Source organism: Schistocerca serialis, chromosome 2 (assembly GCF_023864345.2).
Source record: "Schistocerca serialis cubense isolate TAMUIC-IGC-003099 chromosome 2, iqSchSeri2.2, whole genome shotgun sequence".
Classification (NCBI taxonomy): domain Eukaryota; kingdom Metazoa; phylum Arthropoda; class Insecta; order Orthoptera; family Acrididae; genus Schistocerca; species Schistocerca serialis.
Window position 1 is genome coordinate 682,911,003 of NC_064639.1, and position 576,716 is coordinate 683,487,718.

Below are 576,716 nucleotides of genomic sequence, written 5' to 3' on the forward strand. Positions count from 1 at the left end.
CCGTGTAGGTGAGCGCCACAATCAGGACTGCATACGACCGAGGCACACAGGGGCAACACCCGGCATCATGGTGTGGGGAGCGATCTCCTACACTGGCCGTACACCACTGGTGATCGTCGAGGGGACACTGAATAGTGCACGGTACATCCAAACCGTCATCGAACCCATCGTTCTACCATTCCTAGACCGGCAAGGGAACTTGCTGTTCCAACAGGACAATGCACGTCCGCATGTATCCCGTGCCACCCAACGTGCTCTAGAAGGTGTAAGTCAACTACCCTGGCCAGCAAGATCTCCGGATCTGTCCCCCATTGAGCATGTTTGGGACTGGATGAAGCTTCGTCTCACGCGGTCTGCACGTCCAGCACGAACGTTGGTCCAGCTGAGGCGCCAGGTGGAAATGGCATGGCAAGCTGTTCCACAGGACTACATCCAGCATCTCTACGATCGTCTCCATGGGAGAACAGCAGCCTGCATTGCTGCGAAAGGTGGATATACACTGTACTAGTGCCGACATTGTGCATGCTCTGTTGCCTGTGTCTATGTGCCTGTGGTTCTGTCAGTGTGATCATGTGATGTATCTGACCCCAGGAATGTGTCAATAAAGTTTCCCCTTCCTGGGACAATGAATTCACGGTGTTCTTATTTCAATTTCCAGGAGTGAACAATTATCATTAGACAGGTTACTGCTATTTACTACACAATTACCACATTAATTTTATAGCTAACAATCTATTCTCCATCCCTCACTTGGGGAATCCAATCCAAGGGAGCTTGAATCATCCCTGGATCAGGTCTCCGAGCCGCTCGTCTCAGACGTCTAAAGGCTAAACCAAGAAAAATCAGAGTTGCTTTGGCACTAGGAATTGTGGCACTCAAGGTCACAGTTATTTGACATCTCCCATCCCAATATTGTCTTACATGCAGCAACAACTGTTTCACTGTGATTTGCCCCTCCTGTGCAGCTATCATCTGACTCGATGAATGGTCCAGGCTGGGTTCCCAGGTGTTATTAAGAAAAGTGAGGTTCTGTTTGGACATCTCCAGAGGTCCATCTGGCCAATACGGCTGTGGCTATGTTATATTCAACAGAATAATTCTCATCATAGAGACTGGTAAATGAAACATAGGTCTTCTAACATCACACTTAGTCCTGTTGATCAAAAACCCACTGCCTTGCAACTCTACACACTTTGCTCCCATGAGTTCTCCACACTCACAGCAGCTAGCTAACACTGCTATGTTGTTGTATACTGAGTACATCCTACGTAAAACTGCTCTCCAAAAATACAGTTTTGGTTCAGTCACTTCTTTCCGGCAGGTATATCCCTCTGCTTTACCTCTCACAACTGCACGATGCATGTACTTCCAATCATTGCAACCGTGCATGTCAGGCATATGGCGACCATTCCACTTTGGCACTGCTAAAGCTCACGCTTGATCATTACCATGTGCCAGTCACTGCCTTCTGCCACTAGCAACACTCCTTTTTCTCTCACTTGAATAATTTTTTCAACTGTCCCTAACTTCACTGGATAGCTGTGCACCATGTAACATCTGAATAATGCATGCTCAATCAATACTGTTGTTTTTACTGATATGTACAGCTGTGCCTTATTCATCAGTACATCCACAGTTGTATTTGGTAGTAGAATGACAAGTACTGCCTACCCAGTTCTGCTACTAACTGTAATTCTGGTGGTACTTCCCATTGTGCCTTCCTCAATCCCCTGAAATACTGATCAGGTGACAGCAAGACCAGACTGACCTGCCTGTGAAGCACGTGATGAATGGCTTCGTGCAGGTTCATCAGTTTTACTCTGCACCCATGCTTGTATGGCTTCCAAATCTCAGTTCAGATTACTAGCTGATGCCCTGGCATAATACATAACTTCTTTGGCAAACTGCCGAATCAGGCATGTCTTGTTTAGCACTCTACTCTCCAGAATCATAATGTGTGTGGAATGTCTCTGTCGTTCTATTCGCCTCCACTAACCCTTCAGCACTTCCATTGTTTCATTCAATTTGTTCACATCACTTGCATCTGCAGTCCTGAATATGGTTTTCAGAATTCTACCGCTCACATTTATATGTCCCCTTTTTACCCTCCTTGGTTCATGTGGTATGCTGACCACTGGCACTACTCTGATTACCTCCTGCAAATGCTCTTTTAATCATGCATATGCCTCGAGTAACTTCCTGTGTTCCTTGACGACCTCTCTAAGCACCCCATCGGCTAATTGTTGTACCCTTGAACAAATATTAAATCTATGACCATCTGTGACTGAACAACACTACCTCTTGTTGCATGGAAAATACAATTCCCGTGTGCTGTTGATGACATGCAGTGCTCCCACTCTCCAGCAAGGAATACAGTGCTGCCAAAACTAGATTCTTGCCCTTTGTCTGTACGGCAACCTGAGGACAGGGCCATTATCACCTCTCCTCTTCTCAGAAGTCAACTATCTCCAACAGCATGTCTCAGTACACTGCAGATACATCCTATCCTAACAAAAACTCACAACTGAAACAATGTAAACAACTTGTACTACACACAAGAGAAAAAATCCTAAAATTACAAAAACACAATACATATGGACTTTTTTCCTTGAGCACAGTGCATATGGAACATGAGTTATCCGAACCTCCTTCTCCTGTTGTTCATCCCCTTGTTTATTCTTTTCTGACTATTTACTCATTTTCGTTCCCACCACCTATGGAATCACCTGCACCCTCTTGAATGGATGTAGATGCTCCAACATGCACAACTGTTGACCTTATTGGAAATTGTAGCTTTACATTTACTGGTGAAGTGGTCTCAATCATTTGGTATAGGCTCTGGTATCATATTACAAACCACTTCGTTTTCACCTTTGGAGTGCATGGACTTGATAACATCATCCATTGTCCTACTTTGTGTCTTGGAACTATTCCCATTCGCTTCACAGCATCTTGTTGCTACTTCAGTTCCTTAGCATTCGCTCGTTGGACTTTTTCCTAGATTCTCACACCGACTCACTGTTCCTGCCTCCTTTTTGTCCAATCACGACTACTGGTGATGGAATCTTTTTCCCATATGCCGCCTCGAATGATGACAACCATGTGCTAGTGTGTACTTTGGAGTTATAAGCACTCACCACAAAGGGTAAATACAGGGTGTGTCTGGAAAGTAATGCAACACATTTTTTCATGAAGTGACTATAAGTCACAGAGAGAGATTGGATTGGTTGAGGAGGGTGGGAGAGGACCCTTAGCTTTCCAGTGGTAAGTCATTCAATTGCCTTCATGCTCTTGGAGGATTAGGACAGCTTCTTCTGTGAATCTCTATATAGTGGTCAGGTCAAACATATGATGGAGGAAACTTTAGAGCAACACTATGTAATGAAGTTTTGTGTGAAGCTCAGAAAGGTGCCGCTGGAAACTTTTGGAGTGCTTAAAGAAATCTTTGGGGGCAATTGCCTCCCAGATCATAGTCAAACAGCGTAGTTGAACAAGTGGCATAAAATGGATAGAGAAGGTCTGGAGAAAGTCACCAGTGATGCCTGTGCAGATTGACCATCAACACCACGAACCGACAACCATGTGACATGTGCATCAGTTACTGAATTCAGACCATTGAATGAGTGTTTGCTTGATGTCAGAATTATTGGACTTGCTTTCAACAGTTGCTCATGAGACTGAACAGGGAGACTTGGCCATGCGGAAGATTTGTGAAGAAATTGTGCCCAGAGTTTTGACCAATGTGCAAAACAAAAGCAAGACAGTGTGGAAGTATGTGAAGAACACAAGTAAGTCTCTGAAGATCATCCCAATTATCTAAACAAGTGATCAATGGGGACAAGTCATTGGTCTTTCAGTACAGTCTGGAGTCAAAGGGCAGAATGCGAAATGGCACTTGACATTTTCGCCATGCCAGAAGATGGCTCACGTGAGTGAGTGTTTTTTTTTTAAAAAGGGAGGTTGTCCACCAAGAGTTCGCACCTCTGGCCAGACCGTCAATGCTCAACTTTACAAGGAAGTGCTCCAAGGACTGAATAACAGGCTTGTCCACATCCAAAAGGAGTTCTGTGCTTCATGGAAACTGCACCACATGCTGGCTCACACTGCCTTTGTTGTTATGGCATACCTGGAAAGGATCAGTGTGACAATGGTGCTGCACCCACCATACAATCCCGATCACTGGCGAAAATGTAGTGATGCAGAAGGGTCATATTTTGATGAATTTTAAGTTGTTAAGCCTGTCCAATCAATAAATTTAAAATTAAAAAAAGAAATGTGACACATTACTTTTCAAACAAATCCTGTATACCTGTACGTCCATATCTGAAAGGTGTGCACTCACCTAATAACCAAGCGTCTTTTCAATTGTCCAATGAACTCCTGCGGCTGAAGTGGACTCATTCTTAACTTTATAATTCTTAATAACCATCAACTCTTTCATTAGGTCTGACAAAGTTTGCCTCCTGGTCAGTAATTATTGTACCTGGCACCTCAAACTTTAGTATCCACCTATTCACCAACACTATTGCAAGTTGACTGCCTGTTGCCCCTTCATCTCTACCATCTCTATGCAACAAGAAAAATGGTCTATTACGGTCGGCACTGAATGGTTACCTGCTGGTGTTCAGTTGAATGTTTCTAACATGTCCACACTAATTAAACTAAGCAGTTTTGTTGCCTCTGACAACCTCTGCGATAGCACCTCCTTTTGACTCCAATCTGTCTGCAGCACACCCTGTATACAATTTCTAATGTATTGATCAACATCACTCTTTCTTTTCACGAGCATTTTTCCACCACTCTTCAATTTATCGCCGTGCATCCTCCATGGCCCAAGACATGAATATGTATTTCACTTCCTCCTTCAACACCACTGGCACAACCACCTGTGATCCTAACTTGCTCATTCTGCACAACAGCCCATCAGGCATACTGAACTGTTGCTGCTTGCCATATCATTTACATGCCTCATTGGTGCTCTGCACAGCTTGCCATTCCTCAGGTCATGATGTAGTACTCATATTTTTGCAGTCTTCCTGCTGTCTGCCCCCCGTAGCTGAGTGGTCAGCGCAACAGACTGTCAATCCTAAGGGCCCGGGTTCGATTCCCGGCTGGGTCGGAGATTTTCTCCACTCAGGGACTGGGTGGTGTGTTGTCCTAATCATCATCATTTCATCCCCATCGATGCACAAGTCGCCGAAGTGGCGTCAAATCGAAAGACTTGCACCCGGCAAGTGGTCTACCCGACGGGAGGCCCTCATCACACGACATCATCATCAGTCTTCCTGCTAAACCTGTGTGTATTTACATGTTTTTTCCCTGGTTTATGGATTACTTCATACTCAAATCACCAAGTTTTAATAATGAGCTTGCCAATCTAATGAATGAGTTCCTCAAACCTAGTAACCATTTCAAAGTAGCATCATCCACCACTACCTTGAACTTTCTACTGCAGAGGTAACACTAGAAGTATTTTTCTCTGCAAACCAAACAAAGCTGTGGTAGCTCTGTTCAACTTACCTCGATGGAGAAACAACAGGGTTTCCTGACCATCAACCACTTGACTTAAAACACCCCCAAGAGCATGATCTGATACATCACACGATAATATGTGTGAGTGGTCTGTTGTATCCGCAGTTCCTCTTACAAACTTCTTACAATAATTTGTGAGACAGAGAAAAGACTGTAACTCCTTAGTTGTTACTGGTACCAGAAAAATCTTGCACTGCTTATATTAATCTAGGATCAATCCTCACACCATCCTTACTAGTGATATGAGCTAAATAGTTGATTTCTTCCAGCACAAAGTGACAGTTTTCTGCACTGAGATGCTCATAACCTCTTGAACACTTCCCTCAACTGTTGCCTACACTACAGCATATTTATTGAAAAGACGATTACGTCATCGAGCTAAATCAGACACTGATGCTGTTTTAATCCTTTCAGCATCTAATAACTGTTGGAATGTTACCGGTGAGTTTTTTAACGAAAGGCATCTTTCTACATTGATAGTGGCCTCAAGGTGCTGAAAATGCTGTTTCCCATCTATCCTCTGGAGCCACTTCTAACTCATCGTAACTACTCTTCAAGTCCATTGTAGGATATGTACTTTCATTGCCCTAGATTATCTATCACTTCTGTGATGTTCGGAATCACGTAGGCATCTGTTGTAGTCTTACTATTCTAATTACAATAATCGCAAAAAAGGCAACACTGCTTTGATCTACCTAGAGGCTGCTTGTGCACGATTACAATTCCGGCCCCCATCAGCCAATTGTTGATTTATAAATTCCTCAAAAACTGGTTTCAAAGATCCTGTGTTGTGTTACTGGTGTGGCAGGCAACAGATTTTGCTCAAAAAACAGATCTTGAAATTCCAGTAATAGGTTCTCCATCTGTGTCCTCTTTGTTCCTTATAAATGCTTCAGTTTCTCATGAAATGGAGTCCTAGCGGCATCCTGTGCTCACCTAGAGCCCACACCTCCTGTGCAGCAATCTTCGTCATTTGTAATCTACAACTTCCTTTCAATAACTCCTCAGCACCATAATTATCTACGTCAATGGGTATTAGTGTGTCTATGTCCCTCTCTTGTACGCATACAATACTATGTTTCACCAAACAACATTCAATGTCCAACACCTCACTACTTTCAAGTAGTTCTAGTATACGGGCTACCCATAATTAATGTTCCAGTTTGAAAACACTGTAGAAAGGAAACAACTGTGCAGAAAATCATCAAATTTGAACAGCATATTATTGACACAGACGCAAATGTCAAGAAACAAAAAAATTAATGAAAATTTGATCAACAGATGGCACTTTAAGCATCAAAATATACACACCAACAGACAAGCAGCACACGACTTCCTCAATTTGTGTCCGACATGTCCAACTTTATTCATGGTGTATACACGGACAAGGAAAAAAATTCCCGGATTTTTTGGTTAAAAATACATTATCTCCCGGGTGAAAATACACTTTTTCCATGCTAAGTGATAGTACACTTTCCCTCGGAACTGTAAGCGTTATCAGTCCTTTGAATGACTACAGCTTTATACACCGGCGTAGTATTTCTCACACTTCAGTAAACGAAACTCAGCAGGGAAAAAACACCTTTTGGACAGATCTTTGATGTGCAGCAGCATGTACACTGCCTATTTTTGTATTACGAAAGCATAAATGCAAATTCCAGTAAATGCCGCATGTTACTTTTTGAAGCATTGAAATCGACATTTCGTTGTGCTTTTGTAAGCCAGTCACAGCTCATGTCACGTGATCCCGCCAGCCAGTGACAGCAGATGTTCAGAGTATAGGACATGTGATGTAGTCAGCCAATAGCAACATCACTGTTAAGTAGCGCGAACACACAAATAGGAAAATTTAATGGTTTAAATTAATATACATAGTGTTGCTACAAGAAAAGCAAAGCTTTCACATATAATATTGGTCTCGAAGGTTTGTGGGGACGTAGAACCACTGACTCACACCCAAATAATGTCGCTACCATACCGCATTGAGAACAGCTGTATCTTTGCCAGATCAGTTCTCTGTAGTAGGTGCTCTATGCTGCACACTTTGTGTATAAGCTGCGTCATAATAAGTGACGGAAGTGCGAGTGATTATTTATCATCAAAATTATCACGCCTGCTCTCCACTAACTACATATTAATAAGCTGCAAGAGAAGCTAAGCTTTCACATATAATGTTGATCTTTTTTGCTTGTGTTACACTTTAAGATACACCACACAAATGTGCCAGTAAAATGTTTAGTAATGAAATAAATGTTGGATCCTCTGGGCCCGAAATTCTTCTAAATGGCTCATCCTCAAAGAGTTGATTTTTAAATGAGAGTCAAACACTCTGTGATTTAAGAAATTCATCATACATTCTCGCACATAGTTCATCTTGCGTAAAAGGAAATTTACTTTGAAAGTAACTCATACCACCATTAGCAATATTTTCCCGCGACCTGTCAGAAATAGGTTCATTTCAGCAGTTGCCAGAGAGCGTCAGATAACAGGTGTCATCGCGCTTGCACAGCTACGACGACATAGGAAGCCCGTATGTTCATACGTGTAAAACTTAAGATCTTACATTATGTCATAAAAGGAACAAGACATCAGAGGATACTCCAAGAGCATCGGAATTTCCTGAACCATACTAAAATGCATAATTTGGCTTATGTGCACATTCACATGTCCAGATTCACAATGAAGTAGGCCCTGACCTGATATTAAGCTTTTCAGAGCAGTTTACGGGATGTAAATTTTCTTGGAGTACCAGTACTGTATTATCTCATGTTTGGTTCTTTATTATGGCATAATGCCATATGTGCTACAAGATGAAAACGTGCATGTGGAATGCAGTGAACAGCTGAAACTAGCCAAAAGCGTGGAATTAAAACACTTCGTTTCAAATAAATTGACTGCCTCATGGAAAAGATTAATGAAAGTCAAATTTCTTTACCAAACCGACAAAAATAACTTCAGTGTTCAGCAAGGCGATTGATGCTTGACTGCCAGAAAGGTGGAAATAAAATAAGATCTGAAACTAATAACATTTTAGCCCTCCGTAATTATGTGAATGTATTTTAATTCACTTGATAGCTTCCGGCCACAGAAATCCTTTTTGTTTCCATTTGACATGAGAGCAGTAAAGGAAAGGGAAACAGCAAAATCACTAAACGTAAACACGGGTCACGTAGATACTATCCACTTCCCCACTATAACTCAGACTGCTCTGCGCATCTGCCCCGGATGTCTGATATTTCCGACATCCCCTCCCCCAAGTTTTTGAGACAGGATGCCAAAAATTTAAAAAAATCGACTCTTCAAAAAATGTTCATTTTGTAGCGCACATCTTTCCAAACAGTCTGATACATAAAACATATACATTCGAGAAAATGTTAGACATGTTATTTGGTCCTAAGTTCACCAAACTGGCAATGTCACGCCTCTTCACACAGCATTTTTCTGCCGCACGTCACTGTATTTCACTCTGTGGATTCAAACGTGTATATTTTGTAATGGAAGCTATCAAATTATATTCATGATAGTAGAAATTAAAATGTCCTGTGGAGCCACTCCTGCTCCCAGTCGGCCGGTTTGACATCCTGCCTATTAGCTAATAACTTGCTGTTTTGTGTGACATAAAAGTAATTATAGGGTACATAAAACCATTTTTTTCTCTCTGATCTTACTACAACTTTACATGGCGTGCTTTCCTTTCTGCAAAAGTATCTATTATCTCATTAAAGTTTGTCAAACGTTTTGCAATATGAAACATCAAAATGTCGCTGTCTAATACTAAAAAAGCTGTTAATACAAATAGTACCGAAGATTGGTGTGATTTCTCGACCTGATTACGTCAATTTTGTCGCTGTCTGATAGATGAAATGAAATAGGCCTGTCTAATACTGCAGCAATTGTGACACACACCAAATAAACAAGACTGTTTTGTCACAAATAGTCATTTTTATAGCAAGACAGAATATAATTCACGAAGCACCAATATCAAATGCCTATTAGGCCTACTAAAAGCAAAAAGCTTTATGTTAGGAAATAGTTTCACACTTCCTTCATACGTTCCAGCTTCTCAACCATGAGATCGAAAAGTAGTAGCATGAAATTTGTGTATAAATTTGGAATCGTCATATTCTTCCATAATTTGTGTGATGTTACCGTTTCTTCTCCTTGCTCGTTCTAACAAACAATCTTGTCATCACTAATTCTGTACTATTCCTGTCAGTGTCAAGACTCATTCTCTGGCTAACTTCACTAACCCTGCCACAATCACCGGTTTAGTTATCCCGCGTTTATTCTCCGGCTAGGCGTTATTATGTGTTCGTACAACATCTTTTCTGCGCTACTCCCAGAACTGAACTTACGCAACTGCTAGCCGGGGACTGTACAACTGGCCCTTACAAACATAGCGATCTGGCCAAAACTTTTCTGTCAAAATTTTATTTCCTTGGATACACCAAGAAGATTATGTATTATTTTTCTTAACTGTTATTCCCATTTGTCATTTACTTCCACTCTGGTAGTCTGAATCTATGGATTTCGCTGGTAATTATAACAAAGCTGATTATTCGCAAACCCAGTCAACCACATAAAAAACATCGATTGGCATTCACCCGTTCAGCTTTATTCCGCTCAGCTCGTATAGCCCCGTCCGCTTTTGTTTGCAGGAAAATTAATTTCTAGATGATTCGTTCAAAAATATGTGTTTAGTAATATCAAAAGGGATGCATTTCAAAATCCTATGAATAATCAATAGACCACCGTGCACTGGATGCTAGGCTTTGTGAGGTAAGATTTTTCCCTCACGAATATGAATTTGGTGCCCCCCCCGCCCCCTCCCCACCCTGAAATATTTGCCTAGGGCAGACACCATGGTTTGCCTCCCCGGCCCATAGATCCAGGGCTGTTGCGCATGGATGCATTTGGCAGCTTGGGCACGCCAGTAAAATTTTTCTGGGTGTCATCTGGTTGCTTACTACTGCTACTGCTTATACATTTCTGTGGCCAAAAGCGGGAGAAGGTAATACCCATACGCAACTCTACTGTGCATGCGCATGAGCCCACTCACAACTGCTTGAACGAATCTAATGTGAACAGTTGTGATGTCCCGCTCATCAGAGGCATCGACGGAGAGGTTGGGGGTGACATCTCTTGTGGAATATCACATCGAATTATCTGATAATGTGCCTATTAAGAAAGAACCGTATAGGTTGGCTCCACCTCAAATGAAATAGTTGAAGGAAAAGATTGAAAAGATGTTAGATCAGGAAGCAATTCGGCCCTCTAATTCACCATATGCTGTGCCTATATTTCTTGTCCGGAAACCCAATCGGAATTATCGCCTGGTGGTCGATTATAGGGATTTGAATTAAAAAGTGGTATTGCAGTCAGTACCTCTTCCTGATCTGCATTCTAGTTTTGGATGGTTTCGCGGTACTAGGTTATTTACCACCTTAGATTTAAACCAGGCTTATAATCAAATTCTGCTCGCAGAACCTTCCAAACTGATTACAGCCTTCGCGACCAATTGGAATACTCACGAATTCAGTTCGGATTATCTACGGGTATGCAGTTCTATCTCAGCTCCTACACAAAATATTCTCGGACATTAAGTTTAAGTTTATATACCACTACTTGGACGACTTGGTAGTTTATAGTAATTCCATGCACGAATATTATCAACAAACTTTTGGAACCTGCACCACGCAATTAACGAGCAGCCCTTAGTGGCTTGCCATCACAGTTTTTTATCTTAAATATCTTTGTGACTAATGCCCTTCTGGCATATTTATTATTTTATAAATGACATATAAGTACTGCCAGTCTTTCATGATGATCATACGTTTTTAGTCATAATTCTGTGACCATGTTATAGACCATTCTTTGATTTAAATTCTGAGGAAGACACTCCTAGCAGTGTTGAAACCCGGTTAATTCGTTAAAAATTAGTGAGCGAGGGCTGTTTTCTTTCAATTGTAACTATTCATGATCTCTGAACGTACAGCCATGTACAAAATTTTGAGAAACTGATGTCATTTTGCTTTTATGTGGCTTTTGGCTCCAGGACAGTTAAAAACCAATTTTTCCCATCTGATGTGGTATGACATTGCTGTGGTGCATGGGCTTACCTACCTAACAATGCCAAAACTGTTGACTGCTGAACTTATGCAGTCATACACATTGAACAGGATGGATTGTGAAATGTGCAACTCAAACCATAACCATTGTATTGTGATTTGTATGTCATCTGTAGCCAACCCCCCATTTACGTTAGGATGCTTACAACGTCATCCATGGTACAATTCCCAGTAATGTAATTCAAGAATCATAAAAGAAGGTTGTATACATGGAAGAATCCCAGAGATACTAAAAGGTGTCAGATAGATTATATAATGGTAAGACAGAGATTTAGGAACCAGGTTTTAATTGTAAGACATTTCCAGGGGCAGATGTGGACTCTGACCACAATCTATTGGTTATGAACTGCAGATTAAAATTGAAGAAACTGCAAAAAGGTGGGAATTTAAGGCAATGGGACCTGGATAAACTAACTAAACCAGAGGTTGTACAGAGTTTCAGGGAGAGCATAAGGGAACAATTGACAGCAGTGGGGGAAAGAAGTACAGTAGAAGAAGAATGGGTAGCTCTTAGGGATGAAGTAGTGAAGGCAGCAGAGGATCAAGTAGGTAAAAAGACGTGGGCTAGTAGAAATCCTTGGGTAACAGAAGAAATACTGAATTTAATTGATGAAAGGAGAAAATACAAAATGCAGTAAATGAAGCAGGCAAAAAGGAATACAAACGTCTCAAAAATGAGATCGACAGGAAGTGCAAAATGGCTAAGCAGGGATGGCTAGGGGACAAATGTAAGGATGTAGAGGCTTATCTCACTAGGGGTAAGATAGATACTGCCTACAGGAAAATTAAAGAGACCTTTGGAGAAAAGAGAACCACTTGTATGAATATCAAGAGCTCAGATGGAAACCCAGTTCTAAGCAAAGAAGGGAAAGCAGAAAGATGGAAGGAGTATATAGAGGGTCTGTACAAGGGCGATGTACTTGAGGACAATATTATGGAAATGGAAGAGAATGTAGATGAAGATGAAATGGGAGATACGATACTGCATGAAGAGTTTGACAGAGCTCTGAAAGACCTGAACCGAAACAAGTCCCCGGGAATAGACAACATTCCATTAGAATTACTGACGGCCTTGGGAGAGCCAGTCCTGACAAAACTCTACCATCTGGTGAGGAAGATGTATGAGACAGGCGAAGTACCCTCAGACTTCAAGAAGAATATAATAATTCCAATCCCAAAGAAAGCAGGTGTTGACAGATGTGAAAATTACCAAACTATCAGTTTAATAAGTCACAGCTGCAAAATACTAACACGAATTCTTTACAGATGAATGGAAAAACTGGTAGAAGCTGACATCAGGGAAGATCAGTTTGGATTCCGTAGAAATGTTGGAACACGTGAGGCAATATTGCCCTTACGACTTATCGTAGAAGAAAGATTAAGGAAAGGCAAACCTACGTTTCTAGCATTTGTAGACTTAGAGAAAGCTTTTGACAATGTTGGCTGGAATACTCTCTTCCAAATTCTAAAGGTGGCAGGGGTAAAATACAGAGAGCGAAAGGCTATTTACAATTTGTACAGAAACCAGATGGCAGTTATAAGAGTCGAGGGACATGAAAGGGAAGCAGTGGTTGGGAAGGGAGTGAAACAGGGTTGTATCCTCTCCCCAATGTTATTCAATCTGTATATTGAGCAAGCAGTAAAGGGAACAAAAGAAAAATTCAGAGTAGGTATTAAAATCCATGGAGAAGAAATAAAAACTTTGAGGTTCGCCGATGACATTGTAATTCTGTCAGAGACAGCAAAGGACTTGGAAGAGCAGTTGAACAGAATTGACATTGTCTTGAAAGGAGGATATAAGATGAACATCAACAAAAGCAAAACAAGGATAATGGAATGTAGTTGAATTAAGTCGGGTTATGCTGAGGGAATTAGATTAGGAAATGAGACACTTAAAGTAGTAAAGGAGTTTTGCTATTTGGGGAGCAAAATAACTGATGATGGTCGAAGTAGAGAGGATATAAAATGTAGACTGGCAATGGCAAGGAAAGCGTTTCTGAAGAAGAGAAATTTGTTAACATTGAGTATAGATTTAAGTGTCAGGAAATCATTTCTGAAAGTATTTGTATGGAGTGTAGCCATGTATGGAAGTGAAACATGGACGATAAAGAGTTTGGACAGGAAGAGAATAGAAGCTTTCGAAATGTGGTGCTACAGAAGAATGCTGAAGATTATATGGGTAGATCACATAACTAATGTGGAGGTATTGAACAGAATTGGGGAGAAGAGGAGTTTGTGGCAAACTTGACGAGAAGAAGGGACCAGTTGGTAGGACATGTTCTGAGGCATCAAGGGATCACAAATTTAGCATTGGAGGGCAGTGTGGAGGGTAAAAATCGTAGAGGGAGACCAAGAGATGGATACACTAAGCAGATTCAGAAGAATGTAGGTTGCAGTAGGTACTGGGAGATGAAGCAGCTTGCACAGGGTAGGGTAGCATGGAGAGCTGCATCAAACCAGTCTCTGGACTGAAGACCACAACAACAACAACAACAACAATGTAATTTCTCGCAGTTTCACTGGATCATCTCATATAGTAGAAGCTCTTCGCGTCAGTTCAACATTGACAACAGTTCCCGCAGTTGGAATGCCTTCCCACTAAGCTCCACTATACATTGTCAAATGCCAGTTATGGCATGATGTTGGTGCAGAAAATCTAGCAATACAATCATGTTGTAGCTCTTGATTACATATGACACCACTTCCATATATTCTCTAAACTTGGTTGTCTCAAGCGAAAAATTCATCATTACTGACCCCAATGGTTGTGTATCATTATCCCCTACTCCACACTACTTATAACAAGGCATGTTCCAACACTGTCTATGTACTAACTCTCTTGAGGCCACCGAGACATGCGCCCCTGTGTCCAACAAAACCTTGTACTCTCTACCGTTTTTTGAACGTTTTATGGGACATTTCACCTCAGTGTTTGTTTTTACTATATTTATTTTCACCAGGAACTCCTGTCAGCGGCTCTGGGATTTCATCTTAATTTTAATGGACATTTCCTCCCCCCCCCCTCCTCCTCCCCACCACCTGTACCACTATACTTATATCCCTGTTCATGACCTACAATACCCACTACTACTGGTCCTATTAAATCGATGGTAGCCAGTGCTATCCCAGTCACTTCTAATCGCATTGCCTCTGCTTATCCCCATACACCCACAATTGAAACACTACATCTGATGAAAAATCATGTCTTCAATCCTGTATCCCTGTTCACCTAGCGATTTCCTCATACTTCAGTGTTAACCTAACCTCTGCATGGAGATCTTTAAGCTCCGTGGCATGCACGCTCCTTGACATTTCTGGTGCTTAACTTCTCAGCAAAGCATCAATTGCTTGTCGCTTGGCCTCCTGTAGTACCACTTTGTTCACTTCCTCACTCTGACAACTTCCTAATCCTAGTCATGAAGTTGTATACAACTATCACCTCATTATACCTTCTCGACACCATACCCAGTTGACCAAGAAAAAAACCATGCACTGTTTTCTCTCTGCTCCAGTCCACGACTCAGCTGATTAAAAGTTTCTGCATTGCACAACACTTCTGTGCACGTCATAAACAATGTCACCTCTCTTGTTAAATGCAACCTTGCAATTAGCAATAACTATTTATCTGACAAACACCCATGTCAGCCAATGACTTGAGATCCTCTACAAATGGTAACACATCCTCAGACTACCTACAAGAAAAAGGAGCAACAATGTTACCAACAGCTGGATCCACTCCTGGGATCTGTGATTTCATTAATTCTATCTACTCGTTCTTCTCTGCCAGTTTACTATCAACAACCACTCTATCTGCCCTTAATTCACGACCAGTGGAAACAATGTAGATGGTAAAGCACGCCTTTACTTAAATCCAATAAATGATGTAGCTCTGTTGTCCCTGGCAGGCACTGATGTATGGTCGTGGATTCTGCCCTACAATGCTGATGGCAGAGCCATGGCAGGCAACTGGCCTCTGGAGGCCACAGCTGTGATGGCAGCAGCATCCTACTCCCCTTGGTGACATGGAGCCCTGAAGAGCAGCTGGTTCCACATACATTTACCATGGCAACACCTGGAGATGGCTGTGCTTGGGCTTTGACTTGTTGCCCTCTTGCAGGGGTCGGACAGCAGCAGGTGCTGAGGCCTTAAGTCCCACTACTAACTCAGTGCTTGCAGCAGCGGGCATGGATGACGGTGCTACTCTTCTACTAAAAGCCTCAGAAACATGATACAAAAAATAGGATTTTTGATGCGATAAATAAAATTATCCCCCATCCTAATCCAATTGAGATAAAACCTATATGTTGGCAGGGCTGTGGCACTAAGTCCTGTGAGGAACTTAGAGCTGGCTGTGGCAAGTGCAGCCCGGTCCCGAACCTGTTGTTGCTGCTGGCAATGCCCAGTCATCTCGGTGCCTGGCATGGCTCCTGGCATCGTGGTGTTGCTGTTGGACTCTGGCTATGAGAGAATCACTTAGACTTAAAATCCAAACAAATTTATATCACTCTGAGGTGCAATTTTTTTTTTTTTTTTCCTTAAACCTGGCCCCTAGCCACATCGCAAATAACAAGATACTTGCCCTGGTGTGGTGACATTGACATGCCTGCTAGTCATTACCACTGTACAGTGCAGTTTTCTGCTGAATGCAGTTAGCCTTTTCTCGCAATACCATTATATGTATGTTATTCTGACTCACATGTCACCATACTTGTGGCTACCTACCCATAGCAGTTAATGCATTGTTTCACTGTAGTTTTCTCACTACTAATTACTTTACCTAAATACTGGGTAGCAGTGTTATTTACAGTTACCAATAAACTGGGAGACAGGTGAACAATTGTTTGTTTTCTCATTTGTAAGTCTTTTTTTTTTACTGTGTTAACATGTGTAACATTCGGATTCAAGGTAACTGTATTGGCACGAGTAAGGTAAAGGTATAATCAGATTTCTACATTCTGCATCAGTTTTGATTTAACAAAGGCATTTGACTGTGTTGATCTCACAATATTGCTCCAGAAGTTGGACCATTACGGAATAAGGGGAGTAGCTCACAATTGGTTCACCTCTTACTTTAGCAACAGGCAGCAAAAGGTCGTTATTCACAATGTTGATAACGGCTGTGATATGGGATCTGAGTGAGGTACTGTCAAGTGGGGGGTGCCCCAGGGGTCAGTGTTGGGGCCGCTCCTATTCCTTATTTATATAAATGATATGCCCTCTAGTATTATGGGTAACTCTAAAATATTTCTGTTTGCTGATGACACTAGCTTGGTAGTAAAGGATGTTGTGTGCAACACTGACTCGGTTTCAAGTAGTGCAGTACATGACCTCAGTTCATGGCTTGTAGAAAATAAACTAACGTTAAATCACAGTAAGACTCAGTTTTTACAGTTTCTAACACACAATTCAACAAAACCTGACGTTTTAATCACACAGAACAGGCATATGATTAGTGAAACTGAACAGTTCAAATTCCTAAGTGCTCAGATAGATAGTAAGCTGTCGTGGAAAGCCCACGTTCAGGATTTTGTTCAAAGACTTAATACTGCCATTTTCACTATTCAAACGTGAGTGATACTTCGACACGTAAATTAGTCTACTTTACTTATTTTCATTCACTTATGTCGTATGGTATTATGTTTTGAGGTAACTCTTCCCATTCTAGAAGGATATTTTGGGCTCAGAAACGGACGGTTCGGGCAATAAGTAGTGAGAGTTCACGAACCTCTTGTCAGCCTCTGTTCATGAGTCTGGGTATTTTGACATTGGCCTCTCAATATGTATATTCCTTATTGTCATTTCTTGTTACCAATATTAGTTTATTTCCAACAATAAGCAGCTTTCACTCGCTTAATACTCGACAGAAATCAAACCTCCATTTGGATCGGACTTCCTTAACTCTTGTGCAAAATGGTGTGCAGTATACTGCTGCATCCATTTTCAATAAGCTGCCACTCGAATTCAAAAATCTTAGCAGTAATCCACGCGCTTTCAAATTGAAACTGAAGAGTTTCCTCATGGGTCACTCCTTCTATTCTGTCGAGGAGTTCCTTGAAAAATTAAGCTGATTCTCATTGTATTGCTGATAGTGTTTGCTTAAACTTACGGACTGATTTTCTTTCAGGTTCATGAACATTTATTTTTATCTGTTATTACTTTTATGTTGTAAGTTCATGTATTGACACGTTCCATGACCTTGGAGATTTGCTCCTCAATTTGCTCCTACGCAACTTGACATGTAAATAAAATAAAATTTATTAAAAAAGCACATTCAGTACTGTAGCAATGAAGTTATTTACATACATATTTTGAAGCAGTTTCTCTATTTGTTGAAGCAGAAAGAACAAAGAACTTTGCGTTTTTGACACTGAAAAAAGTATTCTGTATCTTGCAAATTTTGCATCTTCCTATTGTCTTATTCCACAGAGCATAGCCTTCACTTTTGTCCTTTGACCCCGTACTTCATCTAAGATCTCCCGACCAAATTTAAATTCTTTTGTCCACTTGGCAGCAGTTGAATATGAAAGAGGAGTGTATTCTGGAAATTGGCATGAATGTCCTTTGCTTTCATACCTTTCTTTATGAAGTACTTAATCGCTGTTCGAATCTTGATTTTTTGCATCTTCACAAATCACCACGCGGGAACAACAGTGCGTCAGCTCTCTTCCAAGCCATGGCACATGTTTACAGGCAACAGTCCAACTCGTTGTACTAGTGCTGACCTCTCATGGTGATTCCGATAACTTTTCAAACCACCCTCCTATTGTATGCCCATTTTAGTTCCAGTGTCTTTCATAACTTTATTAATTTCGGTCAATCATGTGGGTTTAGCTTTAGTAGTTGTTTGGTAGGTTGAAGATCTGGCTGGTTAGTTCATTGCTATCCATTCGGTTATGAGTGTCCATAAAATTGTAGCCTTTTTTTCCTCATTACATCACTCAGCTTTTCCACTTTCAAATAGAGCTCTCTGATCTTAATTTGTACTCAACATTAGTATTATTTCAAGAGCCTAATATTTTCCTTAGAATTCTTCTTGTCTTTCATGCCTTACCACTGTTTGATAGTGTCCTAGTTTTGTGTTCCAGAACAAAGCTTTTCTTTTTCGTTACTTTTTTTTTTGTCATATGAAACGCTCTTTCCATTTTATGTACTGTATTCTGTTTTACAAGGCTATCTTTTCTTTTGCATTGGTTTGTATCCATTCTCCTAGGTATTTAAAACTGTTTTAGCTGTTGTGTTGATATGAACTTGGTTTTGAGGTGGGGAGGGGGCATCATTGATATTTATCACAAAGTGTGGTTTTTTCAAATGATATTTTTAGTCATATTTTGTCTTCTAGATTCTGTAGTTCTGTGACTTATTCCTTGGCACTATCCAGTGAATCAGTAGCTAATGCCATGTCATCTGCAAAAGCATGACAATCTATGGTGGCTTTATTTCAATTTCTTTCAAGACATCCACGTTTGGTACTGATGGATTTCCACCATTCTCTCACTGCCTTCTCTAATGCGTAGTTGAAAAATAGGGGTGATAAACCTTCTCCCCATTTTCCTCCTGGGTTGCCCCAAAAATTTTACTTTTGATGTGTTTGTTAAAGTTCCTTTAATTATTTATGCTGTTTTAGGTCAAGTTCAAAATCCTTTACAATACTGATTTGTGTATATCTATCAACTGAGTCATATGTCATATTAAAATCTGAAAAAGTTATCATGTATTTCAAGTTTATGATTTTTCTCATTTCTACTGTGTTCTTTAGATTTTGTATTTGCTCTGCACAAGACTCTCTCTTCCTAAATCCTGCTTGATATTCTCCTAGTTGTGTCGAGGACTCCTTCAGCTCTCTTCAAAAGTGCCATGGACAAGATCATGTACGTCACTGACAAGAGGGAGTGTCCTCTATAATTGTTAGGATCAATTTTCTTTCCCTTTTTAGTTAGTGGATGAATTAATGGCGATGTCCATTCTAACGGTAAGCTATTTGCTGTCCAAATTTCATTAATGATTTCTGTTAGACATGGAATCATGTTGTCAGTCGAGTGTTTCCACAATTCAGTAACTATATTGTCTTCTCTTAATAATTTGTTGTTTTTAAGTTGTTTTATGATTTCTCTGATTTCCTCTATTGTTGGTGGTTTTGAGTCTGGTTGTATTTGAATTATGTTATCAAAATGAAATTCTTCTTTTGGTGGATCACAGTTGTGTGACTCTTTTAAATAGTCTGCAAGTATTCCGCAGTCATCGGTGGTGTTATACGCAGACTTCTGTGTTTTTGGATCTATAAACTGTAAACTTAGTCATGTGTTCTTCTTTAAACTATTTTTTGAATACTTATAAAAGTTATTTTTATTGTTCTGCTTAAAATATGACAACTGACGTTAACCAATTTTTTCAATGTCATACTCTTGATCTCTTTGAGACCTTTTGACACACATTTGCGTGCTTCTATTAATTTTTTTCTGTTCTTACCATAGCTTATTGTTTCTTTATAATCAACTAATCACAATACTTTCTTCTGCATTCTGAATAATGTCTTGCTGAAGTTGTTCCCAACATTTAGGGTATTCCCTTTTTTCTAATATGTTGTAATCATTTTCTCTAGGTAACTTCTGTATGCCACATGTTTTGAGTTGGTACTGGTTCTTTTTTCAAGAGGTTGGTCTAACCTTAAGTTTAACGATAGACAGATAGCGATTCGAATCTAAACTGGTGCTCTCGGCAACTTTTACATTGAGTACCACCATTGCATAAAAGTTTCTAATTACAGTATAGCAACATCACGGAGTCTGTTATCACCACAAATTGGATTTGGTGACACCCATATAATTTGTTTTCTAGGAAGTTTTTTTGAAGACTGTACATTTCAGTACTTTATTATATTCTTTCATTTCACCATTTCTCTCTCTCCAGAATAAATATTCCACTCTGCAGTGGGTGTAAGGCTTATGAAACTTTCTGAGAGATAAATGTCTGAAGGGGGACTTTAATCTGGGACCTCCTCCCCAGAAGCTTCTCAAATACCTTGCTGCAATGCTAATCTTAGGAGAAAAAATATTGCACAGAAATGGCTTAGCTTATTTCAAGAATGAATCTTTCCACTCTGCTGACTGTGTGTTTGAAACGAGATTAAAATATGTGTGAAAATGTGTCCTGCACACACTTTTTATATGAAGAACTTTCATCACAGTGCAAATTCTAGAAACAAACCTTTTATCATGGGGAAGGTGTTCATCTATAGTGTCTTTTTCCCCAAAGCAAGGTATGCAAGAAAGCATCTAAAGTGTTTCAAAAGTAGTAACTTGGGGCACGAACATCTGTACTTCACAAGCCACTTTATGGTGTGTGGCATAGATTAAGAGTATGGTGGGGTAGGCCAGGATAGATCACCTGATAATACCATTGTCTTCAAAAGGTACATGTTTGATTCCTAGCCTTGGTTAAAGTTACAGTCCACAGCTTTTTATCTGCATATATATCTGATGATCCAATTTAGCACCACATTTAAAAAAAGTGTAAGTATTTCAGCACTTTACTTGAGTGTGCATTTCATTTGATATGTGAATTCCTATTCAACTAATCTAACTTGTCGGAATAATAACCTTGCTCATGTCATTTGTAAACTCTCACTGTGCAGGTACTCATCTACCCTTCTAAAGTAAATAAATGCACTACTACTTTCTTACAACTTTCTCAAATGTTTCTCTCACAGTTGACTACCCCTAGTGAAATCCTGTGTTTCCAAGTTGTGCTCTGCAGTTTTTTCAAGCTTATTTACCAAAAGTCAATGAAGATATTTTATACGAATTGCTGAGGTGGGATGTAACTCAGTAATTGTTGCAATCTACAATTTGGTCCTTTTCAGGACTATGGATTTCAGCCTGTTACCACATATTAGCTACTATAACCAGATCTCAAAATAAATAGAGAAGTACTAGTTACCAGATGAACTATGTGGTGATTGACAAATAGTTTTTGTAAAATTCAGTTCATGAAGCTTGCTTTAAAGTGAAAAAGGTCCATATTTTTTCACTAAAGAAGCTGAAGTGACTGTCACAGTGCGCCCCTCACCTCGCTCCCTGCACCCTCCCTCCGAGAGGGAGGGGGAGAGAGAGAGAGAAAGAGAGAAAGAGAGAGAGAGAGAGAGAGAGAGAGAGAGAGAGAGAGAGATACAATTGCAAATTTTTGGAATAAATGAATGAATTAGGTAATTCTTATACACACACAGCCAGATGTTTATTGGTACAAAATTACAAATGAATAAGTTTTACAGAAATCTTTCACGATAATAAAAACACATCTTTGTCTGGAACTTCTTTCTTTACTATATGGCATGCTTCGTAATTAAGTGCTCTTGCAAGATTGCGAGCTAGAGCTACTCTTATTAGATTAATTTTGTCTGGCATTTCTGCATCATTTACAGACTTTTGGCTCTTTTTACACCTTGAAGTAGACAGAGAGACTATGCCCTTTTCCAACAAGAGTTCTTCCAGGCATTGGCTTAGTCCATAAGTGTCACTTGATGTGAAAATGATGTCATTTGACTCCAAAAGAGGCAAAGAATCAATCAGAAGTGTCATCCAGAAACTGAAACAGAAATAAGCAATAGGCTATTGCATTTCACATCAACAATACTGATAACATCATCAACTGCGTTTAGTTAAGTATTAGTACAGGCTACAAAACTTCAGTGCTCTCGTGCCAAGTTATTCTCTGCTTTTGTGTAAATTTTTGTATAATTTTTTTCTATCAAACCATGTGTGACAAATGTGGTAGTTGCCGTAGAAATCTAAAGGAGGGAGGTGTTCTGTAAAGACTGTAGGTTATGGTTTCATTGGGGTAAATGTAGCGGTGAGGAAATGGTGATAGATAATGAGGCTCTTCCATGGCAATGTAAGTAATGTCGAAAGGACAGAAAAATCACTGAACAGAAGGCAAAAATTTGTGCCCTTAAAGCTGAATTAGTTGAATTTGGAATTATGTAGGCTAGGGGAGGAAAGAGAGAGGGGGGTGCTGGGAAAAGGTAGCAAGCAAAGGGTGAAAAAGGGAAACTGTTGAAAAAACTTTAGAAATTCAGTTAATAAATCAGTTTGGGTTGCTTTCTGAAGTAGTGGAAGAAGGGCTTTATCCAGATGTAGTTGAATGTAGGTTGAAGCAGAATATGAACTTAAAGAAAAAAAGACAGGTCAGTATCAAATCAGAATAGGAAATGAAGAATTCTGCTTCTAGGTAGCAGTCGTTGGAGGGGTGTAGGCCAGCAGCTTCAGGACAAATTAGGTGCAGGGTATCAGGTCACAAGTTTTGTGAAACCAAGTGCTAACCTTATCCAGGTGACTAAACTTAGGTCAGCTAGGCAAGGACTTTGAGAAGGAAGATCAGGTAATTATAGTTGGGAGAGCAGGAAACAGCCTGGCTATGAATCCAAGATTGGGAGTGACCTGGACAAAATAGAAGCAGAAACTGGGAACACAAATGTGTGGTTTGTGGAGTTCCAGTTGATGCTATTGGTAGGTAGGGATACACTACACATGGCCTACAGCTAAAATAGGAAGGGAACAGATAAGTTAGTTTCTCTACTAGCAGAGACTGTAAGGGGAGAGAGGGGGCACAGTCGCACAAGGGATTATCCCTTGTGGTAATGGGACCAGGCAGACAGGTTTTTTTTAGGTTAAAGCCAAAGTCCAGACAGACAAGATTCAAGAAAAATAGAATAAAAGAGGCTTCATGTACACCAAATAGCGATAAAGCTAAGGGTAGTATCAGTTTACTTCATCAAAATACCAGGGGAATAAAAAATAAAGTAGATGAGCTGTTAGTGTGTTTAGATGATCTCAAAAATAAGAATGAGATTGATATACAGAGTGTTCCACTCAAACCTTCCTGGTTTCAAAGACACAGGAAAAAAAGCCACACCACAGTAGATACAACAATGAAAAATGCACCACATTGTAGAGCATCTCAAAGAATTTATTTATTTATCATCAGTACACCTCTACATGTGAACTACTTGTAGCATGAAGAATATCGAATCTGTATTCAATTTCTTTCAAAGTTCTTTGTAAGATTTCCTCTGTTATTGTTGCAATTGCATTAGTGATATGATGTTGCGACATAGGAATATCGTTCCACTTTGGTCGCATACACGCGGTCCTTCACGAATCCCCACATGAAGAAATCAAGCGCCGTAATATTGGGGGAACGTGGTGGCCAGGCAATGGGTCCTCTGTGTCCGATCCAACAATTGGGAAATTTCCTATCCTGGAACTTGTGAACAGCCATTGACAAATGTGGCGGAGCTCCATCTTGTTGAAAAATCATGTTGGGTTGCAAGTTTTGTATCTGAGGGTACATAAATTGCTCCTACATGTCCACATACAATGACCCATCCACTGTTTGTTCTGCAAAGAAGAACAGTCCAACATTCCTGTCATGCATTAGCCCACACCAGTAGTTTAGTTTACGGCTATCACAAACATGTTCAATGACAACGTGCGGATTTTGCAAACCCCAAATCCGAACATTATGCCTATTAACCCTACCTTATAGATGAAAGGTTGCCTCATCTGAGAATAAACATCTTGCCAGGAAGCTGGCATCCATATCAATACACTGCAGCATATCCGCAGCAAATTGTTGTTGGCATTGTTTGTTGTTCAGTGTCAGATGTTGCAGAATTTGCACTTTGTAAGCACACATACGAAGATGCTGGTGAACTACACGATGCAATGTTGATCGAGGTACGTCAAGTTGCCTAGATGCTTGACGAATTGACTTATGTGGGCTTCTGAGAAATGTTTGTCTGATGTCCTCCACTGTCTCTTCTGAAACTCCATAACGGGCACCGCCACAATGTTTCAGAACACATCCCGTTGCCAGAAACTTCCTATGCCATTCCTTAACTGTTTTCACAACAAGTGGATAACATTCATAAACACAACGATAATTTCTTTGACAGTAATCTATCATTTTGTTTCTGCAAACCACACCACTGCTTGCGTGCGCTGCTGTGGAGTTGCCATTTTCACTTCATGCGACCATGCTGCGCTCTGATGATGATACTTAGCATTTCTGACATGGGAATGTAAATTCTTTGAGATGCTCTACAATGTGGTGCATTTTTCATCATCATGTCTTCTGTGGTTTTTCTCTCCTGGGTCCTTGAAATCAGGGAGGTTTGAGTGGGACACCCTGGGCTGTCTGTTTGAACACCATGAAACTGTGGGGAGGGATGTGTCCATATAAATGGATATAATTTAGCATCTAACTCTTGCAGATCTAGTGTGGATAAGGGAGGAGTCGCCATTTACACACAACAAGGGTATACGTACAAAACAGAAGAAGAAAGCAAATTTTGTGTCGATCAGCACTTTGAACTTTGTGCATGTGAACAACAGCTAGATAATGTAGTGTTGATATTAGCAACAGTGTACAGGTCCCCATTAGGAGATTGGGAGCTATTCATAAATGAGTTTGACTTCCTATAATGCTGTCTGTCATACAAAAAGAAGAAGTTACCAATCTGTGAAGATTTCAATGTAAACTTTCCAAGTAATTCTGATAAGAAAAATAAACTAGATGTGTTATTAATGACATATAACTTAGAATCAGTGATCAACTTCCCAACACATATAGCTCAATACAGTAGCAGTCTAATAGACAACGTATTTGTACAGCAAGATGATGTAAAACTAACACATGCTTTCCCTGTGATAAACGGGCTATCACACCATGATGGACAACTGATTAACTTAGAAACATTGCAGTGTGTACAGTTCAGAAACCATTCAGTAGAAGTGTAAGGAGGTCAACCCAGTATCTATAGAGCACTTCAGAGAAAGTTTAAGAAAAGTTAATTGGAGAGATGTATATAATGAGCCAAATGCTAACGAAACATGTACTATATTTCTTGTTAAATTTATATCCCTTTTTGTACATTGTTGCCCAAATGAATTACTAAATGTAACACCAAACAGTTTTCAAGGAAACCATGGATTACTACAGGTGTTTAAGTGTCTTCAGAAATAAATAAATAAATAAAAAATGTATGAGACAGCACGAATTAATAGACCCAGAAACAATCTTACACTATAAAAATTGTTGTAACATATTGAGAAAAGTTGTCAGAAAATCGAGAAATATTTATACCAGAGATGAAATTAACAACTCTGAAATAAAATCAAATCAATATGGAATGTTGTTAGAAGGCAGACAGGAAAAGCAACCACAGGGGTAGGTAGTATTACTATTAAAGAGAATGAGACCATCTTCACTAACAGCACACAAGTAGGTAATATATTTAATAACCATTTCTTAAGTGTAGGTGAAAAAATTGGTGAGAATTGTTCAAAAGAAAAAGCCAAGAAGTACATGGAAGAGTCAGTTTTGAGAAATCCTAGTCAGATCAATTTTCATCTAACTACCTCTTGTGAAATAAGGAAAAAATCATCAAATCTTTGAAAAATAAATGCTCTGTTGGACTAGATGACATCTCAAACAAGATATTAAAACAAAATGGAGCAGTTACAGCTGATGTTCCGAGTCACATCTGTAATGCATCACTAACACAAGGTATTTTCCCAGATAGGCCGTTGTCAAGTCTCTCTACAAAAAATGAGACACCACAGATGTCAATAATTACTGGCCAGTACCCTTGCTTAAAGCATTTTCAAAAATCATTGAGAAAGTAATGTACTCGAGAGTGGTTAGCCATCTCAAGAGTGATGGGATACTTAGTAAACCACAGTTCCGATTTCAAAAATGCTGTTCCACTGAAATAGCGATATACAACTTCACTGCCCACATAATAGAGTCTTTAAATAGTAAAATGTCACCAATAGGAATTTTCTGTGACTTATCCAAAGCATATGAGTGGTTTAAGTCATATCTACAGAACAGGAAGCAAATTGTTTCTTTAAATCATTTAAGTGATTTAAGGAAGTTTCCCACTTCATCTAACTGGGGTGAAATTACACTAGGTGTTCCACTGGTTCGATCATGGGTCCCCTTCTGTTCTTGGTATATTTGGATGACCTCCCTTCTCATCTGAAACAAGACGCTAAACTGACACTTTTTGCTGCTGATACAAGTATCTTTATTAATCCAGTAAAAGAATCTCCAATAGCAAATAATACAAATAATGTCTTTGGTTGTCTGCTAATAGGCTTGCTCTGAACTTTGAAAAAAACACAGTAAATCCAATTTTCTACTAGGAGTAGTACAGTTCCTTCAATAAATACAACACATCAACAGTATTCCATAGCCACAGTAGAATATATTAAGTTCTTGGGTGTAAATATAGATGAGAATCTTAATTGGAAATTTCATATTTTGGATCTCCTAAAGTGACTAGGTCCAGCAAACTTATGCAATCAGAATAATTGCCAACTTTGACGATACAGAAATTAGCAAGCTAACATACTTTGCATACTTTAACTCTCTGATGTTGTACGGAATGATATTTTGAGGTAGCTCAACACTTTGGCAAAAAGTATTCGCTGCTCAAAAGAAAGGAGTTAAAACTATGTGTGGGCCTCATAGTCACACATCTTATAGGCATCTGTTTAAAAGGTTAGGAATCCTTACAACAGTCACTCAGTACATTTACTCAGTAATAAAATTTGTTCACAACAACATGGACCAGTTTAAAAACAACAATGACATTCCTAATTATAATAGCAGAAGACAGACAGACTTACACTATCCTCTATTTAACCTATCTTTGGCACAGAAAGGGGTAAAATATGCTGCTGTAAATCTTTTCGATAAATTACCAGATGAAATAAAATGTCTGACAGACAGCAGTAATCGTTTCAAAAATAAATTGAAATCATATCATCTTGACAACTCCTCCTATAACACAGATGAATTCTTACATAGGAATCAATAAATCCATACGTATAATATATGCACTTTCTGCCATTTAAGGGCAATAAAAATTTTAAGCTTTTACTTTTCTTAAAAATTGAAGACATAGTGTTTTAAAAGAAAAAACTGACACCAAAAAATGTTTTATGAATACTCAACATCTTTTACAAGGAAAAACAATTGGAAGTAATAGCGGCACAAAATTGATTTCTTAGCTCTTAAATATTTCTTATGTGCGCAAAGTTGTGAAGATCTACACATCTGAATGTTTCTTCTACGAAATAATTTCACACAACCCTTAAATTTCTCATGGTTAGGTAACAAGGCCAAAGACAATCAGGAGAACAGTTTATACAGTTGTGTAGACAGCTTCAATATTTGATTCAGCGTTTTTAATCCAATCCTGACAGTGAAATGAATTAATATTCATTCACTTACCTAATTTTACTACGGATAGGGCAAATATACAGGGAAATAGCAGTAACTGACAAAATTTTGCACTAGTCTTTAAATACACTGGTTGGTATTGCTCCCAAGTTTCTGGACTTTCATAATTACATCACCTCAGCATTTCAGGACACTAATTATGTTCGTTGTGGCTCATTCCACAATGCAACTTCTCGCCCTCCTCCCAAAAGGCTAAAGCCAGTATCATACAGGCAGTGACATTCAACATGCAAAGTGCTGACTTTACCATGCTGTTGAATGCTCAGAAATAGCCTGGTTTGTGCACATGGTACATGTGTCTCAGTGTAGGATACATGATCACAGTGCACTCCAGCTGCTGTTGACAGCTTGCAAATCACACAGTTTGTTAACAAAATTGGCAGGCATAAAATTCCTGTTAGCTCTATTAAAACATTTCCTTCCTTGTCCATATGATAGTCATGCTGTTCCGTCTGTGGTATACATAAATGAAAACTTAAATATCCATGAACATGCTACAGGGCATAAAGAATAGAATCATGTCCAGTTAGTAAGGACATCAGCTTATAAAAGTGCCATTGCAAATACAAATTTACAATAGTGCTTCACATAAGAAAAAATTATTTCATAATTCTCACTTTTTAGTAAAACTCTGCCATTCTTACTTTATCACTGTTTATACGCATCAGTAGAATCTTTAGAAGTGTGAAATACATGTCTTTAAACAAGAAATTTCTTACTGCAAGTTCTCTTGCAGATGAAGCCAAACGAAACAACTCACTTTTAAGAGAAAGCCCTCTTATATCTACAGAACACTGAATATTTGAAAATGTACTTCTATCAAAGTAATGTGCAAGTATGACAACCTTGTAGGAAACAGGAAGATGAGGTGTGTGTGTGTGTGTGTGTGTGTGTGTGTGTGTGTGTGTGTGTGTGTGTGAGAGAGAGAGAGAGAGAGAGAGAGAGAGAGAGATAGTAGGGGGGGGGGGAGATTGGATTTAGAGGTGTTAATTGCTGATGTATTGTGCCTTGAAGCAACATAATTTTCTAACATGAAGTTATGAGATGAAAATTTTTGTATCATCATTTTATTTCTTGTCATTTTATCGCAACATATCATACCAATGAAGATATGTTCCAAGAGATCCTCAATTTGCTGGCGCTCTAAAAATAGCATATATTCAAAAGATATAAGTCGTGGTATAAATCCCACCCTATAAGGGGTTCAATTAAAGTAAAATATGGCATCTGCCAATCCCATAGTCTGTACTGAAAAGAGAGATGGTCTGCATGTGACATAAGTGGTGTTCTTCAGTCTCACTGGTCTATGTTCAAATGCATGTTCAGAATATCTGACATGCTTGATATTGCTCTGCATATTGTAAAATACTCCACAGTGTGCTTCTTCCAGACTATGACATCAGAAACTCAGCACACTCAATGCTGATGTTCAAATGTGATGACAACTTAAACCTTGTCTCTGCATCCACGGCTTTCTTTCTTCATCTCCATGTAAGAACAACATTTCACTTTATCATATATTTTAAATAGGATGTTCTTGGTCACCCCTTTTTTTTTTCTTTCTGCAGTCTTGCCCTCGAAAATGTTTTTTAAAAGAAATATCACATGTAATTAAGTGTCCAATGAGTTCTGCGTTGTGTTGGCCTACAACTTTCAGGCGTTCATTCTTCTCCCTTATTTCTTGCAGAATCATCTCATTTATTGTTCTGTCAGTCCAACTAGCTCTTGCAATTGTATTCAAGAACCACATTTCCGCAACTTCAAGATGAGCTTTCTCCTGCCTTGCAAATGTCCATGTTTCACATCCAAATGTCAGAACACTCTGCACAAAGCCTTTACAAGTCTTTTCTTAGTGTGAAAGCTCATAATCTTATTCAGTACAATTTTCTATTTATTTTGGAATGCATTCTTGGCCAGTGCTATTCTTCTCTTGATTTCCTTGAGGCATCTATTGTTTTTCTCCACAGTGTTACCAAGATAGTGATACTAGGTTGCTGTCTCAAGTTGTTCACTGCCTATTCTTATATCAGTCTTATGTCCACTTCATTTCTTGTCCATAACCATGACTCCTCTTGTTTATTATCTTTTGATTTAAGACCTTAAGCATATAAAATAGCTGTTTCTCCGAGTCTACCACTATTGTAATGTCATCAGCAAACCTCATGCAGTGAACAGGAATACCATTAATTTTGACTCCAGTTATCTTTCCTTATATGGTTTTTATTGCCATCTTGATAACAATATTAAATAAGTAAGGTGACAGAGGGCACCATTGTCTTACTCCCCTTCTGATTTTTACTTCTTTCTGGCTACCATTATTATCCAGTTCTGTGTTTTTGTATACACACTCTTCCTGTCAAGTCCTACTGTGTTCATTGGTTAAAAAAAACTTTCCTACCAACCACCATATCAAATGCCTTTTCCAAGATGATATATGCTATATAAGCTTTCCTGTTTACTTCTAATATTCTGTCCTAAATCTAACAGAGCCAAAACTGCTTCTCTTGTTCCTTTTCCTGATGTGAAGCCAAACTGATCATTGGCTAAGTTCCAATATATTTCCATTTTAATCCTCTCTTTAACTATTGACAGTAATATTGTTGTTGCATGTGACGTAAGGGCTAGTGTATTATAATTTTGAATTTGCCTTATTGGGTAAGGCAAAAGTTTTAATTTTTGTGGTATGATACCCCCTTCATAACACTAAGAAACTGCAGTAAACACTTTACTTTTGAGGTTGTGACTACAGGTCTGCAGGGATGTCACGTGCACCCATTGCTTTCTTTGATTTTAACCTATTTAGTGCAAGTAAGAATCTTCTTTTGTTGTTGGTGGTCCTTATTATTCTCATCAATTAGTTTTTCTATCTTCAATATATTCGTCTAAACTTCCAATTTCAGCATCACTGTACTTGTCTTCAATATACTCTTTCCATCTGCAACTTATATCTTCTATGTCATACAGCAGCTCCCCTTTTTTACCCCACACTATGATATTTCTGGTTCTCTGTCTGTAGTATCTTTGCTTGTTGTTCCCAGATCTTTTCCATTTTCTAAATGGCACATTGTTGTTATCTCGTTTTTTAGTGCTTTATATTCTTCTGGGCTTTTCTCTTTTGGTCTGTTCCTTTCGCAAACGTGTTCCAATATTTTTGTGTTCATTTGAGGCTTCCTACATTCTAACTTTCTTATTCTTAGGGACCTGAAAAATGTGCATGTCTGATAAATGCAAATATAGATGCGAATGATGACTCGAACTGCAAAAATACTGACAAATGCTGTTTCATAGAGAACTGTATCCAGAGGAACTATTTTATCAGACATGGTTTTAAACATCTTTATTTTATGAATGTACACTTATCACCATGAAAAGAACTGCATCCAACGGACAAAGAGAATTGCAATCACTGTAGGCAGGCAGGCAGGCAGATGGTACCATACACACGAAACAACTACAATCTCAATTTGGAAGGAACAACATGTAGTGCGCTACAGTGCCACAAATCACGCATGCTAGCACAGTGTTGGGCCCCCGTGATTGTTAATACATGCATTGAGATGTGCGGCATGGAGTTGTACAGGTCTTGGGTGAAGTCCTGTGAAACTCTATCCCCTCCCACTTGCACCTGACTGCACAGATGGATGTGGAGTCCTGAAGACACACTTCGTGAAATCCCACACATTCTTGATTGGGGAAACAGTGTGGCATTCAGCTGGCCACAGCAGATTATCCACGGCAGACACACTCAGTAGATGGCAGCACTATGAGGATGAGAGTCGTCCTGTTGAAACAGGACATGAACATTCACGAACAGCAGAGCTACCACTTGCAGGACCTCATCCACTTACCATTCAGCTGTCATGGATCCCATTAGGAAAACTAACTGTGAATGGGCGCCATACAATAATGGTATCCACATCATCACACCAGGCTGGCTAAAGGGTAATGAGAGCCCACAAACTACTCTTAGTGGCACACACTATTGTGCCCCCAGACACAAACCCTGTGGTTGTCACCTCTAAGGTAGAAATGTGACTCATCACTAGAGATGACCTGCAACCAACCTGTAGGCCTCACGTATGTTGTTGCCGACACCTGGCGAATCAGACACAATGCTGTGCAGGAGTGAGTGGCAGACGTCATAACGGATGGTGTGTGGCGAGCCCTGCTTCATGCAGCTGCCTGCCAATGGTAGCAGCACAAACAGGATGTTAAACAGAAGGCAGGGAATCCCAAAGAATGGTCCCTGTTATTGCTACTGGATCTGCTTGCATGTGGCAGCCTATCTTCGTGGTGCTTATCACACATCCAGATACATGTTGTGCATGCATGCCTTCCTGTGTCCATTGTCACCAACAAGGGCAATGGTGGTGTCCACATAGCCACTGTGTTGGGTAATACGAAGCTAGTATCAACCACCCAGCCTTCCACAGCCCAATGCTGCAGCTCCTCTCAAACTCCCAGCTGGGAAACATATGGGCAAACATGTCACCTGAACATAGTGCATGTTCAGGAGTGCTTGCATGTGGTGGCCTATCTTTAGTGCTTATCACACATCCCAATGATACATGTTGTGCACGCATGATTTCCTGTGTCCAGTGTCATCAACAAGGACACTGGTGGTGTCCACATAGCCACTGTGTTTGGTAAAATGATGCTAGGACCACCCAGCCTCCTGCAGCCCCATGCTGCAGTCCCTCTCAAACTCTTCCAGCTGGGAAACCTACCATCAAATGTGTCACCTGAGCATAGTGTATATTCAGGTGATGCTTTAGTGACATTACCCGCTGTTGTACTGTCCAGTACAGCCATTTGGGGCCCTCTTACATCAACCCATGTGCAAGACATCAAGGGCCAAACTGCACTCCCTGAGTGCAGGCCAAACATGTGATGGTAATCATTGCATAGCTGGTGGTGTGCAATGTACCCACCCAGTTTGCAGTGGATTGGTCAGTTCCTACTGGATGCAGCTCTTTTTAAGACAATAATATTGAAAATGTAACCGTTTTTGGTTCCTTGTATTGCACATTATCTGACGAAGTCCACTTGTGAGAGATAATGTGCATAAGACTATATTTGCTGACTGGGAAGTGCATGAATGTAACAATGTATCAGTGTGTTTGATGCTCTGGTGTCACACTGACAGTGGTCAGTTAAACTTTCAGTTTAAGATGCACTGTGCATAATGCAAAGTAGGACTCATCCACGGGACCTAGCACCTTAGAACAAAGAAACACTTACGTTTGTCTGGTAGCTAAAATTCAAGAGTATACAGGGTGTTTCAGAAGTGATAGTCAATATTAGATGGGTAGATCACATAACTAATGAGGAGGTATTGAATAGAATTGGAGAGAAGAGAAATTTGTGGCACAACTTGACTAGAAGAAGGGATTGATTGGTAGGGCATATTCTGAGGCATCAAGGGATCACCAATTTAGTACTGGAAGGCAGCATGGAGGGTAAAAATCGCAGAGGGAGACCAAGAGATGAATAAACTAAACAGATTCAGAAGGATGTAGGTTGCAGTGGGTACTGGTAGATGATGAACCTTGCACAGGATAGAGTAGCATGGAGAGCTGCATCAAACCAGTCTCTGGACTGAAGACCACAACAACAACAACAACAACAACAACAACAACAAGTAAATATTCAGGGATATGACAGAAATGACCATTTGAAACAAAAACGTCAAGTAAACATATGTTCAGAGCTATTAGTAATTCTTGATCTTTGATACTGTGAAAGAATTCTCTTCTACTGCAAGCTCTTTGCTTTCCATATTTTTGGAAGTGGCAGTATTGACAAAATCAAGGGAAAAAAAGTCCAGTAAACATGTGCTCTAAAATGCATACATTAAATTTTATGAGCATTTGTTCATTAGAAGAGTTAAGTTTCAAAATAGCGAAGATGAAAAAGTGTTCATAGCTCTTAACGTATGCATTTTAGAGAACATGTTTACTGGACTTTTTTTTCTTATTTTGGTCCACACTGCCACTTCCCAAAATATGGAAAGCAAAGAGCTTGCAGTGTAGAGATTTGTTTCACAGTATCAAAGGTCAAGAACTGCTAACAGCTCTTAAGGTATGTGTTCAAGACCCCTTGTTTACTTGAATTTTTTGTTTCAAATGGTCATTCCTGTCATATCCCCAAATATCGACCATCACTTCTGAAACACCCTGTATATAATGCAGATACTTTAACATGGCAATTTTAGCGGACGAGTGTTCTGAAATGTGGTTGTGTTAAATGCCAATAGAGGTTGGGCTTGAATTACCTCATTTACAACACTGTCAGCCTTGGAAAGCAATTGTGTAACAGCCATTACCAAATACTTTTGTGTTGGGCGTTGATAGTTTTCTTTTCTTATTTTAAAATAATTGCATAAACTAATCTGGGCCACAAGGGGAGTTAGATTATGACCCTCGCAATACCAGAAGAGATCAGGTCAGCGATCTCTATTACCATGTGTCAGTTCTGCTTTTACAGAAACACAGAACATGAGTGAAAGGGATACAGGGCTCATTTCCTCACACCACTTCTCTCCCCTCTGGTGCTCATAATTTTAGTTCACTTATGTTCACAGCTCACTGCCGATTTATGGTGTCCACACCCTGCACTACAGTGACCGGAAAACAAAATCTGTCAATGTATTTCAACCACACTGAAAGTCTTCTCCTATCATGCAGACCGAATTATTTTTGGTTCTACTTTTATGCTAAAAACCTTGTCAGTTCTATGTGTAGCATAGTTAAATATGGGTCACACTGCTATGAATGACCACGAAAGGTTGACATCAGTATTCAGTGGATTTTGTAGTTATCAAATTGGATGGGAAAAAAATAATGTCATAAACACTTTAAATCACAGGAATACTGTGTTCACCAGCAGGAAAATGCTGCTTCTCAACAGCAAAAATCATTTGCTACGAGCTCTTTTTTAAGCTTATTTTGAAATGAGTGAAAAGAATAATCCTGTTCCATATGGCGATCCCTCTGACCATCCCCTCTAGCAGTTACAATTCCTATTTGTTTTCACTCATGGCCCACTGCCATTTTATAGTGTCTGCACTCTACACTATAGGGACTGGAAAACAAAACCTGTCAGTGTATTCAACCATGTCAAAAGTCTTCTGCTAACATGCAAATAAAGTAGTTTTTGGTTCTACTTCTATGCCTTGTCGGTTGTATCTGTAGCGTTGTCAAGTATGGGTGAGACAGCTGTGAATAGTCACGAAAGATCAAAATTAACATTCTGCCAATTTTGTAATTTTCAAATTTGGTGGGAAAACAAAAATAATGTTGAGAACACTTTACACTGGAGAAGCATGGTTAATTGGTGGGAAAATGCTGCCGATTACCGATGTAATCCCTTGTAGAAAGCATACGTAGAGCCAAATTAAGAAAACCACAAAAGGACATTTTAGAAGGGGAGAGGGGGGAAAGAGATAAAAACCTGCTGAAGTTTCTGCAAAAGCAAACTTTTCCAGTCAAAGAGCTCCCCATCGTCAGTCAATTTCAGTGCACTAAAGCTTTGTCTTCAGGCACTGAGTGACAACCTTTTACATTTAAACATCTAATCATTTACAAACAAAAAGAAATAGATGCTAATTTTGCCAGAAATATAAGCTACATTTTCACATCCATAGAGTAATACATCAGTGGCTGCATTTGTTATATCTGACTTGATAACCTCTCAACTTCTTTCTTTCTAGTCTGTTCCACTGTTGGACAGTTTAATTCCTGCACAACCTCAGGGTCCTTCAATTTATATACTGCCCATTTCTTCGGATATTTCAGGTCATGCTGATTAAATCTTATATTGCACTTTGCTGCAACAAATGTATGCTCATTACCTATATAGGCACCAGTTCCTTGATGTCTCAAAATGAGTCCTATCACGTGATTCCTCCTCCTAGTCTGGTTGTGGCACTAATTTCTTTTCTTACCAGTTCTATTCAGTACCTTCTCGTTAGTTACATGATCTACCCACCTAATTTTCGGTATTCCTCTGTAATACCACATTTCAAAAGCTTCTGTTCTCTTCTTGTCTAAACTCCTTATCACACATGTTTCACTTCCATACATGGCTATGCTTCAGACAAAAACTTTCAGAAAAGACTTCCTGACATTTAAATATATATACAGTGTTAACAAATTTCTCTTCTCCACAAAAACATTTCTTGTCATTGACAGTCAACTTTTTATATCCTCTCTTCTTCGGCCACTACCAATTACTTTGCTGCCCACATAACAGCACTCATCTACTACTTTTAAGTGTCTTGTTTCCTAATCTAATTCCCCCAGCATTAACCGGACTAAATATGTCAACATTCCATTATTCTTGTTTTGTTTTTGCCGATGTTCATCTTATATCCTGTTTTCAAGATGCTGTCCGTTACCTTCAATTGTTATTCCAAGTGCTTTGCTGTCTGACAGAATTATAATTTCATTGCCAAAACTCAAAGTTTTTATTTCTTCTCCTTGAATTTTAGTTCCTAGCCTTTTTTTTTTTTTTTTTTTTTGTTTCCCTTACTGCTTGCTCAATGTACAAATTGAATAAAACTGACAGGGTTGCCTGTCTCATTCCCTTCTCAACTGCTGCTTCCCTTTCATGACCCTATATATAATCATCTTATATCTCCCACTACTGCCTGATGTCTTCCATGTGTCGCATATACTCTTTGGAGCTTCATACCATGTGTCTGTTACAACCTTTGATGATGTTCCCAAAATTCCAATAAGTTTTCATCTCTTGAGTTCATTCTTCTCAACCTGAACTTACTAGCATACGTTTGTTTCTCTCATACGCCTCCTAATGCATTAAAATCTACCATGAGACTAACACTGCCTTTGGTGTTTATTATTTCCATTAATTCTCCAATGAAATCACAAATGTTTCCTATTTCTTCATTGTTACAGTTTTTTTGTTATGTCAAATGGGCTATCTTTCAACTGTGATATCCTTCACTCACATGGTATGTGTTCATTAAGTGGCACCCATTTCTTTGTTTAATAAAATAGCTGTGAATTATTTTGAAATACCTGATCTAAAGTCACCATTTTCAGCCCAAATAGTCCTATCTCACTGACACTGTCATAGTCTGACTTCATCCAGTTTTTCCACATTTAACTGTGTTCATGCATTCCATGTACCAATCTTAAATTTATTTTTTCCTTCTTCTTTTTGGTTTTCTTCCTCCTGCTCTGCAAGGATTTTGTGGAATGATGACCTGAGAAGCTCATCATTTCTCCTGCTGGACCTTGTTATCCGAAACCCACAATCAGTAAAAATAAGTACATTATTAGACACTGTCATTGTTGCTACACATGGGATATCCAAATTGATGTTTCATGTGATAGTCTCCTGTTGCTTTCCACATCACTACGTGGCGTTGGTCGCTTATCTGCCTTCAGGAATAGTTTCTCACCCCAAGGGTGAGGGGGTAACCTACCTCCATCTGCTCATCTGCCCTCCAAGGCGACGTCTGACACTCAGAGATTCCAGGTGACATTCCCTATCACCACCAAAAGACTTTTTTTGCATAAGTGCACCACAATTTTCTCCCCATATGTATGCTCACGTTTACTGTGGAATGTATTACACAACAATAAATTATTTTCCTCATACAACTGTAAATCATTTTCCCCATATTTACACCTAATGTATAGTTATGAACTTACACATTCATCAGCAACTAAATGAAAGATTGCTGTAATCTAAGACTATGTGCTCCTGTTGTGATGGCTTATGGAATCTTTCAGCATGACATGTAGTTGGAGTATCTTTATACCTCACAGCAGCTTTCAGCGTGATATCAAGTGCGGCCCCCCCTATGAACTACGGACCTTGCCGTTGGTGGGGAGGCTCGCGTGCCTCAACGATACAGACAGCCGTACCGTAGGTGCAACCACAACGGAAGGGTGTCTGTTGAGAGGTCAGACAAACGTGTGGTACCTGAAGAGGGGCAGCAGCCTTTTCAGTAGTTGCAGGGGCAACAGTCTGGATGATTGACTGATCTGGCCTTGTAACGCTAACCAAAACGGCCTTGCTGTTGTGGTTCTGCGAACGGCTGACAGCAAGGGGAAACTACAGCCGTAATTTTTCCTGAGGGCATGCAGCTTTACTGTATGATTAAATGATGATGGCATCCTCTTGGGTAAAATATTCCGGAGGTAAAATAGTCCCCCCATTCGGATCTCCGGGCGGGGACTACTCAGGAGGACGTCGTTATCATGAGAAAGAAAACTGGCATTCTACGCATCGGAGCATGGAATGTCAGATCCCTTAATCAGGCAGGTCGGTTATAAAATTTAAAAAGGGAAATGGATAGTTTAAAGTTAGATGTAGTGGGAATTAGTGAAGTTTGGTGGAAGGAGGAAAAAGACTTTTGGTCAAGTGAATACAGGGTTATAAATAAAAAAATCAAATAGGGGTAATGCAGGAGTAGGTTTAATAATGAATAAAAAAAAAATAGGAGTGCGGGTAAGCTACTACAAACAGCATAGTGAACACATTATTGTGGCCAAGATAGACACAAAGCCCACGCGTACTACAGTACTACAAGTTTATATGCCAACTAGCTCTGCAGATGAGGAAGAAATTGATGAAATGTAAGATGAGATAAAAGAAATTATTCAGATAGTGAAGGGAGACGAAAATTTAATAGTCATGAGTGACTGGAATTCAACAGTAGGAAAAGGAAGAGAAGGAAACATAGTAGGTGAATATGGATTAGGGCTAAGAAATGAAAGAGAAAGCCGCCTGGTAGAATTTAGCACAGAGCATAACTTAATCGTAGCTAACACTTGGTTTAAGAATCATGAAAGAAGGTTGTATACATGGAAGAACATTGGAGATACTACAAGGTCTCAGATAGATTATATAATGGTAAGACAAAGATTTAGGAACAAGGTTTTAAATTGGAAGACATTTCCAGGGGCACATGTGGACTTTGATCACAATCTATTGGTTATGAATTTTAGACTAAAACTGAAGAAATTGCAAAGAGGTGGGAATTTAAGGAGGTGGGACCTGGATAAACTGAAAGAACCAGAGGTTGTAGAGAATTTCAGGGAGAGCGTAAGGGAACAATTGACAGGAATGGGGGAAAGAAATACAGTAGAAGAAGAATGGGTAGCTTTGAGGGATGAAGTAGTGAAGGCAGCAGAGGATCAAGTAGGTAAAAAGACGAGGGCTAGTAGAAATCCTTGGGTAACAGAAGAGATACTGAATTTAATTGATGGAAGGAGAAAATACAAAATGCAGTAAATGAAGCAGGCAAAAAGGAATACAAAAGTCTCAAAAATGAGATCGACAGGAAGTACAAAATGGCTAAGCAGGGATGGCTAGAGGAGAAATTTAAGGATGTAGATGCTTATCTCACGAGGGGTAAGATAGATACTGCCTACAGGAAAATTAAAGAGACCTTTGGAGATAAGAGAACCACTTGTATGAACATCAAGAGCTCAGATGGAAACCCAGTTCTAAGCAAAGAAGGGAAAGCAGAAAGGTGGAAGGAGTATATAGAGGGTCTATACAAGGGTGATATACTTCAGGGCAATATTATGGAAATGGAAGAAGATGTAGATGAAGATGAAATGCGAGATATGATACTGCGTGACGAGTTTGACAGAGCACTGAAAGACCTGAGTCGAAACAAGGTCCCGGGAATAGACAACATTCCATTAGAACTACTGACAGGCTTGGGAGAGCCATTCCTGACATAACTCTACCATCTGATGAGCAAGATGTATGAGACAGGCGAAATTTCCTCAGACTTCAAGAAGAATATAATAATTCCAATCCCAAAGAGAGCATGTGTTGACAGATGTGAAAATTACCGAACTATCAGTTTAATAAGTCACAGCTTCAAAATACTAACACGAATTCTTTACAGGCGAATAGAAAAACTGGTAGAAGCCGACCTCGGGGAAGATCAGTTTGGATTCCGTAGAAATGTTGGAACACGTGAGGCAATACTGACCCTACGACTTACTTTAGAAGAAAGATTAAGGAAAGACAAACCTATGTTTATAGCATTTGTAGACTTTAGACTAGAGAAAGCTTTTGACAATGTTGACTGGAATAATCTCTTTCAAATTCTGAAGGTGGCAGGGGTCAAATACAGGGAGCGAAAGGCTATTTACAATTTGTATAGAAAGCAGATGGCAGTTATAAGAGTCGAGGGGTACGAAAGGCAAGCAGAGATTGCGAAGGGAGTGAGACAGGGTTGTAGCCTCTCCCCGATGGTATTTAATCTGTATATTAAGCAAGCAGTAGAGGAAACAAAAGAAAAGTTCAGAGTAGGCATTAAAATCCACGGAGAAGAAATAAAAACTTTAAGGTTCGCCGATGACATTTTAATTCCGTCAGAGGCAACAAAGGACTTGGAAAAGCAGTTGAACGGAATGGACAGTGTCTTGAAAGGAGGGTATAATATGAACATCAACAAAAGCAAAACGAGGATAATGGAATGTAGTCGAATTAAATCGGGTGATGCTGACGGAATTAGATTAGGAAATGAGACACTTAAAGAAGTAAATGAGTTTCGTTATTTGGGGAGCAAAATAACTGGTGATGGTCAAAGCAGAGAGGGTGTAAAATGTAGACTGGCAATGGCAAGGAAAGCGTTTCTGAAGAAGAGAAATTGGTTAACATCGAGTATTGATTTAAGTGTCAGGAAGTCGTTTCTGAAAGTATTTGTATGGAGTGTAGCCATGTATGGAAGTGAAACATGGACGGTAAATAGTTTAGACAAGAAGAGAATAGAAGCTTTCGAAATGTGGTGCTACAGAAGAATGCTGAAGATTAGATGGGTAGATCACATAACTAATGAGGAGGTATTGAAAAGAATTGGGGAGAAGAGGAGTTTGTGGCACAACTGGACTAGAAGAAGGGATCGGTTGGTAGGACATGTTCTGAGGCATCAAGGGATTACCAATTTAGTACTGGAGGGCAGCGTGGAGGGTAAAAATAGTAGAGGGAGACCAGGAGATGAATACACTAAGCAGATTCAGAAGGATGTAGGCTGCAGTAGGTACTGGAAGATGAAGAAGCTTGCACAGGATAGAGTAGCATGGAGAGCTGCATCAAACCAGTCTCAGGACTGAAGATCACAACAACAACATCAAATGTGGGATGGGCAAAGATGTTTAATGTAAGTTTATCTGGTTACAGCTAGCTCATGTTCGTGTTGATTTCATTTCAGAGTCCATGCAACAAGCACTGAGCTTCTCACATTGATACTATGCAAAGAATGTACAACGAAAACCTTGATTTGGGGAAAACAGACACTGTTATTGTAAAATGCCATGGGCAATAAAGTGTTAATGACAGCAGTCATTTTCAACTACTTCTCTTTTCAACAGCAGGTAGACAATCCAAGGTGCAGTAAATTACTTGTCAATTACATGCTGGACAACAGCAAATGTACCATCCAGAACCCAAACATCACTACCATTTCACCCAGAAGTGTACGACTTGCAGCACGGAGAGAACTATGGGCACCCAAAGCATGGAAGATAGTGGTCTGTACTGAAAGGTCATGATACATAGCAGTGGCAGGGTATGAAGATGTTGGATACCACGTAAAAGGTGCAATCCACTTTACAATAACACAGTGTTCAGGCATTCTCCAGTAAGGAAGATCTGCCATCATCTGTCACTTTCTGATGATACAGGAACATACTGCCTGATCATGGGAATCTATTTGTTTGCCTGAAGTACCCCAAATGTATGGAAGTAAACTAAAATTATATGTTGTGTGTAATACCTCTGCAAATGTTATAAGAACTGAACTTGCTGATGGTGTTTTGGGCTAAATTACATACTTTGTGTGCTCAGTGTATATTAAGTTTTACCAAAGATACACACTTACATTCAATTATAAATATCTAGACAGTCTGTTTTCCATCAAAACTCTGACTTGCAAGGCAGAAAAATAAGTCAAGTCAACTAAATTATGTTAGTCTTCATGACTATCTTAGGCTGCTGTTATTGTGGAGAGCAGAGCAGTGCTGACAAAACAAACCAGTGCTGGTCAGTACACGTGATTATAGTGGCACTACATGTAGAGTGGCATGGAGCAGAGCGGCACTGAGTGAATCGAACATGGGTGCTTCTGAAAGTAGTAGCCAGAATGTTCGAGTGACTCCGCCTGCATTTGAGCAACACCAACAACATTCAGCTGTCGCTGGGGGTAGCAGTGTGCTGGCACTTGTGTTTCTTTTGTTGTACTGTTGAGAAAATGGCATCAGTGGAAACCTTGACAGCAGCTATCATCACAACTCATTCATTTTGGACAAATTATCTGACAAGCTGACAGCATAATTACAAGCAAATACAGAATAAATTTCCTTAATACCTTATTTCTGTCACTGTCTTAAAACAAGAGGTGATAATAAAGTTTAAGTAGCATAGCTGACAAACACAGGAAAATCATGTTTTAGTAAGTGAAAAGTTTTCAAAACTGTTTCATTCTGAAAGCTTCATGTGAAGCTCTGTCCAGTCTGCTAAGAGCCTTGCGCAGAATGCTATATTTCTACAGTATGTTGCTCGACAACATTCGGGGTCCTTCTAGGTCAATGAATGTTGTGGAGAACATGCAAATTTCACTGTATCATCAGTAAATTCTGCTGACATTTCTGTTGGCTTCCAAAATATGCTATACTATGCACTCATTTTCTAAAAGTACATTCAATTAATTGTCATTGATTGATAGATTGAGGTGGTTATGGGACTAAACAGCAAGCTCATCAGTCCTGAGATTCCAAAGTTCCTTGCGTAAGAGTGAGGTTCCGCTAGAAGTGGACTGATCCAGTCAGAGCATTCAACTTATAAAGTGAGGAAGTTAAAACAGACGTAGTAGAAAGCATAAAAACGCCGGGTCAAATCTAAATACTGGAAAACCAGAGGGATAAAAGAGCGGTCTTTGCACGGGGGAATGGTTATGGATCCCAGACCTAGAAAAAAATGAAGAGAGGCCCGAACTACGACCACTCTACCCCTGCTCAAGGAATTAAGCAAAACCTTGTATCTGAAAATAAAAACCTCTTTAAGTTGAACCATATGTGAATTATCTGCTAATACTGACAACAAGGAATCTGGAAGACCATACTTAGTATGAGGGGCAAAAGAAGGGGACATTCCACCAATATATGGGATGCTGTCAGTCTGCTTCCACAACCACACAGTGGGGGTGATTCATTACTCTAGAGAAAACAATGTGGGTGCCTGGTATGATCAATACATAGACAGCATAGGACAGTGGACTACTCCTGAGAGCAGCAGAAGAAAGAGTGCCAAGCCATAGAAGTCTCCTTGATTGTGCACAGTTTATTACTGAGAAGAGTAGTGCACCAAATGTCTACTTTTGGACACAGATTTGTGTGTATCCTTATATCTGCACCTGGAATCATGAAAGGGAATCTGGGGTGGAAGGGGGGGGGGGGGAGGGTAAGGGGGGTAAGTAACTGCCTATCTAGCCAAACAGTCAGCCAGTTCTTTCCCACAGATGCCTCATGCCTCCTCAGATGCACTCATGCCTTGGGACTCAAGAGGCAGACAATAGAGCAGGCAGCACAGCCAAGGGCAGAGAGGTCATCATGGATAGCAATGATCAAAGGGTGACGAGAGTAGCATTGGTCTATTGCCCATAGCTGCTCATTGAGCCGGTACATATTAAAACACCATGGAGGGAGGCCTGAGTAAGAAAATGGAGGGCCCAGTTAGTGGCTTGCAGCTCTGCTGCGAACACATTACATGACCCCGGCAGTAAACGGTGTTCCATCCCAATAGGAGGCGTAAAAGCATGTCCCATCTTATCTATTGTTTTAGAACCATCAGCGTAGTAGATAGCGGCATCCTAGAATTCTTCAAGGATGGAACATAAAAGTTGCTGGAATATCACAGGGGCAACAGAGACCTTATGAACTGGAAGAGGTTGGTGCTAATTCGTGGTCAAGGCACCATCTGAGGGAGAAAGAATACATGGGCATCTTCCAGTGAGTGGATATGGAGACCCGACAGAAGGAAGTGAGATGCATTCCAACCGGCAATCCCACCAGATGGCGAGTATCATGAGGGAGACATCCCTCATTTGCAAAGATGATGGGGTACAAGGGATTGTCAGGGAATCTTAGAATGGTGATTGCGTAAGAAACCAGGAGTTGGCTCAATTGTATTTGTAGAGGGGAAATCCCCACTCCTGCAAGGAGACTGTTGACAGGACTGGTGCGAAAGCACCAATAGCCAGACTCATCCCATAATGATAAAGTTAAGTAGTTTAAACAAAGTTAAGTAGTTTAAACAAAGTTAAGTAATTTCAGAGTGCAAGGAGCCGCTGAGCCATAAACCTGACAACCGTAATCTAGTCTGGGCAAAACCACAGCATGATAAATTTGGAGAAGATTAGTATGGTCTGTAGCTCAAGATATGTGGGCCAGGAGGTAGAGAGCACTGAACTTCCACATCACGTAGTTTTCAGATGATGAATATGGGGCAGCCACGTCACCTTTTACTAAAATACAGCCCAAGAAACAATATTGTGCTGCATCACCTAGCTGCTGGTTGCCTAAATAAAGTTCTGGATTGGGATGTACTGTGGGTCGACAGCAAAAATGTATAACCCACATTTTTGAGGAAGAAAACTGGAAGACATGGGAGAGGGGCCATGCAGAGGCCCACTGGATGGCACCTCGTAGCTGGCATTCAGCAGATGCTACTGACTGGGTGCTGCACCAGATGTAAAAATCATCGACATGCAACGCTGGGGTAATCAGTGCCCAACAGAGGTTACAAGCCCATTGATGGTGATGAGGAAGAGTGTGACACTTAACACATAATCCTGTGTGGTACTGTACTCCTGGATCTAGGGATGCTGAGTGAAATACCAACTCGAGCCCTGAAGAGCTGGCGCGATAAAAACTCATGGATAAAAATCTGAAGGGGGCCGTGAAAGCCCCCATCAAAGATGGTAACTAACACGTGATGATGGCAAGCCATATCGTATGCCTTATGTAGATCAAAGAAGAGCGTGACAAGGTGCCGGCAGTTAGTACAGGCCTGTAGGATTGCTATTTCCAATCTGAGTAAATGGGCAGTTGGAGAGCGTCCTTCCCAGAAGCTACACTGATATGGGGACAAAAGGCCCTTAGATTAGAGTACCCAACATAACTGGAACCTAAACATCCTCTTGAGCAGTTTACAAAGTACGTTGGTAAGGCTAATCGGGAAGTAGCTGTTGAGAGATGTTGAGTTCTTACCAGGCTTGAGGATGGGGATAACTATATAACTATGCTGTCTCGCCATTGTGGGGGGAAGGCACATGAGCCACGTGCAGTTGAAGACCCTGAGTAGATGTTGCTTCTGGGTAATGTCCGAGTGTTGGATCATCTGGTTGTGGATGGGATCTGGGCCTGAGGATGTGTCATGTGAAGAGGTAAGAGCCTGCAAGAATTCCCATTCAATGATGGGTTCAATATAGGATTCAGCTTGGTGGGGGGTTCAAACAGAGGAGTGTTTCTTCATCTCGTCGTTTCTGCTGGAGAAAAGTACCAGGATAAAATGAGTGGGAGGGGGGGGGGGGGGGGGGGGAAGGGTCCTGCATGGCCCCCATCACTGATGGTTGCTTAAGGCGGAGGGCACTTCTTCGGCCAGGCAGGTAGGGGGCATGGCACCCTGAGGGGAGGGCGTGGGATCCACAGGGGACGGGGGAGAGGGAGTGGAGCTGGGGTAAGAAAGAGGTACGAGAGGGAAAGTATGTAACTGAAGCAGAAGTAGAAGAAATCGAAGTTGTTCATATTTTTGGTGAGCCTCAGCAATCCAAGGACTTGCACTCCACAATCTTCTTTTTCTCTTGCAAGCTGGACAGTCTGGCGAGTATGGAGAGTGGCGGTCACAACAGCTTACACACACAGATGGCGGAACACGGGCTTTCCTCAGGGAGTGGGGTTCACAAGCACCAAACACAGGGACCGCTGTACATTGGGGAGACATATGCCCAAAATGCAAGCACCAAAAGCACCTCTCACGTGGCGGAACATATGGCTTCATATCATATTGGTAACACATGACACCTTCTCTGGGAGGGTATATATCCCTTGAAAGCCTGAATGAAGGTGCCTGTACTGACACAGCTGTCTATATGACCCTTCTGCACATGTCAAACAAAGTAAATGGTGTGTCATTTCAGATTAGCTCAGAGTTCGTTATCAGTTTGCAGGATGACGTCCCAATGAAAAAAAAAAATCACCCTTGGACCATATTCAGTGGCTGATAAGGGGTAGCAGGACATTGTCAAGACTATCGCAAGTATGAAGAGCTGCAGGTTGAGCGGCAGAAGCAGCTTTAATCAAGAGGGAGCCGACCACATCTTACTGAGAGACCCAACTTTTCCAAACTTGTCCTTGATATTCTCCGCAAAAAATAATGGCTTTGTGGCGGTGACTATGTTCTCATCTGTCCTAGTACAGACCAGGTAGTGCGTAAAGTATTTCATCTCAAGATGGAGAGCCTGGCCCTCCTCCCAGGGTGTAGCCAAGGAAGGGACGGCTGCAGGGTCATACGAAGCAGCATACAATGAGAATTGAGAATGGCGAGATTTTTGGAGCTTGATATGCCAACCATCCACCCTGATACCACCCACTCCGATCAGGGGTACTACACAGTCACAGCAAGGGCTACTTGGCGCAGCAGCCGTTGCCGGGAGTTCTGATGCTCCAGGATGACAAGCAACCACTCCCTGGCATACATGGGGAGGCAACTGCTCAGGTATCAATAGTGTGAACTCTGTGTTGTCAGGGGGCTACACAAGGTGGGTACATAACAGTCCCACCACAGGGACTGGCTACACGTGCTCATGACACAGCAGTGTGGAGGGGGGCTACGGTGGGGATGGAAGAGGTGAAGAATAGGGGGCCAGAGGAATACATGCCGTAGACACTAGGGAGGGAGTTCTTCCCCAGATAGCTAACACTAAATACAGATAATTTAGAAGTGGAGGTCAAATCCCAAGGGGGGACCAAAATGCAATAAAAGGATGAAAGAACAGCCAAGAGGAACAAAATTGCAAGGAATATCGGGAACCATGTGGATAGCCAGGTTGACATAAATCAGAAAACCGAGAGAGGGGCAAGAGAGGGCAGCAGAGAAGGAGCAAGGATGCGGAGGGATGGGCACAGTGAAGGAAATGCAGCCAGGGAAGGAAGAATGGGTTGCAATAGCTCGGGATCCTTTGTATGCCACGCACAAACTCATGAAAGAACTGCGAGGCTCCTGGGGGCAAATTAATTGTCATGGTAGGATAAAGTATCTGTTGAAATATTCTTTCCGTGGATCTAAAACACACTGACTACAGTATTTGATAGAATGTCTCAACAATGGATCCACCATGTTCGCAATGAATACGAAAGGCAATACAACTGCTGTCTTTAGTAATGGAGAGACTGGCACCACTTCCACTTTCCTTCCCCTATCACCCAACATAGATTATAATGAATTTCCCATGAGGATTTGCCATTACTTTTAGTACTATTGAATGAAAATGTTTACAACTATAAAACATTGTACCAGAATTTTCTGGGCATTTTAGACAATTTTGTTATCCGTCAACATCACAGACTGCTTTTGAAAAGTTATGTATGTTGTATAAATCATTTACAAAATTTAGAAAATGAACTTCAGAAGGTACTCTCAAGCGGAGTGGTTGCAGGTAAGCCCACAACACTTTCGTAGTTGACTCTAGAATTCTTACAATGGTTGTGGATCCCACTTCTGGTTTCTAGGGACCTATATACAATTTTTGTTTCACCATTCACAGCTGACTCTTAAAAAAAAAAAAATCACATTATTGCAATATTTTATCATGCTCGGTGAGGAAGTTATGCACAGTAACAATACGGCAACCTACTCTCCTCTTTGTGTGCTATCAATTGCCAAAATCTTGTTTCAATATCTTACACCGTTTGGGATACAAGGGGGTTATGAATATTTCACTTTCACTTTATCCTCTGGGCACAAGAGCAGAACACAGTACGCTATATGCAATCCATTTTCCCCAGAATGGAGCGAGTTACAGATCCCACCCCCAGTTTAAAAAATAGTTCAATAAATTAACCACATTTAGTACACAGAAACGTATGACCTAATAGGTATCAAATACAAAGGCATAGCTACCTCTAGTTTTCATTGCCTATTCATTTTTCTTGCAGTAGTTTAATTAATTTTGCAGTATCACAATAATCCTGACGATTTAAGAAATGACAATCATTTCCTCATGAAGTTGACAAATCATGAAAATCAATTTTTTTTACTGAGTAGTTTCTCTAAAATAATTTGAGAAAGATTTTAGATTGGCTGGCTTGTGCATTTGCTGTCCAACCAGTGAAGCGAGCCTGGTAGTTGCTACACTGCTCCATGTTCCCACTATACCTGGGCATGAAGCATTGCTGCGGCAGCTGCCCGATGCACAGCTACTCTGTTGCACTGCTCCACTATAATTCAGGACTTACACATGTCACCTTCACCTTCTTATCCCTCAAATATGCACACGCGTGCACGTGTGCAGCCCCCCCCCCCTCCCCCACACAAACACATACAAAGGAAAAAAGAAAAGAAAGAAACATCTGCAGCTACAGCAACATCACCTGATGATGAGTGCTTCAGCCAACTATTTATGGAATTATGGCAAGTGAGATAAAGGTAAGTAGTGTAATTGTATAGTGGAAATTGGGATAGGGAGGGGTGGGGGTAGATCAGTCATTAGTGAAGTGTTTTATACTTGTGCAGACACCAAGAGTAAAAATACTTACTATTTTGGAGCAAGCTTTGATATCATAATAGAAACCAAGAGTGTTGCAGCCTCTCTGAAGTCACCTGCTCGGTACAGCTGATGAAATTCGCAGTACTTGCCTGTTGGGGGAAAAAAAAAAAAAACATTTTTTGTACAATACTTGTGACCAAGCTGCACTTTATGAAACAGGTTTCCAAAAGCAGCAGCAGCAGCACCACCACCACCACCACCACCACCACCACCACCACCACCAAGCTTCCTTCATCTTGGTTGCCTAAAGCCTAAGAGCATTTGCTGGGCTGCTGCATCAGGCACAGCAGTACACATATGGGTTGAAGGCACATAACGCACTGAGTTATCTTGACTGTCACTGGGCACTGTGAGAGCAAAATATTGTGCTGGTTACATAACCAGTCTAATTGGTAATTGAAATTTTTTACTTTATTTTAATTTTCTGTTTTAATATTCTCCTTTAATGTTAAAGTACAATTCATTGTGGCCTATGTGCCAAGTAGGATTGTCACTCCAACAATGTTTGTTTCTTCTCACTATGCACCTCTGTGGGTAGCCAGTGGGGAGCATGGGAGAGAAATCCTGCATTAACTACTACTGGCTGCTGCCTGGAGTGTCAGAGCCAGGCTAGAGATGCTCTCTGGCACCAGCTTCTGACCAGCAATTATGTGAATTATCGCCTACACGTTGTTCCTCGGACTACGTTCTGACACCAAAATTATCATCATCTCATGACTGTCACGATTAGCCAAGGGCCTCAAAGATTAATCTGGGGCACACCCTTAAATATCCCATCAATGGAAAAAAATTCCAGTACTGACATGCCCACTATCTAGACCAGGCCCCCTCTACATCTGTGCAGCATCACATTACTGTACTTCACTGATATCTGCCAGTATGTTTAAATAAAAACTGATATTACTGGAGGTTCTCAGTCCCCTTATTCCCTCTCCTGCCACCCAGTCAAAATAGAGTTCAATAATATTCTTGAAAAACCAACTCTACAAACACGATTAAATTCTACGATATTAGACCTGAATACAGCACAAGCTGCTTGGTCTATATATGTCCTTGATTAAGGTCATTTGCAACAGTTGGTTTTCCATAAAACATGACAAAGATTTCAGATGTGTTTTATTGCAAATGACAACAGCAGCAGAATCCTATTGTATTGGCACATGAAGCTCTTTTAATCCCCAATATGAGATTGCCCATGAAAAGGATGAAATGCACATGACAATAAACATACTATATTGAAGCAACTGGCTGTTCAAAAGTATCTCCTGACTGTGTCCTTAGGAGTTTCTTAATGAATTCATAGTGTGATGTAGATTTTTATGTCACCTTGAGAGCACTGGTATTTGTTCCAACCGGCAAAGCCTGCCTCAAAGTATCCCACATGTAACCAAGACCAAATGGGCTCCTTTACCTGTCCACAGACGCAGGGGGATGAATGTGGTATTCTACTGGATACCAGGAAAATAAGGCTGAAAATAAAGCTGCTCAAGAATGTTGCTAGAGCCACAACATAACACAATTTGCTGTGTGTCTACATGCAGTCACGTCATTGTTGAGGCATCAGACCATGTGTCAACAGGAGAGAGAATGGCTTGGGTTGAGGGAAAACACACTTCTGTTAAGCCGGTAATACAGTAGTGGCATTTCTTTATTTCCTCTCCTGTCTCACCAGTCAAGAATTAATTTTAACGCACCTCTAAGTAAGTCATCCTACTACGACAATTGGTCTTGTGCCAACTAGACCCATCAGTTTGTGATGCTTGAGGAGTATTGATTTTTATGTAACGTTTTAGCAGGATGTGGTATCAAGACAAAACGGTAGATATCAGTTTATCAGCTAATCTGACCAAAAGAGAAATGCGATGTGCATTCAGTACCATTATATCTACCTTCTAACGCATGCTGTAAAATAGAAATTTTACTGAGTTTACGTTGGTTGGCTCATTCCTACAATTTGATACTTTACCACTTTTGAAAAGCTAGATTCTTTCCTACTACACGCAACAGCCACTAAATGTGACAATGCTGTACTGCAACACAAAAACATAGATCCCATTCTTTGCTGGTGGAACAGACGGGTATCAAGCATTATAGTGATGGTTGCACACTCATACATTGACCATGTTCAACCAGTCTCACACATACTGCAACTTCTATATCAAAAAAGGCTTTTTAGGAATAAATTTTTGTATGGGTACTGAAAAACCTGAGATTGTTCAATCCAGTTCGTTTATTTAAAATGTATTTGGAAAAAATATTTTGTGGAAAAGTATTTCAAATAGTTCTAACAGCTTGCATTCTTCCCCTTAATTTCTGTGTGAAATACAGCGAATGTTTTGGATGTAATTTAGTACATGTAACGGCACACCTTCAGCATCTATGCTGATGCTTGCTTCCTTAGGTGCACTTTGATTAACACCTGTCGTTTGACTAAACCCTAAATTTTCTGGTCTCTTGACAGTGTGTGGTGAGAGACTATGTGGGGCACCTATCTGGAATCTGCTGGTAGTGTGTGGTGTGAGACTATGTGGGGCACCTATCTGGAATCTGCTGGTACATTGTCCTGGTACATTGTCCTACACCTCATCTGAGTCTGGATTCATTTTGCCCATTCTTTCTGGGCATTACAATTTTCACTAATTTCAATGTATATACTTCTTTACAAGATTTTTTTTGTGCAATTTGTGACAAACTTACAGTTGAACATACCTACTTTATGAGACTACTTCATGAAGCCAAATAAGTATAAGGAGAACAAAGCACATATCATTCACAGAACTTTAAAATTAACTTCTGTTTGCTAATCCCATGAAAATGACTAGTTTTGGTCTTACCTAAAACAAGTGAACAGATCAAAGTCATCTACAAAGTAGTCAACACAATGGCACTAACACAGAACGATGAAGAGAAGGCCAGTCTAGCGAATTTTGTCTTCCGATTGCCACACAAAGAAATATTTTACTTGAGATCAACTGAACTGTCACATGAGTGCTGAACTGACATATTGACAAATGAATATAAAATTAACTAAAAATGCCAATTCCACAATGAGTCAAACAACATATTAGCTCAGAACTGGGATCTTTGCCTTTTGCGGGCAAGTACTCTACTGATCGAGCTATTCGAGCTTGACTCATTGTCTGGCCTCACAGCTGTATTTCCACCAATATCTCCTCTCCTACCTCCCCAACTTCACTGAAGTTCTCCTGCACGTCTTGAGGGACTAGCATTCATTCTGGACATATTCCCCCAGGCTATGGCTAAGCTGTGTCTCTACAATACACTTTATTACAGGGGTGCTAGACCCACAAGGTATGCAGCAAAATTTATGTGAAGTTGGAAGATTGGATGTGAGATACCGGTGGAAGTAAAGCAGTGGGTGTGGGTTGTGAGTCATACTTGGATAACTCAATCCCTAGAGCACTTACCTGCGAAAGACAAAGTGATGGTTCGAGTCCCTGTCCAGCTTACAGTTTTAACCTGACACCGAAAAAACACACCCAGACATTTGAGAACGTGTCAAATCTTACTGACAGGTCTTCCTGGGCTGCATCCATGAATGGAACAGAAAAGGAAAGAAATATTAATGGCACATTAAATGTATTCTGACACTCAGCACGAGTAGCTTAAGAAGTATATAGATGCAAATGTATGCAAGAACTAAAGCACAGCTATAAAACCAGGATAAGTAATCATAATACTGGCCCACTAAAATTAATTGAACAAGCATTTACTGAAGAAAGAAAGTGATAATTTTTTGTTGTAAGGAACAAACAGAAAGTTCTGTTGTGAGATGCAATTGGAGTTTATGCTGAGCCTTCAAGGCTCCAGCTGATAGTAATATTTTAGATTAGGTTTGATAACACACAAAATAATCGTTGTCAGAAAGCATGTACATATGATTCTGTGAATATTTTAGTTTGAATTAAACATACTCAGTAAGAGGACTAATGACCTATTGGCTCTGTTAATGATCTGCAGAGTATCAGTAGGATCTTGTGTTTGTTCATTGACGAGTGGTGCTGAATCAAAATATCATCAGCACCTCCTTGTCCACATAAGGGAAACAAACATCTTGTGGTTAGCATTGACACAGCAAATGAGGGTAGCTTAACAACAAGCCGGAGACCTAAATTCAGTCTGCAGAGTGGTTACATTACCATTTTCAGGCATTTGCGCGCGCACGCGCACGCACGCACGCACGCACACACACACACACACACACACACACACACACACACACACACACACACACACACACACACACACACACACACTGTAGAAAAAACCGATTTTGTAAAAACAGCCAATTTCCATGGTCAGTTAGAGAAGAGCCTACATAATTTTCGTAACTAATCAGAGTATTGAAAAAATTACTGAACTGTTTAATCACTGATATCATGCAATCCAAATTTAGTTTTTCAGACTATCAATTGGGATTAAAGGTCATTAATTTTATGGTTAACAGTAACTTGTCTGCAGTGTTTTAGTTGTATAAAAATTTTTTATACAAAATGATGTTCCCTGCTGATTAAACTGATTAACAAATGGTGTTTGAGGGCAAATTGGTTCACGTAACAGAAATACTGCTGTTTGTAATATTTGTTCATATATACCCGTATTTGTAGTTTTCTTTGAAGGTCCATGAGACGTTACTGTAGGGTGACACTTTACTGTCAACTAGAATAAACATTATTTGCTGGTGATTTGACTGTTACTTCAACAACCAATTACTGAGTAAGCAAATGAACTTTATGTTATATACAAAATGTATATGTTGTATACAAAATGATGTTCCCTGCTGATTAAACTGATTAACAAATGGTGTTTGAGGGCAAATTGGTTCACGTAACAGAAATACTGCTGTTTGTAATATTTGTTCATATATACCCGTATTTGTAGTTTTCTTTGAAGGTCCATGAGACGTTACTGTTGGGTGACACTTTACAGTCAACTAGAATAAACATTATTTGCTGGTGATTTGACTGTTACTTCAACAACCAATTACTGAGTAAGCAAATGAACTTTATGTTATATAATACACACACTTTACTGACCAAGGAATGTTAGACGGTCACTTAGTAGCATGCTTGATCCCAGATTTTCAAGTATGTCAATAGATGAAAATGATCCCTTTGCACAATATTCTTGTAGGTACTGATCAGCAAGATATGATGCCATTTTAGAATCTTGTGACCGCAGAGCCCATGTCAATGCTGCTCCCCATCTTCCCAATCTTAACCACCGACGCACCATCACTCTGCTAACAGATGACACTGGGAAAAAGAAAACAAAAAGTATTTGAATCTGTTATACTCTTTACACTCTGTAGTTACTATACAAATTATTTATGTGGAGTTTTGAGAAGAAAAATACTCACAAATATTATCCAGCAGGCAATATATTAGAATGGGAAAAAACGTGTTTCTAACCACATGATACTTATTAACCATTTAAGCATATAATCCATAAAACATTAATAAGCCATTTTATTTATTATAAAAGCCTTTAATTTGGATACTCTTACATAAATGTGACAATTAACAAATAGGTACATCAGTTCCTACTTTTTAACACAAAGATCCAAAACGGTGAGTTGCTTTAATTTTTTGGCGATTTTTTTTTTCTTTTTCAATATTGTTTTCCAGATCATATACACAATGACACAATGGAAAGCTTTCACATATACGTCACAAATATATTTTCCTATTGTCTTCACTTCTGTGTTTACATCTGCAATAGGAAGAATCTCACCATCATCCTCAGCAGCACTTCTTGCACTGTTACAGTTTTCCTGGGTATGAATGTCAATCACATCTTCAAAGATGTGCTTTCAATAGTGACAACGTTGTCACCAATAATTGGCACTGGAGTTTGTTGGCAATTATTTTACTTTTTTAAAACACTGCATTTTTATTTGCCAAACACAAACAATTTAATTTTTCAAAGCTATAAGCATATACGTCTAGCACTACTGTAAAGTGCACTTTGCCATTTCTCCCATGACAATTTTTGCCTTTAAAGGCAAGTGTTTTGTACGTAAGTATGCTGAACCAAGAGACTAGCTTCATTTATGCTGAAAATGTTCTTCGATTTATATTAATGTAGAAGGTCTTGTCATCTACCCTCTCTGGCATTCACCAATGGTTTTCATGCCTACATTGCCTTCATCACGACATACAATTTTGTACATCACAATATACTACTTCTTCAATCTTTCGATCCATCCGTTAGATGCAAAGTATTCCTCAATACCAAGTGTATTTGCCAACTGCAGTGCCTTTTCATACATCATCACGACATTAATGGGGGTGTTGGAAACTTGCTGTCTAAAACCAGTTTTTTGCAATTTTTCCTAGCACTGCATGTTTTGAATTTGGTCCACTGTTATTTGGGTTTTCCAAAATACAGTCTGTTTTTGACAGTGTTCAGCATAGACACATGTTTCCTTAAAATCTGTGTTAAAGCAATGCATGTTCCTCTATGAACTTAATGTCTTGAGAATTTTACATCCTCTTCCAATGAAAAGATGTTCTCTCTCTTTTTGTGATATTTTCCATCTTTAAATGGGGACAGAAACCACCAAACTTCTACTAGAAAGAAAAAGCTAACAACATAAAACACTTCAATCTCTAAAACAATGCTAGATGAACGTTACAATGAACACACAACAAATGGTGGTTGACAGGAGTAGCTGAGTCAACTGAAATCTACTTGCCTTGATCTGTAGCTACATCCATTGCAGTCAGTCTTTGCCAGCAGATGACACTGTGTTTAGTGCATATATGATATATGAGGGCCTCTCTCCTCCCCTCAAACCTACACAATATACTCATCCATCCTTACACAACCCCCGCTCCCAACCCCCTTACCTCATGGCTCATACCCTGTAATAGACCTAGATGCAAGACCTGTTCCATATATCCTCCTACTCCATATATCCTACTCCAGTCCGGTCACGAAAATCACCTGTCCCATCAAAGGCAGGGCTACCTGTGAAACCAGTCATGTGATTTACAAGCTAAGCTGCAACCACTGAGCTGCATTCTATGTAGACATGACAACCAACAAGCTGTCTGTCTGCATGAATGACCACTGACAAACTGTGGCCAAGAAATAAGTGGACCACCCTGTTTCTGAACATGCTGCCAAACATGACATCACTCATCTCAATAACTGCTTCACAGCCTATGCCATATGGATCCTTCCCAACAACATCAGCTTTTCTGATTTGCGCAGATGGGAACTTTCCCTGCAATACAGCCTATGTTCCCGTAACCCTCCTAGCCTCAATATTCGTTAGTCACTGTCCTCACCCATATAGCCCCCTCCTGTTACCATTCCAGCAGTAGACAGCCGTCATTTCACTGCCACACCCAGTCTTTTAATTTCTCTCCTTTCCGCTACTTACCGCTTCCCCCCCTCCGCACCTTCTCTTCTGCCCTCCGTCTAAAGTACAACACCTCATTGTCCACCACTCCCACCATACTATCCCTCCCCCTCTCCGCACCAGCCTCCTCCTTACCCCCACGCAGTCGCCACTCCCATCATGCGCTGGTGCTGTTGCTCACAGTGTAGTTTCAGCTCTCTCAGACTGCAGACTAGTGTGTGTGTGTGTGTGTGTGTGTGTGTGTGTGTGTGTGTGTGTGTGTGTGTGTGTGTGGTGCTGACGAAGGTCTTAATTGTGTGAATCTTTTTATTGTGCCTATCACGACTCAGCATCTCTGCTATATGGTGAGTAGCAACTTTCATTCTGCAATTGAAAAGTACCTTTGATTCATTGTTTAAATTTTCAAAGAACAGAGCTATTAATGAATGCCGACATGCGCCAATACTTTTTTTGTTGCCACACACTGTATACAATTGTGCACAGTGAAACCTATTAATGGTAAAAGCTGGCTGGATAACTAGACCTGACATGAAAAATATTTTTGACTGGTAACAGTACACAGATGCTCAATTTTTTCAAATTTAAAATGGTAAAATAAAAGTGTGAAATTTAAGTGATGAACCCAGTTATGAATCTAGTGATATGGAAAGTAGTATTGTAGTACATGTAGGATTTTGTAAGGGTATGTGTATTGTTGTTGTTGTGGTCTTCAGTCCTGAGACTGGTTTGATGCAGCTCTCCATGCTACTCTTTCCTGTGCAAGCTTCTTCATCTCCCAGTACCTACTGCAGCCTACATCCTTCTGAATCTGCTTAGTGTATTCATCTCTTGATCTCCTTCTACGATTTTTACCCTCCACCCTGCCCTCCAATACTAAGTTGGTGATCCCTTGATGCCTCAGAACATGTCCTACCAACCAATCCCTTCTTCTAGTCAAGTTGTGCCACAAACTTCTCTTCTCCCCAATCCTATTCAATACTTCCTCATTAGTTATGTGATCTACCCATCTAATCTTCAGCATTCTTCTGTAGCACCACATTTCGAAAGCTTCTATTCTCTTCTTGTCAAAACTATTTATCGTCCATGTTTCACTTCCATACATGGCTACACTCCATACAAATACTTTCAGAAATGACTTCCTAACACTTAAATCTATACTCGATGTAAACAAATTTCTCTTCTTCAGAAACGCTTTCCTTGCCATTGCCAGTCTACATTTTATATCCTCTCTACTTCAACCATCATCAGTTATTTTGCTCCCAAAATAGCAAAACTTCTTTACTACTTTAAGTGTCTCATTTCCTAATCTAATTCCGTCAGCATCACCCGATTTAATTCGACTACATTCCATTATTCTCGTTTTGCTTTTGTTGATGTTCATCTTATATCCTCCTTTCAAGACATTGTCCATTCCATTCAACTGCTCTTCCAAGTACTTTGCTGTCTCTGACAGAATTACAATGTCATCGGCGAACCTCAAAGTATTTATTTCCTCTCCATGGATTTTAATACCTACTCTGAATTTTTCTTTTGTTTCCTTTACTTTGCTCAATATACAGATTGAATAACATCGGGGAGAGGCTACAGCCCTGTCTCACTCCCTTCCTAACTGCTGCTTCCCTTTCATGTCCCTTGACTCTTATAACTGCCATCTGGTTTCTGTACAAATTGTAAATAGCCTTTCGCTCCCTGTATTTTACCCCTGCCACCTTTAGAATTTGAAAGAGAGTATTCCAGTCAACATTGTCAAAAGCTTTCTCTAAGTCTACAAATGCTAGAAGTGTAGGTTTGCCTTTCCTTAATCTTTCTTCTAAGATAAGTCGTAAGGTCAGTATTGCCTCACGCAATTCCTACGGAATCCAAACTGATCTCCCCCGAGGTCGGCTTCTACTAGTTTTTCCATTCGTCTGTAAAGAATTCGTGTTAGTACTTTGCAGCTATGGCTTATTAAATTGACTGTTCGGTAATTTTCACATCTGTCAACACCTGCTTTCTTTGGGATTGGAATTATTATATTCTTCTTGAAGTCTGAGGGTATTTCGCCTGTTTCATACATCTTCCTCACCAGATGGTAGAGTTTTGTCAGGACTGGCTCTCCCAAGGCTGTCAGTAGTTCCAATGGAATGTTGGATACTCCGGGGGCCTTGTTTCGACTCAGGTCTTTCAGTGCTCTGTCAAACTCGTCACGCAGTATCATCTCTCGCATTTCATCTTCATCTACATCTTCTTCCATTTCCATAATATTGCCCTGAAGTATATCACCCTTGTATAGACCCTCTATATACTCCTTCCACCTTTCTGCTTTCCCTTCTTTGCTTAGAACTGGGTTTCCATCTGAGCTCTTGATGTTCATACAAGTGGTTCTCTTATCTCCAAAGGTCTCTTTAATTTTCCTGTAGGCAGTATCTATCTTGCCCCTGGTGAGATAAGCCTCTACATCCTTACATTTCTCCTCTAGCCATCCCTGCTTAGCCATTTTGCACTTGCTGTGGATCTCATTTTTGAGACTTTTGTATTCCTTTTTGCCTGCTTCATTTACTGCATTTTGTATTTTCTCCTTTCATCAATTAAATTCAATATTTCTTTTGTTACCAAAGGATTTCTACTAGCCCTCGTCTTTTTACCTACTTGATCCTCTGCTGCCTTCACTACTTCATCCCTCAAAGCTACCCATTCTTCTTCTACTGTATTTCTTTTCCCCATTCCTGTCAATTGTTCCCTTATGCTCTCCCTGAAACTCTGTACAACCTCTGGTTCTTTCAGTTTATCCAGGTCCCATCTCCTTAAATTCCCACCTCTTTGCAATTTCTTCAGTTTTAATCTACAGGTCATAACCAATAGATTGTGGTCAGAGTCCACATATGCCCCTGGAAATGTCTTACAATTTAAAACCTGGTTCCTAAATCTCTGTCTTACCATTAAATAATCTATCTGATACCTTTTAGTAACTCCAGGGTTCTTCCATGTATACAACCTTCTTTCATGATTCTTAAACCAAGTGTTAGCTATGATTAAGTTGTGCTCTGTGCAAAATTCTACCAGGCGGCTTCCTCTTTCATTTCTTAGCCCCAGTCCATATTCACCTACTACGTTTCCTTCTCTCCCTTTTCCTACTACCGAATTCCAGTCACCCATGACTATTAAATTTTCGTCACCCTTCACTGCCTGAATAATTTCTTTTATTTCATCATACATTTCTTCAATTTCTTCGTCATCTGCAGAGCTAGTTGGCATATAAACTTGTACTACTGTAGTAGGTGTGGGCTTCGTATCTATCTTGGCCACAATAATGCGTTCACTATGCTGTTTGTAGTAGCTTACCAGCATTCCTATTTTCCTATCCATTATTACACCTACTCCTGCATTACCCCTATTTGATTTTGTGTTTATAGCCCTGTAGTCACCTGACCAGAAGTCTTGTTCCTGCTGCCACCGAACTTCACTAATTCCCACTATATCTAACTTTAACCTATCCATTTCCCTTTTTAAATTTTCTAGCCTACCTGCCCGATTAAGTGATCTGACATTCCACGCTCCGATCCGTAGAACGCCAGTTTTCTTTCTCCTGATAACGACATCCTCTTGAGTAGTCCCCGCCCGGAGATCCAAATGGGGGACTATTTTACCTCCGGAATATTTTACCCAAGAGGACGCCATCATCATTTAATCATACAGTAAAGCTGCATGCCCTCAGGAAAAATTACGGCAGTAGTTTCCCCTTGCTTTCAGCCGTTTGCAGTACCAGCACAGCAAGGCTGTGTTGGTTATTGTTACAAGGCCAGATCAGTCAATCATCCAGACTGTTGCCCTTGCAACTACTGAAAAGGCTGCGGCCCGCTTCAGGAACCACACGTTTGTCTGGTCTCTCAACAGATACTCCTCCGTTATGGTTGCACCTACGGTACGGCTATCTGTATCACTGAGGCACGCAAGCCTCCCCACCAACGGCAAGGTCCATGGTTCATGGGGGGAGGGTATGTGTCTCAGAGGACAGTAAAACATTCACTACAGTTTAATTTGGCACAGATCTTAAGTTTAATGGAGGATCAAAGAACTGGATGTGAATCATTTGGTCAAATTAGTTGAAATAGTGAGGATGTAGAAACACAAAATAATCCAGTGAGATAACTACAATAACCAATTCTGCATATTTTTTTCAGATTTTCTAATATGGAATACAAACCTATTTCAAAGAGACCTCGATTCCTTGCAACCTGGACAACAAGAAGAGCTTTGGATTCATTGGCAATTGGAACGTGTGACAGCAAAAGTTGCAGGTAGTGACGTCCATATGTTTTACAGTGGTCTAAGTAACTAACCCCAACCTGCCACAGTGACTGATGGCTCATTAATAATGCACCATACTCTAGCAGTAGCTGTTCGTGTAGGTTGCTTGGTATTCTGTGGACACACAATATGTAAGAATGACATAAGAGCATGAGCAATACCTTTACATAATATAATATAATCCATAGCAACACTTTAAACAATACCCTTCAGTTTTTTTTATAATTTGGATTGAGAGACTTGAGGTCTTAGGAGTTTGGTATGAATCTTTGCAGTCACACATTAAAATGCACGATCAAAATTTTAACTCAAGCCTTGTGCATTCCAGAACAACCTCTGCTGCTATGCCATCTTACAAAATCTCAGGTATAACAATATTTATTCACTATACATATGGCAAATTCTCACTATTGTTCTAAATTCACATTATGAATTAACTCAGAATTCTCAGCAAGCACCAACTGAAGAACGAAAATTCAAGATATACTTTTAACTGTCCTCACAAACTTCATTCTTTCAGAATAATAAATGTGTGTATTTTACTCATATCTTTTGATGTACACTAATAAAATTTAAATAGGCTCATATTTTAGGCTTAGCATCATTAGTTGATGCAAAATGCTTAGTTACTACAGAGAAAGTTAAATGTTCTTGTGTTAAGCTTAAACTAATTACAGAATTAATGTTTTTGTTCATGGACATCTAACTAGGGGATCTTGTGGCATGGCCTGGAATAGCTTCCTCCAATTTTCTTCATACTTATATGTTTTGAAGGTCAGTGCCTGGACATCAATTTCCTATAGCAGTATGATACAATTCTCAAGAAACCATTTGAAGATTAGAAGAGTCCGAAGTGCTGGTAAGTACATTTTTAATCTGTTAACAAATTTATTAGGAGCTCAGTAGGAAGTGTACTCAGATTGAGTGCACAAAGTCACTGGTCTGAATTTCACTAATAGATTACTTTATACTGTTTTTGGATTCTATATGTATTGAAAAATGGAAATATTAATTTACAAGCATGGCATCAGTTTAATAAAATAAATCCTTTAATTATTAATTTGCATGAAAATGTGAGAGTTCACAAAAAATTAAAATTTGGCACAAAAATTTGACACTTCAAATAGAAAAAATCAAATACTTTTTTCATTCAACCTAATTAAAAAAGAAAGGCTTTACTCATATCGGTACCGAATTTTAATTTATTTTCACATAACCAATAAGTGAATATAAGATTTTATTTTTATTGCAATATTATGATTCAACATTTGTTAACTAACATTTTCATTTGTGAATAAAACTGCAATTAAAAAGGTATGTTACTAAACAAGACTCGAACTAGCTTAGCTAAAGAAATTCATTAATTAATCACAAATGTTTTGTACTCAATAATGGTCAGAAATCTTATCTTCAAAGGATAACTGTTAAATATGTAAGTAGGAAGGAGTCGGAAATCAGATGCTTACTCTTTAAACTGCAGAAGGAAAGATAGTAACATCAAGGGCTGGAAAACATGTAAACCAGCAGCATATTCTCTTATTATTAATTGTTTGAACAAACAAACACCTAAAATTATTTTTAAATTTTCTTTGTAAATTGTGGCACTGTCCACCACTGCCTAATGGGGCTTCTTGAATTCCTGTCATGAGCAAGAATCAGTATTATGTGAGGAGTTTTAGGTGCAGTTCCTACTGATGTGATGCAGTATGTGATACAACACACTGCAATTAATGTTGTGCGACACAATACTTACCTGTGTGACACGTGTTTTCCCACTAGGGCAGGCAACAAGACAGCGTGAATCATGTTTCTGCCTCAGTTGCAATCATGAACTCTTCTGAAGATGAAATTATTGTGGCTTATCATTTTAAGCTCAGAAAAAAGAAGAAAAGGAAGTACTGGGTGCAGATTACAACACTTTAAATTTCAAACAGTTTGGCTATGATTTTTGGTGAGCTCTCAACATGAACACAAATTTCATTAACTTAGCCAATGAGTCCACACAGTTACCGCTTTTTGGAGCAACTAGTATCTGCTACTCTATCAAAGCAGGACACACAACGAAGCAAGACACAAGTTTTGAACTTGCTATTTCTCCTGCTGAGAAGCTACTCATTACAGTAAGGTAAGTTGGTCCAAGTGCTTCAGTGATGTTAAAAACACTACTTTTAAAGCTTTATTTTTAGGAAGACCTCCTAGTGTGATGCTTTATATAACATAGAAAATTGCTACTCACCATATGGCAGTGATGCTAAGTCGCAGATAGGCACAACAAAAAGACTGTCACAAATAAGCTTTCACCCCACAAGGCCTGTGTGTGTGTGTGTGTGTGTGTGTGTGTGTGTGTGTGTGTGCGCGTGCGCGTGCAATAGTAGTAGTAGTAGTAGTAGTAGTAGTAGTAGTAGCAGCAGCAGCAGTCTACTTTTGACAAAGGCCTTGTTGGCCAAAAGCTTATTTGTAATAGCCTTTTTGTGGCGTCTATATGTGAATCAGCATTTCCACTATATGGTGAGTAGCAACTTCCCTTTTAATAATACTGTTGTATTCCATCCTCGATTTTCCATTGTTTGATTTTACTTAATGTGGTATGTATATAAATAATGGTTACAATTTAATAAAACTAGGATAGTATTTCTACGACTATTCAGTTTTGGAAAGAGGTATATGATTCAGTTAGAAGAAATGTTGCGAGATTTGAAGTGAGATCAGTCACCATCGATGATGTAGCAGAGTATGGTAAACTCTGGACAGGAGCCGGTCTTCCCAGATTGAAAGCAAATGTGCAAGTGTACATTTCAACTTGTATCAGCAGCTTACAAACATGAAAACCAAGAGGTAGCTTCACATAACAAGCAGCAATAGCTTCACATGTGACTTGTCACTGCCAAACACATCTTGAACAACTTCCAATGTATATCACCTACTTACTCGCGACTGGAAGGAGGTATGGCTATCCTTCCTGTGTTAAAAACAGTTTTGATATGTTAGCTACATTTCGTATGTAGCAATCTATGACTGAAAAAGCATAAACTGGTCAGCAACTACATTTTCCATTGAAAACTTTTCAAAATATGTACAGTGGTTTTTTTCTTAACTTGAAAGTAACACTGTAACTATGGGTAAATTGCAAGAAAGAGAACCAGTTCACTGTTAAGCTATGATATGAGACTTATCATTGTCATCCCAATGTAAACCAGTTAAGCCCGTCAACTGTTGTTCTATGCGCATTGCAAATCATATTGCCTTAGTGGGAACTGTGCCTTATGAGCTTGCAGGCACAGTCAATAAAACTTAATCGGAATAAATTTAGTGTGACATTTATCTGAATATAATGATGATAAATGCTAATGGAGTGTATTTAGATACAAACGTGTTAGTGAAACATGGAGAGAAGCATATAATTTTATTCAAAGATACAGACAGGAATGACAAATAAATGGTAAAAATATTGTCACTGAACTGGGAAAGAAAGAAACAAACAAAATTAAATAAACAGTGGAGGTGTTAAGCACAGGCAATGAGGAAAGACTTGTTGGTCTTAGGATTCCAGGTGAGGGCACCCAGTCATGAGAACCTGCACATGCACAAATACAAACAGCAATCAAATAAAAGTAAGAGCAAATGTTCAACTCATATGAAACATACTGAGGAGCATTTAGTGAAGTGGTAGAGGGTAAATACTTATGTAATAGATACCTGCTCACATTCAGAAAATGGAACAGTAAGTTCAGAGTTTGTAGCAGTTGCACTTTATCTGAAATTTCTGGGCCCCATTATGTAACAAAGCAATAATTCAAGCTAGTAACTGAGGTTGGAAAATAGGTAGTTCAAAACTCAGGTACACTAAACTGAAAAAGAATGGTCTGCTGTGCGATTCAAAGACATCTAACAGTGTTCTGGTACGCTATTACATCCCCGCAATGAAAATTTTGGTCACAACAGATAATTTATTGCACTCAAACATGGCAAAAAAGACTTGATGCTACAGCCACATTCAGCCAATAATTTTATTGTATTTTTGTTGGGATAAGGTGGTAAATGTGTAGTATGAAGCACAGGAAATTAATTTTGTAAACTACAAACAGTAATTTCTACATTAAAGTTTTTCTTTTGGTAGCACCTGGAACTTTGCCTCTTCACCAGCCATTGTATCAACTTCTTATCTAACACTTTTCTCAATGGAAGTTCCCAAAGTTGCACAAGAATCTATACTTCTAACTGTCACATTTCAGCTACACATTGTAAATATACTGCCAGTTTTAGAGCTGTATATTTAAGTACTGATTTATTATTACATATCCTGTACATAACAAGCTAGCAGCCTGCTTATCCCCTTTAGAGCAAGAAATGAATGGAAAACTATACATGTACGTGCTTGGCAATAACCATTTTACTAACAACGGTAACTGCATGTAAGTGACACAATAAAATGAGTCTGATTTGTCTGTCTTTTGATTTCATCACATATCAGATTTGTCAGGAACACTTCAAGTCGACTTCACTGTTTTTTCATTTCTGCAAATGTCAGCAAACTAGCACTCATAGTGTCAAAACTGTACTGTGAACTTAAACGTTGCAGTTTCTGTTGGTAGCGTTGAGTGCTGATTATGTTAGTATTTCTCTAACATGTCCCTGCCCAGCGCAAAGATCAATCTTGTCATTTAGATTTTTGTTCATCAGTTTCATCACCTTTTTTGAAGAATGCTGATGTGAAGAAGTAGCATCCTAGTTATGTTAAAAATTGCTTTTTAAGGCAACGGGTGTGCTATTTTATCACATCAGAAATATTGTTATTCCAATCACTTTGCCACCGCTCCCAGACTACGAGCAACAGCGCATGATGGGAAAGGAAACTGGGTGGGGGTAAGGAGGTGGCCAGTGGCTGGGTGGGGGAGGGATAGCAGGGTAGGGTTGGAGGATGGTAAACTGCTGCTAGTGGGAGTGCGCAGGGATGAGGTGGAGACAGGGTAGGGCAGCTGGTACGGTCGGAATGTTAGACAGAGGGCGGATCAAAGAGAGGGGAGTGGGTTAGGGAAAAGGAGATAAGTGAAACAATGGGTTGCTTTGTTGGACCAGATGGCTGAGTAGTGTGGCAATGGGAACACAGAAGGGACTCTTGACTAATGAAGGTTGATGCCAGGATGGTTACAGGAATATAGGATGTATTGCAGGGAGAGTTCCCACCTGCACAGTTCAGAAAAGCTGGTGTTGGTGGGAAGAGTATAGGGATGTATGAGGATAATGTGTAGGCTCAGTAGGTATTGGAATACCACCGTGGATGTGTGGGAAGGATAGTGGGTAGGACATGCCTCAATTCAGTTGCTCCCGTTCTGGTTGGTACTGAATCACAAGGGGAATGCTGCTCTGTGGCCAGAAATGGGACTTTGGGAGGTAATGGGTGACTGTAAAGATAAGGCCCAGAAGATCCGTTTTTGAACATGGTTGGGAGGGTAATTAGGTTGGCAGGTGGGGTGCACTCAGCCCTTGTGAGGCAAACTGAGGAACTACTTGATTGAGAAGTAGTGACTCTGTCTCGTGAATTGACATATGGCCTGGGGAGCAGTGTGCTGACCACATGCACCTCCATACCTGCATCCAATGATGCCTATCGGGAGGATGACACAGCGGCCGGTTGGTACCACTGGGCCTTCATGGTCTGTTCAGGCAGAGTTTAGTTCAGTTTAGTTTTATAGGCCTCAGTATATTTTGAGAGAGACATCTTGTCACTGCAGATGTGACAGACATAGGTTGCTAGGCTGTATGAAAGAGACTTCCTGGTATGGAATGGGTAGCAGTTGTCTAAGCAGAGATATTGCTGGTGGTTGGTAGGTTTGATGTAAACAGAGGTACTGATGTAGCCACCTCAAAAAGCTCTCCACCCCACTGATTTCCTACTCCTGCCCTGGGCTACTGTTGTCCACCACCTATACAAAACCTCCAAACCTCAACCACGTCTCCTCATAGCCGACAAACCCTGTCTTGCATACCTATTACATTTACCCCACCCTCCAAAACTCCATCCATAATCACCACACAGAATTCAGAACTTAAACAGACCCGAAACACAGTCCTGAACCTTTCCTCCAAAAGCCTTGGCCCCACAGAAAACAGCCCTTTCCAAAGGCCTCACCTTTTGCGCCACTCCCAAATTCAGTCATGCAAGACTTGTTAAAGACCTTCTCTCCTTCTCCTGATCCCTACAGTGGAAACACTTTTTTGCCACCAACCCTACCAATCAGACAACCAGAGACCAACGTTCAACCCTGCCTAACCCATTTCACTCTTCCATCCAACTGTGATCCACCCCCACTGCTCCCAAATCACTCCATTAACTCTCCACAATTTCTTAACCTCAAACCTTCTCGGACTATCATTCCCCAAATCCCTCAACATGCAAACTAACCTTATAACCACAGAAATAACTACAATTCCCCACCTAAAAACTGATACCAACCTTATGATACTACCTGCTGGCGAAGGCTCCACCACTGTTGTTTTTAACCATATGAAATATGTCAGAAGGACTCTGCCAGCTGTCATTTCATCCACCTACAAACCCTGCCACAGTGACCCCATTACAGAAATACAGCAGGATCTCCATTCTCTTCTCAAATCTGTAGGCCCATCCCAGAACCTCTTCCCGGAATCCTCTTCCCTCACACCTACTACCCACTGCACTCCTACCTTCTACATGCTTCCTGAAGTCCATAAACACAACCACCCAGAATGCCCCATTGTGGTCAGTTACTGTGCCCCCACTGAGAAAATCTCTGCTCTCTTCGACCAACACCTTCAGCCTATTACCCACAACCTACTCTCCTATATAAAAGATACCAACCATTTCTTCCACTGACACTCCACTGCTCCTCTTCTTTTACCATACGGTGTCCTGCTCACCACTATTGATTCCACCTCCCTTTACACTAACATCCCTAATGCCCATGGCCTTACCGCTAGTGAACACTACATTTCCGAATGCCTGACGGATTCCAAACCTACAAACTCTTTCCTAGTCGCCATGACCAACTATATCGTCACCCACAATTGCTTCTCCTCTGTAGGCATTACCTACAAACAAATCCGATGTATGGCTATGGGTACCCACATAGCACCATCCTATGCTAACCTATTCACGGGCCATCTAGAGGAATTCTTCCTAAACACCCAGAATCCCAAAACCCTCACACGGTTTTCCGATTCATTGATGATATCTTCATGACCTGGATCTGGTTTTTTTTTTTTTGTGGTTTTAGGGCGCACAACTTCAACGGTCATTAGCGCCCAGACTACGTTAGGAATGCACTGCGCGTCACAAGTTTAAAACAGCAACGAAACGGTAAACGTGATAAAAGACAGACTGACAGGCATAGGATTAAAAAAAAACAGCATAATCAAATGTCCTTAGAGAGGGTTGTCAAGTTGATAAAATGAAGAACGCGAGCAGCTGCTCGTGGGTCATCCGCTAAAATGGCATCTAGAGTACATGGCAGGCCAACATCAAGACGCAGTGTGTTAAAATTCGGACAGGACGTTAAAATGTGGCGGACCGTCAGCAATTGCCCACATGGGCAGAACGGCGCCGGCACAGCCGTCAGCAGATGGCGATGGCTGAACCGGCAGTGTCCAATTCGTAACCGGGCCAAAACTACCTCCTCCCGCCGAGAAGGGCATGAGGAGGATCTCCAAGCCATGGGAAGAGGCTTCAAGGCCCGAAGTTTGTTGTCTAAGTGCAGCCCAATCGGCATGCCACAGCGATAAAATGCGCCAACAAATGACCCTGCTACAATCTGACGAAGGGACACAACAAGAAGCTGTCCGAGGCTGGAGGACCGCAGCCTTGGCCGCGGCATCTGCAGCTTCGTTCCCAGGGATATCGACATGGCCAGGAACCCACATAAAGCTAACCGGAGAACCGACGTCCACCAGCTGCTGAAGAGAGCGTTGGATCCGGTGCACGAAAAAGGTGAACCGGGTATGGATCACTGAGGCTCTGGATGGCGCTCAGGGAATCTGAGCAGATGACATATGCAGAATGTCGGTGGCGGCAGATGTAAAGAATAGCCTGGTAGAGGGCAAAGAGCTCAGCTGTGAAGACCGAACAATGGCCATGGAGCCGGTATTTGAAACTTTGTGCCCCGACAATAAAAGAACACTCGACCCCTTCATTGGTCTTAGAGCCATCTGTATAAATGAAGGTCATATTAATGAACTTCGAACGAAGTTCGACAAAACGGGAGTGGTAGACTGAACCGGGGGTAACCTCCTTTGGGAGCGAGCAGAGGTCAAGGTGGACGCGAACCTGAGCCTGGAGCCAAGGTGGCGTGTGGCTCTCGCCCACTCGAAAGGTTGCAGGGAGTGAAAAATTAAGGTGTTGAAGGAGGCGACAAAAGCAAACTCCAGGTGGTAGCAGGGCAGAGACATACAACCCGTATTGACGGTCGAGAGAGTCATCAAAAAAGGAACGATAAGACAGGTGGTCGGGCACTGCCAGTAGCCGACAGGCATACCGACAAAGCAGTATATCGCGCCGGTAGGTGAGTGGCAATTCACCAGCGTCAGCATGAAGACTCTCGACGGGACTAGTATAAAACGCTCCGATCGCAAGTCGTAAACCCCGATGTTGTATGGAGTTGAGGCGGTGTAAGATGGATGGCCGTGCAGAGGAGTATACGAAGCTCCCATAATCCAGCTTGGAGCGGACGATCGACTGATATAGGCTAAGTAGGACGGTTCGATCCGCTCCCCACGACATACCACTGAGAACACGGAGGACATTTAGAGAACGGGTACAACGGGCAGCCAAATATGACACATGGGGAGACCAGCTAAGTTTCCTGTCAAACATAAGACCTAAAAATTTTGTTGTCTCCACGAATGGGACCGAGTCGTAAGGACGGTGGGAGAAACTCTTTGTAGCGCCAGAAGTTAATACAGACCGTCTTCTCGGCAGAAAAACGGAAGCCATTGGCGACACTCCAGGAGTAAAGACGGTCAAGAGAACGCTGAAGACAGCGCTCCAGGAAACACGTACGCTGCGCGCTGCAATAGATGGTAAAATCGTCCACGAAAAGGGAGCCTGATACATCAGCTGGGAGGCAATCCATTATTGGATTGATCACTATGGCGAAGAGAGCGACGCTCAAAACTGAGCCCTGTGGCACCCCATTCTCCTGGCGAAAGGTGTCTGACAGAACAGAACCCACACGTACCCTGAACTGTCGATCCATTAAAAAGAAACGAATAAAAAGAGGGAGGCGACCGCGAAGGCCCCATGTATGCATGGTGCGGAGAATGCCCGCCCTCCAACAGGTGTCGTAAGCCTTCTCCAAATCAAAGAACACAGCCGCAGTCGGGCGCTTCCGCAAGAAGTTATTCATAATGAAGGTCGACAAGGTAACCAGATGGTCAACAGCAGAGCGGCGCCTACGAAATCCACATTGTACATTGGTAAGTAGGCGTCGAGACTCGAGCAGCCAAACCAAACGGGAGTTGACCATTCGCTCCATCACTTTACAGACACAGCTGGTAAGCGAGATGGGTCGATAACTGGAAGGCAAGTGCTTGTCCTTCCCCGGCTTAGGGATCGGGACAACAATAGACTCGCGCCAGCATGCGGGAACATGTCCCTCAATCCAGATGCGATTATAAGTACGAAGAAGAAAACCTTTACCCGCAGGAGAAAGGTTCTTCAGCATCTGAATATGAATAGAATCAGGCCCGTCTCCGGACGCAGGTGCTAACTACCTCCTTGAGGGGGATGGACTCCTTTTAGTCGCCTCTTATGACAGGCAGGAAGACCTCGGGCCTATTCTTACCCCCGGACCCGCAGGGGGGCTGGATCTGGGGAGGACAACCTATCCACATTCCTCCTGAACCTGTCAGATTCATCCACCTTCAAACCCTGCCACAGTGACCCCATTACAAAAATCCAGCAGCATCTCCAGTCTCTTCTCAAATCTGTAGGCACATCCCAGAACACCTTCTCCCCCATTCGCTTTACCTGGGCCTACCAAATGCAACAAGCCACCTTCCTCAATGTTGACCTCCACCTCAAAGATGGCTATATCAGTACCTCTATTCACATCAAACCTTCCAACCACCAGCAGTACCTTCACTTCGACAGTTGCCACCCACTCAATGCCAAGACGGCCTTCCACACGGCCTAGCCACCCATGGCAATTGTTCTGCAGTAATGAGCAGTCCCTATCAAAATATACCAAAGGTTCTCACTGAGGCATTTACAGATCTCCCATGCCTCATCTTCAGTCGCCCACCACCTCCCGAAGTCCCACTGCCGGGCCACAGAGGAGCACTCCCCTTGTGTATCAGTACCACTCAGGAATGGAGCAACTGAATTACATTCTCCAGCAGGGTTTTGACTACCTCTAGCCGTGACCTGAAATGAGAAATGTCCGACCCACTATCCTTCCTACCCCACCCACCATGGGTATTCCACCACCCACTTAACCTACACAAAATCCTCGTCCATTCCTACACAACCTCAGCTCCCAATCCCTTTGCATCATGGGTCATGTCCCTGCAAAAGACGTAGATGCAAGACCTGTTCCATACATCCTCCCACCACCACCACCACTGCCACTATGTACTCCGGTCTGGTTACAAATATCACCTATCCCATCAAAGGCTGGGCTATCTGTGAAACCAGTCATGTGATCTACAACCACTTTGCTGCACTCCACATTGGCATCATGACCAACAAGCTGTCTGTCCACATGAATGGCCACTGACAAACTGTTGCCAAGAAACAACTGAACCACCCTGTTGCTGAGCACACCGCCCAACACGATGTTCTTCATTTCAATGACTGATTCATAGCCTATGCCACCTGGATCCTTCCCACAAACACCAGCTTTCTGAATTTTGCAGGTGTGACCTCTCCCTGCAATATATTCTACATTCCCACAACCCTCCTGGCCTCAACCTTTGTTAGTCTTTTTCCTTATCCATCTAGCCCCTTCACTGTTCCCATTTCTGAACTACACGGCCTTCTATTCCACTATTCCACCAATGGACCTAGTCTCTTTACTTCTCTCCTTTTCTGTTAGCCCCCTCCCCTCTCCTGCCTGCCATCTAAACTCCTGGCTGCACCAGCTGACCTACCCTCTCTCTGCCTCATCTCTGCACACTCCCACTAGCAACACTTTACCGTCCCCAACCCAACCCTACCCTACCATACTATCCCTCCCCCTTCCTGCTCTGGCTGCCTCCTTACCCCCACCTGACTGCCTCTCCTATCATGCACTGCTGCTGACAGTTTGGCTTCAGCTGCCAGAGAGTGTGGTCGCGCGCGCGCGTGCTTGCTTGCGTGCGTGCGTGCGTGTTGGGGGGGTTGCTATTTTTGACAGAAGCCTTGTAGTTCGAAAGCTCATTTTGTGACAGTCTCTGTTGTGCCTATCTACGACTTGGCAACTCTGTTATTATCCTTTTCATAATACTGTTACATTCCATCCTGGATTTTCCATAGTTTGAATAACTTGCCTGACTTTAATACACATGTTCCTCTAATTCTTTTCAGCTGTGTACTTAGATTCATCCATTTTTGTTTGTTTGTTTTGTTTCGCATCTGTAACAACTACACTACGTATGATACAGTTCTATGTGCCAATATGGCAATATTCATGGCACAACTACTGACATTCAAATGTTCCAATAGGACGTAACATGAAACATACTCTGCAATAGAAGTAGCCTCTTCCTGAGTGCAGTACGCACCTAGCTTACTAAAAGGAATCAAATATGCTTGGCTAGCTACTGGAAGCCAAAAACTTTCCAGCAGTGTGTCACAGAATTGTCTGGACCTGCCCTCCACTTTGCTCCAAGCAAGAGGCTGTGATAAATACTGGCAACAATGCTTCGAATTATGGGCTACATTTCCACCTTGTGCACAAAGCTTGCTGTGTTTGCCAGATCAGCCTGCTGCCTACGGAAATTGAGGAGGACCTCTGAACTTGGATGGCATGTGTCCGTCATGACAAGACGAACTACAATTTTCTGTTGGCTGTGCTTGGTGCATTCTATATCAACTAGGGATGCCATCTACATCTACATTTATACTCCACAAGCTACCTTACAGAATGTGACAAAGGATACTTGTGGTATCACTATGTATTCCCATCTTTCCTGTTCCATTTGCAAATAGTATATAGTAAGAATGACTGACTGTAAACCTTTGTATCAGCTCTACTATGTCTAACTTTCTGTTGTGGTCATTTAGGGGAGAAGTAACATATTTCCAGACTCCACTGGAACATAGTATCTTGGAATATCAATATTAAATCTCACTGTGATGCACAACACTTCTCTTGTAGCATCTATCATTGATTTGTGGATGAATTACATTCTTCCTATGAATCTCAGCCTGGCATCTGCTTTATGTGGTCATTCCACTTTAGGGCATTGCAGATTGTTACTCCTGAGAATTTCACAGTAGTTAATGTTTCAAGGCAGGTGCAGAACAAGCGCACCCCCCCCCCCCCCCCCCCCCCCCATAGTGGGAGGAGTGGAACTTGCTGTGTTGATAGTTTGAGTGTAGTGGTTTATTCCCCAATGAATCTCTAACAGTTCTGAACCAAATGCCATAAAGTGCTTTCTTTAATTTAGGATTCAAGTTGGAGCTGCAAAGGCTTAAGTCCAGGGAGTGTGGTGGGTAATACAGCGCATCCCAGCCCAATCGATCAAACCAATCCATTACAACTTGTACCATATGAGTCCAAACATTGTTTTGCAAATGATGGGCAAGTCCAGCAGAAACTGCCACTACTTTTTTCTCTAAGCTGTTCATTTTTGGAACACACCCTGCTACCATCTTACAGAAAAATGTAGACACTTCCTGCAGGACTCAGCCACAATTTCGCAGGACAATGCTTGGGCACATATGGCAAAAGTTGAGACTGATTTGTTTGACTGGTGGGCTGGGAAATGCTGTACCACCAATCACATTCCCCGGACTTAAGCCCTTGTGACTTCAATTTTATTTCTAAATTAAGGGAAGCACTTCATTGCATTGACTTCAGAACTGTTACAGACATCTGCTGGGCAACAGAATGCTTCTCTTGAACTACTAACACAACTGGAGCTGCTAAGGATATCATACGACATCCACATTGCTCGGAACAGGTTGTTCACAGTGCTGGTAATTACTTCGAAGGAAGTAGAACTTTTAAGTATCTATCTGTTTTTGTAAGCTGTGAATAGACAGTTGCCATCATTAGCGATTCAGACCTTGTGTATATATTGCGAATACACTTCCTTGGAATCCTCCTGAAATAACTTTTATATTTGCTGAATTTGAATTTGTTCCATTAAGAGTGACGTGTTCAGTTATACCTTCAAAGAAGTTCTGAACTCCGTCAAAAATCTGGTCCAGTATTTATAGGCTCATAATTTTTCATGAAATGGTAGTGCAGGACAATGGCATATGCTTTCCTGCAGTCAAGGAACACGGCATCAACCTCAGTGCCGTTGTCTACAATGCTATGGATCTCAAGGACGAATTGAGTGAACTAGTTTCACAAGATATCTGTTTGTGGAGTTCATTTAGATTGTTATAAAAGAGTGTTTCCTGCTCCAAAAGTGCCGTAATACATTAACATAAAACATATTCCATAATTCTACTACAGATTGATGTCAGTGCTATAGGCCAATAATAATGGAGTTCTGTCCCATGACCCTTCTTGGAAACTATAGCACAGAAGATGTACTAACCTAACCTATCTGAGATGAACTAGACTATGACACTGCCACAACAAAATATTGAAATACCTGACTTTGAAGCTATAGGTGGCATGGCAGCACAAAGCTATATTACTCAAAAAGCAGGAAAACAAGAAACCAAATGAACCCTGGAGCCTTTAAGACAATGGGAACATTATCTACACTTTTCCCTGCAAACAAAACACAAGTTTCTGAGTAAGCACTGACCACTTAAGATTAAGCATTACTGCACTACACATAGGAAGACCATTAAACCCAAAGCATTCAGCTATACATTGTTAAAATTATGTAACTGTGGCACTGCAGGCACAAACCAACAGAAATGAAACAATGTGCTACAAAGAATAAAACCAAGAAAATAAAAAAAAATAAACCTAAGTTTATTTTAAGAAAGTTTATATTAAACAGAAGAGAATCAAACAACTTACTAGCTGTTGCCTATGATCCTTTGTACTGATTCACCAAGCACTTACACCTTTGCAAACAAAAAATAAAACCAGAGATTTTTTATGTTGAAATGAGCTCCTCAGTTTCATACTTTTAATGGAAGTTACTTGCCATGCAGAACAGTGAAAAATAAGTAAGATTGTTGTGTATGGCAAGTAAACTGGTCCTTACAAAAACAATTACAGACAAACAGTGGTGAAGCAAGTAAGTGATATAGAAAAAGAGAATGAAAAATGTGGGTGTCTGAATTTTCCATTTGAAAGAAGCAAGTTAAAACAATATGTATATATTCCTCCTTATCACCTGAAGAGGAATGCAAATTAATTCATCAATTTCCAACCAACTCAGCTTTTATTAAATTGTACTGTAAACCTCTCATCCACCAGAAGCACCAACTTACCTAATTCTTTTATTATAATTACGAGCTTTTCAGCAAACCATTCCATCTGCAAAAGCCATCCTCAATGTGGAAGGCATGCAAATTAAGTTTTAAAGTGAACAATGCTCTTAACTGGTGCATGCCTACTGTTTCTATATGGGAGATTGTTCTGTTGATGCTTGTTTGTTTCTGTTACTTTCTGTTTGCTCTGATGTAAACCAGGCTTTAGATGCTGATGGCACTAAACTTCTCCACAAAATTTATAGACAAAGTTACTGCGCAAGCACCGAGCACTTGCACATTGCACACAGGCAGACAATACAAATTGCATTAGTTTTAATGGATGACTACAAAGGTCTCTTCTAGTATCGACAAGCTGTTAAAACCTACTCTCTATTTCTGTTTGAAATTGAAGAATACAAATATATAAATATTTGTAATATCGAGTTATAAAATGTTGGCTGTGAACCCACTACATCCCTGAACTATTTTGTGTGTGTGTGTGTGTGTGTGTGTGTGTGTGTGTGTGTGTGTGTGTGTGCGCGCGCGCGCGTGTGTGCAAGCTGCAACATTAATTCCCATTTTATGATCAACAAGGCTCCAAATTATTATGTTGTAGAAAAGATACTCACTTCCGTTGAAAACTTCCTTGAACTGGATGTAACGATGAAAGGAAAAGTAAATTTGTCAGATGTGCAGCAAACCAGCCATTTTCTGTTGTGGCCGAAATGTGTTTCACCACCTGAAAAACATACATCTTACAGTTACAAGCATATTCTGTTAATGACAGTCAAGAGAAAAGTAGCACCTGAATAAAATAAGAAATGATGTACAATGTCACAAATTCTCTTTTCCATCACATAACCACATATAATAGCACTCACATGAGTTTGAAATAATTTTACTATTTATAGTACTTGTCAACAATGTTATTAATTCACATACACTATATAAGAAGCACTCTAGAACACCAAGATACATGTAGAAGTATTGGAGTAACTTTTTACACACACACTTGCACCTACATTGTAATTAGAAAAGCCATACCTTGCCACAGTACAGAAGAAACTCTACACATGTAGAGATGATAGTGCCTCCAAATTTATGTGAAACTCAAAGATTTTTAAGTAAATCATACTTTATTAACATTCTACATCTTTATTCTTCATGTCTATATATTTATTTCTCAACAGTCACCCTGGTGACAAACACATTTCCCCTGACGACAGACCGTTTGTTGATACTATCACTGTAGAAAGTTTGACTTTGTTGATGGGGCCACAACCTCACCTCTGCTTGCATTGCTTCATCACCAGCAAAGTGAAGTCCTCCAAGGTGTTCATCAAGTTCTGGAAACAGAATCAAGTTCTGGAAACAGTAGTATGTAAATAATGTAGTAGCTTGTACTCATTTCTGTTCAGAGTGAAGCTGCACGGCTTCATAAATACGTTGCGTGATTTTGATTTATTACTGTACTGTCCATAAACAACATGACATTGATGCACGGAATGACCGAAATCTGTTGCTGCCCCTGGGAGTCAGAGTTGCCACATTCATCATAGATAAAAAGAATGCAGCACTATCTTATAAACGGAAACAAATCTGTCATGACTCTCAACACAACCACCACCCACATAACTGCTACTGCTAGCATGACACCCACCCCCTGTTTGGGTGAAGCTTCTGCTTTTATTCTCAAGGCCAGTGGCATCCCTCCTATGCAGGCAGACAAGTCATGTGACAATTATGGCATGTTTTATGATCAAATTATGTCTTTCATAAATTTAAATTATTTTGATGGTTAACCACAAAGATAATTCAGTGAATTTAAATGACATTAGGAATCTCTCAAACTGTCAGTTCTGGCTGCATGGGAATTTCATTTACGATATTTTGATGGAATCAGTTTGAAAGGTGTGTAAAGAGTTAAATACATATAAAAACAAAAATCACTGGAAAAAGTTTCATGACATACATTAAATGATGCCATTCGATCAGAGGATTACAAAACTGTAACTGATTTTATCTAGGCAATGTATTATGAAAATTACTGATACATCTTTATCGATGTTTCAATTAGTAGAAATTAAAACACTGTCTCAAGTGAAAAGTTGTCAGAAGTCATTTTGACCTCCCACTTTGATTGAAATACACGAATTACTTCAACAGGCATCCCCCTAGAAACTTGTTACAGCACTATGAATAACAGTGGTTCTGACTTCCAATATATGTTAATACAACTGGGGAAAGTATGTAAAAGAGGAACCAAATATGAAAACTTTAACCGCATGAAGAGAGATGATGAAGCAATTGTAAGTGAAGGGATCAATATGGCAAGGGACAGATAATTTCAAGTAATTTTGTGTACTGGCTGAATGTGTGTCCTCTGTCACATCAGAACCACCTCTTATTATGTAGTATTTGGGTAAAGCACTTTTCATCTGAAGCAGTAAATTTAGAAAAGATTGACTGGTCACACTCAATCTCATATTCATAGCCATTTGAACAGAATTATATCACACTCTTGTTTATTTTCCATGTTTCCATATAATGTTACACTTCATTCAGAAAAGACTATCTAACCTTTAATTTCTATGTGATGATAATGCATTTCTCTTTTTTAGGAAAGCTTTTCTTGCCCCTATCAGTCTGTGTTTTCTATCCCGTGCTCCTGACATGTTTAAATTACATTCAAACATCTCATTCTTTATGTTCCCTTAGCAGCATCTGACAAAGTAGCTCCAAATAAATATACTGGAAATTATTTTATGCTGTGATCTGTTAAGAACACTGCTGTTTATTTTTACTGTAAATGATCCAGTGCCTTTGTCTCAGAAATTTTTACAGTGACATCCATTCTTTTGTAATGTTTCGGGGCACTTAGTAAATGTTGGGGAATATCTCCAAACTTTTTACTTTGCTTTTTAACCCCTCAAGCTTTTATACTATGGGTATGAAAGGCTCAAATAACGGAGGAAATGTTAGCTCTTAATGCCCTATTGATTTCCTTAAGACCCAAGCACTATCTCAAGTAGGTACAGATGGAGAGGAGGAGGAGGAGGAGGAGGAGGAGGAGGAAATTTGCTGCAATCATACTGAAGGAAGAACCCTATATTTGTCAGATGCTTAAAAGTAGTACAGAAAGACTGAGATAAATAGCCAGATTGGCATTTGAGGTCTGCTCCTTCCATATACAAGTATAATGCCTTAATCAGGGTTCCACCTAACTTGTGAAATGTTACAAGACACCAAAAATTACAGGAATGCTTTATGACTGCCATTAGCAGCTCAGTGATCAATGTTTAACTGTACCAATTACAGTACGTTGTACTTTGCTAGAAAATCGTGAGAATGTATCTCACTGACACATTGCATCTTTTTCAGAATATATCTTCATTTGGAACATGAGAACATTTTAATTTGTGTGAACAGTCCATAGTTACTTCTAGAAGTAGACACACTTTTGGTAATGTTATTTGTAAGCATTTAGAATATTTTAGAAATTTTTACGGGACAACAAGCTTAAGATCTATCTATTCTTGGTATACAGGGTGTTACAAAAAGGTACGGCCAAACTTTCAGGAAACATTCCTCACACACAAATAAAGAAAAGATGTTATGTGGACATGTGTCCGGAAACAATTTCCATGTTAGAGCTCATTTTAGTTTCGTCAGTATGTACTGTACTTGCTTGATTCACCGCCAGTTTGCCCAATTGAAGGAAGGTAATGTTGACTTAGGTGCTTGTGTTGACATGCGACTCATTGCTCTACAGTACTAACATCAAGCACATCAGTACTTAGCATCAACAGGTTAGTGTTCATCACGAACGTGGTTTTGCAGTCAGTGCAATGTTTACAAATGCGGAGTTGGCAGATGCCCATTTGATGTATGGATTAGCACGGGGCAATAGCCGTGGCGCGGTACGTTTGTATCGAGACACATTTCCAGAACGAAGGTGTCCTGACAGGATGACGTTCGAAGCAATTGATCGGCGTCTTAGGGAGCACGGATCATTCCAGCCTATGACTCGCGACTGGGGAAGACCTAGAACGATGATGACACCTTCAACGGACGAGGCAATTCTTCGTGCAGTTGACGATAACCCTAATGTCAGCGTGTGTGTGTGTGTGTGTGTGTTGGGGTTTATGGGCGCTCAACATCGAGGTCATCAGCGCCCTGACACACATTAAAAGGATCGAATGGGGAGAGACCTAATAAAACTGAAAAACACATGCAAAGAAAACAGGAAGAGAGGGAAATTACTACATAAGAAAGTATAACCGAAGGGAAGGGAAAACAGAGCAACAAGACTAATGTCAGCGTCATAAAGTTGCTGCTGTACAAGGTAACGTTGACCATGTCACTGTATGTAGAGTGCTACGGGAGAACCAGTTGTTTCCGTACCATGTACAGCGTGTGCAGGCACTATCAGCAGCTGATTGGCCTCCACGGGTACACTTCTGCCAATGGTTCATCCAACAATGTGTCAATCCTCATTTCAGTGCAAATGTTCTCTTTACGGATGAGGCTTCATTCCAACGTGATCAAATTGTAAATTTTCATGTGTGGGCTGACGAGAATCCGCACGCACTTGTGCAATCACGTCATCAACACAGATTTTCTGTGAACGTTTGGGCAGGCATTGTTGGTGATGTCTTGATTGGACCCCATGTTCTTCCACCTACGCTCAATGGAGCACGTTGTCATGATTTCATACTGGATACTCTACCTGTGCTGCTAGAACATGTACTTTACAAGTACGACACAACATGTGGGTCATGCACGATGGAGCTCCTGCACATTTCAGTCGAAGTGTTCGTACGCTTCTCAACAACAGATTCGGTGACCGATGGATTGGTAGAGGCGGACCAATTCCGTGGCCTCCATGCTCTCTTGACCTCAACCCTCTTGACTTTCATTTATGGGGGCATTTGAAAGTTCTTGTCTACGCAACCCCGGTACCAAATGTAGAGACTCTTCGTGCTCGTATTGTGGACAGCTGTGATACTATACACCATTCTCCAGGACTGCATCAGCACATCAGGGATTCCATGATGGAGGGTGGATGCATGTATCCTCGCTAATGGAGGACATTTTGAACATTTCCTGTAACAAAGTGTTTGAAGTCACGCTGGTACGTTCTGTTGCTGTGTGTTTCCATTCCATGATTAATGTGATTTGAAGAGAAGTAATAAAATGAGCTCTAACATGGAAAGTAAGCATTTCCAGACACATGTCCACATAACATCTTTTCTTTATTTGTGTGCGAGGAATGTTTCCTGAAAGTTTGGCCATGCCTTTTTGTAACACCTTGTATAGTACAAGACAATCCATAATATGACTGTTCTTTTAAAAGACTGAGAAAATTTTATTTTCAACATATTGTGACTCATCAAAAGTGCAAACTGTTTTATTGGTATAAAGTATCTGCCTGAAAACAGTAACACTGTACTTATTCTAAACTTATGCAATTTATTGACTGTCTACATTTTTATAATATGAGGAGAAAGAAGATAAACAAAATGGAATATTTAACATTAATTTTGAAATGAACTTCCTTTTTTGTTTATTAAGCCAGTCATCTATGATATTACTATCATCATCGTCATCATCATCCTCCACCTTAACAGTACAGCTGAAATTACAGTAACTGAAATGAGTGGCAATCAAATATATAATCTTGGCTGTCACAAATGTTTGGCATTTTCTTCTGAATGTGTTGTAATTTTAGAGGTGGAGGTTAGGCTTGGAGCCAATAGTAGATCTGCTGCAGGTGAAACAGGCAGCAGCAAAATTTATAAACTTAGTTATCAGAAATACTGACTGTTTCTTCTGAATACATTACGATTTCCAAGGTTCAGGTTTTGGACTCTTGCTTCTAAACATGTCATCTGCCTGCTGCTCTCTCACTGGCTGCAAAGAACCAGCAACTGACACATCCCATTTCATTTCCATCACACCTTACCGCAAGTGTTAACAACACTTATGCACAAATCATGTAAGTATGCTACTGGCCCCTATCAACACTGTTACCATCTCCTGTAGAAATTTATACTATTGTTGAGTCTTTGTCCAATTTTAAAGTCAATTCCATTCCAAATACAAACCGATTCAGGCAAACTCCAATTTAAATGTGGTAGACGTTCTTACACGCCAAAGTATATTGTGTACATTCCTATTGTTGACATATAATGTACACAATGTAATTTCTGTCCACTATCTATCCATCTCCCCACATTTGTATTAGTTCTCAGCCACGTTTGTGTCAATTGTGTCAATGTTCCCCCTCAACAGTTCCAAATTCTTCAAAATAAATCTGCATATGACCTCAATTGTCGAAGTTCCATCTGTAAATGTAAGATGACCCCTATATCAATCTATTACATAGTATAAAAATGTTTACCTCAGGAGCAATGGTTCAATCTGGTAGTGCAAGACCATCCTGTATTTTTTAAATGACAAATTTGGGGAAAAAGTTTACCTTGTAATTGGGTATACATAAAGGTACTAATCCACAATTGGCACCCATCGTGACATTTGCTCACACTGTCGTAACGTAAGGGTAGATAATTTCAAAGGGAGCTATAATCACTATCTTCAGTGTTTGACTGTGATCTACACATGGGTGCAACACTAGCGAAGTCTCATACGTTGCCTTATGCACGTTGCAAGAGTACATGAAATATCAACAGATATTCAGAGGCACTGGAGTAGGTTGTAAGCAAATTTACCAGTTGCTGCAGTGCCTCAGGAACACAGTTAATATTTGCACACAATTACAGAATCAGTTATGGGAGATTCTGTTAATAAAAAGGAGGAAAATCAACACCCCCCCCCCCCCCCCCCCTCTCTCTCTCTCTCTCTCTCTCTCTCTCTCTCTCTCTCTCTCTCTCTCTCTCTCTCTCTCTCTCTCTCTCACACACACACACACACACACACACACACACACACACACACACACACACAGAGAGAGAGGTGCTATTTGCTATTTTACGGTTTAGAAACAAGGAAAGCAGATTTCCTGCTACAACCAGGGGAGAAGCAGTTACTCACATCAGGATCTTCGTGTCACATTAGAATCTTCATGTCAGTACTGTAATTTTTACTACACCAGTTATGTGTAAAGGTATGAAACTTAACAAACATGAAATGCAATATGTCTCATTCTGTCAAGTTATTAAAAATCCTGATGCTGCATCCACACTACAAATGAAATTAATCACACATGGTGTAGAACAACCCTGATGAAAAATATATAATGGGAAGTTGAGCTGAGCAGCAGGGGCAGCACAATACAGTCGTGCGTGTGTGCATAGTTAGGTGTGTGTTTTCCATTAGCTCTGACGGATGATTCATCTGAAAGCTACTAATATTCTCAGTGTTGCTTATGTGCTTACTGCAAAAGCAATGCCTTAATGATAGAGTGAAATGGTACCTTTACCCCAACCATTATTTAATTGCACAGTTTTTTTTCCATAGAGTGAACAGCAGCGCAAGTTGCTTTACTGCAAAGTAAACATTAAGTCACACACAGTTCTTGTAGATTCCAGATGGAATACAAACAATAAGTACAGATAGCCAGTCATTATAAAGTGGAGACTCAAAGTATTAGATAAGAGTATAAAACTGAGACACTGCAGTTGTGAATGTCTGCATGCTCTGGAGCAGAACAAAGTTTGTATGCTGAAATAGTGTATTCCAACACTAGTTTAAATAAAAGATAAAACTATAGGAGAATTTGGAGCAGAAGCTGGACCCCAGAATCACACCGAGACCACTGCCAGACAGCTGGTACTGGTCACTGTACTGCATGATTAGCTCCTGTCGCAGACCACAGGTGCCAGAACCAGGTCAGAGCCTGGTGTTCAGTAACTGATCCCACTTGGACAACCTACTGCTGGGTGACGCCACACCTTTCGGACATTGAAACACTCCAGATGCTTCGACACAACCCAGAAATACCACTGTTACCATAGAATCAGCAAGGAGAAGCAGTATTTAACCACGGCCAAACCAGCTCGTCCTTGTCCAACCAGCTGGCAGTATGTGACACCCACTCTGTGTCAGCTGGATCTGTCCCCGTATCTCTGCCACTACTGAATTGTGAACCAATGACCACTGCCAGCCTGTCAGACAGCAGCATGCCAGTCACTTGCCCCTGCTCTTCAGCATCTGCCTAGAGGTTGACTCCAGATAATGCCATTGCAGTGTCATTGGTACGTCACAACCTTCCACAGCAAAGAAGGCATGGAGGCTCCCTGTGTTTGCATGGCCGCATCCTCCCATCTCAGCTCATCTTGCATACCGGAGATCCCAGTGAAGTGCTCTGTCTGTCTGACAGCGCATGTACACCACTGGCCATGACTACACCTGCCATTCAGTGTGGAATATTAAGTGAAGGAGGAAATGCATTTTAATGACAGTATGAGTCGGATGGAAAAATTAAAAACTTGTTCATGTTCGTGGAGGAATCAAATTGAATGACCAAATAAGGAACTTGTATATGGTCACCGCTGGTCTGTTGGCCATTTTATCACGTGTCTCCCATCTCCCAAACCATCTATGCACCACACCATGCCCACAGCAAGACTCGAACTCATCCCCAAAAGCAAGAACTGTTCACGTTTAACTCCAGTTTCTCTGCAGCTATCCTTGTCATGCTACATTTTGGCTCCCAACATAGGCTGATTGAGTTCCTGGGATCTATAACTCTTATCAGAATGTAGATGGCTTGGAGACTGATGGATCAATGGCAACAAAGAAAATGTACAGCATACACAGGCCAGAAGACTTCAACCAGTAGTTAAAAAGGAACACCAAGATATGTAAGTAACAGGGCAAGCTTTTACACTTTCACTTGTAGGATTACCTACATCCTTTGGTTTGACATTTCCCTACTTTTTTCTATAATGTTGGAATTAGATATCATTGTAATGTTTGGTACATGGCTAAGGGCCAAACTACTAACTCCAGCAATATAAATCCAGTGCAGTTTATCTGGGTGTTCCATCCCACGCACTGAGTCACAGCTCGTGATATGTTGGGTTTGCCATAAAAAAAGCCAATGCAGAGAGAGAGAGAGAGAGAGAGAGAGAGAGAGAGAGAGAGAGAGAGAGAGAGCGAGTGTCTGGCTCAGGTGTGAAAAATATCAGGGACCCTGAAAACTTTGATATGGATTAGCAATACGAGGCTTTTGCTAATAAAATGGAACTGTGTAGAAATAATGTTTTAGAATGAGAGATAATGGTAAAAGTAACATGTATACTAGTAATTGGAGATAGGCAAAAGGTAGGAATTAAGGTCATGGTTAAGGCATGCATATTAGGAGATGTAATCTGGAAAATATGATGCCAGGAAAAATAATTAACAGGTACTTCTTAGCTCATTAGGTTTAAACTGTGATACGATGCCAGTGAATGTGAACTAGAATAGTCGCAATGGTTTTGTTGGGTTAGGTTTTACGGTCTTCACATCATACAGCATTTTCTCAAACCAGCCAAAGCAATGAGATAACATGGCATTAGTGTCGGATAGTGTGTCATATAGTTTGTGTGTATGTGAGATATGTTTTAGTGCTATATTAGAGACTTCCAAGTTGTCAGAGAAATATGATATAAACAGTTGAGAATATGGGAGATGCCAAATTTTATCAGGTAAGTATTATGCACAAAGACTTGACCCCATACCTTGCCCACAGTGTGAATAATGAACGAAAAGTGAGATGATACGAAAAGTGTGCAAATAGCAGCATAAAGACTTAGTTGTTGAAATAAAATGTAAATGATGCAAAAGATAAGGTAATACCATGAGTGTAGTAACAAATACTAAGTTTAAATAAGTACAAATAAACTAGTGTTTTTATTTCAGTAAAATTCACGGACGAATTATCTTCAAAGAAAGAAAGAGATTGTAATGGATAAAACTATAGGAAAACCTGGAGCAGAAGCTGTAAGCCAGAACTGTATCAAGGTCACCACCAGACAGCTGGCATGGGTCACTGAACTGCAGAATCAGCTCGTTTGTATTCAACTCATGAGCACCAGAACCGAGCCACAGCCTGGCGTCATGTAATCAACGCAACTTGGCCAACCTAATGCCGGTTATACAACACCTTCTGGACATTGACACACTCCAGACTTACTGTTACCGTGGAATCAGAAAGGGGGAAGTAGCATATAACCAAGGCCGAACCAGCTCATCACTGTTCGACCAGATGAGTATAAGTGATGCCCAGTCTGTGTTAGCTGGAGCTGTCACCACAACTCAGCCGGCACCAGGTCATGAACCAATGACTGCCCCCTGTCTGCCCAGCCCGGGCAGCCAACACCATACCAGCTGCCCACCCCTGCTCTTTGGCAACAATTCAGAGTTCCACTCTGGGCAACGTCATCGCCATGCCACTGGGACGTCATGACCTCCCACAGCAGAGAAGATGTAGTGGCCATCCATGTCCTCAGAGTGGCTGCACCTGCCTTCTCAGCTTGCCTCGCATAATGGAGATACTGGTGCTGTGCTTTGTCTCCTGGGAAGCAGGAGCACACCACTGGCTGTGACTACTTCTGCTACTCAGGGCATGGCATTATGTGAATAAGGAAATGCACTAGAATGACAGTGTGAGCTGGCTGGAATAACTGAAGACTTGTTCATGTTCATGGAGGAATCAAGTTGAATGAGTCCTCTAACTGTCTATTGGCCATTTCCTCACATGTCATCTCCCAAACCATCTATGCATCTTACCAAGCTTACAAGAAGACTCTAATGCATCCTGACAACCAAGAACTACTCATGTTTAACTCTGAAATAATCAATTTTTGACAATCTAATGTAATTAGATAGATAAACAAATCTATTCGCCAAATGACGGCAGGAGAACATACACGTAAAAGAAGGTTATATTTACGCAAACTTTCAGAGCCTCTGGGTCCTCCTCCTGGCAGAAGGGTTGAGGAGGAAGGAAGAGGGATGAAGGAAAAGGACTGGAGAGGTTTAGGAAAAGGTGTAAATTTCTTCCTTCCCCTTCTACACTTCTGCTGGAAGAAGGAGCCATTGGCTCAGCAAGTTTGCTCAAGTATAACTTTCTTTTATTTGTGTGTTCACCTTCTGCCACTTGGTGTGTAGATTTTTCTATCCATCCATGTTTAACTCTGGCTTCTCCACAGCTATCTCTGTCCTGCTACATTTTGGCACCCTATGTGGGTGATTCTGCATTTAGTAGTTATAATTATATTCTTATCTACAGCACAATGCCTACATTGTAAAGTGAGTGGTTGTTGATTAATATTACCCTTTAGTTAATGGCAAGTATAAATCACACTTTCATGACAGTCTTAAGTTCTTCGCAAGTGCTAGTTTTTTCGTAAGGAGTAATCATGTATCAAATATCGTTTGTAAGGAGTTTAATTAGGCAAATGTAACAAAACAACATGCACGTGGAGAGAGAGTATTTGGGTCATTCCATGTCAAATTGCCCAATTTCTGATCATCATCTTGATCAACCATCACGGAGTTTGATAAAATTTTATGTGAATGTTTGCACATGTCCCGAATGAACATTTCAATAAAAATAAAAACCACATGCAATGAAAACTGCACAACATGTTGCTGCAATGTAACCTGGTGCTACGGTACATTCCCTCTAATTTGTGCATCATTTTCAGGTACTGTTAGCACACACTGGAAAATCATACATGCAAATGGAATGGGACCTATTTCTGTAATTTTTAAAAATCAAGTTTGATCTGACTTTGTAGAAATCTGGAAAGCAGCACATGAATGATATTTTATACTGGCCCAACATTATGTTGCCAAGTTGTTGGGTCCAAAGTTTCATGTTCATCATGGCTTAATCAATGAGATACAAAGAGCTGAAGTTAACACTTTACTCGCAGTGTGAATTTTCCTGCTAGTTTGCCTCTATTTATGTGGCCTTGTCAGCCCATGTTGGTTTTGTAACAGAAGTGTCCAATATATCCTATTTTCATCTTTCCATAAAAATAATCTTTTTGATGAATTTGTAGATTATTGGGAAATAGTAGGTGAAAGAAATTTTGTATTCCACATCCTTGTGCAACCGAGCTGCAAGTTTAATTTTCAGCATGCGTTTACTCTACGAGATTCTTGTATTTGAAGTTGATATTTCTTTGTTCCCACTTTTGATTCAAATTATTTAGTATTGTAGCCCATGTTGGATAATCAAATACACTGTTTTTCAGCTGAAACCATGGTCTTCCTAATGAGCCCAGTTTTGCAGAACAAAATTTAATGAAAAATCAAATTGAAAATACTGCATTTTTTAACTTTTTACAAAATCATCATCTTTGCACTTTATTCAAAATTGGAAAGTTGCACATAAATGAAAGGTTGTTTGAAAAGTTCTCGGAATCACCATGAGAGGTCAGTGCTAGCGCGACAAGTTGTTCATGTGATATTCATTGGACTGTAGCCGGTAAACACGTGCCACGTCAGTGCTTTTCGAAGAGAGCTGTGGTGGTGACATGGCTTTGTTGTTTTTCCCACGTAGTGATCTGCAAAAATCGGGAGGGGGGAGATTGAGATGTGATTAAGTACTCCATAAAAAAGGTATGAAAGCAAAGGATATTCATGCCAATTTCCAGAATACACTGGGGGACTCTGCTCCTTCATATTCAACTGTTGCCAAATGGACAAATGAATTTAAATTTGGTCAGGAGAGCTTAGATGATGATCTGCGCAGTGGTCGGCCAAGATGTGTCACTACTCCAGAAATCATTGCAAAAGCGCACAAAATGGTCATGGAGGATCGCTGATTGAAAGTGCATAAATTGCTCACTCTTTCCAGATGTCATCTGAAAGGGTACGTCACATTTTAACTGAAGAATTAGAAATGAAAAAATTATCTGCAAAATGGGTGCTGCGACTCTTGATGCTGGATCAAAAACGCATGAGAATGGACATATTTGAATAATTTTTGGCTCGTCTTAGGAGAAATGAGGAAGATTTTTTGGACTGGTTTGTGACCACAGACGAAACTTGGGTGCCCTACTATACCCCAGAGACAAAACAACAGTCAAAGCAGTGGAAACATGCTGATTCTCCACCACCAAAGAAAGCAAAGACAATTCCTTCAGCGGGAAAGATCACAGCATCAGTGTTCTCGGATGTGAAGGGGAGCCTGTCTGTAGATTTTCTCGCCACTGGGCAAACTATTACTGGACAAATTGCAACAAAAGATATGTGAGAAAAGGCCAGGTTTAGCAAGGAAGAAAGTCATCTTCCATCAAGACAATCCGTGCCCACATGCATGTGCCATCGCCATGGCAAAATTACATGACCTAAGGTATGAATCATTGTCACACCCGCCTTATCCACCTGATATTGCTCCGTCAGAGCTCCATCTCTTTCCAAAACTGAAAAATTTGCTTGGTGAACAAAGTTTCACTTCAAGCAAAGAATTGATAGCTGAAGTTGACAACTATTTTGCAGGCCTGGAGGAAACTCATTTTCGAGATGGGATGAAGGCACTGGAACATACTTGGGTCAAGTGCACTAATCTACAAGGAGACTACATTGAAAAATAAAAAAAAAGTTTCAGTGATGTAAGTATTTGTTTTCTCTTCTGCTCCGAGAACTTTTCAAACCACCCTCGTACTATATGCCAAGTTTTACGTTCGTCATACCTTTAATACATGAGATATAAGAATCAAACCTTGAAATTTTTTCGAGTTTCTATTTTTTCATGTATTTTGCCTAAAATTATCAAGCCAAATAAAAAATTCTTTTCATTATTATTCACATGAGAACCGAAAAAGTTGAGCTACTGAGATATGTTTCATGTTCAGCATGCATTTACTCTGAGACATAAAAATTTGAAGTTTACATTTTTTCAAGCCCAACTATGGTCCAAATTATTTAGTACTATAGCCCATGTTGGATAATCAAATTGCCTGAGATATAACAGCTCAAAGTCACCAGAAATCCATGCTTGCTCTGCACAAAGTTGCACATGGGTACAAACAAGTGACTATATTTCAGCCAGTATGGCATTAACAAATCTTAAGCTTTATCAATGTTTGTTGGTGACGTGTGAAGGCTCACAGAAAATTTCAACAAAATCCAAGATAGTCAAGCAGGGAGGCCTAAGTGAATTGAGATCTAATAACCCATTTGATATACCCACTGGGTCTGTGACATCAAGATTTCCAGAAACTATTCTCAACTAATGTTTAAGCAATATGTTCTTGTCAGCTATATGGCTATTAAAGAGGACTCATAATGATGAAAACATTGACTGCCAACCTGAATATTATTTTCATTTCAGCTAACATATGAAATAGGCAAAATCAGACATTGGAAAATCCAGGATAGAATGTAATGGCTACAATTCACTACATAGCGGAGATGCTGAATTGCAGACAGCACAACAAAAAGACTGTCAGAATGTGAGCTTTCGACCAACAAGGCCTTAATCATAAAAGGTCAATGAAGGCCTTGTTGGCCAAAAGCTCATGTTCTGAGTGTCTTTCTTGTGCCTATCTGCAAATCAGCATCTCCACTATACAGTGAGCAGCAACTATCCTTTTCATTATATTGTAAGTTTTCAAGTAAACAACAACAACAACAACAACAACAACAAGAGTAATCATCCACTAAATGTTGACAATAGATATGTTGGACTGCAACATAAAATATATAAACTAGAAATATAAACAACAATAAAGAGGCGTTGAAAAGAAACAACAACCAAATGCATATATTAACTATATGTAATGCACAGCATCATAGGGCACTTGTATGTACCTACTTGGTTCACATTACATTCCAAAATAGCGAGAAGCACCAGATCAACTTCTCTGAGTTCTGACTGACCAAATGCTGTCATACATTTTGAAGCATGGAAAGAAAGATCAAATGTTTTTACAGTAGGTTCTGTATACAGCAACCAGGCAACCATATACTGATACCAGGTACCACACTGCGACCGTATTTTTGCAAATGCATCTGGTTCCCCAGCCATCACCTACAAAAAGTAATATATTAATTACATGAAATAGTTACTTAACTGCATCACATGTCTAATTCATGAAGTCTGAAACATACAATATGGCAAATATACTACACAGTTTTGTACCTGCATTAGAAGTTCCAGTTCTGGTTTAGAAGCAAATATTCCAGACTCAATTTTGGATTTCAGTTCATTTTGCCAGAATTTCCATGTCATATTAAATTCTGTTACAGATAGTCCACCATAAGCCTGTAACAACAGTGGAGAAATTTCTGTCAAGTCAGTTTCCTCTCTTCCCTTCCCCTTGCTCCCAACTTTTCTACATTTATTTATTCTCATCTATGGCTAATGTATATGTGCACAAGAATATCCTTAACTTACATTAATTTTTTCAGTGCTCATTATTATGAATGAAATAAGGGAGAAGCTAGTGCCACTGGAAGTTTACTGTAAAGTGAAACCACAATGACGTGCCTTCCGTAAAACTCCAGAGCAGTTGAGAAATGAACTTTTAAATGCCATACTGGATTTCATCTTATTTTTGTTGTTTGCATAACAACTTACATGTTATGATAGTACACCATTTCAAGGCAATGGTGCACTGACAATTTTTCACAAACAAGTTACTCTTGGTACAGTTTGCCATAATTAAACATCAGTTGAAAACTTGTGTGAGATCACCATAGTGTACTGGTTAGGATGTGGAGTTACAAAGCAGAAGAAAAAGGTCCATGTCCTGCTCTATTAAAATATTTTCACGTACACCTTCACATTTATAACAGATTCTGAGACTTTCTGACTAATGTAATAGAAGTATGTTCCGCAGAAGAAGAATCCTCTCTCTCTCTCTCTCTCTCTCTCTCTCTCTCTCTCTCTCAGGAGTGAGTTTGTTTCATTTTGTGACTTCAATCTGATTAAAAAGTGAAAGATTAAATTGCTGTGAGTGAAATGTGCAGCAATGACATTTATATTCTTACTCGTCACACATATCTGGCTGTATATTTCCAAATATGTCACCTTTTCTGTGTGTAAGATTCTCACATTTTACTCCTGTAAAACTTGGTGAGACAATGAAACTTTATAGTCGATAAATGACTTGGACAAAAACACATTTCAACATCACTTCCCAGTAAAGTTCGAGTGAAACTAGGTTCTACTGTGCAATAATGGTGACTGATATTCACCTTCTTACAATCTTAACTAGTGCCTATGCAACAGGAAGTTTTCAAGGGTGCATTAACTACAATATTGAGTTTAAACTACTCTTATCACAAATTTTTTTTTGAATATTATGAAAATCTAATGTATGATCTCAACACAACATGTAACACCATTATTTTTGAAAAGCTGATCTCAGCAATGTAATGGTTTTGGGAAGAGGACTACAGGTAGCTTTGAGAGCATCCAACACATGCTCTACGGAATTCAGGCTGTGGGACAAAGTTTATCACTTTACACAGTGTAATGACTGCTGTTGTAGAAATTAATCCAGGACACAAATTATGTGCTGTCGAGCACAAGATGAAATTTGTGCCACTTGCATCAACATAAATGTGCACATAAAGCATATTGAATTTCATCCATATAAGCCCACCCATTCACATTTCCATGTGGAATACTGCCACCCTGCACACATTATTCATCTGTCTGTCAGTTTGCTCTTTAAGGTATCTGGTTAACAAGGCAGTGTGTGTCAGCCAGAGGCACATGTCGAAGTATGTCAAAGTACTGCCCTGAAGCTTATGAATTTAGAGAAAGAGACTGATTTAAATCACATACAAGAGACCATTTGACTGTTTTCTGGAAATTGTCTTAAAAGATTAATTATGTCATTTTATACTTCTAAAAATGCTTTTTTCCTCCTGAATTTCAGTATTCTTTTATAAAAACAGTAATCAAATTCGAATAATCTGAAAGCCCGCTAAAGAGCTCCATTCGAGCTACACAGTGCCTGTGACCTCACTGGCTAGTTCGCTGCTCCTGCTGTCATAAAGCTCATTGACAGTGATGTCTTGTTTTGGAATTTATGTTTTGGAAAATGGGTTACAAATGATGTGTGTACTACCATACTGTACAAATACACCTATAAAAGCTCCTGAAAAGTCATTTTTTGAGAGTTCCAGAGAATGAGAAGATGCGTAAAATGTGGATGCACTGCACAAGTTCACGAACTTAATTAAAAATGTGTTGCACTGTGAAGTTGAGATTAATTTACCTCAAAGATATGCTCTCCCACTGATACAAGGGAGGACAGCATCGTGCAACATAATTAAAGTCCCAGTGAAAATTGTCATTTTGGCCAAATCTATCAAAAGTGCTGTAGCTTATTTGTTAGAGCTGTACACTGTTGAATTGTAGAAGATGATGATCATAGCTCGCTGTTTTGAATCCAATCCGAAAGTATATTTTAATTTATTTGTAAAATGACTTGACAGCCCTCTCATATTAAAACCAAATCACAATTGCAAAACTTAACCACACTGATCAGAAACAGAATATTCCTGTGTTTTCCTTGCTGTTTAAATGAGCTTGCACTTGCAATAATTGTTCACACATGTTGCGTTCAAAAAGATGTTTCTAGTGAATGTGGCCACACACTTTTTACTTTATTAGAAACAATGTTCTTTTTATCTTCCTACTGTCCGGCTAGTATCCCTAATGCATAAACTTTTGAAGTTTCATCATCTTACATAAAGATGAATTAAGTCTGCTTTCGAAACTAATTTAGTTTATACTCACAAACATCACAGCACTTACATTTAGGTTGCCTGCATGTTATACATGCTTTATATATCTCCAAGCAGAAAACCTCTTTGTGCTACACCTCGTTGTACTGTGGCAGCATGGTGGTACCTTCACTACTAGCAGTGCTTCCCAAAAAAAGTGAATTGTTTGTTAACAAAATAAATGTATTTTTCGTTGTCCATTTCTCAGTCTAAGATTAATGTGAATATATGTATATAAAAAAACCCACTATCGAACAATTACTACAATCAGTTCTTGCTAATGCTATTCTCGTATTTCATGTAAAACTTTTAAAACTATATGACCTTTCAGTGACTGAACACATGACCTCTTTACTTTCAATCCAACTGTGCTATCCACTGCGCCACTGAGTGCCTTTTTGGTCCACTGTCTCCGCCAAGTGTCTTCCAGAAATGAAATCAGCACTAAGGTTTGCCAAGAATAATTTTATTGTGCTTTTGGTCACAGCTCATGGTCATGACATAGTTGACAATCTAGTTACAATATACAGTCTCATTTACAAAAGTTCTACAATTCCTTAGAGAATATTGAATTGTGTTTTATTCATCTCATGGCGTACATTCATAATCCATTTGGTTTGCGCACAGGAAACATGTCAAAAATTTATAATACAGTTACAATGATTTTTACATTAATAAATAATAGCACTATAATAAGTAACAACACTATAAGGATATTTCTTGGAATATGCAACACAATATAGCCAGCTCAAATTTCCAGTTTGTCCTGCATGAATTCATTCACTGAGTAATAACACTTCAGTGTCAGTACCTCAAATAGCTTTCTTTTAAGTGAAACTAAATTCATCTGCATCAACTTGTTCCCTTTTAATTTATTACGAATTTTCATTCCCATGTATTGAGGTCCCTGGGCATACAGTCTGAGGCTATGGGTGGGGAGCATAAAATTTTCTTTGTTTCTAGTATCATGTGAATGGACATTATGGTTTCCCTCAAATAATTCATGTCTGGTGTACAAAAACATAATAATCTCATATATGTCTAAGGATGGCAGAGTTAATATTTTAAGTTTTGTAACTGATGATCGACATGTTTCTTTGTGATTTGCAGTGCACATATTTAAAATGATTTTCTCTCTGTATTTTTAGTATCCGCACAACGTTTGTCGAGTTACCCCAAAAAACAATACCATACCTAAGATTGGATTCGAAGTAGCTTGTATATGCTACTTTTTGCTTGTCCATGTCAGTTGTAGTTGATAATATTTGCATTGCAAATGCAAAGCTGCTCAGTTTGTTTGCTAGTTATTCAATGTGTGCCTGCCAGCTCAATTTTTATCTACATTTAAACCTAAGAATTAGTTTTGAGCGAGTTTAAGGATGTTGCAGGGAGCAGGGAAAAGAATGTCTGTTGTTGCACATATTGCCGTTCTAAATGAGTGGAGCATTAATGCATCAACTTGCACTAGGCTTCCACTATAATCATTTACAAAATTTCTTTCTATTGTTACTTACAAATTGTAGTTGCATTTTCCATCACTAAACAGAGAAATTGTTTGCAGAAAAACTACATAAAAACATCGTAACTTTGACCAACACTCCTGTAACATGTGTAGCTTCATCTTTACTCCTAGGCTATGACATCACCAGAGCATCAGCCAGCAACAGAATGTTTTTGATCATGTGACCAAATCTTGATATGTAATGATTTTTAAGCTTTATCTACATAAAAATAACACATTTTGTGAAAATATTGACCAGATATGCCATTTAAATGGTACAATCAATCAGAATAACAACAATCTGAGACATATTTTTAACACAGGAAAATAACCTAAAGCATTTCTATACTGGGCCAATATCATTAAATAGAATAATGCTGTTACTATATGAACTTGTATATGTGTATTAATATTGTAGTAAAACAGAGCTCTGAAGTGATTTTGAAGAACTGCCCATGTTAACACATTACTTTGTCTATTTTAGTAAAAACATCCCACTCTGCTATGCATGATGAACCATACATACCTTCTAGATGTGCTGCAAGGTAACACCTTTGTTGTTAAGGGGTAGTGGTTCTATGCTATGAAAACTAATCTTTTTCCATTGCTGAACAGCTTACTAAAATAATTTTTCTCTTTGTTGTTTAAAAGGGATTTTTGACCGATTTTGGGCTCTGCCCATCAGCAGAAATATCAAAAATAATTGTCTCCATACAGAGTAAGAATAAAGTAATAAAGTCTTCATACAGAGTACTTAGAGTGAAGACTTTCTTATTTTTGATATTTCTTGTGACGGTCAGAGCCCAAAATACGCCAATAAATCAATTCTGAACAGGGAAGTGAAGAATTATTGAAGCAGTGGAAAAAGATTCAGGTTTACACAATGGTCACATGCCCCCTATGCTTTCTCATGTCACACCTGAAGTTATTCTATGAACACACTGATCACTGCTGCTCTGGTTAAAAATTTTGGATGCTGAAGCTACTGTTAGAAATTTTCACCACAGCGTAGGAATAAAAGAAGGATTAATATCTAACTGACACTTCTGTCTTCGAGCTTCTTCCTATCTGCCGGTTATTCTCACAGAGTGTGTAGGAAGTGTCTTCCGTCACTCCAAGAACATCAATTTACATTCTGCTCTCAAATATGAAGATGATTATGCACAGGGAACAACAATATATAAATTTCATGGTAAATTAAAAGCATGTGCTGGACTGGGACCAGAAACAAGAATTTTGCCTTTGCGGGATATCCAGGTAAGACTTTTGGCTTTCCTTCACAGCTCTACTTATGCCATTATCTCGCTTCTACTTTCAAACATTTACAGAAGCTCTCCTACATATGTAACAGGACCAGGAAAAGGCCAAGTTATGAGTTTCGAGTCCTGGTCAAGTACACAGTCTACATCTGCCATGAAGTTTCAAAACAGTGCACACCTAACTTTCACATTAACTGATTTATACTTCCCTGAGTTTTCACAGTCTGTGGTTTTCCTTAATTTATCATAACCACAGTACATTAAAAGATTCACTGCATTTATTGTCTATTTGAGAATCCTATATCAAATACTATTTTTAACAGTTTTCCCTTAAGTTTGTAAATTCCATAAATTGCCATTAGGAAATGTGCAAATAATTAATACCTCCCATACTATGGAACTGAATTCATATTAGGTGGGAAGGTCACAGCAGTTTCATGAAAATAGCACAGATAATCATACAAGAGGGCAAAAAGACTGACAGTTTTCAATTCTAAATGGAAATGGTGGACACTATTACTCACTGAGTACACTGGCATCGTTTGGAATAATGCATCTGCTGCACAAATGGCGTCTCCATTGGCAGCTGAGTGAAGCTTCAGCACAGCACGAGCCGCATCAGTGCGACCTTGCAGCACGAGGCCCGTCAAGGTTTCCCAGTATTTTGCCTGTGTTTCTGCTGGGCTGCTACGACCACTGGTAGTGATCATCGCTGCAGCTTGCCGCTCATAGTGAAAGTAATGGAAACGCACCCATTCTAGCAGATGGGGCAGCACAGCATCGCCTTCAAGGGTAAGGAAATTCGTAATTTTTTTTAAAGCAAGAGAGACACATGTTAATATTAACGAATGCTTTACAAAATACAATTACACATGTTGAATACAGATTCCTTATAAAATATCCCATGCCTAAACTTACACCTTATATGCTTGTGTTAGTGTAGATAGTTTTGCATTGCTGTCACTATTATTAACTGTTAGGTTACTGATGTTAGAACAATAAAAAAAAATAGTGACAGGGATGGTGTTAAAACTGACAAACTAAGAGGGGAGGGGGCATGTGTATTTATTTACAGTGGTCAACAGAAATGCTATTAGCACCCTTTTTAAAACTTTTTTGTGCGTATTTGACAAAAAAATTGTAAGAATGTTATCAATACCCTTTTCATAAATACCTAACTACGAATGTCTGCCATTTATCTGGGAAGTGTTGTCTTTGTGACACCTAAAAAAACCTTTCCTGAGCAGATCTTGGCAAAAACTCTTTTAGTAAAAACTGTGAAGTTCCAATGATATGACTATGAATAGATCAAAACACACTGCCCAATCCTACCCCAATCAACTTGGTGTGGAAATCAAATGCAACATACAGAAAAACCAAAAAATTAAATTTTATGAGGCATTTTTGAAAAGTAAGGCTTCTCTGTCAAACACACACACACACACACACACACACACACACACACACAAAACGCTACCTCTGGCCATATTGCAACCATTACATTAAACAAAAGCAGCAATCTTGAGTGTGGTGGGAGAGCATGGTATGGGTGGAGGAAAAATGTTGTTTGACGGAGCATGTAGGGACTAGAAACTGGCAGGACAAGGCTGACGAGTACAGCATCAGGAGGCTATTGAGGAAGGTGTGTGTGTGTGTGTGTGTGTGTGTGTGTGTGTGTGTGTGTGTGTGTGTGTGTGTGTGTGTGTGTGTGTGTGTGGGGGGGGGGGGGGGGTGTTAGTGGAAAAGAAGAAGAGCAGGGAGGGGAAAACACTGATGGGTGCATTGGCAAAGAGAATGTGATGTAACGGTAACTTCCATCTGCGCAGTTCAGAAAGTTTGTAGTTGAGGGGAAGGTCCAGATGGGCTGGACTATGAAACAGCTATTGAAATCCAGCATGTTATGTTCACCTGCACATTATGCCACAGGATGGTCACCTTTGCTCTTGGTCACAATCTGGAGGAGACCATTCTCCCTGGTGAGCAGCTGGTTGGTAGTCACATCAATACAAAAGGCAGTGCAATGACTGAACAGAGCTGGTATATGACACGGCTGATTTCACACGTGGCCTGGCCTCTGATGGGGTAGGATAAGCCTGTGACTGGGCATGCCTCAAATTTGGGCAGGTCTCGCACTTGGGTCTTCCACAGGGATATGATCCCTATGGCAAAGGGATGAGGTTGAGAGTGGCATAGGGATGGACTAGGATGTTTAAGAGGTTGGGTGGGCATGAATCATCACTTTAGGAAGGGGGGGGGGGGGGGGGAAGGATCTTGGGTGTGATGTCTTTCATTTAAGGCATAGTGGTGGTCAATCACAGCTTTGACAAAGGACATGGATCAATTTTTCCAGTCCAGCATAGTACTGGGTGATGAAGGGGCCACGTCTTTGTAGTGTTTCTTGGGGGTTGTGGGTTGGACGGAGGGAGGGGGGGGGGATATGTCACATGTCACTAGAAACCTGTTTGCAGACTAGGTCTAGGGAAGGGACTTTGGGAAGGATGGTGAGGCCAAACTGTAGGTAAGGAATTCTTGGAAGGCGACGGGGGATGATTAGGTGCGAGAGAGGAGGATCATGGCTGGATGGTGTATGAACTGGAAGAGGCAGGGTTCAATGTTGGGATTATGTTGGCTTTGCTTGTAGGGATTGATGGCAAAGAAGGGTTTACATTGTAGGAATTGGGTGGAGGAGAGTAGATCTTTTACTAGTCTCGTATGTTTAAATTTGTGTGCAGTGCCAACGGTGAGGTTTGTGGACAGGACTGAAACTTCTGTGAGGCTGAGGATTTTTGTGTAAAAGTTAAGCACAGTGTTTTGAGATCGTAAACATAAGCAAATGGGTAAATTCAATCTTCCAAGGTTTTTGGAAAGCATTGGAAAACATTTGGCACTATACTGTAATGTTGACTGATCCAAGATCTGGTAATATAGAGTATTTCTTTCATTTAGTATGTATTATACTCTGGATGGAATGACGCAATGTACCCGTGTATTTTTGGGAACTGTTTGAGAACTGTCAACTTGGAAGAGCAATGGATGTTGAGGCTGTACTATAAATTATTTCCTGTACACAGTTTAAAGAAATAACCCTTCACTCATTATTGGCTGATTTTAGTTGCTTTCTGAATAAATATTCTGTGACAATAAAGATGATGTACAGATTATCACAATTCTGTTTTTATGTACATAATTCTAGTAGAGCACTAACATCATGCATGCACTGTTTTTCTTTTGCACCCTTGAGCACCACGAGCATATGGCTGCCATGCTGTTTGGCACCTGTGCTGCAATGTGCCTCTAATTGCTACTATGTTTATGTCAAAGTGTCTTGTCAGGTAAGTATGAAACATGCTACCATTAATTTTTATGTGCTCAGGTAAGACAATTGTGACAGTTTGTTGCCTTGCAGTTTTGAGAGACCTGAAAAATTGGAGGTTATGAGATGTCCATTGTGATTTGCGGGCATTCTTATTTTAAGGCTATAAAAGAATAGGACATGGAGTTCGATATCACAGCCAGTAAAGAGAAATGCTGAAAATCCACACATCAGAGAATGTATGGTGAGACAAATTTCAGGAGAATGCCAAGAACCTTTAAGGTTTGCACCACCACAAATGAGCTCTTGCGGGCAATAGAAGTTTTTAACACGAGTTCACAAAAGGAGTCTTAAGTAAAATAAAATCACAGCTTCTATGGAGAAAATCTTTTTTAAAAGCAGCAGGCACACTGATAAAATTTACAAATAAAATAGAAGACTTCTATGAGCTAAATAAGTCAACCCTTTGACATGTTATTCAGAAACTGAGATTCAGATAGAGAAAAGTTAAAACAAAGAGCCTGTGCTGATGGAAAATAAGTGCATACTAGGAAAGAGAGTTGAGTTCTTGTAGGAAATCTAGAGACTTATGAAATATTGGATCAACTATTTAATACATTGGTTTCGTGTGGTGCATATCATTCCACCATTTGGATGGAAGGAACAGAAAATGTCTTGTGTATCAGGAAACAGATATGATCATCACTGATAAACAGTTCAAATGTTGCAGAAAGAGAAATATACAAGAGTGAATCAAATACAAATGGGATTCCATTTACAGAAATTTTTTTATTGAGAAACAAAAGACAGTTACAATGTATTTTGCAACACAGTTTCCCACTTTAGAAGTACATTTTTCAAAGTGAGAAGGAAGGTTTTGTATTGCAGCATCGTAGAATGAAGCTGGTTGCGTTAGGTGCCAACTGAGCACAAACTTCTCCATGCCCTCACCATCTTCCAATTGATGCCCTCTTAGGGCTTCTTTAAGCAGTCCAAACAATTGAAAATCAAAGGGCAACAGATCTGGGCTCTAAGGAGGGCGATCAAGATCAGTCCAGTGCATTTCCTGTAGTTTGGAAATCGTTAGAGCAGCAGAATTAGACCTGGTATTGTCATGAAGGAAAATGACCCGTCAAATTGGCTGGTCTCGTCTTTTGGGATGATGTGTAAACCCTCATCTTCAATAGTTTGCAGTAGTATGCAGCACTGACTGTATGTTACTCATGCAAAAAATCAATGAACAAAATGCCTTGCTGCTCAGAGGTGGGAGGGAAGGGGGGGGGGAGTTGAATGAAGCTTGCCTGCTGACAGTTGAGTCTTTGCTTACACTGGGGCTCCCTCCTCTCCTGGCTTGTTTGGATTTGGGAGTGCAGTGGTGGAACGACGTTTCATCACAGGTGACAATCTGACGCAAAAATGCTTGCTGTAAGAGTCTGACAGACCTTCTAATGCTTCAGATTTTCAGTCAAATGGCAAGGGACCCATCTGCAACTCAATTTACAGAACTGTAGGTCATTTGTGGTGATCACTTGACAGCTCCTATCACTTATTCTGACCTGTTCCGCAATTTCTGATACTCTCCCCCAAAGATTACCTTCAAGAATGCCTCGAACCGCACAAATGTTTTCATATGTAATGCTAGTCTAAGGATGCTGATCATGTTGCTGATGATCTTGTCCTTCCTTGAACTTTCGTGTCAGCTAAACACAATGATCACCAAACTGTGCAGTCTATCTCTGTGAAATTTCCACTGCTTGAACTGCTTCACAAGCAAGAAATTTTAAATTATGCATTGCACAGTGGAGATGTGCACCCATTTCTTCAACATTGTTAGTGTTACTGATGAAGCTGTTGGAAGTATGTAACGACCGTCTCTCCCCATGCCTAACACTATAAGTGTGGGTCTGGTCCTACCAACTGTTGATACTCAGGAGCAAAATTCCCATTTATATTTGACTCATCTTTGTAATGCTGTGCATCAAAGACAAAGATAGGTTTGTGCAAAAGGGTAGCTTAATTTTATTGGGCAAAGAGGCAGTACAGATTACCATTCAGAGATGAATGAAGACAAAGAAATTAAATTCTGTGGTTGCATGTCCATTAGTCATAATCGGTAAAGAAACAATAGTACTTGGTATCTGATGAAATTTTAATACAGAAACTACGAACAGCTGTAAAATGATGTGTCTGGGACTGAAAATAATACTATTCTATAGTAACTGACAGTTGCAGACATTACACCATCAAATTGTTAGTTTAAACACAATGTGTTGCCGCTATCTACCATCTTTTGGTTCTATGAGGCCTTTAATGATGTGGCACCTATTCAATCATACCTCAGTACTATTTGTCCACTGCCTCTCACATTAATGACAATGATATAAATGGCTCAAAAATATTTTTTGCAACCTCTACATACCTGTGAATGTGTGTGACCTTAGATTCATGGGCAACTGGGAACAAAAGAATGAGTCTTTTGAAGGTAGAGAAATAATTAAAGGAGTAAATATAACAGCTCACTAAATAGCCTCTATATTTTGTGAGTTGTTTACCTTTACTCTTTAAATGATTTACATTCAACCAGGGCTTTCCATTACCATATGAAACTACAAAAACAGCTTTAGTGTGGAAAAAAGGCATTATGCTCAATGGTGAACATCTTTACATTGCTATGAATCTCAGATTCTCGAAGGTGTGCTGTCCGTGAGTTAAAGACACTCCTGTTCAATCCCATTTTGACAGGGGACCTCCTGAAATGATGCAAAGTGTGAAGAAGGTTCTTGCTATGGCGTACTGCCAAGTTTCAACTAAGCCCAAAGCAAGCACAATCAGTTACCTGTCAGAAGATGCTGCAGGACATTCCTCCTGCCACCAGATGGAAAGTGTTCAAAATTTGGGCCCAATGTGCATGCATGTCATCATCTTGAAAGGCAAATCCGTCACTGAAATACTGACTGTAGTATAGTAAATTAAAATGGAAAATTCTTTCCCGTTACTGCATAACCCTCTAATTCTCCATGACGGCACAGAGATGACCGACATCCATTCAGGATACTGGCACAAATCGTAACTCACCTAACCTGCAGCTGAATCCACAGAAATGCATGCCTACGATATGAACTAGTACCTGTCCACCTCTGCATGCTTATGGCAATCATCAGATGTCAGACAAATCCTGCATTCCTTGGTGAAAAAAACATTCATTTCGGTTCCACTCCAGTGCATTCTATGTGCACCATGGTGCTAGGAGAGTTCATAATGTTGTTTGTAATGGATGACTGCAGGGCAGATTGATTGTGTGGAGGCAGCTGAAAACTGTTTGGTTTTTTTCATAGCCCTCACAGTTGTCCCAAAAACAGGAAGTGCACAGATCTGTTGCATTTTATTTGGGAGTACATATGAATCAAAGGCCATATTTTAGGCAGCAGCCATCAGATAACGTAGCTGACAGGACGTGATTGCTATCAGGAAGATAATAGTTGAATATTGTTGCACTGACTGTATCGCTTAATTTGCACTTTTATGAAACTTTTGTATCATTGCAAAATACACGTGCACACGCACGCATGCACACTGATTTCATTGTTTAGTTGCTCAAGAAAAGATGTATTCCAGAATTTTTTGATATGTCTCTACATGAACAAACTTTTTTTTAGACATTTTGGAAGTTATTAGTGTTTTACACAACATATATTGTAGTAAATTGGCATTTATAATTTTCAGTTAATATAGTATGTATTATATATACTTTATTTTAACTTTACATGTGGCAAGGGCCTTATCGACCATACGCCTGCTCTATGAGCCTCTTCCACTTCTGCCTGTCCAATGTGCTGTTTGTCCAGTTGCTGCTGCTGTTCATCCTCATTGTGTCCTCCCGAATGTTATCCAGCCATCTGATTCTGGGTCTCCCTCTTCTTCTCATTCCTTCTATTGTTCTGCTGAATGCCATTCTAGGTGGTCTATTCTCTGTCATTCTTGCTATATGGCCTGCCCAATTCAACCTTCTCCTCTTGAGCACTTTGACGATGTTACGGTGTTTGTACAGCCCTCTTAATTCTTCATTTCTTCTTATTCTCCATTCCATGTTATTTTTGTCATATACAGGCCGAAAAATTTTCCTTAGTACTTTTCTTTCGAATATTAACGGTTTTTCTTCATCTTTCTTTCTAAATATTAATGTTTCAGATCCATATAACATCACAGGTATAATGGTCAATTGATATAAGCAGCTTTTAAAGTTACTGCTAAGTGATCTTTTTCTTAGAATTTTGATGAAACTAAAAAGTGTCTTGTTTGCTGTTGATAAACGGGCATCTATGTCTAGATCTGTTCTGTTGTTATTACTGAAAATACTTCCTAGGTACTTGAATGGTCAACAGTCTTGAAATTAAATCCATCTACAGTCAGAGGTGCATCTTTTCTGGTTTTCTTACTTATGGGCAGGTATTCCGTCTTTTCTTCATTAACATGTAATCCTGTTTTCTCAGCAATTTTGTGGTAATTTTGCATCATTCTGATTAATTCTCTTTTGGAACTACTTATTAGTGCTACATCATCTGCATAGGCAAGTCTTGTAATGTTCACATCTTGTAGCTGGATCCCTTGTGGACTGGTTTTAGAAAATTCTCTATCAATCTTCTTTAGGACAAGGTTAAATAAAATAGGTGAAATGGCATCCCCTTGTCTCAGTCCAGTGTACATCTTAAAATCTTCAGTTTCTCCTACCGATGTCTTTATAAGACAAAGTTTCATCGATACACATTTTAACTAATCTGATTAATTTTGATGATATTTTAAATTCCTTCATTATATTTAGGAGTGTCTGTCGGTGTATGCTATCATAGGCCTTTTTAAAATCTACGAATAATATGTGGACATCTACATTGAATTCTCATGCCTTCTCAGTTACTTGTCTTAGGGTGAATAAGTGATCTAATGTGGGATGTGGATCTGTTTTTGTGGAAACCGCATTGGTAGTCCCCATTCAGTTCTTCTGTTATTGGTATCAGTCTGTTTAATAGGCAGCTTGATAAGATTATGTAGGTGACATCCAGTAAGGTAATTCCTCTGTAGTTATCACAAACTAGTGGATCATTCTTCTTAAATGTGGGGCACACAATTGCAGTTTTCCAATCTGCAGGAATGGTTTCCGTCTCCCAAATTGTTTCTATTAATGCCTGTATTTCTAATTCCAGTTGTGGGCCTCCATTCTTTAATAACTCAGCGTATATCTTGTCCTCACCACAAGCCTTGTTATTCTTTAATTTCTTTATTGGTTGCTGTATTTCATTTACTGATGGGGTAGTAACTGTATCAGCTGTATCAATTGTATCAGGTTCTTCAAATTTAAAGTAAGAGAGTGGGTCATTGCAGTTGAGAAGTTGTGAAAAGTATGTCTTCCATCTGTTTTGTATGTAACTTTTGTTGGTCAATATTTTCCCATGCTGATCCTTTATAAACTGTTCCCTTTTATTGAATTTACCAAAGGATTTTTTTATATTTTCATAAATCTGCCTTGTCCTGTGATGTTGGAAATCATACTCTGCTTCTCTGATCATATTGTTATAGTATTCCCTTTTCTCTTGTCTTAGGGTTCTTTGCGTTTCTTGGCGGAGTTTATCGTATCTTTCCTTCAATGTCATATTGTCCCTTTCTTTAATCCATGCATTCCTCCCATTTCTTCTTATTATATATACCCAGAAAAAATTTACGTTTTACGATAAATGTGACTTCTGTCTCAAAATGCAAAAATGCGTAATTATCTAATAGACGTTATTTCATAATGAACTGCATCCAGATGAACCATTTTATCAGAGAGAATTTGAAATACTGCAGCTTTATTTCCTGCAGATAAATATCTGAAATTAAACTAATTTAGACAATCAACAAGGAAAAGTTCTACTAACTGGAGACTGTGACACATTAGTGCAATTGATATATGTTGTCTGAGCTCTGAAGTCATATTTTGATCAATCCAGAGAAGGAAAAAACATTTCGATTGCACTAGAGATCTTGAAGGCACCTTCACTATCTGTCCTGCGTGGTCTAGTTAGCATTGTTGAGTCAGCTGTAGTGTCATTCTGATCATCACGGCAGGGGCAATTTTTGTACACAGTCTTTGCCAGTATTATCACTCTTGTGATATGGATGGTTTGAAAAAGGACATGAACCTGAAACTAGCCAGCATTAAGAAATAAAAAAGATTCTTCTTAATGCAGCTTATGATGGAGTTACAGTCATTTATTTCTTTTATGAAACAATTTGTGGACCTATGTTTCACTTGCAGCATGCTGTAACTTCGTAAATAATGAGCTATCTCTAACAGGATTACCACCTCCACAACAATAAGGTGGCTTCCAAACCTATCTTTCGTATGGAATCTGAGATTCATTTTTCTCACGTGACATCTTGCAGGCCATACATAATGCACTCGAGGAGATGAGACTTTTGAAAAGCATTTAACTCAGTGCCACACCTCCACTTATTATCAGAAGTATGACTGTATGAGATACCAGAGGATATCTGTGAATGCAGCAATGATTTCTTGGTAGGAAGAATGCAGCATGTTACCTTGGTTGGAGTCACTGAAAGACAAAAAGTAACTTCAGCTGTGCCCCAAGGAGTGTGTTAGGATCTTTGTTGTTCAGGTTGCTTATTAACAATCTGGCAGACTATATTAACAGCAAATTCAGACTTTTTCAGACGATGTAGATCTTTATAACATTTTAGAGTAGTGCAAAGAGTGAAAATTGTTTTAAATATTCAGAAATGAAAAACTGTGCCTTTATCTTACATTAATTCACTCCGTATCTTTAATGGAAACATTCATATTCATCCAACAAAAATATAGAATATGATACGTTACTTTCTGCAAGTTACGCTTTTCATTTATTTCCTTCCCCTCTACACATTGTTCTATGTGCTGCAGAAACTGTGTTCACTGTGCTTGCTACTTCTGTGTTTAGAATCACATGTTTCATGGTGTATAAGTAATAAGACATACATGACTTTTCATTGAGGCTTTTAAAATTGATGTTTATCCTCACTTCCTCTCCCCAAATAAAAAGATGTAACTTATGATATGTGTAGGCTGAAAACAATAGTGGTTGACAATTGTTGTCAAGACATTGTTATAAATTCACAAAGATTAGAACTACAACTATCAAACAAAGAAATAGACAGCATAACTTGTTTGTAATTTAAATGAAATCTCATGATAAAATATGGTTAAAAAATAAGTACAAAGCCACAAACTGATAACTGTAAAAATTCTGTGAATGAATTTTGTACCTGGTATAATATCTATGAACAAAATCTCACTTAAATGCCACAAAAATTCAATGTTGTAGAAAATAGTAACCAAATGCAGGCAGACATCCTTTTCTTCATCAGTGACAATGGATGCTTCAGTTTGGAGATCCTCAAGACATGCTCGGATAATAGATCTGTAAATTGAAGTACATTTCGTCAGGATTAATGCAGTCACATCATATATGTAAAGAAAAGTAGTTACTTTTTTATGTAACTTCAACAATTTCATCTCAAACTATCAGCTATCAATATACTGGAAAGGGCCGAAACTAGTTTAATAACAACATTAGTGTTAACAGGAATTCACATCCCAAAGCACAAATATTATGAAAATTATATAATAAGTTGCTTAAAAAGCACTCTTTTACCTTGGTTTTAAACAGCTGGCAATTCTGATTTCCTATCTTGCACCTGGCATCTGGCATCAGCCCATTAAAGACATTTTCACCCTAATATAAAACTACATTCTGAACATTAGACAGGGACAAAAGAACATTACTTTTACCTGTAGTACTGTTGTCATAAACTTCACAGTTCATCCTAATTTCATTCTTACTATTAACCACAATCATGATTAGGAAGCCTGTGAGTGTAAAAATCCCAAGTCCAAGGACTGGTAGAATATTCTGATAATTATAGATCTCCAGCTAGCAACTTCATATAATATTACTATGGTATATGTCTGTAATATAAATACTTTTTTGATCATAGTTGTATTGCCACAGCAGATTATGTGATAGTATAGTACCAAGTGAAAGTAATTTAGAAATCTCTCTAACTGTGTCAATCTGCAAATGGTAATCGTAAGTGCAAAGCTTGTAGAAGTGGCCAGGTTAATGTATCTGCCCACTGGTGGCACCTCAGACCATTACATGTCTAGGAATATCAGTACAGTTTAATTTAGTAAGTGTACGTTGATTCCTACTTCTGGCACCTGTAAAGCCATTTTATTTGTCTCAAATTGCTTATGAGTTTTTGTAAGAAATAGTTATGCTGTTGTCATGTACAGGGTGTATCGGCATCCTCTTGGCTGTGCCAGCTGTTGATGTGTTTGGACCCTTCTCCAGTGTACTTTGGTCAGCAGCAAACATCACAGTTTTTGAGGAGTTCTCCAGTGCCACTAGTTAATCATTTGTGTAGGTTAAGAACAGGAGTCAGTCATGTACTGAACCTTGCTAGGCACAATATTTAACTTTCCTCACTCAGAACTAAGTTTTATTCCTTTGGTACCATTTATTGATGCTACCTTCTAATTTGTTATTGAGTTCTGAATCAATCCATACCATGGATATGTCTGTAAGGCCATAAAATTTTAGTTTTCCAAGTAAAATTTTATGATTCGACATCTCGAGCCACACCAATGTCACACAATATGCTGTACCTTAATGTTTCTTGTTGATGTTTACCAGAACAGACTTTGTATGATCATATATTGCTTTCTCTGTAGCATATACTCTTCACGCAAACTGAACTCCCTGGTTGTTGAAATGTTACTGACAGAAAAATAGTTTAATTTTCTGCTGTACACGATATTCTAATGTCACATGCTGGTCCATCCTTTCTTTTAGCTTCCAAGGAAATTATCCATAATATTAAAACAGGAAAGTGGACTCATAATTAACTAAGAATATTTTAACAAAAGAATAAAGTTTTCCATCTACTATGTTCTTGATAAACAGTCATTTTTCATCAAAAAATCTCCCTGAATAGTGTGGCAGTTGCCATTTTTGATTTTGTGAAACTGTAATTTCCCCCTTTTGAGCTAACCCTGAGCAATTGGGGGGAGATTTATTGTTGTCACTTTACCGGAACTGCCAGCCAAACCTTCTATTATAGCACCCAATTTAACAAAAAGCATATTTATAAATAAATTAGTAAACTATAAATTGATGATGTGTAATGTCTTACAGTCCTTGAGAATGTTATGTGGGGAACAAACCAAACTCTTGGGTGCACTTTATTAGTACTACCACACTTAATACATTTGAGACAGTGCCCAGATATCACTTGGGCACTGGCTATTAACATTTTGACAAAACACTCATAAGAACACAATCACCTTCATTGTTATTGTCAGAATCACTTTAACACATGGCTGCCTTATGCTTCTTTATGGGCCTAAAGATGTCACAGTCACTGGGATTGTCATCAGAACCATAAAAACATTCAAAGTAAACAGAAGTCCACTTCAGCCATAAATTTTGAACTCTCCCTTAAACTATCTGTTTCATTGTTACATTACAACATCATCAAGCATCTGTATACACAACAATATAATCAAGTGTAACAACAGTGGGAAATACTACTCCTCATCCGTCCATTAAGTCTCCCCTGACCTGGGGTCTGGGTGACTTTTTCGACCTCTCCCCATTTCCTAAACCTCACCAGTCCCTTTCGTTCACCCCTCTTCCTTCTACTTCAACCAACTGCCAGAAGAAGGCTCCACTGGCTCTGAAAGCTTACAAATTCAAATACCTTTATAAGTGTGGTCTTCTCCTGCCACTGCTTGATGAGTAGAGTTTTTTAACTATCCAATTACATTTTCAAAAACTGATTATTTTTGTTGATATAATACATACACAGAAAAATATTGATGGGTATTACAAATTTGCTTCAGAACAACATTACAACACCATGCAGAAGGAACTTAAAAATTTAGTTGACAGTGAGTGAGCAAAAATTAAATGATTGCTGGATGGGATTCACTGTTCTGTGCATAAAGAAGAACTTTATGCTAAATATGCAGGCATGGAAAAATGTGTGTTAAATTTTATGGGACCCAGAATGATTTTTCAACTTAAAACTCTCTTATTGCTGAATATATGATGGAAAAAGTAATGCAGAAACAAAAATGAGAACACCTGGAATGGATTGCAGGCCTCTCATTTTAAGTGGACTTGACTGCAAACTGCCCACAGTAAGACAATTCAACGTGAGAAACTGCTTTTTATGATTTGTGGGGAACAGCTGTAAAAAGAAAATCATGTTACAGATGAGACCATTCTGACACAGTACAGTTCCCAAACCAACTGGTGTTAAAGATAATTTGAGGTTTGAAGAATATATCGTGGCCTATAAAGTATTAGGAGGCTAGTTTCCTAAAAGTTCCTAAAAGTTTTGAGCACACTGTCAATCTTACATCTGTTTTCAAGCTTGTTTGCCACTTCAGTCGAGAGTTCTCCTGTGCATGTGCAGATGTAACTGGTTGATCTGCAATGTAATTCCCATTTTAAATACATTAAAATTATCCAGGACATCTACAGTGTTTTCCTTGCATCAAGTTTCCACATGTTCATAGTGAGGTTACAAAAGTGCTACAATATTTCAAACAACATTAGTGTGTGTAAGACCTTTATTTGATTACGAAACTAAGTAAGTCACAACTATATGGCAACCTGATTGCAAAAATCTGTGAAGTTGTTCACATCTGCCCATATGCTAATAGTTTGTACCACATAAAAATTAAGTAATATTTTCCCCATGCCACAAGTAATTAAATTACCTGAATTTTTTATTACCTTTTTTGTGATCTATGTTGAGAAACATTGAAATATAAATCCTTGTCTTATCCAGTGCAGCTGCATTGCCATTTAAATGTGACATCTTTCCAGTTTCCCCCTCTTCATGCTCAGATAGCCATGACAGTGCAAGAAGTGTGCAGGCAGGCTGAACGCTAAGTCTTCCATGCCTGGGCATGGCTTGTGAGCCAAATTCTTGACTGCCCCTGCTATAGTGGAGTAGTGCAAAACAGGAACAAGAATGACAGGTGACTCAGTGGCTGTGCAACAAGACGAAAGAAGCTCAGAGGATAAAGCACGTTTCCATGCCTCTCCACTTCTCTCCCCCTCCTGGTATGCTTCTCCACATCCACATCCCCCCCACTCCATATCACGTATACTGTTATGAATGGTGTCAGTTGTTATGGTATAAGTGGAGTTGATTGTTTTGCCACTTTGGAAGCTTCAAATGGCTCTGAGCACTATGGGACTTAACATCTGCGGTCATTAGTCCCCTTGGAAGCTTCAAAATGGCTCTGAGCACTATGGGACTTACCATCTGAGGTCATCAGTCCCCTAGAACTTAAAACTATTTAAACCTAACTAACCTAAGGACATCACACACATCCATGCCCGAAACAGGATTCGAACCTGCGACTGTAGCGGTCGCGTGGTTCCAGACTGAAGCGCCTAGAACTGCTTGGCCACACCGGCCGGCACTTTGGAAGTATTAAGGCCCAAAACTACAAAGTGAGCAACACATCACATATGATTCAGTAGTCACTGTGCATTTTGTATCCAGAATAAATATAGTCAAATCTTCAGTATCCTGAAGAATGAGGAGATAATCTTCTTCCCACAGCTGCCATTATTTTTTGCCTTACTAAACAGACTTAGTACACTGCAAACAGTAGACAACCATTAGTTTCAGATCCACACTGATAAAATAATATCTTTCATAATTCACTACTGTATTTCACCTATTTTCCTAGAAGTGTCCATCTCTGCTTTTTGCGAACATCTGCCAACCTGCATAAATGTATGCTGCTGCTCTTACGGAATGTCGCAACCAATGATCAAATAGCCGAATACCAGCTTATGGTTTGTGCACAGTTATTTGCATTACAGGTGACCTAATGACAAAGATTTTCTACCTATCTATAAATGTTATAGTTAGGTCTGCTCTAATAATATTCCTCACAGAATCAATGTTCGCTTGCTCTGTAACGGTTTATGAAAGGGATAGTTGCTACTCACAATATAGCGGAGACACAGTCGCAGATTGGCACAACAAAAAAACTGTCACACAATAAGCCTTAGGACAACAAGGACACACACACACACACACACACACACACACACACACACACACACACACACACACACACACACACACAGTCTCTGGCAGCTGAAGCTAAGTTTTGTGTGTGTGTGTGTGTGTGTGTGTGTGTGTGTGTGTGTGTATTTTTGACAAAGGTCTTGTTGCCCAAAAGTGTGTGACAGTCTTTTTGTTGTGCCTATCTGCGACTCAGCATCTCCACTATATGGTGATTAGCAACTATCCTTTTCATAATATTGTTACATTCCAATCTGGATTTTCCATTATTTGTTTTCTTGCTTTTATAGTAATACCAGACATCAATAATGCAGACTAACTTCTGAAGTTCTAAATCCACAAAATTTGTTATTCGGTACCAGCACTGAAAAATAAGTGAACATCAAAACACATGTGGGCACTGGAAGTTTAACATGGCTGTAAATAATGCAGCAGTGCCATAAACACATTTGCAGCCTGGTTAGATTCCAGGAAGTGCACAACACAGTTTGTAGCATTTGACTTCAAGATGATGACTGGGTTGGTCTTTGAAATCAATATAGACGCACATAAAAATTAAAGTGTTCTTGGGTGAAGCTGATGATACCTCCAAACCTACCCACCAATGGTGGTAACTGTTGTAGTTGAGTTGGTGTGAGGGAAGTGATCACCATCTCTCTCTTTCAAACCAATGTATTTTTCAAGTGAAACAATTTGAGTTTGTTCTCGAGCTTCTATGAATAATCCTGAATGCTACTTAATGTTTTTGAATGTTCTAGAAAACTCTCAAATGTTCTGGAACAGATCTTTGAAACGACATATATTGCAATGATCTCCACTTCACCAAAACTGTGTTACCTGATGAGCTGTGCATTGTAGTGAAGACAGAACAGTTCACTGAAAAAGTGAATCCATTTATAGGGAGAACTACGTAAATGGAGATCGGTTGTGTGAGTGAACAATTCTAGCAATAAAAAACGATATAGTGCAATAAACAAATCAGCAAATACAGAATGTGATAACAGCTGCAGACAAAATATTTAAATCCATTGATAAAATGATGATCCAAGACAAAAGTGTAAATCTGTTGACAGAATTAAATTTATTCAATGACCCTAGTATGCCCTTGAAAAAGTTTGTAAACATCAGCATGGAAAAAGAAATATTAACCAAAAAAGGAAAGTACAAGTCACTATTCACCCATGAATTGCTCTCGATTTCACTAACCTACCATTCAGCTTCAAAATTCTTCAATTTCTGGTAATATCAGCATATGGCCTGGCTATCAATAAATCACAAGGATAAACTTTATAGTGCTGCTGGTGAATTTAAATGAATGGAGTTTCTTGCAGGTACAACTGTACATAGCATGTTCGCATTTTGGACTTCCACAAAACTTTAGTCTTTGCACCTGAAATCTAAATACGAAATGTTGTTTTGTAAGACTACATTTTGGGATCACTTACTTACTACAAAAACGAAATGTTTAATTGCAGATGTTTCCCAATTCAGAAATCAATTGGGAAAAAAGACCAAGAAAGCAGGTCCTTTTGAGACATTATTGCGCACAAAAATGGCATCAACAGCTCGGTTCAGCAACAACTTATTATACTGAGACTTGAAAGATCAGGTCAAGGAAGTTGTTTGATGGATTCCGAGAGCTAAGAAACAACAGTCTACGCCTAATGAAAAGTAAGCATATGACATTAGAAACCACACAGCAATGTCAAAGATGCATGTAGCTGAAGAACACAATCCAGTGTTAAGCCTGGAGGCAGCCTTTATACAGCAGTGAATGGCTGGCTGGCTGGCTGGCTGGTTGGTTGGTTTGGGGAAGGGGATCAAACAGTGAGGTCATCTGTCCCAATGGATTAGGTAAGGATGATGAAGTAAGTCAGCACTGCCCTTTCATAGGAACCATCCAGGCATTTGCCTAAAGTTATTTAGGGAAATCACGGAAAACTTATATCAGGATGACTGGATACAGGTTTGAACCATCATTCTCCCGAATGCAAGAGCAGTGAATGTAAATGGCTGATGATAATCTAAGATACGAACGTTTACTGTTGGAAGTATTTTCTTTCCCCCACCATCCCCCTCGTCCTCGTCCACCCATTCCTCTCTCCTGTCTCACTCTTATCACTCTTATATCTCATGACAATGAAGTCTGATCTTAGCTATTGGCACTGCTTTATGGCTGTCAAACCATTCGAGGGTTTGTTTATATTGTAAGTTATCGCACTGTGACCTTTCAGTAGTCCACGACTCTTCCGTAACCTTGAAAACTCTTATAGTGGGTACAGCTGCAAGCAAATTCTATGTATGGAGATTGTAATTTTTCTGACTACGTAACTGTTACGACAGCAGTCTTGGGCAGACCACAATGGACAGCCACAGAGCGCAGTGGGCTAGCCACCCAAATGATTTTACAGTGAGGTCCTACAATAACACTGGCATAGTGTTCAGCAATTCAATGGTCTACTGTAGAGTTGGGACAAATTGCTATAGTCAAATTAAAATAACTTGATAGTTGACACTTGAGGCATCTTAGCTAGTTTCCTCCAATCAGAGCGCTCAATGTCATACCCAAACCATTCACAGTAGCCAAATTGTCAGTTCACTTCCAATTTCCCTGTCCAGCTTTCTTTCTTGATGCTAAGTTTGTTTTATCACACACAATAATCACTCCCCCCCTCCACACACACACACACACACACACACACACACACACACACACACACACGCACGCACGCACGCACGCACGCACGCTAACAAAATACACTTGTTTTACACCAGCACTAACCAAACACTATCAGATCCTTCTGCTCAAGGCATGATTTATAATTCTTATAATCACAGGGATCAGCTTACGTTAGATAAGGTTTGCACGACATTGTGTGAAGCTGAACTTTTGAAGACTGTAAATCATTGCGACCAGGCCACCACAGTCATATATGCAACACATTACTGCAATAATGGTGTGGCATAATGGCTAGGATATAATTCTGACATGTAGAAGGTTGAAGGTTCGAATCTCATCAAATACAGTCAAATTTTTTAATTTTGTAAATCTAATCAAAAGATTACAATTATCATTTTTATTCAATTAATGATTCAACTGCTTTTTCTATTTCTGATACTTTGCCACATAATTTTCATCATCATATTAACTTTTTCATTTGCTCTTATTTTCCTTCTTTTCGTTAGTTCTTTGTTTGGAATCTGCTTGTGTCACCCATAATCTGCAACCAAGTGCCAAGAAGGACTACTGATCGGTTTGTAATGCAGCATCCCGCGTAGCCAATTGCATCTAACCAATGACAGTGAGAAATTGTAGATTGCTTTTACAGCTAAACCTGAAATTTTGCTGCACAAGATGGCTATGCAAACAAATATATTATGAAATTTTTCAGTCTTGATTAGGCCCTAAACGCCATAAAGAAGCAATCGTGATTTGAGTTCTGCCACAGATTGCTGATCTCCGTTTTCTCGGATACATTGGACATCATGAGGTGGTTGTTAGGTTAGGACAAGAGTTTAAACTCTGTGGTACAAAACCCATCATCTGCCACAGTTCAGTCACTGGTAACTTAAAATCAGCTGTCGACAGAGTATCTCCAGTTTCCATCATAATTTCATAGTGCCTGCTTCCAATATTTTTCCAAATTACATATTAACAACCAGCATTTATTAAGTGACCCGCCATGTTTATACGTCGCCTACATCCGAGCGATAGCTGGCAACAGATGTGGCAACACTGTAGCGGCAAATGACACATATCAACTATCAAATAATTTTATAATCTGACTATCCATGCTGTAGCATGAAGCAACTTTTCACAGCAAGTTAAGTGATGGGAACTGAGCTCCTGTTCCAACACATCCGGTCCGGGCAAGCACGTATACCATCAGATCAGAAGGTAGCTTTGTTCCATCACCACCATGTATTCACTCGGTGCAATCACCACGCCGGTCAGACACGAAGCTACTTTGTCAAAGCAAATTGTTAACTAGGCGACGCCACAGATCTGGGAGCCTTTGGGAGCCCCGGCAGTTTCAAGCTTTGAACTGGTACTGCCATGACAAGCCCTCTCCCTCAGCTGGTTTGGTTTTGTTTTGTTTTGCTTTAGGGCGCAAAAAACAACTGGGGTCACATGTGTTCAAGTGAAAAATAGAGAACACGAGGACAGAGGAGTTGAAAAACGACTATACAACGGCCTCAATTGATGTAATAGAAGACAGCTAAGAACAGGAACATGGGAAAAGGGCTAAAAATGACACCATACAGAAATGGAGGTCCAAAACCGAAAATTAAATGGCCTTCGCCATATCGCTTTGGCAGATAAAAAGTAAAATGCGTTCAACAGTTCACGCGTCATTTGCTAAAACGGCCGATAAATCAGACGGCAAACCAAAGCTGGAATGTAAATGGTTAAAAAATGGGCATTTCATCAGGAAGTGGCGGACAGTTAAAACTTGGGTGCAATGTGTACAAAGTGGTGGGGTAGCGCCACTTAGCAAATGACGATGGCTAAAAAGGCAGTGCCCAATACGCAGCCTAGTTAAAATGACCTCTTCCCGGCAGGAGAGCTGAGAGGAGGTCGTCCAAGCCACTGGGAGAGGACCATTGGCGATGCCAAAGGGACACCACCTCCTGACTGACAGCAACACAGAGATCATCGGAGGAATATACGTACTCGCAGGCTGAGGGATGAGGACTGCAGCCTTGGCAGCAATGCCAACAGCCTCGTTTCCTGGCAGACCGACATGGCCAGGAACCCACAGAAACATCAAATTGGCTCCACTAAGAGTGAGCAGGTGACAGATTTCCTGGACCCACTGCACTAAGGGATGTGTGGTGTACAGCGAACATACTTTGAAGGGTGCTGAGTGAGTCTGAGCAGAGAACACAATTGAAAAGGCTGTGTCACCGGAAGCGATACAGCAAGGCTGGAGTAGTGTCCTTGGGAAGTGAATGAAGGCCAAGGTTAACACGGGCTGCTTCACAAAGCCAAGGTTGTGAAGGGTTCACACCCACTGGGGAATTCGCAGGTAGTGTGAAGTTAAGCCACTGTATCAAGTGCCAAAAGCGGACTCCAGGAGGTACCAGAGAAGAGGGACGCACCCCATACTGATGATCAAAGGAATCATCAAAGAAGGAGGCATAGGATAGGTGGCCATGCTTGGCAGACAAACAGCATACATACCTGCTGAGGAGAAAGTCACGGCAGTAGGATAGTGGTAGTTTAGCAGCTTCATCATACAGACCCTCAACTGGGCTAGTGTAAAAGGCGCCCGTGGCCAAAAGGAAGCCACGACGGTGGATAGTGTTGAGATGGCGTAAGAGGGATGGGCATGCAGATGCATAAACAAAGCACCCATAGTCAAGTTTCAAATGGACAAGGGACTGGTACAAATGTAAGAGGGCGGTTCGATTGGCACCCAGGAAGTACCATTGAGGACACGTAGGACACTGAGGAACCGTGTGCAGCAGGCTAACAGATAAGACACATGGGAGGACCAAGAGTGTTTCCTATCGAGCGTGAGCCCCAGGAATTTCGTAGTTTCAATGAATGGAAGAGCAACAGGCCCAAGGTGGTAAGATGGTGGGAGAAACCACTTGCGTCGTCAGAAATTCATACAGATGGTTTTGTCAGTGCAAAAGTGAAAAGCCACTGTCAATGCTCCAGGAGTAATTAGATGACCAACGCATCGCTGAAGATGCCATTCAATGAGACAGGTCCATGGAGAACTGCAATGGATGGCAAAATCGTCAACAAATAGGAAGCCGGAGATGCCCAGCGGGAGACAGGCCATTACAGGCTTAGTGGAGATAGCGAAAAGGACGACACTCAGGATGGAACCCTTAGGCACAGTGTCCCTGGAAAAAGGCGTCTGACAAGGCAGAACCCACACGCACCTTGAAAACTCAATCTTTTAAAAATGCCTGAAGGAAACAGGGCAGGCAGCCACGGAAGCCCCACGTGTAAAGAGTACGGAGGATACCAGTTCTCCAGCAGGAATTGTAGGCCTCTTCCAAAACGAAAAACATGGCCACAGTCTGGGATTTCTGCACAAAACGATTCACGACACTAATGGACAAAGTAATGAGATGGTCAACTGGAGAATGCCACACTCTAAATCCGCACTGTGGATTCGTCAGTAAATTGCGAGACTCGAGTCAACATACCAGCCTGGCATGAATCATACACTCCATCACCTTGCAAATGCAGCTGGTAAGAGAGATGGGGCAATAGCTAGGAGGAGGATTATTGTCCTTACCAGGCTTAGGTATCTGTTTGACGGTGGCTTCAGGCCAGCGCCTGGGAAACGTGCCCTCTGCCCAGATGCGGTTGTACGTGTTAAGCAGAAAGTGACTGCCCGCAAGAGAAAGGTGCTGCAACATCTGAATGTGGATGGTGTCTGGCCCTGGGGCGGAGGATCAGGATGAACTGAGAGCATGATCTAGCTCTCTCATAGTAAAGGCGGCATTGTAGCACTCACGATTCAGAGAAAACAAGGGTCTCGCCCAAGCCTCCACCACTCGGATCTGTTAAAAGAATTAGTGAATGAAATCCAGCTAGCTTCTTTGCTATCCCGAAGAACGTGACAACATGTTGCATGCATCTGTTTATAATGAATGCAGTTTTCCACCGTAGAATTATTATTAAAAAGGCGGAGAGCACATCTCCGTATGCGAACTGCGTCACGGCATGCCTCAGTCCACCAACGGACTGGGACATGACGTGGTAAAGAAGAAGTGTGATGAATGGAATGTTCTGCACCAGTAAGGATAATGTTTGAGAGACATTCCACCTGGTCATCATCACAACTGGGGAATCTTGTTCTTCAAAGGTCACCAGTGAGGAGTAAAGCTGCTAGTCAGCCTTAGTAAGCTGCCATTTGCGCGTGCAAATGGATGGGATAGAAGTCAGCAAATAGATAGCACATGGGAAACGGTCACTCGAGTAGGTTTCAGAAAGAACAGACCACTCAAGATGATGGGCAAGCAGGGCAATGAAAAAGTATAGATCAAAATGGGAATATGAGTGTGAGGAGTCGGAAAGGAAAGTGGTTGCTCCAGTGTTAAGGCAGAAGAGGTCAAGTTGGTTAAGAAGGTCAGCCAAGGGGGCACCTCTCTGACAGGTCCTGGGAGAACCCCAGAGGGGACAATGAGCATTAAAGCCACCGAGTAGCAAAAATGGGGAAGGTAGCTGCCCAATAAGCTGAAGGAAGTCTGCCCTGGTGATAATGAATGGCAGAGGGACATAAATGGTACAGAGGAAAAAAGTCGGATGGGGAAGAGAAAGGTGAACTGCCACAGCTTGAAGATGGGTAGTCAGGGAAATGGGTTGACTATGAATGAGCAGCATGATGCCCAAATGAGATGGAATGCCATCAGGGGGGAGGTCAAAACGAATCAGTAACTAATGTGAAAGCTCAAAACGGTTGTGAGGGTGCACTTTCATTTCCTGAAGGCAGAATACAAAGGGATGCTGTGATGCTAAAAACAGCCGTAAATCCTCTTTGTGGGACTGAAGGTTGTGAACGTTCCATTAGGGGACAGTCAAGATGAGGAAGAGATGTAGGGGTGTCAACCCGACAGCTGCCGAGTGACAGCCGGCGTAATGTCACTACTACAGGGCACAGAAGCAGGAGGATCCTGCTCCATTGGGTCCACAGAAGCATTGGCTTCTTTTGTGGTGGGTCTGTGGTGTCCAACACTGAAAAACGGTTGGTGGTGTGCACTGTCGATACGGAGTCTGGCTGGGCTAAGGTACCACGGGGCGACACTGTCTAAGAGGATCTTCAAGTTGGCGAATGAAGACCGTTTGCCTTTGATGGACTTCTTCGAGCCTTTCTGGGTAGAGGAAGGCTCAGGTGTTGTTTGGCTGAAGGGATGGAGGAAGTCTTCATGGGAGTACTCCTGCTGCCCTTCCTGGACCACCAGTTGTCTAGCTGGTGGCTTTGTCCTCAAGACGAGAGTTTGACGGTTTGTTGCACAGCTGGACAGGGAGATGGCGATGCTACCTTGACACTGGACGATTTCACTACCTCAGAGCTGAATTTGAGGTTGCATGTCTGTGTGGCCATGTCCTTCATGAAGCGAGGGGTAACAAGAACACAACTATAGGTGTCAGACGGGAGAACACAGGGTTTGCGTCTAGCCAGTAGCTTGTGAGCTACTGGGTAAGGCATTTTTTCCTTTCTCCAGATCTCTTTGACAGTCCGCTCACCAGGATACACGGCATGGCCGACATTTCAGTTGATACAGCAGGGACAAGGAGGCAGACAATCGCCCTTGTGTGCATCCCTACCACAGGTTGCACATTTGGCTGGGTGTTGACAAGACGTTCTAGTGTGGTTGAAACGATGACACTGGTAGCAGCGTATTGGGTTCGGAATGTACAGCTAGACTGTGATAATTTCATATCCTGTTTTCATCTTGGACAGCAGCACCATTCTATCGAAGGTGAGGAAAAGAGTGCAAGTGGGCACTAAGGAGGAATAGACCTTTTTCATTACACAATGGATGGCGATGACACCCTGTTCAGAGGGGTAAGATTGGATTTTGGCCTCTGTTAGACCATCTAGAAGTCTGGTGTAAATTAAACCACAGGAAGAATTCAAAGTTCTATGAGCATCAACACGAGCGGGTAGCCATAGAGAAACGAGGCAGCAAGCGGTTGTTGTGCTTGAGAATCAGAAGCAGTCTCCAAAAGCATAGTTTCATTCTGTAAACGAGAGCAGAATTTCACAGGACCAGCGATTGCACCAACACCTTTCTGAATAATACATGGATTGACCGTGGCAAAGGACTGACCGTCCTCAGTATGTGAGACCACTAGGAACTGTGGTGCAGTGGGAAGGGTCTTGAATCATTAGCCTCATTATGTTTACATTTTGTAGACGTTGATTGTGAAGATTAGTGACTCATTGTGAGAAAATCCCCATTGATTGCCAGAGTCTCTGATAGCGTGCACCTTCACAAGGGGGAGCACCTGCCTTAGGTGATTGTTCACACCTCTGGTCACACCTCTCTAACACCTGACAGAGGGACCAATCGGCAGTTTGGGAAGGTTGCAGCTCAGACAATTACCCCTCCTTGTGCCTGGCATGTACCAAAAAACCCAGTCACCTGTTACGTGTCAGACGCATGGGCCGGTCTTCAGGAGCACACAGGGAGGAAGAAGAAAACAAGGAATCTCAAACACCGAAGCAGAGGAACGAGAGGAGAAGGGAAACAAAGAAAGGAAAAGAGCAAAAAACAAGGGTGACACTGTTCTTACGTCAGCGACAGACAATGCAGAACATTCCCAATAACATCCCAGACATGCTCCCCAAGGGAAGGGAAAAATAATAGCAAGAGGACAGACATGCAGCACAGAAGGGAAAAAAAATGCTGCAAAGCCTGGGACCCCATGGTAGCTAAGTACAAACCCGCCAAAGAGTGGCGAGAGCCCTGCAAGGCTCTTCAGCTGGGATCACCTGACACTCATCCAGATTTTGAGACTCCCGGGTTACAGCCCAGGGATTCTGCACACACCTACCATCTGCTTAGGACTGCAGGCAGTGTACACCAGCCCAGACGTAAACACACCATGCTGCTGAGGGGACACACATCTCGCATCAACAAGGTTGCCTTTGCTGCCAGCTATGTACACTGCTACAGCATTCTACTGCAGCAGTGGATTCACTCATTGCCACTAACCATGGACAGAAACTGGGCACATAGCCATCGATCTACTGTATGAGAACTGTTGAATAGCGGTAATAAGGAACGCTTTACAGAGAGAGCACTCTTGACCTGGCACTCACCACTGTACTGGAACGTACTATCCCCGCAGCTACCTGCACATGCCATTCTGGGGACACAAGTGGTCATTCGGCAACATTGGTGTAAGCACAGTGGTCAACAAAAATGTAACACAATTGCAAAACATATCTCTAGTTTCATTTGCATGTTATGTTAACGTAACGATATTATGAAAAGGAATTCACCATAGAGTGGAGATGCTGAGTCGCAGACAAAAAGACCCTTACAATTAAAGCTAGCGGCTGTTAAGGCCTTCGTCAATAACACACACACACACACACACACACACACACACACACACACACACACACACACACACACACACACACACACACAACTGTAGTCTCAGGCAACTGAAACCACACAGCGAGCAGCATAAGCAGTGCATGATGGGAGTGGCGACTGGGTGGGGTAAGGAGGAAGCTGGGGTGGGGAGGGGGAGGGATAGCATGGTGGGGGTGGCCGGGAGGTGGGAGGTGGGGGTGGGGAGTAGTGGAAAAGGAGAGAAATAAAAAGATTGGGTTTGATGGTGGAATGACAGCTGTGTAGTGCTGGAATGGGAACAGGGAAGAGGCTGGATGGGTGATGACAGTGACTAACGAAGGTTGAGGCCAGGAGGGTTATGGGAACATAGGATATATTGCAGGGAAAGTTCCCACCTGCGCAATTCAGAAAAGCTGGTGTTGGTGGGAAGGATCCATATGGCACAGACTGTGAAGCAGTCATTTAAATTAAGGATATCATGTTCAGCAACAGGGTGGTCCACTTGTTTCTTGGCCACAGTTTGCCGGTGGCCATTCATGTGGACAGTCAGCTTGTTGGTTGTCTTGTCTAAATAGAATGCAGCACAGTGGTTGCAGCTTAGCTTGTAGATTAAGTGTCTGGTTTCACAGGTAGCCCTGCCTTTGATGGGATAGGTGATATTAGTGACCAGACTGGAGTATGTGGTAGTGGGAGGATGTAGGAGACAAGTCTTGCATCTAGGTCTATTACAGGGGTATGAGCCATGAGGTAAGGGACTGGGAGTAGGGGTTCTGTAAGGATGGATGAGTATATTGTGTAGGTTTGGTGGACAGTGGAATACCACTGTGGGATGGGTGGGAAGGATAGTGGGCAGGACGTTTCTCATTTCAGGGCACGACGAGAGGTAATCTTAAACCTAGCGGAGAACGTAATTCAGTTGCTCCTGTCCTGGGTGGTACTGTGCCTGGACAGTGGGACTTCGGGAGGTGGTAGGAGACCGGAAGGATAAGGCACAGGAGATTTGTTTTTGTATAAGGTTGGGAGAATAATTATAGTCAGTGAAGGCTTCAGTGAGACTCTCAGCATATTTCGAGAGGGACTGCTCCTCACTGCAGATGCGATGACCATGGCTGGCTAGGCTGTATGGAAGGGACTTCTTGGTATGGAATGGGTTGCAGCTGTTGAAGTGGAGATATTGATGGTGTTAGTACGTTTGATATGGATGGGGCACTGATGTAGCCATCTATTAGGTGGAGGGCAACATTTAGGAAGGTGACTTGATGGGTTGAGTAGGACCAGGTGACGCAAATGGGGGAAAGTTGTTGAAATCCTGGAGGAATGTAGATAGAATGTCCTCACCTTCAATCCAGATAACAAAGATACCATCAATGAATCTGAACCTGGTGAGAGGTTTGGGATTCTGGGTTTTTAAGAAGGATTCTGCCATGTGGGTGCCCATGACCGTACCCCGGATTTGTTTGTAGGTATGCCTTCAAAAGAGAAGTAATTGTGGGTGAGGATATAGTTGGTCATGGCGACTAGGACGGAGGTTGTTTAGGAAAGGTAGTGTTCAATAGCGGTAAGGCCATGGGCATTAGGAATGCTAGAGTACAGGGAGGTGGCATCAATAGTGATGGGCAGGGCACCGTGTGGTAAAGGGACAGGAACTGCGGAGAGTCGGTGGAGGAAACAGATGGTATCTTTTATATAGCAGGGTAGGTTCCGTGTAATAGTTTGAAGGTGTTGGTATATGAAAGCAGAAATTCTCTCAGTGGGGACACAGTAATTGACCACAATGGGGTGTCCTGGGTGGTTAGGCTTCCTAACTTGAGGAAGCATGCAAAAGGTAGGAGTACAGGGAGTGGTACGGGTGAGTAGAGAGATGGACTCCAGGAAGAGTTTCTGGGATGGGCCTAAGGATTTGCGCGTGACTGGAGATCCTGCTGGATTTCCAGAATGGGGTCACTGTGGCAAGGTTTGTAGGTCGAAGTATCTGACAGATGGCAGAGTCCTTCCGCCAGGTAATCCTTGTGGTTCAAAACAACAAAGGTGGAGCCTTTGTCTGCAGGTAGGATTATAAGGTCGGGATCAGTTTTTATATCATGGACAGCAGCTCTTTCTGTGGATATAAGGTTAGTAGCACGTTGAGGGATTTGGGGAATGATGGTGAGGCAAGGTTTGAGGTTAAGAAATTCTGGAAAGTTAACAGGGGGTGATTTAGGGGCAGTGGGGGTACATCACAGTTGCATGAAGGAGTGAAATGAGTTAGGCATGGTTCAATATTATGTTAATGTAATTCTGATGTTGAATTTCTCTTTTGTATTTATATGAACTTAAATTTTAGCACTTAACAGAACTCTCTAAATTTCATATAAATTTACAATCATTACTTTTAAAATTTACCAATATGACAAAATAATTTACCAGTATGGGTGAAGACACTAGATACAAAGGTAAATAACTACTCATACATACACATAACTTGAAACAGCTACTTTGTTTACATTTACGGGAGTTTGGCCTTTTCACTATATCTCTGCAGAGACTGAAAGGTATTTTTTTTTTTTTAGTTTACCTAGGTTTTGATGCCACTAATGATATCTTCTTCAAAACCTATAAATTAACCCATATGGACATATATTAAACATTGAAATACATCATCAATCTAATGATTTCACAATAAGAAAAATCATAATATTTACAAAAAGTAAATTATTTTGAGGGCCAAACATTGGCCATGCCACAGAATAAAAGTAATACAGAATAAAGATGCATAATCATAAGATTACGTCTGTGTATACTAAAAAATATATAAAAAAATAAAATATAATAATAATAAAAAATAACATAGACGGAGCTACGCCGGGCCAGGAATAAGGGTCACACATAAGCAACAAGAAAACTAAGCATTGCGAGTAGTTCCATGGCAAGGCTCGGAAAGCGGCCAAGCGCACGCGTGAATGCACGCATAAGCGCACGCGTTAGAGATAAGCTTTCTCAAAATTACTTGGTGCCACTTAAATTGTGAACAAAATGTGACAGGAAACAGTCCCGCAAATGGATAAATGCCTGCCTATGGTACAGCACATTAAACAATTTTCTTAAGAACTAGCTACTAAGCTCAAGCAAAAAAAAAAAACTTTACATTCAAATATTAAAATAAGAGGGCGAAACCCTACTACAGTAACTAATAAATTAGTATGGGAGACACAGGTGTGTGAAGCTTGAACATAAAACAGGTAAATTAATAAACACCTTTACAACTGGTGTCATTACTAGTATAATACAAAATATATGGAGACACACTAAATAAACGCACTATAATAAAGCGGCAAAGCAGATAGGAAACAGCATCGGCCATTCGAAGTGGGCCGTGGATCAACTCCACTGGAGTAAAGGTTGAAATCGCCAGAATAATTTCTATTTCTTAGTTGCAGCTGATCATTAAGTAAATTTTCTCTATCAATAGTAAGATGTTTAAAAATTTACAATTCTTCAAGGGTGTCTAACTTACATCCTCTGACTTCATTATGCAAAAGTTATATATCTTTTAGAGGCTTGGGAGCATGGGCCATTTGGACAAGATGGTCAGCAAATGTAGATCCTCGTGTTCCGTCACCGCTTTTAGTCAGCAGATGCTCTTTAAACCTAACAGACAGGACCCTTCCTCTCTGCCCAATGTAATAACAGGGACAGGGATGATTTATCAGTACCTTTATCAAGAGAATGGACTAAATTCTTTTTAAGGTTGTTGGTGGTAAAGTAAGAAACTTTACACCCTAGGTTTTTTAATAAACGACCTACCTTGTAGGATACGTTATCTATAAAGGAAACTGATATGTATTTCGTTGCCTGGTCTTGATTGTGGGTACCTGACCTGGAAAGGGTGGTAATCTTCCTTCGTGGTTTTTGCTAAACAACTGTCCTACTATACTCTTCTGTAAATTGTGTGGTGAAAGTGGAATGGAAAGGGCTCGATGGATATTCGAGTGAAAGAAGGCCATTTTAGGGGCCTGAGGATGGTTGAAGTTGTCAGAATAGGTTGCTTTTCGAAAAATGTTATTGGCAATAAAATAGATTTCAACATTTCTCAAAAGCAACCTATTCCGACGTATCCCAGCTGATTCCACCCATCCTCAGGCCCATAAAATGGCCTTCTTTCACTCTAGTATCCATCGAGCCCTTTCCATTCTGCTTTCGCCAGACAATTTACAGAACAAATTAAAGGCTCTCGAAAACATCGCTCAGAATTATGGATATAATCCCAGTATAGTGAGACAGTTATTTAACAAAAAAACACCAAGGAAGACTACCAACCATTCTAGGTCAGGTACCAACAATCAAGACCAGGCAACGAAATACATATCAGTTTCCTTTACAAGTAACGTATCCTACAAGGTAGGTCGTTTATTAAAAAACCTAGGGTGTAAAGTTTCTTACTCTACCACCGACAACCGTAAAAAGAATTTAGTCCATTCTCTTGAAAAGGTACTGATAAATCATCCCTATCCTTACAATTACATTGGCCAGACAGGAAGGGCCCTGTCTGTTAGGTTTAAAGAGCATCTGCCGACTAAAAGCGGTGATGGAACACTAGGTTCCACATTTTCTGACCATCTTGTCCAAATGGCCCATGCTCCCAAGCCTCTAAAAGATATATAACTTTTGCATAATGAAGTCAGAGGATGTAAGTTAGACACCCTTGAAGAATTGTAAATTTTTAAACATCTTACTATTGATAGAGAAAATTTACTTAATGATCAGCTGCAACTAAAAAATAGAAATTATTCTGGCGATTTCAACCTTTACTCCAGTGGAGTTGATCCACGGCCCACTTCGAATGGCCGATGCTGTTTCCTATCTGCTTTGCCCCTTTATTATAGTGCGTTTATTTAGTGTGTCTCCATATATTTTGTATTATAATAGTAATGACACCAGTTGTAAAGGTGTTTATTAATTTACCTGTTTTATGTTCAAGCTTCACACACCTGTGTCACCCATACTAATTTATTAGTTACTGTAGTAGGGTTTCGCCCTCTTATTTTAATATTTGAATGTAAATTTTTTTTTTGCTTTAGCTTAGTAGCTAGTTCTTAAGAAAATTGTTTAATGTGCTGTACCATAGGTAGGCATTTGTCCATTTGCAGGACTGTTTCCTGACACATTTTGTTTACAATTTACATTGCGCTAAGTAATTTTGAGAAAGCTTATCTCTAACGCATGTGCGTGCATTCACGCATGCGCTTGGCCGCTGGCCGAGCCTGCAGAACTGCTTGTGACGCTTAATTTCCTTGTTGCTTACGTGTGACCCTTATTCCTGGCCCTGCACAGCTCCGTCTACGTTTTCATTATTGTTTTTAGCATTGACATATATAATCTTATAATTATGCATTTTTATTCTGTATTAGTTTTATCCTGTGACATGGCCAATGTTTGGCTCTAAAAATAATTTAATTTTTGTAAGTATCACAATTGTTCTTATTGTGAAATCATTAGATTGATGATTTATTACAATGTTTAATATACGTCCGTATGGGTTAATTTACAGGTTCTGAAGAAGATACTATTATTGGCATTAAAACCTAGGTACACTAAAAGAAAAAAGAATTACCTTGCAAATGAAGGCTGAATTCCTTATTGTCTGAACAATTCATGGTTGTTGAAGTGCTGCATTATGTTAAAGATTTATTTCTCCAGAGAAGTAATGTACTGTACAAACCAATAAAAACAATAATGGAACTATCTTCCTTGCCTGTACTGCCGGCTAAGTTTCAGCAGTCTGGATCTTACTTCACTTGCACTCTCCTTTTTTGCAATTTTTTGACCAGCCAAGAATGCCCCATTGGATTCATTTATAAGCTTCCTTGTAACTGGATGGAATAATACAATATTTTGTCTCAGGTGATGTAACTTTACTTCAGTAGCCTGTACTTTTCTTTTTTCTGAAAGAAAACAAATGTTAAAATATTGTAGACCAAAATTTATAGGTGAGATGTTTTGCCACAAAATGTTCAGACACTAATTTTCCAATTTGCATTTTACTTGAATCTGAGGAGTGAGAAAGCAGTTTTAAGAAAATTTTTGTGCTATAACTGAATATCTACATGTGTACAAATGATGTGGAACAAGTCTGGTGTATTACATAATAACACTAAAATCTCAACAGTTACATTTTCATCAAAAATGATTTTTTTTTTATTTTAATAACTGTCAGATTTCTTGACCACACTTTATTTCTTCCAAAAATTGCCTTTGAAAATGATGAAACAATAATACACGCAAGGCCAAATTCTCGGTTAAAAATGTTGACAAGATACAATGTATCTATTGAACAATTTTCTATGACAAATAGTCTTGTCTTTAATTGACAGAATATCGAAATGCAGTAGGCGATTTCAGAAATAATAAAAAAGTGTGGTCAAGACCTCAAAGTTATTGAAGTGCATCCAAACGACCATTTGATCTCAAAGCATTTTCATACAAATTGCATCAGATTTCTTTATTGGTGGTCTTGCCTGCTGTACGAGAAGATATTTACGCTCACACTAAATAACAACAAATGTTAATGTTGAACAAAACGTAAGAGACTGTTTGACAGTTATCAAAAGTATTTTCCTACCTGCTTTTTTTCCAATTGCTATGTAAATGTCTGATACAGTCTGAAATTTTCTGTGATTAATTGGATGTAAAAAGATAACAATGAAAAAATGCAACAACTCCCTGGGCTTGTTCAGTTTTATGAGTATGTAATTGACAGAGACCTTTGGGGGGTTGGTTGGTTGTGGGTCAGGGGACTAAAAAGCATGGGTATCAGTCCTTCAATCAAGGCGTAGTTTATCTGGAATTAGTGATATCAGTGATGTATGTTTCCTCATAATGAAAGCACATAGGAGCAGTAAGACCGAGGCACTGAAGGCAATACTGATGTCTGAGCCGGGAATATATTTATGGAAACGTGTATGGAGTGGGCTAGTACATGTCAGAACAGACGAGACATCTCTCAGCTCTCATCCAACAGCTAGGAAGGGCCCACCCAACTGACTCCTGCCAGCCTGATGGTGGGTGAAGACAGTTGCAAAGCGAAGAATGTCTTCCTATCAGTGTATTCAGAACAGTAAAAGTGAGAAGGCTAAAAATGTACTGGACATCAAGTGGACAGTCAGTAATAAAAATGAGAGGGGAGAAAGAGGAAAGGTAGCAAGTTTGTGCCTCAGGGATTCTGCATGAAATGGGAGTTGCCTTATCCCCATCCATGTCAATCCTGCTCCAGTGCAGTCAAGGAACCAAAGAGCACCCAATCTTCAACAGAGTGCTACCTCTAAAATAGAAAATAAGGTGTGACACAAAATGAGACTAACTGTGTCAAAGCAATTACAACAGAGTAAGAGAGGGATGAAAGAGTGACCTGATCAATGAGGTGGGGTCTGAGGTCCCCAGACCCAGCAAGAGGTACTCAATTTCAACCATCTTGTCCCTATCCTGCAGGTAGCTTGAACTGTTACATCTGCAAATAAAAACCAGCTTCATGGAGAAAACTCAGAATCAGTTCAACCACACAGGGATTGTCTGCCAGCATTTAAGGCAAAGAATTCATGAGCGGGCCAGAAGAATGGGGCATTCCACCAGGATATCAGATATTGTCTGTAAGGCTCCACATATACAATGTGGGGGTTGCTCATTATATAAAATAAAACTACGGGTTACCCTTGATATGACAACTGCAGAGGCAACATAGTACACTGGATTCCTTCGGGAGGGGGGGGGGGGGGGGTTGGTTTATTAGGAGGACATTAGCCAACTAGATGTCACTCCATTTCTGAGTAGAGGTCTCATTTGTACCCAACAAATGTGCACCTGGAACTGGCAAAGTGAACGGGATGACGGTTGGCCAGTTCATTCACTGGAAGAGCGTCAACTTGGGACCTAGACAGCGAGTACCTTGCACGCAGTCAGTATGACTCCGAGTACTGTGCAGTAACTTCAGTGAAAAGGTCATGAACAGCAACTCCCACAGGGTGATAAGACTAACACTGTTCAGCGGTTTGAAAACTGCTCATTCAGTCACTACATATTAAACCACAGTTAAGGAAGGCATGTTCAATAAAGTGGAAGGCTCTGTTAACGGCTATCAGTATCACCGTAATAACACTGTATGGGTCTAGTGATGAATGGTATTCCTGACTGGCAGAGGATGTAAAAACATATCCCAACTTATTCACAGTTTTAGAGCAGTCAGTGTAAAGTATGGTTAGCACCCTGAAACTCCTAAATGTAACAGATGACGAAAGGTCATGGAGGCGACAGACTTTAGGACCTTGAAAGAGATTGGTCCTAATTTGTAGCTTGGACACAAACAACATGGAGAGGGGGTGCACACGAAAACACAGTGAGCACATTCCAGGCACAAGAGAGAGAGGTAGAAATCCTGGCAGAGGGCTGTATGGCGGATTCCAACTGGTAATTCCAATTAGGGGTGGTTATCAGAAGGTCGATACTCCTTGTATGCGAAAAGAATTGGATACGTTGGATGATCAAGGAATTGTCGAATGAAGGCTGCATAGGAGACCAAGAGTTGGTACTGTTGGAGCCTAAGAGGTAAGGGCAGTGCTTCGGCAAGGAGATTGTCTATGGGTCTAGTCCAGAAGGTGCCAGTACCCAGAACTCCACAATGATGGACTGGATCTAATAATTTCAAAGTTGTGGGAATGAAAGAGCCTTAAACCTGGTGACCACAGTCCAGTTAGGATGAAATGAGGAACCAGTCAATATGGAAAAGAGTACCATGACCTACACCCCAAGAAGTGTGAGCAATGATACAGTGAGCATTAAGCTGCTTCATGCAGCTACTCTTCAGTTGATGAGTAAGGGGCAGCCAAGTCAGCTTTTTATCAAAAAGTCCCAAAAATGGGACTCTGCAACAACTTCCAAGTACTGGGAACCCAATGAGAGATCTGTGTCAAGATGACCTGTACCACCATGCTGAATGTATGACCAGAAGAGAAATAGAAACACTGGGAAAGTGTCTGCATAGAGGCATATTGCGTAGCATCTTGGAGCTGACATTTGGTCCTGGCTACTGATGGGTTATGTAGCAAATGCGAAAGTCATTTAAGTAAACGACAAGGGTGACCTGTGGTCTTCTGGTTGTCCTCTTGGACCCATGGAGAGCCAACTGAAGTGTCAATTCAAACCTGGAACAACCAGTAGGATAAAAACTGAGGAATAAAAATCAGTAGGGAGCCCTGAAAGCCCTAGTCATGGAGGGCAAGTAAAATGTGATGACGAAATGTGATGTAGTATGCCTTATGTAGTAAAAAAACTGCAATGAGGTGTTGCAATTTAGAAAAGGTATCTCAGATTGCTGTTTCCAACTGGACCACATGGTCAGTTGTGGATTACCTGTATCTCTCCTAGAAACTACACTGATACGGAGACAAAACACCCCAAAACTCAAGAATCCGCATAATCTGTGAGCAACAAACGTTTCAAGCACTTTGTAGAGCATGATGGTGAAGCTAATCGGTCAGTAGCTGTTGAGAGATGCTGGATTTTTGCCTGGATCAAGAACTGGGATGATGATACTAGTTCCCCACTGTGAAGTGACAACACTTGCAAGCCAAATACAAGTGAAGACCCTGGGTAGAAGTAACATTTGAGTAACATTCAGGTGTTGGACATGTTGTGCCAAGAGACATAAGGAGTTCCTGATCAGTAAAAGGTTCTTTATATGATTCAGTTTTGGGGAAGGGGTGTGTGCTAAATATGGGGGGGGGGGGGGGGTCATTGTTTCTGCAGTAGAAAGGTAGATGGATAAGAAAAGAATACAGATGCTATTGTAAAGAAGGCCACAAGGTGTTCAGCAAAATTGACACATCCATACGAAGATCATCCTGAAGGGCGAGACCCGGAATCGTTGGCAGCGCAGAAGACTATGTAGCTTGGCTGACACCAGGGATGAAGTAGTATACATCTTCAAGGAGGAGAGTGTTCACAGCATTTCTTCTTACCATGTTTATTTAAAGAGCAAGCTTTAGCACAAAGCTGCTTAAAACTGATAAGACTGGTCTGCGAAGGACGTCGTTTCAAAGGTTGCTGGACTCTTCAGTGATCCTGAACAGCTATTACAATGTCTTTGCCCCATGATGGCAGAGGCCAGGGACCTAAGAGGAATACCAGTAACAGTGGCATGGGTCGTCATGCCTGAGCCATCCAGCACAGTCTCATTAATGCAATCTCATAGAATGGTCAAAGGTAAAAGCAAAGGCATGCAGCTACCACCTGGCTCTTCAAAAGACCCAATTTGGTAGTGACTCTGTCCAGCAATGACAAGGAAGTGACAGGATATGAAACTTTCTGGCAGATTAAAACTATGCCGGACTGAGACTCTTGAAGTTAGGACCTTTGCGTTTCACGGCTGAATGCTGTACTGATTGAGCTATCCAAGCACAACTCGTGACCCATCCTCACAGCTTTACTTTCACCAGTACCTCATCTCCTACCTTCCAAGCTTCACAGAAACTCTGCTGTGATCCTTGCGAAACTAGCACTCCCGGAAGAAAGGATATTGTGGAAACATGGCTTAGCCACAACCTGGGGAATCTTTCCAGAATGAAATTTTCACTCTACAGCAGAGTGTGCATCAATATGAAATTTTCTGATGGATTAAAACTGTGTGCCAACCGTGATTCAAACTCAGGACCTTTGCCTTCCACGGGAAAGTGCTCTACCAACTGAGCTACCCAAGTGAGACTCACTACTCAACCTCACAGTTTTACTTCTGCCAGTACCTCTTCTCCTATCTTCCAAGCTTCACAGAAGCTCTCTTGCAAAGGTCCTAAATTCGAATCTTGGTCCTCCATAGAGTTTTAATCTGCCAGGAAGTTTCATATCAGCGCACACTCTGCTGCAGAGCGATTGGTTGGTTTTAAGGAGGGGAGAAGGGACCAAACTGCAAGGTCACTGGTCCCTTGTTCATGGTAAAATAATTACACGTGGGAAAGAAGAAAAGAAAGGAGGTTTACAGCACAATAACAGGAGAATGGAAGAACCAGAAGGACAACCAACACTACTATGGACAAAACAGGAAAAGAAAACCACAGGGAGAAGCTAGAAACAGGTAGAAGGGATAAAACAAGACAGCAGATGAGCGTGGCTGGCCAACCATGAGAATAAAAAGGAAAAGCCAGCCACTCTGCGACACATTAAAACATCCAGCCTACAAGCATTGGAGAGGAGAACACAAAGGGACAAAGGACATGCACGGAAACTTATACAGAATGATAAAACCCATCGTCACACATAAAACTTAAAACTAAATTAGCTGATGAGGTGTTGTCAGCTAAAATTAATGGCAAGCCAAAGGAGGACAGCTCACCAAGATATGGGCCACTGTCAGCTGGGCGCTGCACTGACACTGAGGTGGGTCATCACACTGCAGGAGGTAGCAATGTGTCACCCGAGCATGGCCAATGTGGAGCCAACAGAGAACCACAGAGTCCCTGCCAGAGGCCCGCATTGAGGTCTTCCACACATTCGTAGTCTCCTTAAGGGCACACAGTGTGTTGTGTGTACTAAGGTTACACCATTCTGTCTCCGAAAGCCACAAAACCTTGCGGCATAATACTGAACGCAGGCCAGTTGCAGAGAAGCCAATCTCCATAAGCGGTTTCTGCGTAGCCTGTTTGGCCAGCCTGTTGACAAGTTCTTTGCCTGGGATTCTGATGTGACCTGGGATCCAGACAACCACCACTGAACGACTGGACCATTCCACGGCATAGATGGACTCCTGGATGGTTGCTACCAAAGGATGACTGGGGTAGCACTGGTCGATAGCTTGTAGGCTGCTCAAGGAGTCAGCACACAAAAGATATGCCTCCCCAGGGCATGAACGAATGTGCTCAATAACATGAGATATAGCCACCAGCTCAGCAGTGAAACCACTGCAGCCATTGTGTAAGAAATGCTGTTCAATATGTCATCCATGGACATGCGTGAAGCTGACGTCATCAGTCATCGAGCCGTCGGTGTAAACCACTTCACGGCCTCGGTACATGTCAAGAATCGAAAGGAAGTGGCGGGGGAGAGAGGCGGGGTTAACTGAGTCCTTACGGACAGGTGAAAGTTCCAGGCGAAGCTGTGGGCTAGGTGTATGCCAAGGAGGTGAATGGACCTCAAGTATATGTGGAAAGGCAAGGACTCCAGTTTGGAAAGAAGGGATCGGACACTAACAGTAATTAGTAGTCATGACCTGGGCCACTGATGCAGGAGATGAAATGCAGAGCGGGGGAAAAAGAAGACGGTAATTTGGATGCGCAGGAGAACTACGAACATGTGCAACGTAACTGGCCAGCAGTTGTGCATGCCTAACCTGCAATGGAAGGACTCCAGCCTCCACCAGGACACTGGTCACTGGACTCGTCCTAAAAGCTCCTGTTGCTAGGCAAAAGCAACAGTGGTGCACTGGGTCGAGTAAAGGCAATGCTGACGGCGCTGCCGAACCATAAACCACACTCCCATAGTCAAGGCAGGATTGGACAAGGGCTTCGTAGAGGTGCAGCAGCGAAGAGTGACCTGCAACCCAGGCAACAGAGGGCATTGAGGTGCTGCCAGCACTTCCACTTAAGCTGACGAAGATGAGGAAGCCAAGTCAATTGGATGACGAAAACCAGAATACCAGTCCTACGAAGTGACACGTCTACACTACAGTGAGTGGATCATTAAGGTAAAGTTTTGGTTCCGGATGAACGGTACGACGCCGACAGAAGTGCATCACACAAGACTTTGTGGCTGAAATCTGGAAACCGTGCGCCAGAGCCCATGACTGCGCCTTGTGGATGGCTCCCTGTAGGCACCGCTCAGCAACACTAGTACTGGTGGAGCAGTACGAAATACGGAAGTTGTCCGTGCACAGACAGAGAAGGTGAGACGGACAGCCCTACAGCTGCTGCTAGACCATTAATGGCCACTAAAAATAGATACACTCAATACAGAGCCCTGCAGGACCCCATTCTCCTGGACATGGGGGAACTATGGGAGGCACCAATTTGGACACCGAAAGTACGAAGTGACAGGAAATTTTGGATAAAAATCAGGGGCGGACCTCAGAGACCCCACTTGTATTATGTGGCAAGGATATGATGTCACTAGGTCGTGTCATACGCTTTTCTCAAAAAAAAAAAAAAAAAAAAAAAAAAAAAAAAAAAAAAAAAAAAAAAAAAAAAGGACGGCAACCAGGTGTTGCATCTGGAAAAGACTGATGGGGTGGCAGACTCAAGGGACACAAGAACGTTAGTGGTAGAGCAACCCTGGTAGAAGCCACCCTGACGTGGAAGCTAGTAGGCCATGCGAGGACCCAACCCAACTGCGAACATACCATACATTCCAGCAGCTTACAAAGAACGTTGGTGAGGCTGATGGGCCGATAGCTATCCACATCAAGCAGGTTTTTACTGTGTTCGAGCACGGGAATGATGGTGCTCTCCCACCACTGCAATGGAAAGATGCCATCACACCAGATCTGGTTGAACATGGCAAGGAGATGTCGTTTGTAGTCAGATGAGAGATGTTTAATCATCTGACTGGATCCGATCTGCCACAGGAGCAGTGTCAGGCCAATGTGCAAGGGCACTAAGGAGCTCCCACTCTGTAAATGGTGCATTTTAGGATACACTGTGGTGTGTAGTGAACGAGAGAACTTTCCTTCCAGCCACTGTTCGAGAGTGCAAAAGGCTGGTGGGTAATTCTAAGATGCAGAGGCGTGAGCACTCAGCAAATCTAGGCAATCACAATTTCTTCGGTAGATAACATGCTATTTATGTTAATACCGGGAACACCTGTTGGGGTCTGGTACCTGAAAACACAATCGATCCTTGCCCAGACTTGGGACGGTGACGTAGGGCACCCATTGGTCGTCGCATATCTCTCCCAACACTTCTGCTTCTGTCGTTTGATAAGTTGGCAAATGCGGGTACAGAGCCGTTTAAAGGCTATGAGGTGCTCCAGGGAAGGGTGCCGCTTATGCTGCTGTAGAGCTCGCCAGTGCCCCTTAATTGCTTCAGTGACTTCTGGCGACCACCAAAGGAATGGCCTTTTTCCGGGGGGCCTTCTATACTTTGTTGATGAAGTTCAATGCTGCTTTCTCCAAAGCCACCCTTCACAGCTGCACAATATTGGAAGTTCCTTCACGTAATAGTTGTGATGCAAAGGCATCTGCTGGTGAATTCCAGCTGTAACATGCCATCCATAACACGATTATTCAGTGGAGCTGTAATAGATATTACTGTCGCCGGCAAGAAATACAACACCTGATTTCCTCCTCGTCTGCAATTTGTGTTGCTCAATACAAGACCCAGCTTCACTGATGCTCATTCTAAAGCATTCCGTGGTTAATGTGCATTCTGTCAGAACCATGCTAGCCCTGAGATCACACCCAGATACGGTCAGTGAGTGGATTCCGCTGCATACCACATTGGAAGCAATACTGGTGCGAGTGCAGACAACATCAGTGATGGCCATTTGCAAAGGTTACATACCCCCAGGCAAGCCACTAATTTACACCGAGATGACCTCTCGTTAATCCCACAACTACCTCCCCCCCCCCCTTTATCCTACTTAGGGATTTCAGTGTCCATCACAAGCTTATTACCAAACATAGTTTGTGTCTTCTCAGTGATGGCAGTCCTATTCATTTCAGTGCTGCCAGTACCCGCCACTAGCTTCTTACCAAACATGGTTTGTGTCTTCTCAGTGATTCTAGTCCTATTCATTTCAGTGCTGTCCATGGCACCTTTTCACTACTGATTTCATGCTGTCTTCCTGCAGTCTCGTAGCTTCCATGGCATTGGTCACTAAATGATGAGCTTTGTGACAGTGACCAGTTTGCAGTATCTTGTCACTTCCTAAATGAAATTTTCACTCTGCATTTTGGTGGGGTCACCATGTACCCTGTTGTTTGTAGCCCCCTGACCATACAGGGACCGCTCTGCTGATGCCTGTGTCGTTAACTCCCCACATATGCAGAGAAGTAGATGCCCACCACCCTGGGACATAGGGACTCCCGGCAATGGCCAACCTGCCATGTGGCCTTTGCTACGGCTGGGTGGCACCAGTGGGGAGGACCCCTAGTTGGAATGGGTGGCATCAGGGCAGATGACATGCGATGAAGCACAGTTTGTTTTATTGATCACTTAGAGGACAAGTTTGAGGAGGTGGAGGGGAGGGGGGGCGGAGGGGAGGGGGAGGGGGGGAAGGGGAGGGGGGAAGGGGAGGGAGGGGGAGGGGGGAAGGGGAGGGGGGGAAGGGGGGGATAAGGGGAGGGGAGGGGGAGGGGGGAAGGGGAGGGGATAAGGGGAGGGGTGAAGGGGAGGGGTGAAGGGGAGGGGTGAAGGGGAAGGGGGAAGGGGGGGAGGGGGGAAGGGGGGGAGGGGGAAAGGGGGGGAGGGGGGAAGGGGGGAGGGGGAAGGGGGGGAGGGGGAAGGGGGAGGGGGGAAGGGGGGAGGGGGGAAGGGGGGAGGGGGGAAGGGGGGAGGGGGGGAGTGGGGAGAGGGGGGAGTGGGGAGGGGGGAAGGGGGGAGGGGGGAAGGGGGGAGGGGGGGGAGTGGGGAGAGGGGGGAGTGGGGAAGGGGGAAGGGGGGAGGGGGGAAGGGGGGAGGTGGGAAGGGGGGAGGTGGGAAGAGGGGAGGTGGGAAGAGGGGAGGTGGGAAGAGGGGAGGTGGGAAGAGGGGAGGTGGGAAGAGGGGAGGTGGGAAGAGGGGAGGTGGGAAGAGGGGAGGGGGGAAGGGGAGGGGGGAAGGGGAGGGGGGAAGGGGAGGGGGGAAGGGGAGGGGGGAAGGGGAGGGGGGAAGGGGAGGGGGGAAGGGGAGGGGGGAAGGGGAGGGGGGAAGGGGAGGGGGGAAGGGGAGGGGGGAAGGGGAGGGGGGAAGGGGAGGGGGGAAGGGGAGGGGGGAAGGGGAGGGGGGAAGGGGAGGGGGGAAGGGGAGGGGGGAAGGGGAGGGGGGAAGGGGAGGGGGGAAGGGGAGGGGGGAAGGGGAGGGGGGAAGGGGAGGGGGGAAGGGGAGGGGGGAAGGGGAGGGGGGAAGGGGAGGGGGGAAGGGGAGGGGGGAAGGGGAGGGGGAAGGGGAGGGGGGAAGGGGAGGGGGGAAGGGGAGGGGGGAAGGGGAGGGGGGAAGGGGAGGGGGAAGGGGAGGGGGAAGGGGAGGGGGAAGGGGAGGGGGAAGGGGAGGGGGAAGGGGAGGGGGAAGGGGAGGGGGAAGGGGAGGGGGAAGGGGAGGGGGAGTGGGGGAGGAGAGGGAGAGTAGAGGGGTAGGTTAGAGTGCGTACTGGTTGTGGGTAGTGGCTGGGATGGAGGTGACGGGTAAGCCAGCTAGGATTGTAGGAGCACTATGGGACTTAACTTCTTAGGTCATCAGTCCCCTAGAACTTAGAACTACTCAAACCCAACCAACCTAAGGACATCACACACATCCCAGCCCGAGGCAGGATTTGAACTTGCAACCGTAGTGGTCATGCGGTTCCAGACTGTAGCACCCAGAACTGCATGGTCACTCCGAGCAGCAGATTGCAAGAGGGGGGGGGGGGTGGGTGGCAAATATATGGGCTTGCACGATTGTGGTGGCCAGAGGGAAATGGTACTCGCTGAAGCTGATGATGAGAATTGAAATGGTAGAGGAAGAGGAAACAGCCAGATGTGGGGACAGTGGGAAATCGGAGACTGACGACAGGATTATTACAGAAGCTGATTATGTGTTGTAAGTTTAGCTCGATCTTACAATTCTAGATGGCACACTGGACACTTCCCTCTCAGCTGCTAGGCACCTGCCCCCAGTTCCTTTCCGTGCCTCACCCGACGCTAGCCCCACCAAAGACACAGTGTGTCTGACAAAAAATAGCACTGGCACTGTTGGTCCAGCCAGCACCATGTACGTGCATAAATATGCATGTGTCTGTGCACATGGGTGTGCATGTACTTCATTCTGGCTCATCAAAGGCTAATTCAGAAAGGGAAAGCTAGCAGATTTTCCCTCTTTTGTGTGTGCCTATTGACAAGGACACTTCTGCTTTTCGGTGAGTGGTCTTCTTTCACCCAGAATTATTTACAGTCCTAAAGAAGGTTTTTACAAACCACTTGTGGGGGTTTAACGTCTCACTGACATAGAGGTCATTAGAGAAATCACTTGTGCATCCTATCTTACAATATTGCCTTTGTGTGTGGGATGTACCTGAGGCATGATTAACAGAGGTTTTCGCATGTATTCAAAGAAGGGCACCATGGCTCATCACAATTTCATTTGACTCATGGTAGAGCATCACAAGAAACTCTGAGAAACCTGAGAATATGTGTACGTAAGTGGTGTGGATATATTCATCCATAAAGTTTCAATTCTTGAGAATATTTTTGTAGCTTCAATGACAAAATAAAAATACCATCAAAAATTGTAAAGTTACTATGGACAATATGGCCACACAAATGAAGAAAATGTTTCAAGACTTGTTTCACTCCCAGTGTATATGGGAGAGTCTGCATAATAACTATGATGATTGCATGAGTTAACAACTATCAGCAAAATGTGTGCATTCGACCTGACAGTTGTGAGCAGGTAGTGTTCGATAGTAGGTGTGCAACCAAAGAGTATCAACGTCGTCACATCACATATTGCAATGAAGCAACATCTCTACATAAAGTGTTCCAGATGTTTCTGGAGAATGTTCTGGTGAAGAGAAAACTATGTGCGAAGTTGGTCCTGCATACCTTGAACCTGAACAAAACCAATGTGTGGACATCTGCCACAACTTGATGAAAGCACAAAATGCAGACAAATCTTTTGTGCAAAAAATCATCAGGGCTGACGGGGTTTAGTGTTATCAACACAAACCTTCCAAAACTGACAGAGTGGAGAACTTCATTAAGAGTCAATGCTTTGATGACATAGCTGACATTCAAACCAATGCCATATGTGACTAACAACATCTCAATGAAGCACTTTTCTGACAGTTTCATGTGGTTGTATGAAATTTGCGTGTTGTACTCAATTATGGGGAGACTATGTAGAACACCTAAAACATTAACACCGTCACCTTAACATTTTTCTATTCTTTTATTAATGGATTGACTGAATATGTAAATAGCACAGTGGCTTAAATTTAATTAAATGAATATACAGTAATAGCCTTTTGTACTTATACTTCTAATGACAAATGTATTACTACAACATAAGTTAATATCTCTGACTTTTACACTACACTGGACACTAGTTTTTAATTTAAAAAATCATTTTACAGAATAGAAGGATTTGGCAGAAGAAAAAATCGAGTTTAAGGTTTGCTTTGCCAGCTATCAGACTTTTATGTTGTTGCATTTACAAGACATTCACGATAGTCCATATCTTCTGTGGAGTCTCATCTCTGTAATGTGGAAAAAAAGTTGAATATGGACAGTTAATTTAAATATAATACAGTGAACTGAATAAATAAAAGTAATGTCTACTGGATACCTTACGTATGATTTCCAACAGTGAAGTGATTTCTAATTACAGATTAAACAAAAACACAAAATTTAGGAGTTTGTGAGGATACTCTTCAGTGGAGCAGTAGTAGTAGTAGTAGTAGTAGTAGTAGTAGTAGTTCACAACAGAAAGTTCTTTAATTCAGTCTCAAACTTTAACACATTTATGGTACTCTGGTATATTATTGTATACACGTGTCTCCTCGTATCAGACTTCTGTCTGCACTGATGTTTGCCCCTTGAAATTATTATTATTATTATTATTTTACAAAAAGGAAATACTGGTTACGAAAGAGAATGCTAATAAATATACACTGAAGAGCCAAAGAAACTAGTACACCTGCCAAATATCGTGTAGGGCCCCACGAGCACGCAGAAGTGCTGCAACATGACGTGGCATGGACTCTACTAATGTCTGAAGCAGTGGTAGAGGGAACTGGCACCATGAATCCTGCAGGGCTGTCCATAAATCCGAAGAGTACAAAGCAGTGGAGATCTCTTCTGAACAGAATGTTGCAAGCCATCCCAGATATGCTCAATAGTGTTCATGTTTGGGGAGTTTGGTGGTCAGTGGAAGTGTTAAACTCAGAAGAATGTTCCTGGAGCCACTCTGTAGCAATTAGGGATGTGTGGAGTGTCACATTGTCCTGCTGGAATTGCCAAGTCTGTCTGAATGCACAATGGACATGAATAGATGCAGGTGATCAGATAGGAGTCTTAACTAGATGTATCAGGGGTCCAGTATCACTCCAACTGCATATGCATCACACCATTACAGAGCCTGGACTATCTTGAATAGATTCATGAGGATATCTCCATACCCAGACATGCCCATCTCTTGGATAAAATTTGAAACGAGACTCGTCCAACCAGGCAACATGTTACCAATCATCAACAGTCCAATGACAGGGCTGACAGGCCCAGCCGAGGCGTAAAGCTTTGTGTCGTGCAGTCGTCATGGGTACACTAGTGGGCCTTTGGCTCTGAAAGCCAATAGTGGTGATGTTTCGTTGAATGGCCCAGCATTGAAATCTGCAGCAATTTGTGGAGGGGTTGCAATTCTGTCACAGTGAAAGATTCTCTTCAGTTGTAGTTGGTCCTGTACTTACACAATCTTTTTCTGGTCACTGCAATGTTGGAGATTTGATGTTTTACCAGATTCCTGATAGTCACAGTACACTCATGAAATGATCGTACGGGAAAATCCTCACTTCATCGCTACCTCGAAGATGCTCTGTCACATCGCTCATGCACTGACTAACATCATATTAAAACTCACTTAAATCTTGATAACCTGCCATTGTAGCAGCTGTAACATATGTAACAACTGCACCAGACATTTGTTATCTTATATAGGTGTTGCCAACCACAGCACCATATACTACCTGTTTACATATCCATGTATCTGAATACACATGCCTACACCAGTTTCTTTGGCACTTCAGTATATATTAAGTACTTGTCACAACACCCAGTTTTTTAAAGAGATTTCTGCACGATGTTCTACAATGGGGCCAGATATAATTTATTTTAACATGCTTCTGTATCCTGAAAACACTATCAATTTAATTGTCCCAGAAAACTATTAGTGAATGGAAATGCACAATAAATGAGTTTCTTCATTTTTGAATTGCCTACAGCAGAAATCATCCTTAACTGCAAATATAGGTGAATCAAGGCACTTCATTACTTCTAGGCAGAGTGTTTTCCAATTGAGCTTGTGATCTCTCTTTAGTGCTTAAAAATTTCATATTACTTGTATTTTTATTTCATAGTCTCAGAAATCTGTTTGTATAGCTTATGGAATTCTATGAGAAGAACTGAACTGTATCACTGAGTCTTCTCATAATTCAGTGATGATCTGTCTGGTACGAACCATCTGTTGACATTTTTGAATATTTTGTTAGGGGCCTTTGCAGTAAGGTGCCTGGTACTATATTTTTATTTCTGTACTTTTATCATGAGCAAAAAGTACAAAATTTGTTTCTTTTGCACCTACAAGTGAGAGATCATTTATGTATATCAGAAACAACAGAGTACTCCTAATCCAACCTTGTGCTCAACATCAGATCGCTTCAAATTCTCAGAGACTATCATGTTGTTGACATGAAACTGAGCTTTCTGTAATAATACAGATGTGACAAAAACCATTAACCCGCAGCATCTACTATTCTGTAGAATTAGGATACCATGGTTCAAACAATCAAAAACCTTACCAAATTACAAAATATTCCCAATGGTAACAATTTCTGAGTTATTGGTTCTAGCATATCATTCACTAAGGTAAATACAGTCTATTCAATTGACAGTCCTTGTGGAAATCCAAATTGTTTGCTACAATGTTTTCCTGCACTAGGTAGATAAGAAGTCGCCTGTACATGATCATCTCGAATATGTTTGAAAATAATGACAGTAACAAGATGAGTTGGCAATTCTTTATTAGCATTTGTCTCATTTTTGTAAAGTGGTTTGACAAAAGCATGTTTAAATCTATCTGGAATACTACCATTGTGACAGGAGTCTTTATATAAGGAAGTCCACATACAGTGATCAGACAGAACATTATGACTACCTGCCCAATAGCTGGTATGACCACCTTTGGCAGAGGTAACAGTGACGACACATTGTGGCATGGAACCAATGAGGCCTCAGTAGGTCTCTGGAGGGAGTTGGCACCACATCTGTACACAAAAGTCACCTAATTCCCGTAAATTCTGAGGGGGGCGTGGCGATGAGCTCTGATGCCACGTTCAGTCACATTCCAGATGGGTTCAATCGCATTCAGATCTGGCAAGTAGGGGAGGCAGCACATCAACTGGAAATCACCACTGTGTTTCTCTAACAACATCATGCCCCTGGCTTTGCGTCGGGGTGCATTAGCTTGTTGAAAAATGCCACTGCCACTGGAAAACACGACTGCCATGCGTACATGGTCAGCAACCAGTGCACAATAATCCTTGGCCCTCGTGGTGCCTTGCACAAGCTCCACTGGATCCCCTTTTAAATGTTTCCCAGGGCATGATGAAGTCACTACTAGCTTGTGTCCATCCACAATACAGGTGTCAAGGAGCTGTTCCCCTGGAAGATGAGAGATTCACATCCTTCTGTTGGCATGATGAAGAAGGCACTGGGATTCATCACACCAAGCAATGCTTTGCCACTGTACCAATGTCCAGTGCAGATGGTAATGTGCCCATTTTCGTCATAGTTTCCATCGTGTTAACATTGGCATCAGTATGGGTCATCAGTGGCAGAGGCACATCATTTGGAGTGTCCGATGGACTGTGAATTCAGACACACTTGTACTCTGCTCAGCATTAAAGTCTGATATTAGTTCTGCCACAGTTCGCCACCTGTCCTGTTTTACCAGTCTGCCCAGACTGCAATGTTTGACATTAATAATGACAGGTGGCTGCCCAACCAGATGACTCCCTTGAACACCCGAAATGGAAATTTGTGGTAAGGTCTTATGGGACCAAACTGCTGAGGTCATCGGTTCCTAAGCTTACATACTACTTAATCTAACTTAAGCTAAGGACGGCACATACACCCATGCCCGAGGGAGGATTTGAACCTCCGATGGGGGAAGCTGCGCCAACTGCGACAAGATGCCTCAGACCGCTCAGCTACCACGCACGGCTTGAACAGCCAACAAGTGGAGTAGTTTCCAAAATGCCAATCCTTCAGGCTTTCACAATCTGCCCCCAGTCAAACTCAGATAGATCATGCAACTTCCCCATTCTACACACGGACAGCACACTTACTGATACTACATGACACCACGCGTGTGTCTGATAGCAGTCATTCCTCACCAGGTGATGCTGCTATCGCCTGGACAGGTTTATAATGATAGCAGGTCAGTGGTCATAATGTTCTGGCTGATCAGAGTATTACCACATTCACTTTATAAACATTTCATTACATTACTACTGAATTGAACATAACCACTTAACATTGATTTTTAAGAGATGTGGTAACACTGAATATTTCTTTTCGAGATGTACAAAGTGGGCCAGTTATCAAAAATGTGTTTGGTACAATAATACTGAGCAAATGACAATACAAATTTATAATCAACACAGAAATACATGTACGGTTCAATGAACACACGAAAGATGCTCAAAGTTGTTTCCATGCTGTCCACCAAACATTGCACCTTTCCAATACTGATTTACAAATTTTGTTGAAAATCTTTCAGAACTGTAGGTTATCAGATTCAGATTGGATTCATTCCTACATAAGCTCAACATCATGAATCTCGAGGGAATGAACTTCATTTTTTAGTATTCCCCAGACTGAAAAATTCACATGTGTGATACCTGGGGAACATAGAGGACATTCAATAGTACCCTGTTTGCCACTCACTGCCGAAAATCCCTGCCCTTATACTCACACCAAGAGTGTCTTCATTGCCACATGAAGCTTAGAAGAATCCCAGTAGACGTAGTTAATATTGTTTGTTCTGCTTTTCACCTTAAAAGTCACTGTCACCTCAAAGAATGCTTTTGTAAAACTGGATCAGTTTTCAGTTGGATTGTGTACAAGTCACAGAATTTCATAGATCTGTCCAGATCACCTTAATTTAGGCCTTCAAGTAAAGTGGGCCACCATGGTCTCAATTTCAGCTTTTTATGTATCCCTCGTAGGCTTGTTCTTGCTATCCCATACTCCTTGGACACTTTTCTTCGACATTTAGTGATGTTTACACAAAACACTGCATGACGAGTTTAAGATTCTTATCTATAATAACAGACTTTGGCCTAGCTGAACGTGGAAGCTCTGCTCTTGACCTAGTCTCTTCAAATCTTTAATTTGCGAATATTTTCCACAGGGAATCATAACTTTCTTGGCAAATGCCTTTCCGAGATTTATGTCTGAAATACTCCTCGGTGATACAGACGAGAGGGAGATTGAGTCAACAATTAAATCAATGAAGACTAAGGACTCTCGTGGTTATGATGGAGTGTCTATCAGAATATTAAAGTACTGTGCTGTACATGTTAGCCCTCTAGCCCTGTATTTAGCCATATTTGTAATTTTTCCTTTAGGAATTGTCAGTTTCCTGAATGATTAAAGTACTCAGTAGTAAAGCCGCTTTATAAAAAGAGAGAAACGGATAATGTAGATAATTTTAGACCTAATCCTATGCCATCAGTGTTTGCAAAAGTTATTGAAAAGGCTGTGTATGTAACGATAATTGATCATTTTATATCACACAATTTGCTATCAAATGTACAGTTTGGCTTTAGAAGTCGTTTAACAACTGAAAATGCTATAGTCTCTTTCCTCTATAAGGTTCCAAAAGTTGGACCATTACGGAATACGGGGAGTAGCTCACAATTGATTCACCTCTTACTTTAGCAACAGACAGCAAAAGGTCATTACTCACAATGTTGGGAATGTCTGTGATGTGCGGTCTGAGTGGGGTACAGTCAAGTGCGAGGGGGGTGGGGGTGGGGTGCCCCAGGGATCAGTGTTGGGGCCACTCCTGTTCCTTATTTATATAAATGATATGCCCTCTAGTATTACGGGTAACTCTAAAATATTTCTGTTTGCTGATGACACTAGCTTGGTAGTAAATGATGTGTGCAACATTGGTTCGGTTTCAAATAGTGCAGTACATCACCTAACTAAGTTCATGGCTTATAGAAAATAAACTGACACTAAATCACATGCCAACCAGCATGGATTCCAATACATTGATCACGTGAAACTGAACTCACACTTTTATGTCACATGACATAGTGAAAGTTTTGAATCAAGGCAGTCAGGTAGATGTACTCCTTGATTTCTGAAAAGCAGTTGACTCAGTACAACACATGCCCTTATAGTCAAAAGTTTGATTATAAGGGGTATCGAGAGAAATTTATAACTGGACTGAGGACTTTTTGGTATGGAGAACACAGTAGGTTATCTTGGATGGAGAGTTATTGTCAGATGTAGAAGTAACTTCATGTGTGACTCAGGAAAGTGTGTCAGGATCCCTGCTCCTCATGTATATTAACGATCTTCAGGACAATATTAATAGTAACCTCAAACTTCCTGCATATGATTTAGTTATCTATAATGAAGTACTGTCAGAAAGAAGCTGAATAAATATTCAGTCAGTTCTTGATAAGATTTCAACGTGGTGCAAAGATTGGCAACTGGCTTTAAATGTTCATAAATGTAAAATTGTGCACTTCAAAATTAACGAACAAATGTAGTCTCCTATAGCAATAATATCATTGAGTCACAGTTGAAATTGGCTAACTCTCACAAATACCTAGGTGAGACACACTGTAGGGATGTGACACAAAATAATCACAGAGGTTTAGATGTGGGTAAATAAGGTGGTAGACTTCTGTTTATTGGTATAATACTAGGAAAGTGCCATCAGTATGCAAAGGAGATTGCTTAAAAATCACTCTTTCTAGACTACTGCTCAACATGTGAGACCAGTATCAAATTGAACTAACATGGGATATTGAATGTATATAGAGAATAGCAGAGTGAATGGTCACAGATTTGTCTGACCCACGGGAACACGTTAGAGAGGTGCTGAAGAAACTGAACCCAGGCAGACTCGAAAATAGACAAACTATCCCAATGAAGTCTACCAACAAAGTTTCAAGAACCAGCTTTAAATGTACCGCTCACACAGGGACTGTGAGGATAAGATTAGAATAATTGCAGCACACACAGAAGCATTGAAACACTCATTCTTCCCGCACTCCATATGTGAATCGAACAGGAAAAAAGTGTAACAACTGGTACAATGGGTCATATCCTCTGCCATGTACTTCATGGTGGTTTGCAGAGTATAGATGTAGATGTGCATTGCATAATTAATGGTATAAGAATAATTTTTTAGAGTCTGCCAAAATTATTAATTGGCAACAATTCTGTAAACATGTTTTTAGATTTACTTTTATCCACATTTTAGCTATCACACTGCAATGTAATCACATAAATGATTTTAAGAAAAAAAATACATGGTACATTGGCGACACCTATTGGTCAAATTGTCGACGCCTATCCTTTACTGGTCACCACCTGCCAGTCTGTTGGCTCCCTGGTTGCAATGATATGTACTGTTGAGAGTGGCATAAGACAGATGTATGTGATGAATAACAGCATATATAGTTGCCTTAATTTTGACAAGCTGATGCATCAGTCTTCTAGTCTGTGACGAACCTGCCATTTTATGAGAAAGAGTACTCTTACTGCTATGTTAAGACACATGCAATAACCTGTCTGTTGAGGCATGTTGTTGTTCTGCATTTTTTATTTTATTTTGTACCTGATACTGTATATTAATATTAGAACAAAAACAATTTTTGACAAATTAATTTAACTGGATAGATAAAAAAAACTACTCACCAGCAGTGGCAGAACACACACATAATAGAAAGTTATACTCAGGCAAGCTTTTGGAGCCTGTGTCTCTCCCTTCATGCAGAAAGGTTGAAGGGGAGGAAGAGGGGTGAAGGAAAAGGACTGGGAAAAGGAGTAGATTTCAGGAAAGTCACCCAGAACCGCGGGGTTAGTGGAGACTTATCGGACAGGATGAGAAAGGAAGACTGATTGTTGGGGCCGGCATTGGGCAAGATTTGAAGACCTGAGAGCTTAACGGTGGAAGGAAGGGTAATATGCAAGCCAGAGATTACGGCGTTATCCAGATCTGCGGTCTTCCCTCCCGACACCAGTTCCTCAGAACTCTGCAAGAAGTAACAAGTGCTACAACATGTTCTTGGTTCGTCATCCCCCTGTCCTTAATTTATGGTAATTTCTTCTGTCTCAGCATTTGTTCACAGTAACAATTCTTTTTTTCAATCTATTACAGTTTTCTACATGTTTCTTTGTCTTACCTATCTATATTTCACTGCCCCCCCCCCCCCCCCCCTATTTCTGTTACGTACAAGGCACTCAGCTTTTCCCTCTTATTAACTCTTGTGCAACGTTTAAGCAGTAATCTCTGTCTTGCATATTACCCTATCTTCCACCTTTAAGCTCTCAGGTTTTCAAGTATCTTCCAATGCAGTCCCCAACTATCTGTTTTTCTTTTCCATCTCACCTGCTAAGTCTCCCCTGACCCACGGTTTTTCTTTACCCCTCTTCCTTCCCGTTCAATCCTTCTTGGATGCCACAACATCTGAAGATAATGAATCGCATCTGGCCTGCAGTGACCTAACCGCTTCGAAATACGGGCTCAAGGGAAGCATCTGATTCCACCTGTCTGCTTTGTTGACGATTTTTCAAAAAGTGCTAAAAACCGTTATTTTTAGTCAAATTTTTCAAAAAAGTGTTTTCTCCAAACTCTTCTAAACTATGGTCATTAGAAAGAGCATATTCTAAACTATCTAGAAAAGTGGATTTGGTTTTGCAATGCAAGCATATAAGGCCCTAAAAAGTAGCATCATCAAAGAGGCGCACTGGAAGTTTGAACACATTTTTCTGGCACTCAAATTATACCTGAAATCTTTTATTTTGCCTTATACATGTTTATTAATGTCTGGGATAAGTGAAATAAGAAGTCCTGATGAATAGGACCTAGCTTAAGTCCGAATAGCAAAAGAATAAAAATAGAAACAATGTTATTTCTTAATTGTTGCCTCCCCCCATCTCTCTCTCTCTCTCTCTCTCTCTCTCTCTCTCACACACACACACACACACACACACACACACACACACACACACACACACACAAAATTATTATTCTTATTATTATTATTAAGAATGAATGTAAATCGTAAAATTTATTTGCATAATCATCTAATTATAAGTTGCCTGTTTAATTAACAACACCAGCTTACTGATGGAAAAGAAGTGTATAAATGAGTTGCTATAGTGGCTTAAGCACTGCTAGTTTCAATTTCACCTGAGAAAACCAGCATTCCCATTGCCATAGAGGCCACGCTCGATAGCTTAGCAACAACAGCCACGGGTGGGTTTCTTTACCACATGATCCCAAGCCTGATAGGTTTTTCTTTACACAGGTTCCCAAGCCTGATAGTAAAATTATTTAAGTGCGCTATGTAAAATTAGAAAGCACTCTTGGGTTTCTTAGATTGTTTCCTCTAACCTATTTAAATTTTTGATATGCTACATTAATTTTCTGATAAATATCAAGAGGAATGGTGTATTGCCGGCCAGATGACATTTAAGGCCTTTAAGATGCAAGCTTTGATGCTTGGCAATGTAATGTGGCATGATAGACTCCATATTTTATTTTTTACATCTTCAATAAATTCATCCACTACCATTTGCTTCGTGTCCAGTGTGGCCCGATCGGTATGTATCGATCGCTTAAACACAATAACTTCCTGTGGCTCATGGTCTAGGATATAGTTGGCAGTTTCAGATGCTATAGTTTTGGGCCCAGGACACCTTTCACAGCAATGTAGCATGCACTGTTTAGAGTTCAAACTGCAAACTGCCTTGCTGAGAATCTCCTTATAATTTTCACGTATACCAGCTCCGCCAAGCATAAGCTTAACATTTTGGCAAAATAAAAAATTTCAGGTATAATTTGAGTGCCAGAAAAATGTGTTCAAACTTCCAGTGCGCCTCTTTGATGATACTACTTTTTAAGGCCCTATATGCTTGCATTGCAAAACCAAATCCACTTTTCCAGATAGTTTAGAATATGCTCTTTCTAATGACCGTAGTTTAGAAGAGTTTGGAGAAAATACTTTTTTGAAAAAATTGACTAAAAATACCCATTTTAGCACTTTTTTAAAAATCGTAAACTTCACCCTAGATTTGTGATAATAATGGAAAGCAATAGGAGAATGAAATTTTATATTCTAAGACCTTTTGGTCGTGAGTTATGGTGTGCAATGTTTCATGTATATCCCACAATTACTTTTGGAGATACAAAAAACTAAAGTTCGCATTTTTTTAAAAACAGCTATATTTTTCACCCAACTTTGCTTCAAATTATCTATATGAAAATTGCTCAGAAATCCTTTTCTTAATATTTTACTTTAAAGAGCCCTAAAAGTTGTATAAGATGGCCAAGTTTTGTTTCTTTCATGCAAATACTTAGAGATATCTCAAAGTTGCTGAAAATTCAAGGACGCACTAGTGGAAGCTGTGCTATGGTTTCAAACAAGTGACTATATCTGTGCAAGTATTGAATTTCTGAAACTGAAGCTTTACCAGTGTTCATTGAGAACATGTGCGAATGTTCATACAAAATTTCATCAAAATCCACTATGATCATGTGGGAACATTTCTTGATATTAGACCACTTGGCACGGAATGGCCCTTTGACCAGTGGTGCAAGTGTTGTGTGACATTATTGTGGCACAGTTTTATGAGTTTGGTCATGTTTGTAGATGGTGAGCTAAGTATTTGGTGGGGCAATCTTATTGGCAGGTGTTCATGTTTGAAGTTGTTTTTGCTACGTGTGGTATTCGATCATTTGACTTTGTGTAACCATTATGTGAAGTGAAGAATGTATTGTGTCGCCAGCAAGTTATTTGATTTATTGTTTCAGAGGTTTATGCATTCTTGTTTGCGTTAGGTATGATAAGTGCCTTTTCTATGGGCCAAAATGAAATAGTTTTTTTTTTGCTTTTTTTTAGCAATGGATATGGCGGAAAAATATAATAGTTATTCACTTTGGGTTGCAGTGAGTGATGATATCATGACGACCATAAGGTTTTTGCAGGTGTTTGGTTTAAATGCAGACTACGTAAGGTGTTGTGTGCAATGGAATTATCAAGTTGACTAGAGTCCTGGCTTCTTGAACCAGGGACCTGTGTATGTAGTGGTGTTGCCATGACAATAGTTGTTGATCTATTTGAAGGGTAACTGGTTCGAGATCAAGGCAGGCCTTTCTGGAAGATTGTTTTACTTATGTATTGATTTTGTTATCATTCATCTTTACATTTTTTGTGGATGTGAAACAGGAGCAAGTGTGTGAAATGTGTAGGAATGATTTTCCTTTTTGTGCAGAAGCAGGTACTGAGTATGAAGTATAACAAACACACACAAACATAGACACAGAAAAAACTGCAGTCTCAGGCAACTGAAACCACACTGCACTCACAGTTTGTTTACAGGTGAGATTTTTATTACATGGCATATAAAGAAATTGACAAGAATATTTTTAAATAAACTTAGAGACAGTCATATCTACATATATTGGAGGCCATATATCCCTGCACATTTCACTGTTTTTAGGCCATTAAAATCCAAACCCCAGTTATATCCATCTATATTCACCTTACATGCATTTGTTGTAAAATGAATTTCAGAAACAAACGTTACATCTATATGATATGCAAGCTGCAGTTCCTATACACAAATCAGAAGTCCATTTATCCAATTATTAACCTTCTAAGATTTTGATGTGTTAATTTTAACGTCGTCTTAATCTTCACACATTTTAGTCAAGGACGGGGGGGATAAAAAAAATTCAGTTATATTTTGGCCTACTACTATAAATTTTCTAAATGTATAACTTGAAATCTGAGTTAACGCTAAAACAAGGTGCCAACATCAGAACAATGACATCGGGGATACACCCATGAATGTTAGTATTCCCCCCCCCCCCCCCCCCCCATCAGGTTCTGCTATAAACCCAGCTAGTTGCCGAATATCCCATTCACATTCCTGTAGTGATAGGGGCCAACCTCTCTTGCCAAGAATGACAACAGAAACCAGATCTAAGTTCGACCCATCACCTGACAGAAACAACTGATCTAACTCAATGTTAATCCAACTCATGGAACTGTTTGACAGGGGCTGACGATAATGCCTCAAAGCAGGAAAAAACTCAATGTTCGTGCAACTTGTTGCAGAATCTTTATTTACACAGTCAGAACTACCAGGATACTCAATTCTGTAGCTCTGGTTCCTGTCAATACTCTTTTTCTGCTTTACCAACTATTACAACACGATCACCCTTTCCAAAATATTTGGAAAAAGTATGTAAAATGTGGTGAGTAGATATTATTAACATATGTATTTTTTTTAAAAACGGAGAAAGAAGCTTTTAAATGGCCAGCAAGAAGCTATATTAACATATGAATTTGTAATGTGAATGTAAAATGACTCTTACCACATCATTATTGCTAATCGTACAAATGACCCATGGAATATGAAGCTGATATATAGGGACTAGACTACCACACAGCTAAGAAGACTGGGCGAACAAAGATTTTTTGTGGATGCATATTAAACATACTTTCTGCGCAACTGCACGATTTGGTGGCAAGTTGACAAAATTTCCCACAAAAATTCTTTCAATCATAGGTAGTAGATAAGCTAGAAAGTAATTCAACTTTATAGCAACCAGGATGTAAAACTCATTTTGAGATTGCTCTATTACTATTTAAAATCTTAAGTTTTTACTTTGTCTCATGCCTGTAATTAGGAGCTGTCTTCTCGTTCACTCTGTGCGTTTCGAAAGGGACAACTCCACGCATACAAACTAGATTAGAAAAGCTACTAGGCTAAACTGAAAACACATTACTTACTGTCATCCTGCAGGTTAAAGGAGAAAGCTGCGATTTTGTCGCCAGGCAATAATTTTGCTGTTACGCCCAGTTCTTCGCAGAGTGAGTCCGGAATTGCCTGTTGAATAGAAATGTTTCAATTAGTGCACTAGCGGAAACCAAATAAACACTCAAAATGTGACACTCCACTCACTAAAGTCTTCACGCCCTCCATTCCGACGCCTAGCTATTCACATTTCGCGCATACAAGGGCGGACTAATCAAGACTAACCACTCGTCTGTTACGACTTGATATCGATCGATGTGAGATAATCGGTCTCGGTAGAGTAAAACGAAGTTCGAATGTAATTTATGAACACGTGCAGAACTATTACCAGTAGTTATATAACATTCTGTGGACCGTAGATTTTTCTTGATGTCGGAAAACATACTGCATTTATCAGAAATGTTGGAGCGTGAAGTATTAATGAAGTTACAACTGCAAAAACCAATTTCCGAAACATGAATCTGAAGTAAAGTTATTCATTTAGAGTGATATTAATTTATTATATTGCTCAAGCTCTGTTTCCCCGTTGCGGAAAATCGCGGCTCTATGTTATCTGTGGTTATCGATACATTAATTGAAAAGTGGCACATGTGAAGTACCGGCTTGTTTTATGCTATAGACTTTGAGATATTGGTAAACAACTGTGCCGCGAATGCAACTACGCTACAGAAGGGGAAATACCGTACACCACCCATGAGTGACAAGCAATGACAGCCATCAATGAAAGAGATACTTTTCATGATTGAATAGATTTGAAACAATTTTCTTGTTACTCGAGCTGAAGTAGGGAAGAGGGGACTCCTGTTTAGCACTATCAACAATGGAAGTCACCAAGAAAAGTAAGTTTGTTCGCTTTGCAAAAACTGAATTGATTGGTTGCTCCGCGGCAAAACCGAAAAGATGTATTTTTGGTCCACGACTCCACTCGTCTGCCAATCCTTCTGAATTACGCATAAAGGAAGGGAAATTAAACACTAGAAAATTTAAATGTTGCAAAGGTATAATCATTCGCATTAGTTCTCAATCGATTTATATACGCTTATTAGATCATGACGCAATACGCGGGCAGCTGTAATCAGAATAATTAAAAAAAAACAACTCCAGTTGTACGTTGCTTATGTAGGAACTTGGTAGTGTATCGTCAGATGCAGATTCTGATTGTGCTAATGAAGCATAGTAGTGGTGCCACAACATCTGTTAATTTATAATAGGCTTATAATAGTTGCGGGACGCCTGTACTGCTTATAGTAGTCTTGCACGGGTAATTAACTAGTAATTATGTTTTCCATGTCGTAAAGTAAAAGCAGCTTGATGCACGTGCTTTACTCTTGCATGTATTGTTAAAAAGACCCCATGTCTCAGCTTCATACTTACATTATTACATTGGTAACTAGTAACACGACTTACGCGGCAAAGTGATTAGTTAGCGCTCGCATACATCTCATCGCAGTCCATAATGTACGAAATAATTAGTTGGACTATTACCCTTTAAATGTTGACAAAGAGCTGTGTAGTAATGCCCCCACCCACCTATCCTTTTGGATAGATGGTGTACGATATATGTAGGCTTCTCAATACGTTCCAAAATAGTCGCCAGTTTTTTGTATGTTAGGTAATACAGCGTTCCTGAATTTAACTGAAAATTCGGTATATAACGAAAAGTGCAATAAATGTGGATCAAGCAAAGACTTCATGTTATGTTATACAGTTCCATCTGCTACCAAAACATGTATTTCTTGTTCACTGGGTTGGTCACAACCAGTCACAGCCAAGTTACTAACTTCTCCTCTGAAATAGACATTGGGCTACATTGCAGATCAGTCTTGCACCAGTGCTACAGTTTACTGTCTTTTTATTATGAAATTAAGGTCAATACACCAACTTATCTGTTCAGTTATTTGGGAACCAATATGTGAAAACAGTTATTCTGGTAAATAACATGTACTGTCCATTCTCTGCCTCATAGTGGACACCTATTACAGTTGAAGAAAGCTGGCCCAAGCAGTAGTGAAATACAGTGTTGGTGACTGCTTCCATTTGTCACAGTGATGAGGACATTTGAAAGATATTATTTCATTGTGAGTTTTCTTTTTATCTTTTAACAAAGACGTAAAATTCAAAATGTGTACAATGTTGAACTACACACACACAACATTGTTTCACTTTCTTAGGGTGCTAAAAGTAGATTCCATTTTGTTGTATGTATGTGATTCTGTTGACCTTGCAAGTAGCAGTCACAGCGAAAAAAGGCTAACGGAAGTTTGTTGTCGAAGCTTACTGCTATGTATTCTTAGTAGCCACAGTCTGCCCCCTTGCCAGTTAAGGTGCTGTTTCAAAAGTTTGGTCTTTTTTTGAATGTCCCTTTTGTGTCTTTCCTCCATTGCAAAAATTCTTTTTGTCTGTGCTTCAGACCTTCCACAGTATTGCATGAAATCTGATGCATTGCTGGGACCAGAATCTGAACACTCTTAATGATGTGGAATGCTACAGATAATTATTATGTAACAGATTGATGTGCAGATTTACTTGGAAACATTTGTTGGTGAACTCAAAATAATTATGTGCATCATTACTCTTGTTCAGTCAGTGTAAATAATGGTTACCAACCTCACATCGATGTACAACACTGTGCTAACTTTCTCTACACTCCAAAATCAAAAATTAAAAGCTCTGTAGCTGCTTAACTAATCTCACGAAGATTCTAATATCTGACCACCCACAACAACAAAGCAGATAATAGTATATGAATAAATGAAAACTCTTAAATATGCATGGAATACATTATCAAATTTGCAGAGAGATGGCAGTCGGTTTGGTGCAGCAGCCCTCAACGCCTGTGAAACAATTTTACAACTGGAGCAGTTCGGGGTTATGCAGTGGAATATCAACTATTCTTACTCCTAATTACTACATGCAGATGGGTTAGAAAGGAGCAACATGATACTTGTATACAATGTAATCTCTGCCAGAAACCAATGACAGTTTGTGAAGGATGGATGTAGATGTAAAGAAAACGGTGCAGGTACTTGAAGAGTTCTCTAAATGTTTCATGGTTCATGAGATGAATAAGATGCAAAGAAAAAGAGGCTAATAACATTCTGAAAGTGTGCCAGATGAGGCATACAAAAGAGTTTAAGGTGAAGCAATAGAAAAGAAGTTTGTAAAATTGTTGACAGATAACCCCCAAGAAAGAGGCGCTCAAGATATGGGGGGGGGTGTCTGTAACTTCTCCTTGATGTTATAGATATTTATTAAAATTGCACCGACGACATTCAGAACATTTTGGATTTTTATATATACAAGCAGGCTTCAAAAGTGGATTTAGCATAATAACCATTTGCAAGTCATGAACGGAGTAATGAGTGTGAAATGCCACTTTCTCTGTGATTTTATAAATTTTGAGAAATCTTTTGGCTTAGCTTCTACATGTACTTTCAATTTTTGAGGAACAGTTGGTCCGAGAATTGGTAATAGCAATACCAGTTACAATCAGGTAGGCGATACCTTCTTATGCAAACTTGTGATGCACTCTAAAGTATGTCTCTCACTGATATGCCTTTTGGTGCCAGACATTAGCACTGCTATGGGTGACAGACTCAAAGAATTTTTGAAGTAGTTGGAAGCAACAATCAACTATTATTATTTTGTTTGCAGTTCACCGGTACAGTGAGAGAACTATGAATACCTTGAATGGAATACATCTTCAACAAGAGTTATAGGATGTGGAAAGTAATGCACACAAAGGTCGTAATAAAAAAAGACACTTGGTACGTTGCTGCCCTTAAAACACGGCAGCGCAGGTGATGAAGCTTAAAAATTGTTTTGATGTCTTAAGAAACCATGTAGAATATGGTTATGGATTGTTGCTGCATGTCTTTTACAATGGTTGTAGCAGTGATTGGTTCAGATTCTGGTCTTTGTCTATAAAAGGGGCATTCAAATGAAAATGAGACAAATGGAGAAAACATAAGAACACTGTTCATTACTTCAAAATTAATCACCATAAGTAGTTACACTTTTGTCGCACTGTGAGGCAAGATGGTCAATGCCTTAATGGAAAAATGTTTGCAGTTGCCTACAGAACCATGATTATACAAATCAACAACCTTGAATGTCTTTCTCAAAGCTCCAAAAATTGGGAAATCGCATGGGGAGAGATTGGGACTGTATTGAGGGTATGTGTAGCTTACCAGTGAAACTTCTGTGATGTAGTCTAAACAATCTTGGCAGTGTGTAGGCCCACCCATGATTGACCACAAGGGGATAAGGCTGGCTCCATGTGTCTACATGATCCTGCCATTGCCAGTACCTGAGCTAAGGTTGGTGAGCCATCTCTATCCCTCTTGCAGCAACTCCTCATGGAGCTTTTGAGTTATCCAGAGTCACCAATAATCCATCTAGCATAATAGACACTCACAGAAATAGCATTTTTGGATCACCTTTGAACAATAAAGCCATGTAGGATTCTCACAAAAACAGACCTACACTCTGATTAAAATTGCTTGTCATTTGACTTTGTCCTGTGACACCGCAACTCCATGTATTTAGGCTGTTGGTTGGACTTCGTTTGAAAGCATGTTGCCTGCATGAGCATAATGCTTCTTTGCCCACTGCAACAATTAAATGACTTGTGCAGACTAAGCTGTCTATTTGTAGTATCGTTTGTAGGGTTGATCACAGACGTCTGGTTTGGAGCAGAGTGGAAGCTCTAAAAGAGAGGCTCAGGTGACTGTTACAGTATCAGATGTGAATTTCTCAACCTCCGTATTGGGTACAGAGTTGCAGGGTTCTCTTTAATAAACTTCAGGAGCATTCAAGGAAAAGGCTGAGAATTAGTATCGCTACTGAAGCTTATAAACCACATATACTATTAGAACAGAAAGTAGCTTGAAACCGGATGTTAATGACAACAAAATCCTAAGTTGAGATTGGAATATTTATCACAAGGATAGGTTAGTTGCCAGTGGTTGTGGTGTGTTTTATTGCAGTAAAGAATTCGATAAAATCTAATGAGGTTGTCACGGATTCCGACCTTGAATTAATCTGGATGAAGTTAAGTATCAAATATCAGTCAAAAATGGTGATTGGATGCTTTTATAGACTTATTGAGTCAGGAGCTCTAGTCATAGAGTGCTTCAGACAGAACATGCAGAATATTGTTAGTAATTTATTTGATCATGCCATTGTAATAGGGGTGGCTGCAAATTGCCAGGTACTGATTGAGAGTGTCATGCTATTGCAACTGGTGCCAGAGACAGGGATTCGTGTGACACTGTTGTGGATGTCTTGTCCAAAAGTTACTTTGAGTAGATAGTTAGAGAACCAACTCATAGGGAAATGTCTTAGACCTCCTGGCAACAAACAGAACTGAACTTAACAAATCAATTTACGTAGAGGAAGGTGTCAGTGGTAGGCTGTGATAGCATTTATGACAACGGATCTGACAAAGAATGTTAATGAAGGTAGGGAGATATTTTTGCATAGCAAGAGTGACTAGATACAAACTTCAGAATATCTGAGCAGTCAGCATCAGATATTCAGTGATGAGGACGAAGATGTGGAAAATAAATGGAAAATATTCAAAGGAATTATGCAATATGCCCTAGTCAAATATGTTCCAAGTAAGGTCTTCAGGGATGGGAAATACACACTGTGGTATAATAACTATGTTAGAAAATTGCTACATAAACAAAGAGAACTTCTCCTCAGATCCAAGAGAAGAACATAGCTAAAAAACAAAAGCTGAACGAAGTGAAAATGAGCATATGGAGAGCAAAGAGAGAAACGTTCAATGACTTTGCAAGTAAAATTTTGTCATCCAATCTGAGTAACAACTGTAAGAGGTTTTGGTCATATGTAGAACCTGTAAGTGGATCAGTATTATCTATTCATTCACTCACTGACCATACTGGCACCGATATGGAAGATGACAGAGAGTAGGCCAAAATACTGAATTCGGTCTTCCAAAATTGTTTCACCGCGGTTCCTCATTTTGATCATTGTGCGAATGTCAAATGGCAGATACTGAGATAACAAATTGCGGAATAGAAAAACAACTACAATCACTTAGTTGTGGAAAGGCACCAGGACAAGATGAGATACCTGTAAGGTTCTACAAAGATTATGTGAAAGAACTTGCTCCCCTTCTAGCAGTAATTTATCATAGATCGCTTGAAACCCGAAGGGTACCTAGTGACTGGAAGAAAGCGCAAGTCATTCCAAAGCGCAGGTCATTCCCATTTTTAAGAAGTGCTGTAGGACAGATGCACACAATTATAGACCTATATTGTTGACGTTATACTGTTGTAGAGTTCAGAATGAGATTTTCACACTGCAGCGGAGTGTGCGCTGATAGAGAGAGTTGTGGGACAGGTTTTTTGCTTAAGAATTGTGATGTTCTTGGAGAAGGAAAATCTCGCCTATAAAAAGCAACATAGATTCCGCAAACAAAGATCCTGAGAAACGCAGCTTGCTGTGTTCCTCCGTGAGATCCACAGTGCCGTAGACAATGGTGCTCAGGTTGATACTGTGTTCCTTGACTTCAGGAAGGCATTTGACACCATTCTGCATTGCCATTTACTGAAAAGAATAAGAGCTTATTGAGTATTGGAGCAGATTTGCGACAGGATTCAAGACTTCCATACAGACAGAACTCAGCAGCTCATTCTTAACGTAACAAAAAAGACAGGTGTAAAAACAATTTCCGATGTCCCCCAAGCAAGTGTAATAGGACCGTTACTGTTTACAATATATATAAATGATGTAGTAGAAAGTGTCGGATGCTCTCTAAGGCTGTTCGCAGATGATGCATTTGTGCATAACAAAGTAGCAATGCCAGGAGATAGTAACAGTTTGCAGAAGACCTCCAGAGAATTGATGAATGGTGCAGGCTCTAGCACTTGACCCAGAATGTAAATAAATGTAACATATTGCACATACGTAGGAAAAGAAATCCACTTGTGTATAGCTATTGATGACAAACTGCTGGTAACAGTATCTGCCATAAAATATCTAGGGGGTAACTATCCGGAGCGACCTTAAGTGGAATGACCATATAAAACAAATAGTGGGAAAAGCAGACGCCAGACTCAGATTCGTAAGAAGAATATTAAGGAAATGTAACTCTTCCACAAAGGATTTGGCATATAAGCTTGTTCGACATGCTCTTGAGTACTGTTTGGGATCCCTACCAGATAGGACTGATAGAAGAAATAGACAAAATCCAACGAGGAGCAGCACATTTCATCACGGGATCGTTGAGTCGGCGCTAGTGTGTTACGGAGATGCTCAGCAAACTCCATTGGCAGATGTTACAAGAGAGGTGTTGTGCAGCATGGAGAGATTTCTATTGAAACTTCAAGAGAGCACTTTCCGGGAAGAGTCTGATAATATGTTACTTTCCCCTACATACATCTCGCATAATGACCATGAAGAGAAAATTCGAGAAATTAGAGTCAATATAGAACCTTATCAACACTCAGCGCTATTCACTAGAGGAACAGGGTTGGAGGGTTCAGTTAGCGGTACAAAGAGTACCCTCAACCACACACGATTAGGTGGCTTGTGGGGTATGATGTAGAACTAGCTGTGGATGATGGCAATGCGCAATATTAGATTAAGCATGTGCACCACACTACTTGAGAAGTGCAAGTGAAATGACATTTTTTGTGATGCATTAGCAGTGGCACATAGTGTGCTCTCAACATTCTGTGACGTAAGGAATTATGTTTCAAAGTGTAAAATATCAGCCAACAAGCTGTTTTAGACAGACCTTAGTATCATTTGCTACACAAAAGATTTCAGTTTGTGTCCAAAACTGGAACTGTATACCATTTAATACTATGAAGGGGCATGAGTTTATTCTGGTCTCCTGAATGGATGAGAGAGACTATTCCAGGTTAAATGTTTAAAATGAGGTTTTTATAAATTCTTATCCTAGTAGAACATTCCGTTAGAACTACTGACGGCCTTGGGAGAGCCAGTCCTGACAAAACTCTACCATCTGCTGAGCAAGATGTATGAGACAGGCGAAATGCCCTCAGACTTCAAGAAGAATATAATAATTCCAATCCCAAAGAAAGCAGGTGTTGACAGATGTGAAAATTACCGAACAATCAGTTTAATAAGTCACAGCTGCAAAATACTAATGCGAATGATTTACAGATGAATAGAAAAACTGGTAGAAGCCGACCTTGGGGAAGATCAGTTTGGATTCCGTAGAAATGTTGGAACACATGAGGCAATACTGACCTTACGACTTATCTTAGAAGAAAGATTAAGGAAAGGCAAACCTATGTTTCTAGCATTTGTAGACTTACAGAAAGCTTTTGACAATGTTGACTGGAATACTCTCTTTCAAATTCTGAAGGTGGCAGGGGTAAAATACAGGGAGCGAAAGGCTATTTACAATTTGTACTGAAACCATATGGCAGTTATAAGAGTCGAGGGGCATGAAAGGGAAGCAGTGATTGGGAAGGGAGTGAGACAGGGTTGTAGCCTCTCACCGATGTTATTCAATCTGTATATTGAGCAAGCAGTAAAGGAAACAAAAGAAAAATTCAGAGTAGGTATTAAAATTGAGGGAGAAGAAATAAAAAACTTTGAGGTTCGCCGATGACATTGTGATTCTGTCAGAGACGGCAAAGGACTTGGAAGAGCAGTTGAACGGAATGGACAGTGTCTTGAAAGGAGGATATAAGATGAACATCAACAACAGCAAAACGAGGATAATGGAATGTAGTCGAATTAATTCGGGTGATGCTGAGGGAATTAGATTAGGAAATGAGACACTTAAAGTAGTAAAGGAGTTTTGCTATTTGGGGAGCAAAATAACTGACGATGGTCGAAGTAGAGAGGATATAAAATGTAGACTGGCAATGGCAAGGAAAGTGTTTCTGAAGAAGAGAAAGTTGTTAACATCGAGTATAGATTTAAATATCAGGAAGTCGTTTCTGAAAGTATTTGTATGGAGTGTAGCCATTTATGGAAGTGAAACATGGACGATAAATAGTTTGGACAAGAAGAGAATAGAAGCTTTCGAAATGTGGTGCTACAGAAGAATGTTGAAGATTAGGTGGGTAGATCACGTAACTAATGAGGAGGTATTGGATAGGGTTGGGGAGAAGAGAAGTTTGTGGCACAACTTGACTAGAAGAAGGGATCGGTTGGTAGGACATGTCCTGAGGCATCAAGGGATCACAAATTTAGCATTGGAGGGCAGCGTGGAGGGTAAAAATCGTAGAGGGAGACCAAGAGATGAATACACTGAGCAGATTCAGAAGGATGTAGGTTGCAGTAGGTACTGGGAGATGAAGGAGCTCGCACCGGATAGATTAGCATGGAGAGCTGCATCAAACCAGTCTCAGGACTGAAGACCACAACAACAACAACAACATCCTAGTAGTGCAAATATTTATCAGTTTACATTGACAGGTCTAAATCAGAACCTTAGTTGCTCTGTGGCGTGGTGTACTAAGATCTAACTACCTGTTGAATTAACCATCCATGACTTACCGTTGCATGGATGTGTGGTGGTACTAGAACAGGTGTATATTAACTTTCAGGATCACTCACTCAAAGGACTATATCTCATTCACTCTTCACTCCCATTGCAGACTTCAGGCCATCCACTACATGTGCCCAGCAGAGAAACCAATCTAGTCCATCCAGAACACCAATTTTCAACTACAACACATAGGACAAGAGGTGTTTTTTCCTTGCTGGACACCTGGGCGTATGAGACAACATGGCAACGAATTGGAAGATGTAGCAGCTGGAGAGGCCTGCAGTTTACCTACTAAACTCATTGTAAAGTCTGCCTACTTGCAGTGTACACTCTATTTACACACAGGAGCAAATATTAATTGAAGGAGTGGCTTGAAGTGTAATAACAGTCTGTGGCTGGTGAAATCTGCAACTCTTCTAATTCTATATGTTAGTCAATACCTCTCGACCTTTCTAACGAAAGCCCACATTGAATCGCTCAGTGAACTACTTTGCACAACTTGAAGCATTGCCACTCCCACAGGACTAACCCTTAGAGACATTTCAGGAGTTTATGACTGCCAGCATGATTTTGTCATCATTTCTCCACTGCTTACCTCCAGTACATAGGAATAGTCTGAATTATAGAATTGGCAATCACTCTAACAAATAGAATGGTACAACTGTTGATTCACTTCATGGATACATTGTCAGTTCCTCCACTGTCTTCATATCTTGAAGCTGTTGCATCATCTCAGTTGACTACAATTTTTCCCTATCACTGTTGTCCAAACCAAAACTGCTCAACATTTGCAGAAGGTTTACTCCACTAGGCCGATCAGATTTCAGACATGAAAAACTGGGACACTTGTGTTTATACTTTATACCAAACTTCATTACTATACTTACACTTACCTTTCTTGTTAGTTATCATGGTATTTTGAAATCATTAATAGGCCTATACTGATGCAGCAGCTGAAAAACCCACAGCAAGAATGTGTCTTCATTTTGTGAGTTGGAAAAGAATATGTAGATACATTACACATACATAAATTTTTTTCTTCAGAAATAAAAGAGACATAGTAATCATATGCAAATTATACATTTCATACTAAAATTTAAAGTTTTGTATGATTGCGGACTGGTAGGGCAAGTGTGCGTACATACCAAATAACATTCAATAAGCACAGCTAACACAAGCCACATCGTTCACATTCTTCACAAAATGAACTTCCATATGGCTACCGACCCATTAGGAGATGCTCCTTTATACCTTCTTTGGTTTCAATCTCCCAGGAGATTCACAGCTGTTTTGTGAGTACATGTGCGGAACGCACGGGTCCCCGAGCTATTGCAGCCTATTTTCTTTTCTGGGCTGCTTTACCTTCTCCTTCCCTGTCCTTATTTCTTTCTCTGTGCCTCTTCCTCTCTTTTTCTTGGTGTTCTTATTTAGGTCGGCCTGACTCTCATCCTGACTTCACTTTGTGCTGCTGTCTTGTGTCTTTTACTTTTCCTCCTCCTTTTTGGCCATTCTTTTTTGAAGAGGTTTGACCTCTGTCTCTAAATCTGAAATCTGTTGTGTGAGCCAGGTGGGGAAAAAACTGTCCCTAGTGTGTTTGGCGTGGGTACCTCTCCCCATCCGCCTCCACCTCTGCCTCTCCTTTTTCCCCCTTCCTCCTCACCATAGCCCTTTTGCCTCCTTGCTAGGTCACGAGCTCAGTAGCCAGTCGGTGTTGTCAGTCTGTTATGTACGCATCTGGCTGAGCCCCCTGACACCACAGGGATCACAGTGCTGGTACCAGCACTGTGAATGCCTCGTGCAAGCCTAGGAGTGGTTGCCCATCTTATCGGGGCATTGGAATTCACAGCGATGACCGTCTAGCCAGATGGCCTTTGCTTTGGCTGGGTGGTGCCCAGGGGGGGGGGGGGGGGGGGGGGGGGAGCTCCTGTTTGAATTGGACGATACCACATGAGACGTGTTAAACTCTCTGTCCACTCTTCAGTGGCCTCACCTCTTCGTATGAATAATGTTGTCACAGTTCCTGTTCCTGCTTTTCCGGCCTTTTCCTCCCTTGGCTATCCTTGGAAGGAGGGCGAGGACCACTGGCTTGGAGCAAAACACTTTCTGTGGTTCCTGGTCTGTCACAGGACTGACAGGGAAACTTTTGCCATCACCAAATGCTTTTCTTTGTGGAACACATTGAGGACAAGTTCGGTGAAGTTGAGTCCTTAATCAAGACGAGATCTAGCTCCTTCCTTATAAAGACAGCTTCTGCCTCCCTCCGTGCCTGAGGCCATTTAGGAGACTTCCCAGTTAATATCACACCTCACAAGTCTCAGAGTATGACACAGAGTGTAATTTTCCATAGGGACCATCTCCTCCAGTCCGATGATGAACTAAATGCTAATCTGGAACAATGGGGCATTCATTTCATCTGGAGTGTCCAGAGAGGACCTAAAGACCATTGTGTAGACACTAATGCTTTCATCCTGGCATTTGAGGGGTATACCCTGCCCGAAAAGGTCAAGATAATGGTATACAGATGCAACATCAAACCATACGTTCCACTTCTCGTACATTGCTTCATTTGCCTCAAGTTCAGCCATATGTTCTTGCAATGCTACGCCACTTCCATGTGTGGTGATTGTGGCCACCCTCTTCATATGGGGAGCCCTTGCTCCCCACTGCCTAACTGTGTAAACTGCTCTTGTCTACATTCTCCTCCATCACTGGAGTGTCCAGTGTATACAAAGGGAAAAAAGAATTTAGGAAATAAAGATCTTTGACTGTCTCAGCTACTTTGAGGCTCGGAAGAAGGTTGACAGACTTCATTCTGTGAATCACTCATCCGCTTTTGCGTCAGTTACGTCTTTCCTCTTCCTTACCACCATCCTGCCCTCCTACCATTTCCTCTTCTACACCTCCTGATAGCGCTGAGGCTCCCTCTTGGAGGGCTTGGGACACCTCTCCCCATCTTCTCATGATAGGAAGCCTGCAACTTGGGTCGGACAAGGGACCGTGCTCCGAGGGACCCAAAGCCACTCATTCTCTGTCTGATCCAGACATCACTGCCATCTATTCCCTTACTTACAACGCCTCCTCCCTTCTTCTGAGGGAGAAGAAGAAGCAGCAGCAGTGCAACTCAAAGGACGAGGCTTCCCTGGTATCCCAGGGGGGTTTCACTTCCTGCTCCTCATTCTGAATCAGACCCAGTTTTTATGGATGCCATCCCATCCTCATAAAAGGTGATGACCACTAACCCATTAACATGACTTCTACTCAGCTTCATTATGTCTAACCTCGACTTTCACCATATGATAATCCAGTGGAATTGCAATTGATATTACTGTCACCTAACAGAAATACAACTCATTTCCTCTTATTCTTCATTCTGCCTTGCCCTCCAAGAAACGCACTTCTGTGATGACCACTCTCCAATGTTTTGTGACTATCGGGTGTTCTGTCGGAACCGTGCCGGCCCCAGGATAGTGTCTGTAGGGTTCTGCACTCTGGTTCACACCAGTCATTAGTGACTGGCTTCCCCCTCATACCAACCTGGAATCAATAGCGGTATGAGTGCGAACAATCCCAGCAATCACCATTTGCAATGTCTACCTCCCTCCCGGTAGGCCGCTTCATTATGTTGACCTGCTTACCTGAGGACAGCAACTCCCGCTCCTGCAGCAACTCCCACTCCTGCTTCTCAAGGACATCAGTGCGCACCACTCCCTGTGACAGAGTGCCACTTTGACAAGTAGGAGTCTTCTAATTGATCAACTTAATACAGATTTTGATTTGTGTCTGCTCAGTGATAGTTGCCCTGTCCACTTCGGTGCCTCTCACAGCACCTTTTCTGCTTTCGATCTCACGATCTCCTCCCCTGCTCTTGTGACTTCTCTGCATTGGTCACCTAATGATGATCTTTGTGACAGTGACCACTTTCCGTTCATTCTGTTGCTCCCCTTCCACTGGCAGGCAAACAGATTGCCACATTGGATATTCCCCAGAGCCAAATGACTTTTATGTATGTCCGTTGTGCACTTCACCACCTCTCTGTCGGATTGCACTGTTGTGGTCATGCAAGACCTCTCTGTGACTCATCTTTATGCTGCTGGCAGTGCTCTCCCCCATCCACTGGTGCCTCTCATCATTGACTGGTACCGTGGTGGACCAAAGATGTAGCTGACACTATTCATGACCACTAACGCAACGCTGAAATGATTTAAATGACACACCCTTCACAGACCAACTTACCACTTTTAAGTGTCTCCGTGTTAAGGGCCACTACCTTATTAAGCAGAGTAAAAAAGAATGATGGGAAAGCTATGTTTCCTTCCTGGGTACATCTGGCTCCAAGCTCCGTAGCCTTCTGGATGCTCCATAGCCTTCCGGGCCACTAGCGACGATCAACTGTCCAGGGTCTTATTTTACAGGATGCTCTGTGTACTTATCCATCGGTCCTTGCAGAACACCTTGTGACACACTGCGCGACAGCCTTAGCATCCTGTTCCTGTATTGCTACCCTTTTCTGGCAGGAACGACGATTTGAACAAGCCCCAGTCTGAATCCCCACCAAGCTGAGTCCTATAATGAACACTTCACTGAATGGAAATTATTGCAGGCTCTTACCTCTTTACATGACACGGTCCCAGTCCCAGATTCCATCCACACCCAGGTGATTAAACGCTTCGACGTTACCCAGATGCAACATCTCCTCAGGGCTGTCAACCACATTTGACTCAGAGGTGTCATCCACTTGCAATGGCCAGACAAAATAGTTATCCTTGTCCTTGAGCCCGAGAAGGACCCAGTGTCTCTCGACAGCTACTGCCCGATTAGCCTGACCGACATACTTTGTAAGCTGCTCGAGAGGATGATTAGCTTCGGATTATGTTGGGTACTCGAATCTCTGGGCCTTTTGTCCCCGTATCAGTGTGGCTTCTGAGAAGGACGATCTCCAACTGACCACTTACTCAGATTGGAAACAGCAATCCAACAGCCTTTTATTAACTGCAGGCACCTTATCATGGTTTTCCTTGACCTACATAAGTTATACAACACAGCTCACAGCTTGGTGCCATTACATTTTCCTTCCCCCCCCCCCCCCCCCTCCCCCCTCCCCCCTCCCCCCTGCCCAATACTGCTCTTCCGCGTTCAAGTTAGCACTTCACTCAGCACCTGTCGGATCTAGGAGAATGGTATCTCCCAGAGTTCTCTGTTAAGTATCACACTCTACCTCATCACCATCAATGCGCTTGTAACCTCTGTCGGGCCTCTGATTACCCCGGCATCGTATATCAACAATTTTTTCATCTGTCCCGTGGCTCCCAGATTTCTCTCTCCAAAATGTGGGTTATGTATTTTTTCTGTCACCCCACAGTACACCCTGATCCAGAACTTTATTAAGACATTCACCACACAGATGATACAGTACAGTCCCATTTCCTGGTTCTTATTTTTGGTAAAAAGCTGCTGTGGCTGCCACATACTCACCACATGAAGACTTAATGCTATCTGCCTCTTGTCCCACACATCTGGGGGTGCAGATAGTACTACTCTTCTCAGTTGTTATCACCCTCTGGTTTTGTTCAGAGTAGATTATGGTTGTCAGGTTTATGGCTCGTCATCTCCTTCCACTCTGCGTTTCACACTACTCCTTTCCACAGTCTCCTCGCACAAATGGAGCTGACTCCTGGTTTCTTATGCAGTCGCCATTTGTCGATTCCGTGACCGTCCCCTATACTCGTCCTCTTTGCAAACGAGGGTTGCCTCTTTCTCGATACCTGCCCTCGTGTGGGATTGCCGGTCGGAATGCCTCTGTCTTCCCCGTGTGATCTCCTTCCGCACTCACTGGAATGTGTCTCACGTATTTCCTCCTGCCCCTCTCCCCACTCCCCCCATTCCCCTGGACGATGCCTCGATCTTGCGTTAGGACCGATCTATTCCGGGGTCCTGAGGTCTCTGTCGCCCCTATAATATTCCGGCATATTGTACATTCCGTCCTTGCAGAATTCCAGCGTGCTAAGAACTTCTACACTGATCATTCTAAAACTATAGATAAGGCAGGATATGTTTTTATGTCTCCTACTGGCATGGAACACCGTTTACTGCTGGGATCGTGTAGTGTGTTCACAGCAGAGCTGCAAGCCATTAACAGGGCTCTACATTATTTTACTCAGCCCCCGCCCTCCGTAGTGTTTTAATATGTACTGACTCAATGAGCAGCTTTCAGGCTACAGATCGATGCCACTCTCATCACCATTTGGTTTCTGCAGACGTGCCAACTCTCCCGAGTTAAGCAGGAGACTCCCGATTTTTCCTTCTTCCTCCCGATCTCCCGACCGTGAAGACCGATCTCCCGATTTTCAGAGCAGTTTCAATACTTTCCTTACTATTTGACAATCCTGTGCCTTCGATGTATTGGTGGATGACAAGGTATGGCTGCTACTTGTCTCTGTTAACTTGGAAGATTCGCGTGGTGGCTGTCGGGAGCGACAGTAGGCGTAGCTCGCGCTTTGTATCTACAAGGAAGTAAAGAACTTATCATTGGCAGCGTTCGGAATCAAATGAATATCTTTCAACTAGTGCCAATTTCCTCCACTTCTGGTAGCACTAGCGCAATCTTAGAGTTATCGTGGACAGGGAGTAATCTATAGATCTATAGTCGTTTCGAGTGAAGTGAGTAGCGTTGTTGTGTCTACGAGGCAGTGTTGCCAAGTTGGGGGATTTCCCCCAAAATTTAGGGCGAATTAAGCTACCTAGGGGCAAGTTAGAGAGATAAATGGTTCAGGGGGAAAAATATTTACCATCCGCTCGACAATTTCATTCTTGACTCCCTTTTACTGCCCCACCTCCTCGCTCGCTTGTCCGACAGTGTGATAAATTATTTAGGGGAATTTGGATTGCAATATAGGGGGAAACGGTGCACCAGGGCTGGCATCAGTGCTACAAGACCATTGTCTAGAACGTAGGACCATTGTGTTCTCGGTTCTGCTCTGCGGTTTGTATACTCTGTAGTAGTTGTAGGCTGCATATCTTGGAGATGTTGATTATTTTTAGTGCAGAATGGTGAAGAAATACAATGCAGTGTTCAAGAACATGTATAAGGAAGAGTTACCGTGTTTAAGTGAATCAAGAAAGGGACAAACTTGCGTGTTTTGTAGTGTATGTAGATGCAAATTTTCAGTGGCTCATGGCGGGAAATGTGACATTTTTAAACATGTGCAAACTAAAAAACACAAGGAGAGTGTCCAGTGTGTAGAATGGAACCCAAAACTTAACTTGTTATGTAAACCTCAAAATGTAGATTCTGTGGCGAATGCCGAGGCTTTATTTACCTCATTTATTGCAGAGTGTAACTTGACTATAAACTGTGCCGACCACGCTGGGCCTTTGTTTTGCAAAATGTTTCCCTACTCTGAAATTGCGAATGTGTTGTAATTCACAATGGTACATGACTAAAATTCTCCTGATTTTTCACTTTTGAAAGTTGGCATGTCTGTTTCTGCTATCCATGACTACTTCTCTGCCTTTGGCCATCCCATCTGTTCCATTGTCCTCTGGGTCTCAAGACGTGGGCGTCCCAGGGAATGGACTGGCTGACCATTTGGCCAGAGAGGCTGATCCTTACCCCATTCCCTTTCATGATTTCAGGTGCAGATATGTGAATACACATCAAATCTCTCTTTACCCAAAAGTGGGTTGAAATCTGGTGCACTACTGCTCTTAGTAATAAACTGCACACAATCTGGGAGACTACTGTAGTTTGGTGCTCTTCCTTCTACTCCTCTCGGAAGGAGTCCACTGTCTTATGCTATCTACTCGCCGGTCATAATAGGCTCACCCATTGTTTTCCCTTGTATAAGGAGCGAGACTAATGGTATCCCAAATATTGATGAACTGTCCCTTTCTTTTGGCCCTTCATACCAAGTTTAGTCTTCCAGATTCCTTGTCTTTAATATTAGCAGACGATTCACAGGTGGTTCAACTGGTCCTCAGTTTCCTACATCACAGTAATTTTATTTTCAGTTATAAGGTTTTGCGTTGCTCCTGGAACAGTGGCAGTCTGCCGTGTGTGTGTTTTAACTTCCTTCGCTCTGAATGGATCCGCCCACTTCTAGTGACCCTCTATCTTACGCAAGTAAATTTTGAACTGCGGGATTGATGACCTCGCTGTCTAGTCCCATGACCCCCCCTAAATCAACTAATCAATCAGTCATTCTTTGGTTTCGATTTTAGTCATCTCTGTTGTCTGTTCCTCATTGGAACTACTGATGGTTAACAAGGGGATGATGTAGAATGATTACAGCCAGAGACATTAGGATAGACAGTGTTGACATGTGAGAACCAACCAATTTGGAATGATCGTACCCTTTTATCTGAGTTGTTGGTCATCCGGCAATGACTCGTCATCTTCACATATGTCCTATGCCACAGAAATACTATCAAGAATTTACTGATTTACCAAATACGTTTACACCACAGTCTGTAACTTTCTGAACTACAACAACAACAAGGCCCAAGCCAAAATCATAGGTTTATGAAGTTTCACTATTTATATGTGCAAAATTCAGTCCATTGGGTGGGAGTGGTTCATGACCTCCTTTTGTAAAATTCTCATGTTGTACGCCACAACCTTCTGAATCTCATTCAAAAGTTAAATCTTAACCATTTTATGTGTATTTTTATATTTGGAAAGAGGAAATTGTCCAGATATGACAAATCTGTCGTATGTGGTGGAAGGTGAGCTATTGAGTTTTAGTTCTATTGAGGAACTGGAAATACATTGTTGCTAAATGAGTTGGATCACTGTGCAGAAGATTTTTATTTGTTTATTTTTATTTTTTCCACCCTGGTGATGTGGCACTTTCTAATTCAGAACTCTTTTGTTTTTCCAGTGATCGTTGAAGTCACATCCTACCATTAGTCGTTTTTTACTAAAAGTTTTCTTTATGGTTAATTATGGAGTTACTTTGCAAGGTTCAGTTGAGTTGTTCATTAACTTCCAGTATCATACCATGTGGGGTAAAATGAATGCAACATTCACCTGTTTCTGTTCCATTCTGAATCCAAGATCCACAAAACCACATTTTGGGGAAGTTTAATGTCTCTTGTTTCATCTGAGACGTCACTTTCTGGTCCTCATTAATTGGTCCAGGAACAGCTACAACACTCTAATTGGTCCAAGGTGTTGTTGGCCAATTTCTTCATTCATTATTCTCCTTGGCCTTCTCCTAAGTAAGTCGCACCCACGAGTGGTCAATCTCTCTCTCTCTCTCTCTCTCTCTCTCTCTCTCTCTCTCTCTCTCTCTCGCTCACACGAAAGTGCGCATGCACACACACACACACACACACACACACACACACACACACACACACACACACATACCATTACAAACTTAACAAGTGTATGAATGTTTTATGGGAAGCAAATGTGGAAGAATTGACCCACACGAGAATTGTCATCCTGTATTGTGAAATAAGGCGAGAGACTAGGAGGAAAATGTAATTTTCAAGATATCAGTACTGATGTTGGAAAAGACAATTTGCAGATGTACTAAATTTTTTATGCTTTTTACAGATTTTCCCCAAATTCTGGAGGAACTAGAGAATGTCATTCCAGCATCAGAATTTCTTGCCATAGATGGAGAATTTACTGGGTTGAATAAGGGTGAGGAAGTGACAGCATTTGACACTCCAGCTTTGTATTATGAAAAACTTCGTAAAGGATCTTCTGAGTTTCTTATTGTTCAATTTGGCTTGTGTGCCTTTTTGTATGATGAAAAAAGAAAGAAGTAAGTAGTTTTTTGAATAATTATAAATGTCTGTAAATTTAGTCATTTTGCATATCAACTTTTTAATTAATTGTTTCCAGTGCATTTCGTCACAGTCTTATTTCGATGGTAACAGCACCATGCATAATAATTTTAATTCACATTTATTACCAGATTATTATTTTGAGGCAAGCATACATATAAACTGTGGAATTTGATGAAACTTTGAATCCAGTACACAAGCCATGTGTATGAAAAATAAAAAAAAAAGGGGGTTTGGGGTGAGGGAGAGGGAGGGTATTGGCAGAAACGAAAGCCTTGAGAGTGGGATGGGAGAGACACTTGGATAACTCAGTTGGTAGAGCACTTGACCGTCAATGGCAATGGTCACAGGTTTGAGTCCCGGTTTGACACACAGAGTAAATCTATTTGAAACTTACACATCAGGAGAGGTATCTGTGGAGAGACCAGACAAATATATGGTTCTTGAATATCAGCAGCAGTATCTGGCTGTGTAACATTCGACAGCAGGGCCCTGCTACATTGTTACTTTGGATGGCTGAAAGTGAGAGGAAACTACAGCTGCTGTTTCTCCCATGTCATGTCTGCTGTATAGCTTAATAATGATTGTGTCCTCTTGGTTAAAATATTCTGGAGTCAAAATAGTTCTCCATTCAGATCTCCAGCGAGGTATTACCCTGGAAGATGTTTTCATCACAAAAAACAAGACTGGCATCCTATGGGTTGGAATGTGGAATGTCAGATCCCTTAGCTGGGTAGGGAAGTTACAGAATTTAAAAAGAGAAATGGGTAGATTGAAGTTAGATGTAGTGGGAATTTGAGAGGTGCAGTGGCAAGAACAACAGGGCTTCTAGTCTGGGGATTATAGAGTTATAAACACAAAATTGAATAGGATTAATGCTGGAGTAGGTCTAAAAATAAACAAGAAAATAGGATTGCAGGTAAGTTGTTATGAACAATGCAGTTATTGTAGCCAAGATAGACAGAACCCAATGCCTACCACAGTAGCACAAGTTTATGTGGCAACTAGCCTTGTGGGTGATGAAGAGATGGAAAGAATGTGTGATGAATAAAGAGAATTGCTCAGATAGTTAAAGGAGATGAAAATTTAATTGTGATTGGTCATTGGAATTTGGTAGTAGAAAAAGGAAGACATGGAAAAATAGGAGAACATGAGTTGGGGGGGAAAGGAATTAAAGAGGAAGCTGCCTGGTAGAATTTCGCATCAAGCATAATTTAACCATCACTAACACTTGGCTTAAGAATGCTGAAAGAGGGTTGTATATGTGGAGCAGGCATAGGGACTCTGGAAGGTTTCAGATACATTGTGTAAGAGGTTCCTTGAGAAAAATTTATTTTTACATATTCTGACTAATCAGAATTGCAGACTGCTTTATTGATAGAGTTCGAAACCAGATTTTAAACTGTAAAGTGCTTGCAGGTACAGATTTGAGCTCAATCATAATTTATTGGTTATTAACTGTAGAGTAAAACAGAAGGAACATGGATAAACTGTAAGAACCATACGTTGTTGAGAGTTTCAGAGGGAGCATTAGGCAATATTGAACTTGAAACAGGTAAAGGACTACAGTAAAAGACAAATAGGTAGGTTTGAGAAATGAAATGGAGAAGACAGCAAAGGTTCATGTAGGTAAAAACAAATTTCAGTGGAAATCCTTGGATAACACAGAAGATACTGACTTTAATTGGTGAAAGGAGAAAATACAAAAATGCATCAGATAAAAACAGGTTAAATGGAATTCAAATGTCTAAACAGTGAAATAGCAAAATGGCTAGGCAGGAATGGCTAAAGCACAAATAATTTAATGCTATAGGAACATACATGGAGGAAGATAGATACCACAAATAGGAAAATTAAAGAGGTCTTTGGAGATAAGTGAAGCAGCTCTATGATTATCAGGAGCTCAGAATGCAAACAAATACTGAACAAAGAAGGGAAAACTGAAAGGCGAAAGGAATATATAGAGGGTCTGTACAGGGACGACAAACTTGAGGTCAACATTACTGCATTTCCCCGGGTGCAAGATGACCCCCCCCCCTCTCCTCCCCCCCTTTTTTTTAAGAGGCTCCTTGAGAAAAATTTATTTTTACATATTATGACTAATCAGAATTCGGTCATTCCATGACAATTCAACCAATTTGAGAAAATGTTCCATCTTATAGTCTCAGATTTGGCTGAAATTTAGCACACCAATGCTACCAAGAGTGGAACACTCATGTACAAAATTTTAAGTTCCCCTGCCAATTAGTTCCAGAATTAGGGCTTGTGAAAGAAGGTGGCGTGACCCGGAAATTGCAACCTGCATCTGGCAATCTATCTTCAGACCCAAATTCAGGTCTTCATAACTTTGGAACTATTCCGCACAGTCCAGTGAAATTTTTACAACCCAGTAACATCCACTTAGAGAACACACTCTATCAATCAAAACACCAACAACATATTTCTGAGGGAAAATAAAAAATTCCAAAATGTATTAAAAAAATATAATACGATAAAAGGTACATGTTGTAGGTGCCCTCTATGCCAAATATAATTCACTCAAAAAGGGTATAATTTTTTGTGGTAAGCTTAATGTGGTCTAAACACACACAGAACTCATTGTGCCCATATCAGTCACAGAAACAGAGTTACATGCACACAAAAATACAAAAATTTGAGAAATTACGTGAAAAACATGGATTTTCTAAGTGTGCTAGCACAAAAGGGACAAGTGATATCCAAGCCAAACACTGCATAAGTAGACCATAATATAATATGTGGCAAAATTTCAACTTGTTATTGCAAGGCATTTGTGTACAATAAAAGTTGACAGAGATGTATTTGGTTACGTTTCTTTTAACACGATTTAGCAAGTAATAGTGATGATGCAGACAGCTTGTTTCAGATCAAGCTGCGGCAGTTGTTGGGAACCATTAGGCAACAGAAAGTTAAACAATGGTAGTTTTCAGGGACAGGATGAGTCATTGTTAGGCAGGAACAACAATGGAAACAAGTAACAATTGCAGGTTACTCATGTTTTTAAGATTCTTGTTCAGACTGGTCAGTACTGTTGTGGAAAGTCAGTATGGAGGCAGAAGAGTGTACTAGTGGTGCTTTTGTTCAAACAAGTTGCAGTATAGGTAGAACACAAGCATCTGAATGTCATTAAACAACATATGGAACAAAATGTGGCATTTGCTTTGTACTGTATGATCTGGATGAATCGGACCAAGATTTGTTGCTATGGAGATCCGGTGTGCACCCTGTGGGCACAAGAAGTACAGTTCCAGGAAACTTTAGTGTTTGTTTTCATCAAATGTAAGTGTTTCTGGATAAGTATTCTTTCCTACAAAGAAGTTGTTTTGATCCATTTTGGATTCATAAGAAGACAGTGAAGTGTAGCCTCAGAGAAATTGATATAAAATCGGCACTGTAAGTGAATCAGTGCATTGGACTTAAATGAAATCAGGACAAAAGTTATGTTCCAGGTTTGTTAAGAATATTCTGATAATTTACATGACAGTGACGAAGAGTATCAGCCACCTACAACCAAAGCAGATGAGCAATTAAATACTTCAATGATTGCTCTTGGTTTGTCTCCGATGAAGACACACAAAGTTGGGAAAAGAGACAGGCTCAGCTATGGTAGAAGAAAACTACAAGATGCTCAAATGGAATTAAAACACAAAATAGCTGACACACTAATGGTGGAAGAGGAACTATCTGCTCCAAAGGAACAGAAATCATACCAGAAATGCTCTGATTTGGACAAAATTGTGCATGTTTTGAAAGAAAAATGTGCCATATCCACACGCCAGAAAAAAGAAGCTATTCTTACCCTTGCACCTTCCAGCTGGTCTATTGACTACACTGCAAAGGAATTCAATGTTTCTACATATATGATAAAGCAAGCTAAGATAATAAAAGCAACCCAAGAAGTGCTTCCACAACTTCAGCAGGCTCAGGGTAAGCAATTGAGTTCAGAAGTAAAGGTGCTAGTGTCGGAGTTTTATGAAAATAATTACTACATCCGAATAATGCCTGGAAAAAAAGACTATGTAACGGTGAGAATGGGAAATGTACGTGTACAGATGCAAAAGAGACTGTTGCTATGCAACGTATCGGAACTATATGTAGAATTCAAGGAAAAGTATCCCAGTACCAAAGTAGGTTTATCATCTGTTTTCAATATTCGGTGAAAATGGGTTGTGCCTGTAAGTGCAAGGGGCACACACAATGTTTGTGTATGTGAGACCCATCAAAATGCTAAGCTGATGTTTGCTGCTATAAAGAATTCTGGTCTGGATTACAAAGATGCAATGAAGCTACTAGTGTGTGACATCAGTTCACACCAGTGCATGATACACATGTGTGAAAAGTGTCCTGGTAAGGCAAATCTTGCAGAACACATGAATAACAAACTGTATAGTGAACTCCTTATGGATGACGATGAACTTGTTTCTTATAAACAATGGACACACATGGATCGCACAAGTCTTGAAATAAAGCACAGTACAGTGGAAGGTTTTTTTGAAATGTGTTGTCAAAAAACGTACAAACTGACCACACACAGCTCCACAGCAACAGCACAATCGGCTTATCTCCAGTTTTGTAAGGATAATTTGAAACAAGATGAAATTGTAGTAATACTAGACTTTTCTGAAAATTATGCATTTATAGTTCAAGATGCCCTCCAAGGATATCATTGGGACAACAGTTGAGCAACTCTCCAGCCATTTGCGATTTACTATAGAGGTGAATCAGGTGATGTGTCTGTCATGAACCTGTGCGTTTTTAGTGACTTGTTTAATTTGTGATGCCGTTGCAGTTCATGCTCACATTCACACTGTCATGGCATATGTGAAAAACAAGCTGCCTCACATACATTTTGCAAAATACTTCAGTGATGGGGCAGCTAGTCAGTACAAAAACTGTATAAATCTGAAAAATTTATACATGCATTACCATGATTTTCAAGATTCACGCAGAATGGAATTTTTTCGCAACATGTCATGGTAAAAATGTGCTACCATTAAGCGCGTGGCATCACAAGCTAGTCTGCAGCACCCTACAGAAGGTCACATTCTAACACCTCTTCAATTATTTACCTGGGTACAGAAAAATATCTCTGGCATACAATCATTCTGTGTTTCGAAAGATGAGGTGAAATCAGTCGAAGAGTTGCTAAAAAGCAGACTAGAACATGTTAAAACTGTTGCAGGCACAAGCAGCAATCATCACTTCTCTCCAGCGGACTCTGACAATGTGCATATGAGCAGACTGTCCGGTTATAACTATAGGTTCATGCACAACACGTGTCTTCAGAGTGTGTCTGACTCAGGATTCAGAAGCAAAAACAGCGACATACAACCAGGTTGTTATGTTACTGCTGTTTATGATGACAAATGGTACTCAGGATGTGTTGCAGAGTGCTGTGAAGCAGAAGGTGATGTATTTGTGAACTTCATGGCACCAGCAGGACCAGCAAGATCATTTCATTGGCCACGTTTGGCAGACAGGTGTTGGATTCCTTTTGAACATATTCTTATGACAGTTCCAGTTCCTACCACAGTGCAGGAAGACAGTACAATTTGCCACCCAATGTACAGAGTACAGTAGCTAAAGTGTGGGAGAACTTCTGTTCGAAGCACAATCTACTGGTTTTTAGCAGTTAAGGTGCAGTAAACATTAATGATAGGTTGTGTCAATCTGTCTATATGTTGTTGCTTAGTGATTAAACAGTTGTGGGAGAGGATAAGAGGAGGCAGAACAGTTTACAATATCTTTTTACAAAATTGTGTTGTGGAACAATGGCCACATCACCAAATACATCTGTCAACTTCCATTTTACACAAATGTCTTGCAATAATATGCAATAACTTGCAATAACATGCTGAATTGGATACCACTTGTCCCTTTTATGCTACCACACTTCAAAAATCCATGTTTTTCAGGGAATTTTTGAAATTTTTGTATTTTCATGTGCATGTAACTCAGTTTTTGTGACTTGATATGGGCATGATGAGTTCTGTGTGTGTTTAGGCCACATTAAGCTTACCACAAAAAAATTATACCTTTTTTGAGTGAATTATATTTGGCATAGAGGGCACCTACAATACGTACCTTTTAATGTATTACATATTTTTAATCACATTTTGGAATTTTTTATTTTCCCTTAGAAATATGTTGTTGGTGTTCTGATTCATGGAGTGTGTTCTCTAAATGGATGTTACTGGGTTGTAAAAATTTCAGTGGACTGTGTGGAATAGTTCCAAAGTTATGAAGACCTGAATTTGGGTTTGAAGATAGATTGCCAGATGCGGGTTGCAATTTCCGGGTCACGCCACCTTCTTTCACAAGTCATAATTCTGGAACTAATTGGCAGGGGATACTAATACTTTGTACACGACTGTTCCACACATGGTAGAATTAGTGTACTGAATTTCAGTCAAATCTGAGACTATGAGCTGGAGCCCCTGGTTGAACTGACATGGAATGACCCAATTACAGACTGCTTTATCGACAAAAGTATCTGCCAAACAGTTAACATTATGCCTATTCTAAATTCATGCCATTTATTGATTTTATACTCTTTGGTAATACTAGGGGAAATAAAATAAACAAAAAGAAATGATGTACATTAATTTTTCGACTATTTTCTTTTCTACCTTTATAGCTTACTGACCTTGTAGTCCGTGGTATTGCTGTTTTTAATCATCATCATTGTCATCCAGCTGTGAAATTTATATCTTTGTTGTCACAAATATTTGGTTGTTTGTTCTAAATGTGTTGCTATTTGTGAGGTTGTCGTTATGGTGGGACCTGAGAACACAGTTTTTCTTTTCCTTTTTTCCTGATACATGTCAGGTTTCGCTTCTATACTGATGTAAGAATGTTACAGTGTCTCTGGTTTCCAAACATATCGCCTGTCTGCCACTTTTTTATTGGCTGTATAGAGCCAGCCAACACACCCCCATCATTCCTGTCATATGTCATGCGTTGCATCAAGAAACACCTAAGTACGCCACTGGCCCATATGTAGACGTTCACTGTCTCTCGCAGAAATAAATACTACTGTTGAGTGTTTGTCCAATTTTAAAGTCAGTTCGATTTCGACTACAAATGGATTCACGCAAACTGCAGTTTAAATGTTGTAGCTGTTCATAACAAGCCAAAACACATGGTATAGATTCCCATGGTTGGCAACATGGTAAGTCACAGCTGCACTCATATCCTCAGAAATGTCATGCAGAAATAATCCGTTTCATCAACATAATATTTTTTGTTTACGTAGTTTCTGTGGTCAGGTAATCTTGTTTATCTCTTCTGATATGGTAGTTTACACTTATTTTGGTTTTACCAAATCACAGAATTACTTCGTAGATACTGTAATCATCTTGGGCGATAGTACAGCAAGTACTCACTCAGATCTTCTTCATTGTTGGCTTGTGTTGCTTGGGGCAACATGGTATTTTTTCCTCTTGTTTTCTTCAAAATTTCTTGTAAAATCACAAATGCTCTCTCCTTTCTGCACCTCCAATTCATGTCCGGCACCAGGGAGCCAAATGAGGTGTTGTGGTGTTACTGTGTGGTGTTGTGCACCTCTAGTATAACTAAACTACATTTTCAGCTCTCTCAAACATCTTTTGTCATCCTTAAAGGATAAGAGTGGAACATGATATTCTGAAGAATCTCATGTTACGCTACAATTCGGAAGTACTGTCATAGATGAGGGGACAGGTTTGATATGCAGTTCTCAATTTCAATTAAATATTGCTCGTACCACATAATTTTACATGCACGTACATTTTCAAGTATAATGTTTTTACAATTATAATTATTTTTAGTTTACATTATTTCTTATTACATTATAATTCATGATAAATTGAAATTATAAGGGCATTTTAGGATAAAACACTGCTTGACTCTCTTTTTAAAAGCATCCCCTGTCAATATCTTAACTTAATTTGGTAACAAGTTATTAAAAACAGTTCATTTAACATAGTGGCTTTTTGCTGTTAAAGCTGATCTGTTAACCATATGGAAGTCTGTTCTATGCCTTGTTTCATAGTTGTGAATATCCATGTTTCTTTTTGTGATCTTAGTGTCTTCTTTCACTAGCAATATAATTTCCAGCATATACATGGCATAAACTGTGAGAATATTGTGTCTAATGAATAGGGGTTTGCAAGAAGTTTCTGGTTTTACTTTTGCTATGATCCTCAAGGCTCACTTCTGCAGTATGAAAACCTTTTTCATATTAGTTTGGCATGTCCCACCCCACAGTACTAGTCTATAACATAGGGAATGGTACACTAACCCATAATATATAGCCCTTAGGGTTTCAGAATTAAGATATGATGATAATCTTCTTAATACACATAAACTGGGTGTTATTTTTTTACAGACAGAATCAGCTTGCTGCTTCCATGAAAGTCTATCATCTATGCATAAAGTCAAGAATTTACAGTGTGTTCAGGTTTTTGGTAGAATTTCATCAATCACAGTATTTTGTCTGTTTGGACCACTTTGTTTAAAATGAATAATGGTAATTTTTTCTATGTTTACTCATAGGTTGTCTCTCTCAAAGTGAGCTCTTGCCTTTTCAATAAAGTTATGTATCTCATCAACTAGGCTGCATACACAGTGATCAATTGCCTATTGTCAAGAGAACTTGGGAAATCATTTACATAGCATGTGAATAGGGCTGGACCTGAAATGGAGGCCTGAGGAACACCAAAATGTGTGTTTCTTTTACGGGACCTTCTCCTCCCCAGTATTTCTCCATTAGAGTATATAATCTCTGTGCACAGCTGTCTACGCTTTAAATATGTTTCTAGCAATTGCATGTTTTCCAATGACACCACTCTTCACAATTTTTGATAAGAGCATGTCATGATATACTCTATCAAAAGCCGTTGAGAGGTCCACAAATACTCCTGCTGCTTGGGGTTTTTTATTTATTTTTTCAAGTACGTGATGGACAAATTGTACTGCTGCTGACATGGTACTTCGACCTCTTCTGAAACCATGCTGGAAATCACCTAATATGTCAGCATTATTGCAATGTTACAGGATTTTTTGTGTTATTTTCTCTATCAGTTTGCTTAAAGTTGAGATTAGGGCAATGAGTCTGCAGTTTCGTACGTGCTTTATTTCCCCCTTTTTGTGTATTGGTTTGACTACTACCAGTTTCGACTTGTTAGGGAACACACAGTCTCCGAGAACAGTTTATTAGATGAACTAGTGGCTTCATTAGTTCATGTTTGCATTTGTTCAATAGATATGGAGACATTTCATCTAATCCTGCTGATTTTTTTGTTTTTTGTTTCTGAGCCTGTCAATAAGCTGCAGAATGTCATATGTGCTTACTGTGGGTAGTGTACTGCAGTTCTGTTTGTTACTGGACTCAAATGTGTGCTATGTATCATGTTTCATAGAGATGTCATTTTCGACAGTACCTATGAAGTAACTATTACAAATATTGCTAACTAGAAAGGTATCAGAGATATCGTCATTATTCACAGTTATTTGTACATTAATTAATTTTAGTTTCTATTTCATTGTTTCTGATTGTACAAGGTGTACAACTTTGCTTCCGCCATTTTTTTCCCCAACATTTGAGGCTTTAATAAAACAGATTGGTTACACATGTATCATTCAAAGTATTTTCCATTGCTGGCCACTACTTTCTCCCATCTTTCGGGCAGTGTACGAATCCCGTGTCAAAAAAATTGTTCATCTTTTGAAGCGATCCACGAATTGATCCAATTTGTGACTTCTTCATAAGATCGGAAGTGTTGGTCAGCCAGGCCCTGCGCCATTGATCTAAACAGTTGTCAGTCAGAGGGAGGAACGTCAGGAGAATATGGCGGGTGGGGTAGGACTTCCCATTTTAACGTTTCCAAGTATGTTTTGTCCTCTTTTGCAGCGTGAGGTCGAGCGTTGTCATGCTGCTAAATCTCTTTATCCTGCCTCTTGTTGTATTGCGGCCGTTTTTCTTTTAATGCTCTGCTCAAACACATTAATTGCATTCGGTAACAAGCACCTGTGATTGTTTCACTTGGTTTTAACACCTCATAGTACACGACACCAAGCTGGTCCCACCAAATGTAGAGCATGATCTTGGAGCCATTAATATTCGGTTTGGCCATCATCATGGAAGCATGGCCGGGATATCTTCATGATTTCTTGCATTTAAGGTTATCGTAATGAACCTATTTTTTGTCCCCGGTCACAATCTAATGCAGAAATCCCTTCTGTTTTTGACTCTGAAGCAACTATTTATGAATTTTATGAATGCTGTTCAATATACTCGTAAGAAACCTTGTAACAAACCATGGCTTACTAAGGGTATAAAAATATCTTGTAACCGGAAAAGGGAAATGTATCTGACAGCAAGAAAGAGTAGTGACCCAGAAACTATCAAAAATTATAAAAACTACTGTGTTATATTAAGAAAAATTATTAAAAAATCCAGGAGTATGTGTATCATGTCTGAAATCAGCAACTCTGATAATAAAATTAAAACAATTTGGAATATTATTAAAAGAGAAACAGGTCAACCAAGAGCAGAGGAAAACAGTATTACCATCAAATTGAATGAAAACTTTACAAACAAAAAGTCAGAAGTTGAAAATATTTTTAATAATCATTTTCTAAATGTTGTGGATATAGTAGGAGCCAGGTGTTCATTAGAAGATGCTAGGCTGTTAATGGAAGAGGCCATACCTATGCAATTTGATACAATTGAAATCTCACCCACTTCTCCCTCTGAAATTAGGAAAATAATAAACTTGCTTAAAAGCAAAAACTCACATGGAATTGATGGCATTTCCAGCAAAATACTAAAAGCTTGTTCTCAACAGATAAGTAAGATTCTCAGCCACCTGTGTAATAGCTCTCTGGAACAGGGCATTTTCCCTGATAGGCTGAAATATGCTATTGTTATACCTTTGCATAAAAAGGGGGATAGATCTGATGTCAACAATTACCGTCCAATCTCCCTTCTAACAGCTTTATCCAAAATTTTTGAGAAAGTAATGTATTCAAGAGTAGCTGCACATATCTGTAAAAATGAAGTACTAACAAAATGTCAGTTTGGTTTCCAGAAAGGTTTTTCAACAGAAAATGCCATATATGCTTTCACCAGTCAAATTTTGAATGATCTGAATAACCGAACACCTCCCATTGGGATTTTTTGTGATCTCTCAAAGGCTTTTGATTGTGTAAATCATGAAATTCTGCTAGACAAGCTCAAGTATTGTGGCATGAGTGGGACAGTGCACAAATGGTTTAATTCGTACCTAACTGGAAGAGTGCAGAAAGTTGAAATAAGTAGTTCTCGTAACGTGCAAAGATCAGCACATTCCTCAAACTGGGGAACTATCAAGAATGGGGTTCCACAAGGGTCAGTCTTGGGTCCTTTGTTGTTCTTATTATATATTAATGACTTGCCATTCTATATTCATGAAGAGGCAAAGTTAGTTCTCTTTGCTGATGATACAAGTATAGTAATCACACCTGAGAAACAAGAATTAACTGATGAAATTGTCAATACTGTCTTTCAGAAAATTACTAAGTGGTTCCTTGTAAACGGACTCTCACTGAATTTTGATAAGACACAGTACATACAGTTCCGTACAGTGAATGGTATGACGCCACTAATAAATATAGACCTTAATCAGAAGCATATAGCTAAGGTAGAATATTCCAAATTTTTAGGTATGTCCATTGATGAGAGATTAAATTGGAAGAAACACATTGATGATCTGCTGAAACGTTTGAGTTCAGCTACTTATGCAATAAGGGTCATTGCAAATTTTGGTGATAAACATCTTAGTAAATTAGCTTACTACGCCTATTTTCACTCATTGCTTTCATATGGCATCATATTTTGGGGTAATTCATCACTGAGGAATAAAGTATTTATTGCACAGAAGCGTGTAATCAGAATAATAGCTGGAGTCCACCCAAGATCATCCTGCAGACATTTATTTAAGGATCTAGGGATATTCACAGTAGCTTCTCAGTATATATACTCTCTTATGAAATTTGTTATTAACAACCAAACCCAATTCAAAAGTAATAGCAGTGTGCATAACTACAATACTAGGAGAAAGGACGATCTTCACTATTCAAGATTAAATCTAACTTTGGCACAGAAAGGGGTGAATTATACTGGCACTAAAGTCTTTGGTCACTTACCAAATAGTATCAAAAGTCTGACAGATAACCAACAAGTATTTAAGAAGAAATTAAAAGAATTTCTGAATGACAACTCCTTCTACTCCATAGAGGAATTTTTAGATATAAATTAAGAAAAAAAATATTAAAAAAATAAAAAAAAAGAATAAATAAAAATAAATAACACAAAAAAATAAAGTTGTTATATTAACTTAAGTATGTTGTTAAATTAACCTAATTATGTCATGTATTGGAAAATTTGACTCGTTCCACATCATTACGAAATATCGTATTCATGATCCATGGAACTAGTATTAATCTAATCTAATCTAATCTAATCTAATCATCTCTTGGTTTCAGCTCACACGGGACCCAAGTTCCTTCTTTCTGAATCATGCCAATAGCCTTGAGACGTTTTGAAATGGCTTGCTGTGTCACTCCCACTAATTTTGCCAATTCTTCTTGAGTTTGATGCAAGTCTTCACTCAGCAATGTCTCCAATTCTGCATCTTCGAAAAGATTCTCTCTTCCACCACCATGCCGGTCTTCGACGTTAAAATCACCTTTCTAGAAGCATTGAAACCACTCACTACACGTTCTTTCACTAATAGCATCCTTACCGTACATACTTAAGAGCATTCGATGAGGCTCAGCCGCTGTTTTCTTCATATTGAAACAAAACCGTAATACCTCCTGCAAATGACGAGAATTAGGCTCATAAACTGACATTTTCAATCGAGAAAAACTGTATGATGCAGACACAAATCGACTAATGTTTGAATGAGGTTATGTTGACCGAGGTCCAAGCTAACTGCCTGACGTCAGTGATCTGTTTCTTTCGACCACTACTTACCATTGTCACCACCTATCGGCAAACAGCGGAAGCAAAGTTGTACACCTTGTATTTACAATTGACCAGCAAGTCTTTGAAACATCATCTGAACCTCGTATATGTTGGCTGATTCTTTCTGCTTTTAATCTCCTGACTTCTTTGCAGTACTTATATTTTTGTACTGCTTGTATAGTTCTATATGTGTCTCTTAGTCAGTCTGTGTAAGCTATATGTTTTCCATTTTTTCTTTTTGTTTTAAACTCTAATGGTACAGGTTTTGATTTCTTCTTGATCATCTTGCGGACAGTGTGCCAGTTAGTGCTGAAACCTGTTGCAAAGCATGTGGTGGAGGAACATAATATTTAATGTTATCTGGTGGCAGACTTTGATTTCAGAGATGTGGGAAAATATGTACTTTTGAGAAGGTGGCTCTTATTTTAGTTACTTTTTGTTTTTACTTCACACTAACATTATTTTTTTACTTTTGGAAGGCTTGTTTCGTTCTTTGCTCTCCTTGTGTTTAAGACCCCACATGGTCACCAGTTTGCAGAGTTGCAAATCCATCCTTGATAATATTTGACTTATTTTTCATGAGAAATCACCCACCTGTACAACCAATCTTCTCAAGTAATGGTTAGCCTATGTGGACACGCTAGTTGCTGACCATTCCTGTAATTAGTGTCTTATCTCCTTTTTTTAAATAAAAAGTCTGAAATGCCTCTATATCAAGACTCCAGAGGTCTTTACGAAGTCCCTTTCAGAAGTGCTGTCAGAGATTGATAAAGAAAATTCTGATGTGGAGGCTGCAGAAAGATAATTTAGGATTATATTAAAGGTCAGTGGGATTAATTTGAAGGATGGTGTTTGACATACATTACTCTCCGCTGAAAGGGTACGGGAGTGGAATGTATGTCCTAATCTTCTCCTTCCCCTCTCTCTGTCTGTCTCCTCCTTTCCCCCTCTACCTGACTTTGAGTCTATAGTTTATTGGTATTGCAAATGGAATCTTTAATGAGGATTGAAGTTGATTAAAATGAATGGGTAAATCAGTTGATAATTGGTATATGTGGTGAGAGAGCAACATGCCCAGCTGCTGGATCTGTGAAGCTAGTAGCTTCAATGACAGTATTTCACATAGTTTTTAATCTGTTAATTGGTAGGATTACAAATTTCAGATGATTCAGATTCCGTAGTAGTATTCCAGTCATAAGCCAATGAACCATAAATACAACTTCCCTGTTTTCTGTTAAAACCGACTGCGAGGAGGAAAACAAAACAGCACATTCTTGTGTATATGACTTTTGTTAAAAATGATATATGGGGGATTCCATTGTCACGGGTGGAACAGTTGCACTATGTTTTTCAACAGTCAGATGCTGATATAACATAAAGTATAAATAGAAATAAAGTAAAATTGACTGGTTGCCTTACAAATAATTGTTTTACTTTCGCTTTAAATCTGAATGTCAGAAGTTTACAAATTGAGCTGTTATTCATCTTTAAATCTTTGTCATGGGGGGGGGGGGGGGGGGGACAGCAAATAGACGTAGCATTGAATAACCACCAACATTTAGAAGAATTCTGTGATGTATGCACTTATTTTCTTTTGAAAATATTGAATTCACATTAATAAAACAATTCTCTACATGACATAATATCAATAAATATTAGATTAGTAATACTTACTTACAATAATTGCAATCAAAGACTGTCACGGGTGGGACAAGGAATTGTCACGGGTGGGACTCATGTGAAGTACAATCTTTTTTTTTATTTAAACTGATTTTATTATGTAAGTTAGCTATGAATCAGTAGGTAACATTTACTTAGAAGGCACTTTAAGTTTTAATAACTTTGTAGAACATTTTTGTTGCTTATAAATAATATAAATTTTGGTATAGTATTAGTTTACAGTTCTGAGTACTTAATTATTTCACTTGAAGAATGTACCACTTTGAAAAAATACACTTGACCTCTCACCCACTTTCGAAAATGTCTAAATTGCCAGGAAACTCATAATATAAGGTGTCCCTAACATGTTTGACATTTGGATTCGGGAGAATAACAAGAACTTCTTTAAACTCTATGTAGGATACATCCTGCTCATCAGCTTTAAATACCTTTGCTGAGTCCCCAACAGATCGCATACACATAATCTGTATTTCCCCATTGTCTTCTACACTTCTCTCTGCAATTGCAGCATATCTGTATGTAGTGGATTTGGAACTCAACTAAAATAAATGTTCCTGGCATGATTTGTTCCACAGATGGTTCTGAACCTGTAACTTCTTGGGAATTGGGTGTCAACAGGACATCAGGATATGATTCCTCATCAGTCATCTCAGAATCTGTGTAGATTAGTGAATATATGTTGGGTGAAAGTGGGAAAATCTCCACTTTCTCTAAATCTGATTTTAGGAAAGTTCTACCACATACTAGGTTACTGATATTGTAACCGTTGAAGTAATGCTTGCTGAGAATATCTTTTATTTTTTTAACAGCTTTCCAGCGGCTATCCAGAAGGTCTCTGTTTTCATCAATATGATCTTTTGTCAGAAGAAGAAAGTTTATTCCAGAAACAGATGATTTGGCACAGTCTAAAAATTCCTGTGCATTGCTGATGATGACTTTTCTTTGCTTAACTTTAATCCAAATAGCCCTTTTTGTTACAGCTCCAATGCCATCCATTGCACCTTTCCCATGTGATGTTGCAAAGAAAAGCCATCCTCCAGACACTTCAAAGTCTTGCATCATGTAGCAGAGGTTAGAAATGGTGAATTTGTTCTTAAATTGACCTGCGCAACCATCAGAAAAAAATTCGTATCGAGGTCAAATTGGGAAGCTCTTGTTTCAGCTTACTTATTATACTCTTCAAGCATGCATAAACTGAGTACTCGTCGTGGCACAGTTCATCGCTCACAATTGCAAATGAGTGTAGCCCTGTTTTCATCCAAACACAAATAGTGACCACTGTAATCTGTGTATGACTCCAGTGGGCACTTTGTATCTCATCTTGTGCCAGTGCTACATAGTTTTCTGCAAAATCTATTTGCGATATCACTTCATCATCACTAACTGATGCTTTCACAGTCTTGAAAGCTCCAGATTGCATCCTTTTGTCAAAGAAGTGCTCGTTGAATGTTTTTAGTTGAGACTGAAGTTCAGAGAGAGCTTCACAAAGTGTTCCTCTGGTAGTAGTCTGTTTAGGGTGACACTCATGTTCGGTCCATTTTCTCCAAGATATTATGTCACACAAATCAAACTTTCCATCTATTAATGTGTGTAAATTCATGATGAATTTCTTGCATTGACTTGTCATGCGTATTTCACTTTCTACATCACAGCAAACAAGATTCATAAGGTGAGTGTGAGTAGCAGGGAAACTAGCTATTTCTTTGTGGATGGCTTCAATGATGAAGTTGAAGTTAGCATGATATCTGCACACACATACATTGTGAGGCATTTGAGATGTTAGAACAACATTTTTAGGCCGCAACTCATAGAATTTTAAGATCTTGATAGCAATACCTGGATTGTCTTGCTTAAAAAGAAAAAATGCTTCCTTAACTGTCATATTAATGTGACGTTTCTGCAAGCTAACTCTTTCCCCAGTTTCATGGTCTACAATAGACTTTACATCCTTTATACCAGGTGTCTGCCTGCTGATTTCATAATTTGTGAAAAAAATTTGTATTTTAAGCAGATTATCACCTGTAAGTTTACGAGATGTTTTCTTCACTACTGGGAAAATCTGCTTTACTACCTTTTTAGGTAAGCTTTTACTTACAAGCAGTTTTTATTACTGCTAATTTTTTTGAGGGGCTTGAAGGAAGCACCTTCTTTACCCGAGAAACAGCTTTGCCAAGGGACTGAGGACATTTATATGATCCTAACTGGGAAATACAGGTCTCAGACTGATCTTCAATTAATACGGATTTTAGTTTAAGTCTGTACTTCCTTTTTCTTTCAGCTTCCTTCTTTCAATATTCCAATAAAGATTTTTCACTGGAGGATACCTTCATCTTCGTGTTTTCCCTTCTTCTTTTATCCCACTCTCTTTCTTTTTCTTTTTGGACATTGTACTTGCTGGTATCTTTCTTCAGTTTTTCTCGAAGTTTTCTCATACGCTCTGCTGATGTTGTTTTCCCCATTTTCTGAATAAACAGTAAGTTTTTATTTAGTGTAAACCATCAAAGCACTTGTTATATCAACCAATTTAACTTAACAATAACAAGACGTGTTAAATGGTTTAGGTTTGAGTAACATCCAAAAAACTGTCACGGGTGGGACACAATTTCTTATAACATTTATAAATAATCATTTACAACTTAGAAGGTGCCTTATGGTTCATTGGATGTTTTTATTTGTTTTTCTTACTTCTAACCTAAAATATATAGAATTACTATAATTGATGAGTTAGAAGGTAAACTTTTTCATGTTTTTTGTCACAGGTGGGACACTAAATACATAGTAACTTTTGTGTATTAGCTGCATACTTAATAACTTACCTTTCTTTAAAAACTGAAGTTTGTCAGAAAGATAAGATTCTGCTCTTGAAATTTAACAGTTAAAACATCAACAATCGCTGCAACCCAAATTTAAACAGCTGCCTACACAAAAAGCAAACCTTTTGTTTTCCATCCTCATCTGTAGAATCGCCAACTTTGTTTAACTATATCTCCTCAGTTAATTATGTAATTTTTGTAATTTTTCAGGACAGTAAAATTCAACTTTTGTAGATTCGAAAAACTAAAACTTTGTTAAATTTGACATTTTTTCAAAAAATAAGCCTCAGGCTCAGTTTGGCATGGAATGACCCATATGTAAGGTGTGTGGGTGTGTTTTCATCTTAACTGAAGACATTGAAAGAAAACTACACATCGGACCAAAAAAAATTTGGAATTATAATTTATTTTCTCATGTGGGGATATCCAATGATACCACACTAAACCTGCTACACAAACCTGTGCATGAGTGGTGGCGGTGGGGGGGGGGGGGGGCGCAACATTGAAATCCTCAGTGGAACCCTCCCCCTTTTTTTTTAATTGCAGAAAATGATTCTATGGCAAAATCTGCTTATGTTTTGTCTGAAGCTCTTTTTCAATTTTGCCACAGATGGCACTGTAATTGGAGGAATAGAAATTGGCACACAGTCTTAAATTACAATATGCTACTCAATGGCCCATGAATATCCAGTGACACGGGGGAACCCACTTCCCTTGTTGATTAATTTACTACACTGGCTACTTTTGGGTATGTGCAGCATGACTTTAGTGCAGATGTATTCACAGCTTTGGAAAACTTCATGACAAGTGTTCAAACAATGGAAAATCCAGGATGGAATAATCACAATATTATGAAAAGTATAAACTGCTACTCGCTATATAATGGAGATGCTGAGTCGCAGGTAGGTACGACAAAAGACAGGCAAACAAATAAACTTTCGGCCGAGAAGACCATCATCGGAATTAGACAATCCAAAAACACACACACACACACACACACACACACACACACACACACACACACAGTCTCTAGCTGCCATGGTCAGTCTGTCTCACAGCGATTCAGCATCTCCACTATATGGTGAGTAGCAGTCCATACTTTTCACAATATTTTTGTTACAAGTGGTGGTGTTTATGATTTTTTAAATTTTATTTTGTGGATGTATGCCGAATTCTGCAAGTATTTCATCAGGTTATTCAGATTTTTTGAAGACATTACCATAACTATTAATGTTTCATGTAATTTTTAGACAAATAACTAAGTCCATCTTAATCATTTTCATTGTAATTCTTGGGTTTTGTTATCTGTCTTCTGTTAGATTTTTGATAATTAGAATTTGTTTCTTTGCAGATTCACTCACAAGGCATACAATTTCTACGTCTTTCCAAAGCCACCTGACCAGCGAGGCACAGAAAAATGTTTTAAAAGTCAAGTATCAAGTATTCACTTCCTTGTTGAAAATGGCTTTGATTTCAACAAGCTTTACAGAGATGGTGAGAAAATACTTTTGTTCTACTATTTGTATGACTGGTATATTGATATGTAGTAGTAGTAATTTTATTTATCCATAGATCTCATTTTCAAGGATATTGGACATGTTGTGGTGTTAAAATTTATGAACAACAAAAAAAAAAGTAAGTCACTTAAGCAGACATTTACAGGCTTAACAAGTTTGTTTGCACGGCTATCCTCTGTAGGAAGCATAGAAATACTTGTTTTGTAAATAAAACCGCCTTTTCCTGCTGCCACTTAATTTATTTATCCCAGATGTGTTTCGCCTTTTTCTTGTTTTAAGGCATCGTTGGTGGGATCTATACCTATAAAGTTTTGTTAGTTTCAGATTATTAAACAGTTCACGCTGTGATTTTTTATGTAAAAAAGTAATTGCAATTTGCTGATTTCCTCTCATCTGGTCTGGAGGTCGCCCTACCACTTTATTACTGACATATAAGCACAACTTTGCATTCTAACCTTCTTCACACTGTTCACCATGTTTCTTTTTGTGATGTACTGTTGTTCTTTTGCCACTCAATATAACTATTTTGTTGCACACTGCTTTTCACAATGTAAATATTGGCAACTCCATTATTTATTTCATCCTCTTTGGAACATTTACCTACTTGTTGCAAACCTAATGAAGTATATTATGTTCAAGACTAACTTTTATTCATGATGTTTATACCTTGTGTGTGTATGAGAGAGAGAGAGAGAGAGAGAGAGGTTGGTGGTTTGAATTTTATATTGTAGTAATAGCTGTTAGCGAGTGATTGAAAGCTTTGGTAACACCTGATTTGACTTTTCATTTCATTATTCTGTGGAGGGCTTCATGGATAAGTTAGTGTAAAGATGTTGGGTGGTATTATTATTATATTGGATAGTATTATTATATTATTCCTCTTTGGGAGCGTTATTCTATTATTTTATCTGTTAGTGTAAATAATGAATTGATTGTCATGTGTACTTGATCATTCAACAGGATTTTCGTTTCTGCTTTGGTTTTCTGTATGTAGTAATTTTGTTGCAGAGTCAGGTGGTGTTTTTTATTGTTGATTCTAATTATTTTCGTGTCATCTTCTGTAGTGGTTGGTTTGAGGTGTTCTGCTAATGTCAAGTGGTTTGTTTCATATTTCCAGGCTCTCATGTGTTCTTCAATTGTGGCATCAAATCCAGAATATGATAACCAGTATAAAAACATAGCAGTGCAAAACAACAAGAACACACAATCTACAACACTCAGAAAACTTAGGAGAAAACTTCAAAATGATAATGTCACCATTTCTAAAGCACACAAGAGGAACACAGTAGTATTGATAAACAAAGAACAATACATAGAAAAAACACAAGAATTCATCTCACAAAATAACATTACAAAACTAAAATCAGACCCAGCTGACAGATTCCAGACAAAAGTAAAAAACACTCTGAAAAATATTGACATCATACTGGATGACACACAGAAAAGGAAGTTGATACAGATCAATCCCACTGCACCTGTCCTCTGAAGCCAACAAAAAGTCCACAAACCGAATCTTCCTGTGGGGCCAATATTGGATTTCAGAAAATCCCCCACTTAGAAGCTTGCAGGATACATGTTAAAATTACTGCCAGAAAATTTCGAAGTACAAGAAGACAGAACCATTAAAAACACTACACAGCTAATACAACAAATAAAAGACATAAAAATCCCAGACACAGCAACACTCCTCTCATTTGGTATAGGAAGCATATATTCCAACATGCCAGTAACAGAAACAATAGAAATCATAGATAAGTACCAGAAAACTTAGTCAACTCCCCGATGAACAGATTAAGGAAATATGCACATTAATAAATCTCATAACAGAACAAAATTACTTCCAATTCAATAATGAATTTTATTTACAAGAAGATGGATTATCAATGGGGTCCCCAGTTTCAGGAGCCTTAGCAAATATTTTTGTAAACCACGTTCAACATATCATTTTCACAATAACAGTAGCAAAAGAATACAACATGTTATATTGGTTCAGGTATATGGGTGACATCCTTTGCTTAATAGATGAACCACAAACAAAAATTGAAAAACTACATAATGGCATCAACAAGATACCTAAAAATATAAAATTCACAATTGAAAGAACAGAACAACCAAATTAGCTTTCTGGATATAACAATCAAAAAACAAAACAGTAAGCATATGTGTGAAATTTACTGCAAAGCCACAGCAATGGACACACTCACAAAAGCAAGCAGCACCTCAACACATGCTCCATAGACTCAACAAAGTGCCACCCACCAAAGAAAGCTACCAAAAAGAACCGGACGTAATGCAGATAGCACAAAATAATGGTTATAATAATAACATAGTCACAAAGCTAAACAACAAAATTAAAAGTAAAATAAGATCAGAAAGCTCCAAACCACAGACAACAACACAACAGAACCAAACACAAACATGCAGTCCCATAACAACTAAACAGGATAATCAGATACGGATGAAAGAAAACACAGGGTGGTACACAGTGACAAACAAACACAAACTCACCCATAAAATCACCAACATTTTCAAAAGACAGAAAATAAACATAGCATACACAACAGACAATTCTATACAAAAATACACCCCAAAACTGACAAAAAACAGAGACATATACCAGAAAGCAGGTATATATCAACTACAGTGTAACACTTGTGAAGGCAGATACATAACAGGTAGAACATTTGATGTCAGATACAAAGAACACATGAGAGCCTGGAAAGATGGGACAAACCACTCAACATTTGCAGAACACCTAAGAGAACATGACCACAAACCAACCACTAGAGAAGATGACATGAAAATAATTAGAATCAACAATAAAAAACACCTCCTAACCCTGCAACAAAATTACTACATACAGGAAAACCCTGTTGAATGATCAAGTACACATGCCAATCAATTCATTATTTACACTAAAAGATAAAATAATCCATGAACCCCTCCGCAGAATATTTAAATGAAAAGTCAAATCAGCTGTCACCAGTTAGTACAATGCCACACAATTAAAACCACCAACCTAACCCCCCCCCCCCCCCCCCCCCCCCCCCAAAAAAAAAGACTCTCTTCAGCTCTCTCTCTCTCTTTCTCTCATACACACACAAGGTATAAACATCATGAACAGAAGTTAGCCTTGAACAAATACTTTGTTAGGTTGGCAGCAAGTAGGTAAAAATGCCAAAGAGGAGGAAACACGTAATGGAGTAGCAATATTTACATTGTGAAAAGCTGTGTGCAATGAAATAGTTGTATCGAGTGGCAAAAGAACAACAGTACATTACAAAAAGAAGGAGAACCATGATGAACTGTGTGAAGAAGGTCAGAACGCAAAGTTGTGTTTATATGTCAGTAATAAAGTGTCCGCAGCCCGTGGTCTTGCGGTAGCATTCTTGCTTCCCGCGCACGGGGTCCTGGGTTCGATTCCCGGCGGGGTCAGGGATTTTCCCTGCCTCGTGATGACTGGGTGTTGTGTGTTCATCATCATCATTTCATCATCATTGACTCGCAAGTCGCCAAAGTGGCGTCAACCAAAAAAAAAGAAGGACTTGCAATGCGGCGGCCGAACTTCCCCGCATGGGGCCTCCTGGCCAGCAATGCCATACGATCATTTCATTTTCAGTAATAAAGTGGTAGTGCGACCTCCAGACCAGATGAGAGGAAACGAAGATCAGCAAATTGTAAGTAATTACTTTTTTACATAAAAAATCATGATGTGAACTGTTTAATAATCTAAAACTAACAAAACTGTATCGTTATAGATCCCACTGATGATGCCTTAGAACAAGAAAAAGGCGAAACGCATCTGGGATAAATAAATTGAGTGGCAGCAGGAAAAGGCAGCTTTATTTACATACCAATATTTACAGACTTACAGATCTAGGATGACAAGAATGGGACAGCTGTGGCCATATAGTCAGAACCATCCTGGCATTTGCGTGAATAATTTAGGGAAACCACAGAAAATTTCAATTTGGATCACTGGCTAGAGGTTGGAGTCTCCACCCTCCCAAATACTACAAGGCCACTCTGTTTCAATCAGGGCTACCTCATTTGGTTTACCTCTTGTGTACAATACTGTTTTACAAATAAAACAGAGGAACATCCAGGATGGAATAATGACAATATTATGAAAAGGACAGGAAATTCTGTTGCAGATAGGCATGAAGAACATACTGTTCTACAAAGCTTTCGGCCAAACAGGCCTTCATCAAAATTAGACAAAACACACACACACACACACACACACACACACACACACACACACACACACACACACACTCACGCAAATGTAACTCACACACACGACCACACTCTCTTAGCTTTGTGTGGCTGTCTTTTTGTTGTGCCCATCTGTTACTAGAATCTCTTCTATATGGTGTTTTGCAAATAAGTGCCGGTTGGGGTGGCCGAGCGACTCTAGGCGCTACAGTCTGGAACCACGCGACCGCTACGGTCGCAGGTTCGAATCCTGCCTCGGGCATGGATGTGTGTGATGTCCTTAAGTTAGTTAGGGTTAAGTACTTTTAAGTTCTAGGGGACTGATGACCTTAGAAGTTAAGTCCCATAGTGCTCAGAGCCATTTGAACCATTTTTTTTGCAAATAAGTTATTAAATAATGATAGAAGGCTAATGGTACATTATTCTTTCATTTCTCACTCCCAGTCACTGCCCACATGACACAAACTGTACACACATTGTTTTATAACACTATACTCACTATCAGGTGATATTACGACCATTTTGTGCACCACAACTTCCCTTTGCTAGCCTTAAAAAATGAGTCAGCTTCACTCTGTAAAGAGTGAAATGCTTAGCCCCTAAAGAAGATAAGGTGTTCTACATTGCATAGCTTTGGAAGTATGATGTTTTAGAAAAGGAAAAAAAAAAGAAGGGAAAAAATATGATGTGAAAGTGCTATGTGGAATGTTAGGTGTGTTATATTATTATTATTAGTGTTACCTTTTTTGCCCCTACTCTGTGTGTGTGTTTTTTTTAATAAGTTTGGTTTAGCAGGTTTTTTTAACTTCCTTTGTTGGTACAGTTTTATCACTTGGAGGAAAATGGTGTTTTGTGTTTTATGTTTTATGTTTATTCTTCTTGGTAAATGTAAGTTCAGTTGAAATCTTGTTCCATGGTCATGGGCAGAGCTGTTCGTGCAGTAATTACGAATGTTATTTTGGATGTGTACAACTGTTTGGTAAATGTATTCACATGTTGCATTTAAAATTCCCAGTGGTTTGAACAGATCTTTACAGTGAGCTCGATTAGCATTTTTGGTTATTATTCTTGTGGCTCTTTTTTTGCAGTGTGGCAGTTGAGTTCATGTTTTGTCTATTTGATCCCCAGAAAAGAATGCCATTGCTAGAAATTGATTGTACATATGAATAGTATGAAACTAAAAGACACTGGCTTTGTTCACTGATTACAGGACTCAAAGGGATGTAACATACTAATGACATTCTGTTGGCATGTGTCGTTGTGTGTTCAAACCACTTCAATTGAAAATCAATATTCATTACTAAAAGTTTTACATTTGTTACATGGTCCATAGAGATGCCATCAACATTTAATGTAATATTGCCATTTCCCCTCTGCAAACTGAAATGTGTGGCATTTCTTTTCATTGTGCTGAATGTAACTTTATTGCAACTGACTACTTGTGAACTTCCTCGAGGGCTCCATTTGCTTTTTCTGCAAGGAGTTCTAAGTAGAAGTTTTTTCCCTGCGATTTACGCTAGTGGCAAAGTCATTGGTCTATATTGGGAACAGTGTTGGTCATGAAATTCTATGCTGAGGAACCCCATGCAGTGGAACTTTGATTGCACATTCTCTGATTTTATGTTTTTCGTGATTCTACTCCATAAATTCGCAGCCTCTGTGAAAAACCCATAAGATCAGTATTAAAAATTCCCCAATTTTACATTGTTTCCTAGTTAGGTTTACTTCAGTTCTAAGTTCTTACTTGACGTCTTACTTGACTTTGTCCTGTTTTCTTCCTGTTGATGTTTGATGTGACTGAACAAGTTATAATTAGCACAAAAGACAGATGGTTTGCACCACCGGTGGTGGCGGAGCTAAGGGAATATTTTAGGCCATTGTGGAGAGGGGTGTTGTTGAGAGGAAATGCTGACGTAATCCACAATCAGTGTTGCCAATGCTTCACTGTGCAATTATGATACGACTACTGCTCCGTTGCAATTGTAATGGAAAAATAAGGCAGTCGACGCGAAGTGCTCCGGGCCAAGCCAATACGTGACGAAGTGGCCCAACCATGACCTTTTCTTGTGCCACTGATAACTCAGTCTCATCTTTTTGTGTGTATTTCCATGTACTGTATTCAGCAACAGTATCAAACACCTGAGTCTCAAAGAATATACTTGGTCATAATCAAGGAAACATTCCACATTTCCGGCTATTGAACTCTTATTGGCTGGCAACTTGTTAAGTCACCCAATAGCCAGTGCAGCCACCACACCACACCACACCACACTAACACTTGTAAAATGAGTTTGCCTACTGGATGTGTGGAGAGGGCGAGTGGCCTTTCAGCAACAGAAGTCCATATAGGGTAAAGCATTTTGTGAAATGCTGAAAATATACTTTTCATGCAGATGATGTGCCGTGACAGAGGTGTCACATGGAAATAGAACAGGGGTTTTGCAGTAGCATGCTTTAAAGCCTTTTGTTAAAATCTGACATGATACAGTTGCATCAACTGCATAGACTACTCACGTGTATACTTTGCACCACACACACCACACACTTTACATCATAAAGATTGGCAGCAATGATAAAGGGCAATGAAGCACCTGTGGCACTTGAGCTTTCTTTCAAATTTCATTTTACACAGTGTACAGAAATCCACTGAGCCAACTTCTAATAAGCTTGTAACATCAGTTGGGGAAGCAATCTCTCTTTTTCTCATCTCTGTTTCTTTCATCAAGCTTAAAATAACACTTTAACAGTGGTGAGCATTCAAAGTGTGGCTCATAAGAAACACATTAAACGATAACAGCGATTGTGACTAAGTATGTCATTAAGCACATGCCCACATTTATGCTTATGGTTTAACGTCTTAGGTGCTGTGATGTTTATGATTTAATTTTACATGTTCATCAATTTTTGATTTTTTCTGGGGAGCACAAAGGATGATCTCTCAAAAATGCTTGTTTTTAACGTATAATTTGTGGTCGTGGCATGTCAAAAAAACAGCTCGATTACCTTGTACCCAGACAACAGTTTTAATTTTTGATGAGTTCCTTACTTTCTGCTAATCTGTGATTTTTAAAGAACTGATGAAATTCATTACCACAAATTGTTGCACAAACATTGTATTGTACATTTAATTTCCTTCGCTTTATACGAAGTATTGTAGGGGATTGTGATTTTTAATCATATATTATGTCAATTGTGTGCGTTTTTGCTCACATTTTGGGGGTTTTAACATTTTCTTCTATTCTGCATTTTCCTCAATTTTGCGTTTTTAGAGTCTAGACCATATAAAAACTTAAAAAATAGGCATTTCACTGTATTAATGTGTTTTGATTCTGCTAAGTGTTTTTGTTGTACTAGATATTTGAGGTACGTGTTATCTCTACTCTTCATACCCTATCTGCCAGGTATGATTGGAACCAGTTACTAGCTACACCTTTTATTCTTAATGTTCCTGGCTTATTTAGAAGAATCTTATGGTCAACAGTATCAAAAGCCGTAGAAATATCTAAAAAGTTTGCCTGTGACACATACCATTTGTGGCAGTTGTGCGTATCATCAACATGGACAAATGCAATGAATATGGACGATATGATACTCTATGGTATTCTGCGGTTTGAATCCACTCTGTTATTTAGCAGTTGCATTGATTTGATTTTGTAAATGGTACTGACAATATTATACACATGTATAATGCATAATTCATTCTACAACTTCTCCCAGATAATTATTTTGTTCAAATTGCACAAGAATTCCACCTGACGTAGTGTAATAATGTTGACTGTAAGTTGTTTTCATATCACTAAAATTACAGATCGACATCAGAGCTTTTATAATTTTTGTCTTCGATGGATTTAATTATTCTTGGCAAATTGATCATGAAAAGGAACCACAGAATACCACCCGCACACAACACTGGCGTATGCTACCAGAAATATTTTTCTCAGTGATTCGTGCGTAGTTTAATTTTGGCCTCATACATCAGCAATGAAATCTTGTTCAACAATAAATACCATCAGCACTGTTCTTAGAAAATGCTGTCTGATTCAATTAATTTTTTCTTTTATAAATGGAGTTCAGTACCACCAGTGTACATTTATTTCTTACACATCGGAATATTGTTTGCAGTTTCAAGTAATTTGCCGCTGAGATAAAAGTTGAGATGGCGGCCAACAAAAGATAGAGGATTTCTTTTTTAATTAAGATTTTCCTTTGCTCAATAAATAATTAATCATTTAAATTGATTCCACCAAAAAAATTATTAATACTGTTTTGCAAATTAGTTCACAAACCCTTGATATTTCAACCAGAAGTACAGACGAAGTTGCTGTATAATTGCAACTAACAATAGCTGCGCTTCTTGCAGCTATGATAAAATTTTAATACAAAATTATAATTAAAAAAGGAAGAGATTTTCCAATAATTAATCATAAATAGTTTTAACGCATTTGGCTCTATTTGTTTTTACCAGCAAATGAACATCAAAGTACAATAATTTTACATTAAATTTTTTCATTCAACAGACCTCAAATCGATTTGCGTCTTGCGTTGGCGATGTATGTTAGAAGAAGACGACAAAAGGGTACAAAAGAAAGGAAAAGAATGACATAGATTAACAAAGAATGTGAGACCAATATTGTCTCTGTTTTACATAATTATCATCGTTTTAAGAAATAATTACATAATTGATTGAATATTATTGAGTTGCATAATTTTCCACACATTCATATTCCACTCGTAATAAAAAATATATGTATATAGTGGATGTTATACTTTGTCAAGAGTATCGAGTTCCACTTTTGTGAATTCTACTATGGTTGATTCTGCACTTCCATCACTTTTGAATGCAAACTGTGATTCACTGAAAAGGTCGTATTTGTCCAAGGAACTCCTTAATATGTCTGTCATTATTATGTTATTGTTGTTGTTATTAGTAGAATGATGACAGCAGGGAAATACAGTGGTAATTTTCTATGCCTTCTACATTGTCTTTCTTTAGCAGAGGTACGACTCTTGATTGTTTTAATTATTCTGGAAATTTTCATGATGTGAAGGGTTCGTTTATTATGTTTGGTAAAGGAGATTGTATACTCTCTTTGCATCATTTCAGCACACACATTGGCACTTCATCTAAGCCTAAAGACTTAAGGACATGCAAAACCCTGAAGGATATTTATGAGGGTGCTACTAGTTTCATTTTATTATTTCTGTTTGTAGACAGTGGTGAAAAGAAAAGCAATAAATTGTGAGACATATTTCAACTATCACATGGTTATCGTCCGTGCATATAACAAAATTAGTCCGAAGTGTCATGTGGTGAACAATACTAATTGGCGTAGAGCATACGAGAGTCTAACATGAACATTGTCCATGTTAAATTCCTGTACGCCCTACATTAAGCAATATTGTTTTATTATGTGATACTTTGGACTGATGTGAGATGTTGCTATATACACTGAAGATGCCTGTGTAATAGTTGAAATTTACATCTGTTGTAATAAAACAACGAATCTTGTGATTGATTGCTGTTCTTTTTTTCATTGCCTGTATTCAACAGTTGCTGCACACAACGGGATCATATGGATTCCAGTTTAATTTATGTCGCCACACAAAATTAGGTTCACATTTGTACTTGCGATTTTGGCTAGAACTTCTGTTACTTTATTGAAGAAAGTGTCCACAGTACCACTGCGAGATTGATACAGACACAAAATGACAAATTTCTTGATGTTATCAAGTCTTGTTAATTCAGTAACTGATATTTCTTAGTGTTTGCCTTTTTCTAATATAAACGCATGATCGTCTGCCTGTGGAAGTAGGAGTCTGTACTTTCGTACAGTGATATTAGTTCTATATCAGCATCTCTACACCAGTTACCGGCAATGCAACTAGTGTGCAGTTCAAAGATCAGAGCTCAGCTTCAGATAGTGGTATTTTATTTTCTATTGTTTGTGTTTTTTGATAAAGGTTTGTAAAGTCTGTGAAATGCGACATGTTTTTTCCAACGGTTTGTTTTCTTTCTGACATGTATATTTGTCATTGGACGTGTTAGAATTATTTTTGAGTGATTATTTCAGACTTTTTTTAAACTGCCGGAGATACTCTTTAGCCAGGGGAATCAGTTGTGTGCATTTATCATAAAAGAAGATCTACTTCACCTACTCGTGACAACAAATATTTTTTGACTATGTGTGGTCCAAGACCACCTATACTTTCATGAGTCAGTTGTACCAGTCTTCCCTTCGGGTCATTCCATGTCAAGTATCCAGGCCGTGACACCCATTATCTAGTTGTGAACTGAGATTTTGTGTACTGTTTTTGTACCTAATATCATGAACTTTTGCAAAATTTTATTGCTTTATATACATTATGTTGGTAGCAATTGCTGAAAGTTTGTTGCAGTGTGTTACTTCAAAACAAACTGCAAAAATTTGAAAATTGGCTTCAGTTTTTAAACAAAAAACGGTATGCTGACAGTTTTTTCCCTGAATATCCTTCCAGACATGTAATTTCTGTAAACATGTTGAAATTGTCCAATTAAATTTTTATAAATTAATTTTATTGTTAAATTAGAAAAAAATATTTTGGGCTATTGCCCCCTCTGGAAAACACTGAAAAAATTAAAGTGATCTACAAATAATAAAGTTTCATCACACACAAAATCAGTTTTGAGAAATGAATGGCACTGGGGAAAAAAACATAAGTACACATAACAATATCTAGATTGAACAAAAATTGCAAAATATGAAACAAAAGTACACATTGTAAAATATAGGGCATCTTGTACATTACATGACATATGAACTTAGTATAAATATATCTAAAAACAAAGATGATGTGACTTACCAAACGAAAGCGCTGGCACGTCAATAGACACACAAACAAACACAAACATACACACAAAATTCTAGCTTTCGCAACCAACGGTTGCCTCGTCAGGAAAGAGGGAAGGAGAGGGAAAGATGAAAGGATTTGGGTTTTAAGGGAGAGGGTAAGGAGTCATTCCAATCCCGGGAGCGGAAAGACTTACCTTAGGGGGAAAAAAGGACGGGTATACACTTGCGCGCACACACACACATATCCATCCACACATATACAGACACAAGCAGACATATACAGAGGCAAAGAGAAACTCTTTGCCTCTCCCCTTAAAACCCAAATCCTTTCGTCTTTCCCTCTCCTTCCCTCTTTCCTGACGAGGCAACCGTTGGTTGCGAAAGCTAGAATTTTGTGTGTATGTTTGTGTTTGTTTGTGTGTCTATCGACGTGCCAGTGCTTTCGTTTGGTAAGTCACATCATCTTTGTTTTTAGATATATTTTTTCCCACGTGGAATGTTTCCCTTTATTATGAACTTAGTATAAAAATACATAGCGTTTTGTTTGTAATATTTAAGCATTTTGTCAGAAGCTAATATTGTCAATACTGCTCAAAATGCTGGTGCTGCAATCTGCATTCAGGTTGATTCAGAACTACACATGTGACAAGGCATTTTGATGCTTAGATAATATTTTTTAGTATGAGAACCACTTTTTTTCCACCAATTTTTTTGCTCAGAGAATAAGTACGGCCTGTTGCTGTCGTGGTATCAATCAACTTCATACAGAATATGAGAGAAAGAAACATCACAAACATCATTGTCAGGCTAATAGGAGGACAGCGGTGGTCCATGTGGATGCATGAGCCTCACTGTAACATCTCCTCTTTCACAATTCACCTTCTCAACAATTCTCAAATACCAAGAAGAGTCATATCCACATGCAACATAGCAGTTGGGATGCACAGTGCATTCTGCCACTAGTGGCAGAAGTGCGTCTGAGAAATTGTGCATGATACTAAAATCCATATCAGAGCTCAGCCTTTTTGCTCCATTTTTGGTTGGTGGTATTGGTATGGTATGATGCACAGATCGTGTTCCAGGAATTGTTTTTGCACTTGTGAAGTTCTGAGAAAGATAATGTCGGACGTGTACCATTTCATCTTTTGAAACAAAGAGAATTGAAATGCCTTGCAGATTCTCATGACAGAAATCAAATATCTGTGAAGCTGTAATTATTTGATCTTTATAAACTCTTCGCAAACTTGTTTTTGTGACAAGTCCATTAACAGTGCCACCAATACCATCACAGGGAGATTTGGCACAGCTGGTAGCAAAAAAGGACCAGCTGCACTTCATGTTGAAGTCTTGTTCATGGTAGCAGATATTTCTGAAATTTGAAATATTCAACATACGCAAGATGAATTTCAGGAAATTCACATTTTAAAAAATTTGATTCAGTCTTCTGAGTCTGGTACACCAAGGCAACATCATGTTCTAGACCATCAGAAACAATACAAATACTTTTTGCAAGCAGCTGTTTGTCCTTTTTGTAATATATATGGACAGTATGAAGATTGCAGCTCCCATTGTTTCAGTGGTACCCCTGTACTTCATCTTGAACAACAAAATTGACATTTTCACTGAAATCCTTTAAAATTAACACTGATCCTTCGTCAAATGTTTCCTTCTTCATTTTCAGATAATCAGATTGTGATTGAGAAATAAGAGTGTGGATTAAGTTTTTCAATCTTCTTAATTAGCATGTCAAAGAATTCTGATAGAGAAGTGATGTGAACGCTTAGTCATTCTTTCAGTTGATACCCATTGACTGTACTGAACCATCTCATCAGGATCATAGTCTTCTATTTCAGTTTGTAAGTGGGTTTGAAGCAATGAACTGGTGGGGCATTTTTCACAGAGACGAAGCATACAGGCACAGTTATTTATATCACGTTATTATTTTAATTAGATCTTGGTATGTTTCTTTACTAGAAGTGGAAATTAGAATCAGTTTAACATTTTGGTGGCAAATGCACACACATATGGTATGTGTTCCTGATGTACCTGCAAGAATACACAGTTTTGATCGAAGAGAAGCAAATTTTGAGAATCCTATTTCGTCGTCAGGGTACTTTTTTTTATAGAGAGAATACAGTTCAGTTAAATTACTGAAAACAAAGTGCTTTTGTTCATAGGTATTTTTGCTGGTGCTCACATTGTCTTTCTTCCCAGGCATTATTATTGTGTTTTCGTCATCCAAATAAAAACTCTTCAACTTTTTGCACTGTATGATGCGGCAACGTCTTTCCTCTTTTCTGCTCAGCCATTGATAAAATACACTTCTCTATTAAAAGAGCTCTTGCTTTTCGTACCAAATATTCAGAAACCTGAAATTTGGAACTGGCTTTCTGTCGAGACCAAGTTGGCAGCACAAGAGTAAGTAACTGAATTTTTTCACAATTATTTGCATATTCAAATTTCTGTTTGATTTTGTCCATGAGTTCATCATGATGTTTTGCCTTTTCTTCCAGTTCTATTAAATCACTGTCAGGGATAGTGCTTGCATCAGCAGCCAGCTCAGTTTGAAACTTTAGTTCTCAGAGCCCCAGCTGCTGATTCCAATTTTCGTTTGGCCACTGCATACCGACTATGCCGAGCAACTGAATGCAGCTTTGGAGGAGATACTCCTAAGCTAGTTAAGCTAGTATTAGCATAGATTTTTCAGGAGTCTGCACCTTCACATTTCTGACATTTATATAGTCTGGTGATGAGTTGTCACTTGCTTATTTTTCGTTAATAAGTTTGATACAGGTTGGGCACATTTTCTCCCCAAGAATAATGCTAAGGCTTCTCATTTTGAAGGTCTTTGCCTTTTCTAAACTAATTTCACGCAATCCAGATGAAACAGATCGTTTATGGCACTTGAAGGCATCATAGCAAATTTTCTTATGTGGAGAGAATCTGAACAGGTACCTGTCTTTGTGTTTAACACACACACACACACACACACACACACACACACACACACACACACACACATATATATGAAACACTTAAGTCACAGTATGAATATAATAGAGGGAAACATTCCACGTGGGAAAAATATATCTAAAAAGAAAGATGATGAGACTTACCAAACAAAAGCCCTGGCAGGTCGATAGACACACAAACAAACACAAACATACACACAAAATTCAAGCTTTCGCAACAAACGGTTGCTTCGTCAGGAAAGAGGGAAGGAGAGGGAAAGACGAAAGGATGTGGGTTTTAAGGGAGAGGGTAAGGAGTCATTCCAATCCCGGGAGCAGAAAGACTTACCTTAGGGGGAAAAAAGGACAGGTATACACTCGTGCACACACACACATATCCATCCGCATATACACAGACACAAGCAGACATTTGTAAAGGCAAGGAGTTTGGGCAGAGATGTCAGCCGAAGCGGAAGTACAGAGGCAGAGATGTTGTTGAAAGACAGGTGAGGTATGAGCGGCGGCAAATTGAAATTAGAAATTAGCGGAGATTGAGGCCTGGCGGATAGCGAGAAGAGAGGATATGCTGAAGGGCAAGTTCCCATCTCCGGAGTTCTGACAAGTTGGTGTTAGTGGGAAGTATCCAGATAACCCGGACGGTGTAACACTGTGCCAAGATCTGCTGGCCGTGCACCAAGGCATGTTTAGCCACAGGGTGATCCTCATTACCAACAAACACTGTCTTCCTGTGTCCATTCATGCGAATGGACAGTTTGTTGCTGGTCATTCCCACATAGAAGGCTTCACAGTGTAGGCAGGTCAGTTGGTAAATCACGTGGGTGCTTTCACACGTGGCTCTGCCTCTGATCGTGTACACCTTCCGGGTTACAGGACTGGAGTAGGTGGTGGTGGGAGGGTGCATGGGACAGGTTTTACACCGGGGGCGGTTACAAGGGTAGGAGCCAGAGGGTAGGGAAGGTGGTTTGGGGATTTCATAGGGATGAACTAAGAGGTTACGAAGGTTAGGTGGACGGCGGAAAGACACTCTAGGTGGAGTGGGGAGGATTTCATGAAGGATGGATCTCATTTCAGGGCAGGATTTGAGGAAGTCGTATCCCTGCTGGAGAGCCACATTCAGAATCTGATCCAGTCCCGGAAAGTATCCTGTCACAAGTGGGGCACTTTTGGGGTTCTTCTGTGGGAGGTTCTGGGTTTGAGGAGATGAGGAAGTGGCTCTGGTTATTTGCTTCTGTACCAGGTCGGGAGGGTAGTTACTGGATGCGAAATCTGTTTTCAGGTTGTTGGTGTAATGGTTCAAGGATTCCAGACTGGAGCAGATTCGTTTGCCACGAAGACCTAGGCTGCAGGGAAGGGACCGTTTCATGTGGAATGGGTGGCAGCTGTCATAATGGAGGTACTGTTGCTTGTTGGTGGGTTTAATGTGGACAGACATGTGAAGCTGGCCATTGGACAGGTGGAGGTCAACGTCAAGGAAAGTGGCATGGGATTTAGAGTAGGACCAGGTGAATCTGATGGAACCAAAGGAGTTGAGGTTGGAGAGGAAATTCTGGAGTTCTTCTTCACCGTGAGTCCAGATCATGAAAATGTCATCAATAAATCTGTACCAAACTTTAGGTTGGCAGGCCTGTGTAACCAAGAAGGCTTCCTCTAAACGACCCATGAATAAGTTGGCGTACGAGGGGGCCATCCTGGTACCCATGGCTCTTCCCTTTAATTGTTGGTATGTCTGGCCTTCAAAAGTGAAGAAGTTGTGGGTCAGGATGAAGCTGGCTAAGGTAATGAGGAAAGAGGTTTTATGTAGGGTGGCAGGTGATCGGCGTGAAAGGAAGTGCTCCATCGCAGCGAGGCCCTGGACATGCGGAATATTTGTGTATAAGGAAGTGGCATCAATGGTTACAAGGATGGTTTCCGGAGGTAACAGACTGGGTAGGGATTCCAGGCGTTCGAGAAAGTGGTTGGTGTCTTTGATGAAGGATGGGAGACTGCATGTAATGGGTTGAAGGTGTTGATCTACGTAGGCAGAGATGCGTTCTGTGGGGGCTTGGTAACCAGCTACAATGGGACGGCCGGGATGATTGGGTTTGTGAATTTTAGGAAGAAGGTAGAAGGTAGGGGTGCGGGGTGTTGGTGGGGTCAGGAGGTTGATGGAGTCAGGTGAAAGGTTTTGTAGGGCGCTTAAGGTTCTGAGGATTCCTTGAAGCTCCGCCTGGACATCAGGAATGGGATTACCTTGGCAAACTTTGTAAGTAGTGTTGTCTGAAAGCTGACGCAGTCCCTCAGCCACATACTCCCGATGATCAAGTACCACAGTCGTGGAACCCTTGTCCGCCGGAAGAATGACGATGGATTGGTCAGCCTTCAGATCACGGATAGCCTGGGCTTCAGCAGTGGTGATGTTGGGAGCAGGATTAAGGTTTTTTAAGAAGGATTGAGAGGCAAGGCTGGAAGTCAGAAATTCCTGGAAGGTTAGGAGAGGGTGATTTTGAGGAAGAGGAGGTGGGTCCCGCTGTGATGGAGGACGGAACTGTTCAAGGCAAGGTTCAATTTGGATAGTGTCGTGGGGAGTTGGATCATTAGGAGTAGGATTAGGATCATTTTTGTTCGTGGCAAAGTGATATTTCCAGCAGAGAGTACGGGTGTAGGACAGTAAATCTTTGACGAGATCTGTTTGGTTAAATCTGGGAGTGGGGCTGAAGGTGAGGCCTTTGGATAGGACAGAGGTTTCGGATTGGGAGAGAGGTTTGGAGGAAAGGTTAACTACTGAATTGGGGTGTTGTGGTTCCAGATTGTGTTGACTGGAATTTTGAGGTTTTGGAGGGAGTGGAGCTGGAAGTGGGAGATTGAGTAGATGGGAGAGACTGGGTTTGTGTTCAATGAGAGGAGGTTGAGGTTTGCTGGAAAGGTTGCGAAGGGTGAGTGAGTTGCCTTTCCGGAGGTGGGAAACCAGGAGATTGGATAGTTTTTTAAGGTGGAGGGTGGCATGCTGTTCTAATTTGCGGTTGGCCTGTAGGAGGATGCCCTGAACAGCCGGTGTGGATGTGGGAGAGGAAAGATTGAGGACTTTTATTAAGGATAGGAGTTGACGGGTGTGTTGATTGGCTGAGTGGATGTGTAGGTGAAGGATTAGGTGGGTGAGGGCAATGGATTGTTCAGTTTGGAACTGGTATAGGGACTGATGGAAAGAAGGGTTGCAGCCAGAGATGGGAACTTTAAGTGTGAGGCCTTTGGGGGTGATGCCAAATGTCAGACAAGCCTGAGAAAATAAAATATGGGAGTGTAATCTGGCTAGGGCGAAGGCATGTTTGCGGAGGGAATGTAAATAAAACTTAATGGGGTACCTCACCTGTCTTTCAACAGCATCTTTGCCTCTGTACTTCCGCCTCGACTGACATCTCTGCCCAAACTCTTTGCCTTTACAAATGTCTGCTTGTGTCTGTGTTCATGCGGATGGATATGTGTGTGTGTGTGTGTGTGTGTGTGTGTGTGTGTGTGTGTGTGTGCGAGTGTATACCTGTCCTTTTTTCCCCCTAAGGTAAGTCTTTCCGCTCCCGGGATTGGAATGACTCCTTACCTTCTCCCTTAAAACCCACATCCTTTCGTCTTTCCCTCTCCTTCCCTCTTTCCTGACGAAGCAACTGTTTGTTGCGAAAGCTTGAATTTTGTGTGTATGTTTGTGTTTGTTTGTGTGTCTATCGACCTGCCAGCGCTTTTGTTTGGTAAGTCTCATCATCTTTCTTTTTAGATATATTTTTTCCACGTGGAATGTTTCCCTCTATTATATTCATATCATTAATTTGAACCCAACAATTACGTTTGTTATTGTCACTGTTACATTTCGAAGTCTTTTCTGTCGTCTTATTTCCTCCTTCTGTTTTTGCCGGTAGTTTCACTTTGTATTCACCTTCTCCTTTTTACCGTAATCCACTATACAACTTTATCCCACCGATATATACTCAATAATACGTAATAATACGTAACCCACTTCTATACCTTAACCAAAAAAAAATTTTTTTTCCCGCTTTCAACACTACCGCTGCTATAAAATCCACCGTTTCTAGTTCACATACAGTTCCTTTCAGCTATTAAACAACCTTTTCGGCTAGTTTTAATAACTTTTGCTTTATTTCATTTCCGTTTTTCTCACATCACCAATCATTTTTAGCCCCTTCCAACAGGTTTCAACGTCATTATTTCTCCATCAGACAATTGTTAGCCTCATTTCCATAATCTGCCACCACGAAACCACTCCTTCTAATACATCCTCACGTAGTTTTTTCGAAATTTTCCCGAATTTCTCCACCGTTTAACGTGTTTTGGCGGCAACAACCACCTTCTTTCCATAAGTCCCTATACCAGTTCCAAACTGAACAATCCATTGCCCTCACCCACCTAATCCTTCACCTACACATCCACTCAGCCAATCAACACACCCGTCAACTCCTATCCTTAATAAAAGTCCTCAATCTTTCCTCTCCCACATCCACACCGGCTGTTCAGAGCATCCTCCTACAGGCCAACCGCAAATTAGAACATCATGCCACCCTCCACCTTAAAAAACTATCCAATCTCCTGGTTTCCCACCTCCGGAAAGGCAACTCACTCACCCTTCACAACCTTTCCCGCAAACCGCAACCTCCTCTCATTGCACACAAACCCAGTCTCTCCCATCTACTCAATCTCCCACTTCCAGCTCCACTCCCTCCAAAACCTCAAAATTCCAATTAACACAATCTGGAACCACAACACCCCAATTCAGTAGTTAACCTTTCCTCCAAACCTCTCTCCCAATCCGAAACCTCTGTCCTATCCAAAGGCCTCACCTTCAGCCCCACTCCCAGATTTAACCAAACAGCCCTCGTCAAAGATTTACTGTCCTACACCCGTACTCTCTGCTGGAAATATCACTTTGCCACGAACAAAAATGATCCTAATCCTACTCCTAATGATCCAACTCCCCAAGGCACTATCCAAATTGAACCTTGCCTTGAACAATTCCGTCCTCCATCACAGCGGGACCCACCACCTCTTCCTCAAAATCACCCTCTCCTAACCTTCCAGGAATTTCTGACTTCCAGCCTTGCCTCTCAATCCTTCTTAAAAAACCTTAATCCTGCTCCCAACATCACCACTGCTGAAGCCCAGGCTATCCGTGATCTGAAGGCTGACCAATCCATCGTCATTCTTCCGGCGGACAAGGGTTCCACGACTGTGGTACTTGATCATCGGGAGTATGTGGCTGAGGGACTGCGTCAGCTTTCAGACAACACTACTTACAAAGTTTGCCAAGGTAATCCCATTCCTGATGTCCAGGCGGAGCTTCAAGGAATCCTCAGAACCTTAGGCGCCCTACAAAACCTTTCACCGGCCTCCATCAACCTCCTGACCCCACCAACACCCCGCACCCCTACCTTCTACCTTCTTCCTAAAATTCACAAACCCAATCATCCCGGCCGTCCCATTGTAGCTGGTTCCCAAGCCCCCACAGAACGTATCTCTGCCTACGTAGATCAACACCTTCAACCCATTACATGCAGTCTCCCATCCTTCATCAAAGACACCAACCACTTTCTCGAACGCCTGGAATCCCTACCCAGTCTGTTACCTCCGGAAACCATCCTTGTAACCATTGATGCCACTTCCTTATACACAAATATTCCGCATGTCCAGGGCCTCGCTGCGATGGAGCATTTCCTTTAACGCCGATCACCTGCCACCCTACATAAAACCTCTTTCCTCATTACCTTAGCCAGCTTCATCCTGACCCACAACTTCTTCACTTTTGAAGGCCAGACATACCAACAATTAAAGGGAAGAGCCATGGGTACCAGGATGGCCCCCTCGTACGCCAACTTATTCATGGGTCGTTTAGAGGAAGCCTTCTTGGTTAGACAGGCCTGCCAACCCAAAGTTTGGTACAGATTTATTGATGACATTTTCATGATCTGGACTCACGGTGAAGAAGAACTCCAGAATTTCCTCTCCAACCTCAACTCCTTTGGTTCCATCAGATTCACCTGGTCCTACTCTAAATCCCATGCCACTTTCCTTGACGTTGACCTCCACCTGTCCAATGGCCAGCTTCACATGTCTGTCCACATTAAACCCACCAACAAGCAACAGTACCTCCATTATGACAGCTGCCACCCATTCCACATGAAACGGTCCCTTCCCTGCAGCCTAGGTCTTCGTGGCAAACGAATTTGCTCCAGTCTGGAATCCTTGAACCATTACACCAACAACCTGAAAACAGATTTTGCATCCAGTAACTACCCTCCCGACCTGGTACAGAAGCAAATAACCAGAGCCACTTCCTCATCTCCTCAAACCCAGAACCTCCCACAGAAGAACCCCAAAAGTGCCCCACTTGTGACAGGATACTTTCCGGGACTGGATCAGATTCTGAATGTGGCTCTCCAGCAGGGATACGACTTCCTCAAATCCTGCCCTGAAATGAGATCCATCCTTCATGAAATCCTCCCCACTCCACCTAGAGTGTCTTTCCGCCGTCCACCTAACCTTCGTAACCTCTTAGTTCATCCCTATGAAATCCCCAAACCACCTTCCCTACCCTCTGGCTCCTACCCTTGTAACCGCCCCCGGTGTAAAACCTGTCCCATGCACCCTCCCACCACCACCTACTCCAGTCCTGTAACCCGGAAGGTGTACACGATCAAAGGCAGAGCCACGTGTGAAAGCACCCACGTGATTTACTAACTGACCTGCCTACACTGTGAAGCCTTCTATGTGGGAATGACCAGCAACAAACTGTCCATTCGCATGAATGGACCCAGGCAGACAGTGTTTGTTGGTAATGAGGATCACCCTGTGGCTAAACATGCCTTGGTGCATGGCCAGCAGATCTTGGCACAGTGTTACACCGTCCGGGTTAACTGGATACTTCCCACTAACACCAACCTGTCAGAACTCCGGAGATGGGAAGTTGCTCTTCAGTATATCCTCTCTTCTCGTTATCCGCCAGGCCTCAATCTCTGCTAATTTCAATTTGCCGCTGCTCATACCTCACCTGTCTTTCAACAACATCTTTGCCTCTGTACTTCCGCCTCGACTGACATCTCTGCCCAAACTCTTTGCCTTTACAAATGTCTGCTTGTGTCTGTGTATATGCGGATGGATATGTGTGTGTGTGCGAGTGTATACCTGTCCTTTTTTCCCCCTAAGGTAAGTCTTTCCGCTCCCGGGATTGGAATGACTCCTTACCTTCTCCCTTAAAACCCACATCCTTTCGTCTTTCCCTCTCCTTCCCTCTTTCCTGACGAAGCAACCATTTGTTGCGAAAGCTTGAATTTTGTGTGTATGTTTGTGTTTGTTTGTGTGTCTATCGACCTGCCAGGGCTTTTGTTTGGTAAGTCTCATCATCTTTCTTTTTAAGTCACAGTATGAATGACTGTTCTTCACTGGTCACTTCATTCACACAAGTCAGGGCATTATCACATATATCTTGCAGATACTGTCCAAGAAAACACTGCCTACGTGCACTTTCCATACTGCTTCAGTCATAAAACCAATATTTGTCATAAATAATTCAAAAGATGATTGGTGTAACCTAAAAAGTAATTAAATAATGAAAAATCATTCTATCCCATTGTCTCATTGCAGAAGTATTTTACATTATTATTGTAACATTAGGGGACTTACTTTTGTTTTGGAATGAATAGTTAAAAATTGCAACAGTTGAATTTTTAACCAATAATTGACTCTTGGTACGACTCAGTACACATGCTCAGTGAACACATGACTCAAAACAAAGAAACTGGATGATGCAGTACATGTAGTGGCAGTAAAACAGTGTTCTCAGATATGATTTGTTCCTAGGGAAATCCAGTGTAGCCAACTTCAGCAGTTTAGTGGTGACATGGTAGTCATGAATTAGCAACTTCAATATTTCTTTTACAGTAATGTTTTTTTCACACTTCCTATTATTTCTACAAACTGATTCTTTTTGTGTGACATAATGGAATATTTATAATAATATTGTAAATATTTCAGAGGTATCTATGAGGGGCAATACATTGAATAAATTATAATGTCCATGCCTGGATTTTCTTTAAAATAAATTATTTACTATTTTTTCTGAGATGTTGATGATGGTTATTCACTACTAGAAGCACAACTATAAAAATATAAACCTTCCCCTTTAACTTAAAAAAAATTCAAGGTTCCACTGTAGGAACTACTACATTTTTAAATTATAAAGGAGCTTGTCTATGAAAGCCTGAATTCCTGAATCTATACAACTTCTTTTTATCATAAGTGAAAAAGTAATTGACCTGAAACATTTACATTTTGGAAATGTGAATATATCTAGGTAAATTTACACTACCCAAAATTTCGAGTATTTGTGTGATGAAGGGTGTCATTTCCTAAAATTTCTGGATGATTTCACATAGAATGACCCCTTCCAAATCCTGTTTAGGTGCAGGCTATGCTGCATGATACTCCCAACAGGCACCAGAGCAACATGGGTAAAGTTGACTCCATCTGGGCCTTTATTGATCTGAAATTAATCCACCTCATAGGTTCATTAAGGTGTGGCTGATTGTGACACTGCAACAGCCCAGTGAAGTGTATGTTGGTGCCACTAATCAGGGAAGCTATCTTGTTCGGGTCACCGCCTATCCCTGTCCAAACTGTTTCGTGCCCCGCCCACTATTAGTACAGGGTCCTCTTATGAAAAATTCTGATGTAACATACCTAAGCCCTCCATCGCTTGACTTGGCTCATTTGGTTTGAACACTGGTACGCAGCCTCTAAACTTTCCTGTAACTGAGGCCTTACACCTCATCCATGGCCACTATGTAGCAATTGCAATTTCTTCTTCCTAACGCTTTGCACATTCTCAGATTTCCTGACATCAGTTGAAGCGTGCTGGACATTTTCTGCTGTTGTAATAACACGTGTACACTGTGAATGATCTGAATACTAGTTAGGCAATATAAAACATAGTTTCATTATTTTACAGGTATTCCATACCTCAGACAGGATGAAGAGAAAAGACTGAGGGAGAAATTAGAGGAAAAACACAAAGCTAGTAGTTCTGCAAAGAATTGCAGCAATGGTGATGCAAATGATGTAATTCCAGTACCTGCAGATAAAGCGGAATTCATAGAAGATATGTGGTTAGTTAAATTAATTTTTATTTAGCTGAAAATAGAATATACAGAGTAGTACTATACAAACAGAATTATGGTGTGACATCAATAAGTGGAGAAACTGTCGTGAATACTCAATCCAATTTCAGAGAAATGACATTTTCCTGTTCAGTAAATTATATTATTAATTTGGATTATAGTTATAGATTTCAGCAGTAGACTTCTTTGAGCCATTGGGCTCACTAAGGAAGAATCCATCATGGCTACAGTTAAACTTAAAAGTTTCAACTTTTGTCCTGATCTTACTGCAGTTAGTCTCAAAATGACACTGTTATATTTACCTCCTCATCAACCACTGCCGTGTTTCCAGCTCTCTGTCCAGGCAGCAGTAGTGCAGCTGCAGACTAGAATTTTGCCATCTTCTTCTTAAAATATTATTGCCTTGTTTCAATTTGCATCCACATACTTTTATTGTACTAAAAATCATTGAGTCTTGTACCACAATTGTTAAAATGAATCACGTATTATGTTCATGCATTACTCAGCAAGGTGAACTGATAATCTGACCATAATGGAAACTAACTTGGCCACATGACTAGAAACAGTCACGTTGCAATTCAAAGTAGCATGTGCTGTTATCTTGCAGCACGAGCATGAAAAGTGATCATGAAAGTGATTGTGGAAAATACCTGTGCAGAAAGCCGTGACAACTTGCTGTTGGCACCATTGTTTTACTGGCAGTGAAGATGAGAAAGGTGTGATAGTACCAAAAGACCGCCACAGAAGATAAAAGCAAATGTTTGCAAGCAAAATTTAAGTAAATGAATGGTGTGAAAACTATTCAGAAAGGAATATTATACTGAATGGAGCAGGATTTGAGTACATGTCCCAAAACAGAACAAGTAAAATGCGAGTTTCTGCGATATTGATAGTCCAAGGAAAGCTATCTTTGCAAAAACTTCTTGAACTAGACTTCCAGGCAAGCAGAGAAACTGCTCCATCTCTGTAATGTCAGTCTAAACCATATCTGAATGAATGAGTCATTATAAGTGAACAAGAGAACATACTTATAAAAAGAGTTAAGTAATTAGATATTGTACAAGAATTAAAGCAAAAAAAGTTAAAGTGACCAGTGGTTTATTTGTGTTTCATACGTACTTCACTGAATAATTGTTGTAAAGTGACAATGTCCAGCAAGTATTTTGAAACAATAGTGCCAGACAATGTTTCATTGTTATGAATACAGATTTTTGTTTTGTGGTCACTTCCCCTCTGTGACTCCTCATGAACTAACATGTAAAAGTGGCTGGGTGGGGTGGGGGGATGGTACTACATAGAGACATCTACATCCATACTCCGCAAGCCACCTGACGGTGTGTGGCGGAGGGTACTTTGAGTACGTCTATCGCTTTTCCATTCTATTCCAGTCTCGTATTGTTCGTGGAAAGAAAGATTGTCGGTATGCCTCTGTGTGGTCCATAATCTCTGTGATTTTATCCTCATGGTCTCTTAGCAAGATATACGCAGGAGGGAGCAATACACTGCTTCACTCCTCGGTGAGTCTTCCACTGGAGTTTATCTATCATCTCCGTAAAGCTTTTGTGATTACTAAATGATCCTGTAATGAGGCACGCTGCTCTCCATTGGATCTTCTCTATCTCTTCTATCAACCCTATCTGGTACGGATCCCACACCGGTGAGCAGTATTCAAGCAGTGGGCGAACAAGTGTACTGTAACCTACTTCCTTTGTTTTCGGATTGCATTTCTTTAGGATTCTTCCAATGAATCTGTCTGGCATCTGCTTTATCGAAGATAAACTTTATATGGTCATTCCATTTTAAATCACTCCTAATGCCTACTCCCAGATAATTTATGGAATTAACTGCTTCCAGTTGCTGACCTGCTATATTGTAGCTAAATGATAAAGGATATTTCTTTCTTTGCATTCACAGCACATTACACTTGTCTACATTGAGATTCAGTTGCCATTCCCTGCATCATGTGTCAATTCTTTGCAGATCCTCCTGCATTTCAGTACAATTTTCCATTGTTACAACCTCTCGATATACTACAGCATCATCCGCAAAAAGCCTCAGTGAACTTCCGATGTCATCCACAAGGTCATTTATGTATATTGTGAATAGCAACAGTCCTAAGACACTCCCCTGCAGCACACCTGAAATCACTCTTACTTCGGAAGACTTCTCTCCATTGAGAATGACATTCTGCGTTCTGTTATCTAGGAACTGTTCAATCCAATCACACTATTGGTCTGATAGTCCACATGCTCTTACTTTGTTCAATAAACGACTGTGGGGAACTGTATCAAACACCTTGCGGAAGTCAAGAAGCACGGCATCTACCTGGGAACCCGTGTCTATGGCCCTCTGAGTCTCATGGACGAATAGTACGAGCTGGGTTTCACACGATTGTCATTTTTGAAACCCATGCTGATTCCTACAGAGTAGATTTCTAGTTTCCAGAAAAGTAATTATACTCTAACATAATACGTGTTCCAAAATTCTACAACTGATCGACGTTACAGATATAGGTCTGTAGTTCTGCACATCTGTTCGACGTCCCTTCTTGAAAACGGGGATGACCTGTGCCCTTTTCCAATCCTTTGGAACGCTACGCTCTTCTAGCGACCTACGGTACATCGCTGCAAGAAGAGTGGCAAGTTCCTTCGCGTACTCTGTGTAAAATCAAACTGGTATCCCATCGGGTCCAGAGGCCTTTCCTCTTTTGAGCGATTTTAATTGTTTTTCTATCTTTCTGTGATCTATTTCGATGTCTACCATTTCGTCATATGTGCGACAATCTAGAGAAGGAAATACAGTGCAGTCTTCCTCTATGGATCAGCTTTGGAAAAAGACATTTAGTATTTCGGCCTTTAATCTGTCATCCTCCGTTTCAGTACCATTTTGGTCACAGAGTGTCTGGACATTTTGTTTTGATCCACCTACCGCTTTGACATAAGACCAAAATTTCTTAGGATTTTCTGCCAAGTCAGTACATAGAACTTTACTTTCGAATTCATTGAACGCCTCTCGCATAGCCCTCCTCACACTACATTTCGCTTCGCGTAATTTTTGTTTGTCTGCAAGGCAGTTTTGCTGTGAAGTTCCCTTTGCTTCTGCAGCGGTTTTCTAACTCAGTTGTTGTACCACGGTGGCTCTTTTCCATCTCTTATCATCTTGCTTGGCACATACTCATGTAATGCATATTGTACAATGGTTTTGAACTTTGTTCACAATGAAGACCAAGCTTTTCTAATTAATTAAAAGCAGTTTCTCCACTTCATTATACTGACAAAATTTTGTCAGAAAATGGTTCCCTCTCTACTGCCACCATAACTTCTAGACCTATGAAACTAGTCCGGAATCTTGAAAATAAGAAGAGCCATAGTCACAATATCTCGAGCATCTTGCTCTCTAAACCAGGAAAATAATGGTTGATGATTTTGCTGTTATTTAATAAACGTCATGTGTCACCTTGCCTGATGCTAGTCTTTTGATGTGATGCTGCTTCTGTGACCTGTACTTTAGTAGGTGCTTTCATGTTCAGCTAGCTTTCATTCGGTCTCAATAGGCAGAGTGGACCTTCTTCCAGACCTCTCTATCAGAAAAAAATTGAAGTGGTTGCTGGAAATTGAACTGGGACTACGTAGTCAGTTTGCTTTTGCTGTTGTGTTATTAGCTTTGTGTGTTGTGATGTTAGAAGACTTGAAAGGCTATGTATCATGCCAAAAAAGTGTGATGACTGCTGAAGGAGAGACACTTTGATGCCAAGAAAACTGAAAAATATAACTCTTCAAGGATTTGAACATAGTGTCCACACTGAAACAGCAAATGACAAATGAATAGAGGCCACTGGGGAAAATGTCAACATCACTGGGCGAGGCAGTTTTATGGAAACTGACAGTGAAGGTTCATGAGCAGCTAAGGCAAGATGTATGGTACATTTTGTTTCTCTTCTTGTTCCAAGTGGGCACTTGATTCAGAGATGAGTAAAGATGTGTGGTGTGTGACAGTGCTCCTCCTGTAAGACTACCAGAGTGTATGCTGCTGCTACTTCCTTGCCCTGCTTATCAGGCTACACGTGATGGTGCTACCGCTGTGACCGGATAACCAGTTCACCTTGTGAGGTGATAGCTATTCTTCTTCTGAAAAATGAAATTTATTATGTACATGAATTAAAATTCTGTTGTATTATAGACAACATTCTACTTGGTCTTGACGGCATGTGTTGCTTGGTACAGTCTATCTGTCTTAAGTGAAGAGTGAGAAGTGATCTTGGAAGGGGGGAAAAGCACATCTGTGGGAGAATGCTTCAGTTACTTGTACAGGCATGATATGAAACTGTTTCCTGTCTTGCATTGTAGTTGAGGTACCCAGTAAGAGTGTTAATTAGTTAAGTGAGTTGATAGACAAAACTTCCACATCACAATAAAATGGCCATAATGCAATGAAAAGATATTTTCATAGTTGAGAGTGTTAGTCAGTCATAACATAGTCAGTCCTCATACTAAAGAGGAACACTGAAAGAAATCTTATGTAATGTTGAGAGTGCTAATCAAAGGACTGCAATGTATAGCAGTATGAGAAAGGAACATAAAAATAAAATACATGATTTGTTGGAATCAGGGAAGAACTTAAATGATTTTGAATATAGACCTTCTTTTGTGGATGTTTGAGAAATAGATCATCCAGCAAACGAGGCACGATTTCCATCCTATTCAAAAATAATACCATCATTTTGTAAATGTTTGTATGTGGTAAAACAGAAGATTTATTTTCCCTTATAGAAGGATGATTTGCAAAAGACACAGTGTGGAATGAAGTTTCAAAAATCTACCTCTTAATTACTATTTGTCCAGTTCTATGAAAAATGCTGGCTGCTTAAAGCCTTTTCTCAGTAGTGTTGCTGCATATGCTGAAACCCCATCAAAATTTGTGTACTGATTTTCCAGTTGTAAGCAGAATAGGTTGACATCATTGGGACAGTTGTTTTCTTCTATCACTTTATGTAAAAATAGTCTGCCCCGATAGTTGAGTGGTCAGCGTGACTGATTGCCGTCCTACGGGCCCGGGTTCGATTCCCGGCTGTTGTGTTGTCTTCATCACCATTTCATCCCCATCCGGCACGCATGTCGCCCAGTGTGGCATCAAATGTAATAAGACCTGCACCAAGGTGGCCGGACCTGCCCTGCAAAGGGCCTCCCAGCCAATGACACCAAATGCTCATTTCCATTTTTCCATGTAAAAATAAAACCATTTAACTTTCAGTGACTACTCAACTGATATTTTCTATTGTAAGAAAAGGTACTAGATCCTTTGAATTAAATGACCTGTAGCTTTTATGTTGAAAATCCAACCAGACTCTTCCCATACCAGACTCTTCCCATACCAGACTCTTCCCATACCAGACTCTTCCCATATCAGACTCTTCCCATCCAGTTAGGAGGTGAATGTGATTGTGATTGTACATACTTTCAGATGGACAGGCACTGCATCCCAGTTTGTAGTAATTGCCTAAATATTATGATTTTCATTCATCTTTTAGCTTAATTGACTCTTCAGCGCGCACACACACACACACACACACACACACACACACACACACTCACACACACACACACAGTATCGGAAAAAATATTAATTTTTAGTGTATTTGTTTCAGTTTCTGTTGAGTTGTTTCATTGTGACTAGTGATGTAAGAAAAAGTTTTATGAATTTATGAAATTTGTGTGTTGAAGATATTTGTATTGATTGTTGTAGCACCCGTATAAAAAATTTCCTATCTGAGGAGGGGAAAGAGGAGCTTACCCTAGAGGGCTGTAATGGTTTTGTACGAAAGTTGATGTACCAGGAAGTCTCAGAGCGCTTCCGTGGAGTGCGACTGGAGACACGCAAAGCTGCTGGTGGTGACAGAATACTGGTTGCTTCAAGACTCGGGACAAATGAAGAAGAGCAGCAAAGACTAAAAGATTTACAACTAGCAGAAATTCAAGATCTTGATTCTGCCGTTGGATTTAGTCATGTTATCCGCATGCTTTCTCAGTCGGTGCGTCGACATTCCATAAGTAAACAGCTGCTGTCCATATGATGAAATATTAATTTATACATGGTGTATTACTTATTAACTCACTAGAGTTATTTGTTTGTTAAATTTATTTCCTCCTAAATGATTAGTTACAGCAAATACTGTTTTATTTAAGAGACGTGTTTGGAAGCATTGAGGTTATAACTTCGGAAAAAATTGCATTCCTTTCTTATTTATTTATTTTTAAAATTGTGAAGATACAATTTTTTTGATATCCTATCATTTTTGAATTCCAAATTTAAAGAAAAATTATAAGCTCTTTGTTCTTAAATAATGTTGTTAGGTATGTCAGGGCAAAAGAATAGGAAAAAAGTACTTTTATCATTCACCTAATGGAATTGGTAACTTTGCACCAGCTACAAGACACCCAATGGACAAACACTACACAAATAAATATTATGAGTTTTTTTTTTAAGAAGTGGTGTTTTCTTAGGGTGGTTGAAGGACAGATCACTTGATGTTGATTAATATAATTTTTGGTACAGTCAGTTAGTCTGCTTAGCATTTTGATATCATTTAGGAAATAACTGAATATACCACTATCAAATATGTAAATAAACTGCAACTAGAAACTTCCTGGCAGGTGAAAACTGTGTGCTGGATGCAGAATCGAACCTGGAACCTTTGCCTGACACAGACAAGTACTGTACCGATTGAGCTACCGAAGTATGACTCACAAGCTTTCATTACACATTTACTTCCACTCAGGCTATGTCTAAGCCGTGTCTCCACAGTATCCTTTCTCCATGGAGTGCTAGTCCAGCAATTTATCCAGGAGAACTTTTGTGAACAGTCTCTTTGGGTTTGTTGCCAGATCCTAAAATCAGCATTACTCGAAATATCGGTGATCTATCTGTCCACCATTTCGAGGAGAACCCTGCTGCTGCTGCTGAAAGCTGTTGCTGAATTTGCAAATTGTTATCCCATGTAGGTCTCCATACTGTACACGGTGCATGTGGTACCCACCACATTTGCTACCCTCGAAGACAGGGTTGGTGATGCCACACATAGTAGAACACCAAAAACAATAATATTGTCATGTAGAAGAAGGTGTAATTAGATTAATGACAAACACTTCACTCAATGAAGGTTTATTTAGCACTTACATGTACAAGAGGGCTGAATGAACAGCCTCTGGCCAGAACATGTACAGCATGTATACAGCTACAGAACATCCCACTACAATGATTCTTGACATTTGTGGATACTTCTAGAATGTACTCGAACTGAATATAGAAATTAAAATTGAGAGTCCAGGTGAGTTTTGAACTCAAGAGCCTCCATGCAACAGTTTAGTATCATAACCACTACACCATGGTGCTACTCAGCTTCTTCTGCGACGTTGCTCCCTCCTTAAAAGAACAGCGTCTCAGTGTTACATTGCCCTAGTCTGGGAACGAGTCATCGGTCCTGCACACTCCATCTCCTGATGACTAATTCTCACCCTGGCGGTGATCTTCTTAGAACTTCTTTTGTCGCTACACTTTTCGTCACCTTTCCGCTAGTTTCCTGTCATTGAAGCTTCGAATTTACCCTGGGTTGCAGGATCCTTATAGGGCTTCATTTGAAGGATGTGGACCGTATCTCTGATCTTTCATCGTCTTGTGTCGGGATTGAAGTCTTTAACTTCATTAGTAACATCAGACAACTGTTGACAACCTTATAAGGTCCAAAGTTGCGTCTGAGGAGCTTCTCTGAGAGACCAACCTTCTGAACAGGAGTGAAGGTCCAGACGAGGTCACCAGGCTGGTAGACAACAGGACAGTGGCTCGCGTCATACTTTCGGCGATAGTTTTCTTGAGTCTGCAGCGTGCAGAGTCGAGGTAACTGCCGAGCTCGAACTTCCTCAGCTCTGGTTAACACCTGGCTGATGTAGTCATCGTCTACGTCATCAGGATGTAACGGAAACACAGTGTCCACCATCGTAGTCTCCTCACGCCCATGCACCAGGAAAAATGACGTAAATCCTGTGACATTTTGGTCGGCGGTGTTGTAGGCAAACGTCACGAAAGGTAGCACCTCGTCACAGTTGCTCCGCTCAACATTGAGAAACATTGATAGCATGTCGGCCAAGGTCTTATTAATGCATTCAGTAAACCCGTTTGTTTGCGGATAGTACGCAGTCGTCATGTGATGAGTAATGTTGCATGACGGTTTATCTCTGTTACAACATTCGATTGAAATTTTTCCCTCAGTCCGTAATTAAAGACCTTGGGGAACCGTGTTTTAATACAATGTCTTCCATGATGAATTTGGCTACCTCGGATGCTTTGGTTGTTTTCACGGCTTTTGTAATGGCATAGCGTGTCAGATGATCAGTGCAAACAACAATCCATCTATTGCCACTAGCAGACGTTGGAAATCATCTGAGGAGGTCAATCCCGACATGCTGGAAAGGTGTTTCAGCTGGTGGAATTGGTACGAGTCAGCCAGGTGGTTTCTGAGGAACTGCCTTTCTCCTCTGGCACTCTCGACAGTGTGACACATAGTGATGGACACTCCTAAATAAACCTGGCCAGAAAAATCTCTTGCGGATTCCATCATATGTCGTAATAAATCCTAAATGTCCAGCCTCAGGTGTGTTATGGAATTTCTGTAGAACATCTAAGTGCATGTGTTTAGGAATCACTGGTAGCCACCTCTTTCCAAACGGATCAAAGTTTTTCTTGCAAAGTAATCCATTAACTACCTTAAATTGTCCTTTCACATCCTCTGATTTAAGGCAAGCATAACTTGAGATATCTTGATGTTCTCCTCCTGCTCAGCAGAGAGACATCCTGGAGTGCAGTGGGACAGTCACTATATTCATCAAAGTCTTGATGGTCTTGCACAGGGTTCCTTGAGACATTTGGCATCTTGGTGTTTACTTCCACTTTTGTCCACTATTTTAATGTCATACTCTTGGTGATGTAGTGCCCACCTGGTGAGTCGTCCCGTTGGATCCTTAAGACCTGTCAACCAACAAAGTGAATGATGGTCTGTAACAACTGTGAATGGTCTTTCATAGAGATACTGTCAAAATTTGCACATGGCTCAGATCACAGCAAGACGTACTCTTTCTGTAGTTAAGTAGTTTCTCTCTGCTTTTGTAAGTCAGGGTGTATATGACCCGGGAGATCTGGGAAAAACCCAAGAATTTTTTCATCCGGGAGAAAGCCGGGAATTTTTTACAATTCTGGGAATTTTTCATTGTTTTAGTTTTCAGTGAAATACTCTAACAAAGAATATTACTGTATCCCACTTCTGCGGACTAATACTGCAGTAACAAAACAGGAATGAGAGAAAAAAAACGAAAATAAAACGTAAGTCAGAAAGGAAATGCGCCATATACAACAAAAAAACATAGTGCTCATACCAAGTGTCAAAGTTTGTCATAGGCTTTAGGAAGACTATACAATGCTTCGTAACAACCAATTGCCTCCGATGAGCATGACGTGACATCTGTTTACACACGATTCGTTTTAATGCAAGATCTTTTAATGTTTTACACGTACGAACATATGGGCTTCCTGTGTCATCGTAGCTGCGCAAGCGCAGTGATGCTTGTTATCTGGCACTCTGCAACTGCTGAAGCGAGCCTATTTCTAACAGGAGACGGGAAAATATTGCGAATGGTGGTTTGAAAAGTGTTACTTCCAAAGTAAATTTCCTTTTATGCAAGATGAATTATACGTGAGAATGTACGACGAATTTCTTAAATCACTCTTTGAGGACAACCATCTAGAAAAATTTCAAGCTCAGAAGATCAGACATTTACGTCTTTATTAAAAATTTTACTGGCATATTTGTGTTATGTATCTTAAAGTGTAACACCTGCAAAAAAGATCAACATTATATGTCGAAGCTTAGTTTCTCTTGCAGCTTATTAATCTTGTAGACCAATATTATATGTGAAAGCTCTGCTTTTCTTGTAGCAACAATATGTATATTAATTTAAACCATTAACTTTTCTTATTTGTGTGTTCAAGCTACTTAAGAGTGATCCTGCTATTTGCTGATTACATTATGTGTCCTACGCTGTCATCAGCTGGCGAAATCATGTGACATGAGCTGTGACTGGCTTACAAAAGCACGTCGCAATCTCAATTTCAATGCTTCAGAAAGTAACATGCGGTGTTTGATGGAATTCGAATTTATATCTTCGTAACACCAAAATATGCAGCGTACATTTTGCTGCACATCAAAGATCTTTCCAAAATGTGTTTTTCCCCCCCCCCTGAGTTTCATTTTCTAAAGTGCTGGAAAATTCTACGTCAGTGTAGAAAACCATAAACAATCAAAGGATTGATAAGTTTTACAATGCCGAGGAAAAGTATACTGTCACTTAACACGGAAAAAGTGCTTTTCACCTGGTAGAAAGTGTATTTTCAACCAGGAAACCCGGGAATTTTTTTTCTTGTCCATGTATACAACCTGTTTTGTCCTAGAAGCATAGGCTATAACCTTCTGTTTTCCATCCGAAATTTGCACCAGAACACCACCGATCCCTATCTGTGTGTTGTTCTGTAGGTGCTCTCTCTCATCATACAGACCAATTACAGGGTTAGTTGTCAGAGCCTTTCGCAGCACATCGAAAGAATTTTGTTGAGCACCACCCCAGATAACAAATCTTGGAGTGGCTTGGCTTTGATAAAACATCGGTAATAAGAACAAAACCCAAGGAAGCTTTTCACATCTCTAATACTTTTTGGAATAGGAAATTCCATTATAGATCTCACGTTTTCTGGGTCTGGCCACACACCTTCGTTCGGATTTTCGGCGGCCCTGTAAATGCAATTGTGGCGATTTACTGTACCATTGGTTTTGAACTGTGCCTCATCAGACCACGCAGTCGTCTCTGCAAACTTTACTTTGTTAGTAAACCACTTGCAGTACTCCATTGTATGATCTGGGTCATCCTCGTTCGTTGCGTGTAGCAATCGTGGGATGTAGGACTTCCACTTTGCTGTCTTCAAAATTCGCCGAACACTTGAGCGACTCACTCCAGTCTCAGGGGCACACTGTCTCACAGACTTCTGTGATGAGTGAGTGAATTGCTGTAACACACGACGGGAGTTAGCTGGACTTGTTACTGTTATACGTCGTCCAAATTGTTGTTTGTGTACATCTTTATCACAGCCTTCAGCTTCAAATTTGTCTGGAATGCGACGAATTGTTAAACGTGTCGGTGGCTCTGTTTGATACTCATTGCCATTGCTGTTGAACCTCATTAATGTTTTCGTACTTAAAATACCACTTCAAAACTGACTTCCTTTCGGCGAATGTAAGCCTTGCGCCAGCCATGTTTATTTTAGTAACTAGGTGCAACTGAGAACAAAACACTGACTATCTGGCGACTGTCATCTGTCAAAACAGAACAATGCAATACAATGCTTGTGTGGCAATTGCCGGAACTACAAACTATTACACTGCCAAAGATGAGACAACTGCATCAATTAGTTTGCCAGTTATGGACTTTTAAACAGTGGATACATTTATTGAGAGGCCAATGTCAGAATACCCAGACTAATGAACAGGGATCGACAACAGGTTCATGAACTTAAACCACTAATTGCCCGAACTTCCCATTTCTGAGCCAAAAATATCCTTTGAGAATGGAAAGAGTTACCCCAAAATGCAATACCATACATCATAAGCGAATGAAAATAACCAAAGTAGACTACTTTTTGTGTCGAACTATCACTTACTTCAGATACTGTTCGAATACTAAAAATGGCAGCATTAAGTCTTTGAACAAGATTCTGAATGTGGGCTACCCCTGACAGTGTACGGTCTATCTGAACACCTAGAAATTTGAAGTGTTCAGTTTCACTAATCAAATGCCCATTCTGTGAAATTAAAACGTTGAATTTTGTTGAAGTTATAAACTGTAAAAACTGAGTTTTACTATGATTTAGTGTTACTTTATTTTCTACAAGCCATGAATTAATGTGAAACAATGCCAGTGTTGCACACATCATCCTTTACTACCAAGCTAGTGTCATCAGTAAACAGAAATCTAGTACTGGAGGGCATATCATTTATATAAATAAGGAACAGGAGTGGCCCCAGCACAGATGCCTGGGGCATCCCCCATTTGACCGTGCCTCACACAGACCTCACCTCATACCCATTCACAACACTGTGGGTATTGATCTTCTGCTGTCTGTTGTTAAAGTAAGAAGTGAAGAAGTGAACCAAGTGTGAGCTACTCCTCGGATTCCTTAATGGTCCAACTTCCGGAGCAGAGTGATTAACACAATCAAATGCCTTAGTTAAACCTAAAAAGACTGTAGTGTTTGAAACCTTTTGTTTAATCCATCCAGTACCTCACAGAGAAATGAGAATATAGCATTTTCATTTGTTAAATCTCTGCTAAAACCCAACTGTGCATTTGATGGCAAATTCTGTGAAATAAAATGATCAAATATCTTTACATACACAGCCTTTTCAATAACTTTAGCAAACACAGATGGCAAAAAAGAAGTCTAAAATTGTATACATTATCCCTTTCTCCCTTTTTATAAAGTGGATTTACTATTTGAGTGCTTTAATCATTCAGGAAACTGATCATTCTTAAAGGGAAAATTACAAATATGGCTAAGTACAGGGCTAACATGTGCAACACAGTACTTTAATATTCTTATATCCATGAGAGTCTTTAGTTTTCAGTGATTTAATTATTGACCCAATGTCCCCCTTGTCAGTGTCACAGAGGAGTATTTCAGACATCAGTCTCGGAAAGGCATCTTCTGAGGGAGTTATACGATTCTCTGTAGAAACTAAGTTTGTGTTTATTTCCCCAGCAATGCTCAGAAAGCGATTGTTAAGTGCTACACGTATATCTGAAATATTTTTACTACAAACTGACTTCATACTGTCGATCTAATGCTGCTGACCAGACACTTCCTTCACTGATGTGGGATAGTACAGTGTTCCATGTCCTGCTAAGAGGAAAATCTTTCTCTTTCTTAATCAAATTGTTATAGCCACTGTTTCAGAAAACAGGAAGCATCACAGTCCTGTCATATTTCATCCTGTGTCTCTTACTGAAGCGATGTCCTGCTCCAGCCAATTTTTCAAGCTGTTGTAGCCTCGTGTGTGTACCACACACCTGACCTGAAATGTGTGAAGTGAAAGACTGATGTAAGCCTTCTCACATTGACACGGTATTGTTATATGCCAAATCATCTTTAATAGAGTCAAGTAGTGCCCTAATCTTTGAATGTGGTCGGAACACACACTTAAGGTTAAACTCCTTAAAATTCTTCCAGTCTTAAATAATATGCCTCCAGTATGCCCCAAGAAATACGGCTACAGATCTATGCTCTCCATGCACCTCTGGGGATGGGGATTGCAAACTCCAATGCTGAATAAAATAAATTTGCTTGTCATTGTATCAGTTTTCCTTAAACACAGCAATTAAATGTGCAGGTTCCTGGGGTAAGTTGTCCACATCGGATATGGCATATGCTCTACTTTCCAGAGTCCCAAGGACGCCATTGCATGGGTACGATGGTTTCAACTCATAGCATGCAGATACCAATTGGTGTGTGTCAGATTTCTGTGAACACTACGTCCCAGGGTACCATTGTTTTTTGTGAACCATAATGCCCAAAGATTAAACCCTCTCATCTCACTCGACCTCCATAGTAAATTTAATGCTGGAACGAAAACAGTTAAAGTGTTCCAAAAATCTGTTGAGAGCTATGAGGCCATTCTGTCTGTCTTAAGCCCAGCATTAAATTTATCATGGAGTTTGAGAGTGTTGAGAGGCTTCCATTTTTGGACGTTGTGGTTTACAAAAAACATGGTGGTATCCTGGGACACAGTTTTCACCAAAAGCTGACAAGCACCAGTTGATATCTGCATACTAAGAGCTGCTGTCCACTGTCCCAGTGCAGTGGCGTCCTTAAGACTGATGAAAACAGCTTAATGCAGGATCTTGCACATTTGATGGGCATATTTAAGAAAAATGGATATACCGAGAAGCAGATTCATCAGAGTATGGAGTTCAGACCATCCCTGGAGGTGTATATATGTGGCCTTTATTGTTTGGTGCAGGGGACATATCATTTAAGACTGGTAGAATTTTTAGCAGTTTTAACATTAAGAATGTGTTCTGTCTATCTTCCAAGATTAGGACACAACTTGGCTCAGTCACAGATGATTTGGGACTTAAGAAGCATGGCACATATAAAACTCTGTGTCAGTATGAGAAGGCTTACATCAGCTGTTCGATTTGCACAGTTGTGGGCAGGTGTGTGGTACATTACCATCACATGAAGCTACAGCCCCCTGAAAAAGTGGCGATAGCAGAACATTGCTTGAATGAGGGACATGGAATGAAATTTGAAGAGGCTTTAATACTCCCAGTTTTTTGGAACAGTGTTTATAAAGAGACAGTTGAAATGAAGGTGGCAGACAATTTGTTTAGTAGAGACAATGATTTTCCTCTTAGCAGGTTGTGGAATCCTGTACTATACTGCATCAAAAAACAATGTTCTTCGATGTGGCCAGCGTGCATCATGTCTGAGAATAATCTCTGAGTGTTATATATTGTTGCTGATAGTGTTCTACTGTGGTGGCATCAGCAGTCCAGTCTTGGAGGGCAGCAAATGAGGGGGGGGGGGGGGGGCAAATGCGCTGTGTACTATATGGAGGCCTATAAAGGATGGTGGCAGTTTGCGGCCTTGGCATCAGTTTTCAATGGTACTCAGCAGCAGCAGTGTTCACCTGAAGATTGTGGACAACGGATCACCAGAATATTGAGTCATGTTGATTTTAGGATCCACTAAACTGTCTAGAATTATTATGCCGGGAAAGCTCATGAAGTCACAACTTCTGTGTGGTTTAGAAAGTAGGAGAGGAGGTACTAGCAGAAGTAAAGCTGTGAGGATGGGTGGTGAGTCATGCTTGGATAGCTCGGTCACTAGAGTACTTGCCCACAAAAGGCAAAGGTGCCAGATTCTAATCCTGGTCCAGCACACCTCTTTAATCTGCCAGGGAGTTTAAAGTCAGTGCACACTCCATTGCAGAGTGAAAAGTCATTTGGGAAATTGCAACTTCTTCATAAGATTAGTAGAAAAAGTAATCAAAAGGTAAAAGGAAGGTACCAGTTATTGTCTGTGTCATAATTTTACAATATGTGTTACTATTCACAGTCATAGTGCAATAACATGGAGTAAGTTACAGTTACTGCAATTTATGCATCCCTGCATAAGATTCCTTGAGTTGATGAATCCCCTGCCATTATAATTTCTGTCCTATACACCATTGACTTACTTCTTTATGTGTTAATGGAATTGTATTAACCACATGAGTAACATAGTTATCTAAAGTTGTATTAGGTAACTACAGGGACGTGAACCATTCATGACCAATGCTCTTCACTTGAGTTATTCAGCCGTGACTCATGACTGGCCCTCACAGCTTTATTTCTGTCAGTACATCCCTCTAATTTTCAGATGTCGCAGAAGCTCTCCTGCAAATCTTACTGGACTAGTACTCCTGGGAGAATGTATATTGTGGAGAAAAGCCTTAGCCACCGTCTAGGGGTTGTTTCTAAAATGAATCTTTCATTGTGCAGCTTAATGTGCACGGTTTAAAATTTCCTAAAATGTATTCTGCTGAGCGTCTGTGAAGTTTGAAAAGTAGAGCAGAGGCACTGATAGAACTGATGCTGTGAGTGCAGATCATAAGTTGATCCAGAATTGCTATAGGCAATTGCATTGTCCATGAAAGGCGAGGTTTTTGGTTTGAGTTCTGGTTTTGTTAGATTTTTACAGGTTTTGTTTTTCAGTCCTTTTTGGACCTAGAATTGTCCTGGAATGTAATTGCCTTTCAGATCGAGGAATACTTTATTGTGTAAAAGGTGTAAAGTCATGCCACAGTTTGAATTGAATGTTAAATTGTCGGTCCTCACGTACTTGCTGGTATCAGGCAGTTCATAGTGCAGAATAATTCCATCCAAGTGTAAAATCCCAGTTAATGTGGCTGCTTGACATCAGGTTAATGATCACATTTCTTTACAGATGGTGAAAAGATAAATTTTCAGCAACTGTTTTAAAGGGAGGGGGGGGGGGGGGGGGAGAGGAGGAGTTTAATGTACATGAAATATTTTTACATTTACATACATAACCCACCAAGACTGTGTACCAGTACGTGATGGGGACATGTAGTGCTATTACTTGGTATATTCTTTCCTGTTACACTCGTAACAAATATAAAATGGTTGCCTGTGATCCTTTGTACTAGCTGTAACCTTTTTTACCTTCTCATTACAGTTCTTATGTGGGATGTATGCTGGAGGCAGTATAATTATTATACTGTCTACAGCAAATGTTTGTTCTCATAATTTTCTCAGTAATGTTGTGCACGAAAAAAGTTATTTTCTCTCAATTTATCTAGTCTGAATTACTTAGATATTTTACTTTAATGCATCCTGGTAGGGATCCCAAATAAGCAAATAGTATTCAATAATGGGTTGCACAAGTGTTCCCTACTTTACTTTATAGATGAACTTCACTTTCCCAGAATTTTTCAACTAAACCAAAGACAACCATTTGCTTTCATTGCAAAAAGTCTTATATGTTTGTTCCATTTCCTGTTATTTCGTATCTTCAGATCATTAATACTTTATTCAAACACTGCAGGAATGTTTCTTCTTAATTGTATGAGGTGTATTCCAAAACTAAGGTCTGGTGACCTATACTTAGCTGATGGTTGGTCTGAATGAAGTTTCACCCATGCAGCAATGTCTACCGACTGTTTAGGAAACTACTGCAGTGTTTTTTGATTTATTAGTAATTTGCCAGTTGGTGAGAGCAGATCGCAATGGCAGGGACAGTCATAGATCTTGCCAGTTGTGAAGTGGTGAAGTGTGCAGTGTATTATATTTTTACTGGCAAAAGGATCTTCAGCTGCTCAAATCCACCATGAACTCTGCCTAATGTATAAACCTGAAATAATGAGTGACAAACAAGTCTGAAAATGGTTTTGAGAATTTCAAAATGGCTGCACAAATGTTTACCATGACCAAAGGAGTGGCAGACCCAGTATTCAGGCAAATGATATTGTTGATCAACTACACCAAAAACTTCTAAATGATCGGTAGTTGACTATTAGTGGTCTGGCTAATGAATTTGAAAATGTTGCTCGGCCCTCAGTTTACAGGATTGTCACTGAGTAGCTTGTATGCCACAAATTGTGTGTGAGATTGGTTCCAAAGACTGGTTTGATGCAGCTCTCCAAACTACTGTATCATGTGCGAGCCTCTTCCTCTCCAAATAACTACTGCAGCCTACATCCTTCTGCATCTAGCTACTGCATTCATCTCGTATCGTCTTCCTGTATGATTTTTGCCTCCCACACATCCCTCCAGTACTGATCACAAATAGCAAAGAAAGCATAGTGCATGACAATTTTTGAAGCACTGTAGACAAGGTGGAGATGATTTGTTTTCCCACATTTTTATGGGCAATGAGTCACGGATATGGTACACCAGCACAGAATCGAAACAAAGCTCAGTGCAGTGTTGCCATTCGAGTTTGCCCAAACCAAAAAAGTTGAAACAACCTCCGTTCTCAAATCAAAAAATAATGGCTACCTTTTTTTGGAATGAAAAGGACATCCTTTTGATTGATTGATTTTCATGGATCATTATTCAACAATTACACCTGATGTATACTGTGAAACATCAACCAAACTGAGATGCGTGATCCAAAATTGACACTGTGGGTAATTGTCATCTGGTACAATCATCCTTCATGACAACACACCCCTGCACACCACCCCAAAAAGCAAGGAGAAGATTCAAGATTTTCATTACGATCTTTTTGAACACTCTCTGTAAAGTCCGAAGTGACTATTTCTTGTCGTTACGTGTGAAAAAGTGGCTGGGTGGACAATGATTTCAAAACGACTTGCATTACCATCTGCTTCAATTCCCAGGTGGCAGACTTGTGTGCAGAGAGGTTAAAGAAGCTGGTGCAGCATTATGGAAAGTGTGTAGATATGATCACCAATTATGTGGAAAAGTAAAGCAGAGACGTAGTAAAATATTACTGTAAATAAAAACTTTTCTCATGAGCTTATTTTCCTTTATGACCAAATCAACCTTAGTATTGACATATGGCTTGTATTAACTTACATTTATTCGAGTTCTACACAAGCCACCATTTATTACACCAAATATAAATTTTGGCAAAGTCACCCTGTTGTGGCCTTAGTCGAAAGACTGGTTTGATGCAGCTCTCCAAACTACTATATTATGCGCGAGCTTCATCATCTCCGGATAACTACTGCAACCTGCATCTGGCTACTGCCGGATAACTACTAAACCTACATCTTTCTGCATCTGGCTACAGCATACATCTCATGTGGTCTTCCTTGTCTTCCTTTGTGATTTTTACGTCCAGCACTTCCTTCCAGTACTAAATTGGTGATCCTTTGATGCCCCCGAATGTTTTCTATCAACCAATTCCTCCTTTTAGTCAAGTTGTGCCACAGATTTCTTGTCTCCCCAAATCTATTCAGTACGATCTCATAAGTTACATGATCTACCCACCTAATCTTCTGCCACTTCTCTTGCATCACAATTTAAAAGCTTCTATTATCTTCTTGTCTAAACAGTTTATTGCACTTGTTTCCTTCCATACATGGCTCCACTCTAGACAGATACGTTCAGAAAAAGACTACCTTACACTTAAATCTATATACGATGTTAACAAATTTCTCTTCTTCAGAAATGCTTTTCTTCCCATTGTCACTGTACATTTTATATTCTTTCTACTTCAGTCATCATTAGTTACATTGCTGCCCAAATAGCAAAACTCATCTATTTCTTTTAGTGTCTCGTTTCCTAATTTATTTCCCTCATCATCACCTGATTTAATTTGAGTACATTCCATTGTCCTTGTTTTGCTTTTGTTTATGTCATCTTATGTCCTCCATTGAAGACACTGTCCATTCCGGTCAACTGCACTTCCATGGCATTTGCTGTCTCTCACAGAATTACAATGTCATCGGCGAGTCTTGGATGTTTATATTCTACCGGTTTCGATTGTTACAACCATCTTCAAGGAGAAAAACATTGTACATCAGTGGATCAACTGAATGTTACCATCATATGTGAGCCATATAAATGTAGAACATATCGTAATAGTGTGTCTTAACATAGTTCATATAAACACACTATGCCTTGCCAAGATAACTCCACTCTGAAGGATTGGACAACTGTCCACTCATGGGGTGAATTGGCGAGACCAGATGTCAAGCCTCCACAATTGGCCACACACCCTCCTATGAGCGCAGATCCACTGCGTCAGATACACTGGGGCGTGTCTTGTTAGCATAGCCCATGGGCAAAAAAAAGTAACAAAAACCACTCTGTCTGAACAGGTCTCGAAAGACCTAACGGTACTGACCAACTGGCGTGTCATCCTTAGCCCACAGGCATCACTGGATGCAGATATGGAGGGGCATGAAGTCAGCAAACTGCTTTCCTGGCCGTTGTCAGTTTACGAGACTGGAGCCACTACTTCTCATTCCAGCAGCTCCTAAGTTTGCCTCACAAGGGCTGTTGAGCACCCCACTTGCCAACAGCGCTTGGCAGACTGGACGGTCATGCATCCAGGTGCTAGCCAAGCTCGACAGTGCTTAACTTCGGTGATCTGACGGGAACCAGTGTTATCACTGTGGTAAGGCTGTTGGCAAAGGTGCAATTCACAGATCATAAAATACATTGAACTTTAGCATAGCCTCCTTGTCATTCAACACATTTCTTCAGTGTGTAGGAAGTGCATAAACTCCTGGAGGAGGAGGAGGGGCGGGGGTGAATTTTGTTAGTGTGCAAACCCATTTGTGCACCACCTACTACACTTGTTCATCGAAATGAAATTTCTTTCCTCCCATTGCCTCTTTAAGTGATCCAAACGTGTTAATCACTTGGGGTTAGGTCTGGTGAGTATGACGGAAGTGGCAGAGTATCAGAATGCATTTCATTGATGGTTGCAAGTCTTGCATGGATGGTATGAGGCTGAGCATTGTCATTTTGCAAAATGACACCTGTAATTCACCTGTAATCAGAAGTCCATGTCTCTTTGATCTTATTGCAGGGTGGAGCTAATTTTTTAACATATTGGAGTATGACACATTGTTGATGATGTTTCCCCTAGTCATTTAGCATTCCAAGATAACGCATGGTTCATCCTGAAAGAGGATCAGAAAAAAAAACTGCTTTGGTTTTGGTGATAAGGAATGGAACCATTCCTTGCTTGCTCTCTTATAGTTCCGGGTTGGTGGTAGTGTACCCACATTTCAACTCCTGTGAGGATTATTACAAAGAAGCCATCAGCTCCTGCTTCAGAGTGGCACAAAAGTTATTCACTGATGTCAATGTGTCACACTTTCAGTTCTGTAGTTAGCTGCCTTGGCACCCATCTTGCAGACTCTTTGCAAAACTTAAGCTCTTGGTAAATGGTGTGATGTGCTGAGCCATGACAGATGTTCAGATTTGCACCTCTTTCATTCACCGTTACATGGCAATTTTCCATCACAGTTACTTCAACTCTTGTGGTAGACTCTGGTGTCAGTTGTTTTTAGAATAAATTGTGCAAGTAGGACTAATGACAATTTTAAATTGTAATTACAGTTTCAAATTAAACTGGAAACAAATGTTGAATCAGTTTTGTATATTAATTCTAATTATGGCAAAATGAATTAGGTTTATAGATTTACCATTTTTGATTCTGTTGGATCATGGCATGAATTTAATGAGAGTATTGATTCTACACTATGTGAGAGATACAGATGCAGTGACCAGTTCTATTACAGTAACCCCCCGTGAATTTTGTAAGCATGAATATGCAAACAGAATTCTGATACCAAAATGATTTAACTGCCCAAAGGTCAAATTTTGAAAAGAGTAAAAAAAAAATTAAAAAGTTTATGATGTGTACAGTACAGTTGTTGTATGTGCAATAAGACAGAGCTAACGTGATCAGCGTAAATTTGAATTGGCATATTGGATAAATATATGCAGACCGAAGTGACAAATGAAAATCTGTAGCGAGGCCGGAATTTGAATGCGGGGTGGGTTCCTGCTCACTAGGCAGATGTGCTGACCACGCTGCCACCCTGGCACAGTGGCTTTGCACAACTGCACCAACTATCCTAGCATGCATCCCTCCTCAATCCAAATTCCTATTAATGCCTCAGCCCACTGGTATTCCCCCAAACTTGGAATAGCATTGCAGAGGCTCTCCAACTGTATTGGAATAGCACCTCAGCAAAGCCACTCTGCTGTGGTGGCATAGTGATTAGCATATCTGCCTAGTGTGCTGGAGACCCAGGTTCAAATCCCACCCTTGGTACAAATTCTCATTTGTCGAATTAGTCCGCATGTGACCATCGTAGATGTTTGAGACTTGGAAAATGTCTTTGGAACCATGTAGTTTCATTTGATTTAAGCACCTGTGCCTGGATTTCAGTCAGGATCCCCCATTCCAGTCGATGCTGACGTGCTATTCCAATACAGCTGGAGAGCCATTGCTATGCTGTTGGAGTTCAGGGGGGATATCAGTGGGCAGAGGTGTGAATGGGAACTTGGATTGAGGAGGGAGGCATGCTAGAGTAGTCCGTGCTGTTGTGCAAAGCTGGTGGCATAGTGGTTTACTCTTCTGCCCAGTGAGCAGGAGACCTGAGTTCAAATCCCCGCCTTGGTACAAATTTTCGTTTGTCACTTCAGTTTGCAGATATAAATCATAGAATTTTGAGGCTTGAAAAGGTCTGTGGAACTGTGTAGTTTCATTTGATAATGAATAAAATTTGCATCTAATGAACTCATTAAAAAATTTTAAGTTCGATGACAAAATTATTACTAGTACCATACAAGAAGAAAAATTAAGTTTGAATTATCTGAATCAAAATATTTTCAGAGAGACTCGTGCACAAGTATTTCCATCAAAATATGCAGCAATTAGCGTACACAAAATTCACATACACTCAATAGTTTTCATGCATCTTCAAAAATTATAAAATGTTAATATTGTTGTTATTCTTATTAAACACCATATTAATCACATCAGGTAACATAACTTACAAATCTCTGTGTCCACATTACTTTGAAAATGAAGTAAAAAGATCAAAATAATTTAACTATTAGCTGTGAATTTACTGCAGCAAGTAAGTGCATGAAAATTAACTCACTCTAATCAATTATACAGCATTCCATAGTAGAACAATGTAAAACAAACAAAACTGATTATTGGCAAACACAAAAGCACAATTAAAATAACATACCAGGTTATATTTTCCATTTCCATTTGGAGATACGATTTTTAGGCAAAGTCTCATTGTATAAAAACTGTGTATAAGAGAAAAATGGTTTCACATAATTTTCGTTCTTTTTGTAAAATTTAGAAAAGTAATTTCAAATGTCCTCCTTCAGTTTTAGTCACACCTCATTTTTTTTTTTTTTTTTTTTTTTTTTTTTTGAAAAATAATCATAACTCTTGCATGCATTCTGGTGGTATAAATCAGTGGTCAGTAAATTACAAATATTTTCCCAGCTCATTCTTCTGCTGTTTTCCATTATTGCTATTGCCCTAAGACATATTTTATCACAAAAGTCCTTAGATGTTCTCAGTTTAACTTGCTCTCAGCCATCAGCACCACAGTAATTACATAATGAAATCTCAACATATTTCCAAACACAATCACCTACTCATTGACAAAAATTAATGTTACACATGTCAAAATACATTTCCCTGACCTTGACTATCTTCATCTTGTGAATCGTCATCAAAATCGACATCACAGCATTATCAAAAACATCATTGTTATGTCATCATCCAGAGCATCATCTGTAGCGTCTCTATGCAAGGGCACCTGCGTGAGGGTTTTTTTTTTTTTTTTTTTTTTTTTTTTTTTTGGGTAGGGGAGGGGGGGGGGGGGGTGGCTAGACCTGGATGTTGGGGTGTGGAGTATCATTGATAATTAGAAGACAATCTGCAGTTTGTAAGCAGCTGTAAAAAGTGTCATTTCTAACCCTGTTAAAAATCTGTGTAAAACCAATTTTTAAATCATTGTCTTGAAAGAAAAACACCTGAGTACACTATTGTTTCCCCCTTTCCCTGAGAGCTAGGCCCCCCTTGCCCCTGAGTATGAATTCCCGTATGCCCGTGCCTCTACCATCACTTTTTTCTCAACATCTCACAAAATCCTACTTCAATATATAGTCACAACATAATTCTCAACCTAGCAGTTTCATATTAAACAAACTGTCTTCATTATAGTGTATCATCATTCACTGTATTATCTATGACAGTACATTGTTCACAATTTCTCAAAATGTTATCACCATTAATAAAGTTGACCTTAAACATTACTTTCAGCTCTCACTTATTTTTAGAATTTTCCTTATCTGTGAGGTCTGGAAAAAAGTTGTCTTTCTAAAATGTTATTTATAGCACACTATCATTGGGGCACTTACGTAAAAGTTGCTATTATACACGAAATTTCATGTCAAAAGCTTTTACTTATAATCAGATTAGTTTTTCTTTTTTTAAAAGAAACTCATTTCTTAGGGAACAATTCATATCTTGACTGTAACACTACAGTGTGACGTCAGTGACTACTCAGTCTGATTCATCTTACACTTGCTTTATCTAATTAAATTTTTCCAAACAGATTCAGATTCCTACAAATATTTTGTAGCAAATCCCCTATTATATTGAAAATCGTATACAAGCATTCTGATTAAACAAGAAAGCCCAGAAATCCAAAAATATAAAAAATAACACAATTTATACAAAATATTTACCCTTCATTGATTGTATGGCATAAAATTCATTTCAAAGTAGTATAGTATTTTACAAATGTATCCAAAATTAGTTACAAAAGCATAATAATGTTGCAAACTGCATTAAAATAATAACAACACACCTTCCAATGCTACTATACAGCAAAAAAACATGAAATAAATCTAATGCAAAATCCGTAGGTAATATTTACAAGTAAGCTGCATATTTCGCTTTACATTAATATGGTGCTTTTCAAAAAGAGACAAAATTTACCCACAAACCTTTCATAACAAACAGATGAATGAAAATACATAGTACACTTAAGATTATTTCATGCAAAGAATATTCTTCATCAAAAATAACAAAATGTGTGTATTTTTCAGAGAAGAATCCTTTTTCAAAGTACAATTCATATTTTTATTTTGTAAATTTTAATTTCCACATCTCAAGTACCTTTCACTGTAAAATACATTTTGCGTACAATTTTTGGTTTCTACTTTGGTTTGATGACATTATTCTTGTCATATAACTATTCAGTTAAATTATTATTCTAGATACCTCTGGACTTGCATGTTTGTAAATTCAGCTAATCGAAAAATTTGCTTTTTCTCTTGTCTCAGATTTTTCATTAATTATTTTCTCTAATTACAAATGCTTCACCATAACTTCATACCACATGATGTCATAAACATAATTTACTGCCATACATGACACTAGCCCCTAACCACTTTCTTCCTCACAAATCATCATATTTATCCACTACATCTCAATATTATCATTGTTTTTTCATCATATTCATCTGATTGAAGTTTCTCATAATGAGGGGGGGGGGGGGGGGAGAGAGAGAGAGAGAGAGAGAGAGAGAGAGAGTGAGTGTGTGTGTGTGTGTGTGTGTGTGTGTGTGTGTGTGTGTGTGTGTGTGTCGAGACCACATTTAAAACTGTTTTCTATTGACCTGTTCTGACAGGTAAAATTGTCATTTTCAGATCTGTATCACATTTGAAACTGGTTTCTGTTGCCCTGTTTTGTTGGGCAAGATCTTCAGATCTTTAAAAACTTTTTTGATTGTAAATTTTTGTCCATTGTGCATTCATTACTTGTGCCATATTAGCATTTTAGTAGAAAGTATATTGCATGTTCCACACAGATTTTCCAAAAGTAAAATTACAAACATGTTTGTCATAACTAAAATATAGCCAGGTAAAATGCTCCTTATGGAACTAGGCATTTCTACATATGTAGCACCCATTTGAGGCTTGTCAGTTGTTAAAAGTCCATAATATATAGTAAAAGTGTACTTTTATTTCAGTTAAACTATGTATTTTAAGTGAGGAGGTTCCCCTTGTCATGTAAATGTAAACATTGACATAAGTGTGCACCTTACTATATAGTGCAGATTATAACAACTGACTAGCATCAAAGGAGTGCTACATATGCAGACATACCAAGTTCCAGAAGGTGCATTTAGCTGTCTATATTTTTACTTGTGACAAACTTGTTTGTAATTTTGTTTTTGACAAACATGTGTGGAATGTGCAATATACTCTCCACTAAACTATTAACATGGTATGAGTAATGAACAAAGAGTGGAAAATGATGTACAAACAAAAAGAATGTTTAAAGATGTGAAGATGACAGTCTTACCCGTCGAAACAGATCAATAAAAAATAGTTTTGAACATGATTTTGGTTGTAAAAAATTTCTTTAATACAATAATAAAGCCGTATCATATTTCCATTTATCCTCTCTTCTCTCAACATATTTTCGTAACCTTACAACCTAATAGTTCTACATAGAAATACTGCTTCACTGTGGCTAATTAATGACTTCGTGGCAAATTTATTTCCTAAAACCATTGCACTAATGAATGATAACAATGAAATTAAACTTAAATTTCTTTTAATTGATGGGGCAGCTAAGTATAAAACATATTTTTACAATTTGATGCAGCCTTAAGATGAATGTCATTTATGGATAAAGTTTAAATTGACATTAATATGTATTTTGTTACATTTTTATTCACACGTTAAACAAAGAAACCCTGCATGTCAATGGTTGCTACTTATTTTTCGTTTCACTAAAGCATCATTGTCTGCTGCCACTTCCCAAGCACTGCTGATTTGAAGAGAAGCTTTTAAATTGCAGTATGTCAGTGACTTTCTGTGGGCAGAATTTGCACTCTTCGTTGTGGAAAATGTTTTTTCACACAAACATATAGATCCACACATTGACATAATCGTAGCTGCAAACTTGTGCAGTTGTTATTTATGTTGGAGAAAATTTGTATCTGATTCTTAAAGAATTATTTTATTAGAAATTAATTACTCAACTGCCTGTCGCTCTATAGGTTTATAAATTCTGAATATAGCTAGATGCCCTCCACGAAAACTACAGCGAACTTAACATGTTGTCATTCCTCTGAAGATGGTGTAGAGCTTGCACTTCCCTGGCACTACATAACGTCTGTCAACCACATTTTACTGTGAGTACCCACTACCCAGGTGGTGAGTGAGTGTGAGTGCTTGTGTTTACCTAGCTACATCCTGAATAGCCCTGGTATAAATTCAAAGTCCACATTACAAATAAAATAAGACAACAAATAAGATAATAAAATAATTCGTTCACTTGTAAATACAAATTTGTATGCAAATAATTATTTCCCTTAAAACACAATTAAAGTTTTTCAGATGTAACTAATAATCCGAAATGCCTTTAGGTTCTCAGTAAGAGACAAAATATTTCTATGTTACTTTTGCTTTGTATACAGCTCATCAACTGTTGTAAATGTTTTATTACTTTCAGAATTACTACAAACAGGTATGCTTTTGTTTCCATATTGACCACAACTCTGGTACATTGACCACCAGTCAAGTTGCAGTTGACCTCAAATTATAAAAGTATTTTGGAAAAAGACTTGTTTGAAAATGTCAAATATTTCTATCCTCACAGTGTTTGCACGCTAAGGGTTATGCACAGTCTTTAAAAACTAAGTTGAAAGGCCTGTTTTCACTGTACAATGCAGGTAGAGTTTCTTTTTTTACATCCCACACAAATTTCACTCTGTCATCAATCCAATTGACAACAGGTAAACTCTTTATACTCTCTGCAGCAAAATTGTTTAATCAAAGTTGCACGTTTGCGAAATAATCTTGAACACAAACTTTAGTCTTGATTGATTCTTCAGTTAAAGCTGTTGGTGGTAAAATTACTGTTTTATTTGCTTTTACTACTTGTCTTACTTGTGAGATGCTGCGTAGATTGTTCAACCAATTGTTCTATTGTTCTCAAAGTATTCTTCATTTCTTTATTTTCAACCTGAATATCTCTTAAAACATTTCTCATGTCTTGATATTATACATCCCAAATGTTCCCTCTGTCATTTTTGAAAGTTTTAAATCACACACAAAGTAAAAATAAGGAAAATAATCACTTTGTTCTTAAATTCCACATGTTGGTCTGCTGCTGTTGTTGAACAAATCAAAAATTGGATATTGTTCATCATAATTATCGTCCATCACTTCTGATGTTCAGCAGGCATCAATCCATCCGTGATTTCAGTGATGTTGCTTTTTAATTTGTCACTGAGAATAACGCCCACGTTTTCACAAACTGCTCCTCTGTTACTAACAACAATCAATAATTCCTGTTGTGCATGTTTTTAGATATATTAACACTAAGTGTTGGCAATTATTTCAAGCACGACGGAAGTTCAAAATAGTAATTAAATTTAAAACATACTTGGTTGGTTCTTGTTGATCTTCGTCAAACTCTGCCTCCTTGTAGTAATCAGTGCTGTCTAGGAATATGGTTGGGTCAGTTCTTGGAAAATGAAACTGCTGCACAGTGAAATTTTATCCTTCCTTTTATATTATTTGAGTCATATTTAAGGAAAGTGTCACAAATTGGTTTCCATTCTGTAGTATGTTCACAACAACTCGTGCTGTAGTACACTAACCTCTTAACTTCTAACTACTACTAACTCGCAAGTCAACAAGTACAAATGTAAAAACGGTACAGTTCAGCAAATATGTCTCACCCAAAGTTTTCAGGGTAAATTACACAAATAGGAATAATGACTATAATTTTAAATTATAATTACAATTTCTAATTGAATTGGAAATGTCTTGTCAGTTTTAGGTATTAGTTCTGCTTACAAAAAAAAATTGAGAGTGAATTAGGTTTTTAGACACAATTTTGATTCAGTTCATGTCATGAATGTAATGTGTGTATCGTATACCATGATATGTGAAAGTGATTGGAGTACTGATCAGTTCAATTACAGCCTGCATGATTGGTTTGTCATTTGTTCTGTTTGTAGAAAGAGCGAGCTGTAATTTGCGTGAGCAGTGCAGTCTGAATTCATGATGTTTTATGGGCAGAAGTTTTTTTATGAAGGGAACTCATTCATTTGGAAGTTAAAATATGCTCAAGCATTCTGTCACAGACTGATATTACGGTTAATTGTCGTGGGAGTGGTACATTAATTGTTTCTACACACTAGTCTGCCAATTCAATAGCTTGACTAACAATCTTGTTTTGCAGAAGTGCCAACATAAATGTAATTGCTAGAACTGCAACTTGATTAATCATGTTGGTGTAAGTGCATCAGACTGAAGCCATCTTTTGTGGATCTTAATTCTGTGGATAATGTCTTTAACTTGAGCATTAATTTATTTGATTTATGTGAACATTGTCCAATTTGATGAATAAGAAAGAAAGAATGATTTGTATTTAACATTCCATTGACGATATCATTTGAGGTGGAGTACAAGCTGCATCCTTTCCAAAGTAGCTGTCCTAACATCTACGTCTATATCCATACTCTACACGCCACTGTAAAGTGAATGATAGGTGTTACTTTCCATTGTATCAGTTATTAGGGCAGCTTCTTGTTCCATTCACTTACAAAGAATGGGAAGAATGTTTAAATGCCTCTTTGCACACTGTAAATAATTAAACTTGTCTAATGATTCTTGCAGGAGCAGTTTGCAGCGGTTTTTAGTGTGTTCCAAAATCAATTATTTAAAGCTGGTTCTTGAAATTTTGTAAATAGGCTTTCTCATGTTAGTCCACATCTATCCTCAGGTGCCTGCCAGTTCATTTGCTTCAGCCTCTCTGTAACACTCTTGCATGGGCCAGACAAATCTGTGACCATTTGTACTGCCCTATCTGTATATGTTAAATATCCCCCTTTTTAGTCCATTTTTGTACAGGCCCCTCACACTTGAACAATATTCTAGGATAGGTCACAAGAGTGATTTGTAGCCAACTACCGTTATAGACTAACTGCCTTTCCCCAGTTTTCTGCCAATGAACCGAAGGCTGCAATCTGCTTTACCTACACTTGAACAAATGTGATTGTTTCATTTTGTATCCCTACAAGGAGTAGGTATTCTTCTGAGTTGACCAATTCCAGTTGTGACTTCTTGTCCTGTAGTCATAGGATACTTTGGTTTTTTGCTTTGTGAAGTGCACAGTTTTACATTTTTGAACATTTAAAGCAAGTTGCTAATATTTGTACCACTTTGAAAACTTGTCAAGATCCATTTGAATCTTTGTGGAACTTTTTTCAGCAAGAACTTCATTATAGAGAACTGTGTCATCTGTGAAAAGTCTGTGGTTACTTAATAACTGTTTTCCCCCTGTACCTTCCCAAATGCAATTTCTTCACTGTGATTCCTGATTGATTTTGGCATCTTGATAGCTGCTTAACTCTGTGCAGTTGGAGGTATTTCTATTGTTTCCCGTACCAGTATATCTTTAAGCTTACATTACAGTAATTTGCTGTTGAAATATATTGCATATATCTGTGCACTGTATTCATATGATATGTATTCCCAGACTGAAATTTTGTTTGATTGTTTTTCAGGGAAAATTATTGATTGGACATAACATGCTGCTCGACATATGCTTGATTATCAATCAGTTTTGTACAGAGCTGCCAGAATCTTATCTTGAGTTCAAGCAAATTGTTTCTTTTTTATTCCCAAGGTGAGAAATGAATGTGCAATTTGTATACCTGTTTAAGTACAGTAAACACAAAATCCAACATATAATTTGTACTGGGTGGATATCTAACAAAAAATTTACTCCTGGTTTTCATATTGATTGTGAATGGAGATTGTGAATGGAGATTGTGAATGGAGATTGTGAATGGAGATTGTGAATGGAGATTGTGAATGGTGATTGTGAATGGTGATTGTGATGGTAGAGGTAGAGAGGTGTGGGGAGGAGGGGTGGGGGTTATGATAAGTTATCTGATGAATTTCTGTACTGGCAGTTTTCCACATTTGATTTTGCTTCTGCTTCTGCCTGGAAACTGGTTTCTGAGATGAAAATATGTTTTAATAGGTAACAACATTAGTTTGTTCTAAAATCTCTGACAGACAAATTTTTAGAATGGCTGTGTGGTTTGAGAGACTATGGTGATCAAGAAATAAGAGGCTATGCAATTCACTGGGAAAGTGGTAAGGAAGCAATACTTCATACAGTGTAGAACGAAGCTATGCATGTGTGAAATTTGAAGAGAACAGAACAGCAATCTAATCACTGAACTAGTGTCTAGAGAAATTGAAGATGTTGGTAGCTAAGAAGTTATATCCATTAATTTGCTAGGTGCAGAACCAAGAGTAGTGTTCATATGAGTAAGGAGTGATTATGGATTACCGGTTTAATGCAGTGAAATATGCTGACAATGCATTGGTACATCATTTATACACATGATAAGAAATTACTCAAATATGTTACAAACTTTTCACATTTGAATAAGAATGTGAGTTTGAGAGAGACAGCTGTAGAAAATGAGCTGGGACTACATAATATTTTATTATCAAAGACATCACTTGTGGGTTTGGAATGTTAATGTAGACAGTACAGGGAGATACAATAATTAACACTGTAAAATATGACCCAGCCCAAATGCTATAATTTACCTGTATAGTTGTTTTTATAATTCACGATTTCACAGACAAATCATTTCCTTTGAATTGTAAGTCATTTCATATTTGGTGCATGAAATGTAACAGAGGATGAATTGATAGTTTGTTACAGTATTTGTTCGAATGCTTTTGAGAAAATACTATTTCTAAATTTGTTAAGTTTTGCAAATGGCTAGTACTCACTACTTTTCCTTAGTTTTTTTTTGCAGAATTTTTAAAAATTAGGTAGCTACAATCAAGGACGCAGCTATAAAGGAACATTGTACCACAAGAAACTGTCAAAAATAAATCACTTAGCTGTGGTGCCTACAGTACTTTGATAAGCAAACCAGATGAGATATTATTCACACCATTAAAAGAGCACACTGGTTGTTTGGAGCACGGCAGATGGTATAGAACTGATAATAGTTGTCATATAACTTCCCACCTGGGAAAAACCTGGAAATTTTTTAGAATTTCAGGAATTTTACATTTATTCAGTTTTCAGTTAAATTTTTGTAGTTTTGACTGGAAGAATCGATACTCTAACAAAGGATGTTATTGTATCCCATATACAACAACAAAACACAGTGCTCACACAAGCGTTTGCCAACAGCAAAATGTGTCAAAGGCTTTATGAAAACAATGCAACACTTCATAACAACAAATTGCCTCCGATGAGTGTGACATTACAATTGTTTGTATTAGATTCGTTTTAGCAGTTCCGAGCGAGCTCATGCAGATGCACAGTTGAGTGGCGTATGAGTTGTATCTTCTCCCCCTTCTGGCTGCAGAAATGTGGCTGTTGGCTGTGTAAGCAGTCGCAGCAAGCAGCTAGATGCAACCGGGAAAAAAATTTACTGCTGCACCCAAGCTGCCAGATTCAGGCATGCATTGTAGGTCCAGATCTATGGGGGGGGGGGGGGGGGGCAAACCGTGGTATCTGACCCAGGCGAGGAAGGGGGGGGGGGGGGGCGCCAAATTCATATTCTTGAGGAGAAACAAAGCTTGTTTCACAAAGCGCCTAGCATCCAGCGCACATTGGTCTATCGATTATTCATATGATTTTGAAACGCATCTTTGTTGCTTTTTGTAAACACTCTGTAAGTTGATTTCTGAATGAATCATAAGTTGATTTTTGAATGTGTGCATAGTGTACGTGATGTCTATCAGGGTAATCCTAGTCGCATCTAGAAATAGACTTTCCTGCAGGCAAAAGGGGACCGGGCTATATGAGCTGAGTGGAGTAGAGCCGAACGAGTGAACGCCAATCGCTGTCTGATTATGTTGTTGAGTTGATTGGGTTTGCGAATGATCAGTGTTGTTGTAATTAGCAGGGAAATCCAGAGATTCAGACTACCAGAATGGCAGTAAACGACTAACAGGAATAACAGGTAAGAAAGATTACGCATTACCTTCTCGGTGTATCCAAGAAAATTAATTTTTGTCAGAAAATCTGTGGCCAGATCGCTACACTAGTAAGGGCCAGTTGTACAGTCCCTGTGTAGCAGCCGCTTAAGTTCTGTTCTGGAAGTAGAGCGGAAAATGGTTTGTACGAACATAACAATGCGTAACTGGAGAATAATCAGGTATAAGTAAACCAGTGATTCTGGCAGGGTTAGTGAAATTAACTGGCGAATAAGTTTTGACAAAGGCAGGATTAGTTCCAGAATTAGTCATGACTAGATTGATTGTTAGAATGAGGAAGGAGAAGAAATGCTGACATCACAGAAATTAGGGAAGAATATGATGATTCCAAATATATATATAAAAATCTTGTACTACTACTTTTCAATCTCACGTTTGAGAAACTGGAGCATATGAATGAAATGCGAAACTATTTTCTAACATAAAGCTTTTTGGTTGTAATAGGCCTAATAGGCATTTTATGTCGGTCTTTGTGAATTATATTCTGTCATGTTATAAAAATGACCAATTGTGCCCAAACAGTCTCGTTTATTTGGTGTGTGTTACAATTTCGGCAGTGTCAGAAAGGCCTATTTTGTTTTATCTAGCAGACAGTGACAAAGTAGACGTAATCAGATCGAGAATCCATACGAGTCTTGGGTACTGTTTGTATTAACAGCTTACACAGTATTAGACAACGATATTTCGATTTTTCATGTAGCAAAACGTTTGATGAACTTTGATGAGGTAACAGATTCTTTTGCAGAATGGAAAGCACGCCATGTAAAGCTGTAGCAAGATTAGAGAGAATACAATGCTAGGAGCTAAGGATTGAAGAAATGTGTACTGTCTTGCTTGTCTGTTGTCTTTACTGGTTTTATGTATCCTATATTTAATTTTATGCCACCCAAAACAGAAAGTAATTAGCTAACAGGCAATAAAGAGTGCAGATTTTCTGAAGAGTTCTTCTTCTCCCGATTACAAAATGTGAGACCCCCCTCCCCACCCCCCGCCCTTTTTTTTTTTTTTTTTAACCGGGCGACTGGGAGCGGGAAAGGCACCACAGGACATTTTAATTTCCACTGTCCTGGATATAGTTTGATGGCATCCAGTACAAAATATACACATTTCAATTCCACGGAGCGAAATACAGTGACGTGCAACAGAAGAATGCTGTGTGAAGAGGGGTGGCATTGCACTCTGGCACACTGAAGACCAAATAACATGTCTTACATTTCCTCGAATATGTATGTTTTATGTGTTTGACTCTCCAGAAAGATGTGCTCTACAAAAGGAACATATTATTAAAATTCGGTTTTTTAAATTTTTGATGTCGTATCTCAAATGCCTGAAGGGGACTGATGACCTCAGTGGTTAAGTCCCATAGTGCTCAGAGCCATTTGAGCCATCAAATGCCTGAAGGACTTGGGGGGGGGGGGGGGGCAGAGCAGTCTGAGTTATAGTGGGGAAGTGCGTAATCTCCACGTGACCCGTGTTTACATTTAGTGATTTTGCTGTTTCCTCTTCGTTTACTGCTCTCACTTCAAATGAAAACAAAACGGATTTCTGTGGCCAGGAAGTGAATTAAAATACATTCACATAATTACGGAAGGCTAATATATGTTATTAGTTTCAGATTTTATTTTATATCCACCTTTCTGGCAGCCAAGCATGAATTGCTTTGCAGAACAATGAAGTTATTTTTGTCGGTTTGCTAAAGAAATTTGGCTTTTATTAATCTCTTCCCCTGGCGCAGATATTTTATTTGAAACGAAGTGTTTAATTCCACAGTATTGGCTAGTTTCATCTGTTTGCTGCATTTCAAGCCCACATTTTCATCTTCTACCACGTATGGCATTATACCATAATAAAGAACCAAACATCAGATAACACAGTACTTGTACTCCAAGAAAATTTACATCCGAATCTGGACATACGAATGTGCACTTTAAGCCAAATTATGCATTTTAGTATTGTTCACATAATTTCAATGCTCTTGAAGTATCCTCTGGTGTCTTTTTTTCTTTTATGACAGAATATATTTTAATGGTTTACACGTACGAACATACGGGCTTCCTGCGTCATCGTTGCTGCGCAAGTGCAATGATGCCTGTTACCTGGCGCTCTCTGGCAACTACTGAAATGAACCTATTTCTAACAGGTCGCGAGAAAATATTGTGAATGGTGGTTTGAAAAGCATTACTTTCAAAGTAAATTTCCTTTCATGCAGGCTGAACTTCTGTGCGAGAATGTACGATGAATTTCTTAAATCACAGAGTGTTTGATGACGAGCCATTTCGAACCCAGAAGATCAGACATTCATGTCGTTATTATGAGCAAATTGGTGTAGTGCTACGGGAAGCTCTCTCTCCTCTGCGGTAGCTAAGTTATTTGTGGAAAACTTCAAGAACAAGTCACTGGACTCTGCTAAAAACTTTACTGGCACATTTGTCTAATATATGTTAAAGTGTAACACGCGCAATGAAGATCGACATTATATGTGAAAGCTTAGCTTCTCTTGCAGCTTGTTAACATTAGTGACCAATATTATATGTGAAAGCTTTTCTTTTCTTGTAGCGACAATTTGTATATTAATTTAAAACATTAACTTTTCCTGTTTGTGTATATGCGCTACTTAACAGTGATGTTGCTATTAGCTGACTACATCACATGTCCTGTGGTCTAAATAACTGCTGTCATAAACTGGTGGGGTCATGTGACATGAGCTATGACGGGCTTAACAAAAGTGCATCTCAATGTCTATTACAATGGTTCGGAAAGTAACATGTGGTGTTTGGTGGAATTCGAATTTTTGCTTTCGTAGTACGAAAATATGCAGCGTACATGTTGCTGCACATCAAAAATCTTTCCAAAAGGGTTTTTCTTCCCTGAGTTTCGTTTTCTAAAGTGCCGGGAAATTCTACGCCAGTGTATAAAAACATAACCGTTCAAAAGATTGATAAGTTTTACAGTTCCGAGGGAAAATATACTGTCACTTAGTAACATGGAAAAAGTGTGTTTTCATCTTGGGGAAAGTGTATTTTTAACCGGGAAATCTGGGAAAAATCCGGGAGTTTTTTTTTCCTTGTCCATGTATACACCCTGTAAATACAATAGATGGGGTGATGACTTTTTTTTTCTGCAGATGTGTACTGTTAGGGGAATGGTACAGCCCAGCAGTGGTTCAAGAGCAATGAAGAAAAGCTTGACAGCTGGGACAGATTCCAGGATGAGCCGAAGAAAACATTTGGTGATAATCAGCAGCAAGTCTGCTTAGCTGAAGAACGGGGTACTTGAAGAAACAACACAGTCTTATCTCCAGATTGTTTTGATCCAATGCCACAATGTGAATCTTGAATATGCCAGCAGCCTACAAAATCTTACGCACAATACAAGAAGTTGCAGAAGACATCTACCAAGCTCTTTTGGTAAAAAATGTCACAATAGAAGTGGAATTCATCGAGGAAATTGCAACAGAAAAGGAGCTGGACAAGTCAGGTACAACCGACTCCCGAATGTGGTCTTTGCGATAGTTGGGAAAGACCACCATGAAGTCACCTCTCTCATATGTGAGGTAGTTGGAGAAAAAATATAGCAGTTTATAGCAGTAATAACTGTCAGACTGAATAAGCAAGATATAGCAGCCATGAATTTCAACTCCATATATCAGGAGATTGTGGAGAATGTTGAGGAAGAGGTGTGTCCGTCTTTAGCACCAGTCTCCACCACCAGCCTAATAATGAGTAAGTTTCTTGGTCAACTCTGATTTATGCTGCAGCTGTGGAATAACAACCCAGCATCCAAGCAGCAAAGGTACAACCCAGCTCCTCCACCAAGCATAATGCTCCACAGTACAGATATTTAGAATACAGAGGACAACACACTGGTATGTTTTGACTGTGAATGCACTTGAGACGTTGCACACTACTGTAGAAAAAGGAGATGTGTTTTTGGTGACTACTATACTGCTAGATGTCAACCACTAGAACAGTCCTATTCATGTCAGTCAATTGTAGATGATTCTAGTTGACCTTCGGGATGACCCATCGCCACACCCTGGACAATGAGATTGCTCCCAAACATGCCATTATCGTTCTTCATCACTGAACAGAAGCTCCATCCGCTAATCTAGCAACCAGATTCAGGAAAAATTGTTCAGGGAGCCATCTGTGAAACTCAGACCATCATGGGTGAAAATAGTCCTTCAATGATAGTTACCAAGAAGTCAGAAAATCTCATTGGTGTCATCATTTACAGCCAACCTGTTTGGTTGCTTGTCAGCTCAGCTTATTGCTACCAACTCAAGAATACTATGTCCCAGACAGTGATTGTGCTGAAGGTTACAAGTGGGAAATATGTCTAACTGATAGGTACATGTATTGCAAGAATAACTATCAGTGACAGAACACTTCCCATTGAATTTATCTTTATAAGAGAATGTAATAATCATGCTATTCTTGGATGGAACTTCTTGCCAGTATCACAAGCGATCGTGGACTATGAAAGATCATAACTCCAGATTGTAAAGCTATTCCAACAAGCATCACAAAGATTTATCTGAATGGTTGTTAACCATTGTAGATGTTAAATGTGAATGTATGCTTTCCCGGCATATACAGCTGGCGAAGAGTTCTCGGGCTTCCAGCCGGGTGGCGGTGTCTTCAAACTGCGACGTTTCGACGAGTGACATACTCATCATCTTCTCTGGCGAAGATGATGAGTATGTCACTCGTGGAAACGTCGCAGTTTGAAGACACCACCACCCTGCTGGAAGCCCGAGAACTCTTCACCAATTGTAGATGTTGCCTACTGTCATCAGCATGATGAGTTCCAGTCCTCAATTGAGATGTTCATTTGCACTGTGAAGTTTTTTTCAGCTGTAGAAAGCTACTGTGCTGTGACGTGTGGCTGGCGTGGACACCGTTATAGCACTGCACCGGTGACCAATGCTGTGACAGAAGCTGTGCAACTGAGGTGTTCTAACGAGTGCTGTTGCATGATGTCTGCTCGAAGAAAATCGCAATGAGACAATCACAAAAAGTAATTAGTACAAGAGCTCTTTGTTCCAGCATCATTGTGGTTGAAAAATTGCCAATTGGTTGAAAATTCCACTGCTTGTCCCAAAAGCTTTTCTGTTCGAGAAACTGGAAATAAACAGGAGCAAGTTTGTAGACAAATACGGACATTTCTTCTTCCACAATTCTGCTAACTTATTCTGTAGTGATTTAGAAAGAAAATGCTACAGACAGGAAAGATTCTCATGTAGCAAAAAAACCTGGAGAAGAGAAAAGACAATGAAGCTAGTATGCATTTATTTTTATTAAGTCATTTATTTTGTGGAATTTGAGTGATATTTTCAAGAACATACACTACTGGCCGTTAAAATTGCTACACCAAGAAGAAATGCAGATGATAAACAGGTATTCATTGGACAAATATATTATACCAGAGCTGACATGTGATTACATTTTTTTAGTGTTGGTATTTGTATGATTTTTCTCAAGAAATTTACTTATTGTCTTCTGTATTGAACTGTACCTGGGAAAAACTAGTCATCATACAGAGCCCATTTCTTTGGTTTGACTGAGACATTTGATCCTGTTCCAAGTTTGCTTCTTTTCTATTTTTATGGCATGAGTCCCTAATGTTTCTCCTACACTACTGGCCATTAAAATTGCTACACCACGAAGATGACATGCTACAGACGCAAAATTTAACCGACAGGAAGAAGATGCTGTGATATGCAAATGATTAGCTTTTCAGAGCATTCACACAAGGTTGGCGCCGGTGGCGACACCTACAGCGTGCTGACATGAGGAAAGTTTTCAACCGATTTCTCATACTCAAACAGCAGTTGACTGGCGTTGCCTGGAGAAACATTGTTGTGGCACCTCGTGTAAGGAGGAGAAATGCGTACCATCACATTTCCGACTTTGATAAAGGTCGGATTGTAGCCTATCACGATTGCGGTTTATCGTATCACGTCATTGCTGCTCGCGTTGGTCGACATCCAATGACTGTTAGCAGAATATGGAATCGGTGGGTTCAGGAGGGTAATGCGGAACGCCGTGCTGGATCCCAATGGCCTCGTATCGCTAGCAGTTGAGATGACAGGCATTTTATCCACATGCCTGTAACGGATCATGCAGCCATGTCTCGATCCCTGAGTCAGCAGATGGGGACATTTGCAAGACAACACCCATCTGCACGAACAGTTCGACAACATTTGCAGCAGCCTGGACTATCAGCTCGGAGACCATGGCTGCAGTTACCCTTGACGCTGCATCACAGACAGGAGCACATGTGATGGTGTACTCAACGACGAACCTGGTTGCACGAATGGCAAAACGTCATTTTTTCAGATGAATCCAGGTTCTGTTTACAGCATCATGATGGTCAAAACCGTGTTTGGCGACATCATGGTGAACGCACATTGGAAGTGTGTATTCGTCATTGCCATACTGGCGTATCACCCGGCCATTGGTTACATGTTTCGGTCACCTCTTGTTTGCATTGATGGCACTTTGAACAGTGGACGTTACATTTCAGATGTGCTACTACCTGTGGCTGAAAGGGAAAAAGCATCCACAGAATTGAAAATGAAATATCTAGATGCATCTATGAAGGAGTACATAAATTTATTTCTACTGAGCAAGGTTATGGCTGTGAGAACACCCCACTCCACTGTTTTGGTTGAGACGAAAAAGCATATGGAATTTAGGAATTAAATGAGGGATATAAAAATAAAAAAAGAGAAGTTGAAAAGTGTCACAACAGATTGATATTATTTCAGAATGGTATTCATATTGTTTGAGACTGGTGATCTTTGGGCTATGATGTATTTCCTTTCAAAATAAAATTAAAGTGTTGATTAATTTTTTACTTTATTTTGTAAGTTTCTTAAAAGTAGCTTGCCTTTTTACTGAATACAGTTTATATTAAGTTCCCTCTCTCTCTCTCTCTCTCTCTCTCTCTCTCTCTCTCTCTCTCTCTCTCTGTTACTGTAAATCTGTTGATGGTGGGAGAGTAAATAAGGGCTTTTATCTCAGTGATTCAGCACTATCTAGAAGTTTACATCTACATCTACATTTATACTCCGCAAGCCACCCAACAGTGTGTGACGGAGGGCACTTTACGTGCCACTGTCATTACCTCCCTTTTCTGTTCCAGTCGCGTATGGTTCGCGGGAAGAACGACTGTCTGAAAGCCTCCATGTGAGCTCGAATCTCTCGAATTTTACATTCGTGATCTCCCTGGGAGATATAAGTAGGGGGAAGTAATATATTCGATACCTCATCCAGAAACGCACCCTCTCGAAACCTGGCGAGAAAGCTACACCGCGATGCAGAGCGCCTCTCTTGCAGAGTCTGCCGCTTGAGTTTGCTAAACATCTCCGTAATGCTATCACGGTTACCAAATAACCCTGTGACGAAATGCGCCGCTCTTCTTTGGATCTTCTCTATCTCCTCCGTCAACCTGATCTGGTACGGATTCCAAACTGATGAGCAATACTCAAGTATAGGTCGAACGAGTGTTTTGTAAGCCACCTCCTTTGTTGATGGACTACATTTTCTAAGGACTCTCCCAATGAATCTCAACCTGGTACCCGCCTTACCAACTATTTATTTTATATGATCATTCCACTTCAAATCGTTCCGCATGCATACTGCCAGATATTTTACAGAAGTAACTGCTACCAGTGTTTGTTCCACTATCATATAATCATACAATAAAGGATCCTTCTTTCTACGTATTCACAGTACATTACATTTATCTATGTTAAGGGTCAGTTGCCACTCCCTGCACCAAGTGCCTATCCGCTGCAGATCTTCCTGCATTTCACTACAATTTTCTAATGCTGCAACTTCTCTGTATACTACAGCATCATCCACGAAAAGCCGCATGGAACTTCCGACACTATCTACTAGGCCATTTATATATATTGTGAAAAGCAATGGTCCCATAACACTCCCCTGTGGCACGCCAGAGGTTACTTTAACGTCTGTAGAGGTTATTACCTAAATGATATGCAAGAGTATTAATAAACAGCTATTTTCCTAATGTTTACTGTTTTCACCTTAAAGGAGAGATGTGACAGTGTGTAGCAGGTGTGCTGTGTGCCAGTGAGATGCGTGACCCGTGAAGGGGTACATTTATTAATGGGCAACCTTTGAGGAACCTTCCACACTACAGTTACATAAGACTTTTCCAGGAAAGTGGGGCTCTGTGCGGGTGGACCCTCATAGACCTAACTGCTTGTGGAAACACCTGCTGAATCTACAACATAAAAACCCTCTCAGTACAATGAATTTACTGTCTGCGATTATCCCCACCAACTCTTTCAAGAGACTGAGGGAGTCTAGTGTTCCTGATAGCCTGATTGCAGTAACGGGCTTGAGAAGTTATAAATCACATGTTTCTTGTGGTAAAGAAGAAGAAAGGGATGTTTAAAAAAGTATCCCTTTTCTGTATTCATAAATGTTTGTAAGGGCTTGCAGGCACTTTAAAATCTGTTAAACAGTTGTGAAGTGATTTCTTGCTGGTCGAAACTAAAAGGTCACAGCAGATGGCACTTCCAAAGAAGTCTAACAAATTGGGTGAATATGATGAGTTGTTGAATTGCACAACTCCCTGAAGTCAAGCAAGGTTGTGGTCACATACCGTGATATTATGGACATGGATATCTTGGAACTGAAACAAGAGTAGTCACCACAGGGTCATAGTAGACATTGTACAAAAGATGTGGAGCATTAATGTAGAGATTGAGAAGACTGCCACTTTTATTGTGACCTTCCGTTGTTCATTACTATGTGAGCACATCGTGGCTGGGTTCCTCCTATTTGCGGTCAGACCTTATATAACTAACCTTATCAAGTGTTATGAATGCTGGAGCTTTGGCCACTCAACAGTAAGTTGTGGAGATGAAGCAACTTGTGGTAAATGTGGAAAGGCAGTCCATGAATCTGGCACTGACTGCTAGTCTCGAGCAATATGCCTCAACTTCTCTTGGAGCCAGCCAGTCAGGAACCAAGAACGTTCAGTATTTGCTGAGGCGCATAAAAGTCAAGGTAAAGTGGCTCCCTTATGCAGAAGCCAAGAAAGAATATAAAGCAACAAAACTCCCTGTTCTCACCACTTCCTGTGCTTCCTTGATGAAGAAACCTGTCCAAAGGTACACGTTTTAATGCAAACGACATCCAGTGAAAAAGTGTGCACCACCAGTACCTGTACCTACCAAAGCAAACAGAGTAAAGATAGAACAACCCAGGCAGCCAAAAAAACAGAGGAAGGCAAAACTTAAGCTGTGACTACTGGGAAGGCAACCAAAAACAGTGTCTCTCAACTGTCCCTTTGCCCATTAACCTCAAAGAGAAAGGGGCACCCATTAACCTCAAAGAGAAAGGGGCAGGGAAAGGATCATGACATTTAGGTCACAAGCTGTTTTGGATACCAGCAGATGTCATACTGGCACATCTGTTTAATGTGGGGGACATAATGGAGTTGGATGTCTCATCACCAGACGCAGAAAGGCCCTCCACTCTCCATTGCTCTACCAGTTTCTCACCATCCCAGAACAAATAAAGGAGTCAATTAAAACCTTGACACGAGAACAGTTTCCAAATTTCAGTGGAATATGAACAGGTGTGGGACTCATTTGAAGGGATTGAGACTCCTCATACAGGGCATACTGTTTGCCTCTGTCTCAAGCTCCATGGGAAAGACAGCTTTACTAGTGACAGACTGAAAGGTGCGAAAAGAATTTTGTCAAGGAGACATTCCATTCCTTGACTGTGCCCTTACCACACTACTACAAGCAGTGGCTGTCACGACAAAGGCCAATGTTGCTCTAACAGTGAGCTCTATGTACCTACTGCCCCATGAGCCCTTGACAGTGAGATCAACAAGACAGCTTATTTTGGAAGTGCCATGTCCCTTTCTTCTCCTCGGAGATTGTAATGCACACAGCACACAATGGTGATCCAACATCATTTTCCCCAGGGGTAAAGTGATGGAGGATCTCTCACAAACTGAAAGCATTATATCATATAAGAACATAATGGCCGATTCTAGCCAGTTTCCAGCTTTCCATTGTTATTGGGTGATACAGGAGAGGGTTGGCTGGGATTTCTGTTTCCCCAACACGGAGGAATACAAATGGCTTTTCTCTCTTTGGGAGTTGAAGCCAGCATTGTCATTAGCTCATAATCGTGTACCTAATCACAACCTAATAACATGTTGCATGTTGAAATAGTTGAACTCGCACTCGAGATAGATCCTCTCTAGCTCGTTAATGAAATTTGGGTGTCAGGTGTATTACCCAACTCGTGGAAAGAATGTGTTTTAATCCTGATTTTAAACCCAGGGAAGGATCATACTAATCCTAGTAGTTCTTGTAGCATTATTCTGACTAACTGCATAGGAAATACAGTGGATCATAAGTTGGAGCCTAGTGTGGATTCTTGAAACCAGGCACTACTAAGTTGCTCCCAGTGCAGGTTCAAGAGGTATCACTCCACACTCGATATTCTGATACTGCTAGAAGTAGTGACTCGGAAAGCTTTTGTATGTGAGCAACACCTTATTGGTATATCCTTTGATTTGGAAAAGACATATTATACTAATTGGAGGTATAGTATTTTGTTGCAACTCTTCAAGTGGGCTTTCGGGGGCCATCTCCCCATTTCTCTACAGTCCTTCCAATTAGAAAGGTATAGTAGATTGTGGGTTTGACATGCCCTGATTGTTTTAAGCAGGAGAATGATGTACCTCAAGGGAGTGTTTCATGTGTAATGGCATTCACCATCCCAATAAACAGTATTATGTCCATGGCGAGGAGTCTGGTATGATATTCCTTGTCTGGTATGATATTCCTTGTCTGGTATGATATTCCTTGTCTGGTATGATATTCCTTGTCTGGTATGATATTCCTTGTCTGGTATGATATTCTTTGTCTGGTATGATATTCCTTGTCTGGTATGATATTCCTTGTTTGTGGATGACTTCATCTTCTGTGCACCCTCTTACCTTGCGAAGGCTACTTCACAAACACATTTGATGATCAAGCAGCTGGAATATTGGGCAAACACCACTGCTTTCAATTATCTTTGGAGAAAACTGTGTGTGTTGATTTTAATCATGTCTGCACTCTTTTTTATTGTGTTTTAATACTGGTGTTACCAGTCTCACTTTTAAAGAAAAGGTGAAATATCTGGGCCTCACTTTTGGTTAGAGGCTGACATGGCTGCCACACTTTGAGTAACTGAAATTAAAATGCCTTGAGATTTGAAACATTCTCAGACACATCAGTTATAAGTCACTGGAGGCTGATGGTGTTGTCTACTGCAGTTTTATAAAGACTTCGTGCGACCACAGCTTGAATATGGGTGCCAGATTGATGGGTTGTCAAAGTCTTCAGATCTCAAAATGCTTGATGTGGTTCATTATGAGGGTAATAGGCTGCCAGGAGGGGCTTATCAAATAAGTCCAGTATCTAGCTTGTGTGCAGAGGCTAGCAGACCTCCACTGTCTGTTCAACACGTTCTCATCATGGTACGCCAAGCATACATATCTCTGTCTGTTCTAAAATTGCTAGCATTCATCTCTGTTACCCAGCCACTACCAGACCATCTGTTCAATCACCGTCCATGGGCAATGAGATTGTTTGAGAGCCATGCGAAGGATAGCCCTGAGTTATTGCAGGTGGAGGATGTTGAAGTCCAACCCAGGGGGTGGAGTAAGGGATTCCCTGGCTACCAAAGAAGCCCTGATTACTTTATGAATTAAATAGGTAGAGGAAGAACTGTACACCAATTATATTTTTTTAAAACTAAATTTTGCAAAATGAAATTGCCATCTGAACTATATTACTGTTTACACCTATAGATCTAAACATGGGGACTTTCTCAGCTGCTGCATTGTGTTCACTGAATTTGTCCTTAGGTTATGGCTCCCAGAGAAGTTTTCTGTTTACTGTGTGGAATTTTTTGCTGTTCTGAGGGTGTTGGAGCGGTAGAGACTGTATCGTGGCAAGAAATTCCTCATCTGCTCATATTCACAGTGTGCCCTTTTTGCCATTGATCAGATGTCCCAGGGGATAAGATAACACTAAGTAGTCCAGGACTCCTTCCTTGTGCAGACAGGAAAAGGTAGTAGTTTTGTGCTAAGTTCCAGGGCACTTCAGGATCCAGGGAAATGAACTCACAGATGCGGCTGCCAAAGGGGCTTGCTTCCTTCCCCTTCCTGGTCACTGTTCTGTCCCCCAAAGGCTGTGCTCAGTGAAACCTTCAGTGTCACCGTGGCTAAAATCGTTCCTGCCCATACATGGTTCAGAGTGGGACATTGCCAGTTGGCGCATGGCTTCCTCTTAAATCGTGAAGTGCCCCCAGTGTGTCAAAGATGTGGGATACAGCTGTTGATGCAACATGTTTTAATTGAGTTTGTCCTATATGACAACTTGAGGGCAGATCTACGTCATTCACAAGGCCTGCACTCTATTTGAACTGATAGTGAGCTGAGAGGTTTGTTTTTTTAAGTTTTTGTATGATGTTGGAACTCTTTCCAAAATATTGGCTGCAAGATTTTAACCCAGAGTGGCTTGGTCAACCATCATTTCCAAGCAGTCACCAAGCCACAATAATCTTGGCACTTTTCACTGTATCTGCACTGATATTTTATCCTTTCACTACCTCCCTCCCTCCCTTCTTCCACCCTCCCCCATGCTCCTTCCCCTCCCTTGCTGCTGTGCACTCACACCAGTGTAATCACCATCATCATCAATGGAAGATATCTTTGGTATTTGGATGACTTTTTTTTTTTAAAAAAAAAGACATTTGAAGAGCATCTCAGCTCTAAGCTGCCTGACAACTGTGTTGAGTGTTCAGACCCACATCTCTGCTTGAATCTGAAAAAGTGCTTCTTTGTCTCCCAAGAAATTAAAATATTGGGGCACCTAATTAATGGGGATTGATTCCATCCTGATACAGATAAAATAAGAGTGGTCACATGTTTTCTGAGTCCTCCACTTATTTGTGATGAGGGAAGTTTTCTTGGAATGTGCATGTGCTTAAAGCAATTTATAAAGGACTTCTGCACCAGGGCACTATTGCAGAGAAATGCCAAATATTCCTCAAATGGGGTGCAAGGAAGTTCTTTCCTTGTCCTTAAAAGGTGCTGTAATCTTGTCCTAGCCCAGCATTGTATGATCAGAATGCCAAGACAGACCTTCACACTGATGCTAGAAGTTGTGGAATATGTGCAGTTGTAGGACACATTTAAGAGGGTGCTGAAAGTGTGATAGCTTATGCTTCCTGAATACTTGTCATGTTCGAAACGAACTAATGTTCAACCAACCGGGATCACCTTACAGTTGTTTGAGCCATCAATTAGTTCTCATTTATTTGGTAAACCATTCATTGTCATGATGGACCACCATTTTCTGTGTTGACTGACTAGACTGTAGGATCCGTCTGACAAGTAGAGCACTGAGGCTTCAGCAATATGACGTAACAGTGGTACATGCCACATTAGAGTTCAGGGATTATGACTCCTCATCGATAAAACAAAAGCGCAGAGACGTCATTCATGTACTCGATATGAAGCCCTGCTACCATCCTGAGACACAAATCAATGATGAGGGCTTGTCATTCAAGGAAACTGAAAACATACTGTATGACCCTGGAGCTTTAATAGAAGGGGCCACCTTCAATGCTCATCATGGTAAAGAGGATGTGACAACATGAGGATCTGCCAGGGCTAACTTTCAAAGGACGATTGACAAGATTTAGATTCGGGTTGCTTCAGTCGTTTCCAGTGAGGGCTTCTGAAACAGTGGGGTGTTGTTTCTCCATGAGAGGGAGCTATGCTGCTAATTGTGCCACATGCTATGTGGCGAAGTGGTTAGTGTCACCGGCTGGTGTGCTGCGAGTTGCCATTTCAAACCCACCGACCACCAGCTACTTGTTGTTTAGTAATTAATATTTCTGGAAGGTTCACAAATTTCCTTCTGTTTGTAATGTTTTTATATTCTGGAATATTCAGTTTGTATAAGTAGCAGGATGCTCCATCCGGGTCATATTTGTTCTGGATGTACATTGGTGTCTTCCCTGATGATCCTGCTTTTGGATTTGGACTTGAGGTGACAGTAAATTTTTCTGTGTGTTCTGGACAACTTGTCGGGTCCTGGGTGATTCCATAAATCACTGAGATATTATGGTTGACTCAGCATTTACCACTGTGAGAAAAGTTTAAGGGCTTAATCAAGAAAGGGGGGGGGGGGGGGGGGTGTAAAAAAAGTTCGAAGTGTTCATTTTATGTTAGTTTCCTTCTAATGTGAGTTCTTATCACAAACATGGTTGTCACTCCTTTGAAACTATGATTTTTTGTTTATGGTAGGGCAACTCATTTTCAGCGAACACATGTGTTTTGATAAATCGTGTAAGCTGTTTGACAGAGGATGTGTAAATTCAAAACTGATAATGGAGCTCGTTTAAAGAATTAAAATATAACCACGTTGTTACTTGTTGCTACTGTATAATATCAACATTTTTGTCAAATGTAACTTTCTGTGAAAAATTGAAATTGTGCATGGTTCACTTCAGGGTAGAACTAAATCCATTCACAACTTATTCACAGAACAAAAACCATCAAGTAATGTGTTTGCTAATTTCAGCACATTCAGTATTTCTTTGTAATTAGTGTGTGTCACTAGAGCAGCTTTCTAAAAACTAATCTTTCATTTTTACTATATTTAGACTTTTCATTATTATTTTTATACACACTTCAATATTATTTTGGAGGTCATTGTTCAACAGACACCCACACACTTTTGAGATGTGGCTGCATTCAATCTGTATAGTATGAAATTTAGGAGAAAATCACATTTTCTACACCTGTAGATGTCATAAAAATTGTTGCTGCTGCTGATGCATTTGAAATGTCATGGATGTTACCTATTTGGAATTTTACTATTTAAGTTAAGTATCCATGTTCACTGTATAATATCAACATTTTTGTCAAATGTAACTTTCTGTGAAAAATTGAAATTGTGCATGGTTCACTTCAGGGTAGAACTAAATCCATTCACAACTTATTCACAGAACAAAAACCATCAAGTAATGTGTTTGCTAATTTCAGCACATTCAGTATTTCTTTGTAATTAGTGTGTGTCACTAGAGCAGCTTTCTAAAAACTAATCTTTCATTTTTACTATATTTAGACTTTTCATTATTATTTTTATACACACTTCAATATTATTTTGGAGGTCATTGTTCAACAGACACCCACACACTTTTGAGATGTGGCTGCATTCAATCTGTATAGTATGAAATTTAGGAGAAAATCACATTTTCTACACCTGTAGATGTCATAAAAATTGTTGCTGCTGCTGATGCATTTGAAATGTCATGGATGTTACCTATTTGGAATTTTACTATTTAAGTTAAGTATCCATGTTCATTAAATATCTCTCTCTCTCTCTGTGTTAATATTAGCCCCCCCCCCCCCCCCCCCCCATCTTTTATGTGAGCTGAGTGTTGACATGAGCCGAGTGCTGACAGCATAATGATGAGACCATTGTCTCTCAAAATGTGTTGTTGAATTGTGTGAAGTACATATAAAGTGGCTGAATGCTTCCAGTTAACTCTGATACATTACTGCTTTTTCAGGTTACTTGACACCAAATATATGAGTTTCTGCGAGCCTTTCAAATCGCTGGTAAGCTCTACTGTTCTTGGTCATCTGCAGAAGACATTATCTGAACCGCCTTTTGAGAGCATAAAAGCAGGTAAGTTGTACATTAGTGAAATTATTAGTAACCTTTCTGTGCTTTGTGTGTTCAGTTTATTGTTCTTCGTTATTGGTGTAGAGTGGTTAGACTATGGTGCCAACTTTTGCAGATTGACGAGATCAAGCCAGTTCAGTGGTGCTGGATCTTTCTTGATAATAAATTGAAAACAAAAATTAAAATTGGATTGAATAGTGTGTTTTCCCAGAGATCTACTGTGTGAAGGTTTTCATGAAAGTGTAACATATAAAAAATACATACTGTTTTCACCCAATTTTTTTAAAAAGAGTCTCCTTGAGAAAAAATTATTTTTAACATATTCTGAGTGACTTAAAATTGGTTGGTTGGTTGGTTGGTTGGTTGAAGGATGAAAGGGACCAAACTGACCTAAAATTACAAACTGTTTTGTTGTCATTAAGTATCTGCCAAAACGTTAACATTATACCTGTATTAAACTTATACTTATTAAGCCTGTTATCTTTGGTGTCATTATTTTTAATTACCATAATAGAACAGTTGTGAGATTTATTTCTTCATTTTCACAAATTTTTCACTTTTTCTTCCAAATACATTGTGATATTTGAGGTTATGGTTATGGTAGAACCTCAGAAAGAAGCTGGTTTTTGCCAAATACTTATCGGATTTTGCTGCTACACTGACATGAGAATGTTACAGTTTCTTGCTTTCAAACATATTACCTGCCTGCCGCTCTCTCGTTGGCTGCAGAGAACCAGCAGCTGACACACCTCCTTTCATTGCCTTTATACCTCACGGTGAGCATCAACAACACTGTTGCAGGAAACTCGTAAGTATGTCACTGGCCCCTATCTGGACTTTTACCATCTCCTGCAGAAATCTAACATCGTTGTGGTTTTGCCCAGTTTTAAAGTCATTTCAAATGGATTCAGGCAAATTGCAATGGTATAGCTTACATGATTGGTGACATCATGTAATTTGCTGCCTGTTCACTATTTCCATCCCTGCTCCCATCCCAGTTCTCAGCCAGGCTGGTGTCACTGTTTTCCCTCCAACCCTTCTGTAATGCTGTGCTGAGCAACTATGGAACATAGACTGCAATATCTTCAGGGGTGCAGGTCATATGTAATAACACCAACTAACATATAAATAGAAGATCGGAATAATGATTCAATAAAATTCTCAAACTTTTGATCGTCCCACCAACAAGTGACGTTTGTTGGTACTATCTCCATGACAGGTTATGCCGCTGTAATTTATTTTCATAACAACAGCTGTAGTCACTTTAAAATGATTTATTTTGTTTTTTAGACTTTTAATAATGGATTAATTTTCTTTCTTGTTTCGTCTGAATGTCACCAGCTTGTTCCGAAGCTGATTAAAAGGTGTTAGTTTTTTTTCACTCGTTATTCTAATACATTCCCTCAGGACCTCAGCATTCATTTGCTGGGTGCAGGCTTGGCGACCACTGGGTTCCTGAGCTGGGGACTGGTAAACGCAGCCAGCCAGTCCTGTCACCGTAAGCTCTGGGCATGCTTCAGCAACCACTGTACTGCACTGCAGTGGAACGTTGTGTGTCATACGGAACGGGGATCTTGGCTTGATCACAAGGGTGGTAAAAACGTATGTAGATAAACAACCTCAAGGTGTACTGGCTTGATCACGAGGGTGGTAAAAACGTGTGTAGATAAACCCTCAACCTCAAGGTGTACTGGGCACCGATGAGATGCATGGTGTGGAACAGTCGTGTCATTAGCAGGCAACCTCTGGGGAAACTGATGAACCTCAGTTGTATGAGGCTTATCTAGGCATGTGGGGCTCTGTCTAGGTGGACTTTTATTTCACTAATTGCTTGTAGGACCAAGATGCAATCCTTAAAATTATAACATTCTCCTCCCAGCAGAAAGGGTGGGCTGCTGGTAGGTACTAAAACACCCAGCTTGACAAGAGGGCTCATGTAGCCAATCCTCCTGACTCAGGGATTATCCATGGTTTTCCAGCATTAGTGACAGAACGCATGCTGCTGGACAGAATGTGTTCTTGATTTTGAAGAGAAAAGATGGCAGCTTTGAGAAGGTTTTGCCTTTTTATATTCAGAAAGATTTTATGGGGCAACACAGGTACTCTGAAATATCGCAGGTACTTTGAAATTAGTCAGGCGATTGCATAATGGAATGCTATTTGTTGAAACTGCTAGTTCCCAACAAATTACCAACCTCTGGGAAGCTAATTGTCATGGAGAATATGCCATGGAAAAGGAGCTGCACGACACTTTGAACTAAAGCAAGGGTATTGTGACCTGCAGAGATCTATTTGACATTTCTAAGGACGAATTGATGGCTCAGGAAAGGATCATTGATGTGCAAAATATATTGGAAAGGGTGGATGGGAATCTCATAAAATCTGACTCCTTCATCCTTTCCTTCAGTAGCACAAAACTTTCAGAGTATATCAAGGCAGATCCCCTTCATCTAAGCATAAGGCTATATGTCGCCACTTTGGGCACAACACCATAGAATGTAAGGGTGAAGCCACTTGTAGCACATGTGGCAAGGCTGCCCATAATGGCGTTGGCTGCTCCTCCCCTCCAAAGCATGTAAATTGCTGCAGGGATCACCCTGTCTGAAGTAGGGATTTCAGTGTCAAACTTGAAGAACGGAAGATACAGGAGATTTAAGACAATCGAAATGCATTCCATATAGAGAGGACAAGAAGACGTATAAGGCTGTGCAGCCTCCCACATTCACTATATCTTTTGCTTCAGTTCATAAAACGCCTGTTTTGACAGCCAACACTTCTACAGAGACGAAGGTTGCTCAAAGTGAAACTCCCGACACAGGCACAGCCGCAGTGCTTGTGTATAGAAAATACACTTCAAAGCCATTTATGTCCTTGTGCTACCTGGCTGTGCTGTGTTTGTCAGTAAAATACACCACTCCTCTGCTCTCTCCTTGGTTACAAACCTACAAGCAGTAGCCATTGCAGTTCATGTTGGTCGGAAGATCCCTATCTGCTCCCTGTATTTACCTCTGCAGGATGCAAAAGACTGAGGTGCTCGCAGACCATATTGAACACCTCCCCTGTCCATTTGTCCTATTGGGTTATTTCAATGTCCATATTGTACTGTCATTGTTGTGGTCTTCAGTCCAAAGACTGGTTTGCTGTAGCTCTCCTTGCTATTCCATCCTGTGCAAGCCTCTTCAGCTCCAAGTAACTACTGCAACATACATCCTTCTGAATCTGCTTACTGTATTCATCTCTTGGTCTCCCTCTATGATTTTTACCCACATGCTTCCCTCCAGTACTAAATTGGTGATCCCTTGATGCCTCAAATATGTCCTAGCAACAGATCCCTTCTTCTAGTCAGGTTGTACCACAAATTTCTCTTCTCCCCAATTATATCCTGTACCTCCTTATTAGTTACATGATCTGTCCTTCTAATCTTCAGCATCATTCTGTAGCATCACATTTCAAAAGCTTCAATTCTCTACTTGTCTAAACTGTTTATTGACCTCGTTTCGCTTCCATACATGACTACACTCCATGCAGATACTTTCAGGAAGGATTCCCTGACACTTAAATCTATACTCGATGTTAACAAATTTCTCTTCATCAGAAATGCTTTTCTTGCCATTGCCAGTCTGCATTTCATACCCTCTCTACTTCGACCATCGTCCATTATTGTGCTTCCCAAATAGCAAAACTCATTTACTACTTTAAGTGTCTCATTTCATAATCTAATTTCCTTAGCATTACCTAATTTAAATCGACTACATTCCATTATCCTCGTTTTGCTTTTGTTGATGTTCATCTTATATCCTCCTCCTCAAGACATCGTCCATTCCATTTAACTGCTCTTCGAAGTCCTTTACTGTCTCTGATGGAATAACAATATCATGAGCAAACCTCGGAGGTTTTTATTTTCTCCATGGATTTTACTTCCTATTCCAAATTTTTCTTTTGTTTTCTTTAAAGCTTCCTCAAGGTAGAGATTGTATAATATCGGGGATAGGCTACAACCCTGTCTCACTCCTTTCTCGTCCGCAGCTGGTGGTGTAGTGGCTAGTTTTGCTGCCTCTGGATCACGGGGCCACAGGTTCGATTCCTGGCCAGGTTGGGGATTTTCTCTGCCTGGGGACTGGGTGTTTGTGTTACCCTCACAAATATTGCAACATATGTAATAGTGGCTCAACAGGACTGTGTAAAAAATTGGACTGTTGTAATTTTTTTTCCTTCTATCTTTTCTACGTAATTCTGTAGCTCTCAATTCGTTCGAGCAATCAATCATTCATGATAGGAAATACAGTCATAGCTCAGTCACTCAAAATGATTCTGAAATTTTACTTGTTAGAATGAAATCAGGCGATGATTCTTCTTCTCTGCAGGCTCGTGCTTTGCGGCAGTCTGCTAATCTGTACAAATAAAATGCCTCGTAATTTTGGGAGCGTTGTATAATCAGTCGGGAAACCTCATATCACGCGGATATTTGGCTTTGATGAAGTTTAACCTTCCGAAGAAGTAATGGAGCTCTTGGATTATTAAATGCAGGTTCGTATCCAGTCTTTCAGAAGTTCCCTTCTGATTAACAACTACGCAATATACCGATAAATATCCTTAATTCTCATATTTCCAATACACACCTTTTATTTTAAGGAGCAATCTATATATATTTCCTCTTAATCGTACAGTTCGTATCAGTTATCTTCTGTGATAAATCTCAATAATCAGATTACAGTTCTTCCAAACTAAGCACAGGCTAATCGGCACGAAGACAATCTCGGAAGCCCTCCTTCTTTTTTTTCTAACAACCACCAGAGAGAGTACTACAAAGAATACTTATGCGCTCATGGCATAGCTATTGTATGAGCTACTTTTCGCATGGATTCTGCGAGTATGAAGATAGAAAATTAGTAAACGTCATTCAAGGGTAGAATTGTATCTGAATAATTCATCGAATATAATGAGATATTACAATTGCCTCTCGCAGCGAGCAAAGTTAATGATAGTACACTTTGCGAGCTAACAGAAAAAATTTGTTGGGTTGTTTATTCAAAAGAGGAATATTTTGAATTAGTAGAATTTTACTATAGAGAGTATGGGTATCATGTTAAGACAGTAAGTTACGAGAATACCTAAGCTGTAGCTTTTACATGTACCGGGGTATACCCGCATCCCGAGTACATAACCAGGGAAGATGTTGATTGGTGTAATTACGAAAAGGTCTACCCATTTACCGATCGAGGTGGCGCAGTGGTTAGCACACTGGACTCGCATTCGGGAGGACGACGGTTCAATCCCGTCTCCGGCCATCCTGATTTAGGTTTTCCGTGATTTCCCTAAATCGTTTCAGGCAAATGCCGGGATGGTTCCTTTGAAAGGGCACGGCCGATTTCCTTCCCAATCCTTCCCTAACCCGAGCTTGCGCTCCGTCTCTAATGACCTCGTTGTCGACGGGACGTTAAACACTAACCACCACCACCATCTACCCATTTGGGAACTGGCCTTCACAGGGAAACCCTGGAAAACCCGGAAGAATAGACCCCAGCTCAGGTATTAAAGAAGATAGGAAAGCCTAAATCCAGTAATTTTGAAATATATAGAAGCTCTATAGATTAGATCGAAAGAAAATTGCCTCATAGCCAAAAAAAATTTTACAATATTGCTCAAAAAAATTTTCAAAATTCTTCTTTCGACGATGTAGCCGGCGATCTCGTTGTGAAGTCGATGGAACAGGAACACTGGGTACGGACACTGGGTAGGCGACGTACAGCGTTTGGTGGACACGGCATGGAGGACAGGCGATGGCTTATGGTACAGGATAGAAGCTGGTAACGTGCCGTAGAAACAGGAAGATGATCTCAGGAACAGATGGTCAGGTACGTGAACATGAAACAGGTTTAAAGTGGAATAAGAAAAGGTTCTGACTGAATAAATCCCTGGAAGAGAGTGGATTAAGGCAACAAAGTCCCTATTTCATCGTTGAACTCAAAATCGGAGTGGATTCTTATATTCTGCCATCTGTACTAGACTGGAATATCCATCAGTTCTGACAATCACGAATTTTTTTTGTAGTCCTCAATACCAAAGTTGTTTTGCATTACAACTGCTGATTGTCCAAAACATTGCCAAATAGACTGTGGGCAATTAAATTTTGTTGTAGCTCATATTGAATGTATTCCTCTCAAAAAAATTTTTAATCTTATCTTCGTTTTGTTATAGTGCAGGTGGAAGTAGAGCATTGAATCTGTCCGAGGTTTGCTTTCAATTACGAAATTACGGATAAAATTTAAGTTTACACCTGATGAAAAATTTTAAACATAGGCATATGACACTGACTCCTCAAAAGGAATAATTTGAAAAATTTTCATTATTCTTATAATTAATTGATTTATAGATCCACTTGCAAATAAATATCATTAATGATGACGTATGTTCATTTAACAAATCATCCAATCGCAGAATCTTCTTCATCCTCTCATGAACGTTTATGGAAATATATTTCAACAATTATGTCCATAATATGAAACACACAAACTGCTATTCTTAAAATGTTAGTTAAAATTCTTAAATTAATTCTCCTGGTAAAGAAGGCATAATGAAAAATCTAAAAATTATAATAATTTTCTCTCGCGCAACCAGAGAGTTTCTTCAATTGTTTGCAACAGTGACATTATCGACTGTTGCTTCATTTCACAGTTCATTTGTTTTCTTGCGCGAACAGCGCACATCATACACACAGCGTATTTACCTACATATCCCACACTGTTCAAGTTTCACACGCAATTCTCACATAAGTGCGGTGTCTTGAGGAAATGTAGATGCACTTTCATTGTATAACACTGTGGCTTCTGCTCATAGTCCACACTTACAAACACTAGTAATTAACAAATTCTTCTACCTATCTTAAAAATTTTGTGCTAAACTATCACAGGAGTAATCTCACTGTCTCTTAACCTATCACAGGAGTAATCTCACTGCCTCTTAACCTATCACAGGAGTAATCTCACTGTCTCTTAACCTAGCACTGGAGTAGTCTCACTGTCTCTTAACCTCTAGACAACATAAACTTCTTGATATTTATATACACATTCGACTCATAGTCAAATTCCACACTAAATTCTTCTCCATATTTGGTATCACAGATCTACGATCCTTCACTAAATTTCTTAATATCATTATGCAGGATTAATCCCTTTATCCTTTTCGATTCAGGATATGCCAACAAGTATGATCCAGGATTTGGTATATTTACAATAACATATGGTCCGGTATAAATAAGATTCCATTTCTTTATGTTCTTCATCAGTTTCGAGGAATGGATGTGTCGCCTCAATAAAACCTTTTCTCCAAGATGAAACGTCTGAATCCGGTGAATCCGTTTATCATATGTCAATTTCCGTTGTATTGCCTTTTTAGTTAAATTGACAAGTGCGAGTCGAATCTTTTCCTCCAATTTTAAATTCTGGTCTTCATATTACAGGTACTATTATTTTATTAATCTCTCTCGCATCCAGAACTAATCTTACGTTGCCTCCAGGTTTTGGAACGACTATGAGCAGAGAACAATATGGACTAGTTGATGGCTCAATCAAGTTCCATTCTAACATTCTATTTATCTCCCTTTGAACAGATTGTTTTAAACGCCAGGGGATCGGATAGTGCGTGTAACAGTAAGTCTGATGTGGCTTCACTTGTAGGTGACAAATATACCCTTTAATAATTCCTGGTTTCTCATCAAAAATCTCTTCATATGCCCCTAACAAATAATGAAGCTGCTGCCTTTGTTCTCCGGTAAGCTGATTTGATTCACTAGCTTTTATCATTGTTGTTTGGTTAAAGTCCTCTTGTTGTATCAAATCCTTTGAAAGCTCCTTCCAACGACCGTTTGTAGTGTCATTTAATTGAATTATGGCACCGCGACAATATTTCTCATGCACAGTTTCCTTTCTATTTAAATCCAGTGCTATCTCTTCTCCATTTAATCTAAATTTAACTATTCCTTCCAAAAAATCAATCTGACAATCGTACTCCTGCATACTCCCAATACCACTAATACCACTAATAACTTCTCCACTACAAGGAACTTGCATTTTATTGCTACATTTCCCATTTTCATCTCTAATTGTGTTTGTATTTTGACATTGGGAGAGCGTGCTCCAACAGCTCCGATGATTTTGCAGTTCTGTACTGGCAAAATTGGTAACTTCTTCTTCCTAATAATTCTCCGAAAAAGAGCGCCTGAGATGACATTGGCGGAAGCGGCGGTGTCCAATATCACATTCGTTGGAACTTCTTCTGTTTCAACACATACTTCCGATACCGGAACACTCGATCTGTCATTATGACACATTATTAAATCCTTTGTTAACTCTTCAGTCAACAGCTCACCATCATTATATCTTAACAATTGTAATTTTACTGTTTCGCCCCTAACAGATCCCCTGACTGCTCCTCCGGGGCACGATGCGGTCATGTTTAGTTTGACTGATTGTTGGTCCGATTGGTATTTGTCTCTTCAGCTACTTCAGTGATTATTGGTTGTTGTGGTGAATTCTGTCTATGTTGTCTTGCTTGATTCGTGTAATTATTGTTGTTGTTCTGCTGGTGTTGGTAGAACTGTCCTGTGTTGCCATACATTGGATTATATCGATTAAAATTCCTATTATTCCTAAAATAGCCCCTCGCTGCACCATTACTAAAGTTTCCATTATGGTAATAATTATTGTTTGCATTTTGTCCATTTCTAAGTCTCCTCGGAGAGTGTAGTTGGTTATGATTATTGTTACTGCTACCATTACTGCCATTCACATTCGAGTTGCAGCTCGGATTCGCTTCTATTACTCTTCTTTGATACGACATTTCTCTTGCCCTTTTATTGTCCTCCTCAATTATATCAATATGATCAAGCGTAGTCATAAATGAGTCTATATCCTTATCATTTATATACAACAGCTGATTTCTTATACTGGTGGGTACTCTGGACTTGAGTATTCTAAGTATATCCGGCAAAGGAATCGGTACATCCCAATACAAAGATTTATTAATGTATTTCTCAAAATATCTCTTTAGAGATCCTCTAGAAAATGAGAAAGGCTCAGGATATAATACTTCCTGCCTAAGTCTTTCTTGTACTCCAGCAGACCAATATTTTGCTAGAAAAGCCTGCTCAAATTCTTTGTAACATTTACAAGAAGATGTTTGTTCGGATGCCCACAATGCTCCTGTTCCTTGTATATATCCAGATACAAAACTAATCTTTTGCCATTCTGTCCAAGATCGTGGAAATAGACCACTGAAACTTCGAATAAAGACTACAGGATGAACATTCTTTTTGTCAGGGTTAAAGATTTGAAATTGTCTCTGTTTAATCATCTTCTCCTCAACGCTACTACGATTCCAAAAATCATCCTGTTCGTACTTTTCCCTGTGGCTATCCGTTATATCGAATCTAACTTGTGACGTTCCAGTTCTGTCTACATCGGATCTTGACGTGGACGGAATGTCACGCACAGATTGAGAGTTTTGTTTCTTACTTCTCGGTGTTTCTAAATCCTCCTGCGAGAGATTTAGTGATCTTTCGATATTTTCTTTCCAACGCGAGAAATCTTCGCCAAGTTGTTCTCGAACTTCCTTTAACCCTTTGTTAAAAAAATTATCCTCGGAACTCTCTGAAATTGACTGTAAAGCTACTTTCACAGTTTCTTCTATTGTTTCCGAAGGAGAATTTTGCCGCTCTAATGTCATTTCTGAAAACTTTCCCGCAAGTATATTCATTCTATGTTCCACTGTCTCCTGTTTTTCCTTCACTTCGTCAAATTGCTTCTTTAGATTATCTTGGGATTCTGTTATTTCTGGTATCATAGCTACGGAACACTGTATGTCCTTTTGAGCTTGTATTACTTGAGGAAATAGTTCTACTTGTTTTTGTATCGTGTCAATTTTGACGGATACATATTTGGTTAGTTCCGCTTTTAATTTACTATTGTTTTCTCAGCATTGTTGGCGAACCTGCTCAATTTGAGCAATAAGATTCTGTTCGGTCCTTTCTGCCTGTTCTTTTATTTCCTGTGTCTGGGTATTTAAACTCTGATCTAATTCGGTAAAGGTTGCTCTTAACTGATTTTGTAATTCTGTTTGATTTTCGGCTAGTTGATTTTGGAGTTCATTTTGTATAACGGATAAGTCTCGTTTTACCTCCGCTTGGCCTTCGGCTAATAGAGACAACTGTTGCATAATAACAACTAATGTGTCAACAACAGTCTGATCAGCTGTTGTATGAATATTTTCTGAACCAGCGGGATTGTTTATATTGCTACCGCTAGCCACAACAGTCTCAGAATTGCTATCCGTGGCCTCTGCTCCTGCGCAAACAGCTGAAGGCTGTTGCACTTCTCGTTGCTGATTCAATGACATTTTAAATGCCGCTCTAGTCAATACCATTAAATAACTGTCAATATCAGGTTCTAATCACTAAATACAGTTTCAAATTTACTGTCGTAGACACACTTAACTTTCAAATTACTTCACAGATGGTATAAAGTTCAATGCCCAGATACGAAAATCACACAATATGCAGTTCTACAATCTAACTACTATCTGGAAAAAAGTTCTTTCTAAATTGATTTCAAACTATTTTAACTACAGGATAAAAAAATTAGATTTCTCTGGCCTTGTTCTGTAGTCTCGGTGTTGTCCAATAGTTGAATTCGTTTCTTGGTATCAGCAATCTTTTACTATGGGCACCGAATCTCTCTTCAGATTAGTTACCTCTCGTTCTCGTTGGTTTTCATGAAACAAAAAATACATATATTATATAACAATCCAAGAGAGTCCTGTCACACTGGCGCCACTGCAATTTTTCCTCCTCCTTTTCTTTTCTACGTAATTCTGTAGCTCTCAATTCGTTCGAGCAATCAATCATTCATGATAGGAAATACAGTCATAGCTCAGTCACTCAAAATGATTCTGAAATTTTACTTGTTAGAATGAAATCAGGCGATGATTCTTCTTCTCTGCAGGCTCGTGCTTTGCGGCAGTCTGCTAATCTGTACAAATAAAATGCCTCGTAATTTTGGGAGCGTTGTATAATCAGTCGGGAAACCTCATATCACGCGGATATTTGGCTTTGATGAAGTTTAACCTTCCGAAGAAGTAATGGAGCTCTTGGATTATTAAATGCAGGTTCGTATCCAGTCTTTCGGAAGTTCCCTTCTGATTAACAACTACGCAATATACCGATAAATATCCTTAATTCTCATATTTCCAATACACACCTTTTATTTTAAGGAGCAATCTATATATATTTCCTCTTAATCGAACAGTTCGTATCAGTTATCTTCTGTGATAAATCTCAATAATCAGATTACAGTTCTTCCAAACTAAGCACAGGCTAATCGGCACGAAGACAATCTCGGAAGCCCTCCTTCTTTTTTTTTTCTAACAACCACCAGAGAGAGTACTACAAAGAATACTTATGCGCTCATGGCATAGCTATTGTATGAGCTACTTTTCACATGGATTCTGCGAGTATGAGTCTACAAATGCTATAAACGTAGGTTTGCACTTCCTTAACCTATCTTCTATGAGAAGTCACAGGGTCAGTATCGCCTTGCATGTTCGTACTTTCTCCGGAATTCAAACTGATCTTCCCCGAGGTCGGCTTCTATCATTTTTTCCATTCTTCTGTAAAGGATTTGTGTTAGTATTTTGCAGCCGTGACTTATTAAACTGATAGTTCTGTAATTTTCACACCTGTCAGCACCTGCTTTCTTTGGAATCAGGATTATTATATTCTTCTTGAAGTCTGAGAGTACATATTGTATTATAGTGCTCAAACTATACTTGCCCAGAGGTCGATTCCTGAAGAATCTCTTGATGCCTCAGGACCTGTGTATCCTCAGTATGAGCAACCCCACTCATTTCTCAGCTGCTACTGGCTTGTCCACAGCCACTGAACTCTTTCTGCTCTCCTGCCCTTGCAGACTCAGCACAGTTGGAAGCAACTGATGACCCTCATTCCAGTGACTACTCCTCACTGTGGATCCACGTACTGGCTGGAGGACTGGTTGAACAGAAGCCTCCAAAATGGATGATCAGCAAGACTTACTAGGCACTGTTCAGCCAGCTGGCTGTGCTTGAATACGACAATAGCATCCAGTGCTGTGTGGACCACATCACACAAGTGATCCATTGTGCCACTGACCTAGCCATCCCAATGTCCTCCGGTCATCTTAGGAGGCGACCTATACCTTGTTGGACAGAAAAGTGCCACTCAGCAATCTGGGACAGGTGTGTGACTCTTTGACAGTTTGAATGCCAGCCAACAGCAGACAGCACAGAGCCTTTTGAGTGACGAAGGCCAAGGCTCGAGGCGTCATTGAGGAGAGCAAGAAATTGTTATAGCAAGCAATCTTGGACTCTGTCAACTGTTCCACTTATTCTACTAAAGTATGGGAAATCATCTGGAGGATTTTCAGTAAATACAGTCCTTTACCAATAGCAGCAGTGCTGAAGCAGGGGTATCTACAAACAACACCTGGAGACATCACTCAGATTTTACAAAAACTACTGCCGATGCAAGCCAAGATCTAGCATTTTGTTACTACCGTTCAACTGTCAAGAGGGGCAAGTTGGACTTCAAATCCAACAGTTCTAAGTCCTACAACTTCCCTTTTACTGTGTGGTAGGTGGAATCGGTACTGTCAGAGACTGGTAACACTGCACCTATTCATGACTAAATCCAGTACTGCATGCTTTGACATTTGCCAGCTGCATCAAAGGAAATCCTCCTCAAATGTTTTAATCATATATGGCAGACAGGCAACTTCCCCAACTCGTGGAGGGAAGTAGTTCTGAACCTCTCCTCAAACTGGGAAAGGATCACTCATATCCCGGTAGTTATGGGAGTTTCGCCAAAGCTATAAACAGTATCATGTCTACAGTAAGGAGTCCTGTACAGTGCTCCTTATTTGTGGATGATTTTTCAATTTTCTGTTCCTCCTCCAGTGCGCAACTGCAAGCCGTCAGTTGCAACTTATAACGCGGAGGTTAGAGGAATGAGCTGCGAAGACAGGTTTTCAGTTTTCTGCAAATAAATGTGTGTGTGGATTCTCATTATATTTTTAATTTACCTGACTTGCTTGTGAGGGACACCATTCTACATTTTAGAGACAAGGGCCCAGTATATGGATTGGCAAGGCCTTCTTATTTGAAGATCATTGATGTTGTCCACAATGAGGGGACTTGGCTGGCCATAGGTCCTCATAGGAGTAGTCACATACCCAGTCTTTGTGCTGAGGCCAGGGAACCACCACACACCACCCACATACCACACTGTAGCTCGCCTGCACTGGAATGCCTTTTCTCCAATCATCGACGAGCCACAGTGCCAATTGGGATCTGCATGAAAGGACCATCCAGTATTTGGTTCTTGTGGTGTACCCATTTGGCAAATCATTACAGTATCTCATAAACAAATAAAATATATTCTTGCATTCAGAATCAAGTAATGTTTTTTGAAGGGCAACATTTTCTCATTCCAATGTTAACTTTGCTTAACAAGCAACATATATGTTTGTGTGTGATATCCATAGATGTATGAATACTGTTATTGCAAACCTATTCAAACACAACAAGATTTTGTACGATAATTGCATTAAATTCTATGTACTCCTGTGTTTCACAAAATTGTCAAATTTTAAGCAGAGCAATAGATATTTGTGGTGGCTAGTTCATAGATTCTCGTGTATTCCATGCGTTCACACCATGCGAGTCGAATGTCACATGATTATTCGAACAAGGTCGATACTATATTGAATGCTTCGGTGTATAAGGAAGACAACTATATTGATCTATTGAGCAAAATAGAAATGTTGACTCCAGCAGTAGTAGTTTAAAATGTGAACAGAAGATGGCCCCATAGTTTTTGAAAGTTGAATTTGGGAAAAATTTTCCCTTATAATCGAGTAAATACAGTAATGAATAAGTGAAGTCAGTCTCAAGGCTTCTGCTACAGATTACATAGAAATGTATGGGATAATTCCTGGACCAGACTGTTCCACCTAGAGTGCCGATCTGTGGGCAGGGATGGGGAAATGTTCAAAACTGCCTTTGGGCTGTGGTTGGCAAAGACTAGCGTGTGGGCAGTCAACACTGTGTACTCAACAATACTAGTTAAAGAGGGGACTATGTGAAATAGTGTGTGTTTAAAAAGAATATTCAGTACAAGCAAAAGATGCTAGAGTTTGTATAAGAGAACTTGGCAACTGCGCAAAAATGCATTCTCGTTCTCAGTTCTGGGAGAGTCCCCTCCTCTGCGCCGAAGGGGCAGCTGGCTCAGTTTGCTGTTGCCTAGTGAGCTGTGCACTTTGTTTCTTTTGAACAAAAAAGTCTTTTCCCCACTTCACTGCACTTTGACTACTCTGCAATCTATCTGAAACGAATTTAAAGAAGCTATTTGCTAAAAAAAATGTTATCTCTCATCTCATAGTCTCATTCATCAGCTCTATGATGAATCGCCTTTCTTTTTGTTAATGGTCATAGTTACTGTGATATTTTGACATTAACCCTTACACAGTTACAAGGGCCGAGTGTCCCACCTGCTTGGCCAGTTAATGGGGGCAAATGTACTGTGTGCCTGGTCGGCTGGTGGCCTACTCAGACCGATGACCACTGCACCTGTGGCCACTGTGAGCTAACTGCATGTTCCAGTACGCATAGAACCACTCTTCAGCAATACTCTTCATAAAACCAGTATCACTATATGGTCACAGTGGTTGCAGTTTCATTTGTTTGACCATGCACACTGTTTTCTGAGAAACTGTGTGTATTTGCTGCACTATTCTAGATTTTTGAAAATCTGAACACCAGTTCTGCAGAATAATTCATGCCCTTTCAGATTATATATTTTTGTATTATGTGTACTTTGAAAATTAGGAAATCAAATTGTATTTGTTTGTTTGTGTGCTCCGTCTTCTGATCCAAGTGGCAGCATGCCTTGCTTGGAAACTGCGTGTATTTGCTGCACTGTTTTCCTTCTGTAACATATGATACATCAGTTCATAAGGATAATTCATGCCCTTCAAATCATGTATGTTCGTGTCTTCTGTGTTGTGTTGGTTTGGAAATCAAACTGCATCTATTAGATCATTTCGTAAGCAGAAAGGGCCCAGATGTGGTAAAAAAAACTATATTACTTTCGAACATTGTAAAGAGGAGAAGATAATCGCAGGATTTTCAGGAGTGTTGAAATGTAAAAAACAGTGAGTTGCCATTTTATAGTGAACCTTCACCTGTTTCCACATGCAGATGTAGATGAAGACCTTAGCTGTTGGGCCTTCTTACTTGTCTGGACATGCTTCCTGCCGGGCGTGAATGTATGCATGTAGCTACTGGACATTATACCTGCAGGGCATACACTTGTGCGCATAGCTGCAAAAGGGTTAAGTAATCTACTGCCTGAAATCCAACTTGTGTGCAATGAAAAACAGGGATTGCTATGAGTTTGCGTTTGGTACACATTAGGTTATACATTACTATGTGCAAACTGTACCTAACATATTGAATATTTCTTTGAACATGGCAGCCAAGTTGAAAGTATATAATGTGCCTCCATGAAAAAACATAAATTTCGGTAGTAAAAGAAAAACGTGTGCAAGTTGTAAGAATGAAATACTGAAGCTGAACGAATGGATATCCAGTCTACAGTTTACAATCGACGCTCAAAAGGTGGAAATAAGTAAACTACAATCTGAAAAACGTGAGACGCTAATGACGAAAGAAGACTTGGTCTTGGGAAAATGGAAGAGAATAGCTGAAGGAAGTTGTACTCAGAAGGTAAAAGATCTGAAAGACAGTGAAAATTTAGTGCAAAAAAGCTCTTTTGAAGTGCTTTCTGCTGTGGATTCAGTGAACACTTTGGAAAGGGTTGAAAAGTTGGAAAACAAAGTAGGCAAACCATTGCTCATTGTAAGTAGGTGAAACAGTGAAAATACTGCGTCAGGAGATATTCTAAAAACTCCGAAAATAAGTGCGCACACCTATGCTACCACAGACGTCAATGCAACAAAGGAAACTGAGTTAAAAAACATATCTCCAGCGAAACTGCAAACTGAAGAACATTTAGAACACATGCGGCAAAAGAGCAACACTAGTCAGGTGAGAAGAAGAACCTTAAATCCTCCGGTTACAAAAGGTGTGAAACACAAAACAATCTGTGTGTTAGGTGATAGTCACGGCCGTGAAATTTCTGCAATGTTGATGAGAACATGTAGTTTCAAGGCATCTGGTTTTATAAAGCGAGGGGCTCCATTGAGTGCAAGAATGGACCTAACATCAACTGACATATCTAGTTTGAATAAAGACGATTTCACAGTGTTAGTAGGAGTATCAAACGATGTATAAAGAAATGAGACACACAAGGTCATTACAGAAATGAGGAAATGTTTAAATAATTTAACACACACAAATGTACTCATTGTGAACATCCCGCATTGTCATGATTTATCACCCTGGTCGAGTGTGAACCGCGAAATTAATGTTGCAAACGAGTGTATCACTGAAATATGCACTAGTTTTAAGAATTGGATTGGAGCGAAGGTTCCATACAGTCCATGGACTTCATTTAAATACGCCAGGAAAGAAATTACTTGCCGAAAAAATATGTACTCGCATTTCGAAGAAGAGTGAAGAAAAAAGTATAAGTGACAAACAAACGGAGATTAAGAAGTGCTTTAGAAATGATGAAGTAAAATTAACCTCAATCTCAGGATATAGAGTAGCAAGTCATTTTAGCCGAGAGTTTTCCAAACATGGTGGCTCTGCTATCTTTGTGAAAGAACAAATAAAGTTCTGTGATGTCAGTAAAAGTTATATTGACTCAATTGAAAAAGACTTTGAACTTTCCATTACCAAACTGCCAGAGCTTAATTTCATAGTCATTAACATATATAGAGCACCAAGTGGAAACCTGTCAGTCTTCATGAATAAATTAGAGGTTCTGCTGAACAGGATCAGTGCACTAAATACGAAGATAGTGCGTTGTGGGGATTTCAGTATTGATTTTTCAAAAGACAGCAGCACTAGAGATGCTTTGATAAATATGACCAACACATTCAATATGATCCCCACAATACACTGCCCAACAAGACTAACAGAATGCACAAATTCCATTATTGACCAAATACTCATCTCAGTAACAACTTAGAGATTCACAAGCAGAATACTGAGCATGGGTTATGGTGATCATGTGTCACAGCTGCTGTGTATAGAAATGCCAACAAGTAGTAGCAGTTCTGGAAAAGTAGTTGAAAAAAGAACCTTTCCTGAAGATAACATTAGAATTTTTAATCTCTTACTGGCGAAGGAAAACTGGGAAAGCATCGCTACTCAGAACAATGTTGATAGCATGTACAGGAGTTTTCAGAGCATCTTTCTTCAGTATTTTAATGTAGCATTTCCAAAAGTAGTAAAAACAGTAAAACCTAACAATAATAAGCAGTGGGTAACTAAAGGCATAAAAATTTCCAGTGAGAGAAACAGATTTCTGCAGTACTCTTGTAAGAAATATAAGAGTAACCCAAGAATTCGCGGATTATTCAAAAGCCTACAAAAGAATCTATGGTAGAGTAGTCAAAGAGGCAAAAATTAAATAGAATGACAATTTGATAAGAAACTCATCTAACAAAATGAGATCCACGTGGAGAGTTATAAAGAAAGAAACTTGTAGTTCAGTGCCAAAGAAAAAGAATGTATCATTAACACTAGAAGGCTCAAAAGTCTCAGACCCAAATTCAGTTGTGGAAAAATTCAATGAATACTTCACCTTACTAGCTGAAGACCTCATTCAAGTACACTGTCAAGGACCAGTCCCAAGTTTCTCCAGCAAGTCAGTGATCTTGACTGCTTCTGTGTATGTGTATGAAACAAACCCCAATGAAATTATAAGTAAAATTAAATCATTAAGCAATAAAATGTCAAGTGGTCTTGATGAAGTACCTGATTTCATATTAAAAGCATGCGCTCACCATATAGCAAACCCCTTGGCATAAATTTTCAACCTCTCTTTAAAAGCTGGTGTATTTCCAGATATTGTTAAAATAGCAAAAGTTTCACCACTGCTAAAAAAAAAGGTTCTTCTGAAAAAATATCAAACTACTGACCCTTGTCACAGTTAAGTTCCTTCTCAAAAATTCTAGAAAAACTCTTCTATGACGGGCTTTTAAGTTTCATAAATAAATTGTGTTCCTCTTACAGTACAACAACATAGTTTTAGAAAGTCTAAATCTACACACAGCAATATTCGAATTCTTAGACTGCATTTTAAAATCCCTTGATCAACATAAATTAGCTGCAGGTATTTTTCTATATCTATCAAAAGCCTTCGACGTCCTGGACCATAACACTCTGCTCGAAAAATTAGAAAGACGAGGAGTAAGAGGTGTAGCACATAGCTGGTTGTGTTCATACCTAAAGAACCGCAGACAGAAAGTATCACTTCTGTATGAATTCAACAAAATGAATAAAATAAGAAACAACTCCTTTCTTTCTAGGGAATTACCAATAAAATATGGTGTACCACAGGGCTCAACCTTAGGTCCACTACTCTTCTTGATTTATGTGGACGACTTAGTTGAATATATGAGTCCCACAAAAACTATCCTGTTTGCCGATGACACCAGCATATTGCTCACTGGATCCAGTCTAGAAACTTTGCGGTCCACAGCAGAATGTTCTATGAAAAGACTTTCTGAGTGGTTCACAAAAAACAAACTCATTATAAATACTGAAAAAAACTGTGTGTGTTGATTTTTATTTAATTCCTCCAACTAATCAAATGTCTATTCAAGCCCAATTAAAAAAATGATCCCCTAGAAAATGTAAGTGTCACAAAATTCTTGGGTCTTTGGGTTCATTAAGACTTAAAGTGGGACACACATGTAAATAACTTGTGTAGAAAACTATCATCTGTGTGCTATGGCCTACGAATTTTAAAGGCTACAACAAGCAAAACAACAGTACTGCAGGCATACTATGCACAGTTCCGCTCACTAACCCGATATGGGATCATTTTCTGGGGATACTCAACTCACAGTGTAAAGGTTTTTAGAATGCAAAAAAGAGCTTTAAGAATAATGTGTGGCCTTAAAAAGATGGAGTCCTGTAAATCCCATTTTATTGAACTTGTTGTTCTAAATGTTCAAAGTTTATTCATTTATGAAACTATCTTGTTCACTAGGGGCTACCTTCTGAAAACAGGCAAAGTGCTACAGAACAAAAATGTACACAACTGTAGTATCAGAGGGGAATCAAATGTTGTTGTTGTTGTTGTTGTTGTGGTCTTCAGTCCTGAGACTGGTTTGATGCAGCTATACATCAAAAATATCACAGAACAATCACCTATCAGAGGAGTATAATTAACATTGGTGTAATACTACGCAATAAGATACCAGAGGAAATAAAAAATACTACTCATCCACTATTAAAAGCTAAACTAAAGGCATTTCTAATAAAGCACTGTTTCTATTCTGTAAGAGAATTTCTGTATAAGTAACACAATTAATTGTAATAGGTACCTAATTTTAATTTGCCTACTATTTTGCAAATACTATGTATTATTGTAACTTATCTTTGACCTGTCCAGTATCAATTGTACAATTTGTGCTATATGATAAAAACAGACCAATAAAAAATCAAATCAAATCAAATCAGATAATCCATTATACCTTATCAACAGTTGGAGATATTGAACCAGGGTGTATACGATCCGGGACAACCGGGAGATCCGGGAAAAGCCTGGGAATTTTTTCATCCGGAAAGAACCCAGGAATTTTTTTAGATTTCCGGCACTTTGTCATTGTTTTAGTTTTCAGTTAGATTTTGTAATTTTGACTGTTAAGAACCAATAATCTAACAAAGGATATTACAGTATCCTGGTTCTACAGAATAATACTGCAGCAATAAAACGTGAAGGAGACAAGAAAAACTAAAATAAAACTTAAGTTGTAAACAAAATGTGTCATATAGAACAACAAAACACGGTGCTCATACAAGCGTCTGCTAACAGCAAAATGTGTCAAAGGCTTAAGGAAGACTATGCAATGCTTCAGAACAACAAATTGCCTCTGATGAGCGTGATGTCACAGCTGTTTAAATTAGATTCGTTTGAGCAAGTTGCGAGTGGGCTCATGTGCATGCGCAGTCAAGTCGTGTATGAGTAGTAAATACCTTCTCCCGCTTCTGTCTACAGCAGTCTCTCTCTTAGCTGTATAAGCAGTAGCAGCAAGCAGTCAGATGCTGTCCAGAAAAATTGTACTGGTGCGCTCAAGCTGCCAGATTCAGCATGCGCAACAGGCCCGGATCTAGGGGGCTGGGGCAAACTGGGGTGTCTGCCCCCAGCAGCAATTTCAGGAAGGGGGAAGGGGGTCACCAAATTCATATTCTTGAGGAAAAAAAAACCTTGTTTCAAAAAGTGTCTAACATCCAGTATGCATTGGTCTATTGATTATTCATATAATTTTGAAATACATCCCTGTTAGTTTTTGAACACATTATAAGTGGATTTCTGAATGAATCATAAGTTGATTTTTGAATGCGCACGTAGCGTACGAGCTGTCTCTGCCTGGGGAATCCCCGTCAACCTAGAAATAAAATTCCTGCAGACAAAAGGGGACGAAGCTATAGCAGCTAAGCGTAATAAAGCCGAATGGATGAATGTCAATCGCTGTTTATATTGTTGACTGGGTTTGCGAATGATCAGTGTTGTTATAATTACTAGCGAAAACTATAGATTCAGACTACCTGAACAGGAATAACAGGTAAGATAGATTACGTATTGTCTTCTTGTTGTATCCAAGAAAATGAAATTTTGACAGAAAATTTTTGGCAAGACCTCTACACTAGTAAGGGCCAGTTGTACAGTCCCAAACTAACAGGCGCTTAAATTCTATTCTGGGAATAGCGTGGAAAACGCATTGTACGAAAACATAATAACGCATAACCAGTGAATAAACGCGGGACAACTAAACCGGTGATTGTGGTAGGGTTAGTGAAGTTAACCGGAGACTAAGTTTTGACCCTGGCAGGAACAGTTACAGAATTAGTGATGACAAGATTGTTTGTTAGAACATGGAAGGAGAAGAAACGGGGACATCACACTAATTATAGAAGAATATGACGATTAAAAATTTATATAAAAATTTTTGTACTACTACTTTTCTATCTCAGGCTTGAGAAGCTGAAGCATATGAAAGAAATGTGAAACTATTTCCTAACATAAAACTTTTTACTTGTAGTGGGTCTAACAGGCATTTGATATTGGTACTTCGTGTATTATATTCTGTCGTGTCTTTAAAATGACCATTCGTTCCAAAACAGTCTCATTTGTTTGATGTGTATTACAATTGCTGCAATACTAGACAGGCCTGCTTCATTTTATCAAGCACACAGTAACAAAATACACATAATAAGCTCGAGAAACCACACCAGTCTTGGGTATTATTTGTATTAACAGCTGTTTCAGTATTAGACAACGACATTTTGTTTTTCCATGCAGCAAAACGTTTGATGAACTTTGATGAGGTAATAGATTCTTTCGCAGAAAGGAAAGCACGCCATGTAAAGCCGTAGCAAGATTAGATAGAAAAATATGCTAGGACTTAAGGGTTGAAGAAACATGTACTGTCTTGCTTGTCACTTGTCTTTACTGGTTTTAAGTATCCCATATTTAATTTTATGTCATCCAAAACAGAAAGTAATTAGCTAACAGGCAATAAAGAGTGCAAATTTTCTGAAGAGTTCTTGTTCTCCCAATCCCATACAGTGGACATTTTAATTTCCATTGTCCTAAATGTAGTTTGATAGTATCCATTACAAAATATACACGTTTGAATTCGACATAGCGAAACACAGTGAAGTGCGATAGAAGAATGCTTTGGGAAGACGCATGCCACTGCACTTTGGCACTCTTAAGATCAAATAGTATGTCTTTCATTTCCTCTAAGATACATGTTTTGTGTATCAGACTCTTCAGAGAGATGTGTGCTGCAAAATGAACATTTTTTGAAAAGTCGATTTTATTTTTGCTTCATACCTGAAACACTGGAGATCCGGGACTGATACACAGAACAGTCTGAGTTGTGTAGTGGGGAGGTGGGTGTCTCTACGTGACCTGTGTTTACGTTTAATGATTTTGCTGTTTCCTCTCTGTTTATTGCTCTAATGTCAAATGAAAACAAAATGGATTTCTGTGGCCTGGAGCTATCAAGTGAATTAAAATACATTCACATAATTATGGAAGGCTAAAATATGTTATTAGTTTGACCTTTTATTTTATTTCCACCTTTCTGACAGTCAAGCATTAATTGCTTTCTAGAACAGTGAAGTTATTTTTGTCGATTTGCAAAAGAAATTTGGCTTTTATTAATCTCTTCCCCTGATGCAGTCAATTTATTTGAAACGAAGTGCTTAATTCCACTCTATTGGCTAGTTTCATCTGTTTGCTGCATTTCAAGCCCACATTTTCATCTTCTACCACGTATGGCATTATGCCATAATAATGAACCAAACATCAGATAACACAGTACTCGTACTCCAAGAAAATATACATCCGAATCTGGGCATACGAATGTACGCTTTAAGCCAAATTATACATTTTAGTATGGTTCACATAATTTTGATGCTCTTGGAGTATCCTCTGGTGTCTTTTTTCTTTTATGACATAATATATTTTAATGGTTTACACGTATGAACATACGGGCTTCCTGCGTCATCGTAGCTGCACAAGTGCAGTGACGCCTGTTACCTGGCGCTCTCTGGCAACTACTGAAATGAACCTATTTCTAACAGGTCGCGGGAAAATATTGTGAATGGTGGTTTGAGAAGCGTTACTTTCAAAGTAAATTTCCTTTTACGCAAGATGAACTATGTATGAGAATGTACAACAAATTTCTTAAATCACAGAGCGTTTGATTCTAATATTAAAATCAACTCTTTGAGGACGACTGATAGAAGAATTTCGAACCCAGATGATCAGACGTTGATTTCGTTATTAAAAATTTTACCAGCACATTTATGTGATGTACCTTCAAGTGCAACATGCGCAAAAAAGTCAATATTATATGTGAAAGCTTAGATTCTCGTGCAGCTTATTAATCTTTGAGAGCCATATTATATGTGAAAACTTTGCTTTTCATGTAGCAACACTATGGTTATTAATTTAAACCATTAACTTTTCCTATTTGTGTGGTCGCGCTACTGAACAGCGATGTTGCTACTGGCTGACTACATCAAGTGTCCTATGCTTTGAGTATCCACTGTCATCGTCTGGCAAGTTCGCGTGATATGAGCTATGGCCGCCTTACAAAAGCACATCGCAGTCTCAATTTCAATGCTTTGGAAAGTAACATGCGGTGTTTCATGGAACTCGAATTTATACTTTCATAATACGAATAGTTGGAACATACATGTTGCTGTATATCGCAGATCTTTCCAAAACGTGTTTCTTTCCCCCCTAAGTTTAGTTTTGTGAAGTGCCGGGAAATTCTGCGCCGGTGTATAAAACCATAACGATTCAATGGATTAATAAGTTTTACAGTTCCGAGAGAAAGTATACTGTCACTTAACACGGAAAAAAGTGTATTTTCACCTGGGAGAAAGTGTATTTTTAACCAGGAAATCGGAATTTTTCTTCCTTCTCCGAGTACCGTATTTACTCGAATCTAAGCCGCACTTTTTTCCGGTTTTTGTAATACAAAAAACCGCCTGCGGCGTAGAATCGAGTGCAAAGTAAGCGGAAGTTCTGAAAAATGTTGGTACGTGTCGCCACAACTTGCCGTCGAATATATGTAGCGCTATACAGACATGCTTTGCAGGCACAAAGATAAATACTGGCGCCAAAACTTCTGCGTCAATAAATAAATAAAAAAAAAGTGGAAGACGAGCTTTGTTTCCTCCGCCCCGAGTTTCGACCACTGCATTTTCATACATTATCCATCGAAGTAAATACAAATTCTGTATTGTTCATCTTCGAATGTTGCAACGTTTCAATGTACTACGAAAATCCGACTGGCAAGACTGTTAGGGATGTTTGTCAATATGGCCAACTCCACGTTCTGAATTTTTTCCTACCTGTGAGAAGAGACGGTTGCCAATAGGAACTTGTAAGAATTTTGAGTCACATGCAGTATTGTCTTCACCATAAGAATAATACGAATATAAACATTTTGCCATGTATTCTTTCGTGTTTGCTGCTATCTCATTTAAATTCTGTCTGCCTAATAAACTACGAAACTAGAGTGAGACAACAGCAAATGCGGAAGAATATGCATGTCATGTTTATATTCGTATTATTCTTATGCGTAATAGTGATACAGTCAGAAATGAAGCATGGCAATTGACTAGATTTTTAAATCTAAGATGACTCTAATTTCTGTGCAGAATGTAATGTACTAAAGAGGAATCTGCAAAGATTTTCAAATGGAGAATTTTCGCTAAACTCTCGTTCAGACCTTGTATCTATCATATGCAGTCTATTATTTGGTTCTTGTCGATCATTATCAGAGAACGCAGCAGTGTAAGTAACAACAAATAGCAGTCTCTTGCCATTGTTTCGCTAATGAGACGATTCCACTCTCTCTCTTTTTCTTTTTGTTTATTTGTAAGCTGCGGTAGCGCGCTCAAAAGCAAGCCATGCCACGATCGGCGACAGGCCGTAAATACGCAGTATCAGAGTACGACAAACAATGCATGACACAGTACAGTAATGCATTTTCAGCGTAGAGTGACGTAAACACCTATAACAAAGAAAACTGCGCTTATCAGATCAAAGAAAAATAAGCAATCAATTCAAACCAGACGAAGCACGTGAAAAAGGAAGGGTACCCGTATAAATACGGACGGAGCGCCTGACGCATAGCAATGGTAAAGCTTAACTGCTAAGCTTACGACTCGAACCAAACTACTGTAGCTGTATCGTCATTCATTCGACCTAAATTGTCTCATATTACAGTGGACCAACTTTTTTTCGATTTGGAGATGCTGCCTAAAACTTTTCTCTCCCCTTGAATTTCGAGTCTCAAATTTCAGGTGCGGCTTAGATTCGGGAAATTTTTTTTTCCTTGATTTCAGTCTCATTTTTCAGGTGCGGCTTAGATTCGAGTGCGGCTTAGATTCGAGTAAATACGGTATACACCCTGTGAACTGAGTTTTTGGCTAATGAGAGCACAAAAATGTAGAGTATTTTGCCATATAGTTAATGTACAGAACTTTCTTATCCGCTATGATATAAGAATAACTATAATTTTTGTCAGTGAAGTGTTATCATTTTGCCGGCTGGTGTGGCCGAGCGGTTCTAGGCTCTACAGTCTGGAACCGCGCGACCGCTACGGTCGCAGGTTCGAATCCTGCCTCGGGCATGGATGTTTGTGATGTCCTTAGGTTAGTTAGGTTTAAGTAGTACTAAGTTCTAGGGGACTGATGACCTCAGAAATTAAGTCCCGTAGTGCTCAGAGCCATTTGTTATCATTTTATGAGCAATCGATAGCTGGTGATAAGAGAATTAGTAGGGGCTGCAGCAATATAAGTGAAGAAATCAAACATTTATATTTGGCTTTGTAAGTTTTTGAAATTATTCATCCACATTTGTTTTTAATACTAGTATGTTTCAGGATTCTGTCACAGTTGTAATTGAGTAGCCCAGATGCAAAAGCCTCTTAATGTCTTTTTTGTCAATTTTGAGTTGGGTGCACTGTTGTATTAATGTTTTTCAGTGACTACATGATGGAATGGGTTTCAAGATGCAAAATCTGCTGTAAACCATTGAAAATGGCAGTAAAAATTGTAATCGGTAACAAAAGTCACTAACTGCATTTTGTCTCAGGGTGCAAAGCCAGCTAAATGTCCAACGTTTGCAAAACCTGCCAAGTTCAATAGGCATGGCAGCCGCAGTGCCATGTACGGATGCAAAGCATGCCAACTGACAACAGACTGATCATACTATACATTCAGAGCTACCTTTCAGTTTGTTATGATTAGAAGGGATAGTTTTCTTATTCAGAGTTAGGGCGAATGCACTGTAGCGAACGTGTACACAACAATGAAGCTCTTGCTGTCAGTGCATTATCGAAATATATGCCAGTAAGCACAGTTCAGCTGATCAGCAGGGTGTTTGTTGACATATTTGCATGAATGTTTTGAAGAAAATGGGTGATGTTTTGGACTTTTTAAATGCAGAAGATGGTACAAACGAAGTGGGAGTAATTGAAATTGTAGAAATTCTGCAAGAAGTCAAAACCATTGAAAACGACCAGTTGGAGACTGAGGGCAACGGTCGCTCCCCGAAAAGGAAAAGGGTTCCTGATCAGTGGAAAAGAAATGTTTCCCAGACATAAAGATAAGAACATGAAAAGTATTATTAATGCAATGTTATGCAATGAAAACTAATGACACTAATTGTTATGATGTAACCTCGACAAATTTGTGGTACGATCTGTGCTCTCCTGTACACAGTGGCGTAGTCCGATTAATTTAATGGACAATTCCTGCAAAACTGAAACTGGCAACAAAGGGGAGGGGGGTTTGGGGGGGGGGGGGGGGGACGATGAGATCAAAAATGTCGCTATTTGCAAAGCAGCTTTTTTGTCAGTTTCACAAACTAAGGAAGATAGAGTTACGGGATTGTGCCACAATTTTTAGACCAAGATGCAATTCCCACTGAGACAAGAGAAGGCAACAGAAGAACCAAGTATGAACCGAGCAAAGAGTACATGAAAAATCATATTAAGAAGTTCACCCCCTTATAACGTCACTATTCGTGAGGAACCAACACCCAAATAGCCTATTTAAGTAGCAAACTGAGCATAATGAAGATGTGGATCATGTATTGTGCAGAGAACCCTAAAACATTGCCAGATACAATTACAACAGGGGCATTTTTGCCAAGATTTCAATATTGGCTTTGGTGCCCCTTGTGTTGGCACCTGCTTGACATGCCCATTTCTGGAAAATCATATTGAAGTGAAAAAACAAAAGTGCTGAAAAGGAGAGCCTGCAAACCCAGCTTAAGTCCACAAAATGAGAACTGATATGTTCTACACAAAGCTGAAAGAAAATAACAAGAGTGAAATTTTTCTCAACTTCGATTGTCAACAGAATCTAATACTATCAAAGGTGCCAGGCCAAGCAGCCTATTGCTCCCGTCGAACTTTACAGTCACCCCCTGCGGGCCTGGGGATTAGAGTAGGCCCGAGGTATTCCTGCCTGTTGTAAGAGGCGACTAAAAGGAGTCCCACACATTTCAGCCTTCATGTTATGGTCCCTTGTAGGATTTGACCTCCATTTTTCAAAATTTTTTCCAAAGAGCGAGCCAATTGGGGAATGGTGCCTTACATGGTGCATCATGTCCATCATGCCGTGAGATCTTTAGCCCACTTTCTTGTCGTCCCACTGTAGTCCAGCTCATTCTCCATCTCTTGGGCGAGGACGCCTTCCTCGGTACATTTTCCTCCCCCCACTATGCTGTCGTTTCCTGCGCTGACGATGACCATGGACTTCTTTGCACCTCATGTCAAGCATGGTAGCCAGTCCATTGTGATGGGGCCACCATGTACCCTGTTGGTTGTAGCCCCCTGACAACACAGGGATTGCTCTGCTGATGCCTGCGCTGGTAACTCCCCACGTATGTCAAGGAGTAGATGCCTGTCACCCTGGAGCATCGGGACTCCCGCAGTGGTCATCCTGCCAGATGGCCTTTGCTGCGGCTGCGTGGTGCCCGTGGGGAGGTCCCCCTGTCAGAGTGGGTGACATCAGGGCGTATGACATGCAGTGAAGCATACCATGTCATCACTTGTTGGTGATCAAACACCAGCAGTCTCTAAGCGTTCCAAGTCTCAGTAGAATGCAAGAAAGGATGACCCTAAATCATGGGAGGAACGCCAGGCTAAGGACTGCAGCGAACCTTATTCACCCCAGTACCTTGTATGTACGAGAACTGATGGGGACTCCTTTGTTTCGATGAAGCCACAGTTTTTTGTACAGCATTTAGAGGACAAGTTTGTGGGGATGGAGGTCTTGTCAGTCTTGATATAAACAGCATCTTCTGCCCAGTCACAGATGTTACTCACTTGGAACAAGGGATGTTTCTGTAACCCTCATGCCACATAGGAGCTTAAATATGGTCCAGGGTATTATCTTCCACAGGGACCTTCTTTTGCAGTCTGATGACGAGCTGCACGCCAATTTAGAGCGGTGAGGTGTTCATTTCGTGTGGCGCATCCATCAGGGTCCGAGGGGTAATCACATTGCCGTTGGTGCCTTCATCTTGGCCTTCGGGGTTGACACCTTACCCGAGAAGGTCAAGGCGATGGTCTACTGCCGTGATGTCAAGCCATATGTCCCTCCTCCAATGCAGTGCTTTAAATGCTGGAAGTTCGGCATATGTCTTCCCACTCTACTTCCAGCGTCACATGTCGAGATTGTGGACGTCCATCACATCCCTAATAATCCATGTGCCCCGCCTCCCATATGTGTCAACTGCAGTGAGCATCATTCACCTTGTTCGCCAGACTGCGGGATTTTACAGAAAGAGAGGAAAATCATGGAATACAAGACTCTGGACTGACTGACCTACACTGAGGCTAAGAGAAAATATGAGTGCCTACATCCTTTGGCTATGACTTCCTCATATGCCGCCGCTACGAGAACAGTCGTAGCCCCCATCAGTTCCGTGAGTTCCAGTCAGCTCTCAGAGCCAGAAGGCTACACCGGCTCCATTGATGGTGGAGGGCACTTCCCCTCCTGTTGCTCCTGCACCACCTACCTCATGAGCACTGCCTCCCCCCCCCCTCCCCCCCCCCCCCCCAACCATCGGGTACACAAGTCTCCACTTCTCAGCCGGAGAAGTGTAAATCTTCTTCGGCTCCTTTCGCCAGGAAGGAGTCCCTTGGGTCACTCCCTTCCCAGGTTTCTGCTAATGGAAAAGATGATGCCTGCCAGTGGCTGAAGGGCCCAAAAGCAGCTGGTTGTAGGATTTCGCAATGATTCTCAGCCCAGGAGACTGAATCAGTGAAACCTTCCCAGCCAGAAAAACCCAAGGAGCAGTGAAAAAATTCCAAAAAGAAGACCCCTGGGATCAAGGAAATTGTGGTGGCACCCACACCACAGCTACCTACAAGCTCTGCGTCTGCGGATAAAGTGGAGATTTTGGCGTCCGCTGAGGACCTATATCTTGGTCGGACCCTCAGACACAATGGATATAGACTGCTCAGGCAGTAAGTTGGTGGCAGCAGTTGACCCTGAGGCGTAAACTGCCTCATTGAAAGTTCCATGCCTTCCCAGTCTCACGATATCATCCTTCCAGTGGAATTGCGGCAGTCTTTTCCACTGCCTGGCTACCTATGGCAATTGTTAAGCTTTACACCTGCTTTGTGCATTGCCCTTCAGGAAACCTGGTTCCCAGCAATGTGGACCCCTCCGTGGCTATAAGGGATATTACAGGAACTGTAGCAACTATAATAAAGTGTCAGGTGGAGTTTGCGTTTATGTCCTAAACTCAGTCTGTAGTGCAACTGTGCCTCTTCAAACCCGTCTTGAACCTGTGGCTGGGCGACACAGGAAATAACTGTCTGCAATGTATATCTTCCTCCAGATGGTGCAGTACCCCTGAATGTATTAGCTGCACTGATTGATCAACTCCCTAAACATTTCCTACTTTTGGGTGATTTTAACGCCCGTAACCCCTTGTGGGGTGGCACCGTGCTTATTGGCCGAGGCAGAGATGTCAAAACTTTACTGTCTCAGTTCAACCTCTGCTTCTTAAATATTGGGCCACCACTAATTTCAGTGTGGCTCATGATAGTTACTCAGCCATTGACTTATCCATTTGCAGCCCAGGACTTGTCCCATCTATCCACTGGAGAGCACATGACGACCTGTGTGGTAGTGACCACTTCCTCATCTTCGTGTCACTGCCCCAGCGTCAGGCCCATCGACCCCTGTCCAGATGGGCTTTAAACAAGGCAGACTGCGAGACTTTCACCTCTGCGGTCGCCATTGACTCTCTCCCGCATGGTAATATCAGTGTGATGGTTGAGCAGGTGATTACAACAATCGTTACTGCGAGGAAAACGCGATCCCTCTCTCTTTAGGGTGCCCTCAGCGAAAGGCGGTCCTTTGGTGGTCGCCGGAAGTCGACACTTAAGGAGCGTCGGCAAGCTCTACAGTGACATAAGTGGCACCCTCCCCTGGAGCACCTCATAGTCTTTATGTGCTCCGTGCCTGCGTTTGCCAGCTTATCAAAAGACGGAAGCAGGAGTGTTGGGAGAGATATTTCTCAACCATTGGGTGCCGTACGTTACCTTCCCAAGTCTGGACAAAGATCAGACGTCTTTTTGGGTACCAGACCCCAACAGGTGTCCCTGGCATTAACATCAATGGCGTGTTATCTACCGGCGAAAACGCGATTGCTGAGCACTATGCTCGAGCCTCTTCGTTGGAGAACTACCCCCCAGCCTTGCGCACCCTCAAACGGCGGATGGAAAGGAAAGTCCTCTTGTTCGCTACATTCCACAGTGAACCCTATGACACCCCATTTACAGAGTGGGAGCTCCTAAGTGGCCTTGCTCATTGCGTTGACACAGCTCCTGTGCCAGATCGGATCCACAGTCAGATGATTAAACATCTCTCATCTTTCGACAAGCGACATCTCCTCATCATCTTCAACCGGATCTGGTGCAATGGCGTCTTTCCATCGCAATGATGAGAGAGCGTCATCATTCCGGTGCTTAAACCCAGTAAAAACCCGCTTGATGTGGATAGCTATTGTCCTATCGGCCCATCAGCCTCACCAACATTCTTTGTAAGCTGCTGGAACGCATGGTCTGTCCTGGAGTTAAATGGCCAACTGGCTCCATTCAGGATCGCTTCCGCCAGGGTCGCTCTACCACTGATAATCTTGTGTCCCTGGAGTCTGCCATCTGAACAGCCTTTTCCAGATGCCAACACCTGGTTGCTGTCTTTTTTTATTTATACAAAAAAGCATATGACATGACCTGGCGACATCATATCCTTGCCACATTATACGAGTGGGGTCTCCGAGGCCCGTTCCCGATTTTTATCCACAATTTTCTGTCACTTCCTACTTTCCATGTCCAAGTTGGTGCCTCCCATAGTTCCCTCCATATCAAGGACAATGGGGTTCCGCAGGGGTATAGCAGCAGCTCTAGTCCATGGTTTCCAGTTTTTGACTGCAAAGTCATGTGTTACGCATTTCTGTTGGCATAGTACCGTTCATCTGGAACCAGAACTTTACCTTAATGATGATCCACTCACCGTAATGGAGACATATCAATTCTTAGGATTGGTTTTCGACATCTGATTGACTTGGCTTCCTCACCTCCATCAGCTTAAGCGGAAGTGCTGGCAGCACCTCAATGGCCTCCGCTGCCTGAGCAACACCAACTGGGGTGCAGATTGCTCTAAGCTGCTGCAGCTCTACAGAGCCCTTTTTCAACCCCGCCTTGATTATGGGATTGTTGTTTATGGTTTGCCGGCACCCTCAGCATTGCGTTTACTCAACCCAGTGCACCACTGTGGCATTCGCCTAGCGACAGGAGCTATTAGGATGAGGCTGGTGACCAGCGTCCTGGTGGAGGCTGGAGTCCCTCCATTGCAGGTTAGGTGTGTGCAATTGCTCTCTAGTGATGTTGCACACGTTCGTAGTTATCCTGCACATCTGAATTACTGTCTTCTTTTCCCGCCCATGTTGGTTCATGTCCCTCATCGGTGGCCCAGGTCAGGGCATAAAATTGCAGTTCATGTGCGATCCCTTCTCTCCAAACTGGAGTACTTTCCTTTATCACCTATACTTGAGGTTTATTTACGAACAACTCCATGGTGTACACCTAGGCCGCAGCTTCGCCTGGACCTTTCAAATGGCCCTAAGGACTCAGTTAACCCTGCGACTCTCTGCTGTCACTTCTGCTCGATTCTCGACATGTACCGGGACCGTGAAATGGTTTACACCGATGGCTGATGGTCACGTTGGCTTTGCCTATGTTCATGGAGGACATATAGAACAGCACTCCTTGCCAGATGGCTGCAGTGTTTTCACTGCAGACCTGGCAGCCATATCTAGTGCTCTTGAGCACATTCATTCGTGCCCTGGGGAGTTGTTTCTTCTGTCTACTGAATCCTTGATCAGCCTACAAGTGCTACCCTCGTCATCCTTGGGCAGTGACCATCCAGGAGTCCATCTATGCCCTGGAACGGTCCACATGTTGTGTGGTGTTTGTCTAGACCACAGGTCACGTCGGAAAACCTAAGCAACGAACTTGCCAACAGGCTACACGGAAACTGCTTATGGAGATCGGCTTCTCTGAAACTGACCTGTGTTCAGTATTACACTGCAAGGTTTTGTGGCTTTGGGAGATGGAATGGCGTAACCTCAGTACACACAACAAGCTGCCTGCCATTAAGGAAACTATGAATGTATGGAAGACCTCCGTGTGCACCTCTCACAGGGACTGTGTGGTTCTCTGTCGTCTCCCCATTGGCCATATATGGCTGATGCATGGTCACCTTCTCTGTCGTGAGGACCCACCTTGGCGTCACTGTGGCTTACGAATGATGGTCGCCCATTTCTTGCTGGACTGACCACTTTTAGCTGCTCTGCGGTGGACTTCCAACTTTACCTCTACCATCGGTGTCAGGTGACAATACCTCAACAGCAGCTCTGGTTTTACGTTTTATTCATGAGGGTGAGTTTTATCATTTGCTCTAAGTTTTAGCACATGTCCTTTGTCCTTGTATGTTCTCCACACTAGTGCTTTCAGGGTGGAGGTTTTCATGTGTTCCAGAGTAGGTGGTTTTTCCTTTTTATCCTCATGGTCAGCCAGCCATGGTAACCTGCTTTCTTGTTTTAACCACTTCTACCTGTTTCTTGTGTCTTTGTGGTTTTATTGTCACCCTTTTGTCCATTTAAGTGTTTGTTGCCCTTCAGTCGTTGTTGTGGTTTTGTGTTGTAAGTCTCATTGTCTTATTCTCACCCTTCTGACATTGTTTCCTTTGGAACAAAGGACCAGTGACCTTGTAGTTTGCCCCCCCCCCCCCCCCCCCCCTTCTTTCCAACCAACCAACTCAACAGTCTGCCAGAATTCCTTGGAGTTCCCCAGAATACCAACACAATGTTTTTGTGCATATAGTTGGAACATGGATATGCCAAAGGATCAAAATGAATAGTGTCGATGGTTCATCACAGACTAACTCACCTAAACTTCAAAGGAGTGAAAAAATTTAGTTTGCTTTTTGATGGATTTTGGGGTCAGAATAAAAAAAGGATGTTGATCAACGTGCTGTGTCACTGGTTTCTTGTTGGAGATCCTGCCAGTACAAAAGAAATAGAATTGTGGTTCCCAGTAGTGGAACACTCATTCATCACACCTTCCAGTCACTGGTAACATCGACAGACAAGTTTGCAATTTGAGTGTTATTGAAAACCCATCTATATATGTTCAGCTCATTGAGAAATTTTCAACAGTAATATGTCTAGGACAAAATGAATGTCCTGTTCACGATTAGAAAGAATATGCAGAAAAATGCGAGAAAGTTACTGGTAACTGGCATTTCCAGATTCAAAGAGCCAAAAAAATTGTCTTCATGAAAAGCAATAACAAAGAGATTTGTCTAGTTTATGGAGAGCCCATCTTCAATTTCGAAGCTGGAGAGGATAAGAGCACCCTGAAGAGGGGAAGAAATTTCAGCAAAGCAAACAGCCCCATTTTGTCGATGCTTTACTTTGATACAATTGGAGCTTATTTTCTTTTCTACAGTGTCCTCTGATGCCAAAAGCATGATTGGGGAAAAACTCCTAATGTTGAACATTTGTTTTTGCTCTCTTTTTGGCATTAATTAAATTTGTTTTTGTGGTAAAATGATGTCCTCAAATTATTCTGTAAAAGTGAAGTGCCTTTTCAAAGGAAACATTGGGCAAGAGTTTTGTGTAATGTATCCATGAATAGTGCTAGCATGTTTGGATTCTCTTAGAGTTAGGATACGGGATGGGATCAAATAGTTTAACATATGCTGTAAGAATTGTAATTGGCCAGTTCGGGGCCAACAGAAGAATGCTGCTGAGATACTCAAATTGGCATAAGAATCAGGAAAGAAATAATAATTTTTTCATGAGGTACTGTGGGGCTAATTTAGAGAAATAGTTTTTGGATAGTGTGGAAAATAATTCGAGTATATGCATCACATATTTCCTATAAGTTACACGATGTCAAAATGGCAGAAACTGTGTTGCTTGTGAAGGCATACACGAAAAAAATTTTCCAACTCTCCGTTAGCAAATTGAAAATGAAAAGTAATGATGATGGTGCAAAGTTCCTCGTTGCATCCTGTATGTAAACTTGTTATGTATGGTGATACACATACTTGGAAGACAAAAAGTTTGTTGTTGTTGTTGTTGTGGTCTTCAGTCCTGAGACTGGTTTGATGCAGCTCTCCATGCTACTCTATCCTGTGCAAGCTTTTTCATCTGCCAGTACCTACTGCAACCTACATCCTTCTGAATCTGCTTAGTGTATTCATCTCTTGGTCTCCCTCTACGATTTTTACCCTCCACGCTGCCCTCCAATACTAAATTGGTGATCCCTTGATGCCTCAGAACATATCCTACCAACCGATCCCTTCTTCTGGTCAAGTTGTGCCACAAACTTCTCTTCTCCCCAATCCTATTCAATACTTCCTCATTACTTATGTGATGTACCCATCTAATCTTCAGCATTCTTCTGTAGCACCACATTTCGAAAGCTTCTATTCTCTTCTTGTCCAAACTATTTATCGTCCATGTTTCACTTCCATACATGGCTACACTCCATACGAATACTTTCAGAAATGACTTCCCGACACTTAAATCAATACTGGATGTTAACAAATTTCTCTTCTTCAGAAACGCTTTCCTTGCCATTGCCAGCCTACATTTTATATCCTCTCTACTTCGACCATCATCAGTTATTTTGCTCCCCAAATAGCGAAACTCCTTTACTACTTTAAGTGCCTCATTTCCTAATCTAATTCCCTCAGCATCACCCGACTTAATTAGACTACATTCCATTATCCTTGTTTTGCTTTTGTTGATGTTCATCTTATATCCTCCTTTCAAGACACTGTCCATTCCATCCAACTGCTCTTCCAAGTCCTTTGCTGTCTCTGACAGAATTACAATGTCATCGGCGAACCTCAAAGTTTTTATTTCTTCTCCATGAATTTTAATACCTACTCCGAATTTTTCTTTTGTTTCCTTTACTGCTTGCTCAATATACAGATTGAACAACATCGGGGAGAGGCTACAACCCTGTCTTACTCCCTTCCCAACCACTGCTTCCCTTTCATGTCCCTCGACTCTTATAACTGCCATCTGGTTTCTGTACAAATTGTAAATAGCCTTTCGCTCCCTGTATTTTACCCCTGCCACCTTTAGAATTTGAAAGAGAGTATTCCAGTCAACATTGTCAAAAGCTTTCTGTAAGTCTACAAATGCTAGAAACGTAGGTTTGCCTTTTCTTAATCTTTCTTCTAAGATAAGTCGTAAGGTCAGTATTGCCTCACGTGTTCCAGTGGTTCTACGGAATCCAAACTGATCTTCTCCGAGGTTGGCTTCTACTAGTTTTTCCATTCGTCTGTAAAGAATTCATGTTAGTATTTTGCAGCTGTGACTTATTAAACTGATAGTTCGGTAATTTTCACATCTGTCAACACCTGCTTTCTTTGGGATTGGAATTATTATATTCTTCTTGAAGTCTGAGGGTATTTCGCCTGTTTCATACATCTTGCTCACCAGATGGTAGAGTTTTGTCAGGACTGGCTCTCCCAAGGCCGTCAGTAGTTCCAATGGAATGTTGTCTACTCCGGGGGCCTTGTTTCGACTCAGGTCTTTCAGTGCTCTGTCAAACTCTTCACGCAGTATCATATCTCCCATTTCATCTTCATCTACATCCTCTTCCATTTCCATAATATTGTCCTCAAGTACATCGCCCTTGTATAGACCCTCTATATACTCCTTCCACCTTTCTGCTTTCCCTTCTTTGCTTAGAACTGGGTTTCCATCTGAGCTCTTGATATTCATACAAGTCGTTCTCTTATCTCCAAAGGTCTCTTTAATTTTCCTGTAGGCAGTATCTATCTTACCCCTAGTGAGATAGGCCTCTACATCCTTACATTTGTCCTCTAGCCATCCCTGCTTAGCCATTTTGCACTTCCTGTCGATCTCATTTTTGAGACGTTTGTATTCCTTTTTGCCTGCTTCATTTACTGCATTTTTATATTTTCTCCTTTCATCAATTAAATTCAATATTTCTTCTGTTACCCAAGGATTTCTACTAGCCCTCGTCTTTTTACCTACTTGATCCTCTGCTGCCTTCACTACTTCATCCCTCAAAGCTACCCATTCTTCTTCTACTGTATTTCTTTCCCCCATTCATGTCAATTGTTCCCTTATGCTCTCCCTGAAACTCTGTACAGCCTCTGGTTCTTTCAGTTTATCCAGGGCCCATCTCCTTAAATTCCCACCTTTTTGCAGTTTCTTCAGTTTTAATCTACAGGTCATAACCAATAGATTGTGGTCAGAGTCCACATTTGCCCCTGGAAATGTCTTACAATTTAAAACCTGGTTCCTAAATCTCTGTCTTACCATTATATAATCTATCTGATACCTTTTAGTATCTCCAGGGTTCTTCCATGTATACAAACTTCTTCCATGATTCTTAAACCAAGTGTTAGCTATGATTAAGTTGTGCTCTGTGCAAAATTCTACCAGGCGGCTTCCTCTTTCATTTCTTAGCCCCAGTCCATATTCACCTACTACATTTCCTTCTCTCCCTTTTCCTACTACCGAATTCCAGTCACCCATGACTATTAAATTTTCGTCACCCTTCACTGCCTGAATAATTTCTTTTATTTCATCATACATTTCTTCAGTTTCTTCATCATCTGCAGAGCCAGTTGGCATATAAACTTGTACTACTGTAGTAGGTGTGGGCTTCGTATCTATCTTGGCCACAATAATGCGTTCACTATGCTGTTTGTAGTAGCTTACCCGCATTCCTATTTTCCTATTCATTATTAAACCTACTCCTGCATTACCCCTATTTGATTTTGTGTTTATAACCCTGTAGTCACCTGACCAGAAGTCTTGTTCCTCCTGCCACCGAACTTCACTAATTCCCACTATATCTAACTTCAACCTATCCATTTCCCTTTTTAAATTTTCTGACCTACCTGCCCGATTAAGGGATCTGACATTCCACGCTCCGATTCGTAGAACGCCAGTTTTCTTTCTTTCTCCTGATAACGACATCCTCTTGAGTAGTCCCCGCCCGGAGATCCGAATGGGGGACTATTTTACCTCCAGAATATTTTACCCAAGAGGACGCCTTCATCATTTAATCATACAGTAAAGCTGCATGCAAGTTTAATGTAACTTATAATTTAATACACAAATCATACATTTCCATTTAGTTTTAAAAAAAAAGAAAATTACTGATGACAACTTGTATTAATCATATTCCAATTAGACCTGTATTGAAAAATGAAAAATGAAATAAATTGACAAATAAACATGATCACTTATATAATATTTATAACATAATAATCTTGCATTCAGGAATACATAGATAATTGTCTGTGGTGAATAAGCTTTCTTCTGTCCTTTCTTGTTTGCTGCTCATAGAAACTGATAAACATAAAGGAAAGGACTTTGTGCTCTCTACCAATGACAATATTTTTTGTTTAATTGTTAATTGTAGATCCAGCAGAGGATGGGTATGGATATTCTGCTGATAGTGACAAGTATCATGAAGCTGGATATGATGCTTATGTTACTGGATTGTGTTTCCTTACTATGGTCCAGCATCTGGGTGAGTTCCAACTTCAAAAGTCAAACTTATATATATGAAAATATTTCTTTTTCTGCAGTTTTTTTATGCTGTATATGTAGTTCAAAAGGAGTTGAAGCCATTTCATTCAGCTTCACTTTTAGCCAATTTCTAAAGTTATATTGTAAATATATAGAGTCAGGTTTCCCTCAGTTAAAAGCTCAGTGTTATTTATCTTATTGACATAAAATTCAGTTTCGAAAGATTGTCAGTATTTATTCTGGCCTGAGAGAGAAACAGTAGTGTTTAAGAATGTATGAATAGATCGCTACAAAGTTTATAGCAGTTTCAGTCCATGTGGGAGCTTTGTTGTTATCTACTGATTAACGTGGTTCCAGTGGAAATTCATAGAAAATCTTGTCCTGATGCAGTCAACAACAATGATATTGTGGGGACTGATTGCTATAAAACATGCATATTCCAAATGTAATTGTTAGCAAAACATTCTGAAAAAATTGTTTGCAGCTTAGTACTGTGCTTGAAACTCTCAGAATGTCAAGTTCCACTTCGTTATGGATTGAAACTCGAAGAAGTGTACACAAATGACTTTTAACTCAAGGTTAAAGTGAGGCAAAATTAAAATATCCTGTTGAAATAGTCAATTAAAAATAAACTGATCTTAGGAGAAAGAAAATAATGTATTGCAACTACTTGGGATTTGGAGTGTGTCTTTGGAAACCAGTCTGAAGGAAAAGAGATGAGACGTGACAGTGTAATTAGCAATTTGTAAATTTAAACTTTTAGGGATTATTTGGAAAGAGTTGATGTAAAGAGAAAAATGTCTGTTGTTTTCTTTTGAAATATTGCCATGCTTTCTGTTCCATATCCATGGTATTTGTTATGGGCTCAAAATGTTTATCAAGAACAGTTGTCACAGGCTGGCAAAATCTCACTTTGTCATACATATTGAAATACAATCTGAAAATGATTAAGGATGTAATTTCTTCACTGAGATTCAAGGGCGTACACAGGAGCGGACAGGTCATATTAGTCTCAAGGAACAGGGAGCAGGAACAACAGGCAGCAGTTCTTAATAAATAAAACAGAAGAAAACCAGTGAAAAATTGATTTTAATAAACATTTTAAGCATGAGAATGCACTTGCGTAACATAACAATTTTTTAATTTAGAGTTAATTTTCTTGCATTTGCCGCAGATTTGTCAACTGTTTCCTTATCTAACATCTCACATTTTTCTTTCACGTAATTTCGGTGAATGCTCATCAGGCTCAACCCAGTGTGCCTTTCTTTCCCAAAGTGCTTCTAAGCCACGTCAATACCCTTCGAAGGCTACTGAAAAATCGCTTAGTGGTCACCGTTGTGCATGTGGAGTAGTGCTCAAAATTTGTAGTGCTTTTCTCATGTTAGGGGAAAAGATATTGGTCTCATTAAACAGGTCAATGGCTTTTATGTCCCTTAACTTACTTCAGGCATATTCTTTTTCCTCCATAAATTGTGCTGTAGGTCCAGTTCTCTGGAGATTTCATCCAGACCACAATTTTTTAAAAAATAGTTCTGCATTTTTATGAAATTTTTTTATACTAATTTTGCTCATATTCAGGGAATGTAGCTTATTTAGAGCAAAAGCTGGAGTATTTTCAGGTGAAAATCAAATACTTAACAATGACATGAGTGATTCGATGTATGGCATTACCAGCAAGCCCCCTGCGGGTTCGGGGGTAAGAATAGGCCCGCGGTATTCCTGTCTGTCGTAAGAGGCGACTAAAAGGAGTCTCAAACGTTTCGGCCTTCTGTGATGGTCCCCTCTTGGGTTTGACCTCCTTTTTTTTTTTTCCAAATTTCCGTTGTTAGTGCGTGCCATTTGGGGAAGGACGCCTTACATGGTGTTTTTCTATTGGTCCATCATGCACCACCATCTTGCATGTTACCTATTGTTGTGTGGCGGGATTTACACCCAATGTCTTCTGGGTTGCCTCCTTCTCGCCTTGTGCGCAATCCCATTCTTAGCGCCCACGACAACTGTGGACCCTTTCAACACCTAAAATCCAGCACGGTAGCCAGTCCGTTGTGGTGGGGTTGTCATGTACCCTCTTGGTGGTAGCCCCCTGACCACGCAGGGATCGCACTACAGATGCCAGAGCTGTTTCCTCCCCATGCATGCCAAGGAGTATGTGCCCATCCAGTGTGGGGCACGGGGACTCCGGGCAACGGAATATCGGCCAGGTACCCGTTGCTTTGGCTCGGTGGCGCCCTTGGGGAGAGCCCTCGTTCGGAGTAGGTGGCATCTGGGCGGATGTGGCGCAATGAAGCGCAATAAATCACACCAAGCTGGTGGTCGCACGGCCACCAGTGTCTCTAAGCGAGGTAGAGTAGACTTTGATGCTGCGCAATATGACCCTCAGTCGTTCCCCTCGTTGGCTGCGCCATGGGAGGGACACCGATCTAGTGCCAAGCGGGAGCCTTACGTACCGCAATACCTTGTCTGCAGCAGGACTGATGGTGACTCCTTTCTTACGACGAAGCCTCTGTTTTTAGTGGAACATCTGGAGGATAAGTTTGGGGAAGTGGCGGGGTTGTCTAAAATGAGGAATGGGTCCATCCTCCTCAAGACGTCCTCCCCAGCCCAGTCACGAGCGTTGCTCTTGTGTGATAAGCTGGGTGACGTCCCTGTTACCGTCACTCCCCACAGTAGCTTAAATATGGTCCAGGGGATTATTTACCATCGTGACCTCTTGTTACAATCTGATGACGAGCTGAGAGCCGACTTGGAACGACGTGGTGTACATTTTGTCCGTCGTGTACATAGAGGACCCAGGACTAACAGGGTGGCCACCGGTGCCTTTATCTTGGCCTTTGAGGGTGATGTCTTGCCCGAGAAGGTCAAAGTGATGGTTTACCGTTGCAACGTCAAGCCATACGTCCCTCCCCCGATGCGGTGCTTCCAGTGCTGGAAGTTTGGGCATATGTCCTCCCTTTGCCCATCCAGCGCTACATGTCGAGATTGCGGACGCCCCTCTCATCCCGATTCTCCATGTGCGCCTCCACCTGTATGTGTCAACTGTGGGGAGCACCACTCTCCATGGTCGCCAGATTGCCCCGTTCTTCATAAGGAGCGGAAGATTATGGAATTTAAGACCCTGGACCGGCTTACTTATCGAGAGGCAAAACTGAAATATGAAAAGTTGTATCCTGCTTCCATTCGAACATCTTATGCTGCAGCCACGTTATCGTCGCCCACGCGAGCGACGGTTGTCGCCTCATCTGTGCTGCCTTCAGTGGGCCCTCAGTGCCGTGCATCTCTGTCTGCCCCCCTCGTGCCTGGGGGCAAGCCTTCCTCTGTTGCCCCCTTAGCAGTTGGGGGCAAACCCTCTTCTGTCGCCCCCCCCACGCTTACTTCGGGAGTGACATCTCCAAAACCGGGGGGCTCGATCCCTCCCCCTCCCCCTCCTTCTCCGCCGGCGTTGCCTCTGCCGGTTCCTCTCTCGCGGAAGGGGTCCCTCGGGGCTCTCCCTTCCTCCGTTTCTTCTCCTACCCAGCCGGATGTCAGCCAGTGGCTGAAGGTTCCGCCACCTGCTGGTCGTAGGGCTTCTGCGTCGTCGTCAGCCTCCGATGCTCCTTCAGCTCTCACAGCCCTCTCACCCTAAGGGCCGACGTGAGAAGAAGGAACGGAATGTGTCCAAGAAGAAGGATGTTCCGGCGGTTTCAGTACCGCCTGCTGTACATAGTCCTGGCTCCGGGGATGAGGTGGAGATCCTCGCCTCTGCCGCGGATCTCGCCCTCACGGAACCCTTGGGGGCCTTTCCTATGGACTCAGCTGACTCTCCCCCGGTGGCGGCAGTTGGCTCTGAGGCGCCATCTGCCTCTTAGTCGCATTCACGCCCTCCCAGTCCCTTCCTTCTTCCATTCTCCAGTGGAACTGCAGCGGTTATTTCCGCCATCTGCCTGACCTCCGGATGCTTCTGAGTGTTTCCCCTGTTCTCTGCATTGCTCTGCAGGAAACTTGGTTTCCGGCAATGCGGACCCCCGCCCTTCATGGTTATCAGGGATACTATAAGAACCGCGCTGCCTGTCAACGAGCGTCAGGTGGGGTTTGCCTCTTTGTTCACCACTCTGTCTGTAGCTCGCCAGTACCCCTTCTGACGCCTTTAGAGGCAGTCGCTGCCAGGGTTGAGCTCTCGCCGGCTATTACTGTTTGCTCTGTTTACATTCCTCCGGATGGGGAGCTCCCCCGCCATGTCTTGGCTGCGCTGCTGGCTCAACTCCCGCCACCTTTGCTGCTTCTGGGCGATTTCAATGCCCACAACCCTCTCTGGAGTGGGACTGTCTCTGATGACCGCGGTCGGGCCGTGGAGCATGTGTTGGCTCAGCTCGACCTTAGCCTCTTGAACACCGGTGCTCCCACGCATTTCAGTGTGGCCCATGGCTCGTTCTCGGCCATCGATCTCTCCCTTTGCAGCCCTGGACTTGTCCCATCCCTCCACTGGAGAGTGCATCCTGACCTGTGTGGTAGTGACCATTTTCCCATCTATTTGTCACTGCCCCAGTGTCATTCTTCTGGGCGCCTGCCCCGCTGGGCTCTCCACAGGGCTGACTGGCCGGATTTTACTTCCGCTGCAACCATTGAGTCTCCCCCACAGGGTGACATTGACGAGGTGGTCCGTGTCTTAATCACGTCCATCATTTCAGCGCCCGAGGCTGCCATCCCCCGTTCTTCTGGCCTCCCTCGGAGGAAGGCTGTACCCTGGTGGTCGCCGGAGATTGCTGAGGTTATTCGCGACCGTCGGCGGGCTCTCCAGGGTCTATGGCGGCACCCGTCTCTCGAGACCCTCATCGCCTTTAAGAGGCTCCGTGCCTTGGCCCGTCGTCTTATTGAACGGCGTAAGCAGGAGTGCTGGGAGAGGTATGTCTCATCCTTGGGCTCCCGTGTCTCCCCCTCCCTTGTGTGGTCCCGGATCCGGCGGATTTATGGATACCAGACCCCTATGGGTGTCCCTGGGCTCTCCTTGGACGGCGCTGTCTGCACGAACGCTGCCGCCATTTCTGAACAGCTTGCCGCGCACTTTGCTAAGAGCTCTGCGACTGCATCTTATCCCCCCGCCTTTCGCTCTCTCAAGGAGCGAGCTGAGCGGACGCTTTTCTCATTCCACAAGCGTCGTTCTGAAAAATACAATGCTCCTTTCAGCGAGAGGGAATTCCTCGCTGCCCTCGCCGATTGCCCTGATACAGCACCAGGACCAGACTGCATCCATGCGCAGATGCCGAAGCATCTCTCCAGGGACTGCCAGAGACACATTTTCGCGATATTTAACCGCATTTGGAGCGAAGGCGTGTTCCCGTCGCAATGGCGAGAGGATGTTATTGTCCCCATCATGAAGCCCGGTGCGGAGCCACTGGCGGTGGACAGCTATCGTCCCATTACCCTCACCAACGTTTTGTGCAAATTGCTCGAACGTATGGTGGGGCGGCGTATGTGTTGGGTTCTTGAGTCGCACGGTCTCCTCGCTCCATCCCAGGGTGGCTTCCGTCGGCGCCGGTCTGCTGCGGACAATTTGGTGCGCCTGGAATCTGCTATTCGTATGGCCTTTGCCCAGCGTCAGCATCTCGTTGCTGTATTTTTTGATCTGCGGAAGGCGTATGACACCACATGGAGGCATCACATCCTTGCCACGTTGCATGCGTGGAGTCTTCGTGGTCGGCTCCCGGCTTTTCTTCAAACCTTTCTATTGCGCCGCTCTTTCTGGGTGCAAGTCGGTGCCGCCTCTAGTTCATCTTATACACAGGGAAATGGGGTCCCGCAGGGCTCGGTGTTGAGCTCTCCTTATTTCTAGTGACCATTAATGGTCTGGCTACAGCCGTGGGGTCGTCGGTGTCTCCATCTTTGTATGCTGAAAACTTCTGCATATCCTTTAGCTCCACGACTACGGGAGTCGCCGAACGCAGGCTGCAGATAGCCGTTCGGAAGGCAGCATCATGGGCTCTGACTCATGGTTTTCAGTTCTCTGCAGCCAAGACTCGAGTTATGCACTTCTGCAGGCGTCGGACGGTCCACCCTCATCCTGAACTTTACCTCGACGGCCACCTGCTTGAAGTGGTGGACACTTGTCGCTTCTTAGGACTCGTGTTCGATGCCCGGCTCACATGGGTTCCTCATATTACTCAGCTGAAGCAAAAATGCTGGCGGCACCTCAACGCCCTCCGCTGCCTCAGCCACACATCTTGGGGTGCGGATCGCTGCACGCTGTTGCGATTGTACAGAACCCTTGTGCAGTCCAGGCTTGATTATGGGAGCCTGGCCTATGGGTCTGCATCACCCTCAGTGTTGAAGTTGTTAGATCCCATACACCACTGTGGGGTTCGGCTTGCCACTGGCGCTTTTCGTACGAGCCCCGTGGATAGTCTCCTGGTGGAGACCGGGGTTCCCCCGCTGCGGATTCGCCGCCATCGGCTGCTCGCCGACTATGCTGTCCACGTGCATTGCTCGCCGGGCCATCCCAATCATCGCCTGCTTTTCCCTGCCATGGTCCTCCATCTGCCCGAACGGCGACTCAGGTCTGGGCTTTCCATAGCTGTCCGCGTCCAGTCCCTGCTGTTGGAACTGGGGTCATTCCCTCTTCTGCCTCCTTTCCGGGTCTGTGCACCTACGCCTCCCTGGTGTTTGCCCCAGCCGTCTGTCCGTCTGGACTTGGCACAGGGTCCCAAGGACTCGGTTCCGCCTGTGGCCCTCCGTCGCCGTTTTCTTGAGCTCCTCGCCTCATTTTCGGACTGTGAGACTGTCTACACTGATGGTTCCCTGGTTGATGGTCGCACTGCCTACGCTTTTGCTCACACTGCCCGTGTTGAGCAGCGCTCCTTGCCGGCTGGCTGCAGTATTTTTACTGCAGAGGTGGTGGCCATATTGCGCGCTCTTGAGCATATGCGTTTCTGCTCAGGTACGTCCATCGTCATCTGTAGTGACTCCCTGAGCAGCCTCCAGGCCATATCGACTGCTGCTATCCCTCCTCTGGTGTCCTCTATTCAGGAGTCTGTTTCTGCCATTGCCCGTTCTGGTCGTTCGGTGGTCTTGGTTTGGACGCCAGGTCATGTTGGCATCCCGGGGAACGAACGTGTTGACAGGCTGGCCAAAGAGGCGATCGACGCCCCAGCTTTGGAGATCGGCCTCCCGGCTCGCGATCAGCAGCTGGTGTTGCGCCGTAAGGTGCTTGGGATGTGGTCTGCTGAGTGGCGAGGCATGACAGCCCCGAATAAACTGCGGGCTGTCAAGGAGACGACTGATGTGTGGCGCTCCTCCCTGCGGGCTTCTCGCAGGGACTCTGTCATCCTGTGTCGGCTCCGCATCGGCCATACCTACCTGACGCATGGCCATCTTTTGCGTCAGGAAGATCCCCCCCAGTGTCGGTGTGGGTCCCGGCTGACGGTCGCCCACATCTTGTTAGAGTGTCCCCGACTGCGCACCCTCCAGCAGTCTTTTAATCTCCCGGGCATTTTGCCTTTGGTTTTATGTGACAATGCCTCCATGGCTGACGACGTTTTAAATTTTATGTGTGGCAGTCCTTTTTATGGTTCCATTTAGAGAGGTCCTGCACCTTTCCCTTTCTGTGTCTCTTGTCCTCGTGTCTCTCATATTTGGTTGCAGATTTTAGTGTGTAGTCGGTTGGTTGACTCTTTCCCTTTTTTTTGTTCTTGTGGTCAGTCAACCAGTTTTCGGCCGTCGTCTTTTCTTCTGTTTCTTTCTGTCTGTACTCTTCTTGCCTGTAGTGTTCGTTGTTGCTTCTGTGTTCTTTTCGTGCCTGGGGGGGAGTCTCCTTCCCCTTGGGGTTTTACCTGCTCCGCGGATTTATGTCTCGCCTGTTTTTTGGAATGGGGGACTGATGACCTTCGCTGTTTAGTCCCCCTTAACCATCCCAACAACCCACCATTACCAGCAAACGTCATAATTATTCACTGTCACTGGCAGATTGCTTCTGAATTTTTCCTTACAAGCAAAGTGTGCAGCAGCAGTTCCTGTTTCCAATTCTTCTGCTGTGGCTTGTGCTTTTCCAAGTAATTCACTAGTTGTTCTGTCTGCTTCCTTTTGGTCATTAGTGAGAACGTCAAGGCTTCCTCACCAAGTGTTCCCTCACCATGATCATGTACATAGACTTAGATTACAGGACATTCGCCTCTAGTTCCAAAACTGCTGTGTATTTGGCTATTGTTTGTAAAGCTAAGAGGAACGCTGGCTTTGTAATGGTTGAATGCAACTGATTTTTTTGTTGCATAATTTCCCTCTGTGGACAATTTTTCTAGAGCTCTCACAACCTCTGTGAAATGCTGAGAAAATGGTCTGAGGGTTTAAATTTTTCAGACCAATTTGTCTCACACATTCATGATAAATTGGGAACATACTAAAGAATGTTAATAGTGTCTTTTACAGTGACAAGTATATCTAGTTTCCGGCACTGGATGTGCATTTTTCACCACGAGGTTGAGTTTATGACTTGAACAGTGAATGTATGAAGCTCGATAATACTTCTTTCTTAAAATGGCTGGCACAACGCTCTCTCCGCCTGCCATTGTTGGACAGCCATTGAAGCCAAATCCTACACAGTCTTCTACTGGGAGATTACCCCTGATCAGGAAACTGTCAGTTGCTTTGGCGATTGATTTCTACAGAACCTACAAATTCTTTCCAGATTTTCACTTTGCTTTCATCAGATAACCCCACACCTTTTGATAACTGTTCCTTCCCAGCAATATATGCTGTTTCATCAGCCAAGAGTATGTAAAACATTGATTTTTTAGTGTCAGTGGCTATATTCTCCCTAATAACATATCACAGAAATTTATCAATTGACTTTTCATTTTCAGCAGTGTGAAAGCAGCATTGCGGTAACAATTGTCCAGATGACTCCGTGACTTGTCGTCGCCAGAATTAATTCTTAAACTCAATAAATCTAATAAAACACCTTCTTCTGCCTGTTTCCTCTAAGAGGCATATCATGTGTACTGCAAAAAACTATAGAAGAAAGAATTGATGACAATATCTGCCTGTTTCCAACGATCACTTTTGATGCACATTATACAGTTGGAAGTCTACAGGAACTTGTTCAAGAAAAGTTTTTGCTGCAGCTGATGCTGTTAAGTGGAGTTGGGTTTTAACACGTTTTCGACAGTCTTCATGCGTATTCTTGAATTTTGTGAATGGTCTAATGACAAATGACCCCATAATACCTCTAACAGTGCCAGTGAGAAGGAAATAAAACACAGTACTTGCATAGGGCATCTTTTAGCAGCTTGGAATATACTAGCCATGGCGCATATTGTTCTCAGTTACAAGTTCAATGTTATTTATCTTATTGACATAAAATTCAGTTTTGAAAAACGGGCAGTATTTATTCTGACCTAAGAAAGAAACAGCAGTGTATAAGAATGTATGAATAGATCATTACAAAGTTTATAGCAGTTTCAGTACATGTGGGAGCTTTGTTGTTATCTATTGATTAATGTTTTTACAGCGAAAATTCGAGGTCCAAGGATTTAGTAAGAGTTCCTTCTTCTTTTCCACTGGTATACAAGTAATTAGCCCAATATAATGACCCAGATCATTTTCATTGTATTCACTTTTAATTGCAACTTCCGAATCGTCCTTGAACATACAAGCTCCTTGGATTGTTGAATGAGAATTATGTTCAGGGACTGCTACAGTTATTCTCTTGAATCTGATTGTTGCTCAGTGTCACCTTTAAAATTGTTGATTGTGGCAATTCAGTTTTATTATGATCATCATCACTTCCACTGCTGCTATTTTGACTCCTTTTCTCTTCATGAGAAGTAGACCCTACAAAATAGATAAATTAATTTATTTCCTCCTGTTTAGCCATAGAATGAAAATAGAGTTAATATAAGTGGAAGACAGATACATTTATTCATAACATAATAACTTTCAAGTGCCAAGTAACAATATTATTTCTTCCACCAGTCCATGAGCCGTAAGAAATTATTATTATAGTTTGGGAACTTGTTAATTTATCCATGTCATGTAAACTACTATGATTGATTTTGATAAATCACAAAGCAAACATGATTTATTATCCAAGCAACAATAAATTTGTGTGTGGAACTAAAGGAATTTTCTATTGTAACTCTCTCAGTAAGAAAAATCTTCAGTTTTGGGAAGAGACAGAAGACTGATGGAGCCATATCAGGTGAATAAGGCAGGTGTGGCAACATTTCATACCTTAGTTCGTGTAATTTTGCCATGGCGACAGCACTTATGTGGTCGCACATTGTCTTGATGGAAGATGACTTTCTTCCTTGCCAAACCTGGCCATTTTTGCATATCTCATGTTGCAATTTCTCCAGTAGGTTAGCATAGCATTCTCCAGTAATTGTTTGTCCAGTGGAGAAATAATTCACGTTAAAATATACAGTCCTTGATTATTACTTGCAATTAATTTACATGTCTCAACAGTATTGTCATCTGACAGCAGTTGTATAAAATAATCAAAACCGGTCAAGGGCAAAATAAGTATTTAAATGGAACCAGTCAATGTTTCTTGTTCTTACCACATGCCTACAATTATTTCACAGCATTACAAAACTGATATTGCTAAAGTTTGGCATATTTACCGCTCTGCATGATAGCATTGCTGACAAGAAAGTAAACTCACATTGTTTATTGTAGGTCATAGTATGCAACAATTAATTCCTTGTGTTAATGTATTTCAATAGATTGTGCTCCAAGTTCCTGAATTTTACTAATGTACGGATCATAAGCCTATCTTAGAAAATGAAACCTTTTTAATATTAAAATATTTTTACAGCAAGAAAGCATTTTGTATTTCAAAAAGCTGGGAGAAATGGTATTTATGGTGACGTAACAGTGCCCACAATTAGCAGAGCAGATTGCTTATTGCCAAAATTTATTTCCATAAACTTTCCTACTGACAGCCATGTGCGGATGACGTAAAAACAATGCTTGGGTCTGCAGGAACGAGTTCAGAATTTTGTGCAGGAGTGTGTGTGTGTGTGTGTGTGTGTGTGTGTGTGTGTGTGTGTGTTGAGGACAGTTGCCAGCTGCTCCCGCCCCCCTCCCCATGCTCCTCACTGGGTACGCGCCATATTGAGAGTTGCGCAGGTGTTCAATTTGTTGCAACAAAGGATGAATCTGAAAAAAGGATTAGAATACAAATGAAAGTTTTCAGGGCGTTAATAGGAAAGCATGCTTAAAATTATAAGAAAATAAGTTGTGATATTCATTCCTCTTCAAAACTTTACAGAAATTGTGGGCGAAAGATCTGTGTTTGGAATGGGAAGGGAGGAGTCAGAGATCTCAAAAACAGTGAGTGTGATTTTGGAACATTATTATTAAATTAATTGGAATATGGTTACATGGTTAAAAAATCTATGGAAAGATGTCATAATATTAACTTGAAAAAGTAAGAAGTGTTTACGGAAAATGTAAATTTACCAGTCAACCATTTTACGCTCACGTAACTACCTCATTAGCACATGCCAAGAAGGTTCCTTGGTACTCTTGTAAGGTTGATTGAAGTGGCCAATTTGAGTGTGGTTCGGGAAGTTACCCATATTTGCACTATGCTTGTGTTACTGTGTTTATCTGAGTATAAGAGTACCCTGACTATTAGGTGCCCCTTTTCTTTTTAAGAGGCTCAATGAGAAAATTTATTTCTTAACATTTTCTGCTAATCGAAACTTTTATTGAAATAAGGGGCTGTCTACAGAGTTAACATTACATCAATTCCAAATTGAGCCTGTGTCATTTATTGATAGTCTACAAGGAGAATTAAAATAAACAAAAAAATTGTTTACATTAGTTTTTATTTTCACTACCTATTTTGTTTACTTAGGCTGTTGTCTATGGTGTCACTACTTTTAACTGTCATCATCCTAACAGGACAGCTGTGGAACTTGTATCTCTGCTGTCACAAATATTTGGCTGTTTATTGCAATATGTTGTGCTTTCTAAGGTCGTAGTTACTGTGGAACCTGAGAACTGAAAACAATGTGTAACGGATTATGCTTCTATACTAACTACTGACATGAGAATGTTACAATGTGTTGAGGTTCCAAACATATCGTCTGCCCACTGCTCTCTCATTGGCTGTGCAGAACTGGCAGCTGACTCGCCTCCAAACATTCGCATCATACCTCACAGTGAGTGTTGATAACATTGCTGCACAAAACAAATTAGTGTGCCACTGGCATCTATCTTGACTTTTAGCATCTCCTTCTGGAATGTATGCTATATTTGTTCAATTTTAAAGTGAATATGATTCTGAGTGCAAATGGATTCAGGCAAATTGCATTTTAAACATGGTAGATGTTCATAAAAAGCCAAAATATGCAGTATACATCCCCATGGTTGACTGCACAATGAAATTTCTGCCTGCTCAGCATACCCCTCCCTGCACGGATCTTGTTCTCAGCTGAGCTGGGTCACTGTTCCCTCTTCCAACTTTCCTTGCTGTGCTTAGCAACAGTGAAACATGGACAGCAATATCTTCTAGGATGCAGATCATATGTAACAGCGGCAGCTAATACATAAATAAAAGGTCACAATCCATATTGCATCCAGTTTTTGAAATTCCACTCATCCTGCGACCTAGGATGTCTAATCGTACTATCTCCACATCAGGTCTTTCCCCTGTAATCTATTATCATGACAAGAATTACATACTGTTTAATATGATTTATTTTGTTTGTTGGACATTTCATTCTGGATTAATTTTCCTTGCTGTTTTGCCTGAATATCGTCACCTTCTTCTAAAGCTGATTAAAAGCTGGTAACAATTTTCTCCGGTGTTCTAATATATGTACAGGGACTGTATTTCTCATTGCATCCTGTTTTGTTTCTTGTGTATTTATATGATATCCATACATGCATGAAAACTTTTATTGCAAACCTGTTCAAATACAGCCAAAGTTTGTAAGTTGATAGAATTTAATTTTATTTGCTCCTGTGTTTCACAGAACTGACAATTTTTAACAAGAGCCTTAGACTATTGTAGTGGCTAGTTAATAGTTTCTCGCTTATCCCTTGCACGAGGCTGTGGGACAAATGTCACGTGATTGTTCGAGCGAGGTTGATTCTGTGTCAAGCACTTCAGCAATTTGGAAATCTCAAACCTATTCATCTGCCAATATTGTTTGATATGACCTACCCCTCAGAATTCTTCAAAATAAATAAGCATGAAACCTCAGTAGCCAAAGCTTCATCTGTAAATGTAAGAGGAACCCACTATCAGACAATGTAAAAACATTGACCTCCGCAATGATAGTTCAAGCTGTGGATATGAGATGACCCCATATTTTTTGAAAGATGAATTTGGTAACAAACCTTGTCCTATAAGCGGGTAAATATGAAATTAATATTATGACACACTTCTACAGATTGTTTCTTTCTTTTACTATGTATCCATATTACTATTAATTTAATAATAGTGTTCCGAAATGACACTCACTTTTTTTTAAGATCTCAATTTCTCGGCTCCCATTTTCAAATCTATATCTTCTGCTCACAATTTGTATAATTTTTTGAAGAAGTATGCTTTCCTATTAATGCCCTGAAAATTTTCAGTTGTATTCTAATCCTTTTTTTTTTTTTTCAGGTGCATTCATTTTTGCAACAAGCTCAACAGCTGTTCTCATTGAAGAAATTACAACCTTAACCATTTCAGATTCTATTTCAACGTGGATACCACATAATGAGAGTTTACCAACATCTGCCATCTGTTTTTGATAAATATTTGGAGCCCATTACCGAAACCATGCATATGGAACAGAAAGTGTGGCAGTATCTCAAAATAAAACTACAGATATTTATATCTTTACATCATTTCTTTCCAAGTACTTCCTTGAAGCTTAAATTTACAAGCTCACTGGAATTTATAAAACAACTGATCATCACATTCTAACTGAAAAATGTCCATCCCCGGTAGCTGAGTAAGCACGACAGAATGTCAATCCTAAGGACCCAGATTCGATTCACGGCTGGGTCGGAGATCTTCTCCGCTCAGGGACTGGGTGTTGAGTTGTCCTAATCGTCGTCATTTCACCTCCATCGACACGCAAGTCGCTGAAGTGGTGTCAAATCGAAAGACTTGCACCCAGTGAATGGTCTACCCGACAGGAGGCTCGAGTCGCACAACATTTATTTAACTGAAAAATTAGGCAAAAAAAAGAAGGAAGGAAGGAAGGAAGAGGGGAAAATCTGTTGACGCTTTCTGTTCTGCTCACTCACTGATGATCAAAAAGTTTGCAGTACTGCAGAGACATGAAAGGATTGGGTACTAGGGACGCAGACCTCAAGTTTCGAATCATATCAGATGATGAAACATGGTGTTGTTAATATGAGCTATTTGTAAAGTGCCAAAGCTCGGAATTGGAAGGTCCAGAATATCTGACACCGAAAAAGTATGCATGTGGAAAAGGTGATCAAGACGCTGTTAACTATTTACTTTGATTAAAAAAAATTATCCACAAAGGATTCTGTCTAGAAGATCAATTGGTGAAGGTAAATCACTACTTTTTGTTTTAAATTGTTTATGAGTGGTGATTGTTCGGGTTCGACCTGAATACAGAATTAAGGAACTTGATGTTTGTTGCACGAGAATGTAGCAGCAAACAACAGTTAAATTACACGCAGTTTTGTGGCTCAAAAATGTATCGTGGTGCTTGAACACTCTACTTATTCTGATTTGTTTCTCTGCCATTTTTGGTTTTTTTCCAAATCCAAAAATGGCAATGAAAGGAAAGTGTTTCAACATGTTTTTGGGTATCCAGAAGGCTTTGACCGTGGTACTGCAGGTAATTTCAGAGGTTGAGTATCAGAATTGTTTTGAACAATTTGCCCAATGCTTCCAGTTGTGTGTTGACATACAAGGTGATTATTCTGAATAAAAAGTCACATAGACAAAAAAATAAATGGATATTATTTTATTGAATACCATTCACCTTTCATGTGGGGTGGTCTGTATACTGTAGGCATAAGAATTGAAATATCTTTTGTGAATAATTTTGAGATTAATTTACTAACATGTTGGATATGATGGATTTGATCATGTTGTTGTTGTTGTTGTTGTTGTTGTCTTCAGTCCTGAGACTGGTTTGATGCAGCTCTCCATGCTACTCTATCCTGTGCAAGCTTCTTCATCTCCCAGTACTTACTGCAACCTACATCCTTCTGAATGTGCTTATTGTATTCATCTCTTGGTCTCCCTCTACGATTTTTACCCTCCACGCTGCCCTCCAATGCTAAATTTGTGATCCCTTGATGCCTCAGAACATGTCCTACCAACCAGTCTCTTCTTCTTGTCCAGTTGTGCCATAAACTCCTCTTCTCCCCAATTTGATCATATTGGTATGTAATTTTAAATAAGTATGTGGCAGACATTAATAATATACAAATGTGTACTTTGGCTGTGCCAATTATATTAAGTTTTTGTTTGGGTATCAGAGTGATGTACCATACAGAATGATAGGATAACTATTGATAGTTTAAGGTACAATAAATTTTATGTGGTCCTTGTAAGATTTGTTCTTGGATCATTACACACTATTGAACAACTTATATCAAAATAGGCAATTTTAAAATATTGCCCCAACTTGATAAATTTCCACAGATGCCCACAGGCTAAAGCTGTAGCTGTTCTGTATCCAGAATCAACATCATCAACAACAATAACAACATAAAAAAGTCTGTGTTGTACTTTGCTAAATGTCTTTGAATTTATGCTATCCTCAGAGCTTTTGTCAGTTGCTCATTATTTGAACACTTCTTTTCTTGTAAGCCTGAGTGAGATAAAGTTGCTTATAACTGTCCTGCTGGTCATTCAGTTAGTTGCAAAGAAAAATAAACATACTATAATGGCCAATAATCGTTATTTATAACAGTAATAAGTTATTATGATTGTGGAAATCAAAAAGTAATCAAGTGCTTAAGTGAAGTAGAACTGACTCTAAATACCGGATCTGACAGCAGAATCAATTTGATATAGTAATGAATTAAAAGCCCAGTGTACTGCAGGCACTGTGGGATAGGGTGTTGTGGAGATGAAGGTGAAAGTTAAACACACTTATTGCGGTGTTCGCTCCACTACAGAGTAACAGTCCGAAAACGACCAGTAGGCTAAGTCACTCTTGACCATAGCTTTTTCTCTCAGGGGTCCTGTCAACTGTGGCATACAGGTGAGCGCGTAAGTTGACTTTGTATTGTCTAATGTGACAACATGGAGTGATGGGAAGATGACAAAATCATGACTGTGAGATTAACCAATTATTCATCATCATCTTCTGTCTTCTACACCACTACATTTTTCCAAAGTTTAGTGTCATCTCCCAGTATATTTCCTGCTGTTTGAGTTATATAACATTACTGGTTTCAGCATTCATCCACTCTTTTCAAGTGACTTTCCTGTTTTTGCTATGTTGCTGTATTTCATCAGTTAAAACACATTTGTTCAGTTCGTATTGTTTGTCCACATTCCAGAATTGTTTCTGTTGAGTGCGTATTTTCCTTTCTTTTTCTATTCTTTCTTTTTAGAACTTTAAATTCTCATTCTTGATAGTTATTTGAACTTTTTATTTTATGGATTAATTTTGTCACAGTAAACTTTATTTTGCAATCTGACATAAATAAAGCTTCCACACGAGGCTCAAATGTCCCAGTGCAGCTTTTTTGAGAACCCTATGTATTGTTTTGAAAGTACTGACAGCAAAAAGTTCTTGACACATTTCTTTAGAAAATCCCGGACCTATGTGCTATCAATGACCTGGGAATTTCTTTATGGTGCCATACCATCTCACAGGGAAACAAAGCAATATAGTGCAAAATACTAATGCATGAAGCTTTGAGTCCTGTTGAGATGTGTCCAGATTTCACAATTTGTAAGACTATTGACATTAAAGATCAAGGATTTGTGTACAGTTACCAGTCTCATACACAGTTGATAACCAGGAAATGTTGTAAAAACACAAAACTGTTTTCATCCAGGAAACACTTAGAATTTCTTGGAATTCCAGGAATTTTTCATTGTTTTAGTTTCCAGTTACATTTTTGTAATTATGATTGGTAAGAACTGATACTCTAACAAAGAATTTTACTTTAGTTTGCTACTGCAGCAATAACACATAAAAGAGATAATGACACCAAAATAAAACTCTAAAAGCAAAGGGAATGCGCCATTTACAACTACAAAACACACTGCACACACAAACATGTACGACAGCAAAATGTGTCGGAGGCTGTAGGACAAAGACAATACAATACTTCATAACAAACTGCTTTCAATGAGTGTGATGTCACAACTGTTTATGTTTATAACAGATCATGGCAGAATATTATGAATGGCAATTTGAGAAGTGTTACTTCCAAAGTAAATTTCCTTTATGCAAGATAATTATGTTACATGTGAGAATATATGATGAATTTCTTAAATCATGGCATGTTTGACTCTCATTTAGAACTTAACATTTTGAGGACCAGGTATTAGAAAAATTTTGGGCCCAGAATACCAGCTATTTATGCCATTATTTAAAATTTTACTGGAACATTTCCATTGGATATATGTTAAAGGATAAACAGTGACAAAAAAGACCAATATTATACCTGAAAGCTTAGCTTTTCTTGTAGCTATACTGTATGTATATTAATTTAAGCCATTAACTTTTCCTATTTGTATGTTCGTATTACTTAACAGTGGTGTTGCTACTGGTTTGACTATAGCATGTATTCCATGCTCTGAATATTTACTGTTATTGGCTGGTGAGATCTCATGACATGTGCTATGATTGGCTGACAAAAGCACATCGCTCGGAGTAATTTCAATTTCAGTTGTTCAGAAGCTACTGTGCTGTATTTGTCGAAATTCGTATTTGTAACTTCGTAATATGAAAATATGGAGTGTACATGTTGCCGCATATCAAAGATCTTTTAAAACTCACTGTTTTTTGCTGGGTTTTGCTTCCTAAACTGCTGGGAAGTTCTACACCTGAGTATAAACCCTTAACATTCAAAAGATTGATGAGTTTTACAGCTCTGAGGGAAAGTTTATTGTTGCTTAAAATGGAAAAAAAAGTACTTAAACCCACGAAAAATTGTATTTCCACCTGGGAAAAAGTGTATTTTTAACCGGGAAAAATCTGGGAACTTGTTTTTCTTTGTCCACGTATACACACTGGGTAGGAAATAAGTAGGACACATTGAAGGCAAAGATAAGAACTTAATTGAAATAAAATAAACAAGAAAGAAACTATTGAAGATAAGAATTTTGCGTAGGTAAGAAAAAAAGGATGCAATATGCGTTAAGGGAAAAGGGGGAAGGGGAGGGGGGAATTTCATGAAGATAATCATAAAAAAGGACAAATTCTAAGGGAGATGGGGGATGTGGAAATAGAGAAAGGAGGAAGTAAAATAACGAGACAAGCATTGAAATATACTGTAGATGCTCAAGGAGAGGGGTGAGAGAAAAATTAAAAGGCGGGAAATGTTTTAGATATTGTGAGGAGCCAATTGTCAGTGTCTGAAAATTTAAATTCTTTAAGTTTTTACTTAGATGTGGGTAATTTCTTCATTTTTAAAACTGTTCAGTTACTGCTATTATTGTAATATGATTTCTGATGTATTTATCTTTTTTTAGGTTTAAAGTTAACCTCAGAGAAGCTTCTACTATCTGCATCTCCATTACTAAAGCCATTTTTCAATAGGTAAGTTTCCTTCGTTCCAATAGATTTTTCTATATAATAATTATGGTATTGCACAATATGTAAAAGACGGGAAAGGCACCTATTGTGGGTTGACGCATGGAGCACAGAAACACAACACAACACAAAACAGCATTCACATTACCTTTCAAGGACTAGCTCTTTTTAGCACACACACATTCACATTGGCAACCACACAAATGCCCAAATGGAGGCTCCTAGGGCCACGGCAGGTCTAATTTGAATTCTGTATTATTTTTACGGTTTTGTGAATGAATTTCATGACAACAGCGTGATATGTTGCATAGGCTGGGATCTAGGTGTTGTTGGTTCATGTTTACAAGACTAATGTTTTGTATTCAGTGTTTTTCATTTGTATAATTTCAAAATATCAAGTTTGATGCGCCACATTCAAAAACTCTTAAGTGTGTCATTTTTATGCAATAGTTTGTCAAATTATCTGGAAATGACACATCACTGACTAAAACTCTTAATGGAATGTATTCGTTTGACATCACATCTGGAGTCGTAGTTCTCTGTGCAGGGAATCGACTGTTATTTGATCACACACAATTCTCAGAGTTATGAAAAAAATTCAAAAGCCGTTTTCGGCGTTCGGTAACTTCAGTTACCAAAATTTGTGAATTGCTACCCTCAGATTTACAACATTTTTATGTGGATACATGGGAAAATGTCAGTTTTGTGACATTACGTAAAAACTGCAGATTTTGTGTTACACCTTTAAAAATTGCAGATTTTGTGTTATTCTTTGTTTTATTATTCACATGAAATTTTCCTGTCCCTACCTCTAGATATGTTCATATGATGATGATTAAAGCATTGTCTGATTTTAGATTTTTGCCATCTTTCACTGTTGCAATGTTTCTTATATATTTATAATTGTTTTGATGGAGTCCGGAAAATGATTTATGCTCATTTGGGGTGTATAAATTGCCTGTAATAAGGCTTTCAGCAACTAAACATTGTTGTCTCTTTTTTCCTCCTATACATCTACATTTATGTGATTAATCTGCATTTCACAATAAAGTGCCTGGCAGAGGATTCGGTGAACCACCTTCAAGCCGTCTCTCTACTGTTCCACTCTCAAATGGTGCGCGGGAAAAACTAGCAATTAAATTTTTCTGTGCGAGCCCTAATTTCTCTTATCGTTATGATCATTTCTTCCTATGTAGGTGGGTGCCAATAGAAGGTTTTTGCAATCGGAGTAGAAAACTGGTGACTAAAATTTCATGAGACGATCCCATCGCAATGAAAAACGCCTTTGTTTTAATGATTGCCACTGCAATTCACGTTTCATGTCTGTGGCCCTATCTCCTGATACACATCTGTCTGTCACAGTGTTGGAGTGAGCAGGTTGCGTATCTCATAAAGCTCCTGACTAATTTTGCATGGGTCACCATATTCCCTGTCCTTCATCACAGAGTAATAGGCCTATTTAAACCCAACAGCTTCAATTGTTTGTTTTGTACATTCCAGTCTCTCTTAACCAATACAATTTTTGCCCTCTAGATGTTTTCTCCCATAGAGCCATAGTGAGGAATCCTCAACGATGTGAACATGTCAAAACAACAAGAATGCCCATTAAATATTGACAAAAAAGATATGTTAAAGTACCATCCACACATCCCAACTGAAATTGTCCTCAAAGATGTGGAATAAGTCAAAAAATCTTAAGCATATTTTGATTTATAAGGTAATAAATAACAAACTTGTCACAAAAATGTAAATGTTCAATACAGTGAGGTATACATATGATAATTCTTAGACTATTGAAGCCACAAATCATCAACTAGAAAAATCATTTTACATCACTTATTTATATTGACCACATTACTGCAATGAAACTGTGCTGAAGTCTGATTTTATGTGAGACATTATTTTCCATTATTAATAATATACACTCATCAGTTGATTCTACTGAAACATTCATCAGCAGAGTAGAAGATGGACACCAACAAATCCTTTAGGCTCTTCATTAGCAGAACTTTTATTTGTAATTAACTTTTTATGGCTGTTGGCAAGTTATCGAAAATGTGTCTTCCTGAATAACGGATATCTTTCTGGACTAAAGTAAGTGACTTCAAATCTTGCAAAGATTTCTAGAACTGGTACCATGAACTGAACTGTTAAGTTGAAAAGAGATATATTATTAATGACAAATGTCATATTGAGAAGCAATAGTTAGTTTCCCATGTGCCTTGAACAAGCTTTTGCAGGTCAATCTTGTGTTCACATCACAAATAATTTGCATTAAATATTTTTGCACTTGGGGAAACTTAAGTGTGGTTTTATGAGGTACCTCAAAATATTATCTTGTCTAACATCATGGAATGAAAATAAGTGAAGAAAGCATTTTTCTGACAATATCGGCATTGTAAATAAAGATTTGTCTAGGCATTTCAGCAGGTCTGTGGTATGCTTCTCCCAGCTGAATTTATTATCAAGCTGTAATCCAAGAATTAACACTATCAGCTTCGTTTATCTGCTTGTCATACTGTAGGCATATGCTGGGGTAAACCTCTTACAAGCTCTGAACTTCATGTTGTGAGTTTTTCAAATTTCAGTGGCAAGAATTGGCTAGGAACTGTTAATCAGTGTCCATTCAAATCTAATTAACAGATCTTTCTAAAACTATACTTGATTGCTATTTGCTGCAATGTTTTTATCATCTGTAAACAAAACAAACTTGGCTTATAGCACTGTTATTTATGGAGTTTCATTGACATACACCAGAAAAAGTAAGGGTCCTAAAATTGAATCTAATGAGGCACTCCATGTAAATAGTTTCCAGTTCAGTGACGCCCGAGAGCTTAATACATGACTCCTTCATATTGACACCACTTGTTTCCTGTTGGAGAGTGTGATTTGGGGCATCTTGAATCGATTCCTGTTATGTCGTAGTATTGTAATTTACTTAAAACTGTATTGTGACTTACACAGTCAAATGTGACTGATAGGTCGCAAAATATGCCGGTAGCCTGTAATTTATTATCTAATGAACTAAGAACATAATTGCTGTATGTGTAGATGGCCTTTGCAATATTGGAACCCCATAGAAATCTAAACTTTGACTTTGAAAATATGTTATTTGTTGTCAGATGAGTAAGCAGCTGATTTTATATTACCATTTCTAAAATGTTTGAGAATGGTGCAGTTGGATAGAAATTTTTTTCATTGTCTCCTTTTCCATACAAAGGTTTAACTTCAGCCTATTTAAACCATTCAGGAAATGATCCACTGATTGGTTACACAAATAACTAAACTCAAGAACACAATCTAATTAATTTTGTTGATTTTGATCGTAAGATTTTGTTGTAGGCATATTTCTGCTTGATCAGCAAGGATCATATTCATATTACTGAGGTTACCTGCAATGACTGGCCTGATATAGTCCACGGCAGCAGCTGCTGAACCTGACAACTGCCAGGTTTAATTAACAGGATAATTTTGACATGCCCGTTTTGCAACACCGCACACATCTATTACCAATGTATCATTTACTCTTCATGCTATCTGCTCCTCTTCATCTCTGGCTTTACCAGTCTCATCCTCACTACATCGCATATTGTCTTTATTTTGTTATTTGATGTGACTATCTTTTTTCATAAAGCATTTTGCTTTGATATCTGTGTACGTCAATGACTCTTCATGAGTAACAGTGTCAAATGCCAAGTTTGTTTTATTTACAGTTGATATGAACATTGCAGTGCGTCTTGTAATGAGCTGTAGCACCCAACATAAGAGCTGTGTCTGTCTGGCAGATAGTGTTTCCTTTTTGTTGTACAAGATACATTTATTCCTTGAGTAATCTGCGACAGAGAAGTCATATGTGTTCTTTGGTCTAATCTAGATTAGTTCTGGAGGAAAACAGCTTTCAAATAAGATTAGGGCTTTACTAATAGTGTTGTATTTTTATTCATACTATGAGCGCTGTTTGCATCACTCCAGTTCATGGCTTTTGAGGAAGTTACTAAAATAATCAATGTTTGTCTTACTGTCTACACTCTTGAAATTAGATTTATTAGATTCTATATTCTGATCTGTATTAGCACAAGACAAAAAGAACTGAATGTCATAGTGTAATAGCCATCAACTAATGGTTTTTTAATATAATTTTGCTCATTAGATTTTTATACAAAAAATGTTATGGTGGTTTTTGAGCAATTAGCCACAGTAGTTGGGAAGTTTACGGTAGAAATTGAGTGATAATGTTACTAGCTCCAATAAATTCCTAATGGAAAAGTTTTGAAGAAAATCTGTTGTAATGTTAAATACATCAATAAGAGCTTCAAGGTAATTTATGAATAGATTAAAATCACGTGAAAATGCTAAATATACATTAACTTTTATGAAGGGTTTATTATGAAATTCTGCTGCCTCTGTCACATATGCTTCTATATGCAGTTCTAGGGAAAATTTATGAATGCCTTATGTTCCTACATTTATTACCATTCTTGATGAATGTGGCATCTTCTCGCTTCTCCACCACTACTCTTGGAAATGAGATGCTAACCTAAATCATGTATCACTTAACACAGCTGAACCAGTGTCCACTTAATGTTCAGGGACGCAGATTATGTCAACGGTGTTCAATATTTCTGATTCATCAGTGCAGATAATAATTCATTAATTTTACTTCATCGTCACCAAGTATTTTGATGCAATAAAGGTAGATGACTGCGATATTATTAGTGGAAATAAAATTTCTGTTGATTGCAGAAAATGTTGAACCAACCCCTCTTTGTGCTGATTCATTATGCCAGAATTATGCTTTTTGGATCTATAACTACTCGTTTTTTACCATTCATCGTAGTGCCCCCCCCCCCCCCCCTCCCCCTGTGCCTCCCACACTCCTTTACATTTTCAACTGTTAACACAGACAGTCCTTAGTCAGTCCAATGCCATAGAAGTTATTCCCCGATGTTTGAACATATATTATCCTCGCCCATCTTCTGCTTTCTGTTTATCATGTATTCCTTTCCTTTCCTCTCTGGTTGGGAGGAAGTGAGAGGGGAATAATCTCATTTCTTATCATTCCCCTTAAATTTTAGCCTCCATCTGTAACACATCACAAACTCTTTAGTTCTCATCTATTGCAGTTTCCTCACAGTCCATGGTTCGCCTGCATATAATTCCCCAGAAATACTTTCTCTGAAACATTGTTATCCATTTTCGTTGGACAAGGGCTGTAGATTCCTCGACTTGCGCCATAGGGTGGTGGGGTTTCGGGTTCCGCTGAATAGGTTAGGAGTCCGCTACACGCAGCAAGCGGCTACACGGGTAGCAGGGGTTGTGTGGCGTGGACTGGGCGTTTTTTTTAGGTTAGATGGCCTCGGGCAAGTACAGAAAGGGCAACAGCCTCAAAGGGTGCGGGGCAAAGTCAGGACATGCGGGGACCAAGCAGCAATCGGTATTGTAATTGTAAACTGTTGAAGCTGCATTGGTAAAGTACAGGAACTTCAAGCGCTGATAGAAAGCACCGAAGCTGAAATCGTTATAGGTACAGAAAGCTGGCTGAAGCCAGAGATAAATTCTGCCGAAATTTTTACAAAGGCACAGACGGTGTTTCGAAAGGATAGATTGCATGCAACTGGTGGTGGCGTGTTTGTCGCTAATTTTAGAACATGAAACTTCCTGGCAGATTAAAACTGTGTGCCCGACCGAGACTCGAACTCGGGACCTTTGCCTTTCGCGGGCAAGTGCTCTACCATCTGAGCTACCGAAGCACGACTCACGCCCGGTACTCACAGCTTTACTTCTGCCAGTACTTCATCTCCTACCTTCCAAACTTTACAGAGCTTCTGTAACTTTACAGAGCTTCTGTAAAGTTTGGAAGGTAGGAGACGAGATACTGGCAGAAGTGAATCGTGCTTCGGTAGCTCAGATGGTAGAGCACTTCCCCGCGAAAGGCAAAGGTCCCGAGTTCGAGTCTCGGTCGGGCACACAGTTTTAATCTGCCACGAAGTTTCATATCAGCGCACACTCCGCTGCAGAGTGAAAATCTCATTCTAGAAACATCCCCCAGGCTGTGGCTAAGCCATATCTCTGCAATATCCTTTCTTTCAGGAGTGCTAGTTCTGCAAGGTTCGCAGGAGAGCTTCTGTAAAGTTTGGAAGGTAGGAGACGAGGTACTGGCAGAAGTAAAGCTGTGAGTACCGGGCGTGAGTCGTGCTTCGGTAGCTGAGATGGTAGAACACTTGCCCGCGAAAGGCAAAGGTCCCGAGTTCGAGTCTCGGTCGGGCACACAGTTTTAATCTGCCAGGAAGTTTCATATCAGCGCACACTCCGCTGCAGAGTGAAAATCTCATTCTGGATTTTAGAACATGTTTTTTGCTCGTGTATCATGTCTTTTTTGGAAACCCAGAATCTACTCTGTAGGAATCAACATGGATGCCGGAAACAGCGATCGTGTGAGACCCAACTCACTTTATTTGTTCATGAGACCCAGAAAATAATTAGATACAGGCTCCCAGGTAGATGCTATTTTCCTTGACTTCCAGACGGCATTCGATACAGTTCCGCACTGTCGCCTGATAAACAAAGTAAGAGCCTACGGAATATCAGACCAGCTGTGTGGCTGGATTGAAGAGTTTTTAGCAAACAGAACACAGCATGTTGTTATCAATGGAGAGACGTCTACAGACGTTAAGGTAACCTCTGGCGTGCCACAGGGGAGTGTTATGGGACCATTGCTTTTCACAATATATATAAATGACCTAGTAGATAGTGTCGGAAGTTCCATGCGGCTTTTCGCGGATGATGCTGTAGTATACAGAGAAGTTGCAGCATTAGAAAATTGTAGCAAAATGCAGGAAGATCTGCAGCGGATAGGCACTTGGTGCAGGGAGTGGCAACTGACCCTTAACATAGACAAATGTAGTGTATTGCGAATACATAGAAAGAAGGATCCTTTATTGTATGATTACATGATAGCGGAACAAACACTGGTAAAAGTTACTTCTGTAAAATATCTGGGAGTATGCGTGCGGAAGGATTTGAAGTGGAATGATCATATAAAATTAATTGTTGATAAGGCGGGTACCAGGTTGAGATTCATTGGGAGAGTCCTTAGAAAATGTAGTCCATCAACAAAGGAGGTGGCTTACAAAACACTCGTTCGACCTATACTTGAGTATTGCTCATCAGTGTGGGATCCATACCAGATCGGGTTGACGGAGGAGATAGAGAAGATCCAAAGAAGAGCGGTGCGTTTCGTCACAGGGTTATTCGGTAACCGTGATAGTGTTAAAGAGATGTTTAGCAAACTCAGGTGGCAGACTCTGCAAGAGAGGCGCTCTGCATCGCGGTGTAGCTTGCTCGCCAGGTTTCGAGAGGGTGCGTTTCTGGATGAGGTATTGAATATATTGCTTCCCCCTACTTGTACCTCCCGGGCAGATCACGAATGTAAAATTAGAGAGATTCGAGCGCGCACGGAGGCTTTCAGACAGTCATTCTTCCTGGGAACCATACGCGACTGGAACAGAAAAGGGAGGTAATGACAGTGGCACGTGAAGTGCCCTCCGCCACACACCGTTGGGTGGCTTGCAGAGTATAAATGTAGATGTAGATGTAGGAATGCTCTCTCTGCTTGTGTGATACTTACATCATTGCTAATTTGTCATGCATTGTTTTGCACCTAAGGTAACAGAATTCCTGCACTTCGCTTACTCTCAATCCGTATTCTGCTCTTGCTAGTCTGTTCATTTCATTCAGAAGGTACTGTAATTCTTCCTCACTTTCACTAAGGATAGCAATGTTATCAGTGAATCAAATTATTATTATTATTATTATTATTATTATTATTATTATTATTATTATATCCTTTCACCCTGAATTCTTATCTAATTCCTTGTAGCGTTTCCTTCTCCTCGGGGTTCTGCCGTGAAAAATATAAAATATAAAATCTGATTGGGTTTGGAATTTTTGGTGGTTTCAGTTACGGATAAGGCGGACTTCGTATTATTGATTGAGATCGTGCTGTAATTTGACCGTGCATGGCAGACTGGGTCGGCAACACTACAAAAAGCGACTGTACGGAAATAGCATCAGAAACTAATTGAAATTTACCTTATAATCTTGTTAGATACGCAGTATTAATTACAATGTAGTCTTCGTGGCTGTCCTCCTAATTTATCTTGTAGGACGACCCGTCTTTCACTTTTCTCCGTCTGTTGAAAACTTCTTCAAGTTGTCACTGTCATGATCAATTTACAAATTTGATGATAACCACCTCGAATCACAATTGAAACAACCTCGCTTTGTAATGTAATTTTAATTTCCACCCAAAAGCACATTCAACACATCGCCGAAAAATACACGTCTTTCGTATGAAGACAAGAGAGAGAGAGAGTCATCAATTAGTTGTTAAAAACAAAAAACCTACGCAAAAGTAAAAAGACGAACAAAATTATTTATAAAAATCGGTCGCTGGCGCAGCGCTCTTCTGCGTGCACGATTGTGAGTTATATCTTTGTATTGGCGGAGGCGCGGAAGTCAAAGTACCATTACAATGCCTCCTCTACTGACACGCTCCGCAAGCGAGCGTGGCAGTATAGAAAATTTACATAGGTACATATATATGAGAAAATAAGAAATTTACATATTACAAAAAATATTTCTGAGCACAATGCTCTTTGCATATCAGTCTTTGTATACAGTCTTTTTTTGTGTATCTTCTTTAAGAGTCGTAATATTAATGTCTTTGAATTGCAGCGTATTATCATTGCTTAGCACAGCGTTTGAATTCAGTTCACATGATTCATGTTTACAATGGAATTAGTTCGAATAATGAATGTTTCTATTATATTGCTCCAATGTCTTTAAACGTAGTATCGGATTCTGAGTGTGTGTGTACTGCCTGGATCTCTTGCGTGTGACTTGAAGAAAATCCAAAGTTTGTTCAATGTTTCAACACGAAATTGTGATCTCCAGCAGTCGAATTTTGGTGGCGTCTACCGGGGTATAAATGGTCAATGAGGGCACAGGAAACACCTCACTGCCTACGACAGGTGATGAGCTTGTCTTTTACACCAACCTGAAGACCTGCCGGCTTCCACTACACCATACACTTCAAGGCATATTGACACTACGTAAATATTTCTTGACAAGTGTTCCATCACGTTGGTTTCTTCTTTGCATTTTCAGTTCCATTTATATGAATCATGTGCTACATGCACAAGTCCTTTGCAGTTCCTTAACATCTTAAAATACATTTCTTGATATAGTAAGTACATAAATATACAAATATTTACAATTAATCATTACATGAGATAGTTACATTGTTGTCATATAGTACATATACAGAATTAAATGAAAAAAATATAGTAAATTTTTACGTTACATTCAATATCATTGTGCTGACATGTGAATTACATTACATTCAGATTGAAATATACATTTTATTTATTTTATTTGTTAGCTCATTTTTTAAATTTTTTTTAATTTTTTTAATTTTTTATTTATTTTATATTTTTTTCCCATTCGTTACACTTGCAACATTTGAAGATAATTGTGGCAACTCGCTAGAATATTCAACTTAAAATTCATCTTGCCTCCTGGAATAAAATTTACATATATTTCAAGCCTCAAGACAGCCCTCTGTAGGAGGATAGGTTCATGGGATATATATATATCAAGTCAATCATGTTCCTATAAAGTTTGTGTAGCTCATCTCCTTCCTTTCATGAGTATCAAGCAATATAAATAAATGTTTTACTTAATAAATAAATAAATCTTCTTAGATAATTGCTGCTGCGTTCCATGCTTTATATCCATTCTGTATTTACCTTGTGGTACCTGTAAAATTCTATTCATAAATAAATATGTGTGTATGTCTCTCCATACTGTCAGATAATCACGAATAATATAATGTCAAATATTTCATCAACATGTATAAATTTTTCTAAGAGAGGGATGAGAGTATGAGCCGCAACAGAGGGCTGACGTTTTGTTTTCTCCTTTCTATTTAATGGTGCATTAGTTCAGTTCAGTAGATGAGCTTTAATTATGTCATTAGGTGACTGCTAAATATGTTCTCTTAAATAATTCTTCCAGTCTGAAGTGTCAAACCTACATAACTCCAAAAATTTCATTACAAGTTCCCATTAGATTAGTGTTAAAATGTTATAGATTTAAATCTTCTGGTATATTTCCAACAGTGGCTGCTGTAAATAATTCTTTCCACTACTTTCATTCTGTATTCCATGAGTACATGTGATATAGCGTTCAAATCTAGTTTCTCTCCTCTCAACATATTCTCAATTACTCATAACATTCTCACGTATCCAATATTCATTCTTCACAAAATAACATATACTTATTCCTCAGCATCATATATATATATATTTTCCTCTTATTCATCACCACTTACCTTTTACTTCAATAATAATAATAATACCCTTTTCTCATCTTATATTCCATTTACCTCTCTCCGTATTACTATTTGTCCTCTTATTAAACTAAAATTACATTCACTCATCTCATTCAGTCACTCACATCACTCGTATCAACATTACTATTATCACATGCCTCCTTAAGAAAATAATTCTGTTCAGTTCTCTGCCTCCTCTAATGTGAATATGCCTCCTCTAATGTGTATATGCCTCAATAGCAACTCCTCTAATAACCAAATATCTTATTAACTATTGGATGGTTCACATTGCTTTCTAGACTTACCTGCATTCATTAGATTGTAAGTATCTGTATAACTTAAATGTAGGCTCATCATAACTGTATATCATATTAATTATCTTCTCCTCATTTGCTAACATTTTACTGTATGTATTTTTTCAAATGTCTGTGTGGATGTAGACCTCTGGGTTTATGGGTTAATGGATATTCTAATGAATAACAGCCAGGGTGTGGAATATTTGCAATTCGGTATGGTCCAGAGTATAAGATCTGCCATTTCCTGTTTAAATGTTTCAGTTTTGTGGTTTTAGGATGTTTTCTTTGTAAAACTAACTCATCAACTTGAAATGTTTGTGCTCTCCTGACACCTCTGTCATATTTCTGCTTTCTTTCCTTAGCTTTGTCACATAATGTTGTGTAAGCTTGTCTTACCTTTTCTTCTAAACTAACATGATTTGTTGTTGCTGTAAATTTAGGTAGAGGGTCTGTCCATTCATTTATTTCTGTTTTATCCATAATTAATTCAGTTGGTGTGTATCCAGTATAAATGTGAGTTAAATTGTTCACTATTTGTTCAAATGGTGCTAGGTATTCTACCCATTTTGTGTGCTTCTCTGGTGTGTGTGTTCTCATAAACTGTCCAAATTCTCGAAATGTTCTTTCTACTTGGTTTCCTGCTGCATGAAATCTTGAAATTAAAATATGTTTAACATTCTGTTCTTCAATAAAAGTCTTCCATTTTAAACTGGTAAAATATGCTGCATTATCTGTGATCATAACTTCAGGTTTTCCTATTCTTACAAAATAATCTGTTAATAGACGTCTGGTAATAGCAGGGGTAGAAACTGAACGTAAAGCATATAATTTTAAATACTTTGTGAAAACATCTAACACAGTAAGGATGTATTTCATTCCTCCACGTGCTTGTGGATAGGGTCCTGCAATATCTAAAGAAATTAGCTGTAATGGCCTCTTAGGTATGATTGGGTGCAATTCATTCATGCTTGTGCGACTAGAATATTTGGCTTTCTGACATATGATGCATTTCCTAATATTACTCAATACTCTTCGCCTTAAATTTGGAAAATAGCAATATTGTATAATCTTATCTGTACATTTGGTTACACCATAGTGTCCCCAAGTTCTGTGTGTAAATAAAATAAAATCATCAACATGAGCTTCAGGTAACACACCAATGCTGTGATTCAGGGTTTCGTCGGTGAAATAATACTTCTTTGTGTAATGTGTAATATTTTTCAAGATGTGGGTCTGTTCCTGCACGTAATTTATTCTTTATCTGGATCCACCTGGGATCATTGTCCTGCAATATGGCTAACTTCCTGCACATGTTTTTGTAGTAAGGTGCAAATGTACCGTCATACATGAGTAAAATTTTGAAATCTGATGTTTGTTCTGTCACATCTGAAAATTCTTGTAGGGCTTGTGGCAAACGAGATAGAGCATCAGCTATAATGTTGGATTCTCCTTTTATGTATATGATATCAAAATCATATTCTTGTAGTGATGCACACCAGCGTGCAAGACGTGAATGTAATAACTTGCATGATAGCAGGAAAGAAAGAGCTTGATGATCAGTATAAAGCTTAGTACGTTTTCCCCATAGAAAGTAACGAAACTTGCGAAATGCCCATACTATGGCAAGTGTTTCGCGCTCGGTCACTGAATATGTCTTTTCGCATTCAGTGAGTGTGCGGCTAGCAAAACTTATAGGTTTGATGACTGTTTGTTCATCTTCTACATGAATTTAGAATAAAAATGCTCAGAGCCCATAGGAACTTGCATCTGTTACTAGGCAAAAGTCTGACGTCATGTCAGGATGACATGACAACGGTGCATTAACTAAAGCATTCTTAATCGCTTCAAAATCTGTCTGACAGAACTCTGTCCATTTCCAAATATTGTTTCTTTTGAGTAAAGATAGAAGATGTGGACTGTTAAGAAGGTGGTAGGGTACAAATTTCCTGAAGAATGAAGATAGACCAAGAAAGGCTTTGAGTTGTTTACGATTCTGTGGGGATGGAAAATTCTTTATTGCATCAATTTTTCTTGAGTCTGGATAAATGCCTTCAGTTGATATGATGTGACCAAGGAATTTGATTTCTCTCCTCCCTAATTTCGTCTTTGATAAATTGATAGTGACACCTGCGTCAGAAAACTTAGTCAGAAGTTGCTTCAAAAGATTTACATGTTCTTCCCAAGTAGTGGTGGCAATGACAATGTCGTCAACATAAACTGTGATTTGCGATAACAATTGTGGTCCAAGAACAGCATCTAAGGCTTCAATAAATACTCCAGCACTCACTCGTAGACCAAAGGGTAGAACACGAAATTGATAACTACATCCCTCAGATAGAAATGCAGTGTATTTACGACTGTTTTTATGGAGTTTCACCTGCCAAAATGATGAGCGGAGGTCGATATTGGTTAAATACTGTACATTATGAAATTTTAAAAGTTGTTCTTCCAAATTTATAGGTCGTGTGTTGATTGGGATTATAACTTTGTTAATTTCTCGTGCGTCCAGCACTAACCTTACACTACGGACTGCAATATGGTGAATGTGACCTTCAATGATACCCCAAGCTTGCATTTTTTCAGTCTCTTTCAAAACTGCGGGTTTCTTTGACCGAGGATTATTATAATATGTTCTACAGTATGTTTTGTGTGGTTTAACATCCATCTCATAAGTATAGCCTTTAATAATTCCAGGTTTCTCCACAAATACCTCAGCAAATTGCTGCAAAACTTCAAGTAATTCAAGTTGTTGTTCCTTCGTCAGATATTCAGATTCTGTGCATTTCTCATATAAATCATTAGGTTTAATTCCCTGAGATACAGCTTCATTAAAAGTTAAATCACGTATGTTTGTTGCTGGTGGATACACAAAATGTAACTGTTCAAACTTACCTTGTTTACTGTTTAAGTTTTTACCCTGTGTTAACTCTATTGTCAGTTGTTGTTGGTTTACGGTTAAATGACATTTCCCTTTTCCTAAATCTGTGATTGCTTGATATTCATTCAAAAAGTCAATTCCTAATATGCAATGCATAACTAATTTGTCTACTACCAGAAAACTGTAATTGAGTGGTATATTTGAATATGTGAAGTTAATTAGCACTTGAAATTTCACATTCTTTGATTTGTTACCGGTGGCACTTATAATGTGACGATTCTGTACTGGCAATGTTTGTATGTTCGTTATTTGTTTGAGTTCATTATATAAGGACATTGAAATGACACTTGCTGCTGCTCCTGTACCTAACATTACTTCCACTTCATAGCTACCAATCATGACTCGTGTTATAGCCTGAATAATCTTCTTTGTTTTACTGGTACTATTAAAATCTACATCCTGATATAATTCTTTTTCTATTTTCTTACTGTCATCATATCGGAGAAAACAAATCGTCGGTTCCGTTGCGCTCTGCTCCCTATCGACCGTAACTCGAGCGCTTAGCTCGGTCGTCGTTCGTTTTCCGGAAAATTCGGTTGTTGCTGCGGGTTGGGTTCATTGTCCAACTCAATAATATTTACATTTCTGTCGCGCGTCACCCAAGTATCAGCTGTTTGGTTGTTGACTTTACCTCGCGTCGCATTGGGAGTTCCGTTAGGTAGGAATTGAGGGTTGCTGTATTGCATGTGTCGTGGCGGTGGTCCATTGTGATTTCCCCATACATTATTTCGCCCATGACTGTAACTGGTATTGTCATTACTGTTATTCCTGCAATACATGTTTGGATGTTGTTGGATGTTGTTTCTCTGAAAATATCCTGGATGGTACCTGTTATCCTCTCTTCTTTGATCTCTATGATTTCGGTTCCTTCTTCTGTTGTTGTTATTTTGAATATAACTGTTATGGTTCTGACTGTAATTACTGTTCGGATAACCATTATAGTAATAATTACTGTTTCCTTGCCAATGCTGCGAGTTGTTTCTCCTAATATTGAATGGATTTGTCCCAGTGTAGTGCGAATTGTTTCTTTGAGTGTTTTGTTGTGGTGTCGGAGGCAGATTCCAATAGCCTCTGTCATTTCTGTTGTGCATACGCGAATTGCTTGGATGGATCGGATACAATTGATTGAAATTCCTGATCTCATCTCTGTAAACAACATCTATCTCATCAGCATAACTAAAAAAATTCTTCATGTTGTCCTCGGACACTCCTATTAATTTATCACGGTAAGGAAATGGTAAGTGGCTTTTAAGTGTTCTAATTACATCTGGTAAATCTGCTGGTTTTGTCCAATATAATGTTTTGTCTAGGTAGCGTTCAAAGTGTTGACGTAAAGTCTCTTTCTTCGGGTTGTAAATTTCTGGATTGTATACTTCTCGTTTTAAACTTTCCTGTTCTGTGATCGACCAGAATTCCTCAAGAAATGCTTGTTCAAACTGTTCAAATGTTAAACATCGTCTTTTTATTGCTGCTCCCCACTTAGCTGCTCTTCCACGTAACAAATTTGTAACATATCGAATTTTATCGGCTTCTAACCAATGTCTCGGGAAAATACCATCAAAAGAGCGGATGAAAACAATCGGATGCACTTTGTCTTTCTCATCACGTGAAATGTCTGAAAGTATCCATGTCGTACTAATGTTTCATCAGCTACTCCCGATGGTATTATGGGTCCGGCATTTTGTGTCAAACTGTGCATAGTATGTGGTGATGTATGATAGTAATTTTGATCTTGTGGTAGCATTAAAAATGGTTCATTGGGATTTGTATCACTCATTGGTAATTCTATTTTCGGCTGTGTGCTGGGTCTAGCATTATGATGATTCTCATTTTTGTTTTGGTTGCCTGTTATGGGTTTTGGTATCACTGACGAACTTGGTATTACATTTTCTTTGAATTTACGTACCTCTTTCTGAATATTATCTGTTTCTCCCTTTACTTGTTCCTTTGTCTTATCTAAAATGATCTGTGTCATTGTCTCAAACTTCTCATCTAAATAATCATCACATAATTTGCATTCATGTACAATTTTCTCTGCTAGAGTTGTGTCATTCTTTAAAGATGCTACATCTGCTCTGTCTTCAAGTTTTTCTAACTTTTCCTGTAAGAATTTCTGCTCCAATGTTACATCATTTAATCTGTCTGAAAGGTCTGTAATCGTCAGGTTTAAGTGTTCTTGGTTTGTTTTTATGGAATTGTGTGACTGTCGTAATTCGTCAACTTGGGTACTGGTTTTCTGTTGTTCAAAAACTACTGTTAACAATTTCTCATTACATCATTGTAAGTCATTTTTTGTCTCGTCACTGAATTCCACAAATACCTTTTCTTGTCTCGTAACCTTGTCTGATAAGTCAGTAAATTTCCTTCCAAGACTACTGGTGGTTTCTGTCAAGTCGGCAATTTGTCTCGATTGTTTTTCAAAATTTTGTTTTATGTCCCGTGTCAGTTCATCGAATTTAGTGTCAAATTTCCCAATGTCACGTTTTAAATTGTCGTCTAAAGCATCAAATCTTTTGTCTAAAGTGTCAAATTTTCTGTTTTGGTCACCAAGTAACTTCAGAATCTGGTTGAGCATGTCAGAGTCCTGTGTCTTAGTTTCGTCATTTTTTCGTGTCTGATTGATGTCTGGTTCTGAAGTTGACGTTGTCAATGTCACGTTTTGTCACGTAGTACTCACTCTCCATTCGCCTGTATATCTGTTTAAATATAGGGGTTGTTGTCTTAATCGATCCGGTAAAATTACGTCTTGAACATCCTCACAATTAAGTTCAGTATTCATTTGACTGTCGGACATGTTTTGCAATGTGTCACTTTCACTAAGCTCGTCCGCGGAAACAATTTCTACGCGTCTAGCGTCCATCTTGCGATTTTTGTAATTAATTGCAAATAAAATTTTCCAATGGCAAAAAAAAAAAAAAAAAAAAAAAAAAAAAAAAAAAAAAAAAAAAAATATAATGATATGTTGAAATCTGAAATTTCTCTTATGAAAATGGATATTTCTATATGATTTCTAATTAGAAATTGAATTATTAAACTGGTACTGAAATTTCCCTCTCACAACTAAATGACTGTGAATATGCTCTTCACTTATCATTTGCAATAATAGTAGTAAATCAATTTGAAAAAATAATTTCGAAATAAATGGATCGGAATAAAGGAAGTACAGATGGCTGCTTGAAACTGGAAAAAATGTAAATTTCTGTACTCACCATTTTTTTTTGTTCTTCAATCTTATGTTGCAAATGTAGCTTCAGATATACAGTTTTCAATCCAAAATTTTTCTTTCGCGTCCGTGCAAATTATTTTATGGAACGTTATCCTCTTCCCCCCCCCCCCCCCCCCTTTTTTTTTTTTTTTTTTTTTTTTTTTTTTTTTTTTTTTTTTTTTTTTTTTTACCAAATTAATTTCCTCAGCATGAAAATGAAAATTAACACGAATTAATAACAGGGAAAACAATATTTTTGTAAATTTCATGCACGTAACATTACAATTGAAATGAATGAGACTTAGTCCAAATTCATTTTCTGATGCTATTAAGTGGTTAAAATTAGATAAAATGTCCAAAATTTATAATAACTGCACTTGTATCAAATCCGAAGATTGCAAGTCCTGTCACCAGGACGCCAATTGTAGTGTTTCCTTCTCCTCGGGGTTCTGCCGTGAAAAATATAAAATATAAAATCTGATTGGGTTTGGAATTTTTGGTGATTTCAGTTACGGATAAGGCGGACTTCGTATTATTGATTGAGATCGTGCTGTAATTTGACCGTGCATGGCAGACTGGGTCGGCAACACTACAAAAAGCGACTGTACGGAAATAGCATCAGAAACTAATTGAAATTTACCTTATAATCTTGTTAGATACGCAGTATTAATTACAATGTAGTCTTCGTGGCTGTCCTCCTAATTTATCTTGTAGGACGACCCGTCTTTCACTTTTCTCCGTCTGTTGAAAACTTCTTCAAGTTGTCACTGTCATGATCAATTTACAAATTTGATGATAACCACCTCGAATCACAATTGAAACAACCTCGCTTTGTAATGTAATTTTAATTTCCACCCAAAAGCACATTCAACACATCGCCGAAAAATACACGTCTTTCGTATGAAGACAAGAGAGAGAGAGTCATCAATTAGTTGTTAAAAACAAAAAACCTACGCAAAAGTAAAAAGACGAACAAAATTATTTATAAAAATCGGTCGCTGGCGCAGCGCTCTTCTGCGTGCGCGATTGTAAGTTATATCTTTGTATTGGCGGAGGCGCGGAAGTCAAAGTACCATTACATCCTGAACACACTTTTTATTTCTGTCATTGCTTCTTTGGTGAGATACAGGTTGAACAGCAGGGAAGAATGACTGCATCTCTGCCTCATACCCTTTTTAATCTGAGAACTTCACCTTTACTCTTCGATTATTATTGGTCCCTCTTGGTTCTTGTTCATATTGTATGTTACTCGCCTTTTTCTATAGCATATACCTATTTTTTCTGAGTAACTGAGGTGTCTTGCAGCACATAACATCATCCAACACCTTCCTTATAATGTTGGACAAACACAATATCAGAATTCCGATCAACCAACTTTCATTCCATTTTTTCATGAAAATATTAACTAAGACACTAAATGAAGTAGGAATCAGTACAATCACATTTAACCCTAGAATACATTCAAGCATAGTCTAACAATTGAGTATACAATCGTCATGTAAAATTTAGTCTGGCACAGAATCCGACATGCTGGCTTATTTGAGGCTGTTTTGCACACGACACAGCGCTTGCTGCGCCAGCGCGGGGCAACCTCTTGGGCCATACGTGGAGGTGTACGTTGTTTGATTACATGATCTCACTCTAGAGGGTTACAACACTCGTCCCCTCTTGGGAAGAAAGTGGTCACTGTGGAGATGTCCATGCCTTCATTGGATGGGGACAACTGCTGGAGCAGGTGTCATTCTATCACAGAAGAATGTGGTCTGAAATGACGCAGGTGTGGACAGGCGTGGCACTCACTCCCTTGCGAGAGACCGTAAGTGAGCACTAGTGATGGAGGTGCTGTATCCATGTCCCCTTCGGGGCAAGCACTGGGTGATGGAGGCAGCAGAGAAGATGGCAGTGGCGACAACAGGGGCTGTTAAGGTGGGCACAACCCGGTGCTCCCTACTCTACCTGATGGCGGCGGCACCCAGAAGGAAGGCAGCATGAGAGCTGGATTGGGTGTGTGGACTGCATCGCAAGGGCTGGTGCAGATAGAGGAGCAGCCAAGGGAACGGAGGGCTCTCCGGCTTCAGTGGAAGAAGATTGAGTAACATTTCTTTTCATCTGAGTTTTAAATGTACTGACCAGTCACTATACCTCAACATTAGGTTGAGGGGGAAAGGAAGGGGTTGTAACATGCTGGATGCTGCTCTTTGTACAAAAATCTTCATAATCTTGAGACACAAGCTGTGGGTCATTGTCCGTCACAAGAATTATATAGAAATCCGCCTGAGGAAAAAATCTTTGAGAGGGCCATGACTGTAGCCCCTGTGAATGTGTACAGGTAACAAACCATGAAAGCAAATTTTGAGAAAGTGTCAGCTACTACAAGCCAAAAAAAGTTAAGTAGTGGACCCACAAAATCAGCATGAATACACTCCCACGGGTGCTGGGGGTGGGCCACTGGGATAGAGAGACCTATAGTGCCATTCGATGGATGATTGGTGTAGGCAAGGTGTCAAAATACATGTGATCTCATTGTCAGTGATGTCATTCTTCAGCAGCCAACAGTAACACACCATCAAGAATTGAGAGGCGGTGACAGAGAGCATAGTAATTGTGGAAGGGATCCTACACTCAGCCCGGCAGTTTATCCGACCAGCCATGGTGGACAAAGTGAACAACCTGACGCAATACAGGATTGCCCATGACAGCTGCCAAAATCTGAGAACCGGTAATGGTAAAACAGTCCACAGTGTTTTGATTGTCGACGTGTAAATGGAAACACATCAGTTCATCCTGATCAAATGCTGGATCAGGACCACTTGGCAATCAGGAGACAGCATACACATAAGCGTGTTGTGCATTGGGTTGGAAATGAATCTTATAGTTAGAGTGTGATAAAAACCGAGCCCAGCATTGCAGGCAATGGGATGCTTTGTCTGGTAAACATGTTAAAGAATGGAAAAGAGGAACCAGATGTTTATGATCAGTAATGAAATGAAATCTAGAACTGTGTAGGAAAACAAGAAATTTTTGAGTGCATACACAATAGTAGTGACTTCTTTTTCTATCTGTGAGCAGCTCTGTTGCACCTGGTATAGAGTTTTGGAAGCATATGCAATAGGGAATTTGGAACCATTTGCAAATTTGAGTGTGAGAATAGCCCCAAGGCCACACTGAGAGGGATCTATGGCTAAAACAAGAAGGTGGACCCATTGGAAAGTAACCCAGCACGGCGCCAAGTTCATTTTTGAATTCAATAGGCTAAAAGCACATTTGCAGGTGGTCAACCAGTGAAAAGGAAGGCTTTATATAAGTAAGTATAAAGTGGCTGAGCCACTCATTGGTGTGATGGCTAAAGGCCTGATGCCAGCAAGCGAAACTTCAAAACTGAGATAGATGATGGACTACTGAAAAAATTGAATTTTGTCCAAGTTACATTTCAACTTGTAGGAGGTATTCACTACGAGGATGGGTTTGGAATAATCATCCAGAGGCTTCCAACAAGTCTATTTTTGAAAAATATTGGCCCCTGGAAAGCCTTGCTAGGAGTTCATCCTGCTGGGGTAAGAGATAGCTATCAATAATAGACTGTGAATATACAGACTTTTTAAAAACACCACAGAACAAGATGCAAATAATCGGTAAGTCTTTATTTGTTGGGGAACCAGAAACCACAATGTCATCAAGTAGTTAATGCACGCCAGCACAGAAGCCGTGATTTGCTCCAAAAATCATTGAAAAATGGCAGGGGTACTAGCTTTGCCAAATGGCAGCCACTGATAGTGGTGTAAACTGAAGGAGGTATTCACTACGAGGATGGGTTTGGAATCGTCATCCAGAGGCTTCCAACAAGCCTATTTTTGAAAAATATTGGCCCCTGGAAAGCCTTGCTAAGAGTTCATCCTGCAGGGGTAAGAGATAGCTATCAATAATAGACTCTGTGCATACACAGACTTTTTAAAATCACCACAGAACCGAAGGTTGGCGTTAGATTTTGTGACAATTACCAGCTGAGTAGACCATTCCCTAGGGGAGACAGGCATGATAACACCCAAAAATGTAAGGTGATGTAATTCTAATTTGACCCTCCCATAAAATTGTTGGAATTGGGCAGCCATAGAAAAAACAACGGTGTGCCATCGGTTTCATTGTGATATAAGCCTTGAAATGTATGGCACACCCTAAACCTTCCAAAAATAGGGAGGAATATTCCAAGCAAAGCACATCCAGTTGTTGGTACAGAACTTGATTTGATACCAGATGCACCTTTCAGAAACAGAGAACCCAAAAATTTTGTAGGCATATAACTCAAAAAAGTTTTTAGTGTTGGCTTCATCCATAATTAGAAAGGCCAGAGGCCAAACAGCTGCTTTATACACTATGGGAGTAGTATAGAGAGACAGGGGATAATGCTGGTGATCAAATATCCCTATAGGTTTGAGAATTTAACGAAGTCACTGCTGCACCAGTGTCCATTTGCATTTTTAACATACTGTCCATAACATGTACTATAATATAAAGTTTATTTGGCCTTAACATCACTTGGATAACACTGTTCACATCTATGTTCATGTCTGATGGGGGAGGTTGGGCATTGAGCACATGGTCTGTTCACGTTAAAAAAAAACAATAAGGGCGTCATGAGAGAGGGAGAGGCACACAGCTGTTATTGTGATGCTGACTGATGATGTGATGCTCACTGCTGTTGCTGCTTAGCACAGTGCTGCTCCGTGTGGCATGAAGACTGTGGTTGCATGGCTGTGACATCGTCTTCCCACTATGAGCTGACAGACAGAGTCTGAGGAGGAGGAGAAACAATGGCAGCTGCTTCACACCCAGCTCTCACCTGATTTCCTGCTGCCCTAGATACTTCAGAGGACTGGGCAGCGTTCAGAATATCTGTGAGAGAGGGATTTTCATATCGTAAAGCATGTGCATAAACTTCCCTGTCAGGGGCCAGGTGTATTATAGCATCACGAACCATCAAATCAGCCTATGAGTAACAAAACTGGCAATAACGACTAAGCCCATGAAGTTCGGTTGCCCAACTCTACAACTGTTGCGGCCACTTTTGACAACATTATAACTCAACCTGAGCAGCAATAATATGAGTACACAGTACATTTGCAGTGATAAGTAGAGAGCAGCTGACACATTTCATCGAAAGAGAGACTGGCAGGTTCCTGAAAATGAGCTAGCTGATACAAAAAGTGACTAAACACGCCGAGAAATCCGTGACAGAAAGAAAGCCTTACACATATTGGTGCTGGTGACCCCAAGAGCTTGAAAAGGTTGCTGAAGGCGTTTTTCATATGCATCTCAATTTTCCGCAGAATCATCATATGGTGGAAATGGTGAGGGTTGTGTCAAGGGTGATGAACCCTGATGTGTCAGCAATGCTGCTGCCACAGAAAGAGCATGTTTGGTGAGAGCTCACAGCTGTTCAACAAGAAATTGAAGAATTTCTTCCTCAGAAATGTTGGCCATAGCAAATCGAGATAGGAGATACACTGAGTAGAATACCACACTTGTCACCAAAAATATTGTAACATTGTACAAACACGAAATCATAATTCCCACCAACCAATTTTCATTCCACTTCCACAAGAAGGGATACACTTGGTGCATCGTCTGTGTCTATGCAAGGGACCTCTTTAGGCCAGCCTTAGAGGCACATGCTGTTAGATTACACGAGCTCACTCTATGGAGTTAGAACAATTAGTTTGGCAAATCTTATTGAAGTGTCTTGGTTTTTTTCCCACTAAGCTTCAGGTATCAAACAATGTATCACAACTGTGTGTCTTAACCAAAATTCATTCTTATTTAACACATCAGCAATTACAAAATTATGAAAAGCATAGATTGCTATTCACCTTATGGAGGAGATACTGCTATACATTTAAGCTTTCAGCCAAAAGTCTTACTTCTGAAGTAGAAAACACACACATTCACACAAGTACAACTCACACACACAAGTCTCCTGCCACAGTGCCCGGTGAAAGTGGTCTCGTGTGTGTGTATGTGTGTGTGTGTGTGTGTGTGTGTGTGTGTGTGTGTGTGTGTTCGTTCTCTGTATTTCGGAAGAAGGGCTTTTGGCTGAAGGCTTAAATATATAGCAGTCTTTCTGTTGTGCCTGGCTGCAATTCAATGCCTCCTCTATATGGTGAGTAATGATCTATCCTTTTCGTAATATTTTGGTTGTTACATCAGCAATTCTCTCTCTGTCATTCATCCGTATTTTATTCTAGTCAGCAGTAACTTTGATGCATGAACTATTGAGCTGATTGTGTGGTAGTTTCCAAACCTTTGCTGTGTTCAGGATTGCATGGATGATATTCTACTGAAAGTCTGTTGTTAGATCTTCAGTCTCATAGATTTGACACACTAACTTTAATTATCATTTGGCTGATTTTAGAAATTCTACTGGAGTGTTACATGTCCTGTCTGTCTTGTTTCATCACAGTCGTCTAAAGCTTTGGTCAAACTCTAATACTGGATCTCGTGTGTCCTCTAAAATCAATGCCAATTTGTAGCAACTTTCCTTTTCACAATATTGTTATTTCCTCCCTCTCTTAGAGATACTCAGTATACACTTCCCATCGATTTGCTATCTCTCTTCTGCATTTAATGGTTGAATTCCTTTGCACAACTTTTCTTTAAATTCTCTGAATGTTATTCTCACTCCTTTGTACGCTGAACCTAACCTTCTAACAACCTTATCCAATTTGATTTCTTCACAAGTGTTTCTTCTTTTATCCAGAGTTTCTTTGCTGTTATTGTTGCCATACCTATATAAGTCTTTCCAAATATGGTTGCCGGTTTTAGGGAAGTCCATTCCTCTTTAACAGGAGTGTGTACTGGATTATTCACTTTTACAGTATTTACAACCCCAGTGAACTTAAAATGCACATTCATTCATCTGCACTTCAGTATCCTCCTTTCTTGTTAGCTAAATCTTCATAACTAGTCTCTTAAACTTCATCCTACTTTGTATCATTGATTAATTAGGGTACGGTGGGGAAATATGAAATGGAAAATAACTGTAGTGGACCGTATTTGGAATATTTGCCAGACTGCACATGCTTGATGCCTCTGGCTATATTTGTATACCATGAATTTGGCTGTTGCACTTGATTATTATATGTTACATACTTTAGTGTCCGCACAGGTGTGACAACACCACTTTATTACACTGTCAACACGAGTACTTCAAGGGCCAACAGTGGCTCAGTAATAACCGCAGATCAGAACCCTGTTAGAGAAAATGAAACTTGCCGTGTGATTCAATGTACGGGAAGCATTATATCCGAAACCATGGAGAACTGTGCACAGCAATAAACTTGCCACGCGACTGGTGTCGGCAACTAACAGTTTCACACTTGGCAGCGACACTTGACAAGATGCACAAGGCAAGTCCATGGTGGTTGTCTTGGCACTGGCCTGCTCAGCTTACTATCGCCTGGAAGCTAACACTTCTGTCAGCGAGTCTGTCCATACTACGGGTGTGCCCTCCATAGCAGCTTTCAGAACTATACTGCTGTGCCTTCTTAACTACCTCCATTGCGATGTTTGCTGGCAGCGATACTAAGCACGCTTTTAATTATGACTGTTCGAGCTAAATGCTTGGAGTATCCTCTTCTGTCAAACGATTTGGTGCCTTGAAAAACTGAAATTTGTCAAGAGGACATATAATTAGGTTGAAACACTGATATATTTGGACCTATCTTACAGCCATCATCAAACCCTTCTCCCAAAACTCCTTTCAGTCCACAATGGCGTGCTTGGGTGGTAAGTCTAGGTGGTTTCTTTTTGTCAACTTTATCGTATAGTGCCAAACGTAGAAATAATTACTAGATTTATTTATGATTGGATCCAGAAGCTATGCTAACTTTAAAGTCTTTGGCCATCTATATGTTAAGTACTTCATTTATGTATCAACTCTTCATTTATCATACCCAACCCCCTTTTTTTCCTAAAAGATTCATGTACATTACTTAGCTCTGTTTTTGCAAAGCATTCTTTTTTTTGCTCCTCGTCACTTCAAGAAATCTTAGGAACTGTTGGGGTGGAGCTGTGGTATGTTGGATAATATTAGAGTAGATGTACAAATGAAAGTTGTAACAAACTGATTGTCAGATAAATAATGGGCTAAATTTTTTAGTGTAAATGAAAAGAAGGCCTTGTTGGTAACTAAAATGAGCCATTAATGTTTTCCTTCTTGCTTCAGTCCGGAACCACACGGCTGCTACGGTCGCAGGTTCGAATCCTGCCTTGGGCATGGATGTGTTTGATGTCCTTAGGCAGAGCCATTTGAACCATTTTTGTCTTCCTTCTTGTTCATTTCTGTTTTGAATTTTTTTTAAACGTAAAGTACAAAATATTTTATTTTAGTTGATAGTAGCTTAAAGTTATTAGATTCACAACTGTGAAACTAGTCTGCTGTATTTTCACTTTGGAACTAGTTTTCATTTTATAAGAAGGATATAATTTCCTGCTTCAGAAAGCGTCAACTCCTCTTTCATGCACACTGTTGTTAGATTCCATTGTGTCTTATCAATTGTTGTAAAAGTTTCAATAAATAAAAATAATTTCATTTGGCTACTGTCAGTGTGAAGTATTTCAACAATGAGCCTGTTAGAATTCTTGTAAATTTGTATGTTACTTGTCATATTGAAATAACATTGGCAGTTGATTTTAATGGTGGAAGCTAGAAACCCAAAGGAACTATAGAGACTGTTACAGATAGGGTCCATTGAAATATAAATCATTGAGCCTGGTTGTATGTATCCCAGTTCTGATGCTTGTTGCTTTATTTACAGACTTTACTTGATGAGAGTACTGGATCATCCATTCATCAGTATTGACGAAAATGAACGTAAGTAATTTGTGTGTACATTAAGGATTAAATATTTCATGTCATATTCTATTGTGGCTGCAGCACTTTTGTTAAGTTTATAGCTCAATACAATGCTATAGGTGGCTATCCTCTTCCAAAGCAATGCAGCTTTGGGCTTCAAAAAATTGTGAATGTGCATAAAAGCTCAACTTCTATGCTCAATTTCTTGTTTGTATGTATATGTATTGCTCAGTGTCTCCTCTTCTAGTACATGGTATGTTATGTGTATCTGGGGCAGGAAAAATTTTCATTCACAATAGCCCAATGCTGTAATGCAAAAAATTGTGGTTTTTATGAAATATTGCAAAATTTCGCATTTTCCTTGTTGCTGTGTAAAAGTGTCTGAGGAGAGCAGTTTCCTATTTCTGCTGACCGGTAGCTGTTAAATGTTTGAATTTGCCTTTTTTACAATTATGTATTATAGTTGGTTGGTCACAAGTGATTTTAATGTCAGGTCCTAGCTCTTTACATACTCAGAAAAATGGAGTGGAAAAGCAGATTTGGTTACCAAAAGGAAAAGAAGACATTGTAAAATAACTGCCTTTGTTCTGAAGGCAGTTTGTCTGCCATGTTTAAATAAAAATTTTGAGGGCTCTTTTCAGTAGATTAGTGAATAACATTGAAATTGAGCATAAAATAAAAGTTTTCTTTTCTGTGTGCCATGTCGGTACATAATGTAATTGATAGCTTTATTTTCATTTTCAACATAACGCTGTAAAACAGTGAAACAAGAAAAAATAAAAGGCTATAATTAAAAAAAAACACCCCCAAAAACTAATATAAAAAAATAATCCAAAACTTAATAATCCAAAACTTGGCAGGAAAAGAACCAAAGTTGGCCAATGAAACAACAGTAAAGTTAGAATAAAACAACTCTAAAATTGGAAAAAAAATAACACCGAGGGTGGGAGGTACAATGGAATTGGGCATTGAATGATACAGTCTTATCCCGTCCCCATATTAGTCCATCTAAGATTTACTATTATCATTTTAACCCTTGAGCAGGTGCACTTATTTTCATAACGCGAGCGGGTGCGCGGTGCGCTTTGTACACATGTAGTCAAAATTTCTCATTATGAAACATGTATGAGCTAAATCACAGTTTAATTTTGGTTTAAATAAACAACAATGCAAGAAACGTACACATTGCTAATTTACTATTTGATTAAAGAAATAAGAAACTTTCGTATCAGTCTATTGCCGCGGCTGATATATCAATCTATTCCAACACTTTTTTAAGCACATACTGAACAAAAACACTCTTTCATGCAAAGGAAAAGTTTTATATATTGAAGAAGTATCAGTTATCAAAGAGTTCCTTCCATCTTTAGAGTTAATTGTCTTGTGAATTTTCAGGAAATGCTTTACACTTCTCTAATGCATGCACTGTCTCTACATGTCCTTTGCAATTTACATGTCCTTTGCAAACAAAGCTATGGCATGAGTTACACCTTATTGTAGTAGATGTGTTTCTTACTTGTCCACATGCCATACACCAACCTCTTTTCTTGGTGGCAGGCTCCTCAGTTCTTTCAACATGTTGATCTTTGTATTTCAGGAGGAAAGTTGCAATTTCAGCAGGAAGTGAAGGAATATTAGCTATTTCCACTAGTTCAGGCTTCATAAGAGACAGTGCTAAATCTTTCAAGAAACTTTTTCTCTTTTTTTGGATTTGCCTCATTTGCATGAAAAATTATTTGAGCATTGATTCCTGCTATACCCATTAGAGCATAGAATACAACCAATGGCCATCTTCTTGTCACCTGTGCAGAGGAATACGCCCCTCCCATTTGATTGACTGTGTCGTCTCTTCCCTTTGTTATATTGTAATCCAAAACTATCTCTGGTTCACCTGTAACTTCACCAGTGGTTCCAAAATAATGTGTTGTGTCTAGACAAGACAGCCTAGACACAATGAGAGGAAGCCGAAAGGCACGCGCTAAGCTAAAGCAGGATGGCGTGAGGTCTGAAACAGGATACGTAATGAATGCTATAAAGAAAAGTACGTAGCTTCTGGAATACTTAATTTTAATCCATCCTTTTGGTACGTCTGGAGATTGTGGCGATACAAGTGAGACTCTTTAGATACATGCGATGTTACTAATGGCGCCTTGCTAGGTCGTAGCCATTGACTTAGCTGAAGGCTATTCTAACTATCGGCTCGGCAAAGGAGCGAGGCTTCGTCAGTATAGTCGCTAGCTACGTCGTCCGTACAACTGGGGCGAGTGCTAGTCCGTATCTCGAGACCTGCCTTGTGGTGGTGCTCGGTCTGCGATCACACAGTGGCGACACTCGGGTCCGACATGTACTAATGGACCGCGGCCGATTTAAAACTACCACCTAGCAAGTGTGGTGTCTGGCGGTGACACCACATAATGCATAGTTGAAAGTAATATAACTGCCTTGTTTTGTTTCGGCACATACGAAACTAGTGTCATATCATTCTGAAAACCAAATAAAGAGGAATGGTTAGCCCTACATTTCTCAGGTAAAAAGTTCTTGTGGGATCTCATCTTTGTTTTTTCTCAATGTGCTGATGCTTGTTCATCTCTTTTTCAAAAGGATGTGAGCCTTCAGTGTGAGTAACAAGCCTTCCTGCAATATCACAGGGAGAATTAAGAACATCGTATGGTCCTTAAGGTTGTTTTCCACAATATGCTTCAATATTATTAGTGAAGAATGTTTTAGCATCTGCTAAAACAAAAATCTTCATCCCGTACTTTACTGGTTTGTTCGCGATATACTGAACAAAAGAATAGCGACCCCAGAGAGGTTGCGACTTTTTGTCAACTGTCACAAATTGTCCTACACTATAAGAGTTCTTGCTGTTCACCACAAAGGCATCTAATATTTGCTTTGCCCGCATCTCGTGGTCGTGCGGTAGCGTTCTCGCTTCCCACGCCCGGGTTCCCGGGTTCGATTCCCGGCGGGGTCAGGGATTTTCTCTCCCGCGTGATGGCTGGGTGTTGTGTGCTGTCCTTAGGTTAGTTAGGTTTAAGTAGTTCTAAGTTCTAGGGGACTGATGACCATAGATGTTAAGTCCCATAGTGCTCAGAGCCATTTGAACCATTTTTTTTTTTTTTTAATATTTGCTTTATTACAGCAAGTATATCAGTTAGTCTTCTTTCTTGCCTTGTACGCTTGTCATCAAAATGGATATGTCATAAAAGGAACAGAAATCTTATGTAGCTGTTCACAGCTCTTGGAATCTCCATACTAGTACCATCTGCTGTCCACAGTTCAGTGACATTTGTGTGGTTTGCTTTCTTAGTCCTGATGAGATACAGCAATCCCAACACTGCCTTTATTTCACACCTTGTAGTTTCCTTAGCAACCTTTTCTCTGGAATATTGTACACATTCTTTCTTAGATTGACTATATATGTTCATCTATTTTACAATTTTGTCAATCTTTTCCAGGCAAAGTATTATCCATAAAGCCTCTGTGACCTCTCTAGCAACACGTGTAGGCCCAGGGAATATTTTCACAATATTCATTCTTTTTGTTTTTGAAGTCACATTAGGACATATTTTACTCTATTTACACAGTTTGTCCCTCCAAGTAAAAATACCACCAATGGAGAGTGGCTCTTCACAGCCATCATCTGAATTGTGGACTTGATCAGAATCTGAATCGTGGTCATTTCGTGTGATAAATTCCTCTTCTTCATCATCGTTTTCATTGTCTGGTACAGAGTTGAACTCTGGATCCTTGTTGAGTAACCAATCAAGCTCGTTGTCCGTCAGCTTTGATATCGCCCTGCACAGTGATGTACCTGCTTGTTACGTGTTATCTTTTGATTTGATTAAAAAGGAACAAAATAAAAGTGAAAGAAAAATTACTTACATGACAGGGCACATGGCGTACTTTGTACACTACTAGATGACACACTCACAGTTTATTTTAAATTACTGTAGCTCACGTGAACCTAAGACAACACAACTTCTCACTGTGCTAGCTGAAAGAATAATGCAGGAATAGGTAAGGGCTTGCTATTGTAAAACAACAATGAAACTGTGCACGACAATGTTAGTTGTGGTTGGCGCACTTTATACACAGGTGCGTCTGCTCACGGGTTAAAACTAATGCATTATAATGACCCACTTATTTTCATAACAGTAACCCACTTTTGTTAGTTTTTGTTGTCTCAATCGTTGTATACTCTTAGGTCAACTTAGATTCACTCCCCCCGGCTTACAAAAAAAAGCCTCATGGTAAAATACAGGAGGCTGTTAAATTTGTACCAGTTTACTCCCTTCTACACTGCCCTCTGATGTTGCCATCTCCATTACAGTGTCCTTGTATGTCTCTTCCTCCATGTTTTAGCATGTAAGTAACTCGACAGTGCTGACGGTCCTTATAAACGGCAGCTTCAGATATCACATAAGGGAATCTGACCAGTGAGCAGCTACAGTCGGTAACATCCATAATAGTTTGCATGTAATGTCTCGTTTACAAAATGTATTTTCTTACGGTAATCATAACTTAACTTTACCTGATAGGATGCAAAACGGTACGGACCGGCTGCTGTGTCATCCTCAGCCGACAGGTGTCACTGGATACTGATATGGAGGGGCATGTTGTCAGCACGCCGCTCTCCAGGCCACATGTTAGTTTACGAGACCGGAGCTGCTACTTCTCAGTCAAGTGGCTCCTCAGTTTGTCTCACAAGGGCTGAGTGCACCCCGCATGTTAACAGCGCTCAGCAGATGGGATGGTTACCCATCCAAGTGCTTGCAGCCCAACAGCACTTAATCGTGATTCAATGGGAACCAATGTTACCACTGTGGCAAGGCCGTTGCTCATTATTCACCTTTCCTGCCCTGGCTTTGATTGTGAAAGTTAGTCCATATAACAAAACATAGATAGCAGTGTATAATTCTCACCTCATAATGTGTTTTGTGCTTCAATGCACCACTGACATTGCTTCTTACACTGTGTGATGTAATTCATGATTTGATGTAAGGCTCAAGAGCAGCTACATCGCCATGTTTCTTAAGTTTCTTCATCTTACACTGAGAACTCACTCATGTTTCTACACTTTGAAACTCACTGGCAAAAATGGGGATTGCATAATTGATTGCCAAAATGCATGATTGGTGGTGCTTTTGAATTGAACGTGTTCTGTCACATTTCAGATATGTCATTGCACTTCAGACAGTGTATCTGGATGTTTTTAATGGAGGTATTACACTCTGCATTGGCATATACCGTACTCCTGACATCTTTGCCTAAAACATTGCCATTATAACACTGTTTTCTACATGATCTTTATCTGTGGACTACATGATCTTTATCTCCAGGAGGCACAAATCCCAATGTAATGACTGACACACACACACACACACACACACACACACACACACACACACTCACACTCTGTGTGTGTGTGTGTGTGTGTGTGTGTATATGTGTACAGAAATACAGTTTTATTTTTATTTATTAATATTGTCATTGTTATTATGATGTGATTTCTGAATGGAATTTTCCTTTTTATGAAATTATATATATATAATTTATTATTAAAGGCTCTTGTCTGCTAAATGAAATATATTACCCAAAAGTTTGATATTTGTGTTTATGAATTTCAGCGGAACTTCCAAGAGACCACGTATTTCATGTTACATTTCCAAAGGAATGGAAAACACATGATGTAATACAGCTATTTAGCCCATTTGGTAAGCTTGTAATAAATTTACTCTCAAAGTTATTTATTGGATAGTTGAAGCTGTATTTTTAATACATTTGTAAATAGTGTGATTAATCTGGAATATGGGAAAACTTGGACATTAGGAATGATACAAATTTAATGTTATGATTGTTTGCAGGACGGGTGTTTGTTTCGTGGCTAAATGATACCTCAGCTTATGTATCGCTCGAAAACAGAGATCAAGCTAAGCTTGTTCTGCGAACACTGACTCAGAGTGATACTTACAGGGTGATACCCTACAAACGCCATCAGATGTTGAAGCAGCCAAGTCCACCGTCCAAAAAACAACAAACCAAACCTTCAATGAAGAGGCTTCGCACTGAGTGAGTGTTGCTTCCTAAACTACAGATTGATTACATGACGTATGTAACTTAATAATTTTCAAAAGATGATCTGTAACCTAAATTGAATTCATTAATAATATTTTTTTTATTTCATCAGCTATATTAGGTCCTTTACATGCCCTTTCTCATATTTAACCAGGCATCCATAGAGAATCTTTTACAGATAAATTGAAATGTGACTTCCAGATGAGTCACATGTAGTGACACTAACAGATACACTATGAACATATACTGATCGGCCAGAACATTATGACCACCTACCTAATAGTATCTTTGGCATGGATAACAGTGGCGACAGATCATGACATTGAAGCAGTGAGGTCTCCCATGAGGTCTGACGCCACATTCAGTCACATTCTGTGTGTGTTTAATCGGGTTCAGATCTGCTGAGTTGGGGGGCCAGCACAGCAAATGGAACTCACCGTTGTGTTCTCAAACAACTCCATCATGCTTGTGGCCTTGTGACATGGTGCATTGTCATGTTGAAAAATGCCACTGCCACCAGGAAATATGATAGTCATGAATGGGTGTACGTGTTCTGCAACCAATGAATGCATGAATGATACTCTTCCTCTGTCAAGATGCCTTGCACGGTCTTCACTGGACCCATTAATGCCCACGTGGATGGCCTCCAGGGCATAATGGAGCTGCTGCAACCTTGTCTCCGTCCCACAGTAAAAGTGTCAAGGTCCCACAGTAAAAGTGTCAAGGAGCTGTTCCCCTGGAAGATGACGGGTTTATGCCATCCCATTGGCAAGATGAAGAAGGTATCAAGGTGTCGCTGATGTTATTGTGTTAACATTGACATGCATAGTTCATCGGCCGCGGAGGCTCATTGTTAGGCACTGGCTGTTTAGTTCCACCACAGTCCGCCACCTGGCCTGCTTTACCCACTCCTCAAACTCTCGACAAGTTGTGCAGGTTGAGAAATGCTTGTGCTAGGCTGTCAGGCCATCACAATTTGCCCTTGGTCAAACTCAGAAGAACGCATGCCTTTCCATTCTACACACGGACGGAATGCTCACTAATGCTACATGCACTATGCGTGTGTCTGACTAGCAATCATTTCTCACCTGGTGACACTGCTATCTCCTGGATGGGTTTATATTGATAGTAGGTCGGTGATCATAATGTTCTGGTTAATCAATGTAGGTACTACAGCTGTACAGAGTGGCAAATTAATACTTGACACATTTTAACACTGAATAAAAGTTGTACATCTAGTTGTATTTCAGTCAGGTTACGCTCCAATGTGTTTTGTTTCATGAAAATGTCGGTAGAGCTCATGTTGCTGCAATATTGCTGGTCCCTTGGTTTGCAGTTAAGTGTTTTGCCATGGCTGAGAATGGAAGTTTTATCTGTTCAGCAGTGTGTTAAGGTAGTTCTCTTTTAGGATTATTTCAAAAGTGCCACTTCTCCTTTATGCAGATATGGAAAGTGTCATAATAATGCAAAGAAGATTTAGGGCAATATTCAGCACATGTTGGGCTCCACCACTTCATAGTTCTCTGATTAATGAGAAAATCTGAAGAAGTCTGTTTATTGGAAGGGAAATGACCTCGGGCACCAACTGTTTGTTCTCCGGAAAACATTGCAGTGTTACGGGTTGCCATTCAACAAAGCCCACACAAGTCAGCCCAGTGTGCAGCAAGGGAAATGCAGATACCTCATAGTTCTGTACAAAGAATTTTACAGAGTGATCTCATGCTCTCTCCTTAGAAAAATGACTGAACAGAACAAGTGGAGAAGACTGGAATATTCATTATGGGCTGAAGAAAAAGATAAAACACTTGGTTCTCAGACGAAGCTTATTTCCATCTTGGTGGAGCAGCAAAGGAACAAAATGTTTGGTTTTGGTGTAGCAAAAACAGGCAAAATATTCATGAAAAAATTACGTACAAGGGAAAAGTGATAGTGTAGGTAGCTCTATTCAGTCATCGCTTTATTGGATCAGTGTTTTCACTGTCAATGATGACCAGTACAAGACATTGTTGAAAAAAGACTTTGTACCACATCTACTTGCCACGTATCTTCCAATGAACACACAGTGGTTTATGCAAGATGGCACAACACCTCATATGGCTAATGCTGTACATGGTTTTCTACCGCAAATATTTGACAGTTGTGTGATATCCCATCATTTCCTGCAGTGCCATCATGGGAGATTCTTTTAGGCCTTCTACAAGTCCAGATTAATCCTTAAAAAAGATTGAAGAAGCTAGTCTCTTTTCAATCACAAAATATTATGGAGACACATTCTTGTATGGTGCAATTGTGCAAAGAGAAAAATGAAGACTTGTGCTGCAAAATTGTACGGATTAAGTGTACTCACCTTTGTGAAACCATCCACTGCCGTGAGTTGTGTATTGAACTCGCGAGAACCAAGATCCATTTCCATGGACCGTATTACCTGTGTGTAAAAATCTGAAAATTATAATTTCAGAAGTAAGTGTTGTGACAATATTAAATCATGGTGTATATGACCCAGGAGATTTGGGAAAAACCCGGTAATTTTTTCATCCGGGAGAAAACCGGGAAAAAATCCGGGAATTTTTCATTGTTTTAGTATTCAGTTGAATTTTTGTAATTTTGCCTGGTAAGAACTGATACTCTAACAAAGGATATTACTGTATCCCATTACTGCAGAATAACACTTTAACAATAAAACACAAACGAGAGAAAAAAATGAAAATAACTTCAATTGCAAAGGAAATGTGCCATATACAAGAACGACACACAGTGCTCATGCAAGCATCTGCCAACAGCAAAATGTGTCAAAGGCTTTAGTAAGACTATGCAAGGCTTCGTAACAACAAATTGCCTCCGATGAGCATGAATTCACAACTGTTTACCAGTTTACATTATATTCATTTTAGCAGTTACAAGCGGACTCATGCGCATACACAGTTGAGTCGCGTTTTAGTAGTAGATTCTCCCGCTCCTGGCTACAGGAATGTGGCTGTTGGCTGTGCAAGCAGTTGCAGCAAGCAGCTAGATGCTGCCGGGAAAAGGGGTTGCCAATTTCATATTCTTGAGGAAAAAAACTTGTTTCACAAAGCGCCTAGCATCCAGCGCACGTTTGTCTATCGATTTTGAAGTGCTTCCCTGTTGGCTTTTGAACACATTTTAAGTTCACTTCTGAATGAATCATAAGTTGATTTATGAATATGTGCGTAGTGTACGTGATGTCTCTGTCAGGAGAATCCTCGTCGCATCTAGAAATAAACTTTCTGCAGACAAAAGGGGATGGGGCTATACGAGCTGAGCGGAGTAAAGCCGAGCGGATGAATGCCAATCACTGTCTGATTATGTGGTTGATTGGGTTTGCGAATGATCAGCGTTTTTATAATTACTAGCGAAATCCATAGATTCAGACTACCAGAATGGAAATGTACGGGACTGACACGAATAACAGGTGAGAAAGATTATGTATTATCTTCTCTGTGTATCCAAGAAAGTGAAGTTTTGACAGAAAATTTTTGGCCAGATCACTACACTAGTAAGGACCAGTTGTACAGTCCCTGGCTAGCAGCCAGTTAAGTTCTATTCTGGAAGTAACGCGAAAAACATGTTGTACGAACACGTAAAAACACCTAATCGGAAAATAATCGCAGATAACTGAACGTGTGATCCTGGCAGGGTTAGTGAAGTTAATCGGCGAACAAATTTCGTCAATGGCAGGAATAGCTACAGAGTTGATGATGACAAGGTTGTTTGTTAGACCGAGGAAGGAGAAGAAACGAGGGCATCACACAAATTATGGAAGAATAAGACGATTCCAAATTTATATGAAAATTTTGTAATACTGCTTTTCGATCTCAGGCTTGAGAAACTGGTGCATATGAATGAAATGTGAAACTCTTTCCTAGCATAAAGCTATTTCCTTGTAATAGGCCTAATAGGCTTTGTGAATTACGTTCTGTCATGTTATAAAAACGGCCATTTGTGCCAAAACAGTCTCGTTTATTTGTTGTGTGTTACATAATTGCTGCCATATTAGAGGGGCCTATTTTGTTTTATCTAGCAGACAGTGACAAAATATACGTAATCAGATCTAGAAACCACACCAGTCTTGGGTATTATTTGTGTTAACAGCTTTTTCAGTATTAGATAATGACATTTCGATTTTTCATGTAGCAAAACGTTTGACGAACTTTGATGAGGTAATAGATTCTTTCGCAGGAAGGAAAGCACACCATGTAAAGCTGTAGCAAGATTAGAGAGAAAACAATGCTAGGAGCTAAGGATTGAAGAAATGTATAATTTCTTGCTTATCTCTTGTCTTTATTGGTTTTTATGTATCCTATATTTAATTTTGTGTTACACAAAACAGCAAGTTATTAGCTAATAGGCAATAAAGAGAGCAAATCTTCTGAAGCATTCTTGTTCTCCGGATTACAAATAACCCAATCCGCTATTAATTGCGAGATTTTTTTTAAGAGGGGAAGGCTGTCAGACCAGCTGACTGGGAGCAGGAAATTTCAATTTCCACTGTCCTGAATCTAGTTTGATGGCATCCATTACAAAATATACACGTTTCAATTCCACAGACCGAAATATAGTGATGTGCGGTAGAAGAATGCTTTATGAAGAGGCGTGGCACTGCACTTTGGCATGCTTAAGACCAAATGATATGTCTTGCATTCCCTTGAACACGTATGTTTTATGTTTCAGACATTTCAGAAAGACGTGCGCTACAAGATGAACATATTTTTGAAAATTCGATTGTTTTTAGTATCGACCCGGTTCGCAAATATCGTAGATCTGGAGCTGATGCGCAGAGCAGTCTGACTAAATAGTGGGTAGTCTCGACGTGACCCGTGTTTACATTTAGTGATTTTGCTGTTTCCCCTTTGTTTACTCTCATGTCAAATGAAAACAAAACGGATATCTTTGGCCGGGAGCTATCAAGTGAATTAAAATACATTCACATAATTATGGAAGGCTAAAATATGTCATTAGTTTCAGATTTTATTTTATTTCCACCTTCTGACAGTCAAGCATTAATCGCCTTGCGGAACAATGAAGCTATTTTTGTCTGTTTGCTAAAGAAATTTGACTTTTATTAACCTTTTCCACAGAGGCAGTCAATGTATTTGAAACAAATGTTTAATTCCACAGTACTGGCTAGCTTCAACTGTTTGCTGCAGTCCAAGTGCACGTTTTCATTTTCTAGAACGTATGGCAGTATGCCGTAATAAAGAACCAAACATGATATAATACAGTACTGGTGCTCCAAGAAAACTTACATCCCGAAAACCTCACCTTAATGTCAGGTCGAGGTCTTCTTCATTGGGAATCTGGACATACGAATGTGCACTTTTAAGTATGCAATTTAACTGTGCACATTTCAATATGGTTCATGAAATTCCGATGCTCTTGGAGTATCCTGTGAGGTCTTGTTTCTTTTATGACATAATGTATGATCTTTCAGTGTTTTAACGTACGTACATACGGGCTTCCTACGTCATGATAACTGCGCAAGTGCGCTGTCGCCTGTTATCTGCCCTTTCTGGGAACTGCTGAAACGAACCTATTTCTTACAGGTCACGGGAAAATATTGCGAATAGTGGTTTGAAAAGCGTTACTTTCAAAGAAAATAAAGTTTTACATAAGTTAAATTATGTGCAAGAATGTACCATGAATTTATTAAATCACAGAGTGTTTGACTCTCATTTAAAAATCAATTCTTTGATGACAAGCCATTTAGAATAATTTCGAACCTGGAAGATCAGATATTTATATCATTATTAAAAATTTTACTGGCGCATTTGTGTGATATAAGTGTAACACACGCAAAAAAGATCAACATTATATGGGAAAGCTTAGCTTATCTTGCAGCTTATTAACCTTAGAGACTAATGTTATATGTGAAGGCTTTGCTTTTCTTGTAGCAATACTATTTATATTAATTTAAACTATTAATTTTCCATGTTTGTGTGTTCGTGCTACTTAACAGTGATATTGCTGTTGGCTGACTACATCACGTGTCCTATGCTCTGCATATCCGCTCTCATCGGCTGGTGAGATCACGTGACATGAGCTATTATGCTTACAAAAGCGCATTGCAGTCTAGGTTTCAATGATTCGGAAAGTAACATGCGGTGTTTGGTGGAATTCCACAGTAAACTTTCGTAGTACGAAAATACGCAGCGTACATGTTGCTGCACATCAAAGATATTTCCAAAATGTGTCTTTTTCTCTGAGTTTCGTTTTCTGAAGTGCCGGGAAATTCTGCACCCATGTATAAAACCATAACCATTCAAAGGATTGATAAGGGAAAATATACTGTCACTTAACATGAAAAAAGGATGTTTTCACCTGGGAGAAAATGTATTTTTAACCGGGAAAAATCCGGGAATTTTCTTTTTCCTTGTCCGCGTATACACCCTGCAAATGTGTCACTTATTTGTGTGCCACCTGTATCAGCTCTAATAACACTTTTTTATGTAAATTTCTCAAAGTTTCCCATTACCATTGAATAAGATTAATAGTACGTTGACAGAAATACCTTGTACCACTTTCAAAAGAGCCAAACCTAGATAAAAAGTTAATTGATCCAGATTGTACCTGTGCTGTCGAGCCCTTTGAGATCACCAGGCCAACAAGTTTTTTGTCCTTGGGTATGATGCTCAAAACAGTTTTTTCACCCTCTCATAGTTTTAAAAGAAACTAACAGTGAGTTTGGACCGAGAATTCGAGAATCTCTTTTTGAAGCCCTGAATGTCCTTGCAACAGCATCAAAATCTAGTAAACAAATATTGGACCACCTCAAAGATAGTATGTTTTCTTTCCCAGTGAGCAAGAAAATTCTGTAATTTTGTTAGATTCTTGGTGTGGTCTTTGTGAAAGATTGATTTAGAGCAGGGGTTCCAACAAAATTTTCTCGAGGACCTCCCCTCATTGAGCATGATTGGTACCTTGTCATATCACAGTATCAAGTACCTAAAAAGGCCAAATTAAGTCTTTTTATGCGTTTTCTATTTTTGGTACTTAGAAAAAAACGTTGACATATTCATTATTGAAAAAAATATTGAGCTTAAAACTTTTCAATTTAGCCCTCATTGTTATTGTTAAATTTTTGATTATTGCTCAAAATCTTTGTCTTCAAATCTGGGTGTTTAGTATAACAAAACTCCTTAAAAAAATAAAAATTTAGTATCAACTGAAAATTACAGGAAAACATTAAAACTGAGTGTATTGGTCTTTCACGTGTGCTACACCTGATATTGCATTGAGTAGACATGTGTGAAGAATAAGAAAACACTAATTTCATAGGAGGTATTATTTATTTGAAAAAATACAGTTACAACAGAGTACTCCATCAGTATACAGTTAGTTTTAATTTTCAGTTCTTAATGAGATGAGTTCAATCTGACATTTGGGTCCATTATTTCTGAAATATTAGGTTCCAAACTTGAAACTTTCACTCTGAAATCCGACCGCATGTCGAGCCGATTCCTATTTTTGTTTCTCATGAAACACGTGGAAGAAAATGCTTGCTCACACCGATATGTTGTTGCAAATGGAAGGATCTTTTCAATTGCCTTATCTCAAAGTTTCTTGTAGTCCTTGCGTGCTGATGCCCAGAAGTCTGTAATTTTATCACCGATGAAAATGTTTATCATCGTACCACAGCTGGACAGATGCACGTGAGGCCTTGGATTTTGTCTGTTTCTTCACAGCTGAAGGGATTTTGAATCCATCTGTCGTCAGGGTCAGGTTCAGGGAAATACTCTCTGAAAGTGGTGGCTAGGCTGCGTAGATTCTCGGCTACATTGATCTTGATCTGGTCAGACAAACTCTCCTCTGATGACTCCAAGAATTGTTTTAAAGTAGAAAAGTTAGTTTGTGACTCATTTTCTATCCTTGACACCCAGATCTGACACTTTTTGACCATATCACTAATCTTATCCTCAACTTTGAACATGTCTACATTTTTTCTTGTAAACTCAAGTTTAACACATTCAAGTGTTCAAACACATCGGATAAGTCTGCAACTGGGTAAAGCCAAGAGAAATTAGTGAGAAAATCCGCGTACTTTGTGTCAAGAAGGAACGCACGAACCTCGTCTCTAAAGTTCAAAAAATCTTGACAAGATCATACCTCGAGAAAGCCATCTTACTTCCGTATGAATAAGAAGTTGCTCATGCTCACTGCCGATCTCTTTACACTCTAGGAAGACGCTAGACGCAGAAATTAGTGTTCACTAAGGCTCTGCTCATGCACAAAGCGGCCAAAACAAAAAATCTGTTATCACACGAAATATACTTAATATATTTTTTATTCTAATAGCATCTTGCGGACCCCTCTGGCATAGCTTGCGGACCCCTGGGGGTCCGCAGAGCACCTGTTGGGACCACTGATTTAGAGCATTGTACCTGAGGACAAGGAACTTGTTCATCTGGTGATTCCTAAGGGCTCGATGGACAGGTACAGCCATGGGACACATACAGCTTTTGATGTTGGAAGAACTTTGTGAGAAGATTTTCAGATCTAGTTATGCTGAATGATTATGCTGTCCACCTGCACTTGAGAAACAATATAATCAAGCTGCAGTCACTAGTACATAAACAATTCTCTTCACCAAGACTTACCAAAGTACTGAAATGTGTCTGTTACAAATCAAGATATTTAGAGGATCACCTGTGACAATTTGAAATTGTGATGAATTTTGTTTTATACTGTGTTCTGCGTCGTGTATATTACACAAAGAAATTTTGTTGATTTTGTGTTCATGGTGTAAAAAAGCCTTGTTTTAAGCATTTCTTTGCAGATTATCATTTCTGTAATGATTTTGTATCATAATAATGAGTTACTTAGTATTTTCAATTTGCAAAATAAACAAAAAGAACATGAATGTAAAATAACAATTTTAAACGCAAAACAAAATTAAGTAAAATAAAGTATTAAAGGATAATGAATGTTAAGGTATTTTAATCAAGTGTGTCGAAAATACTCAGGCAACTCATCGTGTACAGCTTATTTTCCAAAAAAAGTATTTTAGAAATTTCCCAAAACAGTATTTTAGAAACCCACTTCATTACACATGGATGTACGTGGCATGAGAGCTTCTTTAATTTATTCTGTAACAAAAATTTTCATTTTTCAAAATTAATTAATTGTGGTGCGGTATTCCTCAAACTTTCAAAATATTCCAAAAGTTTATTACAGCTTTCACGAATGTTAATTACATATCAACTTTTATATGAAAAACATTTTTTATATATCATCATTTTGAAGATATTCCTTCCAAACCTAATATGCCAAATTAATTTTCAGGGTGTTTTTTACCCCTTTGGGGTGAAATTGGACCAAAAAAAAAAAAAAAAAAACATATTGCATTACTTTTCCCCCTCTGCACACCTGCCAAGTTTAATCAAGATTGCTTATTTGCACTTGGGAAAGTTTCCCTGTTAGTGGCTGTCATATCTGCAAGAGTGCTACTTTGTGGTGAATGGTTAGCTTTACTTTGTTACAATGCTGGTATCATTAGAGTGAAACAGTCTCAGGAAATTCTATTCAGAGTAAGATTTGAGCTGAAGGATTGTATTTGTGTCTCTGGCAGCAATAATGAGCTCTTATTGTAACACAAGTGAGCAGAAGGCTGATTGGAAGGTTTCCACTGGTTTTGTGTGGTGAATAGATTACTCTGACAAGGAAAAGGATAGACCTGTGTTTTCAAAGACCTTCAGTAATTTTTTTGTCACTAGTAGTTAGCTCCACTTGAAATACACAGTAAAAGTTTCAACTGCGTTACACACTGGAAGTTAAAAAAAAAAGACGTGAAAACTAATGTTATATGGCTAAGCGGTACCTCTGAATTTTGCTAGCTGTTGTTAAGGTGTGGTTTGTGCTTATTCAGGGAACTGCAGCTAGTTGATGCAGTGCTCTTTGAAGAGGAACCCTGTTACTAAGCATTGTTAAAAACTGAAGCTGATATTTCAAGTCCACTGGCAGTGAATAAAATAAAGATAGTTATACCACTGTTGTTAAAAACTGAAGCTGATATTTCAAGTCCACTGGCAGTGAATAAAATAAAGATAGTTATACCACTGAAGAATTTTTGAGTGATAGTGCGATATTTAATTAACAATTATCTTCCAAATAAAAGTCGGACACTTAAATTACTGCATTAGACAAAGGTAAAACAGCGGTGTTCTGGATGACTTAAGATTGTCGCTACAGATACATGAATAAGATCACTGTTTTTAGTGTCTCTTCCTTCTACGTTACAGATCAGCCTAATTTTGAAAAGAAGATGAGGGTAAAAGAAATGCTTTCATTCAAAGGTGAAAAACATGCAAAGATACCTGCAGAGTTCATGTCCGCATCTTTACATTCATAGATAATAATGCCCATGATCAGTCTGGATGGTGCTTTTTAACCTGTGTTACCTGTTTCTCATCAGGAATTGACTAGAAAGTTTGCAATATGTGTGAAAAGAGCAATGTTTGGCTCAGAAAGGCTTGTGGCACACTTGTCAAAAGTCTAGAGAAATGTGGAAAGAAAATTTTATATTTTTCATGCATCATGCTTTTCTTCCATTCTGGGGAAACATATCCCTTCTCCTTAATATTATCAGTGACATTTCGAACTCAAATTGACAAATATGAACAGATATGGTACCTCAGAATTTATGATAAATGTACTTCAACCAGTAGACGCAAATTTTCATTTCAGTTGTATGTGTTTTACTGAATACAGTATAGAAAATTATTATGGACAGATTGCTGCAGTTTCCAGTATACCAATGCATTAGCATTATTAAATTGCAGTCACTAGCCCTCTGTTTTATTCCACTCCTCGCTTTCAATATATCATTAAACACGCAGAACACTCTTCAAAATTACCAGTGCCAGGCAGGTCTGGTTTCTAACTGTGGCCCAGTTTCCTTAAAAACATCGAAGTCTGTCTATTACCTACACAGCTGTCATTTATTATACTTGGTTTATGTTCGTGGGATCAAAAGATATGTGTTTGGAACATTGCATCAATATTTCACATTTTTGCAATAATTAAAAGAATGGAAATTAATGTAGATATTTTGGAATTATATATGTACACTCCATACCAATTTGGAATATAAGTTACAGATAAAATGTAAGTTGTATTTCTCTTCTTATGTTTAATTATTTTTTTGATCACTTTGAATTGACAGATCAGTGCTGGTATTGCTGTGACAAGAGAGCAATGTGTAGCCAATGCCACTGGTCCCTAGAAGACATTGTTGTAGTGTTGCTGTTCGATAAGCAGTTTAAAGTGCATAAACCAAGCATGAAATGTCTGTTTTATTTATATCATTATTGAACTCCAGTTCATATTGACATCTAAAATTTTGTGAGAGAATTTTTCAGAGTTGACTAACATTGGAAGAAAATTAACCAGATTCAATGTGACAAGTCTGATTATTCCATTATGAGTAAAAATATCTGATCCCACACATATATTTTTATAAACAAGACTTCTGCTTGTATTTTGCCCTTTGCAACCAACATATTTACTTGACCATCACTTAGAAACATTTAATTAGGGATGAGTGTAAAGAAAGTCTTAGTTTGAGCAATGTCTTCAACAGAAAACTTGAAAATTCAGTTGGTAGAATAAGTCATAAAATCATAGGTATGTCATAGTGTGACTGCCTGCAGGCTTACATGTACAACCACTACTTACTACACTGTCCAGTCACATTAATGTGACCACCTCCTGAAGTGCAGACTGCTGCAAGATTTGCAGGAAGAGCCAGAGAGGTTCTGGAAGGGACCAACAAGAATGTGTAGTTATGCTGACTCCAATGTCATGACCAGCTGTGCTCAAGGTGGTCCCACAGATACACAATTGGGTTTAAATCTGGGAGGTCTGGTGGCCTGGGGAGTATGGTTAACTCATGCTGGAGCTCTATGGTCCACACTTGTACACTGTAATCTGTGTGACACGTTACGTTGTCCTGCTGGTAGATGTGGGATTGTGCCACGAGAAAAACAAACTGCATATAGGAGTGGATAGAGGCATACTTATGTTGATCCATTGTGCCTACCAGAATGATGAGAACACGCAGAGAACGACACAAAAACATTCCCCAGACCCTCCTCTGACCTGGATCCTTCTGATGATTGTTGAAAGCCATACATGCCGCTGGCCATCTGTCTGCTGGAGCATAAAACATGATTCATCTGGAAAGGTCTGTTGCCACTCAGTGGACATCTGCTTGTAGTGTTGGTGTGTAAATTCCATCCTCTGTCGCTGATGAACAGTCAGCGCGGGTGCAGGAACCAGGCACCTGCTACAAGGGTCCACATGCAGCAATGTTCACTGAATGGTCATTGAGGAGACACTGTTGGTGCCCTGTCGGTTCATCTGCATGGTCAGTTACCCAACAGAACAGTTGCACACCTATTTGCCTGTGCACATCCACAGCTCTCATTCAACCGCGTCATCTATGGCCCATGGTGCACCGCAGTTGCCTTGGCGTCCATTTTGGATGCACCATTTTTCCATGCACAATATACTTTAACCATGGCAGTACACAAACAGTTAACAAACTTAGCTGTTTTGGAAATTTGAACCCAGACTCAAAAGTCAATGATGCTGATCTTTCGTATGTCAGTACGACGACAACTGTCCTGATACTAAAATGTAAACTTTCACGGCCGGAAATATCATGTCCATTATAATTATCCGGGCTGTTATGCCGTGGTCGGTTGATGAATTCTGAGGTGATTCCCAACGTTTCGTCTCCGACTGCGGGAGACATCTTCAAGGGGGTCCGTAGCTTGATGGAAGGTCCAACACACACAGTCAGTAGCGAGCCAGTGTGTGTGTTGGACCTTCCATCAAGCTACAGACCCCCTTGAAGATGTCTCCCGCAGTCGGAGACGAAACGTTGGGAATCACCTCAGAATTCATCAACCGACCACGGCATAACAGCCCGGATAATTATAATGGACATGACAACTGTCCTGTTTCTCTGCAGCCTCCCAACATGCTTTAAGTACACTCCATTGCTAGTGCCCCCACCTGCCATCTCTGAGTGCACATTGACTTAGAATGTAGGCGGTGGTCACATTAATGTGACTGGACCATGTATATGGGAGAATGACAGTGTTCTCTATGTCACCTTTGTGCAGCATTAGAGTTCTTCAGGGGGTATCCAAAGACCTTCTCACACATGCTGTTTTTAAACAGTCATCTGTTGGCTTTGGCAAATGAAAAACTGATTAAAAGAAACTTTGGAAAAAGGGCAGATTGCTCAGTGACCAGTAGTTGTCAACACACTAGAGTATTGGATGCTGATTGACTGCTTCTGTGTCTTTCAACAGTTACTAAGAGGCTGTAGATCAACGAACTTAAATGAGACTGAATAAAGAATAGAAAAATAATGAAACTGGAGCTAAATGACACTATTAGCAGAGGTAAAACAAATATAAATTGGAATTTATTATAAATGATTTGGTTGACTTATATTTACTTTACAGATTTGAATCTGAACATTGACAGTAGTGGGGAGGAAAATGGAAACTATGTACTGTAGTTACAAAGGCAGATAGAGAGGCTTGCAATTAACATAGCTGGTTAAACCTAAGTAACACATATAGAAATACATAATGGAAGTATGTGAGACTTAGAAAGACTCAAAAAACAAAAACGTTAATCTGATTCATTTTGGCTTGTGGGATTTCATTTTATGTCTTTCAATTGAGCGATGTTTTTCTCTCATTTATTTACATCTCTGTATTCTCTAAATTAAACTGTGGTTTGGGAATAATTAATAGATTGTCTATCATGCATAAGATCCTCCTGATAGTTACTCCAGTCTTCACAACTTTCTTTTTTCTGGATAAACAATCTGTTCTTTGCTGATAGGATAAAGTTTTAATGCTTGTGGCCCTACGTTCTGCAGCTCCTGCCTGATGATGGCTTCTGTCAGTGCCCATCAAGTTTACCTTTACACTAATATTCACATGTGTGATCATAATGAAAATTCGCCTGTGTTAGCCCAGTAACTTTTGGACACTGATTAGTTGCCAACTACTCCTTCCCTGGCATTGTTGTAGTTGATCAGTGTCTCCCAGCTCTTGTTTTCTGATTGTACAGTCTATACTCAGTGAAATATTTCTGCAGTGATTGGTTTAATGTGTTATTACATTTGTTCATTAGTTAATAACATCTTCCATGGATAATTTTGCATGCTAGATCATAATGATATAAAAGAGTCATTATACATTCACATCACAAATTAATTTATACATAGGGTCACATTCTGAACATTTCAATTTTTTTGTGTGCGTTAGTAATTCCTACCCGCCACCTTTTACACATTAAATAACGGTAATTCTTCTACAAAATAGAAGGAGTGTTCAAGGAGAACCTTTTCAGTTTGTTATCAAATTTTTCTTTTCTGTCATCAGAAATTTTATCTCGCTGGGTAAATGATCAAAAAATTTTGCTGAAACACTGTGCACTCCTGTTTGTGCTAAAGACAGCCTTAATTTGGAGCAATGAATACCACAGTTCCTTCTGGTATTGTAATTATGTGCCTCATTGTTTCTCTTGAATGGCAATGGATTATTTACAACAAATTTCATGAGGGAATCAATATACTGTGAAGCAGTAGTCAGAATGTGGCTCCGTGTTCTTAATTTTGTTGGCCATTCTTGTCCCAATGTAATGAACAATTCTGGCAAATTTAGGTATTATATCTTCATTCCGGCATCTCAGCAGAATAGCGAGGGCGCTCGGCAACATCCCCTTCTTCTTACGAAGTTTATCAAACTTACTTACAAGTTCAAACATCTCCCTGTAGAGGCTTTTGATGTGGCTCCATAAACACCAGAATGCCGAACTCCTTAAAGAGATTTCTACAAGATGATCATGAGTGAGCACCACATATTATTCTCACAGCACATTTTTGTGCAATGAAGATTAAATATGAGTTACCCCAGAACATTATTCCATATGACATTATTGAGAGTGAAAATACGTGGACTTACTGATTTGCCTCTCCCCAAGATTTGCAGAGATTCTAAGTGCAATTGTGGCTGAAATAAGTTGTTTTAGAAGTTGCAAAATGTATTTTTCCAGTTTAAATTTTCAATGTGGATCCCTAAAAATTTCGAAGTTTCCTCCCTATTTAATATTTCTTCACTGCATGTTAGGTAGCTTAAATTTTCATCAATATGGACCCTTAAGAATTTTGAAATTTCGACCCTATTTATTATTTCCTCACCATGTGTGACAATTTTCATTGTTGTTGTAACTTTAGACATGCAGAACTGAATATTTTGAGTCTTTTTAAAATGAAGGGTGAGACCATTTGCAGTAAACCAGTCAATGATACTTTAAGAACTTTGTTTACCGTTTCTTGTATTTCTGTATGTATGCTTCGATTGATTATAATACTAGTTTCATCTGCAAAAAGAACTAATTCTGCATGTTATGTACTAGACAGAAGATTGTTTACATATATGAGGAACAGTAGTGGGCCTAAGATTAAATATTGGAGAAACCATATAGATTTCTCCCCAGTCAGAATTATGTCCCTGAGCTATTTTGCTTGAATTACTAAGCACAACTTTCTGCTTTCTTTTGGTTTATCCATTGGTTGGCTACACCATCAGTCCCTTGAAATGCTAATTTATCCAGGAGAATACTCTGATTCAAACAGTCAAATGCCCTAGAGAGGTCACACAAAATACTAACCAGTGCTATTTTATTATTTAATGCTTGAAAAGTATGGTTAGTGAACATGTAAATGACATTCTCAGTACAGTACCCTTCTGAAACCTAAAACTGTGATTTGCCAAGGATGCTATTGTTGTTAAGGTGAGATACTATTCTAGAATACATCACCATCTCAAAAATTTTGGAGAATGATGTCAGCAGTGAAACAGGTTGGTAATTATTGACATCTCTCTGGAAAAATGCCTTGAGTTAGTGATGTCTTACATATTTCAGATGAGAGTGAGCCTATTACATGGGAATGAATTTTTAGTAGAAAGAGTACAAGTTTTGCAGTACAGATTTATTTATTTAACTTTTTTGAAGTAACTTCCACCACATTGAATACACCTCTCCATCCTCTGAAACCAATCTCTAAACCAGTTCTCCAAAGTTTCTGTAGGGAGTAGGGCACATTCATTGTTCTAAGCCGTCAGGAGGTCCTCATCACTTGAAAACTGGTCTCCTTTCAACTTTGTTTTCACATGTGAGTACAGTGCAAAGTCACAAAAAGTAACATGTGGGCTGTAAGGAGTTTGCTCAATAAATTTTAGTTCTGTATTCCGCAAATATTCAGTGGATGCTTTGGCGCAGTGAGATGGAGCATTGTACTGATGGAGGAATGGTGTCCATTCTTGACTTTGACCGCAGGCACTTCAAAGACTGGATGACTTTGTGGAGGTCTGTAGTATACAGAGAAGTTGCAGCATTAGAAAATTGTAGGAAGATTTGGAGCGGATAGGCACTTGGTGCAGGGAGTGGCAACTGACCCTTAACATAGACAAATGTAATGTATTGCAAATACAGAGAAAGAAGGATCCTTTGTTGTTGTTGTTGTTGTGGTCTTCAGTTCTGACACTGGTTTGATGCAGCTCTCCATGCTACTCTATCCTGTGCAAGCTTCTTCATCTCCCAGTACCTACTGCAGCCTACATCCTTCTGAATGTGCTTAGTGTATTCATCTCTTGGTCTCCCTCTACTATTTTTACCCTCCACGCTGCCCTCCAATACTAAATTGGTGATCCCTCGATGTCTCAGAACATGTCCTACCAACCGATCCCTTCTTCTAGTCTAGTTGTGCCACAAGCTCCTATTACACCCGATTCTATTCAATACCTCCTCATTAGTTACGTGATCTACCCATCTAATCTTCAGCATTCTTTTGTAGTACCACATTTCGAAAGCTTCTATTCTCTTCTTGTCTAAACTATTTATCGTCCACGTTTCACTTCCATACATGGCTACACTCCATACAAATACTTTCAGAAACAACTTCCTGACATTTAAATCTATACTCGATGTTAACAAATTTTTCTTCTTCAGAAACGCTTTCCTCGCCATTGCCAGTCTACATTTTATATCCTCTCTACTTCGACCATCATCAGTTATTTTGCTCTCCAAATAGCAAAAGTCCTTTACTACTCATTTCCTAATCTAATTCCCTCAGCATCACCTGACTTAATTCGACTACATTCCATTATCCTCGTTTTGCTTTTGTTGATGTTCATCTTATACCCTTCTTTCAAGACACTGTCCATTCCATTCAACTGCTCTTCCAAGTCCTTTGCTGTCTCTGACAGAATTACAATGTCATCGGCGAACCTCAAAGTTTTTATTTCTTTTCCATGGATTTTAATACCTACTCCAAACTTTTCTTTCGTTTCCTTTATTGCTTGCTCAATATACAGATTGAATATCGGGCTACAACCCTGTCCCACTCCCTTCCCAACCACTGTTTCCCTTTCATGTCCCTCGACTCTTGTAACTGCCATCTGCTTTTTGTACAAATTGTAAATAGCCTTTCGCTCCCTGTGTTTTACCCCTGCCACCTTCAGAATTTGTAAGAGAATATTCCAATCAACATTGTCAAAACCTTTATCTAAGTCTACAAATGCTAGAAACGTAGTTTTGCCTTTCCTTAATCATTCTTCTAAGGTAAGTTGTAGGGTCAGTATTGCCTCACGTCTTCCAACATTTCTACAGAATCCAAACTGATCTTCCCCGAGGTCAACTTCTATCAGTTTTTCCATTCGTCTGTAAAGAATTCGCATTAGTATTTTTCTGCTGTCTTATTAAACTGATAGTTCGATAATTTTCACATCTGTCAACACCTGCTTTATTTGGGATTGGAATTATTATATTCTTCTTGAAGTCTGAGGGGGTATTTCGCCTGTCTCATACATCTTGCTCACCAGATGGTAGAGTTTTGTCAGGACTGGCTCTCCCAAGGCTGTCAGTAGTTCTAATAGAATGTTGTCTACTCCGGGAGCCTTGTTTCGACTCAGGTCTTTCAGTGCTCTGTCAAACTCTTCACGCACACGCAGTATCATATCTCCCATTTCATCTTCATCTACATCCTCTTCCATTTCCATAATATTGTCCTCAAGTACATCGCCCTTGTATAGACCCTCTATATACTCCCACCTTTCTGCTTTCCCTTCTTTGCTTAAAACTGGGTTTCCATCTGAGCTCTTGTTATGCATGCAAGTGATTCTCCTTTCTCCAAAGGTCTCTTTAATTTTCCTGTAAGCAGTATCTATCTTACCCCTCATGAGATAAGCCTCTACATCCTTAAATTTGTCCTCTAGCCATGCCTGCATAGCCATTTTGCACTTCCTGTCAATATCATTTTTGAGACGTTTGTATTCTTTTTGCTTTCTTCTTTTACTGCATTTTTATATTTTCTCCTTTCATCAATTAAATTCAATATTTCTCTCTACTAGCCCTCGTGTTTTTACCTATTTGATCCTCTGCTGCCTTCACTATTTCATCCCTCAAAGCTATCCATTCTTCTTCTACAGTATTTCTTTCCCCCATTCCTGTCAATTGTTCCCTTATGCTCTCCCTGAAATTCTGTACAGCCTCTGGTTCTTTCAGTTTATCCAGGCCCCATCTCCTTAAATTCCCACCTATTTGCAGTTTCTTCAGTTTTAATATACAGTTCGTAACCAATAGATTGTGGTCAGAGTCCACATCTGCCCCTGGAAATGTCTTACAATTTAAAACCAGGTTCCTAAATCTCTGTGTTACCATTATATAATCTACCTGATACCTTTTAGTATCTCCAGGGTTCTTCCACGTATACAACCTTTTTTCATGATTCTTGAACCAAGTGTTAGCTATGATTAAGTTATGCTCTGTGCAAAATTCTACCAGGCGGCTTCCTCTTTCATTTCTTAGCCCCAATCTATATTCACCTACTATGTTTCCTTCTCTCCTTTTTCCTACTCTTGAATTCCAGTCACTCATGACTATTAAATTTTCGCCTCCCTTCACTACCTGAATAATTTCTTTTATCTCATCTTACATTTCATCAAGCGTGATAGCGTTACGGAGATGTTTAGCAAACTCAAGTGGCAGACTCTGCAAGAGAGGCGCTCTGCATTGTGGTGTAGCATGCTGTCCAGGTTTCGAGAGGGTGCGTTTCTGGATGAGGTATTGAATATATTGCTTCCCCTTACTTATGCCTCCCAAGGAGATCACGAATGTAAAATTAGAGAGATTCAATTGAGCACGGAGGCTTTCCGGCAGTCGTTCTTCCCGTGAACCATACGCGACTGGAACAGGAAAGGGAAGTGATGACAGTGGCACGTAAAGTGCCCTCCGCCACACACCGCTGGGTGGCTTGCGGAGTATAAATGTAGATGTAGATGTAGCTGTGACTGTCTTCTGAGTGTCCAAAACAACTTGCTGCACAATGCCACTTGAATTTTTTTTTTGGGCGGGGGGAGGGGGGGGGGGGGGGGGGAGGAGGAGGAAGCTATTGTTTTCTTCTTTACTGATCGGGATTTTCTGACAGCTACAGGTGTATTGTCATCTTCAAAGACCCAAACTTTGTTTTGAGTATTAGTTGGCACATCATAATAGTACAGCCAAGTTTTGTCACCTGTCCGATGTTGCTCACATACTGAGATTTTTTCTTTAGAAAACTTACGTAACATCTCCCGGCACCAAGTCACACCCCTATCATCTGCTCTTCCATCAGTCTGTGCAGCACCTAGAGACAACAAAGTTTCTTTATTTGCAAATGATCATACAGAATTGAACAAACTGCTGGTGCATTTAGACCTAAGGTATCCTCTATCCGTCTTTGTCTAGCATTTTCCTAACAGCATCAATGTTTTCGTCCATAACTGATGGTCGTAGCCTTCACATACTCTGTGTCCTCCAGAGGGAAATTTACTTTTTGGAATTCTCTGTTCCACCTGAATATAGTTGTACGATGTGGACACTCATCAATGAGTGCAAGAGTCATTTCTTCAAAGCACTGGTCTATGTTTAAACCACACGCGAAGTTGTACTGCAGAACTGCCTGAATCTCACTTTGTGACCACAATGCCATAGCAAGCACTTTAAACTAATCCTGCTAGAGAATGATGGAACCCACGGACTTGCACAGTGGCTACAATGCAAGTATGAAATATTCTCAGAACACAGCAAAAATCAGCCTCCTGCGACTTGTTGTTGTGTTGTATTGCAAAACTTTCCTAGTATCCTTTGTACTCTATTGGAAACACCAATTGAGAGAACGTATTATCTTCTTAATTTCAGAAGGAGAATTTGGTGATATATTCATATAATTGAATTTTGTGAAAGTTACTTTTTCAACATACGATTTGATTTTGCTCTAGAACTAGTTGTCCCTATGCTTTCTATTGTGTTTACGAAATGATTGTTAACTCCTTTTGCAACTTGTGACTCGTCATTTATAACCTTTCCATTCAGTTCAATTGTGCTCTTGTGTTGTTCTGTAGCTTGCTGTCCTGTCTCTCGCTTCACTGTATTCCATATTGCCATATTGCTTTAACTCTATTGTTGGAAATACTGATTTCTGACCTTATGTGCATGTTCTTTGAATTTTTGGTAACCTTTCTTAGTACTTTTTTTTAGTGTGCGACTACTGCAGGATCCATACTTGTGCTTGCCAAAAGATGCATTCATGTCTTCCTTTCACAAGTTATTTCATTCTCTCTAGTGATCTGAGTTTTTTTACCTGGCTGTTTAGTGTCCTTATACAGAAAGCTACTTTCAAATAATGATATGAAATTATCATGGAATAGATTAATTTTATGTTAGCATTTGGTTCATTATAAATTACATCCCATGTCATCTCCTGTTAACTATTCTTAAAGGCATTTGTCCTGGCATCTAACTGATTTCCATGAGGAGTATCCATACTGTATCCATGATGTGAGAGACCATTTGTTAACTACGTAAACAGTTATTTTCTTACTTTGAGCTTCGTCAAAGAAAACATTATTAATTAGGGTCCTAGTGTCTTTATCAACTTGTGTTTGAAAGTTAATCACTGAGACAAAATTATAGGATCCAAATAAGACTTCCATATTATTTTTCCTTTCAGAATCTCTTAGAAAATCTACATTGAAGTCAGTGCAGGCTATTAACTGCTTGCTACTGCCTGACAGATGGCACAGTAAGGAATCCTTATACCCCAAAAATAATTCAAAATTTTCCATTGGGAATCTGTATATAGTTACAATTAAAAGTGAACTATTTTTCAGCATTAATTCAGAAGCACTACTTGTCTCAATGTTTTTGAACTCATGTTCTGTCTTAATGTATGTAACAACTGCTCCTCTTCCTATGTTAGTTTTGCATGAGTAAGGTGCAATAGTGTAATATTTTATATTTAACTTATCTAACCCTGTGGCTATATGGCACTCAGACAGGCACAGGTTGTCTATCTTTTCAGAGCTCTCTAAATTTTCCAAAGAGACAAGAAGAAGCTCTACTACCTTACTACTCTATCCTCTAATTTTTGATGAACTAAGCTAACCTTATTTTTCTGTGAATTATTAAACATTTTGTGGGGCTCTTCTTGATTTTGGCCTCGTTCAAAACAGAGTGCATGAGTCCTGTTTCTATCCTAAAAAGGTGCCCCTCTGACACTAGTAACCACAGGGATCTTGCTCTGTGTGATGGTGCCCCCCCCCCCCCCCCCCCACCGTATATTATCTTGAAGAAGCTCAGCCACCCTATGTCTTCCTCTCCTATTCAGGTGTAGTCATGTCGCGTATATCCCAACCTCCCAATTGCAGCAACAGGCACTGCACTCATATAAGATTTCATTTTAGTCAGCAGCAGCCTACTCAACTCATTGTTCACACAGCTCACAGCAGTATTTACCCAGGGCTGGTCATGATACTGGAGGACCTCCACAAAATTCACATTTTTGTTTGTAGTTGCTACCCCTATTTCATCCAGGTCACCCCTAATGCAGGAATTACTGTTTGAGTCAGACTGCTTCCTGCTCCACCAACTATAAAACCCTGATCCTCCTTGTCAAAACATTTGCACAATTTACGTATGTCCTCTGTCACCTGGCTAACTTCTTTTCTATGACTGCTGCTGTTCCTGTGTCCACAGTTGCTTACACTGCAAGGAATACAGTGTTGTGGCTTTCCAGTTGCATACGTACCTCAAAATGAATGAGCTGTCCATTGTCTGGCATCATTTACTGCCGCAGCCAGTGTACTTGGACAGCCTATGTCACTATTGTTGTTGTTGCCTGGTTTTGGTTGTGTAATATTAGTATCTTTGGTGTTAATATCTCATGGTATACAGCAAAATTCAGCAGATGGAAAATAGCACCACTTTTGGTTTGTTACATCGGTTCTCCTGAATACTTTCAATTGTGCTAAAAACTCAGCAGCCACTGGGCCATGACGTCCTAAATATTTTGCGGTGCTGTTTAAAGAATGTTAGATTTCCATGTTTGGTTGTGCTTTGGCAGTCAAGAGAGATGGTAACCCACAAGTGAGAACCTAGGAGACCACCAACTAGAGTGTGCAGATAGTTTTCTGTACCTTGGAAGTATAATTTCTATGGATAATTTGACTAGACAAGAGATTACCAACAGAGTGCAAAAGGTTTCTGAATTCAACCAAGTGATAACCCTTTTATGTGATGACAGGAGTCCATTAAAAGCAAAATCAGTGATGTTCAACAACTTCTTCATACCAGTTTTGACCTATGGTATTGAAGCATGCACCCCCCACAAAGAGAGACTCATGAAGACTTCAGGCATCAAATGAAATTCCTTAGAACCACCATCCAGAAGACCAAGAAAGTTACGGAGTTAGGAGGTTACGAAAACATTGGAATCAAGGTGTCCCTTTTACACCAAATCAGCACAGTCAGACTATCAGGATGGAGACTAAAAGAACAGCCTGGCTAAATTTGGAAAGAGAGGTGGAAGGAAAACTCCATGGAGAAAGACCCAAAACCAGTCTGATGGAGGATGACCACACTGCCAGAGGAAGGACAGCGGATGATGATCTCTGTGACATGTTATATATTGGCAGAAGGAAGTGGAAGATGCTCATTAACAGTACCCAGTAAACTGGAACTTAACACTTTGCCATCCGCACGTCCCATACAAATGTATTCGCTTGTCGCCAGCCGTTCTTGACATTATCGGGAGATTATAAACCGTTAAGTTTTACTAATCTCATTGTTAGTTCTCATAAGTTCTCAGCCCTCTTCCCCTACTTTCATGAAATTTCAAAGATATACATATGTAAATGAATACAAAATTTGTTTGTTTCATATATTTGTTTATTTGCATTGTCTTGGGTACTTAGTACTTCTGTTTCATATGATATGCAGCAAAACAGTCTCCAAGATGTAACACAACTCCACAAGACTTACACATTAAGTTTGTTGTTCTTCGTTTTTGTTTTTGGAACATACATGGCAATTTCTCTGTTTTCGTTTATTCATTTCAGAAATAAGTATTATTTGGTGTTGGTTTATGTGACCGGAAAGTCTGTCAACCGGAACATGATGAGACATACACGATGTAGTGACAGCCTCCAAGCGTTGCTCAGAAGCAGGCATAATCCACAAATCAGACACTTTCAACAAAAAAATCATGAAATCGGAGACTCTAGTGTTCTGTATTGAAATATTGATGTGTATGGAATGCATTAAATGATAGAGGTACATGCAAATCTTTTTTGACCATTTTATCGTTTTTCTGTATGTAGGGTAATAACTCAAATATTGGTCTGCCCGATCCAGTCCGTCCATGTATTTGTTGTAATCTATTACACTTTCAGTTTTTTTTTTTTTTTTTAATTGTGTAATTGGTTTTCCTACATTTTCTGTGAGTGCCAGTCAAAGTGGCATTATGTATTGTAGAGATCATTCGTATCGTTTTAGTTTTCGAAGCTCTCCGTACCTGTGCAAATACTTCACCTTTCCAGTGCTTCAAACACTTTGACTCTTGCGCGCTTTAATTTTTCCGGAAATCCTCTATTTTGCTGTATCATTCCACAAACTCGATATTATTTTCAAGTAACTTCTTACAAGTTCTGCACTGTCATAATAATTATCCATGTAGAGGTCATGCCACTTTCCATAAGAAGATGTCAATAGTTCCATCATTGTTTTGGTAAGGCTGTCCAGCGCCAGAATATATCTTGAATGAGGAACTGTATCCCGTACTCGAATCGCACAACATCCGAAAGTGTACACCATATTTCGTAATTTTCGAGGGATTGTAAATTTTAAATTTTAACCGTCCACACCACGGTATCATTCCTTCGTCAGTTGACATGTTTTGACGTAGATTAAAAGTTTCTTTAAACTTTTTGGAGAAATAATCCATTCCAAATTGCACTTTGTAAACCCGGTCAGCATTATCTGGTTTATTGTTGTTGTCGGAAAAATGTAAAAATGATAATATTTGTCTCAATCGGTTGTGGGACGTCATTTTTCGAAATATCAGTGTGTCTATTAATGGATTCGTTGACCAATAATCATCGATCATTGCTTTTTTACAGTTCCCATAAGGATAGCAAGCTGAAACCATTTTCTATGTTCGGGTTCTGTAAGGTCAACAAATTTGGCATTATTTTTATCCAGTTTCCTTCTATTGCAGTTTTGACTGTAGTACTTGTTGGTTTCGTTGCTAATATATTCAAATAGATAGTTCCCAATACATAATTCTACAATATCCTTGATGCTCTGTGTATCTTTGGGAAATATGTTTGGACCCAGAGATCCTTCAGATTTATTATTTGTCCTTGGTAAATCAAAGTCTGACCGCTGTGCACTGTCTTCTTCATCTGATTCATCCAAATCAGTTGGCAACCGTAGCGTTCGCTGAATTCTTCTTGGACATATTTCACTGTCTTCTGACGATTCTGCTTCATTTTCATTTTTTTTAAAATATCCAATGTCTTCTTCCCAATCAGCCAAGTCGTCCGGACGTCAGACAAGACGTCCGCGTATTCATCGTACATAATCGTATTGTCTCTTTCGTCTGCTATTATATTATGAAAGGGCAAAAGTACTCATAAAAACAAAAAAACATGTTGGCGTTTGTAATTTGTTGTTACCTAAACAAAACAACAACAGAATGCAAGAGATAGTAAAGTGCTGTCGCCGGACCTGCGCGGTTCTATGCTCACAACATTACTGTGGTATCGCTGGCCACTGAGTGATACTATGCACACGACTCCACTGCGGTGTCACCAGCCGTAGACCGCTGTTTCGTGTACAACATCCACTGTGGTTTCGCCGGACGGCATAGTGTTAACAACGATGATGATGATTTGTGTTTCAACAAGTGTGAAGGTATTTTTTGTTTTTTATCATTTAAAGTTATGAGAACAGTCTGTCACCAGTTAATCCTGTCTGTTAATTAGCTCTGCACTCATTAAATTACAGCCTCCTTACTTTTCTCCAGAAAAAAATTATAATTTAGTCATTGACTTGTGCAGTATAACTGGAGACTCAATAATGAAGACACACTGATCAGAAACTTCAATTTATTTACCAGCTAACTGCATCTGCTGTTCATATCTCGTATGGTGTGCCCAATAATGTACGATTTTATTGAGCAAGGGTAATCAGTAACAATTTAGCTGTCTTGTCCTGTGTCTCTGTTCATTCAGGCTCCTATGTGGACAACTTCCCTTGGATTTTTGAGCAGTTGTCCTTTGCCTATTAAAGTTTTCTGTGATGCTACTGCTGCTGCCAGTGCTGCCTCTTGTACTGCTGTGCCCTCCACTCTATTATCAGAATTGTAACTGTCCATGTGACTCAGTGGTAAAGTGGATGACTACTGATCAAAAGGTCTGGAGTTTCATCCCCAGTTAATCCTAGGATTTTTGTCTGTTTTTTATTGCTTCTTTCACATGTGGCAGTGTTTTTTAATATGTGAAATGCTAAGCTACAACATACCTTTAAAGTGCACCTTTATCTGTAGGTCCCGTTATTGGCTGATGACAGGTTCATAGGTTATAGGAAAACAAGGGCATACTACCTCCAATAGGAACATGTGCAGTAAAGCACCATGATATTCAAACCAGCCTTTGATTGATATCTTAACGTGTTAGCTGTTGATGTGTGGCTACATACTTACCTTGCCATTTGAAATAGGTTTGAACTAGAGCTCATTTAGCTGCAGGCCATGGTAGCTGTTTCCTGTCGGGTATCACCCTTTTATGATCTCTCAGGTTTTATTGGCACAATTGATTAGTAGTGTGCTTCCTGGTGTTTGCCAGTTTGTTTCCATTTTCTGCATAGTATTTCGATGACTGGCACAGCTGTCATCTTCAGGTGCTGTTAGTTTGCCATTATATATACTGGCTGCATTGACTCCAACCAGTCTGGATGGAGAGCAGGCAGAGAATATGCATAACGGCCAACTCGCAGCATTTGAAGAAGATGCCTTGGTCTGTTGTCGAAAAATTGTACATAAAATGGAAACAGCTTGGCGGAACATCTGGAAGAACACTGTTAATCACTCTTTTACCTTTTACCGATACTTGAGACTTTACATTGTGATGAGCATTTAATTAGTAAATAAACAAAGCTGTGTTTTAGAGAATGCCAACTTACGTGCTATGTTTTGAGTTACATATGTAATTTATTTTTATTTAGCGTATGGCTATACGTGCAACATTAATACATCAAGTGTTAGACTTTAAAATCTTATAACAATCATGAATATAATTTATGTTTATATTGATCAGTTAAAAGGTTATATCGAGGTTTGAGATCCATTCTAGCGCCGATGGGGATGCCTCCAGGAAGTCGAACCAGATCCCTGCATATGCTTGCAAGGGGCATTCACCATGGATGTGTTGGATCGTCTGTCTAGGGGCACCGCAGTCGCATTCTGGTGACATCGCTCTTCCCCATTTGTGTGCTTCCTGGTGTTTGCCAGTTTGTTTCCATTTTCTGCATAGTATTTCGATGACTGGCACAGCTGTCATCTTCAGGTGCTGTTAGTTTGCTATTATATATACTGGCTGCATTGACTCCAACCAGTCTGGATGGAGAGCAGGCAGAGAATATGCATAACGGCCAACTCGCAGCATTTGAAGAAGATGCCTTGGTCTGTTGTCGAAAAATTGTACATAAAATGGAAACAGCTTGGCGGAACATCTGGAAGAACACTGTTAATCACTCTCACCTGCCATGTCCAGTACGTATTCGATTTAATGCGGACCATGTTTTCCGTGTTAGTTCCATTCCAGAGATGCTGCAGTTATAGCTCTCAAACCAGGTCTGTAGTTGGTCATTTGTCTTTTGGTTCCAATCTAGTCTCCATTGTTTCATGTGGTCATAGTTATTATTTTGAAGCTGCTCAGCTGTGCGTATGGGTGGCTTTCTTGATTTCAATCGAGTGTGTCGCAGTTGTGAGAATTCTTCTTTAATTGGTAGTTCTGGTTTTGTCTCAATCTTTCTGAATTCGTGCAGTAGGGCCGCTTTTCTACGCAGGTCCGGGGGCAGGATATTACATAGCACCGGTAGCCAGTACGTGGGCGTTCATTTAACAGTTCCAGAAATCAACCTCATTGTGTTATTTAATTGCCTGTCAATAAGTTTGGTGTGACAGCTATTAATCCAGACTGGAGCGCAGTACTCAGCCACAGAGAAAACTAAGGCGATATATGAGGTGCGTAATGTTTTTGCGTTAGCTCCCCAAGTAGTACCGCTAAGTTTTTGAATGATGTTATTCCGTGTTCCAATTTTTGTAGCGGTGTTCTCCAGATGTTTTCGGTAAGAAACAGTGCGATCCAATGTTATACCTAAGTACTTTGGAAACTTATTATGTTTGAGGTTGGTGTTTCCGAGTTTTATGTTAATAATTTCATTTGCCATTTTGTTATTAAGATGGAATGTAGATACTTCAGTTTTGTTAGGGTTTGCCTTGAGTCTCCATTTCTTGAAATAATTGTATAGTATTTCAATGTCATTATTAAGGACTTCCTCTGTATTGAAGAGATACTTGTCTCTGGTAGCCAGTGCTATATCATCTGCATAGCAAAATTTTCTTCACTTTGTGTTTGGGAGATCTGCTATATAGAGGTTAAACAGAAGAGGGGCCAATACGGAGCCTTGCGGAAGCCCGTTGTTAATAAGTTTTGTTTTGCTTGTCTTTCCGTTTAGGGTGACCTGGAAGGTTCTGTTACTCAGCATATTATGTATTAAGGATGTTAAAATCTGGCAAGGAATCACTCTTAAGAGTTTGTAAATTCTTCCATCTCTCCAAACAGTATCATATGCAGATGTTAAGTCTAGAAATACAGCATCTGTTTTCAATTTCTGTTGAAAGCCAGCCTCTATGTAGGATGTTAATGCCAGAACTTGGTCACAGCAACTACGGCCAGGTCTGAAGCCTGCCTGTTCTATAGGTAAGTTTTCCATAATGATGCCGCTAATTCGATTATGGACAAGTCGTTCGAGAAGTTTGTATGTACAGCTAAGAAGTGCTATTGGTCTGTAGCTTAGCGGTTGGTCTGCTGGTTTCCCTGGTTTCAGCAAAGCCATTATTCTTGCCTTTTTGAATTCTCTAGGCAGATGGTTTGTAGTCAAAATGTTCGAAAAGAAATTTGCCAGCCATTTGACTACGTTCTTTCCAGCGTAGGTTAGAAATTCTGGATGTATGTTGTCAAAACTTGGGGCTTTGCCCGGTTTCGCATCCTTGAGGGCAGTAATGACATCATCCTCAGTGAATGGTCTGGAAAGCTCTGATATATTTGGAGTATTCTTATTTAGTGTTCTAAGTTCGCGCTTAATCATCCTGGTATGTGGTTTGTCTCTCGGAGCTCTTGACATTTCGACAATGTTGTTTGCAATTTTCTCTGGTGTTATGGTTGGATTTTTCTGGGCTGGTCTTGTCGTACCTCCGAGTTTACGTAACAAACTCCATGCCTTCCTGCTTGATTGAGTGAAATTCATTCTTTCAGTTGCTTCAGTCCATCGTTGTCTTCTTGCGGAATCTAGATTGTGGAGGAGGTCATCAGCTATTTCTTGGTCACCACTACTAGTAAAATCCTCATATATGTAATACATCACTATCACAGTGGATATTTCCAGACAGAGTGAAATAGGCATTTGTCTGATCCCTTTATGAGAAAGCTACTTAAACAGATGTTATATTAATTATTACTTCTTTCTCAAAGATACTTGAAAAAATGATGTATGTAAGAACCATAGCACCCCATATCTCAAAGCAAGCTACTGTGTCATTCTCTGTTTGGATTTCAAAAGGGTCTCTCCATAGGATGTACTATTTTTCGATTCACAAATCAGATTATACAAAACTTGAATGACAAAATGCCAGCTGGTATCTTCTATGACTTGTCAACAGCATTTGATTTTTCAGTTAACAATATGTTCCTAGACATGCACAAGTATTGTGACATAAGAGATCTTACTGGTAACTGGTTTTTATCCTTTCTACCTGAAATGATTCTGAGTGTTTCAATAGGAAACTCATATACAGCGAAACTACAGGTGTTTCACAGTGATCGATATTGTCTCCACGCTTGTTCATGTCGTATATATATGTTCTTCCATTATCTATCCAAGAAGCAGAAATAATTCTCTTTGCTGACAATGCAATTATTGTAGTGAAGCCTAATGGAGAATAACGTTGATACTTGGAAACATAAATAATATTTTCTTGAAAATTGATAACTGATTCTCTGCAATTAGACTACTAAATCTAGAGAGAACACAACACATGCAATTCAATGTCACTCAAGGCTGATCACATAATTATATATAATGCATGAGTGTAAATCAATAGATGAAACAAAATATTCTAAATTCTTAGGTGTGTGTATTGATAAGAACTGAAACTGAGGGTCCCAGGTTACAGATATCCCTAAGCGTCTTAGCTATGCAACTTTTGCATTACGGACAGTATTGGATTTTGGAGATGAAAATGACAAAAAGTTGATTTCTTTTCTTATTTTCATTCACTAATATCTTAAATAAGGACAGTATCACTCTAGAAATTCCTTAAACAACTGGACATACTAACAACTGCCTCACAGTACATTTGCTACCTTAATCTTATTGTTAACAGTCAACAACAGTTTGAAAACAGTGATAACATTCAGGAACATAATAATAAAAGGATAAATGACATACAGTACCCTTCACTTAGCCTTAGTGTGACACAGAAAGGAGTGAGTTACTCAGCCATAAAGTTTTTGTTGCCACTCAGCCATTAAGTTTTTGCCACCTACCCAGTGATATAAAGAATTCAGGGGATGATAAAATTGACTACAAACACAGTTTCCTTGATACAGCCTTTTGTTGCCACTCAGCCATTAAGTTTTTGCCACCTACCCAGTGATATAAAGAATTCAGGGGATGATAAAATTGACTACAAACACAGTTTCCTTGATACAGCCTTCTCTCTCTCTCTCTCTCTCTCTCTCTCTCTCTCTCTCTCTGTGTGTGTGTGTGTGTGTGTGTGTGTGTGTGTGTGTGTGTGTAGAGGAGAGAGAGAGTGGGGGGGGGGGGGTGCCTTGATGAACATAGTTAGGTACTGTATGCATGTTAAAAGAACCTTAATACACTATATAAATGGTCAGCATGTTACCATATTTTCTCTGAGAAAATGTGCTATAATAGTAAAACTGACTTGTTCCGTATAATAGTGAAACTTTGCAGTTAAAGTCTATGGCACATGCAAATAACAAACTGTTTTGCTAGCAGTTAAAGGTCAGTTTTCTGAGGATATCATTCTGAACTTGTATTTCTTAATTCCGTTTGTCAAAATACTGATGATGAAAAGCAGCAGTTACTGTGGGGAACTGGCCAGAAATGAATTCTGTCTAGAAATGTAGAAATTGTCTTTCCTAAAAAAAACTTTGAGCATTAATTTAAAAATATTTTTATATAGCTGTGGTACCTTACAGTGTCACAATTAGTGACTGACTCTTATGAAACCGTAAGAATACAATGTAAGTTGATTGTGTGTAAATTATCAGACACTGTTCTATATTAGGTTGAACAGTAATTGAAATAAATGTACAGCATTCACAAAATAAGGAACACAGTGGTCTGCAAACATATGTTCCTTTCTTCTTTTTTACTCATTACAATTAAAGGTTACACATTCTCTTTGTTCTGAAAATGACAAATCTTAATTTTTAGTCATAGTGGCACTTTCATTCATGGGGATGTATTTTAATTGAAGTTAAGGTAAAAAGCTCTTGATCCAGAGTGTAATAATTCATTTTTGGCAAAATTCATTTTTGTCGGGGATATACTGTACTAATTTTTAAATATATTCTACATTCAGATTATTGCACATACTGCATTTTCTTAGTGAGTAAAATCCACACTTTAAGAGTGATTCTGGAAAGTTTGCATAACTTCTGCCTACTGCTGTCATGGCTGTGTCCTTGGTCTTGAAACTTTTTTTCCAGCCATAACTTTTTCCTTTATGGAAATAGATGAGAGTCGAAAGCTGACAAACAGGGTGAATATTGGAAGCACAGTTGTGGCGTTATTTGATTCTGATCAAAGATCTTTTTTCTTTTGGGATTCAGACCTCTTCAATATTTTGACTTCGCTCCTGGGTGCCATTTGTCCATAAAACCTGCATATAAATCACCAGTTATTGTTTTGCCCTTTGCAAAGTAAGCAGTTTTCTCTTGGCCAATATTCAACATGTATTACACCCACTTTGTGCAGAACTTTCACATAGTCAGTATTTCATACAAAATGTGCTATATTCATTCTTGGGTATGTTTATGGTGTTAGCCATTTCATACACCTTTAGTTCAGTTACTGACAGTCCAACACAGTATTAGGAGCTTCCTTCATGTTTGCATCTATGGCTGCTGTCTTGAGATGTCATTTATGTGAATCATTTTGTAAATAAGTGTGGCAGTGTTAGGATTCAACTGTGTATATCTTAAACATTTAAAGTAAAGAATCTCCATTAACAAAGGTTTATATGCAGACTTTGTGAGGGACAACCATTTGATTTGTAATTTTACTTAGAGAAATCAGTGATTAAGCTTGTTTTATCAGGTATCAATGTCCAAAACTGAGATTCAGGCCTCTGACTTTAGGACTGTAAAATACACACAATGGCAAAACTTTATGTACTAATATTGTTATATTTATTCTCATGGTAATGGGCACCATGCTCTCTGGTTCAGATTTGCCAACTGACATATATTTGATGTTCCATGTAGCCAACCACCAGAATGCTGGACTAACTTGTCTTGGAAACTTTCTTTTGCACTGACTGGTCATGTGTTCAATACTATACGGGATGAGTCACTAACTATTGCTGCCATGAATAACTCTGAAAGTATGATAGTAGCTGAAAAGTTTGTAGGACAAAAGTTGCGTGGGACAACGGGGGCCATAATGTGACATTGGTTTTTTGTTGTTAGGTGGGTTTGTTTCAAAGATATGAAGATGCTATAGTTTGGTATTTATTTTCTGGTAGTGCCTATCGAGACAAATCCAATGATGTGTAACAGGAAGGTCTTTGAAGGTCACCGAAGTCACTAAGGTGGCATGGACGTCCATTTACAGAAGGTGTTCGAAGTGATGACCATTGGTATGAATGCAGTGCTACAATCTTCTTATCATGGGTTGAGTGGTATTCCTCATCATATCGGCACTTACCAAAGCACGTGTTCTGACTATTCTCTCTTGCATATCTTCAGGTGTAGTTGGAACGTCTTTATAAACAATGTCTTTTATGAATCCCCGCAAGAAAAAATCCAGAGGCATCATACCTTCATACATGCACTGATAAATTGCCACAGAAAACCATTAGTTAATTTTATGCTGACAATACACTATGTGAAGAGAATTCTCAGCATTCTTAATGAGTTGATAGTGCTGCTCTAGAACAATGGAATTCATGAGGCTCCCTGTTACATGATCACTAAATCTCAAGCTGGTCACAGTTCTAAACCATCTATTAAAAAAATACTATAACACACCTTTGCAGATCAATAAGATACACGCAAACTTTGAAATATTTCACGGTAATGTTACAAACAGCTCCAAAGTGGTGAGAAATGCAATTTCTGAAACTAAATGTGTTATATGTTATTAGCCGGCTATGACACACCTCCTCTGCGTCCAATCCTACGATTTGGGAATTTTCTCTGCAACTCATTTCTAGCCATCAACAAAAAATGTGCCAGACACCCATCGTATTTTAATGTGGTGTACTTCCTACCATTAAGATTTTTTTCAGTGAAATAGGGGCCCATAATTCTGTCTTCCAGAATCCCACAGCATACATTCACCGACCACAGTTTTTTGTATGCAACTTGCTGCAGCCAACATGGATTTTCAGTTGCCCAATAGTGCATGTTATGCAAATTAACATTTCCATGGTTCATGAATGTAGCCTCGTCAGTGAATAAAATGAAATTAATAAATGGGTCATCCCTCTGAATCTGAAGTTGAGCCCATCGGCAGACTTCAGTGCGACGCATGCAACCCGTACCAGTTAATTCTTGGTGGAGACTGATATGGTGAGGATGATATTTATGACGATGCAGAACACAAACCACACTACTCTGGCTCATGCCAGATTCCCTTGTGATTTGACGCGAACTAACACAAGAATCTTAAACCACAGTGGCGAGAGTACCAATTTCCGTTTCCTCGTTAGTAACTTTCCTTTGCCAGATACGTTTCCGATGCGCTGAAGATCCAGTTTTTCTCAATTTATCATCCACATATTTAAATGTATGACATGTAGGGTTAGTACGTTGAGGACATCTTTCAGTGTATAAGTCTCTAGCTCTCACTGAATTTCGTTGGCATTCTCTGTAAATGAGATGCATATCGATTTGTTCTTCATAGGAATAGTTCACTCACTTTTGCTTGATTCGATGATACTAGTCTTACCGTTCCTATTAGTGTTGTATTGCGAAACTGTCGAATGGTGTTTACATGTCAATGGCACATTAGATGGATACACCGTATTCAGCGAATATTTACTATTTTGCACGATATACGAGAGAGAGTTGTCAGAGCATATGCTTTGATAAGTGCCCAAGTGATAAGGAATACCACTCAATCCATCATAAGAGGATTCCACACTGCATTGATACCAATGGTCATTGCTTCGAACACCTTCTGTAAATTGATGTTCATGCCACCTTTTTGACCTTCATTGACCTTCAAAGACCTTACTGTTACACATCATTGGATTTGTCTCAATAGCCGCTATCAGAAAATAAGTACTGAACTATGGAATCCCACCAGTGTCATATTATGGCCCCCGTTGTCCCATACAACATTCGTCCCGCAAACTTTCAGCTACTACCATCTTTCGGAGTTTTTCTAGGTGGCAATAGTTAATGACTCACACTGTAGAGCAAAGAGACTGCACTTATCTTATACTCGAGAAAGATGATACTAATAACATATAACACATTTAGTTTCAGAAATTGCATTTCTCACCACTTTGGAACTGTTTGTAACATTACCGTGAAATATTTCAAAGTTGGTGCGTACCTTATTGATCTGCAAAGGTGTGTTACAGTATTTTTTGAATAGATGGTTTAGAACTGTGACCAGCTTGAGATTCAGTGATCATATAACAGGGAGCCTCATGAATTCCATTGTTCTAGAGGAGCACTACCAATTCATTAACAATGCTGAGAATTCTCTTCACATAGTGTATTGTCAGCAGTGGCAATTTATCAGCGCATGTATGAAGGTATGCTGAAAATCAATGCCTCCGAATTTTTTACGTAAAAACTCCTAAAAGTTTTTACATATATTTACAACCCTTTGCCACCCTCTATCACTAGGTGAATCCAAACTGTAGCATGTAACATGACAGTGCATAGCGTAACTATGTCAGTGCTTGAGCAACAACATGCTTTAATGGAGTTTCGAATTCTAATAGTTTGTCCACACATGGAGCACCCTCTGCTTCAGCAAGACAATGCCAGACCACACACAAGCTCTGCAACAATCAGATGCTTTGAGTTGACTGTCATCAATCATCGTCCATATAGTCCTGACTTGTCCCCCATTCGATTTTTATCTGTTCCCAAAACTTAAAGAACACCTACAAGACTTCACCTTGACAGTGATGAAGCGATGCAAACATAGTTGAGGTTGTTACTCCAACAGGAAAGCCAAACTTTCTACAGTGACGGTATCAACGAACTGTTCTCTCATCATGAAATACAGCCGCTAACGAACGTTGATCTATATCAACAGGGACAGGTGAAAATGTGAGCCCCGACCGGGACTCGAACCCAGGATCTCCTGCTTACATGGCAGACGTTCTGTCCATCCGAGCCACCGAGGGCGCAGAGGATAGCGCGACTGCAGGGACTATCTTGCGCACGCCTCCCGCGAGACCCACCTTCTCACATTGTATGTCCACACACTACATTCGTAGTGTCCCACCCCAACACACTCATTACTCGTGGAAGACATTCTTACCAAGTCCCGTAAGAGTTCAGGGAATATATGAGCATCCATATAAGTATATAGTTCTGGCAACACTGACCATGACCTTTTTCTTCTGTGTGGATGAATCTTCCACACTGTATACAGTGAAATAAGGTTCTTTGAGAAATTAGCATTGGACAAATCATAAAACTTGTATTGAATGCAATATATGCCTCAACATTGAATGCAAGCTGATAAATGGAATGTGGTTACAGAAGCAGTGTACCATTTCCTCCTCAATGTAACCACGAATAGCACGTCACTATCTCCATTTGTACTGGAGTAGCGGCACATGTGAGGGACATTTTCTGAAACAAGTTCTACTAGTTCCACAAAGTAGGTGTCTTGATTTGGCGCCATTGTTCCAGCACAAAAGTAGTATGTACATCTCAAGTCTGCAGGCCGTGGTGGCCGAGCGGTTCTAGGCGCTACAGTCTGGAACCACGCCACCACTAAGGTCAGCAGGTTCGAATCCTACCTCGGGCATGGATGTGTGTGATGTCCTTAGGTTAGTTAGGTTTAAGTAGTTCTAAGTTCTAGGGGACTGATGACCTTAGCAGTTAAGTCCCATAGTGCTCAGAGCCATTTGAACCATTTGAATGTCTCAAGTCTGTTACTTTAGATGAGAGGTACTTTAGATGAGAGGCTGCAGTGAACCAGGCTTAATAATGAAGGCTGTAATTCATAGAGATGTTAGCAGTTTCTTTATTACAAACATTTTTTATTAGAGAAAGTAAGAAGCTAGCTCCTGCAGTGTTGCTTTATCATGTGTGCACGTATTAAGTTCACACGATGAATATATGTTATTAAGCTAATCAGGAGACAAATTAAACATTTGTGAACTGATAACATAATCTGCTTTGCTTGAAGATAATGGAGCTTAATCATGCACTTTCTCATGTTGTGCCATCAGACTTAATACTGATTAGTTTGGCACAAACTGCTTCACTGTACAGTCATACATTACATTACTGACGAGATACTATAGTCCAGTCAAATTGCAAAAGGTGGGGTAGAAGAGTTTATTTTTTCAACTTGTTCATATTGTTGGAAAGATCAGAAAACCGTGTTTTGCCAACGAAATTTCGCTTGGGAAAACTTTCTGCAGTCAACAAACTTGGAAAATTTCGGCCTTTTTTCAATTTTTCTAAATATCTCAGTTTCATTTGCTCCTATCGCTTTAACGTCTATTTTCTTTTTTAAAGAGCACAAAATTCTCTACAAATTTGATTCTTGCCATTTTTTTCTACTCCCAATATCTAAGGCGCTACAGCGCCTAAAAAAATACCAATTTTTCAAATTTTGAGCATAGTGGTAAGATACCTTATTTTTGAACACTATTTTTTCTGTTTGTGTAGTATAAATACATTATACATCATGTTATATGTTCGAATTTACTACCTCACTTTCAGGTATTCAATTTCTCTGTATGCAACATGAGGATTGCTGGGCACCCAGCTATTGTGATTCTTACATCACTACCTCAAGTTCACTATGGGGCACCTCTGCCCTGGTATTTGTAGAACTATAAATATAAAAATACATCATTAAGAGACACGCATACACACACACACACACACGCACACACAAAATAATTTGTCTCAGGAAACTGAACTATTATTAGCTGCAATAGGCAGCCTAATTAGGTAGGTAATTATTCTTGTGTATAAAAGCCACACAGTTGACATTAAAAAAAAGTAGCTTTATTACAATTGAAATGCATTGTCAGTTACTAAAAAATGTTGACAGTTCTGGGTGTGCAATACGTGTAATATCGCACTTAAGCGCGCTTGAGACAGATATGAGCATCACTTCCAACGTTTTGATGGGCCAGGTTCCTCAGTGTCACCAGAAATACCTTGAGTTACGGATTCAGGGTCTGTACATAGAGTTGATCCCAGATTGACCCCTTCTTTAAACAGCGAGTCAGCCTCGGCAAGTTCGTTGATTTCGTCAGCGGTTTCCTCAACATCCTCCATAACATCTTCTTCACTGTCTTCATATAAAAATTTTGGCACGTTTTCACAGTTGACCCCCAATATACACTCCTGGAAATGGAAAAAAGAACACATTGACACCGGTGTGTCAGACCCACCATACTTGCTCCGGACACTGCGAGAGGGCTGTACAAGCAATGATCACACGCACGGCACAGTGGACACACCAGGAACCGCGGTGTTGGCCGTCGAATGGCGCTAGCTGCGCAGCATTTGTGCACCGCCGCCGTCAGTGTCAGCCAGTTTGCCGTGGCATACGGAGCTCCATCGCAGTCTTTAACACTGGTAGCATGCCGCGACAGCGTGGACGTGAACCGTATGTGCAGTTGACGGACTTTGAGCGAGGGCGTATAGTGGGCATGCGGGAGGCCGGGTGGACGTACCGCCGAATTGCTCAACACGTGGGGCGTGAGGTCTCCACAGTACATCGATGTTGTCGCCAGTGGTCGGCGGAAGGTGCACGTGCCCGTCGACCTGGGACCGGACCGCAGCGACGCACGGATGCACGCCAAGACCGTAGGATCCTACGCAGTGCCGTAGGGGACCGCACCGCCACTTCCCAGCAAATTAGGGACACTGTTGCTCCTGGGGTATCGGCGAGGACCATTCGCAACCGTCTCCATGAAGCTGGGCTACGGTCCCGCACACCGTTAGGCCGTCTTCCGCTCACGCCCCAACATCGTGCAGCCCGCCTCCAGTGGTGTCGCGACAGGCGTGAATGGAGGGACGAATGGAGACGTGTCGTCTTCAGCAATGAGAGTCGCTTCTGCCTTGGTGCCAATGATGGTCGTATGCGTGTTTGGCGCCGTGCAGGTGAGCGCCACAATCAGGACTGCATACGACCGAGGCACACAAGTCCAACACCCGGCATCATGGTGTGGGGAGCGATCTCCTACACTGGCCGTACACCACTGGTGATCGTCGAGGGGACACTGAATAGTGCACGGTACATCCAAACCGTCATCGAACCCATCGTTCTACCATTCCTAGACCGGCAAGGGAACTTGCTGTTCCAACAGGACAATGCACGTCCGCATGTATCCCGTGCCACCCAACGTGCTCTAGAAGGTGTAAGTCAACTACCCTGGCCAGCAAGATCTCCGGATCTGTCCCCCATTGAGCATGTTTGGGACTGGATGAAGCGTCGTCTCACGCGGTCTGCACGTCCAGCACGAACGCTGGTCCAACTGAGGCGCCAGGTGGAAATGGCATGGCAAGCCGTTCCACAGGACTACATCCAGCATCTCTACGATCGTCTCCATGGGAGAATAGCAGCCTGCATTGCTGCGAAAGGTGGATATACACTGTACTAGTGCCGACATTGTGCATGCTCTGTTGCCTGTGTCTATGTGCCTGTGGTTCTGTCAGTGTGATCATGTGATGTATCCGACCCCAGGAATGTGTCAATAAAGTTTCCCCTTCCTGGGACAATGAATTCACGGTGTTCTTATTTCAATTTCCAGGAGTGTATTTCTTACAAATTGAAGAACATTTCAAACCCGCTTTTCTGCAGGAGCACGCTCCGCCACAGTTCAGCTTGCATAAGCATGAAACAATGTGAAGAAGTGCTTCAGGTGCTGGATCTTGGCTCATTATAACGGGCATTGGACCGTGGTCACTGTGATTCCAGCCCCATTTCTCAGGAGGTTTCCAGTTTCCCATCCAACTTTGGACTTGTTAGTAAGTCCGCAACGAATGATGTGCAGCATCTTGTGTAGGTGGCAACCGTGCAAGATTCAGTTAACTTTTTGTGGCAGACTTGGTGAATAGCTGGTACCGCAAATGGTCTAGTGTGTGGGAACTGCTGACACCTCCACTATACAATGCGAAAGTAACCTGTTCTCCTGCTGTTATTATTTCTACATGGGTAGCACGTGGTTTATTGAACGTGCAAAGGGCTGAGGTTAGGTGTTCATTTTTCGCAACAATATTGCAGCACTTAATTTTTCCTTGACCAAAAAAAGCGGATGTTGTATCACATCCGCTAAAGGCATAAGTGAACAGAATATGTTCACTGTCAAACTTGTAAGCTGCAGTGGAAAACCACTTGTCTTCTGCATTTCTTCTTCCTGGCTTTACGAAAAATAAGTTTTCAATGCCTTGCCCCAAACCTGTCATGAGCAGGTCAACATCTTCTCCTACAATGACAACACTTCCAAAATCTTTGGTTCTTGAAATGGCACATGTTACAATCATAACGTCAGCATCTTCTTGTGCCTGGAGCAATTCAGTGCTACACTCCATAAATTTCTTTTTAAGAAGTGTGATCAAACGCATCTTGTTTCATTCGTTGTCCAAGAACTTGTCCTGAGGGACTTGGTTCACCATCTCTGATTCAACCACAATGTTAACCGAAGAATGTTTTTTGGACCTACGAATCCTCTCAGCACTCTTTGTGCTACATTTGTCTCCCTCACATGGATACCCATCAAATACAATAGCAAATTGAGATCCAAAATGACATTGCAGGTAAGAAACATAGCTTTGGGCTATTGACTTGAAGCAAACATTTTGAGTCCAAGTCACTTTGTGGATAAGGTACCCTCCATCAATGACAAAAAATTTACTCGGTCCACCTGACTTCACATCTTCCACTGGAACGAAGGCCAAAGAATAAATACGCTTTGGTCCGCTAAAGAACAATTCCTACATACTTTTTCTTATAACTGATCATTAACGTCAATCAACTGTAGAAAATGTACGGCAACCTGCATGCAATCTTATTACATATTGTAACACAAATAAACTTCATGCAATCCGACGTGAATGTGTTCGTAGTTACTGAATATGATGCTGTTTGTCCTGGCCCTGCAGCAGAGTGAGATGGTAAATTCCAATGAATAACACAATGAGTAATATGTTTATACTACACAAATAGAAACTGAAATAACAGTGTTCAAAAATTAGGTAATGTGCCACTTTGCTCGAAATTTGAAAAAAATGGTATTTTTTGACGTGCTGTAGTGCCTTAGATACTGGGAGTAGAAAAAAATGGTAAGAATCAAATTTGTAGAGATTTTTGTGCTCTTTAAAAAACAAAATAGATGTCAAAGCGATAGGAGCAAATGAAACTGAGATATTTTGAAAAAACTGAAAAAAGTCTGACATTTTCAAAGTTTTTTGACTGCAGAAAGTTTTCCCAAGAGAAATTTTGTTGGCAAAACTTCTTTTGCTAACCTTTCCAACAATATGAACGAGTTAAAAAAATAAAATCTTCTACCCCACCTTTTGCAAGGTACAGGCTTTTTTTCTGGCAGTTTCACTGGACTACGAGGTGTGTGAGAAAATTTAATGAGACTGAAGAAAAAAAAAAACCTTTGGTCGATAAAAAATCAAACAACAGTATTGGCCTCTTCAAAATAGATCCCTGTTGCAGCTGTAAAGCAGTAAAGCCACTGTTCACAATCTTGGTAGCGGTGCTGAAAGGCTTCAACTGGCAGGGTTTTTAATATGTCAATCACATTCTTTTGAATGTTCTCCAAAGTCCCAAAATGATGTCCTTTTAAGACACAAGCCACAAGGATTCAGATCAGGCGAATAGAGAGATGGGCTGTGGAACAACAGGAATGCCTTTTGAGGTCAAAACTTCCGTGATGAAATTGGCTGTGTGACAGAGCATTGTCATGTTGCAGCATCCACTTGTCTGCAGTGTCCGTGGTCACTCGATTCACCCTCTTTCTTAGCCTTTCGAGGACATCTTTGTAAAGTTTAACAGTTCACCCATCGTCCTTAGTGTTAAACATCTGTCTGATCTCACAAGAGCATCCACACATTTGATGTTTTCATCAGTTTTTGACGTTGAAGGTCTCTCTAAGTGAGGTTCATCTTCAGTGTGTTCTCGGCTTTCTAGAAATGATGTATGCCAGATAAAAATTTGTCCTCTGGATAAGGAATGTTCCCCATAGGCATATTTCAACTTCTCAAAGGCTACACTCACAGATTTCAGAAGTTCAGCATGAAACTTGATTGCATAATGTTTTTCTAAATTTCTCTGTTCCATTTTCATAACACACAACAAAAACTCAACTTCTCTGATAGCATTCTCAAAAATGACGCGATTGCTGTATGGCGCTGAAACTTGGACAGAACATCTGGAAGGGATAAACACACCAGCCTATACAAGTAGAACAACACAGATTTGCCATATTGCTTGCAGTGTTGTCAGTCTCTTTACTTCTCTCATTTACCTCTTATGAAGTGATTCTTGTCTCCTTGGTTTATCACTTTGGTGTCTAAAATTAAGTATAAAATGATGTTATGTCTCCCATGCTCTTTTGTACGATATCAGAAGCTTAACAATTAGACAATCAGACAAGAGGACAGTCCCCTCTAGCTTTCACTATGGCAGCCAGTCGAAATGCAGTAGTTTATGTTGACTCACTTTTCCTTCGAGAGCCTTGTGATGTCAAAAGTCTGCTGTTAGAGCCTTGCTCAATTCAGATGTTATTTCTGTCATGGCTCCAAGAACCAGAAATGGTACAGCCGACACAAACGCATTGTCTCTAATGACCTCATTATTCCAAGTTCTCTCTTTATCTGATCATGTATGTTAGGAATTAATGATGCTGACTAGAGGAAAGGGTGTCTGTTGTCGGGAAAGTGAGAGAGGAGCTTTGGAGGAAGAGAAATGGAAGTAAGCTCGTTATGTATTTATTTTGTGAGTGAACTTTCGTTAATCACATTGCTTTGGTAAGAAGTGTGACAGTTGCAAAATTCTCTCTCTCTCTCTCTCTCTCTCTCTCTCTCTCTCTCTCTCTCTGTGTGTGTGTGTGTGTGTGTGTGTGTGTGTGTGTGTGTGTGTGTGTAAACTATCTGGTAACAAATGAGAGATAAGGGAACCCCATACATTTATTTAATTCTTTTACCCACCGACTAGCTCATCTTCATTATTTACTCTATTGATTATGTGAAAATTTGAAAACTCATAAGTTACTAACAAATTGGTTGGCCATTTACTTATTACGTGCAGTAACTGATTGGAGTCACTGTTCCTTGAAAAGCAAGGAAATTATGATGCTGTGGTCTGTGCATCATCCAGAAATGACCCATAGAGTTGCTATCTTGCTGGCAACACTTGAGTCCCGTGTTAGATCTCACTTGCAGGCTTTATTTGTAATTTGATATTTGTGAGTTGTGGGAAATTATGGCACTTTCTTTGTAATAAAATATTGAATTATTCTAGTAACATTGATGTTCGTCATACACATATTAAAAAAAGTTTAGCATCTCTTCAGTTCCAAGAGTTTTCCAGAACCTGTACAGAAAATTGGAATAGAGACAACATAAACATCATTTCCACCCATTTGATTGCTCATGAAAACCACACATTGCATGCTGTACCACCATACAGTAAGACCTTCAGAGGCGGTAGTCCAGATTGCTGTACACACCGATACCTCTAATACCCAGTAGCACGTCCTCTTGCATTGATGCCTACCTGTATTCGTTGTGGCATACTATCCACTAGTTCATCAAGGTGTTGTTGGTCCAGATTGCCCCACTCCTCAACGGCGAATCGGTGGAGATCCCTCGGAATGGTTGGTGGGTCATGTTGTCCATAAATAGCCTGTTTCAATCTATCTCAGGCATGTTCGATAGGGTTCATGCCTGGAGAACATGCTGGCCACTCTAGTCGAGCAATGTCGTTATCCTGAAGGAAGTCATTCACAAGATGTGCACGATGGGGGCACGAATTGTCAACCTCACCAATATGCTGCCGATATGGTTGCACTATTGGTCGGAGGATGGCATTCACATATCATACAGCCATTACAGTGCCTTCCATGACCACCAACGGCGTACGTCAGCCCCACATAATGCCACCCTGTAACAGTGGGGAACTTCCATCTTGCTCCACTTGCTGGACAGTGTGTCTAAGGCCTTCAGCCTAACTGGGTTGCTTCCAAACATGTCTCTGACGATTGTCTGGTTGAAGACATATGCGACACTCGTCAGTGAATAGAACATGATGCCAATCCTGAGCAGTCCATTCATCTTGTTGTTGGGCCCATCTGTACCGTGCTGCAGGGTGCCGTGATTGCAAAGATGGACCTGACCATGGACATTGGGAGTGAAGTTGTGCATCATGCAGCCAATTGCGCACAGTTTGAGTCATAACATGACGTCCTGTGGCTGCACGAAAGGCAGTATTCAACATGGTGGCATTGTGTCAGGATTCCTCCGAGCTGTAATTCGTAGGTAGTGGTCATCCACTGCAGTAGTAACCCTAGGGCGGCCTGAGCGAGGCAGGTCATCAACAGTTCCTGTCTCTCTGTATCTCCTCCATGTTCGAACAACATTACTTTGGTTAATTGCGAGACGCCTTGACACTTCCATTGCTGAGAGCCCTTCCTGGCACAAAATAATAATGCGGGCATGATTGATTCATGGTATTGACCGTCTAGGCATGGTTGAACTACAGACAACACGGCATCATTCCTGGTGAAATGACTGGAACTGATCGGCTTGGACTCCCTCTGTCTAATAGGTGCTGCTCATGCGTGGTTGTTTACATCCTTGGGCGGGTTTAGTGACATCTCTGAACAGTCAAAGGGACGGTGTCTGTGATACAATATCCACAGTTAGCATCTATGTTCAGGAGTTCTGGGAACCGGGATGATGCAAAACATCTTTTGATGTGCGTAAATAGGAATTTTCTTCATTCAGGAGACAGGTCAGCAGTTTGTGTTTTTATTGTTTTTGTGTAATAATCCTGCTTTAAGATGTTGACAATGTGAGAGTTAGAGAGAGTCACTCAGTCAAAATCCAATCAACTTCTCCAGTGACTTTTTCAGCATTTAGTCTACACAGACCAGTCTTAACATTCATGATGGTAATCAAACTTTTGAAGACCCTAAAGGCTGAATTAGCATGGTATAAACAGCAGCAAGTCCATGCATCTTGCATCAATGGTAATAAGCACAGTTGATCTTCATGGATGGGTAATGTTTGAATAAGTGTATGAACTGCAATTCTTACAGTTAAATATGAACATTCTTCAATTGTGTGTCCATAATTTCATTGTTAATATTCATGTATGGAAGAAACCATATCTGTTTTGAAAACAACTCTACTGTAATCAGTATGTGGAAGGAAGGTCCTTTCAGTATTGACAGTATTGCCCAGTTGCTCACTTCTATTATGCATTTACTCCCCTCATAATAATACTGTCCAATAAACTTTTATACTACTCTTCAGTGGTTCTTGTTATCCTCAAATGGTCGAAAGGCCACAAAATCTTCCTTACCTTGCACTACATCTGACTGAAATTGTATTCTGTTGCCTGCTTGTCTCAGCACGCCGTAGGCTAAAACTTAACAGTGCTTAGGTGGACGAACTTCAATGAGCAAACCTTTACACTTGTTAAATTCACCCACCTTACCAAAAATCCAAATTGATCTCGATCTTGGATGAATAAACGAATAAATTCAAAAGATGTGAAAGAGACAAAGCAAAATAATTTTATAATCTGGTAAATCATTACAAAAGCAGAGATACTTCTGTAGCTAAAAATCTGCATAAAAATCATGTTTGTATGGGAAATTTGATTCTTACAGAACATAAAGTACCTTGCCCAAAAATTACACAAATTTTTAACTAATTAAATAACTTTTTTGCTAAGTGTTCACTGAAAGGACAAGAAATGCTTCTTATGAATAATGTATGATGGAAGAGAGCATCACAGTTTTTATTAACTCTGTAACAAATAATACTGTTAACTGATTTAATAAGTTGGTTTGTGGAGAGAAATGTCTAATGAATGGTAGGAGGAAAATTTGAAGTATTTATGTAGGCATGCTGAAAAGTAATGTTTCCAAACCTTTTATATGAAGACTCGGAATGTGTTTTAAATAAAACAATTGTTATTAATATTCTACATTTTTATTCTTCATGTCTACATATTTACTTCTCAACATAGTCAACCTGGCAATGAAAGCATTTCTCTCGGTGAGAGACCAGAATGTTTGATTGTTGACAGGGCCACAACCTCACCTCCGCATGCACCACCTCATCACTATCAAAGTGAAGTAATTGAAGTTTTTTAAGTATTGGTGGGAAAAGGTGGTGACAATCAGATGGGACCAAATACGAACTGCATGGAGGATGACCGATGACAGTGAACCCAGTGTGTCAGATTGTTGCAGATCTCACTGTGCTCTTGTGTCATCTGGCATTGTCACACTGAAGGAGAGGGTGTTTCATATGTGGATGAACTCTTTGAATTCGAAACTTGATTACAGCATGCTATTTCTCAGACACCAGCATAGTTGACATTACACACTGTCAAGTTATGCACTACAATTTGGAGCCCTCTAGTGGCAGAGGGCTGCAAATATGTAGACATGAAGACTGAAGATGTAGAATGTTAATAATTCTTTCGTAAAGCCTTAAGAGCTTTCAAATAAAAAATTTGGAGGCATTACTTTTCAGTGTGCTATAGTGCTATTTTTAGCTATTATTTTATCCATGCAACTTGTATAGACCTCTTTTCTCCTTATCACCTGGATAAAGTTGTTGCTGAATTTTAATTTTGCTTTCAGGAAAGACATGGTCACTGGAAAAGGTGGGATTGGTACCATCCCAGAAGAAGATGAAGAGTTGGAAGTTCCTAATCAAGGTGTGTTGTGGCATGAACTAATCTCAAAGTGTTTCCTTCAGTTATTCCTTATCCTATTCCTTACGTTACCTTGTCTTATTTTTGGACTTACCTTTCTGGCCATATATCAGGTGATGTACACACACATACATTTCCTCTCCCTTGGAGGATAGCAGTGAAATTACTTAGAAAGGGTATGTGCAAAAACGTAAAGAGGCTTAGAACACCAGACACAAATAAAATTAATGGTATGGTGTTCCATATCACCTTAGATATTAAGTATAAAAATATATATACAAAATATTGTGAAGTGTCAGTGAGTTTTATTTGTCAGTATCCTGTCTTAAAATGCATATTAAATATATCTATGTTGAAAAAGCATTGAAGTGTATGTTCAGTTTATGAATGTATATTATAAAAATTGAGATAAATGCTCAAATTGCATGAACTGTGATAAAAAAAGCCAAGCTGACAAGCTTATCATAAAACTGAACTTATGTGAAAGATGGAAACAGCTGCTAATGAAGATTGAGTGCATGACATCATGAGTGCTCTCTGTGAAGGAAGAGAGAAGTCCTGCACCAAACTGATGCATTTTTTTGCAGGAATAGTACCCTTAACTCAGTCCTTTGTATCGTGCCAAAGAGAAGTTCCTTTCAGTAGTTACCTATTATCTGATAGTATACAAATTATGTGGTAGTATACTTTTTCATTGGTTTTGTTATTTTTTTCCTGCCAGATGTTAAGGATATGTTTTCTTCGATTCCTTTAGCTAGTAGGGACAGTCATTTTATGTTTGACTGTTTTACTGGTAGGAGTACTGCAAAATTCCTGAATGTAGTGTTTGCCAAATCAAGTATAGTTTGCTTTTCCCCCTTGCTGTTTTGTCCTTCCATCAAATATGCTTGCTGCATGTGGGCAGGAAAGCATTCTGCTTTTGGAAGATTCTAAACAAATCAGACATAATTAAAAGACTTGTTTTAAAAATAAATGAATGATAGTCCATGGAAATTGTTCATCTTAACATATCAATGCACTCTCATTGTGATGTGGAGGTAGACGACCTTGGTGAAGAGGCACTAGACGACCTTGATGAAGAGGCGCATCAGCTGGCAAATGACACAACTACAAAATGATGTTTTGGAGGGTGCGGGGATTTGAATGGGAAAGTGGGGCTAGAAATTAAAGAATGATTCTTTTAATGGAGAAGTTCAAATATGATTCCAAAAATGACAGAGGTTATACATTACTAGATTTTCCGAAAACAATGATGAACTTACCCTTAACAACCAAATACAAAATAGTAAGGACAAAAGAGCTAAAAATGCAGTTATCTATTTTTTATCAAAGAATAATGAAGTTGAAAAAGATGTAACATTCCTAAATCACTTTAGAATTTCAAAATGGTGATCATAGGCTCAAAATAAAACATAAAACGCTCTAAAGAAGCAGCATGTTGAAGATATAGGTCATATGTACATACAAACAGACGAAAGGAGCATTTATTTAACCAAAATACTTTTGCAAACAGCTGAAATAATTTTAAATGTTAAGAGTATGAGAAAGGCAAAACAGAAACTTAGGTTGCCTATTAATAATGTTTCTCACTTAAGATTACATATCTCATAGTAACTAACAACAGAGAGAAAATTGTTCCAGCATTCCAAGACTTCCTTAAATTTTTGTGTTGTTGAAGACATGAATCAGGATTGTCAACCCGCCAGCCACGATTTATGTGCACATGTGCATTCATATAATTTCTGGGCTTTTTGTATGTCAGAAGTCACTATTTTTGCATTGAATCTTTTTCTGTTGTTGTGGGACATCAAAAGTTGCTGTTTTCCTATAGAATCTTTTTCCGTTGCTCTAGGAAATAGGAGTCGTGTTTTACATGTTCTCAAGTCAAGTCACACTCGCACACTTTCAATTATACTTTCTCATACCAGCAATTTTTAGCCATTTTCTCAAGCACATGTATGGAACCTTGCCTTGAGTACAGTCAGAAAAATTATCAACAAGTTTCTTTTGTTTTTATACTGTTGAACACAGTTTTCGCATTTCCCGCATTATATACATTAAATTTCAGTTAAAAATCACTTATAAATTCACTTTCTGGTCTTCTTCTTATAATTATTTTATACAATCCTTATAGCTGTTCTCATATTGAATAAAATTGGTATGTAGTTTTATACAGAAAAAATGGAAAATTGCCTGCAATTGGAGCAATAACAGTTTATGATTAAAATGCACATACAGTACTTAGGTGAAATTTATAAACTCGTTCAAGGAATTAAGGAAGAGAAGCCACATGGAGAAGATAGTGTGTCAGTAGAAGTGGTTTAAGCTGAAGGCAAAGACTAGCACAACAAAAATACTGTTAGACATTTGAGCTTTTGGCCAAAAGGCCTGCTTCTAAAGTAGAAAACACACACAAATTCACAGAAGCACAACTCGCACACAAATGATCACTGTCTCTGATCGCTGAAGCTGGGTTCCACCCATCATTTTCTGTTTGTAATTAATACAAAGCTATTATTATTCAGCTTCAATAGATAAGAAACAAGACATAAAAAGCAATAGTTGTACCAGCTTCTTCCCGATAATGTACAGTATATGCTCTAAAATTGTCTGCAACTACGTAGAAAAATGATTAGGTTTTAATCAGGCAAAGCAATATTTGGCTGTGTAAGTGGAAATAATGTACTGGGGCATTTGCAAGTTGTGACTGAAACTGTACAAGTGAACAGTAAGTAGGAATTTCCATTTGTCTGGGATAGGTATATTTTGCAAAAGCATTTGATTCAACCCATACTAGTATGTTGAGGAATATGTACTGTACGTCAAAGTTACCTATTGTATTAGTCTTCATCAAGTTGGGAGGAAATTTAGAACTGAAGGAGGCAGGGATATTTCATATTACCAAAAACACCAGTTAATTTTGCTGCTGATGGTATTATATTGTTTTCCTTAAGCGTAGGTATGTTTCATCACCATATGGAAGCAATTAACTGAGCAAGTTTGAAAGTAGGCCTGGATTCGGTTATAGTACACCTGAAACAAATTCTAAGCATCATATTGATCAAAAAATTGTGCAAATTAATAACAAAGTCATAAAATCAATTGATGTGTTTTTGTATTTAAGGAAGTTGAAGAAGACTAGATGGACAGAGAGAGAAAGAGAGTAATTTTTTTAACACAGTAAAAATTAGCTGGTTTCCTTTTGGTTACAGAACGGAATTTTGAAAACTAAACTTCCAGTTTGTCCAAAACTGAAAGCTGGCAATCAGTGTGTATTACAAATTGTGTCTCATACAATGAGACACAGATTATTAATATGAAGCTATTATAAAATCTGTGGCTATTATAAAAGCTGTGGTTTGCTGAGTATACAGTGGAGAGATTTGTGATGTGAGTTTGCTGGAGAAATGGGAAAACAGATTGATGCGTTACAGGACACAATAGAGTTGAAGATCACATCACTGCAATTAAAACAATATGTGTTTTAGAGATTTAACTGTGTTTACAGATGTTAGATGAACCCAAACAGTTCTTTGCTGGATTCCAAGAGGTAAGAAAAAAACTAGAGATAATGGTCCAGTGGAAGGTGTTTGGAAAACATGCAGGAGCAGCTTGGATGCACGAATCTGAAGACTGTAATGCGTCTGTAAGATTATATGTTGCCTTTATTCAGCAATGTGTGTCAAATGACGCTATGTGGTACTAGTGTGAGAACTCCCCAAGTTGACTAATGGTTTGTTAGGTGTATTTGTGTAAATAGTAGTAATAGTAATAATAATAAGCAGTAGCAACCAATGAAGTTGAAGTTGTTACATTAGTCACTCCATGGAGCTATCATGCTAATACCATGTAACACAACCTCTAGTTTTAATATATTGGCATCAGTTTGGCGACATAGAGATCCGCAAGTTTTTCAGATATGCTATGCCTAGCCGAAGCCATTCATTGATTAGATCCTGTAGAGCTACAATGTCACCGTGATTTTGGTCGCTATGTTTCACCTTCTGTTCCAGATAGTCCTAGACATATTCTTTATGATTAAGAGTGGATGATTCACTGAGCTATTCGAGGTGCAGTAGGCTGCCTGAGTGTTCATGAAATCAGAAATGTATGCACGCATCCAAGTGAGGATAACTGTTATTGTCTTGGACATTTGTAGTCCTCGGCATATTAATCATAAAGATGGAGAAGAAAGAAAAAATTTGCTCACTGTGAATGTTGAAATAAACATCCTAGCTCATGTTCCCAGTGACCTATATGAGTGAGCCCATGTCATGTTACGAAAAACTCCCTCGAAACATTGCAGAACATACCTGCCCTGAATTATGCCTTCCACACACTGTGGGCTAAACAATGTGACTTGTTGGATCATACTATACCCCTCCAGTCAGCAGCTATCCCTGTTCTGGCCCATTGAAAATGAGCAGGTGTTTGTGCCACCGTGAGAAGTGGCCTTTTGTGAGGTACTTGACTCCAAAAGTGCACTGCCTTTAGTTTCATTCACACTGTTCGCTCAGAAAGTGGTTGAGATGGACCTGCGTTCATTATCAGCAGCAATTCCTGGTGAACTTAAAACTGACTACCACTGACAGTGACTCTTGTTTCTGATCTTTTTATGACCATTGTTCTTCTGCCATTTTACATTACTGTGACTGGTATGCCATTCCATTTAGACACTTTGGTCAGTCCATGTTGATACACAAACAAATAGGGCAATTTCACTCACTGTGTGCTTATGGGTGCTTAGTGCATATAGACACAATAGATTCTTTCTGCCACATCATACTTCACTCTGTTGTACAATGCTGACTCCACACCATCAACTAGTACATACACGCCATTTCACTTCCATGACTTACACCAGCAGTTGTGGGTCACTTGACTGCCTAGTGGTTATCCTACATCCTTTAGAACCCTCCTGGATGAGCAGTGTTTTCTGTGGAAACAAAGTTTACCTCAGAATTTTCATGGCGGCTCCATGAGCTCTAGTGGAATGTATATGTGTAACAAACCAGCCCCGTGCATTATTGCAGAATTACTTGATGTTACATAGAACATATCATGCACTATGAGTACAGGTTTTCATGGATGCAGATACCTGCAGTACTATTTGCTTTGTGGATAGTAGCCTACACCAATGTTGATGCCCACCGGTGTATTTGCAGACATCTGTAGTAATATTAATTGTGTGGTTCTGTAGTAATATTAACTGTGTGGTTAAAAGTTAAAGCTCAGTGTCAGTATTACAATTTTCAACTGTTTCCATTGCAAGCCAATAATAATAATAATAATAATAATAATAATAATTATTATTATTATTATTATTATTATTACTATTACTATTATTATTCGGTCATTATTATTACCCATTTTAGATTGATGCCGCTATATTGGCTTGAATTCTCAATGTCCTGAAGATTGTAGACATCACTGACCCTCCACAAGCCCCTTCTTCTTCATTTTCTGCAACTTTTACATCTGCATCCTACTTCATTTTTACCTCTATTTGCCTCACAGCTCTCATTTTCCTGCTTCATTCAATTACCACAGCTCTTAGAAAGTGATGTGGAGGCTGTTCTTGGCCAGTTAAACCACTGAATAATTGCTTCATGGTTCAACTGTTTGTGTATTACATACAGTATAAAATGTGTGATAGAAAATCAGTGAATTTGTCAATGTTTCTCCTAAATATATTGACACATACAGAATCCAGGGCTTACTTAGTTGGTGGCCGTGGCTTATTAATATGGTATAACATTGTGGTGAATAATTGCCCATTTGATAAAAAAGCTAGATGACTAGCATTTTATAACATGCAAGATGTGACTATTAACTTGTAACACAGTGTCATTTTACTCCCCAATGCTGAGAAAAATTTCACAAAATCTGTGTCAGTAATTACTACTGCAAACTGTAACTGAAAGACACCTAGTCATGATTGGCCTTACGTACAAGGTGTTTATAATTAAACTTTCGTTACTTGAGAGGGCCCTCAAGGAAAATATTTGTAAGGATGTGTGGAAGAGAAATAACAAATAAACCATTGAAAGGAGCACATTCTAACTTCCACGTGGAAGGGTAAAATTTGTCAGTTGCATACCATGTTTACATTTCAGGTTACAAATGTTGCTCAATGTGACAACCATCTGCATCCAGGACAGCCTGGAACTGAACTAGAGATTACTCTGCTGCCCAAAACATCTCGGGAGGAATGTTGGCTAAGTCCCTTGTTATACTCATTTTCACCCTCCAACACGTTAGTGTCCAACTAATATGTCCTGTTCTTCATGTAACACCACAACCAGAAATCACATGGGTCCAAATCTGATGATCTTGGTGGGGATGCAATTTGGAACGATCAGCCAATTCAAACTTCCATATTGTGTTCAACAACCCCAGTGCTGAAAGAGGACCTTTTCATATTCCTTTAATGTGTTGACATTTGTGAAGAACAGCAGCACTATTGCTGTTCTTTTGATAAAACAGCTTTATTAGTAAAGCCCTGCTCACCTTGTCCAGACCCTGATGCTTGTGTTTCAACCGTACATCACTGTATCAGTACCAGTGCCTAGCGGCAAGTAGTGACACCGACACACATTCTGCAGTGCACTGTGAACATCATTCCTATAAAGTTGAGCACCCATACTTTAAATATTTTTCCTTCTACACTGCTTCAAATAGCGAAAGTTTAATAATAACCTCTGTGTATTTACTCTCTGCAGTGTAAATTATGAGGTCCACAGATACAGATAAAAGTGATGTAGATGTGGATAAGGTACTGGGAGATAAGATGCAGATAGCATCTTTCTTAACTGCACAGCCTAACCATGGCCAACAACTATTAGATTTTAATAATTTATAGTGAAAAATTAACCAAATATCTAAACTTACTGAGTCACACTCGCTCACACACACAGTGTAACATCACATGTAAGAAGCACTTCTAGAAAAAGAGAACAAAGAATATAAAAGAAACAAAGGCTCCAAGATAAAAATTACTGTCCTCTGCCTGCATTCCTCACACCTTCATCTCTCTCACCTGCTTCCCCCCTCCCCCCCTCTGCCCCCTGCCTGTCTCTCTGTCCCCTGCCCCTTCTGTCTCTTTCTCCCCCCCCCCCTCCCCTCCCCTCACTTTCTTCTTCACTCCACCTCCCTTGCTCACCCACCCCGCCCCACTGCCACCCCCTCACCGACACTCGCTCACTGGGGGAACGAGTGACTTACAAAGAATTTCAAATGATTCAAATCACATAGCAGTTTCCTACTGCTTGAAGAAACTGTTGAACATGGTTAGTGTCAGTTTCAACACATATGTATTCATCATGTTCGTGGTTGCTGCTGTTATATTACAACCTTTGAAAATGTTGTCACACTCTTCAAGTACCCCTTGTATCCATTGCACTTAGAGACAAGTATCTGTGGACCTACCAGTTAGGTCAGAATTGGTTTCAGCTGAAGTTTCATACACCAACTATTTCATGTACATCCGCAGGAAAGGGGGGGAATCCACAGCACTTGGTTTCTTTCGTCAAACTGACCAAGGCACTGACGACCATGCTGTTTAGTATACAACAATTTAAAACCGATCCAGCCGTCAAGCTGATCCCAAGACAGGATTTTTCTACCCAGTCTGACAAATAAAGTATCTTTTGTCAAAAACTAGGACATCATCATGAAAGTGGGTTGAGGCATTGGCAAGTAGAAAACACATTCTCTTGCAGGCACTATATGCAACAGTTGTGGCAACACTTCTTGAATGAAAACCAGGTTACATGGACAGATCTGGTTGAATGGCAGAAAATAAGATCCTGTAGACATTGTACTGTTATTCTCCACAAGTTGATAGAGAATCGTTGATGGTAACAAGAGTTAGGGCTGGCATTGATTTTTGTCCCTTCAAACATAGTTTTTGTGCCTGTTGAAAACTTTATCATTAGTAATGAAGGCCAATAGTATGAATTGCAGGAACTTCAACAAAAATACAATGCTGAATTATCCACTGACAGGGGTGGTTCCCAGGTTCAAAACCATTAGATTCCCATTCTAGCACTTTCTACAAAAGACATGTAAGTGCTACTGCTGTTATACTCTGCTTATAGTGCACTTTGATATGTGGTTTTGATAAGCAAGATAATAGGTGCTTTTTGATGTTGATTCTCTCATATAATGCTACATTTCTTGGCAGTCGTTTTAAAGGTTCTTGTGGGATGGTGCCATTTAAGTGCTTGCCACTGTGCTGTGGGATTGTGTGTACACCTGCACTTAAGTGGACAGGTGAGTTATGAGACAGAATGAACGTCATCCTATTAGATAATTCTTTTCCAATTATATTGAAAAGAATGTTTTTGCACCTTTTGCACAACTATCAATCAACTATTGTCAGATATTTCAGAAATTTCTGTGTTGTAGGTACAGGGGGCTCATACTAATAAAGGTGGTGCAAGAACATTTCTCTGTCCTTTTTAGGGCTCCTTGCCTCTCTGGCACTGCTTTCGTGAAGAACTTTACCTCTCTTCTCATGCATTTGAGAGTTGTGCTTATTTTTGTCTCTACCTTGCCTCTGAGACCATGAGATTTCAAGTCCCAGTTTGAACTTTTTTTTTTATAAAGGACTTTGTTATACTGTCTTTCCAATTTTTATTTATATTCCATTGAGATGTGTCATGAGAGGTTGCATGCATACTTTTTTAACATTAGAGGCCTGTGAATGTAGATATTTCCTTGGCCTCAAAAGTTCACCATTTGATCAGTAGCTTTAAATTTAAAAGCTTATTTTGACACACTTATTTTAATTCTCTAACAAGTAATAACCTTTGCAGTAATGACAGTTGAACTCCTTAAAAGGAATAGAAACTGCATTTTCAAATATTGCACAATTTGACTGGTAGGCTTTGCTGTGAAACATTCTGGCAAGCTTGTTTTATGTCCTATGTGCTTTGCAACTGATGCACTAGGAATGCTTTCCTGAGTATGTGTGCGATTATTTTCAGTAAAGTTTTGACCAGTTTGCCACAAAAGTTTGAATAATGATAGCTTCTGCATTGACTGAGTTTCCTAGTTGCACAGTGTAGAACAAAAACATTTGTTGTAAACTTTAGGAGCAAGTGGCAGAACAGCTTCGTCTGTGACATTCTATGCATAGTCTTTGGCAAATGTCACATGCTTGTGAGGGGAATTGTAAGAAACAAGTGAATGCATACTCAGATCTCGGATCTTACAAGTGCATGCCGACGTAGTTAATTGCTACTGCTGTTCTGTATTTGTTACTGTTTCTTTCAAAGTAATTATAAAAACTGTACAGGTAGTAGCACTTTACAAGGTGCAGGTTGTCACATGTTCTACATTTTTCTCGAAGGAATGATACCTTCTCAAGATGAAGTGATTATGTTTCATAATGTTAAATTGCAGAAACTCTGGCATATTCACACTTTTTTAAATTTGTTCTGGCGTAAAAGTTCACCATAGAGGTGTCTGAAGAGGAATGTAGTATTTACACCAACCTACAAAATACACTTTTTTGATTACTTTTCCTTAAGTAACTTGTAATCTTACGGGTTCTTAGGGCACTGATTCCTTACCCATCCTCAATCCTCTCCCCCCCCCCCCCCTTCCCCCACCCTTATTTTCTTTCTTTTTTCTCCTTCAAGCATCTTATATAGCCTTTTATCCAGTGAATTGCCTGTTGCATGTCTTGGTTAAATGAACAACAGTAATCTTCAATCATATTGGTGTTCTAGCAGCCCCAGTTGTTTCAGTTACTTAGAGGTGTTGAGGGAAGTCCTCACCTTGTTCATCCCTGAAATTATCCAAACTTTTAGGGAAAAAATGAAGGTGACTGTTAATAAAATGGATCTTAAGGCTCATAAAATGTCAGACTTACTGAATTTTTTCAGCTTGTTGGCTACAAGATAAATATAATATGGAGCCTTTTTGCTGCCTAATTACGAATTGAACCTCCCTCTCACTGACAGTAATTTTTGATTCAGAGATGGAATGAAGCATCACATTTCTAACTCCAGGTCCATCAAAAAGCATTCTTTCAGTTTTGCATCATGATAGATGAATTTAAGATCAGACTGGGGTACATCAAAAATTCTTCATCTTTGTGGAGGACTTTATCAGATTGTTTCATTAGGCTCAATTTAATATGTAGAGGTGGTGACAGAATTTGTTTGTAATCATGAGGTTTTTATGCAAAACTTTCTTCATTTCAGGCCTCAAACATTTTCTGCAGGCCAGTTTATTCAGTGCCAGTGTTGATCCCTTGCCTTCCTATCTCATTCACATAAGCAGAAATAACTCAAACAATGTTTGAAGTATGTGTAATTAAAGTCATTAACATGCCTTTTTGTTAATAATGAGCATTAATTGTAAAAAAAATAGTGGATAGTACGCCTTTTCTTCTTTTATTTGTTTATTTATTCGCAGCAGAATTTCAAGCACAAAATAGTGTAGTGAGAAAAGGAATGAGTAGAAAGAAGTGCCCCTCCAATGATTTTTACATAAGTAATGCAATAACTGTGAAAGTTGTGGAATTCTTGACTTAAAAGCTAAACATTTCTCATAGAAATTTTAATGTTTTGTCTCAGTATGTTTCAATCTTCTGACAATGGAATATTTGCACCAATTGCTGAGCCTTTGTCTTTGGCAGTACGTGGCACATCTCCTTGTGACACAGTAACTCAGCATGACCATGTAATGCAGTTTTGTTAGATTCTCAATGGTTTTGATAATCAAAGATTGAAATTTTGCCTATATGTGCATATAACTAAATATTTGTGTTCCATGCTGAGAGAGGTGGAGACAAGAAATCAAAATGTAATTATTATTCACTAATGTTTCCTGCTGCTGCAGTTGTAAATCAGTTGTTTTGTAATGATGAGTAAGTAAGCTATTTTATGTGCAATAATGTCAGTTGCCCTCATACCCACCAGGGTAGCCGAGAGCGCTAATGTGTTGCTTCCTGGACTCGGGTAGGCGCGCTGGCCCCGGATCGAATCAACCCGGCGGATTAATGACTAGGGCCGGTATGCCAGCCAGCCTGGATGTGTTTTTTAGGCAGTTTTCCACATCCTGCTAGGTGAATAACAGGCTGGTTGCCACGTTCCGCCTCAGTTACATGACTCACAGACATTTGAAGATGTTCACACTGTTTCCCCACTAGGCACAGACAGTTGGGGTTCACTACTTACGTCCCAGGGGCTTCGGGGTGGTGGCAGAAAGGGCATCTGGCTACCCTCTGCAACTAACACTGCCAAATCCGTAATAACAAGGCCGACCCTGCGTTGAAGCAGGACAAGGCCACAGAAAGAAAGAAAGAATGTCAGTTGCCCTCCTGTGTCTGCCTGTTCGGGTAAGCATAGCTCATGATGTGCCCAAATGCACAACCACACAGCGCGACTAGTATCACAGCTGAGTGGTGCACATAGGGTGTGGGCTGGAGCATACATCCATGCTTCATGCTATTGAACTAGCTATACCTTATACGATGTGTACATTTTGCAACAAATTTACTAATTATTTATCATGGTTTATGTTCAATGATGTAAAAAAATTTGTTCCATCCACTTGAAGGTCAACCTGACCTCCTTCAGGGTTCAATCTATCTCCGTAGCAAATTTCATTGAAATCACATAACAAGTAGAGTTACTTTTGTGTGTGTAATATTTTATAGTATGGAAGCATGGATTAAAAACGTTCAGGATTTTATAAGTGTTATATGCGTTATGCTGAATTGTATTAGAGAGAACATACCAACCAATAAATGCATTTTCACAAATATGATAAAAGTTATAAAGTCAAATAGCATTTTGAGAATGTAAAAATTTCCCCCAATTCGCATAATCCCCTTCAAATCAGTAAATATGTTGTACTACTCACTCACTGAAGCAATATATGTTCTTCCTCAGTGTTCAAGCTACATCTGTATCAAATTTCACCAAAATCGGTCAGTGGTTTTGTCATGAAAAGATAACAGAAAAACAAACGATCGAATTTGCAATATTACTATGATTTTCAATACAGTACTTAGTAGAAACAACTCTGTGTGTATTCTTTACTTGAAATCTATTTCAAAATATGCTCTGTATCCCTGAATGAGCTCTGAAAATTTTGCAGTTGTGTTCATCTTAATTCTTCGCTGTGATTGTAGGATTATGAATTAAACTGTAAAGTTTTTCTGCAACATATGAGTAAGATACTCATATGAATAACTGAATTAGCTTACCGACAACCTCTTCTTCTTTATTTAGTTGCCATATGTAGAATTTTATTTGGAAGGGATTCTGTTTACTTTAAAACAATCTAAGATTATGTTATATGGGCTTTAACTATACCATTATTGCACAAACAGGATTTGTTTCTAGATAGTGAAACGTGAGAAAGCTGTTCTGATGAAGACACAAAGAAAACTGATACGTATGCTTCCCTCCCACTTGTGCAGAAATAATAGTTTTTTGGAAAATATCACAATGTCAATATGTACATAAAAAATTTTAGCAGTTCCTTTCATCTTTATTTGCTTTATAAACTCGGTAGTTGTGAGGTATGTAGGCTCTGATCACAACCATCAGCCAGTAATGAAATGTTTAAGACAGTGAAGTACGGTGTAATCACTGCACTGTAAATGATTCCCTTAATATTCTTTTCAACACAATGGACTGTAAAGAGAGCAGAGATTATTGATTTTGGTCATACGCAGTGCTTGATGTACACATGCGATGGCATGGAGGTCAGCCAGTATAGCACTGACTGATCGCTGGAATGTAGTGTGGGGTCATGAGGTGAGCCCGTGAGACCATGCGGACTTGTTAAAATTCACATGAGGCCTGGACGCAACATCATGACTGTCTGGCAGTGCTCAGGAAGGACTGCATAGCTTTGCGTATGTTTGTGTACTTGCGACACAAACCATATTAATTACAGTGAAGTACGATGCACCATCTTAAAGAGGAAAAAAGACACATTTTAGCGGGTATACATGTAGACTACGTAAATACTTTTGTATTTTACGTGCTATGAGTTGCTAAGGACTCTGAGGTGCACCTTATTTTGGAAGAATTTTTTTTAAAATAACATTTTTACCATTTTTTTATTATTAGATCGCAAAGCCAGACTAAAAAAAATCTTAGTTTATAAAATTGAACTGACCTTTAAAATCCCTGTAAAATCATCATCTGAACTTTCTTCTTGTTCTTCTTCTTCTTTTTCTTCTTCTTCATCTTCGTCATTTTCCTCTTCATACGTAAGATGGTCTTCACAGCCATCAAGAACGTTATTTATGCCACACTTCTTGAAAGGTCGTTTTAAAGCTCCCTTCGACATGAATTCATCTTGGGTTTCATTCATCATATTTATTCCATTCCTGTCTTATATACACTTTAAATGATTTATTTATCAAGGCATCAAGAGGTTGCAGTTGTGAAGTAAGTCCTCTTGGAATAACAGCAAACTCTGTGTTTCCTTATCTCTATTTCACACAATTTTTCAAATGATTTCTAAGCTGACCTAGCACAACAAGAGAATTCTTCTTCAATAAAGAACCTTTCCTTCTCTCCCATGCTCTGTTAATCCATAATTTCATATCAGTCTCATCCAGAATTTTTCAAATGATTTCTAAGCTGATCTAGCACAACAAGAGAATTCTTCTTCAATAAAGAACCTTTGCTTCTCTCCCACACTCTGTTAATCCATAATTTCATACCAGTCTCATCCAGCCAACCCTTGTCATGTATGTGACCATTACCAACTGGCAGCATTTCAGAAGGTTTTGGCATTGTTTTGCACTTGAAAATGATGACTGGATCAAGTTCAGCATGAAAGGGCAACAGTGTGGTACATTTTTTCATGTCCTCTTGTTTTCATAGTTACAGTTATAGCACCCTTCCTGGCAACAGTTCTTTTACTCGACACATCAAATTTTGAAAGAGTTTCGTCCACATTTGCTATTTGGCTTAGTTCCACGCTGGTTTTCTTTCAGTGTTGGGTAATAAAGTGATAGAAAGATAATATTTTCTCTTCATACTCTTGTGGCATTTTCTGAGATATTTGGTTTTGGTCCGCTTGCTAAGACCATGATGCTTCATAAACCTGTAGCACCAACAAACTCCACCCTTAAAGTCTGTAAAGTTCTACTGTACTGCTAGCTTACAAGCGTGTATTTGAATAATTTTTGTATTAATTCCAGTGCCATTTTGATGGTGTCTTTGAATCTATTTCAATACCTCATCTAATGGTTTTGGCCGTTTTGCATCCAGTACTCTATTTGCATGTCTTCCTCATTTTTTTCGGTTCTTCTTTAGTTCCCACCAGTTGCCAATGTTTTTTTTTGTTGGTGGAGGACCGAAATGTTGCTCAGTAGCTCTGTTCCCATGTTCTTTTGCATATGCTATTACTTACAATTTATAGCCCACATCGTATTGATACCTTTTATTTTTTTCCATTGCGAAACTAGCTTTTAACAAAAATATTGTAGTGTTACCGATAACGTAAATCACTTTCAATTCAAGTTCATTGGCACTGTAGACTGCAATGTTGTGATGGTGAGGCGGGAGGGAGCAGTGTTAGCAAGCTTGTGAATCCCCGCAACTCATGTTCGTCACATTGGTGCACTGCTACTGCCAATTGAATCCAGTGTTGCCAGATAGAGATAGGTTTCCGCAGCATTGAATATATGACTATTTTTAAGACTGGCAGAAATTTTAAATCAAACACTGGACGTTTTTATATTAATTTCGAGTATGACGCATCTGAATTTTGGAGGCAATTTATCAGAGAGAAAAAAGTCCATCTTATAGTTCATAAAGTATGCTATATGTAGTTAGTTACAAAGCTGAGAAGGTTTCTGTAAGAGATTTTTGGTAAATATTTAACAGCAATTGTAATTATGTATTCACAGAAGAGATTAACCTATCAGATTAAAGCACTCTTCAGTACACATTGATTGAGCTATCTATATTTTTGATTGCATTCATAATTCACCAGTGAGAGGCAATTCAATCAGACAATTAATTAAAATCAGCATGGCAGAATGTGTTTGCAGACACATACATGCTGCTCTTACGACATTTAGAATATGGTTTTTATATGTTTAATTGCCAGCTTTAATTATTCTTAATTTAATCATTCAGAATTTCGAGTGTTTTGGCCATAGTATAAATGTGATTAAAGCTAAGTGAATTTAGTTTGCAGCAGTGAAAAAAACAGGCCAATTTCATTAAGAGAGATGTACAATAATTATTCAAGGCCGGCCTCTGGTGGCCGAGTGGTTCTAGGCACTTCAGTCTGGAACCGTGCGACCGCTACGGTCGCAGGTTCGAATCCTGTCTCGGGCATGGATGTGTGTGATGTCCTTAGGTTAGTTAGGTTTAAGTAGTTCTAAGTTCTAGGGGACTGATGACCTGAGATGTTAAGTCCCATAGTGCTCAGAGCCATTTGAACCAGTTATTCAAGATACAATGAACAGTGATTACTGCGATTAAAATATGTAATTATTCTACTTAAATTTGTGGCAAACTATGTAATATAATATTAAGTGTAATTTATCCATCTGATCAGGTTTTTAGGGCACTTCTAATGATACATCTAGTTTTAAGGAATTCCTGTGTAAAAAGATGCAGATAAGACTGATGGTTCCTAAAACTCATTAAGTGATGTACATTCATAGGATTTACAAGGGTAGAGGGACTGAACTTAAAAAAGATGGTGGCCAAATTGCTCTTTTGCACTTGCTTGGACAGAGTCAAACAGGCAGGACCTATGGTGCTTTGGGTAGTGTTCTAGTCTCTTACATTCAGTAACATAGAAATTTTGTGGCTCGACAGCCACAATACTTTGAAATACTTTGTGCGGCATTTTAGTGGGGATTCAGAAAAATTAGCAATCTTAACACTTGGAAACATTTTGTCAGAGGTTAATTGGAATTTGTAATTTTTCACGTGTTAAGCTGGTTCAGACTTAATGATCTTGTACCAAGTCAAATTTAATTCAATCAGCTTACTTTATTTTTAGCACTGGTTGACATTTAGAATCATTTTGTAGTGCACCTCTTGGACTTGCATCTACTGTGTTTAGTGTTAACCTGAACAAAGAACAATTTTCAGCAGCGAATGTGGGGTGAGTTACCAGTTATTGTAAATGTATAGTGAATTTACAAACCACTATATTGTAACTTATTTTAAATTTGTTTACCAATAGTGATAGAATTAACTGGCAGACACAATTTTTGTTTTTGTGTTAAAGCTGAATAAGATGTTGGAACTGAAATTCAAAAATTGTTATTGGTGAACATTGTTTTGCGTACTGCAGCTATCTTCAACCTAATGTTAAACAAGTGATTATTTAATAAAGCAATAGGTACAGTTACAGCATCCCCTTTGATGATGATGGAATTACTTATCAAAAATGTACAGTCACATCTTGGATTGAATTAGTTTAGTTGCAAAAGCTGATACTTTTATCTGAAACTGAAATTCCCTATGACCTGTAGTTGTGCTTCTGAAATATAGAGATCCATATTTATGAGGTATTGTGAGTGAGTGTGACTGTTAATAGTCAATACTCTCTCTTTCTTGCAAGTTGCTGATTTAAAGCCAGATAACCTGTTACCACTGTGAATTATAATTCTTCTTCATGCGTGAAAAGTAATAAATTAGATTCATCCATCCCCCCCCCCCCCACCCCCCACCCCTCTCCCCCCTCCCATGTGTGAATCCCCACTTAGATGTTAGCATGTATAATGAAAAATTACATTCACTGTAGCAATGTTTCCATGTAGTATATATTCTTAGCTGCTGCAGGCTGTAAGCATTGCTAGTGGTATACTTTTTGATCACTTGGGACATGGTTTAAGGCTGCCATATGTGGCAGTCATGAACAACTACAAGATTTGTCTGAGAGCGTGACAGAGGTACCATATTTTGTAGGGTACAGTTTAAGATTAGCGTGGACAAATGCTTTCTGCAGAAGTTAAAGACATGCATTGTGATTTGTTGGTGGTATTTCTTCAACATGGGTTAATTTTAATCACTGAAACATATCTTGATTCATCAAACTGTTTTGGAATCTTTTCACCAAGCACCCAAATATTGCTGCTACACATATTACGGCTTCTTTTTGCCCTAAGATGGTATAATGTGGTTCATAATTAGCTTTGCATCATCTGATTTCAGTCTGACTCACTGAGGAAAGGCTTGAATGCACATTGCTTTCAGTCTGACTTTGAACTCACTCGAGTCACACACAAATGGTTGTACTCCCAGTCACTGGAGTTTTATGAATAAGATATTTAGAAACACTTATCTTATTATAAGAAATGTGTCCTGATAATTGGTAAATGTATTAAAAATATGTAATATCAATATATAGTACAATGAAGTATACTGGAATAATTTGCTTACTTTTCTAGTATATTTTTCTATCTTCCCTTTCTTCTTTGTGTTGACTGGTCTGTAAATTTGCTATATTCTAGCATTCCTGTTTTTACGGTTCCTTATGTACAAAATATGATGACCTAATGAGATATATATATATATCTTATTATTCGGTAAATCCGTTATTGGCATTGATGCTTGTTAACTTGTTATATTATGCCACTAAAATTAGTGAAAAAAATGTCATCATATGCCATATGTTACTGGAGATGCAATTTTTTCCTTTTAAAAAGTTTTGCCATCTTCAAATACAGATATATAGAACACATACCTCCTTTTATATCTTTCATAGATATAGAGAGCAAAGTTCTAATTGCAAGGCAGACTTGTTTGAAAGATGCTCTAGCACAGCAGTAGTCAAACTTCTTTAACTAACACCACTCACTTTTAGCAGTAAAATTTTCTAACTGCCCACCAGTTCCACAATAAAGGTGATTTATGAGGTAAGGAAGTGATGTTACATCATAAAATGTATAAAGCAGTGTTGCAGCAAGTTAAAACGTATAATAATTATTGTTTACCAAATACTTTCTGTCAAAATTTTTGAAAAACCAATGAAAAGATCTTTAACCAACAACAATTTTTTCATGCAGATATTGCAGCCATGTATATATTGGCAGGTAAATAGGTTATTGGCATGTTTTAGATATGTAGACAATTAACATGTTTTTGACTAATTGCCATGTGTACAACCTCGGACATATTGACAGGCTACACCAAGAGATGAAATAAATGTAATTGATGAAACTGAAAGGCAGCAACATGTATAATTTCTTTTATATGCTTGATCAGAGCTTGGAATTGGTGTAACATGTTTACATTTGAAGAAGCTGATGTTGACAGTGCCACAAGCTGTGGTGCATGCAGTGTGGCATAGCGGTTAACACCAATGCTGTCTGGGATGCTGCAGACTACTAATTCAAACTCGACTACCAACAGTTATGTAGTATTTATCATTTATGGAAGGTTCTCAAGATATCCTAAAAATATACTGTTTGTATATTGTGGCATATTCAATGTCTGTATAAATAACAGCATTGTGGAATATTCTGTGTTTGTATAAATAGCAATACTCTCCATCAAGGAGTTCAGTTCCATATTGGCTGTATGTAGGTGCTCATAATACATGTGCTTCCTGTACTAAGTGTTGTACCTCAATGATGGCCTTGCTGGATTTGTACTTGATTGTGGTTTTGATGGGACATTGTTTGGTGGAGATACTGGGTAATTCAAAAACTTTACATTACTATGGTTCCAATTAAGCAATGTACAGGAACTGGAATATAGACTGTATGTCATTGCCATGTTTCATATATTCAGGAGACAGATGGATTCCAAGCCAGCAGTAAGTCAGCTATGCACTGTTATTGATGGCCAACCTGTCTGGGTGCTAATTGCCTTGGGGGCTTCCTTTTATGCAATGTTGGATGCTTGTCATTGTCAGCTAAAGAAGGCTATGTTTCATGATGTGATAGTGATTGGCCAAAGGTCACAAATGGAGAATATATTCAGCTGACAGGAACATATATTGCAAGAATTGCTATGAATGACAGAACACAGCCATTCGAAATTATCATTTTAATGGAATGTAGTCATAATGTTATTCTCAGATGATGCATCACAAGCAGTCACGGGCAATATAATATCAGAACTGTGGATTGATCAAGCTATTTCAACAACTACATGTAACAAAGATTTTGCATTGAAAACATTTTTATTCCACTGTTATGCGTGAGATGAATTCCAGTCATCATTTAAGATGATTAGTTAAATTATCAAGCTTTTGTCGACTGCAAAAGGCTATTCAGGCTCACTAAATAAATCTACATGCTAGCAATGATCATAAGAATTGTAGGTCGTCAAGTAGAACTTTGGATCAGTCACGGACAGCCACAACTTGCCCCTGAAGATATGTGCGCAGGACAGCTGAACCAGTCCAAAAGTAGCAGTTTAGTGCCATCAATGAAGAATCCTGCTCCGCTGCCACTACAGTCTACCCAAGGTGGGGTTGGGGGGGGGGGGGGGGGGGTTTGAGAGCTACTATCAAACTGGCAATAGGACCTGGCCTCACTGAAGAACATCATCAGTGAATGATAGCTGTTTTGCATCAATTTTTGGGTACTTTAAAATCCAGAGAGGAGAAAAATACAGACCAAGCAGCCCATAGTAAGGCACCGTGTCAATACTGGGGATCATTCACCACTTAGCCAGCACTCATATAGTGTGTTCCCAGCTGAATGGCAGCTATTGTGGCAGGAAGTGAAGAAAAGCTGTGAGGTGACATAATTGAACCTGCAAAGAGTCTTTGATCTTCTCCTGTGATCCTTGGCACAGAGGAGTATGGCACATGGCTTTTTATGTTGTTGACTACCAACTATTCAAAAAAATCACAAAGAAAGATGTCTGTCCATTGCCAGGCACTGAAGACATTCTAGACAGCTTGAAAGGAGCAAAATATTTCTCATTTACAGATACGGAGACAGGCTACTGGAAAACTGAGGTTGATGAAGCTTACTGAGAAAAGACTGCCTTCATAACTCCTGATGGTTTCTATGCATGTAAGACTTTCAGTACCATGGGGAGGGGGTATGGGGATTACTTCATACTTGCATTTTGTAAACATTGTAATCTAGTCACGTACTTCATATTTTAAAATTCTTAAAAAAATCTATTGTTTTTAGTGAAGTGTTCTACCAGATTGCAAAGTATTTTAAATTTTTCAGTTAAATTTAACCCAAAAATGTGACTTTTCACATTGAATGCCATATTCAGTAGTTTCAGGCTCAGGACATTACTTACACATAAATATCTCATTAAAAAATACATCGTGAGCAGAACTCTACCACAATTATTGAAATTCATAATTTTTTGTGATGGTGGTCACAAAATTCCCCCTAGGTGGTACATGTTATTGAGAGTGCATTGGCATTGCTAAAAGTCTGCAAAAAGGTATTTTCAGGTTTTGGATTCTACTTGCACATCACATCAAAGTATGTCATTAAGATGCATCAACAACAATAAATGGTTTTTTAGGGTGGACACAAAATATTGCCCCCCCCCCCCCCACTGTGTAATGCTTCAATCAGCTTTGAACTATAATAGACAACCTGCTTCAGCATCTTTAATGAATGACATATCTTTGCTATTTGGATGACACTGCCAATGCCCGCAACCCCAGTCCCCGAAGATACGTGAAGAACATTTGAGCCAACTGGCCAATGTGCTGAACTGTGTCCAGACTGCAGGCCTGTTCCTGAATCTGAAACAGAACCTCCTTGCCACCCGAGAAATAAGAATCATGGGAGATCTAGTGAATGAATGCTGACGAAATCCATCCCAATCCAGTGATAATAAGAGTAGTCACATTCATTCTGTGAGAAGTTTTCTCAGAATGTATTTGTACTACCAGCAATTCATAAAGAACTTCTGCACCCTGGCACATCCCTTGCAAGAACTACTGCTACGGGTAGCAGATGCCAAATTTTAGTGGAATGAGGTGCGAGAAAGATTTTTCTTTATCCTCTAGAAGGCGCCAACATCCAGTCCTAGCATTGTGATGTGACAGATGCAGTTCTAGTGCAGATTCAGGGAGATGCTCGAAAGGTGATAATTTATTACTTCTTATCATGACAATATCTCTTCCTTCATGCATGCTTGCATGTTGGTGATGGTCTGCAGCTGTAGTAATTTTACAAAATGTTTTTGCGATTGTGAAAGCTGTATTAGGCGGGTTTAATAGAGCTGATGTCAAAAATATTTGCTATAGCGACAAAGTTTTGTGATAGCTTATGTTTCCAGAGTACTCTCCTAGTCCAAGATGAAGTATCATACAACTGAGTAAGATTGGTTTGCAATTGTTTGGGCCATCAAAACATTCTGCTTGTATTTATTTGGACACATTATGCTTGTATTTATTTGGAAAACGATTTACTGTTGTCATGGACCACCATTCTCAGTGCTGTCTAACTACCCTGAGGCATCCATTGAGTTGACTGGCCAGATGGGCACTGAAGCTTCAGGAGTACATCATCACTCTGGCATACAGAAGTGTGTGGAAACACAAGGATGCCTAATATATTTCAGGGAATCCTTTGACAGAACATACCAACTTGGATAAAATCTCAGTCAGTGCCCTTCACTCATTACAACGTTTGTATCTGGCAGACAAAATAGTCCATACCATCCAGGATGCACTCCTCTGACTACAGCGACTGGGGAAGGTTGTAGCTTTCTGCTGGGTTCTGGGGGCATGTCTGCATTGCTGGGAATGAAAGGGCAGATCACGCAGCCAAGGAGGCGTGTCTCGATCCACAATTATCTCAGTGTGCTATCCCCTGTCACGCTCTCACCTCGCTGTTGAGCTCACGAGTCATGCGTCGGTGGGAGGATGAGTGGCTGGAAGTGACTGACAATAAGTTCCATATAGTCAAGCCCACAACGTGTGTGTGGTGTACTTCCTTTCAGCCCCATCAACGGGATGAGGTTCTCCTCACTCGGCTTCGAATAGGCCACAGCCCTATGACGCATGGCTTCCTGCTCCGGTGAGAGGACCCTCCAATGTGTGGTGCTTGCGGCGTCCAGGTCACTCTGCGCCATGTTTTATTGGATTGCGTTTTATTATCTGACCAACGGGCCGCGGCTGACTTTCCAGCGGACCTGCCATCTCTTTTAGGCAACACTTGGACGAATGTGGTTAAAGTTTGAAAGTTCTGTGCCATGTCGAATGTTTTTACAAAGATTTTAGGGAGAGGATTTTAATTTGCTCACTTTGTGACAAGCTCGCCCATATTTTATGTAAGTGGCCAGCCAATGACAATTTCCTGTGTCATTCTTGTTGCTATGTTTTCCCTTTCCTTAGGTTTTACTTTCTTGTGTAGCATTTTCCTTCTTTTCCTGCTTTCTTTGAGTGTGCGCTTCAGTTTTATTAGGTCTGTCCACATCCGTTCCTTTTAATGTGTGTCAGGGCGCTGATGACCTCGATGTTGAGCGCCCACAAGCCCCAACGTACCACCACCACCAGCACTGCATTAAGAGACATGCCTGCTGAAGAGAGGGAAGAGCCAGCACTGCTAAAAACCACAGAAACCTTGAATCAGCAGGAGGAACTGGCCAAAGGAGAATTTCAGTTATTGAACATAGCCTTGTGTAATAGGAACTGTGATCCAGTGGGGTGGAAAATGCTGCTCATCTATCCAGCTCATCAATGGCCAGCTATCCTGAAGCATTACCACAATGCTCCAGTATCTGGCCACCTGGAATTTCTGAGGACTCTAGGCAGAATGAAACACAAATATTACTGGCCAGGTCTCTACCAATCCTTTACACAATAAACAGTACACTGTAAGGATAGCCAATGATGGAAGCACATGCCACAGTTATCTGCGGGGCATGTGGTAGCAATCCCATCTACAGCAAAGCCGTTGGTGTTCCCGCAGTCGACAAATGGGGATTGATGGATAATAGTCTGCACTGACTGCCTCACCCTCTGTCACCAAAGCTATGCTGACTGCTGAAGCTCTGGAAATTGTTAAGTTCCATGTAGAAGACCATGTGGAGCATTTTGTATGATGATCTCTGATTCTGGAAAAAATTTGCAGTGGAGATTAGTATCAGAGGTAATTTCGTGTTGCGAGATCACTCATAGGGTGACAACTGCATACCACCCACAGATGAATGGCCTTACAAAACCCTTTAATAAGATGTTGGCAGATGTGCTCTTGATGTATGTTAATGTAGTACAGAGAGAGTGGGCTATAATATCATTCATCATTTGCATAAAGTGAAGCAAGACACTATAGGCTTCATATCGCTCTTTTTGTTCCAAGATTAACAGACCAAAACAACAATGGGTACACTGTTCCCATTGCAGCCGGACAATATTCAGGATTGACTGTGTGAAACACCTCATCACCTGTACTGGAGAAGCAATGCAACTGGCTAACATACCAACCCTTGACACCCATAAAAAGGACATAGAGCACTATAATACCAAGCACTGGCTGGTGAGACACAGTCCCAGCGCTGTGTCATCCGAACAAGACACAGCCATGACAAAAGCACCACAGATGCAAAGATACGAGCTGGTGCTAGTACCATAGAGATTTGCCGCCCTTTGCACGAGTTCCACAAGTGTCATGGGCGGCGCTGAAAATTGCCTCGGCCAATTGCTGGCCAAGTACAATCTACCAATGACTGTATGACACCTGCAGAATCCTACTTGGAAGACAGAAGAGCAGCTCTCACCCACATGGTTATAGATCATTGTCCAGGGCTGACTTTGACTGGGAACGTTGTTTACTGAACTCCTAGAAGTGAACAGACAGTTATTGTAAATTGCATTTGCTATGTACTGTGAAGTTTACCTACGATTATTTGTACTTAGCCATTGAGGCCAATTTTTTCTATAACATTACAATCAGTGTTGCAGTCGTAATAATTCAACAAGTCACATAGATAAGTAAACCTTTTTAACTCCTTTGTGTGATTTCGTTACTAACTTGGAGTTTACTAGGAGCTTTGTTCTCCTATCCTGTTATCTGACCCTGGGACATAGCTGTGTAAAAGTGGCAGAGAGAAATTGTCTTAGTGGTATACTGCACCATAAGCCATTTCATGAACTCACAAACTTGGCCTACTGTAACAATGGCAACTCGGCCTCCACAGCAGTAGCGACAAGGCATTTATGAAACTGGCGATGAGAGTTTACAAAACTGTTAGTGTTGATATTGATTTTTATGCCTGTGTGGATAGTGGGTCTAGTTCTAACTTGACCACAGCAATTAACTGTTAGTTTGTATTTAACATTTCCAAAATGTTCTCAAAATATCTTACGTTTGTGATGTTAATATATACTGGAATATTTGATGTTAGTAGCAGTTCAATGGTAGCAGCAGTCTGGAATATTTGATGTTTTCGTAAATAGCAGCACACCCCGTCCAGGATTTCAGTTCTGTTCTGGCTGAACTGTGGTATTTGTAATAAATATACTTTCAGAGCTAAGTGTTGTATTTTATTGATAACCCAGCTTTTGTATTTGCACTTAGATGTGGTTACTATGTGACAATAGTATAGCCATGGCTGTTGTCATACCACACAAAATTTAGTTTTGCATTTTGTAGCGACTCCAAATATACACAACAACAACAACAACAACAACAACAACAACAACACATTTTTAGTTACTCTTTATAATTATTTTACGTACATTTTGTAATTAAAAAATCAGTTTTGCAATGAAGACTTCATACACAACAATAAGGAGAGGTGGGCTGCAGAGTGGTACAGCAACTGTCATTATTTGAAAGTTGGGCAGAATCAGAAATGATTAGCGAACAAGTTGGCATAACAAACTGAAGATTTTACTTATCTTGTATTTCTCCAAATGTACGAAGATTCAGTACAAATAGTGCCGTAAGAAACAGAGTCCAGCTATTACAACAGCAACGACAATGATGCTGGAGCCCCAACTATGCATCGTCTGCATGGTGTCGCGTGAACAAGTGGCGGCGAGCCCGAGTGGGCTGCATCACTGCCACCAGCCATATTATTTTGTGGCAGGAGGAGGCGCTTGAAGTACAGAGCTGTGCCTTAGCAGACATGTACACTTGGTTGGGTCTGTCAGATCCATCGACATCAAATGGAAACTTGCAGTTTCATTACTATGATGTCCATGGGATGGTACAGTATGTGTTATGACAAGTTTCGTTTTCCTCTGCCCAATTCTCAAATGTCTTACATTCTGTTGACATCATGGTGACACTTATATAGCAGTCATATTGAGAGATAACTCTTAGAGTTCTCCAGGAGGCAGCTAAGTGAGCATGATTGCTCCCACATGCTTGCCTCCTCGACTAGTGAGCCTCACGGCAAAACCAGTCAGTCACATGTCATTCAGTAATGCAGTGAAGGGCAAGCTTTACCCAGTGTTCAGAGGAATGACCGTGTGTCAGATTTGCCATAGCTTTATACACAAGCTTAAAGTGGTGAATGATTTATTTTAAATAAATGAAAAGCAGCATGGTGGCCAGTTTAAGAACTTTAAAGTGAAGATCAGACACATCAACATCAAGTTAAAAGTTGTCAGTGCAGGATGTCCAGCTACAGTTAGAACTTACAAATCTACAGTGTGACAGGCAGTTGCGTGATAAATTTCATAATAAAATGTCTCATAGATAATTTTTTCTCAACATAAATTTCCATGGTGTTACATATTTGTAGCTATGATTATGTTGATTTTTGGACCTACATACTTGTACCAGTGATTTTTTTCTGCAATGAAAAGAACTAAATCTACCCACAGAAGCGCAATGACAGACTTCAACTTTAAGGCTTATCTTCGAATTAGCAGTGCTCAGAAACTGGTACAAGGCAGTGATATTTTAGAGAAAAGCAAAATAATTTGCATTCATTGACATGCCTAGTGTGTGAATAATATAGTCATAAGTTTATGTCAATTTAAACTTAATCCCAAAACATCATGAGGTTGCATGAGTCGTAAGAAATACATTCTGTACTTAGTTGCCCATGTTTGTTGCGTCATCTTTCATCATCGTCTCATGGAACAAGCTTGATAAGTTTTCTTTCCAGCCACAATGGCATGGATCAGTTTTTTTTCTGAGCCAAGATTGCACTTGATGGTAGGCGTCTGATGTTGTTGGTAGCCTTTCAAGTTCGAAAAATTTTCTTGGGGCAGACTTCACAAAAATTCATACTTGAGCTCGTCCAAAGTTGCACAGTTGGAATTCCCATACAGTGCTAACATCAGCTGTTCTGCCTGTTCTATTACATCTTGAGAGACAGGGTTTAACAAATTCAGTAGCTTAGGCTTTTAGGTATGGCTGTTGCTCTATAAGGTTTAGTAATTTCCCTTTTCCTTGGTCAAAAACAGGATGTGATATCACAATCAGTGAAGGCATGGTTGAAAAGGGCAAATGCAAGATCTAAATTGAAAGAATTACTGGAGTACCACACTCCAGCTGATTTCCCTCTCCCCAGTTTATGAAAGTACAAGTCATTGTAGTTGTTTCCTCAACCCGTTACGAGAACAAGGATGTCAACGTTTTCTCTCACGATTGCCAGACAGTTAGACTCGGCAGCTTGGGAAATAGCTGTTTCCATGACTAATGAATCCACATCTTCTTCTGTTGCAAGTGAATACCTCCATCTTTCAAATTTCCACATGAGCATCAAAATCTAGTGGTTCTTGTTGCTCTCATTTATGAGAAACTAACTTCTCCTGTGCAACTACAGCATCTGTATCTTCATCGAAAATGACATCTGATGAAGAACCTGATGTCTTTAAATGACAAGACCTTTGAGAGGACATTGTTCCCATTTGCGAAGCATCACTTGGATAGCCATTGAATGTAACTGATTTTAGATCTGTAGTGCTTTCTCAAATAGGTTTCAGATTTCACACAGAGGCTTCCAACTTTTCTCTGATGTGCCAAACCTTATGGAGCAGATAACCACCATCCACCACAAAGCTTTATTCTGTTGAAGAGGTATGAATGCGTCATAGAGAGAAGATTTTGTATCCTTATTGAAACTGTTTTCTGTGAAAGACGATATGGGGTATGGGGAAAGTTCGAACAAGAAACATAACTTCAAGTCTTTATCAGATTTCTTGATAACATGGAGTCTGTGAAACAATGTTAATGGGTTTGTGGTGGGAATCCTTTTCTTTCCTATCTTGAGAGCTGTAGTGCAGGATGCAAGTGTTACACCCTTGAGGTTGCGTTGAAATGAGATGTTTTTAAAGTTCTCTCCCCTAATTCTGGTGATCCCCTTAATTTCTTGTTCTAATGCCTCACAACACTTTACTGATTCATCACCAATTACTCCACTGCTTATTGACATAAATGTATTACACTTTGGAAAAGATCAATTTTTAACAGCCAATGATTCAACTTGTCACTGTGTGCTGCACTTCGATCTCTGCATGAATCTCTTAAATCCACAATTTGATCTCTTGTTGCTAATGATATAACTCAGAATTCTTAAATGTTTTGACAATCATCGTGTAAGGATGCCATCCCGAAGTCCACTTTGTGAGTGTAGAATCTGGAAATCCACGTCCGTGAGTTAAACTTCCTTTCACTTACATTGTCTTCATGAAAGTTGGCTCTGTGTCATATCAGACCATACGCCACACCAAAATTTATCACTTGACCTTCAGTTGTAAATTTGTTGAATTCAGCTGCATCCATTCAGCCTTCCAATGTGAGCATCCCTTGTAAGTAAAGGTGAGCACTTTCAGTGCACAGGAAATGACCAGCAGCTTGGAAGTATGGTAGCATTTTCTTAATTGTGCGTAAATGCAGATTCCAGTTTCCAGTACGCTCAGCTTCAACGAACTGTTTTGTGAGCGTAACCATACAATAATGTTGCACCCATAATTTAGCTGTTTTTCCTCTTGTTTCAATTCTGCATATTGCATTTTTGAACTTGGTTATCACATTTATGTAATCTTCATTTCCATGGCATTTGAATACTGATGGTCCATTATGGGGAAGCAACAGCTCCTCAGTTATTTTCATTTCACATTCTTTGAACTAAGTCTCCTGAAAGGCGCAATATGACAATACCACATGAACCAGTGTATAAGATCTTACTACTCGAGTGTATGCATGCCCTCTCAAAACTATTTTTTCGTACCATTATCAGATCGATGACCCCAAGAAAGACATTAGAAGGTGAAACCTACCTAATCGTAGTCACTGGTTTTGCTTCTTACAATATCTGTCGCCTTCAGATAAAGTGGCTGATTGAGGGTGACAAAACACGACCTTTGACCACATTTTATATATTTTTTCAGTGCTATTCTTGTCAGACTCTACAGCTGTTTAGGGAGTGACTACCATGATTTCTCCAATGGAATGGAAAGCATTCAACCCATCAATCGTGCAGATGTTAAAATCAGTGTTATCAAATATGAACTGGATGAATCCTTCATGGTTATGTTAGGATGCGCGGGTTGTGGAATCAAGGACATTTCAAGTAAGGATATTTCCTTATATGGAGCTGTGAATCCAGTTGCACTAAGTGTGTCGACAGTAAGTCATGAACCAAATTTTTTGTGCGCGAATGTACTGAGCTCAAGCAGTAGTGAAGATAGAAATGACCATACTGCAGAATTCACTGCATGTGACAAAGCAACACACTTTTTTCTCCATTTATCTAGAGTTCCTTGTATGTTTTTCAAAATTAATGAGCCAAAGAAATAGACTAATGATTCAGGGATCACTGGTTGGACAACTGACAAAAAATCATCAGATGGGGTGTATTATGATGATGATGAAGATGATGAAGATGATGATAAGGTTGACGATTTTGGTTTGTGGGGGTTCAACGCCACATTTATCAGTGCCCATACAAAGTCCCAATCTTTTCTCTGACCAGTCTTACCATTTTCCCGAATGATGATGAAATGATGAGGAAAACAGAAACAACTAGTCAACTAGTCCGGGGGGGGGGGGGTGAAAATCTCCGACCAGACCAGGAATTGAACGCAGGATCTTTCTGATCCAGAGGCAGCTACCTAGCCACTAGACCACGAGCTGCAGATGGGGATATTATGATGTATCATAGACCTGTGTACAGATGTGCTCATGAAATATATCTGAAGCAGCACGTACAATTCTTGGACGCTCTTCTCGTGGATCTGGTGGCTTGCTGTGATAAGAAATTATCGGATGGTATCTTATAGCCTGTGCTTTTAAAATACACAACTGTGCTGTTTTTCGGTCTGTCAGCAATCATTATTTCTTCACCATACTTCAGGAAGAGCCGGGTTTTTATGTCTTTTACATCTACCTTCCAGCCACTCGTGATTTGGCCCTTTAACTCCTGCAAAATAAATGACACTCTTCTGATTGTTCAGTGTAGGAATAAATCATTTCCATTGCTTCATTGTTGAATGTAGTAATAAATCATTTCCATTGCTTCATCTATTTGTGTGGGTTCAGGACTTCCTTATTTTCCTCCACTTCTGATTATCGGGTAAAAATCCCTCTGACAAAATCTGTGATATTAGGCATCTTTATCACATAGGTCTTCATCATGGATATATTCCAGTACTTCGGGAACTCGGTCATCACCTCGCCTTTTTGCTACCCCAGTAACAGTATCTCTTAATTCAAGTTTCATCATTCTATGAAAAGTATATCACTTTGCGCAGAGAAGTCTGCAATGTTGCTCCCAATCAGCACCAATTTCCTTGCCGCAACAAAAGCAGTGTTTATTAAAATCAAATACCTTCTTGTGTGATTGAAGACTTGTGGATGGTGCAGGGCCCTTTGTCAAAGACGATCTAATCAGTTTTGGATTATTGTACTATTTTTGACAAACCTTGTGTGTGCACTTCAACTTCCACCAGACCAGTTAATAATTTACGATGTGCTGTAATTTTTCTATCCTTACTGGTCTGCAATAGCGCTTTCAGTCCTTTCTGTTTCACTGTAACCACATCATCATGTGCCAAATTGCAGTCACATATAAAACACATCTCCGTATGAATTGGAGCACTTATTTTAAAATCACTGACTGCACATCGAAAGTAAACTCAAATGAGGAAACAAGAATTTTGGAACACACAAGGAGTGTTGAATATGTCTCTCTCACAACACAGGAAGACTGGGCATGGCCAACAATGGAAACAATAGCAAAAGAATGGAGGGAATGGCAGCCTCGACTGTTTACAACAAGTAAATCAAGGGAGATCTATAGGTACCTCTACACCTGGAGGCGGGACAGATTCATGTCTTCCTATTGCAAATTTCGTTTCATTGAATAACGTTGACTTACAAAAGACAACAAAATGTAATTACTTTAGCTTTCAAGTGTATGATCGCTTAAAATAGCGCCTAAAACTGAAAAACTTGATGCTTTTTTGAAATTTCATGCTCTAGAATTTTGATAACTTTACATTTTTTGTTTGGAGTAGCTGTTTTTGAGTTGATGCCGACTTTTTAGCGAAGATGGTAAAAATGAACAAAATTTGACAACTGATTGTGGCCAAATGGCTAATTTTGACATTTAAATAGGTCATTTGATGCAAAATTTAATGCCCCTTTGTTCTTACAATAATAAAATTTCAGTAGGATGCATAGTTTCTGAGTACCACTGTATTCAAAGAACTGTGACTGACACCCGAAGAACAGGGAACTAACGTGCATAGAGATCAGAAAATAGTGCCTTGATAATGGCTAGGCACTAGCTGAAATCTGGATAGAAAAAAAAGATGACTGATTGCTGCACTCTATAATTTATAAATCACATAACATTCGCTGAGTGCACCCACTTTCCAAATGGAAGGTAACCTGATATATATAAAAGTTATTATTTGGTCATTTACAACACCGACCAGAAATATTTCAAAAAGATTTAATACTGGGGTATTTTCTGTACTTCTCATTTCAAGAGTTTTGCTGTAAACTGGATTGTATTGTAATTTTGATGTAAAGTGACTGCCCTGCATACTTAATGCCTTTTGTTATGTTGGAAGTCATGTTTTGGTAGAAGTTTTGTGTGTTCACATGTTTAAGTCAAACTTGTATGTTTTTAAGGTCTGTGCACCTCCATTTACAAAATTATTTGTGTGCTTTATTGTAAATAATTTTGTTGCATTGGCATGTTTATCATTCACTACTTAATATAGTGATAAAAAATGACTGCCAGATTTTTGAAAAAACTTACTTAAAATCTTAATATTAACAATGATCCTTATCAGTAGATCTGAGATTATGTGGATGGTCATATAAAGTCATATTAAGAATAATTTTTCTTGAAGAAATAAATTTCTCATCCCTTCTTTCTAGAAAATTATAATTTTTTAAGCATTTTAAAAATTTAAATCTCGTTCTATTGTGGCTTCACAGCTTGCTTGACAACTGTATCAGTTATGCTAAATGATTCTTCTATTAAGTGAGATGTCAAAATCAACATGAATTCTGCAGACAGAGATCTTGCAAAATGCAGCATGCTTTGTTCCTCCATGAAATCTGTAGCTCTGTAGACAATGATGCTCAGCTTGATGCCTTATTCCCTGGCTTCAAGTAGGCATTTAACACCATTTAGTGAAAAGAATCTGAACTTACCAAGTATTGGAAGATATTTGAAACTGTATTCAAGAATTCCTTGCAGATATAACTCAACACTTCACTCTTAACGGAACAAGATTGACACTGTAAAGGTAATTTTGGGAACATGCAAGGGAAGTATGATGGGACTGTTACTGTTTACAGCGTATATAAATAATATACTAGAAATCGGAAGCTCTCTTAAGATGGCTCGCAGATGATACATTTGTCTATAACAAAGTAGGAACTCCAGAAGACAGTATCGATTCACAGAATGATATACAGCGGATTGATGAATAATGAATCCTCCATCAGTTAACCTGAACGTAAATAAATGTAATCGCATACATACAAAAAGAAATCCATTATTCTACAACTACACTGTTGATGACAAATTGCCTTAAACAGTAACTACCATAAAATACCTAGGAATAATTATCCAGAGTAACCTTAAGTGGAATATAAACAAATAGTAGGAAAAGCAGATGCCAGAATGAGATTCTTAGGAAGAATCTTAAGGAAATGTAACTTATCTACAAAGAAAGTGGCTTTCAAGGCACTTATTTGACTGCTTCATGAGTATTGTTCATCAATCTGGGATCCTTACCAGATAGGACTGATAGAAAAGATAGAGGAGATGAGTGGCGCGATCCATCACGAGATTGTTTAGTTGGTGCGAGAGTGTTGTAGAGATCTTCAACAAACTCCAGTGGCAGGTATTGCAAGAGAGGTGATGTGCATCGTGGAGAGCTTTACTGTTGAAATTTTGAGGTATTACTTTCTGGGAAGAGTCAAACTATATTTTACTTCTTTCTACATACATCTCGCAAAATGATTGTAGTGAGAAAATCCAAGAAATTATAGCTAATACAGAGACTTACTATTATTCTCCCAAACTACATTCACGAGTGGAACAGGGAAGGGGATGATCAGTTAGTGAGTGATACTGGAAGTACCCTCCTCCACGTACTGTTAGGTGGTTAGTAGAGTATGATGTAGATGCAGGGACATCTTATTATCTTATTTTATGATGATCTTGAGGTGTGTTTTTTTTTTTTTTTTACCATCTCACACCATTAAATGCCTGAGTGAATGTGATGTTTGTGACTCAAGTGGTATTTGAATAGAATGTAATATTAATCATTAACGTTTGTTTATATGCTGATTGTATACATCCTGCTTAACTTAGGTGTTTGCATGTGTCATTGCATACGTCAGCAATCTTGGATTACAAGCTTTTCTTTTTCTCTTGAGACTAACAGTACCTTTAACCTTAAAGCAAATATTACCTAACTGAAGTTCGTTGTTTGGCAAGAAAGTGGATTTCATTACTAAACAAAAAGTAGAAAATCAAAAGAAATTTGTGTGAAAGCTAATTTGAACAGTTAAAGTTGACAGTTGTGAAGTGTTCTCTGAACATAATTGGCTTTCTGTTTAAGTTTAACCATTACAATTTTAAAACAAACAGTTTCATATGCTCAGACACTGTGCTAAAAAAGATTATTGTTTGTAACTGGCTCTGTTTTTTGCAAATTAGCTATGCTGCTGTGCTGATTCACATTTACAGTTGTGCACTAATTTTTATTTTCAAAGTGTTCATTGGTGTGCTAAAATAAGCACTGGAAATCAATAAATATTAGTCACTGAAAACTACTTCATTAAAGGCAGTGTACTCGTAAATGTTGCAAGCTTTGTTTCTACTGTTATGTAACAAACTGTTAAAGCAAACTGTTCCTGTTCCTGAGCATAGCTTCACATTTATCAGTCATGATCAGTTTATTTTAATTATTTTCACTCTCATTTCTCTCTCTTCATTTTTAATAGGATGATTCATCATCAGGTTATTACAATAATCATCATGATACTGGCACACTTAATTTTCCCATGAAATTGCAGTGCTCTGCACTGAAATTTACCTTAATGGAGATTGCAGACAACTTTGTACATGAAGCTTTGCAGTTTCTGAAATGATCTGTTGATAGCTCCATTGTCAAAAGAGTTGTAAAAATGTATTTATAAGTGTATGTTATAATTAATAGATATTGTTACTGACATTGAGTACTGTTACTGCACTAGTAAAGCAGAATGATTCTGTAAGTAGCACATGTTCAAACAAGAATCTCCATATGTACATATTAATCATGTTGTATTGTGTGCTAGCATACTTTTCTCAGTATCTCCTTTTGAAAACTGTATTCACATTCCCTCCCCTGTAAATTATTATTGTAATAAATAGTATAACACACACTGTAAAAAAAGAGAAAAAAAGGGGGGCAAACAATCCTATTGTCACATTGAGCTCTGCCAGTAAAAGTCTGGTCGATATATACTGACTTCCACTGTAGTGTCTGATTTCCCCTTTCATTTACCCTCACTATGTGTAGAACTTCTGTGTGATATCACCCACACATTAGCTTTCATTATTTCAGTAACACTGTTCCATTCTTGTAGGAACTGAAAATGGTATTTCACCCCTGTGGTTTAAATGGCTCAGTCTATTTGGACATATTCTTTTACAATGTTTCTAGTAGTGGAATATTAGAACTTTCCAACCATATTTTAGCATAACTTATGCTGTGGGGGGTGATTCATGCACTTCAGCTTGTGACCCCCCCCCCCCCCCCCCCCCACACACACACACACACACACACACACTCGTGAGCAGATCCCATACAAATCATAAGAATGAGAACATCTTTTGACACATCAAATTTTAGAAAATCCATGTTAACAGTCAACATTTTAAAAAGAAAGAAAGTAGGTAGGCGTTTTGGCAGGAAATTGAAGCTTACAAATTATCTTGTAGGGTTGAAAGTTCATCTTATAGTCGCAATGAGATGATGCTTCAGCAATGAGTCAGCTTGTGTAGTTTGAAACGTGTTTGACAGTTTAGTTTGAAACATGTTTGACAGCTTAGTGAGTGCAATTTTCGTGTGTCTTCCAGGTACTGTTCAGTCTTTGCTGTATGTATTTTGCTGATGTTTGTTAATGCCTGTAGTTATTTTCTCTGGATAATCATTTATAATAAACACAAAATTAGTGATTTAGAATGTTGCATGATTGAACAAATTAGAACTGGAGGAGTTTTATGAATTTTTTACCAATGAAAGTGTTTATTGACCTTTACTTATTAGGCATAATACACATTAATTTTGTCTTCAAGTAGTTGGAAGTTGTGTCTGATCTCTCAAATAGTTAGTCATCAGTATAAGATGCAAGTCATGAGAAAAGAGGAAGACTCTAACAGAAATTAAACAACATTATGTGTACATCACAGCTATGAGAAAACTACCAACCACATTGTGTAGAGTGTGTGCTCAAAAGAAGAAACGGCGTGAATCATGGGGAATGGTATTTGCTCTTGGTCAGGGGTCTTAAGAAATAGGCAAATTCTCAAGAATCATCTTGAGAAATTGCTGCAGTGTGTTGAACAAATACATACAAATAGCAGTGTACTGTGAGTGTTAGGAATGCTCTCCAGGGACTACAATAGTTGGATTGTTCAAACAACTGCAGTTTCTGTCTCTCTGTTGTGGTATGTGTGGAACATCTACTATTGGCTTTGTATTTATATTAACATAAACAGGCTTACATATTTAGGTGCAAAAATGGTATATGAATAATCCCAATTTAAATGATCTTCCATAACGTAGCACAATGTATTGTTTTTATTGAATAAAGTTGTGTTGCTCTTCACTTGAGTTATGCTATGTTTTATGTTATATTTAGAATTTATCTTGTTATAATTTTCTTTCATAGCCAGTCAAAAGGTGAACAGTATGTATTTCTTTATTTATTACAAATGCAGTACTTGGTGAAAAAAGTATTCGTACATTACTATTTGAAGTTTATGTTATGAATGAAAATAAATTTGAGTTTGCTACAATGCTGCAATTTTTCATCTAATATGTAAGCAAAGGCCCAAATTTGATGTCTGTTCACTGCCTGCTGCCACTTATTTTCTTGAACAGATTGACAGTTGTGTGATGAGAATGACAATATCATTTGAAATATGAAATTTTAGCAGGAAATTGAGGCTTAGAAATTTTCTTGTAGTTGACGAACAGAGTCAGAGGTCAACCCCATTCCTAACTTTCGTTGCCAGAAAAATCTAAGACTATAAGCAGGAGTTCAACCTTAAAGTTTTACTCTAATCATCATGATGTTGATTTGTAGTCTATGGGAGCATATGCACTTCTTTCTTATTCATTTCAGTTGGACATTGGTTGGTGTCTCACCTAAGTTACGAGATCACCATTGGGTTGGGTATGATGACTCTCAGCAGGTTTTATTGTTATGTAGGATTGGAACTGCGTGAAGAGTATGACTTATGTACATCGATTTTACAGCTGAATAACAATTTCATATTGAACCACAATTGACATGTGAGCCTGCAAGGCACCAAACAAACCCAGAAATTCTGAGAAATATTATTCACGTATGCATCTAATAAACAAGTTTTGGAACATGTCATGCACACAGCTTTGTGCACAACGAACTGCAATGCTGGTCATATCAGCTCTTAGCACTGTTTATACTGTCAGGGCTTACATTAGTTATTTCAACACCAGTAACCTTGAAGTATAACAATAATTATGCAAAAACTGTACAAACTATTCATGATATATGCATTTTTCAAAGCCTTGCGAAAAGAAAGAAGATTAGGGTTTAATCTCCCTTTGATCATGAGATCATTGAAGGTGGAATACAATCTTAAATTAGGGAAGGATGAGGAAGCAATTTTGTTATCTCCTGAAAAAATGAACCATTCTAGCATTTGCTTTAAGAGAATTAGGAAAACTACAGAAAACTAAATCTAGATGGCCAGATACAAGATAAAAAAAGTTACCAATACAATGTTAAAGTTTAATCTCCAAAGTAATATTTTTGTATGAAATTTTATTTTACTTTATACTAAGTGAGGAAATATAAATTCCATTCCACCATGCATCTTTAAGAATTAACACATGGTTATTGCCAGCAGGTTTATTTTAAGATGTGACTTGTAGCTGGCACTCATAATATAATATCTAAGGGCATATGAAAGAGAGTGAAGAGGTTTAAATGTTGGTGTAAATTCAGTAATTTGTTACATGAAGTACAGCGCAAAGCGTCTGTCTAGCTATAGGGATTACTACTCATTGTGTATCACCTCAATGTATCTTGTAAAGAAACTACAGACATTTAAATCAATTGATCATTATGCATAATGAGTAATTGTTACTCTGCCTGAAATTTGAGGCTGTGGCAGAAGAAATAATTTCAAGTAAATTGTTAAAATTGGGATGCTGCTAATCACTTAATGTGAGGCACTTTAACAAAGGTTTCGCAGCTGCAGGAAAAAAATAAATAAATAACAAATCAAAAATTTATGGGAGGTGTGCTTGTTTCTTTTTAAAGGTGGTCGTCTGACAATAGCTGAAGGTAAGGAAGAGATTATGAACAATAATTTTTTTCACTTAGTTCACAACTTAATCTAGGTGCACCCAAGCTTCTTCATGCAAAACAAAAGTTTGTTAAGGGTGACATAATATAACATGTAGTTGGAAGCAATTTTGATACCATTTGTAATGTGAGATCCAGTGTAGAAAAAAAACTATGAAGAGATTAATACAGGAAATCCGGGATCTGTCATTACTCATCCCCTGGACTGCAAATGGCATTTCAATGGTAGATTTAGGCATTCTGTACAGGTTAGAGAGGGACCAGGGAGGACACAGTGTTACGTCAATCCCTTCTGTCTTTCACTTTAACTGAAACTGAGCCAGTGGGATTTACTTTACCTGTTTCAGGGAAATAAGCTTTGTCCTGTGTCAAGAGGGACAAAGGCAAAAGGGCAGTTCAAATGTATGGCATAAAATGGTATGGCAGCAAGGGGAGGAACGCCAAGTGCACTCAGTGTTTATGCCTGGAAGGCCTCATTCAACATGTTGAAGAAGCTATTGTGACAGCTATTGCAACGAACAGGGAGTAACAACTGCAGATTGTGGAACATGTTGGGACAAACAGTGCCTGTTATCGGGCTCCGAGGTCATATTTGGATCATTCCAGTGACTAGCAGAGAATGTTAAGAAGACTGGCCTTGCTCACAGAGTTTCATCAAAGCTCTCAGTTTGTGGTATTATACTTAAAACTGATTGTGGCCCCTGAATCTGAGTCAAGTGGAAGGGCTGAACAAGAGACCTTGAGGGTTCTGTGACAAGCTAGGCTGCGACTTTCTGGATTTGCATCATAGGACTGAGAACTTTAGTGTTCTCCTAAATGGGTCAAACTATAGTGTACTCCTAAGTGGATCAAGTTTGTACTACACATCAGAGACTGCTAGCCAGGAAGCTAATTGCGTGGGCACATTAAGGATTTTTAACTTGGGCAACTCTATCCAGTCCAGATAATGACATCTGTGGGACATCCAGAAGTATAAGTGTAAGGTCAAGAATAATGCCCCCTACAGGCAAGAGTGTTAAAATCTTAGTAGTTAGCTTCCTTTGCAGCAAAGTGCCAGAGTTGGAAGCACTCCTGAAAAGAAATGGAGCTTACATAATACTGTTGTTGTTGTTGTGGTCTTCAGTCCTGTGACTGGTTTGATGCAGCTCTCCATGCTACTCTATCCTGTGCAAGCTTTTTCATCTCCCAGTACCTACTGCAACCTACATCCTTCTGAATCTGCTTAGTGTATTCATCTCTTGGTCTCCCTCTACGATTTTTACCCTCCACGCTGCCCTCCAATACTAAATTGGTGATCCCTTGATGCCTCAGAACATGTCCTACCACCTGATCCCTTCTTCTGGTCAAGTTGTGCCACAAACTTCTCTTCTCTTCAATCCTATTCAATACTTCCTCATTACTTATGTGATGTACCCATCTAATCTTCAGCATTCTTCTGTAGCACCACATTTCGAAAGCTTCTATTCTCTTCTTGTCCAAACTATTTATCGTCCATGTTTCACTTCCATACATGGCTACACTCCATACGAATACTTTCAGAAATGACTTCCTGACACTTAAATCAATACTGGATGTTAACAAATTTCTCTTCTTCAGAAACGCTTTCCTTGCCATTGCCAGTCTACATTTTATATCCTCTCTACTTCGACCATCATCAGTTATTTTGCTCCCCAAATAGCAAAACTCCTTTACTACTTTAAGTGCCTCATTTCCTAATCTAATTCCCTCAGCATCACCCGACTTAATTAGACTACATTCCATTATCCTTGTTTTGCTTTTGTTGATGTTCATCTTATATCCTCCTTTCAAGACACTGTCCATTCCATTCAACTGCTCTTCCAAGTCCTTTGCTGTCTCTGACAGAATTACAATGTCATCGGCGAACCACAAAGTTTTTATTTCTTCTCCATGAATTTTAATACCTACTCCGAATTTTTCTTTTGTTTCCTTTACTGCTTGCTCAATATACAGATTGAACAACATCGGGGAGAGGCTACAACCCTGTCTTACTCCCTTCCCAACCACTGCTTCCCTTTCATGTCCCTCGACTCTTATAACTGCCATCTGGTTTCTGTACAAATTGTAAATAGCCTTTTGCTCCCTGTATTTTACCCCTGCCACCTTTAGAATTTGAAAGAGAGTATTCCAGTCAACATTGTCAAAAGCTTTCTCTAAGTCTACAAATGCTAGAAACGTAGGTTTACCTTTCCTTAATCTTTCTTCTAAGATAAGTCATAAGGTCAGTATTGCCTCACGTGTTCCAGTGGTTCTACGGAATCCAAACTGATCTTCGCCGAGGTTGGCTTCTACTAGTTTTTCCATTCGTCTGTAAAGAATTCGTGTTAGTATTTTGCAGCTGTGACTTATTAAACTGATAGTTCGGTAATTTTCACATCTGTCAACACCTGCTTTCTTTGGGATTGGAATTATTATATTCTTCTTGAAGTCTGAGGGTATTTCGCCTGTTTCATACATCTTGCTCACCAGATGGTAGAGTTTTGTCAGGACTGGCTCTCCCAAGGCCGTCAGTAGTTCCAATGGAATGTTGTCTACTCCGGGGGCCTTGTTTCGACTCAGGTCTTTCAGTGCTCTGTCAAACTCTTCACGCAGTATCGTATCTCCCATTTCATCTTCATCTACATCCTCTTCCATTTCCATAATATTGTCCTCAAGTGCATCGCCCTTGTATAGACCCTCTATATACTCCTTCCACCTTTCTGCTTTCCCTTCTTTGCTTAAAACTGGGTTTCCATCTGAGCTCTTGATATTCATACAAGTCGTTCTCTTATCTCCAAAGGTCTCTTTAATTTTCCTGTAGGCAGTATCTATCTTACCCCTAGTGAGATAGGCCTCTACATCCTTACATTTGTCCTCTAGCCATCCCTGCTTAGCCATTTTGCACTTCCTGTCGATCTCATTTTTTAGACGTTTGTATTCCTTTTTGCCTGCTTCATTTACTGCATTTTTATATTTTCTCCTTTCATCAGTTAAATTCAATATTTCTTCTGTTACCCAAGGATTTCTACTAGCCCTCGTCTTTTTACCTACTTGATCCTCTGCTGCCTTTGCTACTTCATCCCTCAAAGCTACCCATTCTTCTTCTACTGTATTTCTTTCCCCCATTCCTGTCAATTGTTCCCTTATGCTCTCCATGAAACTCTGTACAACCTCTGGTTCTTTCAGTTTATCCAGGTCCCATCTCCTTAAATTCCCACCTTTTTGCAGTTTCTTCAGTTTTAATCTACAGGTCATAACCAATAGATTGTGGTCAGAGTCCACATCTGCCCCTGGAAATGTCTTAAAATTTAAAACCTGGTTCCTAAATCTCAGTCTTACCATTGTATAATCTATCTGATACCTTTTAGTATCTCCAGGGTTCTTCCATGTATACAACCTTCTTTCATGATTCTTAAACCAAGTGTTAGTTATGATTATGTTGTGCTCCGTGCAAAATTCTACCAGGCGGCTTCCTCTTTCATTTCTTAGCCCCAAGGTACAGAAAACTGGTTGAAACCTGAAATTTACAGCAGTAAGATTTTTGAAGAGAATTTAAGTGTTGATCAAAAAGATAGGCTTATAGGAAATTGAGGTGGTGTATTTGTCACATTAGACACTCAATTCCACTGAGATAGAAATTAAAGCTGCGTGCTAGATTGCTTGGGCAAGTCTCAGTATCAGGGGTGGGCATAAAATGGTAACTGGATCCTTGTGTCACCCATCAGACTCTCCTACGAAGGTAACCAAAAACTTTTGAGAAAATCTCAGTTCCCTTATATGTAAGTTCCCAATCATACTGCAGCCATCAGTGGAGACTTTAATCACAACAATCAATTGAGAAAACTACATTTTTGTTAGTGGTGGGCATGACAAGACAATCTGTGAAACCTTACTAAATGACCTTGAAACCCACTCATGAAGGAAATGTGTTAGATCTAATGGCAGCAAATAGATCTGACCTCTTTGGGATGTCCACATCGAAACTGGTATTAATGATCATGATGTAGTTGCAACTACAATGATTACCAAAGAAAAAGGACAACTAAAAGTGGCAGACTGATATGTGTTTAGAAAACTAGATAAAAAAGTAATAATGTCATATCACTATGAGGAACTTGAAATGTTCAGCACAGGACAGGAGCATGTAAATGAACTGTGGCTCAAGTTTACAAGAATAGTTGACCATGCACTGTTTACATGTGTACTCATTAGAACAGTTCATTATGAGAGGTACCCTCCATGACATAAAGTCATTGTTGAGAAACTTCTAAAGAAGCAGAGACTACTGCATAAGACATGTAAAACAAGCTTAGGGCTTTAGTTACAGAGGTGCTGAATGAAATGTGTGAAATCGCCAATGACTACCACAGCAGAATATTATCAAATGATCTTTCACAAAACCCAAATAAATTCTGGTCATATGTAAAGGCTGTTAGTGGCACCAAAGTCAGTGTGTAGCCACTTGTGGATGAGAGATACTGAAATTGAGGGTAGCAAAGGAAAACCCGAGAGAATTGCCCCAATTAAATCTTTATATCACTGAGATGATGAGTGAAATAAGTATGCAAAATCCAACTTGCTCTTTTTTTCACATGACGTACAGAAATCTTTAGATCAAGGCAGTCAGGTAGGTGGAGTATTTCTCGATTTCCAAAAACTGGTTGACGCAGCACTACATCTATGTCCATTGTCTAAAGTATGATCGTATAGGGGGTATATAGCAAAAATTGTGACTGGACTGAGGACTTTTTGGTCAGCCGGATGCAGCATTTTGTCTTTGATGGAGAGTCATCATCAAATGTAGAAGTAACTTCAAGTGTGTCTCAGGGAACTGTGTTGGACCCTTGCTGTTCATGTTGTATATTAATGGCCTTGGGGACAATATTAATAGTAGCTTAGACTTTTTACAGATGATGCAGTTATCTATAGCGAGTACTGTCTATAAGAAGCTGCAAAAATATTCAGTGAGATATTTATAAGATTTCAAACTGGTGCAGAGACTGGCAACTGGCTTTAAATGTTCAGAAATGTAAAATGTAATATTGTATGACTGTGACATCAGTGAGTCACAGTTGGAATCAGTGAACTCCTACAAATACCAGGGTGTAACACTTTGTAGAGATATGAAATATCACATAGGCCCAGCCTTTGGTAAAGCATGTGGCAGAAAGTGATTTATTGGTAGAGTACTGGGAAAATGCAATCTGTCTGCAAAAGAGATTGTTTACAAATCACTTGTGCAACCCATTCTTAAGTGTGTGGGTCCTGTACCAAATAGTACTAACAGGGGATATTGAATGTATATAGAGAAGGGCAGCACAAATGCTCACAGGTTTGTTTGACTCATGGAAGAGAGACACAGAGATGCTGAAGAAACTGAAGTGGCAGACTTTTGAAGGCAGATGTAAAATATCCCAAAAAAGCCTACTTACAAAGTTTCAAGAACCACTTTTAAATGATGATTCTAGGAATATACCACAATCTCCTACTTATCACTCACATAGGGATCATAGAGACAAGAATAGATTAATTACAGCACACCCAGGACATTTAAACAATCATTCATGCCTTGCTCAATATGTGAACTGGAATGGGGAAAAATCTAAATGACTGGTACAATGGGATGTGCCCTCTTGCCATGCACTTCACAGTGATTTGCAGAGTATACAAGTAGATGTAGATATTTATGTATTGGGTAGAGAGAGCTTTCAAGAAACTCTTTCCAGTGGGTACCAACAAAGGAAATGAGAAAATTAAGAGACAGAGATAGAATGTTTAAAAAAATACTGAAAATGCATCTGGATGATTGTGCATTATTTAGTTCACTGAAATAATGAATCAGAATGAAATGCAGCTTTGTTTTGTGATGAGACTGACAGATTGCTGATTTTCATCAGTGATGATTTGGGAAGCGAAGAAAAGTAGGGCAGCCATAGTATTGAATGTTTTAAAGATTTAGGGTCACTGTTGCTGGACTTCGTCTGAAAAGAGCTGTTGAAATACCTGTAATTGGGACCTGGTAACAGTAATGTAGTTTCTCTTTTTTAATAAAGCCAATTAATCAAGATTGTAGTGCTGAAAAAAATATTGATTACATGGAGAATTATATGCAGTTTGTAATCCCACAAAATATCTCTCGCAGCCTGTTCTTTTTCCAGCATGATTGTAACTGCATTTTTTGGTGATGTTTCTTTGCAACTTCCTAATTATCTCATGGTCTGGGATGCGAATTGTTGAACAGTGTTACTTGCTGCCACTCAACAGTTGGAAAATTAAAGTATTTTCAATCAGTACACAGTTACAATGTGCAGATGTAATGTAGATGTTTCAGACCCAAGCAACACTTCAGTATAGTTGGCTGAGCTATTCAAGTAGATCTGGAATTTCTCTCCTTCTGACTTATGTGAACAGTAAGCTATTCAATTGTTCATGTTGGTTTTTCTTTAGACACCCTTGTCATCAGTATCAATGTTGGGGCTCACTGGCTTGTAGAGCTGTGAAATACTCATAATGTTATCATTAGTCCACATATGATGTACTTCCATCATATAAGTGTGTAATCATTTCACAAACTACACTATTTCTGAAATACTGCCCCACTTACCCTGTAAACTGGTATCATCACTGTTTGAAACTTGGTTAAATCAGCCTTCACTCTCATGAGAGCAATGGCTGCAGTTGAACAGACAACTTTGCAGTTGCCCTTTGTTTATATTTCACCCACATGATGTATGTTCACATCTACATCCTTCCTCTGCAAACCTCTGTGAAGTGCATAGTAGAGAGTGCTTTGCATTGTATCAGTTATCAGGGCGTCTTCCATTTCCGGTCACATACAGCACATGGGAAGAATGACTATGTGAATGCCTCTCTAATTAATCTAATCTTGCCTTATCTCTACAAGAGTGATACATAGGGTTTATAGTATGTTGCTAGGGTCATAATATGAAATTTAAAACTGGTTCTTGAAACTTTGTGAGCAGAGATTCTAAGGATAGTTTGCATCTATCTTCAAGTATCAGCCAGTTCAGGTTCTTTAGCATCCCTGCGACACTTTCGCAAGCGTCAAACAAACTTATGACCTTGAAGTTATAAGTAAATTAGCATCTGACTGCAGGGATGCTATTCAGTTTCTTCATTGCTTTATCACAGTACCAACTTCAGACGCGCAAGTGAACAGTTCCCATTTAATGGTGTGGTATATATATAAACTGTCCATTTGATGGAAGTTGGGAACCTGCTTATCAGCATTATTTTGGTATGGAAGTAGGGGACCGGGATAAGTCTTGGGCTCCACATATATGTTGCAGCATATGTCCAGTGACATTGAGGAATGGCTGAAAAATAAGAAACAATCCATGGCTTTTGCTGTGCCTATGGTTTGGCGGGAGCCCACACACACACACACACACACACACACACACACACACACACACACACACACACACAGATGACTGCTATTTCTGCTTGACTCCACTTATATTGGCGGGATTGTCTATGAGGAAAAGAACAACAGTTCAGTGCCCGAATCTTCGATCTGCTAATTGACTCATTCTGCATTCAGATAGTTTACCAGTTCCTACTCCACCCAAAAATTGTGCGTTTGAAGTAGAAAATGATGACAGTGTGGAAGAAGAAGAAGAAGAAGAAGAAGAACCAAACAAGCCTTCTATATCCTGTGACACTGATTTTGAGGGAAAAGATGATAAACCACACAGACTAAGTCAAGTGGAACTGAGTGCTCTTATTAGAGACCTTCGCCTTTCAAAAGGGAAGCAAAAGTTCTTGGGTCTCGACTACAGCACATTTCACTTCTCGAAAGTGGTGTCACAATTTCACAGTGCAGAAAACGTCACGTGGAACTGCTTTCTTTTTTGCAGAAGAAAAACAATACTGTTGTTTGCTGCAACATTAATGGCTTGATGAAATCTTTGAATTTGGGTCATGATCCAACTGAATGGAAGCTATTCAAAGACCCCTCCTAACTTAGTTTGAGAGCAGTGTTGCTTCACAATGGCAACCGTCTTCCAGCTATTCCTGTTCGTTATGCTGTTCACATGAAGGAGACATAAGCAGATTTGACAGCCCTCTTGGACTCAATCAAATATTATGAACACAAATGGAAAATGTGTAATGATCAAAAAATCATTGCCATACTCTTAGGAATGCAACTGGGTTATACAGAACATTGCTGGTTCTTATGTATGTGGGACAGAAGGGTTAGGAAATCACATTACATTAAAGCAGACTGACCTGCAAGAAATCTTACCCTTGTGAGCAAAATGTTGTTGCCGAACCTCTCATGGAGCGAAAGGAGGTCCTCCTTCCACACCTGCGTATCAAGCTAGGTTTGATGAAAAATTTGGTCAAAAGTTTGAACCAAGAAGGACGGGTCTTTAAGTATATATAGGAGAGAAGGGTCAATCCATATGAAGTGGTCCAGCAGTGGTTGCTTGATCATTTTTAAATATTTTAATTTTTTTATATGTGATTGCCCTATATTTGAGAAGTTCAAAATAGTTTTTTTATTAATTTATGTTGCACCCCTTTATTGGATGGTGGCCATTTTTATTTGTAGGCGCGCAACGATTTTTCAGTCTGGAGACATAAGCAAAAATTTGAATATATCTGCACTGGGTCAAGTTACAACATTGCAATTGACATGATTGCTTTTAGAAAAGTGTCATCTACAACATTGTCTATTACACAAAATACCCTAAATTCAAAAATAACCAGTCCAAATTACCTCCAAAGTTTGGTATCCAAATTTTCAAAAATCCACATTTTAGGCCCAAAAATAATGAACAAGGAGTGATATGAGTGTCTATTTTTTCCTGTAGTTAGATATAATATACTACTAGCCTCATATAGAGCAAGAACTCATACAAATGTTCCTTAATTTTGGAGGTCTTATTCCATATTACAGAAGCTGTCTGAAGAAATAAGTGTTCTTAATATTCACCACCAGGTTTAGGAACAGCTGCTTCTCGAAGGATGTTAATTGAAAATATTTATTTTAAGTATGCCAAAATAATATAAATGTTAATTTCAGTGATGTTTCCACTTTTTGTATGTAATTCAATACCTTACTTCAATAATAATTGATTATATCCCACCAATATCACGCATGAATAGGCAACAGCCATAAGATCAGTTGTAGAGTAATGTGAATTATCTCTTCATTTTCAAAAGTTCATATCTTTGTTCACAGTCAGATATCAACATTGAAATTTTTACAGTACCTTGCTATCATATTGGTGTACAAACTGTGCAAAAATCATGCTTTTATATTCAGTTACATCTGAGATAACTGACCCCAGACTTTGTAAAACATGAAAATTTTCAAATTTCAAAAATTCATAAAAAATTATGGAAACATTTGTAACTGTTCTTGCTATAAATGAGGCTAGTAGTGTGTGATATCTAACTATAGGAAAAAATAGAATCTCATAAATCACTCCTTGTTTGTTATTTTTGGGCCTAAAAAGTGGATTTTTGAAAATTTGAATACCAAACTTTGGAGGTCTTTTTGACTGGTTATTTTTGAATTTAGGGTATTTTGTGTAATAGACAATGTTGTAGAGGACACTTATAATGTCAGTTGCAATGTTGTAACTTAATCCAGTGCAGAGAGATTCATATTTTTGCTGTCTCTAAACTGAAACAGCGTCGTGCGCTTACAAACGAAAATGGCCACCATACAGTAAAGGTGAAAGGTAAAATTCCTTTAAAAACAATTTTGAACCTCTCATTATAGGGTAATCACATATTAAAAATTAAAGTATTTAAAAATAGTCAAGCAACCAACTTAATTTTTATTTGACTGAACCAGAAAGTTCCAAAATCAAGTGATGCAAAAGTTAAGAAATGGATTTTTATCGGGCTACAAAGTTGAGAACTTGCAAAGGATCCTGCATTTGACCAGGTTTTGGAGGGGAAAGGAAAGGAAGCTTGGGAACCCTTCAAGGGAGTTATTCATGGATTTTTAGGTAACAAAAGAGATGATAACTACACTCAGTTGGTGACTATGCTCCTGTAAAAATACCATAAGCTTGGATGCAACATGTCTCTTAAAATCCATTCTATCCACTCCCACCTAGACTTTTTCCCTCCAGTTGTGGAGCTGTAAGTGATGAACATAGAAAAAGATTCCATCAGGACATTTCTGTTATGGAACAAAAATATCAGAGCCATTGGAAAGAAGTAATGCTTGCGGATTACTTTTGGTCTTTGTTTAGGGATGCTCTGGAACTCTGTTACAAGAGGCAAGCTAAAAGATTATGATCTCATGTGGCCACCACATGATTCTTTTCAGACCCAACCATCTGCAAGGTATTCTTCCAGCAATTTAGAACTCTTAAAATGTAACTAACATAAAAAAAACTGAAATATGTTTTCAATGTTTTGAGTATATGTAATTAAAATGTATCTTTTTCTCTTAATCCGCCAGTATGAAATACTTCCACCTAGTGTGTATCACAGAAACTAGAGCCAAGGAAAATTTATCATTGTCATCTACAAAAAGTGTGAGGTTACTATAAATATTGTATACAACACCAGTAATATCCATTCCATGGGGCACACTAAAAGTTACTTTGTTGACAACTCTCCATCCAAGATAACATGCTACGTCCATCCTACCACGAAATCCTCAATCCTGTCTTTATACCCCTTACAACTGTGCTTGTGACAATAAGCATAGGCATGGTACTCAGTCAGATACTTTTTGAAAATGGAGAAATGCAGTATCTACCTGACTGCCTTGATATCCTACCATTCAGGATGTCATGTGAAAACAGTGGGAGTTGAGTTTCACGTGATTGACGATTTTGGGATCCACGCTGGCTGGAGGTTCTTCTGTTCGAGATATCTCATTATATTTTTGCTGAGAATGTGTTCTAAAATTCTACAGTAAATGTATGTCAATAATATTGGATGGTAGTTTTATGGGCCACATCTGTTACTCTTCTTGTAGATGGATGTGACAACTGCCTGGCTCAGATTTTTGTTCAAGGGATCTATGATACATCTTAGTTGAAAGAGTGGCTAACTGAGCTGCAAATTAAGTAAATAAGCGAGAAGGGATTCCATCAGTCCATGGAGCTTTCTTCAGTTTTAGTGATTTCATCTTTTTCTCAACACCACTGACACTAATATCTAAGTCACTCATCCTTGCAGTTATGCAAGAATTAATTGGGGCATTACCCCTGAATTTTCATTTGTAAAAGAACGTTTGAAAACAGAGTTCAGCATTTCCGCTTTTGATTTGCACCCTCATTTCCAGATCCTATCTCGACCATAAGGGTCTAGATATTAATTTTGGTACCACTAACAGACTAATGACTAGAATTACTTTACAATACGTGAGAGATTGTTCAATAAAATTCAGCTGCAGGAGTTGTCGAAGACTTACAGCACATCCACCTTGATGCCAATTGTGTTTCTTCAGCATATCCCTACCTGTAGTCCTATGCTTTGTTTACAGCTATTATGCAGTAGTGTCTGTTTTTGAAATGTATGCTCGACTATTGCATACTACAGACTTCCCTGTAGTTGGGCTCAGGATTTGACAGTGTAATTTTACTAGGGCATAGAGCATACACAGCTCAGCGTTTTAAGTATTGATTATCCTCTTTCTAAATAGGGTAATGAGAGTATCACAAGCACTAAAGTTAAAATGAGATTTTTCAGAATTAATCAGATGTTCATACGAGGAAGAGTATGCTGTGCCCCAGTTTTCAGATAGTGATGCTTACTATCTGCAGTTAACTACAAATATTGGAAAATCCAGGATGGAATGTAACAATATTTAGACACACACACACACGACTGCAGTCTCAGGCAACTAAACCCACACTGTGAGCAGCAGCACCAGTGCATGATAGGAGTGGCAACTGGGTGGGGGTAAGGAGGAGGCTGGGGCAGGGAGGGGGAGGGATAGTATGGGGGGGTGGGGTGGACAATGAAGTGCTGCAGGTTAGACAGAGGGCAAGATGGGGGGGGGGGGGGGGGTAGGGGAATGTAGTGGAAAAGGACAGAAATAAAAAGACTAGGTGTGTTGGTAGGACCAGGATTCAACCCAGCAAGCCACCTTCGTAGATGTTGACCTCTACCTCAAAGATGGCTACACCAGTACCTCCGTCAATATCAAACCTACTAATTACCACCAATACCTCCACTTCGACAGCTGGCAACTGTTCCATACCAAGAAGTCCCTTCTGTACAGCCTAGCCACCTGTGGTCGTTGCATCTTCAGTGACTAGCAGTCCCTCTGGAAATATACTGAGGGTCTCACTGAAGCGTTCACTGACTGCAATTATCCTCCCAACCTTCTACAAAAACGGATCTCCCATGCCTTATCTATCCAGTCTCCCACTGCCTCCCGAAGCCCCACTATCAGACCACAGAGGAGCATTCCCCTCATAACTCAGTACCACCCAGGACTGGAGCAACTGAATTACATTCTCCGGCAGGGTTTTGATTACCTCTCATGCCGTGAAATGAGAAATGTTCTGCCCACTATCCTTCTCACCCCTTCCACAGTGGTATTCTGTGGTCCGCTGAACCTACACATTATGCTCGTCCATCATTACACAACCCCTGCTCCCAATCCCTTATCTCATGGCTCATACCCCTGTAATAGACCTTGATGAAAGACCTGTCCCATACATCCTCCCACCACCACCTACTACTCCAGTCCAGTCACTAACATTGCCTATCCCATCAAAGGCAGGACTACCTGTGAAAGCAGTCATGTGGCCTACTAGCTAAGCTGCAACCGCTGTGCTGCATTCTATGTAGTCATGACAACCAACAAGCTGTCTGTCCACATGAATGGCCACTGACAAACTGGGGCCAAGAAACAAGTGGACCACTCTGTTGCTGAACACGCTGCCAAACATATCCCCCACCAACACCAGCTTTTCTGAATTGCACAGGTGGGAACTTTCCCTACGTTCCCGTAACCCTCCTGGCCTCACCCTTTGTTAGTCACTGTCCTCACCCATCCAGCCCCTTACTTGTTCCCATTCCAGCACTACACAACCATCATTCCACCACCACACCCAGTCTCTTCATTTCTCTCCTTTTCCGCTGCTTTCCCCTTCCTCCCCTCCCTTCCTTGCCCTCTGTCTAACCTCCAGCACTTCACTGGCCACCACCCCCACCACACTATCCCTCCTTTCCCTGCCCCAGCCTTCTCCTTACCCCCACCCAGTCGCCACTCCCGTCATGCACTGATGCTGTGCTTGCAGTGTGGTTTCAGTTGCTTGAGACTGCAGTCTCTGTGTGTGTGTGTGTGTGTGTGTGTGTGTGTGTGTCGCACCCAGTTGGCGCTCCCATCATGCACTGATGCTGCTGCTTGCAGTGTGGTTTCAGTTGCCTGAGACAGCAGTCATGTGTGTGTGTGTGTGTGTGTGTGTGTGTGTGTGGGGGCGCGCGCACGCGCGCATGCATGCTCATACCTATTGGCGACAAAGGCCTTAGTGACTGAAAGCTTTAGTTGTGAGAGTCTTTTCGTTGTGCCTATCTGTGACCCAGCATCTCCTCTATATGGTAGCAACTTGCCTTCTCATAATATTGTAACTATACCCGGGAGGGGGGGGGGGGGGGGGGGTGAAACATGTCACTTGACAGCTCACGTGTAGTTGGCTATGCTGCGATTGCGTGGTTGCATTAGCTGCCACCGCACACGCCCACAACTCCAAAGTACGTTTTGTAAATGTAAGCTACAATTAACGTTTATACGTAAGTACAACATAGTACATTTTTCTAACAATGGAGAGAATGACGACGGAGTCTAAGTGCGTGATAGTATATGAAACAGGGAAATAACAACACCTGAAGTCAATGACAGTATCCATGAAAAGTCGCTCCAAATTGTTACCGTAATAGCTACATGCAAAAGTTGTATAATAATGTAATCCTAAGCCTACCAAAGAACACAGTATCCGCACTCATAGAAAGAAATAAAGCAAAACACGCCTAGCCTACTTGATTGCAGAGAGAAAGAATTAAGTCTGTATGCATTTACACTCACCAATTTATGATGTGGCGCAATTCCATCCAGTACTCCTTCACTTTCATTGGAATCGGTTCCAAAACCATTATCTTCATTATCATCATTGACATCATCATCATCATCATTATTACGAGAAACCATTAATTGTTCATTTTGATTTATAATCCCGTCAATAGCCTGTGCTTCTCTTATGAGTTTAGCAACGTGGTCTACTTTCTTCCTCCATGAGGTAGCGTCTACAGTAGCAAGACATTCACGTGACAGCCGTTCCACTTCTGTTATAGTTGGTCTTGTTGGTACTTCTAATGTACATCTCGACTTCATTTCAACAATTCAAATGGATTATAATGGTAGTGATAAAGTGGTAGCCTAATTACCAAGTGACCCAGTTCGCTTGCAATTTCATCCACAAGGTATTTAGGCATCACAGGCTTATTCTGTTTTACGAGCGAGTGTAACAACGGCTTTGTCATGCTCATGTCAGCAGCAATGTCTCTCATCTGCAACCACTGCACCATAGTTTCTTTACAGTCACTAGTGGTGGGAGTTATATCACAGAATGGTATGGTGCATTGTCCATCACAAACACTGTCAGAACACTAAACTGGAGCAACAAATTTTTAAACCTCTGCAGAAACCATAGGTGGTCCATATCCTCATGATAGTCACCGGTTTTTCTTGATCGAAAAACTGAAAGCCCTTCAGGCACAAAGCCGTTTGAAGATCCTGCATGGGTCACAATTAATCTGGATCCTCTTCCTGTTGGCTGATGGCCGCTGCTATTCGGAGTATCATTTGTCCAGCATTTCTCAAATGATACTCCAATGTTGATCCAGGTTGTGTCTAACCACATGACTTAATGTATGTCCTTTCCTACAATTTTGTGTAAGAAAGTGGTACAAGCTGGAACGACGTGAGCTTTTTCGAGTAACAGTTTTCGTCCATCTAACTTTTTAAAATGGAAGCCCATACTTTTTAACACCATCTTAAGTGACGTTTTCCCCACTGAGAAAAGTTCACTTTCTTTTAAAGAAGTTAGCAACTTCGCTATTGTGGGGTATTCTTTCCTTCCGTAATATCCGGATATGTGTCATCGAATTGCATTGGGTTGGAAAGAATCAATATCTGTAACAGGACGAGGCTGCTTTTTTTTCTTTCCAGGGGTACTGAGAAACACACTGTTTTTCCCACAGGGACTTTCTTCCAGACTGCTTACTTCAGCGTCTTGTAAGTCTTGAAGTAGCATCCCTTTCCTTATAACTGTTCTTTGACCGAGTCCTAGAGTTTTCCAGAAACGATCTAAAACTTTATTGGTGGAAATCGACGCATGCCCATGAGCAGAAACAAATTGTTTTTCTTGCTCACAAAACTCATGCATCCTTCGTAGCAATTCCAAAGCCTGACTATTTAATGGCACTCCATGGCACAATGGATTATTGCTTGGTGAACGGCATCATTTTGGTGCCATTGTTTCATAAACAGAAACTGTAGTCAAGGCAATAACAGAACACAAAAGCAGGTTGTCGCGCACTAACGTACAATGTTTACACGGAAGCCAGCAACGTGGTAGCGTCGACGCCAGAACTAACTTTTATTCGGTCCTGTTAGTGGTTCAGAAGACGCAGCGCCTCACATTTCTCACTTGTTTGTCAGTTACATTGCCAACTTTACAGCGTTTGGAGAGTGACCTTGAAGTGACATGTTTCGGTGTCCCAGGTATACAAATATTGCATACATGCCCATGTTATATGCCAGGTAGATAGTAGCAATTATTTTTTGAGAACTAACACTTCTGAGGTGGCAGTCAATTCTAGGCATCATCCGGATGATGAGAAAATTTTTAGTGCAAGGATTCAGCTGTCGAAGGGGAAGGAGGATAGACGAAAGGTGGGGATTGAAGGGAATTCTGAGCCAGTGTCTTGTGTTTAATTCTGAACCTCTCTGTAGGGTCTCGTGTAGTGAGAGGTTGTGGCACTGCTAGTGGTGGTCTGTCCATCAACAATATGGACATTAAATTCAGTGGCAATTTTGGTGCATTTTCACGACACCCAATTTTACCAACTTTCTTTTCTTTTCATTATAAGCAATGCGAACACCATGAGGAAAAAACAGTTTCTTGTCTTCGTTTACTGTTACTCATTTTTTGATGTTACATGTTCATCAGCAGATTTCTCTATATTACTCTTAACAATGCTTTTGATTATTTCTGTTGCCGTCTATCTTGTGCAGTACAGCTGGTGTTTTTACAGTTTGTCATCTGCATTTATTTTATTTTTGTTGGTGGTACCTAGTGGTTCTCAAATTATTGCAACATTTGCTGATTCAATACTAACTAGACAAGTAAAGGTATCCCTTTTCAAATCTGTGCACTGCTCTGTGAAAAACTGTAGAAATAATTAGGTCAAAAGCATGTTCCACAGCAAGGAGCTATGATGCATTTGAATGAAAAATTGGGACAGAAATTAAAGACTGATTCACTGGTGGGTAGCTAATTTTTTAATGATACCAGAAGTGTCAGAGGTAATAAACTGCTAGAATTTGCCAAGGAGACATTCTTCCAGAAGAAAAGCAAATATAATAAGGATAGCCTTTGATCAATTTATAAATTCAAAGGGTCATAAATCAGTGAGATACAGAGTACAAATGGAGATACGTAACTAAAAAAGAGGCAAACATATCAGGCAGAAATTTAAGAATAGAGATCAGAATTCTTTTTAAAAATTTTGAAGCATACAAAGTTAAATTAGCAAAGAGTCCTGCATATTAGACAGTGAAGGCAAAAGGGAAATGATTTAACAGAGGTGCTTTAGCAAACAACAGAGGATAAAAGAGGTGCTTTGGCAGACAACAGATGATGATGCAGATATGAAAAATGCAAGGAAGACTAAAACCTCAGTTGGAACAAGGCAACTATTGGAGAGATGGCAAGAGTTCCAAGTAAAACAAACTTATGCTGAACCAAACAAAACTTTAGGAAAGTGGCTCCAAGCAGATGTGATTAGGTACAATGAAAACGTGGTAAGGGAAATAATCAAAGAGAAGTCTCAGAAAAGTAGATAGCTAATAATAAAAATAATGTTGCAACAGTAATGCTAGATGCGTAAAAGGCCATTCGAAATATGAAAGGAAAGGTCTCAGGAGATGACAGCATCTTAGTAGAATGTTTACAGCTGGAGGAAAGTAATAAAAAAGGAACTTACAGAATTGTTTCCAATATGCCTGCAGTGGATGGCAACACACCAAAGCTGAAACAATGCTATCATTATTCTACTTCATAATAATTTGTGCAGCGAGTCCAAAGTGTAACAGTGCTGGAATTGTTCCGCTTCATGTCGAAGGAGACAACCAAAACATTTCATGAAATTGTAGAATGGAGTAATGAGTGTGAACTACTATTTTTATTAGGAGTAAGTTTCCTTGAAAGCTTTTGAAACTGTTAAAGAAAAATGCCTCCCTCGAGAAACCAGGCTTGCATAACCACACGGATGTGCATAGATCACGAATTACAATCTGAACAGGCGGCTCAGTGTGCTTTCTCTATGCCTCACACACTGTTGTGATTTAGCTAACCACAACATTTTTCTAAACTGCATGAAAGCGTAACTATTGCATTGCAGCTGAAGATGTTCGCACATGTGAGAGACCAAACTGCTTTGATAATGAGCTACCCTTCTTTCTTTTTGGTAATAAGATCTCTTGAAACCCACAATATGATGTCCCTGGACTACTAGAAAACCTCCAATATGTTTTGCAAGAGCAAGAATAGAATCTGCCTTGTCATTTCTTCTAGTGTTGTGTGTATTTAAACATGTCTTGTGGTAAGAAACTGCAAAGAAATAAACTCTTGATCGTTAGTTTAGGTTTGTGTCTCTCACAACACTGAACCATCTTTTTTTGCTTTTCTGATTCACCAGAATTTTAAGGTTATCAGATCTACCACAAGAATTTGTTCTTTGTACTTTCTGTAGTGCTGTTTTAATTGACTCTTTATGTAGAAACACATTAATCTCAGCAGTCACTTTTGTGCCAGTTGCATTTGTATTAGATGTAATAATCCTGCTTAATGACTTTCTGATCCTGTCAAGAACTTTGTCTTCTCCTACTATTGTTCCTGACTGGCAAAGCTTTCCCATGCAGTGTGTACTTGTTCATGACAGTAGACATGTAACTGTAAGATTTATGATTGCATACTAAGCGTGCATGATAGAAGGCTGTGATATGGCAATAAATAGGCAGACCACCATTACTGCCAATATACTGACAGCTCAGAATACTCTGAGGCATGATGTCTGAAATGGGAAAGCAAGAGTACATTATGGATGCTAGACAACAAGTTTAAAAAATGAGTTGTTCGTATTAATGAGGCACGAGCAAAATATTCTCAACCTAAGAGAAAAAAGATATTTAAGGGATATGTTTTATAAGCTGTTCATCTTCAAATTCAGTAAATTTAATTTAGTGACTTTCCAGTCTTTTAATACTGTCAATAAAACAAGGTTTGCCAGGTTCCACAAAGACAAATTTAATTCATCCATTGAGTGGTTGTTTGTCCACTCAACCAACTCTTCAGGCTTGGAAATAAAAAATAGGCTCTGGGAACCAAATATGATGGATGTGGAAATTCTTTGAAGCAAAGATAATCAACTTTTGCAGCAAAAAGTTATGAGAGAGTATTATTATCATGGAAGATAACTTTATCCTTTGTAAGATGTGGGTAATAGTCCTGAGTAGCAGCCTTCTACTTTTCTAGCAATGAAGTTTAATTCTCGTCAGAGATGTTTCTGCCATTATGGATATAGTGTGTGATTACCACATCAAAAATCCCATTACATGATAGCCGTGACTTTTTCTGCAGATGGGGCCATTACTTGTTTCATTGGTGCTCTTTGTGTTGTGTCAGCCACTGTTTAAACTGCTTCATTGTCTTTGACCAAGTGACGTGGCCCAGTGGTTAGCACACTAAACTCGCATTCTGGAGGTCTACATGTGGTCATCTTGAATTAGGTTTTCTGTGATTTCCCTAAATTGCTCAAGGCAATTGCCGGGACAGTTCCTTTGAAGAGGATGCTGCCAGTCTCCTTCTGCATCATTTCCTAATCCGAGCTTGTCGTCCGTAATGACTTCACTGTTGATGGGACGTTAAACTCTTAATCTTCCTTCCTTCTTAGCTTTTGAAATATACCCTGACTGATGTTACACCTATTTTTTTTTAAAATATCAGCAAAACTCAGCAATAGTTCAAAAACTATTGAACCACAAAATAGGAATTTGGTGAATGACAAACAGATGAAATGTCCATTAAAGGGAGAACTTTGCCATTCCAAAAGCTGTGAGTGATATGTGGTGGACGTATGCTATTAAGATCTTTGCAATTTCAGAAATCTTATATGCTTCAGTTAGAAATGTTGAGTGTGTCTTTGTGTATTTTTCACAGAATTGTGTCAGCTTTTACCCACCCAGAGCACAAATAATATCCAGTCCATGCACTGCCACACTTAAAATTTAGCAGTCATCTTTCTAATTATTAAAAATGCTATGGAACTGTTTAATGTCAGAAAAGAGACAACATTTGAGTTTCAAAATAGAAAGAAGCAATTAACATGTATCTGATACTTAAAAATCACACTTTCAAAAGTGTTACATTTTTTCAGAAATAAGTTCTCTGTGCTATGTGAAAAACTTTTAGACCATCCTTTGTTGTTTGTCCAATCTCCTCATATGCTGTTGGCAGCTGGTAACAATCACCAAACGAAGTAAATTATTCCAGTTGCTAATTTCTATAACAGTCCAAAAAGGTATGCATAACTTATTTTTGGCTCAAACTGACTGGTACTTCATGTCAAAAATTTAAACTATTTAAATTACATTTTTCTTTAATATATGTATCGTTTAGGAAAAGAGTCTTATAACCACATAATTTTTTGCTCATGATTTGTTATTTTTTTTAATTTTTTTTTTTTTTATGTTTTCAGATGATCGTAAGGATTCGGATAGTAATGTAAGCAAGAAACTGAAACTTGAGAAAATATTTGAAGAAAATGAAACTTGGGAATGAGATTTTCCTAACAACAGAACCTTGCAGTGGACAATAAAAGTGTTTTTTCTTGAAGTGTTTGTTGTAGTTTTGTACTGTTCTTGACATTTTATACTGTTATGAAACAACAGAATCAGATTAATGATTATATGTCAATCTGATTAAGATATTTTCTATTCGTGAACTTTTTACTTCTACTTTTATAAAGAATTTTAAGTTTTTAAAAAGTGTGAAGTTGTATTGTTCTAGTTTTAGAGACAGAAGACCTTTTGTCTGATACCACCTTCTCCAGTAATGGAAAGAACAATATCCATATAAAACTTGTCATAAATAAATCATCAGCTGAGTACAGTAGTGTAAGCATCATTTAATCTCTAATATTACTAAATCTCCAACATTGCAGGAAAGTAATATCACCCTGTTGAACGTTTACTTTCCATATTTCACTACATAAATGTAGACAGTGTTTTTGTTTCATGTTGGTAGCAATACTGTAACAACAAATTGTTCACATGTTGTATCCTCTGAAATAATGGATATTGTATAAACAGTTTCAGTAAAACAGATTTTCCAAAGTAGTTAATGTTGTTTGTGCATATAGTCCACTTGCATATCTGTTATTAGTGTTTTCAGGTTCTATTTCATTCCTTAATCCCTCCTGTGTTATGCTCAGTTTGTGCAAAACGTTAAGCTAGGTCAAACTATTCTGGTGTGTACAATGTAAGGAAGAAAGTAACTTCTGCATGTTGTGTCACTGCCAAGTTACATAGCTGAATGACACTTGGAACACGCATAGAAATAACTGCTACCATATGTTACAGAAAGTAACTGAAATAAGTATATAATAAGACAAACAGAAATGACACATTTCAAAGACAATGATTTTACTGAAGTCACTGTAATTTATGATGGTTCTCTGGACATTATAAAAGGTGGGACATGGTTTTTAATAGGGTATGTGATCACCACATACGGTAGTGTGTGCTGTGCAACGTACTCCCAAGCTGCCCAAAGGAGTTCTTTTGATAAGACATTTCATTCTTCCACCACTACAGCCATTGGTGCATATGGACATCCCACAGTATTTCTCCAGTGCATCCATATGTGCTCAATGGAATTTAAGTCATGGGGACAGTCAGGCACGTCAGTTCGCTGAATATCCTCTCATTTCAAGAGCTCTCCCACCTGTGCAGCTTGATGCAGTCATGCACTGTCACCCATGAAAATGAAGTCAGGGCAGAATGCATCTGTAAAGATCCAAAGGGGGAGGAAGTGCAGTGTTACAACAACATTGATTGCTGAGTGTATCGTGTTCAAAGGTTTGCAGGTAGTATGATGATGCTATACATTATACTCCCCTCACCATAACATCTGGATCACTAAAATGATGATGTTTGACAATATTCCTGGGTGCTACGGTGAGAGGTAGGATCACGTAATGCACCCAGGAACATTGTTGAATATGCTTGTTTTGGTGGTCCATGTGTTGTGATGTGGGGAGGCATAACATTGCGTAGGCATACAGACCTCCAGATCTTCGAACACAGTACACTCACCAGTCGATGTTACCTTTTGCACCTTCCCCACGAGTATTTTTTCAGGGGTGCATTCGCCCCTCACTTCATTTCCACGGATGACAGTGTGTCGCAATCGCATCAAACAGCGCAGGTGGAGGAGCTCTTGGAATGAGAGGATATTCAGTAAATGGACTGGCCTGCCCATTCCTCTGTGTTAAGCCCCTTGAAGCATATGTGGGATGTATTGGGGAGAAGTATTGTAGCATGTGCACATGCACCAAAAACCAATCAGCAGTTGTCAGGTGGTGGAAGAATGGAACAACCTATCACACGAACTCCTTATCAACTTTGTGGCCAGCATGGGCGCACGCTGCATAAAATTTTGCACGCCAGTGTATTTCTAAATAAACTTTTAGTATGGTAGCAACAGATCTATCATTATGAATGATAAGACCGTCTGCCCACTTGAAATGGTACTAAGCCATTGCTTTTGCGATACACCTCTCGTTATTTATTGGATAAGTACCACTTATTCCAGAATTAAGTGATGAAGTAAGGGGGGGGGGGACACAAAGAAAAAGTCAGTAAAACTTGGCCTTAGGAATGTAATAACCTTATTGCTACTAATACCACAATGCCAGTGTTCAATGGTCCTTGTCATTTTTCTGCATGCTAGTATGTCATAAAATCCATGTTCTCTACCTGCAAAATTATCATACCAGGCACTTACCTGGAACAATCATAAATATGACTGTGGAATAGAAGCACTACGTTTGCTCACATTTAACTTCCATTTCACTTTATTTCTGCTTGTTTAGTTTGTAACTAAGCCACTGATTGAGCTCTCTTAGTCTTCTTTGCCTCATGATCAGGAAATATTATTTTATTGCCTGAGAGCTTTCTTCACTGTGTTTATATGTCAATGTATTCAGCTTAGGGAATGGGTGTGAGGAAATTTCCGTAAAGTATATGTTCTGGCATAACCACAAGCGCCGGAATGAAGATGAAGAACCCAATTGAAAAGAAGGCGGTGAAACGACATCAGCCAGTGATGCACTGATTAGGACTGCACTACGACAGGAGCGGCCTCTACGAGAGCAGAATATAAGTGCCCCTCCTGCCAGCCTCGGCTGCTCAGTACCGGCTCAGTATACGGACAGGCCTAGCAGAGAATGCTACGATAGCAGTTATTAGTGATCCACAAACTGTGTGTCAAACTTGTATGAACATTATATATAGCAAAGAACTCGGATGTATGTTGCATGTTGCCCATTGCTTGTGACACCACTGTAAATACCAAGTTAAGTATTGTTAATCATCTTATTTGTAACAAGAGCTACTAATGTCATTTGCTTGAAATGTTGTATAGCATTCTGAGAACGCATCATCCCTTAGGCACCCTACAAGCAACAAGTGAGCAGGGCCCCACAGTATAACCTATGAGTTCAGAGAAAAGATTCCCCCAAATAAGGCCCCAATAAATGAAATAAGTATTGATGATGTCATGGAAGAGTATTGCTTCTAAATAGAATGTATTCATTTGAGCATATTAACTAACAAAGTTGGTCTTGTGAAGAGGAAAACTAAATAATAAATTTTTAGCCATGTGAATGTCGGTCCAGTAGGATAATACTATTTGGATAGTTTTGTGGGAAATGATTCACTTAGATTATGGCATCCTTAAATAATGTCAAGATCTTGGAGTAACTTCTCTACTTGAAAATAGTGGAAGATTAGGGTTGACACGCAGTTGACAAAGAGGTCATTTGATATGGAGCTCAAGGACCACCCATTGGTGAGGAAGGAAATAGGCTCCACACTGTTAAAAGGAGTTGTCACACCATCAATTGTAAGTGATTTAAGAAAATCATGAGAAATGAAAATCTGCGTGGGCAGAGGGAGGGGGTTTGAAGCCAAATCATCACAAATATGAGTGAAGTGTCATATTACTGAACCACTTCGCTCAATCAACTGAATGTGGTCATGATATTCGTTTCACATTTGTTTGCTCAGAACAGCAGTATGTGCTATGAAGAGATTATCAGTGAATAATGAGAAGTTATTAAATGTGGAATAGAAGTATGTAATTGTAATTTATGGATAAGTGATGAAATGGAGGAGGTGTCTTTGTCACAGTAGACAAGACAGTCAGTTTCACTGTGCGAGATTGTTTGAAGACTCAATATTAGGGGTGGTCATAAAATGGCAGTTGTACACTTCTATCACCCACAAGACTCACATCCTGTTGTAATCCGAAAACCTTAGATAAAACCACAGTTTACTTGTAAGTAAGGTCCCCAATCGTACTGTAATCATTGGTGGAGTCTTTAATCACACAAGTCAATTGGGTAAATTACAGTTTTGTTAGTGGTGGGCATGACAAGATGTCCTGTCAAATATTGCTAAATTTCTTCTCTGAAAACTACTTAGAACAGATAGTTCATGCAAAGTTCACTCACTACACATGCACTTTCTATCATTCGTCTGTGGCAATATAATTGAGACTTACCCATCACATATATTTAAATATGTCATGAGGGTTTTAGGTAGTTCAATCAGTAGACCAGAAATTGCTTCATTATTCACTTTGCAACAGTAAACAAACTAACTGACAGCACATCAGCAACAGCAACTATGTAAAGTCTCTGCATTGCTGTAGAGTCTATATTGTATTATTATTATTTTCGATTATTCCCATTTAAGAGAGCGTTTGAAGTTGAATTCCTTTATGATGATTGTTTACGTTTTTTCTGAGCCCAAATTTTCTTCATGTGTTCACTGTGTTGTTTCTTTTGCTCCGCTGTCCATTTGCATCCTGGTCTCTTCTGTGTTGTGGTGTCAAATTTATGTTTTTTGATGATGTTCCTGAATTCAGTTCTATTTTCTGCATCGTTTACTGTTACGTGTGCTTGTCTGAGGTCCTCTTCAACTTCTTTTATCCATTTTGTTTTTCCCCTGCCTGAGTTGATGGCTTTAAGAATTTGCTTTGAAATTCTGTTTTCATTCATCCTGTGGATATGTCCATAGAACTGCATTCTTCTTTTCCTTATTGTATCCGTAATCTTGTCTGTGTATTTATATAATTCTGATGTTGGTCTCTTCTTCCAGATTCCTTGCTCTTGTATCGGGCCAAAAATTTTCCTGAGAATTTTCCTTTCTTGGTTCTCTATTTCTTTGATTTTAGTTTGCCCACCTATTTGTGTTGTTTCAGATGCATACAGTGCCTCCGGAAGTACGACATTGTTGTAGTGCCTCAATTTTGCGTTAATGGATATGGACTTTTTGTTATAATAGTTCCACGTGAGTTTATATGCTTTCTGTAGTTTTTTTATTCTTTCCTCATTGGCCTTTAGGTTGATCCCTGATGGCTGGATGATTTTCCCAGGTACTTAAAATGTGGTACTTGTACAATTTTCCCATGGGTTGTCACAATAGGCAATTTGTCTTGTGGCACTCTTTCTATGTACTGGGTTTTCTCATATGAGATTTGCAGGCCAGTTCTTTGTGCACTTTCGTGTAACTTCTCTATGGCGTTAGTGGCTTCTTTTCTATTATTTGTGAGGATTGCAAGGTCATCTGCAAAAGCTAAACACTTCACATTGAATCTATTATCTTTTCTAATGCCAATTTGGATTCCTTTGACTTCTTTTTCCCATGTCCTGATAATTTTTTCAAGAATGATATTAAAGAGTAATGGTGAAAGTCCGTGACCCTGTCGCACTCCAGTTTGGATTTCAAATGGTTCCGAGATATCCCCCATAAATTTAACCTTGGAGACTGTGTCAGTTAATGTTTCCCGAATGATTGCTCTTGTCTTTCTGTCAATGCTGAATTCTTCCAGTGTCTTACAGAGCGCTACTCTGTCTATTGAGTCATAGGCCTTTTTAAAATCTACAAAAGTAACCACTGTGTTTCGGGTGTTTCTCATCTGGAGAACCATTTTCAGATTCCAGATCTGCTCTATGCATGATCATCCCTTGCGAAAACCAGTCTGGTATTCTCCGATTTGTGGGTCAGCTTGTTCTTCTAATCTATTCATGAGAACTTTTGATAGGATTTTATATGTGACTGGTACAAGTGAGATACCCCTGTAATTATTTGGTTCAGTTTTGTCCCCTTTTTTGTGGAGTGGATGGATGAGTGCGCATTTCCATTCAGAAGGGATCTGTTCTGTTTCCCAAATGTTTAATATGATTTTGTGAATTTTTCCTGTTAATCTTTCATCATTTAGTTTCCATAGTTCTGCAATAATTCCATCTTCTCCTGGGGCTCTATTGTTTTTCAGTGTCTTGATAATTTCTACTATTTCGTTGATGGTTGGCGGTTTAGCGTCAGGATTTGGTGTAGACGTCTTGTAGTGAATATCCTCTGTAGGTCTTTTGCAGTTGAGAAGTTTGTTGAAATAGTCTGTGAGGATTTGGCAGTTATTCTTCGTGTTAGTTTCTAGTGAACCATCCGGTTTCTTGAAACAAAGATTGGGAGGCTGGTATCCTGCAATATGTTCTTTAAACGTCTTATAAAAATTCCTGGTGTTGTTCTTCTTAAAATCTTGTTCTATCTCATCTAGTCGCCGTTTGTCATAATTTCTTTTTTCCCTCCGAATAGTTTTCGATGTTTGTTTTCGGATTACTAGAAATTGTTGCCATTTTTCTGATGTTTTGTGACTATTGAAGTTTTTCCAGGCATTGGTCCTTTCTTCTATTGCTTGGTCACATATTATATTCCACCACCTGTGTTTTCTCCTTCTCGGGGGTTGACCCAATTTCATCGTGGACTTGAGGACGTCCACAAGTTCTGTCCAGTTTGTGGTGTTTGTCTGACTAATTTCCTGTAAGATGTTTTCCTTGTTGAGTTTTATGTATTCGGGGTCTGGTCTCAGCACTTTGTTTAGTTTTGGCTTTTTTCTATTGGGTTGTAATCTGGTCTTTATCTGTAGAAGATGGTGGTCTGAGTCAAAAAATCCTCTTCTCGTTTTCACATTCAGAATTTCTGCTGTGCTACTCTTGGAGATGGCCACATGGTCTATCTGGAATTCATCCAACATTGTGTTGGGCGACTTCCAAATATACAGTTTCTTGTTGGGTTTTTTGAATTGTGTTGACATAATTATGAGGCTGAAATTTTCGCAAAAGCTTATCAATCTTTCTCCATTCTTGTTAGTTCTCTTGTGAGCTGTGTGGATTCCAGTGATTTTCCTGTATTTTTTCTCTTTACCTAATTGTGCGTTAAAGTCGCCTAACAAGATTATTATATGGTGTTTGGCAATTTTGTTTGAGTCTATATTGTATTATTATTTCTTTACTTTCTCAGATGTTAAGTCTGGTTAAAAATGGAAAGTGACGCGGACCTTGATCAAGCGTCACTTCCTTTTAACTGTATGGTATGTGTTATATTGCATTTAGGAACTTTCGAGTAATTGAACAAGTGTCAATAATTACAGATTTCTGTAGTTGTATATATAAGTTTGGATGTAGCTATATGGCATTGATGTACTGGTGGATATTGTGTGGTATGACTCCTGTAGTTGATAGTATAATTGGTATAATGTCAACTTTATCCTGATGCCACATGTCCTTGACTTCCTCAGCCAGTTGGATGCATTTTTCAATTTTTTCTTCTGTTTTCTTTTGTATATTTGTTGTGTTGGATATGGATATTTCGATTAGTTGTGTTAATTTCTTCTTTTTATTGGTGAGTATGATGTCAGGTTTGTTATGTGGTGTTGTTTTATCTGTTATAATGGTTCTGTTCCAGTATAATTTGTATTCATCGTTCTCCAGTACATTTTGTGGTGCATACTTGTATGTGGGAACATGTTGTTTTATAAGTTTATGTTGTAAGGCAAGCTGTTGATGTATTACTTTTGCTACATTGTCATGTCTTCTGGGGTATTCTGTATTTGCTAGTATTGTACATCCACTTGTGGTGTGATCTACTGTTTCTATTTGTTGTTTGCAGAGTCTGCATTTATCTGTTGTGGTATTGGGATCTTTAATAATATCCTTGCTGTGTAATATCTGGTGTTTGTTGTTTGATCCTGTATTGCAATCATGAATCCTTCCGTCTCACTGTATATATTGCCTTTTCTTAGCCATGTGTTGGATGCGTCTTGATCGATGTGTGGCTGTGTTAGATGATACGGGTGCTTGCCATGTAGTGTTTTCTTTTTCCAATTTACTTTCTTCGTGTCTGTTGATGTTATGTGATATAAAGGTTTGTAGAAGTGGTTATGAAATTGCAGTGGTGTAGCCGATGTATTTATATGAGTGATTGCTTTGTGTATTTTGCTAGTTTCTGCTTGTTCTAGAAAGAATCTGTATTGGCTGTGATGTGATATTATTTGAATTTGTTTGGATATTAAGTGTGGTTTTCCAATTTTTCATTACTATGTTTAGGAACTGTATCAATTTAGGATCTACTTTGTATATTTCCAATATTTGTAGTAACCATGAGTGGGGTACACTATCAAAAGCTTTTCGGTAATCAATGTATGCGTAGTGTAGCGACCTTTGTTTAGTTTTAGGTTGATATGTCACCTCTGCATCTATTATCAGTTGCTCTTTACATCCTCGTGCTTATTATTATTATTATTATTATTATTATTAGCAGCAGCAGTAGAAACGGTGTCAGTCAGTTGCAAGCTTTGGTGGCTTAAAGTCTTAAAGTCTCTGCCAGTTTTAGTCTGCAGTCAAGTTATTTACAAACAGTTGGTCTAAATATAGTGCACACATATCAATTTGGTTGGTTTTAAAGGGAGGTGGAGAGTGTGTGAGAAGCAAGGGAGAGGAGTGGTGCACAAGAAGTATGTTTTGTAACAAGTTTCTAACTGTTAACGGGATAATTAGTGTCCTTTTCCAAGAATGAGTCATAGGTAGTGCTAGTGATGTACTGAGAATTGTTTCATCAGTCTGTAAATAAAAGTTGCATTCGTAATACCTTTTATATGTATGTTGTTCTGCCTCTTGATGAGTAGAATTTTTAAATCTATCCAGTTACAATGTTGTTGTGGTCTTCAGTCCTGAGACTGGTTTGATGCAGCTCTACATGCTACTATATCCTGTGCAAGCTTCTTCATCTCCCAGTACGTACTGCAACCTACGTCCATTATATTTTGTAAATAAAGGTTGTTAGAAATAAGCAGTACCGGCTCTCTTATTGACTCGTGGTTTAACAAAATAACTTCTAAAACTATGTATCATTTACCTTTCATCATTTAAAAATGAAAGATTTCAAAGAAAATTCTTTTTCATTCTAAAATTTAGTTAGGCGGTAATTTTGATGGTGGTGGTGGTGGGGGTACTATCTAATATGTGATTTCACTCAGGGGTGTAACAAAGCGTAGGGCTATTGATAGGAAGATGTTTAACAAAATGCATTTGGATGTCAAGAGAACAGTGTGAAACCTTCAGTGACTACTGTAGCGGAATGCTGTTACATGATTCTTCACAAAATCTAAAGAAATTCCTGGTCATGTGTGAAGGCTGTTATTGACACCAAAGTTAGTGTTCAGTCACTCTTGGATGAGACAGGAAATTAAACTGAGTCACAGTTGTAAGTGCGAACTGTTACAAATACCAGGTTGGAATATCAACAATATAGGGAAAAGGATAGATTACTACTCACTGTAAAGATGACACGTTGAGTTGCAGACAGGCACAACAAATTGACTGTTACACATTTAGCTTTTGGCCTCGGGATTACTGGGTGTTGTGTGATGTCCTTAGGTTAGTTAGGTTTAAGTAGTTCTAAGTTCTAGGGGACTGATGACCATAGATGTTAAGTCCCATAGTGCTCAGAGCCATTTGAACCATTTAGCTTTTGGCCAAGCCTTCGTCAGAAAAGAAAACACACATGTTAATTATAGATACTACCATACCTCTTAAATACACAGCTGCCATCTATCGCGGCTTGAAGTGGAATCGTTCCCGTCCAAGCTGCCGGATACAGCAGTCAGGTTTGCATGATGTTTGCTAATCCCAGATGAGTATCTAAATTGGGAGAAACAGACTGTCATACCATTCAGGAAATCTCTCTCTTGCCTATGAGCAAGATGCAATGCAAAAGTTTAGCACCACGTTATCGTTATCAAAGTGAAGTCCTCGAAGATTTTCTTTAATTTTGGAAACAAATGAAAATCAGATGGGGCTAAGACAGGACTATAAAGAGGATGATCAGTGACAGCGAACCCAAGGCACCGGACTTGCAGAGCCCTTGTACGCACTGGCATTGTCATGCTGAAGGAGAGGGTGCTATACGTGTTGGCAAACTCTTCAAATTTGAAACTATTACAGCATACTATTTCTCAAGCACCTACGTAGTTACACTACACGCCGCCATGTTGCAGGCTACAGTTCAGAGCCGTCTGGCAGCAGAAGGCTACGATTATGTAGACATGAAGAATAAAGATGTAGAAAGTTAATAAAGTATGTTTTATTTAAAAACAGTTAAGAGTATTCGCTTAAAAAATTCAGTGTCACTTCTTTTCAGCACACCCTCATAAATCTGTTGTCATTGTCATTGAACTATTGACATATCCCAGCTGCCTTCCTTCTCTCATACAGCAAATCAGTGTCTGTACCACACTATCAGCTATCCCCAGATTTCTTTATATCTGTTACTTACTTTTCTTTAAGTTCCTTGCTCTCAACATAATCGTTTATCACTTTTCCCTTGACTAGCTGATCTTTTTTTTTTTCCTGTTGGATTGCATTTCTGCCATGCCTTTCTACTAATATATGATTACATTCATTTCACAAGAATATTGAATATGAGAAATGATTAACATAAAGTTTATGACTGCCATTACTTTAGTGCCTATTTTCTTTACTGTAGTTTATGTCTAAGTCATGTATAATTATCATTGTGAATTTAACTGGAAAGAAAATCTCTTAGGTTTCCTGGTTAGACAGAAGAGAAACAAAGTAAAAATAACACAGGAATAAAAAAGTAAATAGTTGCTTCCTTACCTGCCCTCTGTCTCTGTGCTGCCTGATCTCATCATGCCTATTCTTTCTTCTGTTTCCAGTAATATTCTCGTGTACTCTAACCTAATGCTACAGCTACATATGCTTACTAGATAAAATATTAGTCAGCCACTGGTCACTCCCTAGAGCTGTTGATACACTAGAGCTGCTACCAGGCACTTATGTGATCCCTTGCTGTTGTAATACATGTCAGTCAACTGGTGTATGCATATGTGCCAGATGCTCGTATGAAATCAGCACAGTGAATGTGCACATTCACAGCCTGATTGGTGTGTACTGACATGTCTGCAGACCTGCTCACCAACCCATCCAACTGTGTGTGGACAACGGCAACTGCTTGGTGGACACTATCTGCCTGTATTGCTGGATTGTGGGCTACAAGGTAGAGGTCCACTTGTCGAACAGACCGACCCCACTGCGGACCCATCACTCACTCACAGGCGAATTTGTCAAGGCAGACCTGCGTGGTGAACTCGTTTGCCTGTGTGTGGGAGATCGTCTTGGAAACACAACAGAATAGGAGAAAGAAGCAATCGTGTTTGGATGTGTACATGACCCCACCGTGAACGAAGTTCCCAATTTGTTTGTGTATCAGTGCGGACTGTCCAGCGTGCTCACAAGAAATGATGTGCCTGTCCCACCCAAAAAAATAACTTGGACGATTTTAAAAAGATCCTAATGTACAGGAACCAGAGAAGAATGTCACGTCTTGTTACTGACAATCTGTTTCCCGAAGGTGAATGCAGTCTCATCACGACTAGTTTCTGAGCAGAGATTGCAAGGAACTGCACACAATGGATACTGGCTGTCTGGTACCTCTCGAAAGGCCATTGGTCACAGTGGTACATTAAGCTCCACGTATTGAGTGGGCTAAACAACAGAGAAAGCGGACAGTAGACGGCTGGAGGCGTCTAGTTTGATCCATCTATTCACAATTTGGTCTTGTTTCAAGTTGTGTAAAGTGTCGAGCGCACTGGCGATCCAATAAGACGCGAAACGTGCAGTGTGTAGACGGTCTAATTGAGGCTGGGGTGGATGTTTTGAGGGTCTTTCTCGCAGTTTCTTCTATATTTTCATGGTGAGTATATAGTGGACATTCCCGTCTTCCAAGATGACAAAAACTGTGCTCACAGGGTTGCACCTACATGTTTCTAGTTTTGACACGTCTCGACTACACAGCTAAGTCACCCGATCTTAATCCCACAGAAACTGTATTGGACTGTTTGGAACAGCGTGTGAGACATTGCATTTGATGTCACCTCAGTTTGTTAATTCTACAGGATCATCAATGAGTATCTTGAGCTGAATGTGGCTTATCTGAAGAAACTTGTGGACCTTCTCCGTTGCCAAATTGAGGCGATTATCAAGACCAAGAGGCGGTAAAGACAACATTTGCGTGGTGTCTCCTGAGTGTGCTTATACAGGGAGAATCACCTAAAAGTTGCAATGCAAATGTTGCGGAAATGGAAAGTGCTGTTGATGTGCGATCTTCACAAAATGGATTGGTAATCAGGGGTTTGTATTGTTATTCAATCAAGGGTTTGTAAAATTACTTAGAAAGTGTACTTTTTGTGCATACATACGCTTTTTTTTAAATGGAACAATACCTACTGGCATTAACAATCTATAAGTAGGGTAAACTAGAATGTCGGTGGTGTTCATTGCAGGATTCTGTTGGGAGTCATTTAAGAAATATTGTATTTTGAACAGTTTCCACACCGACTCTTCTTTGTGTTATTTAGCATGTCTATTTGCTAGGTACAATGTTATGTTTGCTTACGGAGTGCTTGTGTGTTGCTTTGGTGCATTGCGACTTGCTTGTGGCACTGCAAGCAGTAGGTAGTGAGTGAACATGGGATTTACCAAAGCAGAAAATGCTGTTCATCCTTGCACGGTGTATGCAGCAAGATATCCCAAAAGACGTCACCCATCTCGGCAGTTATTTATCAAGCTCTTCAACCACTTATGTGAAAGTGGTAATGTAACTAATGTAACACCTAGACAACGTAGCAGAAGGAAACAAGTGGCCACAGAAGAAGGGAAATTAATGTAGCTGCTGCCGTTGCAGTTGATTCACACGTTAGCTCGCACGCAATCGCATGAGGAAGTAGCATGTGTCAGGCAAGTGTCCTATGCATTTTCCATCGACTTAGGTTCCATCCCAATCACGTCTTTCTCCAAGAGCTGCATGGAAGCGATTATGAGAATCGCTTTAACTTTTTGACATGCGCATTAAGACAAGATACTCCCGATGTATTATGTATCTTGTTTAATAATGAAGCCATATTTACCAGTCATGGCCAGGTAAACCATCGAAACATGCACTATTGGTCTGCTGACAATTCCCATTGGTTTCGTCAGCTGGAACATCAGCATCCATGGAGTGTAAACATGTTGTGTGAGGTAGTGAACCACCAGCTCATGACCCATTTTTCATAGAAGGAATACTGAACGTGCACGAGTATCGCAGTCTCCTAACAGTCATCTTCCACAGATGGTAGAAGACGTTCCTCTGAAGACTAGGAGGAACCTGTGCTAACGACATGATGGCTGTCCAGCCCATAGTGCACAAAAATATTACAAAATACGTTTACGAATCGTTTCCAAATCGTTGGACTGGACACAGAGAACCAGTACCTCGGCCGGCCCGTTCCCTGGATTTGACGACTGTAGATCTTCTTCCATGGGGAAAGCTATGATAAGCGACGACGTAGTACTGCAGCCTCCTCGGACATCCCCTCTGAAATGCTAGCACGTGTGCAGCAATAATCCTCCACACCAAACTGGAAGCATGTATTGACGGTGCCGGTGGTCATTTTGAACACAACATGTGATGATCAATTGCCTAGTTACTGGTCAGAATCCACATATCTAGTGTATGCAGTTGTGCTCTTCTTTAGTGTGTGCTACCACAGATATTGCACAAGTTTCGGCGTGGGAACTTTTCAAAATACAATACCTTGTAATCGATTCGCACTATAATCCAGAAACCAACACTACTGACGTTCTAATTTACCCTACTTTTAGTTTCTTAATGTCAACAGGCATGGTGATTTATCCTATGTACTCGGCTTGCCAATGAACATTGTACTTCGTATAAATACTATTGACTTCGTTCCATTTCATTTACGTATTATTCCAGAATTTCAAGTTTCAGTTTGAAATAAATTATTGATTACATGCCTCGGCATGGGCCGTTATCTGTGTCATCTAATTCTCGTCCTCCGTGTGCGCGAAAATGGTTGCACCATTTTCCTCAGTAGCTCTTTCCTATCGTCATTTCGCAAGAACAATTTAAATTTTTTTCCGTAGATTTAACTTTAAGTTCTTTGAACATCTCCCTTAGATTTTCAGATGAGCTGTATTAATCACATTACGACTCTAGCAGCGCATTACTGAATTTGTTCAATATATGCTGCCAAGCCTAGTCGATACTTTACGCAGCTGTGTAAACGATGTTATAAGGTCCTGAAGTTTACGTCTGTTCTTATTGTTTGGTACTATCGGACTATCGTCTTGATCTTGCATTTACCCAATCATGAAGAGATCCTTTCAGTACATCAAGTGGAAAGTCTCACTGCCATCCAATGATGATACGTTTCTGAAGACAACAGCATCATCAACGAACAACCTCAAGAGTGCAGGCGACCCAATCTGATGAACTGTATATATGTACTGAGAACATTAACGGTTTTATTACGCTTCCTGTATCATACCCCATGTAACATTCGTTTCTGTTGAACACTGGTCTTCCATTATAATGTATTGTGTTATATTAATCACCAACTCTTTGAGCCAATAATATATTTGTGATGATACTGCATAGAACCATATCTTATTGTGGTCTTCTCTTAAATTTACAGCATCTCTCTTGGCTTTTGGTTTACTCCATTCAAGCTGATTTACATCGTTTACTTGGCGAAATTGATGCTGAATTGAGCTCATTTCTACACGACTGCTGAACGAGAGGAGAAACAGTCGTGGAGCTCGTCCGTGCCCACAATAAAACTTTGCGTAAGTGTCAAACGCCATTCTAGAAAGACGGAACCACTGCAATATGCGAGGTTTCGCAGTGGTTAAGGCACTAAGGGTAGCTGGATAGAGTTTCAGGACACTCTGTTGTCCAAGGGGTGGGAAACTGCCCCTAAAGGCGGAAAAATCAGCAATGATTAACGGTATGAGGATGCAGAAGGCTGTGGAAACCACTGCATTAAAGTGCCATGATGATCTCTCCATTGGCAAAAGATTCCGGAATAGTCCCCCATTCGGATCTCAGGAGGGGACTGCCAAGGGGAGATGACCATGGGAAAAAGATTGAATAATCAACGAGAGGACAACGTTCTACGAGTTGGGGCGTGGAATGTCAGAAGCTTTAACGTGGTAGGGAAATTAGAAAATCTGAAAAGGGAAATGCAAAGGATCAATCTAGATATAGTATGCGTCAGTGAAGTGGAATTTCCAAAGAAGACAAGGATTTTTGGTCAGATGAGTATAGGGTAATATCAACAGTAGCAGAAAATGGTGTAACAGGAGTAGGATTCGTTACGCATAGGAAGGTAAGGCAGAGAGTGGATTACAGTCAACAGTTCAGTGATAGAGTTGTTCTTATCAGAATCGACAGCAAACCAACACCGACAACAATAATTCACGTATACATGCCGACGTCGCAAGCTGAAGATGAAGATAGAGAGAAAGTATATGAGGATACTGACAGAGTAATACAGTGCGTAAAGGGAGATTAAAATCTTAATAGTCATGGGGGACTAGAATGCAGCTGTAGGAGAAGGAGTAGAAGGAAAAGTTACAGGAGAATAGGGACTTGGGACAAGGAATGAGAGAGGAGAAAGACTAATTGTGTTCTGTAATAAATTTCAGCTGGTAATAGCGAATACTCTGTTGAAGAATCACAAGAGGAGGAGATGTACTTGGAAAAGGTCGGGGGGTACTTGGAAAAGGTCGGGGGATACGGGAAGATTTCAGTTAGATTACATCATGGTCAGACAGTGATTCCGAAATCAGATAATGGATTGTGAGGTGTACTCAGGAGCAGATATAGATTCCGATGACAATATAGTAGTGATGAAGATTTGGCTGAAGTTTGAGACATCAGTCAGAAAGAATCAATACGCAAAGAAGTTGGATACGGAAGTACTAAGGAATGACGAGATATGCGTGAAGTTCCGTAAAGCTATAGATACAGCAATAAGGAATAGCTCAGTAAGCAGTACAGTTGAAGAGGAATGGACACCTCTAAAAGAGTCATCACAGAAGTTGGAAAAAAAACAGTATAAAGAAGGCAACTACGAAGAAACCATGGGTAAAAGAAGAAATACTTCTGTTGATCGATGAAAGGAGGCAGTACAAAAATGTTCCAGAAAACTCAAAAATACAGAAATACAAGTCGCTGAGGAAACACATAAATAGGGAGTGCAGGGAAACTAAGACTAAATGGCTGCATGAAAAATGTAAAGAAATCAAAGAAGAAATGATTTTAGGAAGGACAGACTCATCATACACGAGAGTCAAAATAACCTTCGGTGACGTTAAAAGCAAGGATGGTAACATTAAAGGTACAACGGGAATTCCCTTGAGGCAGAGGAAAGAACGGATAGGTGGAAAGAATACATGAAAGCCTCTATGAGGGCGAAGATTTGTCTAATGTGATAGAAGAAGAAACAGGAGTCGATTTAGAAGAGATAGGGGATCCAGTATTAAAATCAGAATTTAAAAGAGCTTCGGAGGACTTAAGATCAAATAAGGCAGCAGGGATGGATAACATTCCATCAGAATATGTAAAATCGTCGGGGGAGGTGGCAACAAAACGATTATTCACGTTGGTATGTAGTATATATGAGTTTGGCACAATACCATCTCACTTTCGGAAAAATATCATCCACACAATTCCGAAGACTGCAAGAGCTGATAAGTGCGAGAATTATCGCACATTTAGCTTAACAGCTCATGCCTCCAAGTAGCTGACAAGAATAATATACTGAAGAATAGAAAAGAAAATTGAGGATGTGCTAGATGATGATCAGTTTGGCTTCAGCAAAGATAAAGGCACGAGAGAATCAATTCTGACGTTACGGTTGATAATGAAAAATCAAGACACGTTCATAAGGCTTGTCACCCTGGAAAAAAAGTTCGACAATGGAAAATGGTGCAACATGTTCGAAATTGTGAGAAAATAGGGGTAAGTTATAGGGAGAGACAGGTAATATACAGTATGTACAAGAGCCAAGAGGGTATAAAAAGAGTGCAAGAATGAAAATGTGGAAAACGCTGATAAGGCGAAAGGACAGGACGATAGGACATCTGTTAAGACATGAGGGAATGACTTCCATAGTACTAGAGGCAGCTTTAGAGGGCAAAAACTGTAGAGCAAGATTGGAATACATCCAGCAAATAATTGAGGACGTAGGTTGCAAGTGCTACTCTAAGATGAAGAGGTTGGCACAGTAGAGTAATTCGTGGAGGGCTGCATCAAACTAGTCAAAAGACTGATGGAAAAAAAAAAAAAAAAAGACACTGGACTCGGATTCAGCAGGACGACGATTCGAACCCCCGTCCGGCCTCGGTGATTAAGTTCTCCGTGATTTTCCTAAATCGCTCCTTTGAAAGGACACGGCCGATTTCTTTCGCCCATCATTCTCCAGTGTGTCTAACAACTTTCCTTCCTTGATCACCGGCACCTGTTACAAGTTATCTTCTGTGAAAAAAGCGAGCTGAGTTTCGCATGTAAGGTTTTTTTTCCGAACCCATGCTTATTCCTTTCCAGTCGTAAAGTTTTATAGTATCCCGCGAGAGACGGTCGTCAGCGACGTTATTCTGACTGTTCTGTTCTCTTACCCTGTTTATAAACAGCAGCCACTAGTCATCTCTTTTAATCGCACGGGATTATTCTCTGCGTGAGAGATTCTGGACAAGGCAGAGTCTAATTTCACAGCATCTTCAGTGTTCAATGTTGGAGGAATTCCTTCGTTGACTGGTCCCTTGTTTGCTTTGAGCAGTCATAATTTATATGTGAGCATACAGGGGTCAAATTTCGATATGGTAGGGGTAGCCTGAAGCCTGAACACTTTTCTAAAAGCGAAATTTAATAATTCGTTTATCATGCTTTGCCTTCATTCTCAATATCAAACTGAACTGGACGGTGGTTGTGGATCAGTTGATCGACATGACAGAACATCAGGAGTTTTCTCATAGATATTTCGCCAGCATCTTAATGCGGTATCCGTTACTGGCTTGACGCATAGTAGGTCAAAAAAACTAAGAATTTTTCCCAAAAATTAGTGGAATTCTAGAAACTGTTTTTATCATTCAAAAAGACCTCTGATATGAATAATCTGAGTTTGCCTCGATTTCTGAGTGGAGCTCCAGTCGTGATGAAAAGAAAATCACAACAATATTGGACTTTTTCTCGTTTTATTTAAATTCCTGCGAAACTGAACGTTTAATCGGAAAAACCAAGGTTAACGAAAATGTAGAGCGTTAAATTCTACATCGATTGAGTACCAAACCATTGCTATATGATTAATTGTCCTATATGAAAGTTAAGTCTGAAAACGGCAATTTTTCACACTTTCAGGAAAACACTCGTTTCGTCGCCATAAAGTGCGCAGCATCTGAGAATTGGCAAGTTTCACGCAAAATTTTATGGGAGGAAAATTGTAGAGCATCAAATTGTGTTTGCAAAAAGCCACAGAAAGTTACAGGAAACCCAGCTGGTTAATAAATATCGTCATTATTAAGCCGTAAGTAAATAGCATGGTTAATGACTAAAGTCAATTTTCCATTCAAAGGATTTTTCTAATATTTACTTGTTTCTGGTATATAATCCCTGACCTACTCGTTATCGAGAAATAGTTTTGAAAATTATGAAACCAACAGGATAATATTAATATAATATATAGAGAGCAAAAAGTTCGTCTACAAGGGAAAAGAAATACCTTAGGCTTATTGTTCTTTTATTAGGAATAAAAAATGAATTCAGTTAACAATAAATATGATTATATGCAACTCTGTTAAAGTAATACAATTAAACAAAGTATCTTACAGCAGAAGATATATAATGTGTTTTTCTTAATTTTTCAAGATTACTTCTTTACACGCTTGGAGAAAGAGAGTCCAAATAGCATTAAGTCTTCCATTTCTTTCGTACTTATATCCTCGGTGGGATCTCTTCTTCCTTCTTCCCAAAGAAAGCAGGTGTTGACAGATGTGAAAATTACCGAACTATCAGTTTAATAAGTCACAGCTGCAAAATACAAACGCGAATTCTTTACAGACGAATGGAAAAACTGGTAGAAGCCGACCTCGAGGAAGATCAGTTTGGATTCCGTAGAAATGTTGGAACACGTGAGGCAATACTGACCCTACGACTTATCTTAGAAGAAAGATTAAGGAAAGGCAAACCTACGTTTCTAGCGTTTGTAGATTTAGAGAAAGCTTTTGACAATGTTGACTGGAATACTCTCTTTCTAATTCTGTAGGTGGCAGGGGTCAAATACAGGAGCGAAAGGCTATTTACAATTTGTACAGAAACCAGATAGCAGTTACAAGAGTCGAGGGACATGAAAGGGAAGCAGTGGTTGGGAAGGGAGTGAGATAGGGTTGTAGCCTTTCCCCGATGCTATTCAATCTGTATATTGAACAAGCAGTAAAGGAAACAAAAGAAAAGTTCGGAGTAGGCATTAAAATCCATGGAGAAGAAATAAAAACTTTGAGGTTCGCCGATGACGTTGTAATTCTGTCAGAGACAGCAAAGGACTTGCAAGAGCAGCTGAACGGAATGGACAGTGTCTTGAAAGGAGGGTATAAGATGAACATCAACAAAAGCAAAACGAGGATAATGGAATGTAGTCGAATTAAGTCAGGTGATGCTGATTAGAAAATGAGACACTTAAAGTTGTAAAGGCAATGGCAAGGAAAGCGTTTCTGAAGAAGAGAAATTTGTCAACATCGAGTATTGATTTAAGTGTCAGGAAGTCGTTTCTGAAAGTATTTGTGTGGAGTGTAACCATGAATGGAAGTGAAACATGGGCAATAAATAGTTTAGACAATAAGAGAATAGAAGCTTTCGATATGTGGGGCTACAGAAGAATGTTGAAGATTAGATGGGTAGATCACCTAACTAATGAGGAGGTATTGAATAGAATTGGGGAGAAGAGGAGTTTGTGCCACAACTTGACTAGAAGAAGGGATTGGCTGGTAGGACATGTTCTGAGGCATCAAGGGATCACCAATTTAGTACTGGAGGGCAGCGTGGAGGGTAAAAATCGTAGAGGGAGACCAAGAAATGAATACACTAAGCAGATTCAGAAGGATGTAGGCTGCAGTAGGTACTGGGAGATGAAGAAGCTTGCACAGGATAGAGTAGCATGGAGAGCTGCATTAAACCAGTCTCAGGACTGAAGACCACAACAACAACAACAACAACAACACCAACAACATGCTACGGTTATCAGTGTCAGAAATAGTGATGCCAGATGGAACATTGATGTAGTGTTGACCTTTGCATAGTTCGCAAACGGTGGTAAACGTAATGCCATTTTTTCTACAGGAACAAATTCCGTGGCTCCCTGTGTCACATATGCAGTAAAAGGTTTTAAACAGTCTCGCAGGTGCTGTTTCATTTGTAGTGGGAACTGGCAAGATGCCCATTTTTTAAGACTTCCAGCCCTATTGCAGTGGTAGAAGTGTGTTGTTCTCCCAAGCTTGCACCTGCAAATACGTTCTCAGGGAATGGTTTTGGGTATTTGTTTTTGTAGGAGGCAAAGAGGTAAAGTTGAGTGGTCTCTTTGATGTACATTTTTCAAAGATTTGATATCGAAGCGCATTAATGATTTTGTTTAATCTTCACAACAGGGTTGACATGAACTCTCCATCCTCATCAATCTCATCAGCAGTAACGCTGGAACTGCTGACTATCTCTGCTGCTTTCTGTGGTTTGTTTTCGTCTCCATTGCCTCGAGGGGTTTCTTTTGCCGAAAAACGACGAAGTCGTATTGCAGCAACTGATAGCATTTAAGAACAGAAGATGCTTGAGACTTGAAGTTTAGAGGGCTGTAGACAACGTCCCCTTCTCTGCCTTTGCCTGGCGTCAGCAGAAAAATGTTTGAGAACAGTGAGGCTAAAGCTGTCAGTCACAAGAAGGTCGGTGTACTCTCCAAAACAGCAGAGTGCCTAGTAACGTCAACAGCAGTAGCTAGAATTACAGCATCGGCGTCCTCAGCCGATTGCGTAATATTGAAGTGTTCACCCTCAGTAAAGAAATGAGAAGTTATTCGTTCGACAGAAACAAATCTTTTACCATGGTTACTGAGGTTGCTTTCTTAAACATGACAGTTGGTGCAGTTATTTTTGATGAACCTGCGCAACCGCTCAGCTAATTTCGTGCTCCTGTTATTTGTCACGTCATGGCACCCATCAAACACAATCGTGGCCCTTCTGACATACCAGCGCTAGATACAATCTACGTATTTTCTAATTATGGAAGACAATATTTTGCGTTCGATGCCACTCTAAGCAACAGAAATCCTCCGTCTGCAACGAACTTTGCCTTTTCGAAGTCAATTGTGTCTTTAAAGGCATCAAACAACTTGTAAAACGCGGCTTTTATACCAACGTGGGCAAGGAAACGAACAAGAGTGAGCACTTGAAAAAACCATTCAACTGAAAGTAGAAACTTGATATTGGTCGTTAAATATGTCGTTTACATACTATTGAATAAGGGCGACATTTCCTTTGCTGTCATTTTCTTTGAGTTTTTGAAAACACAATTTGATGATCTACAACTTTTCTTCAATAACATTTTGCTTCAAATTAGCCAATTCTCAGATGCAGGACGTTTCACGGCGACGAAACGAGCGTTTTCGAAAATGTGAAAGATCGCCGTTTTCTGTCGTAGTGTTTCTCTCGGAAAAATTTAATCAAACACCCGATACAGAATTTAGTGCTTTACAATTTTGAAGGCCACGGCATTTTCGAATAACGCTTAATTTAGGAAGAATTTGAATAAAATCAGAAAAAGTTCAATATTTTGGTGATTTTCTTTTCATCTCGACTGAAGCAATCGGGGAAATCTCATTTGATTAATATCAGCGGCCTACTTGAGTGATTAAAATAATTTCCAGAAACCACTAATTTTTGGAAGGCAACCCTCATTTTGGAGCTAATTTTACTTGCCTATAGCCCTTTTTACGGATTCCAGAGTTGCCATTAATTTTTCTTTGTCATTTCCCTAGATTCTCTTGTGAAGTGATAACGTAACCTTCGCTATTTTCACAATGTTCTCGGAATATTATCACCGAGCCATATTTTATTACTTACTCTGTGTGTTTGTTATGTAGCTGAGATAAAATCAGTCCATAGCTCGTGGTCGTGCGGTAGCGTTCTCGCTTCCCACGTCCGGGTTCCCGGGTTCGATTCCCGGCGGGGTCAGGGATTTTCTCTGCCTCGTGATGACTGGGTGTTGTGTGATGTCCTTAGGTTAGTTAGGTTTAAGTAGTTCTGAGTTCTAGGGGACTGATGACCATAGATGTTAAGTCCCGTAGTGCTCAGAGCCATTTTTTTTTTTTTTGAGATAAAATCACAGCTGTTCTATGTTTGTGACATTTGAATTAAATGATCTCAGTTCAAGATCTGAAAAGAATATCAGTGACTATCGTTTCCACCAATCGCTAGTATTACCGTCGAATTTTTGATAAACCTCTTGACGTTGGTAATCATCGTCACGAATCCATGTCTCTTCGATGGCACTCTCGAAAACATGGGGTCCTTATAGAGCCAAGAGACTATGACATTTTACTCAGGTGTCTGCTGTCAGACAAGTCCTTTGCAGCAGTTGAAACAGCTCAGCATTAATTCGCAAGGCTATCGTTATAGCTCGTGACGTATGCGTAGTTTTGCTAGTTGGTACTAGGTAATTTGGTCACCCACGACTACTACCGTGTATTCGTGTTATTTCCGTCCTACTAAATTCAGATAATTTTTGAAGACCCTGAAATCGACTTGTCTGATCGGGCAGCCGGGTGAAACTTTAGATGATAAATTAAGCCCACCACCATTAGGCTACTCTCGTCCACATGCGTTTGTAGCGAAATATTTTTTTATCACGATTTACGGTAGAAAACAAAAGTGTTATGATGCTTTTGGCAAATGCGGGCTTTGTCTGCAGTTCGCGTACCGTAGTGAAAAATAGTAACTCTCTTTCCTAGCATTTATTTCGTCTTTGAGATTAGCTGTTTTAGTGATTTGACGAATTTATTCTATTTTAACTTTTTTTGGCGAATGCCCTTCCTGTGTCGTCGCAGCAACCTACAGGAAGGAAATCGCCTGCTCCACCTGTCGGTGAACTGCGTAAACTTTTTTCCTCCGAACTATCGAATTTTATCTGTTTGTGTGCCGTATTTTCTGGGGCATAAATTGGAGAACAGCCCAGCGTTCCCATAACAAGAGTGGAAAACTGCCTAAAAATTACACTCGCCGATGTATCAGGTTGAAGGTCATTAAGCCGCGGCTCGGAGTCGGTCTACCTCTCGCAAACTAGCTCCTTAAGCGATACAGGCCGGATGGCATAACAAAAAAGAAATGATAAACTGGCCTGTTATAAAATTATCAGACTCTGTTGTCACTATACAGTATATTTGTCGGAATCATAACATAAGCCGGCCGAAGTGGCCGAGCGGTTCTAGGCGCTACAGTCTGGAACCGCTCGACCGCCATGGTCGCAGGTTCGAATCCTGCCTCGGGCATGGATGCGTGTGATGTCCTTAGGTTAGTTAGGTTTAAGTAGTTCTAAGTTCTAGGGGACTGATGACCACAGCAGTTAAGTCCCATAGTGCTCAGAGCCATTTGAACCAATCGTAACATATCGTAGGGCAGTGACATACACTAAACCCTAATTTCCTCCAGTAATTTGCGTTTTCATCGTAACTAACTTTAATTGTGACTAATTGTTGCTTGCGCTATCGCTGATTGTTACGCATCACATAACAAGACGTATTAATACTACACAAAATCCCCACCACTACCACCACAATAATTACACAACACATTGAAACACTGAAAATGTTTATAGCACTTCTATGGAACACACAAAACAAAATGCTAATCATTGAACACGGACTTGCAACGCCGATTAATGATACGTTGTTTCATACAGCGCGGGATGGTTTCACACAAAATCAAAATTAAAGAAACGCTTTCAGGCACGTGCTCGTATCAATGAAACTTCACTTCACTTGCGCAAACCGAAATACGTGGTACGATAATTAGAACAAACAGTGCCAGTTACGTATGTGCAATGTAGGGGTCCATCAAATATAAGCTGCCAGATATACAGCGTATTTTAATTGACTGAAATGTTATACGACGTTTAAGGTCCGAAGTTGCGACGTTGTCGCGACGAGTACTGTTTTGCATAAGCCGCAACAGCGCTGTGCTCTCCATGGCGATTAGAGATGGGCAAACTGAAACACGAAACTGTTTCGAAACAAATGAAACAGTACAATGTAATGTTTCGATACGCTGTTTCTAAACAGTGAAACAGTTTGTGTTTTGTAATCTAATAAACCTACACATTTTATCATCTTGAATGTCTACTGTATAAGTATGTCCACATAAACACAAATGAGTTGCGAGAGCGCTAATCATATCCCAGAAAGTATGAAATTATCACTTAGGCGTCTTGGCAGTTTCGTATTTCTGCAGAAAATGCGCTGCTTTCGTGTCGTGTGGCTTTCATACTTTTCAATTGGCTGAGGACAGCCATAGCTGAAGACAGAAAGGCCACCACGAACGGAACTGGAGGTGGGAGCAAACTGCAGAAACAACGGATATGCTACTGGAATTCCCACATTCCGTTAGTATGGGTAATATACCCATCCTGCTAATTGCCATGCACACAAAGGGAATCATTGAGGATAATAGGCACAGTGATTATAGACTCACAAATAACGCCAAATAATTCGAATAACAAAATATAACAGAAAAAAATTTTGTCTTTCAAGGTGTTTCGAACCGTTACTATAAATTCACCATGCTTCCTAGTCCTTCCAGTTCACCATTACACTATCAGTGATATGTCAAACAGATTGCTTGCAATTATACCTACATCAGATTTATGTATATGTCTAATAACTGTCACTCTACGCCTTTTTTTATTCAAAATGTTGTAGGCTTACTTACGTTTCTTAATATGATTACTGTACATGAACAGAGAAGCGTATGTTATCAAAAAGTGTAATTTAACTGAATGATTTTCACATATTTATTATTTTGAATGTGAATAGTATGCGTTGTTTTATTGCTTGGTTAGTGTTTATAAAGCAGATATTACGCCATTTCGGAATATGACAGTCAGCTAGAAACGAAGCTTTATTTTCGGATATCTTAAGCTTCATGCTATTGTTTGTCACAAAGATTTTGACACTCTTGAAAGTGTTTTATGAAGTGGTATGTTAAATGTGTTTCAGTACCTGTGCCAAGCCCGAATCTCGTCCGACACAGAGGGGAATGAAACATCACTGTTGCGATACTGGCCAAGTCTAATGGCGATAGAAAGTCGCTAATGACTAACTGTACTTCCTACAAAAACCATGTAAAAAAATTCTGAAATTCAGCTGTGCTATAGATCTCTACAGTGTGTGTCAGCATTCCCGAAACCTGTCTTTCAGTTTAATTAGTGCCAGAATTGTATTAAATAGTTTTCAAAACTAGTGAAATTTTCCCGCCCGAGAAACAGTTTCGAAAACTCACTGAAATATTTTTAAAATATATAGCTCGGTAACAGATATTTCCCAAGTTATGAATAGCACTGCGCATATTGCTGCGTATGAGCTTCTTCGGAAGATGACTGTTCTTATGTAGGACTGAAACTGGTAATAGGTATGAAGTTTAGTGCGAAAAATAAGGTGAAACTTCTTAAATTCACGTAAGCTGTAGATCTCGTATCGTGTCTAAGCATGTTAAAAATTTGCTCTTGATTATAATTGAGACTAAATTTCTTGAAATACCTGAAATAAGTGAATCTTGAAATAAGTGAAATTTTCTGTCCGGGAAAGCTTCGCACTTCAGAGCTGTCAGACACAATGCTTTGCACTGTGGAAATGCTAACACAGTGCAAGATGAAAATGCCGGGCTCCCATAGTACAAATGTCAACTACACTTGAAATCGGACAATATCGCAGCGTGATCTAATAAGAATCAGTTTACTTCAGAGTCAATAAACATGAGGCCAAGTCTTTAGTAACTGATTGCTTCAGTGAATACTTCAAACACGGTAGCAAAAATGCCTCATGCGTATTTGTATTATTCGGGACAGAAAAACTACTTGCAGGCATGGGCAAAATAATCTACAATAATCTTTAAGAGTTAATTTTTGACTGAAAGTCCTTGTGTTATGAAAAAAGGAGTGTTTGTAAGTGTTGAGTGGACAACGTACGTGTCATCGTAGCATTTGCTACATCAAAGATGCTGCTCACCTTGGATGCTGCTGGTGCCTTCAGGTACACTACTGGCGAATCAGTGTCAACTCACTCACCTCACACGCGTCGTAATACTGATATTGGCGTCTTCTTCCTGTTCATATCAGTCTTGAATATGACCACTGCTAATTGCAACAATTGTTTTAATCAGAAGTCCACTTGGTCGTTCAGGCTCTCTCTGCTGTGGCTTACAAGTCTTTGCCACGACCGGAAACAATCAGCAGTTTCAAACTACGACAATGTCTATCTGACAACAAAATATAAGTAGTTCATAAAGTTTTACATGCAGAAATTACATGTTTGTTTCAACATTATTATGGTACGAGTTTATTAATCACGAAGCTCAACATTAACTGAGCTCTACATGACGTCGAAAATTGGTACAATGACGCCTGAATAAGTGAGCCAACTAGAAATGAGACTGATCATCAGGTCCCGTCATTTTCACCCCCGGAAAGCTCTGTAAGTCTCGTTTATCATCTACAGAGCTCTCTAAGCGAGACCACATGACGTTCTCTCTTTGTAACCGAGAGTGACCTGAGGGAAATGCGGGCAAATCATTTATCTAAACAGTTATTATATCCGAAATTTTAAATATAGATAGGTGTATAATGTTAAAAATTTCCGAATTTGGCTACGTTATAGGTGTGTCAATGGCATCACTTATTACTATACTTTAAACGGGTTGGATCTATGAGGAAGGTACGCCGAAGTGCTTTCGTTGAATGGTTAGACGTTTTTGAGAATATTCGAGAGCGGGGAATCGCAAACGGATTGTCTAAGTAAATTTGGTTTGCCTCTGTACACCTTTTATAAGATCATAAAAAACAAATATACTGCAACATGTCATTCCTCAGAGGGACATGGAAAAATTATCCTCTAATTACCCGGGTATAGTATTACGTACCTATTTACCTACGATACCTCAAAACTATTTATTACATAGGAATGAAACAATTACCGTGGAACGTTTAAACATTTTTTATTAATACCTTCAAATTCATACGACATGAATCATAACATCGAAACAAAAAAAAAAAATATTAACTCAATGATTGGAACTACTTACAATCGTAAGTGACAAAAACTAGGAACTGGTTTCATACGTCTGAAGAAACCCAATGCGCCACGGTTTTAACCCTGTTGTTTTATTATTTATTTAAAGTAATGGTATAGAAGCAAATTTCTATAATTCAGACAAGAATTTGAGAATATGTATATTTATTAAATAAAACTGCAAACAAGCTAATAAGTTCTGTTTATTATATACTTCCAGTACACATAATCACAAATCTCCTTTTCAGTGCTTATCACACATACATGAGCACGTATGGCGACAATTTTGTAAGCTTCTTACAGTACATTGCAGACATAATACTTCCTGCAAGAGCGAAATTTGTATGCAGATTTTCTTCTTTTGCTGAAAGGACATGTATAGCACAGTTTCCACTTCTGAAGTTTCTCTTCTTTCCTAATTCCAAAGCCGGCCGCTGTGGCCGAGAGGTTCTAGGCGCTTCAGTCCGGAACCGCGCTGCTGCTACGGTCGCAGGTTCGAATCCTGCCTCGGGCATGGATGTGTGTGATGTCCTTAGGTTGGTTAGTTTTAAGTAGTTCTAAGTCTAGGGGACTGATGACCTCAGATGAAGTCCCATAGTGCTTATAGCCGTTTGAACCTAATTCTAGTATTTGCCCATTTTACTACATTTTGTAACAGTGTATGTATAAGGAGAAAATTCCATATCTCGCTTGGAGTAGCTTCATCTTTCACTATTACTTGGCGACGTAAACCAGGAAGCTGCACAATAATGCTGTGTTGCTATATTCTAGATGAAGGAAGCACTTCTTTAGTTGACCATCTGAATCGATTTATTCCATAAAAGTTTCTTTCAATTCCATTGGATTCGTATACTTTGAAGAACCAAAGAAACTGTTACACCTGCCTAATATCGAGTAGCACCCTCGCGAGCACGCCGAGGTGCCGCAGCACGACGTGGCATGGACTCGACTAATGTCTGAAGTAGCGCTGGAGGGAATTGACACCATGAATCCTTTAAGGCTGTCTCTAAATCCGCAGGAGTACGAGGGGGTGGAGATCTCTTCTGAACAATACGTTGCGAGGTATCCCAGATGTGCTCAATAATGTTCGTGTCTGAAGAGTTTCGTGGCCAGCGGAAATGTTTAAATTCAGAAGAGAGCAATTCTAGACGTGTGCGGTGTCGCATTGTTCTGCTGGAATTGCCGAAGTCCGTCGGAATGCACAATGGACATGAATGGATACAGGTGATCAGATAGGATGCTTACATACGTGTCACCTGTCAGGGTGGTATCTATACGTATCACGGGTCCCATATCACTCCAACTGCACACGCCCCACACCGTTACAGAGCCTCCACCAGCTTGAACAGTCCGCTGCTGACATGCAGCGTCCATGGATTCATAAGGTTCTCTCCATACCCGTATACAATTCGAAACGAGTCTTGTCCGACCAGGCAACATGTTTCCAGTCATCAACAGTCCAGTGTCGGTGTTGACGGGCCCAGACGAGGCGTAAAGCTTTGTGTCGTGCAGTCGCCTTTGGCGACGAAAGCCCGCATCGATGATGTTTCGTTGAATGGTTCGCACGCCCAGCATTGAAATGTGCTGCAATTTGCAGAAGGGTTGCCCTTCTGTCACGTTGAACGATTCTCTTCAGTCGTCGTTGGTCCCGTTCTTGCAGGATCTTTTTCCGGCCGTAGCGATGTCGGTGATTTGATGTTTTACTGGATTTCTGATACGGTAGACTCGTGAAATGGTCGTACGGTAAAATCCCCACTTCATCGCTACTTCGGAGGTGCCGTGTCTTATCGCTTGTGGGGCGACTATAACACCACGTTTAAACTCAATAACCTGCCATTGTAGCAGAAGTAACCGATGTAACAATTGCGCCAGACACTTGTCTTGTATAGGCTTTGGCGACCGCAGCGCCGCATTCTGCCTGTTTACATATCTCTATATTTGAATACCCATGTCTATACCAGCTTGTCTGGCGCTTCATTGTAAGTCATCGATGTCAGTTTGTGAAAGCTGTCCATTGTGTTCTCTCTCATAATCCAATTCAGATGCCGAATCATGATAGTTGTCTAGTGCAAATCCTTCGTTAGTTTTCGACATTGTCACTTACTATTTCCTTTAACCACTGCAGTACTATACGGTTAGTTTTGAGGTCATTCCCCTTAATCCCTCAGGAAGGACTGGCCACCGACCACGTAGCGGATCCCTGGTATGGTCTCGCGGGCCACGCAGAAAAGATCGCAAGGCCGAGTTGCACCTAGTAGTAAAACGGCAACGACAGAAACACACAGGCACTATCCGACAACAACGAAGGGTTATGTATCCAAGCAGCTGTGTAACTCCGCTAGTTGAAAAGAAACAAACAGTACTACCAACGTCTGAGGTCTGACAGACCACTCATTGATGATTAAGGGCTAAAAGAAGCAGAGCTGTTGAATTTCGTAACTCTGAGAAGTGTCCCGTGGTTTGATCAAATAAACCATTCTGAAAAATATTCCCATGGATAGACCGTTGATGAAAGGAAAAGCTCATGACTTCGCTAGAAAAATTGGGAGTACAGAATTTTGCATCTAGCAGTGGTTAATTAGATGGTTTTATTACGTCGACTGCAGCACGGCCGGCGTCGGACGCAGCAAAGGTTCACGCCCGACGCCGTGTCCCCGTTGCGCTGCAGGCTACACGCTCTACTTCGTTTAGTGTGCAGTACAGTGTATTAATTTGTATTTGTTGATTGAATTGTAATATTTACCAGCAGATCTCCAGGACTGTCTGGTGGCCAGCGTTTCGGTGCTTTCTCAGATGGGTTACATCCAGGCCACATTTATAATGAGGATGAGACTGGTGCGTTCCAAGTACAACCTTTACGATTAAAGAAGAAGAGTACCGCGGAAGTAAACAATCTAAGGGACGCCTCACTGTTCTTCTTCGTGAAAACATGATTGGAACGGACCAGCTGCCTCTTCACGTTATCGCGAAATCAGAGGCCTGGATGTTTCAGAGGTAAGTCTGCTGTACCGTATTACACAACAGTTTTATACAGTAGTGAGTGTTCCATTTGGGACGAGACTAGTACGGCAGAGCAGCGGCAAGTTGCAAGCTCACACCTGCCACCGAACTGTTGCCCGCTATGTCGGACCACAGCAGTGAGTAGTTAGTTTCACGCTCGTATTACTCGAAGTGACGTCAAAAGCAAGACTATAAGTGTCATTGCTGCTCGTTTCACTCGCAGCAATTCAATCTTTCGTTTTTCAGTGGGGCTGAAGTCAAAACCGAACAGACACACTCCTGAGACAGTATGTGTAACGGTAATACGAACATTTTCCACATTATGTGCCAACAAAATTAAATTTGTTTTTGTTTTATATTGCAAGAATTTTCTTCTAAAGTATTTAATGTATTTATGAAATTATAATATCTGTAATTTTTTGTGTGCGTTGCAGTAGTCATATGTACCAAATATGTATATAAAATATGAGACACGCGCACTACCGTAGCAGAAAGGAAGGCGAATAATGTTGCTAATATGGCTTGGTTGCGTTAACATCATTTCATTGTATGTCCGTAGCTTAAACAGAACTATGTAATAAGACCAGTCTGAAATTGCTAAAAACGACATGAAAGACCCAGTATGTAGCCGTGCAACGATAAAACTATTTTTTTATGGTGAAGTGAAATTCAGTGCTTGAAGTTGTGTGAAAAGTTAATTACGTAAATGCGTAGTTTTGTATGCCTGCAAGACTACACGACGAGAGGGCAAGGAAATGGCGAAGGCGCAATAGTTCTATAAAATTGTAATTATTACCAGCCGCAAATGAACATTTGCATAACAGTGCTTCAAGAGGAAAATAAATGGTAAGGCTGGTACATCAAGAAGAATATGAGCTAACACATGCATCGTAGCTTTCACATCCAGCAGCCCATAGTTCAATCTTTCGGTACGTAAGCACTGCTAAAAAGGGTAGAATTTTTATATAGTGTGAGGCACTTAACACTGCTTGTCGAAATATTTGGCTAAATACTCATCATATTAAAGAAAAAGTGGTAATAAACGTCGTTCACCTCGAAGAGGGAGATCCATTAACATAACGCTCGACCTCCTGCACCACACCCGCAGGCGGGAGGGGAGGTAAATTTGAAATCTTAAATACGAACCCTTATTTTTTATTGCAGATTTGGATTCTTCGTGAAAAAAATGTAACTTTTGTATGAAACATTTCTTTGGTTTCATCATAAATGGCGCTGTAATCGGCAAACTTGGAAATGAGGTGACAATTGTTGCAAAACGGTACTACCTCAGACAAACACACATCCGATTAAGACAATCGAAGTACTTTTTTGATATTTTTGATCATGAGACACCTCCCATAATCGAATGAAGCACATACCGTGATCATGGGCTCAGTTAGCGGCAGACTGTGCGTATTACTTCAATGATCCAGGCTGTACACATCTCGTCGCAATTGTTCCACGATGTTATCGATTACAGGAAGGGTCATATCATTGCCGGAGGCACATAGAAATGTTGACCAAGCTCTTCAAAGATATGCTACTCTGTTTCCCGATAGGAATGTTCCATCTGCAACCACGTTTCGCAGTATTGTTCACCTATTAAATGAGACGGGAAATGTTAAACCTAGAGAAAAAATCCGAACGCGGTCTATGACAAACGAAAATAACACAGTGAATGTTTTAGCTGCGGTTGCGCCAAATCCTCGCGTGAGGTTCAGGAATTTCGCAAAGAAGTGCTCTACACATACTGCATGCACACAAATTGCATCCATTTCATTTATCGCTGTATCGAGAACTGCATGGTGACGATTTTCACAATCGCCTGAATTTCTGCAGCTGGATACAGGAACAACTGGCAGTCAATGATAATTTCATTTCTCCGATGAATCAAATTTTACGAATAGTGGTCAAGTGAATCGACATAATATGCGTTATTGGTCAGTGGAAAATCGCCACTGGGTAAGACAAGTTGAACATCAACGCCCATGGAGTGTCAACGTTTGGTGCGGTATTTTAGGTACGCAGATAATTGGCCCATACTTCATAGAAGGTAACTGACTATTCAAATGCATAGCAACATTGTGGATAATTTTGCCCATACTAATGGACGATGTTCCACTTCAAACGCGACTCGATATGTGGTTTCAACATGGTGGATGCCCAGTGCATTATTCAGAATAGCTCGAAGAGTTTTGAACCCATACTATCGCGATCTATGGATTGGACGAGGAGGTCCTCAAACGTGGCCCGCACGTTCACCCGATTTGATTTCTGCCTATTTTTTACTGTGGGGATGGCTAAAAGAGAGAGTTTACATGGATGTACCAACAACCCCGGAAGATATGCGACAGCGAATTCGCAATGAATGTGCAAACATTAGCGCAGAGACACTAATACATGTCGGACTGTCATTCAAATACAGAGTTGCGATGTGCATTACAAACTACGGACATCATTTCGAACATTTGCTGCACTGAAACACTTGTGAGAGGCAAGGAGACTCACAGTAATCGAGCACCACGAGGCAAGGGAACACACCAAAATCAAGCACCCCGAAGGCAACACGTTACTACTACGTCCACATTGTTGTTCCTGGGTAACGCTAAATGTAGTCCAAGAATGCATTGCTGGAGAGTAGACGGTGTCACATGATAGCATTTTCCCAAATATCAAATAATGTACTTTGATTTTGCTAATCGGATATGTATTTAGGTGAGATATTACCGCTGTGCGACAATTGTCCCCCGATATTCATGTGTGCCGATTACAGCGCCATCTATCACGAAACGAAAGAAATGTTTCATATAAAAGTTCCATATTTTGTCACGGAGAATCCAAATCTGCAATTAAAAAATAGGTGTTCCTATTTAAGATTTTAAATAATCTCCCCTCCCGCCCCCGGGGGTGGTGCAGGTATGCCGAGCGTTATGTTAAGGGGAGCCGGAGGTGCCTATGCTGCCCATGTTAAAATCACTAGGTTTGAGGAACATTTATGAATAAACTACCAAATACAAAAATTTGATTTTTTTTACATATAGAGTGGTTTAGTATTGCAGTTATGACAGAGGGATTTTGGAGTATCTTTTCTAGTTTCCTTCCAATTATTTTTTTTATTAATGACCCAAATTTTTTTACAAATAATTGCTTTATAATTAAACTGACATGAAAGTACTGAACATATTGCCAAATGGCTGTGTTACAATGTAAGTTTGACCACTAGGAGTGCTGTATAAATATTTCATCTCTCTAGCTTGAGTGGATTTTGAGAAAATGTTCCTTATATTCGAAAAATTCTAATTTACGGGAAATGGCTATCAAAGTTTCTCAATAAATTCCTGCACTATAGGATGGATTATCAGGGTCTTCTTCTTCATCGTCCAAAAGCTTCCTCTTCTGTCTTCTTTTCTGGCCTGTTGTTCCATCATACTTCATATGCCTTTCTCTTCTTTCTGCTCCTCTTATCCTTTCTCTGTCAATATTTCTTAGTGCTCGTACAGTGTTCACCCCAGCTGTAAATCCTAATGCCTTCAGAACTTCACACTTCACACTGTTCCCTTGGTTGTAGGTTGCTATTGCATCATAAATGCCAAAGTGCAGTGTTTTTATGCTTACAAACACCCTTTTAGGAATCACTTTCCAAATCAAATTGTTTACGCTCTCATTAGGATTCTGCGTCTTTCCTTGTAGACATTTGTGTAACAATTCTGGCTGTGCTAAGTCATGAAAAATTGGTTTTATTGCATTTATCACAGCTGCTGCAAACCATGTTTGTGATCATAGTCCTTTTTTGCATTATATTTGCACCAGGAATCTTTTGGGCACAGGCTGTGTTGAGGGTATTCATTGGAAGAGGCAGTATGAAGGAACAATGCCCACACTGCTTTTCACATGTCACTAACATTACTAGTATTTTGCCTTATAGCATACCCATAGTATCTCTGTAGACGTTCAATCACCTCATCAGTAAGCCTGCCTCTCCCTCCTATTGTCTTTCCATCACTGAGCTTACTTGAACCCAAAGTTTGTTTGAGCCTTCGAAGCCGTGCACCTGTACGCTTTTGCACATGCCCAATGCATTCCAACTTTTCAACTACAAATTCACTCCCATATGGTTTCAGTTCCTCTATAGTCTTGAAACCTTTGGAGTCACCATCCCCAAGGTAGTATTTGTACCTAACATTGTATCTGGGAACTGAATGTTCAAAAATTTCTTTCACTCCATCTACTTCCATTGCTCCACTTGATCCACTAAAATTTGCCTCACAGGTTCCACTGTGCTCTCCTTCGATTTTATTTTTGCGCCTACAATGTTTTGATAATATTGCAACATCTATCACTTTTGCACTATCACCACAAGTAGCAGTTACAACCCCATTCAGGGATTTATGACCCCTCTTTTGCCAGGAACCATCTAATGCCACTACCAAATCCCTAGAACCACTGTTCATTTCTACAGATTCCTCCACTGCTTCCTTCATGGTTTTCAAAGCCACATCTTCAACAGAGGATCCTGCCAGTTCACAGTAGTACCCAAATTTGCTTGGAGGCGATGGCAAGTTCATAATACCACAAAACAGTTTACCAGCAGCAGACGCTTTTCCAATGGATCGAAGACCACACACAAGTCGAACATTCACATCAAACACTCTAGAGCGTCCATTTTCACCAAAGAGACTGGCATGTGAACTGTAGAAAGTCACTTGATACTTGCAACATACACAGATTATCTTCACCTCACAAGCTAAACCAAAGTGCTTTGTTATCTCTAGTCCCACTCCTACACTTGAACACATTTTGCACAGAACACTTTATTTCAGCACAGAAGATAATAATCCAATATTCAGTACTTCTTTAATATCATCACTGTCACTAACATATTCACGAAATCGGTCACTTCCACCAGTCAGCTTCTTGCTAGAAGATGCCACAGGGCTATGGCCAGCCATGTGTTGCTTAGCAGAAGAACGCACTGTTTCAGTAATTGTAGTATCGCAACTTGGTATTAGTGTTAATTTTCTTTTCCCTACGTTCTTCCTCTTCTTATATACACGGTTACTAAAATGTGGCATCGTAACCAGAACAACGCTTTACACAAGAAGTATAATACTACCAACAACAGGTGCAACACTGAACTAATTCGAAACGGTAAACAGCAAAGAGACGATGTTCCGCGCTCTTAGCGCTTCATTTGTCACAGAAAACAATGTAGCCAACCCTTGCACACTCGCTGTATGCGTAACATAAGGCGCTGTATGCGTAACAGGCCGAGAAAAATCCCAAGCAGTTCGCCAGGAAGTCACGAGAGAGTGTTAGATGCATTCAGCGGCCGCCCATTTCCTCTGCAGGCGTGGGGGAAAATGGTAATAACTCCACTTCTAGGGCGAGTAGAACAATAATTAAAAGTTTACATTAAAGAGAAATGTTCCAATTAATTTTCGTTAGCAAAAAAAAATCGTAATTTTTTTGAATTTGACCATCTCCGGCTCCCCTTAATGGATGTCCCTCTTCGAGGTGAACAACGTTTTATTACCACCTCTTTTTTAATCCGATGTGTATTTTCTCAAATATTCCGACAAAGTGTTACATGCCACACCCTGTATACCGGTTTCACACTTTCAGGCAGCATTGAAGCTGCATGTTTGCGGAATAAGTAAGAGTAAATACGAAATCCACCAAATGCAACCCAATAACTTCGGTAATTGTGTAATCGAGAGTGCGCTGTACGATGTGCTTTTGTTGCACACTGAACACACAATCCCCTCAGACCACGGAATAAGAGCACAATACTCGTCACGTAAGCAGCCAATTATGATATTTTCAATGTGCGAGTGTACAAACGACGAAAAACTTTTAAGAATAAAACCCAAATAAAGTACATATTCCACTATAATGTACAAAATTTACAATACCAAGCAAAGCAATGCTGAAACATACTGAAATTGAAAGCGTCGGTTTTCCCGAAAGACACAGAACTTTAGTCGTCAATCATGGTTGCAACATTCTTCTAAATAATTATTGCGTTACAATTCCAGCTATAACAAAAAAGGTGATGTAAAATTTCTTTCTGGCGGCGTTCTCGAATTCAGCTAGGTAACCCGCTAAATGTTTGGTTTTTCTGCCATATCGTGGGATGGCACCTCTGTCGTGCCAATACATTCTGCCCACATTCTGTGTGTGTGAACGGAACGATCTTTTGTACCTACGAAGTTCAGAATATGTTTACTTTAAGGTACGTAAAACCTTAAGTACTTTGAATGTTGTATGAATTGAAGCAATTAACAACGACCGTCGTCCTAGGGAGCATCTTTTCTTGTATTATTCTGAACACCATTTCCTTGGAGCAGGTTTTCGACCCTCACTGAATTTCACCGAACGTACGATTTCACGGCGATCGTCGCATTTCCTTTCGCCAAATTTCGCTCCGCCAACTCACAGCCAAACTATTGCATTCCAACCTAGACCTTTGGCTACGCTACGCCCTTTCCTTCTCGTTTTGTTGTGCTACAGAATCTGAATGTGCGATACCGGTATGTAAATATTTAATCCTAGAGAGTATAGTCAAACAGCACATGAGAAACCAAGGCAAACACTTTAAGTTTTATTTATCTGTAAAGGTGAATTTCGTTTCGATAATAATTGCTCTTTGGAAAATATAACGTAAAGGGTTACATCTTTTGTTATTTAATAGCCACCTTAATTAGAATCACTGTTAAGAGTGCAAAGATTTCTTGTCAAAAGTAACGTTACTGTCTCCTCAAATATTTAAGCAATGACCCCTGAACTTTGGATACAGGAGAAAGAGCCATTAGTGTTGACTAGAGTGCATTAGTTGATAAAAATGCACTGTTAATTGTACTATGGTGTCACTGAATGGCAGACAAATAGCAGTTTCTAGATTTGTCACACAAAACCTTCATTACATTTGAAAGGAGCAGTTCTAACAATAAATGATTGATTTTGATACTTAATTAAAGGTTTGCATAAATAATTTTAGTTCATAAATTTACTATCTAGCTGCAATGTACTCAAAGAATTTATAATGTGATAACTAGATGTGGTTCAGAACATTACTGAAATAATATTCATTTCTGCCAGCTCAATATTTAATATCAGAGCTTCATAAAGTCAGTGTATACATCTATACAGCTGTAAGATTATTCATATTAGCATCACTACACATTACAGAAACAGCACTACATAAAACAATATTGTATATAGTTTTTCTGCAGTATTCATAACAGCAGCAGCAAACTGACAGGAAGGTAGCTAATATCTAGTCACTGTAAAATAAAGTACCCAGACTGTGCAGTAAAGCAAAGTTAGTTTCCTGATCTCACAGCTGAATTTAATAACACATGATTTGTTTTAGTAAAGTAAGACTACTCCTGAAAGCCTCTGATTTTCTGTTCGTTTTGTACAACAAAGTAGTGTTTCCATCAAAGAGCTTTACCATTAAATCTCGTTTCAGACACTGCTATACTTTCTTGCAAAAAGCAACATTCAGAAAGCCTGGGCTTTTCAGGTTTCTAAGTGGAAACACTTATGGTGAGTAACTATTCCTGTGTAAGCTGTCGTTGCTGTATTGTCTCACAATACAGAGGTAATTCACGAGGTAATTGACGAGCAGGCAGGAAGTGATACCGGCGTGAATCGAGTGAAATTACAACGGCCATTACCGAGCGAGGAGCTGCAGTGATTAGCACACTGGACTCGTATTCGAGAGGACGACGGTTAAAACTCGTGTCCAGCCATTCAGATTTAGGTTTTCCGTGACTTCCCTGAATCGCTTTAGGCAAATGCTGGGATTGTTCCTTTGAGAGGGCATGGCCGAGTTCCTTCCCTATTCTTCCATAATCCGATGGGACCGATGACCACGCTGTTTGCTCCTCTTCCCCCAACCAACCACCAACGATCATCATACAGTGTGCATGACCTTTCGATTCTAATAGCCTATTTGTTACCTAGGTCACGCTTAAGACACACTGTAATTGTTCAGCGATAGGACGATATTTAATACTAGCAGACTTCCCTTGGCCAGAAATGGCCTCTTTGCCTGCGCTATTTCGCTTTTCACGATTTTCTTGCTTCGTATATCATATGTTATTGTGCTTTCCAGCTACAAGCATTCCTTAACTTTGTCTTTTTCATGGTCCCCAGTTTTGATGTAAGGTTTATTGTTAATCTGATTTCTGTTACTCTTGTTGTGTGTAAATGGTATTTATTTGTTCAACACTGTAAGAGGTAAGTAGCATCAGTATTGGGACAAAGCCAGTGCCACTCCAAAGTACCGTTACCCAAGATGGCGGCGATGATGTCATCCAAGATGTCGGCTGTGACATCATTCGAGATGGCGGCTTTTGGTGGAAAGTTTGAATTTTGGCGGGAAGATAGGTCAATAAGACTACCTCCACTAACATAACCCCACCCCCGGAAAATGACGGAAAGTTCAAGTTCCATCAGGATAATGCAACATACATCTACTAACCTAAGAGAAATGGCGGGAAAATAGGTCAACTGGGCTACCTCCACTAATCTAAGTCATCAGACCGCCACCTTTTCCTAAGGATTGGCGGGAAGTATGAATTTTAGAGGGAAGATAGATAAAAAAAATGGCTCTGAGCACTATGGGACTCAACATCTGAGGTCATAAGTCCCCTTGAACTTAGAACTACTTAAACCTAACGAACTGAAGGACATCACACACATCCATGCCCGAGGCAGGGTTCGAACCTGCAACCGTAGCGGTCACCTGGTTCCAAACTGAAGCGCCTAGAACCGCACGGCCACACCAGCCAGCTGGATAGATCAATCGGGCTATCTCTACTAATCTAAGAAAATGGTGGGAAAGAAAGAGAACTTGGGTTACCTCCACTAACCTAAGTCTCCCGACCTCCACCTCGTCCTAGGAAATTGCATGGAGAGGACTCAGCCTGTGCTGGGCTGCTGGAGAGAGGAAGGAGTGTACTTTATTTATTTTGGAACAATTTATTTAGGGATGTATTTTGAAAGATAGTATACTTATTACAGTGATACAGAACACATGCTCTGACATACTTGGGCTCACGCCACACAGTCTACAGACCTGAAAACAACTTGTAAATAATGCAGTACATTTATGTCCAGAGAGCTATGCAAACATACTTACTAATCATAAACTGTCAAAATCATGCACCAGTCTTTATTTAAAAAAATTGAGGTACTACAACCATCCAGCGTGTTCGCCACGAGGTCCAGAGTCCAACTGACCTATTACACAGCACCACCACCAGATGGTCCTATTGTCCATTCCGTGACGTAATCCAAGATGGCGCCCATGACGTCAGTTGATGACACAAGTACCATTATCTGAGATGGCGCATTTTGGAGGGAAACAGTGTGTTCATCACGAGGTCCGGACCTAGAACACAGTACTGCCACCAGAGAGCGCTGTTGTCAGTTCTGTGACATAACCTAAAATTGTGGGGGAAAATGGCAGGAAACAGTGTGGTTGCCATGAGGTCTGGACCTAGTACACCTTACTGTCACCAGAAAGCGCTGTCGCCCATTCCATGACATAACCCAAGATTATTGTCTGGATGGGAAAATGACTCAGCCAGCACTGGGCTGCAAGAGCAGTATGAGTGTACTTCATTTACTTTGGAACATTTTATTTAGGGATGGATTTTAAAAGATAGTATATTAATCACACTGATACAAAACACACACTCTGGCATGCTTGGGATCACGCCACACAGCCCACAGACCTCTAAACTACTCATAAATAACGCTCCGCAACATGCAAACAGCTCCTAAATTACCGAAATAATTTCAGTATAGGCATGCAAAGTCCTCCTAAATAATGCAGCACACTGATGTGCAGACACGAAACTAACTCGTAAACTGTCCAAATAATACATAGCACAGCTTACAACCTGCTCGCAAAATAATGCAACAGACACGCAAACAATGAGCACATTTACCGCCCACTGCCCATCTCTCCACTGGACCGTACAGGAGACTACCACACACACTCCCAGAAGTCAAGATGCACCGGCAGCTGTCAAACCACAAACAGGTGTCCGCAAGCATGAGGCGGTGACATCCCTTTCATACATGACACCTGAGAAATTCCTCTCGAAATACGTGATCACCTAGGCACCGTTGCTGACGCGACCAGACGGGAGCGAAGACCTATTTGCAAAGTGCAGGCATTCCAAGGGGGCGAGCCACCGCCAGACGGAAGCCAGCACCAGCCATCACCCTCACCCTGCTACCGATGCCATGTGAAAGTTCTTTGACTGTTATACTGACATCACATGTCTATCTAAATAAGTGCCACGTCATCCTCTGGACCGTGCGTGCATGTGCTCACCTCTGCAGACCTCATCCCCCTCTGTGGTCCAGCTAAGACCTATTTGCAGAGCAACTCGCCCTCGCAAATGCTATAGAAAGCTGTTCCACTGCTCTCGACATGCGTGGGACGCGCATATTGACGTCACAGAACGTGCAATAGAAAAAAGGTTCCACCACTCGTGACGTGTGTGTGACGCTCATACCGACGTCACAGATCGATCGTGCTCTAGAAAAACTGTTCCACTGCTCGTAACGTGTGATGCGCATACTGACGCATTGCTGCGTGTAGTTTCAAACCATTCCAAGTGCATCTAACAAGGTTCTCAATCTTATACTGATGTCACATGGGTATGTGAAATAAGAGCATAGTCGGTCTCTTGGAAATTGTATAGTGAACCAGATGTAGTTAACACTCGCTTTCTTGATGTATGCACGGAAATTCTTGGCCTAACAGAACCTGTTTACGAAAATAGCTCAGAAGAATCTCGAATGCATTCTTCCTCATGGTCTTAACATTGCACCCCGTCCATAATGTGTTACCCTGTCTGCTTTCAACATTTGCAAACGTTCTCAATGCTATGTAGAGACTCCTACATCCCAGCACAAAGGATGTCATGTGAATGAATCAAGCATAGTGATTGGATATTATCGAATTTACCCTCCGAATTACTGAGTAACTAGAAACTTGTCCTGTCTGCGAAGACCTTTATGTGAGACCTCAAAACAGACGAAAATGATATTTCCACTTGTGAATACCGATGTCGGTGATGTAACAGATTCCAAATCATCCCTATAATTTACAAAGTCAACTAAGGTGTTTCTCATGTCTAGAGAACTAGCAAACATGTCTTCCACCTGCTAGATACACACACCACAATCGATGTTCCCTCAACTAAATAAAGGCGCGAAATGTGCAGAAGCAGTCAACCAAACTATCTACATGGGAGGGAATAACGGTCCAGCGCAAACACACTTCCATATTCAATCTTCTCAAATTTCCACGCAACTGTGAAAGCTGCCCAACACATACTAAGTATTACTTTGCTATTCTGTCATCTAGAGGACGACACAGTTAACTCCGCTGCATTCCAACAGACCTTTGTATTCCGACAGCTCCTACCGTTAATGGGAAACATGAATCAACGCTACATAGGTCACCGACGATGCGCGCCAAGCACGCACAGGTAGAATCATCATCCTAAGAAATCGGTCACATATATATTTTATCCCTGTACTTACAACTAAATGTTACGATTGCGGTCTCATTTGAATGATATTCGATAATAAGTGGGGTTTCGGAAATGCACCCTATTGACGGCTGTGGCTCTGGAAATAGAAATATCAGTACCATTCTTATGACTTGACTTACTCTTCCCTTTGCTATCACAGTACTCGACATCAAATCCATACCTTCCTTACGAATGGACAGTCATTTCCTTTACACATGTCAGAACACAAACACATACTTTATAAGCCTGATGCTCAAGGTGAACCTATCATGCACCCCCTACTACTAAGTATAACACTCCATCAATAACTGATTGCTGACGATACAAAATAATACTGACTGAAAATCAATTGTGGGTGGACATGTCTCATAAGTTTTTCTTGTGAGTGCTACCACTGTGTCTTAGAAAGAGAGGTTTAATCGTCTTACAAACTGCCAGATGTTTAAAAAAAGCCGACCCCAACAACTATTATTCGTTACTATCACAAGCGGTCTTGCTTACATGTCCACACAAGTATCCATGTTAAAAGCTATATTGGCTTTATAAATCCACGTATGGCATTATCTCCAAATGAATTGGTTTTTCCACACAAATACCGAGATGGTGATCGCCAGAGTGCATATTATCACATCAGCAGTGCAGTTACACGTCGCCTATGGCACACCCTCATAATAAAATTACCTAATTTTGAAAGTGATTCGGCTAATGAGCGTGGAATGAAACCAGTATCTGCAACCCCCTCATGCTGCCGTCGCTAGATATTTCTCCAGTATTTGTAACGTATTCTGTCTCGATCCAATGTCAGAGGGTTGGTGATATATCCACTAGGCTATATACAATGGTTCACAAACACTAGATAGTGTGATGATTGAGGTCATAAGAAATGTACACTAGTTTTTCAGATCTCTAGTGCTACGCTAGCTGCTAGAAATGCCGTCTGAGATTTGGAATCAAGTCTCCCCATTCAAGCACATACCTGTGTTGGATCCTATGGAAAAGTCTTTTAATGATTACAGCCACTAGTGAATCATATTTCTGGCACTCTCATATCTTGAAACTAGTCACCTTTCTCGAACCTATCTGCTACAGTAAAATTCCCTCCTCGTTTTAGGTAGCCCCTCAGACTCTGCGCTACCATCCCTGCAGCTTTGCGCACATGATCATTCCAATGTAAGTCGGAACTGAGTAGAAGTCGGAGGAAACTATATCTACCACCTTCTGCAACCCGTGCAGAAACAGGCAAAGCTGAGTTATTGTGACAGAACTATGTTTTGACCATTCGACGGAAATGAAGCCTGCTCCTGCAACACGAGGTAGTATAAAAGACAGTACAGGAACTGGGGGAAGGACATGGATTTTGCTACTGCAATGGGGTGCTTCTCCAAACTACAAGCAGGTACTATAGATCCACGTCCCTCAGGGCCCATTCACATTTATCACCTCAACATTCTATCATCGTTATTCTATTCCATCCACCAGAGAAAAATTACGAACTATAAAAGCTTCACTAACTTCATCCGATAGAGAACTCGATAAGACTTTTACCGCATCTCTCTCCTCACATATATCAAAAACAAATACCGTATGTGTGTCAGCATTGAGCACATGTGACGATCCTATTAAATATACACCTATTGATCCACTGCACAAACCAGTTTAAAGTTTCATCACCTGTACTGTAGGAGGCTGACCTTATCCCACAGACCATACTGTAAGCCACAAGAGATGCTCCCTGTGACTCTGTGTCGTTGTTTGAAAAATTGTTTTTTTGCTGCTGTAACACGCTTTGTACACTGCCATACATTTTGTTTTCCCGTCACGACTTCAAGGTCTGTGTCAGGTTCTAAACTGACATTAACACGTTCTGATCTATTGCCTCTCACAGAAAACTAGACCTCACACAGTGTAAATCATCTTGTTACTCTGGCTACCATAACACACCACACACACACTGGATGACTTTAAATAAAAGACAGTTACAACATAAGGAAAATGGAAGAGTTAGACGGCGTTGTGACTTTCAGAACTGCTGTCCGAAAGCGACTGACAACCTCTACATTTAAACTCATCTGTCACAGTGACGTAATAGCTGATGGCTCTGCATTCCATTTCGACTGATTCCTCACATTGCGGTCTTGTACACAATCGCTGTTTCGGTGCTATGCATCCCCAGAAAGTGTCCCTCCACCAAAACTCTTCCTCCAACTCAAACAAGCGATGGCAGTCAAACATTATGTGGTAACCAACAGCATACCAGTTTATGGATGGGGTGGAAAAGACACCATCAATTTACTCTAATAATAAGCATCACAGTTGATAGTGCTAACAATTTTAGCAATTTTACACTAACTAGTTTCATTGCGAATGTAGATAGATGACTGTGCAGTACGACCATTTATTGTTAATTGTAGAACACATACATCATCAAAGTATACAAGACAGCACTCTACATATTTCTAACACCTCAAACATAGTGCTTAATTTACGATCTATCTCTATGCTGATGAGGGTCACAGAACATTCTCACAGTTATAGGGTAAAATTAGAGACTGAAAGACCCCTCACACTGTCATTGGCCAACCTGCCCTGCAGCACCATTACCAATTTAATCTGCAACCGACCAGAAGTAGACCGTTACATTCCACATCTCGTGAATGAATAGAGTTAGCAAAGTCCTCGCCCATCAAAGTACTCAAGATTTCTCCGGATGCACCCATGTCGAGGAGGTTGGCACCCATTATCGGTGTATAGTAACAGATTTGAAAGTGCTGTGATGTAATGGCAGACGGTTAAGAAGAACAAGAAACAGGTGATTTTTATGCATGTGGAGCTTCAGATGGATGGAGTTTGAAGCATTTTAAGTAACTCAACTATGCTATCGCCTCTGAAGTATTGTTCTACAGTCTAGGATCAGCACCTTGTAGGTATTGTTAAGAGAGAGCATAAATAAATGCATTCCTAAGGCTACAATGTTCTGCACTTAAAACAGACTATAATGTTAGATGACTTGAATTTCCAACCGATTAGTCATGTGGAATGCAGCGCTGTTAATATTCCAGTGTAAGAAATATATATTTCAAGTGCGTGACATACATCCTTCTTGCAGTTCCTCTACGATAAACTGTGGTATTGAACTTTAAAACGAAGGAACTACTTCCTTAAAACAATGGCTCTGTGTGATACATGCACAATATAGGTTTCCAGAGATGTATAGCATCCACTGTCCACATCCGATCACGGTTCAGAAATTACACTATGCCCATATCAGTCCTATATCAAATGATCATTAGTAATGGAGAATACCTATTACAAGGAAACAAATAAATGCATAGGAGTGGCGTCCAACTTGTGGAATTACAAGTCTTGTAGCTACTAATTTTGTAAAAAGCACATCTGTCAAGCAGATGTATTCACTGGGGATTGCAGTGTCTCATAAATACCTATCTCTAACTTATTTATGAGGCTGAAGTATCGATTTTACACTTAAGATACCATAGGGGAATGGAGTACATGGCATAAATCTTCGTTAATTTAGAGGAATGTGTCATGTTTCATCATATGTGAGATGGAAATCCTCTGATGACCGAGAGGTTTACTGTTAACGATCGCAAGTAGACATGCTCTAAGACCCACACAGAACATGCAGTTGTATATGAGTCAAACACAGGCTATGTCACACATCTGATGCATCCTGATGGAACATCATGGAAAAAATGGTCAAATGCAGCAACTTCCCCCCCCCCCTCTCTCTAGAATCCATCATCAGTCTACCAATAAATCGCACCTCGTTACAACCCCATCTCAACCGACCAATCCATCCACTCTATGTCGCCCTCTAATGCAGATGCAAGTGAGTTCAGAGGCAGATGCTTCTCTGTCATCCTGAAAAGCGTCAAATACAGTAGTCAACTCACGTGTATCACTGTTACCTCAATAGACATACAGTAGAATGCTGCCTTGATGGGAAAAAAGTGACCATTTCCCCACTTCCCTTATGTTTTCTTTGATACATCTTGCTGTCGCATGCTTGTTCCCATGTACAAATTGTTCTCCGCCAAGCTGAAGACACACAAGTACTTTCTCAATTTCCCAACATTTTGGTGTATATTCAGTCAGTTTATACCTATCTGCCCATCATTTTTCACAATTCTATCCATTTTATGTCAGTTCCACCCATGCGATCATGACATAACGTTTCGTTCTGTATTGTAAAACTGATTGTAAGTGTAGTACATCTGCCCACATAGCCCAAATGCACTGATTGGGAGGCATAGTATAGCACTGTACTCCATTGTATGCAGTCGCCTCCACATTTGTAGGGTTTCTACTCTGTTCTCTGTGTATCTGTGTATGTTCACATGTTGTGGATGACCCCCAGGACCTGTAGTAGACACGAGTTAGCGTCCGAGGGTGGATCCACCACGTGTTATACCTGGAGGGATGTTGGGAAGTGGATACACAATATGCCATGCATGGTGTAGGTTTTCAAGGTGGATCCGCCATGAACAATATATCGAGTAGTGTTGGGATGCAGATCCACAATACACCACATTCAGGTTAGCTTTCGAGTGTGGATCTGTCATGCACTGTATATATCTGGACTGAATTCAGAGGCAGATCCACCATGTGTGACATCTGAGACATGGCTCACAAGTGGACCAATCATGCATTATGTCTGAACACATGGTCTATGTTTGAAGTTTGGTCCACCAATGAGAGGAATATATTTTTAAAATATTTTCAGACAGGATGACACAAATTTAAATATTATTTATCGCAAGTTTGCTGGAGGCGGTTTATAATTTGACAATTTTGAAGAAGTATGTAGTAAATGTTGGCATAATGATGAATTCTGTTTTATTGTGATAGGTATGACGAGAAAAATTAATAATGGTAAGTACAGAGATAAGATTAAGAATTTTTTGAAAACATAAACGTTGAACAAGGACACTGAACATAAACATTGAACATTAAACAATAACTTAAAATGTAAATGTGTATTGTTTTTTATCCTCAATAAACGTTTGCAAAATACAATCTAGAGGATGTTAAGAAAGCTAAATGAAATAGAAGAGTAAAGGAGCAGTTACAAGAAGAGACAAAAATAAAAAAAGATCAACCCATTATTGGTGGAATCGACAAGTTAAACAAAGAACTGAAGGATTGGCTGATAATGTATTAAAGGAAATGATGCAAATAGAGAAGTTGAAAAAGAAATGGTTCTTACCATCAAAATTATTTAGAAGAATTTGATGATATTCCACCAATTAAACAATGTGAAAGTCCACAACATGACTGAGTGAATGAGAAATATGAGATTTGTGACAGAATCATGGAGAACAGATTAAGGACAGAAAACAGTTAAAAGACAAATATGATGAAAAATAATTTTAAGAGAAAGAATAATTGAAATTTATCAATAATAGTGAAGATCAAACTGTTGGATTAAGACCTGTTCTTAGGTTTCAGTATATTAGTAATTTACCAGTGAAATTTGATGGAGATAAATTAATAATTAATGGTAAAGAATATGAAGTAACAGATGGATTAACGAATCTGTTAACTAAAAATCAAATTACTATGGAAGATTTCAGTGAAGAATTTAGTCATAAAGATTTAATAAATTGTGTTAGAATTTTACACAGCTGTAATGGAGTATTTGGTGAAAATAATCCAAATAAAATAAAATCAAGTGAAAGAAATAAATGTAATAACATGACAAAATTGATTGTTGAAAAGCAGTTGCCATTTTTCAGAAAGAAATCTTGCTGATTCATTAGATAATATGCCTCAAAAATTGTTGAAGGATTAATTTAAAATATACAGAAAAAACAATCGAATATGTTTGGATGAATGATGTTTGTCAAATAATTAATAGATTAGAAATAATTCATGGAGGAGAATTAACTTAAAATAAATTTATTACAATGAAAAATTTGGAGTTACAAAACTGTTAATATGTAAATTTAACGATTTTATTATTAGTAATCAGAAAGGAATTCCATATTTGATTACATTTTTGAATAATCTTCCTCCCACGTTTTGTGAATCAGAATGAAATGGGAGAGGATTATTTAATACATTATTTAGTACATTGCGTTTTGAAATGTGTATTCCTGGTTATAATTACTGTTGTTGAGGAACTGAATTTGAAGAAAGATTACCTAGAGGTGATAAAGGACTTAATATGTTAGATGAAGCTTGGATAAAACATGATTTTGCTTATAGAGATAATAAGGATTTAGAAAAAAGACACTAAGCTGAGAAAGAACTTCAAATAATTGTAAAAGAAAGACTGTATTCTAAAGATACTTCATTTGGTAAGAAATTAATATCAACAGTAGTTAATGGAATAATGTCTGGAACACGAAAATTAGGATTGGGGTTTGAATTCTATGAAAATGGATGGGGTTTATAAATGCTTTGTTAGTTTTTAATCTACATCAAAGAATAGATCTAGTAATGATTATACTTTACTTCCAAGTGATGAAACAAAGCCAAAAGCAATTAAAATTAAACTAAATAATGAATAATTAAATAGTATCGATAATTTTGAAACTGATACTCAAAGAAGAAAGAGAGAGAAAAAATTGTTGGAAATTTACTCATAACATTACTTATTCCTGTTATGAAAAAATAGTCGAATTTTTAATGAAAAAAAAGAAGGTTCAGGATTAAAATACATGTAGGATTCTTTCCAGTTTTACTGTCAACATTAGGAGCAATTGGTTGATTCACTGGTGGCTTATCTTCTATTGTTTCATCTGACATAATAAATGAAAATTGATAAAGTATTAGAAGCATAAAAGAGACATAATGGAAAATAAAAGAACTGGAACAAAACAAGTAAAAAATCGGAGAAATAATCCATATGTTGTTAAGGTATTAAAAATTAAAAAATTTTGTGGCGTATTTATGACTGTTGAATTGGGTATTTGTTTGAGAGAATAAGAATGTATGGTAATTAATTTAGATATTTATAATGTTGGTACTGACTGGATTTGTTCTTGTAAATCGAAAAATAGGAAATCCGTTTTTGATTCGTTTGGTGGAATTATATCAAAAGAATTAGTAAATTATTTAGGTAAAAGTGACTTAAATTATAAGTATGAAAGAATAGAGAATTTTAACAAATTTATTTGCAGTCATTTTTGTTTATTTCTGGAAAATCTATTACTGAATGGTTACAACTTTAATGAAATTTTAAATTTAGTAAATGGACAGTTTTGAGGATAGAATAAAATATGAAGAATTAACATCGACTGTTACCAACTTAAATCAGCAACTTCGAATGTAGACTCAAATGTTGATAAACACTTGAATTCATTAGAATCAGGTCTTAATGAACAAGTAGAATCAAATGTTAATATATGATTAAATTCGTTAGAATCAAGTATTAATAAAAAGTAGGTCCTGAAATAGGAAATATGATTAAACAGTTTCAAAAAGAATTATGTAAGCTATTTAAAGCAACTAAGAACTACCTTTGTTTAAAAAACAGAAAATTAATAGAAGTGTGAGACCCAATTAGTGGTTGTGACGTTGTTACAAAACAATGTTTAGGAAATATATTAGTGTTAGCTAATTTGTCCACAACAATTCACTCTTGTTATGTTAAGGAATACACAAGTATTGTACCGCAATTTGATAATTATGTCACTACAAGACAATGAGAAAGTTAATCAACTTAATCAAACTAAACTAACTAACTACTATACAAAAAAGGAAAGTCTTTTACATACTACTTTCCAAAAACAGATTTAACACCATATCTTAGTCAGTTAAACGAGCTTCAGAAAAGTATGAGTGACAAATTGAAACTAAAGTTACATATGATGAAATATTTAAGTACACATTTGAATGCAGTGTAAAAATGAAAAGCGTTATTTTATCTGGATCAATATAAATGTTGAACTATCGCTTTCTGGTTTCAAAATATGGATAAAAAGATATAATGTCATCAATAAGCAAATTTTATATTCGACACAAATTTTATGTCCATCACAATTCAATAACCCATCTTTTGAAATGAGAAAGAAAGATAAAATATTCACATATCTAAATCAATCTTTTAAAACTGTTCCTGTTTCAGGTCAATTATTCATATGTGATAAATTGATTTTGGAAAGAAATGATAATGATGTAATGGAAAAATAATTATATAATTTTTAATCTACATAAATGGAGAATCGATCAGTCCTTCATGACTATCACATGTATTGTTTAAAGTATAGAAAATTTACTGTAATTAATAATCCTCATAGAGTAACAACTAAAAATGGAAGACTAAGAACTGAAGGTGAATTGTAAGAAATTGCCTAAATTTTTGTAAATAAGTTATTAATGGGTTATATAAACTGATGAGAAAAATGTTTTACAGATGAAGTGTCATATCTCTAGGTGATGACAAGTCATGGCAATCGGATTTAGTCGATATGCATTTAAGTAATTTAAAAGGAGTTTCAAAAGTAAATAATGAATATACATATTTACTAACTGCAATGAAGAATTTCTGATTCTAGTGAAAGATAAAACAGGTATGAACATAGTTGATTCGAGAAGACATTCGAGATACACATCCAAGAAATTTAGTCAGACAATACTAAAGAATTCTAGTACAGATTTTCAAGAACTTGTGAAAAAGAACACCATTAATCACTATTGAACTTTTTCTGAATTAATAGCGTCCATCATTAGAATATTTAATAGAATGCTGGAAAAGAAAATGTTATTTAAATGTACTCTTATTGCCATTAATAAATGGATTGATTTATTTAGAAATGTAATCGATGAATAAATTAACAGAAATTCAATCAGTGATAAAAATGAAGCCTAATGATGTGAGTAAAGAAAATGAAAAAGATGTAATTGAAAATTGTTTAGGTAACAAATTTGTCAGACATTAAACATAAACATAAAATGGGTGACAAAATATGGATATGAATAAGTTAATTATAAGTAATCTGCAAGAAATGATATACAGCTAATTGGTCAATGGAAATATATGAAATTGAAGATGCTATTCATTCTAATCCAGTCACATATAGTTTAATAGCTTTAGGTGCAGAAGAAGTGAAACGGAATTTTTATGGACAAGAACTGTTGAATACAAATTATCCCATTGTATATCTTAGGGTTTATGTTAAATGGTTAGGATTCGATAATTCACATGATAATTGTCTAGATAAAAATAAAGCAGTCTTTTAAAATATTTTTCATGTAAGTGGAGCTCATTACTGAGAATTTTCAACATGTTTGGTACTGAATATAATGTTCATTCCACTAATTGTTTTATTAAAGTTAATAAAGTGTGCTTTGATATTGAAACAAAAGGTAATAAAAACGATTTAAGATCAGTATCTTTTGAGGACTTTAAATTTGTGTTATTTGTATCAGATGGCTTTAATGCATTTCATTTATTAGAGTCTATAAAAATCATTATGAATTTTGCTTAAAATTTAAATATGAAAAAAGTTGTTTGATTTTCTCTTTTGTTGTTGAAGTCTATTTATACCATTGAACAATTGCTCGTCTGTGTAATTACCCAAAATATTAAAATAATTTTGACACCAGGAGATATTCAATCTTTCCTTCATTCTTTGATATAATTTTATCGAATTAGGATCATAACTCAGTCTAAAAAATCTCTGCAATCAGGATGTCTATCTTCAATAATGTTTAATTGTTTTTGTAAATTTCTTCTTATTCATCATCATGTAACATTTGTTTGAGGAATAAAATGAGGAAATAAACTATTTATTTCCTAATTTCTTTCTTTTATTATCTCTGAAGTGATATTAACTATTCCTCATAAATTTCCTATTCATTTCCTGTTTGATGGGTGTATCACTTCATTTATGTATTTTTTGAAGTTGTTCTGTACAATAGCTTTTGTATTGTATTTGGTTTCCTTTTGAATTTATTGTTTCTTTTCTAATCTTACATTCACCATGTTTGCAATTTGATGGTAAACGTCTTCATAAACCCAGTCTTGAAAAGTTTCAGAAAAATACATTAGGAGGAATCTTATAACTAATGATTAAATTCTGGGTTCATTGATAAATTTTGTATGCAGATGAAAGCCTGCCCAGTTAGATGTGTAGTCTAACACACTTCTTTCCTGGCAAGAAGGCATGCCGATCCTCCCCACGAATCCGCCTGTTGGATTAGTTACAGTGTGCCGGCCAGTCTGTAGACGGTTTTTAAGGCTGTTTTCCATTTGCCTCAGCAAATGCGGCCTGGTTCCCCTTATTCCACATCAGTTATACTAAGTTAGCAATTGTTGCACAAACACTTTCTCCACATATTCATACAGCATACTTACTCTACCATGCAAACACTTGGGGCTACACTCATCTGGTGTGAGATGTTCCTGAGGGGGGGGGGGGCTCCACTGAGGGCCAAACTGTGCAATAATCCTGGGCTTGGTGTGAGGAGACAGTGGGGCGAGTGGACTGCTGTAGTCTGTTGTGGGGTTGTGTACCACTGAGGGCTATGGCGGGGACAAAGCCTCTCCATCGTTTCTAGGTCCCCAGTTCATTTCAATACAATACACTATAATACAGTGCAGATGAATAGCAACTTGTTCTGTTGACATTTTCGTATTTTTAAAATATTTTATGTTTTATGTGGACTTTAATCCCCTTCTTAGGTCATACATATCCTAAAATAGCAGCAACCTGATTTGCATGGAACCAAGGATTGTTCTTTTCATCTGTAATCATTATCACTTGCTTTTTATATTTGAGTTTGTTGTTTTTAAGATCTAAAAATGATTCTATTTATTAGAATTTTTTAATGCAAAGTTTTTCATATATTTAAATGGAATGTTCAAATAAACTGATCTGTCCCTCTTGCAAACAAGAAAAAGAAATTGAGAATGACACAAAAATAACAAAAAAGAATTACCATCAAAAACGGATTGCATTGATTGTATAAAATATAAATTAAAAGAATACAGACAAAATAATTTAGACACATGAAAGAAATTATCCGTGATTGGAGTAATATACTTCTGACTTTTGTAAAAACAGCGTAAAAATCATTCTAAATATACTCACAATTGTGCTTCAAAAAGAGAGAAAGTGTTTAAATTTTGTTGATAAAGAGTGTAAAGACGCTTATTATCAAAAAACACAAAGATAAATGTTATTAAAAAATTGTATGTTCCTCAGGACAATTTGTAAAATATTTTTGAAAACATTAAAAATTATTTTATGTTGAACAGATGTTGAAAAACTGATCAGAGATCTAATTAATTGTTTACTTGTTTGGATGTTAATTCTTCAGTTTTATAATTACCATATGGTGGGGAATCTTCTTATATAAATTCTTTACAATCATCAGAACTTAAAACAATTTTATTGCATTCAATAGCATTTAATAAATGTTTAAAAATCTAATCAAATTTATTTTTCTGTATTGTTTTACTCTGTTGTTTAAACAATTTTTATAACGATTAAAAGTGTTTACATGTTGTACTACAGATTTTAAACTCCTAAACTAACATGTTGTTCAATATTTTTTCCACTTCTCTGATCTTCCATTTTTTTCTAAATCTTTTTTGTATACTTGTGGAATTCAAAAATATTATCTTCTGGATAGTCACATGTATCAAATTTGTTTATCATCGATTTCATATCATCATAAAAATCTTTCGTTATGATGTCATAAATAAAATAAATGCATTGATACTTTCTCCATATTTCAGCTTCACAACATTATAATGAAAGTCGTACACTTTAATTTAAGAAATATCTAGCATATTTACTACAATATATATATGTGTACCGAATTTTATTGTTGTTTTTTTCATATGTATTGCTACTACATTTTCTGAAAATACTGTTGTCTATTGATAATTTGGCTTTGAAATGTATTTCATATACTTTTCTGGATCAGTTATCATTTTAATTTTTTTCTAATATTTTTCATTGTTTTATCAGAAATGGAATTATACGTCAATGAATACAAGTCTTTTTGAAAATCGTTAACTCTCTTTTATCTCATTTCTGTAATAAAATCGATGTATTTTTTAACTAATCAGACTGTTTGAATCCTAAAATTTTGTAGACTATTGTTAATTTTTATCCAAGATTTAGGCCCTGTTTAAGATTGTAATTTAAAACGTATTTTTCTTTATTATTTAACGTTGTTAAAATTTATTTCCTACTTCGTGTGGTAAAGGTTAATTCTTTTGGATATTCACTTCTAACATAAACCATTACATTAAACATAAAGCATTACATATACATAAATCGCACAATAAATAACTTCTAACATAAATCCATGTTTACAATCGTCCAGTGTTTTGAGTATGTTTTCAATGTTACAAGATTCCAAATGTAACCACTCGAAATTTTTAATTGCTAAAAATTGGAACATAACCTACCTCATAATTATTCACATTCAAGTGTGCTGTATAAAATGGTTCTCTTTCTGGATCAGTATTTTGACATATTTATTATTAGCTTTAGCATTTCTTTTAATACTTTAAGAAATACCTTCACAAAGTCCTTGTTCAATGAATAAAATCATATCATAATTGTTTAACAATTTCATTTCAACTTAAGTCATTTTTAACATAGCATCCGAATATATACCTGGAAAAGTAAAATTCCAAGCTGGATCGTGTTTATAACTTTTGATACAAGTAACCCAGAAATTTTCGAAAATATCCTCCGATATTAAAATATCAGATGTGTTATATAATTTGGTATGTTCTTCCAAATTTTCAATATTAAATTTTTTCTCATCTAATTTTGCACGATTATGATCTTCATCAGAAATGTTGTATTTATTAAGTCTCAAATAAAAACATTCTTTTTCAGACAGTTTCGTTTCTTTTAAATTTTTCTTCAGAAGCCATATAATTGTATGGTGAAATGCTTTTTTAATTATTAAATAAACTTTCTTACCTTCGAAATGTATTGCAGTTTCTCAAAATCATCTTTTTTTAAGATTAGAAGACAAGTTATTGATACTTAATGCGATAAATTTAAATATCTCCAAAAATCTGTAAGTTAATCCCTCTCCATCTACTCTACTAAAATATATTTTTGAGACTTCCTGGCAGATTAAAACTGTGTGCCGGCCGAGACCCGAACATGGGACCTTTGGCTTTCGCAGGCAAGTGCTCTACTGACTGAGCTACCCAAGCATGATTCAGGCTCCATCCCCACAGCTTTACTTCTGCCAGTACCTCGTCTCCTACCTTCCAAACTTCACAGAAGCTCTGCTGCGAACCTTGCAGAACTAGCCCTCCTGGAAGAAAGGATATTGCAGAAACATGACTTAGCCACAGCCTAGGGGATGTTTCCAGGATGGAAACCCCATTCTGGAAATATATTTTTGTTTGTTATTTGAAATATTGTTAATATCTTTATTATGCATTGCTTATTCCTTTATATAAAACAGAACATCATAAACTGCTAAATTATGAGTTTATGCTGGAATAAACGTAGGATTTTTATAATTCTGATTACTCTTCATGTACAATTCCTTGATATTTCTGTGTTAAATGTCAACGATTTCTTAATTTTTTGTTTACAATTAAAACAGATTTCCGAATTTTTAAAATTTATTTTATCTTCTTAAGTCATCATTATTGGAACATTTTGTTCATATAATGGTTAAATTTTTCCAGATTCATGTTTTAACATTTCGACAAATTTTTGTGAATCATTGTTACCAGTATTTATTACAGATGGTTTATAATTGCCATTGCAATATTTTATGCAATAACTAGAAGAAAATGGAAAGTGTTTTTGATATTTATTAGTATAAGCATTTTCAGGATTTGATTGACAATTACTAGTATTTTTTAAACAGCACCCAAAATCGGTACAAATTATAAAATTAACTCTTAATGAATTAATGAATTACCATAATTTTTAAATTTAACTTTTTCACCTTATTTAGGGATTTTTATTTTTACTTCTTTATGTTATTTACAACGTTTTATGATTGCTTGGTATTTCTACTGAATAAAAAATCTTGAACATCACATTTATCACAAAGATATATTTTTTAATGTTTATTTGTTTGTGATTTAATAAATCTAGATAAATCTGTTATTCAGCAATAATTAGAATTATTGTCATCTCAAAATAATGGAAGATTAACATGTTTTTCTTCTTTATTTTGTTGTTGATAACGAGGATATGCAATATATGTCATCATAAACATTAACAATAGTGGAAACACTTTAGCTTTTTTCAAATTTTGGAGTATCTGTTAACTGTATAGGAAAATTAATTTTTTGTTTTACAAAAATTTTGTCTATATCTAGTCCAAAATTTCTATATGTACTGTTTCTGCATCACAATCTACTGAATATAATGCCGATTGTATTGCATATGGAAAACAGTTTTGATCAGTTTTTTAACATTAATTATACATTTTTGTCTTTAATTGGTTTTGGGAAATTGGTGTATGAACAAAAAATCGGATTGTGCCTATTAGTAGATAATTCTAAAATATTTGTAGAATATAAAACTCAACCAAATTTTTTCTTTGCATTTCCTGATGTTGGTAGTTTACTTGATGGTTTTGGTAATAGTCTTCTAAATCTGTTGTTCTTAATAAAACTCCATTACTTGTTTTAAAATTAAAGTCTTATATTTCATCTTGTCTCTTAACACCACAATAAAACTTCATATTAAGTTTCATGAGTCTTCTTTGTATCAAAATATTCTTTAGTTTAGTAATTACTTCTTCTTTAATTTGGTTAAAAGTTTTGTAGTTCTACAATACCAACTTATTGTTAATTTCAGAAAGTGTTCCTCTAGACTGAAAAGCAGATCTTTATATTAATTCGTTTAGTTGATATAAATTCATCATCACTGAGATTTAGAAAGTTATAACCTGAGAAATTTTCTGACAGGCTTTCTGTTTATTGGCTTTGTGGTTTCTGGTAAGTTATATTACTTCTTGTTTATTAAGTTTAGAATAATTCTTTAAATTTCTCTTTTTGCAAATTGCTTGAAGTTCATTTCAAGGTTTAGTTGTCAATTCATTATCGATATTATTCATATCATCCTCAGATTTTTTGATATGTTTGATTAATTCTTGTTTTCTAAGTTTAGAATATCTTTTTTAAATTTCTCAGTTTACAGAATTCAAGAAGTTAGTCTTAAGTTTTGTTTTTCAGTCCATTAACATCATTATTCATTGTTTTACAAATGTTTCAAAGTTCTTTTATAATTTTATGATTTAATGCATTCTCATTATATTTATCAATAAATTCTCTGAATTCATTTAACTTTAATTTCTAAAACTGCCCAGTTTATTTGTTTTACAAAGTATGTAAGTGTTGTTATTTACTAATGTTTGTTGCCAAACACGTTTTTATTACTTTATTTATATGAAAAAATTTAGGCTTTTAGAAATTAAAACGTTTACTGTCGAAGTGTACCTTTGAGTTCATCTTTGTGTCTTTTCATCTGTAAACATTCTGATTTTAAAAGATCTAGATTTATTACTTATAAATAAAAGGGGATAAATGACCATGATTTGCAACATTGAAATTCTGTTTAACGAACTTAAAAGTATTAGTAAAGGTAGTGTAGAAGGCTTTACTAAATTACCAGAATTGAAAAAATAATCTTGCAGTGTTTCTAAAGCTGAACATTTGGTAACTAAATAAGGTCAAAAGGTTTTATGAGTTTTAGACAATAAATTTAAAATTTCTCTACCAAATAATTATACTAAAATATTTTCACAAGTTGATGATAAGGTGGAGAAAATTAACGATTTAAAATTTATATGTTGTTGTTGTTGTGGTCTTCAGTCCTGAGACTGGTTTGATGCAGCTCTCCATGCTACTCTATCCTGTGCAAGCTTTTTCATCTCCCAGTACCTACTGCAACCTACATCCTTCTGAATCTGCTTAGTGTATTCATCTCTTGGTCTCCCTCTACGATTTTTACCCTCCACACTGCCCTCCAATACTAATTTGGTGATCCCTTGATGCCTCACAACATGTCCTACCAACCGATCCCTTCTTCTGGTCAAGTTGTGCCACAAACTTCTCTTCTCCCCAATCCTATTCAATACTTCCTCATTAGTTATGTGATCTACCCATCTAATCTTCAGCATTCTTCTGTAGCACCACATTTCGAAAGCTTCTATTCTCTTCTTGTCCAAACTATTTATCGTCCATGTTTCACTTCCATACATGGCTACACTCCATACGAACACTTTCAGAAATGACTTCCTGACACTTAAATCAATACTGGATGTTAACAAATTTCTCTTCTTCAGAAACGCTTTCCTTGCCATTGCCAGCCTACATTTTATATCCTCTCTACTTCGACCATCATCAGTTATTTTGCTCCCCAAATAGCAAAACTCCTTTACTACTTTAAGTGCCTCATTTCCTAATCTAATTCCCTCAGCATCACCCGACTTAATTAGACTACATTCCATTATCCTTGTTTTGCTTTTGTTGATGTTCATCTTATATCTTCCTTTCAAGACACTGTCCATTCCATTCAACTGCTCTTCCAAGTCCTTTGCTGTCTCTGACAGAATTACAATGTCATCGGCGAACCTCAAAGTTTTTACTTCTTCTCCAAGAATTTTAATACCTACTCCGAATTTTTCTTTTATTTCCTTTACTGCTTGCTCAATATACAGATTGAACAACATCGGGGAGAGGCTACAACCCTGTCTTACTCCCTTCCCAACCACTGCTTCCCTTTCATGTCCCTCAACTCTTATAACTGCCATCTGGTTTCTGTACAAATTGTAAATAGCCTTTCGCTCCCTGTATTTTACCCCTGCCACCTTTAGAATTTGAAAGAGAGTATTCCAGTCAACATTGTCAAAAGCTTTCTCTAAGTCAACAAATGCTAGAAACGTAGGTTTGCCTTTCCTTAATCTTTCTTCTAAGATAAGTCGTAAGGTCAGTATTGCCTCACGTGTTCCAGTGTTTCTACGGAATCCAAACTGATCTTCCCCGAGGTTGGCTTCTACTAGTTTTTCCATTCGTCTGTAAAGAATTCGTGTTAGTATTTTGCAGCTGTGACTTATTAAGCTGATAGTTCGGTAATTTTCACATCTGTCAACACCTGCTTTCTTTGGGATTGGAATTATTATATTCTTCTTGAAGTCTGAGGGTATTTCGCCTGTCTCATACATCTTCCTCACCAGATGGTAGAGTTTTGTCAGGACTGGCTCTCCCACGGCCGTCAGTAGTTCCAATGGAATGTTGTCTACTCCGGGGGCCTTGTTTCGACTCAGGTCTTTCAGTGCTCTGTCAAACTCTTCACGCAGTATCATATCTCCCATTTCTTCTTCATCTACATCCTCTTCCATTTCCTTAATATTGTCCTCAAGTACATCGCCCTTGTATAGACCCTCTATATACTCCTTCCACCTTTCTGCTTTCCCTTCTTTGCTTAGAACTGGGTTTCCATCTGAGCTCTTGATATTCATACAAGTTGTTCTCTTATCTCCAAAGGTCTCTTTAATTTTCCTGTAGGCAGTATCTATCTTACCCCTAGTGAGATAGGCCTCTACATCCTTACATTTGTCCTCTAGCCATCCCTGCTTAGCCATTTTGCACTTCCTGTCGATCTCATTTTTTAGACGTTTGTATTCCTTTTTGCCTGTTTCACTTACTGCATTTTTATATTTTCTCCTTTCATCAATTAAATTCAATATTTCTTCTGTTACCCAAGGATTTCTACTAGCCCTCGTCTTTTTACCTACTTGATCCTCTGCTGCCTTCACTACTTCATCCCTCAAAGCTACCCATTCTTCTTCTACTGTATTTATTTCCCCCATTCCTGTCAATTGCTCCCTTATGCTCTCCCTGAATCTCTGTACAACCTCTGGTTCTTTTAGTTTATCCAGGTCCCATCTCCTTAAATTCCCACCTTTTTGCAGTTTCTTCAGTTTTAATCTACAGGTCATAACCAATAGATTGTGGTCAGAGTCCACATCTGCCCCTGGAAATGTCTTACAATTTAAAACCTGGTTCCTAAATCTCTGTCTTACCATTATATAATCTATCTGATACCTTTTAGTATCTCCAGGGTTCTTTCATGTATACAACCTTCTTTCATGATTCTTAAACCAAGTGTTAGTTATGATTATGTTGTGCTCTGTGCAAAATTCTACCAGGCGGCTTCCTCTTTCATTTCTGTCCCCCAATCCATATTCACCTACTATATTTCCTTCTCTCCCTTTTCCTACACTCGAATTCCAGTCACCCATGACTATTAAATTTTCGTCTCCCTTCACTATCTGAATAATTTCTTTTATTTCATCATACATTTCTTCAATTTCTTCGTCATCTGCAGAGCTAGTTGGCATATAAACTTGTACTACTGTAGTAGGTGTGGGCTTCGTATCTATCTTGGCCACAATAATGCGTTCACTATGCTGTTTGTAGTAGCTTACCCGCATTCCTATTTTCCTATTCATTATTAAACTTACTCCTGCATTACCCCTATTTGATTTTGTGTTTATAACCCTGTAGTCACCTGACCAGAAGTCTTGTTCCTCCTGCCACCGAACTTCACTAATTCCCACTATATCTAACTTCAACCTATCCATTTCCCTTTTTAAATTTTCTAACCTACCTGCCCGATTAAGGGATCTGACATTCCACGCTCCGATCCGTAGAACGCCAGTTTTCTTTCTCCTGATAACGACATCCTCTTGAGTAGTCCCCGCCCGGAGATCCGAATGGGGGACTATTTTACCTCCGGAATATTTTACCCAAGAGGACGCCATCATCATGTAATCATACAGTAAAGCTGCATGCCCTCGGGAAAAATTACGGCTGTAGTTTCCCCTTGCTTTCAGCCGTTCACAGTACCGGCACGGCAAGGCCGTTTTGGTTATTGTTACAAGGCCAGATCAGTCCATAATCCAGACTGTTGCCCTTGCAACTACTGAAAAGGCTGCTGCCCCTCTTCAGGAACCACACGTTTGTCTGGCCTCTCAACAGATACCCCTCCGTTGTGGTTGCACCTACGATACGGCTATCTGTATCGCTGAGGCACGCAAGCCTCCCCACCAACGGCAAGGTCCATGGTTCATGGGGGGGAAAATTTATATAGCAATGCATAAAACAAATTAAAGATCATTTTTTCATGTTATTGAATTTGCATAAATTTTGGAATTTTTATGTTTTTAAAATTTTTCACCAAATCAATTTTATTTTGCTAAATATTAAATTTTAACCCATTTGATTTCATAACTGTAGTCAGAAAAAACACATTTTTCATACTGAAGATAAATGAAAATAAGCTTTTTGTTGAAATGCTCCGAAAACCCAATTTTGCATCTAATTTTGTGAACAAACTGACCTCTCGTTTATGTCACATAAATCTTTAATTGGATTCATTTGGGCGATATGATGGCAAAATCATTTATTTGAATTGTCCAGAATGTTCTTCACACCAGTCACGAATAAGTGTAGCCTGTGTTGCATTGTCATGGGAACATGAAGACCATGAATGCCTGCAGATGGTCTCTGAGTAGCCAAACATAACAATTTTTAAGTCAGTGATCGGTTCAGTGGACCACAGGACTCAGTCCCTTCCATGTAACCACAACCCATACCATTATGGAGGCACCACCAGCTCGCACAGTGCCTCATTGACAACTTGGGTCAATGACTTTGTGGGACCTGTGCCACACTTGAAGTCTATCATGAACTCTTACCAAATGAAATTGGAACACATTTGACCATGCCATCGATTTCCAGTCATCTAGAGTCCAACCAACATTGCCACGAGTAAGGAGAGGCGCTGCAGGTGATGTCGTGATGTGATGTTAGCAAACGCACTTATGTCGGTCGTCTGAAGCCATAGCTCATTAACGCCAAATTTTGCTGCTCTGTCCTAATGGATACATCCATCGTATGTCCCACATTCATTTCTGCAGTTATTTCATGCAGTTTTGCTTTTTTGTTAGCACTGACAACTCTACGCAAACGCCGCTGCTCTCAGTGAAGACTGTTGATCACTGTGTTGTCCATGGTCAGTAGTAATGCCTGCAATTTGGTATTCTCTTCACACTCTTCACACTGTAGTTATCAGAATACTGAATTCCCCAACGATTTCCAAAATGGAATGAGCATTGCGCTTAGCTCCAACTGCCATTTCGCGTTCGGAGCCTGCCACTTCCTGTAGTGCGGTCATGATGACATCAGACATGTTTTCAAATGAATCACCAGAGTACCATTGACAGCTCCACCAATGCTCTGCCCTTTTGTACATTTTATTTGCGATAATACTGCCATCTGAATTTATACTTATTGGTATTCAGTGACTTTTGTCATGTCAGTGTGTGTCAGAGCTATATGCCTGACAGTGTTTCAAGGCATACCTTCAAACCCCTGTCTCATTCTTGGGCGTTGGCAAGTCTTATGAAATCCAAGTTCCTTGCCAGTTGCGGCAGTGCCGGATACTGCATCCACTGGTCCATTCTTTTCACTATCCCCATGTTGAATAGCTGTAGTAAATTGCGAGTTAAGGTCAAATGCTGCAGTAGGCATCGAAAAGCCTTGTCTGGCTTCTGACAGAAAGCCAACACAAGTAGCTTATAGTCTGTGAGAAGTGTAAAGTATCTACCGTCAAGTATGTACCAAAACTTTTTGATTAAGTCATGTGCCACACACAGTTCGCTGTCATACTTTGACCAATTTCTTGTAAGGGCGACAAATTTTTGATGAAGAAAGCTAGAGTTGCCAGTCATGTTGCACACACTATTATAACACTGCTCCAATTACAGTTGATGATGCATCCACCACAAGTTCGAGAGATGTGCCTGGAAGTGGTTGAGCTAACAATGGCATGACTGTAATAACAGCTTTCACTGTCGGCATTGAGTGAGGTGGCAAAGTGAATAGCACACTGGACTCACATTCGGGATGACGACAGTTCAATCCTGCATCCAGCTGTCCTGATTTAGGATTTCTGTGATTTCCCTAAATCACTTCAGGTAAATGCCAGGATAGTTCATCTGAAAGGGCACAGCCGACTACCTTTCCCATCCTCCCTAATTTGATGGGGTGATGACCTTACTGTTTGGTCCCTTCCCCCAAATCAACCAACCAACCAACCACTCTTGGCAAGGATACTTTCTTTTCATCAGTCCATTGCATCATGTCTCCAGGTTTTAGGCGACTGTGTTAGAATTTTATTCTGCCAACAATGCATGATTGCACACAAAAGTCGATGAAAGTTTGTCAGACCCAAGAAGTGGCTAAAGTCTTGTATTGAAGTGGGGCTTGAAGAGGCAGGATTCCTTGTAAGTTGATAATGTACCCTAAAAATTACTTCTGTAGATCTAGAAACTATTTTGTGGGTTAGCCACTAAACGATGTTCTTGTTGTCTATTGGACAGTTGCTGCAGATGTGCTAGATGGTCTGCCTTGCTGGATGACATCACATTAGGTCATAAATGTAGATGCAGCATAACTCACTCTAGTTATTTCAGTCATAAAGTGACGGGAAGATTGGATGGTATTGTGTAGTCAAATGCCATTTGCACAAAAGTCATAAAGTCCAAAGGCAGTGCATAGAGTATTTTTGGATATATTTTGAGTGAAAATGGCACATGATAAAAAGCACATACAAGATCGATCTTGGAGAAAACATCCTTACCATGAATGCACATAGAAAATTCTTTAATATGTGGCACGGAATAGTGATCAAGTATCTTTTTGTCGTTAAGCTGATGATAGTCACCGCAAGAGTGCCACCTTTTACTCTTCTGAGGGACAATGTGGAGTGGAAAGTCCCAGCTACCATTTGAAGAGTGACAGATCCCTTGTGCTAACACGAAAGAGAACACTTGCTTTGCAGTCTTTAGTTTTTCTGGACGCAGATGAAGAGGTTGTACGTGAACTAGTGGTCCTGGTGTTGTGACAATATTATTTACTGTTGAGTGTCTTACTGGTGCTGAGTAGGAGCGATGGAAAGGTGATTTAAGAGAACCATCGAAGCAGGTCGTTGTATGGTGAATACCTACAATCAATATGGTTGGCGGGGTGTAACTGTGTTTGATTAGACAACTATTCTATAGAGTCATGCGTACAGATTCACGTCAAAGACCGAAGTTTTGATGTAACTTGATGTCAAAAGTTTTAATGGAAGATCAGTCCGCAGCATACAGGTAACTACCATCGTGATCCGCTGTGGAAGACGAGAAGAAGCTTAAATGGAGAGATCAGCATCTGTATCAATGAGAAATTGTGACTTGGTAAAGTGCTCTGTTATAAACAGTCGACGACTGTTTGGTTTGAACTTAGTCGGCATCGCTACTGATTGCCAGCAGCGTTTCCCTAATCACAGTGTGGTCGACACTGTCGAGTATCAGCCCAAAATTTTTTGTAGTACCAGCGGATATTCTCCCTTGTGGGCCAATGCCTTTTTCTACTAGAAGTAGAGTGCCATATTTGCAGGGCCGCGACTTGCTTAGATAATTCAGTTACTTGTGCTTTCAGTGCTTCCAGATAAGTCTCTGTTCCGGCTTAGGTAGTTGCAACTCTCATTGATGGATACATCTTGACTGTTTGGTCAGCAGTTTGAGCTAGAGCATCAAGGTAACTAGTGCAAACAGTGAGTTTTTTCGGTGCATCTGCAGGCATTGACTGTGAGCATAAGAAGATGACAAAGTAATTTAGATTATGCGACATCGCAGAGTTCTTAATGCAGAGCAATTTTTCAAGTCGCTTTGCTTTTGACTGTGACAAGCAAGTTAGGAGTAGGAGCCCACAAGTTCTAAGACACCAGCCCCTGACCTATGTTCAATTCTATGTTTAACCTATGAGCTACTTTCTTCAGTGATATTACAAATTGGTGGAAATTTCAGAAACTGATGACAAATTCAAATGGTTCAGTTTATGAACTACTTTTCTATATGACACTCTATTTTTATCCCATGATTTACTTTAATCCTATTTGTTACTGTTGCATTCAATTTTAGTCCATCACCTACATTTTCCTGTGACATTACAAAATTGACTGTGGTCCCACATCACCATTACTCCAGACTGACATGGGCTACCACAATTGACAGCCACCGCTCCAGAATGATTTGTATCATAATTGTCAGACAATTGAAGAGGGTTTTTGCATGTGCATACAAGCCCTGAAGTTCTTCAGTCTAGTTAGTTTTCAAAGCAATGTTGCTGTTTGCAGGTAGATTTAATTTGACTTCTTATTGCTCAAAATGCACCAATGTTGGAATACTGCCAGACAATGAGTTAACCATCATCATTGAGCAAGAGGATGTACAACAATGCAGAAATGTACAATTAAATCAAATAGAGTGAAGACATTTGTGTGAGAATCAGTCATACAACGGAAGTTTGACCACCACAAAGTACAACACACCTGAAGTAGACATCTGCTTTTTAACCAGCAGTGACATCAGCACCGGCAAAACCACCACCTCAACAATTACCATCTTTAGTGCTATGGCATTGAAACTATTGTATCATGAGGCAACACATCGTGCATGTTTAATAAAGCAAAGTGTTTCCATTATACCAAGTGGATATGATGCTGTGTATTTTGTCAAAGACAGAATATGTCAATGAACCAATAGTGTAAAAAACTGTCAGAGCATGTGCTTCGATAAGTGCAGAAGTGACAAGGAATACCATTCAATCCATGATAAGAAGATTGCAGCACTGCATTCATACCAATGGCCATCACTTCGAACACCTTCTGTAAATGGACATTCATCCATCTTTGTGACCTTTGTTGCCCTTAAAGACCCTACTGTTACACATCATTGGATTCGTCTCGATAGCCACTATCAGAAAATACGAGTAATTGCCAAACTATAGCATCCCATTAAAAAAAAAAAACAACGTTGACCTTCATATCTCTGAAGCGACCCCACCTAGCAACAAGAAACCAACGTCATATCATGGCCCCCGTTGTCCCATGCAACTTTTGTCCCACAAACTTTTCAGCTCCTATCATACTTTCCGAGTTATTCTTGGTTGCAATAGTTCGTGGTTCACCCTGTATACCTAGATTTACATCTACATCTATGTACATACTCCACACGTCTCCGTAAAGTGCATGGCAGATGGCAATGTATACCACTACTAGTCATTGCCTTTGCTGTTCCACTCACAAGTAGAGCGAGAGGGAAACGATTGTCTATATGCCTCTGTATGAGCCCTAATTTCTCTTATCTTCATGATCCTTAATAAAATGTTCGTTGGTGCCAATAGAATCGACAGCTTCAAATGCAGTCAACTTCTAATGCCAATTCTCTAAACTTTTTCAATAATGTTTTGTGAAAAGAACGTCATCTTCCCTCCATGGAGTCTCATTTGAGCTCATGAAGCATATCTGTAAGAGATGCAGAATAGTAGTTTCTTGATTGAACCTGCACGTAAAAAATCTAGCATCTGTCCTCCGAATTGCTTTGATGTCTTCCTGTAATCTGAGCTGGTGAGAATCCCAAACACTCACGCAGTACTCAAGAATGGGTTTCACTAGTGCTCTATAAGCAGTCTCCTTTGCAATGAACCATACTTTCCTAGAATTCTCCCAATATACCCAGTCACCCTAGTATTGTCAATAGCTTAGGGTGAGAACTGTTTCACAAAATCTGATCGTAGCGGCAAATCGCTGTGTACATCATGCAGACTAAGAAGATGCGTCAAGTACATCCCCAAGACAAATCATTATCTGCCACACTTGGGACATTATCAGTTAATCTGGTGATATCGTCACTGGACAGTCATCGAAACTCTCCAACAGAAAGTAATCGTTGCATGGTATGTTCGTCTAAATTGTTAACATCCATGTATAAACTGTAACTAGATCCTGCGGCTGCTGAAGAAGATGGTGTCGTCGGCTACTACTACTACTACTGCTACTACTACTATTCTAATTTCTTCCTCTAGCCTGAGAGGATGAGTGAGGTGAAGGTTATTGTCTCCATTTGGACATTTCATTCACTAGTGTGCATTGTGTATTGATGCGCATTTATGCCTGGTGTTCTTTTGTTTCTAGAGTGATGTGTTTTCTTTACTGCTATTCTGTGGAGATTAGATTAGATTAGATTTACTTTCATTCCAATTGATCCGTAGTGAGGAGGTCCTCCTGGATATGGAACATGTCAGAAGAACAACAATACATGACAAATATTTACAACTAAAACAAGTAAGCTAATGTACCATTCCACAGGTCCCAAGTGGAATGATCATCATTTTTTAATGAACACTAAGAGTCATTTTACAAATACTAATGCACTGAATTTAAAATAAAAAAGTTTTTTATTTATTTATAAGGAAATAAACATGTAATACAACTACTGTAATACTTATTTACAATGAACACATTACTGTACTGAAATGGTGCAGAAGTTAGATTAAACTTAAACACACACACACACACACACACACACACACACACACACAAATTTTCAATGAACACATTACTGCACTGAAATTGTGCAGAAGTTATGTTGTACTTATATACAAATCAGTTGGTTTTACTAAGAAATTCATCAATGGAGTAGAAGGAGTTGGCCACCAATAAATCCTTTAGGCTTCTCTTAAACTGAATTTCATTGGTTGTTAAGCTTTTTATGGCTGCTGGCAAGTTATTGAAAATGTGTGTTCCTGAATAATGCACACCTTTTTGTACAAGACTAAGTGACTTTAAATCCTTGTGAAGATTATTCTTATTTCTAGTATTGATTCCATGAATTGAGCTGTTGGTTTGAAAAAGTGATATATTTTTAATGACAAATTTCATTAAGGAATAAATATATTGGGAAGCAATAGTTAGTATCCCTAGTTCCCTAAACAGGCTTCTGCAGGATGTTCTTGAGTTCACACCACATATAACTCTTACTGCACGTTTTTGTGCCTGGAAAACTTTAGTTTGGCTTGATGAATTACCCCAAAAAATAATCCCATATGACATTATGGAATGAAAGTAAGCATAGTATGCCAACTTTTTCATTTTTATATCCCGTATGTCTGACAAAATTCGCATTGCAAACAGAGATTTGTTAAGATGCTTCAGCAGTTCTGTGGTGTGCTCCTCCCAGTTGAATTTATTATCAAGCTGTAATCCCAATAATTTAACACTGTCCACTTCTTCTCTCTGCTTCTCATTGTATGTTAGGCATATACTCATGGGACACCCCTTACAAGTTATGAACTGCATGTAATGTGTTTTTTCAAAGTTTAGCGACAAAGAATTGGCTAGGAACCAGTGATTAATGTCCCCAAATATTTTATTAGGCGACCTTTCTAAGACTTCACTTGATTTGCTATTTATTGCAATGTTTGTATCATCGGCAAACAAAACAAACTTGGCATCTGGTAATGTCACTGATGAAAGGTCATTGATATACACAAGAAAAAGAAAGGGCCCCAAAATGGAACCTTGTGGGACCCCACATGTAATTAGTTCCCAGTTGGATGATGCCTGATAGCTTGATACATGTCTCTTTCCTAATAACACCCTTTGTTTCCTGCCAGAGATATGAGATTTGAACCATTTTGCAGCATTTCCCGTTACACTATAATATTCTATTTTACTTAAAAGGATATTGTGATTTACACAGTCAAATGCCTTTGACAGATCACAAAATATACCAGTTGCCTGCAATTTTTTGTCTAATGAATTAAGCATGGTTCATGGTGTGGGTTCCTGTAGTCATGTCCTAGTTCATGAACCACGGGCAACGTATGAGTGGCCAAGTAAGTGGTCCCGACAGTCGGGATACCAGTTACTTTGGAATAAGGCTGGGCATCTCAGACATATTCTGAGTCGTGGTCACCTTTGTGCTCGTACGGCAAAGACTACCAAATCCACCGGTTAGTCCCTCAGCCGTTAGGGGTAAAACCCAATGGGACTCGGGGCAAGTAAGGCTAGCAACCTGCTTCCCTTGGTACTTTAAATATGATGCTGGCAACAATCAGAGCAAAATGCCTCGGACCTTTGGAGGTGACGGAGTCCCACCTCCAACTGACAAACCAGGAACTCCAAAGATACGACTTGGCAAACAAATAGTAATGAGATGGGAGCTATTAATATCAATGGGGGCTACTCTGGGAAGAAGGTAGAGCTGGCAGAGGCTGCAAGTAAGATGGGGCTGGACGTTTTAGCTGTTAGTGACATTCGGGTAAGGGGTGAGAAAGAAGAGGAAGTGGGAGAATACAAGGTCTACCTGTCAGGAGTCAAAGCAGGAATAGCACAATGGGGTGTAGGGCTTTACATCAGGAAAGAAATGGAACCCAGCGTAGTTGCAATAAGGTATGTAAACGAACGACTGATGTGGATAGATTTGATAGTGTCTAGCAAGAAAATTAGGATTGTGTCAGTATATTCGCATTGTGAAGGGACAGATCAAGATAATATGGATAGTTTTTATGAGGCACTCAGTGATGTAGTTGTTAGAGTAAAGGACAAGGACAGTGTTCTGCTCATGGGTGATTTTAACGCCAGGATTGGAAATCGAACAGAAGGGTATGAAAAGGTTATGGGTAAATTTGGAGAGGATATGGAGGCCAACAGGAACGGAAAACAACTCTTGGATTTCTGTGCCAGTATGGGCTTAGTAATCACAAACTCCTTTTTTAAACATAAGAACATTCACCGGTATACTTGGGAAGACAGGGGAACCAGATCTGTCATTGACTATATAATAACAGATCAGGAATTCAGGAAGGCTGTGAGGGACACACGTGTATTCAGGGGATTCTTTGATGACACTGATCACTATTTAATCTGCAGTGAAATTGGGATTGTGAGGCTGAAAGTGCAGGAGGTCAGGTCCATTTGTAGGAGGATAAGAGTGGAGAAACTTCAGGATAAGGAAATCAGGCACAAGTACATAACAGCGATCTCAGAAAGGTACCAGTTAGTTGAATGTAGTGAATTACAGTCATTGGAAAAGGAATGGACAAGGTACAGGGGCACAGTACTAGAAGTGGCTAAAGAATGTCTTGGAACAGTAGTGTGTAAAAGTAGGATGAAGCAAACAGCTTGGTGGAATGATACAGTCAAGGCAGCCTGTAAAAGGAAAAAGAAGGCGTATCAAAAATGGCTACAAACCAGAACCCAGGTAGACAGAGAAAGTTATGTTGGAGAAAGAAACAAAGCCAAACAGGTAATTGCAGCATCCAAGAAGAAATCGTGGGAAGACTTTGGAAACAGGTTGGAGACTATGGGTCAAGCTGCTGGAAAACCATTCTGGAGTGTAATTAGCAGTCTTCGAAAGGGAGGTAAGAAGGAAATGATAAGTATTTTGGACAGGTCAGGAAAACTGCTGGTGAATCCTGTGGATGCCTTGGGCAGATGGAGGAAATATTTTGAAGAGTTGCTCAATGTAGGTGAAAATGCGATCAGTAATGTTTCAGATTTCGAGGTAGAATGGGATAGGAATGATGATGGAAATAGGATCACATTTGAGGAAGTGGAAAAAATGGTCAATAGATTGCAGTGCAATAAAGCGGCTGGGGTGGATGAAATTAAGTCGGAACTCATCAAATACAGTGGAATGTCAGGTCTTAAATGGCTACACAGGATAATTGAAATGGCCTGGGAGTCGGGACAGGTTCCATCAGACTGGACAAAAGCGGTAATCACACCAATCTTTAAACATGGAAACAGAAAAGATTGTAACAACTATAGAGGTATCTCTTTAATCAGCGTTGTGGGTAAAATCTTCTCAGGTATTGTTGAAAGGAAAGTGCGAGTATTAGTTGAGGACCAATTGGATGAAAATCAGTGTGGGTTTAGGCCTCTTAGAGGTTCTCAGGACCAGATCTTTAGCTTACGGCAAATAATGGAGAAGTGTTATGAGTGGAACAGGGAATTGTATCTATGCTTTATAGATCTAGAAAAGGCATATGACCGGGTTCCTAGGAGGAAATTATTGTCTGTTCTACAAGATTATGGAATAGGAGGCAAACTTTTGCAAGCAATTAAAGGTCTTTACATGGATAGTCAGGAAGCAGTTAGAGTTGACAGTAAATTGAGTTCATGGTTCAGAGTAGCTTCAGGGGTAAGACAAGGCTGCAACCTGTCTCCACTGTTGTTCATATTATTTATGGATCATATGTTGAAAACAATAGACTGGCTGGGTGAATTAAGATATGTGAACACAAAATAAGCAGTCTTGCATATGCGGATGACTTAGTTGTGATGGCAGATTCGATTGAAAGTTTGCAAAGTAATATTTCAGAGCTAGATCAGAAATGTAAGGACTGTGGTATGAAGATTAGCATCTCCAAAACGAAAGTAATGTCAGTGGGAAAGAAATATAAACGGATTGAGTGCCAAATAGGAGGAACAAAGTTAGAACAGGTGGACAGTTTCAAGTACTTAGGATGCATATTCTCACAGGATGGCAACATAGTGAAAGAACTGGAAGCGAGGTGTAGCAAAGCTAATGCAGTGAGTGCTCAGCTACGATATACTCTCTTCTGCAAGAAGGAAGTCAGTACCAAGACTAAGTTATCTGTGCACCGTTCAATCTTTCGACCAACTTTGTTGTATGGGAGCGAAAGCTGGGTGGATTCAGGTTACCTTATCAACAAGGTTGAGGTTACGGATATGAAAGTAGCTAGGATGATTGCAGGTACTAATAGATGGGAACAATGGCAGGAGGGTGTCCACAAAGAGGAAATCAAAGAAAAACTGGGAATTAACTGTATAGATGTAGCAGTCAGGGCGAACAGGCTTAGATGGTGGGGTCATGTTACACGCATGGGAGAAGCAAGGTTACCCAAGAGACTCATGGATTCAGCAGTAGAGGGTAGGAGGAGTCGGGGCAGACCGAGGAGAAGGTACCTGGATTCGGTTAAGAATGATTTTGAAGTAATAGGTTTAACATCAGAAGAGGCACCAATGTTAGCACTGAATAGGGGATCATGGAGGAACTGTATAAGGGGGGCTATGCTCCAGACTGAACGCTGAAAGGCATAATCAGTCTTAAATGATGATGATGATGATGATGATGATGAATTAAGCACATTTTCACTGTAAGTGTACATAGCCTTCTCAATATCAGAACCTTTTAGAAATCCAAACTGTGACTTTGACAGTATGTTATTTGAGATAAGATGGTTACAAAGACGACTGTACATTACTTTTTCGAAAATTTTTGAGAATGCTGGCAACAGTGAAATTGGACGGAAATTTGATGCTATTTCTTTATCTCCCTTCTTAAACAGTGGCTTAACTTCAGCATATTTCAGCCACTCAGGAAATATTCCACTGATAAACGACTGGTTACACAGATAGCTTAATATGTTACTTAGCTCAGAATCACATTCTTTAATTAACTTTGTTGTTATTTCATCATACCCACTAGATGTTTTTGATTTTAAAGATTTTATGATGGACATTATTTCTGTTGGGGTAGTGAGGGTCAAATTCATATTATGGAAGTTACTTGAAATGTCTGGTCTAAGGTAATCCATAGCAGCATCTACCGAACCTGACAACCCCATCTTTTCAGTAACAGTTATAAAATGTTTGTTAAAAAGTTCTGCAACACTATACACATCTGTCACCAATGTATCATTTACTCTTAATGCTATTTGTTCCTCTTCATGTCTGGTTCTACCGGTCTCCTCCTGCACTATATCCCATATTGTCTTTATTTTGTTATCTGATATGACTATCTTTTCCTTGTAATATATTTGCTTTGACATCCGTATTATAATGTGGATGGCGATTTAGGTCTTTTGTATCGATCGAGGGTTTCGTCGTACTGACCTAGGGTATTGATTGACTCATTTCGTGATTTCCTAGCATCGGCATAGAACTGTTCTGCCAGGGTATGGAATCGCGTCTGCAATTTCTCAATACCTGCAGCAACATGGAGATCTGTGGGGAAACGCGGTGGGACGTGTAAAGCTCCTCGGAGTGCTCTGATTTGAATTTTTTTGTAGGCGTTCTGTCGTCGATCTGGCCTCGTATCCCCATACAGGGCAACGCATATTTTAGTAGCGGTCTAATTAGACTTCCATAGGTCGCCACTCCGGTGCTTGGGTCGAGGGAACTGTTGGTACTGACGAAAGAATATAGGATCTGCATTCTCCCCAGTGCCTTCTTCCGGAGTTCCTGTGTAAGGTACTGCTAAGTTGAGCGCTTGTCTAGTGTCACACCGAGGTACCTCGCAGTGTTTCTCCAGGGTATATTTTGCCCTTGCAGTTGCAGCATTTGAATAGGTCATCTGGGGAGTCTGTATCTTCCGAGACGCCTGCTACCCATAGGACTTGCATCTTCTCTGTTTCAGAGAGATACCCGATTTCTTTTCCCATTTGTCTGTCCTATTTAGGATCACCTTGAAGAAAATGACTTCTTGATACATAACCAACACGGATTCAGAAATTATCGTTCTTGTGCGACACAGCTAGCTCTATATTCCCACGAAGTAATGAGTGCTGTCGACAAGGGATCTCAGATCGATTCCACATTCCTAGATTTCCAGAAGGCTTTTAGTACCGTTCATCACAAGTGACTATTAATCAAATTGCGTGCATATGGAGTATCGTCTCAGTTGTGTGACTAGATTCTTGATTTCCTCTCAGAGAGGTCACAGTTCGTAGTGATAGACGGTAAATCATCCAGTAGAACAGAAGTGATATCTGGCTTTCCGCAAGGCAGTGTCATAGGCCCCCTGCTGTTCCTGATTTACATAAATGATCTAGGTGACAATATGAGCAGCCCCCTTAGATTGTTTGCAGATGATGCTGTAATTTACCGTCTAGTAAAATCATCAGACGATCAATTCCAATTACAAAATGATCTAGAGAGACTTTCTGTATGGTGTGAAAAGTGGCAATTGGCACTAAACAAAGAAAAGTGCGAGGTCATCCACATGGGTACTAAAAGAAATCCGATAAATTTTGGATATACCATAAATCGTACAAATCTAAGGGCTGTCAATTCGACTAAATACCTAGGAGTTACAATTACGAGCAACTTAAACTGGAAAGACCATATTGTGGGGAAGGCGAAATAAAGACTGCGCTTTGTTTGCAGAACACTTAGAAGATGCAACAAACCCACTAAAGAGACAGTCCACATTACACATGTCCGTCTTCTGCTGGAATATTGCTGCGCTGTATGGGGTACTTACCAGGTAGGATTGACGGAGGACATCGAAAGAGTGCAAGGAATGGCAGCTCGTTTCGTGTTATCGAGCAATAGGGGCGAGAGTGTCACTGATATGATACTCGAGTTCGGGTGGTAGTCACTGAAAAAAAGGCGGTTTTCTTTGCGGCGAGATCTACTTACGACATTTCAATCACCAACTTTCTCTTCCGAATGCGAAAATATTTTGTTGCCATCCACCTACGTAGGGAGAAATGATCATCATAGTAAAATAAGAGAAATCAGAGCTCGAACAGAAAGATTTAGGAGTTCCTTTTTCCCACGCGCCATTCGATAGTGGAATGGTAGAGATGTAGTATGAAAATGGTCGATGAACCCTCTGCCAGGCACTTAAGTGTGAATTGCAGAGTAACCATTGCATGGGGGCTTAATTAAATATGATTCGAAATACTTTTTGTTTTTTATAGCTGTATGTCCGATTACGCTGTGTCTCGTAATCGGTTGGCCCTGACTAGTATTATTACGCTATCTGACTGCAAAGAACAACAACAAAGAATGAAATGAAATTTTTCGTTAACACAATTAATTAATTAAGTCCCCAGCAACTATGAAACTTACGAAACCAAAGCATAAGTATAACTGTTCTGTATGTGGAAGTATGACTCAACGCACATCTGGCACGGTTCTTCTTCAACAAGACAAGAATTTTTAAATACCAATTTTACTGACGTGATAAAAGAAAATTACAAATACTATAATTGCGTAAGGAAAGCAGAATTGAACTCTAATACAAGAACACACGCCAGATGCTTTGTTGACTGAACCTGTAATGACGCATTATTTAGGATACTGAAATTAAAAACAAACTGAGTTAGTTACCTCATTTATATTGATGAAAATCATTCTAATCCTTACATTATATCTCAACCAGAACTCTCCAATATCACATCTCAGCGAGCACTGCCTAATAGCACATCTCAACAAACACTCTCTGCTACAACATCTCAGTACAGACTACCACGAGACCTCGACAGGCACTGACTACTACGAGCTCTCTCCAAGCACTGACTTCCACGAGCTCTCTCCAAGCACTGTGGAGGCGGCTTAATAATACTCTTTGGCGCAATCTCTGGCGCAGTGACACTCTGCTACAACATCTCAGTACAGACTACCACGAGACCTCGACAGGCACTGACTACTACGAGCTCTCTCCAAGCACTGACATCCACGAGCTCTCTCCAAGCACTGACTTCCACGAGTTCTTAACAGGCACTGACTTCTACGAGCTCTCGACAAGCACTGTGGAGGCGGCTTAATAATACTCTTTGGCGCAATCTCTGGCGCAGTGGCTCAGTGTAGCCACCTTTCATATGCCCCTCCTCCACAGGCCAGAATTTGATGGTATTTTTGCCAGCATTGGTGGTGAAAATACCACCAAATTCGTCCAGAAAAATACAGACAAAAATAAAAGATAATATTAATACCTAAATATCACATAATTAGTTAAAATTTTGGCTTTGCACTGACCTTTCAATAACCTAATATATAAAATACAGTAGGCAATACAAATTCTTTTCATACATGTGGCTTTACATAATAGTTTACACAATACATAAAAAAACAGTTTATACAAATGTTCACATAAAATACTTTTAATTATTCAAAAAAAACAAGTAGTTGATAATTCCAGCCCAGCAATGGTCAACAGGTGCAAACACCAACAAGTGACATCATTTCAGCAGAAACAGTCCATCAGTTGCACCCAGCAATGTTGAGAGCAGGTGCAGACACCAACAAGTGACATCATTTCAGTAGAAGCAGTCCATCAGTTGCACCCAGCAATGTTGAGCAGGTACAGACACCAACAAGTGACATCATTTCAGTAGAAACAGTTCTAACAGTGGCACCCAGCAATGTTGAGTAGGTGCAGACAGCAACAAGTGACATCATTTCAGTAGAAGCAGACCATCAGTTGCACCCAGCAATGTTGAGCAGGTGCAGACACCAACAAGTGACATCATTTCAGTAGAAGCAGTCCATCAGTTGCACCCAGCAATGTTGAGCAGGTGCAGACACCAACAAGTGACATCATTTCAGTAGAAGCAGTCCATCAGTTGCACCCAGCAATGTTGAGCAGGTGCAGACACCAACAAGTGACATCATTTCAGTAGAAACAGTTCTAACAGTGGCACCCAGCAATGTTGAGTAGGTGCAGACAGCAACAAGTGACATCATTTCAGTAGAAGCAGACCATCAGTTGCACCCAGCAATGTTGAGCAGGTGCAGACACCAACAAGTGACATCATTTCAGTAGAAGCAGTCCATCAGTTGCACCCAGCAATGTTGAGCAGGTGCAGACACCAACAAGTGACATCATTTCAGTAGAAGCAGTTCATCAGTGGCACCTAGCAATGTTGAAGAGGTACACACAGCAACAAGTCACATTAGTTCAGTAGAAGCAGTTCATCAGTGGCACCCAGCAATGTTGAGTAGGTGCAGACACCGGCAAGTGACATCATTTCCATAGAAGTAGCTTCATCTGTGCACCCAGTAATGTTGAGCAGGTGCAGACACCAACAAGTGACATCTTTTTAGTAGAAGCAGTCCATCAGTTGCACCCAGCAATGTTGAGCAGGTGCAGACAGCAACAAGTGACATCATTTCAGTAGAAGCAGTTCCATCTGTGGCACCCAGTAAAGTTGAAGAGGTACACACAGCAACAAGTCACATTAGCTCAGTAGAAGCAGTCCATCAGTGGCACCAAGCAATGTTGAGTAGGTGCAGACACTGGCAAGTGACATCATTTCAGTAGAAACAGTTCTAACAGTGGCACCCAGCAATGTTGAGTTGGTGCAGACACCGACAAGTGACATCATTTTAGTAGAAGCAGTCCATCAGTTGCACCCAGTAGTGTTGAGTAGGTGCAGACACCGGCAAGTGACATCATTTCCATAGAAGTAGCTTCATCTATGCACCCAGTAATGTTGAGCAGGTGCAGACAGCAACAAGTGACTTCATTTCAGTAGAATCAGTTCCATTAGTGGCACTCAGCAATGCTGAATAGGTCCAGAGAGCAGTCCATGATATTCACTATCACTAATCACACTGTTCATTAGCAGAAATTAAACATTTCTAAGTGTCACACATCATGTTGAAAAGTGCAGGTAACAGTTCATAATATTTACCATCAGTAATCAGACAGTTCAGGCATGAACAATAGTTTGAATGCACATACAAATGCTTTTACACTAAACATACAAATCATAACAAACACACAAATGATGTCAGATAATTTTCATATTAACTATTACAAATACTCAAATATCAGTAAACCTATAATATTTATGGGTGTCAGTGCAAGCCACAAGAAACAAATAAAATAATATTTACGAGATAGGTGGGTAGGATTAGGAAAGGAAAACACACAAAACACACTCACTCATCTTTCATCCACATTAAGTACTACTGTGTAATTGAATGGTGTTAACTGTGTAAATGTAATTCTGTCAAAATCTGATGTTCATCATGTGTATCAAGTAGTAGTGGCAGCAATGTATAACAGTCAATAATAGTTAAGTCAACGTCATAGTCGTCATGTCAAGACCAATGTTTGCCAAGCCAGATCAAATGTACTGTTGTTGAACAACTGTCAGTGAGCCAAGATATGCAAATACTTCCTCTCTTCAAAAAAAAGTATATACTGCTTAGTGATTTAACAAAGTGTGTGTATAGACTATCTTCCTTCTACTTTAGTGTTCTAGTCTGCTATCTTCATCCTCCTTGTTCCATAAGACCAACCAAAGAAAATAAACATCTCACTTACTTTACCTCTTATCCACCAAAACTCCAATAATCATCAACTTCACACAATCTCAATAATACCTCAATAATACCTCTTCAATACCTTATTGCCAATATATGCTCCTCACTTACTTTACCTCTTATCCACCAAAACTCCAATAATCATCAACTTCACACAATCTCAATAATACCTCAATAATACCTCTTCAATGCGTCGATACATATAAACCTTATTACCAATCTCATTTCACTTCCATAACAACTCTTTCCTCTAGTCAGTCTCCTCGAACATGTACAGATAAAATCCTAATGGAAACTTCAGTTCATCATACCATACAATCTGAAGACACATTGCCAACACACAACCTTTGTGTAATCCATCTGACCCAAATCTTCTGCTCATTATGAATTATAAACAAAGAAATACATACATGACCTCTAACAGACTTAGTTCGAATAACTCTCAGTAATTAAGTACGATTACGGAATGTGAATGATCACAATATTTCACAGTGTGTACACCACTGCAAGAATTATGTCAGAAGCAAACATGTGGAGTATTTTTTGTGTCAAGTGTCACTTCCTGTTTCAATTGCTCACGAAGAATGCAGTGTAATAATTGTTAATGGTCTAAACCTAGTAATGGTATGTCATGTCGTTAGCTTCCTTCCTATTAGCATAAAGTTATACAGCTTCCATAAAACCTCCAGCTCATGTGACTTCTATGAAGTCTCTTGTACTAATGTCGTTCGTCGAATTATAGCAGTTCATTTTCTTATCTTAAAAATATAAGGCACTTAGCGTAAGCAAAACAAGCAATAGCGAGTAAATATACCAGTAGAGAACAGAATGTCAAAAAGCGGATGCAGCACAAATCCTTACAACGAGGCTCTGCCAAGCGAACAATCTGTAATTAATCCAATAGTGTGACCTAAACTCTCTGTTTGTACACAGTATATCAGCATTTCTATACACCAAATTAAAGAGTAGTTATGACAACAACAGATATGTATAAATATGCAATCCATACGCAAAGCAGTAAACATGTCATTAGCATCATATCAGCATAAGCAAATAAATGTTCATATGTAATCTTACTAAGTAAACATGAAGGCACAAGCAGATAAATCACAAAGTATAACTTACATACCCAACCACATCAGCACAATAAATCAGGTGACAATTATAATTTAAATAAATAAGCACAGCAGGCACATAATTAAAAAGTATGACATCAGTGAAAAAGCAGTGCAGCCAAGCGATGCATAATATATACAAGTCACAACCCAGTTCATTAATAATCATTGTCAAAATCAGTTAACGTACGCAAGCACGTCGCTTCACACGTAAATTCATAGAACATGAAATTAGCACAAAGTATGAATCACGTAATCGCGAGCAGCAAATTACGTCTAAAGTACGTACCTAAGTGGAAATATGTTACCTGAAAAATAAACTCAATTAATAGTTACCCTTTTTAGTTTATTAGTTTCTTCTTCGAAATTACATTCTTCCTGAAAATTTCTCGATAGCAAGTCGTCTTAACGTCGGAGACACACAGAATTTACCTGAAGTTCTTAAATATTTTATAGAACCGTATCCTGAAAAATACTGAATGTTAATAACATAATTCAACAAGTCACTATAGCTTTATACTGAATTTAATCGGAGAAATTAAACTGTGTATTTGTTTACGGCTGTCAGTGCATTCGCACTGAGCGCTCGATCAGCTGTAGGCGCGTGACGTAGGAAGCAATTGTTCGCGGTCAACGACTGCCTTGTGCGGCGCGCAGACTTGACTGTTGCTTTGAGTATGTGCCGCCGCCAAAACACAGCGCGGTATCCTTGTACTCTCCGCATGTTTACATCTAGCTGTTGGTTTGTCACAAGTATGTCATTCCACAAAAAATTTTTTTTTTTTTAAACTATACCATTCCACAAAAATTTTTACGTTTGATATATGATGTATTCCCTTAGAGCGTCGTGATTTAAGAGTTTCTACTTCAACAGTGTTATCATGAATAATTTTACGAATTCTATATGGACCGTTATAAAGCAGAAAAAATTTGCGACACAAGCCTTTTCCTTTGTGCGACAAACGATGAGACTTAATTAACACTTTCTGACCAACTGACAAGATTTTTAAACGACCAGGACGTTTAGCTGATCTCTCTCTTCTAGCAGCCGCAGATGCAATATTTCGTAGAGCCAGGTTGACAACTTCAGAATGCCGCAGTTTCCGTGAAGGCGGAAAAGGAACGATTTCAGATATGCGATTTGCGGGTGCTTTGTTTTTTAATATCAGTAAAGGTGGTAAAGAAGTTGAATCATTAGAGAGTTCATTCAGAATGTTTTGAAAAATATGAAGATACTGATCCCAGGTTCTGTGATTCTGATGACAATAAAGACGACACAATTTATTGATTTCCTTCATCCATCTCTCTGAAGCGTTAGATTGAGGGTGAAAAAGTGAAATGAAAATTGGTTTAATTTTACGACGCTGTAGAGTACGAAGCCAAATTTTAGAACGAAACTGTGATCCATTATCTGATATAACCTTATCAACATGACCAACTTCTTTAAGAAAATGTTTGATGAAAGCGTTAGATACTGAACGAGCTGTTGCTATGCGTAAAGGTGTAAAACACACATATTTTGACGTCAACTCCACTGCTACGAAAATGTACGCAAAACCATTAGTAGAACGAACCTCTGGACCGAACAAATCGACTGCAGCCATCTCCTTTAATTTCGCTGGAATGATAGGAAACAACGGTGCTCTGTGAGAAACTGTTGGCGGCTTAGCCTTTTGACATAATTTGCATTTGGCCAGAACAGATCGAATACGTTTTTCCATATTACTGAAGTAGCAATTTTCTCGTAATTTATGAAAACATTTTCTGGGACCAAAGTGTGCATAACTGAAATGCGTGTACCAAATCAATTTATTGACCCACTCATCAGGAATACAAACTAACCAAACAGAGTTGTCGAGCGATTTTCGTTTAAAAAGAATGTCATTGCGGACTAAATAATGCTGTCTAATCGCCACGCTTTCCTTTCTCCTCCACTTCTCCTTAATGTCCTTCCAGATTGGATCCTTATTTTGCTCCTTAGCGATGTCCTGGAGCGAAGACGAAATAAAGTTCTCAAACGCAACACCTTGAATATACATCAAACAATAATTGTTTTCTATGCAGTCCTCTTCAGCACTTTGTTTCAAACCCACAGGTGCACGTGATAAAGCATCGGCAACAATATTTGAAGAACCCTGTATGTAAACAATACTAAAGTCAAATTCCTGTAGGTACAACGCCCATCGTGACAATCTGCCATGAGTTAATTTTGTTGACATAAGAAATTCCAGAGCTCGATGATCGGTGTAAACCTTAGTATGTCTGCCAAACAAAAATGTGCGAAATTTCGTGAAAGCCCAAACAACAGCCAAGGCTTCAAGTTCCGTAATCGAATAATTCTTTTCTGATTTAGAAAGAACACGACTTCCAAATGCAATAGTCCTTTGTACTACAACGCCGTCTTCTTCTATCTCTTGAAATAAGTGTGCCCCTAGGCCCTTGTATGATGAGTCCGTCACCAAACAAAAATCTTTAGATAAATCCGGATGTGAAAGAAGTGGAGCAGCAACTAAAGCATCACGAAGCTGTTCAAATTCTGACTGAGCTTCCTCATCCCAACACCAATTAGATTTCTTTCCAGATAGTTCACATAAACGAGGTGTGGCCAAATCGTTCAATTTAACAAAGCGTCTAAGAAAATTACAGACACCAAGGAAACTACGAACATCACGTTTTGTGGTAGGAACAGCATAATTACGAATAGCGTCTAATTTTTCTGGATCTGGAAGAATACCTTCTGTAGAAATAATATGACCGAGAAATTTCACCTGAGAACGACCAAATTCAGATTTTCCTAAGTTCACTGTAATGCCAACTCTTGCAAAGATACATAACAATGAATCCAAAATTTTGTTGTGCTCACTCCAAGAATGTTTAGCAATAAGAATATCGTCAACATATGAAGTAATATTGTCACGAAGATAAACGGGTAAAATTTCATTTAAGCTACGAATGAATGCTGCTGAAGATACAGTAAGTCCAAACGGTAACTTCCGAAACTGGTAACAGTTACCAAAGGCTAAAAAGGCCGTGTATTTTCTACAAGCAGGGTGGAGTTCTATTTGCCAAAAACTTGCGCGCATATCAATCGTGGATAAAACTTTAATTCCATGAAAATGTTGAAGAAGTTCATCTAAATTTTGTGGGCAGTCAGTTTCAGGAATGATGATGTTATTTATCTGTCTGGAATCCAGGACCAAACGAATTGATCCATCCTTTTTAAGAACAACGTGTAATGGGCTAGTATAAGGACTGACTGCAGGCTCAATAATGCCCTGATCTAACATGTACTGAAGTTCATTTTTAACCTTGTCTCTGTAAGCCAAAGGAATAGCGTACGTTTTCCCGCAAAATGGTGTGTGTTCTTTTACTTTAAATAAATATTGTAAGCCTTGTATAGTTCCTGTGTGATGACTAAATACTGTAGCGTGTGAAGTCAAAATGTGGTGCAGCTCTTCTCTTGCAACGTCATCTGGCACTTCAGCTTTCTTAACCTTCTCATTAATTAATTCTTCGCTATTAATTATATCATCCATCGCGTCTCTGTATCTACAGGGCGTTTCAAAAAGAAAGAGCAGATTTCAAACATTTATTTCTCAAAAACTACAAATGATAGAAACACAATTCAAACGTTTCTTGTCAGAGAAAGGTTCAAAGTTTTTCAATGGTCCGCGCAGAAGTTCCATGCAAATCCGCAGTGGCGCTGGCGTTTGTTTGTAGGAAAATGGCGACGACACCACAGGAACGATCATTTTGTGTGCTGCAATTTGCAAAGTTAGAGTCCATTGTTGGTGTGCAACGTGCATTCCGCCGTCAATTCAACAAACAGCCGCCTCGTCATAAGCAAATTTATGAGTGGCATCACAGATTCGTAGAAGATGGTTGCATCTGCAAGCGAAAAAGCACGGGTCGTCCACGCACATCGGATGAAAATGTCGAGCGTGTCCGTGCAGCTTACGAAAGGAGCCCTAGAAAATCCACGGCACGGGCAAGTCACGAACTAAACATGTCTAAAACAACGGTATGGCGCGTTCTGAGTAACCGTCTGCACATGAAGCCGTACAAACTGCAGTTATTGCAAGCATTGCGTCCTGACGACCACAACAAAAGGTTCGAATTTTCAACTGCAATTCTACAGGACATGGAAGAGGACAATTTTGCCGAACGATTAATTTTTTCAGATGAATCAACGTTTCACATTTCTGGTAAAGTTAATCGGCATAACGTACGAATTTGGGCGAGTGAAACTCCGAGGGACGTTATTCAACATGAAAGAGACTCACCAAAGGTTAACGTCTTTTGTGCAATTTCGGTAAACAAAGTTTATGGACCTTTCTTTTTCATGGAGAAAACTATCACAGGAACCATTTACCTGGACATTTTAGAAAACTGGCTATTTCCTCAACTTCAGGAAGATTCAAATCACTTCATCTTCATGCAAGATGGCGCCCCACCACACTTCTCTGAACCTGTACGACGGTACCTAAATAACACCATTCCAGGACGGTGGATTGGAAGAGCAGGAGCACAAGATCAATGTCATCGTCTGTGGCCTCCCAGGTCACCAGACCTTACTCCCTGCGATTTTTATTTGTGGGGGTACATAAAGGACTGTGTTTATGTCCCACCTATGCCCGCTACTCTTCAAGAGGTACGACATCGAATTGTTGCGGCCGTGAATTCGGTAACTAAAGACCAGTTGCGTCGTGTGTGGCAAGAAATGAGATACCGGTTTGATATTTGTCGTGTAACAAATGGTGCTCATATTGAGGTACAGTTTTGATATTTGTTGTGTAACATTTGGTACTCATATTGAGTGAAGGACCGTTGGAATTGTGTTTCTATCATTTGTAGTTTTTGAGAAATAAATGTTTGAAATCTGCTCTTTCTTTTTGAAACGCCCTGTATTGTCATTGTCATGAATAAACACACTGTCGTCATAATGCTCAACGAAAACATCAGAAGTAAGAAACCTTAAACATTTTGTATCTGGTTCAGATCTTGTTAAACACTCGAAAAATTTCAAACATTTCGGCGTTCCGGTAACAGTCAAATTTACACTTCCTTCTTTAAAGTTCAAAATTGCCTTATGTGCGTTAAGAAACTCCATACCTAATATAATTTGGGTACTGAGTAATGGAACAATAATAAAATTAGCAGAAAATTCTTATCCTTGACAAATAAAATTTAAGTTGGTCTGTTGTTTGACTTCCACACTTTTTCCAGAAATAGCACCTCGAATTGTAGTTTTAGAAATAGGTAACACAGGACAGGCAATAGTTCTTTCACATATACGAAAAACTGATTCACTAATGACATTCAATGAGCTCCCAGAATCTAAAACTGCAGTGAACTTATTCTTACCCACACATACTTCAATAACAGGGTGTAAAAATGTGTCTACATTATTTTCCTTTTCGTCTAGCAAAATGTCTCTCATGTCTTCCAGGCGTACGTAGTGTAAAGTCGTAGTGTCATTACTTTCTGAACCGTCTATATTGCTGCCAGAAGCCGAAGCTACAAGTCATTGTCGATTGTTTGCGTCACGTCTTTGATTATTCGCGTCATTTCGCGGATCAATTTCAACGATTAGCACTTGTCTCTCAGAAGTTCTGTCACGTGGAGGATGCCAATTAGGTCCCTCCTGTCTGTTAGATGCAAATTCTTGGTTGTGTCTGTCATTAAAATTTCTGTTTTCTTGTCTGTCTGCATAACTACTTCTTGTGTAATTTCTACTGTCACTTCTGAAATTATTGTTGAATCTACTACCCTGGTTATTTCTGTAGTAAGAATTTCTATTACTGTATGAATAATTTCTGTCCTGATGATACCGATTACTGTTTCCGTAAGATTGATCATTCCGGTACGAATTACCGCTATTGTAATTGTCTGTGTAATTTCTGTTAGAACGTCTGTTATTGTCATAGGGCTGGTATCTATTGTCCTGTCTGTTTCGTCTGTCATTCTCAACATTACCCATATAACGCCCGATCCGATCACTAACCCTTTTCTCTGAAAATCTATTGTAATTACTGTTACTGAAAAAATTACAGGAAGTCCCATCGTCGTTGTCATACTCGAGTTCTTGTAGCAAAGTCTTAAAAGTCTCAATGTCGTCTTTACATCTTCCGGCTAAAGCAATTTGTCTTATGGATTGTGGCAGCTTAGTTAAACAAATGCGAATTAATTCAGTCGGGCTGTAAGGGTTGGAAAGGAACTGATTCTTTCGAATCATGTCTTCAAAATATTCTGCTGGCGTGCGGGACTCAGACTGTTTGAAATTACGCTGCATAATAAGACTGTGTTTAACTCTGTCCTGCGTGTTTTCGGACCAATATGTCGATAGAAATGCATGATAAAAATCATTCAGATTATTACAATCTCTAATGAGTGCGCGCATCCGCGTCGCCGGTTCGTTTTCTAAATATCCACACATAAATTCCAGTTTGTGACTTAGTGGCCAATTTGGTGGAAGTGCGTACATAAATTGATCTAACCCTGCACATGGATGTATGTCATTCTTAGAGTTGCGGAAGATCTTAAATTTCCGAACAGTCAAAAAGCGTTTATAGTCAAAACTTTCGCCTCGTGGCGACAAAGACCTACCGCGTCTGTCCCAGTCCCAATGACGATTATTGTCAAGTTCGCGCGCCTGGCGCTCTCTTGTCGCATCCCGTAAATGAAACAAATTATTTTCTTCAAACCCCTCTGATATCTGTGATTCCAAATTTCTTTTACTGTCTTTTCCTACAATTTCGCCTTCGATCTGTTTGACTTCCTTTCGTAATGCCTCAACTTCCCTTTTCACGCGTTCATTAAATTTTCCCTGATTTTCAACATGTTTATTTATGTTCTGGTACTCTTCGGTTTCTGCGAATGGTAATGGAGCTGTATCATCCGAATCTCTGTCCCCATGTAAACTAAGATTTGTCAGTTTATCTGATATCTCCTCAACTCTTTCCGCTAAATCACCTATTTTTTCTTTCTGTTTGTTTACGTCTTCCGTAAGTGTCGCGACTCGGGTTTCAGTATTGACACATTTGGTAGTTAACTGTTCATATTGTTGTGTTAGATTATTTATTCTGTCATTTGGTACGGATTCCTAGATTCTTTCAAATATTTCTTTCTTATCGTTTGCACGTTGTAAATTTAACTCTGAAAATTTTTGTACTATCACGCGATCTCTTTCTTCCTGTTCTCTATCCTGTTCCCTTTGTCTAATTTCTACTGCAATTAATCTATTATTGTGAGAATTCAAAATCGGTTGCACTTCTTCTCTGATTTCTTTCTTTAACTCATCTTTCATATTTTTGAAACATGTCCCTATTCGTGAGTCTAACCGTGTTTCCATTGTTTCCATCTGTGTTTTCAATTCAGATCGAAACTGTGTTTCCATTGTTCCCATATCAGTTTTTAATTCAGATCCCAAAGTTCCCATCTCGGTTTTAATTGTTTCTATCTCTGTTTTAATTGTTCCTATTTGTGATCCCATTGTTCCCATTTGTGATCCCAGTGAGTCTAACCGTTTTTCCATTGTTCCCCTATCTGTTTTTAATTCAGATCGTAACTGTGATCCCAAATTTAATATTGCACTCATCAACTGCTCCATATCAGCCGGTTCGAAATTCTTTTCGCCCCGAACATTTCCCGCAAAACCAGTTTCCTTCGTCATAGCTGTAAAGCTATCTGTGTTCGATACTATTTCAGAATCTTCTACCGTTAATCTCGTATTCTGTGAATTTTCTAATTGAGAAAAATTTTGAAATGGTTCCGGACTATCTTCCCGACTTATTAAATTATTTTCAACTCCATTATTCATCATACTGTTGTCATGTGTTGGCGAGTTCGCCATGTGAACAATTTCGTCATTCTCACTATTCATCATTTTTGCCTTTTTCATCGATCGCGTAATCATTTACAAAACATAAAAAAAATTCGTCACTGTACGAAAATTACACACAATGACTCTTTATCTCCAACAATACCATTTACATGCAATGTCTCCCTCAAACACGATCAATCGAACAATTGAAATAATTGCACTAGATTGTCAAACGCATATACAAGACAATTTAAATTTTGAAAAATACCATTAGAAGAATGACAATTACCAAATCTACACATGCAATACAGACTACAATTACTAAACTCAAATTACTACAACAATACTACCGTCTACTATTTTTACAATCAGAAGAATTCCAAGGGACGATCCGAAGCAGCGGTCGCCACGTGCATGGGGGCTTAATTAAATATGATTCGAAATACTTTTTGTTTTTTATAGCTGTATGTCCGATTACGCTGTGTCTCGTAATCGGTTGGCCCTGACTAGTATTATTACGCTATCTGACTGCAAAGAACAACAACAAAGAATGAAATGAAATTTTTCGTTAACACAATTAATTAATTAAGTCCCCAGCAACTATGAAACCTACGAAACCAAAGCATAAGTATAACTGTTCTGTATGTGGAAGTATGACTCAACGCACATCTGGCACGGTTCTTCTTCAACAAGACAAGAATTTTTAAATACCAATTTTATTGACGTGATAAAAGAAAATTACAAATACTATAATTGCGTGAGGAAAGCAGAATTGAACTCTAATACAAGAACACACGCCAGATGCTTTGTTGACTGAACCTGTAATGACGCATTATTTAGGATACTGAAATTAAAAACAAACTGAGTTAGTTACCTCATTTATATTGATGAAAATCATTCTAATCCTTACATTATATCTCAACCAGAACTCTCCAATATCACATCTCAGCGAGCACTGCCTAATAGCACATCTCAACAAACACTCTCTGCTACAACATCTCAGTACAGACTACCACGAGACCTCGACAGGCACTGACTACTATGAGCTCTCTCCAAGCACTGTGGAGGCGGCTTAATAATACTCTTTGGCGCAATCTCTGGCGCAGTGACACTCTGCTACAACATCTCAGTACAGACTACCACGAGACCTCGACAGGCACTGACTACTACGAGCTCTCTCCAAGCACTGACTTCCACGAGTTCTTAACAGGCACTGACTTCTACGAGCTCTCGACAAGCACTGTGGAGGCGGCTTAATAATACTCTTTGGCGCAATCTCTGGCGCAGTGGCTCAGTGTAGCCACCTTTCACCATCTAGATGTAGATGTAGGATGGTTTGCAGACGTCTCGCTGCCAGGTTCCTATTCGTCGAGCAAGATAAGAATATGGTGTCATCTGCGTACTTTGCTGTTTGTACGTGCTGTGTGGTAGGGATGTCCGAACTGTATGGGTTGTACAGGGTCGGCCTTAGCACTTAGCCTTGTGGCACTCCTGCACGTATTCTTCTCCTGATCGACAACGAAGTATTGATCTTCACGGAGAATGTCCTTCCAGAGAGATAGCTTTTCACTAGTTTCACGATATCTCCCGGGAAACCCTGGACTGCGGAAGGCGTAATATTTATACTTGTGGTATGCTATCCTCCCCCCCCCCCCCCCTCCTCAAGGCTGCAGACGACTGGGTACTGTCCGGGCAGGGAGAGGGGTGATGCTGCACTGGTTGGGGTAGCGGGTGCGCTGGAGGCTACTCTCGCATCTCGGTCTGGGCATTACGGACGGGCTTGCGTGCTGGACGCGCTCTCGTTCTTTGCCACTAAAGTAGGATTTCATGCCGCACTCAATTGGTATACTTCGTCCCTATTGACCAAATCCTTGTTACTCCCTGTCCCTACAGATTCCTTTACAATGCTGTCCCAATAGCCGGTTACTCGACACAGCACCTTCTGAAAGTCAAAGGTATGGTCATTCTTCAGTGGTTCGAAATATTGCCCTCCATTTCCCTGACGTTTTGCTGACCACATTCACAGTCAATGCTGCATACAAGTTCAGTTTAGCAGGATCTTCGCAAAGCCAAGACCATCTTTCGTCTTAGGAGATGGTCGGATGACAGTTTTTATGTTGGATTGTTCAAGTAGCCTGGCAGTTCCTGCTGAAAGCTGTTCCAAGTATGGGAGGAAAACGAATCTGTTTTCTTCTTCATCTTCCTGGTTTTGTGCATCTTTCATCTTCCTGAATGCGGTACTAATCCGTGCTTCCTTGTTCCCATTTTTTCGGAAGACTTCCTTCCGGTGTTTTAGTTCGGCTAGGAGGCTTTCTATAGCGCATATGACATGCACCAGGGTGTTTATAGCACTGTCTACCACTGCGCTGGACTGCGGGTACTCGAGGCATGCAGGTACACGTCTGTGTGGGTCTTCTCCCTACATACTGCATTGCCCAGTGTATCATCTGTCTTCTTCTTTGTTAGTATGTCTAAGAAAGAGAGAAAAGCATTGTGCTCTATTTCTATTTCTATGCTGCAAGATGGTTTCAGGGATGCTTCTAAGATGGTCCAGAAACTCGTCCAGTCCCTGTCTGCCATGCTGCCACATTATAAAAGTGTAGTCAACGTAGTGGAAGAAGTGCTTAGGTTTATGGCGAGCGATTTGAAGGGCCAACTCCCCAAAGTGCTCCAGGCGGAGATTTGCGATCCCAAGAGCACTGGATAGCTGATGGCTACTCCATCCATCTGTTCATAATACCCCGTTTGCACTTGAAATACGAAGCTTTCAATGGATAATGCAAGACATTTTGTTTCTCGGTCAATTTTGGATGAAAAAATGTGGTATCTGTTGTGGAACATTGTGTAATATTCCCGCAAGCCCCTATAGTATCTTGAAGCTCTGTTAGGTAGCGGCGCTATAAGAGGCCTTTAAAATGACACCTGTAACGAAGGTGCGTTCCAAACAGAGAGCTGTCATTTTCTTTTGGCGGAAAACCAGAGTATCACAGTTATCCATTGGCGCTTGCAGAATGTCTACGGAGTCCTGGCAGTGAACAAAAATACGGCGACGCGCAAACATGTCCGATCTTCCGCGTGCCGGCCGGGCGCATTCAGCTGTGACTCCAGCAACGTGCGTTCGTTGCCACTAAAATGCAAACGAACTTCTCTTTCTCCATGACAACGCAGGACCTCACACATGTTTGGGCACCCGAGAGGAGCTCATAAAACTTCACTGGGCTGTTCTTCCTCATTCACTTTACAGCCCGAATCCCGCACTTTCCGACTTCCATTTGTCTAGTCTAATGAAAGATGCACTTCGCGGGAAGCAGTGCGTGGATGATGGTGAGGTTATTGATGCAACAAGAGTTGGTTCCGACGTCGATTAGTAGAGTGCTACCATAAGTGCATACAGGCGCTCCAAGTAACGTGGCTTAAGGCCGGTGCATTGAGCGGAGATCGTGTTGGATAACATGTAGCCAGAAGAGTGGGGATAGTATGTTTTATTGGAAACCTAAATAAAACCAACCTGCTTTCAGAAGAAACTGTGTTGCATTCCGTACTGGACGCCCTGACTGATAGCGCATGCTTAAAAAGTTTACTTGCAACTACGGTCGCAGGTTCGAATCCTGCCTCGGGCATGGATGTGTGTGATGTCCTTAGGTTCGTTAGGTTTAATTAGTTGTAAGACCTACGCGACTGATGACCTCAGAAGTTAAGTCGCATAGTACTCAGAGCCATTTTTTACTTGCAACTCCAAACTTCGAGTCAGGAGCGACAAGGACTCTTGAAGAGCTACTTCCGTGAATAGCGACGTGACGTCGAAGCTCACAAGCAGGTCATCCCTTTGTAATCGCAAATGCATAAGCAGTTTCACGAAGCCGGACAAGTTCTTCACATGGTGACTACAGCGTCCCATAAGGGATATCTGAAGGATCGACAGATATTTGGCCATTTCGTAATTGAGTGAATTATTGGTGACGAGTATTGGCCGCAGAGATGCTCTTTCTTTTTGGGTTTTTGAAAGTCCATATAGGGCCGGTGTTGTTGGCACCAGCAGAGACGTCTTTTTTCTGGCCATCGTCGAGGTTGGATCCTTCTTGAGCTTGCGACGACTACCAACAGAAAATTGGCGCGCTAATACAGGACCAGGCTTAGAAGTGCATTACAAGAGCATGATTGATAGAGGTGTAGTTTTCAATGTTTGGCAGCGAAGCTAGGACGTCTTCATCTTTAGTTTCATCTGAGTTGATGTGCCCCAAGACAAACTGGTTCTCAAATTCGATGAACCACGCCACTGGTTTATCCGACCAAGAGAGCGGGGATTTCACCGCAGTCGGACTAAGGATCCCATCTGCCGCTGAAAGGTCAGTGCTTGCAGAATTCTGTGTGTTTCTCATGATAGGCGTTGATTACGCGACGCGGTTGTTCACGAGTGGTGTATAACGTAAGATGCATTTCATAGTTGGGGCCCGCGATTCAATGCGATGCGATGTACCGGTGCTTCATTCGGTAGTTCAGTGTTACCAAATGTCGTGCGTGAATGCTGTTTATTTGTTCAACACAACATAAGCTATTAATTACAACGCTTAATTGTAAGACTGCAAGGAACAGCTATCTTTTGTTTGTAGTTCAGAGGGAGCGTGAAGAATCAGAGCTTACACTGCAGGCATAAAATGTAGCAGACGATTCATTGTCCACACTCCTCATTACTTGCGGCTTTCTACAGTTTACTCTCATACATATTCTGTACCCAGTAGATTGTACATTCCATTCGACACGTCCTGTAATTCATCTTCACTTTCACTGAGGATAGAAATGTCATCAGTGACTTTTACCATTGAAATCGTCTCACCCTGAATTTTAATCATACTCTTGAACCTTCGTTTCATTTCCACCATTGCTGCTTCGATGTATAGACTGAACAGTAGGGAGAAGGGCTACATACCTGCCCTCCGTCTTTTGACTCTGAGTATTCCGTTCTTAGCTTTCCGTTCTTAATGTTTCTCTTGATTCTTGCACATTTTGTAGATGAGACGTCTTTCTCTACAGCTTAGTACTACTTTTTTCGAACATCTTGTACCATTTTACAATGTCGAACGTTTTTTCCAGGTCTGCAGAACTTATGAACGTGACTTAATATTTTTAAGTTTCATTTCCATTATCAATCGCAGCGTAAGAACTGCGTCTTTGATGCTCTTGCCAATCGCACTGATCGTAATCTAACAGATCATCAATTTTCAGTATACCTTTTTTCCTCAAAATGTCAATGTGTGTATCTCAATGCTGTTTATGGTAATCAAAATCCGTAAATTTTTGGTAGTTCATTATTGTGACTATATCATCTATACATTGCGCCCCAGAAGGAACGGTCAATATGCAGCTTTATGATAGGAAAGGTCATTTGGAACAGAAACATCTAGTAAATGTGGGCTCTAAAATGCATTCCTTAAGGGCTACGAGCACGTATTCGTCTTCGCTACTGTGAAACAAATCGTTTCAGTAGTTTCCATGGACCACAACAAGAAAAAGATGTTCAGTAAACATGGGCTCTTAAATACATACCTTACGAGCTTCGATGATGATGATGATGGTGATGATGATGATGATGATGTGTGGTTTGTGGGGCACTCAACTGCGCGGTCATCAGCGCCCGTACACATTCCCAATCTGTACACAGGCCAATCTAATCACTTTCAGTGCCCTTCGACCACTCGTTCATCTTCGCTGCTGTGAAACGCATAACTTCTACTGAACAAGTGCTCGTAGGTGTTAGATATGCATTTTAGAGCCTATGTTTACTAGAGGTTTTTGATTCGAATGATCGTTCCTATCACATCCCTCGATAGTCGTCATTCCTCCTCAGACACCTTGTATCTGTAGTGGCACGATATGTATAGCACACTGCATCTATTTGAACCCAAGTGTGGTCATCGTTGACTGAAATTAATGACCTAAATGATAAAAATTTGAGGTCCTTGACTGTTTTTATAATAAAATAAATATCTCCTGGATCACTGAAATACCATACCGTGACTATGACGCAACTTGTGAATTTTTTATTTCCCACTCTTCTGTATATTATTCTTATTACAATTTGAAGTCGTGAGTTTATAAGGTCACTGTGCGATATTTCTCCCTCTTGATATCTTCTAGACTGCGAGGATGATATTTTTCAGAAAGTCTAATGGCATGCCTCCAGGCTCACGTATTCCACACACCAACGTGAATAGTCGGTTTGTTGCCACTTCCCCCAATGATTACAGGAATTCCTATGGAATGTTATCTATCCATCCAACCTTATTTGATCTTAAGTCGTGCTAAGCTATTTTAAATTCTGCTTCTAACAATGAATCCTTTGTTTCTTCCCTGTCGACTCCTGGTTCTTCCGCCATCACTCCATGAGACTTGTAGAGGCCTTCATCAGACTCGTACAGGCCTTAAGAGTATTTTTCCACCTACCTACTCTCTTCTCTGCGTTTAGCAATGGAATTCCTATTGTAATCTTGATACTGACGCCTTTGCTTTTAATTTTACCGAGGGTTGTTTTGACTTTTCTACATGTTGAGTCAGTCCTTCTGACGATGATATTTTTTTCGGTTTCACATTTTTCCTGCAGCCATTTCCCTTCGGCTTCCCTGCCAGTTCCTATTTATTTCATTCCTAAGTGACTTAAATTTCTGTGTTTCTGAATTTCTCTAAACATTTTTGTACGTCCTTTCTTCATCGATCAATTATTGAAGTATTTCTTCTGTTACCAAGGTTTCTTCGTTTTTACATTTCTTGTATGTAGTCGTTTGCTCAACTTCTGTGATTACCCTTTTTAGAGATGTCCACTCCTCTTCAAATGATTTGCCGAGCGTAGCATTCATTACCGCAGTTTCTACAGCCCCAAATAACTTCAGACCCATGAATTCCTCTGTAATTCAGTTTCCCATTTTTAGCACATTGATCCTTCCGTACGAGTCTCTTGGACTTCAACGTACTCTTCATCGTTACTAAATTGTGATCTGAGTCTATATCTGCTTCTATATGTGCTCCTCAGTATGCTTTACAATTCGATATCTGATTTTTAAATCTCTGTCTGACTATAGTGTAACCCACCTGAAATCTCGTATTTACAAGTTTTTCCAAGTATACCTCCTCCTCTTGTGATTTTGGGGTGGTGTATTTGCTATTACTAGCAGGAATTTATTGCAGAGCTCAACTGATCTTTCTCCTGTCTCATTCCTACTACCGGGTCCATAGCCTCTCACAACTCTCTCTACGTTTCAGTCTCTCATGATCTTTAGATTATCATATCTTTTACATACTGAATTACCCTATCAATATCCTCAGTACTTTCTTTATCTCTTCATCTTCTACTTGTGACTTTGGAATGTGTACCTGAACTATTGTCGTTAGTGTTGGTTTCTCTACATCTACATCTACATCTACATCAACATCCATACTCTGCAAGCCACCTGACGGTGTGTGGCGGAGGGTACCTTGAGTACCTCTATCGGTTCTCCCTTCTATTCCAGTCTCGTATTGTTCGTGGAAAGAAGGATTGTCGGTATACCTCTGTGTGGGCTCTAATCTCTCTGATTTTACCGTCATGGTCTCTTCGCGAGATATGCGTAGGAGGGAGCAATATACTGCTTGACTCTTCGGTGAAGGTATGTTCTCGAAACTTCAACAAAAGCCCGTACCGAGCTACTGAGCGTCTCTCCTGCAGAGTCTTCCACTGGAGTTTATCTATCATCTCCGTAACGCTTTCGCGATCACTAAATGATCCTGTAACGAAGCGCGCTGCTCTCCGTTGGATCTTCTCTATCTCTTCCATCAACCCTATCTGGTACGGATCCCACACTGCTGAGCAGTATTCAAGCAGTGGACGAACAAGTGTACTGTAACCTACTTTCTTTGTTTTCGGATTGCATTTCCTTAGGATTCTTCCACTGAATCTCAGTCTGGCATCTGCTTTACCGACGATCAACTTTATATGATCATTCCAATTTAAATCACTCCTAATGCGTACTCCCAGATAATTTGTGGAATTAACTGCTTCCAGTTGCTGACCTGCTATATTGTAGCTAAATGATAAGGGATCTTTCTTTCTATGTATTCGCAGCACATTACACTTGTCTACATTGAGATTCCCTGCACCATGCGTGAATCCGCTGCAGATCCTTCTGCATTTCAGTACAATTTTCCATTGTTATAACCTCTCGATATACCACAGCATCATCCACAAAAAGCCTCAGTGAACTTCCGATGTCATCCACAAGGTCATTTATGTATATTGTGAATAGCAACGGTCCTACGACACTCCCCTGCGGCACACCTGAAATCACTCTTACTTCAGAAGACTTCTCTCCATTGAGAATGACATGCTGCGTTCTGTTCTCTAGGAACTCTTCAATCCAATCACACAATTGGTCTGATAGTCCATATGCTCTTACTTTGTTCATTAAACGACTGTGGGGAACTGTATCGAACGCCTTGCGGAAGTCAAGAAACACGGCATGTACCTGTGAACCCGTATCTATGGCCCTCTGAGTCTCGTGGATGAATAGCGCGAGCTGGGTTTCACACGATCGTCTTTTTCGAAACCCATGCTGATTCCTACAGAGTAGATTTCTAGTATCCAGAAAAGTCATTATACTCGAACATAATACTGTTCCAAAATTCTACAACTGATCGACGTTAGAGTTATAGGTCAACAGTTCTGCACATCTGTTCGACGTCCCTTCTTGGAAACGGGGATGACCTGTGCCCTTTTCCAATCCTTTGGAACGCTACGCTCTTCTAGAGACCTACGGTACACCGCTGCAAGAAGGGGGGCAAGTTCCTTTGCGTTCTCTGTGTAAAATTGAACTGGTATCCCATCAGGTCCAGCAACCTTTCCTCTTTTGAGCGATTTTAATTGTTTCTCTATCCATCTGTCGTCTATTTCGATATCTACCATTTCGTCATCTGTGCGACAATCTAGAGGAAGAACTACAGTGCAGTCTTCCTTGTGAAACAGCTTTGGAAAAAGACATTTAGTATTTCGGCCTTTAGTCTGTCATCCTCTGTTTCAGTACCAGTTTGGCCACAGACTGTCTGGACATTTTGTTTTGATCCACCTACCGCTTTGACATAAGATCAAAATTTCTTAGGATTTTCTGCCAACTCAGTACATAGAATTTTACTTTCGAATTCATTGAACGCCTCTCGCATAGCCCTCCTCACACTACATTTCGCTTCGCGTAATTTTTATTTGTCTGCAAGGCTTTGGCTATGTTTATGTTTGCTGTGAAGTTCCCTCTGCTTCCGCAGCAGTTTTATAACTCGGTTGTTGTACCACGGTGGCTCTTTTCCATCTCTTACGATCTTGCTTGGCACATACGCATCTAACGCATATTGTACGATGGTTTTGAACTTTGTCCACTGATCCTCAACACTATCTGTACTTGAGACAAAACTTTTGTGTTGAGCCGACAGGTACCCTGAAATCTGCTTTTTGTCACTTTTGCTAAACAGAAAAATCTTCCTACCTTTTTTAATATTTCTATTTACGGCTAAAATCATCGATGCAGTAACCGCTTTATGATCGCTGATTCCCTGTTATGCGTTAACTGTTTCAAATAGTTCGGGTCTGTTTGTCACCAGAAGGTCTAATATGTTATCGCCACGAGTCGGTTCTCTGTTTAACTGCTCAAGGTAGTTTTCAGATAAAGAACTTAAAAAAATTTCACTGGATTCTTTGTCCCTGCCACCCGTTATGAACGTTTGAGTCTCCCAGTCTATATCCGACAAATTAAAATCTCCACCCAGAACTATAACATGGTGGGGAAATCTACTCGAATTATTTTCCAAATTATGCTTCAGGTGCTCAGCCACAACAGCTGCTGAGCCAGGGGGCCTATAGAGACATCCAATTGCCATGTCTGAGCCTGCTTTAACCGTGACCTTGACCCAAATTATTTCACATTTCGGATCTCCGTCAATTTCCTTCGATACTATTGCACTTCTTATCGCTATAAACACGCCTCCCCCTTCACTGTCCATCCTGTCTCTGCGGTATACATTCCAATCTGAGTTTAGGATTTCGTTACTGTTTACGTTTGGTTTCAGCCAACTTTCTGCCCCTAGTACTATGTGGGCATTGTGACCGTTCATTAATGAGAGCAGTTCTGGGACCTTTCTATAGACGCTCCTACAGTTTACTATTAGCACATTAGTATCTCAGGAGGCGTCTTGTCGGGCCTAGGGAGGGAATTCTCTAACCTAAAAAGCCCACATGTGCACTCCACACGTACTCCGCTACCCTTGTAGCCGCTTCCTGCGTGTAGTGCACGCCTGACCTATTGAGGGAGACCCTACATTTCTCCACCCGATAGCGGAGGTCGAGAAATTTGCACCCCAGGTCTCCGCAGAATCGTCTGAGCCTCTGTTTTAAGCCTTCTACTCGGTTCCAAACCAGAGGACTGCGATCGGTTCTGTGAACGATACTACAAATAGCTAGCTCAGATTCCACTCCGTGAGGGAGGCATTCCGCCTTCACCAACTTCGCCAACCGCCTGTACGAACTGAGGATGATCTCTGAACCCAGATGGCAGGAGTCATTGGTGGCGACATGAGCAACAATTAACAGTCGGGTGCTCCCAGTGATCTCTATCGCCGCCGAAAGGGCCTCCTCCACATCTCGGATGAGACCTCCCGGCAAGCAGACAGCGTGAATACCGGCCTTCTCCCCGACGTTTCCGCTATTTCCCTAAGGGGCTCCATCACCCGCTAAACGTTGGAGCTCCCAATAACTAATAAACCCCTCCCCGCGTGTGCCTGCTCAGACCTTGCTGAAGGAGCGGCCACATGTCCACTCACAGGCAGAGCGGGCGATGCCACACGGCCAGCTTCCACATTGACCCTCCGCCTGGTGCGCCGCGAACGCCGCTGAACCCACCACTCCCCTTGGGGAGAGGGTGGCCCAACCGCTCCCGGTACCCACGAAGATGTCTCGACAGCAGGGACAGTGGGTGAAGCATGTAACACCTGGGGTGTACCATGCGACGCACCAGACTCCCCACTGTCGCTACACTCCGAGGCAACAGCCTGAAGACGGCTGACCGCGGCCATCAACACGTTCAGCTGTTCGCGAACAGTGGCCAGCTCCTCCTGCGTCCGTACACAGCAGTCGCACATCCTATCCATCCGAAGGAATCAATTTACTGTAGAGATAATCAACTTTTAACTAGACTGCTAATTCACTAAAGGCGGCTGATAGTTGACTAAACTGTGGTTACTAGACACTTCTTGTGGAAAACAAGGAACATAGCACTACCTGTCTCTGGACTGTATTGAAAACAAACACTAACACTACTGGCACTATGGCTGACTAAAGGGACCCTCTCTGACTGTATTCAAAACAAACACGAAATCTATGGAACACTATTACTAGCACTCGACAATTAAAGCTTCCTAAAAGCAAAAACACGTGGAAGAAGAAGTGACAAGTAAGAAAAATACAGTTAATACTTAAATTAACGTAGCTCGCTGCACAGCAGACGTGACGCAGATGGCAGTTACGACGACACTGTCAGTTCTGATGGGAGCAATGAATTGTTCACAGTAACTCATTCTCTGATCCACTTTCCTATTTATAACGAATCCTGTTCCCGTTATCTATTTCCTACTGCTGTTGATATTGCCCAATATTCATCTGACCAGAAATTCATATCTCCTTTCCTGTTCACTTCACTGGCCCCCACTATATTTAGACGGAGCCTTTGCATTTTCCACTTCCGATTTTCTAGCTTACCTACTGTGTTCAAATTTTTGAAATTCCATGCTTTGATAGAAGCATGTTGATATAGTTTCGTTATTTATTCACTCCTTTTCTCATGGTTTCCTCCTGCTTGGCATCCCCTCCCACAGATCCTAAATGTGTACTAATCCGGAATCTTTTGGCAATGGATAGATGCCACATGTCGTGTGAATCCATATTGTGTGCCTTTAACACAGCGGTTTACGTCGCCTTCTGCATACTCATGCATTGTTGTCGATCCTTGCACCTTCTTGGGACAGTTTCACACAGGGCGTTCAAGTTATTGGTCAAAGGTGCTACCGTCTTTTTTGACTTTTTTAACTGACTGCTTCACTGAATTGAAATATTATGAATTACATAGCTTAATCATCACCAGTATATTTTATATTGTTATATTAAACAAGGCATTAATGATATGTCAATAAAAAGGCCGACTATGGCTATGAACATTTTGTATTCATAGGAACATATTTTTAAGCAACAATATTGAATTTAGTTCTTCTTGTAGAACATTCTCCCAGGCTATTATTATATTGTTTGAATTGGCAAAGTTACTATTTTGTGATTTTGCATTTTGTTATTTATGGAGAGTGGTTTTTTATGATAAGGATCTGATAGGTCGAATGTTAAACCTATATTTCACTGCCTTTCTCTGTTAACGCCTTTATATCTCTACAGTTTGCAGAGTTATTTGTCGTGGAAAGCTAAAATTATCAGTTTACTGTTTTTCTATACTATGCACCTAATTTTCGTATTTCCAGTGATAGTATACTTATTCACTGTGTTTTCTCAAAAGTAATTTGTATGTTTTCTTGCTCATAGTTCTCATAACTGTTGAAGTGTCCACAGTGACTAAAACAACAGTTTTGAGGTTTTATAACCAGCTTGTATTCCATTTACATATTTTATTTCTACCAATTTCTTATTGCACTCTCCGATAACGTTTTCAAGTACACAATTAAGGTCTAGAGATCAGTTTACCTTCCTAACTTCTGTGTTAATCTCAGATGCATGTACCAGTTGTTCAATGAATTGTACTTAAGATTTTGTACTTGCATTTCTTGTAGATGTTCCATCTTTTCTTGGCTGTCCCAAATTCTTAAGGAGTTTGAATAATATTGATCAACTTAAAAAATAGTAAAGCTTCTTTAGCTCTCACAGCTGTTTCTTAAAGTATTACCTTAAGATCATTGACTTGTTCATTAAAGATCTGCTTCCCCCAAGCAACATTTTATATTCTCAAGATTCCTCCTTAATGGTTTCTGTGATTTCTCTGAGTAATATCAGAGACTTTTTTTGCTGCTATAGGAGTAAAGATATTTATGTAGTATTACTGAAACCTGATTTGTTTAATGGGTCAATTACTGTCATTTAGACGTTATACCATTCCCCATATTATTTTATTCGCTTCTGGAGCTTTGATGTTCCTCATATACTTTAAAATTGTTTTTATGTCTTCTTTATGTGAAAATCGAGTTTTGGGAGGAAGTAATACGTTGTCCGACTCTACCTGGGAAGTGCTCTCTTGAAATTTCAGTAGTAAGCCTCTTTTTGATGCATAACGCACTCTTATAACGTCTGCCAGTGGAATTTGTTGAGCATCTTGGTAACGCTCTCGCGCCGACTAAACGACCCTGTGACGAAGCGTGTAGCTCTTGAAATGTCCCCATAGAAAAATTATACATGACTGTGCTTAAACTGACACACAATACTTTTTAGTGGAACGCAATCTGACTTTCAATAATCCCTACAAAAGAATGGCCCTGACTAACATTAACCTATACCTTTGACAAATCACTTACCTCACAAAAATCTTCGTTACTCGAACTACTGCAATACAGCAAGCGCCACTACAGCCAGCTAAATAAAAGATTCAAACTACCGAAGGCACTAACTACTGGAGGCATAGTTAAGAAATGAAAGATTTTGATAGAGAACAAACAATGTATTTACCTTAATAGTGTTCAAAAGTCATAATATATATAGCAGTTCATGACATCCATTCTTACAAATGTACTGTTTCTGATGGACACATGTCCAGATCATCCGCTCTCAAAAATCCGCCATCTCAATTCCCCACATCCACCACTGCTGGCGGCTCACCTCCAACTGTGCAGCGCTATGCGCTGTTAACAACCAACTGCCCAACACTACAATTGCAGACAACAATGCAAACTAGTCACAGACTGCACACAGCGCAGCCAGTGATTTTCATACAGAGTGCTACGTGGCGTTACCAATAAGAAAACCTAAACAGCCTACTTACATTGCCCCCATGATCTCCACAAAAAATTTTAAAAATTGTTTTGGGCACTGGCCAATACATATTTCTTAAAAATTTTTCACAATTACAATAACAAAGAAATCAAATGCACACACTTATTGATACAATGTTGGTCAAAAGCTAAAACTTTCTCACAGTCCATAAAGACAGTCCTGATCATTCATTACAGTAATATTGCAGTGTTTTTTTTTCTCAAAGTCTGAGCAGTAAAAGAATGCACACAGAAGTAGTGGATTTCCATGCAGTCTTGAAGAAGTAGTGTTGTCCTTCCAACGGAAAGACAGTGCTGTCTCTTGACATGCAGGCAGCTAATGGACCACAACAGAGCAAACCAACAGCAGAGTCAGTCGAAGTTGAAGAATATTGGTAGGTAGGTCATCACAGAGCAGACCCACTGTAGTCCTGGTAGAGAGTATGGTATTGATGAGTCACGAGAGGTGCAGACCCATTGTAGTCCTTATAGAAATAATGGTATTAGTGGATCATCAAAGGTGCAGACCCACTGTTGTCCTTGTAGAGACGGCCAGCAACCATATGTTGCGACTGTGCAGGTGCACAATCACCATCGAAGAGTCTTTCGGAGAATATAGCAAGTCCATAAACCAACACTTACACACTCACAAAGTTTTTGGAATTGTCCTTAGAACCACCAATGCTGTTATCCAGTCCCTTGCTGAATTATTAACACACGTGCAAACACTAACAGTCCCAACTTCTCACATATTGTGCATTACTATGACTAACAGAAACATGTGCAGTGAAATGAATGCTTACAAGTTACTTAATTTGATGAACTGGTGTCAATTACAATATTATAACATGAGAATACAATAGCAAAGGTACAAAATACATCATTAAAGAACATAACAATACAGATAAAATTTGTAGTAATACAGGCTTTACAAAAGAATAGGAATAAACATATACATCAGTGTTACAGGAATTATGACATAAGTACATACATAAAAGATCAGAATAACTTTTGAAACATCAACTTCACACATGAGCAACAAAACAGAACAGATAAATAATGTCTAAACATCTTTACAAAGTAAATAACATAGTATTTGAAAAATTCTACAACATAACTCTCATCAGCTGAACACATAAAGACAGGAAAAACACAAATAAACAAGGGTACACAAACACATAGCGGAATAATACAAGAGGAAAGACAGGGTGCGTTTTCAGTGTAACATTTCGTACTGCAGTCCAACCCAAAACTTCATTCCAGAGATCTTTCGTCTTATTTCAACATTTGTTTCCACCAAAAAAATCCTATCCAAGCATGCTTTCTGTATTTATATGTTTACATATTTCTTACCTCATTATTTATCTTCCATTATCTTACCTCATCATTTATTTCCAAGAAAATCCTATCTAAACCTGTTGTCTCTAAACCCTACTTCTTTGTTCATATCCTCTTTCAAAATACTTTTTTGGCCAAACCATTTTCTTATAGCTTCTCAATGCCTTTCTTCCAATTCATCACAACTCATTCTCTTATACAGCCTACCCCATCTTAAGCTAACTTAAATCTACTGAGCTCAGATGCATAAACTAAGGGACGAGGCAATGCAGCAGCACAAACAATTAACACAAACAGCAATGACAAAAAATGCAAATTGGCAAAGCAAGCAGCATTATAGAAATTAGCAAAGGAAATACAACTAATATGAGGCAATGAGCAGCAACAAGAAAAATAAATCAATAGTAAAACTAGCTTAATACAATGTAAAATTCAGTAGAACTATGCCTGGCAAACAGCAGCAGCAAATGCAATAACTTATACCTAAACATGACAAAGTTCAAGCAGAAATAATATTACAGTAAAGATGGCTATGTCTAATACATATGGCACATCTTAACACTAGAGTGATCCATCACCTTAAGTTACACTACTAAAAAGTTGCCAGTCATTGACAAAGTACATCTATTAAATTTTATTTTAACCAATGTTGCAGTGCAGCTAAAAACTAGATTTTAAACAAAATGAGCAATCTCTCAACTAGAAAGACAATAGATGCAAAATGTGTCTCATCATTTCATTAGGCATTTTAGTAAATATCATAAATTAAGAGTCCCACAGTGTAATCATATGTTTTCAAGTTCGAACGTGTCGTATTTGCGACGCTTTCTACAAAGAAATGTCAATAATGAGGATAATAGCCTGTTTTTTTCTCCACCTAATGGCTTTCTTTTTTCAGGCGACTGTCGCGCAGCTGGGCTCCCAAGGTCACTTAGCTTTCTCACCGAAATATTTACGACAGAAGGTTGCGCTACAGTGACAGTCTCATAAAAAAATTTCACAGGTCGAAACTTTGCGTTACAAATGTGTAGAATCAAAATCCTATAACTATATTAGTACATCTATTAAATTTTATTTTAACCAATGCTGCAGTGATACATTCACGGATTTACACACATTTCATAACTCTTAAAATACGATTCTTGGCTTCCAGCATCCTTTTTCACAAACCAGAGTCCTTAACCACTACTCATTATTCCTTACCTTATTACACATATACATATTCGTCGACACGTCAATCTTGCGTCGACATTTCAATATTTCATCATAATAAATACATATCATAATCAGATTCCTCATATAGCATCAGATTATTGATCATAAACATACCTCAACAGCATAATACACATCGTTGTCGTAATAATAACATCATAACACCTCAGTCAGACCTCAAAAACGTCGTAGCTTTCTGCAATAATTTCAAAACCTAAAACAAATTCTCTGCTCATTTCAATAGTGTCATCTACCTCAAACATACTTTAAAAATCATGATCCCATACGAAATACATCATTCAAAGCTCTCATAATATCACAAAAGTTCCGAAAAAATATGAACAGTTCACAAAGTACAGACAAAATACAATTTCATAAGTGTGAAATTATCCAACTGTGTAATTACGTAAACATCTGTGACAGATGACACTGACATAGTAAAAAAATGTTTGTTTCTCTTTTAAATAATCAGATAGCTGTGTAATTTATGTGTTAGAGAAATATGGTACCGATATGTAAAGTTGTATAAGCAAATACCATATTAGCTAGGGCTCCTTGTGCTTGCCAGACACATAGTACACAATGTAGGCGTGTACCCCCTGAGGATTAATGTAATTATACCCTCAGGTGTTACAGATTACAGCAATGGAATGAAATGTATCAGGGAAAACCTTTGTATCATTGTAATTCAAAAATCTTTAAAAATAAATGTTTTAAGTACAAAATTAAACACTCAAATACGTGTCCTTTAGCGCTAAATGTGCGTCTTGCTGTAAGATAATTCTGTGGAAGTGTAGTAGTTATCGTCCTCCGAAATCTAAGTTCTGCAGAAGTCAATGTACTTACCTCATCATAAACAAAAGTGAAGTGCTATGCGTATAGATATCGTAGTTATTACGTACATTACCGTGATCAAGAAAGTACTACACTGTAACATATTGTTGTGCTACAAAAAAAGCTGTCTCATTGTAGCTATACCACAAATGTTACTACTAAAACATGTTTTACTTTGCAGAAGAATTCAGAAAAACTGAGCAGATATAAAGCAGATACAGCACAAAAGCAACAATGTAAATTCTGTCACACATTAGTAACGTCGTGATATAATCGTGTAGTTGTCAAAGAAACCAAATACTAAGTCATCTTTAATCTCACAAAAACTACGTCAAATAAGGAATGTCTTTTCAAGTAAACCAAAATGTTGCATTGAAATCTCATTAGCAGTATATATTCTAAGTATGTAAGCCTTATAGTCGTTGCTTAATCGTGCAACTAACGAGCAAGAATGTACACACACAGCAACACTGTGTCCTCTGTTCACTATCACAATGCAGTGGTAATTACTGTCTAAATACGTTCCCTAGGTTCTAGACTGGATAGTTAACTTCAAAACATTGTTGCATGATAACAGTTTCAAAGTGTGACAAAGCATACTAGTAAAGTGAAGTGAAACGTTTTATGGCAAGGACAAAGTTAAAAAGCAGATTATCTTTCAATAAATGGTTTTACATGTGAAATGTGGTGTAAACCTTTACTCTTCCTAGTACGCAGATCTGTAAGATCCATTGTAAACCAGAAAGAATTTGTGACTCAAGTGTTTCTTTTTATGTGACAATGAATGAGCTTTAATGAGAACTTTCTGACCAATATATAATTTCTTTGCATTTGCTTTACCGTGTAGTTTTCTCCTTTTGTCTGCTGCAGAATTTATATTTTTAATAGCCAAATTAATTTTGTCCTTGTGTCGAAGTTTACATGTATTCGGAAAAGGTACAAGCTCTCTGATTCTGTTCGGTGATTCTTCATTCTTCAGTACAAGAATAGGTGGTAAAGCAGTGGAGTCATGAGGCATTTCATTCAGCACGTTTTGAAATAAGTGTAAATATCTGTTCCAATGCTGATGCTTTCTGTGACAATAAAGTCTGCAAAGCTTATTGATTTCTTTTATAATCCGTTCAGATGGGTTACAATGTGGTGAGTACAATGAAATAAAAACAGGTTTGATTTTATGGTTCCGAAGCATGCGTGACCAAACACCAGATCTGAATTGCGGTCCGTTATCTGAAATGACTTTACTAACGTGTCCAACTTCACGTAAGAAATTTTTAACATAGGCGTTGGATACAGACCGTCCAGTGGCTTTACGTAATGGAGTCAAAGAAACAAATTTTGAAGTAAGTTCAACAACGTACGAAAATCCATTGGATGTTCTGACAAGGGGACCCAAGAGATCAACAGCAGCAAATTCTTTTAATTTAGAAGGAATGATAGGAAACAACGGAGCACGATGTGAGATAGTAGATGGTTTCGCCTTTTGACAAAGTTTACAAATAGACAAGACTCTTCGAATTCTCTTTTCCATATTGTTAAAGTAACAAGTCGTTCGAAGAATATGATAACATTTTCGTGGACCAAAATGTGCGTAGCTGAAATGAATGTACCAAATGAGCTTATTAACAAAATCGTCTGGAATGCAAAGTACCCATAGCTGGTCATCAACAGTGCAGAGTTTGAAGAGTATGTTGTTTCTAACCAGATAATAATGCCGAATCTGAGTGTGCGGCTTTTCGTGCCATTTACTTTTGATGTCTTTCCAAATCGGATCTTTATCTTGTTCATGAGCAATGTCCTTTAAAGATGTGGTGATGAAGTTTTCAAAGGCGACTTTCGGGATGTAAAGAATACTGAAATTTTTCTCGAGGTTGCCTTCTGTGTTACTTTTCACAAGCCCAGCCGGTGCGCGTGACAGTGCGTCCGCAACGATGTTCTCCTTGCCGGGAATGTAGACTATTGTGAAGTGGAGTTCTTGCACAAACAATGCCCAACGTTTTAACCTGTCACGATTTCATTTTGAAGACGTAAGAAATTGTAATGCACGATCATCACTGTATACCCTGACGTGCTTACCAGAAAGAAAGAAATGGAATTTGTTAAATGCCCAGACGATAGCTAAAGCTTCTAATTCAGTAACGGAATAATTTTTTTCAGATTTTGTTAGCACTCAGCTAGCAAAAGCAATGGTTTTCTGAACAGCAGTGTCATTTTCTATGGCTTCTTGAAATAAATGGGCACCAAGACCGACTTTAGAAGAATCCGTGCTAAGGCAAAAATCTTGTGAGAGATGTGGATGAGCTAGTATTGGCGCGTTAAGTAGCGATTCTTTCAAAGAATTGAATTCCAACTGTGCTTGTTCGTCCCAGTGCCAAATAGTATTTTTTTCAGTGAGAGAACAAAGTTTTGGTGTAATTAGAATTTGCATATTCAGAAAATGATGGTAAAAATTTACGAGACCTAGGAAACTGTGGACTTGTCTTTTTGTGGATGGAACTGAAATGGCTCTGATTGCTTCTAACTTTTCAGGATCCGGCTGAATGCCTTCAGAAGAAATAATATGTCCCAAAACCCTCACCTTTGACCTACCGAATTCAGACTTTTCCAAGTTAACTGTAATTCTAGATTCTGCAAGAATACGTAATAAACTGTTGAGGATGCGATTATGTTGTTCCCATGAGGCTTCTGCTATTAGAATATCATCCACATATAAGGTGAGGTGACGTTTTAAGAAATCAGGTAATATGGAATTTAGCCCGACAATGAAAGCTGCCGAAGAAATGTTCAAACCAACAGGAAGTTACCGAAATTGATAACAAACGCCGAAACAAAGAAAAGCAGTGTATTTTCTACATTCCGGATGAAGTTCGATCTGATAAAAGCTGGATCTGAGATCAATAGAAGACAACACTTTTACACCATTAACATTTTGAAGAAGTTCTTCCATCGTTTGCGGCCTGTCTGTTTCAGGAATGATGATAGTATTGATTTGTCTCGAATCTAAGACAAGCCTGATCGATCCATTTTTCTTCTCAACAACATGTAATGGATTGTTGTATGAGCTTACTGCAGGCTCAATAATGCCCTTGTCAAGCATAGATTGTATTTCTGTTCTAACACGGTCCCTATAATGTGCTGGAATTACGCATGGTCCAGCACAAAATATAGTATGCTCACGAACACGAAATTGGTATTGAATTCCTTGATTGTTCCTGTTTTGTGAGTAAAAAGTGTGGAATGTGCTTGTAAAATCTCAAAAAGGTCCTGCCTATCAGTTTCATTACAATTCTCAACTGTTTGAATTTTATTCTGAATTAACTCATTAGTATCAAATATGCCGTCGATATCATCCCTGTCAGTACTTGCAGAGTGATTGTTAGTGTCTAGTTCCGTAGAAAATTCCGAACTGTTGTCTAACAGAAGGTAAAGCCGATTAATTTCCTCATCATGGTTCGAGAGCCAATCTTCAAATTTCAAAGCTATTGACTTACCTTCTTTCTCTAAACTTACTACAGCATCGTGAAAGTTTAAGATTGCTTTGTATTCATTCAAAAAGTCTACTCCCAACATAATTTCCGTCGACAATAATGGAACAATAAGAAAGTTCATAGAGAACCTGTGGCTTTGACAAAAGAATTGTAAGTTGGTTTGTTGGCGTGCATCTACACTTTTTCCAAAGATTGCACCTTGTAATTTAATCTTACGTAACGGAAGTGTGGGACAATCGTTCGATTTGTTGCATTTGCTGAAGGCTGTTTCACTAATTACTGAAATGGGACTGCCAGAGTCAAGTACTGCTGTAAATTTTACATCATTTACTGTAATGTGAATCACAGGATATGCAATGTTGTTATGTTTTACGTCGTGTTCCTGGAGTAAGATGTTCCTAATGTCTTCCATTTTTACGTAATTACTAGCTACGGCAGCTGCGTCATCAGTTTCATACATACGTTTTGTGGCTGCCAGCGGTATGAGTCATTGTCTATTGTCTCTTTGTTGGCGCGCGTCGTTATTGGGATTTGGAGACATAACTTCTAAAATTCACCTTGTCGAGAGGGCCCTGTCCTGTTTGAATCCCGCCAGTTCTGATGCAATTACACTGTACTTGCATTCGGGAGGACGACAGTTCAATCCTGCGTCCGGCCATCCTGATTTGGGTTTTCCGTGATTTCCCTAAATCGCTCCAGGCAAATGCCAGGATGGTTCCTTTGAAAGGGCACGGCCGACTTCCTTCCCAGTCCTTCCCTAATCTGATGAGACCGATGACCTCGCTGTCTGGTCTTCCCCAAACAACCCCCCAACCCTCTGATGCAATTCAGGTCTGTCGTTACGATCATATCGTCTGTCGTCATGTTGGTAGATTCCATAGTTTCTTTCTTGTCGGTCACATGGTGGAGAATTTCTCCCTGAATCGTAACTGCACGCTGGACCGTTGCGTCTAAAGTTATTCTGTCTCCCTTGATAATATTAATTTTGGTTCCCATATTGTCTGTTTCTCTGATTGTCTCTGTGATAGTCACTACCGCAGAGAGGTGATCTTTCCCTGTAATTATTACTACTCTGCCAACGGTTGTCATACGGGTGGCGTCTGTTTTGGTCACGATTTGTGTTGTGAGAATAGTCTTGTCGTGTCCAGTTATTATTTATTTCATCGCGGAATTGCGACGGATGTGACCTGTAATTGTTGTGTTCCTGTTTTCGCGTTCCGCGATTGTCAGTGTCAATTTCTAATTCTTGTAAGAGTCCCTGAAAAGCTTCAATGTCGTCTTGGCAACGTCCTGCCAAAATAATATGTCGTAAATGTTCAGGTAATTTGATTAAGCGAATGCGGATGAGTTCTGAGGGGATGTATGGGTTTGACAGGTACTGATTCTTGTTCAACATGTCTTCAAAATATTTCACAAGACTGGAAAATTCAGATTGTTCGAAATGTTTCATCATTATGATGCTATGTTTTACTCGGCCTTGTGTGGCTTGAGACCAATATGCTGAGAGGAAGGCATGGTAAAATTCTCCTTCACTGTGGCAATCGTGAATCACCGATCGCATTCTTACAGCTGGTTCATTCTCTAAGTAGCCACACATAAATTCTAATCTGTTCTCTAATGACCAGTTGGGAGGAAAACAATGAGAGAATTGTTGGAGCCATGCTTGTGGATGAATGTCGTTGCCAGAATTCTTAAATGTTTTGAATTTACGTGTAGTAATGAACAGCTTATAGTCAAAATCATCATGTCGGTGAGTCGCATGTCGGTCATTGTTACGTCGTTTCGGCGGTTCCATCTCAAAATTCGGTGTACCTTGCCAATTTCTTTCATAATTTCCGAAGTGCCCTGTGTTATTATTTTGTGGCTGTTCCGTATTTCTATGTCCCTCTTCCCGTATTGGAGCGCGAGTGTCCTCTGAAATACGTAATTCTTGTATTACCTGTGTCAGCTGATCTTGTACTTCATGGATTTCTCTTTGGTGTTGCGTATTAATTTGATTCTGATTTTGTTTGAATTTCCTAATCTGTTCGCACTCTTATGTGTCATTAAAGACTACCGGTTTTGTGTCATTCAGATTATCATCTACCTTCGTCGATAAATTATTTAGCTGATCCGAAAGTTCAACTACTTTATCTGATAATGAACTAATTTCCTCCATGGGTCTTTCTGAACCAATTTTCAGAGTATCTACTGTGTCCTTTAAGTTTTCCTGAGGTTTTGCAGGTTGCGTAAACGAATCGGTAGATGCAACTGAGTCAATTTTAGCTTGCCAGGTTTCATGATTTTCATAAACAATAGTTTGCGGTTCTTTTATGGCTGCTTCGTGATTCTGTAATGCATTTTCATGCCGCGAAAAAATGGGTTGAAAATGCTCACAAATTTGTGTTTTTACGTCATTACAGACTTTTTGACATTTTGATTCAATGTTATGTAACTCAGTAGTTAAATCTTCACGTGTTTGTTCAAGTGTGGTGTCTAACTTTGGAAGATTTTGTTCCATTATGTCTAACTTTTGAAGGTTTTGCAGTGTTTGTCTCTGATTTTGTTCCATTTGTTGCATTAATTGCAATAATAATGTATTAGTGTCTGGAATCTGTTTCTCTATGCTTTTTGGCAGTGCATTTTCACCGACAACATTCACATTTTGACAAGCAGAAAATGTGTCTTGACTCATTTGAGAAAACGTTGAGGACCCAAACCCTGAGTCTACAGTATTTGCAATATTGTGTTCTGTCATTTCGGATTCCTGAGGCGAGCTGTTGCCGACCGATCGATCGATAATGCTTCACTACTGTCTACACCATTATTTGCCGCCCGCTCCATTTCCCTATGCACTATTACCAAATTACTACTTTGAATGTCTGTTAATTCATTACACAGTGGTGCTGATAAGCTACGCTCGTCGTCACTATTATTTCTCAGTTTACTTTGGAGCCTAGTGTTACGTTTTTCACGCGCCATTATTGTCACAATATTTCACACGATAACACAGAAAAGCACGATTTGAAGAGCAAAAATAAGAGAACACATTAACATAGCACTGAAAATAATATCCAGTTAATTGCAAGCGCAGCTGCGAAATACTTGGTACAAATCTACTGTACAAACTGTTTTACTGTACAACAATGAAAGACTGCAACTACAAAGAAGATTTTCTCTACAATTACGCGCTAGCAATAAACAAAAGCTACACTAATTGCACAAACTACAAGAAAAAATCAGAAGATTCCAGTGAGGTATCCTCAGCTAAGGGTCGCCATATGAAATGTCCCCTTAGAAAAATTATACATGACTGTGCTTAAACTGACACACAATATTTTTTAGTGCAACGCAATCTGACTTTCAATAATCCCTACAAAAGAATGGCCCTGACTAACATTAACCTATACCTTTGACAAATCACTTACCTCACAAAAATCTTCGTTACTCGAACTACTGCAATACAGCGAGCGCCACTACTGCCAGCCAAATAAAAGATTCAAACTACTGAAGGAACTAACTACTGATAGGCATAGTTAGCAAATGAAAGATTTTGATAGAGAACAAACAATGTATTTACCTTAATAGTGTTCAAAAGTCATAATATATTTAGCAGTTCATGACATCCATCCTTACAAATGTACTGTTTCTGATGGACACACGTCCAGATCATCCGCTCTCAAAAATCCGCCATCTCAATTCCCCACATCCACCACTGCTGGCGGCTCACCTCCAACTGTGCAGCGCTACGCGCTATTAACAACCAACTGCCCAACACTACAATTGCAGACAACAATGCAGCCCAACACTACAATTGCAGACAATAATGCAAACTAGCCACAGACTGCACACAGCACAGCCAGTGATTTTCATACAGAGTGCTACGTGGCGTTACCAATAAGAAAACCTAAACAGCCTACTTACAACCAGCTTGTATTCCATTTACACATTTTATTTCTACCAATTTCTTATTGCATTCTCCGATAACGTTTTCAAGTACACAATTAAGGACTAGAGATCAGTTCACCTTCCTAACTTCTGTATTAATCTCAGATGCATGTACCAGTTGTTCAACGAATTTTACTTAAGATTTTGTACTTGCATTCCTTGTAGATGTTCCATCTTTTCTTGGCTGTTCTAACTTCTTAAGTAGTTTGAATAATATTGATCAACCTAAAAAATAGTAAAGCTTCTTTAGCTCTCACAGCTGTTTCTTAAAGTATTACCTTAAGATCGTTGACTTGTTCATTAAAGATCTGCTTCCCCCAAGCAACATTTTATATTCTCAAGATTCCTCATTAATGGTTTCTGTGATTTCTCTGAGTAATATTAGAGATTTTTTTTGCAGCTATAGGAGTAAAGATATTTACGTAGTATTACTGAAACCTGATTTGTTTAATGGGTCAATTACTGTCATTTAGACGTTATACAATTCCCCATGTTATTTTATTCGCTTCTGGTGCTTTGATGTTCCTCATATACTTTAAAATTGTTTTTATGTCTTCTTTATGTGAAAATCGAGTTTTGGGAGGAAGTAATACGTTGTCCAACTCTACCCGGGAAGTGCTCTCTTGGAATTTCAGTAGTAAGCCTCTTTATGATGCATAACGCTCTCTTGTAACGTCTGCCAGTGGATTTTGTTGAGCATCTTGGTAACGCTCTCGCGCCGACTAAACGACCCCGTGACGAAGCATGTAGCTCTTTATTGGATTTCCTCTCTCTCCCTCTCTCTCTCTTCTATCTGTCCTACCCGTCAAGGATCCCACGTTGATGAACAATACTCACGAATCGGTCGAACAAGCGCCTTATAAGCCACTGCCTTCGTGAATGAGTTACATTTGCTTAATATTCTCAGTCTCATTCTGGCATCTGCTTTACGTACTATATGTTTTATGTGGTTATTCCACTTACGATCGCTCTGGATAGTTACTCCTAGCTATTTTACAGTGGATACTGATTCCGGCCGCTTCTCATCAATAGTGTTGTCGTACAGCAGTAGCTTTCTTTTTCTATGCATGCGCAATATGTTACACTTATTTACATTCAGAGTCAACTGCCAGCCCCTGCGCCATTCATCAATCCTCTGCAGATAATCCTGCAAATCGATACTGTCCTCTGGCGTTGCTACTTAGTTATACGAGGGGCATTGGGTAAGAAATGCAACACACTTTTTTCTGGAAGTAAGTTGGTTTTATTCAGGATTACAATGTACCATGTTATTCCCCACCCTTTTCGCTGCAAAATACTATTTTTCAACGTAATCTCCGTTCAATGCGACGGTCTTACACCACTTTACTGGGAGGGCCTGTATGCTCACATGGTAACACGACAGTGGTCGATGTCACTAGTGCGTCATCACCACCAACTGAGACGTCCATTTGGGCACCGAAATGTTTGATTGTGTCCAGACGATCACCTCGAATGAGAGTGTCCGCACGTTCCAACACAGAAGGGGTCACCGCTGTGTGCAGCCGCCCGGCACGTGGGAGATCAGAGAGGTCTGCGCGACCTAGTTGTGATGACGATAGACGCGTCGCCCAACGGCTTTTGTTCACTGCCAGGTCTCCGTAAATATTCTGCAAGCAGCTATGAATATCTGTGATGCTCTGGTTTGCCGCCAAAAGAAACTCAATGACAGCTCTCTGATAGGAATGCACCTTCGTTACAGACACCATTTTGAAGGCTACCTGTAGCACTACTACCTATCGGAACTTTATGAAACTCAAGGGGTTCAAGCGGGAATATTGCACGATGTGCAACAACAAATTCCTCGTTCTTCATTCGAAACTGGTCGAGATAAAAATGTGCTGCACTACTTATTGAAAGCTTCTCGTAGACGACCCCATCATCTGAAACTTCCTGTCAGATTAAAACGGTGTGGCGGACCGAGACTCGAACTCGGGACCTTTGCCTTTCGCGGGCAAGTGCTCTGCCAACTGAGCTACCCAAGCAGGACTCACGCCCCGTCCTCACAGCTTTAATCTGCCAGGAAGTTTCGTATCAGCGCACACTCCGCTGTAGAGTGAAAATTTCATTCTAGAAACATCCCCCAGGCTGTGGCTAAGCCATGTCTCCGCAATATCCTTTCTTCCAGCAGTGCTAGTTCTGCAAGGTTCGCAGGAGAGCTTCTGTGAAGTTTGGAAGGTAGGAGACGAGGTACTGGCGGTATTAAAGCTGTGAGGACGGGGCGTGAGTCGTGCTTGGGTAGCTCAGTTGGCAGAGCACTTGCCCGCGAAAGGCAAAGGTGCCGAGTTCGAGTCTCGGTCCGACACACCGTTTTAATTCTGCCAGGAAGTTTCATATCAGCGCACACTCTGCTGTAGAGTGAAAATTTCATTCTAGACCCCATCACCTGCGAGAAGTCTTAAAAAGCATCTGAAGCCTTCTATTAGATAATTTATACACATTGTAAACACCAACAGTCCAGTCATACTTCCAGGTGTTCTCCTGAATTCAGCTTTACATCCCTCGATTTTGTTCCGTTAAGAGCGACGTGTTGAGTTCTGTCTGCAGGGAAGTCTTAAATTCAGTCGTAAGTCTGGTCCGGTACTCAATAGGTTCGTATTTTTTCTAGTAAGCAGCAATGCGAGAGAGCGTCAAATGCCTTCCTGAAGTCAACGAATACGGTATCAACCTGAACGCCAAGTTGTCTACGGCGCTATACTCGTAGATCTCATGGAGGAACGAAGAGAGTTGAGTTTCGCAAGATCTTTGTTTGCCTAATCTATGTTGATTGTTTTAGAGGAGATTTTCATTCTACAAAAACTTCACAATTCTTGAGCGTAAAACATGTTCCATGATTCTACAACTCATTGACGTCAACGACATAAGTGTCTAATTGAGTACATCTGGCCCATAGCCCTTTTCGAAAACGGGAATGACCTTCCCTTTTTTCCATTCGCTAGGTATCGTTCGTCATTCCAGCTATCTACGACAAACTGCTTCTAGAAGGGGGAAAGTTCTTTCACATAATCTTTGAATACTCTTGTAGGTATCTCAACTTGTTCTGAAGCCTTTCCACTACTAAGCGACTGAACTTGCTTTTCTATTCCGCGAACGGTTATATCAATATCTGCCTTTTCGAAGTTCGTACGGTGATCGAAAGGAAGGACTGTGTTGCAGTCTTCTAGGAAGACCGAATTAATTATTTCCCCCTTCTCTTTGTTGCCCTTCGTTTCGGTGTCAGTATTGTCTCTGAGTGAATTAATGGATGATTTCGAACCGCTTATAGATTTTACATAAGGCTGGAACATCTTAGGGTTTTTACTCAGATCGGTGGACAAAATTTTACGATCAAGGTCGTTGAACGCAAATCTCATTGCTCACGTTACTCTCATTTTCGCATTGTTCTGTCCATTCAAAACGTCCACGTAGCTGAGGCAGCAGTGGAAACGTGTCAGACCGATCCAGGTGACATCTATAGCCGCCTAATCACCATAGAAGCGTGCTGGATGTATCGCTGAGGCCCCGAGAGACAGAGGAAACATGTGGATTCACCACAGCAGAAAAAGGCGAAGACCCGGCCATCAGCGACCACGATGATGCTGAGTACTTTCGCCAGCTTCCACGGTGTGGTGCCAGCAGATTACGGTCGTAAGGGGGCAAGTCGAGACAGGAGCTTACTGCCAAACTGCTGAACGAAGTTTCGGCTGGCCGTGAAGACAAAACGTCGCAGGGAACTGCCCGTAGTGGTGATTCGGGCTGATTTTGCTCCACGACAATGTCCCAGTTCATTATGCGCAGGACACAGTCACCAGTCACACACGCCGCTCCTTTGGGCATCAAAGTTTGCTTCATTCCCTGTATTTTCTTGACATGGCACACACCGCTTCTTCCTCCTTCCTCGGATGAAGCATTGTTGCTTGGCAGGCATTTCCAGAATGATGGTGCGATTTTCAAGGTGCAGACTTGCACAACAGAGATCTCAGACACGTCATTCAGCGGTGGCAAAAATGTGTCACATTAAAAGATGAATATGCAAAGAGAAGCTAACGTCAACACCATGTCTCAGAATCGCAACTTGGGTTTTTTCGAGTTGATAATTAAAATTCTAACTACCTCTCGTAGTTCCATAAATAGAGAGCCACAACAAATACAATGCGTATAATTGTATTTGACATCGGGAATGGATTGTACTTTCTTTTCTGTTGCTGCACACTCTCCTATCTGCATAGATACACTCTAAGAGAGGGTAAAAAATGAATCCGACGCAGCACGAAGGAATTATCCGAATGGGACAGAAATCGGTAGATGTGATGTACATGTACAGACAAACAAAATGATTACAACTTCAGAAAAATTGAACGATTTATTCAAGAGAAAGACCTTCACAAATTGAGCCAGACAATGATATGTTAGTCTACATCGGGCCCTTAGGCAATCAGTTATTCGGTTTGAAATTGATTGATAAAGTTATTAGATGTCCTCCTGAAGGACATCGTACCAAATTCTGTCCAATTGGCGCGTTAGATCGTCAAACTCCCGAGTTGGTTGGAAGGCCGTCCCTAATGCCCCATACATTCTCACTTGGGAAGAGATGCGGCCAAGACAGAGTTTTGCAAACACGAAGACAAGCAGTAGAAACACTCGCGGTGTGCAAGGGGGCATTTATTAAAAGAAGTGGCACCCCACACCATTACTACCGGCTGCCGAGCTGTACGGCGTACAATAGGTTGGTATCACAGCGCTGTCCGGGACCTCTCCAGACACATCTTCGACCTGGAATTTATATAGGAGTAGAACGGGGATGAGTTCCGCTTCCAGCTGAGCCCCGATGACCAACGATGATTTACAACATGCTGCTCTGGTGTAGAGGAAGCCAGGACGAACAATTTTATATGGGGCACTTGCGGTCCATAAACTAGGGAAACGCCTCAAATTGGCATTCAAAAACAGCATAAGCTACAGCACATGTGCGCCGCGCGACATTGTCATATTCTCTTGCTCTTTACACGCAAAAGAGTGAAGAGAGCCTTTTTTGTACGAATTCAATGCATTTTAATTTTGAAATGGGCTGCTTTTTCGCTGGAGACCACGGTCTTTGAGTTATTCAAGAAAAATGCACAAAAGTGACGTTCGAGCGCAACCCCGTCCCCAAAACCAGCCCCCACCGGTCAGGATTTCTAGTTGGTTGTTCATGGCACTCCCTCCTACCACTGTATAAAAATTTGCGACTACACGAATTTTATCCCACATTCGACCTTTCTGGTCTTCACTGATGGGATTATTACGCCACCGACTTCGTCGGCTGTTTCGTTAACATTATTAATGTAAAGCTGCCCACGAGGGCAATGAAAGAAAAACGACTTTTGTCAATATTAGGCAAAAACTAATTACGTTGACAACTCGCTCCAAAACTAATCCTTTCAAGGACAATACTTCTATAGTCAGAAGGCCAGACAAACAAAACGATTTAATTGTTAATTTTATGATGCTAAAATCCAGAAAACTGTTAGGTAAGTTTTACACAAATGTCAACTTCAGAGTTATTATTTACAACTTTTGTATCTTTCACAATGGAAATTAATTACGGTATTTTCATGAATTGAACGAAAAACGTGAAGCAGCATTGCAATGAAAAATACACTGTCTGTGCACTAAATGATAATTCGGTGAATATAAATATAGACGAAGCTAAGCAGCTTGCGCCTTTCTGATCATTTTTGTAGCGCTATTTTTCTTAATTGGCTACAGTCAGAAGAAATGCTGGTTATGGAAGATGTTCATTATGTCTAAAATAGTCGTCAAGGCTGCTTGCAGGAAACATTAGAAACGAAATGTTCATATCTCAGTAATAACAATGCATTCGCTCGGCTAGCGCCAGCACAGCAGTGTCTGTCATTAGCCATACACGCGCAAGTTTCCGTAAGTAACACCTTCGCTGACCAAACCACGCTGTGACAGGACGATAGCCCTATCGACATGCTTTTGCCAATTAGTGACTTACGAGGAAATTTGAACCGATGGCGTCAGGCGTACGGCTGGCTCTTCCTCGTTCTGGATATGTGCAGCTTGTGACGTCCAGGATAATAAATCAAAACGATTCTCTGACGTTCTGTCTAGAGATCCTCAAATCGAATACTGGTGACAAAATATATTTTAACTGTCAGTATGTGGCTGGAGGAAATGTACTGGCCAACAGTTTGTGAAGACCTAATTGTAAATGAACACAATGTGTTAACATTTGTTAGATTGTATTTATGTTACTTTTTTTTTATCGAAGGCGATACCTAGCTTTGATAATTCCTTTTCAGCTAAGTTCGAAGAATGGGTTTCACGACCATCCAATCGTCTGCCTTTATCGCACAATCTGCTTAACAGCTCATGTTGCTGACAAGAATAATATACGCAAGAATGGAAAAGAAAACCGAGGATCTGTTAAAGGCTTTAGGGAAGGTAAAGGCACCAGAGAGACAGTTCAGACGTTGCGGTTGATAACGGAAGCAAGACTGAAGAAAAATCAAGACAGATTCATAGGATTTGTCGACCTGGAAAAAGCGTTCGACGAAGAAAAATGGTGCAAGATGTTCGAAATTCTGCGAGAAATAGGGGTAAACTCTGGGGAAAGACTAGTTACATACAACTTGTGCACGAAAAAAGAGGGAAAAGTAAGACTGAAAGACTAAGAACGAAGTGCTCGGATTAAAAAAGGTATATGACAGTTTATACACCGAAGAAGCAATGACGGAGATAAAAGAAAGGTTTAAGAGTGGGAATAAAATTCAAGGTTAAATGATATCAGCGATAAGATTCGCCGATGAGATTGCTATTTTTAGTGAAAAAAGGATTACAAAATATCTTGAATGAAATGAACAGTATAATGAAAAAATATATTGTAGATTGAGAGTAAATCGAAGGAAGACGAAAGTAATGAGAAGTAACAGAATTAAGAACTGCGAGAAACGTAGTATCAAAACTGGTGATCACAACGTATATGCAGTTCAGGAATTCTGCTACATAGGCAGGAAAAGAGCCCATGACGGACGGAATAAGGACATAAAAAGCAGACCTGCACTGGCAAAAAGGGCATTCCTGATCAAAAGAAGTCTACTACAATCAAATATAGGCCTTAATTTGAGAAAGAAATTTCTGGGATTGTACATTTGGAGCACAGCACTGTATCGTAGTGAAACACGGACTGTCAGAAAACAGGAACAAAAAAGAATCGAGGCATTTGAGACCTGATGCTGCAGACGAATGTTGAAAATTAGGTAGACTGATAAGGTAAGGAGTGTGAAGGATCTGCGCAGAATCGGCGTGAAAAGGAATATACGGAGAACATTGACAAGAAGAAAGGCCAGAATGAACTTTTTAAGACATCAGGGAATAAATTCCATGGTACTAGAGGGAGCTGTAGGGAGTAAAAACTGTAGAGGAATGCAGAGATTGGAATCCAGAAAATAATTGAGAACGTAGGTTGAAAGTGCTACTCTGAAATGAAAAGGTTGGCACAGGAGAGGAAGAAAAAAAAAAAAAAAAGAGAGAGAATATCGCGGGACAGAACCCGTGGCCTTGAAATAGCTTCTTTGATTTCATGTTCTGGGTCTCGGGCTAGAAACCAGCCACTGCTTAAATTTTGAGTAAAAATCATCAGCAATGAATCATGGCGCAAGGAGTCATCCTCGGTCTGCCAACGTCCTTGTCAAAGGTCAAAACGGGTGGAGGAACCGAGAGACTTTCAGGGCAACCTTTGTCCGTGAAGTGGGAAACTGTCCCTAAAAATCGAAAGAATGAGCAACGATCAACGATATGAACATGCAGAAGGCAATGGAAACTGCTGCATTCAAGATACACGATGTGCATCCACAGAGCATGTGGCTCGTTATTGGAAGGTGTTATAATGATCTCTCCAATGAAAAAATAATCCAGATTACACCCCCATTCAGTTTTCCGGGAGAGGACTGCCAAGGGAGAGGTGATTACAACTTGCGGAACGGAGTGTAGAATGTCACAAGTCTGAACGTGGTAAGGAAGCTAGAAAACCTGATGAGGGAAATGCAAAGGCTCCGTTTAGAAATAATAAGGGTCAGTGAAGTGAAATGGAAAGAAAATAAAGATTTTTGGTCACACGAATAAAGGGTAATGTCAACAGCAGCACAAAATGGTAGAAAGTGAGTAGGATTCGTTATGAATTGAAAAGAAGGGCAGAGAGATGTGAAAGGAGATGATAATCTAAAGATCATCGGGGTCTGGAACGCGCCAGTAGAGAAGGAATGTACACTCATGTTCAGAAAAATACTGAACACCTTGAACGACTAGAGATAGGACGTTCATATTCACAGGATATGTACATTAATATGTTCTGTAGAAATGATTGCCAACGGCCTTGCCGCAGTGGTAACGCCGATTCCCGTCAGATTACCGAAGTTAAGCCCTGTCGGGCTGGGCTAGCACTCGGATGGGTGACCATCCGGTCTGTCGAGCGCTGTTGGCAAGCTGGGTGCACTCATCCCTTGTGAGGCAAACTGAGGAGCTACTTGACTGAGAAGCAGCGGCTCCGGTCTCAGAAACTGACATACGGCCGGGAGAGCGGTGTGCTGATCACACGCCCCTCCATATCCACATCCAGCGACGTCTGTGGGCTGCGGATGATACGGCGGTCAGTCGGTACCTTTGGGCCTTCATGGCCTGTGTGTGAGGAGTTTAGTTTTAGTTTTAGTAGAAATGATTAGCGTTTCCGTAACCTCGGGTCAATATGTGTCCTGTTGCCTAGTAGGCACAGGGTCCGACATGGGCCCTAATAGCTTGTTCCATGCGTGATGATATCGACGCATATAAAACGCGAATGGCGTTCTGTGACATAGCTATCCATACTGCATTCACCTAGTTTCGAAGATAATATATGGTGGTTAGCATTGGGTCGCAGCACTGCAGCCGTCCTTTCATCATATCCCACATATTTTCGATTGGCTAAAAGTCTGGTGATCTGGTGGGCCAGGGAAAAAGGTTGCCTTCCTGTGAGACCAAGAACGCATGTGTTCGTGCAGCAACATATGGTTATGCATTGTCTTGCTAACAAATGGTGTCTGGGGTGTTGTACACAAAGGGTATGGCTACGGGCCGCAGGATGTCATTCACATAGGTCACACTGGTCACAGTGCCCTGGAAACGCACTAACCGTGATTTGTGGTTGTACCCAACAGCACCCCACACCATAACGCCTTGAGTTGGCGTTGTATGCCTTGTGAGAGTGCTGAGTGGTGCCACTCCCCCTGTCTGCGGCGAACCAAAATGCGGCCATCATTTTCAAACAAACAGTACCTGGATTCGTCCGAAAACACTATCTGATGCCATTCCTGTTCCCAGTGACATCGATCCATACACCAATGCCGTCTAGAATGTTTCTTCACATTCGTCAAAGGTAGACGGAGAAGTGGACGACGCGCGCGTACACCCATGATGTAAAAAACCCCGATGGACTGTCACCCCTGACAGTGTGCGATGTGTTACACTGTTTTACTGTTGCGCCAGAGCCGAGAAGTACCCAGATCTGTCGTGCAATGCCATGTGGACGATGGTCTGGTTGGTGCGACCTGGCCCATCTCGTCGTGATCCATTCGGCACACACCCGTTGCACTGCTGAAACACTTCGTCCCAAACGAGCAGAAATTTCCCAGATGGAAGCATCACATTCTCTCATGCCAATAATGCACCCTCTTTTAAACTCACTGATTTGACAGTAGATTCGCTCATACATCTACGAGTCATCCTGCACCCCTGTTCAAGTCACATTGATCCATTATTCCGGTTTATAGTGACAACGAGAGCCACAAGCACATTTTATCGGTAGGTTGTGTCGCGGAGCGATATCGATGTTGACCTTTAACCACTGGCCGATATGATTCAAATGCTAACCATTTGTGCAGAACATACTAATTACAAGTCCTGTGAATATGAAAATCCTGTCTCTAGTCGTTCAATGTGTTCTGGTTTTAGCGAACATGGGTGTAATAAATCGTTGCAGGAGCGTATGGGCTTGATAGTACGGATGAAAGAGGAGAGTGAGTTCTGCAATAAGTTTCAGCTAGAAATAGCGAGTACACTATTCAAAAATCAAAAGAGGAAGAGGTATACTTGGATAAGTCTTGAACATACCTCAAGATTCCAACTGGATTATAACACGGTCAGACAAATTCAAATCGAATAAGTGACTGTGAAGAGCGAATATAGACTGAGATCACAAAGTAGTAATGATAAAAGAATAGACTGAAGTTTAAGAGATTCTTCCGGAAGAATAAGTAGGCAAAGAAGTGGGATACTAGAACACTGGGGAATGAGGATACGCGTTTGAAGTTCACTGAACCAATAGATTCTGCGATAGTGAATACCACAGTAGGCATGGATATCTCTAAAAAGTGGAGTCACAGAAGCTGGACGGACAAGCATAGGTACAAGGTAGGTGACTAAGAAGAGGACTTGGGTAACAGCAGAAATACTTCAACTGACCGACAAAATAAGAAAATACAAACTTAAAATAAGGAAATTAAAGTACAAAAAGGTTCAAGGAAATTCAGGAATCCAGAAATGTGTCGCTTTGAAATGAAATGAATGGAAAGTGCAAGGAAGCTTAGGAGAAGAGCTACCGGATCAATGCGGAGAAATTGAAAAAGGAAGGTGTCAGCAGAACTGATTTAGTATATACAAAAGTCGAAACAATCTTTGGTGAAATTGAAAGTAAAGGGTCTCAATATTAAGAGTGCAATGGGAATTCCACAGTTAAGCGCAGAGGAGAGAGCGGGTAGTTGGAAAGAGTACACTGAAGGCCACTACAAAGGGGAGGTCTTACCCGACGACATGACTGAGGAAGAAATGGATGTCGATATGGAAGGGACAGTGGATACAATTTAAGAGTCAGCAATTATAGAGCTTTGGAAGACTTGAGATCAAATAAGGCACAAGGGATGTATAATATTTTTTCGGAATTTCTGTAATCAATGGCGGGGGGGGGGGGGGGGGGGGGGAGGGAGGGAGTGTCAATCAAGCAACTATTCAAATTGATGTGTAGAAACTATGAGTCTCTGACATACCTCAGACTATCGAAAAAATATCATGCACACATTCCGGAAGATAGCGAGGGTAGACAAGTGCGGGAAGCATCGCAGAATCAACTCAAGGGCTAATGCAACCGAGATGCAAGTAAGAGTAATATCCAGTAAAACTTGGAAAATTAATTGAGGAACTGTTAAATGATAATCAGACTGAGTTTCGCGAAGGTGAGGGCACCGGGGAGGCGGTTCTGACGCTGCGATTGATTATGGAAGCAACACTTAAGAAAATTCAAGCCATATTGTTAGGATTTGTTGTTTGACAATGTAAAATGGTGTAAAACGTTTGAAATTCGGCGAAAAATAGGAGTAAGCTACAGGGAAAGACGGGTAATATACAATTTGAACAAGGACCAAGAGGGGACGGTAAGAAGGAACGAAATGCTCGGATTAAAAAAGTAGGAAGATAGGGATGTAGTACGTCGTCCCTAGCGCAGCAATAACGGAAATAAAATTAAAGTTCAAGAGTGTAATTAAAATTCAGGCTGAAAGAATATCAATGATAAGATTCATTGACGGCAGTGCTATCCTCAGTGATAGTGAAGAATAATTTCAGGACGTGTTGAATGACATGAACAGTCTAATGTGTACAGAATATGGACTGAGAGTATACCGAAGAAAGACGAAAGTAATGCAGAATAGTTGCAGTGAGATTAGCGGTAAACTTAACATCAACACTGGGCCCACGAAATAGACTAAGTTAAGGAATTCCGCTACCTTCGAAGCGAAATATCACATTATGGACGAAGCAAGGAGGACGCACAAAGCAGATTAGCACAGGAAAAGGGGGTATTCCTGGCCCAGATTATGCTAGTGTCAAACATCGGTTTTATTCTGCGGAAGAAATTTTCGAGAATGTACTTTTGGAGTATAGCATTGTATACTAGTGAATCATGGACTGTGGGAATGGGGGAAAAGAAGAGCCGAATCGTTTGAGGTGTGACGCTATGGAAGAATGTCGAAAATGGGGTGGACTGGTAAGGTAAGGAATGATTAGGTTCTCCGCACAATCGACGAGGAAAGGAATATATGAGAAACACTGATAAGAAGAACGGACTGGATGGCAGTACATGTGTTAAGACATCAGGGAATAACTTGCATGGTACTGTATACCCTAAAATCTACAGTGAAAAACGAAGATGGGAATATGCCAAACAGATAACTAAGTACATAAGATGCAAGTACTACTCTAAGATAAAGAGGTTGGCACAAGAGAGGAACTCGTGGTGTTCCACATCGAACCAGTCAGAAGAATAACGACTCAAAAAAATAAAAATAAAAATAAAACAAAGTTACCAAATGCAGAATTTAAACATGTAACTGTTTCTAAACCAATGACTCGTATCCTGTGGCCATTTAGGTGAATTCAAAGAGATTCTGAGATTCGACCACTGCAATGGATAATTTACACCGCTAATAGTTCATACAGCGCTTTCTACTGGCCCATAGAAACTTTCACCAATAGCCTCCACAAAGATAAAACACAATAAAGTCACTCAAAAGACTAAACAGCAAATGTAGTTTGTTAG

General features: G+C 39.7%; 2 protein-coding genes across 4 annotated transcripts; one reads left to right on the top strand and one right to left on the bottom strand.

Moving 5' to 3' along the window:
- Positions 1-21,865: 21,865 nt before the first annotated feature.
- LOC126457802 (nuclear pore complex protein Nup85) lies at positions 21,866-152,283 on the bottom strand. 2 transcript variants are annotated; one of them, XM_050094400.1, is made up of 12 exons: positions 152,129-152,283; positions 151,957-152,053; positions 126,740-126,929; positions 106,096-106,250; positions 96,014-96,273; positions 90,130-90,252; positions 89,803-90,018; positions 75,653-75,762; positions 60,357-60,574; positions 53,841-54,059; positions 48,773-48,872; positions 21,866-22,241 (listed from the first exon to the last, which is right to left on the bottom strand). In XM_050094400.1, the coding sequence occupies exons 1-12, from the start codon at positions 152,147-152,149 to the stop codon at positions 21,935-21,937; spliced, it is 2,016 nt and encodes a 671-aa protein (XP_049950357.1). In that variant the 5' UTR covers positions 152,150-152,283; the 3' UTR covers positions 21,866-21,934. The 2 variants fall into 2 exon arrangements, with proteins under 2 accessions (XP_049950357.1, XP_049950358.1); XM_050094401.1 differs by lacking the exon at positions 21,866-22,241 and adding an exon at positions 52,212-52,330.
- A 302-nt stretch (positions 152,284-152,585) lies between these two features.
- LOC126457806 (poly(A)-specific ribonuclease PARN-like) lies at positions 152,586-453,407 on the top strand. 2 transcript variants are annotated; one of them, XM_050094420.1, is made up of 14 exons: positions 152,587-152,820; positions 171,046-171,259; positions 190,135-190,277; positions 213,301-213,457; positions 219,212-219,497; positions 243,189-243,310; positions 261,306-261,424; positions 299,194-299,304; positions 317,920-317,986; positions 343,623-343,678; positions 349,291-349,377; positions 349,528-349,732; positions 395,748-395,824; positions 452,763-453,407. In XM_050094420.1, exons 1-14 carry the CDS (start codon positions 152,802-152,804, stop codon positions 452,843-452,845), a joined length of 1,746 nt encoding a protein of 581 aa, XP_049950377.1. In that variant the 5' UTR covers positions 152,587-152,801; the 3' UTR covers positions 452,846-453,407. The 2 variants fall into 2 exon arrangements, with proteins under 2 accessions (XP_049950376.1, XP_049950377.1); XM_050094419.1 differs by lacking the exon at positions 452,763-453,407 and having other exon boundaries at positions 152,586-152,820; positions 395,748-396,151.
- The last annotated feature ends 123,309 nt before the right edge of the window (positions 453,408-576,716 follow it).

Coding starts and splice junctions, on each gene's coding strand:
- LOC126457802 (XM_050094400.1), bottom strand. CDS start 152,149: ATGGAGGGCGTGAAGACTTTA. Junction 60,575..75,652: donor CAAGGAAGTTTTCAACGGAA/GTGAGTATCTTT, acceptor GTGTGTCCACAG/AATACCAAGCAACCTACACG. Junction 48,873..53,840: donor TGACCGTCTAACATTCCTTG/GTCAGTAAAGTG, acceptor TTCCCCCAACAG/GCAAGTACTGCGAATTTCAT.
- LOC126457806 (XM_050094419.1), top strand. Junction 243,311..261,305: donor GTTTCTTTTTTATTCCCAAG/GTGAGAAATGAA, acceptor CTGCTTTTTCAG/GTTACTTGACACCAAATATA. Junction 343,679..349,290: donor CAGTATTGACGAAAATGAAC/GTAAGTAATTTG, acceptor TATGAATTTCAG/CGGAACTTCCAAGAGACCAC.